This window comes from Callithrix jacchus, chromosome 12 (assembly GCF_049354715.1).
Source record: "Callithrix jacchus isolate 240 chromosome 12, calJac240_pri, whole genome shotgun sequence".
In the NCBI taxonomy this organism is placed as follows: domain Eukaryota; kingdom Metazoa; phylum Chordata; class Mammalia; order Primates; family Cebidae; genus Callithrix; species Callithrix jacchus.
The window spans coordinates 40,199,977-40,749,685 of NC_133513.1; the positions used below are offsets into that span (position 1 = coordinate 40,199,977).

A 549,709-nucleotide genomic window follows, 5' to 3' on the forward strand; every position below is an offset into this window, starting at 1 on the left:
CGTCACCCACGCGGGACCAACAAGCATGTCCATTCACAAACAATCCTGCTTGTGCTCTGTAAAAGGACAATTTTGCCACAGGGCAAGGGCACTCTTTAGCATGAATGCCTGATCCTTGACCCTCAGGCCAGCTCATAGCCTGTCTCTAGCTCACAAAACCAGTGGACCGTGTATGACTCACTGTAACTGAGAGGCCTCAGCAACATCATCTGTGACGAGATGCAGTAAGGCCCCAAGATTGGATTAACGAGGAAAATAACGTTTGTCATAAAACCTCAACCTCCACCAATGCAAACTTGTCCAAACAGCAACCAAACTAGGAGATCTGTCCAGCTTAAGATATGGGCCATAAGCTCGTATTGACCCCAGGTCTGTCCCCAGGAGGAGTCAGCTGTACCAACATCCCTGCTTGAGTTTTCTTCTTTCACATCACTGTCTGTGGGTAGAGAAGAGACAGATGCCAGGAGGGTACAGCACAGTAGGACACTATGGCTGCCCCGAGAGGACCAATGAATGGGTGCATGTGGCAGCCTAAGCATCACCTTTCCAGACCAGAATGGGCACAAATTTCTTTTAAAGTAACAAATTAGAATCCACGGTTAGACTGTTTCCAAGATCTATCATGCTATATATAGTGTATACCATTGTGAGGGAAAACAATGTTCATTTTCTTGGCAGCTGATCCAAATTATTCCCTAGGGAGAGTTGATGAAAGACCTTAGGCTAGTAGGGGCTGGACTCTTGGACCAGGAATGAGCTTGCACTGAACATGACAGAAAGTATGACAGGAGAAATTGAGGCCAGGCATGGTGGCTCACACCCGTAAGCCTCACACCTGTCTGCCTGCCTCAGAACTTTGGGAGGTTGAGGCAGGCAGTTCACTTGAAATCAGGAGTTCAAGATCAGCCAGGCCAACATGGAGAAACCCTGTCTCTACTAAAAATACAAAAAATCAGTGGGGGCATGGTGGCACATGCCTGCAGTTCCAGCTACTTAGGAGGCTGAGGCAGAAGAATCACTTGAACCCAGGAGACAGACATTGAAGTGAGCTGAGCTCATGCCACTGCACTCCAGCCTAGGTGACAAGAATGAAACTCTATGAAAGCAAGAAAGCAAGAAAGGAGAAGGAAGAAAGGAAAGAGAGAGAGAGAAAGGAAGGAGAAATTAAAAGAATATGTACAGTGCAAGCCAGGAGAAAGAGAAAAAGCTTAGAGACTTTGGGTGAAGTGTTTGTTGTATATGATGAAAACCCCTCCTTCATTGTCACCTATGAAATCATAAATAAAATCTACAGCGAGGTATTGCCTGAAATCAGAGGCCTATGATAAGAGCAGCTTAGACACAGGACCTTACACAGAGGCAGGAAGGGTGGCCAGCATGGGACAGGCCAGGACTCCATGTCTGTGACTGCCCTAAGGAAGTGTGGAGAGTCTGTTGTAAAGGGATCTCACAAAGTCCACTGGAGTGCCCACATGCACCCAGGTCTCCTGCCTTCTGCTCCCCCAGCACCATGCTGGGTGGCCCGCAGCAGACAGGTAAAGAGCACTATATTCAGAGCTATAAAATCAGGGTTGAAATTCTCACTATCCTACTGAGACAATTGACATCTTTAAGTCTGTTTCTTTTTTTATTTGCAGAATGGATGAATGCCTTGTTATAAAGAACAAATCAAATAATATTTGCCAGAGAGTTTTTAAATACTGAAAAGGACTGTGCAAATGTAAGCTATTATTAGTGAGTGAGTTGCCCAAGCTAAGACATTCAATCAGTCAGGGCAACTATGAACTGCTCATGTAAATGTGTATTTTTGTTGAAAGGCAATGTGAGAGTCTCTGATTTTTAAACAATTGCCCCAAAATGGCAGTTTCACTTCTGCATCTAGTTATGATGGTGTAACTGGTATAGGACATACTCTCCCACTGAAAACAACTATAAAATAGTTCAAACACATGAGACAACTGTTTTCAGGCATTGAATAGCAAGACTGTGATCCTTGAGATAAGGAAAACACACAAGGTGAGCCCCGCAATTGCCCTGGAGTTTTTTCTAGGTATGCTTTTTCTGCTGTGGTGCAGGCAGATGGAGCCCCAGAGGCAGTAGTCTCCCTGAACTAAAAAGGTTTAAGTCAGACTTCAAAGCTGCTGAAGGGGCTGGAATGTTCAGGGCAGGTTCCTGAGGAGAGTTTTCTTTGTGGGAACTCATTGTATGTGCCCTTGGCCAAGGATTCCTATGTGTGCACAGTGTGAGACTCCAAGAGACCCAGCAGAGGTCACCTGACCCAAGGCTGAGCACTGAGGGAGGTAACAGAGAATGTGCAGTGCTTCGAATGTTGCAGTCGCATCCCTTGGAGAGTGGAGAGACCTCGCTGAGCATTGTGGGACTTTGCACCTCAGAGCCCTCGCCCCATCAGCTATTTAAGGCTGATGTTTTATCAGAAGCAATGGATGCCATAAGGCAATGGAAAGACATCTTTAACATGCTAAAAGAAAACAATAAAAATTGTTAACCAATAATTCAATAGCCAATGAATGTCTTTGTAAAAATGAGAATAAAATACATTGATTTTAGGTAAATAGCAGTTGACATCATCCATCTCCAGCATACTTTAACTATATGACATTCTAAAGGCAGTGTTTGAAGCTGAAGGGAAAAGATGTCAGAAGGAAACTTGGATCTATAGGAAGGAAAGAAAAGCATTATTAGTAGCAAATATGTGAGTAAATAGAAACAAAACATGTACTTTTCATTTTTAACTTCTTAAAGACTGTGACTATTTAAAATGAAAATTGCACTGCTGTACTTTGGAGTTGATAGCATATGTGGATAGAATATATTTGACAACCACAGCACTGAAGACTGAGAAATCAATGGAAGCATATTGTTGCAATCTCACTTTTTACATAAAATCGTATGTTATCTACTCTAAGTAAATTGTGATAAGGATAGGTATTTTCTTCATAGCTTTGTGACAGAGATGTCAGAAAAGTCAAAGTTTAGATCCAATCAACAAACCCACACTGAGCATCTCCTCTATGCCAGGTCCCAGGTGGGCCCTAAAGAAACAGTGATGGACGGGGCAGAGCTGCTGTGAAGGTTAATTCCTTGCTGCAGAGCAGTCGACAGCAGTCATTCAAGTTGGCAAGTGGTTATTCCTCATATAGTAATTCAGGAATTTTGCTCTGTTGTCCCTTAGAGCCTTGTCTTCTGCTTCCAGTCTGTAAAAGAGGAAAGGGAGTGAACAAGCAAGACACACCTCTGCCCATGAAGGCCCAGCCTCTGAGTGGTCTGCTCACATGCCATTGTAACCACATGGCCATACCAAGCTGCAAGGAAGGCTGGGAAGTGTAGGCAAGCCATGGGCCAGCCTCGGTCCTCTTACTGGAGAGAATGCATTTTGGTAGGCTCTCGATCTCTGCTATGATCTCTTCAGAGCATTTACCATCATTTATCAGGGCAATATACCAAAAAGTTAGTAATTTTAAAATAAATATTTTTCTGACTTTTAAAATAAAACGTGTTAATTTTAAATAGCATGTAAAAATAAAAAAGAGGGAATAAAATAATACTAATACCTTAATGCTGAGAAATAGCATTTCAGCCTTTTTTCCTATGTATACATACTTTTTACCAAAGTATATTTCTTTAGTCTTATTTTTTGTTCTTAACAATCTAGAATCATCCATATATTCCCCTTTATAACTTGTTGGGTTTTTCTTTCACTTAATTCATCACAAGCACTTCCCAATTTCATTATTATGATGTATTTTCTACGCCATCTTGGGAACAAGAAATAAGACTATTTACACAGCAACAGGACAAGTTTGACAAACCTGGAGAGAAAGGAGCTTCCTGGGTGCTGGTTGCATTTCCATATGCCCCAAGAGGATCATAATTAACTCCAGAAAAAGAGAGAGGATCCCACCATCAGATTGTACTTCCAGGGAGATGCGATCACTGGTGCGACTGGAAGATAACCCCACAGGACACCTGGAGCCTGCAGGAGAAATAGTCAATACTGTTGATGATATTCCATGAGACATGGAGATAGGAGGGAGGGTTGGAAAACTACAAATGAACAAATTCTGTCATAATTTTCAAAGCTGACCTGAAGATCCAACTCCATATTAGTAGAGTTAATATAAAACTCAAAAGGAGCCCACTAAGAAGATGAAGACCATGAGCCATCACCAGGTGAACAATTGGCAAATCCTAATGTTTTGCCTATTCAACCCATTTTAGTCAGCATTGGGTGTTGCCAGGACCAAATCCTAAACTGGGTTTTGGATGCACAAATAATAGATAAGACTTTTTCCCCAAGGAGATTTCAAGCTAAGAACAAGTACTGTAGGCTAAGCACATGTATCTTTGGTGTGTGAGATCAAGAGTGCTGGCATCACTTTGGGTATGAGCTCCAATAAGGTGTTCGATAACATCTCTCATAACTTACGCATCCATGTATTCCTCTACTGTCTTCCTCTACCATCTGCACACCACCATATGCCCCATACTATGCAAGATGCCTGTGGCGAGATCCAGTCTGTATTTGGGGGAGTTCATAGACACCACACACACCATATAGGTCTCAGGCACCAATGTACAGCCTTACACCTGTCATGCCAAAATGGTTTAATTTTGGGGAAGTAGGAATAAAGAGCTGAAGCTTCAGTTTAACTTGAGCACTTTATTCCTTCACATCAGTGATGCAGCATTGGTAGAAATGAGGTTCTATCTGCAGAGTCTCCACTCTGAGGAAGGTCTTGTGGGACCAGAATGAGGGTGTCAGTGAGTAGCAGGCTTGGAAGGAGAAGATTAATGGCAGTATGGTAGGTGAGGGAATATTTTGAAGAGATTCGTGGGAAACAAAAGCCTTTTCAACAAGTGATGCTGAAACAACATGGTTATCCATAATGAAAATAAATCAAGGCGCTTTTGTTGAAAATCAATTGACCATAAAAGCATGGTTTTATTTCTGGGTTCTCTATCCTGTTCCATTGGTCAATGTGTCTGTTTTTATGCCAGCACCATGCTGTTTTGATTGCTATAACTTTGTAATGTATTTTGAAACCAGATGGTGAGGCCTCTAGCCTGATGACTCTAGCCTTGTTCAATTCTTTTAGCTCATGATTTGGTGTCTTTTGTGATTCCATATGAATTTTGGAAATTTTTTCTATTTCTGTCAAGAATGACTTTAAAATTTTGATAGGGATTGCATTATTTCTTAGACACAAATGTAAAAAATTAAAGTTATTATGATCCTAGGAGAAAACATAGAAGAAAATCTATGCAATTTAAGAATAGACAAAGTTTTTCTTGGACAGGATACAGAAAGCAATAACCTTAAAAGAAATGACTGATAAATTAGACTTCTAAATTTCAAATTTCCTCTTGCCAAAAGGCAGTGTTAGTAAATGAAAGGCAAGCCATGGACAAGGAGAAAATATTACTGGCCAAGGAAGATTACTGATCCAGAGTACATAAACAACTCCAACGAATCACTAATCAAAAGATGAACAACCCAATAAAAAGCAGAAAAGAAGATTTAAAGAGACACTTTATAAAATATACATGTAATACATATATGCAAATGGCCAAAAAGCACATGAAAATGTGCTGAACATTATCAATTATTGAAGAAGTGCAAACTAAAACCACATTGAGGTACCTCAACAAATTTGTTTAGAATAGCTAAAATTTTAAAGACCATCAATGTTAAATATTGCAATTGGAGCAACTGGAACAGTCCTACATTGATGGTAGGAATGCATAATGCTGCATCAATTTTCATAAACACTATAATAGTTTCTTATAAAGTAAAATATACACTTATCAGGTGACCCACAAATTTCACCACCAGACACTTAGCCGAGAGAAATGAAGACACATATTCACACAAAGATTATCCATAAATATTCACAATAGCTTTATTCATAATAACTAAAAAGCAGAAACAACCCACAGGTTCATTCATGGGTAGTGCATAAATAAACCATGGTACATTCATATGGTGGAATTCTACTAAAAGAACCCAACTATTGATGCACTGTCCAACATGGATTCCTCTCACAGGCATTAAACTTGAGTACAGGAGGTTGCACACAAAAAATTCCATACTATGATTCCATTCATATAAAACTCTGCAGCAGGTAAAATTAACCTATGGTGAAAAAAAAATCAGAACAGCAGTTGCCCTGAGAAAGGGCTATGGACTGGATAAAGGTATAAAGAATTTTTGTGAGGTGATGAAAATATTTAATATCTTCATAGGTGTGTGTGTTGCAATTGTGGAACAAATTTGTCAAAATTATGCAGATAAGATTTGTGCATTTCAACATGTGTAAAATTGTACACTGAAAACCCATAAAAATTATTAAGTGGGGGAAGTATAAATGAAACAAAAATGGCAAAATGTTGATCAAGGTTGAGTCTGGATGATGAATATGTAGTGGTTCATTAAATCACTATACTCAGTTTACAGACATTCAATTTTTTCCATAAACAAAAAAAGCGTTTTTGACAAAATAGAGAGGCCAGGTGCGGTGGTTCATGCCTGTAATCCCAGCACTTTGGGAGGCCAAGACAAGAGGGTCACTTGAGATCAGGAGTTTGAAGTCAGCCTGGCCAACATGGTGAAACTCTGTCTCTACTAAAAATACAAAAAGTTAGCTGGGCATGGTGTCATGCACCTGTAATCCCAGTTACTCTGGAGACTGAGGCAGGAGAATCACTTGAACCCAGGAGTCGGAAGTTGCAGTGAGTGGAGATCTCACCACTGCACTCCAGCCTGGATAACAGGGCGAGACTCCATCAGAAAGAAAAGAAAAGAAAAGAAAAGAAAAGAAGGAAGGAAGGAAAAAAGGAAGGAAGGAAGGAAGGAAGGAAGGAAGGAAGGAAGGAAGGAAGGAAGGAAGGAAGGAAGGAGAAAGAAAGAAAGAAAGAAAGAAAGAAAGAAAGAAAGAAAGAGGGAGGGAGAGAGAGGGAGGGAAGGGAGGGGAGGGAAAGGAAAGAGAGGGAGGGAGGGAAAGAAAAGGGAGAGAAAGAAAGAAAAAGAAAGCAATGAAAAATGAAAGGTAGAAAGGAAAGAAGAAAGGAAGGAAATAGGAGAGGAGAGGAAGGAAGGAGAAAAAGAGAACAAGGAGGGAAGGCTAGGTTTCTCAGAAATTAAAATATGCTTTAAATAAATAAATATATATATATATATATATATATATATATATATTTTTTTTTTTTTTTTTTTTTTTTTTTTTTTGAGGGTAGTTTCCCTCTTGTTGCCCGGGCTAGAGTGCAGTGGCACAATCTCAGCTCGCTGAAACCTCCCCCTTCCGGTTTCAAGCGATTGTCCTGCCTCTGTCTCCCGAGTAGCTGGTATTACAGGGTCCTGCCACTACACCCAGCTAATTTTTGTATTTTTAGTAGAGATGTGGTTTCACCATGTTAGCCTGGCTAACTCCTGACCTCGTGATTAGCCCACCTTGACCTCCCAAAGTGCTGGTATTACAGGCATGAGCCACCGCGCCTGGCCCTAAATCTTTTATCATGGAAAGAGTGTGTCACGGGGATAAACAGAGAACAAAGAAACAATAGAAAATCCAGAAAGAGCCTCAACTGTGAAAATGTGTCATACAGAAAGGTGGCATCAAATCAGCGAGGAAAGTTGGACTGTTAATAAATGATGTTGGAATAACCAGGTAGACATACACCAAAAAAGAAAATTAGATCCATTTACATGACTTGATAAAAGCCAAATGAATCTATTGTTTACAAGTAACAGACAAAATCATACGAACCCCCACAGATGAATAAATAAAGAGGTTTCACAAAGCATCCAGCAGGTAATAGGGAGTAGATAGCTCTAGAGGAGTGACCACGCAGCAGATCAATCCCAAAGAGATGACAAGCTTAAGGCTGATGAGGGTGGGGAGCCTGGAAAGAACACAGCTGCCAGCAGGGAAGATTCTTCTATTACCCTCCATGCTGTGCAGTCAGTTAAGAGAGAATTAACCTGGGAAAAACCCACCCACTGATATTTGAATATCTCACCTCAGCAGCCAGGGGGCCAAAGCCCCAGAGCAGCCTCCAGCACTTCCTGGCCTCTTGCTAAGCTAGGTTTCTCACCAAAAGCCGCAGAGGCCAGTGCTGGCGTCCACCCCAGTCCCGCGGAGAGAGAAGCCCTCTGCTCGCGCACCTCCGTTTGGCCCGGTGAACACCTGCACCGCCCAAGTGAGGCCTGGTGGGATCTGGGCAGTGACGGTGATCAGGTTGGGGCTCCTCGTTAGAGCAATCGCCAAAGGCCACGACACCGACTCCCAGTGAGCAAAACTGACTCCTCCCGCCACAACCAGGGAGGCACCTGCGAGATACCTGGCGGGGAGTGGGGAGGGAGGGGGGCAGCCTAGACAGGGTCCTCACAGCCAGAGATCCCGGACAGAGGCTACTGCCCCTAAGAGGGCCCCTTGCAGCGTGTCGTTGAGAGACTGCCCAGGGACACCCAGGAGGGGGCACACAGAGTGAGAAGCCGCTGCATCTGGCACTGGGAGAGGGCGAGGGAACCAGGGCCAGGCTCTGGGGCCTGGGAGGCTGGGGCTGGTGGGGACAGAGTGCTGACTGAGGTCTGCAACTCCGGGAGCAGTGCGGGGAGTGGGGCGGGGGCTTCGCTTGTGGACCTGCAAGCTTGGGCAAGGTTGGACACCTCTCCGTGAAGGGGCAGGAGAAGGCAGGAAATGCCTTCCTCCCTTCCTCTGGGTGTAGACCCCTCACCGGGGCCTCTGCTGCTTTACAGCCCCTCCCGACAGCGGCTTTTGTCAGAGGGGAAGCGGGAGCCCTGCAGGTGGGGCCGGCTCCACGCTCCAGTGGCTGCTTCGCCCCCGCTCCCCGGGGCCTCCGCTGACGCCCAGCCCCGGACATGCCCCGCCAGAGCCTGTGCCCTCAGCGGTGGAGAGGAGCCTCGGGGACCCTGCCCCAGAGCACGGTTCCCAGGCGAAGGGACAGTTCCTGGTCCCACCACCCCTTGCTGGAGGAGCTTTGGAGTCAGACTAGTGATCTCGGTGGCATCACTTAACTACACTGAGGCTCTGTTCCCTCATCCGAAAATGAAGATAACAGCTGTTTTACAGATTTGGTTTTCATGAGAATTCAATAGAATAAATATGTGAAGCTGGTAGGCCTGGAAGGGTCCTGCCCAAGAGCACCTCAATGACCGCAGAGTGCATTTCCAGGGCCTCCAAGGCCAGAAGAGAGGGGAAGCCTTCGCTGCTCCTATCCTGCACTCAGTCACTGGGGAACAAAACACCCTCTCAGACTGCAGTTCACCCTTTTGAAGGAGACTGTGAGACAAGACAGGGACCTTCTGCATTGACTTCTTTTGTCGGGGGAGCACCACATTTTCTGGGGAGGATGACCTGGGGAATATTGGATTCTCTGTCTTATTTCTCTGCTGCAAGAGAGAAGGAACCTGCCAGTATAAGCCACTAAACTGCAGGACTCTGAGTAAGGCACTGAACTTCCCGAAGCCTTTTTTTTTTAATTTTTTTATTTTTTTTTTAGTGCTTATGAATGTGAGGCAATGAGGATTGAAGAATAAGAATGTGTCTTATGGCAAAGCACAATGTTTAGCACATTGTGAATTACTGTGGTGTAGACAGGTACAAAATTTAGCAGCTCCTCAGTGTAACAGGAGAATTCCTGCCCCACCTGCCCTGCTGGTGGGGGAAGTTAGAGGGCCATAGGAACTGGAGACAGGGATAAAGTGTGACTTCAGGCCTTCTGGGATGTTTCTGCACGTGGTGGATATCAATATATACTGTGAAACGGATTACTGCGACTTAAATAAGGTCCAGGCTGGAGGAAGCAGAAGTTGCATTTTTAATAGTAGATACTTTTTTTTTTTCACTTACAAAATGATACCCACACCTGGCAAACAAAAGTCAGTTGATAAGAACATCAAAAGTAGTTTCCCTTTTGCCCATGACCATTTTCCATTTGCCCAAATAATCACCAAGAGTAGTTTTTAGATTTTTAGATTGATCTTCATTATAACTTCAACTAATAAACCTCTTTAGGATTTGTAAATTTGTGACAATACCTTTGGCCCTTCAGACACAAAAATAAGAAAATTAGAGTGCTTACACTATCTCTTTCTTCCTCTCTGCTACTCCTGATTTGGAATTATATTTTTATTTTATCCTTCTAAATGTTGCCTTTCCAACTCTGTTCACTATATTTTACATACCTTTCAATAATTTCCTTCATGATCTTAAATAGTATATTTATTCTTTTATGTATCAAATTAAGATGGCATTCACAGCTATGAAAGATAAGAATAGAGGTTGAGTATCCCTAATCCAAAATGAAAATCTGAAATGCTTCAAAACCCAAAACTTTTTAAGGCCTGAGATGATTCTCAAATGAAAAACTCATTGGACTGTGTCAGATTTCAGATTCTCAGACTAGGGACGTTCAACCAGTAACCCAGTTAGATTTTGCTATAATGCAAGTATCCCAAAATCTAAAACAATCCAAAATCCGAAACACTTTTGGTCTCAAACATTTTGCTTCGTTGAATTTTCTTTATTTTTAATTTTTTGGGTACATAATAGGTATATGTATTTATGGGGTACATGAGATGTTTTGATACAGGCATGCAATGTGAAATAATCACATCATAGAGAACTGGGTACCCATCTTCTCGAGCATTTATCCTTTGTGTAACAACCCCAACAGTTTTGGATAAGGGATACTCAACCTGTACTGATGTAGTTATTCTTCCTCCCTTGCTCCTCCCCATCTTTTGTTTCCTATATTATTATTTTTATATCATCATGGTTTAAAATATTTGTATTAGCTAACAAAGTCTCTTACTTGCTTTGTTTATAAGTCAAGTCTAAAAACTAGAAAGCAAATATATAGCATTGACAGTATTGTGGTTTCAAAGATAATACTGACAGTAGAATTGAAATTCTATGTGGTTGATCCAGAAAGAAGATACTTCTGTGCTGTTAAAACTCTAAAATTAAATTATATAAACATATACTTTATTAAATGTTTATATAAGCATATAATTTATATAAACATATAACTTAATAAATTATATTAAAAACAAAGGCAATTAATACTCAAAATGCACCACTCTGTTACATTTTGCTATTACCTGAATAAGCAAGGTGCACCTGTTGTTCTGAGCAGTGAAAACCCTCTATCATGGTGGCTACTGCAGATCTCTTCCCAACACTGCACGTAGGAATGTCATGTTGATTGCTTCCAGCTGTCCATAGAGGGAGAATTTACACCGTGGAAATTGGAAAACACTACAAACAAGGGCTTTGTTGTTTTGTTCATTAGACTGCAGAAAATGGTAAGGAAGGTTAATAACGGAGATCAAACTTAAATTGTCCTGTCTATAGCCCTTACGTTGTGAATAGTGCAAACAATTGAGACAAGGTTTTCCCAGTTTTTAAAAACTATTATTCAAGTAAACAAAGTCACACCACTGACAAATGAGTGAAGTTCCAACATATATAGTGCTGAATCTTAGAGTGACGCAGTATAATCAACATAGTTTGTATGAGAAGGAGACATCACTTACAGTAGATTACACATCAGACTTCATGACCGTAAGTGTATTGGATAAAGCACTGTGGATTGAAATGCAACTCCATTTGTCAAATCATGGTTAAATTGAGACCATAGATGGGCTAGGGATACCAATGTTTGGCAAAAATCAGTGAAAGCATTCTGTTAAAATCAATCAACTATATCAACTTTACAACCTAGAGTATTGCATGTTTTATCATCATTATTTGTAAGGTATTCATTACACATCCTTTTATTAGTAAAATTTATAATAATCATGCATATGTAGATATTCATATTTTTTTTAGGGCTGGGGTTAAGCATTTACCAGCACACCACTATATCAGAGGTTTGCCTGATCTTACCACTACCTCACATAAGAGACTAGGAGGAAATGAAGAGGAGTGCATCTTCCTCCCTGGCTCTAGGGCCAGCAGGGTCCCAGAGGCTACTGGAATCATTGGTAGCATAAGAAGGACTCAGCACCAGAGAAGCAGAGTGAGAACCAGCTAGCAGGAAAGGTCATTCTCAGAGCCTCTGCATCTCTAAATAGCCGTAGGACCCTCCCAGCCTTCCTCAACAAGAGTTGTGACAGTTGGGGTGTCATCAGGCCTGGGGAAAACAAAACAGTGGCAATATTTACTCCTTAAGGAGATGTCCCCATCCCCACCACCAGTTGCCAAGAAGACATGTGGTTCAGACAACCCTCTCCACCCACCCACAGCAGGGCTGGCCAAAGCCTGGCCCAATTCTGAAGTATGGGGAAGGGCAGGAAGGTGAAGCCACTTCTGCTTTCTGCCCACACCCGCTGAAGGACCAGCACAGGGGGCACATTTGAATTCTTAAACCTCAGCTGCAGGTTCACTTCAAGTTTTGAGAAGAAATTCATGGGCAGTTTCATTATAACTGGCTGGGACCTTTGCAGAAGTGCCTCTCCATGCTTCTGGAGAAACTCTGAAATGTGGGGATAATTGCTGTAAATATGGATGAGTGTGACTTCATCACCCACCAAGATTGATTGCCTTTTGCTCCCAGAAATTTCTTGTGGAGATCCTAAAATTAAAATATTTGTTATTTACCCTTCTGTAAATTCATCCTAAGAAAATGATCCAATATTGAGAAGGCTTCTTATACATTTGCTTCAACCATTTTTTAAATGATAGAAGAATATGGGGCCGTAAATAAACACAAAACTAGCCCTTTATGTGGAAAGGTGCTCTCAGCATATTGGAAATAATCTGAAGCGTTCAATTACAGGAGACTTTAAAGTAACATAGCCTACAGTGAGTAATACGCTGTTTCAGATATTATTTTTGATACCATAAGGATATGCTTGCTTTATAATGGTAAGTTAAAAAGTAGGTGAGCAGTCTGGCTGCAGGCACAGGCTCTGGGGTTGAAGCGCCTGGGTAGGAGTCCTGCCTCTGTGCCTCATTGGCTGCCTGACCTTCAGTTCTGTAAGCCTCAGCTTCCTCATCTATACAATGGGCACCACAGCAGTAGCCTTCTTTCTGAGTGGTTTCAAGGGAAGCAATGGACTGGCTCCCAGCACCCAGCACACAGTGAGTCTTCAATATCATTTATAACCAGATTGTTATTAAATCCATTGCAAATCAATCCACTGACAAAACACTAGAGAGAAATGCCACAAACTGCCCCCAGTAGTTGTTGCTGGATGATGGCACTGAGTGAGACGTCAGTCCTCAATCCTGCCTTTGTGGGATAGGATTCTCCTCCCACCTAGTCCTCTACAGTCCCCTACACTTTTCCTGTTGCTCATTCATTCTGCAAATTGCTCTGTTATAGTTTCCTCTTTGAGTTTTGATTATGAGCTCTTGAATCAGGGATTTTTTCTTGCGTCTCCATAGCCATAGCCCCTGGCATAGACCTAAGAAACAGTAGGTGCTCAATCAAACATTCAACAGTCAAATTTTCCCAAGCTTTATTTGGAGTGTTTCAGATGCCTGCTGCTACATAACAAAATATAGTGGCTTGAAATAATAGCTATTTATTACTTCTCATGATTCTGTGGGACAGGAAGTAGGCAGGGTTTGGCTGGGCGGTTCTTCTGCTCCACACAGCATGTACTGAGAGCTGCCTGGCTGCACCTGTTAGGGGGCTAGAAGCTGAAAGATCTAAGGGAAGCTTTATTCACAAGATTAGTGCCTCATTGCTCTTCCTTTGTAGCTGCTCTTTCCTCCCATGCCCACTCATCATTCATTAGACACTGCAAATCTTATAAAACATGGCAGTTTGGCTTCCAGAGAGAAAGACAGTGAAACTTCCAGGCTTCTTAGGGTCTACATGCAGAGCTGCCAGAACATCATTTCCACCTCTTGATGGGAGGAAGAGCATGAGCACACTGAGAGGGAAGGGATTTGGAGGGCCATCTCTAAACCAACTAATTCCTGATTAATTTTTTTAAAAATAAATAAATAAGAAAACATTTTTCAAAAGTAACACTAGGATAAGCTGGTCAAGAAGCAGCATTGGATGAAGTCCTTGCCCTTGTGTTTCAGAGTGGCATGGAGCCCAAGGCATAACTGTGATAGGAGCTCCCTGGCCCAGGAGCAACAAGCCCAGAAGTCTCCCTGCAGGGAGGTTGTGCTCTACTTCACAGGGAGAAACCACAGAGCTGGGCTCCCAGTGGACTCACAAAGAATCCTGTCCAGTCCAGCTTATTGCCCCAAAAGCTTCTGAGCCCCAGCACCCATGTGCTATTCCTGGGTAGAAAGACCAAGGTGAGCAGGACAGCCTCCATGTGCTCTGAGATCCCAGCCTTCTGGAGTGAATGGTGTAGACCTGGTGACACATGGCCATGGAGTCAGGGGTGTCTTCATACTCACATAAGCACTGACAGAAGATGCTACCTAATCAGGAAGCCAAGAGAAGCCCTGTCTTGGACTCTACACTTTGAGGCCCTTAAGAACCCAAACACACAGCACATGGTGGATGTGTACATGGGCACTTCTGTTCCTCCAGAGGTGTACCCAGTGCTGTCCAGTGTGACCCATGGCCCTGACCCTCCACACTGGCATTGTCCAGGCACCTCATCTCTCATCCTATGTACATCCTCAAAACAAAATGTGATTGGATCCAAGTGTTAAGGATTTGGCTTATAGGATCAGTGTATGTTTGTGGGTTGTGCCATTGCCGGCGGGAACATCACTTCTGTGTCTGGGAGGAATTGAACATGGAAGCAATAGAGAAAACTCAACTTCCAGATGCTTCCTCTAAGATCACCTAAATGTAGTAGCTTCTGCATAAGAAATCTCATTTCTGAATAGTGTGAGGCAGGTATGTTTTTTCTTTTCTTTGAGTTCAAATTCACAGTTTCATAGGTACTTATATATCAGTGCAAAATTCACAATGGTTCTTTGTGGCAGCCTGGAAACATTTCATGCTGTTAAACAGTTCACTCACTCTTAGATGAGTACGTGTAGTTCTAGATGTATAATGTCATATGCATAAAGTGTGACACAGATTCTTCATACCAGCCACTAGATGCAAAATGAACATCAGAAATGCTAACGGTTTAATTTTTAGATTTATTTTTTATTTTTAAAATCCCAATAAGAATTTAATTTTATTCAAGTAATTTTTTTAATTTTTTTCATTATTTAATTATCATATATATTTTGCTTTTGGTTTTTTAGAGAAATCCTCAAGAGTATATTGATATAACACGCATTGCCACAGTTCTAACATCCTAACATGCATTGGCAGAGTAAAAAAACAACTTCCTTTATAGAAACAGTCAATTTTTCTATGTGTCCACGTTAGACTAGTAATGTATATTGCTGCTACTAGTGAGTATTCACTCTTTTGTATTCTGTGTTAAGCTTTTCATTTTGAAATAATTATAGAGTCATAGGAAGTTATAAAAAAAATCAGAAGTCTCATGTCCCCTTTTATCCAGTGTCTCTCAATGATTCTATCTTACATAACTTAGTACAATATCAAAACCAGGGAACTGGCATTGATGCAATGTGTATCACTCCAGTTATATTACCTGCAGATTTATGTAACCACAAGGGTGCAGAACTATCCCATGGCTTCAAGCTGTCCCTTATAGTCACACCTACCTTCTGCCCCATTTGTCCCTAACCCCTGGCCCCCTCTTATCTGCTCTCCATCTCATTTTGAAAATGTTATATAAGTGGAATTATGCAGCCTATGACATTTTGGGTCTGGCTCTTTTCACTAAACATAGTGTCCCTGCAAGCATCCATAGTTTTTTCCTTCTCATTGCTAGTGTGTTTAACTATCTTGACTGTTCCTAGTTTGAGGCAAATAAACCTGCTTTAGGAGCACCCCCAACACTCATCCTCACACCACATGTGTTGGTTGGAGCTGATTCTACCCTCAGCAGTGGGGTGGATGTATGACCAAGACCCATCAGATGAAATTGTCCCCTGCCCCAATTGAAGCAATGGGTTCAGGATCGTACACATGATTTGCAACAGTCCATTCAGAGGTCATCTCAAGGGTTTTGCTAGAACCATTAGTTTTATTTCTTTTCACCAAAAATGTCATGAAAAATTACACACAACCCCTCTAGGTCTTGCAGTCCTCAGCTATGAAATAAGGATAAAAATCTCTGTGCTAACAAGTTAGTATGTATTTGTTCATTCAACAAACTAAAAAGCATTTACTGAAAGGATGTGAGGGAGCATTTCAAGAAGTGGTAGCAGGTGCAAAGGCCCTGGGGCAGGAAAGGAGTTGAGTAACCAGTATGCTGAAAGCATAATGCCAAGAAGGTGGCAGTGCCAGTGTAGGGAGGTTGAGCATGAAGAGGGCCAAGATAAACTAGAGAAACAAGCAAGGACCTCTCAGGAAGGGTCTTAAAAGATCTGGCAGGAAGTTTGGACTTGAGACTCAACATGGTGCAAAGCCATTGAGGTGTTTTGAGCAGGGAAATGGCATGCTCTGATTTATGTTTTATTGCTGAGTGGAGAACGGCCTGAGCATAATAGAGCCTGTATGGAAACCAGTGTGAAGGCTCCTGAATGAGGCCAAGCAAGAAACGTCAGTGGCACACTAGGGTGATACTAATGCAAAGAGAGAGAAAGGATGGATTTGGGATGTATCCTGGAAAGAGAAGTGATTACAAGGCTTACTCACAGAATGAGTCATCAGATCAACTCAAGAATAACCCCTACATCTTTTGCTTAAAGTTAGTGTGGACAGTAACATTAACTGGTATGGAAAGGAGGAACAAGCTTGGGACAGGTTAGAGCACTTGTTTCAAACGTGTCAGATATGAGATGCTAGAGGGTGAGGGTAACGGAGCAGTCAGAAAAGGATGCCTGTAGCTTAGGGGTGAGCTCCAGTCTGGAAACAGACTCATCAATGCAGAGGGTATTTCAAAACTGAATGGATAAAATTCCCTGGGAGAGGGAGGGTCCAAGCCTAAGACCTGGGAACCCTCAACAGTTAGAAGTTGTGTAGAACACTGAGAATTCATTCCCCCCCTCAAAGCTAAACTTGGGAAAGAAAAAAAAAAGCTGAACTGTCATCACATGCTAACTTTTTCTTAATTTTTTAGTTAAATTCTCAGCTAATTAATTTGCAACCTTTCTTATTTTCTAATGTACACATTTAATGTCATAAATTTCTTTCAAAGTACCATGTTAGCTGTATGTGACAAGTCTTAAAATAGTGGTTCTGTGTTGCATTTGATTCTAAGTATTTTTGTAATTTCTATTCCAATATCTCCTTTCAGACATAAATTAACAATGTATTTTTCAGTGTTTAGATGTATGATTTTAAGTCTTGTTATTGTGGTCTAATTTTGTTGTATCAAGGTTAGAGAATATTGAATAATATCAATTCCTTAGTGTTGATTTATTGAACCCTCTTGTGAAGTGGTACGTGTTCAATTTCTATAAATATTCCATGGGTACAGGCTTCTACACGTATCTATTATATCAGGGTTTCTTAATACATTGTTCAAAATCTCTTTCTCTACTAATTTGTTGCTGGTGTTCTACTTGGTCTATCAGTTTCTGAGACTGTTGTCATACAATTTCCACTAAGACTGTGAATTTTCAAATTCTTCACATTATGTCACAGATTTCTGTTTACTTGTTTTCTTTCCTTCCAGGCTATGTTGTTAGGTGTATGTAGGTTCAAGATTTTTGTATCTCTGTGAATCGTTTCTTCTATCATCTTGCAATGACAATCTTTATCCCTAATAAAGACTTTCCTTAGTCTATTGTCCATATTAGTATTACTTCACTACACTAGGTTTATTTTAATTCCTATTTGACAACCTTTTTCCATTCGTTTATTTTCAACATTTTCTGTGTTCTTATATTTTAGATATGTCTTCACAAACAGCTACAGTTGGATTTTTTTTAAATGTGTGGGATTAATCTACTTATATTTACTATGATTACCGATAAATTTATGTCACTTGGGCCTATTTTTACCTTCTTCTTTTGTGTTTCTATTTATCAAAATTTTTCTTTTATGGTTTTCTCCCTTTTTCCTTCTATTGAATTGATTAGGATTTTTTTGGTATATATCTCCCTCTACTGGTTTAGAAGTTATACATTCTACTTCTACTCTACACTTGTTATTTTTAACATTTTTAATATGAATACTTGACTTTTAAATGCCTACCTCTGCACTGTCCAATAGAGTAGGGCCACTAGCCACATTTGAAATTGGATCAACTGCGCACTTAAATGTTTAATTTTATTTAATTTTAATTTAGAAATTGATACAAAATCCAATTATTAAAAAGCTTTTGTGTATGTTTAAAACAATCTGAAAATCCTTTCTTTTAACTCTAAATTTTGTAAACTCTAAATACAGATAAAATACTTTCAGTAGAAATTTGTCATCCAGATTGGAATATGGTATAAATGTAGAATACACACCGGATGAGGAAGAGCTGGTCTAAAAAAGGAATGCAAAATGTTTCAGTAAATACTATCTATAATGATTACATGTAGAAATGACAGTATTGTGCATATATTGCCAAAAATAAAATGTTATTAAACTAATTTCACCTGCTTCTTTTTTAACATGGCTACCAGAAAATCTTTAATTATAGACGTGGTTCAAACTGTATTACTGTTGGACAGCGCTCATCTGGAGTGAAAACAGCAAGTGCCCGGCAATCTTAATGGTACGATTCTCCCCAGTTTTCCCTTCCAGGTGACTGTGTTCAGTATGAGTTACCGTATTGTATAAATGTTAGCTCCACCTCATCCTTAACACTCCCACCTTGGTTACTTCTCACTCACACACCGTGATGCTCAGATTTACCAAAATGTTTGCCAGTTGCTCGGTCGTCTCTGCACCCAGCTTCCCGTGCCTCCTTCACAGTTATCTCTCTTCTTCCAGTTTCTGAAACCACACTGCAGGCTGCATTCTCTCCCAGTGTCACCGAGAACCCAGACCCTGGGCAGAGACCCCCTGCCACGGCCTCCACGCCTGCTCCAAGGTGGCTCCTCCAGCTCAGGGGGCTGCCATGTGCAGGAGCCAAAAGAGGCTGTCCCAGACCGAGTGCAGACAGGAAAGGGCACTCCAGGGATGCACTCGGCTCAGCCCCCACACCCTCCATGTTCCTGTGGCTCCAACTTAGAGTGGGAATGGGGATGGGGCAGCCCCTCGTCCATCCCCTTAAACCCTTCCCAGAAGGTACATCTGATTATCCAGGCACAGCCACTGGGGCAAACTAGGGGCTTTAGAGTGCCCTCCGTGTAGGCCCCATCTGACCAGGGCTGAGATCCAAGCATCATCCTCTTTCCTGGGATATCAGGGGGATGCTCCCCAGCTCTGCTCCTCACAGACACGTCCCAGACCAGTGGCCCAGGGCCTGGACCAGAGTGAGGGGAGGGGCCCCTCATTGCTTCTTAAAATTTACACCCAATATACCTCACTTGCCTCACCCTGTTCCCAGTCGTGCACCCACAGAAGCATGTGTTTTCTGTGAGTGTTACGCAGGTGACTACTCTGGACGTCCTGAAGTGGACGGAGCCCCTCCTTTTAGGCCATCCTCGGCCCCTGTGCTGGTCATCACGGCTGGAAAACCCACCAGCTCAAACCGTGTGCTCAGGGCGCCACCTCGTGGCCAACACTACCAACTGCAGCCAGGATTACTCTACCCTTGTGAATCAGCTCCGCATTCCTTCTTCCAGTAATGTGATCCTTTTCAAAAAGGCGTTGAGTGACTTAAATATTTAAACACGTGAAACAATATATAGCCTTCCAATGCTTATAACAACTAGAAAAACAAAACAGCGTCGCTACGTAAAAACAAAAAAAGTACCCTAAGAACTCTAATTAAACGTGGTCTACAGTGTGGTTCTGGCAGAATGTGACCACTTGGGGGGGATGATGGCTCAGTGAGCAGATATTTCCAGAAGACCTTCGTGGCCAACCCCATTTCCAGAAGCTTCAAAAACCCTGGATCCAAACACAGGACCCTAGTTTCACGGAAGCCAGGTAGTTCACTGATGAGGACAGCTTCCCGACTGCTGACTAGGGTTGTAGGCCCCCTCAGGCACTGGGGAGGGCCAAGGAAGGGCCAAATGGAAAGCCACCATCTGGCTGTTGGCTCCTGGGAGCCTCGCTCCACCAGAATCCAGCCAAGTATTAAAGGCAGCTGTGTTTTCTGCTACTTGCCGCCAACTCGATTTTAAACAGGCAAATTCAGGCACTAGGTCACCTGGGAGTGTTTGATTATAAAGTGTTCATTCCAGTGGCTTATATTTTAATTTATAATGTAAATTTAAATGCAGAATATTTTTCAATGTGCAAGGAACTTGGTTTGAGAAGCTAAAACTGCCCTAGCTGCTGCTGCTGCTGCTGATAGAGGACACGGAGGACACAAACATTTCCAGGGCCTCTGCTAAAGGTTGCAGCTGCAATACACCGTCCTGGCCACGGAGACGAGCATGGCATAATGTGAGCTGGGCACTTAGCTAAGTGCTCTGCCGGACTTTCCTTACTTCACCCTCTGACAAACCCATGGAGTCAGCAGGATTACTATGCTCACTTTATAGATGAGGAAGGGGACTCAGAAAGGCTGAGTAACTTTCCCAGATACCTGACTAAGAAGTGTCTAAGGCAGGAGTCAAACTCAACTGTCTTGCTCCCGAGTGCTGTCCTTTCCACTGAAGTTCATGCTGCCTCCCCCAGCAAGCCTGGAGAGTGAGTGAGCCCTTACCAGGGCACACACAGAGGAGGCCTGGCACACTGTTTTCAGTGGAGCCCCCCATAGCTGCAGGGACTGACGGGGTACAAGAACAGGATGCTATGACCTTGCTCTGGTGCTGTGGCAGAATGTGTGCCTCCTTACCTCTGCCATGGTCACCCTGCCCCACACCTGGGACCTCCAGGGGCTGGCAAGAGGTTACCACAGTGCTTAGGGTGAGTGATGGCCCTGAGGCTGGACTGACCCAGCTCTGCCCAGAGGCTGAATCAGGCTTTCCAAGGTTATCAGCCCATGGCCAACGCCCCTGCCGTGGTCAAGGAGGACAAGAGTGCAGGTGAGTCTAGGTGAACCTGGACGCTGAACCCAGGTGAGCAGGAGGTCACTCCACCCTCGGAGAAGTATCTCTCTGCCCACCACAGACCCCGAAGGCCAGTTCAAGAGCCACCCGCCTGCTTCTTCTGCTTTGACTTTCAAGTGCCAGCTATGCTGCGTGTGGCTCTGGGACCTTGGGGGATGCACCAACCCTTTCTGACCGTAGTTTCCCAATCTATGAAGTGGGGGAGATTTGGGAGATGGGGGAGCCTTGAGCAGTGGCTCTGATCCCTCTTGGCAACCTCGGGGCTCCTCCCCTGCTAGTGATTTCTGCAGCCCCCACTTTCTTCCCATACTTAAGATACAGAACTGGGCCAGCTTTGCAGAGTTCACCTACTCCAAGGAAGACTCAGTGTGGAAAACCCCTAAGTCCCACACGCCCTGCCAATAGCACGAGGCGCACAAGACGAAGCTACAGACGGGCTGGGGCGAGATGAGCTTGGGCATCCAGAGGCCAGGAACGAAGGCGTGGCGAGCGGTCCAGGCGCTCGGAAGGCCGTGTCATCAATGCCCGCCAGGGGGCGCCGTGCACCAGGACCCTGGCAGGCCGCCTCCGCCCGCGGCGCTACCCGCGCTACCCGCGCTGCCCGGCAGGGGTCAGCCTCTCCCAGCCGTCCCGGACCCGGCTGCCGCAGCCTCCTGACCTGCTGGGACCGCCCGCGGTGCCGCATTCCACCCCCCCTTCCCCCGCCCCCCTCCAGAGGCGCCGAGCGGCCCGGAGGCCGGTCCTGCCTGAGGATGCGGGGCCCTGGCTGCATCCCCCCGACCTTGCCCGCCAGCTCATCACACCAGGTCCGAGGGCAGGGCCACAGCCAAGGCGCCCGCGGGGCCAGAGGAGCGGGCCGGGAGCTCAGGCGCTGCCACCGGGTGGTGAGGAAGGAGCCCCAGGCAGGCCCCGGGCGGCCGAGGCGGGGGAAGAGACGCCGGGCCCCGGTTCCAGGTGAGCAGCCCCGCCCGCTCTGCCGGAGGCCGCGCTCGCTGCCCGCTCCCACCCTGCGGGAGCTGCGGGTGCAGGGCCCTGGAGCGCACGTGGCCAACCCACTGCCACGCCCGAGGGACGGGTTTCCGTCCCCACCTCGGCCCTAGTGAACCCTGTGGCTGGAGTGCCTCCTGATCCCACAGTGATGCCCACCTCGGGGCGCTGCCAGACGCCAGGGTAACGCGTGTGATACACAGTGTGCTGAGAAGTGCAGGCTGTCACTGAATGTCCGTGGTGGGGTGACGCCCGAGCAGGGTGCGCTGGCCTGGCTCCAGAAGACCGGCCTCTCCAGCCCCCACGACGCACCCGTTTGCTGCGTGGCCCGTGCAGGCGGTGGCTGCTCCTGGCTGAATCATCCCGAGACAAGCGTCCAGCCCGAGCTCTCTACAGCCCTTCCCTGCGCTGCCAGGCAGGCCCCGGGAGCTGTGCCCAGCTGTGTCCGATTAGCTGGGGCGTGACCTGCATTTGAACTTGCTGCAAAGAAAGGTGGGTGAGGAAAAGGTGAGGGCTGGGGTGAGGGACTGGAGAGCAGTCTCCTGTCCCCTCTCCCTCTGAGGTCACTGTCCCCCAGCTGGTGGGCAGAGCTCTGTCCCCAAGTCTTCCAAAGGAGAGGCCCACGCTGTAGGACCTTGGCCCCACTATAGGCTGAGATTGGTAAAGGTAACAGAGGTGGTTCCTGATAAAACTTCCCTAACCAGAAGTCTCCCGATGCAGCGTCCCCTCCAAGGTGTGGGTGGAGGTCAGTGAGGAGCAGGCACACACAGCCAAGGCAGAGGCCCGGCTCCCCGGGGAGGGCCCCCCTTGCTCAGGGAGGAAATGGGTCACTTACCTGGCCAAGAAGAAAGAAAGAAAGGGTAATCAGCATATCCCAGGAGAGACACTAACATTTTCCCTCTTCCTCCCTCCCTCTCATACAACACACACACAACACACACACCACCACCACCACCACCACCACACCATGGGGATGTTCGCATGTATCTTATCCTTAGGACAACCCCACTGTGGGCACTGTGACTTGGAGCCCTTTCCCCACCCTTGCTTGCAGTGCCTAGCATCCACTCTAGCTTCCACCTTTTTTCCATCCATACCAGCTGAGGTGGCTTTTACCAGCCAACTCCTCCCTATTCCTGGAATGAGAGCAGGTTGGCTTTAGCCAATCAGTACATTGCATTGGTTTGGGTGGTTCAGGGAGGGGTACCTGGCCTAACCAAGGCCATGAGGCAAGAAGAGTTGTTGGGGAGAGTAAGGAGGGCAGCTTCCCAGCAGCTTTGAGAGAGACACTGGAAGATAGGCTCTCTCTTTGTGTTGGTCATGAAAGAGTATTAGTCCCTGAAGCAAGCTGGTGTCCAGCATTTTTTAATAATGAGGGGACTTTGCTGAGAATGAAGCAGTCATTCTAGAAGCAAACAGGAGAACTGGAAAGAAACCCAGACTTGGTTAACATTGTCAAGCTGCTGGATCCAGCTATGCCTGAAATCCATATTATGAGAACTTTCCTACTCAAGGAGCCAATAAATCCCCTCTTTTTAACTGTTGTTTGTTTTCCTCTGCAACTGAAAGTTTCTTACCTGGTAGTGTTTTCTTTTTTGACCAAAGAGAAAGTGGATATTCAGAAGGTATAAAGTTGCCAGATACTCAGTTAAATCTGAATAGTGTTTCAGGTCAACAACACATAACTTTTTAGCAGATGTTATGCCCCATGAAATTCTTAGAGCACAGTTACAGGGCAAAATTAGCTGGGCATCCTATATTTTTGTTTGCTAAATCTGGCTCATGCCCAAATTCCCAGCACTCAAAAAGGGAAAACCTGGACTTGGTCCTTAATTTGTAGACCTGCTGCAAAACTCTACGCTTTTAGTTCCAAAGCCCCCCTGTACACCAAGTCATGGGACAGGCTTCTTCCTCTCACTCTTCTGTCTGTACCTGTGGGCTCTTATCCGCCTTGCACTCCGGCCTTTGCAACCCAAATTACTGCCTGCTTTGTTGCAAGAACATGCTGGTGCATTGGATTTGGGCTTACTGCTCTCTTCAAGCAATTGAGTGCTTGCCTGCTGCCTCCTTCTGTTCCCAGCTGTCCCTGGTCACTCCCCAGAGGCTCAGGTTGGCTCCCTTCTGTGCACTGTTCCAAGGCTCCTGTCTGAGAACATTAGCAGCAGGAGCTGTCCACAAATCCCCAAGGCATGGGCCAAGATGACAATTCCCCACAGCACTGGCTATGCTTGTTTTATCTTTATAGCAGTGATTGGTTAACTGCTTTTTTGCTTTTTTAACTGCAATTGAAAGGTGTTTCAGGTCACTATCAATAAACATGATGCAAGCTCAATATAGCAGAGACAAGGAGGGAGCTGGGAAGAAAATTCGGGAGCATGCCCTCCCAGGAGTCACTGCTCCATCTGTATCAATGCCGCCTGTATTTAGGTAACATTGTATCTACCACCTTGGAGGCTGCTTTTGTCTTGGACTGCCAGGACCACTATGTCAATGATGTTGATGGCTGCATAGACATTGCTTGGCTGTTTCATAATTGGGATTTTTCTTTTTGATTCTCCACAACTGTAAATTATGCTGTAATGATTCTAAATTTCCAAAAATTGAATGGAAAAGCCATGCCATGAGCAGCCTGTGTGCCTGGTGAGGGTCTCACATGGGGTGTTCCTGGCCCTTGACTCTCCATCTGTGGGTGGGATTAAGTCCTTGCTCTTCCCACTCATGGGACTGCGGTGCCCGCCAGCAGAAGGCCATAAATGCATCCTGGAAGTCATGCTGCAAATTTGCAATGTTTTGTACTAATTTCTGAGCCTCTCAGGAAGCCCAGCTCCCCTTATATCCAGGTCAGCTCATGGAAAAAATCAAATATAGCATCTGATGTGTGCTGTAGGCTTTGCTCACAACGCCCTTTCTTTCCACTTCTCAGCCCTCTGTTTGTTCTAAGAGGCAGTTGTCCTTATTGTTTCCATTTTATGGATTTGAGGAACTGACACCCCAAGACCCCATGACTTGACCAAGACCATTCTAAGACCCCTAGGTGCACTTATCCTGAATCAACTAATTCCTCACAGCGAGGCTTCTTGTTTAAAATCCAAGAAAATACCAGATAAAGGGCATTCTAAATATATTTCTTTTCTATAGATGTGGATCTCCTGTTACTGGAAAACAGGAATTAGCTTGTCTGCTTGAAGATGTGGTTGGTTCTTTATAAAAAGGATACAGAAGAAATTCGCACAGACTGCCAGCTTCATTATGCTGCCGACAGCTTCCAGCAAAAGGAGAACGTTTGCAGCCAGATATTTCAGTAAGAATTTTATTATGTTCTATGTGGGAAATGATTACCTTTGCATTGGACTTCTTGTTTGAGGGATGGGGTCCCCGGGGGCTGTCTTGGTCTTGTGGCTGAGAGCACCAGGCGGCATCTGTAGTCAGGGTTCTGACCTCCTTCAGCTCCTGGCAATGGGTGAACCCCTGAACTACTTCACCCCTGAACTACTGCAGCTCTTCTGTGTCTGCCTGAAAAACAGAGGCTTCAGGGTTCTGGACAATAATGACTCAGGGCTCTGATTGCATTCAGAATCCATAAGGACCTCTATGTCCAAGGACTGCTGGGGTGATAGGCAAGTCCACAGGGAAAAGCTGTGTGCAGCTGAAGGCTGCTCTACATCCTGCTTGGAAAGGATCCGGCCAGGGGGCTCATAGAGAGAGTGAGGATGCCTCAGTAACCCTCAGAAAAGTATCTGGAGGTAACTGTTAGACCAGACCAAATGGGATGACTGGGTCACAGGCAAGTGCTATCTGGGTGGGCTGTGCAGGTGATGATTGGCTAGGTTATGCAGGCAGGTCACAGGCAGGTGTGGCTGTGTGGGTTGTGCAGGTGATGACTGGGTGTGTTGTGCAGATGCTGGTTGAGTGTGTTGTGCAGGTGCTGGTTGGGTGGGTTGTGCAGGTGATGACTAGGTGTGTTGTGCAGATGCTGGTTGGGTGTGTTGTGCAGGTGCTGGTTGGGTGGGTTGTGCAGGTGTTGGTTGGGTGGGTTATGCGGGTGATGACTGGGTGGGTTGTGCAGGTGATGACTGGGTGGGTTGTGCAGGTGATGACTGGGTGGGTTGTGCAGATGCTGACTGGGTGCGTTGTGCAGGTGCTGACTGGGTGTGTTGTGCAGGTGCTGACTGGGTGTGTTGTGCAGGTGCTGACTGGGTGTGTTGTGCAGGTGATGACTGGGTGGGTTGTGCAGGTGATGACTGGGTGCGTTGTGCAGGTGATGACTGGGTGGGTTGTGCAGGTGCTGACTGGGTGTGTTGTGCAGGTGATGACTGGGTGTGTTGTGCAGGTGCTGACTGGGTGTGTTGTGCAGGTGATGACTGGGTGGGTTGTGCAGGTGATGACTGGGTGCGTTGTGCAGGTGCTGACTGGGTGCGTTGTGCAGGTGCTGACTGGGTGGGTTGTGCAGGTGCTGACTGGGTGTGTTGTGCAGGTGCTGACTGGGTGGGTTGTGCAGGTGCTGACTGGGTGGGTTGTGCAGGTGCTGACTGGGTGGGTTGTGCAGGTGATGACTGGGTGTGTTGTGCAGATGCTGACTGGGTGGGTTGTGCAGGTGCTGACTGGGTGGGTTGTGCAGGTGATGACTGGGTGTGTTGTGCAGGTGATGACTGGGTGTGTTGTGCAGGTGATGACTGGGTGGGTTGTGCAGATGCTGACTGGGTGGGTTGTGCAGGTGATGACTGGGTGGGTTGTGCAGGTGATGACTGGGTGGGTTGTGCAGATGCTGACTGGGTGCGTTGTGCAGATGCTGACTGGGTGCGTTGTGCAGGTGCTGACTGGGTGCGTTGTGCAGGTGATGACTGGGTGCGTTGTGCAGGTGCTGACTGGGTGCGTTGTGCAGGTGATGACTGGGTGCGTTGTGCAGATGCTGACTGGGTGCGTTGTGCAGGTGCTGACTGGGTGCGTTGTGCAGGTGCTGACTGGGTGCGTTGTGCAGGTGATGACTGGGTGCGTTGTGCAGATGCTGACTGGGTGCGTTGTGCAGGTGCTGACTGGGTGCGTTGTGCAGGTGCTGACTGGGTGCGTTGTGCAGGTGCTGACTGGGTGGGTTGTGCAGGTGCTGACTGGGTGGGTTGTGCAGGTGCTGACTGGGTGTGTTGTGCAGGTGCTGACTGGGTGTGTTGTGCAGATGCTGACTGGGTGTGTTGTGCAGATGCTGACTGGGTGTGTTGTGCAGGTGATGACTGGGTGTGTTGTGCAGATGCTGACTGGGTGTGTTGTGCAGATGCTGACTGGGTGGGTTGTGCAGATGCTGACTGGGTGTGTTGTGCAGGTGATGACTGGGTGTGTTGTGCAGATGCTGACTGGGTGTGTTGTGCAGATGCTGACTGGGTGTGTTGTGCAGATGCTGACTGGGTGGGTTGTGCAGGTGATGACTGGGTGTGTTGTGCAGGTGATGACTGGGTGTGTTGTGCAGATGCTGACTGGGTGTGTTGTGCAGATGCTGACTGGGTGGGTTGTGCAGATGCTGACTGGGTGGGTTGTGCAGGTGATGACTGGGTGTGTTGTGCAGATGCTGACTGGGTGTGTTGTGCAGATGCTGACTGGGTGGGTTGTGCAGATGCTGACTGGGTGTGTTGTGCAGATGCTGACTGGGTAGGTTGTGCAGGTGATGACTGGGTGCGTTGTGCAGATGCTGACTGGGTGGGTTGTGCAGGTGATGACTGGGTGGGTTGTGCAGGTGATGACTGGGTGTGTTGTGCAGATGCTGACTGGGTGTGTTGTGCAGGTGATGACTGGGTGTGTTGTGCAGGTGATGACTGGGTGGGTTGTGCAGATGCTGACTGGGTGGGTTGTGCAGATGCTGACTGGGTGTGTTGTGCAGATGCTGACTGGGTGGGTTGTGCAGATGCTGACTGGGTGCGTTGTGCAGGTGCTGACTGGGTGCGTTGTGCAGGTGATGACTGGGTGCGTTGTGCAGGTGCTGACTGGGTGCGTTGTGCAGGTGCTGACTGGGTGCGTTGTGCAGGTGCTGACTGGGTGGGTTGTGCAGGTGATGACTGGGTGTGTTGTGCAGATGCTGACTGGGTGGGTTGTGCAGGTGATGACTGGGTGCGTTGTGCAGATGCTGACTGGGTGGGTTGTGCAGGTGATGACTGGGTGCGTTGTGCAGGTGCTGACTGGGTGGGTTGTGCAGGTGCTGACTGGGTGGGTTGTGCAGGTGCTGACTGGGTGCGTTGTGCAGGTGATGACTGGGTGGGTTGTGCAGGTGCTGACTGGGTGGGTTGTGCAGGTGCTGACTGGGTGGGTTGTGCAGGTGCTGACTGGGTGGGTTGTGCAGATGCTGACTGGGTGGGTTGTGCAGGTGATGACTGGGTGCGTTGTGCAGGTTCTGACTGGGTGGGTTGTGCAGGTGATGACTGGGTGCGTTATGCAGATGCTGACTGGGTGGGTTGTGCAGGTGATGACTGGGTGGGTTGTGCAGGTGATGACTGGGTGCGTTGTGCAGGTGCTGACTGGGTGGGTTGTGCAGGTGCTGACTGGGTGGGTTGTGCAGGTGATGACTGGGTGCGTTGTGCAGGTGATGACTGGGTGCGTTGTGCAGATGCTGACTGGGTGCGTTGTGCAGATGCTGACTGGGTGTGTTGTGCAGGTGATGACTGGGTGCGTTGTGCAGATGCTGACTGGGTGTGTTGTGCAGGTGATGACTGGGTGGGTTGTGCCAATGCTGACTTGGTGAGTTGTGCAGGTGCTGGTTGGCTGGGTTGTACATTGCTGGTTGGGGGGCTCTATAGATGAGGATTGGATGGGTGATACAGGTACTGGTTGGGTGGGCTCTACAGGTGAGGATTGGGTGTGCTGTGCAGGTGCTGGCTGGGTAGACTATGCAGGTGAGGATTGGCTGTGTCATGGAGGTGCTATTCAAGTCACACTCATGACCTTATGGGCTCAGTTATGAGATGATGATGCCTGAGCCCCTCCAGGACTGGTAAAGATTGGAAATTCTAGATGCTAATGAGTAAAATGCAGTCAATAGACCTCAACCTTACTCCACATTAAAATCACCCAAGGTGTGTTTAAAAATCTCCAGGCTCCCTCTCCAGAGATGCAGGTTTAATTGGTCTTGGATGAATTCAAGATATCAGCGTATTTTTTAAGACCCAGGTGATGTAATATAATGTGCCGCCAGGTTCAGGATTCAGAGGACCAAGACCAGGATGGGCTCAGACTCCACAGAGCCCCTTTGCTGTTGTCTGAGTAGATATTCATGGGATGAGGAGTAAAATTCTGTGTTGATGAAGAACAGAGTGGGCTAGAAGCCAGCACCCTGGGCTGGCCTCATGCTGCAGATACTTTTCATACTGTCAACCTCACTGAATCTCACCTTCCACAGGAGAAAATAGGGGGTGGAAAAGCAGCTGAGATCAGCTTTTAACTCTGTTCAAGCCTAAAACCTAATATATCCAGGTATTATGTTCCCTGAGCTGGATTTATTGCATTATCTGGTTGGAAGGAAGAGTCACTTGCTTTTGTAGAAAGTTCCAGCTGCCAGATTTCTATGATGAAATAAATTATTCCCCGGCTTCATACCGCGGTGCAAATCATTTGAGAAAGGGACAGAGAGGGCATATTGCGTGACACACCTGAAGTTAATAAATTTGATTAAATTAATATCTTTATCAAGGTGAAATTTACATAACATGAAATTAATCATTTTAAAGTATAAAAGTCAATGGCAGTTCATACATTTCTCCATCTGTTTGTGTCCTCTCTTATTTCGTTGAGCAGTGGTTTGTAGTTCTCCTTGAAGAGGTCCTTTATGTTCCTTGTTAGTTGTATTCCTAGGTATTTTATTCTCTTTGTAGCAATTGTGAATGGCAGTTCATTCTTGATTTGGCTTTCTTTAAGTCTGTTATTGGTGTAGACGAATGCTTGTGATTTTTGCACATTGATTTTGTATCCAGAGACTTTGCTGAAGTTGCCTATCAGTTTCAGGAGTTTTGGGGCTGAGACAATGGGGTCTTCTAGATATACTATTATGTTGTCTGCAAATAAAGACAATTTGCCTTCCTCCTTTCCTATTTGAATACCCTTTATTTCTTTTTCTTGCCTGATTGCTCTGGCTAGAACTTCCAGTACTATATTGAATACGAGTAGTGAGAGAGGGCATCCTTGTCTAGTGCCAGATTTCAAAGGGAATGCTTCCAGTTTTTGCCCATTCAGTATGATATTGGCTGTTGGTTTGTCATAAATAGCTTTTATTATTTTGAGATACTTTCCATCAATACCAAGTTTACACATAAACAGAACCAAAAACAAAAACCACATGATTATCTCAATTGTTGCAGAGAAGGTCTTTGATGAAATTCAACAGCCCTTTATGCTAAAAACCCTCAATAAACTTGGTATCGACAGAACGTAGCTTCATTTCTTTACTTGAGAACCTGCCAGCACTTTCCCTCCAGCAGGAGCCAGCAGCGTGCCTCTTGGCCTCTCATTTGGTGAATTCTGTGATAAAGGTCTCGCCTAGCAGTGAACAGCACCCTCTCAGCTCCATCACTGGGAGCCTTAGCTCCTCACGCAGAACTCTCCTGCCAGCACCACCAGCTGCAGCTTCTTTTGTCACCAGCTCTCAAACTTCAGATCGCTGATCTGCCTGGTTGTCTCCCAGGATTGCTGGCTGCTCCCTGTCTGACCCTCCTGGTACTCCCCACCCCAAGGAGCCACTGTGCCTCAGGAACACAGTGGAGAGAAAGACAGTGGCCTCTGCCCTTACTCAGCCACAGGGTCCAAAGAGGAGAAAACGTCTTAGAATCCAGCCACTCCTGCAAGTCCCCATATCCCTGACCTGCAGGCTAAAGTCAGGACCAAGGCTGGGAGAAGCCTGGGATGGGGACCCTCCATCACAACCCTCTCCCATGCTTCTCAGACTCTGTGGCTGTGCTCAACTTGTCCTTTCCCAGTGCAGCCTCTCTCCCACACTGCTGGCAGGAATGTAAGGGGACTGTGAGAACCGGGGTAGAGGGGCAAGACTGTGTCTGGGAGAATAGGGGACTCAGACAGAGGGGCTCTGAAGTGGTAGAAATGGGGTAATAAGAGAGGAATGGTAGGTGGAGGCCCTATTGAGAAACTTGGACTTGTTCTTGTGGGCCATAGGGAGCTATCAAAGGTTATAAGCACAGTATTGATCTGATGAGAACGTTCATAGGAATAATGACATAGCAGCAGGGCGAGAGGTCAGCTCTCACCGGCATCCTTGCAAAGGATCCTCCCCATTGCTCTTCTTGTTCCCACCCTTGGTCCTTCTATCTCTCTATATTGCACCTTATGAGCAGAGTGTGATGCATGTCTCTTCCAGGCGAGGATTTAACTGCTGACACGATATCATTCACAAGCTCACTGTTTCTCTGCCCTCTGGTCTGGCAGCATCAGGTCTTTGAGTCACTGTGATTGACAGGGCAGGATCCACTCCTCAACCCACCCATGTTTCTTGTGACCTGGTGGTTGTGCAAGGCTCTTTGAACCTAAATCTGATCAGCACTGTCACATCCATGGGGATCCATGTTGCTCAGCACATCTGCACAGATGCCCAGGCCACTTACCGCACCTCTGTTGGCCGCCCATTCGCCCTCCTCTAGCACCCACCTTGCCCATTGTAGCATCTCCTGCCAAGTGCCCTAAGTTCCCTGCACTGCCACCCCGACCTCTGCTCTGCCTCTACACCAGCAGTGCTGGCCTCCCTGCTGCTCTGGTGTTTGCATATGATCTGCCCACTCTCTGGACCATTGTCCGCCAGGACAGCCTCCTGACCTGAAAACCCACCTCCTTCAGACTTTTACCCAAAGCTTTTCTTAAGGCTTTCTCTGACCACCTGTATGAGTCTGAAAGGGATGAGTTACTCAACCAGTGGGTCACAGGACACCTGGGTTGGTTGAAGGGTGGATCCTACCCTCTCAATCATAGTGACTCAAAGACCTGGCTGATGCTGCCAGACTAGAGGGCAGAGAAACTGAGGTCGTGAATGATCTCACATCAGCAGTTAAATCCTCAGCCTGGAAGGGACACATCACACTCTGCTTACAAGTCTGTCCTACACTAATCACTGTCCAATCACCCACAGGAGATTCAGGAAGTGCAGTCCCACCACATCCTGGTGGCCTGGAGGTTTTAATGCTGCGCTAATTGCAACCCACCCCTGCCTTCTGATACTCCTTTCCCGCTTTATTTTTCATCATAGCATTGGTTATTATCATATTCTGTGTATTTTAACAGGATTATTGATATGTAAGTTATATGCAATAAAATTCACCCATTTGCAGTTCACAGCTAAATGATTTTTACTACATTCATAGAGTTGTAAAACCATCACCACAATCCAGTTTTAGGACATTTCCAGCACCTTGAAAAATTCCCTTGAGCCCATCTGCAATTTAATCCTCCCTCCCAACCTCAGCCCAAGGAAACCATTGATGTGCTTTTTGTCTTCATAAATGTGTCTTTTCTGGGCATTTTCTATAAATGGGAGCATATACTGTGTAGTGTTTTACACTGGGCTTCTTTCACGTAGCATAAAGTTTTGAGGGTCATTCAGGTTCTCATGTGAATCCGTGATCAGCATGTTCCTTTGTAGCTGAGCAATACTCCCTTGTAGGGATGCACATTTGGTTTCTCCACTCACACCCTGACGGACTTTTGGGTTGTTTTTGTTTGGGATTATGACGAATGATGCTGCTGTGATCATTCACATGCATGTGTTTCTGTGAACATATGCTTTCATTTCTTTTGCTAGGTGGTATGGTAAGTTTATATTTAATTTTTAAGAAGCTGCCAAATGTTTTCCAAAATCTCTGTACAATTTTACATTCCCACCATCTTACAATCCCACCTCATATAAAGCGTCCCAATACTTATTTTCCACATCCTTACCAACACTTGCTATTTTTTTATTATAGCCATCCTGGTGGGTGTAAAGTGGTATTTTATTGGGGATTTGATTTACATTTGCTTAATCATTAATGATGTTGAATGTATTTTCCTGTGCTTATTAACCATTAGTATGTCTCTCTCTCTTTTTTTTTTTTTGATACTGAGTTTTGCTCTTGTCACCCAGACAGGAGTGTAATGGTGCAATCTCGGCTCACTGCAACTTCCACCTCCTGGGTTCAAGTGATTCTCCTGCCTCAGCCTCTTGAGTAGCTGGCAATACAGGCGCCCACCACCACGCCCATGCTCTGTCTCTATTTTTAGTAGAGACAGAGTTTCACCATGTTGGCCAGGCTGGGCTGGTCTCAAACTCCTGACCTCAGGTGATCTACCCACCTCAGCCTCCAAAGTGGTGGGTTACAGGTGTGAACCAGCACACTCAGCCCGTTTATATGTCTTCTTTGGTAACATGCCTATTTAAATTTTTTGTCCATTTTTAAATCAGGTTATCTGTCTTATTAGAGTTGTAAGAATGTTTACATATTCTAGATACAAATCTATTATCAGATATATAATTTGCCTATATTTTCTTCTAGTCTGTGGCTTGACTTTTAATTTTCTTAATGATGTGCTCAATTTTTAAAGTCCCAAAAAATCTTAATTTTGTGGAAGTTCAGTTTTTCTATCTTTTCTTTTATGAATCATGATTTTGATATGGTGTCTAGGAGTCTGCCTAATCCAACATCACAAACACTTTCTCCTCTGTTTGTTTCTAGAAGTTGTATAGTTTTAGCATCTATATTTAGAGCTAAGATCCATTTTGAGTTAATTTTTGTTTATGGTGTGAGGTAAAGTAAAAGGGTTCTGTTGTTGTTTGTTTGGAGGGCTTTAGTTGTTGTTGTTGCTCCTGCTGCTGCTTTGGTTATGGATTAGCCAATTGTCCCAGAGCCATTTTTAAAAGATGTTCCTTTCCCCACTGAATTGCCCAGGCTCCTTTGGGAACTATCAACTGGCCACAAATATTGGGGTTTACTTCTGGATTCTCCATTATATTCTGTTGACCTGTAGACCTAGCCTCACACCTATACCATATTGATATATGATATATAACATACTATCTTGATTACTATAACTCTGGAGAAAATGCAAAAATAGGTAGTCTGTAACTTGATGCTTTTACAAAATTATTTTGTCTATTCTAGGCCTTTTGTATTTTTATGTAAAATTTCAAATTAGCATGTCAATTTCTCCACTCCATAAAAGGCTTCTGAGATTTTGATATGAATCCCATTTAATTTGTAGATTTATTGGAAGAGAATTGCCATCCTGGCAATATTGATTCTTTAACTTCATGAAAAAGAAAAGTACTTCTAATTATTTATATTTTCTTTATCTTCTCTCAGAAGTGTTTTCTGCATATCTTCACATCATTATTTCCAAATGGTTTTTAGAAATAACTAAAAAATTAGTTATTTGCAAATAACTAATTTAATTTATTTAAAATTTAGTTTTTTAAATTTATTTAAAATTTAGTTTTGGAAATAACTAAAAAATTCTTTTTGCTACTATTGTTAATGGTTTGTTTTCTTAATTTCATGTATGTATTTTTTGTTGATGATGTATAGATATACAATTGGTTTTGGCTATGTCCATCTTGTATCCTGAGACCTTAAAAAGCTTATTGGTTCTAGCAGTTTTTTAAAATATATATATATATGTTTTATTGTACTTTAGGTTCTGGGGTACATGTGCAGATCATGCAGGATTGTTGCACCTGTACATACATGGCAAGGTGTTTTGCTGCCTCCATTCCCTCGCCACCTATATCTGGCATTTCTCCCCATGTTATCCCTCCCCAACCTCCCTACCCTCCGTTGTTCCTCCCCTAGTGCCCCCCAACAGACCCCAGTGTGTTATGCTCCCATCCTGTGTCCAGGTGTTCTCACTGTTCAACACCTACCTATGAGTGAGAACATGCAGTGTTTGATTTTCTGTTCTTGTGTCAGTTTGCTGAGAATGATGGCTTCCATATTCATCCATGTCCCTACAAAGGACACAAACTCATTGTATTTTTCTGGCTGCATAGTATTCCATGGTGTATATGTGCCACATTTTCTTTGTCCAGTCTATCATTGATGGGCATTGTGTTGGTTCCAGGTCTTTGCTATCATAAACAGTGCCACAATGAACATACGTGTGCATGTGTCCTTATAGTAGAACAATTTATAATCCTTTGGATATATACCCAGTAATGGGATTGCTGGGTCAAATGGAATTTCTATTTCTAGGTCCTTGAGGAATCGCCACACTGCCTTCCATAATGGTTGACCTAATTTACACTCCCACCAATAGTGTAAAAGTGTTCCTATTTCTCAACATCCTCTCCAGCATCTGTTGTCTCCAGATTTTTTAATGATCGCCATTCTAACTGGTGTGAGATGGTATCTCAATGTGGTTTTGATTTGCATTTCTCTAATGATCACTGATGATGAGCATTTTTTTATATGTTTTTTGGCTTCATGTATGTCTTCTTCTGAAAAGTGTCTGTTCATGTCCTTTGCTCACTTTTGAATGGGTTTGTTTGCCTATTTCTTGTAAATCTGTTTTAGTTCTTTGTAGATTCTGGATATTAGCCCTTAGTCAAAGGGGTAGATTACAAAAATGTTTTCCCATTCTGTTGGTTACTGGTTCACTTTAATGATTGCTTCTTTTGCTGTACAGAAACTCTGGAGTTTAATTAGATCCCGTTTGTCTATTTTGGCTTTCATTGCCAATGCTTTTGGTTTTTCAGTCATAAAGTCCTTGCCTATGCCTGTGTCCTGAATGGTTTTGCCTAGATTTTCTTCTAGGGCTTTTATGGTGCTAGGTTTTATGTTTAAGTCTTTAATCCATCTGGAGTTAATTTTAGTGTAAGGTGTCAGGAAAGGGTCCAATTTCTATTTTCTGCACATGACTAGCCAGTTTTTCATACCCCATTTATTAAACAGGGAATCCTTTCTCCATTGCTTGTTTTTGTCAGGTTTGTCAAAGATCAGATGGCTGTAGATGTGTGGCATTGCCTCCAAGGCCTCTGTTCTCTTCCATTGGTCTATGTCTCTGTTTTGGTACTGGTACCATGCTACTTTGATTACTGTAGGCTTGTAGTATGGTTTGAAGTCAGATAGTGTGATGGCTCCAGCTTTGTTCTTTTTGCTTAGGATTGTCTTAGCTCTGTGGGCTCTCTTTTTGTTCCATATGAAGTTTAGGGTGGTTTTTTCCAGTTCTGTGAAGAGGGTCATAGGTAGCTTAAGGGGGATAGCATTTTATCTATACATTACTTTGGGCAGTATGGCCATTTTCATGATATTGATTATTCCTAGCCATGAACATGGAATGTTTTTCCATCTGTTTGTGTCCTCTCTTATTTCCTCGAGCAGTGGTTTGTTGTTCTCCTTGAAGAGGTCCTTTACATTCCTTGTTAGTTGTATTCCTAGGTATTTTATTCTCTTTGTAGCAATTGTGAATGGGAGTTTGCTCTTGATTTGACTCTCTTTTAGTCTGTTATTGATATATAGGAATGCTTGTGATTTCTGCACATTGATTTTGTATTCTGAGACTTTGCTAAAGTTACTTAACAGTTTAAGGAGATTTTGAGCTGAGACCATGGGTTCTTCTAAATATACAATCATGTCGTCTGCAAATAGAGACAATTTGCCTTCCTCCTTTCCTAATTGAATACCTTTATTTCTTTTTCTTGCCCAATTGCTCTGGCTAGAACTTCCAGTACTATATTGAATAGGAGTGGTGAGAGGGCATCCTTGTCTAGTGTCAGATTTCTAATGGAGTGCTTCCTGTTTTTGACCATTCAGTATGATATTGGCTGTGGGTTTGTCATAGATAGCTTTTATTATTTTGAGATACCTTCCTTCGATGCCTAGTTTATTGAGAGTCTTTAGCATAAAGGGCTGTTGAATTTTATCAAAGGCCTTCTCTGCATCTATTGAGATGATCATGTGGTTATTGTCTTTGGTTCTGTTTATGTGGTGGATTACATTTGTAGACTTGTGTATGTTGAACCAGCCTTGCATCCCTGGGATGAAGCCTACTTGATCGTGATGGATAAGCTTTTTGATGTGCTGTTGTAATCAGTTTGCCAGTATTTTATTGAAGATTTTTGCATCTATTTTCATCAACTAATGGGCAAAATAACCAGCTAGCATCAAAATGGCAGGATCAAATTCACACATAACAATATTAACCTTAAATGTAAATGGGCTAAATGCCCCAATCAAAAGACACAGACTGGCAAATTGGATAAAGAGTCAAAACCCATCTGTGCAATGTATTCAGGAAACCCATCTCATGTGTAAGGACACACATAGGCTAAAAATAAAAGGATGGAGGAAGATTTACCAAGCAAATAGAAAGCAAAAAAAAAAAAAGCAGCAGTTATAATCCTAGTCTCTGATAAAACATACTTTAAATCAACAAAGATCAAAAGAGACAAGGAAAGGCATTACATAATGGCCAAAGGATAAATGCAACAAGAAGACCTAGCAATCCTAAATATATACACACCCAATTGAGGAGCACCCAGATACATAAAACAAGTTCTTAATGATCTACAAAGAGACTTAGACTCCCACACAATAATATCGGAGACTTTAACACTCCACACAGATCAATGAGACAGAAAATTAACAAGAATATCCAGGACTTGAACTCAGATCTGGAACAAGTGGACCTAATAGACATCTACAGAAATCTCCACTCTAAATCCACAGAATATACATTCTTCTCAGCACCACATTGCACCTACTCTAAAATTGACCACATAATTGGAAGCAAATGCAAAAGAATGGATATTATAACAAACAGTCTCTCAGACCACAGGGCAATCAAATTAGAACTCAGGATTAAGAAACTAACTCAGAACCATACAACTTCATGGAAATTGAACAACTGGCTCTTGATTGTTGACTGGATAAACAATGAAATGAAGGCAGAAATAATGATGTTCTTCAAAACCAATGAGAATGAAGACACAACAAACCAGAATATCTGGGACACATTTAAAGTAGCATCTAGAGGGAAATTTATAGTAATAAATGCCCACATGAAAAGTAAGGAAGGATCTAAAATCAATACCCTATCATCAAAATTGAAAAAGCTAGAGGAGCAAGATCAAAAAAACTCAAAAGCTAGCAGAAGACAAGAAATAACTAAGATCAGAGCAGAACTGAAGCAGATAGAAACACAAGAAACCCTTTAAAAAATCAATAAATCCAGGAGCTGGTTTTTTGAAAAGATTAACAAAATAGACGGACCACTAGCCAAATTAATAAAAAGGAAAAGAGAGAAGAATCAAATAGATGCAATAAAAAACAATAAAGGGGATATCACCACCGATTCCACGGAAATACAAACCACCATCGGAGATTCTTATAAACAGCTCTATGCACATAAACCAGTAAACCTGGAAGCAATGGATAAATTCCTGGACACGAATCCAAGATGGCCGACCACTAACAACTCAGGACTGTAGCTCCCAGTGAAAGCCCAGAGAACGAGACGACGCCACACTTTTAGACGAATTTTCGTCACTCACCGATCAGCCGATTCCCAGTGGAGGAGCCCCACGGGTCGCAAGCGCGACTCTTGTGGCCGCCGCAGCAGTTTTGCTGGCGTCTTGGCGCAGCAGCTCTTCATGCAGAGCCAACGGGACTGCTTCCCCTACTGACCGGAGTTTGGAGCTCCGGGAAGTCAGAGCCGCTTGTTGTGGACTCAAGAGGGAAGCCAGACCAGAGATTCCTGGGCAGAAGAGCACCATCAGTTTTATCGCTGCTATTTAGGCCGCCACAGTGGGTTGCTCGGATCCCAGCACTGGGAATCAATAAGTTGGATGTCGACTCAGAAACCTAATTAGAAAGGCGGTTCATCTACAATGAAGGGAAAAAAACAGCCTAAGAAGGCCGAGTATACTCAAAATCAGAACCCATCAGCAACGGAACAAGCCCTGATGGAAAAGGACTCATCAGCAACCGAACAAGCCCTGATGGAAAAGGACTCATCAGTAACGGAACAAGCCCTGATGGAAAAGGACTGTGTTCCATTATCTGAAGTAGGCTTTAAAAGGTAGATGATAAGAAACTTCTGGGAGTTAAAGGAACTTGTTCTAACCCAATGTAAAGAAACTAAGAACTTGGAAAAAAGGTTAGATGAAATGTTGAAAAGAATAGACAATATAGATAGGAATACAAATGAACTTATGGAGTTGAAAAATACAACATGAGAACTTAGTGAAATATGTACAAGCTTAAACAGCCGAATGGATCAAGCAGAAGAAAGGGTATCAGAGGTCGAAGATCAACTTAATGAAACAAAACGACAAGACAAGAATAGAGACAAAAGGATAAAAAGGAATGAGCAAAGTCTCCAAGCAATATGGGACTATGTGAAAAGACCTAATATATGCTTGATTGGTGTACCTGAATGTGACGGAGAGAATCAATTCAAGCTGGAAAATACTCTCCAGGACATTATCCAGGAAAATTTTCCTAATTTAGCAAAGCAGGACACTATTCAACCCCAGGCAATACAGAGAACACCACAAAGATATTCCTCAAGAAGACCAACCCCAAGGCACATAATCATTAGATTCACCAAGATCGAAACGAAGGAGAAAATATTAAGGGCAGCCAGAGAGAAAGATCAAGTTACCCATAAAGGCAAGCCTATTAGGCTTACAGCAGATCTCTCAATGGAAACCCTACAAGCTAGAATAGAGTGGGGGCCAATATTCAATATACTTAATCAACAGAACTTTCAGCCCAGAATTTCATATCCTGCCAATTTAAGCTTTACATTTGAAGGAAAAATAAAATCTTTTAGGAACAAGCAAGTACTCAGAGATTTTATTACCACCAGGCCTGCTTTACAAGAACTTCTAAAAGAAGCATTATACACAGAAAGGAACAACCAGTATGACCCTTTCTAAAAATACACCAAAAAGTAAAGAGCATTAACATAAAGAAAAATTTTTATCAACGAAAGGACAAAATAGCCAGTTAATATCAAATGGCAGCAACCCTAAATTTAAATCGACCAAATCTTCCAATCAAAAGATATAGACAAAATCTAACGGTATATTCAAAGATATACATAGACTCAAAATAAAGGGTTGGAAAAAAAAAAAGTACCAACCAAATGGAGAGCAAAAATAAATAAATAAAAAGCAGGAGTTGCAATTTTCACATTTGACAAAATAGATTTCAAAGCTACAAGGATACAAGGGTAAAGGATTAATGTAATAATAAGAGATCTTAACACCCAGATACATAAGACCCATAATGAGATTTAGATTCAACGAGACAGAAAATTGATAACGATATCTGAGACTGGAACTAAGATCCAGAACAAATAAACTCAATAGAGCTCTCCATTTTAAACACACAAAATATACATTATCCACAAAATCTAACGATATATCTAAAGATATACAAAGACTCAAAACAAGGGGATGGAAAAAGACTCACCAACCAAATGGAGAGCAAAAATAAATAAATAAAAAGCAGGAGTTGCAATTCTCACACTTAATAAAATAGATTTCAAAGCTACAAGGATGCAAGGGTAAAAGGATTAATGCAACAATAAGAGATCTTAACACCCAGATACATAAGACACATAATGAGATTTAGATTCAACGAGACAACAAATTGATAACGATATCCAGGACTTGAACTCAGAGCCAGAACAAATAAGCACAATAGAGGTCTCCATTTTAAACACATAAAATATGCATTAACCACTTTAAACACTCAAAATATTGATCGGCCATTATTGAAACCCATTTTAGGAATGAAGTAATATTCCTTTTTCCCTCTTTTTCTTTTTTTCCCCTTCTTTTTCTCTTTTTCCCTAAAAAAAAAAAAAAAAAAAAAAAAAAAAAAAAAAAAAAATTCCTGGACACTTGCACCCTCCCAAGCCTAAAGCAGGAAGAAGTTGAAACCCTGAATAGACCAATAACAAGGGCTGAAATTGAGGCAGCAATTAACAGCCTACCAGCCAAAAAACACCCAGATCCAGATGGGTTCACAGCAGAACTCTACCAGACATATAAAAAGGAACTGGTACCACTCCTTCTGAAACTATTCCAAACAATACAAAAAGAGGGAATCCTTCTCAAATCATTTTATGAGACCAACATCATCCAGATACCAAAACCCAGCAGATACTCCACAAAAAAAAGCAGTTTTTTAAATTAGTTGTTGTAATTATTTTCCAAATACAGTATCATATCATCTGCAAATAAAGACAGATTTCCTTCTTCCTTTCCAATCTGGCTTGAAATTTCTTTCTCTCTCTCTCTTCCTCTCCTTCCCTCTCCCTCTCCCTACCCTCCTTTGTCCCTATTTCTCTGTCTATTGTACTGGCTAGAATAATACAGTATAATGTTGACTAGAAGGGAAGAAAGTGGCTACTTCTGCCTTTGTCCTTATTTTGAGGGGAAAGCATTAAGTATTTTTATGATTACATATGATGTTGGTCTTTGGGTTTGTCATAGATACCCTTTAACACGTTAACTAATTTCCCTTCTACTCCTAGTTTGTTGAGAGTTGTTGTTTTTTTTAAATCATGAATAGCTATTGGAATTTTGTCAGATGTTTTTCTGCACCCATTAGATAATTATATGAGTTTTGTCCTTTATTCTATTCATATTAATAAAACAAATAGATGTGTAATAGATGTACAACATTAATTGATGTTTTCAGGTTTCAAACTAATGTTGCATTCCTGGATAAATCCCATTGAGTCATGGTGTGTAATCCTTTATATATCTTGCTGAATTTACTTTGCTAATATTTTATTGAGCATTTTATGTATGTTAATAAGGGGTATTAGCCTTGTAGTTTTCTTTTTGTAGAATGTTTTCATCTAACTTTAATATCACATTAATACTGTCCTCATAGAATGAGTTGGGAGGTGTTCTCTCCTTATTTTTTGAAAGATGTTGTGAAGTATTGGTGTTATGTCTATTTATATGTCTGTGGCAGGAAGTGAGTGAACATGTGTGTATGTATGTGATTAATTCTGTCTTCATTGGCATAAGATTGTTCATAGTATTCCTTGATAAGTCTTTTTAATTTCAGTTGAGTTGATATTGTATCCCCTCTTTCATTACTGACTTTTTATTCGTGGTCAGTCCAGCTAAAGACTTGTCCATTTTATTAATGTTTTCAACAAACTAACTTTTGTTTTCATTGATTTTCCCTCATGTTTAACTGCTTTCTAGTTCATTGATTTTTTTATTTCTGCTCTAATTTTTATTATTTCTTTTCCCGCTCAATTTTGATTTAGTTTCTAATTTTTCTAGTTGTAACATGAAAGCTTAGCTTATTGATTTGAGCTCTTATATTCTGATGTAGGTGTTTAAAGTTATAGATTTCCTTATAATCAGTGATTTTGCTGTATATCATAAAAATTGGCATATTATTTTTCATTTTCATTCCATTCAAAATATATTCCAACTTCCCTTCTGATTTCCTGTATGACATGTGGGTAATTTAGTAGTGTGTTGTTTAACTTCCAAATATTTGAAGGTTTCCAAAATTGCTTTCTGTTGTTATTTTTAATTCGAAGATAGAGAATGTACTTTGTATTATTTAAATTTTTTAATTAATCAGGACATGTTTTATGGCCTACCATAGGTCTCTTTTAGAAAATATTCTAAATGTACTTAAAAATAATGTATATTCTTCAGTCATTGTGAGGAATGCTCTAGGTATATTTATTGGGTCAAATTAGTTGGTACTGTTGTTCAGACATTTATATAGTTGCTGATACTTGGTCTAGTTGTTCTGCCAGTTATTGAGATTTGGATATGGACATCTCTAACTTTAACCAGTTCTGTTTCTCCTTCAATATTTTCTGGGTTTGCTTTATGCATTTTGAGTCTCCCATGTTATCTCCATACATTTGTTATTGTTATAGCTTCCTAATACCTTCACTGTTTTTCATTGCTGACCATTCCTCTTATTCAGAATGTTTCTTTCTTTCTTTCTTTCTTTCTTTCTTTCTTTCTTTCTTTCTTTCTTTCTTTCTTTCTTTCTTTCTTTCTTTCTTTCTTTGAGACAGAGTTTTGCTCTTGTTGCCCAGGCTGGAGTGCAATGGCACCATCTTGGCTCACCACATCTGTCTTCCAGTTCAAGCAATTCTCCTGCCTCAGCCTCCCAAGTAGCTGGGATTACAGGCAAAAGCCACCATGCCTGGCTAATTTTGTATTTTTAGTAAAGTTGGGGTTTCTCTATGTTGGTCAGGCTGGTCTCAAACTCCTTACCTCAGGTGACTCACCCACCTCAGCCTCCCAAAGTTCTGGGATTACAAGTGTGAGCCACCTGGCCTGGCCCAGAATGTTTCTTTTCTTAATGTCTATTTTATCATACATTAACATGACCAATTCCAGCTGTCTTATGGTTACAGTTGCATGGCATATATTTTTCTATCCTTTTTCTTTTAACCAGTTTGTGTCTTTGAAGCTATAAAATATCTCTTATAGATAGCATACAATTGGATCTTGCTATTTTATGCAGATGGTCTTTGTACTTTGATTGAGGTATTTAGACCATTTACATTTAATGTAATTATTGATGTTTCAATTTACATTTGTCTTTCTATAATTTGTTTTCTATATGCTTCTCTTTTTTGTTCCTCTTTTTCTTTCATCATCTTCTTTTGTCTTAGCTATTTTCTAGTATACTCTTTTAATTTTTCTTGTTTTACTGTATTTTTTGTGTTGTCTTAGTGTTTACTCTAGAGATTACATATGCATTTTACCTTAATCTACTTCAGATTAATAATTCCAGTAAAATATAGAAATTTTGCTTCAAGAAAGCTCCATTTTATCCATTTTCCTTTGTGCTATTATTGTTTTGGGCTTATCATACATAACATTTGTTTATATATAAAAAGCCCAAAATACACTGTTATAACTATGGCTTTATACATACTATGTCTTTAAAAGATGTTAAGAGGAAAAATAAAGTTATGGGACCTTCATATTAACCCATGTGTTTACCCACGTGTTTACCCACATGTTTACCATTTAATTGTTTTTCATTTATTCTTGTGGATTCAAGTTACTGCATAGTGAAATCCCTTTCAGCTTAAAACATTTCAGCTTAATGTCTTATAATATAGATCTGCTAGCAAGGAATTCTCTCAGTCTTTGTTTATCTGGAAAATCTTTATTTTGCCTTCATTTTGAAGGATATATTTTTAGATATAGGATTCTTAGTTAACAGTTTTATTTTTCGTTCAGCATTTTGAATATGTCCTCCCACTTCTGGCCTTCACTGTTTCAGATGAGAAGGCAGCTGTTAATTGTGTCATTACTCCATTTCATGTGACAAGACATTTTTCTTTTGCTGCTTCAGGATTTCCTCTTTGACTTTCAAGAGTTTGTCTCTAATGTGCTGAGGTGTAGATCTCTTTGTATTTATCCTACTTGGGATTATGAAAAGGAAGCTTTTCATCAAATTTAGGAGTTGTCAGTAATTATCATTTACAAATAGTTTTTCTGTCTCTTTCTCTTATGTCCCCTTTTGCCTGGGACTTGCATTACACATATGTTGGCATGTTTTATGTTGCTTTACAGGTCTCTGAAAGTCTTTTCTTTGCTGTTCAACTTTTTAAATTGTTTTGTGTTCTTCAGGTTCGATCATTTCTAAAGCTCTGTCTTCACATTCACCTGTTCTTTCTTCTCTTTCTTCAAATCTTCTGTTGAGCTTCTCCAGCAAATTATTTTAGTTATTGAATGTTCAACTCAGTAATTTCCAATTGGTTTTAAATATTTTCTATCTCACTGAAATTCTCTATTTATTGATTTATTACTATATCCCTGTAGTTCTTAGTCATGTTTAAGTGTTCTGAACATATTTGCAATAGCTTTTCAAAGTCTCTGTTAAATCCAAAATTTTGCAATACTCAGAGACAGTTTCCATTGACTATTTTCTACATATGAGTCACACTTTTCCTTTGTACATCTCTCTCTCTTTTTTTTTTTTGGTTGTTAGAAATTGGACATTTTAAATAGCATATTTTTATAACCCTGAATTCTGATTTTCTCACACGATAATGTTGTTGTTAAATTGTTCATTTATTTAATAACTTGCCTGGCCTAAATCTGTGAAATCTGTCTCCCTCACAGAATGTAGCAACTAATATCTGTTATATTTGCCTTTATTCCTATTAATACCTTTAAACCTGCCTTCCTAGGGGTCACTCTTGTTTCTGTGTAATTTATTAATCAGCCAATGATGAGACAGATGTCATGTTCAAACCATGAGCCAGTAAGGCCTCTATTCTCTCCAAATAGATCTGGGCATGGGTAAGGAAATACTCTCAAAGTTCAGGTATTTTTTCAAGAATTCCTTGGCTTTTACTTTCTGTTGGACCTTTCATATCACCTCTGCACATGCCCTCAGTCTTAGGGTTGGCAAGAATGTGTGGCTACTCTGAGCCATGTTTGGTCTCCATTGCACAATGAAATGGGTGTTTTATCAGTCTTTCAAGCCTTATAGTTTTTTTTGTGGGGGGTGGGGAGATAATTTGCTGACTTCATCATTCAGCCATAGCTGGAAGTCCTGCTTTTTACTTTTTTATTTCAAGTTTCCCACATCCCCTTTCTTATTAGGATACAGGCATGATCTTGCAGGCATTGTTGCCACTATCCCTTTGCTCATTATTTAAACACCACTAGCACCACTAGAATTAAGAAGGGAAGGTTAAAGTTAGAGCTGTTTACACAGTGCCTAGAATTATGCCTGACACGTAATATATGCTTAATAGCTATTTGTTGGATGAATAAATATTAAATATTATAAAGATAGGACTAATGGTGGTCAGGTGACTTGAGTCAGGAAGAATATAGAGGGCAAAGGAGGTTCAAGAGATATTGGGAAGAAAAAATGGACAACACTTGACAGTACTGGGCAGGGAAGGCACTCAGGTGTCTGGGGTTTCTAGCTGGGTAATGGGATGATTGATTTTGGTGGTACAAGATAATCCTGAAGAAGCCAGGGCCCCTCAACATTAAGCTAAATACACACACACACACACACACACACCTGGCCCAGGAGTCAAAGAAGCTGACCAAGCCTTCATGCGAAGATAGAACAATGGCAGGTCTAGCTGCTGCTTCATACTGATGAGGCGGATCCACTGACCAGCAGCAATGTATGTCTCCCAAATCCCCCAAGGCCCTCCCCATGCCACAGACTAATAGGAAAGATACACAGAAGGGAATCCTGGGATGTATAATTCAGCCTGACCAAGTTACATTACAAAGCAGTTACAAGACCTCGTTCTGTAGTGTCTGTCACGGGAAACCAATGGAAGATTGGAGGCCATTCTAAGATTCTAAGGGAATGGCTCTAGAAGGGATAGTGGATGAACAGAGGGAGAAGAAACAAGAGCAGGGAGAGCTACTAGGCAGGAGACTACTTAAGCAGCCCAAGGGAGAGCTTTTGAGAATATAGGCAAAAACAGTGGTGGTAAAACATAACAGAGTCTAAGACAATGGAATGAATAAGTGGCTGGCAGCATGTGGAAAGGAGGGAGAAAGAAGGTAAGTTGAGGCCAACCTACTGGCGTTGGCAGCTAGGAGAATGGAGACATCTTTGTTGGGAGGGGAATGTAGGTGAAGGGATAGGTGAAGTGAGAATACTTTGTGCTTTTTCTTGTTGACCCTTCCAGCAGGTACTGTCTTCTTTTCATCTCATCTCACTGACCCCAGCACCATCCATTCACCCATTCATCCACCATTTGTCCATCCACACCCATCCACCCATCCACCATCCATTTACCCATCTATCCATCCACCCATCTATCCATCCATCTGTTTGCCCATTTGCCACCCATTCATTCACCCACCCATCCACCATTTATCCATTCATCTACCCATCCATTCATTCATTTACCCATCCATCCATCCATTTATATACCCACCAATCATTCATCTACCCATCCCTTTACCAGTCATCTACCTACCCATCTACCATCCATCCACCTACGAATCCACCCATTCACCCACCTACCCATCTACCTTCATTCACCATTTATCCATTTGCTATTCATCCATCACTCATTTATTCACCATCCGCCCATCCATCCATCCACCTATATACCTGTCAGCCATCTCTGCACAACAGCTCTGTGAGTGAAGAATAACACCTATTGCATGGCCTCACACAAGCAATAATTCATGGCTTCTTTATAGCCCTTGCCCCCCACCTCAACACAATAGTTGAAGCCTGTCTCCACCTGCAGCTTCAAAACTGTGGATGCCCAGGGCAGGGAACTCTCAGTGGCATTCATCTAAAGGCCTGTTTGGCTTTTGGGGAAATCAGCTTCTCAGATACTGGCCTGGCAGGGGTGGCAGAAATGTGTGTGCAGGCAGCTTTTCTGATTGTCCCAACCACCCACTCTGGCCCTTCACACTGGAGCTCTCAGGATGAGTCTAAAGTTCTGGACATTATGTGTAAGCTGATCAGTCTCCAGCCCTCCCTGATATGTCCCCTGCCCACCCCAGTGTACTATTACAACTTGTTTTCTTTTGCTTTCACGTCCCAATTGTACGAGTGGCTCTGCTTCCTGAACCCTTTGCCCTGTCCCTTCTGACTTCCCTCCCAGAATTCTGGTTGCATGCCAGTCAAGGTTTGGGCTTTGCCTGCCTACTTCATGGCCTCTTTGTGGTTACCTCAAGTGAGAACTCTCTGGTCTTCCACTGTCCTACCAGGGATGACTACAGCCAGTACTGTTTGCCAGCAGTCATGGCTCCAAAGCTTGGACACACACCACACATGTCGAGATATATCCCCTCCTGTCTAGGAGATCTTGGTTTGAAAAAGGGCAGGGCTCTGGTGCAGGGGTTGCAAGGAGCAGCAAGAACCAGGAGGACCCTGATCCAGCCCAGGAGTTCAGGGCAGGGTCTCAGAGTGGGAAAAATCCCTGTTGGCTCTTGGAGCCTGGTAAGGAGCAGCCCAGTGGGCAGACTTGAGCAGGCATTCCCAGAAGGCCTTTCAGAAGAGCCATGCTACAAGCTCTAAGGGCTCCATCCTGCTCACCCCAGTCTCCCTGCACAAGCACCAAGTGTGGGACACAGGCATGCAGACAGCATGGATGCAGGGCTGAGCTGGAAAGACCCAGCCACTCTGAATGTCTCCTTTATGCTGTGTCCCCACAGCTAACATGCCTTTATTGATAGCCACTGGGGAAATGCTGAGACTGTGCAGGGAAGAGGAGGAGGGAGCTGCAGAGGGAGAGGGAGCAGCCATGTCATTAACCCCTTTGACCCCATGCCTCTCCAGGACATTCACCTGCACCTGGCAGCACAGGGCCTCTAGGAAACCAGTCTGAAGATGGAGATTTTCCTTCTTTCTTTAATGAAAAGAGAGATAGAGTAAGGACCTGATGCTACTACCAGACTAAAAATAATAATAAATCATAGCATTGAGATCCCTTGCACAGTTTACAACTCTCTTCAATATCCACAGGGGTGATGTTATTTAATTACGATAGCTAGCTTGTGAGATATTAATGTTCCCATTTTACAGAGGAGAAAACTGAAGCTCAAAAGTACAGTCCTTCCATCCTGTTTACCCAGCCAGGAAGTGGTCTAAATTTATGTTGCCCAACAGCAGAGCCTAAGACAAGGGCTTGGGTACAGGTGGTTTATTTGGGAGGTGATGCCAGGAAGATGCCAGGTGACGGGGCAAAGAGTGACACCAGGAAGGAGGGAAGGCTAGTGTGAGGGGCATAATGGAGGTTGCTGCTGTCCCAAGACTCATTTCCACAGGGACTCTGGGAAGAGTGCAGACTCTCACCTGCCATGAGCCTGGAAGGGGAGAGGGTGGGGTTACCCAGCCCACTTTCTCCCTTGGCTGAGGGCCACCCCAGGGGTTTGTTTGCCCAGGGCTCCAGGGTCCCTGTGGCTTCAGAGAAAGGCCATTCTTGAGAGCCCGGAGCAGGAAGCCATCAGTGGGCTCACCCAAGAGGATGCTTCACCACAGCTGTGGCTGAACTCAGAGCTCGCCAAGGGGCTAGGACAGGTCACGGGGTACCCACAGCTGTGCTGCAAGCTATGACCTAAATCCTAGGCATTTTTCTCTTGCCAACCTTGGAGGAGTGTGGAAACCGGTCAAACTTGAGGAGACAGGGAGTTGGGGTCCAGGGAAATACCAGGCCCAGTGTGGAAGTGGGGGTGGGGGTAACAAGAGACTGAGGCCTAGAAACAAGATGAAGTGCTCCATTCATGGTGACCCCAGAAGGAGCCCTGCCTCTAAGAGCCCCCCACTGGTGCTGAAATTCCCTTGTTCACACTGAAGGAGAGGAAGGGCAGGTACATGAGTTTGCTCTGGCTGCCGTGACAAAATACCTCGGGCCACGGGGCTTTCGCAACACACATGTATTTCCTCCCATTCTGGATGCTGGAAGTCTTAGATCAAGGTATCAGCAGGCTTTTTTCTCCTCTCTCCTTGGCTTGTAAATATCACCTTCTCCCTGTGTCTTCACATAGTCTGTCTGTGTCCTTATCTCCTCTGCTTATAAGAACTCCAGTCATATTGAACTAGGGCCCACCCTAATGGCCTCATTTTAGCTTAATCACTTATTTTAACTTCAAACTTTAAAGGCGCTATCTCCGAATACAGCCACTTTCTGTATGGGGCAGTGGGGGTTAGACTTCAGCATGGACTGGGGTCGGGGGACACAATTCGGCCCTCTTGCTTTCCTGGGCTCAGAGCTGTCAGCCCTGAGGAGCAGAGGAGAGTGTATGCCAAGGAAGAGGCCAGGCAGAGCCTCAGAGAATGTCTAGACAGATGCTCTGCCAGCCACATTGCCCTCCAGGGAGCCCAGCGGAAGCCCAGGCTCACCCACCCCCAGCCACAGAACCAAATAAGGGCTGAGTCAGCAGCTTTTCTCGGAGACCCAGTTTCCTGCAATGGTTTCTGTTTCTGCACGTCTGGGAGAATGATTTGACTCTGGGAATGGTTGTGAGATGGGCAAACCACAGTGCAGGCTCACGGCCCTATGCACCCCACAGCTTACCCTCTCCTGTGGCCCAGCTCTATGGTGGCAGAGCACTTTTCCCTAGAGGCTAGATCAGGAAGCAGAGGATCTGAAGTTTACTGTCTTGCCAAAGGCTCACAACTAGTTAGTGGCAGACAGGACTCAACTCAGAGCTGACCCATCTCTAGTGCTCATTCCTAGCAGTACCTCTGTTTTTAGGGACGTTGATGGCACCCTTTGGCTGTTGCCATCAAATCCCCCACCCAAATCTGAATGTACCCATTCAGCGACCCATGATACTACTGAGCTACTGGTGCAAATTGGTTTCTCTCAACAGGTGAGCTGGCTGGCAGATAACACCTTCTGCCAGTTACCATAGTAACAAGGGTGGGAGGAAGCAGCATCCTGGTGGCCAGGAAGAAGGTGAGGGTGAACATAGGGCATAGATGCCCATGGTGTCAACTCTCAGACACCTGCCCTGGAGACTTCCAGGAGTCAGGGCATCCTGTAGCCAGCTTGGCATAGTGTTCAGTTAAGAAAGGTTCTCCCTCCTCCCATGCCCAGCCCTCTGCTCACTCCTCCTTTTAGCCCCATGGAATGACCCTGTCCCTATTAACATATCCATCTTGTTCTACAGATGGATTTCAATAGGAAGTTTCTTGTGTAAAGTTCACAGGAAAACCAAGCCCTCCCTCTCTGCTGCTGCTGGCATCATTTTCCCACTTCTGAAAATGTAAAAACAGTCTAGAGAAAGCCAAGCCTGGATATGGATCCAGATTCTACCAGCTGCTTACTCTGTGCCCTTACTCAAGTGATATAATCTCTCTGCTTCAGTTCTTCATTATAAAAGTGAGACCATAATAGACCATATCTCACAAGAATGTAATAAGAAAATAAGAATTACATGTCTAATTGAAAGCATAGAGTTCAAGGAAAGGCACAGGGTAAACCCTGAATAAGTGGGAACTCCCTTGCAGACAAACAATGAGATGCCACTGTTAATCTCTGGCTAGAAATGGTTTTCTTTGGGAATTTTTGAAAACCAAGTGGAATGATGGAGACACTGGACACAAGGACTCTATATTTGGGAACTTCTCCCAGTTTTACTTCTCCAGTGTGGAGTCAAGGCAAACCTTTGACTGGGCAGCTGGGAGTCTCAGAGGAAGGTAGACTGTCTGCAGAAATGAGAGCTGACTGGGGCCATTAAAGGTATACAGCTTGGGAAATGATCTGAAAGGTTGATAATTGATTCGGTCACTCTGCAAACATGAGTTGTGCCAGGCACCACTGCTCTAGGTCCTGAAATACAACAGGCCACACAACTGGCAAAAACCCTTACCTTCTGGAGCTCAGCCTCATGTCATAGCATCCAGTGACAGTCCACTGACATCTTCCATGTGGGTCGCAAGCCTCTGGCAGGTGACTCGGGATCTTCCAGGGGTAGATGGAGGAAAATAGTCAGCATTGTGCAGCAGTGATGAAAATGGAAAGACTCTGGCTTCTGATTTCATCTTTGACATGTGAAAAGCTTAGACAGTTTTACTCTCATCTTTACAACAAGGAAAAAGCTGAGCAAAATTAAAATCAGTGACTTTGGGTCTGGCATCTGCAGACACAGCAAATATTAAAGACAGCACAGCTCCTAGCCAGGGTGGTTTTGGGAACACCACCCAATTTGCCGTTGATGTCAGAAGTGAGGCTGGTCTTGTGAAGGGCTGTGTGCCTGCTAAACTTGCAGTTGGCCAACTCCAGGCAGTGACAGACAACAAACCACAGACCAAAGCAGGATAAAAACAAAATATATGTACGTTTTAGGTATATCACATTCAAAATGCAGAAAACAAAAGACAGAGAAAATCTTGAAAGAAGCCGGGGTCATGGGGACCACCTTTCCTTTAGAAGAACAAGGATAGGAATTACATCAAACTTCACAACAGAAGCCATGCAAACAAGTGGAGAGTGAAGTGAAATATTTCAACCGTTGAAATAAAAATATGTTTAATAGTTTGAATATTGAAAATGTTTCAGTAAAACTCCCCACTAATATAGGATTGCATACCCACTGAAATTTTTCTTCAAAAGTGAAGGCTAATAGAAGGAATGAAATAATGTCTTTTGCAGCAACTTGGATGAAGCTGGAGGCCATTATTCTAAGTGAAGTAACTCAGGAATGGAAAAGCAAATATCGTATGTTCTCACTTCTAAGTAGGAGCTAAGCTATGAGGATGCAAAGGCATGAGAATTATCTAATGGACTTTGGGGATGCAGTGGGGAAAGTTGAGAGGGGGTTCAGGGACAAAAGGCTACATATTGGGTACAGTGTACACTGCTTGAGTGACAGGTACACTAAAATCTCAGAATTCGCCGCTACAGAATTTATCTGTGTAAACAAAAACCATCTACACCCCAAAACTATTGAAATAGAAAAATAATTTTCATTGTAAAAAAAAGTAAGACTAAAGACTTTCCCAGACAAACAAAAACCAAGGGTATTCATTGCTTGTCCTATAAGAAACGTTAAAATAAGTTCTTCAGAAAGAAAGAAAATAATGGGTGAGAAACAGATCTACATAAAGAAAGAGCATCAAAGAAGGAATAAATGAAAGTAAAACCAAGTCTTCATTTTTCTTATTCTTAATTAATCTAATAGGTAACGGTTTGTCCAAGTAACAGTAGCAACAATGTGTTGGGTGGTTATAACACGTAGATCACTTAAGTGAATGTCAGTAATATTATGAGGAACAGGAGGGAGGAACTGGGAATACTGCTATAAGGAAGCTGTACTATTTTTTAAGTAGTAGTGTTATTTGAGAGTGGACTCAGATTAGCTATAAATATATATTTCAAAATCTAGGGCAATGAGACAATATTTTTAAGAAGTATAATTGATATTCCAAGGAGGAATGTGTCATTTTAATTGGCTTATAACTATTAAAGAAGTTAAATAAATAACAATTTTCCAACAAAGTAAGCACGAGTTTCCCTGATGTATTCTACCAAATATTTAAGGAAGAAATTAGATCAATTCTCTGTCATATCTACCAGAATATAAAAGTGGAAGGAACACTCTCTAACTAATTCTGTGGGGCTAGCAGCACCCCAGGACCCAAACCAGATAAAGACAAGAAAGAAAGCTACACATCAGTATCTTACATGAAAATAGATGTAAAATTTCTCAATGAAATATTAGCAAATTTAATCCAATAATGTATAAAAAGAATTATATACCACAAGCAAGTAGAGTTTATTCCAGATATGGAAGGCTGGGTGAACACTCAAAAAACTATTATGTGGTAGTTAGCATGTGGAAAACAATGCGGTAACCCACCACATCAACAGGCTAAAGGAAAATCATATAATCATATGAATCAATGCAGAAAAAACATTTGACAAAACCTAACATTCATTCATGATCAAAACTTTTAGCAAACTATGAATAAAGGGAACTTCCTCAACTTGATAAAGAACATCCACAAAAACCATACAGCAATTTATACTTAGTGATGAGAAACTGGATGTTCTCCCCCTATGATGAGACCAAGGCAAGGATGTCCTCTTTCACCACTCTTACTCAACATTGTACTGGAAGTCCTAGCAAATGCAATAAGGCAAGAGAAGGAAACCATATATATACAGAATGGAAGGAGAAATAAAATTGCCTTTATTCACAGAAGACAGTATTGTATATGCAGAAAATTCCATAAAACTGATGGGAAAAACTGTTGCAACTTGTAAATGATTATAGCAAGACACAGGATGTAAGGTTAATGTCCAAAAGTCAATTGCCTTTTTTATACCAACAATGAACAGCTGGAATTTGAAAATAAAAGCATTATACCATTTACACTGGAATAAACTTTAAACATCTATAAATCTAACAAATTATGCACATAATCTTTATGCAGAAAAGTATAAAACTGTTTAATGAAATCTAAGAAAATCTAAATAAATAGACATTCTACAAATGGGTTGGAAGATTCAATATTGTTAAGATGTCACTTCTTTCTAACTTGGTATATAGACTCAGCACAACCCCGATCGAGCTATTTTGTGCTTTTCCATATACCAGCAATGAACAATTGAAAGTTGAAATCAATTTTTTTAATCTGTCATTTAAAATAGCACCAAAAGAATAAAATATTTAGTTATAAATCTAACAAAACAGAAAACCAGTGCATGCAGAAAACCACAAAACATTTTCTATTGCAGAAAACCACAAAACATTGATAGAAAAAAATCAGAGACTAAAATAAATGGAGAGCTATTCTGTGCTTATGAATTGGAAGATTCCATATTACTTAAATGTCAATTATTCCCAACTCAATCTATATAGATTCAGTGAATTTTCAATCAAAATCCTAGCAAGCTATTTTATAGGTATTGGCACACTGATTCTAAAATTTATATGGAAAGGCAAAAAACTCTAGAATAGCCAACACAGAAATGAAAGGAAATACACAGCCTAAATTCAAGACTACTCTAAAGTTACAGTAAACAAAACAGGGTGATATGAGCAAAAGGCTAGATACACAGAAGAATGGATTCAAATAGAGAAATAGACCCACACAAATGTAACTAACTGACCTTTGATAAGAAGTCAAGGTGACTCAATGGAAAAAGGATAGGCCTTACAACTTTTACAAAAATCAACTCAGAATGGATGGTAGACCTAAATGCAAACATACAAAATATGCAGTTTCTAGAAAAAAAACAGCAGAAAATCTAGATGACCTTGGGATTGACACCCATGCAGAGGACAGGAAGCAGGAGTGAGCAAAAGGAGAAATCAGACTGCAATGCAGGCACAGCAGCAGCCTCAGTAGACTCCATGCTTAGCTCTGAGGCTTGGCTGGCCTCTCAGGGCTGTCCTCAGTTGGGACCAGAAGGCAAGGCCTCCATACTCTCATAATTACCAGCCATTGGAGTGGTTACCCCTAGAAAGGGAGTGTCTCTGAGAAATTGCCAGTGGAAGCAAAGGCTGAAAGGGCTAGGTGTCAGCAGCTGGAAGCTAGTCCTGAGCCATCTGGGTAGCACAACAGAGCCCATTCCAGGTGTCTCTAGATTTTTACTGTTACACCTAATACTATGAATGCACTTTTCCCTACAAGATAAACTCCCAGGAGCAAACTCATGGGTCAGGCATGTGCACTGTGTTCCTCCCTTAGCCACAGCAGTGGCCACCACTGCATCTTGAGGATGGTGGCCTCTCTCAGCTTGGATTCCCCAGGTTGATGGATGAGAAGGCAAGCTTTGCTCTCCCTTGCTGTGAGACATGTCACTGTGGTCCCATGTCCTATCTGCAACAAAGACAATGACTCCAAGGGACCACCTGGAAAATGGGACAGAGTTCAGGTCCTTCTTGTGATGAAATCCTGTTGGTTTAATATGCTTTGACTATATTGCTGAAGCCATGACTCAATGTCTTTCAAAAGGTTCATATCCTTTAAATTGTCTAACAGGGGTCACCAGAAGGAATCAAATGCCTTGAAAGCAGATTTCTGGACCTATGGAGTGGTTTGGGGCCTCAAGGTGGTGGGGTAGAGCTAATAGAGCACACCGTCAACTCCATCATGCAGGTACCGTATGGTGGGCATCTGTACCCACATCCTTGCAATGGAAACGGACAGGGGCCACCTGGTGTTACTCAACACAGCAGGCTTAGCCACCTGCTAGCCAGTGACCTTGCACGCACTGGTTCTGAGCCTCACTTTTCTCTTAAAACAAGAATTAACAAGACATTCTGGGAGGCCATATGTGTGAACCAAAATATTAGGACCCAGTGCATGATAGATGCTCAGCAAATGGCAACTGCTAAAACAAGGACTGTAACACCTGCACTAACGGTAGACCTGCCACCAGGCACAACATGCTCCTGGCCACATCAGGGCTGGCTCCGAGACTGCATGAGTGCAGAACTGGAAGTCAGGGCCATCCTGAACAGAGGGTGGCTGGTCAGGCACCCTGAGGACTCCCAGGATAGACTCACTCACCCACTGCAAGGAAGAGAAGGAGGCCAAATGTCTGTTCCTGTGTTGCCAGCTGTGGCCATTGCCCTCCTTTCTTTGAGTCCCAGAGCACTGCATTCATACTTTTTACTTGGGACTGATTCTTCAAGCAACTCCTGTGCAGGGTCAGGACCCAAAGTATAGACAGTGCCTTTCTACAAATGACAAAGATGTCCCTTTCTCCAGGCTAAGCCAGACTCACACCAGACCCTGTAGCTCATCAAGTAGAGCACCTGGTGGCCTAAATTAAGTGCCCATGCACCTCAGCGAGCCATGCTGGAGGTAGGGCCTAAAGTGCCCTTCACCCAGGGGCCTTGACAATGCATGCCTCACATTATCAGTTGGGCTCTTCTATAAATCCCTTGGAATATCAGAAGAGACTGAAATTCAAAATTAAAGGCTGGACCAGAGGAGCAAGATGCTGTGGGCACAAGCCCAAGCTTCCCAGTGCCCTGCCCTGTACACTCCTGTGTGCCCACGCAGCATGGAGCACCTGCTCTCTCTGAAACGCTGTCCTGGCTGCTGGCCCAGATGGGAATGGGACAAGCCCTGCCCACCATACCTTGCACCTTGGGTGAGGACAGACATCCTTGGACATCTGTCTTTCCCTCTCTGATTCTCCAGTACCAGCTGGATGTTGAACAATTCAATTCAACTCAATTCAATTCAGTTCAATTCAATTCAATTCTTACATTAAGTCTCCAGAGCTAATGCAGACCCACTGGTTAGGGTTCCGTCCCACAGGGCCTCCCCAACTTCAGATGCCTATAGCAAATTGGTGCCCAGGCCACCCACACTCTGTCCTAGTTAGCTATGCATTAATAGGTTCCCACAACCCCTCCTCCCTCAGGTTTGATAATTCACTAGACTCACAAAACTCAGGAAAACACGTTACTGACATTTGCATTTTAATGAGAAAGAACACAACTCAGGAGAGCCTGCTGTAGGAAATGCATAGGGCCAGGGAAGAGGGAGGGGCATGGAGCTTCCACGCACTTGTCGGGCACACACTCCCCTGCCCCCTCCAGAACCTCCATGTGTTCACCAACCCGGAAGCTTCCTGAACTCCATCATTTAGGGGCTTTTATGGAGGCTTTGCTTGTTACGTAGGCATGATTAATCAAATCACCGGTCACTGGTGATTGGACTCAACCTCCACCTCCTCTTTCCTCCCTGGAGGTCAAATATAGGGCTGAAACTTGTAGCACTCTAATCACAGGGTTGGTTCCCTCCATGCCCAACCAGCTCCCACTTTCCCACAGTCACCTCCTTAACCTTGCCTCAGGTGCCTTTGAAAGGGACTTGCTCTGAATAACCAAAAATGCTACCCTCACTTCTGCCACTCAGGAAATTCCCAGGGTTTTAGGAGCTCTACTTCTGGTACAAATATCAGATATCAATTTCCTGTCGTACCACACATACCCTCCATGTGAGTGTCCTGGGGACAGGCGGCTTTGTCTCCTGCACTAGCACCTTCCACAGGGCTGGATATTGGGCTTCATGCAGTGTTGGTTATTAGCAAATGCACATGGAGGGAAAGGGGTGAATATCTTCCAGAATATTCTGGAAGTTCCAAATGTGCCGTGGGTTTGGAACAGTGGCGAGGGCTTCAATTCTGAAGGCAAATGCTTAACAAATATCAGCATAGCACCTCCTAGCAGCCACCATTAATAGCCTACTGTTTCAGCACCATCTAGAAGCTCCATCTGTTTTTCACAAGTTTTCACAAAGACAACTTTGTGAAAGGGGTACGTGTCCTTGGTCCTGATGAGGTCCCTAAGATTAAGACCCTGGGGGCATCAGAATCTCACTCAGCCTGTTTCTCGACAACACCCTTCCAGGTTCCATGCTGGACTCCTGGTCTGGAATCAGGACAAGAAAAAGACAAAACCAAGAAAGGCTCCTGAGTGAGTCTTTATATAATTGGATCTGATTTAGGGGTGGAATAGGGTTAGCTATTGCAGTGTAAGAAACCAGTATAATATCAGGGCTTCAAATAATATGCTAGTATCCAGCTGCTGAGCCAAAAATGGAGTTGATGGGACCCCATGTCTCTCATGGAGACTTTTACAGTCAATCTACCAAAGGAGGGACATGGCTGCTTTTGAGAACTGGAAGCTCATTTACCCAGGTCACTTTTGGGACTAGACATGCTGGAGGTAAGCTGAGCATTTGGGGAAGCAGTTTCTGTTCTAGGTGACAATGGCGTCATAGCGCTATGTGCCATGCACATATAAACACACTCCTTTGCTAGGGTCCCAGGATGGCTGGGTGTGGATAGGTGTGGAGCAGAGATCTTCCCTGGAAGCCTGGAAATTGAGGCACGTTCAGATCTTCCTTCCTCTGAGTTTGACCTGAGCCAGAAGAAAAGCCCAGCAAAGCACAGGTGTGTGTAGATGTGTGTGTGCGTGTGCACGTGCGCACGTGCGTGCATGCGTGCGTGTGTGTGTGTTGCAGGGAGGCCCTTCCTTTGCAAAAAGGGGCAACATGAGTACCGTCTGGTCTAGTTCCTGCTAGAATCAGCTATCCTTAAACAGAAGAAAAGTGTCCCAGGGGTGAAAATGCAAAATAACAGCACTGGAAGTCATGGCTCTTAACTTGAATGTATTACAAATATCAACCACATATTTTTAAAGCTAGTCATGAACTGCAATGCAGCATAATGGGGAAGCCTTATGCATGATTAGGGTGGAAGTCCTAGAGTACCCTACAGACCTGAATTCAAATCATCACCCCTCCCTGACTCCCTGTGGGACTCCAGCTCCTCAGCCGACAAGGGGTCACCAGCACATCTAACTCTGAGAGCTGTTTCAGCTAAGATACTTATAAGAATTCCTTGGCACACAGTCTCTATTCCATAAATGGGATTTGATAAACAACATAAATATTCATCCCTGCTGTTAGGTGATGAGTCAGGGGAGGGAGCTCATGGTCTTCCTCTATGACCTCACTATGAGGTAGGTATTGCTGTCCCTATTTTCCAGATGAGGAAGCAGAGGCCCAGAGAAGATGAGAGACTGGCCCAAGTTCCTGGAGCCAGTGAACTGACAGTGAAGGATTTGCACTCAGGTCTCCTGGGCCCCAAAATCTAAGTACTCCACATGATTCTGTGGACCTCCATGAAGTGACTCTTTCTTAAAAGCCCTCTGCCAACAGACACCAGAGGGGAAGGTGGTCACCAGGGATCACCGCCCACCTTACATAGGTCTGCTGTCCGCTCTTCCCTCATCTCTGTGGCTTGGGTGTGCTTATCTAGAGGATCACCATGATTTTCAGAGAAGCTGTAACTTGTTAGGACAAGAACCTGCCCTTAGGGATCACTTCACCCTTACTGAGCTGATCTCTAACCCCTGCTTTTTTCCTCATGGCATGAGAACTTATCTTTCTTGTAGTTGGCTCAAAACAAGAGCTGTCTTCCAGTTAACCCAATCATGTTCCCTTACACCTGAAATACGCCCTGGAAGTTATCTAATCCAATGCTTGCAATTTCCACAAGAGAAAATAGATGTATTGAAAGAAAGGTACTTGGGCTGGATTGGGCTGAAAACATTGGGATGGAGCTTAAAGTTGGGAGACCACGAGTATAAAGCCCACATATTCCTGGAAAATGACATGAATAAGCCCTCTGTCTTTTGGGGGGAGGGCAGGAGTGGGGATAGAGTCTCACTCTATTGCCCAGGCTGGAGTGCAGTGGTGCAATCTCAACTCACTGCACCTCCTACTCCTGGATTCAAGCAATTCTCCTGCCTCAGCGCCCCCAAGTAGCTGGGATTATAGGCGCACCCACCATGTCCAGCTAATTTTTGTATTTTTAGTAGAGATGGTGTTTCACCATGTTGGCCAGGCTGGTCTTGAACTCCTGACCGCAGGTGATCTGCTGCCTCAGCCTCCCAAAGTTCTGGGATTACCTAGGTCCTCTCTTTTGATCCTCTCAACAACTCTTGCTAGTTGGTGTTTGTGTCCCCCTTTTTAAGAAGAGAGAAGAGACATGGACAGATTAATCAATTCATCGAGGGTAAAGCCAAGCTCATCGGTGGCCTAGCAGGTGTGGGAAGCCAAGTGTGACTACAGAGGCTAATTCAAGAAGTGTAATTAAAAAAATACATGCACACAGCCTGCTTTTAAGTAATTTAGTTTCACATGGAGAGCATAGTAATTTCAAGCACTAGTAATTCAGGGAGTTGTATTTTGTCACCAATTTGACTTTCTCTTGAGAAGAAATGTGAGAACAAATGAATCAGTGACCCCCTGTGCCAGTTCCTGTAGCAGGATGTGTTCCCCAAAACATTCTCACTGTGGCAGCTTCCATGCCAACCCCAGACCTGTCCTGGAGATCGGACGTGGGCTCCTCTTAACCAGGAGCTTGGTGAGGGGTCCAGGGTCCTTTAGCATCCAGGTCACCCTTTTACTTCAAAGGGCTTTGAGAGCTAGAGGTGTCCCCTGACCTGGACAATTCGGGTGCCTAGTAGGCTCTCTGTCATGCAGCCCACATTGTTGTGTTTGGGAAGAAGTGATCACTCAGTCTCCATGACTCTTCCAATCCAACCTTCAATTGAAGCACCACTGCAAGTATGCCCCAGAAGACAATAATTCACTCAACAGATAGCTGAGTGGATTGAAGCTTCTGGAGATGGAGAGCCATATGAAGGATAAAATCTTTTCTCAGGAAAGAGAGTAGGAGAGTTAAGACACACAGAGCTAGAATCACAACTGTGACCATACAGCCCTTCCTCACATTGCCAGTCAGACCACAGACTGCCCTGGCCAGTGCTGGCTGACCAGCTGAGGCAACACAGAACAGTGGGCACTTCCTAGATCACTTGAACCAGGGACTGTCAGCGTTCAACCAGGGCAGGCTGGTTGAAGGCAGGAGGAGAATGCCAAGCTCATCACTGGAGAACAAGACAGGATTGTCCCCAGAGGCAATGACTAGGTCTACAAGCTGGCGGTCCCTGGCATGGGTCACAGAGGCACATTTAAAAGTAGCCACCCTAAGACCAGAGGCTTTTGATCTTTTAAAGAAGGGCTGAAATGTTGACTAGATTTTATTATTGACCAGAGTAAAATATTCTGAGGATAAGCATTGAGTATGAGGGTAGGAAGCTGTGTCTGCCTGGTGGGTGTTGAGGAACCTGCCTACAGGTTTTCCCTCTCCCACAGCACTCGTGGCTCCTAAGAACAGGAGACCTGCTTCTCCAGTTATCTGCTTAATAACCAGTGTAAAATAAGTCACATGCCCATATTTGGTGGAGGATGAAATAGATAACAAGTATCATGCTACATGCTTTAAATTCCTGATCTCATTTAATCTCCAAAACACCTCTTGCAGATGACTTTTACCATCCTCATTTTACAGCTGTGGTAATAGAGGCACAAAGAGATAAAATGGCTAATCTGATCTACTCAGCTAGTATATGATGGCCAGATTTTGATCTCAGGGCTGTCTAATTCCAAAACCCAGGTTCCCAACCCAAAGAAATGTTAAGCGTTTGAGGGGATGAATATGCTAATTAACCTGGTTTGATCATGAAACATTGTATATGTGTATTGAAATATCACACTGTACCCCATAAACATATACAATTATGTGTTAATAAATAATAATAATAAAAGCAAAAAGAGGATGCTCAACCTCATTAGTAACCAAGAAAATGCAAATTTAAAAACTCAAACCTGGGATTGTTGGGGAGGATCCAAGATGGCCGAATAGGAACAGCTCCGGAGTGCAGTTCCCAGTGAGAACAGCACAGAGGGTGAGTGCTCACTGCATTTCCAAACAAGTTTTCACTGCCCACAGACCAGGAGATTCCTGGGCCAAAAAGCACCATGAGTTTTCAGTGAGGCTGTTTCAGCCAGTGCTGGTCAGCACACAGAAACTCACACAAGTCTGACTGGCTGTTTTGACTGGTGTTCCTGGAGTGCCTGGGACACAGGGCCACCCATTCAACTGAAAGGGAGAGGGCTGAGACAGGAAGACAGGCAACCTGGCTTGGCAGGTACCACCCCCACAAAACAAGCAATCTGAAACACTCTGGATTGAGAGGTTTGCAGCAAGCACAGCTGAACCCAGGATGGTCCAGCTCAGTGCGGGGAGGCAGTTTGCCAATACCAAGACAGTTCACATAGCAGCTGGGCAGATCCTGTAGCAGCTCAGCAATGCCTCTGCTGGTAGACTGCAAATAGTCTACTCCATGCAGGGCAAGGCATCTGTGAAAAAAGGCAGCAGCATGACAGGAACTTATAAATAAAGCCAATCTTCTTAGGACAGAGCACCTGGGAAAAGAGGCGGTTATGAGTTCAGCTACAGCAGACTTAAAAGTATCTGCCCAGCAGCTCTGCATGGAACAGTGGAGCTCCCAGCACAGCACTTGAGTTCCTATAAGGGACAGAGTGTCTCCTCAAGCAATTCCCTGACCCCTGTATACCCAAAGAGACACCTCATAAAGGAGAGCTCAGGCCAAAATCTGTGGGTACCCTTCTGGAACAATGATAGCAGAGGAAGAAACCAGCAGCAACCCTTGCTGTTCTGCAGCCCTCACGGGTGATTCCCAGGCAAGCGGGGTCTGGCATGGACTGCCAGCAGTCCTGTGGCAGAGGGGCTTAGTTAGAAGGAAAACTAAGAAGCAGAAAGAAATAGCTTCAACATCAACGAAAGGACATCCACTCAGAGACTGCATCCGAAAGTCACCAACTACAAAGACCACAGGTAGATAAAGCCACTAAGATGGGAAGAAACCAGCACAAAAGGGTAAAAACACCAAAAACCAGAATGCCTCTCCTCCAAGGGATCACAACTCCTCACTAGCTAGGGAACAAAGCTGGATAAAGAATGAATCTGATGAATTGACAGAAACAGGCTTCAGAAAGTGGGTAATAACAAATTTCTCAGAGCTAAAAGAACATGTACTAACCCAATGCAAAGAAACTAAGAACCTAGAAAAAAGGTTAGATGAAATGCTAACTAGAAAAAACAACTTAGAGAAAAATATAAACAACTTGATGGAGCTGAAAAACACAGCACGAGAACTTCATGAAGCATACACAAGTTTCAGTAGCCAAATCGACCAAGCAGAAGAAAGGATATCAGAGATTGAAGATCAACACAATGAAATAAAATGAGAAGGCAAGAATAGAGAAAAAAGAGTGAAAAGAAATTAAAAAAGCCTCCAAGAAATATGGGATTATGTGAAAAGACCTAATCTACATTTGATAGGTGTATGTGAATGTGATGGAGAGAATGAATCCAAGCTGAAAAACACTCTTCAGGATATTATCCAGGAGAACTTCCCCAACCTAGCAAGGCAGGCCAACATTCCAGGAATACAGAGAACACCACAAAGATATTCCTCAAGAAGAGCAACCCAAAGGCACAAAATCGTCAGACTCACCAGCATTGAAATGAAGGAAAAAATGCTAAGGGCAGCAAGAGAGAAAGGTTGGGTTACCCACAAAGGGAAGCCCATCAGACTCACAGTGGATCTCTCAGCAGAAACCTTACAAGCCAGAAGAGAGTGGGGCCAATATTCAACATGCTTAAAGAAAAGAGCTTTCAACCTAGAATTTCATATCCAGCCAAACTAAGCTTCATAGGCAAAGGAGAAAGAAAATCCTTTATGGACAAGCAATTGCTGAGAGATTTCATCACCACCAAGCCTGCCTTATAAGAGCTCCTGAAAGAAGTACTAAACAAGGAAAGGAACAACCAGTACCAGCCACTCCAAACATGTACCAAATAGCAAAGACCATCAAAACAATTAAGAAAATGTATCAACTAATGGGCAAAACATCCAGCTAGCATCAAAATGGCAGGATCAAATTCACACATAACAATATTAACCTTAAAGGTAAAGGGACTAAATGCCCCAATTAAAAGACACAGACTGGCAAATTGGGTAAAAATTCAAAACCCATAGGTGTGCTGTATTCAGGAAACCCATCTCACATGCAAGGACACATATAGGCTAAAAATAAAGGGATGGAGGAAGATTTATCAAGCAAATGGAGAGAAACAAAGCAGGAGTTATGATCTTAGTCTCTGATAAAATGGACTTTAAACCAACAAAGATCAAAAGAGGCAAAGAAGGGCATTATAAAATGGTAAAAGGATCAATGCAACAAGAAGAAGTAACAATCCTAAATATATATGCACCCAATACAGAAGCACCCAGGTACATAAAGCAAGTTCTTAATGATTTACAAAGAGACTTAGACTCCCACACAATAATAGTGGGAGACTTTAATACCCCACTGTCAATATTAGACAGATCAATGAGACAATGATGAGAAAATTAACAAGGATATCCAGGACATGAACTCAGATCTGGACCAAGCAGACCTAATAGACATCTACAGAAATCCCCACCCTAAATACATAGAATATACATTATTCTCAGCACCACATCGCACCTACTCTAAAATTGACCACATAATTGGAAGTAAATCACTCCTCAGCAAATGCAAAAGAATGGAAATCATAACAAACAGTCTCTCAGACCATGGTGCAATCAAATTAGAACTCAAGATTAAGAAACTAACTCAGAACCGCACAACTTCATGGAAACTGAACAACTGGCTCCTGAATGTTGACTGGATAAACAATGAAATGAAGGCAGAAATAAAGATGTTCTTTAAAACCAATGAAAATGAAGACACAACGTACCAGAATCTCTCAGACACATTTAAAGCAGTGTCTAGAGGGATATTTATAGCAATAAATGCCCACATGAGAAGTAAGGAAAGATCTAAAATCAACACCCTATCATCAAAATTGAAAGAGCTAGAGGAACAAGATCAAAAAACTCAAAACTTAGCAGAAGACAAGAAATAACTAAGATCAGGTGGAAATGAAGGAGATAGAGACACAAAAAATCAATAAATCCAGGAGCTGGTTTTTTGAAAAGATCAACAAAATAGACAGACCACTAGCCAGATTAATAAAAAAGAAAAGGGTGAGGAATCAAATAGATGGAACAAAAAACAATAAAGGGGCTATCACCACTGACTCCACAGAAATACAAACTACAATCAGAGATTACTTAAACAATTTTATGCACATAAACCAGTAACCTGGAAGAAATGGATAAATTCCTGGACACTTGCACCCTCCCAAGCCTAAACCAGGAAGAAGTTGAAACCTTGAATAGACCAATAACAAGGGCTGAAGTTGAGGCAGCAATTAATAGCCTACCACCAAAAAAAGTACAGGTCCAGACAGGTTCACAGCTGAATTCTACCAGATGTACAAAGAGGAGCTGGTACCACTCCTTCTGAAACTTTTCCAAACAATACAAAAAGAGGGAATCCTTCCCAAATCGCTTTATGAGACCAACATCATCTTGATACCAAAACTTGGTAGAGACTCAAAAAAAGAAAACTTCAGGCCAATATCCATGATGAATATTGATGCAAAAACCACCAATACAATACTGGCAAACCAACTGCAACAGCACATCATAAAGCCTATCCATCATGATCAAATAGTCTTCATTCCAGGGATGCAAGGCTGGTTCAACATACGCAAGTCTATAAACGTAATCCACCACATAAACAGAACCAAAGACAAAATCCACATGATTATCTCAGAGATGCAGAGAAGTCTTTTGACAAAATTCAACAGCCTTTATGCTAAAAGCTCTCAATAAACTAGGTATTGAATGAATATATCTCAAAATTATAAAAGCTATTTATGACAGACCTACAGCCAATATCATACTGAATGGGTAAAAACTGGAAGCATTCCCTTTGAAATCCAGCACTAGACAAGGATGCCCTCTGTCACCACTCCTATTCAATATAGTATTGGAAATTCTAGCCAGAACAATTAGGCAAGAAAAAAAATAAAGGATATTCAGTTAGGAAAAGAGGAAATCAAATTGTCTCTATTTGCAGACAACATGATTGTATATTTGGAAGACCCCATTGTCTCAGCCCAAAATCTCCTGAAACTGATAAGCAACTTTAGCAAAGTCTCAGGATACAAAATCAATGTGCAAAAATCACAAGCATGTCTATACACCAATAACAGACTAACTCCCATTCACAATTGCTACAAAGAGAATAAAATACCTAGGAATACAAATAACAAAGGATGTAAAGGACCTCTTCAAGGAGAACTACAAACCACTGCTCAAGGAAATAAGAGACGACACAAGCAAATGGAGAAACATTCCATGCTTATGGTTAGAAAGAATCAATATTGTGAAAATGGCCATACTGCCCAAAGTAATTTATAGATACAATGCTACCCCCATCAAGCTACCAATGACCTTCTTCACAAAACTGGAAAAAACCACCTTAAACTTCACATAGAACCAAAAGAGCCCACATAGCCAAGACAATCCTAAGCAAAAAGAACAAAGTTGGAGGCATCACACTGCTGGACTTCAAACTATACTACAAGGCTACAGTAATCAAAACAGCATGGTACTGGTACCAAAACAGAGATATAGACCAATGGCACAGAACAGAGGTCTTGGAGGCAATGACACACATCTACAACCATCTGATCTTTGCCAAACCTGACAAAAACAAGCAATGGGGAAAGGATTCCCTGTTTAATAAATGGTGTTGGGAAAACTGGCTAGTCATGTGCAGAAAATAGAAACTGGACTCCTTCCTGCCACCTTACACTAAAATTAACTCCAGTTGGACTAAAGACTTAAACATAAAACCTAACACCATAAAAGCCCTAGAAGAAAACCTAGGCAAAACCATTCAGGACACAGGCATAGGCAAGGACTTCATGACTGAAACATCAAAAGCATTGGCAACAAAAGCCAAAATAGACAAATGGGACCTAATCAAACTCCACAGCTTCTGTACAGCAAAAGAAACAATCATTAGAGTGAACCAGCAAGCAACAGAATGGGAAAACATTTTTGCAATCTACCCATCTGACAAAGGGCTAATAACCAGAATCTATAAAGAACTAACAGATTTACAAGAAAAAAATAAACAAACCCATTCAAAAGTGATAGAAGGAAATAAACATACATTTTTCAAAAGAAAGCATATATGAGGCCAATAAACATATGAAAAGATGCTCATCATCACTCATTATTAGAGAAATGCAAATCAAAACCACATTGAGATACCACCTCATGCCAGTTAGAATGGTGATCATTAAAAAAATCTGGAGACAACAGATGCTGGAGAAGATGTGGAGAAATAGACACGCTTTTACACTGTTGGCGGGAGAGTAAACTAGTTCAACCATTGTGGAAGACAGTGTGGCATTTCCTCAAGGACCTAGCAATAGAAATTCCATTTGACCCAGCAATCCCATTACTGAGTATATACCCAAAGGATTATAAATCATTCTATTATAAAGACACATGGACATTTATGTTCACTGTGGCACTGTTTACAATAGCAAAGACCTGGAACCTACCCAAATGCCCATCAATGATAGACTGGACAAGGAAAATGTGGCACATATAAACCATGGAATACTATGCAGCTATAAAAAACTATGAGTTCATGTCCTTTGTAAGGACATGGATGAATCTGGAAACCATCATTCTCAGCAAACTGACACAAGAACAGAAAATCAAACATGGCATGTTCTCACTCAGGCGATCGGTGAACAATGAGAACACATGGACACAGGGAGGGGTGCATCACACACTGGGGTATGTTGCAGGGTACCAAGGGAGGGACAGCGCAGGGGTGGGGAGGTTGGGGAGGGATAACATGGGGAGAAATGCCAGATCAAGGTGACGGGGGGATGGAGGTAGCAAACCACATTGCCCTGTATGTATCTATGCAACAATCCTGCCTGATCTGAACATATACCCAGAACGTAAAGTACAATTTAAAAAAAAAAAACATGAATTGCATAGGAAGCTGGGTGTATAGTATAAGATTACAAATGATCAGAAAAGTGTTATCCAACTGACAGAGATGACCAACATGTTTACATGAGGCAGGTTTAAACCAACCAAACTAAATGAGGCAAAGTATAAAAGTAAGGACAACTTATTGCAAAAAATAAAGAAATATAAAGCCATAATGGATATGTTCATGCCTTTAAAAAGATAACTTCTAAAAATGAAGGTATAATGTACTACTATCATGTACAATGAAAGAATCTTAAACAAAGGTGTGTAGGAATCCCCTGGATGGCTGTGCAAAGGCAATCATGCACTAGGCTTTCTGGAAAGAGCAGTCAACAGTTGTAACACACCAAGCTTGCTAGAGGGCTTTGCACATCCTGCTCTTCACCTCTTGATGTGGACCCCCCACTTTTACGAAGTGACAGTGAAGGCCTTGGTATCTGTGATTGGCAACCTGAACTCCTCCCTCTGAGGAAGGTGAAGCAGCAAGGCTGTGGAGCCTGGGCTTCAAGCGCCAGCGCACAGGTGATTTTGACCAGAGAGTGTGGAGACCTCTTGTCATGGACGTTGATATTAATGTGAAATTCCAACCTAAATGTCTTTGTCTATGGACAGAGGGGTGGCTCCCTACTTTGCACCCTTTGTACTTTATTCACTGCCTCTGCAAGAGAACTAACATTGCCTTTCTCCACCCACAGCATCTGGGCTAGTTTATCTCTCCATGCCAGGTTCCAGCTCAGACCCCAGCACAGCTCCTGAACAGTACCAGATGGCATAGTCAGAGCTTTGAGAGGCTGGGAACCAAGCAGAAGAGTTGGGATAGTCCAGGCAAGGGATGATCAAGGCCCCAACTGAAGCAAAATGGAAATGATTTCTGTGGCCAGGTGAAAACAATCCTCCGGCATTGTACAGCGGGAATCCATGAAGATAAAGAGCCAGAAGATATGAGTGTGACTCCTGGCTCTGTCACTCTTGATCTGAGTGACCTTGAGAAAAGTCCCTTAGCATCTCTGAGGCTGCTTCTCCATCAAACCAATGGAAAGGATAATGTCTGCCCTACCTATCTGGGATGGGCAATGATAAGATAGGAAGACAGTATATGAAAAACACTTCAGAAACTGTCAAAACTATACAAAAACATGCACAAGCTTGTGTATAAACATACAGCTCCCTGGCTCAATATGGCTTTAAAAAGATCCCTATTGATTCATTCTTTCCCAAGACTTTGGCCCAGAAAGCTGTATTGTCATAGCTTCAAAGAAATCTATTTTCTTACTCATCAAAGGTAACACTTAAGGGTATCGCACATTAGAATAGCCTGCTCATTAGCATTCCAGTTCATTTGCAAATCATATTATTTGATATTCTTTTGTTTTTGAGGTATTTGAGTTCCTTGTATGTAATGGATTTTAGTATATAGTATGAGAAAGAAGTCTAGTTTCATTTATCTGCATATAGATCACGTAGATATCCAGGTTCCCCCAACATCATTTATTGAAGAGATTGTCCTTTCCCCAAAGTATGCTCTTGTGCCTTTGTCCAAAATCAGTTGTCTGTAAATATGTGGCTTTATTTCTGTGCTCTCTGTCCTCTGCCATTGGTCTATGTGTCTGTTTTTATGCCAGTATCATGCTGTTTGGTTTCCAACATTTTGAGTTTATTTTTAAGTTCAGTAGTGTGATGATTCCAGCTTTATTCTTTATGCTCAGTATTGCTTTGATTATTTGGGGTCTTTTATGGTTTCATGCAATTTTGGGCTTTTTCTTTCCATTTCTGTGAAGAGTGTCATTGGTATTTTACAGAAATTGAACTGAATCCACAAAGAGCTTTTGGTAAGATTGTCATTTTCACAATATTAATTATTTAATTCATGAATATGTGATGCCTTTCCATATTGTGTGTTCTTTACGATTTATTTCATCAGTGTTTCTGGTTTTCCTTATAGAGATCCTTCACCACCTTGGTTAAACTTATTCCTGGGTATTTTTTTTATAGCTGTTGCTAACAGGATTGCTTTCTTCATTTCTTTTTCCACTAGTTCACTGTTGGTGTATACAAATGCTACAGACTTCAGTATGTTGATTTTGTATCCTACAACTTAACTGAATTTGTTTATCAGTTCTAAGAGTTGTTGGTGGGGCTTTTAGAATCTTCTAGATATAAGATCATGTCAGTTGCAAAAAGGAGCAATTTGACTTTCTCCTTTGCAACCTGAATGTTCTTTATAACTTTCTCAGTTTATCCCTAATTGCTTGTGCTAAGTCTTCCTGTACTATGTTAAAGAACAGTGTTAAGAGTGGGCATCCTTGTCTCATTCCAGATTGCCTAGAGGAAAAGCTTTCAATGTTTCCTTATTCAGTATGGGGTAGGCTGTGGTTTGTCATATATAGCCGTCATATGTTGAGGTACATTCCTTTTGTACCTAACTTGTTGAGAATTTTTGTTGTGAATGAATGTTGAATTTTATCAAGTGCTTTTTCTACATCTATTGAGATGATCACATGGCTTTTGTCCTTCATTCTGTTGATCTAATGTATCAAATTTATTGATTTGCATATGTTGAACCACACTTGCCTCCCTGGGATAAATCCCACTTGATCATGGTGAATGATCTTTTTAATGTGCTGCTGGATTTGGTTTGCTAGTATTTCATTTAGTTTGCATCTATTTTCATCAGAGATATTGACCTGGAGTATTGTTGTTGTCATCGTGTCTTTGTCATTTTGGCATAGGGTATAGGTGGGCTCATAGAATGAGTTTGGGAGAATTCCCTTCTCTTGAGTTTTCTGGAAGAGTTTAAGAAAAAAAAATTGTATTATTTCTTCTTTAAATGTTTGGTAGAATTCTGCATTAGGTCCTGGGCTTTTCTTTGATGTGAGACATTTAATGACAGATTCAATTTCATTACTTGTAACTGGTCTGTTCAGGTTTTCTATTTCTTCTTAGTTAAATCTTGGTAGGTTGTATGTGTCCAGAAATGTTTTTATTTCCATTAGGTTTGGAAACAATTTATTTATTCTCATTTGTTGGTATATAGTTGTGCATATTAATCTATAATGATCATTTGTATTTAGGTGGTTTCAGTGGTAATGTCTCCTCTTTTGTTTCTGATTATATTTATTTGGGTCTTCTTTCTTTTTCTCATACTTAATGTAGTTATTGATTTGTCAATTCTCTTTATTTTTTTCAAAAACCAACTTTTAATTTTGTTGATATTTTGCATTTTTAGCCTCAGTTGCAATTATTTCTGCTCTGATATTTATAATTTCTTTTCTTCTACTAATTTTTGGTTTGTTTTGTTCTTTCTTTTCTAGATTCTTGAGATGCATTATTAGGCTTATTTGAAATCTTTCTACATTTTTGATGTAGGCATTTTTCGCTGTAAACGTTCGTTTCAATATTTTGTTGCATCACATAGGTTTTGATATGTCGTGCTTCTATTTTCATTTGTTACAAAGAATTTTTTTAAATGTCTTTATCAATCCATTGGTTGGTGAAGAGCATATTGTTTAGTTTTCATGTGTTCCTCTTGAATGTTTTTGAACTTGCATGGTTTTGAAAGTTCCTCTTGTAATTGAGTTCTAGTTTTATTCTTTGTTTTTTGGGGGGATTTTTGTTTGTTTTTGTTTTGTTTTGTTGTTTTTTTGAGATGGAGTCTCACTCTGTTACCCAGGCTGGTGTGCAGTGGCATGAACTCGGCTCACTGCAACCTCTGCCTCACGGGTTCAAGAAATTCTCCTGCCTCAGCTTCTTGAGTAGCTGGAACTACAGGTTCCTACCACCATGCCCTGCTAAATTTTGTAGTTTTTAGTAGAGGTGAAGTTTCAGCATATTGGCCAGGCTGGTCTCAAACTCCTGACCTCATGATCCACCCTCCTTGGCCCCCCAAAGTGCTGGGATTGCAGGCGTGAGCCACTGCGCCTGGCTGATTTCTAGTTTTATTCTAATGTGATCAGAAAAGATTCTTGAAATAATTTCAATTATATTTCATTTTGAGACTTGTTTATATCCTAACATGATATATCCTGAACAGTGTTCTGCGTGCTGATGAAAAGAATGCATATTCTGCAGCTGTAAAATGAATTGTTCAGTAAATGTTTGTTAGAACCCTTTGTCCTAAAGTGCAGTTTAAATTCAATGTCTCTTTGTCAATTTTCTGTCTAAATTATCTGTCCAGTACTGACACTGAGGTATTGAAGTTCACAATTATCATTGTGTTTGGTGTCTATGTCTCTCTTTAGCTCCAATAATATTTGCTTTGTATATCTGAGTGGTCCAGTGTTGAGTGCACAGCAGATTATATCTTAATTTAGGACACTCTAGTTTGGACTAATACCAACTTAATATCAATAGTATTACAAAAACTTTATTTCTGTATATCTCTGTCCTCATCTGCCAAATTTACATTATTATCACCAATTACGTGTGTATATATTGTGTGCCTATTAATGCAGATTTATAATTGTGGTTTTATGCAGTTGTCTTTTAAATCACATGAGAAAAAGTTAAGTTGCAAAAAAAGTAATAATTATATATATGCCTATATGGTCATCTTAAATACTATTTTTAATTTCTTCATGTGAATTTCAGTTACTATTGTCTTTTCATTTAGCCTGAAGGATTCACTTTAATAGATTTTGTAAGTTAACTCTGCTAGCAATTAACCGTTAAACTTTTGTTTATTGCTCTTTTACATTTGAAGGATAGTTTTACCCAATATTTAATTCAGTTGAGAGGTTTTTGTTTCAGCAGTTTGAATATGTCACTCCACTGCCATCTGGCCTCCCTAGTCTCCCTAGTCATAAGCTGCTAATCTCATTGATGATCTTTTGTGTGTGACAAGTCATTTATCTGCTTTTGGGATTCTTTCTTTGACACTAGCTTATGACAGTTTGATTATAATGTAACTTAGTGCAACTCTCTGAGTTTATTCTATATGGAATTCATTGAGCTTTTGTGATGTGTAGATTCATGACTTTCATCAAATTTGGGAAGTGGCCATTATTTCTTGAAACAGTCCTCTTTTAGTTTTTCTTTTTCTCTCCTTCTGGGACTTCCACTATGCACATGTAGGCATATCTAGGAGACATTGCAGGTCCAATATCAAGTCATCACAGTAAAGTGGATCTCATAAAAAGAAAGCCACATATATGTTTGGTTTTCCAGTGCATATGGAAGTTATATTTTCACTATATTGTGGTCTATTTAGCTTAAAATGTATATAATTTAATTTTAAAATAATTTATGTCAATTAGAAATAATTTTTCAAATTATTTCTTCAATAAGAAATGTTGACACCAAGACACTAAGTGAGCACATACTACTGGAAAATTGACACTGATAGATTTACTTGACACAGCATTGCTACAGATTTTAATTTGTAATAAATGCGATATCTGCCATGAAGTAAAGTGAACACAGTAAAGCAGAGCTCAATAAAACAGGGTATTCATGTACTTGACAATATCCCACAGGTATCTTAGGTTTCATCTTTTTCATTTTTTTTCTGTTCCTCAAACTGAATACTTTCATTTAACCTTCACATTCACTGATTTTTTTCTTCTGCTAGCTGAAATCTGCTCTTGAGTCTCTAGTGAATTTTTTATTTCAGCTATTGTAGCTTCCTAACTCCTGAATTTCTGTTTGGTCTCTTTATATAATTTGTCTGTATCAATGTTCTGTTTTTGATGATGCATCATTCTCCCAATTACCTTTAGTTATTTGCACATGGTTTCCTTTAACTCTTTGAATATATTTTAAACAGCTGATTTAAAGTCTTTGTCTAGTAAGTTCAATATCTAAGCTCCATTATGAACAGTTATACTAATTTATTTTTCCCATTAAAAAAAGCCACACTTTGTGTAGCTTTGTTTCTGGACAATAGTTTTTTGTTTCTTTGAATGCTCCATAATTTTTTGTTGAAAACTGGACACTTTGAAATGTATAATATGGCAGTTCTGGAGAAGAGATGTTCTCTTCTTTTCAGAATTTGTTGTTGCTGCTTGTTGTAGTTTCCATCATTTATTTCTTTAATAACTTTTCTAAAATAATTTTTGTGAGTTATGTATTCTTTGTCATGTGTGGCCATTGAAGTCTTTGTTTCATTAGCTTAGCAGTAGGTTAGTGATTTGACAGAGATTTCTTTAAACACCTGGGGGCAGGGAGTGCTCCCATATCTTTGCTGTGTGTGTGTGTGTGTGTGTGTGTGTGTCTGTGTGTGTGTGTGTGTCTGTCTGTGTGTGTGTGTGTGTGTGTTGAAGCATGCCTTCAAGACTTAGCCCAGAAGTTTACAACTGTGTCTTAGCTTTCACTTTCTGCTTGAGCAGAGTGTAGAGCTTGACCTTAGGTTAGAGTTTTGGGTCTTTTGGGGTCTTCACAGAGCATGCACACAACTCTGGCATGTTTATGTATATGCTGGAGCTTTTCAAAGTCCTTACTCTTCAAAGAATCTTGTTTACCAGCCTTTTCTTCAAAGCTTTAGGTTAGTCTATTTTTTGCCCCAACTATTATCCATTGCCTGAGGCAGCAGTGAGTAAAACATTTTCTTCTAAATGTTTTTGACAAAATTCTGCAGATACCTGCTTTAGCATTGGAAGAATTCTGGGTTAAGTGAGATGAAGAGAAGCCTTTGAACCAGCTTTTAGGTAACTACCAAGCAAGTCAAAACAAATGATTTTAGTTATTTGCAAATGAAGTCCATTGTGCTTCCTACAGTAACGATACCGCCACCAGGGCTGTCGTTTGCAAGACTCTTGCTAACTGGAGAATTGGAATGGGACTAGGATAAGTTAAAATGCAACAAACCTTGCTGTTCTTACTGAAACTCAGCTGGGTTTTCCTGAGTAAGCATTCTCCTGGCTGACAAAAGCTGTTGGTTAGTTTCTGGAGTTCTAAAACACTGATTTGTCACTTTTGTTGTTGTTGCTGCGGCTACAGGAGACAGACTTTTGAAATGTCTTGCTCTGCCATTTTCACTGACACCATTTTCCTCAGCTATTTATTTTAAAAATGAATGCTCTGTATTATATATTATATTTAGCCTGTTGAGTATGGGGGTGGTTTATGAGGGGATTTGGAGAACATGTAATGCATAATGTTCCTGGAATTGGAATTCACTAGTCATTTTTAATCCACTTCAGTTTGGCATCCTACTCCACTCCTTCAGTGAAGCTACTCTTGTTAAGGTTGTAAACAACTCTCCTTTGCCAAATACAGTAAGTACTGTCCTCTTCTCAACTGTCTAACCCTCTCATCAGCATTTGACAGAGGGAGCCACTACCTTTTGAAAACACTAAATCTGTATTGGCTTTTCTGATATCATGTTCCCCAGGGTTTTCTCCCATCTCTCTGCCCATATTTGGTTAACTCCCCATCTTAGTCCATTTTATGCTGCTATAACAGAATACTACAGACTTAGTAATTTATAATGAACATAAATGTATTTGGCTGACAGTTCTGGAGGATGGGAAGCCCAAGAGCATGGCACCAGCATCTGGTAAGGGCCTTCACACTATGTCAGCCCCAGGCAGAAGACAGAAGGGCAAGTGAGGGCAAGAGAGAGTATGCAAGAGAATGTCAACCCTGCTTTTATAACAATCCAATCTCACAATCATGACATTAATCCATTCATGAGGGCAGAGTCCTTATGGCCTGGTCACCTCTTAAAAGACTTACATCTTAATACCATGAAAATGGCAATTAAATTTCAGCATGAGTTTTTGAGGGAACATTCAAACCACAGCACTTCCTTAAGTAAACTTTCATCCTCCTTCTAACAATTCCTAGATGTTGGAGGTTCTCATAGTTTGATCCTGGCCTACTTTTCTTTTCTTTTCTTTTCCTTCATTCTTTTCAGTGGTCTGTAAAAGTTATATTCCCAGCCAAGATTCTCCGCTAAACAACATAGTTTTACATCCAGTTCTCTTCTAAATTTCTCCACTTAGATGTATTTCTGTCATGTACCACCAGGGCATGGCACCATGAAGTCCGACCTAGGTCTAAGAATTAGCAAGACTGGAAACTCGGGTTTGGCTTAAGTTTCCTTCTATCTGGTTCCAATAATGGTCCATAAATTGAGAAGAATTAAAAAGATCAACTGATAATGGTGAGTGGGTACAGTCCATGAAGAATTCTTGGTTTAAGAAATTCAAACCAAGGATTCATTGAACTGACCATCTTCCTACTAAACTATAAAGCCTATGATTGTCCTTTTTTGACTGAGATAGGTGAGTCATGAGGGTATTTGGCAGCCAGGTGCTCATTAGTGACCTGCAAGGCAACAGTTTCTGTTGTATGACAGTGGTAGTGTTTACTGACGCCATAACATGATGACGAGCATAAACTGCTCCATTGAGAGGACTGTGACGGGCAAGGGAGCCTTCAAACAAGAGTCACTGAGGCCTCTCTAAAGCAGGGCAGCACATGTACATGAGATTCTCACAAAGGCCAAAGGTGTACACTGAAATGGGAGCTGGATTTTGAAATGGATGAGGACAAAATAAAGGTTGGAAGAAAAGAAGTGTTGGTCGGAGGTAGGCGGGCCTCATCCAGCAACACCTTCTGGTGAGTTGAGATTACTCAGCCCTAACTGAAAGCTCAGAATCTGGAAGGACGGCCTGTGGTTTTCAGCCTGAGACATGCAGTGTTGAGGTTGACAGCACAACTGGAGAAATAGGGAAGGAAATGCCATCAGTGAGAGAATGGACAAGTGGGAGACTGCACCATCTTTGCCGATTTCAAAGGATTGGGAAGTGAGAGAGGAGAAGAGGAATGGGGAACATGGCAGAGAGGCATAATGTGGGCATCGGCTAGAATTCTGTGGGTTAAAAGTCACAGAAAGGCAATCTGAACCAGCTAAATCCAGAAAAGAGAATTTTTGGAAAAATCCTTTGGAAGCTGGAGGACCATGTTGGAAGGTGGACAGAATGGTAGTGGCTCCAGAGAACCTAAAAGCAAGAAGCATGAGTATAGTCTTCTTGCAGGAAGAGGCTGGTCAGGACACTCCTGCAGAATGCCACGTGTGGAAAAGCCTCATCATCACAGCAGGTGTCATCCCTGAGAAGTCAACTCTGTCCATCTTCGGGTCACACTTAAGATGAGATTCAAAACCCAGGCAGGGTCATCGGCTCAGCTGAGCCTCAGTCATATGGCCACGTCCAACTGCCTGCCAGAGATAGAGCAGATCCATCCTTGCAGCTTCCAAAGAGGGAGATGGGGAATTTCTCCAAAACAGGGAGGGGCTAGATATGGTACAGCCAAAAAGCAAGTTCCATTCCACTACAACAGATGAGGTGAAGAGGAGGTATAATCTTGAGATCAGGAAAGACTTGAGGGAGTTTGTCAACTTGGAAAAAAGCACCAGTGAGGGAGGGATTAAAGATGCAAAAGGAGGGAAAATGGATGGAAAAGCAAGAGGAAGTTACAGAAAGTGTCAGGGTTGCAGCATCTCCTCAGAAGAGAGGGACAGGGAGGAATTTGACTGTGGTGAGAGGTGAGAGCAATGAGAGAAGGTGCCTGGGAAATTTCCACTCTTTCCATCTGTTCCAATCCCTGCCTTAACACAGCAAGCAGGTGTTTTCACAAGGGAGAAGGCTTGATTTTCAATAATGCAAAGCTGATCAACATGGCGATTCATCATCTTCTAAAATCTGACTCTACCTAAGTTTCAGGGAAGGCAATCATTTCAGACTCACTTCCTTATTGGTCCCTTGCTGTGGAAGGGCAGGGGTTGCCTTTGGAGCCTGGGCAGCTGATGCTGGCTGTGATCCTGCCCTTCTTTTCTGGAAAGAGCTGCAGCTTTTGGGAATCTCAGTGCAACATGTTCCCAGGATCCAGAAACGGACCTGCCGTATAGTGAGGACACATTTCACTCTTTCATCTCAGCCTCTGCCTCCTGGAAGCAGGGGCCCTGCCTACCCCAGGGTATCAGGCCTGGTGGGCTGGGGTCCTTCTGAAGCCAATTCCCGAGGTACCCTGTGAGCACCCAGCATTCACAGGCAGGGCCTGTGCTACTGTCAGTCCCACACCCACTCTAACAGAAGCTTCCCCTTGTGAGAAACTCATAGACTTTACACCTGAATAAATTCTTTATCTGAAAGTCGCTCAATTCAATGGAGAGCCCAGACAGTTGTCCAAGTGGATCAAAGAGTCTTAGATGAGTAGTGTTTTCCTGAATCCAACATTTATGGAGGCTTAAAATTGAGTCTGCAAGCTCTAAAGCCCAAGTGCAGTAGGCATGGACCTGAGCCACTATGAGCCTACTCCCAAAAAGGACTCACTGCCCAACTGCAGGAGAGTCAGCTGACAGCTGTAGATGTTTGCTCTTTTAGAGTGAACTTCAGCTTTCCAGCCAACTTCACTCTCTTCTTGGGTGGCTGCCAGGCAATGACTGCACGAGGCCACATAGTACAGTCCTGGCCACCTCTGCCCAAAGCCAGACCCCTCCAGTGGGTCATCCACTCAGAGCTCTAGTTGGGCTGGCAGAAATACTGTCAGGTTTGCAGTGTGCTCTGATACTCCCTGCCCCTGCTTCCCTCTTTTTCTGAGCAAAATGTTAATCCCTAATGAAAAACTCTTATCTCAGCATCTGTCACTGGAACCCAGCTGAGGCACCACTCATTCATCCATTCAGCACATGCTAGGCATCCTCTGACTTAGCTGCTGCAACATTAAAGGTGATGTATGACAAGGGCTACGACCGAGGTTGAAATAAAAGGCTATGGTTATAGTGCCTGAGCAAACTCAGTGCCCCTAAGCCACCTTTCTCCCATACCAGGGATGAAGGACTCTAGAAATCATACCAAGCATACAGATGACAATCCAGGGGCTTTCCAAGCAAAGCCTCTGTGTCTGAGCTCTCTTGCTCTGGCCTGGTATGTCTGGGTGGTTTCCCAGTGCCTAATTCTGTGTCTTTGTCCTTCTCTTCACTGTCCCAAGACAACAAAGACCCCAGCAAAGTAGAAGTCCAGGCTTTAGACCCCTTCAGGGGTCCTAGGTTGGCCATGGACCACAGGGTGTGAGCAAAACTGAAATTAAAAGCCAAGACAAAGGGACAGAAATGTGGAGCCAAAGGGCAGAAACACTTCAGTTCCAAGGCAGCAGAGCTGAAGCCAAGAACAGTGGGTGGGGGGAAAGGCCATGCCAACTATGACAGAGCAGCCCACAGCACCCAAGTGCCCAATGGCGAGATGACCAAGGACAGGCTTACAGTACAAGCAGGGCAAGGCCACCAAAGTGGCACAAAAGTTCATCTTTGATGAATCCCATACAGTTTCCCAATTTTAAAATCTAGGGAAAATATTTTTTAATTCAGCATACGATAGGTTCTATATAGAAATGATATATAAATTATGGGCAAAGGGGCAGGAAAAGCTCATACTCCTCTAAAGATCTCGCAACAAGCCTTGTAGAAGGTCCCCGTAGCCTTGGGCATGGGTGATATGGAAAATGTTAGAGGTGCTGAACTCTGACCATAGAGCACTGAGTGGGGAGGTGCTGCTGGAACAGGGTCTAGAGGAATGCATCAAAGTTCAAGAGGCGAAGAAGGGCAGGCAGAGTGGAGTGTGTAACCAGTGAGAATGTTGGCTATAGTAACGAAGATGACCAACGATGCAATGGCTCAATATAGTAGAAATTAATTTCTATTTTTCTCAAGATGCTTCCAGGTTGACAGTGATAGCTTGGCTCCATGCAGTCATTCAGGGCCCCAGATTGCAGGGACTCTACCATCTTCTACATGGGAATCCAAAGTGATACTATCCCAGTCACCCAGAAAAGAGAAATAAGCTTAGAAGGATGACAAGAGAAGGGGTCCTAGAAGCCAGGCCTAGAAGTAACCACATCACTTCTGCTCATGTATAATGGTCAGGATGCTGTCACACCTAACTGCAAGGAGGCTGAAAATGTAGAACATCTGTGTATTCTCAGGAAGAAGGGGAGAACAGATTTGGGTAGAGAGCTGGCATCTTCTGCCTAGAACAGGGAGTCTACAGTGACTGGGGCGGACAAAGTGATTGTGGTAGAAATGGGCCAGGGATGTGCTAGCAAATGCTTAACAGCCAGCTCTGTAGAAGGAAAAACAAAACAAATCATTTAAGCTCTGATGTATTGTGTTTGCTGGTTTTCTTGGTGTAAATACTCCCACAACATTCAATTTCAAACTCCCTGAACATTAGAGTTGAGAAGGGATGCATGGCAGCAACCCAATAATATCTATTATCCACCAAGTAGAAACAATAGATGTCAATTACCTTAAGAATAATAGAATGTAGTAAAATGATTTGGAAATGATGGGTTTTTAGTACTAACAAGTACCTTTGTTTTAAATAGCTTATTTAATTATGAGTTTATATATATTAATTTCTAATAATGTTATTGTTAAACAACTGGCTTACAAAACTCCTGAAAATTTAACAATCAGTTCTCATGTCATTAGTACACTCCAGCTGGTCCAGCCCACCACTGGGATAAACAGAAGGAGAAACCGCAGTATGAGGCGGGAGCTGCCCATGAAGACCTTGAGTGACATGCAAGGGAGCTGGGGGCATCGGCCTCCTGGCAGCAGGAACAGAGTGCTCTAAGCAGGCAGGCTGGGGACCCAGGTGCTGGTGACCCCTGGGCAGGCATCACAAAGCTAGAGTAGCATTGTTTCTCCCCTCTGCCTCCAGAACGGCTTACTCTGGTCCTCCCTGTAGCTTCTGGAATAGGGGAAGCAAGGCTCTGCTATATGTATTTTACCTTTGTGCAAATTAGATGAAAGCTCCCCCTTCTAGCTGTACACCTCCCCACTGCTCTGTGCCAGAACACAAGGCTTTGCCAATGGAGCCCAAATCCAGCCTCCCCGCCTCCCCCTGCTGGACACCTTTGTGCAGTGCACAGACTACCCAACAACACCAGTGGCTCTCCATGGAGTTGTCTCAAGTTGGGGCTTGGGACAGATGCCCTTTCCACTTTCTGACCAGCAGATTTCTTGGCAGATGTGCCTCTCCCTGAGAAGAATCTCCCTTAGGATAGTGGCCAGCAACCACCACCTCTGGCAGCCCCATGTGCAGGTGTCTTCTAAGGCTGTGGTTTTCAACCCTGGCTGAATCCCTAGAGGAGCTTTTACAACCCCCAATGACAATAAACACTCCAGACTAGTTAAATCAGAGCCACTGGGGATGGGACATGAGAATTCACTGTCAGAGCTCCCTAATGTGCAGCCAAGGTTAAGAACTACTGTTTTGAGGGCATTCTGGCTCTAGGTCAGTTGATGTTGATTGGCAGCCAACATACCAACAGGTGTGCATTTCAGTAGATGCCTTCTGGAGAGTTCTGTCCATTCAGTGTACTCTCCACATACCCTTTAGCTCCTGTCCCTGAACAGCCCTTAGAAAATGCTGAATGATTCAAGGCAGGAAACCAGATGAAGGCAAACCCAGTACCACTGCTGGAAAGGGGCAGCACCATACAGGCAGGCATAGGGCAGTGAGGAAGGAGGCATATCACTGTCTCTATTGCTAAGCTAGACCTGTATTTCTTACTCCTTGGTCTTGGTATCCCACTTATAAATGAGAAGAGTGGGGCTGTTTCTTCAATAAAAGCTTATAGGAGGTCACAGATTCAACAGATCCCCTTGCCCTGCCCTTGTCCCCACTCCTTCCTCCCACAAGTCACCTCAGAGGAAGGGGAGGCTCCTAGCTTCCTGCAGATTAGGGTTGGTAAGGATGGAGGGGCTACAACTTCTGCCTCTGTGGACCCTTCATCTCAGGAAGTACTGGGAGCACAGTCTTAGGGCAGAGAGAAGAAAAGAGCTACTTTGCCCACCCACCCCACTCCCCCAGTCTTTTCACATGTAGAATCCAGATCAGCTCCTGACCTTTTCTCAGCCTGACTTCTAGGTGTGAGCCCAGAGCCTGTGGTTTTGTCCACTTCCAATTCTGATCCCCAGAAAAGCAGGCGAGTGAACGCAGTGACTTAATGTCATCAGGGAAAACAGCTGCACAGGAAAAGCGCCTGGAGGTGGTTTCTTAATCAAAACAAGTGTGAGTGGACCCAGACTAAGTCTCAGGGCATTTCCTTGCCTCATTTGGAGAAACTAGTCCAGGCTGCATTACTCACAAATGGCTTCCTGATTGCTCAAGACATTGTCGCAGGCCACAGGACTTGCCCTATGACCCTGGTGTTGACATGAGATTTTCTAGCTTGATATTCTCCCCACTCCTCCTGGGTGGCCTCTGTCCCAACCAGGGCTTGTTCCTGGCCTTAAAGAAAAAGGAGGTCAATTCTGTCATTCAGTGGTGTTTCTTGGATCTGAGCATCTAGCCAGTATTTCCTGTGAGGTTTCTGGCCTGAGTGGGCCTGGGGCTCAGTGAGGGTGTAAAAGAGGGGAAGTCTAGGGACACAGATAAGGGCCTAGGGGAAGTGCTTAGTGGCTCCTTCTGCTGGTGGAATGAGGAAAGTTTCACTGGGGAAGTGCCCAAAGAGGGACAAGGCGATGTGAGGAAGGGCATTCCAGAAAGAGGGAGCTACACTTGCAAAGACGCAGCTACATGTGCAAAGACACAGAGTCACACGAGAGCAGGGGCTGCACATGCAAAAACAGGAATACACAGGAGCAGGGGCATGTGCAAAGTCACTGGGGCACACAGGAGCAGGCGCTGTATGTGCATATGGCCTTATAGAGCATCAGCAAGAGATAGGTCAGAGAGGAGGCCAAGGATTCTACCATGAAAGACCTGGAATGTTATGCCAAGATACCCATTCATTCCTCTGAGGAGCAGCTGAAGATCAGAACGAGTGACCTGATGCTGAGTAAGAGAGCTTTGACTCTGCCTTCTCCCACCAGCTTGGCCATGCGGCTCACCACATCCTGGTGAGTCTTCCTCCTTGCTCTGCAGCCCTCCCTTCTCCACAGGGCACACATTCTCTTCCCTAGGGAGGACCACCACAGTGATCTCCCAGTGGGCCCTCTCCCTCTCCAGCTGCTAAAGTTGATTACACAACAATAGGACACTTAGGGATCCATGGACATGGGGCACTCCAGGGGATGTGGAGGGTTGGTGGGGGGGCATGGCCATCCAAGCAGGAGAGGGCATTGTTTAAATCCCTCCTTACCAGCTACTGAAATGGTCACACAGTCTTCAGGCCCAAATAGCCCCACGCTCAGATGCCTGAGAGGATAAAACCGGTGTTTATCAGGGGCGCAGAGGCAGCTTACCGTTCAGCAAGTTCATCTGGGGCTCAAGCCAGGAGCAGTCACTATGCAGTGATGGGAATAAGGTGGAGAGGCTGGCATCACAGAGCAGCAGAAGCTGTGGACACAGCCCTGGGTTCCAGTGCCCACCCTGCTGCCTGGTACCATGTGACCTTGGGCAAGTGATTCAGCCTTGCTGTGCCTTGTTTTCCAGATTTGAAAGCGACGATAATAGCACCTGCCTCAGGAGTTTGAGGGTTGCATGAGATATTGAATGTAAAGCACCAGCCTCAGTGCCTGACACATAGTAGGTGCCTAATAAATGGTAGATATTGTTATGATTGCATTCCTTGGGTAATTATTAGCATCTTGAGGCTGGATTCCCCTCCTCACAAAGCCCCAGTATGCACCCTTTAAAATTATGCCAGCATCAAACAGAAACATGGCATTGAGCAGAGAGTCACTATTCTCTTCAGTGCAGAGCCCTGAACTAAGTGCTTCCTGCCGCCTTATTCCTGTCACCTTACTAAGGAGGCATAAAGAGTATCCCTAGCAGGCATATATTCTTGCTGGGAGTCTCCTAAGGAGCTAACACTGCCAGACTGCTAGCTCCTTTCCAGACACACCTGACTTTCAACACTTCAAACATTGAGCTCATAAGCTGGTCCCCTTGGGCTGGGCCCTGGAGGGGTCTTGGCCACCCTCTCACCAAAGCGCTCTCCCACCCGGGCCTTGGCAGGGAGTGTGGCCCCCAGGCGGCGGCGGCAGCCGGGCGCTTTTCCTCTATCCTCAGCAGAGGATGGCCGGAACCCCAGTATGCGCTCCCGAGCCAGGACCGCGCCCCTTGTCTCAGGCTGGCCCTGCCCCCCCTCGGCCCCGCCCCCTCGGCCCGGCCCCGCCCCCTCTCGCCGGGCTTGGACAGCCACGCGTGCGCTCAGACCAGGCTGAGGGACTGCCCCGCCCTGGTCCAGTGATTGATCAGCAGTGATTACTGAGGCTTTAATGGTCTGCTTGGATGGGAATTAATTCTGGGATGGATAAATAATGCATCAAGGTTTATGTAGTCCAAGGCGAGCCGTCAGTCCGGAGCCAGGAGAGGGAGCCGAGGGAGCCTGACAAGTGACGCCAGCAGCCAAGGGGGCCCGAGTGAGCTGGGCATGAGGGGCAACTGGGCGCGAGGACGAGCAAAGGCAAGTGGATGACAGTATGATCGGCCCCGCGGGGCTGGCCGGGAGGCTGCAGGAACATGCTGAGCCCCAAGATCAAGCAGGCCAGGAGGGGTAAGTCCAACTTTCTGGGGTTTCTCTGGGCACCGCATGTACCTCTTGGCAAACGTGCGCGGACACTTGGCCAGCTGTCACGCCGTGTGTCACTTGTGGCGGGCGTTCTGGGACCATTGCCGCTGAATGGTGAGCATCCTCCTGAGGAAGTGCCCTTCCTCGTGAAACTCCCGGACTGAGTGCGGACCCGACTTGAGATTGCAAAAGGGCGGTGGCCGGCTTAGTTCCCTTGTGGGTGGGCAGACTTCGTCCCACATTCCACATTTTACAAAGTCCCTCGGTCGCGCCATATGACCTGGTGGCAACTTTAAGGAAACTTTGCTTCTTTACTTTAAAGGAAATGCCCAAGATTTGCCCTGTGGCCAACATAGAAGCAGTCCTTACCAGGGAAGGCAAAACCCTGGCTTCTAGAAACAGCTGGGTGCAAGCGAGGGTCTTCATTCCCGCTGCTCTGCAGGCAGCATTTCCTCAAGCAGGCCCAGGGAAGGCAGGCTTTCCTGCCAGGAGAACACCCAGAAAACTGCAGGGCCTGGGGCCAGGACGGGTAGATGGGGGAGCAGAGTCAGACCAGTAAGAGATGAGGGTCAGGAGAATCCAGGACTGGGCTCGCCAGCCTGTGTTCAGCCAGCGTCCCAGCACAGTGACCTGAAGACTCGGCCACTGTATGGGGCTAGAATCAGCACTTCTTGGCCAGGGAAAGTGTCATTTTAAATGAGGACATCTGTCTTTTAAGAAAATAGAATGTGTCTTTTCAAGTGGCCAGTATTTGAGAGGGCTGAGTTTCTTTTGTAAGCAATGGAGGATGGGTCTTTGGAGGTGGATGGAGCATCTGCCTGGGAGCTTAGAAACAGTTTTTGTCTCACCAGGTGTTTGTGGCAGAGGGCCTCCAGCCTCCTGTGGATTCACAGGGAAAGCACCCATCTTATTAGCACACTGCGAGCACTTGGATGATTTTCCTGGATGAGACTGGCCTTCCAGTGTGTTCCACAGCTGTCGGCACCCCCTCTGCAGGGTGCTCTCAGACAGACTGGAGCCTGTGGCACCCCCTTTGTGGGGTGCTTTCAGATGGAATGGAACCTGCAGAGCCCAGTGAGCAAAGGAGGGTGTTGTATGCTCTGCTGAGGAGGGGGCAAGTCTGATGATGACCCAAGGGATAGGACAGACCAGATGCCTCTGCACAAGCTTAGTTCCACCCTCCCACTCCTGTGTAATGAGCTGGTCACTGGCCACGTGTGGCCAGCAAGCACTTAGCATGTGACTAGTACAGAATGAGAAAAAGACACACCAAATTTTGATGATTTAGTTCAAAAAAAGAATGTACAATATCTCATTAATAATTATTTTACTGAAATGACAATATTTTGGATATATTGGGTTAAATAAAATCTATTACTAAAATTAATTTTACCTATTTTACATTCTGTTAATAGAGCTACTAAAACATTTACAAGTACATATGTGACCCATATTTTCTATATTTCTATTGGCCAGTGCTAGTAAGAGACCAGTGCTTCAGCAAAGGGACTTACAGACAGCCTGTCTTTGAAATTCCAGATTTCTCATAAACATTTGTTTTAAGTCAATGGTTCTCAACCAGAAGCAATTTGTACCCCCTCCACCACCCCACCAGGGAACATTTGAACATTTGGTACTGTTTGGAGATGTTTTTGGTTATTCCAGCTGAAGGGTGCTAACAGCATCTAGTGGGTGTGTGCTAGCCATACAGCCTTCCACCATGGGGCTTTTGCACATCCTTCTTTCCCCTGGAATGCCTCCCACATTCACATGTGCCCACATGCATGTGTGAGCATGTGTGCGCGCACTTGTGTGCATGCATGCAGACACATAAACACACACACACATACACACACACATACACACACACACACACACCTTAACTCCTATATGCCCTCTGGCTCTCAGTTCAAGTGTTGCCAGCCAGGGAAGTCTTCCCACACACCCCAGTCTAGGCTGAGTCCTCTGCTCCATCTCTCCTTTTCTTTCTGGCATTTACCATAGTTTGCAGTTGTATACTCCTGAATCTGACTGTTTGGTGAATACGTGTCACTTGCAAGGCTCTAAGAGCTCCACGAGAGCAGGAACCATTTCTGTCTTGGGGCATCATCATATCCCCAATGCCAGGTACCTGGTAGACATTCAACCTGTGTTTTTTGAATTAATGGATGAATAGCTGGATAGAGGAAAAGGCATTTGCCTGGGTGGCTGGAGCCCTGTCTCTGCCCTAGCTGGCCCAGTACTTAGGAAATTTGGCCTCGCCTTTCACTGACTTATATGTTGCAAATATTTTCCCAATTTGTTGCTTGCCCTTTACTTTTATATTAGAGGGTTTTCTTCTAGATTTAGATGTTTTTAACTTGTATACATTTTCTCTTTAGAATTTCTGTCTTTGTTTGCAATATTTCAGGATAAAATTGATGTTGCTGTTAAGGATGCTCCTTTTTTAGAGGAAATCATCAGACTGATAGGCAAAGTCATAGCAGCTGTAACCATCTCCCTTAGCAGGAGTGTCAGTGTCTCCGGAGCCTTGATGAATGTTCAGAGCCTTTGAGGGTGGGGAGAAAAAGGTCTATTCGTGTGATGAAATACCTTCAATGGCCTTATTCTTTTGATTGTCCCACAAGAAAGTAAACCAACATTTATTGTGTACCCATGCTCCAGGTATTTTTGTTGAATCTACCTTATTTAATTCTTGTGACTGCACTATAATATAATATTATTGCTATCATTTTGACAAATGCTGAAGGAGAATCACAGTTGCCCAGCCAATAAATGTGGGACTTAAATTCAGTTTATCCAATGCTAAGCCCTCTGCCTTCTCCGTAACCCAACACTATCTGAAGACCACCGCACGTGGCCCTGTATGTCTCCATGAGAGCTGTAGATTCTTTTAGTGGTAAAATGCAATATTTTTAAGAAGGTGCATCTATACACATGGAGATTAGATTTAGACAACTGATAGAATGTTTAAGGTTGGATTATTGATACCCAGCAGAAAACTAAGCAAATAAAAAAAGCAAGGCAATTATGAACTCCAGGGAAAACAAAAGTGATTCACAAAAGAAAAATTATTAACATATACAACATACCTCAAGTGGGACTAGCAATTAAATGATGCTAATAATGAAAATTCTGTTGATCTAACCAAAATCATAATATAACTATATTGGGAGGGTGGAGTGGGTACTTACGCATGGTGGAGACAGGAGTAGAAGAAACAAAATCTTCATCTTTTATAGTAAGAAGTTAATAGATAACACTTAAAAGGAAAAAAATGAGAAGTGGTAATAAATAAATACTATCTAGAAATGTAGGAGTAAATACTAAAAGAACCAATGACAAAGGTTGAAAGTGGCTGCCTCTGTGGGGTGGGGAATGGAAGTCAAGGGAAAGGACATTGCTGGGTTTTGCCCCAAGGCTGTAGAACTACTTGAAAAGTGGTTAGGGAATGACAGCCCAGCCCAGAGGCCAACTGACCTCACACCTGCTAAAACTGGGGATCCTTCAGAGCCCTGGAAGATTCTGACCTTCAGGGACACTCATTGGGTTAGCAGGCCTCCTCGGTTACTTAGTTATGAATGTTGTGGCTCCCAGGATGTACCCTTGGCAACACCATGATGCCCCTGCCCAGGCTTGTCAGGTACCGTGAGGGGTCCCTATGAGAGCCCTCACCACCTTCTTGGCACTGAGAGTGAAGCAGCTAAGGAACAGTCACCTAATTAGGGGACACAGCATCTGACTTTGCCTGATTCAGAGAGAGGACAAAGATTTAGCAGAGGGGTTGGTGAGGCATGCTGAAGAGGGGGCATGTTAAAACCACTCATGGAGGGTTACATCCAGGCTGTGGGCTAGAGCTCAGCCTCAAAGGAGCCTGCTCTGGAGAAGGAGGGGCAAAGGGAATGCCCCCAGCAGACTCTTTATGTCCAGGCCTGCCCCTGACACCGCTGCTTGTAGCTGATACCTTCCGCCACAGCAGAGGTCCCCAAACCTGAACATCCTCTGCTACTAACAAGTCCTCCACCTCATGGCAAGGACCAAGCTCTCTCTTGTCTGTCCTTTCTAAAAATTTGCTCAGAACTGAAGTGAAATTACAGAGGCCCTCAGATTAGCAAAGAGTCTGGGACAAATCCTGGGGAACCTGATTAGAAAAAATAAAAATTCCCAATTTGAGGATCTTTGAACAACAATGGCCTCAAATCACATTGCATCTGACTATTTTTGAGTAGTCTTCTAGGATTTTCATTGCTTATCTCTAGAACTTTTTTTTCCCATTAAGGAATAACTTACTGAGTAAAATGCACAAATCTTAAGTGTTCTCTCAGTGACCAGCCTGAAGACGAAGAGAGAAGGCATTTTCCTTGAGCCCAAAAAGTTTCCTCCTGTGCCTTCCCAGTCACCCCCACCCTTCTCCCATCCAGGTTGACACTTTTCTGATTTCTAGCACCCTAGAGTGATCTTATCTATTCCTCAATTTTATATAAATGGAATCAAGGATATGACTTTCTATTGTTAATACATTAAAGGCCACAAACAGTCCTTCCACATTCCTCTTTAAGGAAGGAAGGAAAGTGAGACAATCTCTATTGACTGTTGAGAATGTGCCAGATGCGAGCTGGACCTTCCATTACATACAAATGTCCCATTTTAATCTTTACACCAACTCTGTGAGACAAGGGAGAAAATAGAGGCAGAGTAATTTAAGTAAAATGCTCAAAACTGCACTACTAATAAGAGCAGGAGCAGCTTAAACACAAGACTGTGAGAAGCCTCCCTCCCAAATCCGGTGCTGTGCGGAGGCAGATGGAGGCTGATGTGTCACTCAGCAGCTCATGCCCCCAGCGATGCCAGCAATACAAAGCTGTCGAATGCTGTCCAGCCCTCACAAGCACCTGTCTCCATGGCAGGTGTGCACAATGCTATCCCCACGTGCAGGGGCCAAAATGAAAGGTGGAGACAGCCATCCACGCTGTCCTGGCTTGTCCTGGATTTGTTCCCCTGAAAGGCAGCCTGGTCAAGCAGCAGGCTAGTGGGAAAGGAGAGGGGAATTGGTATTTGATGGAACACAGAGCATGGGCAACCTGAGGAGTCAGCCCTCACCAGGGTTGGCCATGGGTGCAAAGGTGTGTGGTGGGTTCAGACGAGCCTGGCCCCTGCCACCTGGTGATGTTGAGGAATCCCAGATTTGGCTGCTATTTTACTTTCACTCCTGTATTCCTGGGGAAAAAAAAAAGATTAGCTATTCCAAACACTGCAGGCTCAGATAGCTTCCCCTCCCTGCTCGAATGAGGAGTCAGACACCGATTTAACTCTTCATGCACTTAGCAAGTGTTGAATAATCACAACAACCACGCTAATGCCCGTTGAGCTCATGGGACATGGTGTGGAGCAAGCACAGCACACGAAATGACTTTATTTGTGCCCTCAAGTGTCCCCACCTGGCAGGCCCTGGGTTAACTTTGGGAATGCCTGGACAGAGATGCCCTAGGGTCACTTTTGTTTGCAGCATATAAGACCAGGTCAACATTTCCAGTCCATCATAACTGGCTTTGACCTACCTCTTTGAAAGCATGTTTCTTGGTTTGGCCCTCACTTTAAAATGTCACACCCGGTGTGGCTTGGAGGCCTGTTGGAACTTCCTGTTTGAAGTCCTGTTGCACCTATCACATGCAGCCACATGCATTATCTCCCTTCATCCTCAAGGTTTCCCATTGAGAAAGAGACCACTATAGCTTCATTTTCAAATAAGGAAATTGAGTCCAAGAAAGGATAAAGAACTTGCCAGCCAGGAAGTATACCCAGTCAGGAAGGGGGGCCTCTGGGATCCAGAACCCAAAGGCTGCTGAATATGTAGTATGCACCTTCAGATTTACACGCCAAGCTCAGATCCAGGCAGCAAGAGAGGAGAGCTGTCCCAGGTGGTGAAAGCTTCTGTGCCAAAGTCCAGAGATGCCAACCTGGGGCAAGTAGTGTGCCCCTGTGGTGGCTGCAATGCAGGAAGGCAGTGGGAGGACAAGGTGATATGAGGGAGTGGGCTTGTCCCACATGCAGGCAGGGTTTTAGACAATGGAGTGGGGTGACTGACTGGAGCCTTAGGCAATGAGGCAGGCTGCAGTGGGGGCAGCAGGTGAGCAGGGAGTGGCCCTGAGGGCAAGGAGAGAGGGTAAATGCTTGTGGGAGCAATGGTTTTTCCCATCTGCCACCTGCAGAGAAGGAGAGGGAGACATAGGGGCCCTCTCCTCTCTATGGAGAGCTGGGTTCCTATGCTTCCAGACACTCTTCCCCCAGTGCCAGCTATGGGCTGGGCAGCAGCTGGCAGCTCCCCACCCTGCAGAGTTTGTAAGTACCAGAGTGTTTCAACACCAGAAGCTAAGAACAAACACTCCCAGCCACCACCCTCCACCCAACCCTTAGGCCACCAGTCCATCTGCTGCTGCCTGAGGTTCATGCCAGGAGATGAAGGAGGCTGTTTGTGCCCAGAAGAGGGGCGCTGCAAACTCAAGCCTCCTCCCCCACCAACCCTCACGTTCTCCTTCTTCCCAGATACCTCTGACCAGCTGATAGGGAAACAGAGTTTCTCTTCCCATTGAAGATGCCAAACATTCATAAGTGCGCCCACCTGACCAGTGCTTTTAGATGCCCAGAACACACAGTGCTGTTAGGTGCTGGGCTGGAGCAGCTCCAAGCTAGCCTTGAAGCCCCAGACAGCTGGAGAACAGGCCATGACCTTACTGTTTGAAGGTGGGGATAAATTATTTATTTGCAAGAAGGGCCTGAACTGAGTTAGGCGTGGGCCAGGAGGCTACCTTGGACTCCACTGTCCAAGGCAGCCAGACAGGCAAACAGTCAGGACCCTGCCCTGACTCTGCTGAAATCCTCTCCAGCCCAAGTGATTACTTAACCAAGGGTAGAGAATGTATTGATCTAAGCTAATGGCTCATAGGCAGGCAGAAAATGAAATTTATAATTGACATGGAATTATATTGATTCTACTGATCCCAGGCTCTTGGTGAATGGCCTGCTCATCTGAACAGAGCAGAAACAGCAAGCAGCTGGGGTCCTGGAGAGCAGTCCCTGAACAAAGTTCAGAGAGAGGAGAGAGGCTTCTGAGGGGCTCAGCCTGTGGGAGCAAGAAGCAGGGTCAACACTGTCCACTCAGCACTTCACTGCTCTCAAAGCAAGCTGCCCATTCATTTCATCCTCTCCTCACCACAGTCTAGAAAGCAGCAGGATCCATATCTGGCCAGCATTTAGAGATAGAAACCCGAGGCTAAAGGGCCTCGGGACTTGGAATCCTGTGCATCTGCATGACCTCCCACAGTCTCTCAAACTTGAAGATTCCTGTCTCACGTTCACAGACATGAGACACACGTTTATGAAGGAGAGGCGCATGTCCAGCCAGAGGTGTCAGCAAGGTCCCAGGGGCAGCATAAGGGATGGAAGTCAACCATTCTGCATTGAGAGCCTACCGGAGGGGTCTACGTACCTTAGGAAGTCACTGCACTGACACTGACCCTTCAAAAGTGAATCGGGACTCACCAGCAGAGTCATGAGACCAAGGAAAGGGAGTGGCAGACACATATGGTCAGAGATGTGGCCCAATGGCCCATGTGGGACCTGTCAGCTTGGAGAGACCGAGGTGTGTGGTGTGAGAGGGAGAAGCTGAGCACCGGCTCACAGAGGCCCTCCATATCACAGCCACACTGGACCCATATCTCCGATCGCTGAGGATGTAGAGAAAACTGTCTCCACTCTGAAAAAGGGATATGGCCTCTTCCAAGGAGCCACAGCAAGACAGACCCCAGAATGGGCTGAAGGCAGAAGTTGGAAGAGATCCAACAGGCTGCATTTTCTCAGAGGCTGTTTTCATTAGTCTGACAGGGGCTTACACGATGGTCTTTCCTAAGGCAGGAACGTGGGTCCTAGAAGAGTCAGGGTGAAAAGTCTGGGAGTGGAGCGAGACTTCCTGGGCTGGACCCTGCACTCTCTCACTTTCTGCATCTTCCTGTTCCCCTGCTGGGCACACTCTTCACCCCCACAGCGAGGCTCACCGAATTCATTCATCCCTCCTCACTTCACCCTGGCCTCTCTGCCCTCTCCAGCCAGTCCCCACCCCCGCCAAGTACTACTGTCTTGCTTCTGCCTTCGTGCTCCCTTCTCCCTTTATAAGTGACAGCAAGTCCTGGTGTTGGGGTGTCTGTCCCCCGTTAGCTCTGCCAGGGTAGGTGTGTGTCTTGCATCTCCGTATGCAGTGGCTCTCACAGGTGGATACACAGGAGGCCCCATAATCTGAACACCAGATCCACTGGAATCTCGGGCTGCCTCCCACATGGAAGTAAAGAACAAACGCTCAAGAGTCTCCCGGCTTACCACCGCCCTTGCTGAAGACCAGCCTCTGCTGAGCCAGGGGTAGACCCAGGAAGCACTGATGAAAATAACTTTCAAGAATACAATCTTTTCTATTGATTTTTAAATCACTAAAGTACTCAGTATGAAAAAAAAAATCCAAACTCTCTAGTCTATCTAATCACTATTTTAAAAGTTAATATTTTTTTTCACTCCCAGGGGCAGGAATGGAGAGATTGTGTACCCTGTTGGCTCTAGTTCTTCACACTGAGCTGAGGCTCATTAGGAGGGCTCATTCTCTAGACCCCTTAGATGGGGACTTAGGGACAAACAGGTGGCCAATTAGAGCCAGGAAGAACTCAAGGCACACATTAAGGTGGGTGTATGGGCTCATGCCTGTAATTCCAGCACTGAAATCCTCACCAGCCCAAGTGATTACTTAACCAAGGGTAGAGAATGTATTGATCTAAGCTAATGGCTCATAGGCAGGCAGAAAATGAAATTTACAATTGACATGGAATTATATTGATTCTACTGATCCCAGGCTCTTGGTGAATGGCCTGCTCATCTGAACAGAGCAGAAACAGCAAGCAGCTGGGGTCCTGGGCAGCAGCCCCTGAACAAAGTCCAGAGAGAGGAGAGAGGCTTCCAAGGGGGGAGGCTGAGGTGGGAAGATTGCTTGAGGCCAGGAGTTTGAGACCAGCCTGGGCAACATAGCATCACTCAAAAAAAAATTAGGTAGGTATGGTCATGCACACCTGTAATCCCAGCTACTCAGAAGGCTGAGGTGGGAGAATCACTTGAGCCCAGGAGGCTGAGCCTGCAGTGAGCTATGATCATGCCACTGCACTCCAGGCTGGTAACACAGCAAGACCTTGTCAAAAAAAAAAAAAAATACACATACACACACACACACACACACACGCACACACACACACATACACGCACACACACACGCACACACACACACGCACAAGTTTTTAGAAGCAGGGGCACTCAAGAACCATCAGATAATAAATCATATGATGTTCATGCAGACTTCCCAGGACAGTGTGGGACCCTGAAGGAGGCCCTCTTTGCCCTTGGCTGCAAATTGCATTACCTTTATAAAACCGTCTCTTCCCAGCCAGCCCGTTTAGAGTGACTCTTCCAATACCTCACCTCCCTCTTCTCAATCAATCTTTTGGCTTCAATGCTTACCCTTTAAATCAATTCAGCTCTGAGATCCATCTTGCTCTTTTCCCAGCCCAGCTTTAAAATCTCATTGACTTTTATAAATCAATCGTCTTCAGCTCTCCTGTCCTGCAGCCACTTCTCCATGCTCTAGGGACTGCACTCACAGAGCTGCAAATAGGAAACATCCCTGGCCTGCTGCAGGGTGCCTCCCCCCAGGGAGCATCTCCAGAACTGAGAGCCCCACAGCTGCCCAAAGGCCAAGGCTGCCACAAGTCTACTCAGAAGGTCCTGAAAGCCATCAAATGTGTTCAATGGGGGTCTCCAAATCAAAGCAGACCCTGAGATAAGGATTCACATGCAGTAATCTATTAATGAAACCTTCAGAGGACACAGTTAGAGGGTGGGGGTACAGGGATCAGAAAACAGGACGGGAGCCAGGTGCAAAGCCCAGGAAAGGGAGGTCTCAGCCAGAATCCCCAAGGAATTTCCAAGTGTGAAGTACACCCCTGTACCTTGCTAGAAATAAAGTTGGTCAGGGGCTTTCAAGCTCCTGGTGTGGGGGCCAGGGGGTGGGGGGCGAATGATACAAACTCCTAGCCACTCCAGTCCTCCCAGTACACGGGCAAAACAGGTTCCAGTAGCCAAAGCCAGTCTTCCAAAACCTGCCAGCAGTCCTGAGAAACCACCCCCCCACAAGACAGTTGGGAGGAAAGCACAGTTGGGGGTAAGGAGGGGCACAGACACAGAAAAAGGGAAACAAGAGAATTTGCGCAGAACTTCAACATATCCATATGATCTGAGAGCAACGTCATACAGATCATATGAACTTTGACACCTACCAGGTGCTCTTGTCAGTACACATCCACACGCTCTCACTGAGTCCCTGGTTGGCAAGAGAGAGACGGGGTGGAGGAGGCAGGCTGGAGTCCCATGCTCACCCAAGCAGCTCACTTGCAGAGAGGGACCAGCATGCTCACTCAGAGTCCCCAATGGTGGTTTCATGGAAGGCCCACAGATGGGCATGGTTCAGGTTTCCACCAGCATCCTGGCCCGTCGTTGCGAGATGGTTGGTTTAACCTCCCACTAGCTTAGGAGCTCTGTGCAGTCAGAGGCTGTGTTCTTGTTTGTTGTAGTCCAGAGCCTAGTGTGGTAATTGTCTCAGATACTCATAAGCATGTATCAAATAATGATCCTTTGATTGCTATTTTAGGTCTCCTGTAAGGGATTCAGCTCCACTCCAAAAGAACTCTTTCATTTAAAACTTTTCATTGTAATTTACATAATCAACAAATTCATTCCCTTCATGTAATGTGCAATATAACAGTTCCAGGCTTCCCTTCAGGAACATTATCACCATTCTAGGTGGGATATGTTCCTCCCAGACCTAACTGTGTATGAACACCAGCACCCGCTGAGAATACATTATGATGTCTTTGTTAGGATTTTTGTTTTTCTTTCTTTTTTATGTAAAGTGGTTCCCACATATCCACAGTATCGTGTTTGGGGTTTCACTTACCCATGGACACCCATAGTCCAGAAATAAACAATTCATAAGTTAAATTGTGCACTGTTCTGAGCAGCATGGTGGAATCTCCCGCTGTCCCGCTCTGTCTTGCCCAGCATGTGAATCCTCCCTTTGTCCAGCATCTCCACCCTGTCTAAGGAACTTGCCTGTTGTCACTCAGTAGCCATCTCAGTTATCAAACGTACTGTCACCGTATCACAGTGCTTGTCTTATAGTAACCCTTGCTTTACTTAATAATGGCTCCAAAGCACAAGAGTGTGGTGCCAACTAATTAATTAAATTTTGTCATAGATATGCATGTATAGGAAAAACCGTATACAGGATTCAGTACGATCTGTGGTTCCAGGCATCCCCGGGGGTCTGGGAACATTCGCTGGGGGTCTAAGAACAGATTTCCCCTTGGATAAGGGGGGACTACTGTAGTTTTATGTCTTGTGTATTGTTCTGCCACTTGCTTTCTTCCACACTTCTATAATATAATGAAGTAAATGTTGAAGTAAAGCAGAAAGGGGAGATGGAGGGGTGGGGATACAGTTTCCAAAGAGTGGTAAGAGAGGCATCATTGAAAAGGTGACATTTGAGTAAAGAGTGAAGGGGCTGAGAGAAGAACCCTAGGGGATCCAGGAGGAACCAGTGAGCAGAGAACCTATGGCAGGCGCAAAGCCGGGTGCTGGGCACATGTCTGCAGGAACAGCAGAGGCCACTGTGGCCAGGACAGGAGAGGACAGAGGAGGACGAGAGGCCACGTGGCCAGTCCCCAGGACCCTTGTAGGCCGTAGTGTTATAGTGTGGGATCTGAATCTTGCTCTGAGAGAGCTCAGGAGCCCACAGGGTTTGCATAGGGAGCAACGCTTAAGAACTAAGTCCCACGCTTAAGAACTCTCGCTGGCTGCACTGTTTTGAAGAGGCTGCATGAGTAACTCGGGTAAGAAACAAAGCAGCTGGAAGCACGGCAGGTCTGAGCGTGGGGTATCCACTGGCCAAGATGGAGATACCATGGGAGGTGTGGGGTCCAGGGCAGGGAAAGACCAGCAGTTCTGCTTTGGACGTGCAGCGTTGGCAGGGTCGAGTCCAGGGTTGAGTCACATGAGGGCCTTCTGTGCACTAATGGTGTCCAAACCCATGAGGCAGAGGTATCAACAGACATGGGGGCCAAGGACTAGCCCTGCACACTCAGCACTGAGAGGTCAGGAAGATGAGGAGATGGGAGCAGCAGCCAGTGAGGGAGGGGAGAAGTGGAGAATATGATCTTGGAATCCAAGGGTACAAAGTGGTCCCAGTAAACGGAGGAATCAGCCTCACAGTCAAGTGCAGCCAAAGGGTCAAAGAGTGGAAGGACTGACTAGATCCCTGGGTTGAACAATATGAGAATCATTGCCAATGTGGTAAGAGCAGTTCTGGTGGAACAGATATTGGCGAAGCCTGACTACAGCATGCTCAACAGAGAACAGAAGCCAGGTGCGGTGGCCACTTGGGAGGCTGAGGATTGCTTGAGCCCAGGAGTTCGAGTCTAGCCTAGGCAACATAGTGGCACGACTGTGTCTAAAAGAGAGAGAAAGAGAGAGAGAGAGAGAGAATAGAGCAGGAATTGGAGACAAGCAGTGAAGAGAGCCGAGGTGCTGGATAAAAAAAGAAGCAGACCACATTAGCATGTATATTTTGATGTCATTCTTTTCAAGTCTTTTCTAATGTGAATACAGCACAGTTTATTTGGCCATTTTCTCACTAATGGGCACTCAGGTTTTTGCACTTTTAGGCATCAGTGGGCATCCTTGGTTATGACTACCCATGCACTGCAGCTCTGTCTGCAGGATAGAGGTGAGCAGCACAATCGCTAGGTTGCAGAGGGTGCATGTTTTGTTGTTATTGTTGCTGTGGTTGTTGGGGTTTTTTTAGACAGGGTCTTGCTCTGTTGCTCACGCTGGAATACGGTGATACAGTATCCACTCACTGCAACCTCTGCCTCCCAAGCTCAAGGAATCCTCCCACCTCAGCCTCCCGAATAGCTGGGACCACAGGGGCACCCACTATGCCCAGCAAATGTTTGTATTTTTTGTAGATATAGGGTTTTGCCATGTTGCCCAGGATGCACGTTTTTAATTTTAATGAATACAGTCCAATTATTCTCTGTATGTGACTTAGGATTACTCACAACCTCACCAACATGTGACATCACCAAACTTTTACAAATAAGTACCTATCTAAATGGCACACAATGCGGGCACTCGATACAGCTGTTGTCTGCATTTTCCCTCTCACTGCTGAAGTTCAGCATCCCTGCTCCTGCTGGTGGTTATTTGTATTTCCTTTCCCTTCCATTGCATATTCACTTCTTCAGTTGCTTCAATTCTGAGAAATGAAGGATCCCTCGTGGATGGGAGGATGTGTGAATCGGTGCATCCTCTGCTGACCCTGCACCTCAGGGTGCCTTGGCGTTGCGCAGCCCTTTGCCCTCCTCTAATAATGAACAAACTTTGGGTACTTGAATTCCATTTGCCTACACCCAGGGTTTTGGCTACTTGAGTTCAAATTAACGTGTTTTTATCCCAGGCTTCATTTCTCTTCGAGTCTGTGGGTTCACAGGTACCCTCCTTACCCTGGCGTTCCTCTTCTCTGGAGGCTCTGAGCTGAAGCACTTAGGGGCTGCTCAGGCTCCAGATGCAGGCTCAGAACTGTAGTGTCCACAGTGAGCAGAACCAGCCAGCGTTTGAATCCCAGCTCTGCCACGTAAGAATAATCCTGTATGACCTTGAGGAAACTCTTCTCTTCTCTGAGTCTCAATTCAAACATCTGAGAAATTAGCGTTGCTCTGAGGAATAAGTGAAATTATTCAGGTCACCTGCCTGGCCCTAGCTCTGGCCATCACAGGCTCTTGTGCACATCCATCCCTTCCACTGCCCACCCACCCCAGCCCTACCCTGCCTATGCACTGAGTTTCTTCTTTCTCCCATCTCACCCTCAGAGGAAGCTATACCCCCACGTCCACCTCCAGCATCCCCAGGACAGCCAGGCCAGAGTCACGCAGTGAGAGCCAAGTCTACTGTCCTCAGTGACTGGGGAGGCATGCAGCCTGCATCCTCCCTCACAGGCCAAATGGCAGGGCTCAGTGTGACCTGCACAGCCTGGACCAGGCCACCCAAGGGTTTATGGGCACTCTGGCACAGACGCAGCTCAGGACAACAGAGGCATGGGGTGGGGGCATTGTCATGACGAGAACAAGAAGGGCCATTGGGAACACATAAGCTCTCTAACCCCACCAGGTAGGGCCCAGCTGGTAGGGCACTTTGGAGCAGATGAAGGCCTCGTTTCTGCTGCAGGGCACCTCTTGCCCCCTGCCGCAGCCGTGGAGAGTGTCTTGCCACCTCATGCTCACTTCCAACCACCTGAGCTCAGGCTCCACATCTTGTCACCTCCCGGGAATTTTGTTCTTGACTCATCACCCCACCTGACCCTTACCCACAGCCTCCACCTCTGCCAGTCCAAATGCACTTAAACCAGCTCGGGCTCCTCCTGTCTTAGCAAGGTGCACCCTGCCCCTCCATGCCACCCTGCCCTCCAGCACACTCCCCTCTCCTCTCCTGCTTGCAGGGAACATTCCGGAAAAAGTTCTCCAGGCTCCTTTGCCGCACTCCCCACCCATCCCCCGTTATCCTCTCTCTGTAAGGCAGCCTTCGTGCACCCGCAGTCCTCCACCCATGACTCTGCCACCTTACCTCTCTTCCCTTGGCATGTGCTTTACCTGCTTTTGAAAATTTTGTTTATAGTTGACACATAATAATTGTACATGCCTGTGGGGTGCAGTGTAATGTTTCAGTACATGTGTACATTGCATAATGATCAAATCAGGGTAGTGAGCTTGTCAGTCACCTCAAACCTGTACCATTTCTTTGTGGTGACAACTTTCAAGATCTACTTTTCTAGCTGTCTTAAAATGCACAGTCTTGTTATTAGCTACAGTCTGCCTGCTGTGTAATAGACCACAGGGCTTATTCTTCCTGTCTGACTGTAATTTGCACCCACTGATGGAGGGGAGGGGAAGGTCAGGGGAGGTGGGGATAAGTGGGTCTGTGTGCACCCCTTCCCCACAACCCTCTCAGGGCCTCCTACACTACCGTCTTCCTGGCAGTTCTCCCTTCTCTCTGGCTGCTCCTGCCAGTGTCTCTCACAAGCGGACTGCCTCTTTCTGGCCTCCGTGCCAGGTTCCTTAGGGTTCTCACCTTGGCCTCCTTTCTCACTCCAGAGCTTCCTGGGAGAGTCCATGGTCACCCGTGGCCGTTTCATGAAGGGGTGAGGCGCACAGGCCCTGAAGTTACACAAACTCACATTGGTAAAGAGGCTGTGCCACCTGCCAGAGGCCTGTCTCAGCCCTCCAAACCTCAGCTTGCACATCTGAGAAACAGAATTAATAACACTTGCCATCAGAAGCAAATGTAACAATTTATACAGAGCACTGAGTCCATGCAGAGCATATAGGGTCCGAGCACTCAGTGACTAGTAACTGCTGTTACCATTGAAATCACTCACTGAGCTCCTCCTGTGTGTGAGTCCTGATGCGTAGCGCCTCCCTGAGCTGACTCTCTAGCCGCCCTCTAGGTCACATCTGACTTCCTCCTGGACCTATTCTCTCGGGTGTCTGAGAGGCTAAGAAGGTCCAACATCACCGTAGGCCATTATCCTAAGCACACCACTGCCCGGAAGGGAAGCCAATACTGCCTCTTCTCACTTAGGAGTGGGAGCTAAATGTTGAGAACACATGGACCTAGAGGTGAACAACGCACACTGGGGCCTGCTTGATGGCAGAGGGTGGGAGGAGGGTGAGGATCGAAAAACCACCTGTTGGGTCCTATGCTTAGTACCTGGGTGATAAAATAATCCATATGTCAAACTCCCGTGACATGCAATTTACCTATGTAACAAACCTGCATGTGCCCCTGAGCCTAAAATAAAAGTTTAAAAACACTAATAAATAAAAAGAAAGTCCAACATGTCCCAGTTCATCTTGCCCTTTAGTAGCTCTCTGCCCTCCCCCTCCCCCTCTGCACACCATCAGTCAGGAACCTATCTTCCTGAATGTCTCTCAGAGTGGCTGCCTGCTCTCTGCATCCTGGAGATGCGCCCCCTGTGTCTGCCCCTCCTCTCCTACCCTGGTTAGTCCCATCAGCTTCCCCAGTTTCCCAGCATCAGAGTCAGGCCTCCAGGGCTCCTGGGTGAGTCTGTAAGCGCTCATCTTGGGGTCTCCCTCCTCTGTGAACTGACACCTGGACCAAGATCTCAGATTCCCAACTTAAGATCACTCCAAACTGGTGCATGTGCACAGGCACACATGCACAAACACACGTGCACAGGCACACATGCACAGGCACACACGCACATGCATACACATGAACACTCATACATAGATTCATTCATGTACACACTCTCACTTGAAAACATGCACACACATTGTCTATTTCTCTCTCACACACATACACAAACGGAGCTCCCCAGGAGGGAGCTGGGTCCCCTTGGCTGCCCCCCTCCAGCCCACCCTCCCTGCTTGCTCCAGGCAGACACTCTTCAGACACCACCATTCTGTCAATTCAAAGGCATCCTTTGGCCAGCCCCAGGTGTACAGAGATGAATGAGATACTCTCCTCTTCTTTCCCCAACCCCTGGTTCTCAGTCTTGGGAAGAGGAGATACATGCACAAACAACTACATTATATGCTAGGCTGCTATTCACACTATTTTAAAGAAGAAATTAAAGTGAAAAGAAGGAGATGGTTTTCAGTGGAGTGGCTGTGGGAGAGCCAGCATGATTCACACCTTGAACGGAGGTAGGGCTCTAACAGTGAGGATGAGGGCAAGGCCATTAGGATGGGCAGTCATCTGGTGTGGCCAGAGCCCAGTCAGTAATTATATCAGAGTCACCTGGGCTGCTTCAAAACCCAGGTTCTGAATCCTTCCCCCTAGAGGTTCTGATTCAACCAATGCAAACAGGGATGCATTTAAGGTGAGTGTAATAAGTAGACACCTTTGGCAGCCATGATCCTGGGCAGGTGATGTGGTGTGTGGCCCCATGGGATGATCCTGTGCTGTGACAGGGTGACAACTGCCGGGTTGGGGCTGGATTTTCCTCTGTGCGTAGTAAACACCATAACTACTTCTGTGAAAAGAGTAAGACTTTTTAGAACTGTGTGTAGGAAGATCTGTGTGTAGCTCCCTTAGTAGCTGCATATCTATTTTGGAGAATCTTGTGGAAGGCAGGAGCCAAAAGTCAGGAAGTAGCCCAGGTAAGGGATGGTCATATACAAATCAATTCAGTAAAGGGGAGATGAAAAGAAGGCAGAATGCAGAGAGAGAACCTTCAGATTTGGAAAGCAAGGGGCTCTAGGACTTGATGAGGAGGGATTTGTCTGAACAAGTCCAAGCTGTTAAGTCTGATTGGTCGTGGAGCCCTGGATGAGAATGGGGAGGAGGAACACGTTTGAGAGAGGCATGCTGACTTTGGACACAGGCCCAGATAACCATGAGACATTTCTCTGGAGTGTCCTGCAGATGGCTTGACACATGAGTCTGAAGTTCCTGAGTAAGATCTGGGCAGAAGTAAAGCCCTAGGATTCATAACAGAATAGAGACAGCTGGGACATCCCTGGGCAACAGCAGGATTTGGGAGGATGAAGTTGAGGCCAGAAGCAGGCTGAGGAGGTAGAAGAAACTTGGGCAAAGACATGGGTATCTGGGCTCTGCAGAGGGGGAGAAAGAAAGAGCTTCCAGAAGCAGAGGATGATCAACAGTGTCTGAGCCACCACAGGGTATCAGAGGCTAAGACCCTGAGATCCAGCTCAGGATGGGTTTGGTCAGAGCAGTATCAGGATAGGCCAAAATCTCCAACTGCAAGGAGTTGGTGGGGACTGGGGGTGAGGAAGAGGTGGATGTGTGGGCCACCCTCTCAAGATATGCCTGTCAGCAAGAGGAGGTGACAGCGGTCCCTTGGCACATGCACTCATGTGAACCAAGAGATTGATTGCAAGTGCCAGGCTAGCTCCTTCCTTCCAAACCTAAGCCCCGCCCCCCCGAGGTCATCCCACACTCTAGTATCCTTCCAGGCCTGGCCTGGGGGCTCCATCTGCTGGATGGAGGGAACTCAGCAGAGGTCTATAGCAGAAGGTCCACGCCTCAGGGTCAGCATCCACACACAGCCTTTGCCTGCCCCACCAGGCCTGTGCTCTTTTGTCCATACATGATGGTTGAGATTTATTTCCCGTGCCAAACTGAGGGAACCCCCCCCCCACCCCAGGGAACATCATCAAGTCAGTTGGGCTCTGTACCTGGAGGAGCTCCATAGATCTGGAACAAATGGATGAGTGAACGATGGTCCTGCCTGTGTGTGGAAGAGCCACCTTTGGGGAGGGCGGAGGGGAAGGGCACCCTTTACCTCTCCTGGGTCCTGAGCTTGCCTGGGGCCTGCTCCTGGGCCCCTCCAGAAACTAGGATTCATTCTGGAGCCTTAGAATGCTAGAGCTGTTTGACTTGAGGCCTGGTTCAAATATTAACAGGACCAAATAAATTGATTAAAGGAAGTGCTGTTGACAGGAGCAGTGGTTATTAATAAATCATAGGAATGATTGTTTTCCTTTCAAGAAGCTCCATCAGCCTAATATGTATGTGATTGATCAGCTGGGGAAAATCCTAGGCTTGTTTGGCAGCTTCAGTAGCATCTGCAGGAAGTGCCTCCCTGTCAGGGGGACTGGAGCCAGCCTTTCCTATCCTCCAGGGTGGGGCAGGTGGAACCCTCAGGGATGTCTGCATCTGATGAAATAGAGACCAGCCAGAGCTTCCTGCCTGCCAGCTCCCTCACTCTGGGTGAACATGTCTCCTCATACCTGCTCCCTCCTTACCTGAAGCTCTCAGAAGGCCTGATGCCTGGGCCTTGGGCATCAGGGCACAGAATGTGCTGACCTTCTTTGTCTTGCCACATTGAGGTACCTACAGGCAAGTCCAGCAGTCACTTACACACTGATTGCACAAGATCCTGCTCTCAGCCAGGCTCAGCGTCCATGGTGCTGTGCACAGGGAGCTCACCCTTCCTGGGGCAGGCATGCCTGGACAGAGAGCACCTCACAACATTGCTCACTGCCAGGACAGACAGTGCAGCAGCCCTCAGAGGAGTCGGGCTGCGCTGATGAGTCACCGAGTTTTTGTTGAGCTCCTAATGTGCACCAGCCCTGTACACGATGCTATAGGGGATGTGGAAGGAAGAGCAGGTGCATTCCTGGTCCTGGAAGCACTTCTTGAGCCAGCTTCAGGCTCTGTTGTAATAGAAGGCAAGAGACAGAATCAGGAAGGTAGCCTTAGAATATTCCACAACTTCAGTCCCCACTGGAGACCCCAGAGGGTGCTCTGCAAACATCTGTGGAAGGAAGGACAAAAGGTTCTCCATAGCCTTGAAGATTCTCTGACAAGAGATCAAGGAAAAATCAAGAATAGACAGTGGAGGCCTGAGCCAACCCACCAGCTCCAGAGACCCCTCACCCCCAGGGGAAACAACATCTGTCTAATCTCATGGTAGTAATCTCACGTGATTACACTACAAAAGCCCGGGCACCGGTGACCTAATTTGACCAGTGATTCTTAACCCATTAAAGGAATTTTAGAGATGAGCAAACTGAGAGCCAGACAAGAAAACTTAGTAACCAAAAGGACACACCTGTCCCTGTCCTCCTCAGTCCTCTGCCAGGCTCCATCTGAGTCCTGGGGTCCTGATAACCCTCATTACATCGTGTACATCAGCTCCACCTCCCAAGGTCTGATGCAGCCCCCGCCCTGGAAAGGGATTGGCGAGTGCTGCTGAATCCAGCCCTGCTCAGCCCCTCACTGGCTTGAGATGAGAGGAGGGACAGAGGAAAAGGGGAGGGGCAGCCCTGGAGCACAAAGGCCCCTTCTGATGCTGTTGGGTCTCTCTCTTCTGGCACAACCCCAGCTGTCTCATCAGAGGCTCAGCTCACCCTTACCTGGGCAGATGTTTTCTTCCAACTCTGTGTCCTCCATGCAGTGTTGCCGAGGTTACAGAGCAGCCAGGGCTGTGAAGTGCAGATGCAGTACGTGGTGCTGTAGGTGTCTGGAAATTCCAGGCTGTGGGGAGACTTTCAGGGAAGGGCTGGGGATCCTGTGGAAAGGGGAAGGGGGCCTGGTAGCTCTGGGCCTCCAGGACTTTGGGTTTTTATGTCACTGAGTTTGAGTCGGTGCTCCTCCTGCTGTGGACAATCAGCCGAATGAGCAAAGACAATGAGCAGACATCTCATACAATGAGTAGAAGCTCATGCAAAGATGTTCCAGGTGATTAATCACCAAAAATCAGAACATCTAAGACAATAACTATGTGTCATTTTATACCTACTAAACTGTGGAGCAGGAATGCTCAAATTATAATATTTCATGTTGGTGATGCAGAAAGTGGCGCACTAGCATAATTTTGTGGTGAAATACAGCCACATGCCATCTCTAGAAGGCAGTGTGTAGCGGCACCTAAAGGGCTGGAGGACAGGAAAGCCCATCCTCTGCCCCGTGACCTCACTGCTGGGAGTCCAGCTTTAAGAAACAAATTCTGCATCGATACATCCACTGCACCATTATCCTAATCCTCATCACCATAGTAACCCGTTACTAAGCACCCATGCATCTAAGCACTCTGCAGTTATAGTGTCTCCCCTCCGCGAAACTTGCCTTGCAGGGTGAGATGCTGTCTTATCATGTTGGCCCAGTTTTCTGACTAACGAGCTGAGGCACAGAGAGTTCACAGAGCTGGCAGTGATGCGAACTCAAGCCTTAGTTCAAAGCCTGTATTTCTTCAGTTGGGTCCCATCATCTTTTTAATTAAATAACACATTGAGGAGAATGATAATACTCATCAATGTGAGAATCTAAAGGTAATGTACGGTGTGTCCTTTTGCAGGGATAGTAACCAGCCATAGAAATAAAGGCGGGAAGCAAACTAAATCCACAGGAACAAGGATGGGGAACAGCCCCACAGAGAGGAGGGGAAAAAAAGTGCTGATCATTCTGAAACACAGATCTGGTGGGCTCAAGCCCAGGTTCAGGGCACTGCTGGGCTTCAGAGGGGGTTGTTTTCATTGAAAGGCCTGGACTGTGTGATCCACACTCAGCTCCCTGATTTGCCTTCCCTTTAGTCTCTGGAAAAAAAACCTACTCTCTTGAGGAATCACCAATCCAGATTCAGTGTACAGGGGCAAGCATGCAAACAACTACTTCTTCTCTGGGCCAAAACACAGTCAAGGCAAGGATGGAGCCTTCAACACCAACCTCTCCAGCAGCAGAGGGATGGCAACAGGGAATCAAGGCGGAGCGGGTGAGGACCTAGACAGTCTGACACCAGGGTGGCTAGTGGTACCCATAGAGCTAGCAAAGCTACCTGGGTGATAGGGAGAAGAGATGAGGCCTCCTGTGAATGCCGCTGCTGTCCGTGAGCAGGAGCTTTCCAGAACAGGGGCCCATGTAAAAGTGATAGATTCACGATTACACTCCAAGCCATATGACACTTGAGGTGAAGGTGGGAATACCAAGCTGTAATGTGTCCTTAGACACCGCCTGAGTGCTATGTGGTATTTAATGTCATGTTCAGATACAAAAATACCTGACAATAAGGAAGACCCTAAGTATCAAGTGATATTTGGCCACCATGACTTACATTTCTTCCCTGCCCTGCACAGTGATGAGGACATACATGCAGAACTAGGTAAGACATCATCTCCTTTAGTCCCCACCCTTCAGTCCAGAGTGGCAGAAAGGCAACCACACACATGATCACCAGCCATGGGCCACCTGTCCTGGTAGGGGAGGGCATGACTGTTTGGAGGAGATTCAGAAGGAAGTCTCCATGGAGGAGGTGTCATTTGAGTTGGCTCTTGACAAATGAGTAGGAGCTCACTGTGCAGCTCCTACTGCCAGAATATGGATGGGAGAGGGATGGAAGAAAGGTCCAGGCTCGTGGAACCTTGTGGGCAGAGGGTAGGCCAGACTTAGGGAACTGTAATCACTAGTGTAGCAGGAAGAGCATACACACATACCCATACACACACAGAATTGCAGTTATAGTGCAAGAACCGTGGGTCACAGGCACTGCGCTTCCCTGTCACAAGTTAGGATCCAAGGTCTAAGAATTACAGGTGTGATTATATCTGAACCCAGAATTATTTCTCCAGAGTTCAAGACGGCACCTCTTAGTGATCACTGTAGCGATGGTCTTGACACTGTCCAGAGAGAGGGGAAGAGCTTTCCTTAGGACAGAGGAGAGTGAAGGGGATGGCAGAAGGAGAAGCATTGGATGAGAGGGGACAAGAATTCAGTCATCCCTATGAAGGGAAGCACCAACCCTGCCAGGGTGTGGCTCAGCACCATCAACCAGAAGAAGGACCTGCAGGGCTCACGGGCACTTAAAGGCTCTGGGGTAGCAGTACTGGCCTCTCTGCCATGCCAGGCAGCCACCAACAAGCCACAGCAAACAGCTGAAGCAGAGGCCCCACTGTGGGATGGTCCCAGGGAAACAATACGAAGGCTTTGGGGGGTCTGATGCCTCCAGAGGAAAGGGGTGGAACAGAAACCGGATCTGGGTGGGGCCAGCTCCCTCTGGACCTGAGCAACAGGGACCCTGCTAGACTATGAGCTCCAGGAGGACCCAGATGTTTATCTGTTTTTTATTTCACTACTTTGCCCCCAGGAAAACTGGAACAGTCCTATGTACATAGTAAGAAATAAATAAACAATGGCTGAATGAATAAATGAATGAATCATTGAACAAATGAATGGATAGATGAATGAACAGATGGATGCATGGACAGATGCATGGATGGATACATGGATGGATGCATGGATGCATGGATAAGCAAACCTGGAGGAAGGAAGAACCCAAGATCCCAGAGACAAAGCAGAAACTAACCAGGTGGGCAGGCTGTAACCCTACCCTAGGAGGATCACTGCGGGCTGCTGCACAGATGCTCCAACCCATGCTCCTTTGATGCCAAGGGGAAGTAGGCCCAGCTGCTCACATCCTGCTGGCCTGGGCTCCCATGCCTCAGTCATGAGGCAGCTGGAATGCAGGGACGGGGGCAGGGCTGACAGCAGGAACGCTGTCTTCATGCTCACTGTGTGTGTCCTTGGCTTTCAGCTCGCTCCAAAAGCCTGGTGATGGGGGAGCAGAGCCGGAGCCCCGGGAGGCCACTGTGCCCGCACAGGCCGGGCCCTGTGCTAAAGGCAGGCTGGCTGAAGAAGCAAAGGAGCATCATGAAGAACTGGCAGCAGCGCTGGTTTGTGCTGCGCGGGGATCAGCTTTTCTACTACAAGGACAAAGACGAGATCAAGCCCCAGGTGAGAAGTGCATGTCTGGTGTGCCTTGGGCATCACAACAGGGCTGCACGGGAGGGAAGGCCATGCCCAGGAGAAGGGAGGAAGCCACAGAGCCACTGACTCCATCACAGTGACGTTTCACCAGGATTTCCAAACTAATTTTCATTCTTCCTCCCATGTTCCTGGTATCAGTCTGTTTTACTGAAACATGTCTACAACTTCTGCAATGAAAATGTTTCCTTAGAATGTTGATAGAGAACATCCCTGTCCAACTTAAGAAAACAACCCTTCCATATCCTTTTTGGCCCTTCATGCTTCCAAGAAGGACACACATGCACACATTTTGTTATTTCTATCTTGCAGGAAAATGGGTCACCAGGCACATCTAGCCTCAAACTGAAACCTGGCTCACCCTGAAGCCCTTGCACCTATCCCACATAGGGTTTCTGTGTCTAGCACTGTAAGACCCATGTTTTAAGCAGGTGCTTTAAATGTCTGACTTTCTACCCAAATTGCACTAAGTTTACTCTGTCAGAGCAGCTAGTAGCCTTGCCCACCACAGGGGAGCCTCGTCACAGCGGCCCGTACAAATGTCCTAATGAAGTACTCTGCGTGCTGCCACCCCAGACACTTGGGCCAGTAGCACTTGGGCAATCCGGTCCCTGTGATGGCTTTCAGAGAGAGAAAGGGTATCACTTGGGGGAAAAAAGAACAGGAAGGAATCTTAAAGGACTTGTCCCAAAAGCTGCTCCTAGTCATGGATCCTTGTTTTGGGTCAGAGATAATGGAATCTTGCTGGGAAAGGGAATCTTAAATTCCCTTTGGGTCAGAGATAATGGAATCTTGCTGGGAATCTTAAAGGACTTGTCCCAAAAGCTGCTCCTAGTCATGCTCCTTGTTTTGGGTCAGAGATAATGGAATCTTGCTGGGAAAGGGCCTGGTTCACATCTCAGCCATCCACTCAGTGTGGAGGCAGAAAGGGGACTCTGGGATGGGCAAGGGGTGAAGAGGGAGCTGGGCATGAGAAAATGTCCCTTTCTCTCCTCTTTCAGTTCTTCTCAGCATGTCAAGGAAGGCGTGTCAACCCTGTGAGCCTACCTTTGACACTTCTCAAACACTGGGATCCTCCTTTTAAACAAAACATGGCGTCCCAGGAGTAGGAGGAAACAGGCCTCATCTTACTTAGAGCCTTCGGTGCAACAGGAACTGGCTGCTCATTAAGAGCTTTCTGCCTCGTTCTGTTCATTCCAATGGCTACTTCCATGGAAAGTAATTCTGGTTCCCACTTGGAATAGAGATATCAAGTTTTCCCTTCTAAAATACTGTATATTGACCTTAAAACAAATAAGTGTTTCACAGCAACGTGAATGTTCTTAATGTCGCTGACCTATATGTATATACTTAAAATTGGTTCAAATAGTAGACTTCTCATTACACATACGTAACCACAATAAAAATAAATTAATTAGAAGTAAGACTGCTTCAGGAAAACTTTTACACAAATAATAGCACAGATAAAACGTGAGGACAAAAATCTTGAAGGTAGATTCAGAAAATTGTATGAGGAAGGAGAGGAACTCTGAGTAGTTAAGTGAGCCAGATAGGAACTCTGGAGTCAGCTAGATCTGAACGAGACCTGGCAATGCTAGCTGTGCAGTATGAACGAAAGTTTTCTGAAATGGAATATTGAGGAAAGAGACTTTATTCCAGTGAACAGTTTGCAAACTGGAGAGACACAGCTTCCCTGTAAAAGGTGAAGGTATGTTCTGGAGAACAAAGGGAGGGTTTTACAGCAAACTGCAAGCCCACGTTCCCAATTAGGTCTGTTGATGCAAATGAAGGATTCAGACTTATTTAGTTCTGAGGGTTGATACAGCTGAGCTCTGGAAGGTGAGTTCAGGTTGGTTGGTTCAGGTGAACTCTGACTGGTTGGTTCAGGTGAGCTCTGAAAGTCCCAAAGTTAAACTGAAGTGTGGTCTTTGGGGAAAGGCAGAGTACGTGTGTGACCCCACAGGGTCAGACAGTGGCCATTTGACCCAATTTTAAATTTAGGCCCAGTTAGCCCCTGGGGACTCATCATTGGCTGTTTCAGGTTCACATTTGTTTACAATGGCTTGGGGGAGTCCAGTTTTTTAACCTTAGATTTTAGCATTTATAAAATGGAAACAATATTACCTCCATCACTAGGATGAGCTAGGGGTTAAATTGTATAACATACGCGTAACTGGGTACAAATCGGAGCACACTGGGTATTTAAATCTGAGACCACAAGCCTGCCCAAGTCTGACTCCTGGCCCCCAGCTGCCCCCTAGGCTCACCCCTAGGTGGGCGCCACACCTGTGGCTCCCCACCATCATTTCCTTCTGGCCTCCCGGTTTTGTAAACCAGCCTTGGCCCTTCAGCAGTGTCTTGGCTTTCCTGAATGACCTGTCGGTGTCCTGTCATTCTGATCACTGTGAACAGAGTTGCAGAGTTGCCCCCAGCCTTTCAGAGCCCTGTGTTACCAGGACCCCTACTGTGTTAGTAGGACCCCTACTGTTACCCTCCTCCTGGCCCAGTCCACAGTGCTGCCTCATGGGAGCAGGGCTTTATGACGCAGGAGAGCCTGAGTGCTCATGACCCTGAGACCACCCAGGCCGCACATGGACAGAGCCTCCTCTGCCACAGGCTTCCCCACATATTCTTTATAGTGAGCCTTAAAGTGGCCCTAAGAGCTCTCGCCCATCAGCTGGCTCCATAAGAAACCTCCATCTCCTGAAATTCCTGAGCCAGACACTCCTCTTCCTCCCCTGCCATGTTTTCCAGACCTCCGAAACCTCTGGTGGAAGCAACTAATAAAATGGAGGCGTGGACATCCGCAGTCAGCAGCCTGGACACAAAAGCAGCCCTCAGGCTGCTGGATCGTGAGAGGGCCCAGTGTCACTCAGCAGATGCCAGCATCTGCCCAGAGCTCTTGTGGCCTCTCTCAGCCTGGCTGGCACTCACTCCCAAAGCCTCTTGGGACATTAAATCTTCTCCCCGTTTTTCCTAACAAAGCCTGGCTTCTACGGCAGCCCCACTGCCCAGGTTCCCAATCTCAAGGCAACTGTCAGTCAATTTGATTCATTCAGCTTTTATTTGAGATCATTCTGTATTCTCAAACTTGCACAGCTGCTGGCAAAATAGCCTCACAAAATTTCTATTTAATTGCATGAACTGCATGTAATAGACTAATTCTCAATATCTGGTTCCTGGAAAAATATGCCTTGCTCACTGCTCACAGTGACAGGGGATCCAGGCGGTCAGCACTGTCGGACAGGCTGCACCAGCAGATGTAACTGTCAGAAAAAGGGATATCCAGCCATGCTTGATGCTGCACAGAGCTCACAACAGGAGGAGAATCACTCCCAGCCCACATTCCTTGTTCTCTCTCCAAAGCCCTGTCTCTTCCCCTCTCCCCATCTTGCTGGCAGGAGGGTCAGCAGAGGACAGAGAGCATAGAGACAAGACAGTTCAAGACAGAGAAAGAGGAAGCAGCTTGCACAAGCCCAGATGGAAAGACCAGGCAAAGGCATGTCACGGCAGAACCTGAAAGCGCACCCTTATCCCTCCAGCTTTTCCCAGCACCTGTCCCTGAGGGTTTGCAGCAGACAGATACCACAGTTTCACAAGTAAGGGCTTCCAGGTTTTTTAAACCTTAGTGGTTTTAGCTTCTGCTTGGAATGTTGAGTCATGGAAACTCCTGCCACGTTCTTTGTTGATCAGCCTGGTCTGTTTCCACTGTTGGGAACTCACTTTAAGTCTAGTTTTCTCAGATCTTTATTTGTTGTGTGTTTCTTGGCTTTGAATATAAATGGAACAAAATAGACGTGGAAAGTATAACTTCTGAAACCTAAGACTAAAAAAAAAAAAGTAAAAAATTAAATGTGATCAATTGAGCAAATGGGGCAAAATAGGGGAAAGAGAAAAAAACAAACAAGAAAGAAAGACAAGTAAAATATAAATAAATAAGATGGCAAAAGAAGGTACAAACATTTTGTTTCTCATAGTAAACATGAATTGGTTAGATTCATCTATCCCTTAAAATAGAACGTGTGAGATTGGGTCTAAAAAAGAGAATTCTTAGAGACCTACAAGGAGACTCAGACTCCCAGAACACAATAATAGTGGGAGACTTTAACACCCCCCTGTCAATATTAGATCAATGAGACAGAAAATTAACAAAGATATTCAGGACTTCAACTCAACTCTGGACCAAGCGGACCCAATAAACATCTGCAGAACTCTCCAACCCAAAGCAACAGAATGTACATTCTTTTCAGCACCACATCACACTTATACCAAAACTGACCACATAATTGGAAGTAAAACACTCCTCAGCAATGCAAAAGAATGGAAATCATAACAGTCTCTCAGACCACAGTGCAATCAAATTAGAACTCAGGATTAAGAAGCTCACTCAAAACTGCACAGCAACATGGAAACTGAACAGCTTCCTCTTGAATGACAACTGGATAGATAATTAAATAAAGGCAGAAATAAAGATGTTCTTTGAAATCAATGAGAACAAAGACACAACATCCCAGAATCTCTGGGACACAGCTAAAGCAGTGTTTCGAGGGAAATTTACAGAACGAAATGCCCACAAGAGAAAGCAGGAAAGATCTAAAATAGACACCCTAACATCACAATTATAAGAACTAGAGAAGCAAGATCAAACAAATTCAGAAGCTAGCAGAAGACAAGAAATAACTAAGATCAGAGTAGAACTGACAGAGACAGGGACATGAAAACCCTTAAAAAAAAAATCAATGAATTCATAAACTGGTTTTTTGAAAAGATCAACAAAATAATAAACTGCTAGCCAGGCTAATAATGAAGAACAGAGAGACAATTAAATAAACATAGTAAAAAATGATAAAGGGGATATCACCACTGATCCCACAGAAATCCAAACTACCATCAGAAAATACTATAAACACCTCTGTTTAAATAAACTAGAAAAATCTAGAAGAATGGATATTCTGCACATGTACCCCAAAACTTAAAGTATACTTTTTAAAAAGAGGGAGGAATAAACAAAATATTAAAAATCAAAAGAATGAAAAAAGGTAAGAAAAAATGTGAACAAAAAGAAAGCAAATTTATAACATCAAATAAAATAGGATTCGAGATGCTAAGAAAAAAGGGGAACAGAGAGATATAGTTCATAATACAGGTAAGCTACTGTTAACAGAGAGCAGCTGTGAACTTTCATGCTCCTAATGACATAGCTTTGAAAAAGACATAAACAACATTCATTGTTTTTACTTAAAGAAAAACCAAAACTTTTTCAAAATAATGAAATCAGAGACCCATTCACTGACAATAATGCAAAAGCAAAAAAGACAAGTTAATAACAAAATGACATTGAAGAGAGTATGCAGGCGTGAGAGAACAAGGATCAAGTACACACACATAAACACACACACACACATAAACACACACACACACACACACACACACACTGCATAATACTTCTGTAGTTAATGAGAAAACCAAAACTCAAATTCAAACTTCCAGTTAAGGGTGACCTTTAAAAGTCACATTTGGCTCCTCCACATCCCAAAACTTCCTGATACAGCACTAAAGGGATGTTTTTAAAGGCATGAGCACACTAGATGGAAAGAACATGAGGGGAGACAGCATTCTGGATACCAAAAAGCAGATGAGGTAGAGGCTGCTGATTTATTTAGCTGACCCAAGATAGCTAAATTCCAAGCCAGGACAAAAAAGAGCACGGAAGCTGTCTGGTTTGCAAAACGAAATTCCTCAAAGACTTGGGGCTTGACAGGACTAGATATCTCTGAAAATGAGGGCAAAAGAAGAGCTCAGTACAGGAGCACTGGGTAAAGGTTAGCTTTAAAAAACAGTTAGGGCCTGGTACAGTGGCTCACTCCTGTAATCCCAGCACTTTGGGAGGCCGAAGCAGGTGGGTCACTTGAGGTCAGGAGTTCAAGACCAGCCTGCCCAACATGGTGAAACCTTATCTTTACTAAAAATACAAAAATTAGCCAGGCGTGCTGACACATGCCTTTAATCCCAGCTACTCGGGAGGCTGAGGCAGAAAATCCCTTGAAACTGGGAGGTGGATAGAGATGGAGAAAAGACTGTACCACTGTGTTCCAGCCTGGGCAAGAGAGCAAGACTCTGTCTCCAAAAGAAAAAAAAGAAGAAGAAGAAGCAGTTAGATCTCGGATTTTCTGAACAATCCAGTACCAAGGGGTGACCACCCACCCCCACTCAGCTGTAAGACTGGAGTTGCATTCTCCGGGAAGAATAAGAGGGAGCCCTTCAGACTGGGGACTCTGGCTCTGTTCTTGGTAGGGTAACTTGCAGAGCAGAAAGGTTGGGCAAACATCGACGTGCAGACCAGTTGCTTAACCTCTAGTCTCCATCCACATTTGGTTCCTAAATCCAGCAGTCAGGAGTAACCCCCAGGAAGGAAACTGATGAATTTTCTCCAGAGGTTCTCCAGTAAAACGATTGTGGTGGACCCCCCCATGTATGCCCTCCCCATCCTCAGACACCACCCAGACAGCTCCACAGAGAACCATTCCCAAGTGGGAATGACAGGGCTGGTTCAGCAGACATTCAAGGAAAAATTCTCATTTGAAGAACTGAGACAAAAACAGGAAAAAAACAAGAAGCAAGTTGCAGGCAGCAGAAACTGTGCAGGGCATAGAAAACTGTTCTGCGAAACTACTGTGACATCCTCAGAGAGAATCTGTAAATACGGAAGAGTCAGAGGAGGAGTCCACCCCCAGAAGTCAGAAATAAGATATCATGTATAAAAAAAACTCCAAAAAAAGGTTGGGTGAAAACTTGGCACTCCCGGGAAGAAGAGGACAATAAGAGAGGCAACCCAGCCGGGCGCGGTGGCTCACGCCTGTAATCCCAGCACTTTGGGAGGCTGAGGTGGGTGGATCACGAGGTCAAGAGATCGAGACCATCCTGGTCAACATGGTGAAACCCTGTCTCTACTAAAAATACAAGAAATTAGCTGGGCATGGTGGTGCGTGCCTGTAATCCCAGCTATTCAGGAGGCTGAGGCAGGAGAATTGCTTGAACCCAGGAGGCGGAGGTTGCAGTGAGCCGAGATCACGCCATTGCACTCCAGTCTGGGTAACAAGAGTGAAACTCCAACTCAAAAAAAAAAAAAAAAAAGAAAAGAGAGGCAACCCAATGTCTGAATAGGAGTTTTAGAAAGAAAGCAGAGAGAAATTAAGCAACAGGGGTTCTTAAAGAACTGCTTGAAATAAATTCCCCAGGATGGGAATATAAACACTTAATACTAACTGAGATAACCAAGATTACTGCAGAGGTTCGGGAAGGTGTATGGTGGGGACAGGGGGGTGTGGGTGGAGGACAGGCAGAAAGCGAAATCTCACCACCCATGCTGGAATTCCATAGACAATGCCTAAAACTTAGTAACTCCTCAAAAAGGAGTAACATAAGCGTACAGATTAGAAATAATTATCTTAAAAAAAAGGAAAAAGATAGGAAAGAAACCTCATCTGAGAGCATAGAAGGTGGTGACAGATTCAGGCAATGACAGAGGAAGACTTCTCTTCCTCATCATAAGCCATGTAGAACTCTTGATTCTTCAAACTATGTGCAAGTATAACTTTCATTGTAAAAATAAGTGAAGTATAATGGAAATAACCTATTTTTGAGATTTTAAGAGTACAAATAAGACAAATCAGAGCCATGGGGTGGGGATGTGGGGCAGGGGATGAGCTGGTGACAGGGTCATCTAGCTTGCATTTTTTCTGTGTTATTGTTATTTCTCACGGTGAGACTATCTTCATGTAATTCCATATTTTTAATTATTTTTAAAATGTAAATAAAAAAGGAAAAACTAAAACAAACAAACAAACAAAAAGAATGCAACAGGACCACAGCCCCAGAGAGCTCTTCAGACAAACAGGAGGGGGATGGGGAGGTCAGGCCCAGGGCTCCCTCTTCTAGACAGGGCCACTGAGCCCCACACTGGCCTCTGAAGAGGTCCTGGCATATTGGGGGTTCTTGGAAGATGTGTTTAGAATGAACCTGGGGATGGGGTGGGAGGTCCACGGATGCCTTGTGTCCAGCAGCCCACACCCACCCTGGGGAGCCCATAGTCTCTGAAGAGTAGGGCATAAGATGTTCATCCTATAGGCAGGAACAGGGAACTCAGATCTGCGACCAGAAACCACCTGCGGAGGGGCTTCACTGCCACACCCAGGATCTGGGTCCTCACTCTATGGGCTGCATTAGGGGTTGATGAAGGTTGTGAGGGGCTAAGACTTGGCCATCAGAGTCATCCTGCAGCAGCACAGATAGGGGCTGGCAGGGGCCAGGCTGGAAGCAGAAAGGCCAGATAGGGCTGGTGTCCTAATATTAGCCAAGGCCAAGAAAATTCTTACCTTGTTGGAACAAGGGCTTAGAAGAAGCAAGGGAGGTGGCATGGCAGGTGGAGTTTGGAATTCACACTTCCCCCTCCAATCCACCTATGATGGCTGATGCAACGTTATGCTTTAGAAGAGGCAATTTAAAAATCACTTTGAGAGCAGGCTAGCTTTTTGTTGTATGTTTTTCTTTTCCAGGAGAGTAAGTGAGGGAGGCTTAGCAGTAAGGAGCCATAGAAGATTGATTTAAAGTTTGATGTAATTGAGTAAAAGCTTGGGATGGGGAGGAGGAAGACAAGATGGATGGGAAAGCACATGCACTTCTAGGAGTAAACATTAATCTTTGACAGTCAGAAGTCAGCAATCTTTAAGAAAGAGGAAACCTCAGGGGAAGAAAGAGAGGCCATCCTCTCCCATAGCTTGAAGTTCACAGGAATATTTTGACCCACAGGAAACCTTCTCGTTCCCCAGCCCGTTGTTCATCAAACTTGCACATCAAAAACTAAAACAAAAAAAAAAAATGTTGCTTTCATGAACTCTGTATTAGCGCATTCTCTCGTTGCTATGAAGAAATACCTGAAACTAGATAATTTATTTAAAAAAAAAGAGTTTTAATTGGCTCATAGTTCTGCAGGCTGTATAGAAAGCATGAAGCTGACCTCTACTCAGCTCCTAGGGAGGCCTCAGGAAATTTACAATTATGGTGGACAGCGAAGGGGAAGCAGGCATGTCACATGGCCAAAGCAGGAGCAAAAGACAGCATGGGGAGGGGCCACACACTTTTAAACGACCAGATCTCCTGAGAACTCACTATTTTGAGGACAGTACCAAGAGGGTGGTTCTAAAGCACTCAAGAGAAACCACCCCCATAATCCAATCACCTCCCACCAGGCCCCGCCTCCAACTCAGGGGACTACAATTTGACATGAGATTTGGGTGCAGACGTGGCCAAATCATATCAAGCTCCTTCCCTGAGTCCTTGACCTGGAGGAGATGCCTGGGTTGTCTCCATTTCTCAAATGAAGGAACTAAAGGGCTAATATCAGGCAAAGACTAATAGGTACTCACTCTCAGATAGTGCCTGAAGGCTGACCCACGTTTAGTGAGACTGCTAGGACAGCCCCCTGCTGTGCCATTAATGTCTACCCACAAAGCCTCATACCTGTGGCTATAGCAGTCTCTACCTTCCATGGCCCTCATCTCAGTACTATCTGGGGGTGTGATGAAGATGCCGTCAGGTGTCGGAGCTTATTTTGTGCTCTCAGCTCACAGAATAGCCCCTGTATCTGATGCCCTTCACTTCTAGACTGCATAACTTCCACTCAGCTCAAATTGATTTAGCAAACCCTAACTGTGCATCCTTCATAAATTGTAAATTGTTTACTCAAACCACCAAGAGGACGGTTTATAGTAATAATCATTACTATATTATTATTACTGTTTTGATATTGCTGCCGTTATAACACTTCCTCAATTTAATGTCTGTTCTTCTCCATTCTAAACCATACACTTCATTCAGATGGGGCTTCAATCTGTCTTATTACTTCTCTTTTCCCATCACCTAGCAGTACTTGACACATAATTGATACCCAGTAATATTGGATGCCTGCATGAATAATTGAATGAATGAATGAATGAATGAATGAAGAAAAATGAGTACACAGTGTGACCCAGATTTGTATTAGATCCACAATGGAAAAATACTTTATCATTTTTGTTAAGTGCCTGAGGGTTGGCAATGAGCTTATTGACTGCCTTCCTTATTAGATTATAAGCTCATCAAGGTAAGGTTTTTGTCTGTCTTGTTTATTTCTGTGTCTCGGTATCCAGAACAATGCCTGACACATAGCAGAAGCTCAATGAACTCTTGTTCAATAAACATTCAGATAGCATTTCCACAAAGCCAGGTACAATCAATTTTCATTGTACTGGTGGAGACTGTGGGGCTCAAAAAGACAGAATGGAAGCTTGCAAACTATAATGGCATAAAACATAATATTTGGAATTAGAATACCTGGTTTCAAGTGCCATTTATACCACTCACTAGCTATAGATTGGGGAATATCATTGAAGCCCTCTTGTTCCTACTTTTGGAATGGTGCTTTGAGGCTGTGGCTTCACTAAGCATTGGACAGATGGAAGTTGCTGTGGTTTTATCCCTAAACACTCAGAGATAAAATTCTTATAACCCTTAGACTGGGTTCTGAAATGAAAGAACTTCAAGAAGCATACAAAGGCATCTAATATGAAATTAAAAAGGAAGTTGCAAATCTAGAAAACAACGATTGCCTGAACACTCAGGGCTCCCTGAGACCAGCCCTTCAGATGGTCCTCACTCCCTTTCTTGATTAGGAGTCCAGACTAGTGGGTGGTAGGTCCGCCACAAATACTTAGTGTCTAAATTTTAGCACATCATTTACAGGATGTTGCATGATAGAGAAAAATGGCAGATTTCTGGTGAATAACCAGGATGGTTCTAGCTGGTAACTAGAGAAGATATTTCACTCCCTTAGCCTCAACTTCCTCCTTGTAAGTTGAGAATAACCACACCTACCTTATAGGACTATGATGAGAGTAAGCTTAACAAAGCAGGAAATACCCTAGTGATAGCCTTCTCCCCTGGGTGGAACTTCACCCAGTGAAGGTTTAGCAAATCATCCAACACAATCGAACAGTGGTGTCTAGGGGCAGGCAGCATGGCTCCAACCTTGCCTCTGCCTTACTTCATGAGTTTGATCCACAGTTTGAATCTAAATAAAAACTAACTTTTATATGTCTGATGAACCAGGCTCTGTTCTAAGTGTTTTTCATGTATTAACTTGCATTAATTCCCACAGCAACCTTGCAAGATATATGGTAGATAATCCCAAAGATGGCTGCCGCTCATTCCTGCCCCTTCTCCCAACAGGCAGTCTATTTCCCTTCCCCTTGAATCTGAGCTGTCTCTGTGACTATTTGACAAACAGAATAAGACAGAAGAGATGCTGTATAATTTCCAGGTGTGGTCTCTGTTAACTTAAAAATCACATAATTTATAAATTTAGGAAGGAGACTTTATTTTTCATAAAGGGTTGCAACTTGCAGGCTGGCCATCTGCAGGCTAGAAAGCATAGTCTCTGGTAGACTCCGAAAGGCAGGCACTCTGAGGGAAGGCAAGAATTTATGCTGAACAGATTAGCTAAGTAGGCTTACAGGAAGAGCTATGAATATTCACAAAGAGGGTCCTGATGCATGCCTACTGAATATCATATGGGTCCATGTGATCCATATTCACTATGAAGTAGAGGCTTAACATTTAAATGCATTACAGGTAGGCCCTATACAGCAGTAGGTGAAGCAGGGACATGAAGGCACTCCGTGTGCAGCCTCTTGTAACCGGTCAGAACCAGTGATTGGTCATCTTTTATCAGGAGAGTTACTGACATCTGTCTCTTGCCCAATCAAAGCTGTAGTTGCAACTTGTGAACCAGGGATTGGGGATCAGTTAGTCAAGGTCTAATGGTGAGCTGCAATTGTTTTAGCACTTGTTTCTCGGGGCCAGTGCCTGTTTAACTGCTAGGGAAAAAGAAAAACCTGTGGCAGTTAGAACATCATTTATTCTTTACGTGTAGGGGTGTGGGACTTAACTATTGGCTGAATGGCCTTGGGTCTTATTTATACTTAAGTATCTTATTGCCATAAAGTTAGTCGAATGATCGCTACTGTAACGATGTTGTGTCTAAACTGAAGAAGGGAGGGGATATAACAAGGCATGCCTGGCCTCCTATCACGGCCAGGAACTCAGTTTTTAAGGTTTCTCTAGGTTCCCCTTGTCCAAGAGTGTATTTATTCAGTCAGGTGGGGGCCTTAGGATTTTATTTTTAGCTCTCATCCCTAAGAAGCCAAACAAGTTTCTACTTTGCTCTGCAAAGCTGCCGCCGTGCTATCAGAATGCTTGAACAGACCATAGAATCATGAGGAAGCATGGAGGTGAGAAAGACCACATGACCTAGATGAATGGGTGAGGCCTTCCTTCCTGGACCTCTAGTCCAGCTCAGCTGCCTGCCTAATACAGCTGTGTCAGTGACTCTGGACCATGCTATATGGAACAGAAGAACCACCCACTGATCCCTGCCATGGAATCATGACAAATAATGAATCACTGTTTTGTACAGTAAGTTTTGGAGTTTTCTTACACAGCAGTAGATGATTGAAACAATTTAGGAATGAGTAATATCATTCCTTATTGGGAAAATAATATCATTATTTTCCCAATAAGGAAACTTAGGCACAAAGCGGTTAGGTGACTTAAGATGCAGAGAAATTAGAAGAAGGGAGGGGAAGCCCTGCCAAGTTTTTCCATGGTCAGACCAGGTCACTCTGGAGAGTAAGGGTCCCCTCGAGCCACTATATTTTCAGGAACAGAGCAGCAAGGAAGGAGAGGGGTCTGAATTCCTGTCCATAGGAGGAATAACTGAATAAGTCATCTGGAGAAAAGAAGTTTTGCCAAGGGAAGTATATAAAGCACTGAATCCTCTTATGAACAAGACCAGAAGACAAATGGGCAGACTCCTCGATTTGCCCTCTGCCTTACATTCCATACTTTATTCTGATGGAGTGGTCTACTGGGTGGTAGTGAGATTCAGTCCCTGGTGCTGGACAAGAAGAGGTCAAACTATCGCTTGGCTAAGTGGCTTGGAGAAGAGCTGGCCATTGGGTAAGAAGTTGGTGAGAGACGATCTCCAAGAGCCCTCTCAACTCTGAAAGCCAAAAGTCCAGCAGAGACCTTATAAGGCAAAGAGGAATGGAGACATAAGAACTATATTCAGCTAAACCATAGTAGTTTTTAGAAGTTCTGCCCTAGACAAGTAAAAAATGAGGCCAAAGAAGCAGGTACGCTCTGGGGGTATGGCCAGAGCAGGGCAGCTTCCTAGAAGTCCCGCTGTGGGCTCCCCTGGCAGTCTTCTGTGGTCATTTTGTACAGAGCATTTGGAAGCCTGGCTCCCCAGCTGGGCCGGCTGAAGGTTTCTGGGGAGACACAGTTGGTGTCAAGAGAGCTGATGGATGCAGACCTTGATGTCATGGGGCCCTTGAAGATGAGATCACCCATGGGTCTCATTTTTCTTGGTGAATTTGCCCCGATCTCCTGAGAACCCCTGAAGAGTATGACTTCACTCCCTCCTTCCTACTTCCCACCTGCAAGTCTCTGTCCACAAAAGAACAAGCAACTAATTACCTGCCAAGCTGCTCCCATGGATCTTGTCACAGCAAATTTCAGTCCATCCATCTACACTCAGGAAAAACAAACCTGAGCATAAAAGAAAGGCACTGATGCATCCCACAGCCCCTCTCTGCCCCAGATGAGCCAGCGATGATTGAAAAGTGTCTTCTGCAGCACTTTAGAGAGCACCTTGAGTTAATTAGGAACTGAACTTCACACTCCTGTTAGTGCAGCAGAAGAAAAATTAAACAATAAATATTTTCTTGTTTAAAATGTCCTGGGGGACAACTTGAAATGCTTCTTTTGTGAAGAATTACTCACTTGAGTCATAAAAAAAGAGAGAGGTGTCATTTATTTAGGTTCAACTATGAGACTTCATGGCTTTTTTAAAGGGATGCTATATTTTTGCAGCTATTTTAGAACCATAACTTCCCACTATTAAACATATCAAAAGGAAAATTCTATTCAAGTGAGTTACTTTAAATCAAATATAAATTTATTTACTAAATTGAAAATGGCAGTAGCAGCCGTGTTTTTAAACAAATTTCAAACAATATTTAGTTAAAACCATTTTTTCTGCATGTCAAAGAAAAATGCAAGATTTAAGTAATCACACAAAACCACGTGTTTAGGCGTATATTATACCATCCTGCAGGGTTCTGAGAGTGGGCCCCACGAAATGACTGCGGCAGCAGTATCTGGCACTAATGTGTGGATACAGAATTCTGCCACTGTTCTAGGAAAAGGAAATCAAGTTAGAAGAGGCCTGATAACACCTCAAGAGTAAATAAATCACAAGTGACAGTGTCTTGGTTGCCCCCTAATTGTTTTGCACCCAGAGCTACACTGCCTACAAGACAGATCTTCACCTTCTAAAAATGACTTTCGTGTTTCCTCCATTGTTACTGGTAGTAATGAGCTTCTCTTGGGGTCCGCTAATTCAAGTCAGCACAGATATTACTTTACAGCACTTAAATGTCTCCCACTCATAACAGAGCAATCCCTTGGCTTTCATCTCAACACAGTTCATTTACAGTAATAGGTAGAAGACTGATAGTTAAATTACATGTTTTATCAATTACAAGGCAGAAAAATGAATTAAAGCAGCATGGGAAGCATATTTTATTCATTGTTCAGAAGAGTATAACTTACTTTTCATTGTGTTCGGAGGATTCTATCTCCTTAATGCATTGGTGGAATAACGAGTTATGGTTGATCAGCATAATGGAGGTGGTTTGGAAGGGCTGCCGAAGACAATGGGTACATTTCCCAAATGGACTGCGGCCTTTGCAAAAGACAGGGATGAGGTGTGCCTTTCTCAGCAAAATGCCAAACCCTTGGCAGCAGTTAGCCCAGCAGATCAGCCTGCACAGCCAGGGCAGGTCAATGCAAAAGTATCTAGACCATGCTACTCAGGCTAACCTGTGCCCAACTAAGCAGCATGGTATCCTCTCTCACAGAGACACCGTATACCCCACAGCATGGCACCAGTTTCAGGGCCTTCCAGAAATAAGACAGAATCAAACCATTTCTGGCCAAAGGAGGGCCCCACCTACTCCAAGGAGGGGCCCTGGACCTAGCATCAGCATGTCCCAAAGGTGTATTTTGAGCAGAAAAAAATCTTCCAAGAGAGTGTGCTCTTAGGCTCAGGACAGGACTCCAGACAGCACCAGTGCTCCCAGTCTGAGCAGCTGGGTCTGTTCGTCATGGACAGAGAAGACTGAAAACACTGTGCAACCCTGGAAAACATGGCAGGGACCATGACATGGAAGAGCAGGCCTGTGTTCAGTGTGCCAGCCCAGGCAGTGGAGAGGCCTGTGTCCTCATGGGCTTCTCCTAGTGGGGGTGTGGGCCAGGCAGCACCTACCAAGACCTTCCAGTTCTGGAAGAACAAGAGAGGCTGTTTCACACCCAGCTGGCAGGCTCTCAAGGCTGAGCATCACAGTGGTACAGCAGTCAACACCCACATTCACCTGAGTCCCAGATAAGAGAGAATTCTAGAAAGAAATGGGTGACCACTCCCTTCTGGAGAGGCTCAGAGCATGTGCCCTCTGGGGGCTGGTTCCCTGTGAACATACCTGCCTCAACTGAAGCATCTGATGCAGCCACCAAACACCATGGGCACCCAGAGGGACTTGGCTTACTTGAGTTTCCCCCTCCCTCTTCACATGAAACACTGGATATTTCAGGGGACAAAGAGGCCTACCATATGGTCCAGTGAGCCAAGGAGGAAGCAGGGTCATTTGCACACTCCCAGGATCTCATGCTGCCCAGGGGGTGTCATTCAGCCAGTAATGGGCATGAGGCCACAACCCCTCTTGGACAGTGATCTAGATCAGTCTTTTCTGGGCTCCATCCAATGCTTCAGTCCAAAAGGTCAGGCAGGAACAGGCACTACACAACCACCACAGCTTGATCCAGAACCTAGACATGCCATGCTCAGTTCTTCTAACCATCAGAGTGAGACAGCTCCCATCGGCCCAAGGCCCCCAGCATCAAAGTAGCTGAGCCTGACCTCGCCTTTCTTTTTCCCAACATCCAATCCAAGGAGTAAGGAAATCATCTGATTATTAGCTAAATGGATATAGCAGCATGGAAATACAATGTTTAATTAGTGCTATGATTTTATAACTTCTTTGTGCATGTGGCCAGGTGATCAGCTCAGGACAAAATTCTCTAACACTTATTTTCTCAGAATAACACCTAATTAGTAAAATGAACAATGTTCAATGTCCTCAAGATCCCAGCAGCTACAGACAATAAAAGTTTACCTCTTGCTGCAGTAATGCCCACAGTGGGCCAGATGTTGGCCTCATCTGTCTCTGTGGTCCCCAAGGTTGACTCAGCAGGAGAGGTAGGAGAGAAGATTGGAGGTCACTGGCAGTTTTTAAAGCACCAGGCCTGGAAGTGGATGCTGTCTCTCCTGCCTAATCCCACTGGCCAGAACCCTGTCACACGGCCCCAACCTAAGCACAAAGGACACTCAGATATTTGGTGACACTAATGGTCTGCCCCAAATGTGTTGTAAAATCATGTGCACCTTAGCCTCTCCTTCCTTCTCCCAGGGCAAGCTAAACACTAGAGGATTCAGGAGGTCCCTGGGGTAAGCATTCTATTCAGGTCATCCCCGCATTAATCCTGCCCTGTCCCTGCGGCACTACTCAGCACCCAGCCCCGGGCTGCCACCAAGACCGGGACACTAGTGCTAGTGACTCTTCCGAATGTGGCATGGCATCCCATTCTCATGAGCATGGTCACAGGCATTAGAATGCTCACATGAATGACAGGACTGAAAGGAAGAGAGGCTGAGCCCAAGGCCACTGGGTGAGGACTATCAACCTCAGGGTCTTCTGCAGGGCTCAGGAATCCAGTGAGATGAGGCTGCCTGAAGGGGTAAACCCCAGAAGTGACTCAGGGCAAGTCAGGGGCACACTGTTATGCACGAGGTCTAGTGTAAGGTCCTGGCTTACCATGGAACTAACCACAGAACAACCAGGACTTTGCAAAGAGGACCCGCTCACCCTGGAAAGGGCACTCCCTGGGGTTTGGAAGAGGCTGTTAGCTCTGAGATCTGAAGGTTCTTGAGGGCTCCACCAGGGCTTCCAGCTTAGCCTGAAAGTCTGTCCCAAGTCTCAAGCCCCAGGCCCTGGGCTCACTCATAGCTCCCAGCTGGACTTCCACAGGCTCAAGGCCTGGGCCGTGCAGCCCTGGGTATAAGGGCTTTAGGGGTGGTGGCCAGTTGGGAAGGATTAGAAAGGTGCAGGGAGCCAGTGCTCTGACTTCAAAGCCCCTGCTCTCTGCAGAACATGGTGCTGACCTCAACACACTGTCCCTGTGGCACAACACATGTGCTGAAGATTTTCTAAGAGGACCAGGTGTAGCCTCACAATACAGAAGTAGGGCACTCCCGGGGCTGATCTGCTGACTGCAGACATGTGGATCATAGCAAGTGAATTTGGAGTTCACAGGTGACAGCGTCGCTGTGGAATCTGTTGGAAGAAACTTCAGGAGAAAGTCATCAGCAAGGAAAGAGGCTAGACAAATGATATGTCTCAACTCCTTAGGGAGCGAACATTCCTCAACCAAAAACTCATTTGTCTCCAACTTTTACACTGCCTTTTAAAATCTGCACTCTGGACAATCATGGGGCATGGCTACAGGCTCCTGTGATAAGGCAGCCAGGAGGATGCTTCCCTCCTTGGCACTGAACTTCATTCTGATCTGTATTATTTATGTAAAACTCAGAGGTTCAGTTTCTGGTTGGGTGTCAGATGGATAAAGCTTTTTAAGATTGATCGGAGGCCCTAATCAGAATTACCAGAGATAAGGAACCTTGGGTGATTTCTTTCTAAAACATGCCTACAGTTTTCCAAGATACTGCTGTGGAGGATCTTATCAAAAGACTTGGCAAAAAGTATTTTAGAAGTTGTTTCCTCAGGCAGTCTCCTACACAAGGTGAAAAATGAAGACTTCCCAGATAGCCAGTCTTTGATCAGGTTGAAAAGAGATGAATTCAGACATCAAAGACCTCAAACTATCATAAACTCCAAAGGCAGGCCAATGGGAGGACTGCAGACATCCTGAGCCCTGCAGGAGGTCCCCAGGGACTGTCATCACACACCAGAAAGCAGGGCACTACCTTCCCCATGCTGGGACTCCCGAAGTCTGTTGCACACTCATTTCATGGCACAAGCAATGATATGATTAGAGGAGCGGAGATTGTTCCTACGAACAGATCAAACAAGTGATACAGTGACCAAAATGGGTTTTGAAGCCATAATTATGATAAGAATTCATATTTGTATAGGCCCTTGGTGCTTATACAGTACTATCTCAGATGATCCAGTGATGAATCTGAGACAAATATCTTCATTTTTACAGGTAAAGAAACCAGGCCTCAGCCTGTGAAAGGTGGACCACACCTGCCTGTGTTCTACATAAGCGACAATGTCACAGTGATTACAAACCCCTATAATAATTCTCAGTGTTTCTATCTACTCCCACTCCTATAAAATGTTCATGCACAGACTCTACTTCTTGACCCTATAATAATGCATAATCACAGCAATAGCACTTACTCTCACCAGGCACTAAGCCTGGGGAAATCCTCAAAACACCTCCACATTACAGAGGAGAAAACGGAGATTCGCCCGGGTTACACAGGTGTTGGTGGTGGAGGACCTGTCTGACCCTGACCGCTGTCATGAGCTCACACCAAACCTCTGCAGCATGGCCCTTTCTTAAGATGCTGTTGTCCTGGATATCTGCTACAGCCCAACTTCATTCCACATTCTCTGCTCACTTCGTCCCATTCAATTCTCATAGATCTGTGAGGGAGATGCCACTACCCCATTTAACAGAGAGAAAAACTGAGTCTGAACTTGTCCTGACATTTATTATCACTATGCAGTGGTGTCAGGATTGAAACCAGATCTGTCTGAGGCTAAAATCTGTGAAGTTTCCCTGATGGTCTCACACCGTCTCAGATTTATAATGTAATGAGTGCTTATCTTTTTACAATTTGAGTGAGTTCCGGGTGTGAGGCATCTGGCTAGAGACATGTGAGTAGAAATCTTTGTTGATATTGCTATTGTTAATCTCATTTTCTCCTCTGGACTGAGTTGAGGCTTCTGGATCATCCAGTGTTCTGGGAACTGTTCCCAAGAGAGATCATTCTTTGCAAAATGAGCTGTGGCAGCATCCTGATGTGGGCAGGTGCTCCCTGCAGGCAGGGATGTGTGCAGACCCTGATCAGAGGACCTGGAATGTACTCGCTGCTTGATTTCAGTCTGAGGAGCTCGAGGGGACTGTCAGTGTACATGCTTGCAGAAGAGAGAGGGAAAAATCACTGTTTGTTTTCTGGAAATGATGGATGGGCATTCCAGGCTGCAGAAACACTGTGCAGGCTGACCTGGTCCCAACACATGAGGTCAAAGAGTATGATGGTAATCAGATGGCAGCGGCCCATGACTGGGGCATGGGTAGTGCTGCATGCATTAGCTGATCGCTTTTCTTTTCAACTGTAATGTTATTTAAAGTTTATGTTGATGCAAACATTACAGAGCAAAACGTGAAAGCTCCTTCACCATTCCCACCACTCCCTCCCAGAAGGTAAGTTTTCCGTGCTATTTCTATAGGTTAACATGTAACTTGTAGACTCTGGGGAGAGGACAGTAACAGACATTGGGATGGAAGTGTATGAATATTATTTTCCTGGTGTTCTTATTTCTTAGCAATTCGTCTTAGAAATCTTTGGTATGTACCTCATTCTGATGTGGTCTTACCAGAAATGATTTAATCACTCCCCTATGACCGAGGAACAAGCTGTTTCACATGTTGGGCAGTAAGAAAGGTTACACTGAGGGTTGTTATGCGTACGTTTTTGTGCATTCGTTTTTTCTTAGAACAAATTCTTAAAATTCACCACAAGCTTACAGGACATTTTATTTTAAAATTGTTTCGGACATTGTAAAATTGCTTTCAAAAAGTCTTTATCAAACTATGCTCCATCAAAAGAGTACGAGAATGCCCATTTCTGTATGCTGTTCCCATGACATGGTCATTAAGTACTGACCGCCTTTTAAATTGAGAATCTTATGACGTACTTATTGACCATTTGTATTTCTTCTATTAATTCCTTGTTAAACCTTTACCCATTTTTTGATTGGGTTGTCTTTTATTTTAACAACATATTTTATTTACTTATATAGGATAACCCAATGTGTCCAAAAATCAGCATTTCAATAAGTCATCAATATAAATTATTAATGAAATAGTTTACATCTTTTATAGTAAATCTTTGGAATCCACTTATAGCATATCAGATTTACATACCAAGTTTTTATCAAATACATGTGATCTGTATTTAGATCTTATCAAATTTGAAGTAGATTCACGTGCCCAAATTGGTTCAGATATACTGTAGTAGGTAGAGTAATGGCTCCCCAAAATATGTGCCTCTCCTTATCCCTGGGACATGGGAATATGTTATGTTACATGATAAGCATTTAATTAAGGTTGCAGATTGAATTAAGGTTGCTAACCCTCTAACCTTAAAGAAATTATCCTGGATTATCCAGGTGGATCTAATATAATCACAAGGGTTCTTTAGAGTGGAAAGGGAGGCAGACAAGGAGGTCAGAGAGCGATTTGAAGATGTGAGGCTTAGAAGATGGTGGAAGGGTGTAGGAAGCTTTTAAAAGCTGGAAAAGTGAGAAGCAGATCCTCCCCTAGAGCTCCAGAAGGAACAGCCCTGCCAGCTATTGACTGTCGCCCAGTAAGGCCATTACAGACTTCCGACCTTCAGAACTGTAAGAAAATGAATTTTTGTTGTTTTGAGCCACTACTTTTATAGTAATCTGTTAGGAAACAAATACATATGCCTAAAACTTTTTTGATAACTGAATCCAATATCAGGTTTTTCTTAACAGCTTTATTGAGGTATAATTGACATACAATGAACTGCACATATTTCATGGACACACTTTCATAAGTTTTAATATAGATGTACATCTGTGACACTATCACCACAATCAAGGCAGCAAACATATCCATCACTGCCAAAAGCTTCCTTGTATTCTGTTGTAATCCCTCCTCCCATTCCCTTTGCCCCTCCTGACCCCTGGCCCCAGGCTGGTCTGCTTATTTCTCATTTTCTACAATTTTATAGAAATGCAATCACACAGTATGTACCCTGGCTTGTTGTCTGTCTTCTTTCCCTTGGCATAATTATTTAGAGAGGCATTCATGTTGCAGCATGAATTAAGGGTTCATTCACTGGTATTGCTGAGTAGTAATGCACTGTATGGAGGTACTACAGTTTGCTTATCATTCAAACTGGTGATGGCCATTTGGGTTACAGACAATTTTTGGATATTAGAAATAAAACTGCAATGATTTGTATACAAATCTCTGTATGGAAACATGCTTCCATTTCTCTTGTGTAAATACGTAGGAGGAGAATGGCTGGATCATATCCTAGGTGTATGTTTAACTCTTTTTTCGCCCAGGCTGGAGTGCAGTGGTGCCATCTCAGCTCACTGTAACCTCTGCCTCTCGGGTTCCAGCGATTCTCCTGCCTCCACCTCCCAAGTAGCTGAGACTACAGGTGTGTGCCACCATGCCTGGCTAATTTGTGTGTGTGTGTATGTGTGTGTGTGTTTGTGTGTGTGTGTATTTTTTATTAGAAACAGGATTTCACCATATTGGCCAAGCTGTCTCAAACTCCCGACCTCATGATCTGCCCACCTCTGCCTCCCAAAGCGCTGGGATTACAGGCATCAGCCACCGAGCCCAGTCTATGTTTAACTCTTTAAGAGACTGCTAAACTATTTTCCAAAGTGATTGTCATTTAACATTATCACCAACAGTGTACAAGAATTCTAGGTCCTCTGCACCCACACCAACACTCGTTCTGGTCAGTCTTTTCATTTTATCTAATAGATATGTAGTGGTATCCAATTATGGGTTTAATTTAGATTTTCCTAACTGCTAATAATGTTGAAGATCATTTCATGAGCTTGTCTTCTAACCCTATATCTTCTATGGTAATTACCTGTTTAAATCTTTTGCCTATTTATTTAAATTGGATTGTTTCCTTATAGAATTTTGATGGTGTTTTTTATGTATTTTGGGTACAAGTTCTTTATCAGATATATGATATTCAAATATTTTTCCCAGTATGTAATTTGTCTTTTCACTCTCTTAATGTGTTTGAAAAGCAGTTTTTTAATTTAAATGAGTCATGTTTATAAATTAGTTCTTTTTGGAGTCAAGCTTCTGATGTCATATGCAAGAACTCTTTATCTAATCAAAAATCATAAAGGTTTTCTACTAGAAGTTTTATATTCTCAGATTTTGCATTTAGGTATATCATTCATTTTGAGTATATTTTTATATATGGTGTGAGGTATGAACTGAGATTCATTTTTTTTGCACACAAATATGCAGTTGTTCCACCATCATTTGTTGAAACACTATCTTTCCTCCAGTGACTTGCCTTTACACCTTTGTCAAAATCAATTATCCATATGTGGAGATAGATAGATAGATAGATAGATAGATAGATAGATAGATAGATAGATACAGAGGTATATATGGGTCTGTTCTGACCTTTCTGTTCTGTTTCATTAATCAATTTTAATGCTAATATTTCATTGTTTTGATTACTGTAGCTTTACAATGTCATGAAATCACATAGTATTAGAACTCCAGCTTTATTATTCCATTTCAAAATGAGCATATTTGCAAATGCATCTTATGAGGCTAGCCTTACCCCTACATAAATCTAGCCAAAGACATTACAAGACACGGATACTATATATCAATATTCTTTGTCAACACACAGTTGAAAACATTCGCAACCAAATTTTATCAACTTGAATCCAACAATACATAAAAAAGAAAATACATAATGACCAAGTGGGGTTTATCTCAAAAATGCAAGGTTGATTAAATGTTTGAAAATTAATGTAATTTATCATACTAATGAATGAAGAAAGAGAAAAAATAATCATCTAAGAGATTCAGAAAAAGCATCTGACAAAATTCAATATTTATTCCTGATAAACTTAGGGATGCATATCATCCCTTGTTCACTAAAAGCTACAAATTACTGTTGGGAAAAATGACAGCTCTAAATAAATGAGGAATTATACTGTGTTCATGATCAGAAGACTTATTATTTTTAGGATGTCAATTCTCCCCAAATCGATCTATGCAATCCCAGTCACAATCCCAGTGGCATTTTTCTGTTAATAGAAACTGACCAGCTGATTCTAAAATTCATATAGAATTTTAAAGGGCCTAGAAAAGCCAGATAAGTTTGAAATAGAATAATCAAGTTGGAGTTCTAATACTATTAGATTTAAGGTCAGATGGTTAGCAACTCCAATTCGATCTGCAACCTTAATTAAATGCTTATCATGTAACATAACATATTCGCATGTTCCAGGGATAAGGAGAGGCACATATTTTGGGGAGCCATTACTCTACCTACTACAGTATATAGGAACCAGTTTGGGCACATAAATCTACTTCAAATTTGATAAGATCTAAATACAGATCACATGTATTTGATAAAAACTTGGTATGTAAATCTGATATGCTATAAGTGGATTCCAAAGATTTACTATAAAAGATGTAAACTATTTCATTAATAATTTATATTGATGACTTGTTGAAATGCTGATTTTTGGATATATTGGGTTATCCAATATAAATAGATAAAATATATTGTTAAAATAAAAGATAACCCAATCAAAAAATGGGTAAAGGGTGTTAACAAGGAATTAATAGAAGAAATACAAATGGTCAATTAATACGTCATAAGATTCTTCATTTAAAAGGACAGTCATGGCTGGGCGCGGTGGCTCAAGCCTGTAATCCCAGCACTTTGGGAGGCCGAGGTGGGTGGATCACTAGGTCAAGAGATCGAGACCATCGTGGTCACCATGGTGAAACCCCGTCTCTACTAAAAAAAAAAAAAATTAGCTGCATGGTGGTGTGTGCCTGTAATCCCAGCTACTCAGGAGGCTGAGGCGGGAGAATTGCTTGAACCCAGGAGGCAGAGGTTGCGGTGAGCCGAGATCGTGCCATTGCACTCCAGCCTGGGTAACAAGAGTGAAACTCCATCTCAAAAAATAATAATAATAATAATAAATAAATAAAAGTACAGCCATTATTTAACAACCATGCAATGGGAACAGCATACAGAAATGGGCATTCTCATACACTTTTGATGGAACATAATTTGATAAAGACTTTTTGAAAGCAATTATGCAATGTCTAAAACTTGCAAATACTGAACCCTCCTAGATGAAGACAGAATGGCACATTCTTTATCCGTTAGCTACTTACACCAATGGACTGCATTTGTGTGGAGCTAGAGATGCATTAAGTCAGCTGCAGCCTCTCAGGAGGAACTTAGATACATAGACTGAGCAATTCCCTAACAGAGCAAATGAACATGAGCTTGGACACATGGGGAAGGGGGAAATGGCCCAACGTGGAAATCTATCATGTGCCCGGAGTTTACACACTCTTTCTGTACCCAGGTGCCCATCTGCAAACTGTGCAGTTCTGGGTGCAAACTGTGTGCCTGGTTCCTTCCCCAATACAAACAGTCAAGCCCTGACCTGGTACTATAGTAGGAAGGCCAGCTGGCAAAGTGCTGATACTCACTTTAGGCTCCTCGAAGAATTTCCAGGATGCTCATAGTTGAGGGCACTGTTTGAGGTGTCAGAAGCAGGTACTGGTCCTTGTCACCTGCATGTGCCCAAAGCACAGAATCTTGGCAAAAACCAGGCTCTCTAAGGCCACTGGGGCCAGATATCAAATCATTTAATCTTCACAACAGCCTCACAAAGCAGATACTATTATTGTCCTCATTTTCCAGGTGAGGAAACAGGTGCTAAGTGAGCTCATGAAAAAGGCCTCATCCTCTGGCCACCTTCCCTTAGTGCCCCTAGACCAGCGGTTCTCAAAGTGTATTCCCCAGGGCTCGCAGCATCAGAAAAATGGTTAGAAATAATAAATGATCCCACTTTCCCCAGACCTATAGAGTCAGAAACTCGAGGGTGGGGTCCAGCATTATTCTGATTCAACAGTTGCACTATTAGAAATTAAATCAGGCTGGGTGGGGTGACTCATGCCTGTAATTCCAACACTTTGGGAGGCCAAAGCAAGAAGATTGCTTGAGCCCAGGAGTTTGAGACCAGCATGGGCAACATAGGGAGACCCCATTTCTTGAAAAACTTAAAATAGCAAAAACTAGCTGGGCGTGGTGGCACACACCTGTGGTCTCAATTAGAGGTTGAGGTGGGAGGATCACTGGAGCCCAGGAAGTCAAGGCTGCAGTGAACCATGATCTCACCACTGCACTCCAGCCTGGGCCACAGAGCAAGACCCTGTCTCAAAAAAAAAAAGAAATCACAAAAACCTACCAATAAATAAATTATAGTAAAAGCAAAGGCTAAAAAGTACTCAAAATATGTCATTTCCTGACTTCATGTACTATGACTTCACATACTATGCCTTAGGCTCTAGCGGTTGCTGACCTCTATTGCATCTGTGTGGTGCAAACACTAAGGTGCATCTCTTCTCAGCTCCACATGCAATGATGTCATAAAATAGGCCATGGAGGGGGAAGGTATTTATATCACTGAGATTAGCAAACACTCCAAACCAAGGTACTTTATTTCTCTCAGAGAGCTCATTGTTAACCACCAACAAAACACTAGGCTCTCCATGTTTTAACAGGCCCTGAGGTGACTCCAAGGCAAGGTTGATCCCTACCCTGAGCATCTCAGCTGAGTCCTACATTCTGACTCCATTCACGTCTTTTCATCACAGTTTTAGCAAATGTCATACCAGGGACTGGAGAGCAGACTCCCTCTACTACCCAGGCCCCCACCCCCCACCCAGTCCTGAATCCCCTGAGATCAAAGCCACATTCTTGACCTGTGGGAGGCAGAGGAATCTGGGCAGCCAAGGGCCAGTAATAGGACCCCCTGCAGCAGTCGGGGCCACACTGGGATTTCCCTGGGAAGTTAGCAGTGGATCCCACAGTCACAGCCTGGCTCTCCGCTGTGGCTTCTTGCAAACAAAGTCAGCTGGTGGCTGCCATGATAAAGGTAAGGAAGCAAAGAGTAAAGCCTGGGGCTTCAGTATCAGGCACACGTGAGCCAACATCCCCAGCACACCCTTGTGGGCGGTGGGCACAGGGCTGGTTGCATCTCACCTCTCTGACCTCTGTCTGCTTGTCTGGGAAGACAGGAATAGTAGTACCTACCTCCTGGGTCCTCCACATTAAATCCAATAATTTAGGCAAAGAGCCAGAAATATAGTACAATCTTCATAAACAGAAGCTATTACTGCTTTTCCATTTAGCTGTAGTGGAAAGCAATGTCACTGTCAATATTGTTACTTTCTTTGTATGGATGACAGATATTGGGACACAGAAAAAACAGCAGAGTACCCAGAATTACACAGAAACTCGGTTACTGAAATAGCAAATGCCCGTGATGCATCCCATTAGCCAGTGATGGATCTCACCCACGCCCTCTAATGAGCACATTTCTCCATCCTGGGGCTGCAATCCTAATTTATTTCCAGTAGCTCCAAGTTCTCTAACAAGAAAGTAACCATTAATTCAGTTACGAAGATTACCAGCTGGTTCTCTGGTTTATTGCTGTAATTCCTCTAAAGCAAGCATCTGTGGGTAAAGAAAATGTTCTGCCTTTCTGCATTAACGTTGCTTAAATGACAAGACTCATTTTCATGTGTCCTTGCAGTACAAGATTCCAGCAGCACGTGGGAGGCTCCCATCACCCTGTGAAAGGCAGGATTTGCCTGGAAAATATGGAGGGGGGGTGCTCTGTGAACACAATAGAGGTGGGAGCAGGAGGCAACCTGGATCTAGCAGGTAACTTTGCCCCTTACCTGGGCAAATGCAGGCACAGAGATGCTGTGCCCCACTAGGTGTGGAGCCCTGACAAACAGTAATACCAGGCAGTTACTTAGCAAACACACAGTTCCCACTGTGTACCAGGCACTGCTCTAAGAACTTCCCAGTGCTAATTCATTTGATGCTACAAATATCCCCACAGAGTACTTTATTATTCCTGTTTCGCAGATAAGGAAACTGGGCACAGACTGGTTGAGCAATGTTCCTGTAGCTGAGCCAGGATTTGAACCCAGGTAGTTGGTTGCAGGGCTGGAGTTTAAAATGGATTTTCCATTGAGAGGGCCAGAAATGTGTAGTCAAGCCATACCAAGTCTGAGCTGAGCAAAACCAGTCATGAATGAAATAAAGAAAGGCCTCAGCAGAGCTTGCAGTCACTGACATACAGAAGAAGGATAAAGGAGGCTCTGCCTAACCTGGGGGTTCGGGAAGGGTCAGTCACAGCAGTATGACAACACCTCATCTTCTCGAGTCAGACTTACCACACAGGAATGCGGCATCTCCACCCTCCTGAGACGTGTAAGTTAGTGTCCCATTGTGCAGATGTGGAAACTGAGGTTCAGAGACATTGGGCGGCTTACCTGAGGTCATACAGCCTGGAAGTGCAAGGCTGAGACTCAAAGCCAGCCTCCCCATCCCTATACCCCATGGATTTTTTCTGCATTTTTCAGCCCAGCTGCCAGACTTCAGCATTAGAAACAGAGGTGAAGCAGCCCTCTGTCATGCATTCACAGGCAGCCCAGGCACCTGGCACTCTCAGTGCGGGATACCACGTGCATGGTAGCTGACTCCTATCTCATAGGTAAAGAAATGAAATCTCACCTAGCCAAGAGGTGGCAGGACTGGACGCACACAGATCTGTTGGTCCTTTCCCCCATGTCACCTCAGGAGCCAGGGTGCCACGCTTCTCCCTGACACTTACCAGCCTAAAACCCTGCTGGCCCAGAAAGGCCAGAGGCGGCACACTGAATCAGGCACTCTCGGAGGTGGGAGCCTCCCTCCCTGCTCCGGAGTTGCCCCTGCCTGTGAGCGGAGCTCCTCCAACCATGTGTGCAGACAACAGTGTCCACCTCAGTCCACCTGGGACCCTGAGTAGGCCTCATCTCTCCCTGGGAGAGAAGGCATGTGCCTCCCTGAGGCCCAACCTTCCCAGCCAGGGAAGGGGAGGGCCTGGAGGGCCCCAGGTCCAACCCTCTGCTCTCTAGAGCCACTGACAACAGCAGTCCCCTCCCCATTATCTCATGCTCCTTGTGTTTGTGTTTGCCTCCTTTTTAGGGATTTATTTCTCTACAAGGGACCCAGGTGACCGAACTTCTTCCTGGCCCTGAGGACCCAGGGAAGCACCTCTTTGAGATCAGCCCAGGTAGGCCTGAGCACCTTCCAGTTCTGCTGCCCTGGTGGGGGTGTCCCCATGTCCCTGGCCTTGGAAGGGCGGACTTTCACGACACTCCTCCCACAGGAGCCGAAGCACTGTCTCCAGGCGCAACTTGGAAATGTAGGCCAAATCGACAGGATACTCGCATGCGGAAGAAATTAGAAAGTCCTATCAATTATCTGGATAATGAGCTCTTGGGTAATTAGAAAATGAGGATTTGTAAATTCACAGTAAATGCAAGGAAAGAAACTAGTCAATGGGAACATCTTAGGGTGAAAGTGTAAACACAATACCTGGAAATGAAGCCAGGGAAAAACAGTTGCACAACCTGAGAATATTTAAGTAAGGATGATTATAAATTCCAAGGCAGAGAATTCGGATGTGGCAGGAGGGAGGGGAACAACGTCGCCTAAAGAACTGCTCTGCTGTTGCATTAGCAGTTACAAAACAACATTTTAAACTCTCGAGTTTCACAATGTCATTGTTAATGAACTAAGTAATAGTGCCTTCCAGATAAGCCGGTGTGCATGGCAGGGCTGGCGCCGCTGCCAGGGACTCTTTTCTTTAGCTTGGCCTCCCCAAGAAGCAGAGCCTGAGACAAGGATCTGGCATGAGGAAGGGAGTCAGGGAAGGGAGGAAAGCCAGCCAGGGTGTGCTAGTGAGTGGATTGTGGCTGCCGCCACCCAGGCTCAGTTCCCAAAGGGGCTCTGGACACAGTGCAAAACGGGCCTCAGAGGGGTCTCACCCAAGAAGTAAGGCTTGGGCTGTATCCACCCACTCCCACCCCCGGTCATTGAGAACTGCTTTCTGGGGAGTGACTGGCATTTCTGGTCTACCCTCACATGGACCAAACTCTGCGGACAGAGACAGCCTTCAGGGACAGTCGCAGATGCCCAAGGAGGGAGGCTACTGACAGCGTGATGGCTGTGAACTGACTGCGCTAGGGCCTCACTGGGGCCCTGTGAGCCAGTAAGTCTCTGACTGGTCACAAAGCACCCTAGCCACTCTGAGAATTCATCTGTCTGTTGGCTGTCCACTGAGGGAGCACCCCAGGCTCAGGCCTTTCTAAGGTCAGGTATGAGCGGATCCTGCCTGGGACAGGGGCCTGCCTATCTTTGCCCTGTCAATACTAGAGTTCCCAGGGGCACAGGCTGAAGCTGAGTGCAGGAACACCCTTTCCAGCCGCATGACCCTGGGCAAAATTCAAGTACCTGTGATTTCACTTGGGTATTCCTTTTCATCTAATGCAAGAATCTTGGTAGTAAAACTGCACATCAGAAGCTGGTAATGAAGGGATCCTGGGGTATGGAGTAGAAAACAAAGGTTGACTGTGAAACCAGGGGAAAGGGGCTCAGCTATTAGGATAGAGAAGAAATGCAAGTAGTGAGGTAGGCAGGGTCCTGCCATCTAGAGGAGGGGCGGCAAGTCAAGGCTAGAACTAGAAGGTAGAGGTCAATACACTCCAGCCATCAGTTCAGAAAGGCACTGAGTGTGCGACCCACGGACCAGGTAAGGGACACCACCTTTGTGCATGTTCATTATCTGGGCCACAGCTATTTACAATAATTTATTTGACTCTTGCCAGCAGTGTCGGGGTATGGGGGAGGTAGGAGAAGACCCTTTGCCATGTAAGGTAACATAGTCACAAGGTTCCAGAAGTTAGAAGATGGACATCTTTGAGGATCGTTATTCTGCCTCTCACAGTACTCCCAATATCCCTCTAAGATAGGGAATATCGTTATACCTATTGTACAAAAGCACACAGTGGGGCTCAGAAAGAATTTCCAGCTAGACACACAGCTAGCGGCGGGGTTGGGGCTTGAGCGCAGGCATTCTGGCTTTTAGCTACACACTTACCTTGCCCTCCAACACAGGCACTTGGCCATCTGAGGCCCCCTGCAGATTCGAGCATTTTTCCCTCCTGGCTGGGGATGTCTAAGGACTTGGTTATGGAAAGGAAAGTTCCCGAACTCCTTTGTCTCAAGCCTGCCTCTGCACCAGGTTCCTGCAGATCCCCACAGCTGCTCCCCAGAGCTGCCCATCTCTGTCCTCTGGCCTTTGTGTGGCTGCTGAGCAGCTCAGGGAGAACGAGACGGGTAGTGGGCAGTGAGCAGTCCAGTCTGCCTTTGCGAAGCGTGGTGCGGCTGTCTGCAGAGCGGAACACAATCCCAGTGCTGCCCGGGGCCCGAGAGTGGCCCCCACTGCTCCCCCTCTGCCAGCGGCTCCAGATTTGGGGTACTTCCTATCAGCCTGCTCAGATGAGACATGGGAGGCTGCACTCGAGGCTCATGCTTGGTTCTGGCTGCAGCTGGCAAAGCTCCCCGCCCTTCATAGCCCATGTAGGTGTCAGGCCAGAGGGATAAGGTGAATCGCCTAAGGCCAAACAGCTGGAAGGTAGGGGAGCCTGAACCCTCCCAGGTCAGCCTGACCCCAGAAGGGTGGGCTTCCTGTTACAGCAGTTTCTGACTAAGCCTTCAGCTGTAGGCCATGTTGGGGCTAAGAATGAATGAGAAGAAGACCTATCTTAAACCACAGCAACACGCTATCACAGGAAGGCCAAGAAACCCATTCATGCCCAACTCAGCAGACTGCTAGTGTGACCGCAACTTTGAGCCAGCCTTGAGTGGCCCTGAGATGAGCAGGATCCAGTCTCTGCCCTTAAGGAGTCTGGGGACATTTTCTTCTTGAGTTCAAGGCACCATAAGGACTTATTCTAGGTTGAGGACAGTTACCCGGGGGCAGGAACGGGAAGTATCACCAAGTGGGCCATGCCAGTGTGCACCAAGCATGGCCTCCCCAGGGAAATGTGCAAAGGCCAAGAAGAAATTCAGGCTTGGGGAGAGAGGGGCAGCTAGCGCACCTGAGAGTTCCGAGGGTGCCGGGTGGCAAACTCTGAGAGCAGTGAACTAACAGCACAGGAAGGAGCCCAACAGCTATGTCTGGGGTCTGGGCCTAGGCCAGGAACTCAGGGCAGGTTATGAGGAAGGAGGACCAACCTGGGATCACTTCCAGGTGATGTGTGTGCTGGCCTGGGGCACAGGTCAGCCACGCCACAGCGGGTCCCTCACTCTCCAGCCTGTACCCACAAAGGGGGAAAACTTGACAACTCTTAGAAATGAGACAGAATTCCGAAGATGGTCATGTGTAGGATCAACTACGTACATTTTAAGTCATAGTTCCATTTGTGCTCTTCAACGGTATAAAAAGTGACAATTTTTTTCAAAGCAGAATTAAAAATGAGGAAACATTATAATGTGAGTGCCATCTAGTGGAGAAATCTGCCAGTTCTGGGCCAGGAGGTGCAGGCCCGATTGCCTACCCCCAGCCCTTCAGCCAGCACAGCTAGGCAAGAGTGGAGCTGAGGCCAGACCCTCTGGCTTCCAAAGCCGCACACTAAGATTGCCCTCTGACACAGACACCTGGCCATCTGGGGACTTTTACAGACTAGCGTTTTTCCCACCTGGGCTGGAGTTCTTGGAACTTGATAGAGGATACACCTCTGGTTCCAAAAGCATCTGAGAACCTGCACGTCCAGCCACTGAGCAAGGCACAGAGAGGACACTGTTATAAGAGGGATTTGGTGCCAGTGGGACTTCTGTTGTGTTGTGGCTGTGGCCCACCACTGCTTCTTCCCCATGACCAGTATATAAAGCATACTGAGAGGTGGGAACAATTGCTTTGGGCAGAGGTGAGCGTCTGTTCCCTGAAGCTGTGGGAACACGCAGGAGAACCACTTATAAAGTTTAAGGGAGGCTGAGAAAAAGGGCGACTGGCATTTGTGTCTTTCTTGGACAGCTGCTTACACACAAGATTTGCTTTTAATGGTTACGAGGCAAGGAAAATCTAACTGGGGACTGATGGCAAATGGGGTTCTGCCAAGCAGAGAGTGTGGCCAGATATACCTCCTGCCCTGTCCCCAAGAGGAGCAGAAGGTGAAGTTTCTGTGGGACCACAGGCCTGGCCACTGATGGAAGAAAGAGGGTGACACGAGCCCTCAGACTTTCCAGAATTCTCATAGTGCAAGACAGACAGGCAAGATGCCACCTGCAGGAAGTCAGCTGAGATTTGGGATTAGAACTCACAACAGACCCCAGTGCCCAGAAGAGCTGGTTGGGAGGATGCCCTTGCCCCAGTTCACAACACCATCCACCAGGGAGGGAACTGCAACCTTGCCTGGCAAGCATAGAGATGTCTGCGTTTCCCCTCTGCCTCCTTCCCACCCCAGTGCCCAGGGTGCAGTTCAGGGAAGAGTCGAGGAGAAGTAACCCCCATCTATGCCAGCACACCCCAATACCCAAGGGCCACCTTGGGTGCTATAGGAGTGGCACAAAAAGAGTTTGAACCAGATATAAAGGAGCAGAATTAAGGATTGGAGAGATCCTTAATGAGACTGTTAGAATAACTAAGACTGGCACACACTCTGGGCCCCGGGAAAATCACCAAGTGAGCAGCTACTCAAAGGGAAGGTGAGAAGTGACAGGCATAGTTATTGAGAAAATAAAACCATTGCATGTTTATTCTCCAGTGAGCATAGCTTCTTTGTATTAGGGTAGGTGAACTGCTGGAACAACCCCCAAATCTCAGGGTCTTGACACAATAGAATGTCTTTGTTTTTCGCATAAAGTTTAAAATGAACACTTTTGCTTTTCAGGCAGTTGGTCTCCCAGCATTTTCCTGTCTCTTGATTTCACCATCTGAACCCCATGGCTTGCAAAAGCATCCTGGTTGTTCCCATGCTAGGAAGCCATCATGCCTGGGAGGTGTGTTGGTCTAGGTCTGGAAGTGGCCCTGTCATCCCCTCACAGCCCATTGGCCAGAATGCAGGTGCCTGGCTATACCTAGGAGCAAGACCGTCTGGGAAATGGAGTCCAGCTCTTCCCAGGAGGAAGGCAAGGCTGGTTTGGTCAACAGTCAGTAGTTCTGCCATTCTATATAATGAGCTGTTCCATGGAGTAAGACAGACACCTTCCTACCCTGACAGAATTAGCAAGGTCAGAGAGACAGCAGGAAGGCAGACATTGAGTCACAGCATGAGAAGGGCTAGGAGGAGGGTAAAAAGACAGGCAATTGTGTGAGCCCAGAGGAAGGGACCCTAATGCATACAGGGAGTACACGGGACTTCCAGGACAAAGTGACAATGACCCTGCTCTTTGACAGTTAAGTGAGAGTCAGCCAGGTGAAGAATCAGCAAGAGCAGCTGGCAGAAGCAGCAATGCCCAAGCACAGTGGGCACGGGGGCAAAGTGTCTCCTTCACACCTTAGATCCAAGGCACTCAGCACATAGGTAACTGCATTTAACATAAGGATTGGAAGCAACAGGAGGTTAACCTTTCTGCCAGAATGAAAAGTGCTCCTCTGTGGCAGAAGAAGAGCATCAGGCAGTGGTTCTCAAGCTTTAGCGAGCCTCCCCTCATCTGGAGCGCTTGCTAAAACATTGCTGAGTGGGCTCAGTGTCCAAAGTAGAGAAGCTGCCCTGGTGTAGACAGTGGGAGACTTAGAATCCTCAAAGGGTGAATGAGATGGGCCTCACAGGGGAGTGAGTGAGCGGAGGTCTGGGGAGCAGGCAAAGCTATAACCAACATTTTAATTACAATAGTTACTACTCCAGGAGGAAGAGGGACGAATAATATATGAGCTGCTAGTTTGTGCTTTGATCTCCTGGCCCTTTTTTTCGCCCTAGGCCACTTGTCTCAGGGGAGGGTGAGACTTCTGGAGCAGAAAGCAGAAATGCCCTGCTCTCTCACCCCAGATCATTGATGTGGACAGGGAGGGGCGGGGGAGCATTCCCCTAGACTAGTCACCCTGCACCCAGCGATGCCCCAGGAAGGTGACAGGCCTTGTGCTACCAGGAAAGCTAGCTCCAGGCACCAGAGTCCCTCCTCAGGCAGACATGCCATGGTCAGGAAAGGCAGGGGAGCTACTCAGCTTCCAGCCCCAGTGACTGCAGGCGAAGACATGAGGGGACCATGAGGGACCAAGAACAGCCCATCCTTTTTTTTCCAGGCCACATGTAAGCCTGACCACACCAAAGGGGGACCCCCTTCCCTCCATCTCAATAGTATCTGGGTCTAAACTCCCTACCAGCCTGGGAGAATAGGGCTTGGAGATAGAATTAACATGATTCTTTCTAATAAATACCATATTTGTTGAGTTTCTGAGGTTGCAGACAAAGGTGTATATGAGTGCTAGTGGGCTAAACATTCACTGAGTTCATTCTAAGGAACGAGGCTGAGCACACCATGTTTATCCTCACCGCACTCCTGAGACTAACCTCTATTAACCCATCTAATAGGCGAGGCCCCTGGGATGCTGACAAGTGAAGTAACTTGCTGGGATCCAAGGGCCGGTGAGCGGTGGAGCTGCCGCCGCTTGAGCCAGCTCTAACCCCAGAGCCCTGCTCTTCCTCAGTGCACTAAGGTTGTCTCCCCAGGGCAGGCATGAAGGAACCAGGCCCCACAAAGGGACTAACACTCAAGGACCCCCATGTCCTGCCTACCTGGTAGTCTTCTCATCAGGGCAGCTGCCTGGCAAACCCTGCCCCTCCCAGCCCTTTGAAAGCTGTCTGCCCCTTGCAGACTTGATCCTAGGGGCCTCTCAGATCTGGGCATTTTGCTGATGTGGTCATCCAGCCCCAGGCCAAGTTTAGGCCTCTCTTTAAATCCACAAGGAGGGGGTGGGGAGTGGAGAGGCCTGCTTTGGCACTCTGGGCAAAAAGAGTTGCTAAGATCCCAGAGCAGGCCTGTCCCAAAAGATGCCTGTTGGTGAGATAAATTAGGTCATCTGTAAAGCTTTGTAACTCATTGTTAATATCCATTTTCTGGCATTAGCACGATGCTATCGAAGGGAACCAAGTGTATTGGCTGCAGGCTTGAGACCAGAGCCGTGAGTCTTTCTAGCGAGTAACTGTAAATGGGCTGGGCCGGGGGGGTAGAGACTAAGAGTCCTGGTGGGAGTGGGTTGCAGAACCCAGCTCTGGCTAACTCTAGCAAAGGGAAAATTCACCAGAAGCCGGGGAGTGGGGTGGGATGGGAGTGGCACCCGTGGATGGGGCAGGCAGCTGGGCTGCCAAGTGTACAGGAGCTGGGGTGGTGGTCTGTGATGGGAAGGCTGAATCTCACCTGACTCTGCAGTCCCGGCATGGCTCACTTGCTCAAAGCCCAGAGTCTCAGTATCTGTATTTAGGCCACATGCCCACCCCTGACAACACTGGGGTGGTGAGGAAGGGCCTGTCCACTCTGGTGTCTGGACCAGCCCTCCCGTCACTTTGCCTGGTGGGGGCAAGAAGACTCTAAAGGAACTTGGGAGCCTTCCAGAGGGGAGAGTAGATGACAAACAGCCAGTCTCTGTCAAATGTCCATGATGGTCCGTGACTATATTTCTGCAGGGCTGAGTGTCACTTCACTGGCCTTGGCCCTTTCCAAGAGCCACACGTGGGGCCAGGACAGGTTGCCTTTTCAACAACACTGCACTGAGCTGATGGCCGCCAGCACTCAGGAACAATTCATGCTTGTAGGGAGGGACCCGAGTATGCAGTGCTGGGGATTAGCCCAAAGATGTTTATGCCACCCTGGAGCTGAGGCAAGGGAGAAAGAGGAGAGTGCTCTGTCTTCTGGTGCAGAAGGAGGTGAAGGGTATCACAACTGCTCTGAGGCCTGGGTCCAGTTCCCACCCCAGGGCACCTGTCTGCTTTGGGCTGAGAGGCCCATATTTCTCAAGATCAGTGTCAGGAGACTCAGGTGCCAGCTGCACCATTCAGAGGCCTGGCAAGCTCTCTGCTCTCCCACAGAGCTTCATGCTCCTTCCTTCCCACTGGGCTCCTTGGGGCCTCCCCCTGACTCCCCAAATACCAGATGGGTATCCTACAGGCAATAGGAGGCTGGGACACAAATGGCTTTGAGGTCTTGTCTTTTCAGCTCCAACCAGGCTTCAGAGACCAAGGTAGTAGCAAAGCTAGCATTGTGTCCCATGGGAATCAGGGCCATGGGGTTGCTTGTCCCCAGATGCATCACACACGGATGCAGATATTGCCTGGGCAGGCTGGAATCTACATGCAGAAAGGAAGCTTCTGAGGAAGAGCTGGGGAGGTGAGCCCGGGAGCCATCTCCCTGTTTGTGCCCATTTTCCACACACTCTCAGTAGACACCAAGGGCCCCACAGTGTCTAGTCAGTACTGTTCCAGACCACCCATCCCTCCAAGCCAGAGTCAGGGAGAGCTGCATGGAAGCATAGCCATGCCACTCAGGAACTGTATGGGTTTCGACAAGTCACAGAAGGCTCCGTGCCTCTGTGTCCCATAAACTAGGGGTGAGAATATTGCCAAGCACCGTGGGTTGTGGTGAGGATTCAGTGAGAATACAGATCCTGGCTCATAGTAGGTACCTTGTCTGGATAAGCTCCCCTTCTCCCTGCGTGCTCTCTAATCATCAATTGTTATGATTAATAACAGCAACCCAATCCCAACACAATGCCATGTGATGAGTGCTCTGATAGAGATGTCCCTGACCGAGAGCCCAGAGCAGCATGTAGGACTTGCTTTCCCAGAGAGCGGCTGGGGATAGTTTCACTCAAGCTGGGCCTTGACACAAAAGCAAACATTATCCAGAGGGGCAAAGAGGAGAGGGGCCTTCCCAGAGTCAGGGCTGGAGTATGCAAGGCACTGAGGCTGGAGAGATCTTCAGCACAGGAGGCTCAGGGAGCAGAGGATGCAGGTAGAAAGGTGAGCAGGACTAGGTCATGAAGAGCTTAGGATGCTGGACAAAAAGCCTTGGACATTAGTCACTGACCATGTTCAACTGATGGAAGGGATGGCTTTAGCCCAAAATGGGCTTTTCCAGGGATATTTGCAAGGTACTGAAGTGAATTTGCACCAGAACAGCAGCTGCATTGCTACACATTTTTTCTTTATTTTTTTGAGACAGAGTCTCTCTCTGTAGCCCAAGCTGGAGTACATTGGCACAATCTTGGCTCACTGCATTCTCTGCCTTCCGGGCTCAATTGATTATCCTGCCTCTGCCTCCCACAGAGCTGGGATCACAGACATGTGCCACCATGCTCAGCTAATTTTTTGTATCTTTAGTAGAGACAGGGTTTCACCATGTTGGCCAAGCTGGTCTCGAACTCCTGACCTCATGATCCACCAGCCTCAGCCTCCCAAAGTGCTAAGGCATTGCTACACTTTTATCTTCAGCTTCATGACATTTCCCTTGGCCAACAGCACAGTAAGTAATCTCCGAGTTCAAAGCATTCAGCAAACAATAGAGAGGCAGAGCTGCCAGAATGTACACATGATTTTCATGACAAATATGGTAATTCTGTGTTAGCTGGTGGAGCTTCTTTCTCTATTGCCTGTATGGACCTCTGTTGCAACACAAATTGGAATAGGATGGAATCTGTGCCCTGTTGCCAGAGTCACCCCTAACAGAATGGAGAGATCAGCAATTACCCCAGCTGGTGTCATACTGAATGGTTTAAAAGCCAAATCATAACTGATGTCAAGTAAAAGCTCCACGTGCGCATTAAAATGTGGAAGAGACAAAGTACATTCGAAACCTGGAAAGTAAAACCAAAACATGTGTTAGCAAGATCACCCAGGGTAGAGTGACTGAGGGGCTTATGAGGACTGTCATGTCCAATGCTCATCTCCACTGATGTCTATCCTGTGCCCCACCCCCACGGTCTACTGGCAGTGTAGACAGAAAAGACTGTGCTGCCACAGGAGTAACGGGCCCCCTGTGGGAGGCAGTGCAGAAGCCAAGCTGTTTAGAGCAGAGCTCTGAGTAATTTTGTGCATTTACAAGTTCAGGTGCCAAGTTCTCCGGGATCAAGCCAGGGAGTCCTCATCACTAACAACATCTCTGCCTTGGGGCCTGTTTAAGTGGCTTCCAGACTCAGCTCAGACCCCAGCCCTCAAGGGCAACCAGATTAGGTTTCTTCTCTTCTCTGAGTCTCAGTTTTCCCCTGTGTAAGATGAGAGGACTGGCCCAGTGACCTCCAAGGTGTCTGCTTGCCCTAGTAGAATGGCACCAGCTGGCACCAACTTATTACCCAAGTTATAGCCAAGTTTGCCCAGAGGGAGCCACTTCCTGCCTGTCTTATGGCCACACCAGGTCATTGAAGCCACCCTCAGGCATGGGGCTTGCAGCTGCCTGGCCTTATCCAGCCTGCCCTTGGAGCAGATAGGAGACTGCTGCCTCTTGTCTGGAAGAAAGGCCTGACCTTGAAGGGGAGCCAGTGTGCACAGATTATTCCACAGAGGAGACTGATACTGTGCGTCTGACATGCCCAGAGCATCCCTGATCACATTAGCCTGAGTGGGGAGAATGCTGATACCGGCCTATCTCAGCACCTGGTACCAGCCAGCCTGAGTCTTGGCCTGACCTCCCGCAGCCCCTGCTGAGGTTGCCTGCAGAGCGCCAGACAATGGGTAATGACAGAAATGAAATTAGAAGACAAGTCTGTGAGCAATTCCCACCCCTGAGATGGGAGTGGCTCTCACACTTCCTGTCCTTGCAGTTGGGTTCTCCTGTCTTAGCCTCACTTCTCTCAACTCAGCACAAGACCAGGTGTGGGAAACTCCTGCAGGCTCCCTGGAAAGAGGCCCCTTGCAGGATCATTCCTTTGGCCAAAATCATGTCCTAGAGCAGCGCTCGTCTATAGAAACGTAGCACAAGCCATGTGTGTGGTTGTAAATTTTCTAGTGAGTAGCCAGGTGTAAAAACATCTACGTAAATATATATACATACTCACAAAGGCTAAAAATTTCAAGTTTTTTTAAAACTAAAAGGAAAGAAAACCAGTGAAATTATTTTAAATCATGTATTTTATTTAAACTGCTAGCTCCAAAATACTATCATTTCAATATGTAATCAAAATAAACATCTGTGAAACATTCCACGTTCCTTTTTCTTTCCAAGTCTAAATCGCTATTTTACACTTAAAGCATATTTCCATGCAGACACTAAATTTTCACTGAAAGTACTTGATCTGAATTTATTTATTTATAATGTTAATAATTTAATTTTTAAATTGGCATATAATAATTGTACATATTCATGGGTACGTGGTGATGTTTTGATACATATAACGTGTGGTGATCAGATCAGGGTAATTAGCATATCCACTGTCTCAAGCATTTGCCATTTCTTTGTGTTAGGAGCATTCACTGTCTTCCTTCTAGCTCTTTGAAATGATGTAATATATTAATTAACTATAGCCATCTTTGGTCTGTATTTAGATTTCCTAAAATGTATGGTTGAAAAAGTAGAGTCACATACCCAAGTTATTCCAAACATACTTAAAGGTTTTTCAGTAATGGAATTGAATGTCAGTTTTTAAACTAATATAAATTAAATTAAATTAACAATTTCGTTGCTCAGTCACACCTGCCTTATTCAAGTGCTCAGCACCCACATGTACGGTGGCAGCATATTGGACGGCACAGGCCTAGACAAGAATACCAATATAGAGCACGTAGAGCTACAGGCACCCCAAAAATGAAAGAAGAGAAGGGAGGAAAAAAAAAAAAAAGGACGGACAAAGAAAGAACAGCAAGGATGGGGAGGGGGTGGGAGCCTCGGTCTTGGAGTCAGGCAGAGCCAGATTTACACTAGAGCTCTACTAGTCACTCATTAAAAAACCTGGACCAATAACTTAAATCCCATGAGCTTCATTTTCATCATCTGATCATAGAAGGGAAACTGCCTATTTGGCAAGACGGCTGTACTATCATGTGAAGTACGAGATGCAGAAGTGTGATGGCAGGACAGTTTCTCCCCAAACCACCCAGTCCTTTCTCTCTCTTTTTTTTTCGGTTCTTCTTTTATCTGTCATAGACAAGCTTCCAATGAGATTTTAATTTCTTTTCTTAGTGTTGCTTTAAAACAAACAAACAACAAAATTTAATAATCATCACTTTACAGCTGTGCTTCTCCTGGTGTGTCAGAATCCCCCAGGCTGCTGGCCCTTCCCTAGTTTCAGAGGCCTGGAGTAGGTCCAAGAATCTGCATTTCTAGGAGCTCCTGGCAAAACCGGTGCTGCTGATCTGGGACCCACTCTTTGATAGGTCAAGAGACAGCAGAAAAAACAAAAAAACTTTATATTTGATCCCTTTTATGGCACTTTTTTCCTTTTTTTTTTTAAAATACAGGGCATTTTTGTTTTCGCCTTGAGTCTCCAATAAGTCTTTAGCTGGTCCTGAGCAGAGTGGGTGAGACACCCCAGAAAGTGCCTGAGGCTGCACTCAGAGTGGTGTGAATCTGGGATACAGAGGTGAAGTCCCTGGATTGTGTTTCATTCTGACCAGAGGTGATGTCCCTGGACTTTGGTGTTTGATTCTGGGCACTGTGCTCAGGAGGGCTGTCCTCAAGGCAGTGAAGAGCTGGAGGCCACCCCACTTCCCTGTAGCTCTGAGCTGCTCCACTCTGGAGGAAGGAGGACACTGTGGGGCTGAATGGCCACACAAACGGATGTGAAGGGCTGCACGTCCCTTGTGTGGGCCTAGGGGAAGTCCCTGAACCATGTTTTTTAGTTGAGATTTAACTGGTGTGTTCCCTTGGGTACATGGATGGATACTCAAGGGTGAGAACAGACCCTCACAGACACCCGGGAACCCCCAAGTTGCTCCATACACACCCACCAGTAGCCAGGTCCCTCTCCCACCAGTCACCAGCACTATGACTCTGCTGAGAGTGTACTGAAAATGGACACCAGCAGGGAGATGGTTCCTGGGCTCAGCCTCCCCACCTCTCCTCTGGAACCTTCCTTTCTACATGCAGACACCATCCTGGGCAAGGAAGTCCAGCCAGGCAACTCCTTTCCCCACAGCCTGCTATCCTGCCTACAGTGGACCGGCCACCCCCCTCCGTTCTACTGTGCGCTCAGCACCTGGATTAGGGGTGGGCAACAGACCCATTCCCACCAAAGTACCCCCCCACCCCATGGCACTGGCACTGTCAACCCTGAGTGTACTCCACCCCAAAACACTCTGGGGTGCCTGCCCCAACCCCAGCCCTCCTTGTGCCTGTGCTCAGGCCTCCACCGGGCATGAGGGGAAGACAGCAAGTCACTGGGCGGGACCAGGAGAGGTGGGGCAGCAGCTGGAAACCAGGAGGTAGGAGGGAGCGGGGAAACCTCACTCACAGGAGGCGGAGGCTGCAGAAGACAGGACAGCAGAAGGGCCCCAGCCCTCAGCATACGCTCCACTGGCCATTTCAACTTCACTTAAAAAACACAAGTTTAAAGATAGAATGATTGAGAATTTAAACACAGCAACCACATAGCATTCACTTCTAAATGCAGGACCCTTCAAGAGGCAGGCGTGTCATTGAGCACACTCCCTAACTGAAGGCTATGAAGCTGGCCTTGACCATGGGCTTCTGAATTTAAATGCAGGACGTGACCCTCTGTTCTGTCCTTTCGGTACATCGTGTGGGTACAGCCCTCGAACATTCCTTGCTGGTGTCTTACTGCAAACGCACTGGCCCTCAGAAATTGTGAATGAATTCGGTGCATATCTTATCATGGTCCTCATCTCATTCATGAACTTGACATTAAGAGAGGGAAAGTGACTTCTCCAAGGGCCAGGCATACAGGGCTCCCACCTCACTCCCAGTGCACCTGGCCCCTGCCCTAAAGCCTTCTCCCACCATCCTGCTGATAGCAAGGCTCCAGTACATACTGCACAGGTGGCCCTTCCTAATCCAACTGGGCAAAGGCCCCTTTAACCAAACTCCCCCCATGGAGCACAATAGGGAGTGTCATCCTTGGAGGGTGACCTGTACCTTCATCCTCGCAGAGCAAGGCTAGGATCTCAATTAGGTGATTAAACTGCAGCCACATCACTTGAATGATGCCAACCAGAAAGTGCCTTTAGTGTCCCAGTGAAAGGGCTACCCACCCGGACCAGCCTGGCTTCCTGGGTGCATAACACAGTCTGTACTCCAGTGCACTGGCCCAACCTCTTTTCTTCAGAGTGACACTCTGCCTGCCTGCCTGACCCCACAGCATGCTCTACACAGGGGGACACTTCAATGACCTTCGGGGGCTCCAGGATGCATCCTGCCCTGCATGGGCTAGCTGCATGGATCTACACTCCAGGCTGACTCTCAGCAGGGTCTCACTCTTAGCAGACAGCCCACAGAAGGTCAGGCTGGTGCTGGGCACCATGGCTGTGAGGCACTGAGACACGGAGGGGTGTGCACAGAAATCCCTCAGCTGGTGATAGCACACCGGACTGGAAGGGGTGATGTGCAGGAGGAGGCATGCTTGGTGCAGCGCAGAACAAAGATGTAGATAAAATACTTTATGAGTGATCTCAGCTAGACTAAATCCCTAGATAAATTAGGATGTGGGGAGGAATGTGGCAGGGGATTAGTAGGTGGGGGTTGAATGACCCAGGTCACCTCTGAGAAACCAAGCCCAAGTATGGAGACTCCTCCAACAGGGAACTGTAAGCTCAGGAACCTTCTGAGACACAGGCTCCTCCTCAGAGTAGGTTCTTCCTACGCTGCATGTGGTCTATGGACCAGCTACATCCGCATCATCTGGGAGCTTGTTGGAAATACAGACTCTAGGGCCCCACCCACGCCAACTCAAACAGAATCTGTGTTCTTGCAGTATGTCCTGGGTGCCCTATGTGCATCTTAAAATTGGAGAAGCAGCACTTTGGAGCAAAACAACCTCAAGCCTACCCGATCCTGAACTAGGAGCTCCTGAGATGTGATCCCCTCCCTCGGGAGCACCTAGTCCAGGGAAACCTTGATATTGTTTTGCTCCAAAGTGCAGTTTTTAAGGTGCCTGGATCTTAAAAGGTACCTGATAAACCAATGAAGGATCAATCATCCAAAAGCAGAAAGAGTACTGAAAGTCAAGGTCGGGAGAGGCAACAATAAGAAGAAATGGAGTTTAGTTCTCAGGCTGCAAACTGAGCTATAAGCCAGGGCTGACTACCCACGGGCTGATTCTGGCTCACAGATATATTTTGTTTGGCCCATGCAATATTTTTCAATGCACAGGATTTTACCCATTAAAAATACATAGATTTCTATAGGGTAAATTTGGGCCTGCTTTCTCCATATAAAGAATTGGCAGGAGCTGGCCAGGTGTGGTGGCTCACACCTGTAATCCCAGCACTTTGGGATGCCAAGGCGGGCGGATCACCTAAGGTCGGGAGTTTGAGACCAGCCTGACCAATGTGAAGAAACCCCATCTCTACTAAAAATACAAAATAGCTGAGCGTGGTGGTGTAGACCTGTAATCCGGGAGGCTGGGGCAAGAGAATCACTTGAACCAGGAAGTCAGAGGTTGTGATAAGCCAAGACCAAGCCATTGCACTCCAGTCAGGGCAACAAGAACAAAACTCTGTCTCCAAAAAAAGAAAACAACAACAACAGCAAAAGAATTGGCAGGAGCGAAATAGCAAGGCCCCCTAAAGCCTAAAGGCACAGCTTGAGTGCTCTCCAGTTGCTCAGAATCCCCACCAACTCCCCCTTCCAAGCTGCTTTGTCAGTGCATCTTACCTGCCTGATCTCATGGGGTTAGAGTCTGTGTGTTCTAGTGCACATAATAAACTCAAAAGCACAGATGGCTAGAAAATGATGGTTATTAGGCATTGGCTGACTTATTTGATACCCCTAATTATTTGTTCTGTGGGGTCATGGTTAAAGGCAAGGTGCTCAGTCATACTGTCTGAATTTCAGTCCCGGCTCAGCCCCTGGCCAGATCTGAGGTGCAGAGCAAGTCACGGACTGTAAACTTCCTCATCTGAAAAACAGCCATAACAAAAGTAGCTCGGTGTAGGACATCAAACGTGTTGACTTGTACATAGTTAGTTATTGGTAAAGGCTATAAATCAGTTTAAATAAAAATTTTATTATAAGTCCATATATTTAAATTAATTTATAGCTATTAACAATATCTAATTACTGCAGCATTATAATGTCTGTACCGAGCAAAACAACATGAAGAAATGCAAGTATTTATTCCCTCTGTTGCTAAAATACCAACACTGATAATCAATATTTTCAATAAAAAGATGTTCAGAATACCTAACATTTTAAAATTCAGCTACAATATTAGACATTTCAAATAAAAAGTGGATGCATATTAGAAGCATTAAGTGAAAACAACCATCTATAAAATATCAATGTTAAAAATGTTACTCTTCTCATGCAGACTGTTAGCAGATGACATGAATAAAATACTATTTAAAATAATAAACTAAACCCTATAAGATAAAGAAACTTGTAATAATAATGTTTAAAATGAAAATCCTATTTGATGTAAAATGAATCATGGGCATAATTTTGTGCCCATTTTTTCCAGCTGCTGAAATTTATGTTTTAATCTAGGCTGGTCAAGGCAATGGTGAGATGTTCCAAGCTAAATTTCAAACAATATTATGCTTCGAGGTTTTCATCTTCAAGTAATCCCATTTCTTCTTTCATACTTTAGAAGATATCTTTTATTTTAAACTCTTTTCTTTTTTGTTGGCAGGGACGTCTTTTTTTTGTTTGATCATGAGCTCTAGTTTTATTTCAGAGAAAGCATTCCTGGTCTTTGGTCATCTTCTCCAGTGTTAATGTGGGTGGGTAGAGATGCCAGTGGGTCACCTGGAGCATATTCTGGGCTGGAAAGTCTCTGAAGCAGAGTAAAGATTTCTATCATGATGGAGGCAGCGTGATTCCCTTCCTTCTGGGTTGTGAAAGAATGGGAAACCCCTTTCTAAACATCCTTTCCTTTACTGGATCTAAACATCTACTGTAGCATATTCCAAGGTGTAAATGGCTCTAATTTTTTTAAACATAGCATAAAAATACTAACAGTTCAGCATTTCTCAAAAGCACATTATTCTGGAATACCAGAATCCCAAAAACTGGAGTTACAATTACTGAAAAACACCAGGTCTGGAGAGTCTTCAGCAAGTCAGTAGCCTTGGTGAGTTCTAAGAACATAGCTCTCTCAGTGCTTTTCAGTTCACTGAAGACTGAGGAGACAGAGTTTGGGAGGCCAAGGCTGGGAAAGAAGGGAAGCTATTGTCTTGAGCTGCATTCGTGCCCACCAGGAGCCTCGGAATGTGATCTTATTTGGAAATAGGATATTTGCAGATGCAATGAGTTAAGAGAAGGTCATCCTGGATTAGGGTGGGGCCTAAATCGGATGGTTGGTGTCCTTATAAGCAGAGAGGAGGACAGACAGGATGCACAGAGACACAGAGGAAAGAAAGTCATGTGAATACAGAAGCAGAAGTTTGGGGATGTGTCTACAAGCCAAGGGTTGCTAGGGAACGCTGGAAGTCACAGCGGCTGGAAGAGGCAAGGAGGGGTTCCTCCCTTGAGCCTTCAGAGCTCCACCACGATCCTGAACTTCTGGCCTCCAGAACTCTAACCAAAGAAGTTTCTGTTGTTTTAAGTCACCCAGTGTGTGTAAGTCAGTTATGGCATCCCTGTGGAAAACTAATACCATTGTGGCACTGGGAGTAACGCTGCCAGAGCCACTGGCCCTCTGCAGCAGGGCCCATGCTCACTAACCTTGGAATCCAGTGTACACTCTCAGGGGCCAGAAGACCAAGCTCCTGTTCCTGCTGTCCACCCCGGCAAGTCCCCCCATTTTCCTGCACCCCTCTCTACCTAGCACCTCCATCCAGGTAGCATGCTGCTCCAGCCATGCTGTATCATTTGCTTGGCCAAAGGACAGCCCCTGTGACTTCCGGTGCTGCTCCCAGATGCCTGTGGTCAGGTGGGAAGAACAGAGCTGCAAGTATCCAAGAGACCCAGGAGAGGATCTGCTGCTTCCCACCCATGTGTGCCACCTTGGGAAGTCACCCCATCTCCCTGAGTCTCACTGGATGGTGACACTGACACCTTTGTAGGCCCTTGGCAGGGATTTTGGAATACAGCAGTTCCTGGCACACAGCAGGTGCTCAATAAACATGAGAACCTCCCATCAAGTCAGCATAGTAAAGACTGAGAATTCCAGCATCCTGGAGAGCCAGGCCTCCCCTGATGGGCTTGGGGGCAGAGCTGGAGCATGTGGGGACAGGGATGACACACCCATAGCGAAGTTGGAGAGGGATGTGAACCACCTGTCCTCATCACATGGACATAGCCTGAGGATGAGAAGGCTCCAGGCAGGGGCTCTGGTCTACTGTCTTCCAGGTCTGGCGCAGAGCAGGGCTCCACAGGTACTGGTAGCAGGGATAATTCTGGAGAAGCAGAGGACCCTCTGGCCAAAGCCGCAGAGCACAGCTGCAAGCCCAGCCACTCTGCAAGGGCTGCCCTGAAGGAATGTGGAAACCAGGATTTCTTTCTTTGCATTTTTTAAATATCGAGAGAAGCTGATCTTCTTTGTCCTGTGAAGGGTCTCTTAAGTGGCGCTCTTAGATATGCAAATGCAAGGCTAGAAAGCAGCCAGCCTCCTGGGATTCCTGTATAACAAGAATTTTTCAGCCCTTGATGATGGGTTTAATTTTTTATTGAGTGGCAGCAAAGATTGTACCCTTCTTTGGCCTGCAGAAGAGGGGTGAGTGGTTGAGAGAGCTGGGGGAGGAAAAAAATTTGTGGACCAGTTTGCCCAGGTTTTCTGAAAGGAATGAGACAAATACACCAACACAGTGTTTTCACACTTCTTTTGACAAGAAATATATATTGCATTGCCCCCTGGGAGCCCAGGGCAACTGAAGCTAGGGCTTCAGGAAACACTGCTATTCCTACGTGCAGTGCCTTCTGGCATGTTCTGTCCTATGTGAGTCTACCTACTTAAAAATTCCAGACAAAGCACCAGAATTGATTTCATGACCCCTCTAATGAACTGGTGTCCATAGTCTGAAAAATGTTTGAGATTTGGTTTACAGGAGGTCTGTTGGGTGGATTGAGGCCTGACTGTAGAAAGTGGGAAAATAGAGGCACTGGAGGTTGAGGGAGCCAACCTGGTATTGAATAACTAGCAGGTGCGGGGACAGTGGTCTTCTGGAGTTATCCAACAGTAGAGCTGGGTCTGACTTGGCCATCCGAGGCCAACTCACTCCGGAAATAGTGGTGGGGACACAAGAGCTTGCAGACTTTGTCCTCTAGCACAAAGGTCCCCTGCCTGAGACCCTGCAGAGACTTGGCAGCTCCATATGCTCAGCCTCCTATTTCTATACAGCTGTCATCTCCCTGGCAACACCACGGCCAGCTTGGAAGATACTCGCCCTGTGTCCACCATCCTGGGACAGCCCAGTGCCTGCATCTGGCAGAGACCCCCTACCCCAGACTGAGCAGAGTGTGGAGGTGTTCTCAGAAGCAGAATACCTTTGAGGAGTTTCAGTTTCTGCAGCAAAAACCCCGAGAACAAGGGACTTTCCCCACCCCAACATTCACCTATGCTTTGCACAGGGTGCAGGACAGCCTCTGCCAGGCCATCCTGAGCCTTTCTCCTTCCACAGCTGGGTGGCAGCAGCAAGCACCCATGCTCCTCTTTCCTCAGGACAGAAACTCTCCCAATTCCCACCCCTCCACCTGTAAGCACCCTAGTCACAGATCCACTGAGAAAGGGAAGGGTGTTGGGCACTTGCAATGTGCCATTCTCTTTTTTTCATATCACAGCCAATGCTGACAACCCTCAGGGCCTTTAGTTCCATTCATTGTCCACATGAACTGAGAGTCTTTCAAGATGGTGGAAGCTGGAATTCAATTCAGACAGCTTTGGCATCAGTTTCAGTCAAGGCAGTGTGGTGACAAAGCACAGGTTGGGTGCCAAATGTCCTGACTGTCCCTTACAGTACCTAACCGTCTGGGCCCATGTGGCAGTCAAAGCCTCTGCTTCTCCTTGCAGCCACAAAGATTGACTCCATTTCCCAGCCTCCTTGCAGTAAGACAGGATCACATGGCTCAACCCTGGTCAACAAAACACAGGTAAGAGTGACAAGTGACCTCAGAGGCTTCTGTAGATGCTGTCAGCACAAGCTCCTAAAATCCTCTGAGAAACTCCTTGCTCCCTCTTCCTGCATCTGACAACAGAGGATTCGGAGGAGGACACTCAGGTCCTAGAAGGATCCTGTGTCCCTGAGTGACCACATGGAACAGCCCACTCCCTCCTCCCTTTTCATGCTGACCTGTAGGAACCAGTGACCTGAACAAGAAGAGTCTTTCAGGGATTAAGCCACTGAGATTTGGGAGTTGTTAGAGCAGCAAGCATGAATTACCTGATTGATGTGCCCAGTTTCCTTATTTGTAAAAAGAGGTTATCAACATCAGTCTCAGGGCTGTTGTGTCAATGACATATGATGCAGTGAAAGCACAAACCCAGGATCTGACATGTTCTAGGTAACTGTGTCCTTCCTTACAGCGTCAGCAGCAGCCACAGCAGCAACAGTGCAAGGAGCATTAGTTAACCCTGTGTGCACAGTACTGTACTCCCAGCTAAGTGGACCAGACACCAGGTGGGCTTAGATCATATATAGGGCCTCATGTTTCATAGCAGGGGTTTCTGGGAGCCTTAAAAGGTGTGCAAGACCGACTGTAAGCTTTGTAAAATGAATTTTTCCTATAACTGCAGACCATTAAGGTGATATCTGTAAATAGAATGCTAAGCTGAGGGGTCACACACAGTAAAAGTGAGAAGCAAGAAAGTAAGAATCACTCTGGAGCCAGATACCTCAGTTCTAACTCAGACTTTTCCACTTACTAGTTGTGGAACCCACAAGAGTCACTTAATGACTCCAAGCCTCAGTTTCCCATCTGTAAAATGGAGATTGTGATAGGGTTCTTGCAGGTATTCATGAGTTAATTTATGCAGAATGCTCAGAACAGTGCCTGGCATACAGTAAGTGGCAAGTATGCCACTAAGTGACTCCTGCTCAGGCAACCGAGACCCTACCTGAGAGCATGGTAGGGTCTGATGTCATCACAGCCGCTGGGAAGTACTTGTCCCCTTTGGGAGCTGCTGCTGCATTCATCCATGTGGCAAGGAGAGAGAGCCTTCTTGGCCACATGGCCTCCTGCTCTTTCCCATGGTGCATTTCTTCTGGGGGTGGGGGAGGAAAGAAAGAAAGTCAGAAAAAGCAGGTGGGGGCAGGGTAGGGGTGAGGCTTGGGGGAAAGGACAATGAGCTTTGTAAATCCCTCCCTGGGCAGGCTGGCCAAGTTCAATGGCTTCAGGCCACATGAACAGCAAGAAAAATGTGGCCCAGGAATTTCTCCCCAACGATTCCCCTTGTCTTTCTCTGTGGGAATTTGGAGCTGCAGACACATTCCTTCCATGAACAGCGTCTGTGGCAGCTGAAGGCCCATTGGCCCGAGCTGGGGAACCTGGCTGGCGGGGCACCTCTAGAGCTCTGCCCCTACCGCCCCCCTCCCCAAGGAGTGGGCACTGCCAGTGTGCCAGAGAATGCACTCTCTCTGGCAGCCCTCACAGCCTGTTCTGTCAGGGTCTGACCCCTCCTGGGCATGGCCCGCTCCTCTCCTGAGCCAAACTGCCCAGACAGCTTTCACAGCTGCTTTTCCACAATCTGTCACCCAGAAGTGGAGACTAGACATCTTGGAGAGAATTCCCATCTATTCACTTTTTTTCTAAGCCAAGTATTTCCTGACTTAAGAGGAAACTACTTCCCAGATGCTCTAAAATTATTTTAAAACACGGTAGAGTCCACAGGCCAAATCTGGCTTGCCACCTGCTATTCTACATAAAGTTTTATTAGAACACAGCCACAACCATTCATTTATGTATTGTTGATGGCTGATTTCACGCCACAATGGCAGAGTTGAGTAGTTGCCACAGAGACTGTATGCCCCTCAAAGCTTAAATATGTTTCCTATCTGCTCCTTGGAGAAAGTTTACTGACTTTTGGTTTACTCCTTTGTTATTCCACAAAGGATTTGAATGACCTCTATTGAGAAGACTTAGAATAAAAGAGTGATAATACAATAGTTAAAAATAATTGAGAGCCTGAGAACATGCAAATAAAAGTAGCAACACAAAATCATGAACCACAGCACAAATATGAAGACTATTAGGACCTACATATTTGACAAAGCCAGGCTTTAAATTTTTTTTTAGTTTCCTGGAAGCCAAAGCAGAAAGGGAAATGAGACAAATCTCACTGAAAGAAAGAAAAAAGAATACCAGTCCTTATGGGATCTAGAGCTTTTTCTAGGACGCTATGTGGGGCTCTTCCAATAGAAAAAGAGTAATATACACCTTCCCCAGAATCATATACTTATCACTTCTGTAGATCTGTTTGTTTCAGAGCAAAAACTGGAGTATACCCCCAACTTGTCCCTAACTCACCTTGCAGTGCCTGGCACAAAGTAGGCCCTTAAGAAGTTGCTCATGAAAAATGAAGAGGTTGTGTTAAAAGATAATCTTCCAATTCCAATGTCCATGAGTCTGTGGTATGTGAACACACAGTGTGTGTGCACATTGAATTTCAGCCAAACTACAGATCAGAAATATGATGGGAGAAGGGGGCAGGGGCAGCGAGACAGGCCCAGATGAGACCTTCACCACCAAGAGGCAAGAGGCAGTCTGTGGTTGTTAAGAAGGTGACCAGCAGTGTTCAGACTGCCCAGTTTGGAGGACAGGCTCTATCCTCTTCCTACCAGCTGTGTATTTTGACAGCTCGCATAACCTGGGCAGGTGTCCATATCCTCACCTATAGATTGGATCTGATGACATATCATCCTTATGGGCAATTGTGAAAATTAAACAAAATTAATGCCTGTGAGTTACTAGTGCCAATTAAAGAAAGGTATGTTTCATGATAAGCTGTCTACAAAGTGTCTTCATCACGCCCTTCTTTAATAAGTTCCCTCTACCAGAGGCCAGGGCTGGCAAGAGACATTATTCTGAAAAGCTAGGAGCAATGACACCCAGTCTCAACCCAGCACTCCACAGGGCTTGTCTTTTTTAACTGGAAGTCTCAAGTACAGTTATGTGTGCCTTGTCCCATGGGGCATCTTATTCACCACCAAGTCCTGTGGCTTTTCCCTCCAAAATATTTATAATAAAATTGTTAAGATCGCAGTCTAGAAAGCAAGAGGGCCTGGGTTCCAATCTGAGCTCAGCCTCTAATTAGCTGTGTGACCTTGTACAAATGATTTCACTTCTCTGTGCTTCAGTGCCCTCCTCTTGAAAGTGGAAATAATGATGACATTGAATGCATAGGACTGCTCTGAACTCTAAGTGAACATGCACATATCAAAGTCAGCCTGGCACACTGTCAGGGCCAGGCAGCACTAACTATGATTATGCATGACTATGTATGTTTCAGTTATCTGTAACTGCATAACAGACTACACCAAAGTTTAATGACTTAAACAACAAACATTTTCCTTTTTAAAAAATTTTATTTCAGTAGCTTTTTGGGGAACAGGTAGTGTTTGATTACATGAGTAACTTCTTTAGCGGTGATTTCTGAGATTTTGGTGCACCCATCATGAGAGCAGTGTACACTGTACTCAATGTGTACTCTTTTAACCCTCACCCACCTTCCACCCTTTCCCCCAATTCTCCAAAGTCCATTGTATTATTCTTATACCTTTGCGTCCTCGTAGCTTAGCTCCCACTTTTGAGTGAGAACACACAGTGTTTTTTCATTCCTGAGTTACTTCACTTAGAATAATGGTCTCCAGTTCCATCTAAGTTGCTGCAAATGCCATTATTTCATTTCTTTTAGTGGCTAAGAAGTATTCCATGGTATTTATATACCATATTTTCTTTATCCACTCATTGTCTTATGGGCATCTGAACTGGTTCCATATTTTTGCAATAGTGAATTGTGCTGCTATAAACATGCATGTGCAAGTGTCTTTTTCATATAATGACTTATTTTCCTCTGCGTAGATACCAGTAGTGGGATTGTTGGATCAAATGGTAGTTCTACTTTTAGTTCTTTAAGGAATCCCCACACTGTTTTCCATAGGGGTTGTGCTGGTTTCCATTCCCACTGCAGTGCAGAAGTGCTCACTTTTCACCACATCCACACCAACATCTATTACTTTATTTTTTGATTAGGGCCATTCTTGCAGGAATAAGGTGGTATCACATTGTGGTTTTGATTTGCATTCCCCCGATCATTAGTGATGTTGAGCATTTTTCTATGTGTTTGTTGGCCATTTGTATATCTTCTTTTGAGAATTGTCTGTTCATGTCCTTAGCCTACTTTTTGATGGGATTGTTTGTTTTGTTTTCATTGATTTGTTTGAGTTCCCTCTAAATTCTGGATATTAGTTCTTTGTCGGATGTAAAGATCACAAGGATTTTCTCTGACTCTGTGGGATGTCTGTTTACTCTTCTGATTGTTTCTTTTGCTATACAGAAGCATTTTAGTTTAATCGAGTCCCATCTATTTATCTTTGTTTTAGTCGCATTTGCTTTTGGGTTTTTAGTCATGAAGTCTTTGCCTAAACCAATGTCTAGAAGGGTTTTTCCAATGTTATCTTCCAGAATTTTTATGGTTTCAGGTACTATATTTAAGTCTTTGATCCATCTTGAGTTGATTTTTGTATAAGGTGAGAGATGAGGATCCAATTTCATTCTTCTACATGTGGCTTTGCCAATTATCCCAGCACCATTTGTTGAATAGGGTGTCCTTTCCCAACTTTATGTTTTGTTGAAGATCAGTTGAATGTACGTATTTGGCTTTATTTTTCAGTTCTCTATTCTCTTCCATTGGTCTATATGCCTACTTTTATACCAGTACCATACTAAAAACAAAACACATTTTCTTTATTTGCTCACTGTTCTGCAGTGTGGCCATAGCTTGACAGGGACAGCTTTTCTCTGCTCCACATGGTGTCACTTGGAGAATCTACTTCCAGGACAGCCTCACTCACAGAGCTGGAAGTGAATGTGGTTGCTGCTGTCTTGGACTTCAGTTCTCCATTTGGCCCCTTTACGTTGCTAGGTTGGGATTCCTGCAGCACAACAGTCTCAGAGTGGTTCCACTGTTTACAAGGACAGGGAAAAGCAGAAGCTGCCAAGTTTTCTTAGGACTTTGACCCAGAATTGGTCCAGAGTCACTTCTACTACCTTCTGTCAATTAAACAGCTCATAGGGCAGCCCAGATTCAAAGCAGAGGGTTACATAAGATGCAAGAACTGGAAGCTGTGGTTGGCTGCGGCCCCCAAGCTAATGCATTTGGATGGAGATCCCTGGTCTCCATCCAAACCTGCTGTGTTCAGCCCACATCTCCTACCTGGCTTACGCCTTTTGCATCCTTGCTTTCTCTCTGCTCCAGTCTCCCACATCCAGTCCCTATCTCACTCTAGCCACCAGGCTAGCCAGTCAGAATCATAGGCTACATCATGTCTCCTAACCTAAATGCCATGCTGTGGCTCCCTCCACCCAAGTAAAGAGCTAGTTCTTACTGGGATACTACTGCACTCATTGGAGGACTGTGTTATTTCATGTGAATTGCTATAAAGGGATACCTGAGACTGGGTCATTTATAAGGAAAAGAGGTTTATGTTGGCTCACAGTTCTGTAGGCTGTACAAGCATAGCACTAACACTTGCTTGGCTTCTGGGGAGGCCTCAGGAAGTTTACAATCATGGCAGAAAGCAAAGGGAAGTAGGCATGTCCCATGGCAAGACAGAGAGAGAGAGAGAATGAGAAAGGCGGGGGGGGGGAGAGAGAGAGAGAGAGAGAGAGAGAGAGAGAGAGAGAGAGAGAGAGAGAGAGAGAGAGAGAAGGGGAGGTCCCAGATTCATGTGAAATACCAGACAGAACTCAGTCATTACTGCGGGGATGGCACCAGGCCATTCATAAAGAATCTGCCCCATGACCCAAACACCTCCCACTAGGCCCACCTCCAGCACTGAAGGTCACATTTCAATATGAGATTTGGAGGGGACACATGTCTACACCATAACAGGGACCATTCCTGTGCCATCCCCTAAGGTGCTGGACCCCTCCTTGAAGTTCAAGTCCCACCTCAAAGCATCCTCCTCTGCAGAGTTTTCCTTACCACCCTCGGCAGACTGGCTTCCTGTCCCCTACAGCTCCCAGGGCAACCTCCCATCTCCCTTCCTTCACTGGACTGGCTTTGTGTCAGGCGTTCAGCTGTGTTCAGTCATCATTTGTACATGGGTGAAGGAAGGAATGAATGATCATTATAGACCGCTTAAGCTATGCTTGTAACTAAGGTGGTACATCCCCCTTTCTACACTTCCCCTGAGCTACCCAGGGCTGAGCTCAAACCTGAGACAGTGCTGTGAGGGGGCCTCGGATATTCTGGGAAGGGGCAATCCAGACTCCTGCATTGGGACTATGGAGGGCAGCTCCTGAGTCTCCTAACAAAATCCTTGAATGGCCTGGGGGATAACTGGTACCAGGGGCTCAGGATACACAGGCTTCAGGATTCCAGCAGCAGCAGCAGCACACCCTAGAGAGAGCTTTACATTCTCACTACCCAACTGTGGGTCTCCCAGAGAAATGGAATAAAGTGGCAGGAGGGAGACCTCTGGATGAATGGGGCAGCCTGTGTCCCATAGAAACTTTGTCCTCAAAGCTGGTGTCCAGCCTCCTCCCAGAGCCCATTGTGCCCACTGGATATCCACACCCCTGGTTCTAGCTCCACTGCCCTGTGCCTGGTGGTAGGCTGGAGGTTGGCCTTCCTGCTGGGGAATATGTACCAGAGGCTCCCACCTCTGGCCCTTCTTCTAGAGCAAGGCAGCTTGAGCTCAGCTAGAGCCTTGCAGCATGTGTGGTTCTGATGTTTTGGCTCAATTCTAGTTACTTTGGGGTAATGATCAATTTAGGGGGGCAGAGCTATGTTCATGGAATTTGATTTTTCAGACAAATTCTATGCTAAGTGGGTGCTTTGCCAGTTGCAGCACATTACTTTAGGCCTAACTGGGGAAATAGTACCCATTCCTCTGTTTATTTAACCATTAAACCATCCATCATCCATCCTTTTATTCACCTATGAAACACACCCATTTAACCATCCTTCCATCCATCCATCAATCTATTCACCTATCCATATACCTCCATCCAACCAACCATTCATCCACCCATCCATCCATTCACCTATTCACACCTCCATCCAACCAACCATTCATCCACCCATCCATCCATTCATCTATCCATACCTCCATCCAACCACCATCCATCCACCCATCTATCCATTCGCCTATCCACACCTCCATCCAACCATCCATCCATTCACCCATCCATCCATTTGCCTATCCACACCTCCATCCAACCAACCATCATCCACCCATCCATCCATTCACCTATGCACACCTCCATCCAACCAACCATCCATCCACCCATTCATCCATGCACCTATCCATCCACACCTCCATCCAACCATCCATCCATCCACGCATCCATCCATTCACCTATCCACACCTCCATCCAACCAACCATCCATCCACCCGTCCATTCATGTATTCACCTTTGCACACCTCCATTCAACTAACCATCCACCCCCCATCCATTCACCTACCCACACCTCCATCCAACCAACCATCCATCCACCCGTCTATTCATGTATTCACCTGTGCACACCTCCATTTAACTAACCATCCACCCATCCATCCATCTATTCACCTATTTACACCTCCATCCAAACATCCATTTCTCCATCCATCCATCCATTTATCCATCCACCCATCCACCCATCCATTTTGGCTCTGCTGCTTACTACCTCATTGGTCTTGGGCAAGTCTCTTCACCTAAGAACATTAGTTTCTTCCTTTGTAAATTGAATCTCATGGCATCTGCCTCAGGTTCTGTGGTTAACTGAGATAATAACATTTGTGAGTTGCCTGGCACATGGTGGGAAACACATAGTGAATGTTACTTTCCTTCCCCCTTGAGGAAGAACACACAACTAGAAAACTATAAAAAGACAATGTGTAGTTAGGAATTAAAGCGTGTGAAACCAAAGGCAATAATACAAGAAGCCTTGCCTTCCTATTTGTCTGCTGAACTGCCTTGGGAGTTGATATTTAAAGCCACTTTGAAAAGTCGAGTATCCCAAAATATATTTAAACGGTTCAATGGGGACGTTGACCCTTTATAATAGGCTCATTTGAAACGATCCTGCTTTGCTACTTCCTCTTAGAAAGATAAACAAGCAGCCCACAATGGCCGCTGTGATGTTTTCTTTTAAATCTTGCTTTCCAAATGTAGGACTTGGCCGTTGGACAATCACCCGAGGGGCTCGCTCCCCGCAGATGCTCTCCCTGAATGCAGGGAGCTCTAGCTTGGAATTCCTGGGGCCTCATTAAGCCCGCTGTGACTAAGTGATCTTGCCTGGTGCTAAAACTGTTTAAAATGACTTGGCAGCAACCAGAAGTCAGGTCTCTCTGTTTTTTCTCAGTTACTCTCTCTTTGTAACCCCTGCCTACATGTCACAAAGTGAAAACATCTTTCTTTCCAGATCCAACGCAGGACAAACCTTCGCTCTCCCCAAAGCCTCACCCTGGTCTTTCTGAGGAGTTAAAGGAGAGAGGGAGGGAGGCAGAAATCTGCCCTGCTGTTGTTAATCTCTCCTTTGAATGAAGACTTAACTCCTGGGAAAACCTCTTCCCTGCTCTAAGTCATTCTTTCCTGCCCCCACATTTATTTAACTCTTCTGCTCTGTGCCTTGGGCAGCCTCTGCCTTCCAGCCTGCCCTTACTGAGATTCTCATCTGAGACCACCTCTGTACTCCCCAAATGGAATTGGGGTAGGGACGGAGGGAGAAAACTCCAGTCAAGTCAAGGCCACCAGAGCTGGACCACAGCCCTGCTTCAGGGTCAGGAGCAGAGCCTCAGAACTGGGGGGTGAAAAAGAACCCTACTCTGTGCCAGACACTTATAATTGATCTCAATCAAAGTAAATTGATTATTGACTTTCATGACACAAGAATACATGATTATGCTTTCCTTTTACAGCACGAGACCATTATAAAAAAAAGCCAGAGTCTCTTGACACCCACTTTACTCCATTCTTGTTCCACCCTCTCCTCAAAGGGAACCGCTCTTGGTTTCCTGTTTTCCTCCCATATATTTTTCCAGGCCCACGGGCCTAGAACAGAGCATGGCATAGAGTAAACACTATAGCAATGTTTTGTGAATATGGGCATGTGTTTTATGTAAGTGCCATGAATCCACACATCTCAAACATTCAGCCACAGCACTCTCCTTTTATATCATATTCTATCTTATGAAAATTCCAGTGTATTTGATAATTCTTTCATTTGTTTGTCTCAAGATAGAGTCTCACTCTGACACCCAGGCTGGAGTGCAGTGGCGCAATCTCAGCTCACTGCAACCTCCACCTCCCAGGTTCAAGTAATTATCGTGCCTCAGCCTCCCGAGTAGCTGCAACTACAGGTGTGTGCTACCACACATGGCTAATTTTTGTATTTTTAGTAGAGATAGGGTTTCACCTATTGCCCGGGCTGGTCTCAAACTCCTGGGCTCAAGCAATTCAAATACTTGGGTCTCCTAAAGTGCTGGGATTGTAGGCATGAGCCACAATGCCTGGCTGATAATTCTTTTACTGATGAATGTTTTGGTGGTTCCAACTTTTTGCAATCACAAGCAAGGTTGCCGTGAATAGCCTCCAGACTTTCCTGGGCATGCGGGCACACAGTTCTGTGGAGTGCATGCTGAGAAATGAGATAGCTTGGTCCTAGGGGATCAGCATTTTGAGTTTCAGTAAAGCAACGTCCATGTTACCTTCCAAGGTGATTGCAGCAAACACACTCTCATGAAAAAGTGCCCAGATCCTCGCCAAGACTTGATGATGATAATAGCTCACACTAGCAAAGCGCTTAGCCACAGGTCACTTGGGTTCTAAGTCCTTGTATATATCAACTCATTTAATTGCCACAACCATCCAGTGAAGCCGTTTCTGTTATCTTTTTTGTTTTATAGGTGGGGAAACCGGGCACAGAAAGAGTTGGAATAACTTAATTCCATCAAACCCTTAATTTGTGCTAAGTGGCATCTGAACCGGTATCATTTTCCTCACTTTTCAGGTGAGGAAACAGTCTCGGAGGGAGAGGACTTATCCAAAGTCACACAGCCCATAAGTAGCCCACCAAGTTTGAGGGTAGCCTGGGCAAACAATCACTCTTCCTACTTCTGCATGGTACAGGTGAGCTGGGAAACTGAGAACTCAGTGGCCTTGAACACCCTCGACCATGTTACCCTTGAGATGACTGCCCAGAGGATGCTGGTGGGGTGACGGGGCGTCTCCCTTGCACAGCGAGGGCGCCTCTTCTTCACATTCTGCTCAGGGAGACCAGATCAGTGTGGCCCCCACCTGCTGCTTGGCTCCCGGGGAGACGGAGGCAGCCCCGGCTCCGCGGCGCCCCCTGGCGGCACCTGGGCGGGCGCGCGGCCCGGCACCCCGGGAGAGTAACGGGCTTTGGGGAGGGCGCCGGCGAGGGCAGGGAGCGGCGCGGGGCCGCCCCAGCGCGCGGAAATAAAAGCGGGCAGCGGCGCGGCGGGCGCGATCTGCGCGTTCTCCTATTGATTAGCAGGGTCTGCCCGGAGGCCGGGATGCCCGCGGAGCGGGGCCGCCGCGGACTGTGAGGGCCCGGGAGCCGCGGGCCGGCGGCCCCGCGCACCCCGCGCCCGGCTGGGCACCACCCGCGGGCCGGACCTCGGCCGCGCCGTCCCGGGGCGCAGGCGGCAGGCGGGGAGAGGAGCGGAGCGGCGGGGCCGCGGGCGGCTGCTATGGGGCTGTGCTGCTGCAAGGACTGGAAGGGACACCTGCGAGCGCCCAAAGGTAACTCGGGCGCGCACGTGCGCCGGGCTTGGGAGCGCTGCGCCCCACTTCCTGGGGCCGCCGCCGGAGGCTGCCAGCCCTGCCTCGGGGACTCGCCACCGGGTGTCCAGGGCCGCCCGCACCTGCCTCAGCGTTGCAAAGGGCTCAGGTGTGGCTGCTGCTCCCCTGAGTCTCCTAACTTTGGAAGGGGAGCATCACCCTGAGTCGGGGCGAGGGGGAGGGTCCCGGGGCTCCTCGGGCCCAACTGGGGGTAGGGAGTAGGGTCCGGCCCCTGGGCGGGAGTGGGTAGAGCCTAGGGGAGGGTGCGCCCTCCAGGGCCCGGAGCTGGCCGTGGCGCCGGCTGCAGGTCTGCCAAGTCCACGGCTGGGGAGGTGGAGTCCCCGGCACCCAGACCCACCCGCAAGTCTCTGCACAGCGATCCTGGCCCGCGCCTGGCGCCGCCCCTGCGGCTTAACCGCTGGGAGAGAGACCATTCATTCTCGCCAGTCTCTGTCACAAACTTGGACTGTGGGGCCCTGACTCAGAGTTTTCCAAAAGTCGCGGCGGAGCCTGCGAGCGGAGCTGCTTGAGGAATGCAGCAGTCTTGGAGAGGGCCCAAAGCCCAGAAACACGCTTAGGACGTTGGCGGCCGCCGGAGGTCCGGCCTCCCGGGGGCTGGGGCCCGGACGACTTAACCCTTGACCAACTGAAATGATCCCCGTTGTTCGTTGGGAACAAAGTGGCACATCCCTTTCCTGCAGCGCTCCCTAAACTCACTTGACCCTAATACTCACTTGCTGCACTTATTATGCATGCAGATTCCCAGGCCCCACCCTGACCTGCTGGATAGGCTCTGGGGAAGGCCTTGGGAAACTGTGTGTTTAAGAGTTCCCCAAGCGAGTACTAAACACTGGGGTCTTTTGGGGGGAAAAGGGGAGGGCCAGTGGGAGGGGGAGGTGGGGAGGGATAGCCTGGGGAGAAATGCCAAATGTGGGTGAAGGGGAGAAGAAAAGCAAAGCACACTGCCATGTGTGTACCTACGCAACTGTCTTGCATGCTCTGCTCATGTACCCCAAAACCTATAATCCAATAAAATATTAAAAAAAAAAAAAAAAAAAGAGTTCCCCAAGCGACTCCTATGGCCAGGTGAGTCTGGGAAGCCTTGCCTGTAAACCGTATAGGGTAGGGCAGGCTCTGCCAGATGAGCACTAGGTCTTCCTTCCTCTGAAAAGTGTATTCTGCATCCAGATACAGAAAAGGTATGAATGTGTCAGGCAGCTTTCCAGCTTGTCCAGGTGAGAATGATGACATTAGTGTACAGGCTGGTTTCACAAAGGGTTTGAAGTAGCTTATAACATGTATAATACTTAACCATGTAAAAACCTAAACAGGACTCTACATTTACATAGGAAGTATAGAGGTCAAGGGAAAAAGGAGCCCGGTGAGTCTGGCCATAAGGTAGGATCTGTGGTTGAGCCTCTTTGCAACCAAAACAAAGTGAAAATGTGAGTACTGTAGTTGCAAGGTTCTCATTGTCCCAGAGCAACAGTTTTCTCAGCTTCTGATTGTAGAAAGAATGAAAAAGAATTTTGCACATGAGGCCTCATGCTTGGAAGCAGGGGCTGAAAGCCCAGTGTGTGGTGTGTTCACTGTGATAATAGCCAGGGCTGCAGTAGGATTCAGAGGCAAGGTCTTGTTGCTTGCTCCCTGAGGATGGGTCAGAGCCCAGGATTTCATCCTGGCGAGGGCCTGGGCAAGCAGCTTTGGTCTCTCCTGGTCCCTCCTCAGTAAACAAGACAAGGGGTGTCCTAGAAGCAAGGGTGGATTTACAGTCTTGGTTAGGGAGGACATAGGCTGATTAAGCAGTCCCAGAAGGGAGCCAGGGGCACCTCCTCTTGCTTAGGTCTGTCCTCTGGGGCTGTGGACCCTCAGGGCCGGCTACTGGTTTCACCAATCCAGGTAAGGAACAAGCCTGGTCGGGGAGTGTTCCCCAGCTTGTCCCTACCGTCCCACCCACCTGAGGGACAGCTGGCCACAGCAGCCTGGGAGCAGGCACAGCATGTGAAGTGCCTCCAAGGTTCTGCAGCCCATGGAAGTTAGCCAAGCTGGCCAAGTGGGTGGGGAGCACTGTGGTGCCAGAGTGGGTGACCAGCCACTGCCCAGCAGGGAGGAGAGAACCCACGCAATCGTTGAAGAGTCTGTGGTTTAAGGAAGACAGATGTTTGATCTCTTTGTGTACAAAATCTGCAAGTGTTTAAATGCTGCGGGCTCATTTAACAAATCTGAACCCATGTGGCCAGCCTGGCCAAGTGGTGGACAGTCCGAACCATTGTTCACAATGAGTTCTGCAATAAACAGGGGAGAGGTTATTTGGTCAAATAATCTTAGACATTAGGAATTATGAAAGTTTGGAAGATTTTCACACCAAACAGAGCCTTTGTCACAACGGCGCAATTGTGTCTGCTGTCAGGTGGATTGTAGGTATGGTCTCTACACCTTTGCCTAGGGGACCTTCTTTCATGACACACATATGTGTGGACACACTTTGAGAAATGCTGCTTTGGACATTAAACTGTGCAGTTGTAGCAGCAGCAACACAGTATGTCTCTGTGTGTGCATGTGTGTGTTTAGCGCTTGCCACCCGCCTAAGGAGATATCTGACTCTCTAGCCTAGAGATGTGCATGTGTATTTTTTTTTTAAGAAAAGGTCAAAAGAGAGTCCATTAGTCATTGATATCATTTTAATTAAAGCAACAGCTAAAACAACAGTTGTTCTTACTGATTTCATTCTTGGATGTTTCTGAATCAAACTCTTACAACAGAACATTTTAGCATGTTTGTCCCTGTGAAAAAAATGTACTTGATAAAGTAGAAAAGCTCAAATATTCTATGATCTCATGAAGAGAGCAGCAAAAATATATCAGGAGCCCAAGCCACATTAGTAGGTGTCACTCTCATGCCTTTAAAGACCAAATCCTGGGCTTTATCCAGGAGCCCCTTGCTCTCCTGCTGGCTGCAAAGCTGTAGGTCGGCATAGTGGGTCCAGGGAGGGATTGCTGCATGCCGTTTTCAGCAGGGAGAGGATGTGATATCCTGTGATATTAATCCCACTTAATATCATATGCAAGACAGATTGTTGCAAATAGAGAAATCCTGGGTTCCAGGTGCTCCCAAAAAGCTGAAAGGTGAGTGATCAGGATCTGATTGGTAGAAGTTGAGCCTCCTCTAAAAGCAGAGCGCTCATGTTCTTGTCTGAACTCTGAGGGCCTTGTTTCTGGGCCATGTTTCCATATGCTTCTTATTTAGAGCTCTGTGATGGGTCTGTTCGGTGGCAAATTTCATTTTCTTCAGCTTTGCATTATTGCTCAAGGTGGAGATTTGGAGGAAGAAGGTGGTACTCGAGCACAGCGTGGAGTCAGCTTTTGTTCTAGGCTGGGGAGGGGCAGGAGTGGATGGGTAGGCCCTTAGATCCTGGCACATGCTCGTTCTCTGCCACCACTTCATCTCATCTGCCTCTGGAGCTCTTTGCCCCTGACCCTTCCCGCTGCTCTCAGCAGCAGCAGCTCTCCCTTGCCTTCTGGGGTCTTGCCCATGACCAGATCCCATGTTCTTCCCAACATCCTCACCCTCCCTCCTATCAACTCCTGTCAGCCCATAAACCTGCCTGAGTTGCTCATCTAAAAATTCAAAAACAAAACCAACAAGACCAATCTATTGTCCCCTTCTATGCTCCATAAGCCCTCCCCATTGTTCCTCCCCTTCATCCCCAGCACCAGGGAACAGTGTACCCAGCCCTGACACCCCCTTGTCCTCCTCCCCACTCATCCTGGCCCCTCTGTCAGGCTCTGCCTTGCTCCCTCAAGCACCTGCGAGCCTGCCTACCTTAGGCCCCTCCTGGGCTGCTGAGGGCTGCCCCGGCTGCTCTTCAGCCCTGCCCTGCCAGTTTTTGGCTGTAAATCTGCTCACCTTCTGAGCTGTCCTCTCAAGGCCCTGATGACCATGATTGCCTCTAAACAAACGACCCCCAAGTTCCCCCTCCACGCTCCACAGTGCCTGTCTGAGGCCTGCATATCCAGAGCCCCTCAACAGGCTCCACTGCAGTCCCGCACTCCCACTGCCCCTTCTCCTGCTTTCCTGGCTCTTGACCCTGCCCTCCTCTTCGTTTCTCACAACCAAAGGCTGACGGCTCCCATGCTCCTTGCCCCCAAGGCCACCACAGCAACCATGCATTCCCTCATCAACTTGTCACCTTGATGGCACTGCTTCCTGGCTGGCCATCCTGAGTTCATCCTTGCCCCATCTAGTCCACTGCCCAAGCCAGCATCCACCCACAGCTCCAGTGACACTCTGGTTTTCCTCAAACCCCACTTTGGCCCCACACTGCCTGCAGAAAAGGCTCAGCTTCCCAGCCTTGCTGGCACTGTGTTCGCCTGTCCCCCTCCCAACACCTCCCCCAACCACGCAGCCTGGACCTCTCTGGTCTCTGCACCACACCACTTCCTCTCAAGATGCCTTCAAATGGGCCTGAGGGTAGTCAAGCCTGGGCAGGTGGCCTGTGCCTGGACCCATCTCTGAGCTGCAGCCCTTGGGCCCAGTTCATCTCATTCTCTTCAGTGCGGTGAGCCTGTGTTTGCCGCTGTTGATCGCCTTGTCACCTCTGTGATCTGGTACCACACTGGCACAGAATCTATGCTTGTGAACACTAGCAAGAATAGAGTGTGGGCAGAGACAGGAAACCATCGAGCTCACCTGCCGGCCGGACCCAGCTTGTTGTCAGGGCACCCGACACCCAGGAGATCCCAGTGGCAGTCCACTGGGCTTATCACTGCACTGTAACAGATGAGTTCTGGGCATGGGTTCCTGCAGACCCTGTGCCCCTTTGCTGGTGCACAAAGTATAACTCTGCCAGGCATGGGCTTACTGGGGTGCCCAGCAGCCTGGGTACAGAGGCAAGGCCAATGGGCCTGGGCAGGAAGGCTGCTGCTGGGCTGGTGCAAGACTGTGGACAGAGTGCCCTGCTCTGTCTTGGAGGGAGAGGTCAGGAGGCATGGCAGTCACTGACTGGGTGACAGGACTGGTTCTACTGTTCAACCGCAGCATTCAGGTAGCCACAGTCCTGACGCCAGCACAGTGGCTGCCTCTTGCTCTGCCATTCCATCTCTGCTCCTGTCCCCAGGAGTCTGTACATTCTGATGTTCCTCGCTTGCTTGCTCAGCCCTCTGGCTGGCAAACTCATCAGAATCTCCAGTCATTTCCCCGGCTCAGGCCTCTGGCCCCTGGTCACCTCCATTGGATGTCTCCTGGGCTAGAGACTGGCCAAAGCTAATCGGGCTAAAACTGAACTGCTGACTTTGTCCTTCTCCAATTTGCCATCCCCAGGTCCTGCCAGTTCTATTTCCAAAGTGTGCTGGAGTCCTTCTGCTATCTCTATGCTATGCCAGCACCCTGTGGTCCCGTCTGCTGCAGTGGCCTCCCAGCAAGGCCTCCCACATGGGCCCTCCCCAACGCCAGTCCCTTCTCCGGTAGCCAGTGTGACCTGTGTAGGTTCCCTGCTAGGTCTCACTGCTCCCTACTTACACATGCTCAGTGCCTCCCATGGCAGTTACAGTGAATGATTCTCGGCACCATTCACTGCTGGCCATGTGGTCTCCAGCTCCCTATATCCCCATCCTCCTCTCACACGTGGCCTGCTTTTGCTTCCCTCATTTCTCTCTGCCTGAAGTCACCTTGCTCCTCATTTGTCTGGGCCTAAGTGTCACTATTTCCTGAGAGGCCTTTTCTGACTCCTGTTACTTTCTCACTTGCCATTGTGTATTTTTCCTTTAAAACACCCCCTCCCTCCACACACACACACACACACACTTACCACAACGTGTATATATACATATGTCATTATTTTGCACAGTTCCCTCACTAAGTGAGCCAGAAGCTCCCTGAAGGCCAGGGCAGGCTGTCTTATGCTTGCTACTGGGAAGGCTGGCAGGGGCCAGTTGAGGTGGCAGCCCTCATGTCTGACTTGACTTTGAAGGCAGTGGTGGGCCGACGTGGACAGATGTGAGACCTAGAACCACATGCTGGGATGTTCGAGCCTTCTCGTTCTGCGGGTCATCTCAGGAGACTGAGCCCCAAGGCTTCTGGCCCCACTTGGTTTCTGAGAAGGGCCTCTCTTTGTGACTACTTCTCCACTTGGGTGTCCTGAGCAGCAGCCCTGGAGTTTTGTTAAAAAAAGGGAACCAGCATCCAGCAGAGAAATTTGGTTTCACTTCCTAGCCAGGCCTCCCACTCACCTCTCTGAGCCTTTTGCCTTCCCACCTGTAATAGGACAGGCACACAGGCCTCAAGGCTGTCAGAAAGCCCAGTGGTAGTCCCAGCCCCCCGCCATTCAGAACCTGTTTCTTTAGTTTCTTTATCTGAAATGAGAGAAACAGGTTTGACTCTGGTCTCTAGGTCCCTGGAGCCTTGAACCTCGATGATTCTCCGAGGAAACCCAGAACTGCTGTGTGCTCCTAGCAATGGGACACAAGAAGACCCAGCGCCCCCTCCTATCTGCTTGGAGACGAGTCCTATGGCCTTTCAGGTGAAGGATAGGGATTTGACAGCACATAGCCAGGGTCAATGCTGCTGGCTTCCAGGGTTAGGAGATTGGCTCTAGTGTCTCCAGAGAGGAACCAATTTGGGGAAGCCCTAACTCCTTGACCTTGGCCCTTAGGGCAGCAAGCCTCCCAGAGAGCTTCAGAGGCCTGAACTCACAAAGGGAGGGGGAAGAAGAGATTTGGAGGTGTGTTTTCTTATCTTGTTACTCAGTGCTCTTTGCATCTGAAGGGGACCTTCCTTCAGGAATCCCGGGACCAAAATTGGGAACATTCCAGTGAAATGAACCCCTAAAATATCTCTCCCTATTGCCCACCCCCAGCCAGCTACGTAGCTAACGCACATCCTGTTTCAATTGTCTTTTGCTGGCTTTTCTCCTAAATATCCTATCACTGGACTCCTTTAAACAGCTGTATTGAGGTATATTTCATATATTATAGAAACTCATTCAATTGAATTGAATTTGAATTTATACAATTCAGCAGTTTTTAATGTAGTCACAGAGTTATGCAACTATCACCAAAATCTAATTTTAGGACATTTTTATTACCCAGGAAAGAAACCCCATGCCCGTTAGTAATCATGTCTCATTCCAGAGACAACCCTCCCCATATCCACGAAACTATTTTCATACAATAAATATATTGTATTTTTGTGATTGACTTCTTTCACTTAGCATAATGTTTTCAAGATTCATCTATGTATGATTACATCGTTCCTTTTTTTGGGTATTTAGTACCTTTATTTATTATTATTATTTTTTAAATTGCATTTTAGGTTTTGGGGTACATGTGAAGAACATGCAAGATAGTTTCATAGGTACACATGTGGCAGTGTGATTTGTTGCCTTCCTTTCCGTCACCTATATCTGGCATTTCTCCCCATGCTCTCTCTCCCCAACTCCCCACCCCGTGCTGTCCCTCCCCTATTCCCCACAACAGACCCCAGTGTGTAGTGCTCCCCTCCCTGTGTTTATGTGTTCTCATTGTTCAACACCCGCCTATGAGTGAGAACATGTGGTATTTCATTTTCTGTTCTTGTGTCAGTTTGCTGAGAATGATGGTCTCCAGGTTCATCCATGTCCCTACAAAGGACACGAAGTCATCGTTTTTGATGGCTGCATAATATTCCATGGTGTATATGTGCCACATTTTCCCTGTCCAGTCTATCATTGATGGGCATTTGGGTTGGTTCCAGGTCTTTGCTATTGTAAACAGTGCTGCAATGAACATTCGTGTGCATGTGTCCTTATAGTAGAATGATTTATAATCCTTTGGATATATACCCAGTAATGGGATTGCTGGGTCAAATGGAATTTCTATTTCTAGGTCCTTGAGGAATCGCCACACTGTCTTCCACAATGGTTGAACTAATTTACACTCCCACCAGCAGTGTAAAAGTGTTCCTATTTCTCCACATCCTCTCCAGCATCTGTTGTCTCCAGATTTTTTAATGATCGCCATTCTAACTGGCATAAGATGGTATCTCAATGTGGTTTTGATTTGCATTTCTCTAATAATGAGTGATGATGAGCATCTTTTCATATGTTTGTTGACCTCATGTGTGTCTTCTTTTGTAAAGTGTCTGTTCATATCCTTTGCCCACTTTTGAATGGGTTTGTTTGTTTTTTTCTTGTAAACCTGTTTTAGTTCTTTGTAAATTCTGGATATTAGCCCTTTGTCAAATGGGTAAACTGAAAAAAATTTTTTCCCATTCTGTTGGTTGCCAATTCACTCTAACGACTGTTTCTTTTGCTGTGCAGAAGCTGTGGAGTTTGATTAGGTCCCATTTGTCTATTTTGGCTTTTGTTGCCAATGCTTTTGGTGTTTTGCTCATGAAGTCCTTGCCTACTCCTATGTCCTGAATGGTTTTGCCTAGATTTTCTTCTAGGGTTTTTATGGTGTTAGGTCTTATGTTTAAGTCTTTAATCCATCTGGAGTTAATTTTAGTGTAAGGTGTCAGGAAGGGGTCCAGTTTCTGCTTTCTGCACATAGCTAGCCAGTTTTCCCAACACCATTTATTAAACAGGGAATCCTTTCCCCATTGCTTGTTTTTGTCAGGTTTGTCAAAGATCGGATGGTTGTAGATATGTTGTGTTGCCTCAAGGCCTCTGTTCCATTTGTCTATATCGCTGTTTTGTTACCAGTACCATGCTGTTTTGATTACTGTAGCCTTGTAGTATACTTTGAAGTCCAGTAGTGTGATGCCTCCCACTGTGTTCTTTTTGCTTAGAATTGACTTGGCTATGCGGGCTCTCTTTTGGTTCCATATGAAGTTCATGGTGGTTTTTTTCTAGTTCTGTGAAGAAGGTCATTGGTAGCTTGATGGGGATAGCATTGAATCTGTAAGTTACTTTGGGCAGTATGGCCATTTTCACAATATTGATTCTTCGTAACCATGAACATGGAATGTTTCTCCATCTGTTTATGTCCTCTCTTATTTCATTGAGCAGTGGTTTGTAGTTCTCCTTGAAGAGGTCCTTTACATTCCCTGTTATTTGTATTCCTAGGTATTTTATTCTCTTTGTAGCAATTGTGAATGGCAGTTCATTCTTGATTTGGCTCTCTTTAAGTCTGTAATTGGTGTATAGGAATGCTCGTGATTTTTGTATCCTGAGACTTTGCTGAAGTTGCTTATCAGTTTCAGGAGATTTTGGGCTGAGACAATGGGGTCTTCTAAATATACAATCATGTCATCTGCAAATAGAGACAATTTGGCTTCCTCCTTTCCTATTTGAATACCCTTTATTTCTTTTTCTTGCCTGATTGCTCTGGCTAGAACTTCCAGTACTATATTGAATAGGAGTGGTGAGAGAGGGCATCCTTGTCTAGTGCCAGATTTCAAAGGGAATGCTTCCAGTTTTTGCCCATTCAGTATGATATTGGCTGTTGGTTTGTTGTAAATAGCTTTTATTATTTTGAGATACTTTCCATCAATGCTGAGTTTATTAAGGGTTTTTAGCATAAAGCGCTGTTGAATTTTGTCAAAGGCCTTCTCTGCATCCATTGAGATAATCATGTGGTTCTGTTTTTGGTTCTGTTTATGTGGTGAGTTACGTTTATAGACTTGTGTATGTTGAACCAGCCTTGCATCCCCGGGATGAATCCTACTTGATCATGGTGGATAAGCTTTTTGATGTGCTGTTGCAATCGGCTTGCCAGTATTTTATTGCAGATTTTTGCGTCTATGTTCATCATGGATATTGGCCTGAAGTTTTCTTTTCTTGTTGAGTCTCTGCCGGGTTTTGGTATCAAGATGATGTTGGTGTTATAAAATGATTTGGGAAGGATTCCTTCTTTTTGGATTATTTGGAATAGTTTCAGAAGGAATGGTACCAGCTCCTTTTTGTGTGTCTGGTAGGATTCAGCTGTGAATCCATCTGGACCTGGGCTTTCTGTGTGTGGTAGGCTCTTAATTGCTGCCTCAACTTCAGATCTTGTTATTGGCCTATTCAGGGTTTTGACTTCTTCCTGGTTTAGGCTTGGGAGGAGGCAAGTGTCCGGGAATTTATCCGTTTCTTTCAGGTTTACTAGTTTATGTGCATAGAGTTGTTTCTAATAATCTCTGATGATGGTTTGAATTTCTGTGGAACCTGTGGTGATATCCCCTTTATTGTTTTTATTGCATCTATTTGGTTATTCTCTCTTTTCTTTTTTATTAATCTGCCTAGTGGTCTATTTTGTTGATCTTTTCGAAAAACCAGCTCCTGGATTTATTGATTTTTTTGAAGGGTTTTTCGTGTCTCTATTTCCTTCAGTTCTGCTCTGATCTTAGTTATTTCTTGTCTTCTGCTAGGTTTTGAGTTTTTTGGATCTTGCTCCTCTAGCTCTTTCAATTTTGACAATAGGGTGTCAATTTTGGATCTCTCCCTGCTTCTCATGGGGGCACTTATTGCTATATATTTTCCTCTAGAGACTGCTTTAAATGTGTCCCAGAGATTCTGGTATGTTGTATCTTCATTCTCATTGGTTTCAAAGAACATCTTTATTTCTGCCTTCATTTCATTGTTTATCCAGTCAACATTCAAGAGCCAGTTGTTCAGTTTCCATGAAGCTATGCTGTTCTGAGTTAGTTTCTGAATTCTGAGTTCTAACCTGATTGCACTGTGGTCAGAGACTGTTTGTTATGATTTCAGTTCTTTTGCATTTGCTGAGGAGTGATTTACTTCCAATTATGTGGTCAATTTTAGAGTAGGTGTGATGTGGTGCTGAGAAGAATGTATATTCTATGGATTTGGGGTGGAGAGTTCTGTAAATGTCTATTAGGTTTGCTTGTTCCAGGTCTGAGTTCAAGTCCTGGATATCCTTGTTAATTTTCTGTCTTATTGATCTGTCTAATATTGACAATAGGGTGTTAAAGTCTCCCACTATTATTGTGTGGGAGTCTAAGTCTCTTTGTAAATCATTAAGAACTTGCTTTATGTACCTGGGTGCTTCTGTATTGGGTGCATATATATTTAGGATTGTTACTTCTTCTTGTTGCATTGATCCTTTTACCATTATGTAATGCCCTTCTTTGTCTCTTTTGATCTTTGTTGGTTTAAAGTCTATTTTATCAGAGACTAGGATTGCAACTCCTGCTTTTATTTTTTGCTCTCTATTTGCTTGGTAAATCTTCCTCCATCCCTTTATTTTGAGCCTATGTGTGTCCTTGCACATGAGATGAGATTTCTGAATATAGCACACCGATGAGTGTTGACTTTTACCCAATTTGCCAGTCTGTGTCTTTTGATTGGGGCATTTAGTCCAATTACATTTAAGGTTAATATTATTATGTGTTAATTTGATCCTGCCATTTTGATGCTAGCTGGATGTTTTGCCCGTTAGTTGATGCATTTTTTCATATTGTTGATGGTCTTTACCATTTAGTACTTCTTTGGAGTGGCTGGTACTGGTTGTTCCTTTACATGTTTAGTAATTCTTTCAGGAGCTCTTGTAAGGCAGGCCTGGTGGTGACAAAATCTCTCAGCAATTGCTTGTTTATAAAAGATATTCTTTCTCCTTCGCTTATGAAGCTTAGTTTGGCTGGATATGAAACTCTAGGTTGAAAGTTCTTTTCTTTAAGGATGTTGAGTATTGGCCCCCACTCTCTTCTAGCTTGTAGGGTTTCTGCTGAGAGATCCGTTGTGAGTCTGATTGGCTTCCCTCCCCAGGTAACCTGATCTTTCTCTCTGCTGCCCTTAGCATTTTTTTCTTCATTTCAACCCTGGTGAATCTGATGATTATGTGCTTTGGGGTTGCTCTTCTTGAGAAATACCTTTGTGGTGTTCTCTGTATTTCCTGGACGTGAATGTTGGCCTGCCTTACTAGGTTGGGAAAGTTCTCCTGGATAATATCCTGAAGAGTATTTTCCAGCTTGGATTCATTCTCTCCGTCACATGCAGGTACACCTATCAAATGTAGATTAGGTCTTTTCACATAGTCCCATATTTCTTAGAGACTTTGTTCATTCCTTTTTACACTTTTTTCTCTAATCTTGCCTTCTAGTTTTATTTCATTGAGTTGATCTTTGACCTCTTATATCCTTTCTTCTGCTTGGTCAATTCAGCTGTTGAAACTTGTGCCTGCTTCGTGAAGTTCTTGTGTTGTGTTTTCAGCTCCATCAGTTCACTTATATTCCTCTCTAGAAGGTGTCCATTCTCATTAGCATTTCGTCAGATCTTTTTTCAAGGTTCTTAGTTTCTTTGCATTGGGTTAGAACATGTTCTTTTAGCTCACAGAAGTTTCTCATTACCCACCTTCTGAAGTCTGATTCTGTCATTTCATCACACTCATTCTCCATCTAGCCTTGTTCCCTTGTGGGTGAGGAGTTGTGATCCCTTGTAGGAGGTGAGGTGTTCTGGTTTCGGGTGTTTTCCTCCTTTTTGCACTGGTTTCTTCCCATCTTTGTGGATTTACCCACCTGTCATCTTTGTAGTTGCTGATTTTCAGATTGGGTCTCTGAGTGGACATCCAATTTGTTGATGATGAAGTTATTTCTGTTTCTTAGTTTTCTTTCTAACAGTCTAGTCCCTCTGCTGTAGGACTGCTGAGGTCCACTCCAGGCCCTGCTTGCCTGGGGATCACCTGCAGCAGCTGCAGAACAGTAAGGGTTGCTACCAGTTTCTTCTTCTGCTATATTTGTCCCAGAATGATGCCTGCCAAATGTCAATCTAATCAGTCCTCTTTGAGGTGACTCTTTGGATATATGGGGATCAGGGAGCTGCTTGAGAGACAGTCTGTCCTTTATAGGAGCTCAAGTGCAGAGCTGTGAGCTCCGTTGTTCATTCAGAGCTGCTAGGCAAGTATGTTTAAGTCTGCTGCAGCAGAACTCGTAAACACCTTTTTTTTCCCCCCAGGTGCTCTGTCCCAGGGAGTTAGGGCTTTATTTATGAGTTTCCATCGTGCTGCTGCCTTTTTTTTTCAGGGCTCCCCTATCCAGGAAGGAGACAGCCTAGTCACTGTCTTCCTGCAGAGGCTTTGCTGAGCTGCTGTGGGCTCTGCCCTGCTGCCATGTGAACTTCCCTGCAGTCCTGTTTATATGGGTGTGGTTAGAACTGCCTCGGCAATGGTGGCCCACATTTGTAGTGGTGGACTCTCTCTGTAATGGTGGGTTGCCTCAGCAATGGCGGGCTGCCTCAGCAGTGGCGAATTACCTCCGTAGGGGTGGAGTGCCTCAGTAATGACAGACGCCCCTCCCCCACAGAGCTGGACCATCCCGGGTTCTGCTGTGCTTGCCATGAAAAACTCAACCCAGAGAGTTTCCAATTGCTGTTTTTTTTTTTTGGGTGTGAGATCCGCCAAGCCTAATCACCTGGCTTCCTGCCTCAGAGCCTTTTTTAAAAAGTTTAACAGTTGACTCTCTCCCAGGCATTCCAGTCGCCTGCTGAAAAGGCACCGGGATCTGTGTGATTTCCCATGTGGTGACCCACTGCACCAGCTGAAACAATGGCTTCTTTTTTGCCCAGGAATCTCCTGGCCTGGCTCCCTGTTTCAGTCCCCTGTTTAATCAGATGAATGGGTGACTCTGCCTTCCTGGAGCTCCAATTGCCAGCTTAAAAGGGCAATGAGACCAGTGTATTTTGTATGGAGAACCACTGCACCGGGGCGCCAGCAGAACAGCCGCACCAGCCAAAACAGCCATGCTGGTGACCCATGGGGCTCCTCCGCTTAGGAATCTCTTGGTCTGTGGGCAATAAAGGTCCATCTGGAAATGCAGCGTCTACTCACCCTCTCCACTTTCACTGGGAACTGCAATCCTGAGCTGCTCCTAAATGGTCATCTTGGCTCTTCCTCCACTTCAGTCCTTTTTAAGGCTGAGTAATTGTCCAGAGTATGAGTATACCATGTTTTGTTTATCCATTCATCAGAAGATTTGGATTGTACTTTGCTAGCTTTTCTTGATAATTTTTGTATACATGTTTATAAGAGATAGTGGTCTGTAGTTTTTTTGTGATGTCTTGGTTTTTGATATCAGAGGAATACTGGCTGCATAGGAGGAACTGAGAACTGTTCCCTCTCTTCTGTTTCTTGGAAGAGTTTGTGAACTTTTAGTATTAATTCTTTAAATGTTCGGTAATACAGATTTTAAATTTCTTTTTGAGTTGGTTTTGGTAGTTTGTGCCTTTCTAGGAATTTGTCTCTTTTATCTAAGTCATCTAATTTGTTGGCAAAGAGTTATGGGTTTTGTTTATTTATTTATTTATTTTTGAGACAGGGTCCTGCTCTGTCACCGGGGCTGGAGTCCAGTGGTGTGATCATGGTTCAGTACAGCCTTGAACCTCTGGGCTCCAGCAATCCTCCTGCCTCAGCCTCCCAAGTAGGTGGAAGTCAGGCACCCACCACCATACCTGGCTAATTTTCAATTTGAAAAAAGTGTTTAGAGATGTGTTCTTACTGTGTCACCCAAGGTGGTTTCAAACTCCCAACCTCAAGCAATCCTCCTGCATTGGCCTCCCAAAGTGCTGGAATTACAGACATGAACCACTTTACCTGGCCACAAACTGTTTTTCATATTATCCCTTATAATCTTTTTTATTCTGTAAGTTTGGTAGTGATGTTCCCTATGTCATTCCTGATTTTAATAATTTTCTTTTTTTCTTGGTCAGTCTAGGTAAAGTTTGTCAAACCTGGTAATTTTTTCAAAGAATCAACTTTTGTTTTTATTGATTTTTTAAGTTTTTCTGATTGTTTTTCTAGCTTTTTTGTTTTGTTTTGTTGAGTTAAGATCTTGCTCTGTCACTGAGGCTGGAATGCAGTGGCACAATCATAGCTCACTGCTGCCTCCAACACCTGAACTCAAGCAATCCTTCTGCCTTAGCCTCTTGAATAGTTGGGACTACACATTCCAACTCAGCCCTAAGTACCCAAAGATGCTGAGCACAGATGCCACTGTGTTCAGCTTCTTTGAGTATTTAGAGGTGAGTTGTTTAGTTTCTACATATTTGTGAATTTCTCAAATGTCCTTTTTTATTGATTTCTAATTTAATTTTTGTTAGTCAGTGAATATACTTTCAAACTTCGTTTTGGTTAATCCTTTAAACTTTTCAAGGCTTACTTTATAAATTATTAAATGGTCTATCCTTGAATATGTTCTATGTGCATTTGAGAAGAATGTGCATGCTACTGTTATTAGGTGGAGCATTCTACAGATGTATGTTAGGTCTACTTGATTCCTTATTTTGTTCAAGTCTTCTGATTCCTTGTTAATGTTCTGACTAGTTTTATTTTTAAAAGTAGGATATTGAAGTCTCCAACAATTATTAAAATATCCTCAGTTCTGTTTATTTTTTTCTTATGAATTATGGGGTTCTGTTTATAGGGGCATATGTTTATAATTGTTTTATCTTCCTCCTGCAGCTATCCTTTTATCATTATAAAATGTTCATTTGTCTGGGCATGGTGGCTCATGCCTGTAATCCCAGTACTTTTGGAGGCCAAGGTGGGTGGATCACGAGGTCAGGAGATTGAGACTATCCTGGGCAACATGTTAAAACCACATCTCTACAATGTAAAAATACAAAAATTAGATAAGCGTGGTGATGTATGCCTGTAATCTCATCTACTTGAGAGGCTGAGGCAGGAGAATCACTTGAACCCAGGAGGTGGAGGTTGCAGTGTGCTGAGATTGCACCACTGTACTCCAGCCTGGTGACGAAGCTAGACTCCATCTCAAAAAAATAAAATAAAATAAAATAAAATGTTCATGCTCTTTGTATCCAGTAATATTTTCGTTGTAAAGTCAATTTTGCTTTGGGAGGCCTAGGTGAGTGGATCACGGGGTCAAGAGATCAAGGCCATCCTGGTTAACATGGTGAAACCCTGTCTCTACTAAAAATACAAAAAATTAGCTGGGTATGGTAGTGTGTGCCTGTAATCCCAAGCTACTCAGGAGGCTGAGGCAGGAGAATTGCCTGAACCCAGGAGGCGGAGCTTGCGGTGAGCCGAGATTGCACCATTGCACTCTAGCCTGGGTAACAAGAGCAAAACTCCATCTCAAAAATAAAAATAAAAATAAAATCAATTTTGTCTGATATTTTTGTGTGGCCACTCTAACCTTCTTTTGGGTATTGTTTTCATGGTATATCTTTTCTCATCATTTTACTTTCAACCTACTTGTGTTTTTTAATTTAATGTGTTTCTTATAAGCAGTAATGGTTTGATTATTTAAAAAAAATTAGCCAATTTTTGCCTTTTTATTGGAGTATTTATTCCATTTATATTTAATGTAATTACTGATAATACAGATTTATGTTAGCCATTTTGGAATTTGTCTTCTATATATCTTATACCTTTTTTGTTCAATTTCTCCTTTACTGCTTTCTTTTTGTGTTAAATAGAAATTTTCCAGCATGCCATTATAATTCCCTTATTGTTTCTTCACAGTATTTTTTTAGTTATTTTCTTAGTGGTTATTTTGGGGATTACAATTAGCCTCTTAATTTAAAACAATATAGTTCAGATTAATACTTCAGCAGTTTACAGAAACTTTGCTCCAATATAACTTTGTTTTCCCTGCTGCCTTACTCCTTTATGCCATTATTGTCATATTAATTATTTCTTTATGAATTATTGAAGTTTCACAAGTATTGCTTTATGCATTTATCTTTTAAATAGATGAAAAGAGCTATAAAAATACATTTATTCTGTCTTTTATATTTAACTATATATGTGCTCTTCATTTCTTAATGTGGATTTCAGTAAACATCTAATGTTCTTTTATTTTGCCTGAAGGATTCCTTTTAGGATTTCTTGTAGGTCGGATCAGCTAGGATGAAGGATGGAATATTCTTTGTTTTTATTTGTATGAGAATGTCTTATTCATTTCTGAATGATAGTTTTGCTGGATATAAAATTATTGATTGACTGTCATTCTTTTTCTTTCAATATTTTGAAAATGTGGTTCTGTTGCCTTCTGGTTTTCATGGTTTCTGATGAGAAGTCAACTGTTAATTTTGTTGAGAATCCCTTGTATTTTCTCTTGCTTATTTCAAGATTCTTAGTTTTTGGACAGCTTGACTATCTAGGCATAAATCTCTTTTTTCTACAAATTTGGGAAATACTAGCTGTCATTCCTTTAAATATTTTTCTATTTTTTTTTCTCTCCCCTCTCCTTCTAGGAGTTTCATTTTGTGTATTTTGCTACACTTTATGGTGTTCCAGGCTCTGAGGTTCTGTTCATTTTTCTTCATTATTTTTTAGTTTCTGCATCTCAGAGTGTCTATTCTCAATTAACTTTTATTCAAGTTTACTAATTTTTTTTCTTCTGTAAGCTCAAATCTGCTGTTACAGCCCCAATAGTGATTTAGTTATTTCAGTTATTGTACTTTTAAACTCCAGAATTTTTGTTTCTTTGTATAATTTTTCTTTACTGACATTCTCTAATTGGTGGGACATCATTGTCACACTATGTTTTATTATTTATATATAGTTTCCTTTAGTTCTTTGAACAATTTATAGTAGCTGATTTGAAGACTTTAGTAAGTATAATATCTAGGTCAAGGACAGTTTCTATTGTCTACTTTTTTTGTGTGTGTATGGGCCATACTTTCCTATTTTTCTTGGGTATTTTATAATCTTTTGTTGAAACCTAGATACTGTAAGTAATATAATATGGCAACTCTGCAAATCAAATTTACCCTCCCTCCTCAGGTTGCTGTTGTTGTAGCTATTTTGTATAGTGAATTTCCTGAACTAAATCTGTGTTCCCTATGGTATGCAGTTACCCAAATCTCTTGGTTAGTTTATTGGTAAGCTAATAATTTGTCAGAGATGTACTTAAATGTCTTGAATCAATAAGTCTTCTACCCTTTGATGAGAGTGTGTGTGCACATGTATGTGTGTGTGTTGGGGCACACTTTCATTGCTTAGGAAGTTTATGACTCTGTCTTAGTCTTCCCTTCCTGGTTGTGCAGTGACTCAAAATCAGCCAGAGATGAAAAATAGGGGCCCTCTCAGGTCTTTCCTGCACAGCGGCATAGTCCTGCACATGCGTATGGCTTTCTGGATCTCCAGGGGTATATCACAGATTTTCAAAGCCCCAGTGGGTATCTCCTTCCCCTGATCTTTCTTTTAAGTTTGGGCCAGCTCTTGTTTGCCCCAGTTGGTATCACAGTGTTAGGCAGCTGTAACGTTAAGGAATTGCTGCTGATTGTTTTTGACAAATAACCTGTAATTAGGTCTTTTCCTGTAGAGTGAGCTCTGAGTCAGATCAAATATGACAATGCTCTCTCAGTGTCTGTGGAAGCATAGGATTAAAAAAGAGAGGGGAGAAAGAGAGAAAAAGCAATGCTCTGTACAAGGAGCTTTTTAAGAGTTGCAAAACAGATCAAATTTTCACAGTGCTCTAGGAATGAGACTCTTTGAGAAGTGAATTCATACCAAGGTATATGAGCAAGTTCTCTAGGCTTCTCTAGAAGGAGCCTTGTTCCCCTCATCTAATCTTTACCTAAATGCTAAGTGGTGACTTGGGGGTGGGTTAAGTAAGGTACCTGAGGGCTTGGTCTCAAGGAAGGAGTGTGAAATGTTGGAGACTCTGGAAGCCTGGAGCTGGGCAGACCTGGTTCTGAATTCTGGCTCTGCCACCTACTGTTTGTGCTTCTCTAAGCCAAAGAGGGATGCCTCTGTCTGTAAATCGGGCTGCCTCACTAGGTTGTGTTAAGGGAAGAATTAAATTGGCCTCTGTGTGTAAGATTGCTAGCACAAAGAAAATGCCCCAAAATGGAAATGATTATTATTTGGCTTGAGGCTTAGGTTAAAACCCTAAAAAGTGATGAGACCAGTATTGTTTTGTTGAAATAAAAGCATTTTTAACACATAAGCACTATGTGTCAAGCCCTGTTCTAAGCACTTTATGTGTAGAGTTCATTTAATCCTCAGGCTAACCCTGAAGTGGACTTTATTAATCATTCTGTTTTAGAGTTGAGGAAATTGAGGTGCAGAGTTTCCTGCCCAAGGCCACCCAGAGCTGGGATTCCCACGGCTGTCTGGCACCGGAGCCTGCACTCTTGTGTTTGTTTCATGTTTTTTTTTTTTAATTTTTATTGCATTTTAGGTTTTGGGGTACATGTGCAGAACATGTAATATAGTTGCATAGGTACACACATGGCAGTGTGTTTTGCTTCCTTTATCCCCTTCACCCACATTTGGCATTTCTCCCCAGGCTATCCCTCCCCAGCTCCCCCACCCCCCACTGGCCCTCCCCTTTCCCCCCCATAGACCCCAGTGTTTAGTACTCCCCTCTCTGTGTCCATGTGTTCTCATTTTTCATCACCCGCCTATGAGTGAGAATATGCGGTATTTCATTTTCTGTTCTTGTGTCAGTTTGCTGAGAATGATGTTCTCCAGATTCATCCATGTCCCTACAAATGACACGAACTCATCATTTCTGATTGCTGCATAATATTCCATGGTGTATATGTGCCACATTTCCCCAATCCAGTCTATCATCAATGGGCATTTGGGTTGGTTCCAGGTCTTTGCTATTGTAAACAGTGCTGCAATGAACATTCGTGTGCATGTGTCCTTATAGTAGAACGATTTATAGTTAATACTACACAAGTGAGAAGCTGGTGTGCATTTTGACAAACAGCAGTGGAGAACACCGAAGAACGATAAGAAAAGCAGCATATGCCATTCGCCAATGAAACTGGCAACAATAGGCCTGGGACATCCCCTAGTCAGTCCAATCTGGAAGGAGTTAAAGGTCAGACACAAACTTCCCCTTTGTGGCTTCAGCCTGGCCGGGTTCCTCTCTGAGAATCAGTCACGCATAGCGCCTGCCCTCCACTGGAGTTCCTCTTGAGATAGGGCCTGTCCCTGGAGCAGCCTCCTCCCTGCCGCGAAGTCTGCTCAGGCTGTTGTTGAGACTGGGGGCTAACTGGGGAGGTGGGTAGGGACTGCAGTGCTTCAGCCTGTCACAGTCAGCTCCACCTGGAAGCCCACAGTAGCAGCAGAGAGGATTTTAACTCAGTGCTCATCTTGACAGGCCAGTTCAGGGCTGACCTTGACAGGACAGGGCTGTGCAGGGGCAGGCAACCCCACCCTGGGTTTTATTCAGTCGTTATGATTTGAACAGGCCACTGGTCACAGTCAACAATGTCATTTTCGAGTACCTAATGCATCCATGCCTGGCCCAGCATGTATGCGCCAGTCCTCTGCTGGGGACTTACGGCCCACTTTGTTCTGATGAGTCCTAGGCCCTACAGAGCCATTGTTGAGGATTTCCAGCAATACCCAATCTGCATTGACAACTCCTGGAAGCAGAGAGCCTCTGAACAGTGGAGTACCAAGAGGTATTTGAGATTAGGTTGTTTCTGCTTCTTCCATTTACCAATGAGGAGAGTTGGATGGAGAAAGGCCTGCATCACCCTCCAGGGCACATGGCTTGTGTGGAGAGAGCAGCAGCTCCTTGGGGTCTGGCCACCCTGGGCTAAAAATCTGACTGTTGCTGTGCCTCTGGGCATGCACCTGAGCTCTCTGGGCCTCAGTCTCATGCTGGCTGGGTGAGCAGCACCTCAGGGCTGCTTTGTGCCGTGAGGTCACTGAGAGAAAGACTTGTGCAGGATGTGTGTCCACCAGTATCACACACCATCTTCCCCATGAGAGCACAGGCTGAGGTCTTTTGTAGACACCAGCACCTTCTAACTTAGTGAGGTTCTGGCTGCGATGCCTGGAGTTACCTGCCTGCAGACAGCCACTCTCTATCCTGCTCCAGTCCAGTCAGAGAAACATGCAAGGTCTATTCCAGTGAGGAGCCCTCAGGGAAGAGGCAAGAAGGGCATCAGCTGTTCAAACCCTGAACCTCTCTTTCTAGTGATGGCATCATGCTTACTTTTAGATGTAATATATAGCCTTGGAGCGGGTGGAGGAGAGGTCTGTAGAGATCACCTGACTCAGCCTTCTCATTTTCCAGATGATTTTTTTTTAAATCCAAAGAGACTAAATGACTTGCCTAAGGCCTCACAAGATGTCATCAGGCCAGCTAGGATTCCACCCACAGCCCCTGAGTCTAGGGATCCCTGTGTTCTTGGCTCTGAGCAATGTTGCCTCACTTTATTCTAGCTTAGTCTGTGACTTGAGCACAGGTTCTGCACATAAAACTGTGAGGCCACTACAGAGCACTTACAGAGCAGTGCCATCCCTTCCTTCCTTTGAAGTGGTGGAGGGGAAGATAGTACATACAAGAGCTACTCAAGGCAAGGATGAGGGTGTGAGGAGGAGGCTGAGCCCTTCCATGCTGCCTCTGAGACAGACAGCTGCAGGGCGTTGCCATCCTATGGCTGCAGCCCGGTTAAGATTGTGCTAGGGATGGGGTCAGGCACCCCTTTCTTTTTCTTTTTCTTTCTTATTTTTTTTTTTTTGGAGACGGAGTTTCGCTCTTGTTACCCAGGCTGGAGTGCAATGGCACAATCTCGGCTCACCGCAACCTCCGCCTCCCGGGTTCAGGCAATTCTACTGCCTCAGCCTCTCGAGTAGCTGGGATTACAGGCACATGCCACCATGCCCGGCTAATTTTTTGTATCTTTAATAGAGATGGGGTTTCATCATGTTGACCAGTATGGTCTCGATCTCGTGATCCACCCACCTTGGCCTCCCAAAGTGCTGGGATTACAGGCGTGAGCCACTGTGCCCGGCCCCCCTTTCTTAAATGATCATTCCTCTGTTGTCTCAAGACATTTTCCAAGTACCAGACAGGACAAAATGGCTTAGACTTAAGCCTCTCTACTTTGCCGCAGGCCCCAGTGCTCTCTGTTGTCCCATCCAGGCTCCTGCTGCCTCCCTGATGTCTAGATTCACTTGGTCAAGAGGAGTTCCTTTTGTGCCTCTCATGTTTGTAAGCTGTAGTGCAGAACTGTTTTATGCGTGGAGCACGCTCATGTGCTAAATCAGTAGTCTCAGAGAGGAAGAGAGGCTAACACTTGCTGAGGGCTCACTGTGCCCTGGGTTCTCAGCTGTCCCCATGACGGGGTGTAGTGCCCTTGATTTTAAAAAGATGAAAACAACAAGACTCCAAAAGGTAAATAACTCAACCAGGCCACAAGGTGAAGCTGTTTGAACCCAGCTCTGACTAACTTTAGAGTTCATGTTCTTTTCTCTTCTCTCGGCTGTCTTCCAAGTGTCCGGAATGGACTATCTGGAAAGCATTCAGTTAGTACTTCTTGACTGCGGGACTACAGGTCTTTGAGTTTCTCCTAATAAAGTGATTTCTGATGAAAATCTGAGAACATCCTTCCTTCCTGTGCCCCCTCCTCCCTGACTCAGCGGCATCTTCAGAGACTGGAAGTCCCTGGAAATCCGGAGTCGCAGGCGCCAAAGGGATGTCACAGCCCCCTCTCTTTATTCAGAGAGCCTCTCCTTTGCAATAACCTTTGGGAGGATGGACTATGCAGGGAGAGCCCAGCAAGTCTGGGGGAAATGAGACTGTGGAGCCCCGGAAGAGGCCGGGGTCACCCCACATCCTGCCCCGCCTCTGCTGTGAGGCCCCATTGTCCTGGCTGGAGCTCCCAGGCTGGCCCACCCTTGACTTGCACATTTATGAGCCTGGCTCTGAGGCCCATTCCAAGTTAGTGCTATTTGTAGAATCTTCTTAAAATACCACAACAGTGCCATTCATGGAGCATGTGCACAGCCATCGATGGCAGACGTCAGAACAAAGCCCCGCTGTGCCCAGCATCCCATTCTGGCCTCTGCTGGTGGTGTCCCCTCCGCTCCACTGACTGGGGATGTTGGTATCCTCCCTTTCCTGGGTGCTCCTGAGTGAGTCCCCGTGGGGTCCAGCAGAGACTCTAGTCCCCCACACTGGGCAGGAGCACTTCCTGCACCAGGCTCACCAGCTGTGTGCAGGATGGTGTGCTGCACTCTGCAAGTGAGACCACTGTCCTTCTCATGGCTGTCCCCACACCCCCAGCTCTGACATCAGGCCTCACCCAGGGCTTGCTCAGCTACAGCTGGGTGGACGGACATGAGCAAAGAGTAACAGGTCACCAGGGACCCAAGAAAATAAAGGCTTTAGCTTTCAGTGTCATAGCTGTGGCCATTCTCTGCCTTCCCCTGTGGGCAGAGCTCAGTTTCCCTTTAGATAATAGTGGTATCCTCACCAACAGCATCTCTGTCCCCTCCCCCAGTGGTGCCCACAGGGCATCCTTAGGAATGCTTGTTCCTGACATGTTGATAGGTGTCACTGTCAGCAATGCATTTTATGGTACTTGAGTTAAGTGGAGCAGTTTGAGGGTTTTCCCAGATTCCGGAAAGGCTGTCAGAGCCTTTGCTATGCAAACATGCCCTCCCCTGTGCAGTGCTTCCCATACAATTTACCCTCAGGCCCTTCCTCGCACAGCTGCCTGGCTGGGCAGCCTGCTCTGGCCTTCCCTGGCCCTGCAGAATCTGGGTGTGGCTAGAGCTCCTGGCAGTGTGCCCATCTGCTCAGAGCGTTTGATGACTTCCCATTTTTTGTCTTTTCCCATGGGCATCTCCCCATGAGTTACATAGACAGGCAGACATTCCTCCAAAAGGAGGTGACGTTGCTGGTCCAGGCCCTTGCCTGAAGACAAGGGCCTGCAGTGGGCCTCACAGCGGATCTAGGAGTGGCCGATGGGAACCCCTCCCTGGTGGGAAAGGCTTGACAACCAGGACCCAGCAGCCCTCACTGGGCAGCCATGCCAGCCGCACTGAAGGGGGATTTTGAGTTTTCTAAAAGTACGGCAACTTGTCGTCAGCAGGTCCCCAACACTGATGGTCCCCAGTAACATGTCTCCAGTAACAGCTGGTCATGAGGCACATAGGGCCACTCCCTGACCAGTGGTGAGGCTGTTACACCCAAGTGCGGCAGGAAAGTGACCTTTGATGGGGAAGCTGTGCCTGGGAGTGCAAATATGCCCAGGGTCAGGGCCAGGCCAGAGGCTGGAGTCCCATGGGTGATTTTTGGGATTCTCAAAGCATCACCATGTAAAGAACAAAACCCACCTCAGTGAGGAGAGTGGCCACCCCAGCCTTTGAGACCTGACACTTGGAGTCTGACCATCCTGGTGGAAGGTGGGGTGGCCCCGGGAAGCAGGCACCTCTAAGACAAGCAGATCTACATGACTCAGCAACTGCAGGGCTTCAGGCAAGGGACTTGGCATTTCCGTGCTCAGTTTCCCCAACTCCCCTCGGCATTTCCGAGCCGTGGCTGCTATGAGTGTGGGAGGAGCTCACGGTGTATTTACTGTGCCTAGCTGAGTGGGGGCTCTGTTACTGGTGGTATCCTATTCTTAAGCAAATTACAAAATAAATGGGAGGTTTTGTGATTTCTTTAGCCTGTGGCCACCCCTAGTTGAGGTTGTGAGCTCCCTGAGTTCAGGATTGAGTGCTTGTTATCCTGGTGTCCTCAGCACATGGACACATGGTTTTGATGCCCCATGAGGCCACGTGGAACTGCTCACAGGTGCCGCTTTGTAGGAGAGGACCCGGCACACAGAGGCCTGGGGCAAGAGGGAGACTGACTTCACTCTGCATGTCTGCACGGTGGATTTTTTAGGTTGATGTTGCTCACACTTTCCCCAAAACACAACCCTTGCTGAGTCCTGGTGTTCCTGTTTCTTCTCTTGCCGTCAGCCGTCACCTCCTGATGTCAATGTGGCTGCCTCTGTCAGCTCTCCCAATCCTGTTTTAACTGCCTGTTCTAATTCACTCATAACATGAAGCAGTGAACTGCACTTGCTAGAAATGTGTGCAGAATGAGAGTCAGCAAGCCCCAGGTAAGGCCCCTGGAGGGCAGTTGTTTGGTTTGTAGGGGACCTTCACCTGTTTGGCCTCCCAATCATTGCTTCACGTGTCCTTGGACTCTAGATGGATAAGGTTGACAGGTGGGCGATTTCTAGATAAACCAGGTGTTACTGCAATGCCCTGTGTATGGGAGGGACAGACAGTCACCCTGGGTCTGGCAGCTTTTTTGGCTCTGCAAGTTATGACTGTTCACGTGAGGCTAAGATGATGATGGCCCTTGGGAACAAGGTCATTTTTGAGAAAGTTTTCCAAGGTTAGTGCTGAACACTGTCTTTCTGGGGGACTGGTGGGAAGCCCTGAGAGGCTAGAGGAGTTCAGATTCTGCTCCCCAGCCCTCTGAGCTTTGCCCAGGGGAACAGTGCTGGACTAAGAGTCTAGCAGACAAAGCATAAAATCCTAGCTCTGGCCTTCTTTCTTGAGCAGTTTCCTTCTGCAGAAAATGGAAAGATAAGACCTTCCTGAAGGTTGTCTACAGGCTGAATGTGAGAACCTCTAGGCCCTTGTGTCATGTAACTCTAGGGGGCACCATTCACATAAGCTACCATCTTGCCTCCAGAGGGCACCATTGATTTAGACTACAGTGAGAATGGCTGCCTTGGTGGGGCGCATGCACTTAAGACTACCATGTGAAGGGCTGCCTCCTGATGTGCTAGGGAGTGCTGCTGGGTAACAGTGAGCATGTGAAACTTCTAGCACTAGCAAGAGTATTTCTTACATGTCTGGCTGCTTATACCTGGCCGCCAGGAAGGAGGCAGTTTATAAAAATAGTCCAGTCATGTGCCACATCATGACGTTTAAGTCAACAGATTGCATATGTGACAGTGATCCCTTTAGATTGTAGCACCATATTTCAAGGTACCTCTTCTCTATGTTTAGATATATGAATACTTCCCACCGTGTATGTTATCATTGCCTGCAGTACTCTGCACAGTCCCATGCTGGGCAGCTTTGTAGTGTAGGAGCAACAGGCTGTACCATAGAGCCAGGTGTGCAGTACCTGTACCATCTTGTGTAAGCACACTTTATGGGGTTTGTACAATGGCCAAATTGCTGAATGCTGCATTTCTCAGAATATGATGCATTTCTCAGAATGTATCCCTGTCACTAAGCGGTGCATGACTATAGGTTGCTTTTTTAAGAACCTAAAGAACTTGAGTGAAAAAGAGTATGGGAAGGACAGTAGCTTAGGGCCTGAGGTCCCACCCGGCTGCCGAGGAGGGCCCACTGCTGCCTGATCTTACAGAACCCCTCAGGAAGAGGGAAGGAGCATCAGGGAGAGATAGGTGGTGGCCAAATCAGATTAAGGAGGTTTCTCACATGCCCAGTATAGATTTTGTGGTTCAACAAATGTCTGTGACCAGCCAGAGAGGGAGCAGAACTTGGGTATAGAGTATTCGGCAGGTAGAACATGGGTGGCACTCAGCCTCTGCCATTTGGCAAACCACTTTCCCCTGGGCCGCAGCTTCTCCAACCAGCCCTTACAGGCTCCTCTCAGGCCTTGGCTACATCTCCAGCATGCCTCCACCAGGCAGCCCTCCTGACCTACCCCTCCCTCCATCCCAGCCAGGAGAAGCAGGCTGAACACACCTCTGGGGAGGCAAAAATCCTCCCAGGGAATTCCCCATCCACCCACCCTAGGTTTCTAGAAAGGAACTGGGAATGGCCAGCCAGGTCCTGCCCCAACCACTAGGAGGAGTTCCAGAGCCACCTCCAGCCTGGCTCCGGGAGGTTTTGTAATGCAGAATTGGGGATGGGACAAAGGGGCTGATAGCCAGAAGAGCAGGGTCAGGCGCACAGAACTCCTGTATCTGTGCTTTTGGAGCTGCTGAGCGTGGTCTATTGGTGGGGATGAATTAGAAGAGTGGGATGGGGTAGGGCAATGCCACCAGCATATTTTGTTTGATGCTTACAATTATAGACTGATTTTTATTTATTTATTACATTTACTCTACAACTTACAGTTTCCCAAAGCAGGCAGACCACCAGAGGTCAAGGGTTCGAGACAGCCTGGCCAACATGGTGAAACCTCATCTCTACTAAAAAATACAAAAATTAGCTGGGCATGGTGGCAGTGGGTGCCTGTAGTCCCAGCTACTCAGGAGGCCGAGGCAGGAGAATAGCTTGAATCCGGGAGGTGGAGGTTGCAGTGAACTGAGATTGTGCCACTGCACTCCAGCCTGGGCAATAGAGCGAGACTGTCTAAAATAATTATAATAATAATAAAATGTACAGTTTCAGGAGACCGAGGAAGCAGGGTATGGTGGGACTTGGGACAAGTTTGCCCCTTCTCCCCACCACTTGCTTGAGCCCCTCTGCCTGCCTAGGCTCCACTCACATCTAGGTAATGTGAGAATGGCTGCCTTGGTGGGGCACACGCACTTAGACTACCATGTGAATGGCTGCCTCCTGGTGTTGGATCCCCATGCTCTCAAACTTCCTCTCAATTCATCACTACTAGGACTCTTTCCACTCCCTCTCTCAGCTCACCCCCAACTTATGAGCAAGTTCTCATGAGTCTCAGATCCAGATAGGCACTGTGCCCAGGTGCCTGTCACCACCTGCATCCCAGCCCCTGTGGTCCCAGCCTCTGCTTCCCTCCCCTGTACCTGCCAGAACTTCCTGTCTAAGCTCCTGACCCACTCCTGCCCTCCTCAGCTCACAGAGCCCCACAAAAGAGCTTGGGACTTTTCCCCCCTCGGGGCCTTTGCAATTCTCCTGCTCATCTGCCAACCACCTCCCCTGCTCATCCTTTTGTGCCCAGACCAGATCCGTGCAAGAAAGCCAGCCCTGCTGTTCCTGAGTTCTCAGCTGGAGGATCCACTCCTCAGACTGGTCTTTCCTGACCCACCCATGTCTGTTATCCCATCTATCTGAGCTATTCCTCCCACCTTGGTTGGCTCCCTGTTCTTTGGCTAGTTCTCCAGGAGGGTGGAGGCCTTGTCTTCCTTGTTCACCCACACACCCTCTCCAGCCCACCCAGTATGTCAAGCACAGCTTCCTGTACACACCAGAGTCTTGGGAAGTACCTGTGGCCTCACTGGAAGAATCAGTCTCCCTGCCCTTCAGCTTTCCTGCATGGGTCCTGCCCTCTGGAGAGGGAGCAGCTAAGGCTCCTGGGATCACCTTTGGCCAGTGGATGACTAGAACCAACCTTCCTCCCCTTTTCGTTCCAGGAGTGGCAGTTCTGACACACATTTCATAAGGCAAGATGGAATCCCCAAGCCCCCAGGGCAGCAGGCAGCTTATCTAGCTTTCCTGTGGAGCTCTCCCTCCTTCCCATCCCTCCTTCCCCATCCTGCACTTCTCCCTGGGATAGCTTCCCAAACAGTAACCTTTTCTTTGATTTTAGGGAGCACACTTAGTTGGGGGAAACGTTCTCAATAGCAACCCAAAGTAGAGAAAGGCACAGGACAGCCAGGGTTCGTATCTGCTTCCTATTAGGCCGCATTGCTCCGAGTCAGTCATTTAACAAATGTTGATGTGTCCACTCACAGCAGAGCGCTCCAACAGAGGGTAGGGGAGGTGCAGGCACCACTCATCCCCCAAGAGGCCCAGAAGGGGCTTTCCAGGTGGGTGTCAGCGGGACTTGGGCTGAGGAGGGGACATCGGTGCACATTGCAGCTCCATCACTTACCAGCCTCCTGAGCTTAGGAGGTTCACCCGCTGGCCTGGGCTTCTCCCAGCACCACGGGATGGTAGGGTAGGACAGCGTGATCATATTGCACTTCCCAGAGTTGCTGGGAGAGGAGCTTCGCAAAGGACGTATGTGGTGTTAGCAGGGAGGTGGTGCCAGTGATAGTAGCAGCAGCAGCAGGTGTGGGGCCTTGCTTATCTCTGAGACTGACATCACTTGTACCAATGTAGAAATAAATACCCTTCCCCTTCACAGAGTCACTGGACAGGTTGACGCTGGAAGCTGGCACTGAGTAGGTACCTCATAAATGTTAGTTCCTTATAATAATTCCCTTCATTATTCCCTCTGGGCTACTCAGCATCAGTTACATTTTTTTCAGTCTAACCACCAGGCCACCCATCCGTCCCCACAACCCTCTCTTGAACATTTCTGAACATGATCTTCATCTGACAGTTGACCTATTCCATTTCACATGCTGCTGGTTTAACTTATTTTTTTCTCCCTCCAAATATTTTCACATCAGCGCGGGCACCACGTTCCTTGGTGTTTTCCAGTCTCAGCCATGCATTCTTACTGCTGAGGCCTGGCCAAGTCCTGGCTTCTCCAAGGTCAGGAGACCAGGAGGTCTCGTCCAGTCAGCCCCAGAGCCAGGCGAGCCCAGGTGGAGGTGGCCGAGAGGATGCGGTCTCTAGAGTACGACCTCACCTCCAACCCCAGTAGACCTCCAGGACCTTTCCTAACCCTGGCTGCTTCAAGTTTGTTGATGATGTTGGTTAAGTCTCTGCTACCAGGCCACACTCTCTGAGAGGCGGAGACTCTTGCTTTTGTCACTGCTATGTCCCCAGTACATGGCACAGTGTCTGACACATGGTAGACCATCAATAAATATTTATGGGAGGGAGAATGGGATATAGAACCTTGGGGATGGGTGAGGGGGCAACAGTTGGGGAAGGTGAGGGAGAAGTGGGGATATTTGAGCTGGGTCTTGATGAATGAGTAGGAGTTTGCCAGGTAGTCAAGCGTGAAAAGCACCAGCATACGCAAAGACCCAGAGGCATGAAGAATGTGGTGCTTTCTGGCAATAAGCAAGTGGGCAGGGCACCTGGAGTGTCCAGTGAGTGAAGAGAGCTGGCCGGGGCTGGAAAGATGCTCTCTGCTCATCACGCAGGAGCCCAGTAGGAAGCAGCAAACTGGGATGTGTCCTGAAGACTACAGGGTAAGGCCATGACGTAAGATTCTCACTGGAGAAAGGAAAGTTCTGATCACCGCAGAGGCGCCCCTTGGCAGTGCCTGGGCATTCCCCAGCTCTTCCCACATTCCTCACTTCTGCAATTGTCCCTGGGAGAAAAATCACAGTTCTTCTTCCCCCACAGGGTACTGCCCAGGGCAAGGTCACACACAGATCCCCTAAAAACCCCAACATCTGCAGAATCACAAAGGAGAATTCTCAGGGAGAGGCTGGTTTTAAGAAATGAAACTGCTATGTTTATAAGCTAGCGAAAGGGGAACTTGGAGCTGAAATCATTTGAAGGATATTTGGGCATTTTCCTAAATTAAAAGTACTCAAAACACAAGGCTGGCTTAATTTCTCCAGCACCAAACACCAGCTCCTGCCTCTCTCAACAATGAAAAAATCGCCACTCAAGACAGTCATCTGTGCCCATGAGAATCCACATGCCAGCACTTCAGAGCCTCTCCTGAGAGGAAGCTGCTCCTTCCCTGATCCTGAGCCCCTCCCTTCTCTTCCTGGAGCCAGCCCGGGGCCCAGTATCCAGCTCATCCTTCCAGAAATAGGCATGCAGATCCATGCTCCTCTGCATATGCATCATTCATTTACTTTTTCCACATAGTAACAGAGCACCCCATATCACTTCACACAGTTTCACCACCTTCTTTTTTTTTTTTTTGGATGTACATAATGTAATTGATACATTATTTAATATGATGGAAGGTTAAGTTGTTCCCAGTTATTTTTACTGGGATCTGGGTGTGACCTTTTTGTGCACATATACAAACTTATCTGAAGAGTAAATTTCTAGGAATAGATTGCTGGATCATTTAAAATTCTGATAGATCTCAAATTATTTTTCCAAAGAGATTGTCAAAACCAAAGCAGACTTCTAGCAATAGCTCGAAGGTCTACCCACTTTCCTTTCCTTACCGTCCTCATCAGGTGGGTTCCTCCAGCTGTAACCCCTCCCATACCCCTTGAGGTGCTGGTAAATCAGCCAAGAGCAACTCCCGGGGGAGGCCACAGGGGTCCTGCACTGGCCTCACCTGCCCACCTGGAGCATATGGTTTAAGAAGGCTTCTTTCACCCGTCACTTTATATTAAATCTCATTTTCATTTGGTTTTTAAAATAGGTAACAACACAAATATTAGAAGGCACAAGCCAGTCTGCCTCTGTCCCTGCCTTCCAGCCAGCCACCTTTGTCCCCAGAAAAACCCACTGTTCTCTTTCTCTGTCTAGAGGTACTTTCTACATATTCAAACAAATCTGGGCATAAAGTGCACCCTCGTTTTTAATACCTGCAAAGCATCTGATTTTATGGATATGTAGCTGGCCCCTCTCCTTCTGCCATTTGTCTTTTCACTTTCTTCACTGTGAAACTATTTTTAACTTTTATGTAGTTACATTTTCTTTTGTGATCTCTTGTTTTTGAGTCATACTTAGAAAGGCCTTCTCCAAAATGTTATACAAAATTTCTCCCATGGTTGAGCCTGGCACTTTTATAGTTTCATTTTTCATCTTTAAATCTCTTTTTTTTTTTGAGATGGAGTCTCACTCTGTTGCCCAGGATGGAGTGCAGTGGCGCGATCTTGGCTCCCTGCAACTTCTGCCTCCTGAGTTCAAGCAATTCTCCTGCCTCAGCTTTCCAAGTAGCTGCGACTTTAGGCACATGCCACCACACCCAGCTAATTTTTGTATTTTTAGTAGAGACAGGGTTTTGCCATGTTAACCAGGCTGGTCTCGAACTCCTGGCCTCAGGTGATCCACCTGCCTCAGCCTCCCAAAGTGCTGGGATTACAGGCATGAGCCACCATGCCTGGCTTACATCTTTGATCTGTTGTGCATTTTTGTTTGGTTGTAAGATGTGACATAAGGATCCAGCTTGCTTTTTCCTCATGTGGCTCTCCTGTTGTCCCTATCCCATTTATTAGAGAATCCAGCCCTTTGAAGGAGCTCCTTAAACATTCCAAACTCCCATATGTGTGTGAGTCTGTCTCTGGTCATGCCACCCAGTGCTATGCTGTTTTAATTACTCAGGTTTTTGTTGCTGTTGTTTGTTTTGGTTTTGTTTTGAGATAGAGTCTTGCTTTTTCACCCAGTTTGGAGTTCAAATTACAGCTCATTGCAGCTTCTTGCTCTGCTGAGCTCGTTACCCTCCTACCTCAGCCTCCTGCATAGCTGGGACTATAGGTGTGCACCACCACACTTGACTAATTTTTTAATTATTATTTTCTATAGAGATGGGGTCCTGCTATGTTGCCCAGACTGGTCTCAAAATCCTGGCCTCCAACAGTTGTCCTACTCTGGAATCCCAAAGTGTCAGGATTACAGGTGTGAGCCGCCATGCCCAGCCTCTGTGTTCTCTTTAAGTTAATTGGTTGGGCTGGTCGGACTTTACCGTTTTCTTTCAAAAGTGCACTTGCTATTTTTGCTTATGAACCTTTACAATCAACTTAATCTGGTTTAAAAACAAATGCTGTTCACATTGTGTTAAATTGATGACGAAGGTAGAGACAATTGGCATCTCTATTTTCCTGCTTATATACATAGCATGCATTTATATTTCTCCTAATTTACAAATAGATTGTGATTTTAATATATTAATTTTGCACCCAGCTGACTTATTGGATTCTTTTATTGATGATGATGGTTTTTCAGTTCATTGACTTAGGACTTCCGCACATATAAACAAGTACCCTGAAAAATAACTTAACAGTGGAAATCATAATGGCCTGCCCTCCACTCTAGCTTTTATAGTTTTCCATTCTTTCTCTTGTCTGGTTGGGGAACACTGCAGGGAAATGCTCTATGCCAGGGGTTTCAGTGGACGTGCCTGTGTTGTTCCTGGCTTTGACAGGAAGGCTGCCATTGTTTCTCCACTGAATTTAGTATTGGCTTTGAGTATATCCAGGTGAAGCATCCTTCTGTTCTCATTTAATGTAGAATATTTATCAAAATAGATGTTTAGTATTGTCAAGTGGCTTTTCAGATTTCCCCTTAGACTGGTGGGCTGCAGGCCATCAGTGTGTACCAGCAAGCCAGTGAGGCCTGCCCCTGCCTGGCAGCTTGGGGAGAAGGTGGTGCAGCTATGCAGGTGGCCTGTGGCTCTCGTGCCCTCTGTACCAGCCTGCTTCCATCTGCAGGAAACAGGAAAACCCATGTAACCTGCTGAAATCAAAGGAGTTATGATCTTCTCACAGACCAAGAAACCCAGAGGGAGGTGGCCCCCTGGGCTGGTGATCTGTAGCCTCAGCACCATCAACGAGGACATGGCCTCCCCTGCCCCTTCACCCATCTTGGGCTATTGGCTCTGCTTGTTGGCTGGCATGGCTGCAAGATGACCACCAAGCGTACAATGGGCAGGACACGCCCTTTCCATGGAGAGACTCTTGGTGGAGTCCTTCTTAGCCAGGAGGGAGCCTTTCTCAGATGTCCCTCCAAGAAGCTCCCCTTGGGTCTCAGTAGCTGCATCTCTAGTCTTAGGGCAGCCTGTAAAATAGAACTGCTTTTCATTTCTTTCCAGATCTTCTTTAAGGAGTGATAGGTACGCACCTCTTTCAAGGGCTGCCTGTCATTCCATCACCTTTGCGTATCCTGGTGTCCCATTCCCCTGCTTTGGTCATGCAGTTGCTTCTGGGATTGGACTGGCTTTTGCGGTTGCCTGCTTGCTGGGGTGTTTTGGATTCTGAAATGTTGAGTATGCACTCTGTGGCTGCTGCCCTCCTTAAGCCAGCTAGAATTGTACTTTCGGCTCTAGGGTATCAAGAGGTGCTAGTGCTCGCAGAGTGGGTATGAGAACTCCACAAAAGACAGGGCAGGGGGCCGGGCCAAGGGGGGCTGCGGCGGGGCCACTACTTGGGGATACAGGGGGCATTAAATCCTTGTGCTGCGTCTGGTGGGGTATTGGGGTGGCTTCCTCTACCTGTGGGCCACTTCACTTCACTGGCTCCTGGCCTGGGCAAGAGGCCAGAAGGGCCTTCATGTGGAGCACCTGAAGGCCCTGAGGACTGACAGGTGCCCAGGACATTTTTGTTAGGGGCCTGCATTGTTTGCCAGTATATCCTAAGGAGGAGAGGGGCCCACCAGGTTTCTGGGTGCCCCAGTGCAGCTATGTTGGGTGCAGTGTGGCTGGTGTGGTCCCTACAGGGTTGGGAGGCTGGGTAATGGGGGATTCTTCTGGGCTCTGTTCTGCTCAAGCCAGCTTTCTCCTTTCATCACAGGATCCCATCTTCCTTCTCAGAAAACAGTGTGTGGGCTTGTGATGACAGGCCAAGGTAGATGTTACCTGCAGGGAGCCTTATGAAAGTTGGGGACCAGCCCTAGGCACTGCATCTTCTTTCTCTGGAGGGTACACACAGCAACTCTAAGGGACAGATAGAGGCAGAGCCCTAGAGGAACCACGGAAACCTGAAGTTTCTGCTGCTCTCAGCCTATTGCCTCTCCTCCTGATATTCTGCCCTTTGTCTCTCCAGCCCTGCTGAGAGGGCCCTGGGATGGCCACCTTCTCCTACTCCATGACAGACAGTCACAGAGTCAGGGCCCAGGGCCCACTGCAGTGCTGCCCTGGGGGATGGATGGAGCAGAGTGGGAGGGGTGCGTTTACTGAGCCTCTGGGCCTTGCAGTTCCTGTGAGTGGCAGGAGCTGCACTTGGGACTGAGGCATTGTGGCCAAGGGGGACCTGGCAAGCACGGTGGGTGGATGCTGAGACCCTGGGTTTCCCTGGCTTTGTTTCTGTGTCCCTGCCAGTGCTCCGCCTCTTCTTTCCAGACCTGTTTCCTGGAGGGGCTTCTTCCTCCCCGGCATGTTCAGCCTGTAATGCAGCACATTGCGAGGCCTCAGACGGCTGACCCCTTACACAGCATCTGCTGACCACCAACACTCCCTCTTCCACATCCTGTTCCCTCCTTCCCCTATGCCTTCTGTGTCTCCTTTTCTCTTTGCACTTATAATAAAAACACTTTCTGGAAATGTAGAAGTGAGTTGTCAGCCTCCTCCTATCCCTGACTGGGTGCTTCCAAGCAGGGAGGCAGGAAGCAGAAAGCCCAGCTGCCCTGGAGAACCCCACTTACTCTTCACCCATGCCAAGGAGAGAGAGCTGTGGCCCAAGATCTGCCTAGGTCAGCACCTTGCTCTCCTTCAGGAGTGGGCTTCACTTTTGCAGCTGACCAAGAGCATCTTGCTGTTTTGTTAATTTCTCCGTAGGAGGCCCCAGCCCTGTAGGCGCAGGCAGTGTATGGTCCAGGTCCCATCGTCACCCGCCAAGGGCAGGTGGGAGGTGTCAACCCCCTAAGAGGTCAGCAGCATGCAGTTTCTCCTGACCAGCCATGGCCAGTTGGGGATCCTGCCTCCTACCTCCTGCACCCTACATAGAACCTCAAGGAATCCGGTGCAGCCGGCTCACTGCTAGGACTTGAGAAAGCCGAGTATGAGCAGCTCACGGTCCAGTGGCAATGAGGCACCTTGGTTCCTACCCCTAATCCCCAGGGGTGTACTTCCCAGCACCTCTACAACCAGGTTTGTGAACTCCTTAGGGCAGGATGCAGCCTCCTTCTGTTATTACACTGAACTAGGAGGGGGACTCCATAAAGTAGCAACCACAACACAGCAGTACAGACTCCCTTATCTAGTGCTACCACTGTCTTCCTGCAGAGATTCTGGCAGGCACCAGGCAATTGTTCAGCAGGCACCTGGGGGCGGGGATTAGGTAAGACCCTAGAGAAGGAGGTCAGGTCCCAGTAGCTAAGGTGGAGAGAGTGGCCAGAACAGGCAGCCCTGGAAGCGGCAGCTCTGGGCTGGGAATTCTTGCCCTTCCAGTTCTTACCTGTGTGAAGATGAGCAACAAAGTTCATCTCCCTGAGCCTCAGTATCTTTGTCTGTAAAGTGAGAATCACGACACCTGTCTCACAAGCTGCGGAGAGGATTAAATGCCATAGTCTATGTGATTGCATGTATGTGGCACACAGCTGGCGCATAGTAGGCTGCTGTTGTTATTTAACATTATTACCGTCCCCATCATTACCTGTACTGGAAGAGCTGGGAGCATTGTCTATCGTCATGCCACCAGAGCCCCACTGTCCAGGCCTGTGTAGGCAGCAGACCACAAGGGAGCAATTGGGAAGATACACCTTACTAGTCGTGTGACCTTGGACAAATTATTCAACCTTCTGTAGCCTCTGTGTTCTCATCTATAAATTGGTATCATCATTGTACCACCATATCAGGCTGTTGAGAGGACATTGAGATAAAACACGCAAAGCTCTTAGGATGGTGCCCAGCAGATGGTGAGCACTCAATCAAAGCCAGATGTTTTAATTAAGAGAGATTGCCTGTCACCTCCTAGAGCCCTCCACATCGCCCACAGTAGCCACTGCAATTCCCTGAATCCCAACCCTTTTCCAGGCACTAGACTAGTCCCTGAGGACACCAGGAAGAACAGTCATACATTCCTTTCGCAGAGGCGAGCAGTAAACGTGTACAGGCAAACAAGCCGCTTTCTGATTAAGTTCTATAGAGAAAGTCATGTGAGACTAATTGGGTGGGAGGAGGAAGCTCCTTGACAAAGGCTCTTACCCAGGGAAGGATTCTGTAACGTACATTTGAGCTGAGGCTGGAAAGTGAGAGGGAGTCGGCCATGCAAGGAGGTGGGAGGGCGTTTGGAGCACCCAAGAGAATGCAAAGGTTCTGGTGGGAAGAGGGTAAGCTTGAGGAAGAGAAGGCACTGGAGTGACTGACAGCAGGACATGGGCCAGAGAGAGGGGAGGTGGTCTGAGGGAGGAAACTGGAGGCCCACGGTCACATTGGAGTTGGGTTTTATGCCAAGAACAGTAGGCCCTCTGAAGGGTTTCAAGCAGTTGTGATTTGCCCTTAAGAGGCTGCTTTTCTTTGTTGGAGAGGTGGATGGATGAGTGGGTAGGTGGATGGAGGGATGGATGGATGGATGGATGGATGGATGGACAGATGGATGGATAGATAGATGGGTAGATGAATAAGTGAATGGATAGATGGGCAGATGAACAGGTGGGCAGATAAATAAGTGGGCAGATGAATGGAGAAATGAGGAGGTGGGCAGATGAACAGGTGGCATCAGCACAGGTGCAGCCCCTTGCTCTGTATTTGTTGAGCAGACTTTTGGTGCCCATTGCCTGCCTCTGTCCTCCAGGGCTGCCTGAGGTATGGGCTCCTGACACCACATCCTGGGAGGAGCGAATGCTACTGGAGGAGAGGAGACCAGGCTGGGTAAGGGACCTGCTTCCTGCTCCCTTTGTCCCAGAGGCAAGGGAGACACCATAAGGGTGGCAGCTGACTTGGTGCACAGAATCCACAACAGCTGAGTTCAAATCCTGGCTGTGCCATTTCCCAGCATGGTGGCCCTGGACCACTGGAAGCTCATGAAGCATCAGCTTCTCTGTGACACAGACCACATGCCTACCTTAGAGGGTATGGGGGCACTTACCAAGTACCACATGCAGGTGCTCTGCCCAGCCCCTGGCTTCTTGGTCTCATTCCATCTTCACTGCAGTCCTGGAAGGTGGGTTTAGTTGTTGGCCTTGCCTTGCTGATAAAAAATGGAAATAGACAGATTAAGTAACTAGCTCAAGACCATGTGGCAACTAAGCACTTATATCTATCAGACTTCTCCTGTGCATTCATTAATCTCCACTACCTGGTGGATGGGTCCACCTGAAGAGGAGGACCCCAAGGCATAAAGTTGGTGGCACTGAACTGGGGTTCCCACATACATAGGATAAATAGGATGAACACTGCCCCCACCCCCAGGAAGTCAAGAACACAGCCGGGCAAGTGCACGGGGAGGTGGGCAGGGGGGTGTGGGCAGTAGGCACAGATACAGATGCAGAACAACCACACTGACCTCCCACTGGCAAGGATCCCAGCAGGTCCTCCTTGCCCCGCCCCAGACAGTCCCAGCCTTCGAGCACTGAGAAATGCAGAAGTTCCCCAGGAAAGACAAAAGGTCCCAGCCTGATGCCCACAGGCAGAGTGCACAGGTAGCCAAGTGGCTGCAGCCCTGCAGTGGATGAGTGCCTCATGCGCCTGGTGGTTTTCTGCACCCCAGTAGGTGTGCCTGGCACTGCTTCTCCCACCGCAGCCCCTGCTGCTCCACACCATGCCCTTCTGGCCCATCAAGCATCTGAAGAGGAGGGGGAGTCTGCCCAGGGGTAAGTGGAAGGCTGGAGTCACCGGCAGGCTGTAAGGACCAGGCAGGGAGATGGGGGAGGGCAATTAACCCTTGAAAGGGAAGTGGTATTTGGTGGTCACATGCAGGTAAAGAGAAATGAAAGACATAAATGAGGACTGGGAGGACAGCGGGAAGGTTCAGCCTGGTATATCTGGCAGGGTAGGCTGTCCCTGGGCATCCTGTGCAGGAACTTCCAGCCTGACACCACACACACAGGCAGGTCTCAGGATGCCTGAGAGTGTGGTTGGCAAAATAATGGCAACATACACCGCCAACCTCAGTCCACACTGTCCCTCACTGTAGCCACTAGCCACATGTGGCTGCTAAGCACATAAAATGTGGCTAGTCCAAATTGAGATGTGCTGTTGGTATTAAATATACACTAGAGTTTTAAGACTTTGTACAAATATATATATATAATATCTCAATAATTTTAATCGACATGTTGAAATTAATGTTACTATAATAGATATATTGGAATAAATGAAATATCAGGTTGGTGCAAAAGTAATATGTGTTTTTGCCATTGAAAGTAATTTATTTTTGGATGGGCTCAGTGGCTCATGCCTATAATCCCAGCACTTTTGGAGGCCGAGGTGAGCGGATCACCTGAGGTCAGGAGTTCGACATCATCCTGGCCAATGGTGAAACCTCGTCTCTACTAAAAATACAAAATTTAGCCAGGAGTGGCGGTGGGCACTTATAATCTCAGCTATTTGGGAGGAAGGAGAATCACTTGAACCCGGGAGGCAGAGGTTGCAGTGAGCTGAGATCATGCCACTGCACTCCAGTCTGGGCAACAAAAGTAAAACTTCATCTCAAAAAAAAAAGAAAGTAATTTATTTTTTATATATATTAAACATCAATACAACTGTTCCTTTTTACTTTCGTAGTGTAGCTGCTAACACATTTAAAGTTGCACGTGTAGCTTGCATTATATCTCCTTTGGATCACACTGCTCTGGATGGCTGCATCTAGACACTTGGCCTTCACCCCTGACACCCAGCTGCTGGGGCCCTCCGAGGGGCTCCTACGCTCTAGGCAGGCAGGAGAGTGACAGTGGGCCCTGAGACAAATCATACATTGCTGCTGCCACTTTTAAATGGCGATTTAAAAAATTATTTTTCAATAAACCTTGGTAGAGAAGGGTTAAGTTCCATTAGAACGACAACTTTTTCACCTGAACATCGTGGAATAAGTCCTAGTGGTTACAGCTTACAAAAAGTCTTCACACGTCTCAGTTCCTCTTTTTTCCTTTTCTTGTGAAAATGTTTATATGGAAAAGTTGAAAGCCAGTTCTTGTCCAGGAACTTCTGCATTTTGGAGCCTCCTCCTTTCCCCCAAAGCCCCTTGCTTGGGTGGAAAGTGGGTCTCAAAAGGAAATCCTTAAGTTCAGGAGCTCAGAGGGGAGAAAGCCAGGCTGGCATCAAAAAGGGCTGGTCACCTGGGGCTGGTGCCCTTGAACAAGCCACAGCACAAGCAGTGAGAAAAGTGGGTTGGGATAGGAGCCAGACTTCCTGGGGTTGTAGTTCACTGGCACATATACACACAGCTCACAGTTAGAGCTTGGGCTGTTTCTAAACATTTCTGGGCTCAGTTTTTTTCTCTTTAAAATGGAAATAGTAATTCCATTCCCTCAATATCCCACAAGTATTCACACTTCTCACGCTCATCAGTCTGTGTCACGCCCGCCTTGTGCGAGGGCTTCCTGTGTGCCAGTCTCCTTGATCCTGCCGCTGCTGCCGCCGCCCTCACTAACCTCCCATTCATCTCAGGCTCAGTGTGCGTCCTCTCCATGCCAGGCTCTGCTGGCTGTGCCACAGTTGCCTATAAAACAGACAGAGTCAGGATGGGCCAACCAGAAACAGTATGAATAAGGATATCATGTAAACACATAAAATATATACATAGTATATTGATTGCAATCAGTGCCATGGAAAAATTCAGGCCAGGAAGGAGCATGGGGTCTGGTGGGTGATGCATAGTGAGGCTTCAATAGGGTAATCAGGAAAGATTCCCCAAGAAGGTGACATCTGAGGAAAGACCTGAAGGGGGCCGGTGTCTGGAACGACAGTTTTCCAGGCTACAGCAGGAGTAAGGGAATAGCGGGTGCAAAGACCATGAAGCAGGCAAGTGCCAGGTGTGCTTCATGACTGGCAAAAGCAAAGGGGAGAGGAGCCAGAGATGACATCACAGGAGTAGGGGTGAGGGGCCTTGAGGCTCACTGTGAGACCTTTGCCGAGATGGGCCTGCTGGGGGATGTTGAGCAGGGTTTGGGGAGCTGGTTCAGGCCTTGACTAGGTCTCTGTGGCTGCTTGACTGAGAATAGACTGTTGGGGCAAGGGAAGGAGCCTGGAGACTGTGCAGCATTGTAGATTAGGAGTGGTGGTGGCCCAGACCAGGTGAGCAGTGGGAAGTGATCAGATTGCAGATATGTTCTGAAGGAAGAGCTAATAGAGTTTGCAGAGAAGAATGGATAGGAGAGGTGAGAGAGAGTGGAGCAAGGATGTGTCCACTTTCAACTTGAGTCACCAGAAGATGGAGTTGCCCTCAGCCAAGAGGGTAGGGTATAGGCAGATGGGAGATGGGCTTCCTGCAGGTCTAGAGGGCAGGGGAGCAGTGAACCTGGATGTCATCAGCATGAGGACAGCATCTGAAGTCCGAGAATGGACAGGCCCACCAGGGAGACTGTGGTCAGTGTAAAGGTGAGGGAGAGGAAGAATCCAGGGGACTCCCAACTTCCTGCCTTGGGTACCTGGTTGTGGCCACCGAAGTGGGAATATAAGGAGGAGCTAGTTTGAGAGAGGAGGCACTTATAATTTTCGGACATGCCACTTTGTGCCTGTGGGATGTCACAGGACGATAGAATTGTAAGTCATTTAGACTCGTAGGCAATAGAGATCTGGCTGTTCTGTATCAATGTTTCTCAGCCCGGGCATTTGGCCCCCAAGGGACATTTGGCAATGTGTGGAGACATTGGTGACTATCACACCCTGGGAGGGAGGGAGTGGGCGGAGGCCAGGGATGCTGCTGCCATCCTGCCATGCACAGGACAGGCCCCCACACCCCATGAAAAATAATCTCATCCAACATGTCAGTGGTGCTAAGGCTGTGAAGCCTCCCCATCCTATATTTAATTAGGATAATAAAAGGGAACACTTAGAGAGTGCTTGCTAGCTCCCAGGGGCCAAGCTAAGGGGCTGTCCCATTTTATTCTCCTGATGAGGTAGGTGCCTTCAGTTTCATCCTGCTACGGGTGCCTGAGTCTGACAGTTGGAGGAGTTAAGTCCTGTACTGCACATTAGGGAGGCTGAGGTTTGACCCACAAAGGTTGGACCCTAAGCACTGTTTAAGAGAGCCTCAGAAGTCTGCCATGTGTAATGGGATGGAGTGGAAACACAGTGGCCACACAGCCAGTTAAAAAAGAGGACAAACCAGGAACTGTGATAATAGACCCTCATCTTTCATAATGAATTTCTTCCTGAAATATATACTGGTGTAATTCTTATTCATTTAAGTAAAGCTAAGACTCATGTTTCGTAGGTTACAGAGAGGAAGGTCAGCATAAACCATGGAACGCTGTGGAAATTCCCTGAGTTTGTTGTAATCCCCCATTTCATCTTCTTTGCACTCCCCTTCCTTGCCATCAGACAGATTTTGTATTGAGAAAACAGTGAGTTTATGGGCAAACAAACCTAGGTTTGAATCTCAGCACCTCCACTTGCTTGTTCTTGACAACAGTGCTTAACTTTCTGAGCCTCGGTTTTCCCTCCTGTCAAATGGGTCATCAGTGCTCCCTCCTAGGGTGTTTGTGAGGACTGCCTGGGACTGTGCCTGTTAAGTGCCTTGCAGGGTATTTCACATAGAGTAGGCCCTTAGGCATGGTAATAGGTCTTTCACTTCTGGACAAGATGAAGTAACAGGGACCTATTTACCCTCCCACCTGAAACAGCCAACAACAAAGAAAAGGACAAAATATTTGAAACAATGCTTTCAAGATATTGGATGTTAATAAAGGACTGTGTCCCCAAGAGATGGGAAACAAGGTAATTTCCTACATGTGTCCCAGCTGACTGCCTGGAGAAAGTTTGCAGACTCTATGCTGGAAGGAGAGACCCAGGTGGAACCCGTTGGACCCCATGAGTTGAAGAGACAGAGCTAAGAGTCCAGGAGACCAAAACATCTAGAGTCTGCAGGGTAGCTGCTGAGGAGGAATGAGTCGCAAAGAGAGAAAACTGTCTTGAGAATTGAGCCGTGCGCTCATCACCACACGCACATAAGGAAAACTACTCCAGGTCAAGCAAAGAACCACCGGAAAGGATCAGAGGCAACAGTGCCCACCCTAACACCAGGCAAAGAATGGCACCTGTTCCCGCCTGCAAGACCATAAAACCTAATGGCTTATGGGGCATAGGACAGAATACACAGAAGGGTTTCCCTCAGTAATGGGGAATAATTTGCTCTTTACTGAGCACTTTGGATCCACCCAAGAAATCTTAGAGACAAAATCTATAAGGTTCAAACTCTTTCCAAGAATCTAAGTTTATACCAGAAAAAGACTGAAGAATATTTACAGAAATATAGAAATGTTCATCACTCAACCATTTAAAAATCACAGTATTGGGCACAGTGGCTCATGCCTGTAATCCCAGCACTTTGGGAGGTTGAGATGGGTGGATGACAAGGTCAAGACATCGAGACCATCCTGGCCAACGTGGTGAAACCTCGTCTTTACTAAAAATACAAAATTTAGCTGGGCTTGGTGGTGCGTGCCTGTAGTCCCACTACTTGGGAAGCTGATGTAGGAGAATTGCTTGAGAGAGAGAGGCAGAGGTTGCAGTGAGCCTAGATTGTGCTACTGCACTTCAGCCTGGCAACAGAGCGAGACTCCATCTCAAAAAAAAAAAAAAAAAAAAATACAATATCCCTGGGCCTACCAGGGAGACTGGGGTCAGTGTAAGGTGAGGGAGAGGAAGGAGGAGCTAGTTTAATAGAGGAGGCACTTATAATTTTTGGACATGCCACTTCGTGCCTGTGGGATGTCACAGGATGATAGAATTGCAACTAATTAGAAATATCAGGAATGCAAAGATGCAGGAAAATGTAGTCCTTAATGAGGAGAAAAATAAAAAGCAGTCGAGACAAACCCAGAAATGACACAGATTTTAGAATTAGTAAAGACATTGAAACAGTTTTTATCACTGTATTCTATATGATCAAAAAGTAGACACATGAAAGTTATTTTTTAAAAAAGACCTACATTCAACTTGTAGAGATCAAACCTATTATGTGTGAGATGAAAACTAATGCTCGGTTGAGTTAATGGCAGATTAGACACACTAACATGAAAGCTTTGTGAAGGCATAGCAATAGAAACTGACTGTATTAGCTTTCTGTTGCTGTTGTGACACGTTGTTTCCTATTTATTTATTTATTTAGACAGGATCTTGCTCTGTGGCCCAGGCTGGAGTGCATTGGGTGATTACAGCTTATTGCAGATTGGAATTCCTGGGAGCAGACTCCTTAGTAGCTAAAACCACAGGCTTGATTATGCCACCCTTGACTCATTTTTTAAAATTATTTTTCATAGAGTTGGAGTCTTGCCACGTTGCTCAGGCTGGTGTTGAACTGGGGCTCAAGCAATCCTCCCACCTCAGCCTCCCAAAGCGCTGGGATTGCAAGTGTGAGCCACTGTGCCCGGTGCCTGGCCTGTGACACATTACCACAAACGTGGTGGCTTAAACAATATACATTTACCTTATGGTGCTTTATGTGGGAAGTCTGATACAGGTTTCACTGAGCTTAAATCAAGGTGTCAGTAGGCCTGAATTCCTTTCTGGATGTTCTGAGGGCAAGTCCATTTTTCTTGAGCTTTCTGGTTGCTAGAGGTTGCCTGCATTCCTCAGCTCCTGGCTCCCTTCCTCCCCCTTCAAGACCAAAAATGACAGATGAGGTTCTTCTCACATTTTATCACTCCTGCTATAGTCACATCTCTCTCTTACTCTCCTCGTCTCTCTTCCCTCCACTTTTAAACACCCTATGATTACCTTGGACCCACTTGGATAATCTAGGATGATCTTCCTAGTTTAAAGCCAGCTGATCAGCAACTTTAATTCCATCTGCAACTTTAATTCTGTGCTGTGTAACTTAACCTAGTCACAGGTTCTAGGGACGGGGATGTGGATGTCTTTGGGGGTCTGTTATTCTGCTACTACACTATCCAAAACACACACACACACACACACACACACACACACGGAGAGAGAGAGAGAGAGAGAGAGAGAGAGAGAGAGAGAGAGAGAGAGAGAAAGAGAGAGAGAGAGAGAACAAAAACAGAGCATCAGTGACCTGTGGGATAATCTCAAGTTGTGTAATATACATGTAACTGGAATCTTAGGCAAGACCAGGGGATGAAAACACATATTTGAAGTACCAATAGCTAAAATATTCCAAATGTTATGAAAACTATAAGCTCACAAATCTAAGAAGTTCAGAAGTTCAATGAGTTCCAAGTATAGGAAACCTGAAGAAAATTGCACTGAAGCACATCATAATCAAATTATCCAAAACTAGTGAAACAGCAAAAAGGCACAAAACATCAAAAAATGGGTATGACAGCAAAATTCTCATGAGAATGCAAGTGGAGCAACATCTTCAAAGCAGTGAAAGAAACATTCCAACCTTGAAGACTTTATCCAGTGAAAATATCTTTCAAGAATGAAGATGAATTAATGACTCCCATACTCAAAAGCTGAAAGAATTTACCACCACTAGCATACTCCAGGAAATGTTAGAGGAAGACTTCCAGATAGCAGCAAATAATACCATACGGGAATCTGGATCTACACAATAGAATGAAAAGCACTGTGGCAACTATATGGGTAACTATTGTTTTCTCTTATAGTTCAAATATTTTCAAACGATATTAACTGTTAAAAATAACATAGGAGGCCAGGGTGGGCAGATCACCTGAAGTCAGGAGTTTGAAACCAGCCTGGCCAACATGGCACAACCCCATCTCTACTAAAAATACAAAGATTAGCCTGGTGTGGTGGCGCATGCCTGTAATCCCAGCTACTCAGGAGGCTGAGACAGGAGAATCAGTTGATCCCAAGAGGCAGAGGAGGTTGCAGTGAGCTAAGATTGCACCACTCCACTCCAGCCTGATGACAGAGCAATACCAGTAAAAGGTAAGACAACTGTGGCAAAAAGGTCAGGAAAGAAGACATGGAAGTATAATCCTTACAAGATTGTTTGTAAGAAAGATCTTACAAATCTTTATACTATACATGAAGGGGTATGATATCACTTAATGTAGACTGTGATAAGTTAAAGATACATACCATAAACTCGAAAGCAATTTCTATAGTATGGAGAGAGAGAGAGAGAGAGAGAGAGAGAGAGAGAGAGAGAGAGAGAGTTTTACTAATAAGCCACAAAGGAGACAGAATGAAATCATTACAAAACAAAATCTCCATCCAAAAGAATACAAGAAAAGAGAAAAAGGACAGATGGGACAGATAGAAAACAGAAGCCAGACTTAAACCTAAGCCTCCCAATAATCATATTATAAATAAAGCTTATCAGATTGGATAAAAAAGCAGGACCCAACTATATGCCTGACAAAAAATGCACTTAAAATGTAAAGACACAAATAAGTTAAAAGGATGTAAAAAGATAACACCATACTGACACTAATGAAAAGAAAACTGGACGGCTGTGTTTATATCAAGGGTTTCAGACCAGAGCAACAACATAGGAGTAGGGATGAAGAAGGGCATCTCATAATGATCAAGAGGTCATTTCATCAAGAGAACATAACAGTCCTAAATATTTGTGCTCCTAATAACAGCTTCAAACTCCCTGAAGCAAAAATTGATAGAAATTCAAGGAGAAGATAGACAAACCTAAAATTATAATTGGAAATTTGAGTAGCCTTCTTTGCATAATTGATGGACCGAATAGATGGAAACTCAGCATGGATATTGAAGATTTCAACCAAACTTTCAACTAGACCAAATTGACATTTATAGAACACTCTACTCAACCACAGCAAAATAATTTTTCTCAGTGCACACAGAACACTTAGCAAGATATACCATATTCTGGTACAGTTCCCCCAAATTTGGAAACTAACACACTTCTAAATAACCCACAAATTAAAGAAGAAATCCAAGGGGAAACTACAAGGTATTTTGAACTGAATTAAAATGAAAACACAGCATATCAAAATTTTGAAGCTGCCTCTAAAGTAGTAATTCAGGGGACAATTACAGCATTGAAGTTTGTTAGAAACTAGAAAAAGACCAAACTAAACCCAAGGTAAGCAGAAGAATAAAAATAAAGATCAGAGTGGAAATCAATGAAGCATGACCCCAGTTGGCAACCTACAACCTGCGGGCTGGCTGCTTGTTTTCATAAGTAAAATTTACACAAATACTACTATGACTTGCATTCACATATTGTCCTTGGCTGCATTTGCGCTATAGTGGCAAAGTGGAGTAGTGACAGAGACTATATGGCCTAAAAACCTAAAATATTTGCCATCTTATCCTTTAAAAACAAGTTTGCTAACCACAAAACAATAAGTCAGTGAAGCAAAAGGCTGATTTGTTGAGATCAATAAAATGGGTAAGCCTCTAGCAAGGCTGATTGAAGGAGGAAAGAAAAAAGACAGAAATTACCAATGTCAGGGTGAGGGAGGTAACATCACTACAGCTTCTTCAGATAGTAAAAGGATAATAAAGGAATGTTATGGACAACTTTATACCAATTAATTCAATAACTTAGATGAAACTGGCAAATTCTTTGAAAGACACAAACTAGAAAAGTGTACTCAGGAAGAGATGGATGTATATATAAAAGAAATTGTGTTTGTTATTACAAACCTTTCCACAAATAAACTCAAGGCCTAGATGGCTGCATTGGTGAATTATATCAAATAGTTAAGGAAGAATTAACAGCATTTCTCTACAAATGTCTAGGTTTGAAAACGAGGGAATATTTAACAACTTATTCTATGAAGCCAGCATTACCTCGATACCAAAACCAGACTGAGACATTATAGGTAAAGGAAACTGCAAGCCAATATCCCTCATGAAAATACATAAAATATTCTTAACAAAATTTCAGCAAATCAAAGCAACAATATATAAAAGGGATAATACATCATTACCAAGTGGGATTTCTCCCAGGAATGCAAGATTGGTTTAGCATTTGAAAGTTTATTAGTGTAATTCATCAATTAGGACACTAAAAAGTTATATTGTCGTTACAATAGATGCAGAACAGACATTTGACAAAATCTAGCATCCATTCCCGATAAAAATGTGGCTCAGCAGCCAACTGATTTTCAACACAGGTGCCAACATCATACATTGGGGAAAGGACACTCTCTTCAATACGTGGTGCTGGAAAAACTGGATATCCATATGCAGAAGACCTGACACTAGATCCCATCTCTCACCATGTACAGAAACCAACTCAAATGGATTAAAGACTTACCCATAAAACATGAAAGTATGAAACTACTGGAAGAAAACAGAGGGAAGGACTCCGGGATGTCAGTTTAGTCAAAGACTTTATGGCTAAGCCTCTTGTTCTGGTATAGTCTAGATACAATGCCGGAAGCACACTCAATAAAAGAAAAAATGATTAATTGGACTTTGCAAAATTAAAAACTTCTGCTCTTGGAAATACAATGTTAATAGAATGAAAAAACAGAGAGACATGGACTGGGAGAAATATTTGCAAAGCATGTATCTGGTAAAGACCTTATATCCAGAATATGTCAAGAACTCTCAACACTAATAATGGAAAATCAATAACCTATTTTAAACATGGCAAAATATTTGAACAGATATTTCACCAAAGACAACACACAGATAGCAACTACATACATAAAAAGATGTCCAACATCATCAGTCATTTGGGAAATGCAAATTCAAATACCTGCACACCGATTCGGATAGCTAAAAGTAAAAAGACCGAGCATAGCAAGTGTTGGTGAGGATGAGGGAACGGTCCTATACGGCTGGTGGAAAAGTAAAATGGAGCAGTCACTTAGCAAAACAGTGTGTGGCCATTTCCTTAAAAGTTATACATATATAAAAATGTTCATAAATAAACATACATAAATACATAAAAAGTTAGGCTGAGAGCACCTTGGGAAAGTACCCAGGACAGGGGCACAGCTGGGCCTGGGGGTATCTGCCAGCCTCTGGGCAGGGCAGATCCAAGTTTTGTGGGGCCTGAAGCTTATATGACTTGGGTGGTCCTCTGCAGGGAAAATAATTTTCAAATGAGAAATTCAAGATTAGGTACAAAAGTAAATATTTAGGACAAACCAAGTAACCACAAATTCCTGGAGCTGTGGATCTCTAGGTTCCTTTTTTTCCAAGTCATCTTGAGACATTTTTCTAGGAATGCTCACATAAAAATAGCTTCCTGGTGACATCTGACTTCCACTCCTTGTCCCGGACACTCAGCCGTTCCAGCCTTCATAGCCCAAATGCTGTGCAGCACTGCTGTTGCCACGGCAGAGCTGCCTTCAGATGGCAGCCTCGGTAGGTGGCAGTGCCTATACCCTTGTGAGTGGCCACAGCAGCCAACCAAGCAGCCTCTGGGGTTGGGCTCTGCTGTCTCGGCCTCCAGCTTCCTTCCTCCCCAGCTCCACAGCTCTGCTGCCCAGCGGCTGCCTGAGTCCCAGCAGCTTGCGTCCGTAGTGAAGGGCTCCAGAGGGCATCGCAGAGCCCTGGCTGCTCGTTGCCCCCCCTCCTCCGCCAGCGTTGGGCCCCACGGCCCCTCCCCCTGTCTCCCCCCAGGCCTGCCTGTGGTGCCCTCAGCGGGGTCACAGTCCTGCCCTTTGCCTCATTCCTTAGAACAGTCTGCTTGGTTTCCCCAGTTCTTGGAGAGAGATGGTGGGAGGGAATGTGAGATGCTGAGAGCCTAGAGCCAGGACTTGAATCTCTCTCTGGCTGTGCCATTTATTCGCTGTGTGCATTCAACAGGCTACTTAATTCCTCTGTGCTTCCGTTTCCTCATCTGTAAAATGTAATTGGAAATAATACCTTCCTCACAGAGTAACTGTGGAGGTTAAAGAACCCCAGGAGGGCAGGTGTGTGGCAGCTGGGCTCACCAGAAGGGTCCCAGGCATGTACCATGTGCTCAGTAAGCACTGTTCCTGTCAGCTCTCCAACCCTGGGCTGCAGGCTCCAGCAAGGAATGGCCTGTGCCCACCTACTCCCCGGGAACACAGGTCTCTGAATCTCACACCCTACAAGTGGATAGTCTTCGGATGTCAGAGTAGGGTGTATAAAGACAAACTCATTCTTGAAAACCCTTAAATTATTTGTAAAGTCCAGTATAAAATGTTTTATGTATTTCCCAAAGATCAATTCACTTATACATGAAAACCTGAGAACCATAGAGGAGAAACCGGCTGAGTTTTCCGAACCTTCTGCCTTTAGGTACTGATCCACTGTCTAGCTGTGAGATGGGTGTGGTGGAGAATTCTGGGGCGCTGTGTTCCATCCTTTTTAACATGCAGCCTCTGTGACCTTAATACATACAGAGACTCTTGTCTTCAGGATGGGGAGTTGAGCCCTAACGTCCAAGCCAAAGTTAAAAACACATAGTGATGTTGAACTGTGTTCTTAAAGTGGGCAAATTGATTTGAAACAAAGCGTAAAGTGAGGCCACTCTGGGGCACTGAACTTCTCTTAGCTGGCCTAACATCGGCATGCTTTTTTTTCTAATAGTGTCCTGGGTGCTTTACATTATTTCTATTTTGGCATGGGAAAATAACAAAGTGACACTAAGGGAGAAAAGAGAAAATGAGAAAGGGCTCCAAGGAAAGAGGTGTGAGGCTGTGAGAGGGAAGCAAAGCTCAGCTGTTGCTGGGAGGACTTGGAGAGCATCCCACAGGGAGTGAAGCTGGCCACTGCTGGGATGGAGAGTGCACTGCGGGCAGGGACCCGGCATTGCACAGGGACCCTGCGTAAGCCTGTGTCTCCCTGTCTTGCAGGTGGTGCCGGGGAGCAGGAGAAGGTGCCGGCCAACCCCGAGGCGCTCCTGCTCATGGCCAGCTCCCAGCGTGACATGGAGGACTGGGTGCAGGCCATCCGCCGGGTCATCTGTGCCCCTCTGGGCAGAGGTACTGCCCGTAGATCGCATGCCCACCCTCTAGAACATTTGCCTTCAGGTAATCATGCCTCCCCTGTCCTGAGCCCCAAAGGCCCCATTTGCTGGGGACTTCCTGGCTGCGTCCTGTGCTTCTCACAGCAGCCTGGCCCTTCCGCTGCCAGCCCTCGGGAGTCCCCAACAGCTGCCGTGTACTTACTTCCTCCTTTACTGAAAACCATGTATTAGACATCTAAATGTATGGGGTTTGATTCCAGGGGTGAGGAATTCATGAGGATAGGCCATGCCCCCACCCTCCCTCATTTCCATTCTCTGCGGGAGGGATGGTAGACAGGGACATGTGTCTCTTGGTATCCAGGGGTGAAATCTGCCACAAAGGCAGTGAAGCTTGGGGAGAAGACGGAGGGAGTGTGGTTAGGTGGAGTGGCCCAGCAGGCTTAATGCAGCGACAGGTAGCCAGGGGCATGCTGGGGAAGAACATTCCAGCAGAGGCACAGACACGTGCAAAGGGCCCAAGGTAGGGACAAGCTATGGGAACACGAGGCAGTCAGGAAGACTGGGGCTCCCAGGGAGTGAAGACCAGGAGGGTGGGAGGGCCTGAGGTGAGAGTGGTCACCAGGGCCCTGAAGTCCTGGTGGGGATTTTTGATTTTGTTCTAAATACAGTGGGATACCAGGAGGGCTTAGAGCACAGGAGACACACAGAACCTGACTTAGATTTATGAAAAGGGCCCCCTGGCCACCACATGAGGATATCATAGAGGGACTGGAGTGGACACAGCAGGCCAGGATAGTCCATGGGGTGGGTGTGCAGCCAATGGTGCAAGTGGCCAGCTGCAGGTATATCCTGAAGGTGGAGCTGCCAAGTTTTGCCTGTGGTCTGGACATGGGGTATGAGAGAAATGAAAGGTGACTCCGAGCCGTGCAATCACTATCTCTAAGTTGGTGTTCATATGAAGTGGTCATGAAAAGAGCTTTCATAATCAGATCACTGTGGCATTGGGGCCAGGGCCACCAACTCCCTGCTGAACGTGGACACTGGGAGTCTGAAACCTGGCTGGGCTCTGATCACACAAGCCATGGATGTCCCCTGTGTCCCTGTGGTGTTTGATTAGCACACAGTCTAGGCAGGGACAGACCCTAACCTTTTGGGGCTCAGAGCCCATCTCCAGATTTCATAAGCTCCATAGGCTGAGCCCTTCCTTTGCTCCTCTCTTCGCCCACGCTCCTCTCTCACACCTGGCTATGGTCTGCCTGACCACCTTTCATTAAATCATAAATCCCTTACAAGTAAGAGTCAACATAATGTTGAGAGTGAAAGTTGTTCTTCAGGCGTCATGAATGATATCACACTGTCAGCCTTGGTCCCCTTGATCCCTGAAGGTTGCAGCACATTTGACCTATGGCCCCAGCTTAATGGCTCGGAAAGGCCTGAACCCACCCAGGGATTTCTGCAGCCTTGCAAGAGCATCTTTTGGTGCAAGGTTGCTGGAAGAGAACCACTGGAACAGAACAGAGCCCAGAAGCAGAATCCTAAGTAGCTGGACTTTGATGTATGACAGGTGGTACTTCTGAGCACCAGAGAAAGAACGTTAGCATAATCTTAGGGTAGAGAAGTATTTTTTAATGCATTACAAAAAAAATCACTAATCTCTTATGCAATTGTCTGTAAATTATATTTTATAAAATGAAAAGCATCTGTTTTTAAAAGGTAGATTAAGAGAATGAAAAGATCAGCTGTAGATTGGGTGAAGGTGTTTGTAACATATATGATCATCAAATGACTCACTCCCCAAATTCCTACAAATCAATGAGGCAAAACAGACAAGGCAGAAGAAGGGTAGGCAAGAGATTTGGACAGGCATTTCCTAAAAGAAGAAATCCTCATGACTAGTGAACAGAGGCCCCTGCGTACAACCTCATCAGTAATCAGGAAACTGCAAATTAAATCACAATGGGATACTTGTATGCACCCACCAGAATGACTAAATGAAAAAGTCAGTTTCAAGTGGTGATGAGGATTGAAAGCTATAGAAACTTGCACACGTTGCTAGGGAAATCATCAGTGTCTGCTGAAGTTGATGCTGTGCACACCTGTGTCCCAGCAATGTGCACAGGTACACGAGGAGACTGGATACATGGGATGTTCATGACAGTCTTATTGATGTCAGCCTCACAGTAACCCAAGTGCCCAGCAACAATGCAATGGATGACTCAGTCTTAACAGTGGGAAAACTCTACAACGATGAGAATGAAGCCATTACCGTGCCACCTAAAAACATGCGTGAATCTTAAAGAAACAATGTGGAACTAAACCCAGACAAACCCAGAAAAAATAACATGTCATATTATCTCCTTATATGAAGTGGAAATATAGGGCAGAAGGAAACTGTCACTTCTGGATACACAGGCAATAGAATATAAAGGAAAGCAAAGACATGAATGCCATAAAAGTCAGGGCAGTAGGGTGGAGGGAAGACGTTAAGATGGGGTGGGAGAGGGGTAGACATTTCTGAAATGTTCTCTAGCTTGACTTGGGTAGTTACACAAGGGTTCCTTTCACCATAACATATTTTTCTGCACATTTATGCTTCGAGTGCTTTTCTAGATATGCGCATATAAAAAATAAATGAAACAAAGGGAGAAAAGAAGTGAGATGACTTGCCCAAGATGACACAGCCAGCTAAAGGGCAGAACTGAGAAGGGAGGTGGATGTTCTGACCTCAAAGGCTGTGCTCAGTCCCGGCCGAAATAGCGCATCCAAGAGCTGCACCAAGACCTGTGTCCAGCAGGCCTGGCTCCCCAGCCACATGTCCATCTCCCTCTCTGCTTGCTCAGAACTGGGGACCTTCAGCAGAATCCCAGATGGAACCTAGACTCAACCCTTCTGGTGTTTATCTCCCTTCCCAGACTGTGAAGAACTCACAAGCATTAAAACAGGAACTGCCATCAAAGGTGCTTATCTCCTTTCTGCAGGGAGTATAGAGGAAATGCAGAAATCCCAGGAGTTAGCAATGCCAGGCATGTCTGGGCATGCAGGGTGCTGGCAGGTGGGCTCAGTCAGCCCCTGAAGGTTTTCTGGCAGAGCTGTTATTAGCCCACGTACCCTGGGAAAGAGGCTTAGCAGATCAGTCTTTCTTTGGCTGTTTTGTAACAGAGCCCCTGAGCCCTTCCTGTTGTGCTTATTCTGGCACAGGCAGGCCACCTCTGACAGGAGTGGGCAGCCTGCCTGCTGCAGATCCGACAGCCCAGCCATCCCCTTGAGAAGTGGGAGCAGGCCAGTGGTCGGGGAAGCCTCACAGCTGGTGGCCTGCCCAGCCCACCTAGGTGTGGCATCAGCTGGAGTGCCTCTCGTTTGGGCATTCATTCAGTCATTCAGCCATGGACTTGCAAATAAATGTTCTAGGGGCTGGGGAGACAGCAGTGAGTTGGAGGGACAGGCCCTGGCCTCATGGTGCTCCCATGCTAGTTGAGGAGGCAAGTGACTTGCTGAGCAGACATGTGGCAGGTTAGATGGTGGTGGGTGCAGTGGGAACAGAGAAGGCAGGGAGGGGAACACGAGAGATAGAGGTTAGAGTCTGGTGACTTGAGTAGAAGGAAAGAAAGGGTGAATGACAGCACAGGTAGAGGTGGGGGTGGGGGGTCTATGTCAGAACAGCAAGGAGGCCTGTGTGGCCAGAGCAGAGTGTGCAAAGGGGAGGAGAAAGACCAGAGAATGAATGGCCTTGTCATCATGGTAGGGCTGTTAGCATCTCATGGCATGGAACAGAGAAGTGGCAGAGCCTGGCCTAGCTTCTACCAGGATCCTTCTGGTTACTATGTTGAGAATAGACCAAAGCCAGTTAGGAGCTCCTTACACAACAGTGCAGGGGAGAGGTAAGGGTGGCCTGGCCCAATGCGAGTGGTGATAAAAAGTCGTTGAATTCTTGATTTATTTTAAAGGTAGAGCCAGCGGTATTCCCCTGCTGAGAGGGATGAGACATGTATGTGAATGAATGAGAGAATTTAAGGGTAATTCTGGGATGTTTTGATCTAAGCAATAGGAAGCTAAGGGGTTAGCTATTAACTGAGATAGAAAGACTACGGGAAGCGCAGCTATTTGGAAGGAAGATATGGGCCTAGTTTGAGATACCTATTAGATGCTCAAGTTCAGATGTCAAGTAGGCAGGTAGATATTTCAGCCTAGAGATTAGGATAGAGGACTAGGCTAGAAAGAGATTTAGGGGGCCGTCAGCACATAGATGGGGTTTGAAGTCATGAGTCAGGATGAGACAGCACAGAGCGGGTGGAGGGACAGCAGAGGGGGCGAGAAAGAGAGCAAGCCCCAAGAGGGAGGAGAGCCAGAAGCCAGCATTCTTGAGCCAAGTGAAGGAATAAGGGCAATGATCAACTACAGCAAGTGCTGCTGATAGATCAAACAGAGGGTGAAAGGTAGACAGTCATTGGTTACTTGAGCAGAGGGGCTTGGGTAAAGTGCCTGATAATAGTGGGAATGAAAAAGATGATAAAAGGGGAATTAGAGTGTCAGCACAGCCAACTCTTTCAAGAATTTTGCTGTAAAGGGAAAGAGAAAAATAGGACAGCAGCCGGAGGAGGATGTTAGTTAAAGAGGAAGTTTGTTTATTTTTTTAAGTTGAAAGACAAAGCATCACTGCAAAAGATTGTTGGTGCAGGAGGGCCAGAGATTTATTGCTGCAACACCAATATCTCTCATGGCTATAGATACAAAAATCATCCACAAAATACTAACGTGCTGAATCCAAAGAATTATGCCCCATGACCAAATGAGACTTATCCCAAGAATGGAAGGGTGATTTAATGTCTGAAAATCAATGTAATAAATTAACAGAATAAAGGACAAAACACATGATCATCTTAGTAGACTAGAAAAAAACATTTGATAAAATCCTGCACCTTTTAATGATTACAACACTCCAGAACTAGGAATAGAAGGGAACATAACCTAATAAAGGACATCTACAAAAAGCCCACGGATATCATACTTAATCGAGGAAGACTGGGTGCTTTTCTTCCAAGATCAGGAACAAGACAGGGATTCTTGCCTTCACCGCTTCTATTCAGCATTCTACTGGAGGTTCTAGCCAGGACAATTTGCAAGAAAATGAAATAAAATGAAGCTTGATTGAAAAGGAAGATGTTAAAGTATCTCTGTATGCAGATGGCATGATCTTATACACAGAAAAATGCCAAAAAAAACCCCCCTATTGGAATTAATTAAAAATTTGTTGAAGAATACAAGATCAGTATATACATATCAATTGTATTTGTATACAACAGCCATGAGCAAACTGAAAATTAAATTAGGAAAATTCCATCTATAAAAGCATCCAAAAGAATAAAATACTCAGGGATACATTTAGCAAAAAAGTATAAAACGTTATGCTCTGAAAATGACAAAGCATTGTTGAAAGAAATGGAAAAGGATCTAAATAAGAAGAAAGACATCCCATGTTCATGAATCAGAAGACTTGATATTGTTAAGAGGCCAAAACTTCTCAAACTGATCTCTGAACTTCCATGCCCAGTTCAGGGAACACAGCCCCAGAAGGACACATGGGGCAGTACCTCCTTGCCCCTGTCTCCTTGCCAGCTCTCTCTCAGAGGAGACAGAAGGGAGACAATAGTCACAGGGTCCCCAGGGCTGCTTCAGCGTCTGGTGGGTGCTTGAAAATGTGTGTCCATACCCTTGCCTGGTTATCTGGAGAGAGCCTGCAAGCCCCCTTAAAGCCCGGAATTTATATGCATGGGAAGGGGCTTAGCCAAGCCCATTGTATTGATGTGTGAGAGGAGGCAGAGTGAGGCTTTGGCAACAGGCTTGGGTCTGGGTGTGATTTGGCTCTGCCACTTGCTTGCTGTGTGACCCTGGGCACACCTCTCTGTACCTCTTTGACTTTGTTTGCAAAATGGGAAGAAGAATATCTTTTTTGCAGGATTGTCATAAGAATTAAGAGAGAAAATGGACATAAAGTACTCAGCACTCTCTCAGTACTAAATAGTCCTCATTCACGCATCAAACACTTATTGAGACCTGTCACAGGCAGGCAGAAGACTCAGCAGGGAAGAAAGCAGTGCACAGTGTACAAGTCAGTGGCATGAAGTATATTCACACTATGGTACAACTGTCACCACTATCCATCTCCAGAACTTTTTCATCTTCCCAAACTGAAACTCTGGCTTCCTCCCTCCAGCCCTGGGCAACCATCATTCTGCTTTCTGTCTTTATGAATTTGACTGCTCTATGTACCTCACATGAGTGGAATTATACAGTATTTATCTTTTTGTGACTGGCTTACTTCACTTTGCATAATGTTCTCAAGTTTCATCCATGTCGCAGCATGTATTAGAATTTCCCTCCTTTTTAAGCTCAAATAATTTTCCATTGTATGGATATACCACAGTTGCTTGTCCATTCATTCATCAATGGACACTTGAGTTGCTTCTGTGTTTCGACTATTGTGAGTAATGTTGCTGTGAATATGAGTGTGCAAATATCTCTTTGAGTCCCTGCTTTCAATTATTTTGGTTATATGCCCAGAAGTGGGATTGCTAGATCATATGGTAATTCTATTTTTAATTTTTGGGGGAACCTCCATACCATTTTCCACAGTGGTTGCCCATTTTATATTCCCACTGGCAGTACACAGGTTTCTCGTTCCTCCACATCCTCGCCAGCACTTGTTTTCTGTTTTGTTTATATAATAACCATCGTAATGGGTAAGAAGTGGTATCTCATTGCTCATACGATGTTGAAAGAGGTGAGAGAGTGAGCCGGGGGACATCTGGTGGAAGTGTGCTAGACTGAGGTCACAGCTCTGGCAGAAGCAGAACATCTGACGTGGTCTAGAACCAGCACAGAGGCAGGTGGGCTGGAGGGACTGAGGAAGGGAGCCAGATAGGAGTAGCCAGAAGGTAGAAGCTTCCTGGGCCCCTTTCAGTACTCTAGCTATCACTCTTAAGTGAAATGAGGAGGGGGCATTGGAGGGCTTTGAGCCGAGGAATGTCTTGATCTAATACATCATTTAAGAGGACCACTCTGCGTGCTGACTAGAGTTGTGCAGGGAGGAGCTGGAGATGAATTTGTAATAATCCAAGCAAGAGAAGGGGGTGAAAGTGATCAGATTCCAAATCTATTTTGCAAGGAGCTCTCCTGGATGTGGGTGTGAGGAAGGGCACAGTGGAGGCTGACTCCAAGGTGTCTGGCTGGGCAGCTGGAGGCTGGAGTTGTTGTGAAATGAGAAGGGAAGACTCAGCAGAGCTGGTTTGGGAGACTATGGCAAGACCATAGCTCTGTTTGGACACGTTTGGGTTTGAGGTGCCTGTGAGTCATTAAACCAGTGGAGATGCTGAGTGCGCAGTTGGATTCAGGAGTCTGGGGGCTGGGATTGGCACTAACTGGCATTGTGGTAACTATCCCACTCTGGACAGCAGGCATCGCCAAGCAGAGCCCTGAAGCTGTTGGTCCCAGCCTCACCAGTGGCAGTGCAGAGGGCAGTCCTGGGGCAAGGAGCCCAGCTGGGAAAAGGTGTCCCCACCCAGAGTGACTGCTCGGTGCTGGGGCAGGGCATGGGGCGGACGACAGGCAGTAGGCCAGTGGTGATCATCAGAACTGCACTGCACTGGCCTGGCTGTGTGGGAATCTCACAGCCTCTGGAGACTTTCTTCAGATCCCCAGGAATCAACTCTCCTGCCCTTAGGTTCCTCTGGAATCATGGTGGTGGGGAAGAAAGAGGGGAGAAATACAGCTCCCTGAGGGCCTAGGGCAGGACACATGACATGGAAAAAAAATCCAACCTTGGGACAACCTGGTGGGACACAAGGCAATCTTATAAGCTGTCAGTGGTCATCATTTGCTGGGATGACTCTCTAATAGGAAGCCCTGGAGGCATAATCAGGTTCAGAGTGAAAGGTGACTAGCCCCAGACCAGGCTGCCAGTGGTGGAGCCCAAGGTCCTGTTGGACCACTTCTCCCGAGCACTGCTTGCTCTATATCCTAGCCCTACTGAGATATTCAAGAAGACAATCTTATTTCTAGTTCCTATGAATGTCAACCTGTCCAGCCAGTGGGCCTGGGTCTTTCCAGGTAGCTCTTTTAAAAGGGGAGAGAAAGGACTTTTGCAGACCTAGGCTAGGTTTCAGGTCACTAAGCCAGCAGAAGAGGTACTTGAGGCTAGTTCTGGTGCCCTCTACCCATTCTAGTGCACCCTGAGGGTCTATGTACTCAAGTGGAGAAGAATGTCCCCATGGGCCTTGGACCCTGTTCAGGCTCATAGAGGGCAGGTCTGGCCGCTTCTGGGTATAGGGTGTGTTCAGAGCACACTTGGGCCTCCTTCCCCTGCAGCCCTCAAGGCTTCTCCCCTGCAAGGGCCCGGGGAGTCTGAGAACTTGGATCCCCAAGGCAGAGGAAATGGCCTCCAGCTACAGTCCCTGCTGATGGGACAACCACAGAGCTATTTACCAGGAGAACAAAGGCCAGATTAGCTGCCTTATCTAGGGAGAGCCTGGCAAGCTAGTCGGGGTGATTTATAGGGGCTGTCACCACTGCATCCTGCAAAGGTCAGGATGCCAACGTTCAACAGCCTTTTAGCCACCTTGCTGGCTCGTTAAGCCCTTCCCTCTCAGCAGCTTGGCCAGTCTGGTTTCAGTTTGTGATAAATAGACCTCAGATCACAGGGCCAGAAGAGAGTTTGTCCCAATTATTGCTAAGATGGGATGAAACTCTGGGGACCCCAGCATTTCCTGTCCTGGGCTCTGCGTCCCTGCTGAGCCTGACAATAGCTCTGTGAAGTCAGTCCATTATATCCCACTTCTGGCGAGGAGACAGCATCAGGGAGGCTCCAGCAGTTTGGTTTGTCCAGACCACAACTAAGTGGGAAGCTGGCATTTCTACCTAGGTCTGCTAGAGCACAGAGCCTGGGTGCTGGCTGCCTGCTGTAGAGAGCAGGAGGCCAGAAGGCCTCAGGGTGTCCTAGGGTTGGGATCTTTGGCTCTCCGCTTGTTCCAAGTGGCCTTGGAAAACTTCAGCCCACACCACTCTGAGGGAAGAGGGAGGGAGCTCACACTGCCTATGGGCTGCCCTTGCCAGAAGTTTGGTACAGTCTGGAGGTGGCAGAGACTCAGAGGTTCAGCAACTTACCTAACAACACACAGTGGGGCTGGGGGCAGCAGCAGCCGCCCACCTCCAGGGCAAGCTTATTGCTGGATGCTGTTGCCAGGTAGGCCTCAGCACATTCTACTCTCTAGATGTGAGTTATCTGGATGGGGGAGGGGTACATTATTACGACTGAGGAAAGAGGCAGTCCCTGAGGTCCTGGACCCCAGCCCTATTCTGGGGGCTGTTGTACACACAGCTCGGGAGACAAAGACCATCCAGAGTGAAGAGGCCAACTGTCACTGGGTTTTGTGTGAGAGGACACTCAGATTGTCAGCTCCCCAGCCCTGCCCCGAGAAGTCAGTCTCATGTCTATCTCTACACATGCCTCAGGCCTCATGGTTAAAAACCACCCCTGAGGTAGGGTGGACATTGGCAAGGCCAGGGCTTCCCCTGGAGCTCACTGTGGCAGTGCCTGTCACAGCTTTCTAATAGGTGGCAGCTGCAGGCCTCCAGCCATGTGGGGCACCTGGGTGGGGGTGGAGGGCACTCTGCAGAGACTGGCCAGTCTGCCTCTAAACACACAGGCAGGAAAACTGCGGCCCAGAGCCGAGAAAGCATGTCAGCGCCAGAGCCCACGTGCCCACCTGAGAGAGGCCCGCCGGCCCCCGATTGGTAGGAGCTTCTGCTGAGCCCTTGGCCCCTGCTCTTTAATATGGACAGGGCTGTTCAGAGCTGATGGGTTCCTCGGTCATGGGAATGCCAGGCTCTGCTGGTAGGTGGAGGGCAGAGATTCCTTGGTTTGTGGCCCCCTGCACCATGACCTGCCCTGGCACCCTCATGTTCACCTGAGCGCTGGGGAGGAGGAAACAGCTCCATGCTTCCACTCCCATGGCTTTGAGGGCTTTAACCCCGATACTTAGTGTCATGGCCAGAACTGGGGAGCCTCACAGCCTTGGGGCACAAATGTAAAGGGGCACCAAAAAAACGCAGTAACCAAGATATTTTATTGTAATCATTTAAAAAATGAGCATTAAAGCAAAAAAAAAAAAAAATCCTTGTATTAGGTTCCCATTGCATCTCTAATAAACTGCCAGAAATTTGGCAGCTTAACACAACGTGGTTTTCTTCCAGTTCTGGGGTTGGAAGTCATAACCGGTCTTCTGAGGCTAAAATCCAGGTGTCAGTAGGGCTAGTTTCTTGGAGGACACAGGGAGAAGCGGTTCCTTGTCTCTTGCACCTTCCAGGGGCTACGGCAAGGCCTTGGCTGTGGCCTCAGCACCGCAATCTCTGCCTTTGTCCTGCCCTTGCCACCTCCTCTGTGGTCAGACTTCCTTCTGCCTTCCTTTAACCCCTAAAACTGCACCCGGCCCCTTAGATAACCCAGTATAATCTCTTAGCCCTCATCACACCTAGAGTCTTTTGTACTGTGTAAGGTAACACGGTCTAGGTTCCAGGGATCAGGACATCTGTGGGGGAGGTCATTATTCAGTTAACCACATCCATGGTCAATTGAGAACACATGTGAAATAAAGACAGGCAGTGTGGTGGGCTGGGGTGGGTGAGGCCCTCATGCTCAAGGTCTGTGCAAGTGCATAGCTGCTCCTGTTTATTGAAAACTTTAATATGTTGTTCATCTAGGATTTTTTTGCCTTAATGTTTATTCTTAAAAATATTACAATAATGTGTATCCTAGTTACTGAGGTTTTGGGTGCCCCTTAAATTGTGCCCCTGTGGTCAGTACCTGGCTTGTCTCACCCTAGGCCAGGCCCTGCTTAGAATGAGCAAGAGGCATGACCCAGCTCTGCATGCCCAGCTTGAAGAAGGGTCCCAGTCCCTTCCAGCCCCAGGGCCACAAACCCCTCCCTTAAGAATTCTGCCCACCTTCCCTTGGGACTCCTATCCCTGCTGCTGGCATTCCACTGTCCCTAGCTGTGCCTCTCTGTCTTCCTGGTGTACCCATTCCAGCCCTTACCCTTTGGAAGTATGGGATTGTGGGTTCGTCTCAGAAACCTACCCCAGAAGAACATAGGCTTTGTAGAAAGACCATGTATGTGTTAATAAAGGCCCATCACCATCTGTATGACTGCAGGCAAATTACACAGCCTCTCTGATTCTTTGTAATATGGAGAAGCTAACAGCCCTCAGACTGCTCAGGGTCATACTGCATGTCAAGTCCAAACCACTAACCCTGGCACTAGGGTGCCCAGGCCAGGCAGAGGCCAGGAGGGCTTGGAGCCTGGACCCCCACTGTGAAGCCAGCACCCTCCTCCTTGCTAGGTGACCCAGACTCAGTTACCTAACCTCCCTGGACCTCCATTGCCCCACCTGGAACACCTGCTTCCCAGGAGAAAGGATGAGCAGGCACTCCTAAAGCCGGTCCGGGGCAAAGAGGGAAGGGATTCCCTTGGTGACCTCTGGGAACATGGGGCATTAGGAGAAAGGGTGTGAAGTTTGACACCGGAGATCCCTCACTGGGCCGACTTCGGGCGTGGCATCCCAGGCACTCACAGATCACTGGTCCTCCCTCGCCCCAGGGTCCGGGCCTGGGGCGGCGCTGGCCGGGGCGGGCGGGCGGCGGGCAAGACTCTACCTGCGCGCGTGCCGGGCATTCCAGCCGCCGCCGCGCCTCCGCGCCGGGGCGCGCCATGGGCCTGATGCCGGCCGCGCGGGCCTTCTCCGGGTGCCGCGCCTGCCCGCGGCCGCCCTGCCGTCTGCCCGCCTGCTGCGCGCCCGCCGCCTCAGGTAGGGGCGGGACAGGATGCGGGCGCCACCAGGTCCGCTGGAGAAGTGGCGTCTCCAGGCCAGAGAGGCGCTGGAACCCGGACTGGCGCTGCGGGCGAGGAGAGCGCCGCGCATGCGCCTCGAGGGGGTCGGCAGGGAGCCTGGGGGAGTTTGGGTGTCACCGCGGATCCAGTGCAGCCGGACGGTTCCCAGGGGGCGGGGGTAGTGCGTGTCCGAGGGAAGAGGCAGAGGCCGAATCTCCTGCTGGCGGTGAGCGGCCCGCGCGTAGAGATGAGGACTTTGAGTCTGGAAAGGGGGCAGGGACTTGCAAAGGATCCCTCCTCACCCCCCACTATGGAGGGGACCCAGCAGGATCCGAGTCCGGGGCTCAGAACCCAAGCCTCTCTGGGCCACAGGAAGGGGTGTGGGACCGGCGCCTCCAGGAGGAGGGAATCACTTCTGCCCTGGGGCAGGCTGCCCAGAACAGGACCCCTCCAGGTGAGCTTAGCCTCTGCTGTGCTCCTCCAGGCCGGAACGGGTAGGGAGCGGGGGCATTTTCAGCTGTGCTGGCTGGCTGGTGGGTCTTCTTGCTTACAGCCTTGGGGGCAATTCTGAGGCTCTCTAGTACCTAGCGCAGAGCCTGGAAGTGTAGAGTTGGCCGGCCAGTGAGTCCCTGCCCTGAGGGCAAAGGGCGTGGTGATTGCATGGAGGATGACGGGTGTTGGGGTGCGGGGGACCAGAGAGCAGGAAGGTCGGGAGCCAAGAGGGAAACTGGAATGACCCAAAGTTTGGGAGTCTAGAGAGAATTTTAGAATTATTTTCTTCATTGTGCCTCTTCCCTGACTGTGGCCTTGCCCACTCCTGAAAAAGAGTAAAGAGCAGGCATATGACTGAAGCAGACCGGCTATGAGCTCTGCTCTGCTCTGCTCTGGGATCAGCTGCAAAAGGGAATCCCAGTCCTCCCTTCCCTGCTGTGGCCTTGGGGGTGGGACTCAGGGGCAGGCAGAGCCTGTCCAGGAGTTGACCCTGCAAGGTCAGAGAAAGCCGCACTTCAAAGCACCTCCTCCCCAGTGCCTAGTGTGGTTGATCTCCTGTGGACACTCACACCCTAGAAGGTGGCAAAGCCCAGCTCAGAGAGGCTGAGGACAGTGCCCAGGGTCATAGAGGACGAGGATTGCAGCCAGCAGACTGCTCTGCCTGGGCTTCCTCTCCCGTGTGGGATTCCAGGGGAGGGGAGTGAAGGATGGGTTTGCCAGGGGGATGCTGGCAGAGGATGCCCAGCAGCAGGTTCATCAAGAGGAGAGGCAGCCTCTGCCAGTTTTGCCTGCAGTGTCAGAGCCAGTGCTCTGTGAACATCACAGGCTGGGACCTCGAGGAACCCACACGATGGCTGAGTTTCCAGGGAGCTGACAAACCTGCTAGAACTAGTTCTTGGCAAGGCTCCCCTCCAAGTATTCCAGGAGGGCTGAGGGAGTTCATTCAGGAGGGGGCAGGCCCTGCCAGGCTCCCCTAGAGAGACCCTGGTTGTGGGGAGGGGTGGGTGGGGCCCTTGATGTGGAAGCCAGGCCCAGAAGCCCCAGGACCTGGTGCCTTCCCCAGAAGGGCTACAGGGAAGGAAGCCTCTTGGGAGTCCGAGGCTGGAATGAAGCCCTCCCACAGCTTCTGACAGCTCCTTTCCATGAGTTCCCAGTGGCCAGCTGGGAATCTGGGGCCAGTCTATGGCCTGGTGGTGCCTGGGGGCTGGGCCTCAGGGAAGTCTAACCTTCAAAACACCCGCTAAAGACAGGTGTGATCATCCCATTTTATAGATGTCATAGACGGAGAGACTGAGCCCCAGGAGAGGGAGGCAACTCCGATTCTCAGTGGGTTAGCCAGGAGATGCAGCAGACCAATACTGGTGCAGATCCAGAATCTTTGTCTCTGTGACCTTTGGCCTTGAGCATCATCTACTTGCCTGTGTCCCCACCCAAGCCCCACCATGCCCAAGCAGGGTGCTGCCAACCATACCCCCTCAGCCCTGCCCTCCAACCCCCACGGTCCTCTGTCATGTGCCGCAACCCCTCCGGGCTGCCCGTCTCCTGCTCATCTTTAAGACATTGATTTCAGACATCATTTCCTCCTGAACCTGTTCTCTCTAGAAGTGCCCAGGACCTTGTGGATGTCCTTTTCCTGGCTTTTCCAACCCTGTTTTGGGAAAGTGGTCAGGAAGGCCCCATGGGGCAACAGAGGGTTAGTGGTTGTGCTGGGGCTGGGAGCTGCCTGGATATGCTGGCACTGTGTGACCAGCAGGCTGGCCCAGGCTCTGCACTCCTAGGGGCTGGAGGAAGGAGTGGTGCAGGGCCTTCCTTGCCTGCCTGCCAAGTTTAGGCTTTATCCTGAGAACAGTGTTAAAGGCAGCAGGGGAGGCCCCAGGGGGATTTATATGTTTATGGCCCTTGGGCAAGGCAGCTCTCTAATTCCTAGAGCAGGGCCAGACACAAAGTACAGGGGTGATGGAAAGGTGGATAAACAGACCCACAGCAGGGGTCCTAGGGGCAGGAGATGGGACAGCAGGCAGGGCTGGAGCCAAGAGATGGCTAGGTGGAATTACCCATGCTCCATGGGCCTCCAGAGAGAATTTTGGAATTTTTTCCTGGGGTCTCTTCCTTGACTGTGGCCTTCAGTCAGCTGTGAGCTGAGGGTGGAGCTGAAAGCTGTGAGTTGGGATGGGAGGCCGCCCCGGAGAGTGTGGTCCCCTCCTTCACTGGTTCTCTTTGGCCTCGGCTGCAAGCCCAGCATGTGGCCCTGGGCAGGCCAGCAACCCTGCAGGGGGGAGTGTCCTCACAATGTCTGGAGTAGTGGCAGTCAGGGCTGTGACAGGGGAGGGAAAGCTGAAGGGAGGGTCTAGGGCAGCTCTCCTAAGAGGACTTCTGAGTTTTTTTTTCCAGGGCTAGTAGGAAATTTGCCCAGACTGAAGAGGAAAGTGGCACTAGGGAGAAGGCCCTGCCCCCTCCAGCCCCACAAGGCAGATGGATTTGTGCCACTCAAGCAGTGGGCAGAGCTGGAGAAAAGGTGACGTGTGTGTGTGTGGATGGGAGCAGGAGGCAGGCAGCGGGCACCAGGTCCACTGCCAGGCCAGCCCCTCCCCTCACGGGACTGTCTGCCTTTGGGCACTTCCTCCCGGGTACCCTCTGGCTGCCCATTTGAGGTCCCAGCAGAGGTCTCTGGTCCCGAGAGGTCTGGCTTCCCATTGCTACCTTTCCTACTTATCCTGGCCCCAGTGTCCTTGGGGCACGTCTGTGCCCCAGAGGTCAAAGCAGAAGAGCTGAACGAACACCTGGCAAGACCACATGAGTGGAACATGGGCTAGGTTGGAAGCAATAGGGGATGGTGGGGACTGCAGAGAACTGGCCCGTGTGTGTGCTATCACAGATGCCACTGAGCTCTTCAGCTGTTGCTTTTTTGGAACTCAGGCCTGGTGTCACCATGTCTGGATTTTTTAAGAGAAGCTGGGAATCCAGATTTATGTATAAAATTTCCTGATTGTAAATAACTAATTTAAAAATGGTTCAAACATCATACGAGCCAAACAGGCACATCTGTGGACCTATGTGGCCCATTGTTGGTCATCCGTTGTTGAGCCCTGACTGAGGTGAGAGAGAGCAGGGGCTCAGTGTCCCTGGACCAGCCCAGGCCATACTTGGGCTGGTAGAAAGGCCAGGACACTGTCAGTGGTGAGCCCCAGAGCCTCCTCAGACTGACTTCTTAGAGGTGCCCCAGGCAGCTAGCAGGCCAAGCGTGCAGCAGGGTCACCCCCTGTGCTCAAGGCTCATGAATGGCCCCTTGGGCCCCACTTATGTGCAGGGGTGACTGGTCTCGCCCACCGGGTCCCAGGCGGCAGCAGCTTTCCCTTCGTATTAGTATTGTGACCTCTGCCTGTTGTCCCTCCACAGGACCCACGTTCTCAGGAACAGCTGGTGCTGAGTTGAGGGATGCCTCACATAGGTATCTCTGGACCAGTATGGGCGCCAAGTAGTGGTGTGACCAAGTGCATTCTCTATACCTGGATCCTGACTGCCTGGGTTGGAACCTTGTCCCTGTCATGCATGCTGAGTGTATTTGTGTACATTCTTAAGCCCCCATGCCTCTCAGTTCAAACACACCACAAGCTGAACAGGCAAAAGTCAAGATAATGATGATGATGGTTACGGTGATAGTGACAGTCCCCAAGTTATCAAGATGGGAAGGATTAAATGTGCTGATGGGTGTAAAATGCTCAGAACCACCTGGCACCACAGCACCGTGTGTAGCTACATCGGCACTCTCCTCACTCTCACAGGCACCCCACCTGTGCATACTCGTGCACACACAAGCCCACGTACATACATATGCACATACCTTTGCAAGCCCACACCCAGCGCATGTGCACACATGTTCACATACAAGCCCACACTACATGCACACATGTGCACACACACTTCTCGCTAAAACATTGCTGGCATCCAGCAGGTGTAGCCCACATGGGCATGTGTTCTCAAAGGAAGAGTCTACCTTTCAGGTTTTATACACTTAATTTTTGGGTCAAGCAGGGTGAGGAGGAACATTTACTGTGTCCTGCTCTGTGCCAGGCACTGTATCAGGGACTGATATATCTTATTCCAAAATAGCCCCTGTGTTGGGGAGCTAAGTAGCACAAATGGAGCTCCACTTTTAGCTGGCTCAGTGCCCAGGTCTCTGGGAAGTCCCATGCCTGGACATGGAGCTTTGGCATCGTGTCCCTGGAACAGCCCACAAGCCACCCTGTAGGGAAGGTCTCTGCACAGTGGGTGTGAATAGTGTCAGGGACTCCAAAGAGTCAGGAACTCAGCTTGAAAGCTGAGAGGCTGGCAGAAGTCTGTTTCTCCTGTTACTGTACCGTGGTATAGACAGCTTTGTGGTTCTCCACTCCTTGCTTTCTTTGCCTGGGCTGCCAGGAACCTCTTAGACTGGTGATAAATTTAGTTTTCATAGATTTTCTCTGAAGTTACTCTGCCTCCTTCCCCTCTCCCTCTATTCCTCATCTGGTATCTTGTCATGTATCGTTTTAGATCATTCTCTCTCTGATTTCTTTTTTTTCTTTTTGCTAATGTTATTTAAGAGTAGCATGCAGAAAAGTATACAAGTCATAAGTGTACAGTTCCGTGAATTTTCTCAAGTGGGACATAACTGTGTAAGCCGTGCCGGGGGAGACATGGCGTTACCAGAACCCCAGAAGACGTTGAGCCCCTCCCAGTCACTGACCCACCAAGGCGACGGTGCCCTGGCCTAACAGCACAGATGAGTCTGGGCCTTCGTTAACTTTACATAAATAGAGTCATGCAGTGTGCACTCTGGGGTTTGGCTTCTTTCGTTTCTGATGATGTTTTTTGTTTTCTAATTTTTTAAATTTTTCATAAAATACACCTAACATAAAACATCCTGTCTTCATCATTTTTAAAGCACACAGTTCAGCAGCATTACGTTCATTCAAATTATTGTGCAGCCACCAGCTGTCTCCATCTCCACAACACTTTCCATCTTGCAAAGCTGAGACTCTGCCCATTCAATTCTAACTTCCATCTCCCCGGCCCCAGCGCCTTCAGCCACCATTCTACTTTGTGTCTCTGTGAATTTGACTACTCCAGGCTCTACATATAAGAGGAATCACACAGTATTTGTCCTTTTGTGAATGATTTACACATGATGTTCTCCAGGTTTGCCCATGTTGTAGCATGGGTCTGAATTTCCCTCCTTTTTAAGGCCGAATCAGTTTCCACTGTATGCAAATACCGTGTCTTGCTTCTTCATTTATTCACTGATAGACACATGGCTTGCTTCTGTGTTTCAGCTACTGTGAATAATGCCGCTGTGAACCTGAGTGTGCAAGTATCTCTTTGAGACCTTACTTTTAATTATTTTAGGTATATACCCAGGGGATGGATTACTGGTGATTCTAGTTTTAATTTTTTGAGGAACTGCCATGCTGTTTTCCACAGCAACTGCCATCTTATCATCCTTCCAACAGTGCACAAGGAAGGGTTTCTCCACCTCCTTGCCAACACTTGTAACTATCTGTTCTTTTAACAGTAGCCATCCTAGTGAGGTGGGATCAGATAGTGGTTTGGATTTGCATGTGCCTGATGATGATTGATGCTGAGTCATGACTATGGTTTTCATATTACTGTGTCTGTCTTGTCCGGTGAGCTGTGCCTCATTTATTCTCATTGCTGCACAGTGTTCCATGGTAAGAACAGAATACAGGAGATATACTGGTTCTGCTGGTGATGGGCATTGGATGGCTTCTGATTTGGAATGGCTGCAAAACCAATCAATGACATGCATAATGCACACTCCCTGAGGGCCATTTGCTCCTGGCTTGGGCAAGCTCCAGGGGCCAGGTCACGCCACCAGCCCACTGCTCCCTCCTGCTGTCTGTCCACAGGCAGCTCAGGGCCCAGCCTTCTAGTGTGCGTCCTTCCGGTGTCAAATTTGCTTCCTGGGGAGGAGCCACTTTTAGCCCCAACAGTGCACCTGCCCTCCATCGTCCCAAGCACCCACCACTGAACTGGGTGGTGGAGGGTGTGACTAGCTCCTCTCTGTTCTCAGGGATCTTTGGGCAGCGCCTGGAGGACACAGTCCACCACGAGCAGAAGTATGGCCCCCGCCTGGCACCACTGCTGGTGGAGCAGTGTGTGGACTTCATCCGGGAGCGTGGGCTCACTGAGGAGGGGCTATTCCGCATGCCAGGCCAGGCCAACCTGGTGAGGGACCTGCAGGATTCCTTCGACTGTGGGGAGAAGCCACTGTTTGACAGGTGAGCTCATGATTGGGGTGATGTAGAGCCACTTGTTCATTCCTCCTGCAGGGCACACCCTCACCCTGCCAGCCTGGGGTCCCCTCTCAGATCTGTCTCTTGGCCATTCTTCCTCCAGTGACCTACTGCCAGGCTCTATTGGTGGCAAGATGACATAGCAGCTCGGCTTCCTTCCTCTTGGGTTCTGGGGACAGGGGAGCAAGTCTTCTGTACCTGCCCTGGGACCATGTCCATCCTACCCATCATGGGGGCTTACCCAGGCCCTGGATCACCCTGGGTGGAGCCAACTATACCCTAGCGCAGGGCTGTTTGGGGACTCTGTTTCCCTTGACAGTGCCCCCACCCATCATGGGGCAGGTTTTCATAGAGTTCTTCCCGCATCAAGAAAACCTACCTTCCAGAGGCTTCCACCGTGTCTTCTTGGATCTGCCCCAGGACCCACAGGCAGCCCTGGCCTCTCCTCTGGGGACAGAACACTCAGCCCCTCAGCTTCTTTTCAGGCCCAACACTGTGGCCAGGGGAGGTGTCTCCTCTCCTTAGATGGAGAGGATTGACCACTGTTCCCCAGAGATGTTCTGCCCAGGGAAGTACGGGAGACCCTTCAACCAGAGCTTTATGAAGCTCCATCCCAATACCGAGTTCAGTGAACTTGTGGTCCATTCTGAACCTCTGCCAGCCAGGCCTCTTCCATCCTATGTCTTATGTGGCCCAGTGTTAGGGTTGGAGATTGCTTCAAATAATGTCGCCTGGGTAGAGCCTGGGAACTAGGACTTTTGGAAGCTCTCCAGGATCAGATGCTCTGCCACCCTAATGCCTGATGCTACCTGGGGGCTTCTGCAGATCTCGCCACTCCCCTACTCAAACTGCTGGGGCTCTCTGGAGTGGCGCAGGCCATCTGAGCCTCACCCACCATGCCAGGTTTCCACCTGGGCACACCTGCTCTCCCAAGGTGTGGTTCCTGGTGTGCTCAGCCTCCTTTCCCCACTTGGCCTGCCTGCTGAATTCCCCTGGAAAGGCAGCTGGCGCCCGCAGGGTGTGTTCCATGCAGACCTGATTCTCAGCCTCCCAACAGCCTGGGGCAGCCTTCCCTATGTCTTGGAGGGTCTCTCCTGTCTGCCTTCTCCCTCTCTGGCCCCTTCTATGCTGTTTTTGGAATTGTCTCTGAGGGCCATCTCCACAGTGGGCATATTAGCCTTGTTCCTCCACCCCCATCTCTGTGTGACCCCATACTGCCACGGTGGCCCTGGGCTTTGGTTCCCTCTTCCTTTAGAAACTCCTCCTTGGGTATCTGAGGCCATCCTTCCCGCTTTTTGCCATTACCATGACAGCTCCTCTGGCTCTGCATCTGTACCCACAGAGGGCCCCTCCCCCCGCTTCCCCCAGACAGAGGACCCCCTCCCTGCCCCCACCTCCCTGGTGGAGGGCCCCCGTCCCTATCCACCCAGGACGGAGGGCCCCTTTCCCACCCACCCCCAATGGAGGGCGCCCTTCCCACCCACCCCCAACAGATGAGCCCCTCCTCACCCACTTCCGACAGAGGATCTTGGGATGGAGCTCTCTCCTCCAGGCCATAGCCTGCCCGCTTGCTGGGGTATTGGCTTCTATGCTGCACCTTCCCCACAAAGCCCCCTCCTCACTTTCCTGCTCATCTCTATAAGAAGGTACCTTTTAGCCCCAGGTCCCAGGCTTCTCTCCCATTAAAGCCTCCCAGGCCTGGAAGCCTCAGTGCCTGGAGCTGCCCCATACCTGTCCCTTCCCAACACACTGTCCCCTGCACACTGGGCTGTCCATCTCGCAGGCAGCCACCTCACTGCTGAGTGCTGAGGACAGCCTCCTCTGTGCCGGAGCCAGGGGCTGCATGGACTCCTGGCTGCCAGGCTCTTTTTACTCCCTCAGCTGCTATCCTTTCTGGATGGATGCTGGTGTTAGTGTGGGCAGGAGGGGGTCCCTGAGAAGGGAGAGGTGATGAGGAACCTGCAGATGGAGGGTTGCCTCAGTGAGGGCTGCCCTGACCACCAGGACCAGTTTGGCCCCAGGGCAGGCACCTCATCTGCTGACCAACTGCTGCCCTCTCTGCCTCGCAACCCCCACCTCTGCCTGCAGTAGTGTCACTGCATGCTGGGAGGGCCACAGGCTGTGGGGAGGCACCCACAGGGCCACAGGCTGTGCAGAGTTCTCCTTGGGTGCTTGTTAGAGGAGGGAAGGGGACAGCAGTTTAGGGAAAAGTCTCAAGAAAAGGCCTGGAAACAGCTGTTAAAAGTACTGCAGTGGGGAAGGACGGAGAGGGGAGGAAGGGAGTGGCAAGGAAAGGAAGTAAGAGTTTGGTGATGAGCGGATGGGAGGCTGGACAGGGCTGAGCAGCAAGACCTTGTGGGGCAGGGATGTAGCTCTGGAGGTCTGCAGAGGAGGGGCAGCTCTGTCCACTTGCCCAGGGCGGAAGCTCTCCCGTCCCTCCAGTTGCAGAAAAGGGGAAGACCTGGGCTGGCTCCCAACCATACTTCCCTGCCTCCTGACCCTCCCCTAATCTCTCTTGCTCTACTCAGGCTGCCTTTGAAGGCATGGGGCCCCAGTGGAGAAGGGGCTGCTGGGCTCAAGCCTGGGTACCCAGGGCAGTTGGCCAGGAACGTGGCCCTGGAGAAGGCCGCCAAGGGTGTGGCAGTTGCAAGCCTGGCTGGAGAGGGAAGCGGGGGTGGAGTGGGGGCTGCCTGGACCCAGCCAGATCAAGAGCCACTGAGCCTCAGCAACGAGGGGCCCCAGGTATAATTGGGATGCACAGGGACACATGGAACCCCAGAATTCCAAATATGAGGGCCAGAAGGCACTTATCTCAGCGAGCCCAGCCTGGGATTCAGCCAGGGCCAGGTGATAGCATAAAGGCACAGCCACAGTCTCCTGGCCCTGGGCTCATCTTTCCTGCTGGAAATGCAGTCCAGGGCCCTAGGCAAGTAGACAAACTACCTTGGGCCTGTATACTGCTTGGAATGCAAGCTCTGAGGAGATGCCAAGGCTCTTGTATAGGACCTCAACTGCAGACCCCACATGGGACCCAGGGAAGGACTGTGCCAGGCCTAGTGCCACTGCCACCCATGGCTGGTCTACTTCAGCCTTGGCAGCTCCGAGCCAGAGCAGGAGACTGAGGCCTGGAGTGGACTCCTGGGGCACTGGAGAGGGGGTGATGAGCTTAGAAGCCTAGGTGTCCCCATTGTGGACAGGAAGAGAGGAAAGGGCCTGACCTCTGACCTGTTCCTGCTGTTGGTCCTTGGATACCTGTTCCCCGACAAGGAGTCAGCAGCCCTGCTTGGTGGGAGCTTTGATGCAGCTCTTCCCACTCCAACCAAGGTCAAGTACAGCAGGGTGGGCAAGCTCGGGCTGGGGCTGGCAGCACCTACAGAGGGCCTGCAAGACAGCTATTCCTACTGGAGAGCTGGCAGCTCCCAGGCTCCCACATCGTCTTGCAGGGGACCTTGGAATGGCCACCAGGCCTGTAGAAGGAGCCCCCAGCCCATTTCCCAGGGCCCTCCCCTGCGCAACCTGACGTACATCACACTTGATTCCTCTGGTCCAGGGCAGCTGCTAGTGTGGAGCAGCTGTGCTTTGCAGGGTCCTGTGGCTTTGCAGCACCTGGAGTCCCGTGCAGTCTATGCAGAACAGGAGCAGGTCCTGGATGGACTGACACAGACATGAAACTCAGGGGTTCTGAACGGGTGCCTGGGCATGGTGGGTTGTCCCTGAGCTGGAACTCCTGGCCATGGATCCTTAGTTGCCCCTCCCTCAGCTCTACCCACTGTTCCCAGAAGCAGCATGGGCCCTTCCTCCACCAGGGCAGCTGACCACAGATGCAGCCCCAGTGTGCCCAAGCATGCATCTGAGACCAGAGGCTGCCCCTTGGCAACAGGGGGGTGCCAGTCACTCCTGAGATTTCCTGGCATCTCAGGCCTCACACACCTGTCCTCTTCTTCCCCCCAACTCCCCAGCACAACAGACGTGCACACGGTGGCCTCCCTGCTGAAGCTCTACCTTCGGGAGCTCCCTGAGCCCGTGGTCCCCTTCGCCAGGTACGAGGACTTCCTCAGCTGCGCCCAGCTGCTCACCAAGGACGAGGGGGAGGTCAGTGGCTCCTGAGAAATGGGCTGGCTGGGTGGCGGCCTGTAGAGTCAGGACACAGACTCTGATTTTCATGAATTTTCATGGCACATGGATCCTGTGGAGGCCTGCTTTGTGTGGGGGGTGTGGTGGGGGCCTGGAGCATCCTGCTTGGGTTAGGGAGGGGCCAGGGCATCCTGCTGTCTGGAGCCATACCTGTATGCGGCCTTGGTCCCTGGGAGGGGCTGGTCCGGGGGTGACCAGCTCTGGCCACTCACACTCCCCACACCCAACTCAGGCCACTCAGGCCTGTCATGGGCTCAGAAACAGGGAGATCTTTTATATATGTCTCATTTCCTTCCCAAAAGAATTTAAGCTGGCTCCCAAGACAGATGGGCCAGCCCTCCTGTCCCCGCCCCTACAGGTTCGAGTCTGCAGCCCCAGGTGGCTCAGGGCCAGCTAAGGACTGTTCGCCTCCCCTGAGGCCCTGTGGGAGATGAGGGCTCATTATCTGGCAAATATTTGTGTCTTGATAAGTGAGCTGAGTGCTAGCCCTGACATTCCTCCACTGTGGCCAGCATAGGCTCACCCCTCACACCAGCTACCTGGAAGAAAGTTAGCTTCCTAGGAGGTCACAGCTGGACCCTGGACACTCCTTGAGGGGAGGGGGAGGTGGTGGAGCCCTCTGGTCCATTGGAGCTGGGTCACCGTAGCCCCCACCTCCCTTCTCCTTGCTTACCCCTCCTCGCAGTCAGAGAAGGGCCAGGGGCCTCATTCCTGGTGTTTGTTTGAAATTCTGTTCTTCATTCCTAAGGGCACTCTGGAGTTGGCTAAACAAGTGAGCAACCTTCCTCAGGCCAATTACAACCTGCTCAGATACATCTGCAAGTAAGTGGTGTGGCAGGAGGGAACCATGCTTTCCTGCACTGGCTCTGCGTCATCCCCCAACCCCACTGTGAGACACACAACTCTTCCTTGTTGGGTGGGGGGAGCCTGAGTCATTCCCCCTCCCCTGCTCCCCACAGAGCCTCACCCAGCACGGATGCAGCAGGGAGTGGAAAAGCACAGACCCTGAGCAGGTGGTTTTAAGCAGTCCTGGGTAGATAATTCCAGAAGGAACATACCGTCTGTCCCTCCTGGGCACCTCTCACCATCCTGTTCCCCCAGGCATCTGCCTCTTGACCCCAACCCTTCATGTATCCCTAACCTGGATGCTGAGAAGGGGCATGTAGGGCTGGTGCTAACTGGGGTCTGGGACTTCCCAGAATCTGCACCCACTGTAGTGTGGAGAGTCATGTGTCCACCTTCCACACAAATAGGGTGGGCCCTTGTCCCAGTGACCTTTATGGCCCTCTCGGACACCAGGGGAATCCTGCCCTCATTGAGCCTGGCAGAGGCAGGCTGCACCCAGTGGGCAAAAGCCTGCAGGCAGCAAGGCTCAGCAGGGGTGGGGCGGGGCATCCAGGCTGCTCCCAGGAGACTGGGCATCAGAACTTGCTTCTTTGAGGACTGCTGCTTCCTTACTTTGCAGGTTTCTGGATGAAGTTCAAGCGTACTCAAATGTCAACAAGATGAGTGTCCAGAACCTGGCAACTGTCTTTGGACCTAACATTCTGCGGCCACAGGTTGAGGACCCAGTAACCATCATGGAAGGTAAGGAGGAGGTGTACCTGGCGTCCCTGGGTGCTGCTGGGTCTTGGCCCATCTTGGTCTGGGGCAAGTCCTTGGAACCAGGTTGGCCCAGGGCCAGGCCGGCAGGAGGGGTGGCTCAGGCAGCACATCTCCACCTCTGGGGACTTGGCAGGAGCCTCTGCAGACCTCACCCTGCCACCCCCATAAGGTCCAGCTGTAAGACAAAAGGGAACTTTGCAGCAGCAGGTCACCGGGTATAATTAGAATGACCAGGGGTTTCTGTGGATAGAAGAGGCTGGAGGGATGGGAGAGGCCAGCACTCTTGCCCTTGAACACATACAGACATGTTTGCTTTCCTTTTATAATCACACCATTGTCATAGGTTCCTAGGTGTCAGCTTTGCAAACCCTGGATAATTTCTCTATGATAAATGACAATAAGTGATTAAAAATAGCAGGAACAGCAGCTGCTTTCAGTAAAGCTTCTGCTACGTGCTTTGTTGGTATCTCCTCATTTCAGGCTTTACAACCAGCCTGGGACGTGGTAATCAGCCCCAACTTTACAGATGAGGAAACAGGCCAGGAGAGGCGAGGGGACTAAGCAGAGGCCAGTCAGCTAGACTTAGCAAAGGGCACAGATGTAGGCTGCCATGGAAAAGAGAGCACACCTCATAGGGCCCATGGAACACTGTCCCCTGTGGAGGATGCACGAGACACGTGCTGTTCAGACAGGAAGTCCACAGCTGAGGCTGTTCTGGCCCCTATCCCATGTCCAGAGACATGATGGGGTGCTTTTGCTAAGTCCCCTCTTTGGCCTGCCTTGGCTGGGTCTCCCACCCCAGGACCCCACCAGGCCAGGAAAACACAAGCTCCCACCTGCCGGGTGGTATAGATGCTCAAGGGGGAGGCCTGCCCTGCCTGCTTCTTGGAATTCCTGCATCACCTAAGTTCTTGGCCTCAGAATTCTTTCCTTGACTTCTTCCAGGATTCCTAGTCAACTTCAATGGGAGAGTCCACCCTGGCACTCAGCCCTCCTTCCCACCCAGGGGGCCTCCTAGCATCTGGTCTTTGTGGTGAGGGTGTTGGGAGGGAATGCGGCTGCTGGGTAGATGCTATGATCCTTCCCGCACTGCCCACCTCCACTGCAGGCCCCACCCCACCACCACAAGAACTGAGTCCCCAGGACTGGGGGTTGCATCGCAGGTCTTGGCCTAGAGATGGGGGATTGTGTGTGTGTGTGTGTGTGAGATTCTATGTGTGTGGGATTCTAGGGGGTGGGCAGGGTGCACTGTGTGTGCAATTGTTTGTAGGGGGCTTTGGGGAGGTTGGGGAGGGTGTGTTGTGTATGTGTGTGTGATTCTGGGTAGTGGGCATTGTATGTGTGTTGTGTGTTGAGGGGATTTGGGGAGGCTGGGGGGTGCATTGTGTGTGTATGCACTTGTGTATGCATATGGGCTTTGGGAAAGCTGGGCAGAGTGCATTGTACATGCAATTTATGTGTGTGGGATTTTGGGGAGTGTGCATTTTATATGTGATTGTGTGTTGGGGGGATTTGGGGAAGTTGGGTGGGTGCATTGTTTGTGCAATTGTCTGTGTGTGATTTTGGGGGTGGGTGGAGTGCACTGTATGTGTGATTGTGGGGGGAGGTATTTTTGGGGGTGGGTGGGTGCACTGTGTGTGCCCCCACACAGAAAGGGCTCTATTCCCTGTGCCACAGCCCTGTGCTCCCAGAGTGTGGACATTCAGGCATGGCTTGTCAGCAGCATGGGGGTGGGGGGGAGCGGGAGTGGTAACATGGGGCAGCCAAGAGAGTTCTGGCATCTCAACTCCCAGTTTCCAGTTCCAACCTGCCACCTGCTCATCCTGCAGCCCTGGTGCCTGCCCCCTCACCCCACCCCAGCTGGAGGGCGCGGGCGCGGGCAGTGTTTCCTCACTGCTTGCAGCTCTGTGCCTGAGGAAGGCGGTTCTGTAGCCCCATCTGGCTGTCCTGCCTGGAGTTGGAGCCGTGTGTGGTCCTTTCCTCTGGGTGGTTGAAGGCTCTTTTGAGGGGCAGCCTGGCTCTGGGGACAGGACCAGCTCCCACAAAGCTGTAGCTTCCCCATGATTGGCAGAGCGACCCTGGGCCGGGCCTCTGGCAGCAAGGCCTCTCTCTGCCTCTCTTCCCGCAGGCACTTCCCTCATCCAGCACCTGATGACCGTCCTCATCCGCAAACACAGCCAGTTCTTCACGGCGCCCACCCCGGAAGGGCCTAACTCCACACGCGGAGGCCAGCAGTGCGCAGTGGGGTGGGGCTCCGAAGAGGTCACCAGGGACAGCCAGGGAGAGCCCGGTGGCCCTGGCCTGCCCACACACAGGACCTCTTCCCTGGATGGGGCGGCCGTGGCGGTACTCTCCAGAACCGCCCGCACGGGGCCGGGGAGCCGGTGCAGCCCTGGGAAGAAGGTGCAGACCCTGCCCAGTTGGAAGTCCTCATTCCGGCAGCCGGCGTCCCGGTCAGGAAGCCCGAAGCGGGGCGGCTCGTCCCTGGAGGTGCCCATCATCTCCTCTGGCGGGAACTGGCTCATGAACGGGCTGTCCTCCCTGCGCGGCCACCGCCGAGCCTCGTCGGGAGACCGGCTCAAGGACTCAGGCTCTGTGCAGAGACTCTCCACCTACGACAATGTGCCCCCTGCGGGCTTGGTTCCCGGCACGCCCCGCGTGGCTAGCATGGCGTGGTCGGGGGCCTCGTCCAGCGAGTCATCGGCTGGGGGCTCGTTCAGCAGCTGCACGGCCTGCCGCGCCAGCGACTCCTCCCGCAGCTCCTTGCACACCGAATGGGCCCTGGAGCCCTCCCCGCTCCCCAGCAGCAGCGAGGACCCCAAGTCCCTGGACCTGGGCCACAGCCTGGACGAGGCGGGGACCGGTGCCAGCAACAGTGAGCCGGGCAGCCCCACCCGGGAGCATGCGCGCCGCTCTGAGGCCCTGCAGGGGCTGGTCGCGGAGCTCAGGGCCGAGCTGTGCCGCCAGCGGACTGAGTACGAGAGGAGTGTGAAAAGGTAACATGCTGCCACGTGGAGCCTCTTGTGACTGGGTGGAGCCTGCCGGAGATCTGTGCTCTTGGCACGTGGGCGTCAGCCCCTGACCTCCCTGCCGCTGGCCCTGGAAGCCAGCTTCAGAGAGGGGAATCCTAGCTCTGGGAAAGCCCTGGGGCTGGCAGGCTTGGCACGCAGTCAGCTTGGCACACAGTCAGCACTGTGGAGACCTGCTGACTCTACGTGAGTGGGAATGCCCGCCCAGCCAGGGGAACTTGGCTGCAGAGGTGGGAGCAGAGTTGGTGTGCAGTCCGCAGCCAGGGAGGGGCGGCCCCTGGAGGCAGGTCCTAGTTGTGTCCCAGTACAGGGGCCCATAGCCTGGATGCTGGGCCCTGGGAAGTGCCCAGGACCCAGGCCAGCTAGGCGGGAAGTGAGAACCCCTTCCTGGATGGGATCAGAATCCAGTTTCCCTGCTAAACCAAGCCCTTGTGACTGCCCTGGTCACGGGATTGTTATGCTGCACCCTGAGGCTTGCAAGCTCATTCATAAAGGGGTGGAGTTCCTGCCTCCCACCATGACTGGGGTTCCCCTCTGCAGTGAGGAGCCTCAGCTCTTGGAGGCTGTGTTCTCAGCGCTGGGGGCTTCCCTCAGCATCTCAGATTTCTTGGCCCATCGGGCTGCAGGTCCCTGTTAGCTGGCTGACCTGTGCACCTGGGTCGCACACGCTAGCAGGGGCTTCCTTTTTCCATCAGAGGCAGTGGATGGAGGTGGAAGGCAGTCCTGCTGCCCACTGAGCCTGTGATTTCCACTGGGAGTTGCAATGACAGCCCTTGCCCTTTTGCTCTGCTGACAGCTGTTCCCTGGGTGCTAGAGAGTGCCAGGCATGTACATGCACTGTGCCTGCAACAGGAAGAGATGGGAGAGGGACCTTGAGCACAGAGGCCCCTGCCATGGGGGTGGTTACAGCAGGCAGTGCCTGAGTCAGGGCTGGAAGGACCCATAGGATGGAGCCGAGAAAAAAAATAGCATCAGTAAAACCCACGGGCCTCCAGAAATATAGTGGAAGAAGCTAACTGCTTTGGATGAGCTCACAGGCCAAATTACAGGGCACGTGGGAACTCTCACCATGGAGAAGGCTGGGCTGGACCAGCTGCAGCTGTCATGTGCAGAGTGCCTGGAACTCTTCTGACCTGCTCCAAGGTGTGGTTTCTCAAGGAAGATGCAGGGGTGTTGGATTCCGGGTCAGACTGCCTGGGTTCTAGTCCCAGCTCCACCTGGGATTGGCTGAGTGTCCCTGGCAGGATCTTTGGGCCCTGGTGTGACCACGCCTGTTTGTCCTGAGTGTTAAGTGACTCACAGTGGATGGGAGCACTCAGGAGCCTTTGCTGCTTGCATTAACTCCTGCCTGCTGGGCTGGAGGTAAGATGAGGTTCCCAGAGGCGGAGGGACAGCAGTGGTAGCCCTTGTGGAGTGACTGTCCTCGATAGCAAAGTGGTCTGGGCTGTTGTCTTGGTTAGAGGGAGGGTCTAGAGTGAGGAGGGTCTCTGAGCACAGGAAGGCAGGTAAGGGCATTAGCACCTGTCCCGTCCAGCAGGGGACCGGGAGTGTGCATCCTGTTCTCTGCATGTATGGAGCCATCGGGAGGTGGGGTGAGGCTGGCCTTTGTCCTGACTCCCAGGACCCCAGTCGGATCCCCTCCCCAAGGCCCTTCTGGGGAGTTACCTTCCTTCATGCATTCCCAAAAGAGAGCCTGTTGTCTGTGAAGTACCAGACGCTGTGCAGGTGGCCACAGCTGTGGCCAAAACTGATAAAAATTTCTGCCTGCATTCTTATTTGGGTTGCAGGGAGCCAAAGGCCTGATAGGTATGATACATTTCAAAAAATGCATGGTGTGTTAAAAGGGAGATGAAGGAGGAGAACATAGAGCAATGTGGAGGGGAGTGGAGAGGAGCCTCAGGGTAGAGGGTTGGAGGGCGCTGGGGAGGGGACCAGCACTGAGCCCAAGACCCAGGCAAGTGGAGAGAGTCGGGGCTGGGGACTAGATATGTGTGAGGTGGGCCAATGGGTGGGGTCTTTTGGCCTGGGCAATGCTCTGGTTTTTCCTGAGATGAGAATGAAGTGAGAAGCTGATGGTCTTGGCACTTTGGGCACTTTGACAGGTGCACCTGGGTGCCATGCCAAGCAGAGCTTGCCAGGGACAAGGACAGAACAGACCAATTAGGAGGTGTGGGGGTCCAGGCCTGATCTGTGGGGGGCGTGGTCCTAAGGGGCAACAGTTGGAGGTGGGGGAAGCGGCTAGATCCTGAGCATATTTTGAAGGTAGGGCCAAAAGGCTTTGCTACTGATCAGATATGGGGCCCAGAAAAATAATGGGCTTCGGGGAGGACATCATCACTCAGCTGAGCAGCTGGAGGAAGATGCTCACCAAGAGGGTGCATCAGGGCTGCGAGAGAGTGGTCTGGAGATGAGGGTCAGGAGCTCAGTTCTGACCCTTTGAGTTGGAGATGCTGATGAAATGGTTCAGAGTCATCAATGTGTAATTGGGGCCTGGAGTCTTGAGCCCGGCAGAGAAGGAAGGGGAGGGCTTCAGGCTTGAGACCAGAGGAGGCAGTGGGGAGGAAGGGGACTTCTCTGACAGTTGCCTGTGCTCCTGGCGGGGAGGGCTCAGGCCATGCTCCCAGCTCAGTGATGAGGATGGAGGCCTCATTCTGGTGGGGCAGGGAATCTGTATTTGTTTCTCATGCACCGTGTACCAGCCGCTGTGCTGGTTCCCTGGTGTCTTTCAGTCCATGGTTACTGGTGCTCTGAGAAGCGGTCACCCTCTGCATTTCAGTGTGCCTGTGTCCTGGCCACAGCCATGTGGGTCAGTGGTCACCAGGCTGGGCCCTAAACTCCCGAATGTTCTCAGGTGCTGGGCTCAGGTGTCTTTTTGGACAGACAGAAGCTGGTCATATGGTCAAACAGATGCCTGTGCCAACCTTGGCACACTGCAGCATGAACCTGCATGGAAATGTGTGGTATAGGCTCTGGTGGCACACAGATGCACCATTGTGACCTGCTGGGGAGGACCACAGGAAGCAGCATCGTGGAGGGGCGCTTGAGCTGAATGTGATGGGTGAGCAGGAATGGAAGTGACCACCCTGCAGGATCTCCTTTGGGTTGCCACGTGTGGCTGGACCGTGGGGACGGTGTGGGAGCTGCAGGGAGCTGCGGGAGGGGAGGCTGCAGCACAAGAGCAAAGGCTAGGGGACAGCCTAAGTCCCAACCCTCCCCATGCAGGGCATGCTGTTCTGGCCAGCTGGCAAGCCATCCCATACTGCGCTGGAGGGGCAAATGAGGACTCAGGGAGGCTCTGAAGGCACGGGTCCTCATGGTGATTTCAGGATCACAGGCCTAGGGGAGCTATGGAAGGGGGCAGTTTGCTCACAGGTGAAGTACTGGGGTTCTGGTGAGGAGCAGATGAGTTGGGGTGTCCTCTGCCACTGAGCTGTGGTGTCCTCCACTGCCATGGCCTAACCTGGGCCCCCTCACTCCACAGCGAGCACAAGCAGGGCTACACCCATGGGATAGTGAACCCAGCCCTCAGAATCTCAAACAGCATCTCTCCTTGACTTTTCAGAATGGAAGAAGGGAGTGCAGACCTGAGAAAACGAATGTCTCGGTTAGAAGAAGAACTGGACCAGGAAAAGAAAAAGTACACCATGCTGGAAATAAAGCTGCGGAACTCCGAGCGGGCGCGGGAGGACGCAGAGAGGAGGAACCAGCTGTTGCAGAAGGAGATGGAGGAGTTTTTTTCTACCTTAGGAAACTTGACTGTTGGGGCAAAAGGTACCAGGGCCCCAAAGTAAAAGGAATGGCAGAGCTCACTTCTGTGCCACATCTGCTGATCTCCAGCCATGCTCAGAGTCAGAAGCCTCTGTGTCTCCAGAGGGGCCAGGTGCTCCAGAGCCAGCTGGAGAGAGATCCTGATACTCCTGTGGGGACTGTCAGGACCCCACACAGACCAGGTGGGATCTAGATGCTGCTCCAACTGTGCAGCTCCCGGTGAGGATCAGAAGGGGATGGTACTAAGAGCAGTGCTTATCCAGGAAATGTCCCCCATGGCCACAGAAATGGAGGGCACCCAGGATCCGGGCAGCTGCCAGCAACAGTTAGCTTTCTTTATTAAATGTGCTCACAAAGCACGGTGCCTTGCTACCTGGCTCATTTTTCATGTCACACAATACAGGGCTTCTCAGGTGACCCTGTTTCTCCAAGGGCTGGGAGCACCCTGAGGAGCGCCCGGGTGGAACAGCAAGGGCATCGTGAAGTGGATATGAAGCCCCGGAGGGACAGCAGCCTTGTGCTTTCAGCTCGCTCGTCTGGGTGCTGAAGGTGGGATGCCTTTCCTCACTCTCCCTGCCCCCCAGCCTTCTGGACCTCTGCAGCTAATTTCTGTCTTAGGAGGTCCCCTGGGCCTTCCACCATGGCCCCAGCTCTGCTCCAGGGCCACAGCCTGAGTGGGCACCCAGTGCCGGTGCTGTGCCTGGGCGAGGTGTGAGCAAGTGTGGCCACCCTGCAGGAGGGCTGAGCCAAGGCCATGGGAAGCGCCTGTTTCTGGTCCTCCAGGTGCCCATGCCTCACCCTGGGCCCCTGCCTGGCTCCCTTTCAGAACCCCCTTCCCTGCTGTTCACCTCACTCCTCTGGTTCATCCTCAGACTTCAAGACTCTATTAGGGCAAATCCCTCCAGAAAGCCTTTCCCATTCACAGGGCACCCAGGCCAGGCCCGGCTCAGCTGGAGCTCCCTCAGGAGGCAGCACAGCAGTGCCTCTGGGCTCAGTCACCTCTTCCCCTCATGGTGGCCTGATATGTGGCTGGCCCCATGCCGCCCCTCAGCAGTAACCTGTAGGGGTTTGCTCGGGGAGTGGTGGGCACCAAAGCACCCAGTTTCTGACCACAGCCTCTAGAATGTCACTCAGGCCCAACCAGCCCCACCTAGAACTTTGCCCACACAGCCTGATGCTTTAAATGCCAGGGGCCTAGTGCTCCCAGGAAATGCTGGCTTCCCACCAGGAAGGCAGGCCCACAGGGCGAGACAGAGTGGTTCCCACAGTGTGGCCAGCTACCCACCATCTCCGGGCAGCTACCAGGAGGTAGGCACCTGCCTGGGGCCCTCAGCAGCATTGAGATCTGGGTGCTGGAGCTTGGGAGGGGCTGGGGAGAGTGGTGTCTGTCTTTGCTCAGCTGCTGCCATTGCGAGCCAGCTGTCTGGGTGATGGGATTTTCCCCTGGGGTTGAGATGCCGCCCTCCCCTCTATTCAAGGAGAAGAGAATACGAGGTGACTTTGAGTCCTCACAGCAACCCAACAAAGTAGGAAATTGGCCCTATTCTCCATATTTAGAGGAGAAACTGAGGCTTGGAGAAATCGGGTGGGTACAGAGGTGCGTTCTGATGACCCTGTTGAGTTTTCTTGCCCCAGCCCTGGAATTCTGATTTTGACCTGGAGAGAAAATGCCACCAGGCTATCAAAGGAGCAGAGGAGACTGAAATGGGTTTCCCATGATGAAACGAAGCTTGTCTGGCTCAGCCACTAATCCTGGCAAAGGCTCAGGCTCCTGCCGAGTTCACAGTAGGGATAGGAGTTCATGAACGCCTGAGCCACGTCTGCCACCTGCTGGCCGAGTAGGATCTGCAAACGCAGTTCTTATCTCAAAATGAACTGAAATTACTCAGTTCTGTTTTCCAATCTCTAGGTAACCAGCACCAGGCACCTTGTCTGTAAAACATCTGACTTGACTGTCAGGCACACTGAGTGACTGAGGCCATCGGGGCTGGTGGCGGGGGGGCTCTAGTATCCCACCCCTACCCCCTTCTCTCAATTGAGTTACATTTGCTGAATCTGTTCCCAAACTGACAGATTCCCACTGTGCTACTGTAATGACATCATTTAATATGAAGTAGACCCATGAATTATGAACATGAAATGGCAGGGAACTGATTCATCGAAACCCTGGAACACTTTAGACAGACTCAGTAGAAGCACGCTTCTAAAAAATGTTCTCAAATTAAGTATGGATGAATGAGACATGCAATAGCGAGAAATCAGCTGAACCTGGGATTCTGCTTCCGAACACTTCAACGGTGTCATAAAACTTGTGTTCGACTTTAAAGAATACTGGAAATTGTGGATGTCTCATACCAAAAAAGAGTTGGCTTTTATTAAAAGAATAATATGAGTGTACATGTTCTTTAAAGTTAAAATACAATTTTAATGGTATGTGTGTGAAACAGAAATAGGAAGAGAGAAGAGGAAGATTCCTTGTCTTAATTGGCTTTTGAGTGATGCACCAGGAATGAATCATATTCCTGAAATAATTTTGGAATGGAACTCATATATCCATGTTTCCCTGGTCTGTGGGTAGAAATGGGGTCAAGTTACAACATTTCATGGACTCTCTCCCTCCCCTTTTGATGCAGCACCCCAGGGCCCTGCAGAGCCCTCCTCATATCTTAAGGAGTTCTCTCACGGTGTCCTGAGTTCCCAGCTAAGGAGCTGTGACATTGACACACACTGCTTCCGCCTCTCTGTACTCCTGCCTCTACAAAGAACCCCACCCATGCCAGGATTGCTGTCCTTTTCTACCAGCCACATTGCTACTACTTCCATCTCCCACAGCAAGCCCCGCAACACTTGAGCACAGGGATCTCACAATGTGTTGCAGTTTGTGAAGAAGCAGGTAGGACAGGATGGGGTCATGAAAAGCCCAGCAGGAGCCAGATACTCAGGGCCTGTCGCCCCTGGTGAGAGGCTATTTTTATTCTAAGGGAGATAGGAAAGTATTTGAAAGCTTTACATTAACTGACATGAATCGAGTTCCATTTTGACAGTGGAAGGGGCAAGGAAGAGCTTTTGAAAGATGGGAACTCTTGAGCATGTCTGTACACTGCTGAGCATGACCCAAAGGATAGGGAGAGAGTTGCAGACAAAACTGCGAACATGATTACCTTACATGGCATCCCAGGAGCTTTTGAGCAGGAGATGCTTTTATTCCCATAAAGCTGCTCAAGCAGTAGAGCACAGCAGTTTTTTCTTTTCTTTTTTTTTTTTGAGACGGAGTCTCACTCCGTCACCCAGGCTGGAGTGCAATGGCGGGACCTCGGCTCACTGCAACCCCCGCCCCCCAGGTTCAAGCAATTCTCTTGCTTCAGCCTCCTGACTAGCTGGGATTACAGGCACATGCCACCACGCCCAGCTAATCTGTATTTTTAGTAGAGACGGGGTTTCAACATCTTGGCCAGACTGGTCTCGAACTCCTGACCTCGTGATCCGCCCGCCTCAGCCTCCCAAAGTCCTGGGATTACAGGGGTGAGCCACCAGCTCCCGGCTAGCACAGCGGTTTTCAAGCGAAGGCCCTGGAGCCCACCTGCCAAGATGTGGATCCTGCCCCACTGCATGCCACAAGCTGGCTTGATGACCCCTCTCCAAGACAGCTAAGTATCTGTGCTATCTGGACATTGGGACCTAATCCAATGATTTCATAAATCCCAAGCCCCTGCACTCACCCCACAGCTGGTTAAAAAACTCACCAGATTTGAAAACTGGCAGCAGCTGGACCAAAATGGTAGAGACATGTTTTTCTGTAATTATTTCCTTTCCCTTCTTTCAGTGAGCTTTTGATAAATGTCTGTCCTCTGTGGTAAAAGGAGACAAGGGGCAGCATCTGGGCCACGGGGGGCTGAGGAATAAAGCATGTCCCTGGGCCCAGGCCTGGTGGTAGTGGTGGCCGTGGCCGTGGGTATAAGGAGCCTCGGGGTCAGCACGTGGGTTCATTGGTTCCGCTGTACACTGGAGCCAGGGAGTGGGGCGGCTCCAGGTTCTAGAACATCTTTTCCTTGCAGCACATCAAATGGAGGGAAAGACAGCCTTTGGTTCACATCACTCTTCTGAGTATGTTTGCCTAGAGACAGAGCTCCATTCAAACTACGAGGGACAGCTGCTTGAGGAACCTGCACACCAGGGTGCTGAACTGCTTCTGGTGCCAGTCAGGATGACAGCAGCAGCCAGCATTCACCGAGCGCTCACCAGCCTTGGTCCTGCATGCACATGCTGAATCCTCCCAGCAACACTGCCAGGTGTTTCCACAGGAGAGATGACAGAGCACAGCCTCAGTGTTGAGGCACTTGCAGGGAGTGAGGCAACCAGTGAGGGCAGTATGCTATCTGGGTATCTGGCACCAGAGTCCATGCCCACATCACTATAGTATCACAGCGTTGCATGCAGTGTCTTTATGCCACACTTTGAGGGCCATGAATATTGCGTTTTCAGAGGACAAAAATGGTGTAAAAGATAGGCTCTAGTCATTCGCTTACCCAGCCCACCATTTATGGAGATACTCACCAGGCAGTATCTCCAGTAGGGCAGCCTCTTCCATCCAGGGGATCCCAGAGTGAGGCATCAGAAGATGAGAACCCAGGATGCTATCAAGTAACAGGAGAGGCATGGCTCAGCCAGACGGACACTGTCCGAGGTGACCTAAATTCTCCGTCTTGACTAAGCTCACCTGGACCTGCATGATCCCGTAGATCCCAACCTTTCCAGGACCCTGTCCCATAAAGACACATGTGCCTTTGGTTTCTCCCTTTAAACTCTTCAGTCTACCCCTCACTTCTCTCAAGACACTGTCATGATTTCTTTACATTTCCAACCAAGTTTTCCAGTCCTTTTCACTACCTGCTTTGCCACTCACTCACTTGAATTAGGCCCCACTTGCATCTATCCAGGTCTAACGCCTTACATGCAGTATATACAAGAGGAATCTTTCCACTATCTTCCTTTGTCCACAAAATGATACTAACAAATACAGTGCAAGGGCCATACAAGCAAATGACTGACCTCACAAGGAAAGAAACTACCAGATTGGAGAGGTCTACAGGCAGGTGAGGGAGCCTTCCTCCCACTCCTGTAAGTTGGGAGTTGATACCATACCTGACATGCATTCTGTCATGGACACTTCAAACTGAGATAACAAATTGCAAAACACATTGCATGTTTTTTCCTTGCACCATCTCATGTGCTGCCCAATCGCTAGGGCTCACAGCCTTCCCCCAGCTCCAAACCCTAATCTTGGCGACTTCACCTGTGCCACAGCAATACATCTAAATGAGTCCCTCTCCTTCATTTCTGCTGCTCTCACCTGGGTATCTTCGACTTCAGTCACCAATCTCCACACCTCCGCCCTAACTGGATTTGCTTCTCTTGGCAGTGACAGCCCTAAAACAAGGGTCGATTCATAATAATACTTTTCCTCCTCACAAACTCCCATGGGTTCCTATTACCATCAAACTCTTCTGGGTAAAAAATCAGACAATTCCTCATGTTTTCAGGTCTGATCCTCAGCTTCTTTCAATTTCAAACCACGATGTGTCTTTCCTCCATTTCTCCCTGTGCCCACACCCAAGCCAGGCCATGCCTTACTATTTGCTCATGCACTCACTTAAAGCTGCTTGCCTTCCCTTCCCCTTATTTATGTCAAAGCTCAAAATGCAGCTTCTCTGTGAAACCCCTCTCATTTCCTCTAATCAATCCCTGTGGCCAGGTCCTTGTTCCTCCATATACACCATTTCCAGACTCTGTCATCCATTTTCTATTTCCGACTCCCAGCTTCCAGCCCAGGTGTTAGATCTATGCTTCCATTAATTAATTAAATTAAGTAAAGTACACTTTAGACAGAAACCTAAACTTCACAAAGCATATTTGAAATTATCTTTTGGTTTCAAATGAAGTCCAAAGAAAGACTGGTCTATAACCTGTAACAGTTAAAAAAAAATTTTTTTAAACCACAAAATCACAACTCAATCTTCACTTAACATCAAGTTAATACCTTTTTAGGAACAATACATAAAAAACAGTACCTAAATTAACAAGGATGAATTACTCCACTATACAACTGGCAAAAATGAAAAAAATAAGTTTATACTCAACACTGACACTTGCTTTTGCCACCCAGTTTCCCCTGGGAGGCATGTCTATGACAGTGATGAAACAGTTCAGCAGCCACAGGCAGCTAGAGGGCAGCCTCTTCCTCTCCACTCTTCAGAGAAGGGCCGTGTGAGTTCAGGTGAGGGCAGAGGCAGAACGGTACAAGGGTCATCATGGAGCAGGAACTGAGCAAGATGGAGTGGTGTCATCACAGCGGCTGGGACTGTATGCAGCAGGGGCCCTGTATTCCCACACAGCAGCACACCCAATGTAGGCAAAGAGGAAATAAGCATGGCAAAAGCTGGAAACACTCAAAGCTAAAATCTCTTGCTCGTTTTGAAACAGACCCCAATGTTAAGTACTTATTTTTGCCAAGTGGTCATGATGGTTGTTCTCTCACATGTTTACCAAGAACTAGGTTAAGGGCATTGAAGCAAAGTTTCTTTTGTAGATAAAGTTTATCCAGCAATTTCAAACACCAAAAATGCAAGACCAGATCAACCAGATAACCAGGGTGATCGTTTAGGCTCTTCACAATCTGTATAAACTGCAAATCTGAGAACCAGCCCTAGCAATACTCCTTTTATCCCAATCCACGGGCAATCCTAAAATTGCCAAGAAAAACTTTACCACAAACAGATTGTTTTCAATGAAAAAACTCTTAATTTCATAACTTTCATACCACTTTTTTCTTTTTTATTTAAAATATTATAACCAATTGACATACTAGATAACATTGTTTACATTCCAGTGGTGCATGTTTAATGACTAGGGCATGAATGATGAAAAACCACAGTAATGATCTCAGCATTCCCTACAAAGAGCCCCATTTTGTTTTGTCTAGAGGAGAGGGAACAGAACACCGGGAAGGAGAGGAATGAAGGAGAAATGACATCGCAGAGGGAGAAAATCAAATGTCAGTTATCATACTCAGGTTTCCAGGTGTGACACCCTGTTGACCAGGATAAACTGTAATGAGAAAATAGATGTCACAGTCCAGGAAGACACCTAATTCAGTCTAACTTCATTATTCAGCTAAAAGATTCAACGGCTTCTCAAAAATATACCAAATATTGGGCCTACAAAAGTAATTTATTTCTTCGTAAAATTTACTAAGATTTACTCCTTTTGTAAAATGTAAAGAATGGACTGATATCACGAGCAGGTTTCTACTTACAAAAACAGTAATAATGTCAACAAGCACATCTAACACAATTTTCCAAGATATACAATGAAAGATTTTACATGTGTCTCTTACTGATGTAAGGTATATACTTTACATACTTACTGGTATTGTGTCAACATTGGCTAAAAAGTATTTAACATACATTTATAATTCACACTCAGTAAAGATCTAACAGTCAGGGCAACAGCTTACTTGGGAAAGCATAGAAAATTAGTGTGAGGTAGTTTAATAAAAACCTAGTTTAATTTGTAAGTCATTATGAGAATAGAACATTGTGCAAAATTAATCCACAGGTATTGTTTCTCAAAAGTTTCAGTAACGAAGAGAATCTAAACCAGAAATGGCCAGAAAGTGTTACTCTTACTAGACTCTCCTTAAGAGCACTTAATGAAGAGCAGTCAGTTTGAAATTAATTAGGACTTTTGTTTTCCTTACAAGTTTTCTAATCGTACCCCAAACTATACCTTTCTGCTTCAATGCCCTTTACCTCTTCATCTTTCTCGCTATTAAGGAACAATTAGTTTCCTTTGATTCTGGAAAAACCTAAGAGAGATCAGTAGAAACACAATGCACACAAAGATGCAACAGGATATGGAGAGGCAACATTTAAGAGGGCTGCTAATGACAGAATGGTGGTGTTTGGTTTTTCAACTGGTAAGAGAAGTTTACTGGTGTCATGGGGCTTCATGCATCCACTCTACAGCTAATGTGTGACTAATGAACAACACTCACAAACTACAACAGTATTTTTGAAAACATACTATGTTTTAACCTCAAAATATTGTGCAGGCTAGTGCGTAGGCAACAGTGAATAGTTAAGTCTTCATATGTGTAGCAGATACTGGCCAAGAGTGTCAACCAAGTCTTAACTGTAACCAAGTAAAGAGCTTCACTTTCCTGCTGCTGATTTCACTATTAGACACTGATGTCCTCTTCCATCTTTTAGACAACATGGCAAGATTAGCATAGAACAGAACAATGACAAGGCTGGCAGAAAAGAGTGCTTCTCTGCATACCATCAAGCTTCTCTGGATTGTTAAGGGGGTTGTGTGTAGGCTTCTCGTTTAAGAGGCTGGTGTTTCTCTTCAGAAGTCTGGTATGAACACATTGTGCCTTTACCAACTTGGAAAAGTGCACACCAAGAACAATAAGTGCAGCCAAAGGTATAGGACACACTGAAAACTGTTCAGCAAACAGTAGGACAGAGTTGAGATGCTCTATTTGCATAAAGTATAACTAAGCCCAACGACACAATGGTTTTTACTACAAATGGCCAGTAAATATTAGAGGCTAAGAGTATAGTAACCAGGAAGACATAGGTAAAGAATCAGCATCTCTTTCTCAATCTGTGAGGATGAATAATAAAAATCTTGGTCAAAATAACTGTCTGAAAGTAAGACAGTGAGTATATTAAATATATAAAATTGAAAAACCAAAATTAAAGAAGGTGGCTTCACACAAGTACCACCTGATAGAAATGTTATTTATAATTTCTCTTGGAAAAAAAAATGTTTAAGATACTTTACGAATCCCAAAATAAAAAGAACCAATACATACTTAGCTTCACAAATTTAAGAGGAAAATTGTATTTAGATGTAGTAATTTAAAACCTAGGGCACACAACATTTAACAAAGAGACTTTGTATTTAGGGTATAATTATTAAGTATCTTAGTTTACGTTAAGTAATATGAGTTTGTTTTCTTTGAATTGAACTGATGGTTGGCAAGCGGCAGTTGGCATTTAAAACAAATGATACAATCAGACACGGTTTTCCTTACTTAACCAAAAATATGTATCAACAGAGATGGCTTCTTAGAAATCAAACATAAAATATGAGACTCTTCTGAAAGCATGTCTGCTGTGAAAGTGCAACAGTGACATAATCTATTCTACAGAAAAGCCAATTGTCAAATTAATAGAAACACATTCTCAAATTTCTGCTAAAATTGTGAATCCAATCTTTCCTGTCTACAAGAGGATATAACTGGCTACATTTTCTAATACAAATTAATTAATTTTCTAATACAACATGGTGCATTAGATTTGCCTAATCTAATGCACCATGTTGTATTAGAAAAAGAGACTGATACAAAGCCTGGGAAACTGGAAATCATGACCCTAGATCATCAAAAGCAAACATCATTTCAAAGTACATAAAAAGGCTAATGCATTTAAATCTTAAATATTGCACATTAACAACAATCTAAAGTATCTCACTCAAAAAGAATTTTGCACTAAATATATGAATAAAATGCCAAGCAAACTTTCAGACGCTGCATGTTGAGCCACACCTGTTCTTGCTCCTGTTGGTCACGAATTCCAAAGGGCTTTCTGCCTAGAACCTTACTGCTTATGTGAGAATACATTCCCTAGTTCATTACATGAAATCCCTCTTGTTCCAGAGATAATAAAAGGTGCCTGGGTCTATTATGGACAATGTATTTCAGAAATAACGAGACTTCAAAGACATTTTACTTAGGAAAAATTCAGTTATAGAGAAATAATTCTGTAGATATAAAATGTAAACAGTTACCATACACTTGTCAGGAGCAGCACCATTCTTACACTACTTGACATCCACATCGCGTGTTATGTTGAAAATCAGGTATAAAAAAATGAAAGACTCAGACTTAATAACCACCATTTATGCCTGCTCTGATCAATGTGAAGAAACAGTCCTTAGAAAATGATATCCTATATATGGCTGTGTGCTACTATTTTCAGATGAACGGTATATTGCTCATTTGATACATCACCTACACAAATCTAAGTAGGCTTTGGAACCTCCCAACAGCTTGTATAAAAACGATTATGCTCTAAGTAGAATCAAATGGCCAGAAACACCAGAACTGGTGCTCAACTGACTGACACTCCAATAGGAAACCAGAAAGGTTCAATGGCCCAAAGCTGCAGGAAAGGGAAAGACCAGACTCTAGAACACTGCTGGGACCTACAGCCTGAGTAGATTAACTCAGTGTATACAAAAACAGGCTCATCGCTAGTAGAAGTGAACCATCTGTTTATTTGCATCAAAATGTATTATTCATGAAGTATCCTCTTGACTTTATGTGATCATAAACTTTGAGCATGCCACAAATTTGCAGAAAACACCATATTCTTTTTACTTGATTTTTGTTGGGTAGGGTGGGGACATAAGGTGGTGGTAGTCGCCCAGTATCTTCAAAGACATGCTCTGAGTTATTCTGCCATTTAGATGATGCGCTTTTGCCAAAATTAAGTAGGATTGCCTACCAATTCTTGTAACTAAATTAGGATTGGCAAGTAGCAAATATTGGAGGTCTCTTACACGTTCATCATTTACAGTAGTTATTCCTGAATATAACTGGCTACAAGTTATTTTCCCTCAGTCCTCTGGGGTTATTTCATTGATAATCATATAACCCTGAAGGATAGTATCATGAACAAAACATCTGAAATAAAATCTAATAAAAAAACTATAAAAATCTTAAATAATTCATGATATAGGCAAGTCACCACATAATAGTTGCTTTGATAAACAAAATCTTACAAATTCAGTTAAAAAAATCAGCAGCATAAGATAAAGCAAATATGCAAAAAATTTAAACCATGATAAAATAATTAGGTTTACATTATACAGTTAATTACAGCAAAAAATACAATACAGTTTTGTTGCTGTTTTGAAACACAACTTAGGTTTTAAATTACATCACTTGAAATTAAAAAAAATAAACTACTTTACTACAAAATGAATTCTACATTTTTTGAAAAATCACTCAAAAATAAGACCACTGAATTGTTTTCAAAGTAGTTCTATCAATGGACTAACCAACTCCCTGTCCCTCCCACCCCCCCAAGGCCCAAGTAGTCATCTACAGCAGCCCAGAGGCCCCGCTGATGCTTCTAGACTGCTGTCTGTATCCGAGGCCAAAGTCGGATCTGTTGACATTGAAGACATATCATTGACAGACGATGATGACGATGGATGCTGAGAGCCATTGATCACTGCTGCACCTGTGCTATGAGAAACAAAACAGCAAATCAGTTGCAGACAGTTGCAGATCGAGCTACTTGTAGCCTCCAGTGGTAATTTTTTTTCTTGGATTTAGAAGGCTCACTAAAAATAATCGCAAATGATATCCAACACACTAACTTAAAAACACTCTTCACTGACAGCTATGAAGTGAGAATTCTGAAAATGTCTAAAAACGTGGAGTCCTATCCTTTCAACGAATGCATTTTTCTGTTTAAGACAAGAATTTTACATCTAAGCCACATTTAGAAATGGTTGTGCAGCAAGATCCATGAATGGGCTTCAGGGTATGTGTGAATACGGCTGATAATACATGCAAAGCTGTCTGTACTGCCTTTTTTGGACAGAGGATCTTAAAGGACTGCTGTATAACTACAAAAGTTAAAAACTACTTCCCTACAAAAAAAGTCTTTATAGCATCTCACTAAGAGAAAAAAATTCAGATGATTCAAGATGTACTTCTGGCACATCTTGTTTTAAAGCAAATGCCAAGACAAAGAATAAAATAACTTTAACTGGAAGGAACCTTAGTTCACTACCCCAGTTTAGACGAGGTTATGTGACATGCCAGCATCACTCAAGTGGCCTAGTTAAGTAAACTTGGGTCTTCTTATTTCTACTCTAATACTTGATAAACATAAATATCGATTTATTAAACAGATAAAGTAAGGAGCAAACAGTTTCCTTTGCCAAAAGTAATACCTAACAAGCCTTTCCTAGATTTTAAAAAGTAATAGGAATACCTGAGCTAGAGACAGAAATCCTCTCAAGAGGGTTGGTTTAGGAAAGGGACAGGAATGACTTACACTGGGGGATGGAGAATAGTTAAATGTCACTCATGCACTAAGCTGAGTACTTCTGAATCACATGAATACTAAATTAGGATCATTCCAAATCTGAATAATGTTAAGTTACTTAAAAGTTCTCAACAATACATTTATGAAACAAAATCAGTGGTCTTCAAACTGAACACTGAGCAGAATTTCTGAGGGTGAGGTTCAAGCACCCAACAATGCTGGAACCAAATGGGCTGAAAACCACACTGCTCCTGAACCCAGCACCTGTGTTTGAGATCATCCCTCCATTCTGTCCAGAAGAGCAATAAAACACTTCAGTATGAAAGATCCTCTGCTAGCTTTTCTTCAAATACAACAATAACATAGGCAATGTAGTGGGAATAGGAAAATCCTTAGGGAGGGTACTGGGAGACAGAAAGGAATAGAACCACAAAAGACAAAGTAGGTGATGGGAGCTGAAATGGAAATAGAAAAGCAGGATGAGTATCTCAGGCCTGATAGATGAGAGGAAAAAGAGGTGGTAACCTCCTAGACCCAAGAAAGGTCCATTAGCTTCCCAGCCAGAGTGAAACTGAGATAGCACATTCTTTTTAGTCCAATCAATACCTAAAATGAGCCTTTTCTGACTGAACAGTGTACCATACATAGTACACAATGGCTAGTTTGCAAGACTTATACTGAAACATTCAAACCATAAAAGGGTTCCAACATATAACACTTTTTATATATGCCTCTAGTTCAGGGTCTTATTTATCCAAATGTCTTAATCTGATAAAAATTAACTTTTAACTTTTAAATGCACTGTTAACTTTTTAATCTAAAAATCAAGTACCTAAGGGAAAAAAAGACACTTGTTTTCTCTTTAAAGTAATACAGTAAATTCTCAAATATCTGAATGGTAATAATATGGAAAGTCTTTATTCTCAGGTAACTGAGTCATTCTTCTCTCAAGAGAGTCTACACACTCAACGCAGGCAAACTTAGTTTACTATTAGCCAGATCAAAATAAAGAGAGAAAGGCACTCAATAGGGAAGAATAATAGAATTCATTTTAAAAATCATGTGGAAATGGTATTGTGGTTATCTGATAGTTTTATTTACCAAACACTATTCCTTCTGTTTTAGTACATAATTAAGAGCTGAATATTTTTACAACAGCTCAATAACACTTGCTAACACTCTTCTTTGCAAACTATAACCGAGACTACAGAAAAAGTCAAGAAACCTTAACTCCTATCCTTTCCACTGAATTATTTTGTGACCATAAGCTAGTGTTAAACTAGGATTCAAATTATTCACTTATAAATTAAAAACAAATACAACTGTTCTAACACATGAGATTATTACATTTACTCAAACATCTGGCACTCCAGCTATGCCACTCACTTGGATAATAGTATGCTAAAGTATAAAACGGTCCCACATAAGAAACTTTTCAAATCCCATCCTCCTTTATGAACAATTCACTTATACTACTACTATATAGCAATACAAAGCTAATTAATTACATGAAGCATTTATAATAGAGCTTTAAATTTGTTATAAGTAAACTGTAGAGAAAAGGCCATTTCCAAAATAGGTAAGAGCTATCAAAACCAATTTATATTTTCAACAGGATCTATACTATAATATGGAAGGCTGCATTCCTGATCAAACATTTAAAATATACAACTCTAAAACGTATAACCAAAAATGTCAAAGCAAGCCACAAAAATAACTTAAACAATTATGTTTACTATACAATGTCACTATGGTTTAAAAAACCTTACCCATATACAAGATATTAGATACAACCTCTATTTTTTTCTTCGAAAGTAAAAAGTTTTTGAAGAATTAAAATGACATAGTTTTGCTTCAAAATCAAGACCTATCTTTTGAAATACTATTCACTCTTTAAGGCTCAGCTTAAATTTCACCTCCTTCATAAAACTGTCCTAACCTCTGTAGCCAGAGAAGTCTCTGCTGCCAGCCAGACACAAAATGCGAGGCTGAAAAAAACCACACGCTCTGAAGTTACTGTATTAGTTCATCTACATAAAAGATTTGGAATCTTACGTTATTTCAAATTTCTGAACTTCAGTTTCCTCATCCATAACATGTGTGCAATAATCTTACACCTCGGGGTCCTAGGGGCTGAATGAAATAAAGTATATAAACCACTACTGTCTGTCATGTGGTATGTACTTAATATGCACATGTTACCTGTCATTTAACTTTTCTCCTCTATTCTTTATACTTTTACTTGTACTAACATTAAATATAAGATCAGCTTATGATTTAAAAAAAAGTTTTAACTCTTACAAACCCAGTTTTCTTCTTAGAAAAATAATACTTTCTAGTGATGGTTTTACTATTACTGCCTTAGTTCAACAAATCAATAATATTAAAGATAAAGACAGCAACTTCGTATCACATGTACTAAATTTTGCAGTAACGCTTTTATTTATCCAAAGTAAAGACTGTCAAGATCACAGAAAGGTTAAGTATATTGAATTTTGAGAAGTTTCTTCTTTAAAGACAGCAACAATGCCAACAAAAAGTTTTTAAATTTCTGTTCAAGAGAATGTCAGTATCATAGAAAAAGATGTGCATCTCATGAATAGTCAGTTACTGATGTATTAGTATAATGTATTAATAGAAAAGTATATCAGTGCTTTCAAATTTCGCCACCCAAACTATATTTCCTTACACTTATTAAACCTGGAATAATAATGGTTTTGTAAATAGGGAAGAACTGCAGGTTTCAGGTCATTGAAAATTACAACACAAAAAGTAAACTGTAATCTTAACCATGCTTATATTGTAACCAACCTAAAGGAGAGGGCTGCCCCCGTATAACTCCATTCTTGGTTCTCTCCTCCAAGTCCATAACTTCCTTATATATCAATTCTGTAAAAGAAGTAAACAAAAATGAACTCTTCAAAGTCTAAGAGCCAATCTCACAATGTATGTAGGGTTTTAAGTGGAAATTTTTATACATGTGAAGTACTTCAAAATGTGTCCTTACAATGACAGTTAAGTGTCAGCCTAAGATTCCTAAGATTCAAGGATGTTGATTAATAACAATTCCTTGACACTCAACAATGTATCATATTGAAAGGAAGTACTACTCTTCCCAGTAACTACTGTTTCTGAAGTTGGTTTGAAGGTGCTAGGGTTAGAAGCTTTCTTTTTCACCCCACAAGCAATTTGTACTACAACACATCATACCACATACCCTTCTGTACTACAATCTGTCTCAGTGAGGGCTTGAACCACGTTTGTCTTACTAACTTACATTTCCTGAGCCCCGGCATAAAGCTTGGTACACTGTGGGTACTCAACTAGATATATGATAAAAAGATTTGAATCGGAGTATGCAAAAACTTCTTTAATCAACACATTTTCATTAGAAAAAAAGCAGCAGGTAAGCTACATTTCAACAACTTATGAGTAAAAGCATGGTTATCACTTCCAAGAATATTTCTCCATGGGAATCTTTTTCTCTTACCAGGCTTCTAGATAGCAAGTGGACCACTGTGATAACTATTCCAACGGAAGAGAGACACTGGGAGCTGCTCTGCTGATTAATATATGTGCCTCCTACCTACTTAAGGTTTTTGTTTTTTTAAATGAGTCTCGCTCTGTTGCCCAGGCTGTAGTGCAATGGTGCAATCTCGGCTTACTGCAACCTCTGCCTCCTGGGTTCAAGCAATTCTCCTGCATCAGCTTCCTGAGTAGCTGAGATTACAGGCATGTACCACCACATCCCGCTAATTTTTGTATTTTTAGTAGAGATGAGGTTTCACCATGTTGGTCAGACTGGCCTCACACTCTTGACCTTCTGATCCACCTGCCTTGGCCTCCCAAAGTGCTGGGATTACAGGTGTGAGCCACCACACCTGGCCTACTTAAGGTTTTTAAGTAGACATTCAAGACTCACAAGGCACAGCACACTTAACCTTAATGGTGGATGCCACATCACCATTATTTATCTTCTTCTTTGGGTTAGGGAATCTTTTGAGAATTTTATGAAAGTAGGCAACCCTCTTTTGAGAAAAATGTACGAACAAAAAATGTTGCATCAAATTTCAAGGAGTCTGTGTAATTCTTGAAGATTAAAATTCTGATAAAAAATCCCTGATTACAGAGTATGACAACATTTATATAAGCAATAAGGTAAAATAAGTGAATATGTTGGGATGAACAACAACTAGAGATAAGTTTGCTTGGTATAGTAACCTTGGGCTGGGAAGGAGAAAAACAGAAAGCACTGATAAAGGAGAGAATAAGGGATGGTTTTCTTCAAAGAAACAAAAAGCAATGATAAACATTGAAATAAGAGGATTTTTAAAGAGAGAAAATAGCACTCTTCAGGAAAAAGGCACAAAGGGATTAAGGCAGAAGAACCAAAACTAATTAGGAGTACTAACTAGGCAAAGCCATCTGTAGTTAATGGCTTTGGCAATTAATTTTTCTTTCTGCTATGAGCTAAAACTCTTGAGTAGATCTTAAAAAGGCAGTCTGAGTAATTACTGACATGAACCTGGGGCTGGGAGTAAAGGATACAGAATAAAGGTAAATGTTTTTAAAGCAATCAAACCCCCCAAATATATTGTTATACAAATGAAAACAGTGTATTTCACTGATTTTAAGATGTACTTTTTCAGTTTAAAATCTATAAATTGACCACATTTTATAATCAATGGTGCAGTACAATTCACAGTGTATTCTTTTGCTTTGTGGTACATAATGGTGTGCCTGACAACTGCTGGCCTATTAAGAGTCTAAAACCAATCTAGACAACAGAGTGAGACCCCATCTCTACAAAAATTTTTTTAAAAAATTAGCCAGGCTGGGTGCAGTGGCTTAACACCTATAATCCCAGCCATTTGGGAGGCTAAAGCAAGAGGTTCACTTAAGCCCAGGAATTTGAGATCAGTTTGGGCAACACAGTGAGACCCTGCCTCAAAAAAACAAACAAATTAGCCAAGTGTGGTGAATCACACCTGTGATCCAAGCTATTGGGGAGGATGAGGCAGGAGGATCATTTGAGCTCAGGAGTTTTGATGCCGCAGTGAGCCATGATCATACCACTGTACTCTAGCCTGGGCGACACAGTGAGACCCTGTCTCAAAAAAAAAAAAAGATTCTATAAAATACCTTATGGTCTATTGTAAAATAGTTGAAGGCAAAAATACCAGGTTAATGTTTTCATACATACTCAGTACAGAGCTATATCTTTATATATAGGTGTTACATATTCAAATCCACCAGACTCTACCCAATTTTATTGTTTTATCATTCTTTTAACTTTTGTCATGGGCTCTGCTAACCATGGGTTTCTCAAAGTTCAGAGAAAATCAATCTTGAAATCTCTTCAATCTCTATGGCAAAAGAATCAAATTCACCCTTAGCAAAATAAATGTACAGATGGGTCACTTACTCATGTTTATACCTCCCCAGTGACCTTTGCCTTCCCAGTATTTAGAGACTCAATTCTTAATAACAGGTCTTCTGCCAGACGAGGTAAAATGCGGGAGGCAGTGTGGGGTGGGGGCAGTGAAGGGGGAGTGATTTACTTAAAGTCACATAGTTACAAAAGTGGTCAAAACACTGAAGGACAAAAACATAAATGGAAGTTAAAAGGGACCTGGCCCACACGTCCCAAGGGATCTTTTGAAGAACTATTTGAACATTTCCATGACTATCAAAGCAATGTTAATTTCAGCCACATTCATAAAACAGAATAAAACTACTATATTAGATTTACAAATATTAAAAATTAACCCATTCTGTTGGCAAAGGTAAGGGCGAAGAGAGATGTCTATATAATATGGACATATGTGTACACTACTATGATTTCTTTGGAGAGGAATTTGGACATAATCAAAAAATATCCTTTGACTTAGCACATCTCCTTCTAGGATTTTTCTTCCAGGCATATTCTCATATGTGAACATGAATACAGCAGAGTTGTTTCTAACAGCAACAGACTGGACACAATTTAAATGCTCATCAAGAGGGAGCTGGCTATGGAAAGTGTGACACATTCATACAGCAGAACACTAACCAGTTATTAAAACAAGCAAGGTAGATATGTGAACCAAAAGAGAATAACCTTCCAGATATTTGATTATAACAACAAAGCAAAACGTATAGCATACACCAAACACAACCACATGTGATTTTAAAAGGGTGGAAGTGGAGGAGTGGGAGACACTGAACACATTTGTATATTCACATACCATAATAAACATATGAGAGAGCACTAATGTGTTTGTGTCTAGGTTGAGAAACTTGGGAACTTAAGATTAAAGAGGGAAGCAGACTTACTTTCCAACTATGTAAAAATTTTATTATCAAATTTCAGTTATGAATTAAAAAGTCACGAATTTCTCTAGCATAATAAATCACCATAAAAAAACCAGAAGCTCCTTCACAGTTTCCCTCCAAGAATCCGATGAATGTACCTTTCCACTCTTCTATTGTGTGTTCCCTTTCATCTAATTGCTTGTCAGGTATCTTTGGTGGTGGCTGAAAAACACAAGGCAATAATAATTGTGTCAGTATGCTGGGAGTATTTTAACTCCTTTTAATTATTTGAAATACCAGCCAGACAGACGACTTACAAAAATATATCAGTAGACCAAGACTGATCAATCATCAACTTTCTTATATAGACAGAATAGTTTGGGATGACTCCATTGCAGGAAAAAAAATGTTTAACTGTCTTTTTCTTTTCTTCCAGCTCATGAAATTGCCACATTTTATTTACATCATAGATCGTGGAATTCTGTTTTCCTTTGGATACAGTAATTTGTTTCCTATATAGCTGAGTTAGGATGTTCCCCAGAGCATTCAACATCCTAGTTCTCTGGTTAGGTATCCAGGCAAGAATTCAGAAAACTTTATTTTCTTTAGTGGGGGACTCGAATATGCTCATAGTTTATTTAATGTAGTCTTCATGAAGAAACAGAAAAACATCATCATCACGTACCTACATTTTTATTTAAAATTGAAAGGTATCTTCCGAACCTAACTTTAATTCTAACTGTAAGAATGCAATGTGTTCGATAAACATTAAGAAAAGAACTTACAGCTTCTGCTTCAGAAGGATCATACCAGACATTGATGTACGGGTGCTGGAGAGCCTCATCTACAGAGATCCTTTTAGATGCATCTATTACCAGCATTTTGGATAACAAATCCCTTGCCTGACTGGCTGCAAACATAATGATGTTAATGTACATATATTTATGAAAGTTCTCAAGTTATGAATCAATTTCAGCAATTTGAGATTATTTATTTTAAAAATACTATGTTACACACGATTAAAATATATAAAATTAAAAAAAAATAACAAAAACCTAATGTTTTTCCACCATCCAGAGAACACCTTGAGTTACGTCCCATAAGAATATAAATACATATAAACTCACAAACACACACACACACCACATACCCCAAATGGGATTAAATGTATATATGTATAAAAAGTACCTTTAAGTTTGTTGTGTTCTGAGTCAGCTGGGAAAAGTACATCGGGGAAGAGTTTCTCGAAGCTATATCCAGCATATTTAGGTCTGTTTTCAACGTAAGTCCTGACTGTTGGTTGCAGTTTCTTCATGAATTCAGGACATGGTGTTCCAAGCTGCTCAATAACTTTATTCCATTGATCAATATCTAATATCAAGTAGCTAAGAAAAATACTCCATAACTAATGTTCAACACATTAGTCATATCCTTATTATAATACAAGAAAATAGAAATTTAAAAAATCCTAAGAAAGGATGTGGCAGTTATAAATTTTATATCTCACAGGCAACTTGCAAAAGGCAATGATTGTAGGTGGACAGAAATGACCAATAAATAAGCTTTGTTAACCTTATTTATTGTATGTGTGCATACTAACTGATTTTACCTTAAAATGGAAGCTTAAACTCACAAATTCTAAATAAAAATATAAGCGACTAAAAGAATAATGACAATTACTGTCCACAGTGGCTCTAATTGCAAACTATGCTATAATTATATACAAAATTTGCTTTTTCTGTCAATTTATCAGAAAACATGATTGCATCTCCTAGACAATATTTCTATAACCCATCCTGTTTTATTGAGTTTTCTACACTAACAGAAAAAAACCAGATGCAATAAAAATAAAAGTTTCGATAAAAGTGGCACTTCTTTTTTTTTTTTTTGAGACAGAGTTTCGCTCTTGTTACCCAGGCTGGAGTGCAATGGCGTGATCTCGGCTCACCGCAATCTCGGCCTGCTGGGTTCAGGCAATTGTCCTGTCTCAGCCTCCTGAGTAGCTGGGATTACAGGCACGAGCCACCGTGCCCAGCTAATTTTTTGTATTTTTAGTAGAGATGGGGTTTCACCATGTGACCAGGATGGTCTCGATCTCTTGACCTCATGATCCACCCGCCTCGGACTCCCAAAGTGCTGGGATTACAGGCGTGAGCCACTGCGCCCGGCCTAAAAGTGGCACTTCTTTTGCCATTCTTTGTTTAGCTTATGTTTAAAAATTTTTTCTAATGCTCTGAGGCTTATCAAAAAGATTCCGTTTTCAGTAAGTTGTAAGGTTAGGATTTCCTGGTCTTCTTTGTTCTAGTCTTTACACTCCAAGACCATGAAGGCCAAGGACTAAAACTTGCTTACAGCAATCTTGTGAATGTGGCTTTTCCCATTCCTTCTCCTAAAACAATTCAGTGTTACTGGCTGATAAACACATAACAAATCACTATTAATATAAATATTAAACGTAGTGAGATAAAAAGCATGAATCCAAATCTATCATTATCAGTTTTATATGAAATTCTCAGATGAAAGGATCAGTATGTTATGTGAGTAATGAGACAACAATCAAAAGACACAAACCACACAGAACATTAACAAAAAGGAGGTGGGGGGGACAAAACAAAAGGATGGCCAGAAGCAACAGAAAGCTTCAAAATTCATATTAAGCTGTACATATTTCTAGACTTAAGTGTGTAATTATTAGAAATTTTTAATGCAAGCCATGATTTTCGATTTAGGTTAAATAAATCAACTCAAAGCCAGCAAATAATTTTACATAATTACAATTGAGCAGGGTTAAGAATTAACATATAAAACAATAAACGAGGGTAAGAAAAGTCTATGTTGAATAGTAGGTGGTATTTTAAGAGTAATTTAACAATATATTAGGGAGAGACAAAACATTACACCTGACCAAACTGAAGTGCTATCATACATTTTGACCTTTAGAAACTACATTTTAGGCCAAAGATAAGGATACGATCTGTACCTGGGAACAAAACACCACCTTTGATCATTTCTCCCATGATGCACCCAACTGACCAAATGTCAACTGAAAACAAAATGCAATGACATTAACATAAAGATTTTGGTTAAAATGAAAAATAAAATAAAATAAAATCACACACACCATGTATACTTTAAAATTATAAAAAGCAGTATTAAAATAAAAATGAATGACAGTGAATGTGCTCTGACTACCAGCAGAGACTGTATGTCCTACTGCCATATGCAGCCTACAAATATTTCAGTTTCTTATCTCAACAATTTTTGAACTATAACAGCCACAAACTTCATGCCTGTTTAAAAACCCATCTGTATGAATACAGCATATTCATTTTCATTAGAGAACATAAAGAAGTTCATCACCTAACTAATTAACTGCTGCAGCAGCACAAGGATACAGTCCCTTCCTGGAAAGAGGATTTTGTGGCAAACCATTTCTCCCATAATGCACCCCACAGACCATAAATCCACTATATGTTTGCAGCACAAAAGAAGGAAAAGCAAAGCAAAAGGTCATTAAAATCAAAGAAGCATAATATGACTGCATTATATAAAAACTGCAAAACATCACAAAAAGAAAAAGTGATCATAACTTTAATGGAATAATTTAAAAACAAATTATTTTTTGAAAGGCTTTGGTTCACAAAAAAAAATGTAAAGTGTGGCATTTCAACTACATATCTAATTTCAAAGTGAGAGCTATGCACAGAAATAGCATAAATAAAAAATCCTGCATGTTTTGTCCCTGAGAACTTGTTTATAAAATATGAAATAGAACCAAACATAAATTTTGTAAATAAAAATGTACATGAAGAAGTAAATTTATAAAAATAAAATCTTTATACTATACTATTTGGAAGTTCAACTGTGCATTATGCTCTCTCTTTAAGTTAAATAAAAGAAAAAAGCATGAGAAAATAATTCAGCATATTAAAACACTGAACAGAAATAATGTCTTAATGAATAATTACAATTAAAAAGTTAATCTAAAGTTCTTTAGAATTTTTAAATTGGATTTCCCAAGTTTATTTAATTGAGAACTGCTATGCTTGTTTTAAATTAAAAGTCTTTTTGGTTTTTTTGGCAACATGATGCTGTATTTACCCTGCTATTCCAAAAGGAACAAGTGCACAGAGAATGAACTAATCAAGGAAAACTTAGTAAAAAAAAAATGTACTTCATGTTTTCTACCTCAAGTTTTTCAAATCTATAAAACCACACTGCTTTTGCTTTAAGAAGTTAGTTTTGGCTAGATACAGTATAACACACAGTTCCCATGAACTGATTATCTAGAGTCTCCTGTAAGACTTACTGATGGCCCTTGCCAACTGTAAATGGGAATCCCAATCAATGTTGATAAGAATCTGCTAGACACAGAAACAGACAATTTGGGGATCTCCAACTACTTAAGAAAACTGACAACACGCTGTGGAATTTTATGCCTTTGGGTTTCAATATCACATAAACAAGAGAGAATAGGTGCTTGCAGTTTAATCAGAAAAGAGGGAAGAACAAGCGATTTAAAAGAAAAAGCCTTAGAAACTTGCATTTGGTTGTGACATCTGAAGGTCTAAATTCTTTAAAATGACAAAAGGAAAAGGGCAGAAGTAGATGTCAGAAGGAGACTCAGCCTTACTCATGTTAAAGGAATTAGAAAATTAAAGCCTGTGCTTTCTAATACAACACATTCTTATTAAAAGACTGCCAGTTCTCTGAAGAGTCTTAGGAGCCAAACTGGGAATTACTTTTATAAATATTGTGGAACTAAAGTTTCCCTAAAATTTCATCTTAAAATGAATATTTTCATATTTAGATTTTTATATTTACGTCATTTATAGGACACTGACACATAACACCATATCTATGACAATCAATGGTTTACCAGCAAATGCAAAATGACATTTTATATAAAATGGTTTATACAGCAAATGCAAAATGACATATAAAATGTTATTTATCTTTAAATGAATTATGTCATTTATGTTATTCAGCTTTCAAGAATAAAATTTTAGAAAAAAAGTTAGTATTTATAAATTAGTGCCTCAGAGAAAATTTTTTTCTAAGGCTTTCATTTTTGACAAAAATCTATTAGAATAAATCTCTACAGATTTTATAGAGAATGTTAAACTTTATCTAGCATACAACTTACATTGGTAACTTTCAGAAAAGGCTATTTTTAAACAAAAGTATTCTGAAAGCTGCAAGCATGAAAGAAGATATTATGGGGGTCAGTGAAGACTAGGAACACAAGTCTGATTCATGCACAACTCTAGCTTTTAAGGTTCTAAGTGCTTAGTCTATTAAGCATTTAAAAATATATTGATTACACTGCTTTCCAAAATGCTCTGAGTAGCTTGCAATAAAAGGCACATAGAACAAAGCTGTTAAAATGGGTGGGAAGTCAGGCATTTAATCCCAGCACTTTGGGAGGCCTAGGCAGGTGGATCACCTGAGGTCAGAAGTTCGAGACCAGCGTGGATGACATGATGAGACCCTGTCTCTATTAGAAATAAAAAAATTAGCTAGGCATGGTGACGTGTGCCTGCAGTTCCAGCTACTTGGGAGACTGAGGCAGGGCCTGAAGCCTGGAGGTGGAGACTGCAGTGAGCCAAGATGGAACCACTGCACTCCAGCCTGAGTGACAGAGCAAGACTCTGTCTCAAACAAACAAATATAAAATGAGTGTGAGGTGTCATTAAAAGGAGGAAGTACTTATATCTAAACTTATTGGCTAATATAGATATCATTAAGCACTGCATTTGACTCATTTCCTAGGGTGGGAGTGGGAAGGCAAGAATGTGATCTACTTAATTCTTAACTAAGAGAGGAACCACATGTCAGTTATTTTATTTTATTTTTTTGAGACAGAGTCTCACTCTGTTGCCCAGGCTGGAGTGCAGTGGTACAATCTCAGCTTACTATAACCTCCACCTCCCGAGTCCAAGCAATTCTCACGCCTCAGCCACCAGAGTAGCTGGGATTACAGGCATGTGCCACCACACCTGGCTAATTTCTGTATTTTCAGTAGAGACAGGGTTTTGACATGTTGCTCAGGCTGGTCTTAAACTCCTAGCCACAAACGATCCGCCAGCCTCAGCCTCTCGCCTGTGTTGGGACTACAGGCGTAAACTACCATGCCCAGCCTCAATTCTTTACATGACAGTTTCTCTTACTGCTAATTTCTGGCAGGGAGTTATTGTAAGATCATATTTATAGGACACTGACACTAACACTGTATCTATGACAATCAATGGTTTAACAGCAAATGCAAAAGCAATCTTCTTGCTGGTGGGTTGCCTGAAGTTACCAATTCTCAAAAAAAAAAAAAATCCTTCAAATTTCAGGTAGAGAGTAAGAAGACAGAACAGCATATTTATTTAAGAATAAAAACTTAATATCAAATGTTTAAAGTATTTGTTTTTAATCAGCTCAGAAAAGGAAATTAAGCTCAGCTTAACCGTACCTTTTATAAAAAAGAATCTTAAAAGTTGACTTATTACAATTTCCTGATTCAAAGTGAACCGCTATTCCAGACTCCTTGTCAGAAAAAAAAGTCTAGGTTTTATTCTTGGTAGTGTTTCTGATAAAGTCACCACATTTTTTTAAATGATGATTTTTTTCCATAAAGTCCCATGCTTATTAGCAGATTTATTCATCTCCTAAATTTATATGGCTCAACAAAATTTCTTCCTAAATTATAAGTAGGTAGTTTCAAACAAAATGTTTAAAGTCATGATCTACATGCCAGATAATTTTGTTCAACACTGATTCTATGGTTGGTTGATACAACTGGATATACCCACACAAAGTCATTTCCTTAAGGTTGGACACAAGGTTTTGATGAAACTACTACTTCCTCTGAGGTCACCTTAATTATCCATCAGCTTTGCAGAGGCCTTATTGTACCTCTTAAAGTTTATGATGAGTGCTACTGCTATTAGCTTTGTTGGAAATATGGGCAAATATCACTAATATGTACTAATAATAAACTGTCAGTATACTCTATACATCCCTGAGACCATGTTAGACATGTTCATTTTCAAATTACAGGCAAGCAAACAGCATAAATTCTGTCTCAGGGCCATGGCAACAAATTCTTCATCCAATGGTGGTACTGATGGTATGTATCTGTACTTAAATAAATTAGGTCCCTAAGTTTTTGCAAATGTTTATGACAAAAGTTAATAGTTACCTGCAAACTTTTGATACACATTTCAAACAATGATACACATTTAACTCAATGTACTTCAGCTTAAATATTTACAACAAACATCTAATGAATAAAGAAAAAAAGCCAAATCAGAAAAATATTTCAAATAAATGTGTGTGCTGACCGTTTTCCTTGTAGCCCATGCCAAGGATGACCTCAGGTGCTCTGTAGTAGCGAGTCACTACGTAAGGCGTCATCATAAAACTTGTTCCTGCAGTCCTGGCCAGACCAAAGTCAAGAATCTTCAAAGTGCAGTCAGATTTTACTACTATATTACTAGGCTTTAAGTCCTTCAGAAAATAAAAATAAAAATGACTGCCATGTTATATATGAAGATCTTACAATTCACAATAAAGTTATACTATCCCTTGCAAAACATTCATGTTAATTGTTCACTGTAATATTACTGTACTGATTCATCATTAAAAAGCAAACCTGGCTGGGCGCAGTGGCTCAAGCCTGTAATCCCAGCACTTTGGGAGGCGGGTGGATCACGAAGTCAAGAGATCGAGACCATCCTGGTCAACATGGTGAAACCCCATCTCTACTAAAAATACAAAAAATTAGCTGGGCATGGTGGTGCGTGCCTGTAATCCCAGCTACTCAGGAGGCTGAGGCAGGAGAATTGCCTGAACCCAGGAGGCGGAGGTTGCGATGAGCTGAGATCGCGTCATTGCACTCCAGCCTGGGTAACAAGAGCGAAACTCCTTCTCAAAAAAAATAAATAAATAAAAAATAAAAAGCAAACCTGAGAAATTAGCTTTATGGCATTTATAATTTATGAATACATCCAGTTATTAGAGAAGTTAATAATGTTTTAATTGATAGAAATTATGATTAGCTAGAAATTTTTGGTCAAATAGAGCAAACGAGATTTGAAAAGATCACAAAACTCACATAAAGAAGTTTTATAGTAAAAGAAAGAGTCGTAAGTTAGCATTTACATTCATTTGCATAACATATTACCAGTATTTTTTTAAATCTCATTTTACAGTCACAATAAGCTCTATACAGATGTTGTAAGTCAACAATGAACCATCTTGCAAATGTTATTTGATCTTTTAGACTGGCAGATACTCAGTTGCAAAGGACCAGAACAGTCATTATCCATTTTTCATCCCTGATTTCCCACCTGAAGTCATAGGAATTTGCTATAAAATTTTTGTCTGCTTGCAGAATTAGGACACCATTGCCTTGGTGCCACTAATTTATAAAATTACTTGCTATAGATATTACAGAATAATGTTTGTGAAGAATTTTTCACCTGGCCCCAACCTAAACATATTCTGTGCTGTGCCCATCAAAAGTCAGGCAGCAGCATAAACACCCATGGCTTCATGTTCAAGATACTTTGCCTGTTAGCCCTGAACACTATAATAAGCCAAAGGACCAAAAAAAGGAAGAAAGCATATATCCACAACACAAATGCACTGTATTATCTGTACTGCTAACACAGATAATCAGTGTTATCTCTGCAGTGCAGATATTAAACATCACTGATGAATACAAAAAAGAAAAATAGCTGGCTTAAAAGACAACTATTCTTTTGTAATGTTAATATCCAAAAAAGCATGGATGCTGTCTTTAACATATTTTGACAGACAATCATGGATGGGTTTAGAAGATAAGCAATCTAGTGGCTTTATGAAATTAAATATACCAACAATTCGAAGGTCTTATGAGCAAGAAGAAAAAAAAATTTCATTATTGCTATTCTGTAAATATGATGTTGCTATTTCTAAAATATAGCATCTCAGCAAAGAAATATTGCATGTTCAAAAATAAATATTACAAGCTTTGATACTACTTCAACGTCTAGTGTGATGGTTAAGATTACTGGCTCTTCATACTAGCAGATTCCGATTTAGAAACAACATTCCAATTTTAAGCACTTTATTTTGAAAAAATTGACAAAATAACAATTTTTAAAGACAGGTACTTTTTGTTAGGCAAAAAAATTGTCAAAAGAGCCTCAAAGAATATCAATTGAAATTCATCCATATATATCAATACGTACCTTACAGCTGTTAATTATACTGTTAACTATATATAAGAATAGTAACTTAGAATTTACGTAGGCAGTGGAACTAATCCAACATTCTATCTTCTTCCCCAATTTTTCTTGCTTCCTCATTTAGGCAAGGGCACATAGGTAGTTGTAGTTCATGGGATGTGAGTGGAAGTAAAGAAGAGAAGGGCCAGTGTACAACCTCCTGTGGTCTCCTGCCCTGCTTTGATGATTAGGAACATTCCAGACAGAGGATTCTCTGGAAGCCTGGGTTGCTGATCATCTATGTAAATGCACAGTCCACACCCCCACTATGAGCTGCACCAGACACTCAGCAAGGGAAATAAGCCTGAGCTGTGTTAAGCCACTGACAATTACGGGTTTATCTGTTACTTCAGTATAGCTGAGTCTACTCTAACACTAAAACTGGTGTCAGAGGTGGGGTGTTAACTGTTACAAAAACATAAGATCCTGGCTTAGCAGTTGAGCAGCAGGGAAACTCACATCAAAGGTTGGAAAGGTGATCTAGGTTATGTAGTAGCAAAACATTTCATGAAGCTGTCATTTGCACAGCCACTTGTACAATGAATCTGAAGCTCTAGCACAGGAGCTGGCAAATTAAGGCTGGCCTGGTTTGTAAAGAAAGTGTTGATATTGGAACACAGTCATGCTCATTCAAGTACATATCGCCTATGGCTGCTTTTGTGTTACAATGGCAGTCTTGTAGCTGTGACACAGACTATTATCCACAAAGCCTAAAATAGTTACTACATGGCTTTTACAGAAAAACTTTGCTGAACCCTGTTCTAGAAGAGACTGGAAAGCAAGACTTCAGTAGTTTGTGTTGGTAGCTTACTGGGGTTGCATTTAAAAGAAGTAGCAACCTTTTAAAGCAGAAATAAAAGGGAACAGAGCCTAGAATTTCAGGGTCTTGCCATTTTGGAAAAGCTAAATGCTACAAGATGCCTGAAAGAAGGTATAGTAGTAGATTGTTCTGCAAATATTCCTGCCCACCCCAGAATGTGTCCCTACCCTACTGATAAGTTCAGTTACTTGTCTTACTTTGGCCAATGCAATATGCAGGAATGAGCTTAATTTAGCATAGCTCTTGCTCTTCTACCTTTCACCATGATAAAGGATGTCCTTGGTGGACGCTTCAGTTTAGATGCTGAAATCTCAATATGGGACAAGCCTGAACTTGACCCAAGGTTTGGAGCAGTGTTACACAGCCAATCCTGCAGACCCAAGTAAACAATAAATATTGCTTTAAGTCACTGATATCTTGCGTTGATTTCTATGCATTATTTTCATATAATAATTATGAAAGCTTTTCAGGAAAAAAGTTCTGTAAAATCGTTCAACTGATAAAATTGCCTCAGTCTGCCAACAGAGGCTTGAAAGCTTACAGGAAGACTAAAGACAGCCTCAATTAAGTCTAAGAATATAGGACCCATGATTAACAAAGATGCTTTGAAAGAACTACAATCAGAAAGATAAGAAATCTCTTAAATTTCTGAAAGAGTCAGCTAACTGTCAGACCATTAATGCCAAAGGTCTATGATGCTTCTATATTTCCAATAGAAGTTCTCAATTTACAGTATTTTGCCCCCAGATAACATTTCCTGGCAATGTCAGGAAACATTTTTGACTGTCACAACTGGGAAGTGCTACTGGCATCTAGGAATGCTGCTAAACATTCCACCACGCACTGTCAAAAAACTGTTTGGGCCAACGTGTCAATAGTGGCAAGGGTGAGAAATATGGCCTTAAAATGACCTTTGGGCCACAATCTTTTATAAGAAAGAGGCAGGCTGAGAGAGGTGAGCAGCCCTCAAGGAGAATACATTCTTCAATACCCACTTCAGGTATTACATTCATGAGGATAGCAAAAAAGATGACTCTCCCACAGAGTAGAGCCAGGTATTACAGAAAACCAAAGAGATCAGAGTCAGGGCTGATTAGGAATATTCCCCACACCCAGGGCAAGGGACATTCACAATGTCTGTACATAAGAATTTAATTACAACTAACCAATGACTGCGTTTTTCAGTTTTCTAAATGAGATTGTTCAGTGTGATAATACTAGCCCTGTCTGACCACTCTATCTAGGGTATTTGGCGGCAGGGGTGGTGGTTATAGGGGTGGCCATATAATTTGGTCATTCCAGTTCCTATGTTCCTGGACCAAGAGGAACAATGTCTAGATTTGATAAATATCTTGATGAAATAGGACTTTGGGTTATTTCCCTTAAGGAATTGTGTAATAAAGGGAGCAAAGGAATGTCTGCCAGCCAGAAGGGCAGACTGTGGCAGAGACTGGTGCTCATCATCATTCTGAAGCCTGCTCTCCCTATATTTCCCCATTGCCTTACAAATTAAGCAAGTCCTATGCTTCTGTCAATGCACTCTGAGCAGAAATGACCTGTCACTTCCAAGCAAAGAGCCATGCACACCACTTGGCTCTTTCCCATAGAGACCCACAACTATCTAGATGGTGGGACCTCATCAGCTTGAGTCTCGGGGTAACTATGTGGTACTCCACTCCTAATACTGACTCCTAAGGAATGAGTCAGGTTATTTCACTAAGAAAGCAACCTCAGACCAGCATAGGTACTAGCCAGTGGAGGTGAATCTAGAAGAAGTAGAGCAGAGAGATGAGTACCAATCATGGCCTCAAGACCAGCTGCAAAAAACTTAAATGCGTATCTCTACTCTAGAGTTTCCCACACAGCCCAAGCTAAGATAAAGGCAGATTCTTTACAATAGGTAACAGACCCCAGTAGGTCTCATTAGCTCCACTTTATTACATTAAGAAATTTTCTATAGATGTACTTCATTTTTACCACTTTATGTACTAATACTAAGGCAGTAAGTCAGAATCTCCCATTACTACTGTGTTTGTGCCATTTTTCTATTTTCTACAGTTTAAGCTTTTTGCATAGCAACTCTACTTCATGTATCAAGTTCTCTCTCCTAGCTGGATAGTATCCCTCATCCTTAAAATGTGAGACTATTCCCAGAGAACAATGCTTCCTCTCAAACCTCACCATATTCAACTTTATCTCATTAAATAGTTTTCCTTGTTTTGATGCTTGCATTTTCCTGGTATATGTCTGCCAACCCCTCTGCCTTTAGCCTTTTGACGTTAGCTACAAATGTTTGTGTTATGGAAACATGCAGTTGTTGAGCTTTTGTGTGCTGCCCAAATCCGACCTTTTTAAACTAAAGGACTAATCCCATTAACACATTACCTTAAATATTGCTTTATTTTAAAATTTTATAAAATATTAGTAAAATTTTAGTAAAATATAATTTTGGAAAATATTTTGTAGTTTTGTGTTACTTTTTTATGGTTCTTGTTGTTTACATTGTATTCTATCTTCTACCATTTTCTCTTTTCTGGTCTAACCACTTGAGATCCCCCTTAATCTGGAAGCTTTCTATTTGGAGGGGTGTGCTTTACTAAGATCAAATGAACTTCCACCATGCTGATTACTGCCCTGGTCTAAGGACTCAGGAAACAAACCAAACCTAGAGGTTTAACTCTTCTGCTCTACTTGACATAGTGTATGAGTAGGGGCTTAGGAAGATATGTCCCACTTAAAGAGATTTTTATTATGTTATTTAAAAATTGCATTTGACATATTATTAGAGCAGCTGTATATGTAATATACAAGAAATTCACTTAGAAGATAATTAAGGATAAGCCTGTAGCAGGACTGTTCGTTCACTTAACCAAAAAGGATAAGCCTCAATAACTCAGAGACATAATTGTCTTATACTGTGAAAACTATCTCTATATTTATTTTATTGTATGGGTAAGGTTATTTGATGCAGGTGACTCAGAAGGAAGATGTAATTCCACTGAATTAAATAATTTTTAAAAATCCCAGGCTAGGCATGATGGCTCAGCACTTTGGGAGGTTGAGGTGGGTAGATTGCTTCAGGCCAGGAATACAAGACCAGCCTGGGCAAGATGGCAAGACCCCATCTCTACCAAAAAAAAAAAAATTAAAGATTTGCTGGACATGGTGGTACATGCCTGAAGTCTTAGCTACTTGGGAGGCTGAAGTGGGAGGATCATTGAGCCAAGGAGGTCAAGGCTGTAGTGAGCCATATTCATGCCACTGCACTTATTTGGGTGACAGAGAAAGACCCTGTCTCAAAAAAAAAAAAAAAAAAATTCCTTTCAACCTACTGAACCCAGGAGGAGTTTGAGGCTGCAGTGAGCTATAATTATGTCACTGCATTCTTACTCTGACAGAATAAGAGTCTGTATCTTAAAAAAAAAAAATTCCTCTCAATGCTTTTCAAAGAATAAGCTAGATTTAACTAAAATACAAAACATACAGCCATACAAAACATTTTACATGTTCATGTCAGCTTATCCATAATAGTGGTAACAACCTAAAATTATAATCAATTGATGGATAAACAATGTATCTATACAGCAAAATATTTGTCAGTAAAATGACATGAAGGACTGACACACAATAAATATATGAATGAACCTTGAAAACGTTATGCTAGGTAAAAGAAGTCAATCACAAGATATCACATATTATATAATTCTATGTATAGAAATAGACAAATGGTCTATTCTATGTCCAGAATAGACAAATATACAAAGACGGAAAGTAGATTAATGTTTGCTTAAGGCTAGAGGTAAAAGATGGGAAATAAAGATGAGTGGATTTGGATTTCTTTTAGGGCAATAGAATGTTCCAAAATTAGATTGTGGTAATTAGCGCACAATTTTTGAATATAATAAACATTGAATTGTATACATTAAATAAATTGTATAACAAGCTAATTATGTTGTAAAAAAGCAGTTAAAATTCCCAGAAAACAAACATATAAAATATTTCTGAATATATATTTTTAAAAAACTAACTCTGACAAATACTCAATTTTGGTAATTTGGTAATATTCAATTCCCAATTTGGAATGACTGGTAATAATATCAGCTTATTTTGTATTCTGCTTCACTTCAGAGCAAAAACAAACTGTTTTTGCACTGTTTCATATAAATCAGTGAAATACAATGATCCTAAGAATTTGATGAGAGGCAGTGATGTCAGCCAAAACAGCTCCACAGAAGCACCATAAAACATCAAAGTGTCAGAATAAACATTTTCAGGATTCTGGAAAATATTCAAAGTGAAAACATGGAGTTGATTTATGGCAATCAAGTGAACTCAGAACCTAGAAAAAGGCAACTTAAAAACAATAGGAAACTACCTCAAACCCATTAAGATGGTTACTATGAAAAAATAAAGTGTTGGTAAGGATGAGGAATAATTGAATATTCAAGTGAAAATATTCACTTGATTTATGGCAATCGAGTGAACTCAGAACCTAGAAAAAGGCAACTTAAAAACAATTGGAAACCACCTCACATCCATTGGGATGGTTACTATGAAAAAAAATAAAAGTGTTGGTAAGAATGAAGAATAACTGAATCCCTTCTGCACCATTGGTGGGAATGTAAACTGGTAGAGCTGCTATGGAAAACAATGTGGCAGTTTCTCAAAATGTTGAACAGAATCACCATGTGATACAGCAATTCTGCTTCTGGCTATATGACCAAATGAACTGAAAGCAGGGTCTCAAACAGATACTTGGACAACAGCTAAATGCAGAACCAACCCAAGTGTCCACTGATCGACGAATGGATAAGCAAGTATGGTATATACATAAATGGAATATTATTCAGTCTTAAAAAGGAAGAAAATTCTGACATATGCTGCAACATGGATAAATCTTCAGCTCATTATGCTAAGTGAAATAAGCTAGGTGCAAGGAGGCCAATACTGCATGATTCTGCTTATATGAGGTGTTTACAGTAGCCAAAATCATACAGACAGAAAATAGAATGATGGCTGTCAGGGGCTGCAGGCAGAGGAAAATACGGAATTACTGTCTAGTGGGTACAGAGTTTCAGCTTCACAAGATAAAAAGAATTCTGGAGATGGATGGTGGTGATAGCTGCTAACAAATGGTGCTGGCACAACTAAACTGCCACGTTTAGTGGCACATACCAAAAGCACAAGTGATGAAAGAAACAATTGTATTTCATTAAAATTGCAGCTTTTGTGCATTAAAGGAAATCATCAGCAAAGTGAACAACGTACAGAATGTGAGAAAATATTTACAAATTATATACTTGATAAAGGTTTCAAACATGGAATACATAAAGAAATGCTACAGTAACGACAAAAAGATAACTTAATTTAAAAATGAGCAAAGGGCTTAAATACACATTTCTCCAAAGACACACAAATGGCCACAAGCACATGAAAAGTGCTCAACATTAGTCGTTAGGGAAATGCAAAGTAAAACTACAAGGAACACCACTTCATAGTCATTAGGATGGCTAGAATTTATAAAGTCAGATAAATACCGGCAAGGATGTGAGGAAACTGGAACCCTCATACACTGCTAGTAGGAATGTAAAATGGTGCAGTCACTGTGCAAACAGTTTGATGGTTCCTCAAAAAGTTAACTAGAGAATTACCGTATGACCCAGCAGTTCCAGTCCTAGGTATATACCCAGGACTGAAAACAGATATTTGTGCGTGAATTTTCATAGCACTATCCATAATAGCTGAAAGGTAGAAATAATACAAATGTCCATCAATAAATGGATGGATAAACAAAATTGGTATATAGAATAGTATTCAGTCATAAAAAGGAATGAACTATTGATACATGGTGCAACATGGAGAAATCTTGAAAACATCATGCTATATTTCACATAAATGGAAATATACAGGCAAATCTATAGACACAGAAAGCAGACTGGTATCACGCCAGGACAAAGATGCAGAACTGCTAAAGAAATGTGAGGTCTTCTTGTGGGGTAACAAAAATATTTTTGAATTTAATGTGGGTGGTAGTTGTACAACACTGTGAATGTACCAAATGCCACTTTAGAATGGTTACTTTTGTTAATGTGAATTTCACCTTAATGAGAAAACGAAGGGTATATGCTGATAGTTTTTTTCTACTAACCCGATGAATAATTCCAGCGGAGTGAAGGTGCTTGATTCCACACAGCATCTGATAGAGAAGGTAGGACATTCTTTCATGATCTAGCTCCATCTGAATTACTTGGCAAAGATTTGCATCCATGAGCTCCATGACTATGTAACTTCATGGGTGAAAAAAGAGAACAGCTAAAGTGTCCAGCAGCAATCTAAGAAAAATGTATTAACTTAACAAATTTTAATTATTATACTTACACATCTTGAAATTCTTCTAGGGATTTCTGTGGTGTGAAAACATTCAAAAGGCCAATTATCTATGGTAAAAGCCGAGGGACAGAAAAATTAGAAATTACTTCCTAATAATTTAATTTGGGAACTACAAATACATGGGTTAAAAAAAACTAACATCAGTTTAAAATCTTTCTTTATATTCTAATCTCAAGTAATTGCTTTTATGTTACATACTGCCACTTTATGGGCAGGAGTTGGAGGAGGTAATGGATAGGTGGAGGTACAGAGGATGTGTAACCCATTTATCTGTAATTCCATTTATGAAGTCAATTATCAAGCACTTACCTTACATTATACAAATCTCTACACAATTTATCAGCAAATTTTAAATGCCTTCTACCAGTTATTTTCCAATTAAGTGTCCCTATATAATCTCAGCTCTTTCCTCCCTTGGTTTTTCATAATACTGCACTTGCCCAGCTTTCTTCATTCCCAGTCTATTTCACTGGCTCATCCATAAGCATATCCCTTCATTCCCACTACTGTGCTTAATCTATTTCTTTTCACTTTCTGCATAGACATTTCACAAATAAGATAACACTGAATTCATTTTCATTCCTACCAAAACCGCTTACTTTTTCAGTACACCCTCTCTTTTACAAAAGAAGGCTCAGAGTGATTTTTGACTCCTTTTTCAGTATCTGCACCATAATAAATACTCATAGAATGCTGTCCATTCTACTGTCAGTCTGACCATCAATCTCTTTTTTCCATTCCCTGTGCTATAAATAGGTTGAAGACTTCAACATCTTATCTAGACTGTTCATGCTGTAACTCCTTCTAACACTAGTGTTACAGATTGATTGTCTTCCCCCACACCCCTACTCCGCACAATTCATATGTTTAAGTCCTAGCCCCCAGTGTGATATTTGGAAATGGGGACTTTGGAAGGTAATAAGGGTTAGATTAGGTCATGAGCTTGGGGCCCTCACAATGGAATTAGTGGCCTAAAACAAGAGAAGAGAAAGAGCAATTTTTCTTTCCCTCTCTTTGAGCACACACTGAAGAAAGGCAAGTGAGGACAAAGTGAAAAGTTGGCCACCTCTAAGTCGGGAAGCAGGCCCTCATCAAGAATTGATCTTGACCTTCCCAGCCTATAGAATGGTGAGAAATAAATCTGTTAAGACACCCAGTGTACAGTATTTTGTTATGGTAGCCTGAGCTGACTAAGACAAGTAGGGTCACTAACGATGGTTTTATACAAATCCAGCTACCACTTACCACCTATAACATGGTAAAAGAAAGACCTGACCATATTACTTAACTCCTCAAAAATTTAAAGCCGACAAATATATTCTGAAACTCCCTTGCACTTGCAGTATATTAAAAAGCCTCCAAGATAAGCCTCAACTCACTTTATCTCCTGCTAAGTCCCATATTATACTTTAGCTAGCAATAAGTTTCAAAAATGTCATTTTAAAAATGATATTTTTAAACAAACAATTCTCTATGCTTATTATTTATCTACCGAACTTAATTATCTTCCAGATGAACCTCTTTGTAGATTCTGACAATCCCTAGTCCCTGACAGAGTTAACTATTCTACTTTGTCCCAGTTATCTTCTAATGTTGTTAGAGTACTCAACACACTGCAGTCTAGTCTCATTTTTACATCAGCCTCATCCCTGCCACAGAGGATAATTATTACAAAGAACTGTGTCTTAATCACTTTTATCAACTAGTACACGGCAAGTTACATGACATACATGTAAAAATGTTTGCTGACAATGATACTTAGGGATGGGAATTTTGTGGCATAAATGTTATAAGGGTAGAATTAATGATTTTCTACTAAGCATTAAGCTTTACATAAGGTATTTAAATATTTGTTCAATGAATAAATTCAGAAAAATAATACAGCAGAAAAGGTCAAACAAATTTAAGATAGAAAGCATCTAGCTGCTCTATATAAGTTCAAGTGCAATACACAATAGGAAACTCGGACAAATAGTAAAACTATTTTCATTAATATCTGGGAAGGCCTAGAGTAGAAGAGAGGTATTAAAGATTAAAGGCATATAGAGACAGAAAGGAGATTAGTGGTTGTTTAGAGCTGAGAAGGATGGAAGGTAGGGGAATGAGAGTTAAAGAATAAAAGATTTATTTCTGAGGTGATAAAAATATTCTAGAACTGACTGTAGTGATGCTCCTACATATCACTGAATATACTAAAAACCATTAAGTGGTATACTTCAAATGGGTGAATTATATGACACATAAATTATATTTCAATAAAGCTGTTATAAAAAAAGATTCAAACAGATAGTTGTCCTATTTTTCAAAAAGGATATTACATCAGTTATAGACTGGACAGTCAAGCAAGTCAATGATTGACTAGTGGTGGTATGTAACTATATAATTGTTACTTCAAAAGAAGTAACAATTACCAGGAGCAGGTTAAAGTTCATTGAGAAATACTGTTTCTTACATGAATAAAAACAACAAAGAACAATAGCAATCAATCAGAAAAATGTAACCAGACACAGTATATGAAGATTTTTTTTTTTTTAATTTTATGTTGAGATCTGGGGTACATGTGCAGATCTTGCAGGATTGTTAAACGGGTATACACATGCCATGGTGGTTTGCTGCAATCATCCCCCCTTCACCTACTTTAGGTATTTCTCCTAATGTTATCCCTCCCCAATCTCCCTACCCCCTGCTATCCCACTCCTAGCCCCCTACCCCACAACAGACCCCAGTGTGTCCCTCCCTGTGTCCATGTGTTCTCATTGTTGAGCACCCACTTATCAGTGAGAGCATGCAGTGTTTGGTTTTGTGTTCTTGTGTCAGTTTGCTGAGAATGATGGTTTCCAGATTCATCCATGTCCCTGCAAAGGACATGAACTCATCCTTTTTATGGCTGCACAGTATTCCATGGTATATATGTGCCACATTTTCTTTACGTAGTCTATCGCTGATGGGCATTTGGGTTGGTTCCACGTCTTTGCTATGGTAAACACTGCCACAATGAACATACATGTGCATGTGTCTTTATAATAGATCGATTTATAATTCTTGGGGTATATACCCAGTAAAGGCATTGCTGGGTCAAATGGTATTTCTATGTCTAGATCCTTGAGGAATTGCCAGACTGTCTTCCACAATGGTTGAACTAATCTATACTCCCACCAACAATGTAAAAGCGTTCCTATTTCTCCACATCCTCTCCAGCAACTGTTGTCTCCAGACTTTTTAATGATTGCCATTCTAACTGGCATGAGACGGTATCTCAATGTGGTTTTGATTTGCATTTCTCTAATGACAGTGACGATAAGCATTTTTTCATGATTGCTGGCTGCATAAATGTCTTCTTTTGAAAAGTATCTGTTCCTATCTTTCACCCACTTTTTGATGGAGTTTTTTCATGTAAATTTGTTTAAGTTATTTATAGATTTTGGATATTAGCTCTTTGTCAGATGGATAGCTTGGCAAAATGTTTTTCCCATTCTCTTGGTTGCCAGTTCACTCTAATGATAGTTTCTTTTGCTGTGCAGAAGTTCTTAAGTTTAATTAGATCCCATATTTCTATTTTGGCTTTTGTTGCCATTGCTTTTGGTGTTTTAGTCATGAAGTCCTTGCCTATGCCTATGCCTATGCCCTGAATGGTTTTGCCTAGGTTTTCTTCCAGAGTTTTTATGCTACTAGGTCTTATGTTTAAATCTTTAATCCATCTTGAGTTAATTTTTGCATAAGGTGTAAGGAAGGAGTCCAGTTTCAGCTTTCTGCACATGGCTAGCCAGGTTTCCCAACACCATTTAAACAGGGAATCCTTTCCCCATTGCTTGTTTTTGTCAGGTTTGTTAAAGATCAAATGGTTGTAGATGTGTGGCATTACTTGAGACTTCTTTTCTGTCCCATTGGTCTGTATGTCTGTTTTGGTACAAGTACCATGCTGCTTTAATTACTGCAGCGTTGTAGTATAGTTTGAAGTCAGGTAGAGTGATGCCTCCAGCTTTGTTCTTTTTCCTTAGGATTGTCTTGGCTATGTGGGCTCTTTTTGGGTTCTGTAATAAGTCTAAGGTGTTTTTTTCCAGTTCTGTGAAGACGGTCAATGGTAGTTTGATGGGGATAGCATTGAATCTATAAATTGCTTTGGACAGTATGGTCATTTTTATGATACTGATTCTTCCAAACTATAAGCATGGAATAGTTTTCCATCTGTGTCCCTTCTTATTTCCTTCAGCAGTGGTTTGTAATTCTCCTTGAAGAGGTCCTTCATGTCCTTTGTTAGTTGTATTCCTAGGTATTGTATTTTCTTTGTAGCAATTGTGAATGGGAGTTCACTCTTTATCTGGCTCTCTGTTTGTCTGGTACTTCTGTATAGCAATGCTTGTGATTTCTACACACTGATTTTGTATCCTGAGACTCTGCTGAAGTTGCTTAGCATCCTAAGGAGATTTTGGGCTGAGACAGTGGGGTCTTCTAAATATACAATCATGATATCTGCAAATAGAGACAATTTGACTTTGTCTTTTTCCAACTGAATACCCTTTATTTCTTTTTCTTGCCTGACTGCTCTGGTTAGAACATCCAATACTATGTTGAATAGGAATGGTGAGAGAAGGAACCCTTGTCTAGTGCCAATTTTCAAAGGGAATGCTTCCAGTTTTTGCCCATTCAGCATGATATTGGCTGTGGGTTTGTCACAAATAGCTGTTATTTTGAGATACGTACCATCGATACGTAGTTTGTTAAGAGTTTTTAGCATAAAGGCTGTTGAATTTTGTCAAAGGCCTTCTCTGTATCTATTGAGATAATTATGTGGTTTTTGTCTATGGTTCTGCTTATGTGATGGATTACATTTATAGATCTGTGTATGTTGAACCAGCCTTGCATCCCCAGAATGAAGCTGACTTGGTTGTGATGGATAAGCTTTTTGATGTGCTGTTGCATTCAGTTTGCCAGTATTTCATTGAAGATTTTTGCATCGATGTGCATCATGGATATTGGCCTGAAGTTTTCTTTTTTAGTCGTATCTCTGCCAAGTTTTCGCCTCAGGATGATGCTGGTTTTATAAAATGAGTTAGGGAGGATTCCCTCTTTTAGTATTGTTTGGAATAGTTTCAGAAGGAATAATATTAGCTCCTCTTCGTACATCTGGTAGAATTCGGCTGTGAACCCATCTGGACCTGGACTTTTTTTGGTTGGCAGGCTATTAACTGCTGCCTCTACTTCAGACTTTGTTTCAACCTCTTCCTGGTTTGGTCTTGGGAGGGTGTTTAAGTGTCCAGAAATTTATCCATTTCTTCTAAATTTACTGGTTTATCTGCATAGAGTTGTTTGTAGTCATCTCTGATAGTAGTTTGTATTTCTGTGAAATCCATGGTGATATCCCCTTTATCATTTTTTATTGCATCTATTCAGTTCTTCTCTCTTTCTTTCTCTTTTTTGAGATGGAGTTTCACTCTTGTTACCCAGGCTGGAGTGCAATGGCGTGATCTCGGCTCACCGCAACCTCTGCCTCCTGGGTTCAGGCAATTCTCCTGCCTCAGCCTCCTGAGTAGCTGGGATTACAGGCACACGCCACCATGCCCAGCTAATTTTTTGTATCTTTAGTAGAGACGGGGTTTCACCATGTTGTTGACCAGGATGGTCTCGATCTCTTGACCTCTTGATCCACCCGCGTCGACCTCCCAAAAGTGCTGGGATTACAGGCTTGAGCCACTGCGCCCAGCTTTCTCTCTTTCTTGTTAGTCTGGCTGGTCTATTTCGTTGATCTTTTCAAAAAACCAGCTTCTGGATTTATTGATTTTCTGAAGGGTTTTTTGTGTCTCTATCTCCTTCAGTTCTGCTCTGATCTTACTTATTTCTTGTCTTTGCTAGCTTTTGAATTTGTTTGACCTTGCTACTGTAGTTCTTTTGATTTTGATGATAGGATATTGAGTTTAGATCTTTTCTCACTTCTCATATGGGTATTTAGTGCCATAAATTTCCCTCCAGACACTGCTTTAAATGTGTCCCAGAGATTCTGGTATGTTGCTTCTTTGTTCTTATTGGTTTTGAAGAATATCTTTATTTTTGCTTTCATTTTATTATTTATCTGATAGTCATTCAGGAGCAGGTTGTTCAGTTTTCATGTAGTTACGCAGTTTTGAGTGAGTTTCTTAATCCTGAGTGGTAATTTGATTACAACTGGTTTTTATGATTTCTGTTCTTTTGCATTTGCTGAGGAGTGATTTACTTCCAATTATGTGGTCAATTTTAGAGTAAGTGTGATGTGGTGCTGAGAAGAATGTATGTTCTGTTGATTTGGGGTGGAGAGTTCTGTAGATGTCTATTAGGTCCACTCAGTCCAGATCTGAGTTTAAGTCCTGGATATCCTTGTTAATTTTCTGTCTTGTTGATCTAATATTGACAGTGGAGGGTTAAAGTCTCACACTATTATGTGAGAGTCTAAGTCTCTTTGTAGATCGTTAAGAACTTGCTTTATGCATCTGGGTGCTCCTGTTTTGAGTTATGTAAATATTTAGGATCATTAGCTCTTCTTGTTGCATTGATCCTTTTACCATTATGTAATGATCTTCTCTGTCTCTTTTGATCTTTGTTGGTTCAAAGTTTATTTTATTAGAGACTAGGACTGCAACCCCTGCTTTTTTTTTTTTTTTTTTTTTTTGCTCTCCATTTGCTTGGTAAGTCTTCCTCCATCCCTTTATTTTGATTCTATGTGTGTCTTTGCCTGTAAGATGTGTCTCTTGAATACAGCACACCAATGGCTCTTGACTTTTTATACAATTTGCCAGTCTGTGTCTTTTGATTGGGGCATTTAGCCCATTTACATTTAAGGTTAACATTGTTATGTGTGAATGTGATCCTGCCATTTTGATACTAGCTGGTTCTTTTGCCCATTAGTTGACACAGTTTCTTCATTGTGTCAATGGTCTTTACCATTTGCTATGTTTTTGCAATGGCTAGTACCAGTTATTCCTTTTCATGTTTAGTGCTTCCTTCAAGAGCTCTTGTAGGGTAAGTCAGGTGGTGATGAAATCTCTCAATAATTGCTTGTCCATAAAGAATTTTATTTCTCCTTCACTTACAAAGCTTAGTTTGGCTGAATATGAAATTCTGGGTTGAAAGTTCTTTTCTTTAAGGATGTTGAATATTGGTTCTCACGCTCTTCTGGCTTGTAGGGTTTCTGCTGAGAGATCTGCTGTGAGTCTGATAGGCTACCTGTGGGTAATGTGACCTTTCTCTCTGGCTGCCCTTAGCATTTTCTCCTTCATTTCAACCCTGGTGAATCTGACGATTATGTGCCTTGGGGTTGCTCTTCTTGAGGAATACCTTTGTGGTGTTCTCTGTATTTTTTGGACTTGAATACTGGTCTGTCTTGCTAGGTTGCGGAAGTTCTTCTGGATAATAACCTGAAGAGTGTTTTCCAGCTTGGATTCATTCTCCTCGTCACATTTAGGTAAACCGATCAAACACAGATTAGGTCTTTTCACATAATCCCATATTTCTTGGAGGCTCTGTTCATTTCTTTTCACTCTTTTTTTCTGATCTTGCCTTCTCATTTTATTTCATTGAGTTGGTCTTCAATCTCTGATATCCTTTCTTCTACCTGATTGATCTGGCTATTGAAACTTGTGTATGCTTCATGAAGTTCTTGTGCTGTGTTTTTCAGCTCCATCAAGTCGTTAATGTTCTTCTCTAAGCTGGTTATTCTAGTTAGCATTTTTGTCTAACCTTTTTTCAAGGTTTTTAGTTTCTTTGCATTGGGTTAGAACATGTTCCTTTAGCTCAGAGAAGTCTGTTATTTCCCACCTTTTGAAGCCTGCTTCTGTCAATTTGTCAAACTCATTCTCCATCCAGTTTTGTTCCCTTGCTGGTGAGGAGTTGTGATTCCTTGGAGGAGGGAAGATGTTCTGGTTTTTGGTGATTTCATCCTTTTGCGCTGATTTCTTCCCATCTTCATGAATTTATCTACCTTTGTTCCTTGAAGTTGGTGACTTTTGGATGGAGTCTCTGAGTGGATGTCCTTTCTGCTGATGTTGAAGCTAACCCTTTCTGTTTTTTAGTTTTCCTTCTAATAGTCAGGCCCCTCTGCTGCAGGAGTGCTGAAGGTCCACTACAGATCCTGCATGCCTGGGAATCATCCACGGAGGCTGCAGAACAATAAGAGTTGCTGCTTGTTCTTTCTTCTGGTATCTTTGTCCCAGAGGGTACCTGACAGATGTCAGCCAGAGCTCACCTTTGTGAAGTGCCTCTTTGGATATATGGGCATCAGGGAGCCGCTTGAGGAGGCAATCTGTCCCTTATCAGGGCTCAAGTGCTGTGCTGGAAGCTCTGTTGTTCTGTTTAGAGCTGGTGGGCAGGGATGTTTAAGTCTGCTGCAGCAGAACTTACAACCACCTCTCTTCCTAGGTGCTCTGTCCTGGGAAGGTGGGGCTTTATTTATAAGTCCCTGACATGCTGCTGCCTTTTTTCAGAGATGCCCTGTCCAGCAAGGAGGGATGCTAGTCACAGTCTGCCTGCAGATGCATTGCTGAGCTGCTTCAGGCTCTGCCCAGCTGCTGTGTAAACTTCCTTGCAGTTCTGTTTACACAGGTAAAGTTAGAACTGCCTTAGTAATGGCAGACTACCTCAGTAATGGTGGATTGCCTCAGTAATGGCAGACCGCCTCAGTAATGGCGGACTGCCTCCGTAATGGAAAACGCTCCTTCCCCCATGGAGCTTGACCGTTCAGGTCAAGCTCAATCAAGCTCAAACTGCTGCATTGGCTGCAAAACTGTCAAGCCAGCACATTTCAGATTGCTGGTGTCTGTGTGGATGGGACCTGCCGAGCCAGATCACCTGGCTCCCTGCTTTTAGCCCCTTCTTTTTCAGGTGAATGGGTGGCTCTTTCTCCCAGGTGTTCTGGGTGCCAGTTAAAACAGCTGCCCAGTTTTGTGCAGGTTTTTGTGCTAGAAACCTGTGGCACTGGCTGAAACAGCTGTGCTGGAAAGCTTCGACTGGCAGGCAGGAATCTCCTGGTCTGTGGGCTATAAAGACTGCGGGAGATGCCGAGTACCGAAGTGGCTGGAAAAGCCCCCAATGGCCTCCAGTGGGTGAGAGGGGGGTTCTTCAGTTCGCTGTACTTCCTGGGTGAGGCAGCACCCACCCTGCCTCAGCTTGCTGTCCTTGGGTTACACCCACTGTCCAACCAGTCCCATTGAGATGCACCTGGTACCTCAGTTGGGAATGTGGAGATCACTTGCCCTCTGTGTCACTCTCACTGCAAACTGCACTCTAGGGCTGTTCTTGTTTGGCCATTTTGGCCACTCCCCAGGTATATGAAGATTTCAAAAAGGCATTTTAGAAAATGTTTCTAACAATAACATCCATGTGAATAAGATTATGAATTGGAAAGAGCTGGATAACTGTGATAGTTAGGCACATAATTTCTTCAATATGCTCAAAGGTTGCTAATGAATTAATCCAGCTATTACAAAGAAATCCTAAGCAAAACTGGGAAGTGAAGCCCACAAGTAAAAAGACAGAACAAAGAAGAGAAAAGCAATCACTAGTAGACCAGAAAGAGTAACCACATTTCACCTTTGAAATTTAATAGGGAGAAACAGGAAGCATTGTAGTTAATTTTCCATAATCAAAAGAAAAAAATGCAAAGACTAGGTCAGATGTGATCTGTAAAGCAGGCCGGTAACAAAGAAAGACAATGGGAGTCAGATGGGAACATAATTTCTAAACAGGATTTTAATGTCTACAGTTAAGAGCTTACAAGCTTCAGCTCCTCTCAGAAGATTTGATCAGACATGCAGTACTGTGTGCTAGCTGGCTTATGCAGTATTGTGTATTATGTCACTTTTCAAAGTGTGCTCAGAAATATAAGCCAAGATTAACAAGAAATTCAAGACCATCTATGAAAAGAGTGGGGAAAACCAGAGATGCTTAGACCAATGAAGAGACAATCTGTACAGAGGATAAAATTATTTAAAAGGCAAATCACTGCAAAAATATCCACCCATTAGGGAGTGGAATAATTCAGTTACCATTTCTGGTTTTCCCATATTTAGCTTTTCACTCACTCACTGAACAAACATGTTCTGAGTACCTACTCTGTCCACAATCTTCTAGGTGCTAAGAGTACTGCCTGGATGTACTTCTGCCACCCCTGCTAGAGGCCTAATCATGTGAGACATGCTTAGTCTTACTCCATGCAGTTGAAGAAACCACCTTTCTTTGCAGTCACCAGTCTTGAGAGGTAAGAGTAACTGAACTCTTCCCCAAGGAAAAACTAAGGCCCCATTGCCAGGGAACTGTGTCCACAGGCCACAAGGGGCAGCTCTGCCCATGCGCAGGACGCCATCAGCAAAACTGATGAGCAATACATCAGGTTCCCACTTGGAACAAGAATGGCTACCACAACTTCCTCCCTATTATTTTGTAAGTTTAACCTCTGTCTCTGGACCCTTTTTATGCCCTTCTTCCTCTCTGAAGGCTACTTTCCTTCAACAATCAAATTTTTACTACATCTTTAAGATGCACTCCTAGTTTATTTCCTCAATTGAAGAAATCATTCCATTAGAACAATTGCAAAAGTATGAGTATGTTTAACGTAAGTTTAAAAAAGTGTAACTCTTTATCCTCAAAATGAGTATAAGTTGTATGTTATGTCTTTATAAAGACTTATCTTTATAATCATTAGAAAATGAAATTAGAAATATTTCTTAATACCCTCTAGATATTTTCATAAACTTTCCGCTAAACCCATTATCCTCATCATAAAGTGACCAGTGAATACTGCCATCACTTAAAGAGGTGGGAGTGGGGTAGGAAGAAGTGATATGAATTTTATATTCAATATGATTAAAGTTAGAGTGTCAAAGTATAATGGGAACAATTTTATCTCTGTGCTAAGGCTACAACTTTCTGAAATGTTAGCCTGTCAGAGAACAAAAAGCAGATGAGATTAAGCTGAATAAAAATTCTTCTGAAACACTTATCTTTTTAAAACTCCTTTTGTAAATTAAATGACAGGAAACCATACAATCCAAATTTCAGGAGCCATTCTTTTGATACAATTTAATAAAGCTGAGAAAAAATTCACCCTGCAGATATATGTGTATCCCTTTTAAACAGTGTTTCAATACAGAATGATTTAAAGCCCATAATATTTAAAGTCTTTGATATTCACGTATTCATGAATAAATCTTGATTTCATCTATACTTAGGAAACCAAAATTGTTCACTTACATTTTTGTGATTAACACATTTCATAAGAACTAGCTCTCTGTAGGCCCGCTTGGCATGAGTTTGATTCTGAAATGGTCGGCTTAGCTTCTTGATTGCAACATTTCTTTCAAGAATGGCATCATAAGCTGCACTGTAATAAGAAATTCAAAAACAAAAAATCTTAAAGCAAAAATCTGTAAACTGAATTCATGAATCAGTCATATAGATTTCTCACTTTCTCCAAAGTTAAATGTAACTGGATCACTTCCCATTCTATGATGCTCAACGTGTGTCTTCTATATCTATTACAGTATATTTGTTTTTGCAACTATTTCCAAAGATGATAATGGTTTCAAAGAGACAATGGACTATGACAACAGAGACCCTTGCTTGTTTGTTGTGTTGCCTCAAAGAACCACCCACTCAATGTACAAATGCATAATAATTATTTAGCTCCAGTAGGTAGCTTAAAGGCTAAATGAATCCTTCACCTTGCACTTCCATCAAGGAAAGGTAGGATACAGAATGCAGCAGGGCATGGTAGCTCACGTTTATCATCCCAGCACTTTGAGAGGCCAAGATGGATGGATCACGGGGTGAGGAGTTTGAGACTATCCTGGCCAATGGTGAAACCCTGTTTCTACTAAAATACAAAAAATTAGCCAGGTGTGGTGGAACACACCTGTAGTCCCAGCTAGTCAGGAGGCTGAGGCAGGGAATCGCTTGAATCCGGGAGGTGGAGGTTTTAGTGAGCCGAGATCATGTCACTGTACTCCAGCCTGGTGACAGAGCAAGACTCTGTCTCAAAAAAAAAAAAAAAAAAAAAAAAAAAAAAAAGCTTACGAATTCTACTCAGAAGATTTGCTAAATAATCTATTTAAACACATTACTTTCTATCCTTTGGATACAATAAAATAAATACAGAAGAGGAAGTCATATACAGACATATGTATACAAAAGATAATTTTATAATTTTTTTAAAAAGTAGTAAAGCCCTTAAAAATGTGTTTTGGAGGGGAAACTAAAAATCAAGTTGTTTATAAATATGAATGCTAGATTTCAGGGCATCAGAAGCTGCTAATTTATAACTGGAAAACACAGTATCATACCCATTACTCTTCATATCTTCCTCCATCCTATGATACTGACCACACAGCATTTTTCTCATATGACATGTCAGAGACGCTGAAGCATAAATAAGGTAAAGTATCTCTAAATTACAGAATTTTATGATGGAAAGAACCTGAAAATTATTTGGATTCTATTACTTAATAGAGGGCCAGTGGTAAACTAATTTGCCCAAGGTTAGTCAGAAAGTTAAAAGCAACGTTGAGACCAGAAGACCTAAGACAGGAAGTCATGTTTCTCAAACTGGACCACGTAACATACTATAATAGACTAGTTCTGTTTATGTGTATGTAATTTGGAAAGCCAGCTCACTGGTGATTAATAATTTTCTTATCTGACTGAAAACTTGGATTTGTTTAGACATGAAGTCATGCTTCTCAAACTGGACCACATAACATACTATAAAAGACTAGTTCTGTTTATGTGTATGTAATATTTGGAAAGCCAGCTCACTGCTAACAGTTTTCTTATCTGACTGAAAACTTGAATTTGTTTTATAGCTATCTCATTGTATCAAATGTCATGTAGCACTATATGTATTAAGAAACTGGTACTGCATAAATGCACACATCTATTCATTCTCCATATATAACTACTGCCTATATACATATATATACATAGATACCAAAATATACATAAATATTATAATCCTTACTTGTAAAATGCCGTATATACAAATACATCCTACTCAAATAAATAAAACAAAATAACTCAATGGGGTCATACAAAATTATTAGATGTTTTGACTATCTTCAAATAAAGCAGGTTTTATTTTTAACAATTACATTCATGACTATTTTTAATCTGGCAAATCAAAAACATATTTCAAATTCTAAAAGTTCAAAGGGTTCTGAGTGGATTCCACTATCCTGTATACAAAAAAATTAAACTTCTAATCATTGATTACTCAATTCCACAAATTAGAAGCACGTGAGGATACAAAGGCCACAATCTAGACTCAATTAATCTTACTATTTATGGTTAGGGCACAAAACAATGCTTAAAAAAAAAAAGGTCTGTATTCAGTTGACTCAGTAATACACAAATGAGTTTAAAATTTTTATGTTTAATATTTGTCTATTTCATAAAAATCTCTTATAGAAATTATTATTTGCAGCAAAAATATGAAAATATTCCTTAGGCTAACGGCTTAAGAGGACCTAACAATCAATTTTTTCTTTTTTTTATTCTGGTACACAAACTTCAAAGTGCACTTACCTGAGGATGAGTAAACATATAAAAACATTAATATATTTTTAAATATTATTATTTAATAAAAATATATAATCCTCACAATTCTGTAAAGTAGGTGATACGCTTAACAGTATGAATTTACCAAAAGTAATAAAGCTAGTATACTACAAATCTAAAACCTGAACAAAGGGCTGGCTTTCAGACTCCTAATACTGACTATATAGTATTATTTTCTTTAAATTTAATTTATGGTTGGTTAAATGTGGTTGGTTACAGAGAAAACTAGCCAGTCAAAATGGCTTACAAAATGACTCCAACTTCTGTAATTTCTGATATTCTAAATCACTTCAAGAACGCAGAAAAGATAAATGTCAGTCTATTATGCAAATTTATTAAATCTTAGTACGTTACCATAACTGCTCTGATTTTTTTTTTTTGAGACAAGAGTCTTGCTCTGTTGCCCAGACTGGAGTGCAGTGGCATGATCTCAGCTCACCACAATCTTCGCCTCCAAGGAGCAAGCCATTCTCCTGCCTCAGCCTCCTGAGTAGCTGGGATTACAGGCACATGCCACTTCACCCGGCTAATTTTTGTATTTTGAGTAGAAATGGGGTTTCATCATGTTGGCCAGGCTGGTCTTGAATTCCTGGCTTTGTGATCCACCCACCTCGGCCTCCCAAAGTGCTGTGATTACAGGCGTGAGCCACTGCTCCTGGCTTGCTCTGAATGTTTTAAAAGGAAGTATAATATTATAGGTCGGCCAGTCGCGGTGGCTCAAGCCTGTAATCCCAGCATTTTGGGAGGCCGAGGCGAGTGGATCATGAGGTCAAGAGATCGAGACCATCTTGGTCAACATGGTGAGACCCCGTCTCTACTAAAAATACAAAAAATTAGCTGGGCGTGGTGGCACGTGCCTGTAATCCCAGCTACTTGGGAGGCTGAGGCAGGAGAATTGCCTGAACCCAAGAGGTGGAGGTTGCGGTGAGCCAAGATTGCGCCATTGCACTCTAGCCTGGGTCACAAGAGTGAAACTCCGTCTCAAAAAAAAAAAAAATATATATATATATATATATATATATATATATATATATATATATAGGTCAAGCCTTCTTCCTTTTCTCCATTTTCTCAGAGATAAACAATATCCTAAGTTTGGTGTTTATGCATGTTTTAATCTTTTCTACATATATGTATATCCATACATCTATGGTATTGTTTTGCATATTTTAAGCTACATGTAAATGGTACAATAATGTATGGAGGTATATATATTTATTCTGCATCTTGCTTTAAAGCCCAGCACTACATTTCTGAGATTATCCTTGTTGGCACATATGGCTCCAGTTCATTTTAAATGTTATGTAGTATTTCATAGCATGACTGTATCACAATTTGTTATTCTTCTGTTGATAGATTTGATGATATTTCTAATTTTAGCTATTATAGATGGTGCCACAAACACCAGTCCTCTGCATGACTCTTTGTGCACATGTAGAACGGTTTTTCTAGAACTTAGGAGAAGTGCTAGATTATAAACACTTAACGATTTACATTTTGTTTAGAATAGACTCTGCAATAAATTTATCTCAATGAAGAGGTAATGAAATTATTCTTGAGTGAAGTTTGTAATTCCCCCAAACACCAGTTTATTATTGTGCTAATTTAGCGATCTGGAATCAGTATCAGAACTACCCCAAGGAGTGATCTGAATTTCAGTTTATAAAGAATTATGCTGATATAGCCTGAGCCCCTTTGTAGAAATTAGCTAGTCTATCAATTTTAAACATATGGATGAATTTTAAAACACATACAGTGAGATATTAGCTGACTTCACTCCCCAATGTAGAATAAGATTTCCAAAATTCCAGACTTCATTATACTGTGGAAGTGATTAAGTGAAGCTTCTTATGAAACAATAACCTATGGGAATACATGTATACATGCAATTAAGAAGCCTATCACTTATTCTTCCTTGAGAGAAATATTTGTCTCCAATGGCTTATGACCAAGTATTTAATCACAGTTTAAAATGTGATTGGCAATGCTAGTTTATAGTTATATCTTCCAAATAACACAGATTATCCCAAATCTGAAAATATGAAATCTAAAATACTCGAAAATCCAAATTTTGGGGGTACTGACATGACGCTCAAAGGAAATGTTCACTGAAGCATTTCTGATTTGAATTTGAGATGCTCAATCAATGCAAATATTCCAAAATCTGAAATCCAAAACACATCTGGTCCCAAGCATTTCAGGTAAGGGACAGTCAACCTTTAATAATAGTAATAAAGAAAAGACCATTGATCTCTGAAGCAAACAATTTACCACAGACTAGTTTTCATTTAATTTTTAGTTTTAATTTAATTTTTTGAGGTAAATTATAGATGGTGCCACAAACACCAGTCCTCTGCATGACTCTTTGTGCACATGTAGAACGGTTTTTCTTTTTTTTTATTTGCCAAGGTACCTAAATTATGAGGAGAAAGGTAGCAGTTAATGATTCTTTGCCTAATTTTTGGAAGGAAAAACTTACCATACTATTCCTTGAGCTCCTGAGCCTATAGGTTTTAAATTCTGATATCGTTTCAGGACTGTAAATGTAGAATCTCCAATCTCTACACTATAAAAATTGTTGTCACGCTTGCTTCTGCTCATGATGGCAAGTAATTAATTTAATGGCTTCATCCAAAAATTCACCAAGAAGCTGCAAGATGGAACAAAATGTGATGTTAACAAAATGAAGTTGTTTTAATCTTAAAACTTGAGTTCTTACTCTGTTTACTTACTGATAGAAACACAGACTGCCAGATCATGAAAAGAGCTGCTTCATTACAAAACATAAGAAAAAAAATACCACAGAGCCTTGATTAGCATATGCCATATGAATGAGAGATAGTTTTTTCTTTTTTAAAAACAACTATTTATTAGGATAAATCCCTCCTCCAATATAGAAGTTACCAGTATTAATACATTAATAACTTACTACAAGATTAACAAAAGAAAGCAAATAATTAAAATCAAACATGTTTTTAACATCATTCCACAGTTCAAAATAAACTTAAAACCAGTCTTTCTCATGTGTTTTTCATAGGGAATTAAAACCTTAATTCTGTAAGAAATTTATATACTCTCATTCAAAAACGGTTAACAGTCTCATTTAGTGCCAAGTGAGAGGAACAACAAATGGAAATAAATTGACTAGCACGTGTCACCCTTGCCTCAAAAACAAAAGGCATCATAGTGCCTTCACCATGACAGATCCTCTGATCTGCCAAGGCAACATCATGGTGTAACACACATACTGAGACCATAATGGGTGAAAGGACCAGAAGCAAAATAGAAAGAAGACAGAGAGAATTACTTAGCATATAGGGATACAAAACAAAACAATACTATTCTAACCTGCTTCAGGCATCAAAAGTACAATCCAACTTCTAGCATTCTTTCACTATTTACAGGATTAAAAATCAAGAGTCTTTTTCTACCCATGCGAATACTGGTTATTAACAAACTCATTATCCATCCTTACTAGACAAAAGAGACTATTCCAAAATGTATGCAAGCCAGCTTTAACCTATTCCTCACCTCCACAATAAATCATGAGACCAACTGAGTCTAAAGAATTATTTTTGTGTGTGTGGTTTTAAGATAATGCTTACCCCAAGAAATCCTGATAATGACTTACAATACAAAAAAATCAACAAATATTAATTGCCTACTAGGCATTCTGCATGTCCTGGGGCCAGATCACAAACTAGGTAAGAATGTGAGCCAGTGAGTGGAGTGTGGAGAGCATGAGAATGCCTTGACCTGATCCTTGGCTGCTACAGACATGGAGATTGTACTGCAGGAGAAAGGGGGAGCAAGAGTGGAATAGGACATTTGAGACTCTTACAATGACTCAGATGAAAGAGAGTAACAATGAAGAGTTTCAGGCCTAATGGAGTTTAAAATAAACAAAAACTAAACAGGAAACTGCAAACAATGTAAGCTGTAAAACCAAGGACAAATAAACTAGAAACAAATGAGGAATTAGACTTGGATACATTTTAAAAGGTCCAGATTTGAAACACTTCCAAAATCACTAGCTTTAGTAGTCATGTAATTCTCCAGAGAAGACTGTCTGAAATGACAAGCCTCCTAACTTCTTCCTAAGTAGATAGACTGTAATAAAGAAAGGAGCTTTGGTAATGATTTAAACACTGAACTATGTTCATAGAATGCTCACATACAGGTATCGTTCATGCTAATCATTTTCCTACCATAACCTGAATTCCCTCCTACTTATTCCAGTAGTGAAATAAGGAAGAAGAGAACTGGTAGGAGTGGAAGGGAAAGTGTTGGTTGTCAGGCCGTTTATTATGAATTACTCTACACATGTATCCTGGAAACTGGGTCTGCCAGGACATGAAGACAGTAATAATGATCTCTGATAATCTACAAGCAGATTGAGCAGAGGCTGAGCGCAGAGGCTGAGCACAAGGTTGATGGTGTTTTCACCTTCTGGAAGGTTAAACAGTCTTCCACCTAAGCATTCAAACTACCTGCAGATTATGATTCCTAACCTTACTTGGAGGAGTAGTATTTCTCTCTCTAAAAGATTAAGATATTCAGGAGAGAAAGAGGTAACTCTGATGTGCTTCACAAGACTTGACCATACTGTTACCAAAGCAGATAACAAAAAACCTGTTTCAGAGTTTCTCTACTTGCTGGAAAAAAAAGAAAAAGCTGAGTAGATCCAGTAACATACATGCATTAAGGCAGGTTTCCTTTTCTGCTAAAAGAATAACACCAAGGAAAAGCACCTTTCTGTTCTCAGAACAGGGTGGCCAAGCCACAGGAGGGGGATTCATAGTGACAAGAAGTGGGAACAAAGGCTATGGCAGGCAGCTGAGCATGGATAGTCACAACTCCCCAGGAGCAGGGCAGAGGCAGGCAGACAGGCTCCAAGGTTAAGCAGGTAGTCCCAGCTAGTGGTACCCTTCGCAGAAGCCACAGCTGCCACTTCCAAGAACAGAAGACAGAGAACTCACTACTGACTTATACTCAAGTCATGCGATTTTCACTGGAATATCTGATTTAAGCACCATGCTATGTAGTATGAACAAGATGGTAAGCAGCATCTGGCTCCTCACAGAGTTGCAGTAAGACAAAAAAACAGATCTTAAGCGGACAGCTTATCTGCCTGACTGTAACCACAGCAGTGGTAAGGGCAATGCAGGAAAGGGGCAGTATGTCAGAGAAGTATATGCCAGTCTGGGCTCAGGAGCAGATACTTCTGACAACATGATGATTAAACAAGATCTGAACACTGATTATGAGTTAATTAGGCAGGGAGAGGAGAGAGCTTTCTAGGCAGAAAACAAAGCACATGCAAGGGATCTAAAAACTGTACCAACTTTAACTCTATAATTTGATGAGTTGTGACAGACATACATAATTACGTAACCACCTTCAGGAAAATCATGATACAAAACATTTCCATTACCTCAATATGTTCCCTGTATGGTCAATCTCCACTCTCTACAAATACCCCCACCCAACTCTTAGCAAACACTGAATTAGTTATCGTGACTTTTCTAGATCTTCATATATATGAAATTATACAGCATGTAATTTTTGTTTGGCTTCTTTCATTTTCTGTATGATTTTGAGATTCATACATGCTGGAGTCCTTTTACTAGGGAATAAATTTCATTGTGTGGATGTACCACTTGGACATTTCAATTGTTTACGGTTTTGGGATTATTATAAATGATGCTAGTATGAATTTCACACTTTTTTCCTTCATTCATCTTGGGTTTATTATCTAGGAGTGGAATTGCTGAGGCCTATGTTTAACTTTATAAGAAATTTTCAAACTGTCTTCCAAAGTGGCCATATCATTTTCCATTTGCACCAGCAATATGTGAGCATTCTACTTGCTCCACATTCTTCTGATTGCCATTTAATTTTATCTATCCTAGTGGGTATACAGTGGTATTTCATGGTGGTTTACATTTGCATTTCCTGATAACTAATGAGGTTGAGCATCTTTTCATGGGCTTATATGCCATTTATGTAATTATTTTTGGTGAGACAGCTATTCAGTCATTTTCCCTAGTATAAAAATATGACTGTCTTATGAGTTTTAAGACATATTTATACATTCTAGATATACATTCTTTATCAGATTTTTTTAAAGTATTTTTTCCCCAGTCTGTGGCTTGCATTTTCATTTTCTTAACAGTGTCTTTTTATTTTGAAATAATTTTAGGCTCACATGGAAGTTATAAAAATATTACAGAATTTCTGGGTACCTTTCACCCAGCAATAACATTTGAAAACCATAGTACAATTATCAAAATGAGGAAACCAACATTGGTGTAATACTATTAACCAAACTAGAAACTTTACTTAGATTTTACCAGTTTTTACATGCCCTGACTATGTGTGTATAGTTCTAGAAAAGTTTATCACATACACATATTAGTAAAATCTCCCACTATAATCAGAATACTGAACTATTCCAGCCTGGTGCGGAGGCTCACTCCTGTAATCCCAGCACTGTGGGAGGCCGAGGTGGACAGATCACTTGAAGTAAGGAGTTCAAGACCAGCCTGGCCAACATGGTGAAGCCCCATCTCTACTAAAAATACAAAAATTAGCTGGGTGTGGTAGTGCATGCCTGTAGTCCCAGCTACCTGGGAGGCTGAGGCATGAGAATCGCTTGAACCCTGGAGGCGAAGGTTGTAGCGAGCCAAGATCCATACACTGCACTCCAGCCTGGGTGACAGTATGAGATTCCATCTCAAAAAACAAACAAAAACCTGAACTATTTCCATCACCTCGAAGAAGCAGCTTCATGCCATAATCCCTTTATAATCACATACTCCTCCCAACTCTACCTGTGGCAACTACTGATCTGGTCTTTGTCAGTATAATTATTTCATTTAAAAAATGTTTTATGTTGGTAGTAGTGGCTCGTATCTGTAATCCTAACACTTTTGAAGGCCAAGGCAGAAGGACTGCTTGAGCCCAGGAGTTTGAGACCAGCCTAGGCAACACAGTAATACCCCATCTCTATAAAAAAAGTAAAAAAAAAAAAAAAAAATTACCCAGGGTAGTAGTGCACACCTGTGGTCCTAGCTACTTGGGATACTGAGGCAGGAGGATCACTTCAGCCCAGGAGTCAGAGGCTGCAGTGAGCTATGATAGCACCACTGCACACTATCCTGGGCAACACAGTGAGATGGTCTAAAAAATCAAAAACAAAACAAACAAAAGTTATACAAATAAAATCACCCTATGTAATCTTTTTAATCTTTTGAAACTGACTTTTTTCACTCAGTATAATGACTTTTTTCACTCAGTATAACACCCTTGAGATTCTCCAAGGTGTTGGTATATCAATAGCTTACTCTTTTTCTTTTTTTTTTTTTTGAGACGGAGTTTCGCTCTTGTTACCCAGGCTGGAGTGCAATGGTGCGATCTCGGCTCACCATAACCTCCGCCTCCTGGGTTCAGGCAATTCTTCTGCCTCAGCCTCCCGAGTAGCTGGGATTACAGGCTTGAGCCACTGCGCCCGGCCAGCTTGCTCTTTTTCTTACTGAATATTATTCATTATATGAATGTATGACAATTTGTTATCCATTCACCTCTTTTTTCTATGACAAAGCTGTTATAAGGCTTTGTGTATACATTTTTGTGTGAATATAAGTTTTCATTTCTTTAGGGTAAGTATTGATGAGTAAGATATGGTAAGTCCATGTTTAATTTTACAAGAAACTGGCAAACTGTTTTCCAGAGTGCTGTATCATTTTGCATTTCTACCAGCAATGTGTGAAAGATCTAGTTCCTCCACATTCTTACCAACACTTGGTTCTGCCAATACTTTTTATTTTAGCCATTCTAATAGGTGTGTCATATCTCATAATGGCTTTAAATTTGCATTTTCCTAGTAGCTAATGATGTTGATCATCTGTTCATGTGTTTCTTTGTCATCTGTATATGCTCTTTGATGAAGCATCTGTTCAGTGTTTTATTCATTTTCTAATCGGATTGTCTTATTTCCTATTGTTTAGAGACTTTTAAAATATATTCTGCATACACATTCTTTATCAGATATGCAATTTCCAAATATTTTCCCTCAATCTGTGGCTTGCCTTTTTATACTCTTAACAGTGTCTTTCACAGAGTAAAAGTTTTTCATTTTGATGAAGTCCAAGTTATTATATTTTTTTCCTTTATGGATTCTGGTTTTGGTGCAAGAAATCTTTGCCTGGCCCTAGATCAAAAAGATTTTCTCCCAGCCGGGCGCGGTAGCTCACGCCTGTAATCCCAGCACTTTGGGAGGCTGAGGCAGGTAGATCATGAGGTCAGGAAATTGAGACCATCCTGGCTAAGATAGTGAAACCCTGTCTTACTAAAAATACAAAAAACTAGCCAGGCATGGTGGTGCACGCCAGTAGTCCCAGCCGCTCAGGCTGAGACAAGACCGCTGCACTCCAGCCTAGGCAACAGAGGGAGACTCTGTGTCACACACAAAAAAAAAAAAAAAAAATGAAAATTTTTTTTCTCCTTCATTTTCTTATAAAAGTTTTATAGTTTACACTTTACATTTACATCTATGATAACTGTTGTATAAGAATTTTAAGTCACACTTTATTTCTTTGGTTATGGATATCTACCTATTCTAATACCATTTTCTCCTTCGTTTTCTTATAAAAGTTTTATAGTTTACACTTTACATTTACATCTATGATAACTGTTGTATAAGAATTTTAAGTCACACTTTATTTCTTTGGTTATGGATATCTACCTATTCTAATACCATTGGTTGTAAAAAGCGTAACTTCTCCTCTCTGAATTGCTTTTGCATCTTTGTCAAACATCAGTTGGCTCTACTTGTATGGGTCTAGTGGACCTTTAATTCTGTTTCACTGATCTATCTTTTGATCAATACCACAGTGTCTTGAGTATAATGCTGTATGTTAAGTCTTAGAATCAGGTAGTGTGATTTTTCCAGCTCTATTCTTCTTACTCAAAGTTGTTTCCAATTACTTCATAATTCTGTATACATTTTAGAAGAAATCTGTCCACGTCTACAAAAAATAATGCTAAGATTTTGTTAGAAATTATTTTAACAATGACTTTTGAAAATCAAAAGGTTTTTTGGATGAAGTACAACTGGTTTATTTTTTCTTTTATACTTTGGTCCCGTATGTGTAAGAAATCATTGTCCACTTAAAGGTTAAGATTCATTGTTTTGCATACATATGTCCAATTGTCCAAAAACTATTTGTTAAAAAGACTACCAGTTTCTTCCACTGAATTGCCTTAGTATTTTTTGCTGAAAATCAGATAAACATATGTGTATGGGCCTATTTCTGAACTATTTTCTATACCATTAATCATGTTTATCCTTAGGCCAAAACCACACTGTCTTGAGTAATGCAGCTTACTAGTAAGTGTGAAAATCAGGCAATTTAAGTCATTAAACTTTGTTCTTTTTCAAAAACGTCAGCTATTCTAGGTCCTCTGAATTTTTATATAAATATCAGAATTAGCTCGCTAATCTTTACAAAAAAAAGCCTGCAAAGATATTGACTGGAATTGCATTTATGGCATACATCAATTTGAGGAGAAATGGCATTATAGCAGTTTTGAGTTTTCTGATTCACAGACATGATACTTGTTTACATAGGCCTGTATAACTTCTAATATACAGGCCTTACATAATTTTGTTTAACTTCTCCGTAAGCATTAATATTTTGAATGCCAGTATTTTTATTTAAATTTCCAATTATCCAATGCTAGTAATCGAAAATCTAACTATAATTATCACGCAAAGCTGAATAGAAGTGATGAGGGCAAACATCATTCCCTGTTCATTATCTTAAGAGAGAAAGCATTCAGTCTTTCATCACTAAGCATGATATATATAAGACTTTACCAGTTGTCCTTTAACAGACAGGTTAAGAAAACTCCCTTTAAATCCTAGTTTACTGAGACTTTTTATCATTAACAGGTACTGAATTCTGTTAAAAACTTTTCTGAATATACTGAGATAATCATATAGTTTTTCTTTCATAGTTGGTTCACACGGCAAATTACACTCATTTTCAAATGTTAAACCACCCTTGTATTCATGGAATGAATCTCACTTGATTATAAATTATCGTCTATGTTTTTTGTATGTTGAATCAGCTGGCTAAAATTCCTTTGAAGATTTTTCTATCTATTTTTATAATGAATATTGGTCTGTAGTTTTCTGTCATATTAGAGTAATGCTGACATAAAATGAGTTGAGAAATGTTCCCTCTTCTTTCATTTTTCGGAAAGGCTGTATGGAACTGATATTAATTCATCTTCAAATGTTTCATAGACTATGTCAGTGAAGTCTTCTATGATGAATTGGTTTCTTTTTGAGGAACTGTTTTAATTATAAATCTACATTCTTTTCTAAACATAGGAGGCAACTATTTCTTCTTAAATAGGCTTTGGTAGTTTGTGTTTTTCAAGGAAATTGCTCATTTAATAATCTAAGTTGTCCAATTTAATGTCTACAGAATCTATACTCATGTCTCCTCTTTCATTACTACTAATCTCACTTGTGTCTTTTCTTTTTTCTAATCAGTCTGGCTAGAATTTTAGCACTATTATTGATCTTTTCAAAAAATATTCTAATTTATTTTTCTCTAATGTTTTACACTTTTATATTTCAATTCTTCCTATTTTATCTTTATTTCCTTCTCATTGCTTGTTTTGGAGCTATTCTTCCTTCTAGTTTCTTAAAATAAAATCTTAAGAGTACTGATTTGAGAACTTCTTTTTATAATATAAACATTTAAGCACCATTTTAAGCTTTATCCCATAACTTCATATCCATATTCAATAATAAAAGCAGACACTTTAAAAAACTCTTACTTTATATGAGGGCCTATTTATTTCGAGTGCTTTGTAAGTACTATTTTAATCCTGAAAACAGCCGTAGGAGGGTTTTCTATTTGTTTACAGCTGGAGGGTAAATCTGGTCCCTGATATTAGACCTCATATTCACATTCTGTCTGATGCTAAGAAAGGTACTATAGTTTTTCCATCTTACAGATGATGAAACTGAATCTTACAATGATTAAATGCCTATGGTTACAATGTAAGGGGTAGATTGAGTTCTTCAAAAATATACCTAGGTGAGTCCAAAAAAAAAAAATCCTGAAGATAAAGAGCATACGGAAGAAGAGAGGTTATAAGTCTTAAACCTGTTGAGTCTGAGCTATCAATTTGGTAACCAGATACAGAACTGGACCTCAGATGAGTAGTCTGGGTGAAAGAAAATTAGGAGTTGTCACTGTTACTGAAGCAAGGAGAGACAAATTATTCCAGAAAATAGTGGTAAGTAAAAAGAGACAAGATTCAGCTGTATAAAAACCACATTTAATGAGTGATTGGAGAAAGATAAGCTGACAAGGAAGCCGAGATGATGCAGCCAAAGACCTAGATAGAAAACAAGGAGAACACACTGCAGAAGCCAGAGGAAGAGAGTGTGTTAAAGAACAAAACAGCTAATAGCACTGATTGTTAGAGGTGTCAAGCCATCTGAGTGGAGCAAATGCAGCAGAAGCTACATTAAAATGAGCTGAGGTGTAAGTAGAAAATGATTTTAGAAATAAGAAAACTGGATATAGCTACTTCTTTAGAGAAGTTTAGCAAAGAAGACCAAAGATGAAATAGATGAAGAAGAGTGAGTGGTCAAGGGAGGATAATTAGATTACTAGATGATATATAATATAGCATAGTACAACGCCCATAATATAGAGACAACCTGAACATGTTTATATGCTAATAGAAAGGATCCAATAAAGAGGGGGAAGAGTGAGAATGGGAGAGAGAGAAAGAAAACAGGTTTCACAGATAGCATATCATTTTCGAAAAGGAAGAAAAGAATGAGATCCAGAACACGTGTGGCCATACAGATGGAGATACTGGTGTGTCACTGCCATAAAAAAGTACCATCAAGAGACTGAGACAGAAAGTGCAATTTCCAATTGTGACAGTATATTATCTATTGCATACTATATAATAATAACATATATAATCCTACGTATTATATATGAAGAGAACATATCTATAGGTTTTCGTCCACAGCTCCTGGCTCCTAACTCCTATATACCTTGTTATAATCTTTTGTGATGATGTTGGGGTGCTTTAGGCCTCAGAAAACAAAATCCCTTTCTCTGATATCCTCCTTTCACCAGCTCAAGGCAGGACTCTTAATCTTCCCCTGCCTTTCTGACTGCAGGTCATAAGGCTCTCATTTCAAAAGGGGTCCTGTCCCATACCCTTGAGAAAGGAATGTTGCACAGAAAGACAAGAATCAGAAAAGACAGGCTTGTAGGTTTCTCCACTCGGCCTGTTAGTGTTAGAGTACACCCTCTTTTGTCCAATCACATTTCTACATGGTTGTCAAACATGCCTATCCAATAAATTCTCCATGAAAGGCTCAAGAAGACAGGGGTCAGGGAACTTCTGCATAGCTGAACACATGGAGGTTTCTGGAAGATGGCATACCCTGGGAAGGCCTGGAAGCTCTGTGTCCCTTCCCCCATACCTTACCTTATGCATTTCATTATCTGCATCCTTTGTAATATCCTTTATAATAAACTGGTAAAGCTGTTTCCCTGAGTTTTGTAAGCTGCTCTAGCAAATAAATCTAACCCAAAGAGAGGGGTATGGGAATCTCAACTTAGAGCCAGTCAGTGAGAAGTTTCGGACTTGAGACTGTTATCTGGAGGCGGTGGGAGGGGACTAAGTCTTGTGGGACTGGGCCCTCAACCTGTGGGTTCTCATGCTATCTCCAGGTATATAGTATCACAATTGAATTGGAAGATACTTAGCAGGTGTCCACTGCAAAACCCATCACTTGCTTAGTGTGTGGGGAAGTCCCTCTACCCATCATTTGGTCACACGAGTCTTCTGTGATTATTGTGTTGACTGAGAGAACAGAAGAAATCACTTTGAGTTGAGTTTTTCCACATTCACCAAGATAAGGGCATTAAGGATACTGGTGAGATTTACGGAGGATGAATTTGATATACTTCTATCTCCATTATTAAGCTTGAACAGCAACAGTATGTGTGAGAAGGAAATGGCATGGTTTCTGATGACACATTTCTCTATTCAGGAAGGCTTCTGAGATTAAAAACAAAGGAACTATTATTATAGAATTCAGATCCCAGTTAACCGATGGGGTAATCTGAGGCTCAAAAGAATTAATGTGCAACCGAAAGTATGGAAATACTGAGGTTCAGCTGAAACTTTCAAATTTCACCTGTCACTACTACTAGGGTGAGAAGACTACAATTATGTCAACAAAGCTAAACTACCATCCCCCAAACTCTGATATATCTCATTTGTTCATTTCCCTTTCCTTTTCATGAAATACTTTTACCACTTTTTGTATCTATCCAAATTCTGAGACTAGCTTAAATGTGATCTTCATAAGCCTTTTCCACTCAAACCAGCTCTAACCTAAATTCTCATCTAAACTACTTTGCTGTATATTTATTTACTTATGCAGATTTCATTGTCAGACTGTGGTCTTACTGAGGTCAAGGGCTGCAACTCCTCCATCTTCAGATTTCCAAAACACTTAGGCTCTTCATAAAGTTAGAACAAATTAACTGCTAAAAAAGTTAACCACAAATGCAAATCTTTTAAAAGTAACAAATTACTTAATAAATTGTTTCATTTATCTTTGCCAGTGTTTTTATTAGCAAAGTTGAGGGAGCTATATTAGGTTTTTATGACTCAAGGCTTATTTCTGTGATATCTTTATGTATCAGGCTGACCACCAATCCATAAAATGGCTAGGCTGTCAAGCCTGAACGAACGTAGAAACACATAGATTAAACTAGTTACATAAAACTTTCTCTAGGAGGAAAGAATGAATTCAATGTTACCATACAGCCAGACTCTAGAGACCCTGGAAAATAATTCAGGTAATATAACAAGGTTCAGAATTTAAGATGGCTCCAATCATCAGGCTATCCTGACAATAAGTCACTGAGGTAACTTAGAACCCATCTATTTTTACTTAACCTGGTTCTGTGGCTACCAACAGAACTACCTATGATGGTTAATTTTATGCATCAACTTGTCTAGGACAAAGGGTGCCCATATATTTGTTCAAACATTATTCTAGGCGTTTCTATGGGGGTGTTCTGGATAACTTTAACATTTATATAAATAGACTGAGTAAAGCAGACTGCCCTCTGTGATGTGGGTGGGCCTCATCCAATCAGAAGGCCTGAATAAAACAAAAAGGCTGACCTTCCTGAGAATAAGTGGGAACTCTTCCTGCCTACCTTGAGCTTGGACATTGGTGTTTTCCTGTCTTTAGACTCAAACTGAAACATCAGCTTTTCCTAGACCTTGAGCCTACTGGCCTTTGGACTGGAACTACGTTCAGTCTTCTGGTTCTCAGGCCTTGGGACTCAAACTGGCATTGTATCATCAGCTCTCCCGGGTTTCAACTTGCAAACTGCAGATCTTGGGACCTATGAACCTCCACACCCACATGAACTAATTCCTTATAATAAATCTCTTAATACAGCTCCTAAGAGATGCCTTACATGACTAGCCTATCCAAATTCCCCTTTAAGCACACTCTCCCCTCACCCCATGTCACTCTTCTTCATATCACCACGGTTGACATTCTAGTATATGCTTATTATCTGTCCCACTCAAACCCAAGTTTTGTGAAACCATGAATTTTGTTCTGTTCAAGAATAAATCACCAGTGCCTTGAGGAGTACCTGGCTAACAGACATTCAAAAGTGTTGAATGAGTCAATGAACAAGTGAACAAACTGTTACTTTAAGCTCCCATTATGAATTGCCTATCATTCTCCTCTCAAGGAGTAGTTTACAGGAGAGAAAGAGAAAGATTAGTTTAATCATATCATTGCTGTTTATGCAGTTTTCACACCAGGCCACTTCATATGCCATTCGCCTTGGGCCAGAGGCCTGCCCTGGTCTAATCAGTTATGGACAAAGTGGCAGAACCACATATTACAGGATCTGCTAAGTAACTGCTTCGTCAATAAGCAACAAGCAGTAATAATCTTTAAGGTGAGGGCTCATAGTGAGCACTAAGAGGTTAGGTCTAACTAATGAAGACTCACTACTTTCAGACTATAGTCAGAATTCCTTGGCCTCAACCCTCCCTTACATCATTTCCCTAAAAGAGTAATAAGCTTAAATTTAACCTCACTCCTTGTTAGCTCTCAATTGATCTTTAGATCAGATCTCAGCTGCTACCATGAAAATGCATCTATTTCAGTTCCAGGTATTTTCAAAGTTCATTTTTAAACTATATTTTAATTAATAAATATAGAAATACCCCTACATCCTGCATTAAGAAGGCCTATTCTGACTACGTATTTGTCTACAGTGTAACCAAAAGTAGTAGAAACAATATGTGAAATATAGGGTGCATCCTAGGGTAATCCCCTCTTCCTCCCTTCCCAAAAATAAACTATGGCTGATTAGCCATTTATGTCTCTCAGGACATACGCTTTTCTTCTTTCCCTCGGAGACTGCCTACTGAGTGGTGTGAATGCAGTACCCATCTTGGACTTTGTGGTTCCTCCTCTATAATAAGGCAGCAGAGCCATATGAAGAGTAAGCCAGCCCAGGTCTGAGCATGCACTATAGCGCCCATTCTGAGACAGCCTATGTTTCCGTCACTGCTGACACTAGCACCAAATGAAGAAAACTGGAATTTTACTTCCATTCTTACCCAGGGCATATTATTAAAGAGAAATTATTTTGTTATCTCATAATTGAGATTATATACTGAAGAGACAGATAAAGAGTGTAGGTTATCTTCTTAAAACTGGGGGGAATATGCTGGAACAGTAAAAGCTCTAGAAAGAGAATGTCTCATTGATAAGGTTCCAGTTAATGGTCCCATTTTTATCCTCTTCATGGAGTTTTAACATTGATTCCCACAGCAACCACAAAACTAGAGGGGCATACCATTTCCCTCTCTTTCTACTTTAGTTGAATGACCAAATCTCTTCCTTTGCCTCCTTTAATTGAGATGAGAAGAAAGACTTCTTAAAAGTGATGTTACTAAAATACCAAAGAAAAAGAAAAGGGAAATAATGAAAACTACAATAAAACAAAGTTTTATCATAAACTTACTTAATGGCTAACCTTAGAATTTAAACAACTGATTTCAAAAGCTATCTCACAAAAAGGTAAGGCTAACGACTTCCTGAACTTTTCACAACAAATACCCCATTAGTATGAATTAAGATTCAGGAAGTTTATTATTAAAACAAAATGAAGTAAAGCCAGTAGGCAAGAAGGAACGTTTTAGAATAGCCTTACCTATACCATCTTTAAAGCTGAGTAAATACACAACACCTGTATACTTTCCTTTTGCCTTTCAGTCTGGCTTAGTGACTCTCCAATTTAAATGTACATAAAAATTAATGCTCAACAGTGTGTATGTACACAAAAGATTTCATATTGACTTTTATGAGTTAAGGAACTTCCAAGGGTGATTATGACTTTGGCTTTACACACTAACTTTAGACTCAAGCCCAGAGTGCACAAAATTCCACTCTTCCAAATAATCCACAAAACTGCCATAGTCAAAATTATCCCTAAAATCTCCTTAAATCATAATGTAACATTTAATACAATAACATTTAGGGCCATGATTCTATTTAAGCTATTTACACTATACATGACATGCTCATCCAATGGGAGACACGTAGAAACTAAGAGGGAACAGCAGATTCTCATCTGCAAGGGCATAAACTTCCTTGAAGGGGCAGAATTGTCTGTACTACTGAAAATGTCATTTTATCTGTCAAGAAATGCACAGCTGGATATTCAAAAGCTAAATTCATGCATAATAAAATGTCACCACCATAAGTATTTTAAAAATGAGGTTTCCAAGAAGAGGTTATAATCTTATAAAAATATATAATCTTATAAAATCTTACAAAATTTTATAAAAATTAATCTGAGCTCTTTCCAGATGATTCCCCATTATATTAAAGATTATTTTTTTCTCTTTCTTTCTCCCTTTTCTGTACTTCTTTCTTATAAAGAAGACGTAACAGTCCTACTCCCACAGATCCTCCATAATAAAGTAGAGGGCAAATCCTTTAAGCATCAGCATTAATTAGCATGTTTCTTTAGTTGCCCATGAGTCCAGAAAAAAAATTATAACAGCCAAGAGACAACTCTGTTTGCCCTGGCCACTTCACTGTTCTTTCTAGTAAGTACACTAATCATACCTAGCTTGCCCTCTCTTCTAGGAGAATCTGACCCCAACCCACAAAGGAGCGAAGGAGGCCTGGTTTGTACTTCTACAATTGGATTTTTTAAGACCTATTCATAAAATAGAATTAATTCTTAAGTGAGCTTATTTGAGGTTTACTATGTTCTAACCACAAAACGATGCTATGACAGAAATTGTCTCAACAAGAAATTGTCCCTTAACAATTTCTACATTTTGAGGAGGATCTAAAGCTAAATAGTGACAGACACATAAAATCAGTAACCTAATTCAGAACTCGTTTCCAAGACATCATTCACACATTCAAGTTATTTATTAAAGATCTCAAGACTTTATAGCCATATCCTTGGCAATAAAGTAGGTAAATGTTTCTGGCTACTTTAAAATATATTAATTTCAACAGAGATGACGTCTTGCTCTGTTGTACACTGGTCTTGAACTCCTGGCAAGCAATCCTCCTGCCTCAGCCTCCCAAAATGCTGAAATTATAGTTGTGAGCCACTGTGCCTGGCCATTTTTGGCTACTTTTATTTATTTTTATTTTTTTAATTGCATTTTGGGTTTTGGGGTACATGTGCAGAACATGCAAGATAGTTGCATAGGTACATACACGGCAGTGTGATTTGCTGCCTTCCTCCCCTTAACCCACATCTGGCATTTCTCCCCATGCTATCCATCCTCAGCTCCCCGCCCCCTGCTGTCCCTCCCCTATTCCCCCCAATAGATCCCAGTGTGTAGTGCTCCTCTCCCTGTGTCCACGTGTTCTCATTGTTCATCACGTGCCTATGAGTGAGAACATGTGGTATTTCATTTTCTGTTCTTGTGTCAGTTTGCTGAGAATGATGTTCTCCAGATTCATCCATGTCCCTACAAATGACATGAACTCATCGTTTTTGATGGCTGCATAATATTCCATGGTGTATATGTGCCACATTTTCCCTGTCCAGTCTATCATCAATGGGCATTTGGGTTGGTTCCAGGTCTTCACTACAGTAAACAGTGCTGCAATGAACATTCGTGTGCATGTGTCCTTATAGTAGAACGATCTATAGTCCTTTGGATATATACTCAGTAATGGGATTGCTGGGTCAAATACAATTTCTATTTCTAGGTCCTTGAGGAATCGCCACTCTGTCTTCCACAATGGTTGAACTAATTTACACTCCCACCAGCAGTGTAAAAGTGTTCCTATTTCTCCACATCCTCTCCAGCATCTGTTGTCTCCAGATTTTTTAATGATCGCCATTCTAACTGGCGTGAGATGGTATCTCAATGTAGTCTTGATTTGCATTTCTCTAATGACCAGTGATGATGTGCATTTTTCCATATGTTTGTTGGCCTCATGTATGTCTTCTTTTGGAAAGTGTCTGTTCATATCCTTTGCCCACTTTTGAATGGGCTTGTTTTTTTCTTGTAAATCTGTTTTAGTTCTTTGTAAATTCTGGATATCAGCCCTTTGTCAGATAGGTGAACTGCAAATATTTTTTCCCATTCTGTTGGTTGCCGATTCACTCTAATGACTCTTTTACCGTGCAGAAGCTGTGGAGTTTGATTAGGTCCCATTTGTCTATTTTGGCTTTTGTTGCCAATACTTTTGGTGTTTTGCTCATGAAGTCCTTGCCTACTCCTATGTCTGGAATGGTTTTGCCTAGACTTTCTTCTAGGGATTTTTATGGTGTTAGGTCTTATGTTTAAGTCTTTAATCCATCTGGAGTTAATTTTAGTGTAAGGTGTCAGGAAGGGGTCCAATATCTACTTTCTGCACATGGCTAGCCAGTTTTCCCAACACCATTTATTAAATAGTGAATCCTTTCCCCATTGCTTGTTTTTGTCAGGTTTATTCAAAGATTGTATGGTTGTAGACATGTTGTGCTGCCTCTGATGCCTCTGTTCTGTTCCATTGGTCTATATCTAGTTTTGGCACCAGTACCATGCTGTTTTGATTACTGTAGCCTTGTAGTATAGTTTGAAGTCCAGTACTGTGATGCCTCCTGCCATGTTCTTTTTGCTTAGAATTGACTTGGCTATGCGGGCTCTCTTTTGGTTCCATATGAAGTTTAAGGTGGTTTTCTCCAGTTCTGTGAAGAACGTCATTGGTAGCTTCATGGGGATAGCACTGAATCTGTAAATTACTTTGGGCAGTATGGCCATTTTCACGATACTGATTCTTCCTAACCATGAACATGGAATGTTTCTCCATCTGTTTGTGTCCTCTCTTATTTCATTAAGCAGTGGTTTGTAGTTCTCCTTAAAGAGGTCCTTTACGTTCCTTGTTAGTTGTATTCCTAGGTATTTTATTCTCTTTGTAGCAATTGTGAATGGCAGTTCGTTCTTGATTTGGCTCTCTTTCAGTCTGTTATTGGTGTAGACGAATGCTTGTGATTTTTGCACATTGATTTTGTATCCTGAGACTTTGCTGAAGTTGCTTATCAGTTTCAGGAGATTTTGGGCTGAGACAATGGGGTCTTCTAGATATACAATCATGTCGTCTGCAAATAGAGACAATTTGACTTCCTCCTTTCCTAATTGAATACTCTTTATTTCTTTTTCTTGCCTGATTGCTCTGGCTAGAACTTCCAGTACTATATTGAATAGGAGTGGTGAGAGAGGGCATCCTTGTCTAGTGCCAGATTTCAAAGGGAATGCTTCCAGTTTTTGCCCATTCAGTATGATATTGGCTGTTGGTTTGTCGTAAACAGCTTTTATTATTTTGAGATACGTTCCATGAATACCGAGTTCCTTGAGGGTTTTTAGCATAAAGGGCTGTTGAATTTTGTCAAAGGCCTTCTCTGCATCCATTGAGATAATCATGTGGTTTTTGTCTTTGGTTCTGTCTATGTGGTGAATTATGTTTATAGACTTGCGTATGTTGAACCCGCCTTGCATCCCCGGGATGAATCCTACTTGATCATGGTGGATAAGCTTTTTGATGTGCTGTTGCAATCGGCTTGCCAGTATTTTATTGCAGATTTTTGCGTCTATGTTCATCATGGATATTGGCCTGAAGTTTTCTTTTCTTGTTGAGTCTCTGCCAGGTTTTGGTATCAGGATGATGTTGGTCTCATAAAATGATTTGGGAAGGATTCCCTCTTTTTGAATTATTTGGAATAGTTTCATAAGAAATGGTAACAGTTCCTCTTTGGGTGTCTAGCAGAATTCTGCTGTGAACCCATCTGGACCTGAGCTTTTTTTGTGTGGTAGGCTCTTAATTGCTGCCTCAACTTCAGACCTTTTTATTGGTCTATTCATAGTTTCAGCTTCCTCCTGGTTTAGGAGTGGGAGGACACAGCGTCCAAGAATTTATCCATTTCTTCCAGGTTTACTAGTTTATGTGCATAGAGTTGTTTATAATATTCTCTGATGATGGTTTGAATTTCTGTGGAATCTGTGGTGATTTCCCCTTTATCATTTTTTGCTGCATCTATTTGGTTATTCTCTCTTTTCTTTTTTATCAATCTGGCTAGTGGTTTGTCTATTTTGTTGATCTTTTCAAAAAACCAGCTCTTGGATTTATTGATTTTTTGAAGGGTTTTTCATGTCTATATCTCCTTCAGTTCTGCTCTGATCTTAGTGATTTCTTGTCTTCAGCTAGGTTTTGAGTTTTTTGATCTTGCTGCTCTAGCTCTTTCAATTTTGACCATAGGTGTCAATTCTGGATCTCTCCACTCTTCTCATGTGGGCACTTATTGCTATATATTTTCCTCTAGAGACTACTTTAAATGTGTCCCAGAGATTCTGGTATGTTGTATCTTCGTTCTCGTTGGTTTCAAAGAACTTCTTTATTTCTGCCTTCATTTCATTGTTTATCCAGTCAACATTCAAGAGCCAGTTGTTCAGTTTCCATGAAGCTGTGTGGTTCTGAGTTAGTTTCTGAATTCTGAGTTCTAACTTTATTGCACTATGGTCTGAGAGACTGTTATGATTTCCATTCTTTTGCATTTGCTAAGGAGTGCTTTACTTCCAATTATGTGGTCAATTTTAGAGAAGGTATGATGTAGTGCTGAGAAGAATGTATATTCTGTGGATTTGGGGTGGAGAGTTCTGTAAATGTCTATCAATTTGCTTGTTCCATGTCTGAGTTGAAGTCCTGGATATCCTTATTAATTTTCTGTCTGGTTGATCTGTCTAATATTGACAGTGGAGTGTTAAAGTCTCCCACTATTATTGTGTGGGAGTCTAAGTCTCTTTGTAAGTCATTAAGAACTTACCTTATGTATCTGGGTGCTCCTGTATTGGGTCCATATATATTTAGGATCCTTAGCTCTTCTTGTTGTATCAATCCTTTTACCATTATGTAATGTCCTTCTTTGTCTCTTTTGATCCTTGTTGCTTTAAAGTCTATTTTATCAGAGATGAGAATTGCAACTCCTGCTTTTCTTTGCTCTCCATTTGCTTGGTAAATCTTCCTCTATCCCTTTATTTTGAGCCTTTGTGTATCCTTGCATGTGAGATGGGTTTCCTGGATACAGCACACCGATGGGTTTTGGCTTTTTATCCAATTTGCCAGTCTGTGTCTTTTGATTGGTGCATTTAGACCAATTACATTTAGGGTTAATATTGTTATGTGTGAATTTGATACTGCCATTTTGATGCTAGCTGGCTGTTTTGCCCATTAGTTGATGCAGATTCTTCATTTTGTTGATGCTCTTTATCATTTGGTATGTTTTTGGAATGCCTGGTACTGGTTGTTTCTTTCTATGTGTAGTGCCTCTTTCAGGAGCTCTTGTAAAGAAGGCCTAGTGGTGACAAAATCTCTGAGTACTCGCTTGTTTGCAAAGGATTTTATTTTTCCTTCATTTATGAAGCTCACTTTGGCTGGATATGAAATTTTGGGTTGAAAGTTCTTTTCTTTAAGGATGTTGAATATTGGCCCCCACTCTCTTCTGGCTTGTAGGGTTTCTGCCGAGAGATCTGCTATGAGTCTCATGGGCTTCCCTTTGTTGGTGACCTGACCTTTCTCTCTGGCTGCCCTTAGCATTTTCTCCTTCATTTCAACCCTGGTGAATCTGACGATTATGCGCCTTGGGGTTGCTCTTCTTGCAGAATATCTTTGTGGTGTTCTCTGTATTTCCTGGACTTGAATATTGGCCTGCCTTGCTAGGTTGGGGAAATTTTCCTGGATAATATCCTGACGAGTATTTTTCAGCTTGGATTTATTCTCTTCATCACATTCAGGTACCTATCAAATGTAGATTAGGTCTTTTCACATAGTCCCACATTTCTTGGAGACTTTGTTCATTCCTTTTTGCGCTTTTTTCTCTAATCCTGCCTTCTCGTCTTATTTCATTGAGTTGATCTTCGACATCTGATATCCTTTCTTCTGCTTGGTCAATTCGGCTGTTGAGACTTGTGCATGCTTCGCGAAGTTCTCGTGTTGTGTTTTTCAGCTCCATCAATTCAGTCATATTCCTCTCTAAGTTGTGCATTCTTGTTATCATTTCCTCAAATCTTCTTTCAAGGTTCTTAGTTTCTTTGCATTGAGTTAGAACGTGTTCTTTTAGCTCACGGAAGTTTCTCATTACCCACCTTCTGAAGTCTGATTCTGTCATTTCATCACACTCATTCTCCGTCCAGCTTTGTTACCTTGCTGGTGAGGGATTGTGGTCCTTTGTAGGAAGCGAGGTGTTCCGGTTTCGGGTGTTTTCCTCCTTTTTGTGCTGGTTTCTTCCCATCTTTGTGGATTTATCCACCTGTCGTCTTAGTAGTTGCTGACTTTCCAATTGGGTCTCTGAGTGGACGTCCAGATTGTTGATGATGAAGTATTTCTGTTTCTTAGTTTTCCTTCTAACAGTCTAGCCTCTCTGCTGTAGGACTGCTGAGGTCCACTCCAGGTCCTGCTTGCCTGGGGAACACCTGTAGCAGCTGCGGAACAGTGAGGGTTGCTACCAGTTTCTTCTGCTATCTTTGTCCCATAATGATGTCTGTCAAATGTCAGTCTGATCAGTCCTTTGTGAGGTGACTCTTTGGATATACGGGTGTCAGGGAGATGCTTGAGACAGTCTGTACTTTATAGGAGCTAAAGTGCTGAGCTGTGAGCTCCGTTGTTCATTCAGGGCTGCTAGTCAGGTACGTTTAAGTCTGATGCAGAACTCATAAAGCCCCTTTTTTTCCTCAGGTGCTCTGTCCTGGGGAGTTAGGGCTTTATTTATGAGTATCTGTTGCACTGTCCTGCCCAGCAAGGAGGCAGTCTAGTCACTGCCTGCCTGCCGAGGCTATGCTGAACTGCTCTGGGCATCGTCCTGCTGCTGTGGGCTCTGCCCTGCTGCCGTGTGTAATTCCCTGTAGTACTGTTTATATGGGTGTGGTTAGAATTGCCATGGTGATGGTGAACCACCTCTGTAATGGTAGACTCTCTCTGTTATGGCGGGTTGCCTTGGCAACAGCAGGGTGTGTCAGCAATGGCAGAGTACCTCTGTAGGGGTGGAGTGCCTCGGTAATGGCAGACGCCCCTCCCCAACTGAGCTGCACTGTCCTGGGTCCAGCTGTGCTTGTGGTGAAACTCTCAACCCCGAGCATTTCCAATTGCTGTTTTGTTTGTTTTTGTGGGGGTGGGACCCGCCGAGCCTGATCACCTGGCTCCCTGCCTCAGAGCCCTTTTTTTTTTTTTTTTAAGTTGAACTGTTGACTCTCTCCCAGGTATTTCAGTCACCTGCTGAAAGGGCACCGGGATCTCTGTGATTTCCCATGCAGCGACCCACTGCGCCAGCTGAAACAACATCGCTGCCCGGGAATCTCCTGGCCTGGCTTACTGTTTAAGTCCCGTTTAATCAGATGAATGTGCTAATCTGCCTTCCCAAATCTCAAATTGCCGGTTTAACAGGGCAACCAGACCAGTGTATTTTGTACGGAGTGCCACTGTGCTGCGGCCCCGGCCAAAACAGCTGTGCTGGCAGCCCATGGGGCTCCTACACCTGGGAGTCTCCTGGTCTGTGGGCAATAAAGATCCGTCTGGAAATGCAGCGTCCACTTACCCTCTGCACTTTCACTGGGAGCTACAATCCTGAGTTTTTGGCTACTTTTAAAACAATAACAAATAGAAGTAACAGAAATGATACAGTATGATATTACCATAACACTTTAGTTAGCTTGTATCCAAGATTCTAAAATTACTTTGTACTCAAAATGGCAAAAATATTCCAAAGCTGGCTTCTGGGCTCGCTCAGCTGCATGTAGATTATTAGTGTCAGTAAGGCAATGCCAATTTTCACAATGACATTCAACTGAGTAAATAGGTCAACTATTTTGTAAGAATATTCTATTTTCCAAGGTACTCAAATATTTTAAATTAAAATCTAAGAAAAATTGATACTCATAAATTTCCATAAAGTTTTATGAGTTTTTACATATGAAAGAAGGCTGAGATTTAAAGGCACCTTTGTACAGTGTACTACTTGGGTTAAATCTTCCCACCCTCATTCCTTTAGAAGAACCTAACAATTGCTTAGGGCAATAAAACAGGTAACTGGAAGACTAATAGTCTAAAACAGGGAAATGTATTTAAATTTGGAACAAAAGGAGCAAACAGTGCAACTACAAAATGAGAATGACACTACTGAGATTATACAAATACAGATCTAACAATTTTTTTTTTTTCAAAATCAAGACTAATGAATTACACTGACGATATCCTTACACACCCAGATGGACTTCACAGTCCCTTGGAGAGATAAATCTTATCACGTCTTTGAAATGTTAACATGCAGGAATTAGCCAAGCAGCATTCCAGCTAAGATCTAAAACAGAGTTAAAATTCTTTAGAACAACAAAAAATTCCTTTCCTTGGTTAATATCTTTAGCTCAGAGAGAAACATTTATAAGAATCTGAATTATTTTCAATTACTACAATATGACTCTTGGTCCTTTAGGGTACCCATTTGCTACTGATCCTTTTCCCTTCCATGAACAGCTTTTAATTTTCCTGTCTTCTCTCTGTGGTCAGCTGAAACCCTAGAGAGGATGACCAGGCAAAAATGTGGATTACAGCTTGTGGCTGAAGACTTTCACTATTTAAACTGTCTTTCGGGTGATTCTGGATCTTGTGAGGGCTGCTTTGCACCTCTTGGAGATGCCTTGTGCATCCTTGGTCAGGTCAAAAAAACTTTTCTTAAGCTTATTGGTTTTGGAGTGTCACTTGGAAAGGCACTTTTGGTTAAAATGGAAAAACCAAAGACAGAAGCCAGGAATACTGGCTGTTTATTCCAGCTAAAATCTGATAAAAAATTTGAAAATACTTGTTTTTCTTTAAAAGAGCTCCATAGCCAGAAATTAGCTTAATTAAAAACTGACATTTAGGGGAGATATATATATATATGTTGCTGTAGAAGAAAGACCTTCTGTTTTACTCTTTTGGATTCTGTTAACATAATTTTTGCCAAAGATAGAGTAAAACTGAATTGGTCTTTTGGAAAGATTACGTTCTTCACTGTGCTTGAAATATAAATTTGCTATTTGTTCTTTAAGCCTTGGTAAGGGCTTCAGGCATATGCAATAAACTTGAACTTGTTCTATTTATGAAGTTTGAATCCAATGTCCTTTTAAAATAGTGAGTTTTACCTGTCTCATGGACAGAATTTTAAAATCAAAGCTATGAAATCTTCACTTATGTTTGTATTTTTATGTATGTATGTGTACAGATCTGTTTGTATATTGTCTACTTAGTACCAAATTGACAAATCAATGCTCATAGCTTAATAATCCCAAATATTTTTCAAGTTCATGTGACTTTAGTAATCTTTGAGAAATAAAACTAGTTTTTTAATTGTTTGTAAAACAAAATTAGAATGCCTTCAGTCTTGTCAGTTTTAAACATAATCAGACATTTTTGCCTGGGTCTGCTGGTCAGAAAGGTTTAGGCTTTCTCTACTAGATGTCTGAAGCTCATAAAAGAGCTGCTTCTGTGATATATTCGATACTTATTTGACTTGTCTGTGAGCTTATATATTAGGGTCATTAGATTCTGTGCTCTAAACAAGTGAGGACTGGGGACATATGTGGCACTCTCTCTGGCCTGGCTGTATCTCCTGGTTATGGTGGGAGGAGTCAGACATTATCTTTCAAGTTCTGTCCTGGGCTCTATAATTGGTATGTAAATCCAGTACCCAGACAGTCCCTGCCCTTTCATAACCATATTTGGGTGCCACATGGGTACTTGGGACTTAGTATGACTGAAGAAGACATTAGGGAGGGTACCTGTGTTGCAGTACTATTTTCAGTAATTTAAAGTTTTAAGGTCATGTTAGGTTTAATAAAGTAATCATTAAATGTTTTTAATAATCATAAAGTAATAATTATAAAACTATTTTCAGTAGTTTAAAGTTTGAAAGTCATGTTAGTTTTAATAAAGCAATAATCATAAAATGTTTGAGTTATTTCTACATACATTAAGATACAAAAACATTAATTATTAGATATGTTTTAGTTTACAAAATTTGGTATTTTGTTTTTACATGGTATAGAAAAGCTAAATATATTTAGATCTGTTAATAAACAAAAAAGTAGTATCATTGATATTTTATAGAAGTATCTTTCTATAAAACCATGAAATCATGTGTCTACAAATACTGATAGAAAACAGTTAAATATTACTTACTTCCTAGGTTTTTCATTTGAAATTAAAACATCTAAGAGTTAAAATTGTAGTTAATATATGTAATTAAAAGCACTAGATACAAGGGAAATACTTCTCTATGCAAAGCATACAAGGAAAGTAGGCTGTGTTTTGGTGAAGAAAATTATAAAAGAAAGGAGGGTGTGGGTTTTGTTAAAGGAAAAGTAATTTTGTCTAGTTTAGAAGTTATTTAAAGATTGTTTCAAAATTTACATGATACAGCTAAAATTAAATTTAAAAAGTTGGAGAAAGAAAAAATAAAACTGTAAGAGGTTATAAAACATTTATGAAAATCTTTTCTAGTCAAAACTGGGATCAGATGGATCCATTTACTGTAAGATTTTATTAAAATTAGGTTTAATAAATATTAATAATATACTGACACAAAGGTAGGATTTGGTTTTCTCTTTTGAACAAGATTTTCATGTAGTGTTAAAAGGAGATAGTAAAATATTTTGCTTACTTTTGAGTAAACTACAATGAAAAAAGAAAAAGATTTGCTTGGGCTCATGCTGCCTTTATTAGGTCTTATTTAGAAAACTGCGTCTTTGATAGAATCTTACTCTTTAACAGTCTCCTCAAATTTACTCTTTGATGGAGTCTCCTATCAAAGAGTATAGGTTTTGACTTATTAAAATTGGTTAACTTATCACTGTGGCTAAATGACTAATTATTTTACAATGATCTGTGATCCTATTTTAATATTGAGTGTTTCAAACCTTTCTTCTTTTGATACCTACTGTTTTATTTTTATTTATTTATTTATTGAGACAGAGTCCTGCTCTATCACCCATGCTGGAGTGCGGTGGCATGATCTCAGCTCACTGCAACCTCCACCTCCTGGGTTCAGGTGATTCTCTTGCCTCAGCCTCTCCAGTAGCTGAGATTACAGGTGCACACCACCACAGCCAGATCATTTTTCTGTATTTTTAGTAGAAACAAGGTTTCATCATGCAAATAGTGCTCTGAATCATTTCCTAATCTTACTGAACCGATTATCACTTTTTCTTCTAGCACTGAAATGTGATCAGACCCTGATTTTTTAAAAATACATAATTAAAAACCTTACTTCACGGTCGTAATCGTTTCTACCCACTCTCTCTTTCTCCTCATAGCTTAAGCACTGTTTATATTTGTTATTTTGATTTCTTCACTTGCTGAAGTCCTCATTCCTGTTATCCATATTCACCACTTCCATTAAGCTCAATTCACCAAGATCATCAACAAACTTCTTGCTCCTAAGCAGAATGACCTTCCTATGCTGCTCAGCAGCACCTGACACTTTCACCACATTCTCCTGCCTGAAGCAATTTTCTTGTGTTTCTAAAAACAGTTCATACTCTGGATTTTTCTCACACCCTTCTGTTCCTTCCCAGTCTGCCCTGTAGGCTCCTATTCCCCCCTGTGCCAGCCCTCAGATTCTCTTCACGGCTTTCTTGGCCCTCTTGTCTTGTTATACTTTCCCAGGGCAATTTCACCCACCCTCATGGCTCTAGTTATCACTTAACACTAAAGAATTTCAAATATTTATCTACTATTGAGCTTTTCCCTCTGCTATAGAGGCATATATTCAATGGTCTACTAATCAGTACCACTTAGATGTCTCAAAGCTGTCTCAGACTCTACATGGGCACACAAATAAATTCTTCATCTTCAATCCCCACTAAATTTGCTGCTATGCTCCTTTATTTCAGGGATTGCTATCATCATCCATTCAAGTATTCAAGTCAGAAACACAAACATTATTCTTGACTCTTTATACTCCAAAATCCAATCTACATGCACTTTTGGAGATTCAACCTTTAACCTATCACAAATCAGTTCACTTCTTATGTGGTAATTACCACCCTAATTCAGGCCAACATTAACTACTGCCTGGATTACTGTATTCTCTTAAAGAGGTACCCTTTTTTTAGTTCCCTTCCCCTAAATTCTTCACTCTTCAGTCAAAGTGATCTTCTGAAGTCAGTCCTTTCTAAGAATTCTTCTGCCTAGCCCACAATTAGCTATACCCCTTAACTATGAGAGGGGTGGGCTTTGAAGCAGTTATGTTTATGCTACATGATCCTGCCCTCCTAGCCATAGCTGATTAGACCAAGGTTAGACAACGGACTTAAAGAGCCAGTCAAACTCTCTCCAGAGGTCTTGGAAGTGGGAGAGAAACTCAGAGACTGTAGGTTAGAACTTTATAGTTAAGAGACAGTCTACATAAAGCAATGGAGCAGACATGAGAGACAAGACACTATGTGATACAGGAGAAGAGGAAACATCTGATACTGATAACCATGTCTGGTCCAAATCTTTGTAAAGAAGTCCAGCTGCACTTCCTACCTCTGCATATGCTGAATCCTCTGGGTCACTTTCTTTCTCTTTTGATTAAGTTTCTGACTTATATCTAACACATCCTTAGCTAAAATAATTTTAACATGCAATTTTGACCCTGAATCTCCCTGACTTAAAATCATATCATAGTTACTTTTTGTTCCTAAGATAAAGCCCTCATTAGGGCTGTGGACCAAGAACTAGGGGATTCCAGGAACTTCAGGACTCTGGATGATCTGGCCCTGGCCCCATCTTACCAGATCCTCTTCCCTCTATAATCCCAAGATCTAGCCACAATGAACTGCTTTAAAAGCATCACAGTCTTTTCCACTCCAAGCCAACATGGGGGAGAGAGGACAGGGAGGAATCTGTAACACACACTATCCCCACTCACTTTACCTGGTCAAGACCTACTCATCCCTGAGGCTTCAAGTTCAGTCAGTATACTCACTCCCAAGGCACATTTGGTCTTTCTCCATGGCAACACATGAATTGAAAATGTCTGTGCTTCCCATTGGACTAAAACACATATAAGGGTAAAGAGAATGCATTTTGTTCTCAGTTGGATTCCCAAAAATGCATAGCACATACTCAAATATTCTTGAATTAATCTAATCAGCTGCCAAATTTTGTTGGTTTTACTGTCTTGACAAACTACCTTTTTAATTTCCACAGACACTGTCCTACTTCAATCTCATTTCTTCTCTAAAATATTTCAATGATTTCTTAACTACTGTCCCTGCTTAATTTCACTCCATTCAAATCCATCCCATTATCTCCTGTAACAAGTAGGTATTACAAGAAATATTAATTTAATTCTCTCTTCTCTCAAAAACTGCCTTTAGAACAAAGCCCATCCAGTTGAACGTTTTATTTCTGGAACATATTGAACTTTTCTGCCTTGATGCCTCTGTTCCCCTTATGTGAAATGCCCTTTTCCCCTATCTCCAAGTGTTCAAATATAAGCCATTACATAAGGCCAGGAAATGGTATCTTTCATTACATTTTATTTATACTTCTCATGACACAATTTTTAAAATATTGAACTAAAAGTTACCTATATATCTAACTGTAAATTTATTTTGTCAACTAAGAAACATCAAGTTTATAGATTAGGCAAAGAGAAAACATGTAAAGCAACTCAGCACAAGAAACTGAGTTTTAGTATCCATAAATATTTTTCATGATAATCATGTTACTTATGATTAATAAAATTACCTCTGTCTGCAAGATAGACTTTTAAATCTATCTAAAAGAAAGACTTTTAGAATGCTTTCATTACCAAACACTGATGCTTTGTTCTGGTTAATGACATCCTTTAAACAATTAACTTGAAATTTATATATATAAAAACGTGTGTGTATTTATTTTATTATTATTTTTAAAGATGTCACTTTGCTAGCCAGGCTGGAATGCAACAGCACCAGGATGGCTCACTGGCAGCCCCAAACTCCTGGTCTTAAGCAATCCTTCCATCTCAGTCTCCTGAGTAGCTAGGACTACAGACATGTACCATCATGCTTGGTTAATTTTTATATACTTTTTGTATAGATGGGGTCACATTGTATTGACCAGGCTGGTCTTAAACTCCTGGCCTCATGGTATCATCCCGCCTTGGCCTCCCAAAGTGCTGAGCCACTACATCCAGCTGAAACTTATATTCTATTAACTAAAATGAGCTTAATTTTAAGGGTGCACAGATCACCATGATACCTCGATCAATGTTAAATTTTCCTCTGTGGGCTTGGTACCTCAGATATTTCTTGGTCCAACACCTAGTCATTCAGTTAAATTTTCAAGTTAGAAAAACAATGTTGAAATAACATTTGGTAATTATGTAGCAGGGAGAATTCTAGAAAGCATTTTTTAAAAGCCAGCTACTAAACTGCAATAATAAAGCTTTCCAAATATTTGAGCTGTATCTGACTAGTCAGTTGTTAATACTGTAAAAAAGAAAAAACTTTTCAACCTATATGGCAGTGTTTTCCAGACTGAGTTCCAACACACTGATGGGTCATGAAATCAATTTGATGGATTTGAATTCTTTTTTAGTGAAATAGAAGAGAATAAAGAATACTTGAATATAACTCATGTGATAAGGATAAATATTTGCAAAACTTATTTTTATACTGTTCAATTAGATTTGGCTCAAAGCTGCCTCCATAAACCGTTAACTGTACCCTAGCTTGATGTGTAAACAAGTTATAATCTAACTTAGGAGTATACCCTTATAACCACACAACTGAATCTCAGCCAATCAAAGGTTAAAAGCTGCCAGATTATACCCAAATAAGGCAAACACCAAGCTGCACCAATCAGGTAGTTTCTGTATGACCTTTCCTATTTTTCCCTCTTATTAAAACACCTCACCAGTTTTAAGTGGTAGTAGTAATCTGAACCATCTTAGTCTGGAGTGCTATCTACTTCTAGAAACTGTTTCCTGCTCAAATTAACTTTGTTAAATTTAAAGGTTCTTAGGGGTCTTTTGGTTTTGTTTGTTTTTTAACAATACACAGATAAACGCATACTGCATCACTAAAGTTATTTTTTTCCCCTATGGGATTTTTTTTTTTAATCTACCTCCTTTCCAACAAAAAGTTACGGCAGGTTAAATATTTAAATGTACCTAGAGTTCTTTTCTTATTACATAAGAGCATTTATAGCCACTTCAAATTAACAGAAAAAAACAAACAAACTAAAGTTGAATTCTAAAAGAATTTTCTCATCTTTGATTTACTGTAGACTTTACTGATCAAGTACATTCTGGAATATAAAATGCTACCCAGTAAGTTACTATATATTCTGACTTCTCATTACTGAATCAGGAAACTACTAAATAATTTAATATGCAGTTAAGGTTTAGATGAAGTTGATTCAAGAGATAATTGTAATTCAATTGTCATGCCACGACTGTAACTCATGAGACATCCTCATTGTTTGACAACCTAAAGTTTGTCTTCCTTATATACTCATATCTTAAAATATCATTTAGGTACATAGCTAATAATAATAATAAAATGGTTAGGTGAATTATATGCTTTAAAATGCCTTTGTCAAAGATTCTTTATAGACGACTGAATAATTTCACATTTCTCTCAAAAGATGGGTTAACAATCTCTTTAGTTTATCATTATCTTGTTTATCAAGAATTGTCAAAGGTTTAGAATTTCCATATAAGGCAACACTGTGTAAATATGGCAATACTGATGGTAATATGTAATAAGGAACAAAAATAACAGTCAATGTACAGGAAAATTTCTAAGGTGACATGGAGGATATAAATTTACAGTCATGGAAAGGTATTTATCTGAAATATCTTTGAGTTCAGTCCTCAGTACTGATTATTTTTGTTTTAATAGTTGTGAAAGTACAATTTCGACTTTTAAAAGTTTGAAGGGTATGTACCTAATGGCTGTTTTCTGATGCAGTGAAAAAGAACAAGGACAACAGAGCCAGAAAAATGATACCACAGCCAAAGAGAAATTAAGTACAAACAAACAAACCAACCCCTTTTGTATTGTTTGCTTTACTTCACTCCTGTGTCCTTAAGAGCACTAGCTAATAGCAATGTTTCCTGTTTTATACAGCTTAGTTACAGGACCCTTAAACAATAAAGAGAAATCAAGGGAATTTTATGAAGACAAATTGTTATCTAGTTACAATATCGTTAATAACATGTATTTTAATAAATAACTTGTCATTCTCCTTTAAATCATACACTGTATTTTCAAACTGATGGACTAATTTGGTTATTATTACTGAAAAATGAGATTATTAGGTGCAAACACTTTCTCTGGATAAATAAATTTTATAGTGTTTGCTGTCATTCTAAAGTTATGTGTAAAGAGATACCAGTATGGCTGATTGCTCTAGTTTGGCCAGAATATTGGTTTATAATCTCAAAGATAAACTGGGAGAGGTAATTAATCCTTTCTTTGTAGTTTTCTGTCTTTAGGATATAAAAGTATCCAACTAGTTGATATTATTAAAAATGTTTCTGCCATTTCAGAAAATAATTATTTTCTCTTGGGCAAAAAAAATAAAAAACAACCCTTGATATTGCAAAGAGGTCCACAATTTATCTCTCTAACTTACCAGTTATTTGATCCTGGGCAACTTCTGATTCCTTAGTTTCTTCATCTGTAAATAGGGATATTTGTACTTGTCTTCCAAATTATTGAAAACTCAAATTAAGTAAGAAACTGGCACATAAGTATCAACTAATCTTATTCCTTTTTCTTTTTTACTTAACAACTCAAAACAGAAAGCAGTAAGCAAAAAATATTTCTAAAGAATTCAGCTTTTTTTTTTAAGTTTTATTTTCAGACAATATCAACAGAGACAATGTCAAAAACAAAATTCTCCTCAGGGTTGTTTACAAACAGTCTAATCAGCCATTTCATTCTACTCATTATTTGACTTCAAAAACTCAAGACATTAATGTGCCTTCAAAAATAATAGTAACACTAATAAAGAAACTTAAGGAAACAAATTAACGCAGTGGGCTCCTTGCTGATGAACATGTCTTCTTTAGTCATCCTGGTATTTCCCTCCACTGGCCTGTACAGTGCTACATACAAAAGCACTCAATAAATATTATTACTACAGAACTGAATGAAGCAAACAGCCCTGTGTGCCTCAACAACTCTTGAAGTACCAATATGTGCTGGAAAATGACTCCAAATGACTACGAGTCAGGAAGAAATGGATGAATTATTAACTGCATGCCTAGTTTGAGGAAATCTAAATAGATTATTGGCAACTGAAGTCCAAAATAACTTGAAAGCTATAAATAAAATCTTCTAAACACTATAATGCACTGTTTTTACTTTCGATGTGAACAACAGTTCACCAGCTTTTCAGAAGTTTGTAACTAATCAGAAAATGTGAGGAAATCTGCTATCACATATATGCAAAGCTGGGGCCAGGTAAGAGTTTTTAAGCATAGAGTTTTTATGCTCATAGAGTTTTTAAGCAGCAGCAGCACTTAAAAAGTAGAAACCACAAGTAAAGCAACCAAGGATCCATCCGAGCTGCCAAAGTGGTGTACTTGAGCCATCTAGCGGATGGAGAAAAAAGTAAGTTTAACTGTAAGAAAAATGTTCTGCTTAATTCTCTATGAAAACAGTAATAAACTTGTTCTTGGGAATACTACATTACAACTCATAAAAGATAGTATTGAACTAACAAGCAGATACTGAGGAAACATAAAAAACACAATGGCGACAAATTTGTCAAGGTAGAGTTCAGATTTTATAGATAACTAAATTAAAAACTAAGGACAAACACTCCTCCTTTATGGTATTTTTCTTAAAACCATATAATCATCAGACCACATGTAATTTGTGAAACACATTACAGAAAATAAGAAAGATTTATTCCAGCTACCAAAGTCTGAAGGAAGACAGCAGGCATTAAAAAATGGGGAGAAAAGGGAAATGGGAATAGACAGAAATGAATTTCCATGAGCTCATATAAAGAAAAGGTTACCTTTCTGCCTGGGGACTCAAATTCAGTTATGGTTATGGCAGTCCCAGCTCACCCAGGACTCCTGCTCCCCTGCAGGACTGAAGGCAAACTGATCTTAAAAATTTCAGTACTCAGGAGGCTAAGAAGTGAGGATGGCTAGATGCCAAGAATTCAAGGCTGCTGTGCACTATGTTCAGGGCAGTGAATAGCCACTGCACTCCAGTCTGGACAACACAGTGAGGCCCCATTTCTAAAAAATAAGTAAATATCTAATAAAATTTTGGAAGCCACAAATCCCTTGAACAGTGTGATACACTGTGAAATCCACTTAAATTTTGGAGGCACATTTTTTCCATCCATAAAGCTATGGTCTTGGAATAAATTAGTGGTAAGATCACTCTTAACTAAAATTTAATGATTTTAGGAACCCCTGCTGACTCACCCCCCTCCCTGCCCAAAGAGACTCACCCCCGCGCTACCTAAATAGAGGTTAATAAAAAGAAACTGTGCTTTTTTTGGTTTGTATTTTTTCCCCCATTAATTCACAAGAACAGTATACGATTTCATCTTCTGAGCCTGGAACACAAAGATGACTCACTGATCCCAAGAAATAGAGAAACTAGTTAGCAGAAATAAAACACTCAAGTTCATTCTAAGGCAAGGCAGAAACAAGGGTCAGAAAAGATACAAATGAAATGTTACAGAAATCTCTGAGGCTAAGAATTTAGCCTGAAAAAAGATAGTATCCTTCTAAGATTAGCTGTGTAAGGAGAAAGGAGGTGGGGTGGGGGGGCGGGGGATGTGGTGAAGGAAATGAATAGTGAGAGGAAAGAATAGAGGTAAAACCAGTGACTGTCAAAAAAAAAAAATATTCCATTTTGCTGAGCATACAGGTTTCATGAAGGATCCACTGCAGGAAATAAAGTTAGAAAAAGGTAGGATAAATTTGGTTCGGCATCACAAACTGTGTGCAAACCACATCTGAGGACACTAAGCAAGGCAAATAAAGCTAATCATATCAACGAAAATGAGGAAAATCTTCTTTAGTACTGGAAAGAATCAATGAGATTTGCAAGCCAAGGCTGCAGAAGCAATGAAGAAGAGCTAGAGCTCAAGAAATTCCAGTCTGCATGCCAGGAAATAGAAAACATATGTATTGTGTCATATAAATTCTCATTTTACATATAAATTAGTAAGAAGAAAGATTCAGACTAAGGAGAGCACCTTAGGGAAGACCTACATGTAAGCTCCCCCCATCCCCACCAGGAGAAAGAAAGAAGAGAGGAGGAGGAGGAGGGAAGAAGAAATGCACAACAACAGCCAGAAAGAAAACTTGGAGAAGTATAATAGCACAAGAGAGAGCAATGTTAGCAGTATGCAGTGGTAAAAACTGTATTTGCTTTCAAGTGTGACAAGTGATGATATCTATAATATACTTCCTTTCTTAAAAGTATAAGCATTATTCTGAAAGCAACAGAGAAGCATTCAAGCCTAGGAAAGGTAAGCTGAAATAATTCATGTCAGTGGCTGTTTTCACCCTAGAAAAGGACATGAGGTCCCTGTGGAGCAGTAAGAGATGGGGAGGAGGGAAGTGGAAAATGGCTGAGAACATAAGGAAAATGAAATCGTTATAAGATAATTACAGAAGCAGTCAGAAGTCAACTAAGGGAAGTCAACCAAGAACAAACACACTGTCAGGTGACACACTGGAAGAGTAAGAAGATAAAAACATTGGTTTTAGACATGTTAATTTGGAGACCCTATTAATGTAATTGGGGGTAATATGCAACAGATTTATGGAAATACAGAAGAGGAACTCTGAAGAGTGGTCAGGTTCCTTGACAGAATTCACATATAAAAGTAGCTGGTCTGATGCTGTTTAAATGTAACTAATATCTCACTTGGTTTTAGTTTACACTTCTCTTAAATACTAGAGACTGGGCATCTTTTCTGTATACTTACCCTTCAGTTTTCCTCTTTTTGAAGTCTCTTTCTAGTTCAAATGTTTTGTTTTTTTTTTTTTTTTTTTTTTTGAGAGGGAGACTTGCTCTGTTGCCAGGCTGGAGCGCAGTGACACAGTCTCAGCTCACTGCAACCTCCACCTCCTGGGTTCAAGCGATTCTTTTGCCTCAGCCTCCCAAGTAACTGGGACTACAGGTGCATGCCAAACGCCTGGCTAATTTTTGTATTTTTAGTAGAGATGGGGTTTCACCATGTTGGCCAGGATGGTCTCGATCTCGTGATCCACCTGCCTCGGCCTCCCAGAGTGCTGGGATTACAGGTGTGAGCTACCACACCCGGCTGTTTGAGTTCTTTAAACCTTTTTTTTTCTTTTAGACAGAGTCTCTCTCACTTCACAGCCCAGGTTGAACTGCAGTGGCATGATCTCCGCTCACTGCAACCGACACCTCCCAGGTTCAAGTGATTCTGGTGCCTCAGCCTCCCAAGTTGGGATTACAGGTGCATGCTGCCACACCTGGCTAATTTATGAATCCTTTCTCAATTATGTGTTGCAAATATCTTCTCCATTTGGAGGGTTGTTGTCTCACACCCCTTATAAAGCTTTCTGGCAAAGAAAATTTCTAAAACAATGTAGCAGAACCAATCAATCCTTTTAATGCTTTCTGTGTCTTAAGAATCTTTCCCCCCTCAAAAATCATGGATAATATGCTCTTTATGTTATTAAAAGCTTTATATAGCTGTTGGCTTTTACATAAACGTATTTAGTCAATCTGGAACTGATCTTTATACAATGTGAGAAAGGTATCTAGTTTATTTATTTTTTTCATATGTCTAGCCAATTATCCTAGCACGATTCATTGAAGCCCTCTCCTTAGTGCTCTACAATGGTGTTCTGCCATATAGAAAGTATCCAAATATCCACGAAATGGGTGGTTCTAGATACTCTATCTTTCCATTGTCTATTTTCTACCTTCGTGCCAATATCACAATGTTTAATTATTTTCATGTTATTATATATCTTGGTATCTGATAGGGCTGCCCTCACCCAACTTTGTCAAGAAACCCCTGACACAGGCAAGAGAAAAAGACCTGCAAAGAACTTAAAAACTAAAATGATCACAGCTTACAAAACTATGTGTAACAAGTTTTTAAAAAATGGCAAAACTAAATGTATCTGAATTACAATAGCAAATTATAAACAGAAAACTACTAAAAATGAAAACTGATAAGTTAATTTAGAAAAGAAAAACCTGTGCAATCCTCTTAAGCTGTATACTTAAGAGAATTTACACCCTTAAAATGTGTATTTTTTTACAAAAAGATAAAAGTTAAGGTAATAAACATTAAATTGAATTAGGTAGGAAAAGTTCAGTAATATCAACCCAAAGAATATAGTAACAGAAAGAAAATAAAGATGATGAGATGAGAACACAAATTAATGAAACAAAAACAGTAGAAGGATCAGCAAAACCAAAAGTTGTTTTTTTAATAAGATAAAACAAAGCTGGAGGACTCACACTTTCTGACTTCAAAACTTATTACACAGTTACAGTAATCAAAATAGCATGGTACTGGCCTAAGAACAGACATACAGATCAATGAAGAGAAGAGAAAGTCCTGAAGTAAACCCATGTATCAATGGTCAATATTTTTGATAAGGGAGTCAAGACACTTTCTTCAACAAATGGTGCCAGACAGCTACACAGCCAACATGTAAAAATAATGCATTAGCCCGATACCTATACCATGTTAAAATATTAACTCAAAATGGATCAAAGACCTAATATAAAAGCTAAAACTATAAAACACTTAGAAGAAAAGACAGAGGGGTAAATCTTTTAGACCCTAGATTTGGCAACAGTTTTGTAGATATGACACCAAAGGCACGAGCAACAGAAGAAAAATAACCAGATGAATTAGACTTCACCAATATTAAAAACTTTTCTGCATCAAAGGACATTATTAAGAAAGTGGAAAGACTACCCACAGAAGAGGAGAAAATAACTGCAACTCATGTATCTGAGAAAGGTCTCATATCCAACACAGGAAAGAACTCTTACAATTCAACAACAAAAAAGACAAACCCAAAACAGTCAATAAGTATGTTACAAGATATTCAACAGCATTAGCCATGAGGCAAATACAAACAAAACCATAAGACACTACTTCATATCCACTATGATGGATACTAATACAATCAAAAAGAAAGTCACAAGCTTTGACCAGGATGTGGAGAAATTAGAATCCTCATACATCACACTGGTAGAAATATAAAATGGGACAAGTGCTAGGGAAAATAGTTTGCTGGGTACATCAAAAAGTTAAACACAGAATTACCATATGACCCAGCAATTCCAGTCATGGTATATATCCAAAAGAACTGAAAACAGATATTCAAACAAAAATTTAGATACACATGTTCACAGCAGCACTATTCACAACAGCCAAAAAAAACCAAGCAGCATCCAAAGGTTCATCAACTAATGACTGGATAAACAAAATGTGATAGGAATAAATTACTAACACATGCTACAATATGGATAAACCTTGAGGACGTTAAGCTAAGTAAACCAGGAACATATTCTATGATTCCATTTATATGAAATAACCAGCAAAGGCAAACCCACAGAGACAAAAAGCAGACTAGTGTTAACCAGGGAGAGAATAGGATGGGAGAATGAGAAGTGACAATGTAATGGAGAGTTTCCTCTTGGGGTGATGAAAATGTCCTGGAACTATAGAGTGGTGACAGATACACAACATTCTAAATGTACTAAACAAACAATAAATTTATGTGTATTTTATAATTAAAAGATTTTAAAAAATAAGATTGATGGCCAGATGCAGTGTAATCTATAACCCCAGCACTTTGGAAGGCGGAGGTGGATGCACTGCTTGAGCCCAGGAGTTCAAGACCAGCCTGGGCAATGTAGTGAAACCCCATCTCTACAAAACAAAAAACAAAAAAACAAAATTTAGCCAGACATGGTGGCATGTATCGCCAGCTACCTGAGAGGCTGAGGTGAGAGAATCATCTAAGCCTGGGAGGTCAAGGCTTCATGAGCCTTCATCATGCCACTGCACTCCAGCATGGGTAAAAGAGAGAGACCCCATCACAAACAAACAGACAAAAATGATGAACTCTCTGGTATGTTCACTTATCGTTGATTATTCTCTGCAAACCATAAAGATAGCAATACTTACTATTTGGTGTTTGTGTGACTAAACAAAAAGAAAAAGGCACAGAAAACCAATTATAAGTGGCAAAAAATAGAATGTGACAACAAATATTACAGATATGAAACAGATTAAAGAATACTATAAAACAAGTTTTATGCCAATGTTTTCTCTGCTTGTTCTATCAGCTAAAGAGACAAGCCTAAAAACCCTCCAACTATGATTATGAATGTCTTTTTCCTCCTGGTATTTTGTTTGCTTTATATACTTTATAGTAATAGCATTAAATATGTGGAATTTACAACCATTGTATTTTCCTATCGTAGTGTTACCTTTTATCAGTGTGAAAAAACAACCCCATTCTGACTTTAAAACCTGTATCAGTATTTGTATGATACATCTTTTTTCTAGGTAGTTGGATTTTTTTTTTTTTTTTTTGGCAGGGGGAGACAGAGTCTCATTCTGTTGCCCAGGCTGGATTTCAGCTCACTACAACCTCCACCTCCCAGGTTCAAGGGATTCTCCTGCCTCAGATTCCCAAGCAGCTGGGATTATAGGCACGTGCCACCACATCCAGCTAATTTTTGTATTTTTAGTGGAGACAGGGTTTCACCATGTTGGCCAGGCTGGTCTTGAACTCTTGACCTCCAGTGATCCACCCGCTTCAGCCTCCTGAAGTTCTGGGATTACAGGCGTGAGCCACCATGCCAGGCCACATAATTTGGATTTTAAAAATTCAGTAGGACACTCAAATTAATTGGGGCTTTAGTTAGTAATATATCTGAATTTATATCTACCACTTCGTTTTCTACTTAATCTATATGTTTCTGGGTTTTTCTCCTTTTGGATTTTATAGTTTCCGTTATTTCATCGTCTATGTTATTTCACAAGTTATTACCTCTATTTCTTCTATCTGCTCTTCTTTATTATGGCATACATACATGTGATTAACTTTAGACTATGAAAATTTACGTCTCCTTACTCTCCTCACAAGAACCTTATAGAACTTAATCTTACTTCACATAACTGGAAGTAAATCACTCCTCAGCAACTGCATAGCAGGTTTAAATGAAATATTGGTTGGCTGCTTGTTTGTTATTTTCCTCCCTTATTCCTTCCTGTCTCCATTGTTAAGCACATTTATTGGCATAAAAGAGGTTTTTAATACCCATTTTTAGACTGCATTCCAGCCTGGGCAATAGAGCAAGATTCCCGTTCTCTCTCCCTCTTTCTCTTCCTCTTTCTTACTCCCTTTCATTCCTTTTTTTTTTCTTGCTCTTCTTTTCTTTCTTTTCTTTTTCTTCCTTTCTTAAAAAAAAGAACCTTATAGAAACTCCATTTATCCTGCTGACTTACATGCTATCATTGGCATATATATTAATATGCTTTAAAGCCTAGAAAAATGACTACTGTTTTATAAAAATGTTTAGATTTACTAAGATATTTACTACTTTTATGCTTTTTGTTCTTTCTTACATCTCAGGCCTCCCATCTGAAAGACACCTTTCTCCTGCCTAGAGTATACGCTTCTAGATTTCAAGTGAAGACTGCCTAATTGCAAATGCTGTTTTTCTTCCTGCAAGAAATGTATGAATTTTCTTAGATTTTTTTCTCTTAGTATAAAATTCTACATTTTTATTTTAATTTAAGAAAATATTTCCATGTCTTCTGGGTGTGACCTTATTGATGATAAATCTGTCTTCCTCCCCAGAAATGTCAAAGATCTTTTCTTTGTCTTTGGTGTTCTGCTGTTTCATTGTAACAAAGCTAAGTGAGGATTTATTTATTTAAGCACCTTAGGTTCCTGTGCTTCTTGAATGTATAGTTTAGTGTTGCTCATGAGTTGTAGAAAATTCTTAATCATTACTCTTTTAACTGTTGTCTACCAGTCTCTCTTACAGAAGACCATTCAGGCAAATATTTATTTTTAAATATGTATAACTTCTCTTTCATACTTTTCAACTATTTCTCTTGAATGCTTGTTAAGTAATTATTCAATTCTTCACTTCCTTTTTTGAGTTTATATAACCTGTAGTTAAATTCATCTCTTAAGGATTTTTAATAATGTTTCAACTACTATTATTTTGAATAAATTCTAGCTAGTTTAAAAAATCTCTTTGAATATTCTTTATAGTTTTTTCAACTGGTCTTTTGTTGAAACATATGAAACATTTATTTCATATTCTGCATCTACTTATTCCTATTTCTAGCAGGTCTGCTGTTGATTCCTGCTCACAGTGCTTAGTTTCCTTATGTTTTTATTTTTGACTATCAGTTGTTCTACTTACTTAGAATTTTATTTCTAGGAAATCTCTCAACCCTAGGATGGAGATGAGTTTCTCCAAAGAGAATGTGAATTTGCTTCTATAAGAGTCTGGGGGTATTCACTGCCAGTCTATGATTACTATCATTATGGGGATAAACTATCTTAGGAAATTTTTTTTTTTCTTATCGATTACCTACACAGCATTAAATTCACACTGCAAATTACATAAGGGTCAGCTGGTGGCTCAAAATTATCAGCAGCAATCTTGGCCCCAATATTCACTCTGACAAGGTTTTAGCTATACAAATAATTTTTGAAGTGTGGTTCCCAACCAGCAAAATCACCATCACCTGGAAATTTATTAGAGGTACAAATTTTAAAAGCCTTACCCTCTGGGTATGTTGCCCAACAATCTTTAACAAGCCTGCCATGTGATTCAAATGCATATTAAAAACTGAGAAGCATGCAGAAAATCAGTTTTCCCTGCAATCTTGAAGGACACTGGGATTCGCGGTAGTTTCCAGTTTAGCTGAGTATCAGCTCTAAGGGGAAGAGGAAGAACCTAACAGATTCATCACCCCAGAAAGAAAGACCTTATTATTTCCTCAGGTTTATAAATGCTCTCTGAGGCTTAGAAAAAAGAAACTCAAGTTTACCAGATTTGGGCAAATGCCCTCTGGATAAAAACCAGTTTAAATGTCATAGACAACTTCCCAGACATCCTGTACCTTCCCTTGTTTTCTTCCTCTTAAGAACTTTTATTTGGTGCTTTAGCTAAGATAATTAATTTCAAATCTTTTTATTTTGGAAATTTTATATTCAAAGCAAGTTCCAAGATAGCAAAAGAAGTCCCCTATACCCTGCACCCAGTTTCCCCCATGGTTACATCTTACTGAACTATAGAATAAAATCAAAACTAGTAAACTGATATTAGTATAGTGTGTGTGTGTGTGTGTGTGTGTGTGTGTGTGTGTATATAGCTCTTTATCGCATGTGCAGATTTGTGTCACTACCACCAACAACAATCAAGATACAAAACTGTTCAATCATCACACAGACTTCCTGCTTTATAGTCACATTCACTTCCCTCTGTGTTCCCATAACCCCATCCCTAATCCCGGGCAACAACTAATCTGTTATCTGTTCTCCATGTTAATAAAGTTGTCATTTCAGAATGTTATATAAATGCAGTCGTACATATGTGACTTTTTTAATTGACTTTTTTTCACTCAGCATAATGCCTTTAAGATTTCTCCAAATACTTGCATATACATCACATTCCTTTCTTGTTGCTGAGTGGGATTCCATGATATACAAATGAATCACAAATGTCTGAGATTTTCTTCCCCATGTTTTAAGTTTCATGGTTGTAAGGTGTATATTTAGAATCTATGATCCACTTGGGGTTAATTTTCGCACAAGGGTTAGGTCAAGGTTCATTTTGTTGCCTATGGCTATCCAACGGTGCCAGCACCATTTGGATAGGCCACTTTCCTCCACTGAGTCCCTTGTATCTCTGTCAAAATCAATTGGCTTTACTTGTGTGGAGCTACTTCTGCGTTTCTAGTCTGTTCCACTGACCTATGTGTCTACTGGTCTGCAAATACTACACTGTCCTGATTATCCTATCTTTATAATAAGTCTTGAAATTGAGTATAGAGTGGTTCCTCCCACCTTATCTGTTCTAAAAGTTATATGAAAAACTAGCTACTCTAGTTCTTTTGTCTTTTCATAAAAATCTTAGAATAATTTTGTCTACACCTACAAAAAGAACCTGCTGAAATTTTGTTAAACTTGCATATTTACTTTAGGAAAATAGACATCTATATAACATGGTGAGTCTTTCAATCTATGAGCACAGTATGACTCTCCATTCATTTGGGTCTTTGATTTATTTCATCAACATTTAATAGTTTTCATCCAACAAATCCTACACATCTTGTTAGATTCATATCTAAGTATCTCATTTTTTTAATTCAAAATAGTATTTCAGTTTTAATTTTGGTTTCCACATGTTTATTGCTAGTGCAGAGAAATATAATTGTTTTTTGAATGTATCCTGTGATCCTGCTGCACTCATTTTTAGTTCCCCAGATTTTTTGTAGAGTACTTAAGATTTTCTAAACAGATGATCATGTCATACGCAAAAAGGGAAGGTGTTTCATTTCTCCTTTTCTAATCCTCAGGCCTTTCCCTCCACTTGTTTGACAGTGCTGGCTGGAACTCCCAATACTTAGTTGAATAAGAGTTGTGAAAGTGTGTAACCTTGTCATCTTGTTTCCAATCATAAGGGGAAAGCATTCGGTCTTTCTTCAAGTATGACGCTAATTGTACATTTTCTATAGATGTCCTTTATCCAGTTGAGTAAGTTTCCTACTTAGTTTTCTAACAGTTTTAATCATAAATGGTATTGAATTTTGTCAAATGCTTCTACAGGATTTGATATGATGATGTGATTTTTCTTCACAATCCTGTTAATACGGTTACATTGATAGATTACATTGACAGATTTTCAAATACTGAATCAATCTTGCATTCCTGAAATAAAGTCCACTCGGTCATGGTGTTTAATTCTATTTATATATGGTTGGATTATCCTGATTAATTTTGTTAAGGACTATCTACTTCTATACTTACAAAGGAGTTGGTCTTTACTGGCAGGTTTTTTTTTTTTTTTTTTTTTTTTTTTGGTATTGTCTTTGCTTTTGGTAGCAAAATAATATTGAGTTCATAAACGAATTGGAAAGTATTCCCTTGTATTTTCTGACAGAGAATATAGAGAAAGTGTAAATTCTTCCTTAAGCCTTTGTTGGAATTCTCCAGTGAAATCATTTGGGCCTATTTTCATTTTTAAATTATAAAGTTCTATTAAGTCATAGCACTATTCAAATTATGCCATATAGAGTGAGCTGCAGTACCTTGAACTATCTGAAAACTTAGTTTATTTCATCAGTTATCAAATTTATTTGTGTAGATTATTTTTAATAGTATTCCCTTGTCATCCTTTGGTATCTGCAGGCTCCATACAAGTGGAGCATCCCAAATATGAAACTCTGAAATCTAAAATACTCCAAAATCTGAAACTTTTAGAGCACCAACATGAAACTCAAAGAAAATGTTCACTGGAGCAGTTTCAGATTTCAAAATTTTGAATTTGGAATGCTCAACCAATGCTGTATTCCAAAATCTGAAAAAATCTGAAATCCGAAACACTTTTGGTCCCAGGCATTTCAGATAAGGGATACCCAACCTGCATCTCTTATCTCAGTCCTGATGATTTGTATCTTTTCTGTGTGTCAGTTTTCTTACAGTTTTACCCACTGAAATTTTATTTTGGTTACTATATTTTTCAGTTGTAAATTTTCCACTTGGTTCTTCTTTATATATTTACTAAGACTCTATGTTGAGAATTTCCTTTTTACTTTTGATTTATTTCAAGCATGTTCATAACTGCTTGTTGAAGCACTCTCTTGATGACTCCTGTAAAATTCTTGTTGGGGCTAGGTGCCATGACTCCTATCTATAATCCCAATATTTTGGGAGGCCAACGCAGGAGGAGAGCTTAGCCCAGAAGTTTGAGACCAGCCTAGGCACTACAGTGAGACTTCAGGAGGCTGAGGCGGAAAGATCACTTGAGCCTAGGAGTTTGAGACTGCAGTGAGCTGTGATCATGCCACTGCACTCCAGCCTGGGTGATAAGAGTGAGACTTTGTCTCAAAGAACAAAAACAATTCAAAGTAGTTTTTTCTGATTCTGTGAAGAAAGGCAACGGTAGCTTGATGGGGACAGCATTGAATCTATAAATTACTTTGGACAGTATGGCCATTTTCATGATACCGATTCTTCCTATCCATGAGCATGGAATGTTATTCCATTTGTTTGTGTCCCCTCTTACTTCCTTGAGCAGTGGTTTGTAGTTCTCCTTAAGAGGTACTTCACATCCCTTGTAAGTTATATTCCTAGGTATTTTATTCTCTTTGTAGCAACTGTGAATGGCAATTCACTCATGATTTGGCTCTCCGTTTATCTATTATTGGCATATAGGAATGCTTGTGATTTTTGCACTGATTTTGTATCCTGAGACTGCTGAAGTTGCTTATCAGCTTAAGGAGATTTGGGCTGAGACGATGGGGTTTTCTAAATATACAACTATGTCATCTGCAAGCAGAGACAATTTGACTTCCTCTCTCCCTATTTGAATATCCTTTTCTTTCTTTCTCTCTGATTGCCCTGGCCAGCACTTCAAATACTATGTTGAATAGGAGGGGTGAGAGAGGGCATCCTTGTCTTGTGCCGGTTTTCAAAGGGAATGCTTTCAGCTTTTGCCCATTCAGTATGATATTGGCTGTGGGTTTGCCATAAATAGCTCTTAATATTTTGAGATACGTTCCATCAATACCTAGTTTATTGAGAGTTTTTAGCATGAAGGGGTGCTGAATTTTATTGAAGGCCTTTTCCGCATCTATTGAGATAACCATGTGGTTTCTGTCATTGGTTCTGTTTATGTGACAAATTATGTTCACTGATTTGCATATGCTGAACCAACTTTGAATCCCAGGGATGAAGCCAACTTGATCATGGTGGATAAGCTTTTTGATGTGCTGCTTGATTCGGTTTGCCAGTATTCTATTGAGGATTTTCACAATAGAATTATCTTTTTTTTGTTGTGTCTCTGCCAGGTTTTGGTATCAGGATGATGCTGTTCTCATAAAATGAGTTAGAGAGGAGTCCCTCTTTTTCTATTGTTTGGAATAGTTTCAGAAGGAATGGTAGCAGCTCCTCTTTGTACCTCTTGTAGAATTTGGGTGTGAATCTGTCTGGTCCTGGGCTTTTCTTGGTTGGTAGGCTATTAATTACTGCCTCAGTTTCAGAACTTTGTTATTGGTCTATTCAAGGATTTGACTTCTTCCTGGTTTAGTCTTAGGAGGGTGTATGTGTCCAGGGATTTATCCATTTCTTCAAGATTTTCTAGTTTATTAGCATAGTGGTGTTTACAATATTCTCTGAATGGTAGTTTGTATTTCTCTGGGATCAGTGGTGATATCACCTTAGTCATTTTTTACTGTGTCTATTTGATTCTTGTCTCTTTTCTTCGTTATTAGTCTGGCTAGCAGTCTGTTTTGTTGCTCTTTTCACAATATCAGCTCTGGGATTCACTGATTTTTTTGTGTCTCTAGCTCCTTCAGTTCTGCCCTAATTTTATTATTTCTTATCTTTTGGTAGCTTTTGAATTTGTTTGCTCTTACCTCTCTAGTTCTTTTAATTGTGAGGTTAGGGTGTCGCGTTTAGATCTTTCCTGCTTTCTCCTGTGGGCATTTAGCGAGTACCAGAATCATTCTCATTGGCTTCAAAGAACTTATTTATTTCTGCCTTAATTTCGTTATTTATCCAGTAGTTATTCAGGAGTAGGTTGTTCAGTTTTCATGTAGTTGTGTGGTTTTGAGTAACAGTCTTAATCCTGAGTTCTCATTTGAGTGCACTGTGGTCTGAGAGACTGTTACGATTTCTGTTCTTTTGCATTTGATGAGGAGTGTTTTACTTAGAAATTTGTGGTCAATTTTAGAGTAAATGTGATGTGATTTACTATATATATTCTGAGAAGAATGTATATTCTGTTGACTTGGGGTGGAGAGTTCTATAGATGTCTACTAGGTCCACTTGGTCCAGAGCTGAGTTCAAGTCCTGAATATCCTCATTAATTTTCTGTCTCGTTGATCTAATATTGACAGTGGGGTGTTAAAGTCTCCCACTATTATAGTGTGGGAGTCTAAGTCTCTTTGTAGGTCTCTAAGAACTTCTTTTATGAATCTGAGTGCTCCTGTATTGCATGCATATATATTTAGGATAGTTAGTGCTTCTTGTTGCACTGATCCCTTCATTATGTAATGCCATTCTTTGTCTTTTTTAATCTTTGTTGGTTTAAAGCTTGTTTCATCAGAGACTAGGATTGCAACCTCTTTTTTTTTTTCTTTCCATTTGCTTGGTAAACATTCCTCTATCCCTTTATTTTGAGCCTATGTGTTTCTCTGCATGTGCCCAATAAAGAGCACATATAGCCAAGCCAATCCTGAGCAGAAAGAACAAAGCTGGAGGCATCACATTACCTGACTTCAAACTATACTACAAGGTGACAGTAACCAAAACAGCATGGTACTGGTACCAAAACAGATATATAGACCAATGGAACAGAACAGAGGCCTCAGAAATAACACCCACATCTATAACCATTTGATCTTTGACAAACCTGACAAAAAACAAGCAATGGGGAAAAGCTTCCCTGTTTAATAAATGGCATTGGGAAAACTGGCTAGCCATACACAGAAAACTGAAAATGGACCCCTTCCTTAAACCTTATACAAAAATTAACTTCAGATGGATTAAAGACTTAAACATAAGACCTGAAACCATAAAAACCCCAGAAGAAAACCTAGGCAATACCATTCAGGAAATAGGCATGGGCAAAGACTTCATGACTAAAAGACTGAAAGCAATGGCACAAAAGCTAAAACTGACTAATGGGATCTAATTAAACTAAAGAGGTTCTGCACAGCAAAAGAAACTATCATCAGAGTGAACAGGTAACCTACAGAATGGGAGAAAAATTTTGCAATCTATCTATCTGGCAAATGGTTAATATCCAGAATCTATAAGGAACTTAGACAAATTTATAAGGAAAAAAAAACCTCATCAAAAAATGGGAAGGATATGAACAGACACTTCTCAAAAGAAGACATTATGTGCCAACAAACATATAAAAAATGCTCAGTACCGGTCATTAGAGAAATGCAAATTAAAACCACATTGAGACACCATCTCATGCCATTTAGAATGATGATCATTAAAAAGTCAGGAAACAACAGATGTTGGAGAGGATGTGGAGAAATAGGAACGCTTTTACACTGTTGGTGGGAGTGTAAATTAATTCAACAATTGTGGAAGACATTCTGGCAATTCCTCAAGGATCTAGAACCAGAAATACCATTTGACCCAGCAATCCCATTACTGGATATATACCCAAAGGAGTATAAATCATTCTACTATAAAGACACATGCACACGTATGTTTATTGCAGCACTATTTACAATAGCAAAAACGTGGACCAACCCAAACACCCATCAATAATAGACTGGATTAAAAAAATGTGGCACATATACACCATGGAATACTACGCAGCCATAAAAAAGGATGAGTTCATGTCCTTTGCAGGGACATGGAAGAAGATAGAAACCATCATTCTCAGCAAACTAACACAGGCACAGAAAACAAAACATTGCATGTTCTCACTTACAAATAGAAGTCAAACAGTGAGAACACATGCACATAGGGAGGAGAACATCACACACGGGGGCCTGTCAGGGAGTGGGGAACTACGGGAGCGATAACATTAGGAAAAACACCTAATATAGATGACGGGTTGATGGGTGCAGCAAACCAGCATGGCACATGTATACCTGACCTACATGTTCTGCATATGTATCCCAAAACTGAAAGTATAATAAAAAAAATTCTTGTCAGGTAATTCTAATATCTGTATTATCTCAATGTCCGCATGTACTAATTGTCTTTCCTAATTTGAGCTGAGACTTTTCTGACTTTTGGTATGAGAGATTTTTTTCACTGAAACCTGGATATTTGGGTTACTACATTAGGTGACTGGATCTTATGTAAATATTCCATTATAGTAAGCTTCCTCTGACATTACTCTGGTGGAAAAACTGCCTAGTGGGGGTGCAAGTGCAGGTTCCTCACTAGGCTTTTTGTATACCACAGAACTCGGAGGCAAAGGCAAAGAGGGACTCATACTAAGCAAAGGTGGGAGTTCAGGCTCCTTGTTTGTGGTTACTGCTTCCCATACTGGCTCTGCTGCCACTATGGAGTGAGGAGTTGTCTTCTTACAGCCCAAACACTGTGAAAGTCTAGGTCCTCACTTAGCCTTTGGTAATCAGGGTGACTTTTCTGTGTTCTCTGGCTGGAGTGGAGTGGTTATTTTCTAAAACTTTTCTGTCTTGTGAGGCTACCCCTTTCCTGGTCCCTGGCTAAAGAGGATCAATTTTTTCCTAGAGCTTTTATTTGTCTGTATCCAACATTTCTAGACTGCCAGCTTTTCTGCACCCATTCTGAAATACATGAGGTAATAAGAAAACTCACAATTCTTACTGTGATATTATCTGGGTCCTCAGCAGATCCACCCAGTTCTCTTCACTTCTCTGTGTTCTTATGTTTGTTTTAAATGTAATGTCCAGGATTTTAGCTCTATTTAGCAAGAATAATAAGGAAAAGTATGGAAAAGTGTATCTACCCCATTTTGGAAGCAGAAGTCTGTACTGCGTCACTTAGAAGTTTATGCATCATTTTCTTCCTAGTTAGGCTTGATGGGCAAAAGTGGGTGTGTGTGTGAAAACAATCAGATCTTGCATTCAAAAGAGATGTACCTAATTCATTTCATTCACATGCCTCTTTACGACTCTATAAGAATTCTGAAATTTATTTCACAAAATACTTAGGATTCACTTTCTACCAGAAAATATCAAAGAACCCAAGAACTGTATCCTGACTAACTCATTAACCAAACTGAGAAGGTATCCAGTAGTTAAGAGAGAAGATTAACAATAAGGAAAAAAAGTGGGTAATTCACAGAAATACCGGGTCAAGCACCGAAACTGGAAGTTCCTGACAAGTTTATCTAGATCTCTTAGTATTTCCTATGGTCTTGCTTATTCTCTGAATACTTTACTCTCAGAGACAATGGTTAAAATCTCTCACTATGATCTATTAAAAAATGATCCTTTCTGGCCAGGCACGGTGGCTCACACCTGTAATCCCAGTACTCTGGGAGGCCAAGGTGGGCGGATCACAAGGTCAACAATCAAGACCATCCTGGCCAACATGGTGAAACCCCATCTCTACTAAAAATACAAAAAATTAGCTAGGCGTGGTGGTGCACCCCTGTAGTCCCAGCTACTCGGGAGGCTGAGGCAGAAGAATTGCTTGAACCCGGTAGGCGGTGGTTGCAGTAAGCCAAGATTGCACCACTGCACTCCAGCCTGGTGCCTGGCAACAAAGCAAGACTCTGTCTCCAAAAAAAACACACTATCCTTTCTGTTTAATGTTTTCTGCCTTGAATTCTGACATATCTTATATTATTACAATTCTTGGTTTCTTTTGCAATTTCACAATCTTTTTTAAGCATTCATGGATTAAAAAAAAAGCTTTTATTCTTCTGTATCACTTTGTTTTAGAGGTTTTTCTTTTAGAAAGCATCTACTTAGATTTTGTTTACTGACTCTATCTGAATTTCGGTGGACAAAAAGGAAGACAGAACGTGAGACATACACAATCACATCACAATCTTATTTAGAATTCCTAAATTCTTATACCACATTTTACCTTTCCTTGTCTTTTTGTAATTGTAATTCCACAGTTTGGGCATATTTACATATACACTATCTCCCCAAGTACTATATGCATTTGGAAGATGGAAAATTTTTAATTAATTTTTTAAATTTCTGAAAGTATTCAGCCTTTAGCCTTGCTTACAGAAGATATTTTAAAAATATATTTTGAATCTACCCAGGAAGATTAATCTTACAGCATTAGAAGGCTAGGCAGTATTATTAACAATGAGATCCTGGTAAGAAAACAGTCTGCCAGTTCAGAAATGTATGCTGAGAATGCCACCACCAAAAAATTCAATCAGTTTCTATACAGTGGACTGATGTGAAACTCCCCAAAAGGACTGAAAAGAAGAAATGCTTTGGTTATGTACATGATGAAAAACTGATGACTAGAACAGCAGATGGCCAATCTGGCAACCATCTTAAATAGTGATAGCTCTTTAGGAATAAAGGCAACAGGAAGTTATAAATAGCACTAAAATCTGTAAACTCAAAAGTAGCTGATAAAATCTGTACAGGTTTAAAAATGCATATAGAAAAAGCAAATCTGTTACCCTAAACTTTCTAAGTTATATCTGGACTGTATTTCCTTTTAACAAGTTTCAAAGGTGACCAGCTATAGTTGCTTCTTGTGGTCACAGAGGGGCCACATAATTAGAGTGAAAATATGTGATCTCTGATACTGTTCTATTTTACCAACTATTTCATTTGCATTCCTCAAGTAAACCCTGGCTAAATGGGACAGAGTGGAGGTACACCAAAAATGTTCAAGGGGTAAGCAGTAGAGGATTCAAACTACTGCAAACCAACATATCAAATAACCCAAGTTTGTAATTGATAAATCTATTACACGTATTCCCATATGTTTTTATGTATGGTATCAACTTCTTTTCTCTGCCTCTTCTCACTTCTGGATCCCTGTTGTCTACTGCCTTCTCTTAAAACTAGAAACAAAAACCTACAAAAGCAGCAGTGCTTGCCTTGTGAGGCAAGTCAAACCTTCAGCCCTGGCCAGCGTCACACCTGTAATCCCAGCATTTTGGGAGGCTGAGGTGAAAGGACTGCTTGAGGCCAAAAGTTCAAAACCAGCCTAGGTAACAGAACAAGAAACTATAATAAAAATTTTAAATTAACTGTGTGTGGTGGTGTGTGCCTGTAGCACCAGCTCCTTGGAAGGCTGGCGTGGGAAGGACAGCTTGAGCCCAGGAAGTTCAAGAATACAGTAAGCCATTACCATGCCACTGCACTCCAGCCTGGATGACAGAGCAAAATTCTGTCTTTAAAAAAACAAAAGAAACAAAAAACTTCAATCAACTGAAGCTTTCACTTACATCAAGATACCCAAGTATTCTGGGCACTGGATCTAGTGCCCACCACATCAAACAAAAGGGTGAGACACAAATTCATCATGGTTCCTACTCCTTAGTTCATCAAAGCAAATATTTAATGTCCAACCAAATGCCCAACATCATCCCCATGAAGTTCCATACCTCTCTGACCTTAACCCAGGCCTTCCATTCTTCACCAACCCTCCCAAATCTTTCTAGGGAGCCACTAAAACTGCAGTTCCAAATTGCCCTATACAGATGTTCCTCAACTTACAATGGGGCTACATTCCAAGCCAAAATGCATTTAATGTCCTAACAAACTAATTATAAAGTTGAAAACTTCTAAGTCAAACCACTCTAAGTCCAGATGCTCCTTGACTATGATGGGGTTATTTCCTGATAAGCCCGTCATAAAGCTGAAAAACTGTAAGTCGAACCATCATGAGTCAGGAACCACCTGTATCCTCACCTTTTTTCCAAGCATATGGTCTGCCTCTTTGCTTTGAATGAAACCTTGTACTATCTCAAAATGCCAGTTCTCATGCTGCCCTCTGAAATGACACTGTAGGCATCCTGCTTACTCCTTGCCACCACCATCATTCCCCAACTCTCTTATAAGACACATACTCAGCAACTTGCTTCTTATTCAGTTATAACACCCAGCTTCCCTCTTTGTTACTATGATGTACAAGTCCCCTAGTCACATCCATCACAGACTGATGACTTTCATACAAATTAAAGTCTTCTGCTTTACCCTAAGCTCTGCTATCATCCTGAGTGATATCAACATCTGTGACAACAAATCCTCCAAAACCACAGACTTTCAGTTGTTTGATATGCTCATCTACAATAATCTATCCCTCCACCAATCCTGGCCACCCATTCCTGTGGTCACTAACTGGATCTAGCCATCACCTGAAGCTGACCCTCTTATATAGAAAACATAGTTCAAGTATCACAATCTCTTCTACTAGTAGCTTGCTTTACCACCATCAATGTGAACACTGACCTCAGATGGTACCTGAACTTTATATCTTCTCCCATCTATCTTCAGATTCTCCCCTCTATCTTACATTCTTAGGCAATTTAAATTCCATGCTCCAATCTATTAAAAATACTCTTATCAATATACTAAACTCCTTAGATTCCCATCTTGCAAAATATCAACCCCAGATGATCCCATCAAGCTGCTTTTTCCATAGCTATCCCCAAGTGCAAATGGACAAAGTAACACAAGAAGACAGATGAATTGGCTATCATTTCACGGTCAATTTCACAGTGAGTATACAATAATGCCTTCTTCTCTATTAATTTCCATTCTCTCCAACACAACATGTTCTCCACTCTTTTCAAACTTTCAATCTCCAATAGTTCCATCTCACAGAAAAAAAGCAATCAAGAAGTCTTGCATCTTCTAGGTACAAAACACCTTATTAACTTTTAACACCTCTCAATCTGGCTTCCGCTCTCTGAGGCTCCCACTCTCTGAGGCTACCAATTGGACTTTTTCAATTCACATTTAATTTGATCTTTCAGAAACACCTGACATTGCTGACCAATCGAATCCTCAAAGCAGTCTCTTCCCTTGAGTGGCAGGTGAAAAACGCTACCCTGAAGATACTCAGTCCTAGTCTTTAGAACCTGTAAATGTTCTCCTCTATGGCAATTTTGGCAGATGTCATTAAAGATTCTGAGATGAGATTATCCTGGATTATCTGGTGGGCCCTAAATGCCAGACGGAGATTAGACACCCAGAAAAGGTGGACACAATGTGACTGTATAGGCAGTGACTGGAATGATGTGGAGACAAGTCAAGGAATGCCAGCAGCCAACAGAAGCTGAAAGAAGAAAGGAACAGATTCTCCCCTAGAGACTCTGGAGGGAGCATGGCCCTGATGACAGACAATTTGAATTCAGCCTAGTAATACTGAGTTCAGACTTATGGCCTCCAGAACTGTGAGAATAAACTTCTGTTGTTTCAAGCCAGTAGAACTGGTAATTTGTTAAAGCAGTCATAGGAAAGCAACACACAGTAATTTCTTTAATAATTCATGTCCTAGGTTTGCTGAAATCAGTTCTTTGCAGCCTTCTTTAATGACTCACTATTCTACCTGGACATTAAAAGGGGGAATTCCTCAAAATATAGGACATCTCTTCTCTTTCTATAATCCTCTGCTCTGGCTGTCTCATTCACACTCACAGCAATTACTATCTCAATATAATAAAACCTAACTGTGAGTTCCAATTCTGGTCTCTGATTTCAAACTCAAATGCCTATATGACATTTCCAACTGGACATTCAAAAAGCAACTCAAATTCAACATATCCAAAAACCAAGTTGGTCCTCCTCCAGTACTGTCTCAGCAAACCTTAGAAACTATCTATTCCATTACTCACAATGTATCTGAAGAGCTACCCCTCATATCAACAACAGGTTGATTGTACTGTTCCCTCTTAGTATCTCGTGAATCCATTCACGCTACATTTCAAGCTACCATCATGTCTTACCTGGGTAACTGCAATAGTTCCCGAACAGGTTTGCCATATTCTAACCTTTCTTCACAATAACAAAATTATGTTTTCAAATTTAAAATCTGCTCATTAATTCTTCATTCGGTGACTTCTACCATTCTCTCAGTAAGTTAAAATCCGAATTTTATTATAAAACAATTTTTATAAAAAAATATTCTGGCCAGGTATGGTGGCTTATATCTGTAATCCCAACACTTTCAGAAGCTGAGGTGGAAGGACTGCTTGAGCCAAGAAAGTTCAAGTTCAGCCCGGGCAACATGGTAAGACCTTATCTCTACAAAATATTTTAAAAATTGGCTGGGTGTGGTGATGAGTACCTGTAGTCCCAGATACTTGGGAGGCTAAGGTAGGAGAATCTCTTGAGCCTGGGAAGTTGAGGCTGAGGTCAGCCATGACAGCGCCACTGCACTTCAGCCTAAGCAACAGAGTGAGACCCTGTCTCAATAAATAAATAAATTAATTAATTAATTCTGAACAACTTGTACTCAGTCTTGTGTGATACAGGCCCTGCATACTTCTCCTGCCACATCTTCCACCACTCTGTCCAAAATGTTGCCCTCTGCAGTCCAACTACATTAGCCGTCCCTCAGTTCCTTAGCATATGCCAGGCTCTCACCTGATGGCTTCTGCATGTGCTTTCTCTCAGCCTAGACTGCTCTGCAAATGTTCTACTCAACCTACTTCCTTCTCCTTACTATTAAGCTCCTGCTCATCCTTCAAGTATTAAATTCCAGCTCAGCTACCAGCTTCTCAGGGCAACTTTCCCTGACTGTCCAATCTAAATTAGGTAACCTTATACACTTTCATGGCACCATGTTCTTCTCCTTCATTGTACTCAGCAGAGTTCTAATTCTTTGCTTATTTTTACAATTAATTATCTTCTTCACTAGACTATAAACTCTAAGAATGTAGGTAATGCATGTTGTGCTCACTCTTCATTTTGAAGCCTAAGCATACTGCCTGGCACAGTGTAAGCACCAAACAGCATTTGCCAATTGAAAAACGAAATCTGTTATAGCTTGAGTATCTCTTATCCAAAATCCTTGTAACCAAAGACAGTTTCATTTCTAGATTTTTCAGATTTTGTAATATCTGTGTTATATAAGTGCCAGCTGAGCATCCCAAATCCAAAATGCTACAATAAGCATTTCCTTTGAGCATCATGTTGGCATTTAAAAGTTTCAGATTTTGGAGCATTTCAGATTTCAGATGTTTGGATTTGATATGTTCAACCTGTACTTCAAGTATGTGTGTCCTTCCTTCTTTTACTTTTTACATTTCATTACCAAGATTGTTAATATGTTTTAACCCAGGCCCACAGCTCTTTAGATTTTCCTAAGGAAAAACTGTCCAGTATTACCCATTACATATTAAATAGGGAACAGCATTTTAAAACAGCAGTTCTTGAAGCAACTCTAAATATAAAACTTAATTAACTTCTGCATCTGGCATGGTAGAGTAATTGGGATCAGATTTATCCTCTTACAGTAACAACTAGCAAGTGCACTATCCTCTTACAGTAACAACTAGCAAGTGGACAAAATATAAGAAACTGTTATCAGACACTGGCAACAGACAAAAGGAAAACAAATTGGGTAAGTCCTACAACTGCCCTGCCATCATTCTGGCAGGCGGCTCATTCGAGAACATTGTGCAGAAATTTTGCCAAGTTGAGGAGACAGATCAGGGAGGTGAAGGTGACCAGAATTTGTAGGACAGTATAAGGAGAAGAGAGCCACTCAAAGAATACAGAGCACTAGAAGTCCGCATAGGGATCCTCTTGTGTTTTTGGTAGAATACGAATCTGTACATGCATAAGGCAAAAATTCACAAATCTGAGGCAAAGGGTAAATGCCAGGAAACTATAAGATGAACAACGCCTAGAACTTATTCAGAAACACCAAGAATTATCAGACTTCTCATCTGAAACTACACAAGTCAGAGATAAGAAAACTACAACTTTATGTTTTATAGTGAAAATTATATTTAATAGACAATTACATTTAAGTATAGATTCAGGAGGCACATGTGAAGGTTTGTTACATGGGTGTATTGAATAATTCTGGGGTCTGAGCTTCTGGTGAACTCATTACACAAATAGTGAACACAGTACCCAGGAGGTAGGTTTTCAACCGTTCCCACCAGTCCCCCTTCTGGAGTCCCCAGTAACTACTGTTTTCATCTTTACATCCATGTGTACCCATTGTTTAGCTCGTACTTATAAGTGAGAGAATAAGGTATTTTTCTGTTTCTGCATTAATTCACTTAAGATAATGACCTCCAGCTGCATTCACGTTGCTGCAAAGGACTTTATTTCATTCTTGATTATCGCTCTGTAGTATTCCATAGTGTATATGTGCCACTTTTCTTTACCTAATCCACTGTTGATGAACACTTGATTCTGTGCCTCTGCTATTGTGAATAGTGCTGCATGCAAGCAACACGCAAGCACAGTTGTCTTTTTGAGAAAACAATTTATCTTCCTTTGGGTAGACACCCAGTAATGAGACTACTAGGGTGAATGACAGTTCTATTTTTAGTTACTTGGGAAATCTCCACACTGTTTTCCATAAGGGTTGCACTAATTTACATTCCCACCAACAGCATGTAAGTGTTCCCTTTTCTCTGCATATTCACCAACATGTTTTGTTTTATTACATTTTAATAACAACCATCTAACTGCTATTAGATGGTATCTCGCTGTGATTTTAATTTCATTTCTCTGATGATTAGTGATGTTGCCCATTATTTCAGCTTTCTTGGCCACTTGTATGTCTTCTTTTGAGAAGGTCTGTTCGTGTCCTTTGCCTACTTTTTAATGGAGTTATTTCTCATTGACTCAAGTTCCTTATATATTATGGACATTAGTCCTTTATTTGATGCATATACTTTCTCCCATTCTGTAGGCTGTTTGCTCTGTTTATTGTTTCTTTTGCTGTGCAGAAGCTATGTAATGAAGTCTGATTTACCTAAGTTTGTTTTTGTTGCATTTGCTTTTGAGATCTTAGTCATAAATTCTTGGCCTAGGCCAATGTCCAAAAGACATTTTCCAAGGTTTTCTTCTAGAATTTTTATAGTTGGAGGTCTTAAAGTCTTTAATCCATCTTGAGTTAATTTTTGTATATGGTGAGAGGCAGGAGTCCAGTTTCATTCTTCTACATATGGCTAGCCAGTTTTCCCAGCACCATTTATCGAATAGGGTATCCTTTCTCTATTGCTTATTTTTGTTGACTCAGTCGTAGATTAGTTCATAGTAGGTGTGTGGCTCTATTTCTGGGTTCTCTATTTTGTTCCATTGATTTGTGTCTATTTTTGTACTAATACTGCACTATTTTGGTTACAATAGCCTTGTAGTGTAGTCTAAAGTTAGGTAATATGATGCCTCTGGCTTTGTTCCTTTTGCTTAGCATTGCTAGGAGTCCAAATGGACTCTTTTGTGGTTCCATACGAATTTTAAAATTGTTTTTTCTAATTCTGTGAAAAAAATCATATTGGTAATTTGATAGGAATTATACTGAAGCTGTAGACTGCTTTGGGAAGTACAGTCATTTTAACAATGTTGATTCTTTTAATCCATAAGCATGGGATGTTTTTCCACTTGTTTGTATCGGCTATGAATTCTTTCATCAGTGTTTTACAGTTCTCTATGTACAACTCTTTCCCTTCCTTGGTTAAATGTCATTCTAGTGTGTCTGTCTACTGCATATAAAATTAGTTCTTGATTTGGCTCTCAGCTTGAATGTTATTGGTGTATAGAAATGCTAGTGATGTTTGTACATTTATTTTGTATCCCGAAATTTTACTGAAGTTGTTTATCAGGTCTAGGAGTCTTCAAGGGAATCTTTCAGGTTTTTTTAGGTATAAAATCATGTCATCAGCAAGCAGATAATCTGACTTCCTATCTGGACACTTTTTATTTCTTTCGCTTGTCTGATTGCTCTGGCTAGAACTTCTAGTACTATGTTGAATAGAAACGGTGAGAGCAGACATCCTTGTCTTGTTCTGGTTCTTAAAGGGAATGCTTCACCTTTTGCTCAATGAGTATGATGTCAGCTGTGGGTATGTCATAAATTACTCTTATTATTTTGAGGTATGTTCCTCTGATTGCCTAGGTTGTTGAGGCTTTATCATGAAGAGATGCTGGATTTCACTGCATGCTTTTTCTGCATCTATTAAGAGAATACGGTTTTTGTTTTTTCATTCTGTTTATGTGGTGAATCACATTTATTGATTTGTGTATTCTAAACCATCCTTGAGTCTAGGAAAAAAACTACTTGATCACGGTGAATTGCCTTTTTGATGTGCTGCTGGATTCAGTCTGCTAGTATTTTGTTGAGAATTTTTACATCTATCTTCATCAGGGATATTGGCCTACATTTTTGCTTTTTTTGTTGTGTCCTTGCCTGGTTTTGATATCAGGATGATGCTGATTTCACAGAATGAGTTAGTAAGGATATCTTTCCTCCTTGATTTTTTGAAATAGTTTCAGTAAGATTGGTACCAGGTCTTCTAACAACATCTGGTTAAATTTGGCCATGAATCCTTTTGGTCCAGGGCTTTTTGTGGTTGGTAGATTTTATTACATATTCAAGTTTATAACTTGTTATTAGTCTGCTCAGGATTTTGATTTCTTCCTGGTTCACTCCTAGAAGGTTGTGTGTTTCCAGCCATTTACTCATTTCCTCTAAATTTTCTAGTTTGTGCACATAAAGATGTCCATAGTAGTCTCTAAGGATCTTCTGTATTTCTGTGGTATCCACTGTAATGACATCTTTGCCATTTCTGTGCTTATTTGAATTTTCTCTCTTTTCTTGGTTCATCTAGCTAGAAGTCTATCAATTTTGTTTATTCTTTTGAAGGATAAACAACTTTTCATTTTGTTGATGCTTTCTATTAATTTTTTTGGTCTCAATTCTGTTTAGTTCTGCACTAATCTTTGTCATTTCTTTTGTTCTGCTAGCTTCAGATCAGTTTGCTCTTATTTTGCTAGCTCCCATAGGTGCAATGTTAGGTTGTTAATTTGAGATCTTTCTTTTCAATGAAGGAATTTAGCACTAAAATTTTTCTCTTAACTCTACTTTTGCTGTATCCCACAGATTTTCGTATACTGTTGCCATTTTCATTTGTTCAAAAAAACAATTGGATTTCTCCCTTAATTTTGTTGTTTGGCCAAAAGTCACTCAGGAGCAGATTGTTTCACTGCCATGCATTTGTGTGGTTTTCAGAGTTACTCTTGGTATTGAGTCCTAATTTTATTCAACTGTGGTCCAAAGAGATGCTTGATATGATTTCTACTTTTTTTGCATTTATTGAAACTTGCTTTATGACTGAGCATGTGGTCATTTTTAGAGCATGTTCCATGCATAACTGAGTAAAATGTGTATTCTGTGGTTGCTGGGTTAGACTATTCTGCACTTGTCTATTAGGTCCATTTAGTCAAAACTTCAATTTAAGTCCAGAGTTTGTTAGTTTTCTGCAGTCATCTGTCTAGTGCTGTTGGTGGGATGTTGCAGTCCTCCACTATTATTCTGTGGCTGTCTCCTTAAATCTAGTAGTATTTGTTTTATGAATTTGAGTGCTAAAACACTAGGTATGGCATATATACCTGGGAGATTTAAATCTTGTTGAATTGAATCCTTTAGCATTATACACTGCCCTTCTTTGTCTTTTGTTAGTGTTGTATACAGGGATTTATACCCTCAATAAATGAGTATGTTGAAGATGTGTTATCCAAAAAGGATAAACAAAAAGGTGATCAGAAAACAGGACACGAAGGAAGACCTCCCAGACTAAGACCATTTCAAAGCATTCAAGTAGATTTCACAGAAATTCCCAAAGTAGAAAGACTAATGTATTTATTGGTGATCATAAATCACCTTTCCAGCTGGGTGGAAGCCTTTCCCCTTCCAACAGCCACTGCCAGGAATGTGGTCAAAACAATATTAGAATAGATTTGGCCTGGTGGAAAATATTGATTCAGACAATGGGAGCCACTTTACCTCAAGGGCGTTAAGGGGAATTATGAAAGCTTTACAAATTAGATGGGATTATCATACCCCTTGGCATCCCCCTTCCTCTGGAAAGATAGAATGAATCAAACTTTCAAAAAGCATAATCACCAAAGAAATTAAAATATCTTGGACCAAATGTTTCCCAGTAGCACTCCTTAAGACAGCCCCAAGAAAATACTTAGGATTGTCCCCATGTGAGTTATTATATGGGCTCCGATATTTGGGAAGAGCTACAGCTCTCCCTACTATGGAAACCAAGGATCGATGCTTAAGAAATTATATAATGGCCATATCCTCCACCCTGTCATCCCTTAGATTAAGAGGACTTCTGATTCAAATGACACCTTTTGAGTTCAGGGTTCACCACTTCCAGCCTCATGACTTGTTGCTGTTTAACAACTGTTTAACTATACACACAGCCGAAGGTCAAAATGGAAACTGGCAGGGGACTCCTCCCTACCCAATCAGGTTGGTAATTAGTGTAACCAAGACACAGTGGTATCCCAGACTGTAAGATTTGACGCCTGCCAAGTCTTACCTTGTGGGAATTTAGAAAATCAGAGACAGCTCTCACAGGCAGATAAATATCTTTGCCCTGAATCAGACACAGGTTATAGGAGGGCATCACCCTGCCCCAGCTAGGATCATGTATGGTAGACTACCCAATTTCAGGGTTGGACAGTAAACATGGGATGGGTAACTCTGAACTGGAGACTCCTGAAGAATAATCTACATCTGTCCAAGGGCTCTCTGCCAAACAACTGCCAGAATTTAGAATGCAATCCTTTACTCATCACCATTGACAATACAACCATTCTAGACCAAGAACCAAAAGAGCATCTCAGGTATATGGGTCAGTTGCAGACATCACAGGGAACAACTCCCGAGGGCAATTTGTTCTCTAGGGCAATTTGTTCTCTAGGGCAATTTGTTCTCAAACGAATCAAGAACTCAAACTCCCACTTGCCTAAGACTACTCCAACCCCAGACCCTAATAAACTAGTCCACCAAATAATGACCCTAAAAGGATAAACATAATTGAGGTAAAGGATTTAAGGCAAACCTTAGAAATTGAAACAGGGTAAAGGGATATGAATGCCTAGGCCAAATGGGTCAAATTTTCAGTACAAGCCCTCAAAAAGAGTAACTGCTACACGTGTGTTGCAGGACAACCTTGGCACAGGTGGTTCTGTTTCCCCTAGAATGGGATACCAATCTGAAGGCATGTGCTCCATGTTGCCTCTATATCAGGACAAGAATGCATGTGGAAATGTGACTTTTAAGAGTCTGTCATTTCTCTTTTCCACATTGAGGAAGTCAGATCCCAGAGCAATCCCTTGGTTCTCTAGAGGGACTATGAACCACTCCTCTTGCCTCTTCAGGCAGGGGGCAAAGTTCAATAAGTCCGTGGAAGAACTCTCAACTTGTACCCACATCCTAAACATCACTTGTGAGTCCCACAGGCAATGGCAAATACTCAGCTCTCCACATACCCTAGGCTGATGTCTGGTGGCATTGTGGGAAAAGGAACCTCTGTAACCTGCTACTGTCCAATTGGACTGGGATTTGTGCTTTAGTCCAATTGGCCATTCCCTTCACCCTGGCATTCCATAAGATACCCAAAAATACACATGGCCACTGAAACTGGAGAGATCTGACAAATTCTTTTGATCCCTATATATATGTTGACTCGAAAGGAGTCCATACAGAGGTGCCTAATGAATTTAAGGCTAGAAACCAAATAGCTGCTGGGTTTGAGTCAGTACTCTTCTGGAGGGAAACTATTAATAAGAATGTGGATTGGATTAACTACATCAATTATAATCAACAGAGATTCATCAGTTATACACAGAATGCCCTCAAAGGGGTAGCTAGTTAGATGCTACCAGCCAAATGGCCTAAGAAAACAGGCTTGTGCTAGACAGGATACTAGCAGAAAAAGCAGGCATGTCTTATGCTGGGTGGGAAACTCCATTCCCAACAATACTGCCCCAGATGAGACCATCACAAAAGCTTTATAAGAACTGAAAACTCTAGAAAACGAACTGGCAGAAAATGTTGGAACTGATGATCCATTTACAGGTTGGCTAGAAGGTTGGTTGGGAAAATGGAAGGGCATGGCGGCTTCACTCCTTACATCGCTCATAACTGTGGCAGGAATCTTAACAGCAGTGGGATGTTGTATTATCCCTTGTGTGAACTGACTAGTACAGAGATTAATCAAAACAGCTATTAATAAACAAATACCCATGACTTACAGCAGAATAACCTGCTACCATTAGAAACCAAATTAAACTCACTTTCCTATGAGGAAGAAAGTAAACAATTTCTTAGAGTGATTGGAGGACCAAAGGGTTTAGATAAAAATGAGATCAAAGGAAGTAAATAGAAAAGAGGAGGGAAGTCTGTGAGGAAATATTTTAAATGGCCCATTTTCAAAGCATGATAAATCTAAGCACTGGCAGTCAGCTTGTGGATGTAACAAACTACATGGCTCATGCACCTAGAAAGTCAGAATAAGCAAACAGAATGTAGAGGAGGGTCAGCCCCTAAAAGGGAAGAAAGTTTTGCTATTGGGAATTTGAAACTTAAGTGGGGAAGGAGACTGTGGGATAATGAAACTTAGGCAATGTCAGGGAAGAGTGTAACCCCATAGTACTCAACTAATGAGGAACTAGGGGGAGGGACTTGCATGCTAGGAGATAAATTACCTACTGTAACTGCTGCGCAGGTGTGCCTGCCTACCAGGCACCTGATCTTGCAAAACTGCCATTAAAAGTCTGGCTTAATCTCAGACAGCTGGATTCCCTCATTTGCTTCTACATTCAGTCTGCTGCTGCATCAGGACAAGCCACATGACCTCAGAAAAACTCCTGAGAACAGACATGAAAAGACAAACAACGCTTCAGTATTATATATGAAAACATTCCTGACTTCATGGAACCCATGAAACATCTTCCTATTAAGTTAAAAACTCTTTCCTATTAAAGAGATGGTAGTAAGTCTTAGCAGACTTATAATTAAAAAGTTGCAAATCTCTTATTTTATAAAATTATTTCTCTGGTATTATATATTTCTTTTTTTCTTTCTTTTTGAGACAGAGTCTTGCTCTGTCGCCAGTCTGGAGTGCAGTAGCACGATCTTGGCTCACTGCAACCTCCACCTACCGGGTTCAAGCAATTCTCCTGCCTCAGCCTCCCAAGTAGCTGGGACTATAGGCACGTGCCATCATGCCCACCAGCTAATTTTTGTATTTTTTTTAGTAGAGATGGGGTTTCACCACGTTGGCCAGGATGGTCTCGATCTTTTGACCTTGTGATCCGCCCGCCTCAGCCTCCCGAAGTGCTGGGATTACAGGCGTGAGCCACCGCACCCAGCCAATACATTTCTTTAAACAAAATATATTTCCTTAGACTTTAATTTTAAAAAAGCAGTTATCTAGTCCTCAATTAATGAAAGCTACTATGATTTTTAGATCCTTATACATTATACATGGAGGTGTGTACCCATGTAAATAGGTATCTCTCACATGTGTAAAAAATACATAAAAAGAAATACACTAAAATATTACTAGCTAGAATATAGGTACTTTTAATCTTTACTTTTTTCCCCAATATTTTATATTTGCCATTAGTTTAAAAAAATGCTTCCTGATGCTCTCTTCCTCTCATTAGCACTAGTTAATACTATTTTCAAAAAGAGTATGCCCTGACCTTGGGGAACCAGAGGTCTTAGTTAATTATAACTACAAAGAAGCAAAGTAAAAAATAAACCAGGAAATAGGATGCAATGGACCCTATGTTAACACATCAAAGAACCAGAATTTAGAATTCTGATCTAAGAATCTAGGATTTCCAGTAACATATGTTCTTTCCATAAAATAATGATCCTTCCTCTATAGTTCTAGCAATAAAGTAGTTACACACATGTAGCCCTCTGTGCCTTATGAAGTATTTTCACTTATTATTCTTTGATTTTATATCATCACAGACTATAATACTTTAAAATTAATACTCTAAATGAATTAAGTATACTTTTTTAAAAAAAGGAGGCTCGTCTTTTTACACATTATCACTATTTATAATGTTGTCTCTTGGCCAAACAGAATTGTGGCAAAGAGCCAACTAACTCAAAGTAATACAACACTCTGAATTCTTCCAATTAGGGATCTCAAAACGTGATTGCCTAATTAACTGGTGTTCAATATGCCATACTAAGGCTTATGGTAATAAGAGTGACACCCATTATACTACAATTAACAAGAGAAGGGGAGAACAAGATGCAGAATTACAAGCAACTTGTTCTACTTAACTGGCAGAAGAAAGAGGGGCAGCACAAAGCAGTGACTGGGAGTTTGGAGTCTGAAGCAGACTGTCTAAATTCAGACTCTGGCCCTGCCATTCACGTATCACCCTGTGCAAGTTACTTAACTTCATTTTGCTTGAGTTTTCCCATGTATGAGGAATAAAGGAGAATAACCTTATCTACTGGCAAGGTCAAAATAATTAAATGAGTTACTATTTGTAAAGTGCTGGAACATAATATTTGTTAAAGTAAAAGAAAAATCCGGACGCTAAAGTCCAAATACTTGGTGGCTCACACCTGTAATCCCAGCACTTTGGGAGGCTGACGTGGGCGGATCATGTGGTCAAGAGAAAGAGACCACCCTGGCCAGCATGGTGAAACCCCGTTTCTACTAAAAATACAAAAATTAGCTGCATGTCCCTGTAGTCCTAGCTACTCGGGGGGTGAGACAGGAGAAATCGCTTGAACCTGAGAACCAGAAGGTTACAATGAGTGGAGCTTGTGCCATTACACTCTAGCCTGGTGACAGAGCAAGACTGTGTCAATCAAAAATAAATAAACAGCAGAGATGCCAAAAAACCAAATTAGATAATTCAGAATACTGAGTCCTCAATTTCTGAACTTCTTAAAAAAATGTGGCATCCCTTAAAAAGGTATGCTGTCCCTCAGCAAAAGTACAAACTGGTAAAGTTTAAATTACTTTCAGAGACTCCACAGAAGAATTTGGTTGGATGCAATTAAAGTGTCTTCTGCCTATATAAATTGAACAGGAAAACGTTTTTAAGACAAGTTTTAAGACACATTAAATAGTAGCATGAACAGGACACCTCAGTTGCTCTTGTTGACTACCAAAAGAAAGGCAAACATGCTGATCTCAATGTGGCAAATCTGTTTAAAATTTAGATGAAAGAAATGAGCAATCACATAAAATTAAGACTGAAGCCAACTTCCTAAATGGAGTGTCCCAGGTTAAGGCAAAGTAAGTACAGGTTGAAAGACATCTTATTTTGCCAGAAACCAAAGAAGCATTCAACAATCAACCAGTTCAGATGAAAATGGACACAGCAGACACCTCAAGAGACTCTCACTGGCCAAATCTGGTAAAACTGATCATCAAAAAGAATAACATCTAAAGTGAGCAGCAGAAAAAAAAAAATACAGTAGAAATCAATGATATTAAAAACAGCAAAATAGAAAAAGAAAAAGCTGGTTCGTTGAAAATATAAATAAAACTGTTAAACCTCTAGCCAGACTAACCATGAGGCAGGAGAATTGGGTGAACCCAGGAGGCGATGATTGCAGTGAGCCAAGATCATACCACTGCATTCCAGCCTGGCAACAGAGAGAGACAGAGAGACAGACAGACAGGAAGAAGGAAAGAGTGAAGGAAAGAAAAAAGGGAAGTGGGAAGGGGGAAGGAAGGAGAAAAAAGAGAGAAGACAGAGGGGATGGGAGGGGAGGGGAGAGGGAAGGAAGGAGAAAAAAGAAGACATAAATTACTAATGTAACAAATGGAAGAGGGGTCATCATTACTTATCCCAAGTACATTAAAAGTACAATAAAAGAACACTATGAACAACTCTGTACTCACAAAAATTCAGTAAAATGAAATGAGCCAATTCTGTGAAAGACACAATCTACCAACTTTTCACAAAGAGAAACAGCCTGATCTTGTAACTATTAAAGAAACTGAATCAATAATCTGAATAGATCTGTATCTATTAAAAAAATTGAATCAACAGTTATTAACCTTTTAAAACAGAAAACACCAGGCCCAAGCAGTTTTACTGGTGAATTCTTTCAAATATTTAAGAAAAAAGTGATACCAATTCTCTACAATCTCTTCTGGAAAATAAAACCAGAAAGAACATTTCCTGACTTATTTTAGAAGAGCAGCATTATTCTAATAAAATTATATATATATATATATATATATATATACACACACACACACACACATATATATATAGACATTATAACATACATATATATACATAGACATTATAACAAAAGAAAGCTACAGACCAGTATCTTTCATGAACACAGATAACAAAAATCCTCAATAAAATATTAGTAAATTGAATCCAATAATGTAGAAAAGAAATTATTCACCATAACCAAGTGAGATTTATCCCAGGTATGCAAGGCTGGTTCTAAAATCTACTGATGTAATCCACCATATCAACAAGCTAATGAAGGCAAATCAAATGGTCATATCAATGGATGCAGACAAAGCATCTGACAAAATCTAACACCATTTATGATAAAAACTATCAGAAAACTGGGAATGAAGAAGAATTTCCTCAATTTGACTTTTTAAAAAAAATCTACTCTACTCCCCTCAAAAAACCCTCTACAGTGAACATAATACATAATGGTGAAAAACTAGATACTTTCCCCCTAAGAACAAGAATAAGGCAAACATGTCTCCTCCCATCACTCCTATTCAATATCATACTCAAAGTCCTAAATACCGAAATAACAATAAAAGGGAAGAAAAGGCATACAGATTGGGGGTGGGGGGCAAGAAATAAAACTGTTTTGGTTTGCAAATGACATGACTGTCTACCTAGAAATTTCCAAATAATTATCCAAAACAAAAAAACAAATACCCTCCTAGTTGTTACAGTTGTTTCCATTGGGTGTGAGTTAATAATTCTGATAATGCTATAAGATCTATGGTGGAAGTGAACAACTAAGTAAATAGGTGGTGTGTGCTGGAAGGCAGGTTTCCCACTACTGGAGGAAATTTACTGGTCAGTAAGGGGAGGACTAAGAATGATCCATATGGTAAATAGATTCAAGTTGAAGACATTAAGAATTCATGTTTAGCTTACATATAGATGGTTATAAATATTTATATACATATAAATATTGATATAGAATATTAAATCCTTATGTGTCTCTATCTAGACACACAGATATACAGATATTTCTAATATACCAATATATTTCTTTGCTGTATCTGCCAAGACCAGGTAAAAGAAACATCCTAGTAGCAACAAGCACACCTAGATCTTTGTTACTAATACCGTTTTCTAATGAAAGGAAACAGTGCTCCTTAGAGAAATGCCTGATCCCAGGACTAGGGTAGAAAACATGTAAGATGAGCGGGGAGCATGCTGCAGTGCCAGAAAGAAATTACTCAAAAAAAACCCGCACTGATAGAAGTATGTCAAAGGTACAGAGCTAACTAAAGGAGCTCTCTATGGCCAAATCTGAACAAAATTAAGTATTAATAGTATTGAACTATAACCCAATGTATAAAATAAGCAACCATGAGTCCATAATGACATAAATGACTGAATAAATTACCAAATGGGAGAAAATAAAAAGCAACCAAGAGTCCACACTGATATAAATTACTGAATAAATTATTAAATGGGAGAAAATAAAAATCACCTGCACAGAAGGATTCCAAATATTAATAATGTATGTAGACACTCTGCCCTCAAGAAGCAGGGCATAACTCCCTACTCTTTAAGTGTAGGCTATACATGGCCACCTTTCCCAAACAGTACAATATGAAAAGGAGGAAAAAAGAGTAACTTTACAATGGAAAAATATGACAAACATTACCTCAGTCAGGTGATCAAAGTCAAAATCAAGTCATAAATTATGTTAGCAGCATGTACCCTTGAGAGAATGTGACGAAATGATGCTTTACCTCTGTGATTTTCCTTCTAAAAATGAGAAAAACATCAGACAAACTCCAATAAAAGGGTATCCTACAAAATATCTGAGCAGTCAAGGTCATCAAAGAAAGGAATATCTGAGAAGCTCACAGCTAAGAAATCCTAAGGAAACATGACAACTAAATGTAATGTGGTATTCCAGATGGGACCTTGTAAAAACAAAACAAAAACAGTAGCTAAAAACTAAGAAAAGCTGAATAAGCTATGGATTTTAGTTAATAATAATGTACCAATAATGTTCACTAATTATAACAACTGTGCCATGCAAATATAAGATGTTGATTATAGGAGAAATTGGGTGTCCATATGGACACTCTGTAGTATATACTCCATTTTTCTGTAAAATTAAATCTTCTACAAATGAAGACTATTTTAAAAAGAATGACCCAAATGATCATAGAACTTCTGAAAAAACAAAAATCCCTGTGATACAGAGAGAGTGAAAGTTACATGCCAATTTTGGAGACTGACTATTAAACAATTTTCAAAATTAAGAGTTGGCATGTTAAAGAGAAACATTTATCTCATTTTGTTAGAAAGAACCGTAGCTCAATCTAGTTGACAAGGGGGAAAGGTCTTTTTAACAGAGGAAAGCTGGCTAATATTAATAGATCAAGAAGAATGACAGGAGGGAGGCCGAGGTGGGTGGATCACTTGAGGTCAGAAGTTCGAGACCAGTCTGGCCAACACGGTGCAACCCCGTCTCTACTAAAAATACAGAAATTAGCTGGGCATGGTGCCACATGCCTGTAGTTGCAGCTACTCGGGAGGCAGAGGCGAGAGAATCACTTGAACCAGGGAGGTGGAGGATGCAGTGAGCAGAGATTGTGCCACTACAATCCAGCCTGGGCAACAAAGCGAGACTCCGTCTCAAAAAAAAAATAAAATAAAAAAGAAGGATGATAGAATTAGGAAAAAAACAACACTATTTTGCAAGCCCAAATGAAATAACTAATTCAAAGCTCATCAATAGATACTAAACACATAGGTAAAAGGCTGTGAGAAAACAGGATATTCATAGGGAACCAAAAAGTCATCTCAGTGATCAACTATTAATTGTCAAGGGGAAACCCATCTTTATAATGGACAGATCTGGTGAATACCACCTTAATAATCACACTTTACACAAACCAAATGATGCCTACAGTTTGTACATTATATCAATATAATATACACAGGAGTAACTAAGCCAAAAAAAACTAAATATAATACAGTCTTTAGATTCAATCTTCTACTTTTTAGCAAACACAGTGGGTATAGAAATACAAGTCAAATGCTATGAGGAAACAATCAGACAAATCCAAAATGTGAAAAATATTCTATATGACAAATGGCCTGGTCTCTTGGGGAAAAAAAAAAACAGAAAAGGGGACAATGGTTGATGTTAAAAGTGACTAAAGCAACAACAATCAAATTTAGTTCATAAACTCTGATAGAATACTAGTTTGAGAAAACCAGTTACAAGTTAACCTTTTTGGAGGAAAAGGCCAGAACAAGATGGTGGAATCTGGCAATTGTCCCCTAACAGAAACATCAATTTGAACACTATCCATGCACGAAAACACCTTCACAAGAGCTAAGGAAACAAGAAGAGAAATCACAGTACCTGGATGCAGCACAAACTGATCTTTTGGGGGAATAAACAGTAAAACTTGAATATGCACTAGATATTAAAGATTTAAGTATAATATATGTAAGAGAATGTGTAAAAAAGCTAACAACTACAACATCCAAATGAAGTATACAGGTGTTCACTGTAATACTCTTTCAATTTGTATGTCTGAACATTCTTCAGTTGGGAGTGGTATGGGAGAATAAAGTCACTTTAAAAGAGGGGTGGGGAGTTGCGGAGATAGCATGGGGAAAAATGCCAGATATAGGTGAAGGGGAGGAAGGCAGCAAATCACACTGCCATATGTGTACCTATGCAACTATCTTGTATGTTCTTCATATGTACTCCAAAACCTAAAATGCAATAAAAAAAATATTGAAAAAAAAAAGGTAGGGGAGGAGGATGGCCAAAATGATCAGTTGTAAAGAACCAAAAAACAATAATAGCAGATTCTATGAACAGGTGTAACAAAGAAATATACTGATCTTAAACCAGGTTCCTGGGACACATACACTACATGAACATGAGGAAGATGGAGCCAAAAAAGAGATGGAATCATTTTACTAAACAATTCCTGTCCTCAAAAAGTTCAAAATACCAACCAAAACTCTGCTGATAAAACCTTCTGAAATACACCCAGTATCTATCATTTTCTCAAGAGAAGGAGGAGCTATTAAAGATTCACCATTTTTCCTCAATTATAATGATTAAGATTGAAGAAAATTTTGTAATTTTGAAACTCAAGAAGTATGGGAATAGCTTAGAAGCTATTCCCACTAAGACCTTACATTTATTTACATACATACATGAAGATGGCATGGTAAATCAAAATCAGTATCATTTTGTATATCTCATAATAATGGGTTCTATGAAATTAAATTCCTTCTGCAATCCCACTACATACTAGTGACTGTACAGCATATTTAAACTGCTGTAAGACACAACCGTAAGTCCAGCCGCAAAGCTGACTCCTTCAACTAATGACTCACTATCCTAGGGTTTCTCTATGAAATTTTAAAATTTTATTTAACATGACTAAGTAGATACTTCTCAAGGCCATCCCCATAATACCTAGGTTCTACAGCCTTTTAATTATGACAATATCATGCCAACAAATATGTCAGCTCCTTTCACGACTGCCCTTTTACACTAATAGACATGAAAATGTTACCCTATACTTTTAACTTTCCCAAACTTTGCAAAAATATCTAGTTTTCTCTGCCACTTTTCCCTCCCATTTCTATTCCTAAGCCTATTTTTCCCTTTTCTAATAATTCCTATTATCTGTAGAAACTGGTACCCAAAATCTTACCCTCAGGAAAAACTGAAACCACATATTCTACAATTTCAAATAGAGAATCTTATGATATAAATCTTGATGAAGCTAGCAAATCACTTTCCTTAAAGTGGTGAACTAGGTAATTCAGACCAATTCTCTTATTGGGAGCAACTAGAAAAACTGGACACCTGCCCAAGCCCTCCCCCAAAATTTTTAAAAATCAAAACAAAAAAACCTGCCTGAGGGCATCAGAGTGCCAAGGTAGTGACAAAGTATGAAGACCAAGATCTGGGAGAGTAAGGACATGCTCATAAGGAAGCCTGAGATCTGGGCCATCTTCCCCCCAAGGGATCTGCCAATTCCAGAGAGGTGGCTGAGAAGCTAAGCTTGAACTTGCAACAGATTTATATGACTAGAGAGTATTAGATATTGGAGTTATGGGCCCAAGATAGTGTGGGGGTGGGGACATGTGGGGCTGATAACACCCCTGGCTTTATGCTGGGACTCCAAGGGGTCATATCCTATAAGTAAATAAAACATAAAGTAGACCAGCCTTTGCAGACTCTGGAACCCAGTTTTGAAACATCATGATCTCTGACTGGATTAAGATTATCCAGTATTGCTAATGCCACTAGCTTGCTTCCTGTCAAAAGTCAACAAAAATCCTCTCTAGAAGCAGATAGCATCGTTCCCAAACCTTAAATTATCTCTACAATTTTTCATATATAATGTCTTAAGTTATCCAACACAGACATGCTTATATATTCAAAGAATTTTTTTTTAATTGAGAATCATGAAACACTGGCGCAGTACAAAACCCTGCTAACTTCAAAATTTCAAATACTTCATAATCTTTAGAAATTTCCACAGCTGTTCTATGAACTCCTTACTGCCCTCCAGTCCACATGCACTTGGAAACTTTATCTAGCAAAGTAAGAAAAATCAGTCATCCAATCTAAAAGGAATTCATACACTCACAGACCCTATAACCTGCCTTCTCTGTATATTCCCTGAGAGGGAACGTACCCAACTAAGTTGCCACAAGAGAGTGAACTCTAACAGGGAGACATCATAGGTTTTCCAACATTTTACACCATAATCCATTACATATACACAATTCTGTGTGTATCTACATATAAGTATACTCACACATGTATGTGAAACACAACTTTCAAAAATTTCTTAACTACAGTAATCAACACACTGTGGCTGGCATAAGAATACACACACAGATCAATGGAATAGAATTGAGAGTTCAGAAATAAATCCCCCCCACCTTTTTTTTTCCAAGAATGCCCAAGACTATTTGATAAGAAAGAATAGGATTTTCAACAAACGGAGCTAGGACAACTGCAAGTCTATACGCAAAAGAATGATCTCATATGCCTTCCTCATGCCATACACAACAAAATTAACTCAAAATGAATCAGAGACCTAAATGTAAGAGCTAAAACTATAAAACTCAGAAGAAAATACAGAAGTTGTCTTCATGACCCTGAGTTAAGCAATGGTTTCTTATAAAAGATTCCAAAAGCACACACACACAAAAAAGGAAATACACTGCATTTCATTGAAATTAAAATCTTTTGTGCTACAAATGATGCCATCAAGAAAGTAAAAAGACAACCTCCAAAACAGGAGAAAATATTTATAAACCATACATCTGTTAAGCAACTTCTAACATAAAAAGAACTCTTTGGCCAGGCAATGAAACTGCCATTTGTAATCCCAGCACTTTGGAGGCCGAGGTGGGAGGATCACTTGAGCCCAGGAGTTGAAGTACCTTCTAGCTATAGTGAGACCCTGTCTCTACAAAAAATTTTAAATATTGTTAGGCTGTGACTGTTCACACCTGTAGCACTAGCTACTTGTGAGGCTGGGGAGGGAGAATCACTTGAGTGCAAGGGTTTGAGGCTTCAGTGAGTCAAGGTCACACCACTGCACCCCAGGGTGGGTGACAGAGCAAGAACCCCATCTCTTGCTTTTTTAAAAAAAGAAACAGAACTCTTACAACATAATAATAAAAAGATAATTCAATTTTTAAAATAGGCAAAGAATCTGGATTATTTTTCCAGAAGATATAAAAGTGGCAAAAAGCACATGAAACAATGTTCAGTATCATTAGCTATCAGAGAAATGCAATTTAAAACCATAATGAGATATAACTTCACACTCATTAGAATGGCTTTTTTCAAAATAGATAAAATAACAAGCTTGAATAGGATGTAGAGAAATTGGAACCTTCACACATTGCAGGTGGAAATGTAAAATGGTATGGCCATTTTGAAAAACAGTTTGGTAGTTCTTCAAAATAATAAACATAGAGTTACCTGTATAACCTAGCAATTCCACTCTTGGGTATATACCCAAGAGAAATGAAAACATACAACACAAAAACAACTTGTATACGAATGTTCATGATTGTATTAGTTTCTATAGCCAAAAAAGTCGAAACAATCCAAATGCCGATCAACTGAAGCGTAGATAAATAAAATGTGGCATATCGTATAACCAAATAATATTTGACCATAAAAAGAAATAAAGGTTAGGCCCTGTGGTTCATACTTGTAATCTCAATAGCACTTTGCGAGCTTGAAGTGGGAGGATCGCTTGAGCCCAGGAGTTTAAGACCAGCCTGGGCAACATAGGGAGAGCTTGCCTTAAAATTAGCCAGGTGTGGTGGCACATGCCTGTGGTCCCAGCTACTTAGGAGGCTGAGGCAGGAGGACTGCTTGAACCCAGTAGTTTGAAGCTGCAGTGAGCCACAATCATGGCACTGCACTCCAGCCTGGGTAACAGGGTGACAGAGCAAGACCTAATCCAAAAAAAAAAAAAAAAAACCAAGAAAGAAAGAAAGAAGAAAGGAAAAGAAAAAACAAATGAAATACTGATAGATGAACCTTAAAAACATCATGTAAGTGAAATAAGCCAGTCACGAAAGATCACACACTATGATTCCACTTATATGAGATATTCAGAATGCACTGGGCACAATGGCTCACACCTGTAAGCCCAGCACTTTCGGTGGCTGAGGCCGGCAGATCACCTGAGGTCAGGAATTCAAGACCAGCCTAGCCAACATGGTGAAACCCTGTCTCTACTAAAAATACAAAAAAGCTAGCCAGGCCTGGTGGCAGGTGCCTGTAATCGCACCTACTTGGGAGGCTGAGGCAGGAGAACTGCTTAAACCTAGGAGGTGTAAGTTGTAGTGAGCCAGGATCATGCCACTGTACTCCAGCCTGGGTGACAGAGCAAGGCTTCATCTCAAATAAAAAGAAAAAGAGAGACAGAATGATCAAAACTATAGAGATGAAAACAGGTAAGTGGTTGCTTGGGGCCAGGGAGAGTAGGAGAAATGGGGAGTGACTGCTAGTGAGCATGAGATTACTTTCTGGGGTGACAAACATGTTCTAAAGTTAGGTTGTGATAATGGCTCCATTTATTCTGGGAATATACTAAAAAAGCTTTGAGCTATATATTTCAAATGGATAACTGTAATGGTATGTGAATTATATTTCAATAAAACCATTAAAAAATTCTTAGCCCCTTATTACACATGACAGACTATAATATTTTCTATCTCATTTCTTTTAAAAACATAACAGAAGTTCTGATCTCCTAAATTCATTCTATAAACTACTAATGGGTCATGACTAACAATTTGAAAGCACTGCCACAGAGTCCTACAACACTAGAACTGACACCCACCATCTTCTGTATCAGGACTAATCCCCTCATACCTCACATCCCTGCTTACAGTCACCAGAAAAAGTCCAGCTCTCCCTGATTATCTATTATTCCCTAAATTCTCACTGCCATACTGCTATGTACATCCTCCATTTGACTGAATTCTTCACTGAGTCAAATTCTTCATTGAGTCAAACTCCTAATTCCTTTACTTGGCCTCCTGAAATTTCCAATTTGTGACAAGCAAACTTAGCCTATTATACTACCTTTATCCTTTCTTACTGTCATCTATCCTCCCTCCAATTCTTCCTTATTCACTGAGGACATTAGCAACTGGTTAACATTAGCAACTTACACCCCTCACTATTTGCTGATTTCACCATTCATGCAAACTGACCCCTTTTTAATACCTCAGACTCTTTAACTCATTGGCCTCCTCATGTTCATGACTTGTCTCTCAATTCCACCTCAGCAGCCCACATCCAAGGTTATCCTGAGCATTATTAATGTCAGTAATTATCATACTTGTGAAATCTCTCTTTCAGGTATCCCACTCTGACCATGGCATTCAATCTTTCAAATTAACTTACTCAAATCCTGTGGCCAGTTACACACTCAACAACCACCCACAATAAGCATTCCCTTGTCTTTTCTTTCTTTTGTACTGATCTGGTGTGATGGGTAGTTTTATGTGTCAATTTCGCTAGGCTGTAGTACCTAGTTATTCAAACACTAACGTAGTTGTTGTGAAGGTATTTTGTAGATGTGATTAATATCTACAAACAGTCAAGTTTAAGTACAAAAGCTTATCCTTGATACTGTGGGTAGGCCTCATCCAATCACTTGATCAGGCTTTCATAGCAAAAACAAGTTTCCCTGAAAAAACAAAATTCTGCCTCACAACTGCAGTATTAACTTCTGACCAAGAATTTCCTGCTTGCTCTACAGATTTAAGACTTGGCAGCCTTCACAAATATAAATTCCTTAAAATCTATCTAAAACTCCAATTGGTTCTATTTCTCTGTAGAACTCTAATACACCTGGCAAAATCTCACCGTAAGTCCAACTACCTGCCTCATCAGTGTCTGTAACTAACTAGTTAAATAATGGTGGGGGCGGCAGAATCACAAAACCAGGCTAACTAGTATCACTTTTAAATTCAAGATTTTAAACCTTAAATGAACAATCAATATTTCTTGGCAAACTGCTTCAAACTCCCCACACTCCAATCCCTTTCTGCCCGTATGAATTTCATACTTCATCGAGCAAACAGAAACCACAAAAGAAGATGAAAGCCAAGAGAATAGGCCTTCATCTTCCAACCACCAAACCTCCTTGCAAGGGCACACAACTTTTCTGCATTTCCTCCTGTTTGATGGAAAAGATCTCTCCTCTAATGAGGGCCAAACTCTCTACCTGTGCTCTGCATCCCCTTTCCTACATACAGCAATGTCATTTTCACTCTCTGAGCCACACAATTTCCTTTATCTACCAACTCATTTCTTTGTTCACTTTAGAGCTAATCTTAAAAGAGTTGTCTACATCCACTGTGTCAGCAGCTGCTCATTTCTCACTCTTTTTCAAAGTGTTTCATTCAGGGGCTGGGTGTGTTCGCTCTCACCTATAATCCCAGCACTTTGCGAGGCCGATGTGGGGAAATCACATGAGGCCAGGAGTTTGAGACCAGCCTGGGCAACATAGTGAGACCTCATCTTTACAAAAAATCAAAAAATTAGCCAGGCATGGTGGTATGTGCCTGTAGTTCCAGCTACTCAGGAAGCTGAGACAGGAAGAGCCACTTGAGCCCAGGAGTTTAAGGCTGCAGTGCTATGATCACACCACTGTACTCCAGCTTGGGCAACAGAGGGAGACTCTATCTTTAAAAAAAAAAAAATCATTCATTCTTTATTTAACCATCTTCAACTTGGCTTCTTTCTTCCCATTTTAATAAAACTGTCCAACAAAATCACCAACAACTTCCCCTGTAATCTCTCTATGCCTGTTTCCTAATGTATAAAATGGGTATACCATGCCCACCTTGTAGAGAGTTGTTGTGTGATGTTTAAACAATTTAACGTACATAAAGCACAAGAACAGTGCCTGGTATATGACAGGCACCAAGGTATTAGCTCTTGTATCATTAGGATAGTCTGGATTCTTGTTTTCCCTAGGTTCTAACTTTCTGTTTCTAGCTTACTTAACAATGCATGAGTCCTCAGGAAGCAAACTGCCTCAGCTTTTTGGTGGGAGCAGGGGAAGGAAAGAAGAGACAGAAAATGAACTATGTAGTTACTCCATTAAGCAATGAGACCTACTGAAGTTCAGCTAAATATCTTCAATTAACTACCATATAATTTTATAAGGATGAGTGACCTGCCTCAAACCCAATCGCCAAATCAAACTCACTCTGCACCCTCTCACTCCTGTGCTTTCCTGACTTGCTGATTTTTGCATTTTTCCAAGCTTAAGATCCTCCTGTCTACATTCACACTCATTCACTTCATATTTCCACATATCTTGACCTCTGCCTTGACAGTATGCTGACACTGTTGACCTCTGCCTTGACAGTACGCTGACACCGTACAAATTATATTTCTGGGAGTTGCCTCTGGGGGATAAGCACATAGAAAGCAGCCTATATGTATAGTCATACCTTGCTTAAGGACAGGGTACCTTCTGAGAAATGCATCATTAGGCCATTTCATCACTGTGCAAACATCATGGAATGTACTTACACGAACATAGTCTATAATATGGTACAGCCTATTGACCCCAGGCTAAAAACCTGTACAGCATGTTACTGTACTGAATATTGCAGGCGACTGTAACACATTGGGAAGTATTTGTGTATCCAAACATAGAAAAAATACAGTAAAAATATGGTATAATTTTATGGGACCACTCTCACATATGTGATCTATCACTGACCGAAACCTCGTCATGTGGTGGGTGCACAACTATATTATCAAATGAGACAAGGCAGTTAACCGCTCATCCTACATTCGCTATCAAGTGATTCCTGACTTATCTAGTTAACATTTTGAAAACCACAATTAATTTCAAGTTACATTTAATTTAGAGAGAAAACTTTACACTACTTTAAGTAGTCCCATAATCCCTCTGTAATTTCATTATTATTCACAACCTTTAAATACTCAACAGATAAACAGATATTTTGGCTCTTGTTTTACATATAATGGAGGAAAACTATAATCTTCTAAAATCACCACTATGAATGAATAAGAAAAAATATAGGGGTATAAAAAGTTGGGGGAGGGAGGAGGTAAAATCAAAGGAAACAAAAAAAGCTGGCATGACATATTGGAAAAATAAAAAATTCAACTACAAAACTATTAGAAATAATAAAAGGGGCTTATTATATAATATGTAAAATGTTAACTAATACACAAAATAAAAAGCTTTCTTACATATAACCAGATAGAACATAAAATGGAAAAAAAGATGCCAATTCCAGCAGGGGAAAAAGAAAAAACAAAAACAAAAAAACAGAAGAACTTAAAAATACAAAATAGTAACAAAAAAAATTCTTTTTAACGTTTAAAAATGCTATCAGGAACCCAAAATGAGAGTTCAACAAATGAAAAGGTTGAGTTTTTCCTATTCTTGGATATAAAGGTAAAACTCATAAAGCTATCAATTATTTTATAAATACAAAGAAATCCTAAGAGTAAACTGAATCCATATAATAGAAGTCAATCATTGGAAAGAATAGTAACTTGAAAAGATGTAAGAAAAGCTTCTGGGTGATGAAAGTGTTCAGTATTTTGATCTGGAGCTGCACAAGTGTACACATAGGCAAACTTATTGGGCTGTAATGCTTGTGCAACTAACTACATAATTTTACCACAATAAAATAAAGCATACAGGGATTCCAACAGAAAGACTGGGAGAGGAGGGGTACAGACTAGCTAGACGGGTTGTTCTAAAAGTTCATATAAAATAAACAAGATAGAAGCCAGAAAAAAGCTTCTGAAAAAGAAGAGAAATAAAAGGGAATTAGCCCTAACAGAAAACACAGCATAAACTACAGTAATAAAAACATGATGGCTTGGTAAATGGTAAAGGTAGCATTTTAGATCAGTAAGACAAAGATGGATTATTTAATAAATGGTGTTGGGGCAACTGGATGGTCATCTGGTGAAGATGATAAAGTTGGAACCACACATAATATCCTACCATAGAAAGGAAAACAACAAATTGGGGAAAAACATTTGCAAAAAATAGCATGGAGCCAATTTGTAAAATTAATCCTACAAATACAGGGAAATGAGCAACAAAGCAACAGAAAAATATCAAAGACAAGGACAGTTCAAAATAAAGAAATACAAACTGCCCTTAAAAGATAAAAGATGTTTAAGGGTAAGAAGAAGTAGGCATCCTTACACAGTGCTGGTGGAATGGAAGGAAGTTGGACAACCTCTACAGGCTACACTTCAGCAATACATAAAATTACAAATGCACATATTCTGGCCTAGGAATTCCACCTCTGGAAATTTATCCTATATCTTTAAAGTGCAACTGCACCATGGCTTTTGAGAGCCAAAGTCTGAAAACTACCTCAATATACATTAAAAATGAGTTAAATAAATGGTATACCAGTATAATGATGTTATGGGCTCTCTATGTCCCTCCAAATTCATATGTTGAAGCCCTACCTGCCAACTTGATAGTATTTGGAGGGGAAACCATTAGGAGGTAACAATTATGTTAGGTCATGAGGATGGAGCTCCCACGATAGAAAGAGGAAGAGACCAAAGCTCTTCCAGGCCATGTGAGGATAAATCCAGAAACCAGCCACATATAAAGCCAGGAATAGGGCTCTCACCAGGGAACCAAATTGACTAAGTGGCCTAATCTTGAACTTCCCAACCTCCAGAACTGTGAGAAATAAATTTCTGTTGTTTAAACCACTCAATCTATGGTATTTTGATATAGCAGCCCAAACAGACTAAGACAAATTGAATACCACGAAGATGTTAAAAAGGCATGCTATTTACATACTGATATTACTGTTATAAAATAATCTCCCAGCTATATTAAGTTAAAACAAAAAAGCAGCCTAGACATGGTGCTGTAATCCCAGAACTTGGGGAGGCCAAGGCAGGTGGATCACCTGAGATCAGGAGTTGGAGACCAGCCTGGCCAACATGGTGAAACCCTGTCTCTACTAAAAATACAAAAATTAGCCAGGCATGGTGGCACGTACCTGTAATCCCAGCTACTCAAGAGGCTGAGGCAGAAGAATCACTTGAACCTGGTAGTGAGCCGAGATCACGCCACTGCACTCCAGTCTGAGCGACAAGAGTGAGACTCCGTCTCAAAAAACAAACAAACAACAAACAAAAAAAGCAAAAGGGTGGTATATATTGCATGCAACAACTTAGATTAAATAAAAAGGGAGGGAGCGAAACAGGCCATATAGTACTGTATATATGTACGACACTTTCAATGGCAAAAAATCCATAAAGCTGTGAAAAACACGGTTTTTTTTTTTTTTTTTTTTTTTTTGAGACGGAGTTTCGCTTTTGGTACCCAGGCTGGAGTGCAATGGCGTGATCTTGGCTCACCACAACCTCCGCCTCCTGGGTTCAGGCAATTCTCCTGCCTCAGCCTCCTGAGTAGCTGGGATTACAGGCACGCGCCACCATGCCCATCTCATTTTTTCTATCTTTAGTAGATACGGGGTTTCACCATTTTGACCAGGATGGTCTCGATCTCTTGATCTCGTGATCCACCCGCCTTGGCCTCCCAAAGTGCTGGGATTACAGGCGTGAGCCACCGTGCCCGGCCTAAAACACGTTTTTAAAATAAGTTTCGTACAAACATAGCTGGTGGCAAAACCTGATGAGATGTAGCACAAGACTTTATAATCTTTAGTTATCCCACTTGTACTATTTATGCTTTTACAAAAATATTAATGTCTCTGATTATTTTTGTTTTGTCTGTGTGTTTTGAGACGCAGTCTCACTTCTGTCACTCAGGATGGAGTATAGCAGCATGATCTCAGCTCACTGCAACCTCTGCCTCCCATGTTCAAGCAATTCTCCTGCCTCAGCCTCCTGAAGAGCTGAGATTACAGGTGCCTGCTACCATGTCCAGCTGATTTTTGTATTTTTAGTAGACATGAGGTTTCACTATTTTGGCCATGCTGGTCTGGAACTCCTGACCTCAAGTGAACCACCTGCCTCAGTTCCCCAAAGTGCTGGGATTACAGGTGTGTGCCACCACACCTGGCCTATATCTGTACAGAAATATTAATATGTTTAATTATGAGGCTACCACCTCTTACTAGGGATTTAGGATAATATGGTAGATACACTTAATACAATTCCAGAAACAGAAATCTTAATTCTAAAATACATCTGGACCAAGGACTTTGAACAAAAGATTATATACTTACACACATTTAAACTATCTTTGGGAGGATTCACAGGAAACTTAACGGTTTCCAGGTAGAGGAACTAGGTAGCTACACAGAGTAGAAAAGGAGATTCTTTTATCTTTTTAAATTCTTCAATTTTGAATCAAAGTGAATTCATTCCTACTTGGTCAAAATATAAATGAAATGTAAACAAAGTAAAACATTAAGACTTTTAAATTCTCAGTAGTAAGAGATAAAACTGGATGCTTTGGTTTTTGTTTAACTGAAAAGTGACGTGACCCTTTCTCAAGTCACAGGGACATCCATACAGCAGCAGCTTTTCTTTATCTTACATCTAGTAGACCCAATGGCAGCTAAAAAGCAGAGAGCCATCCTTTCTGGAAAAAGTCAGAAAATGGTGATTTTCTACCCAATTAATGCTTTTAGGAAATAGCATCTTATCAATGTTTTTGATGTTTCTTGCCAAGCAAAGCAAGTGCTTATGTGTGGCTGTTTTTCCTTTCTAGTGCCCCCAGAAATACGGTGGGTGGTGGGCTTCAGTCTCTCAGCACCAAAAAGCAGTGAAGCCTACACTTCTCAATACTGGAGAAAGACTTTAAAAAGTATTTCTAGTATAGATCTAGCCTTATATCATAAGAGCTTCAATAGAGATGAGATTGAGAACTCCAGCCAGTACGTAAGTAGCATCTTTTCTACTGTTGGTTTTTCGTGTTTTTCATATAACTAATTTGATAACCCGTTATATTCCAAAATGAATTTATAAGGTTTGCCTTTTCTTATGATTTGGATTTTGACTAATCTGAACCACACTCTCAACTTAAACCAGGAATCAGAAAAGAAGATACCTTGCTTTCTGAGGTTTATCGAGTGAGTATAAAAGCAGGGCAAGAGACGATACAAGGTTTGGAAGACCCCAAATGCCCCAATGACAAAAGAAATTCCCAATTAAATGACTAACAGTATTTGCTACCTTGGGTTAGGACATAAATGTGCTTATGTTAATCCTTATCTTCTGTCAAGTTATACTCAGCACCGAGGGTAGAGACGAACTTCTATTTCCCCCACATCATTGAATACCTGCATTGATATAGTGCAGTGCTCAGTAAATACTGCCCAAGTAAAACCAGTGTCATCTCATAGTTGCTGCTCTCAAGAAGGAGCAAGAAATTTAATCTACCATTATAACCACAGAAACACTACACAGAAAACTTAGAAAAACACAGAAAGTGCAGAAAATAAAATATTTCTAGGTGGTACTAATAAATAATCTCCCTCATTTTTTAAGAGGCCTCCAGGGCTCAATGAATTGTTGTGGTTGACCAGGTCTTTGACAAATTTGCAATCCTCCCAAAATCAAAGACCCCAATAACACTACATTTAAAAGATATGACAGCATTACATTTTCTTCAGATGTGTCACATGATAAAGCTATTCCCAGCTCCTTTAGATGTCTATAATGAACCTAGGAAAGCTTAGGCAATTTTCTGCTGTGGGAAAAGGCAAAACATCATGAAAATGGCAACTATGTTCCCTTCAATATTTGCTTTTGGAACATTTCCAAATTTTAAGACAGAGAGGATTACTGGTCCAAATAAATCATCTCAGTCAATTCAGATTATATGAGATGATCAAATTTTAAATAAACCCCCCAGAGATGCAGAATGAAACAAATTGCATATTCTGGAGAATTAGAATAGACACTGTGCATTAAACTGATTGGAAGTTTACTTGGCATTTTACATTTGCTCAAAGTTAAAAATAAGTGATAACAAGTTTACTTGGCATTTTACATTTGCTCAAAGTTAAAAATAAGTGATAACAATAGCAAAATCTACGTGAATACTTGTATCTAACATTCCAGGCACCAAACCAGTGCCAGGCACTTTACATGCAGTACCTTATTTAAACCTCACAGCCCTATGAGGTTATGTGCTATTATTATTCTCATTTGACAAATAAAACAGGTCCAAATATGTTATATAACCTGAACTAGCCTTTACCTCAATTACTTAGATTGGAGCATGGATTAGAACCCAGGGCTGACCTTAAAACCCACGCTAGCAATCACTATAAGGTTTGGGTTCCTTAACTTTCTAAAGAATGGCAGATTTTGACTAAAATGGAAATATAATAAAGGGTAACAGCAAACACAGGTATCTATGTGTGATATAACCCACCTCCTTGAAAAAGAATGGAAGCTACTAAGTTTTTCAAAAAGGTGTCTCCTCTCTCTCTACACACACACACACACACACACACACACTCACTCTCTCTCTCTCTCTCTCTCTGTCTCTCTCTAAAAACTGGACTTCAGTGAAATCTGGCCTGCACAGAGATGTGAGGTGGACTTTTGTTTGGCGGGAGCCCTTTCATATAACTATTTTTTTTTTTTTTTTTTGAGATGGGAGTCTCACTGTATCCCCAGGCTGGAGTGCCATGGCGCAATCTCAGCTCACTGAAACCTTCACCTCTCGTGGATTCAAGTAATTCACTGCCTCAGCCTCCCAAGTAGCTGGGATTACATGTGCCTGCCACCACACCCAGCTAATTTTTGCATTTTTAGTAGAGACGGGGTTTCATCATCTTGGCCAGGCTGGTCTTGAAATCCTGACCTGGTGATCTACCTGTCTCGACCTTCCAATCATATATACCTTTTAAAAGAGCATAAATTCACTGTTTAGAGATGCCTTAAGTCTCATCCTTGATTATAATTTTCCTGAGGATCATGATCTCTTCATTTTATTTCTTCTACAAAGTCTCTGTGAGTATAGGGTCTCATGAGAAGGCATGATGCTGTGGAATAAATAAAAATCTACCTTTCCAAGAATCTCTAGCTTATGGTGATGCCTTCTATTTGTTTTCTAACTCTGAATATTAGAGAAAAAAAATTAAACAATTTTTTTTTTTGCTTCTGAAAATTACAAAATTCTAACTTTGATTACTGTTCTTAATTTGGGCTTCTGATTATCACCCAAGAAGGGCTCTTTTTATCCTAGTATGTTTTCTGAAGAACCACCTATATGATGAACAATGCTTCTATTAAAAAAAAGTTCTGACAGCCTCAGTTTATAGTTTTAAAGCCAAAAGAAAATTAAGGCACTTGCCTAAAGCTCCATAACTTGTTGGTAACAAAGTCCAGATGGCAGAAATGAGAAATGAACCTAGGTCTGATTCCTGGATTGCTTTAGTTCCACCTATTGACCTGAATAACAAGGCAACTCTTATTACAATACTCCTGTTACCTTCCAGTCAACTCATTTCTGAAATCAAAGTTCAACTTAACCTGCGTTAGAGTAAGAATGCAAAGCTTCTAAATGTTCAGATAAAGAGCTCATGATTAAGACAATCAGCATCACAGTTCACTGACATAGGCAAATGATTCATATATAAAGCTACGTGGTTATAATTACTTCCTTGGATTACATCAATCAGAAAGGCTACTACCCATACCATTGACTTGACCAGAGACCTCTAGAGAGCTGGAATCTTAATGTCAAGACATTATATTTTGTATTTCCACACATGCAACAAAGCATCCCAACCATGTAGATGACTCAAATATGTCAAAATTCAACCCACTGGCAAAGTGGACCAACAAGTAGCAGGCTCCTACTCAACAACCTCATAGCACTAGGATAGTTGGGAACTATTCATTTAACAACAAATTACTTCAAGTTGTTTCACTGAACACCTCATCCTCACAAGGTCACTTCCGTAATATTAGGCATGGAGCAAACAGTTAAGATTCTAACCACGTTTATTTGTGTACAATTTATTATTGCACTAATTGCCTTTCCAAATGGCATTTCCCCCAGGATCTAAAGGAATATGAAGGATATAGTTTCCAGGACACTTAAAAGGAGCCCTTTTCATACTTATTAAAGGAATATATTTACTAACAGAATCGATGCTATATTTCTTAAAGCATAATTTGAACTGGAATTCTGAGTGACTGCTAATGGGTATAATGCCTCTTCTTTGGGTGATGTTCTGGAATTAGTGGTGGTGATCAATGCACAACTTTGTGAATATACAAAAGACCAATGAAATATATATACTCTAAAGGGTGAATTTTATGATATGTCAATTAAATTACAATAGAGCTATTTTTAAAAAAACAACAATTTGGAATACAAAATAACATAACTCTGGTTCTCTACATAGCCTTACTGTGAGCTACTGCCAAAGGTTTGTCAGTAACCCCCTACTAGAATATGACATACTTTAGGTAAACCAATGAAAGTTTGGTATCTAAAGGATTTTCATCCCTTATCTTTAAATAGTATCATTTTCTTATTTCTTCATTTCTACTTTACATCAAATAATAAGCTCATTAATTAGTTCACTCATTTCGTATTCTTTCAAATCCAAAACAAATGCTACACTGTATTAAATAGTGAAAAATAACTTTAACTTGGATAAATCCATTATTTTGAGTTTTAGGCTCATATTTTGTGCCAATAGTATTAATACAAGTTAGAACTTAAAATCAAACATTTCAAGTAAACATTCCTAAAATATTAGAAATTAAATATTTCTAATAAAACATTTATGTGGTTTCTTTTGCCCTTACTTTTCCACAAAATAAGTGTCACCAAAAACCTTTCAAACAATATTCACAAAATGATAACTGCAATCATTTTAGACCCCTACTGAGATATCAGTTTATGTGTGCCTGTGTGTAGATTACGTACATACACACACAGACATACATACACTAGTACATACACGCACACACCCCACAACCTGCTTTAGTTTATTAATCATATAAAAAAAACTTAGACAAGATTTTATTTTAGGAAAATTAATGACCTACAAGTGATTCAAAAGCCCATGTCATCGTAAAAGATAATGTACATGAACTGATCATTCAGCCATCTGAAGCAACAGTAGCATGAAGCTTCCAAAACTTTATGGAGACCATTTTTTTAAAGTTTGATTTAAAATATTATCAATTATAAAGAGCTTTTCATCAATCCGACTTTTATTGAACACTTACTATATTCCAGGCTAGGTGGTGGAGAAAGAGATGCAAGACAGGCCTGCCCTCAAGGAAGTCCCATTTTGATTGCTTGCTTTTGTCAGGCACAGCACTAAACATGTTCACTTAGAGCATCTGACCTCCTAGGTTTAACGTTAACCACAGCAGGGGAATCTGAGGTAACCATTACAAATGACTGTAAGGCTGCAAGACTGGAAAAAATAAAGTTTAGAAATAAAAGCTGTTGTATGTTTAGACCAAATCTAAGTCTACTTCCTAATATTACACTTGTACTTCCAGATATACTGCTTAAAAAATGACCCAGAATATAACTATACCTTCCTTAGCAGACATGACTTACATAATTGTCTCATTTAAAGGTCCATCTATTGTACTTCAAAGCATCCTCTTCCATGAAAGGATACTTCTCTTTACCTTCAAATCAAACCTCTTCATCTGGGTACGCTACTAAACAGTTGCTGAATGAATGAATGAATGAAAAAAACAGATTTCTAATTGTCAAGAGGGTACTCGCTGGATGCTTATCTCAAAACACAATGGACTGACGGACCAGAATTCTGCTGGAAAAATCACTGAATTTCAGAGGTAAAAATAGTAATCACTGGACAATGCCATGTAGTCAACATATTATTAAATTCGCAGTAAAGACCAGGCGAGGAACTTTCGGGAATAAAAATGAAGTGTTCATCAGGGTACTTTAAAATGGCCTTGGTTCTACCATCTCTGAATTGGGAACACAAATGTGAGACAAAGAGATGGGAGGGCGGGGTGAAAAAGTCAAAAGGTCACCACCGAGTGACCCCCAAGAGAAATGCGCGCTGACCACTGAAGCTCGGGCCGAGCTGGGTGGACACCTCCCGCCCAAGCCACCGGCCTGAGCTCTGCCTCGCAGCCCAGAGCTGAAGGCCACCCCGGCCCTTTTCAGCGCTGCTGCCTGCGTTCGCCCAGAACGTTAGCACAAAGAAACCACCGAGAAGCAAAATACGGTCCCCATGGGCTCGGGGCAGGCTTGGGGACCCGGCGGCAGGAGCGCTCTCCTCGGCTCCTCGCCGCCCGGGAGGCAGCCAGGGAGCGGCGGGCCGCGGAGATGCCTCCGTCCGACCCTCGCCGAAGTGTTTCAGAACTTGCCACCCACCCCCCGCTCCATTTTCTCCTCCCGACTCGGAGGCAGGACCCGCGCAAGGAGGACGCGAGAGGACAGGCGGGCGGGGCTCACGGTGGCGGGCGGGCGGACAGGCGGCCGGCGGAGCGCGCTCAGGTCCCGCAGCCCCACGCCCCCTCGTCCGGCCCCCGCCTCCGCGCCGCTATTGTTCCCGCACCGCCCCCGCCCGCCGCGCGCTCTCGTCCCCACTCTCGGGAGGGGGTCACGGCTGAGAAGGCTGCGGCGGCGACGGCACAATAACATAAACACGGCGGGGCCGCCGGCCGCCCTGGCCCTGCGGCTCCCGCCGCACTCACCCGGCAGCGCAGCGAAAGGCGACAGGGAAGCCCGCCAGCGGAGACAGGGGCCGTCCGGGCGGTCGCCGCGGCCGCTACCCGGCGCAGCTCGCGGCTCAGCTTTCCGAGCCGCGTCGTCCGGCCTCAGCGGCTCCGCTGACTAACAGGGACGCGGGCCGTCACCGCGCACGCCCGCCTACGTCATCGCGCAGGGCCCTGCCCCCGCGCTTCCCGAGCGGCCTGCGGGGCGGGGCAGCCCCGGGGCCCGGATTGCGGGGGCGGGGCGCCGCCCGAGGGCGGGGCTACTCCAGTGGGCCGAGGGACTTGCGGAGGTGGCCTGGAGGCGGAGCCGCGGGGAGAGCCTCCGAGGGCGGTGGTGAGGGGCATGGCCAGGAGCGGGAGGGGCGGGGCCCTGAGGCGGCACGTGTTGGCGCGTGGCACCAGGGGACCGCGTCTGGCTGGCACCGGTAGCCAGGTCCTTGCTTAAGCCTTCGGGCCTCGCTGGCACAGGGTTGAAGGGCAGGTGCGCTTAGGCCAAATATGCCCGGCGAACAGGCACTCTTCCACTCCATACACATCTGAGCGATGAAAAGCTGTTTACCTTGACCAACAGTAGTTCCATTCCGAGGACACCTGTCCGGGTCCCAGCAACCCACAGAGAGATAAGTGTTCTCTTCACCTGCCCTAGAAAAGCTGCCTCCTGTTTTCCCAAAATCCACGTCCTCCGAGATTCCTTGCAAATCCAACTCTTCCCAGATGCCTTGCATTACCTGGCTTACCTCTGAGGCACCACAAAGCGTGTAAATGTTACAGAAGCGATAAATTGACGAGCCCTTTAAATATCCAACAACGGGTGGAAATTACCTACATCAATTCGGTAGAATACATTTTAGCAATTTAAAGGCCATGTGTTCAAGGAATTCTTAACAACATAGAAAAATGTTCACAATATATCATTAAGAGAAAGAAGCACAAAACAGGTCTTATATATAGAATGATCCCACTTAGATACTATATATACACATAGAAAAAACCTGGAAAGAAATACACCAAATTATGTTAACAGTCGTTCATCATTGGACTATGGAATAAAGGGTGACTTGGTTCTCTTTCACACTTTGGGTATTTTCTCATGTTTTCCGAGAATAATAGTTATGTTCACAATCGGAAACAAGTAAGTTACTTTAATAATAAATATATAAATATTTACATATTTATATATTTTTATAAATATATCTATAATGATTTGTTTTTATAATAAATATAATTTTTATAAATATTATATATATATGTATGTTGGGCTGGCCTGTTTCTGGTGATTCTGAAAAGGAACATACAGGTGATTATTCATTAATTCTCATCCCAGTTTCTCTCTCCCTCCTTTTCAACCTTCTTAATTTCCTGCCATCCTTTATTCCTGCAATAATTATTTATTGCATGCCCATTCAGTGCCAGGCAATACAATAGAGTTTACAGATTTAATCACTGTGCTATCAAAGTAATAGCAGTAAACACATGCAAAATTATCACTGTCTTATAATACAAATTGTCAAGGATACATAATATTATGAAACCAGTTAATACACTAGTTAATAGGGGCAGAAAAGATTTCCCTGAGAAACTGTCACTTGAGCTTGGAATGGGTTTGACTAGGCAGAGAATATTTTAGAAGTAACTTTGTATGCAAAGGTCCTGTGAAGAGATTGAGCAGGATAAACTGGAGAAATTCAGGAAAGGCTAGCTCTGCTGGAAGAGCAAACAAGGAGCTATAAGATGAAGTCAGGAAGACTGGTAAAGGGACCAAATGTAGGACAGCCATATTGGCCACGTTGAAAATCTTTTTACCCTAAGTGCAATGGGAAGCCCCTGACATATTCAGCAAAGGGTATGGCATGATTAGAATAGCTTCTTGAAAATATTTCTTACTGGAAAGAGGCCAGGTGGATGTAGGAGTAGTCTAGACCATAGGAAGTAGAGGCTTGATCTAGGATAATGGTCATGGAAATAGTTGATGGACATGGAAAGAGCTCAGAATTATTTAGGATGCTCAAGGGGCAGAACTTGCACATTCTTCAAGTGATGGGTTAGGTAGGGCCATGAAGGCGAGGGAGTCATCAAGGAAAACTTTAAGGTTTCGGGCTTGTGGCCAAGGATGGATGTTAATGCTGGTTCAACAAGATGGAAATCTTGGAAAAGGACCAGACTCCAAATCTCAGAGGATGTGGATTTTGGGAAAACAGGAAGCAGCTTTTCTAGGGCAGGCATGAAAATATCATGAGAGCAGGTTGTTTGGCTGTTTAAAGGCCTTTGAGATGCCCAAAACTGATGTTAAATTGGTGGTTAGATATACAGAGCTGAGGCTCAGCTAGATAAGAGACAAATCATTGACAGTGAGTGATGCCTTGAAGCCTTGGGATGGATGGGTCAGCCTAGGCCTGAGGGAGAGAGGGTAGTGAGTGAAAAGAAGAGAGGGCCTGCAACCAGTCTTGGGGAACTTCAGTGTTAAAGGGCCACAAAGGGGGAGATGAGTCTGTGATGAGCTGTCAGGAAGATGGAAGGATAACCGGGAGAGAGGTGTTCAAGAAGAAAGTACTGATCAATAATATTAAACATAACAGGAGGCTTGGAATCCTGGAGTAATAGAACCAGAAATGAGAGTGGGCGGGGAAATGAACGGGAGGTGAGAAAATAAAGGTGGTGAACATGGATGAGTCAGGCAGTGAAGTAGGATACAAGCTTATTTTACCTCTGATGGTAAGACTGTTGAGAGGGAGAGGTTGAATACACACAGAAGAAAAGGAAGAAATATATGTTTCCTGAGAAAACGGGGTGTGATTGGGCCACCCAGCCAGAGGTATCGGCCAGTACCTCCTACTCTTCACCAGATAAATTAAAGACCTGGAAGTAACAAAAAAACCAACACAACACTTAGAGCTGTTGTGAAGTGAGGGGAGTTGCTGGGAGCAGAGCTCCAGAGTTTCATACCCAGTTCTGTAATGCTATCGTTAATAACGACCTCCATCTCATTCCACAGGGCAAGCTTCTGACTTAGCGTCAATCTACCATGGTCAGCTTCTGATTGTCTACATCTAGAAAGAACATTCCACATATTTACATGTGTACATTTGTGTGTTTGTGTGTGTGTGTATGATTTCAGAAAGCATTTTTCTATTTCTAATGGAATGTAATTATCTCAGATAGTCTGTAAATTCAAAATGCTTTTTGTAACCCAGATGCAGTGTTGGGCCTCCTTCTTCTCATACAATTCTTCCTTGTCAAACTATTGGAGTTCCTTGTTAACCTGTTGAGGGTCTGACTCAGAAAAAGAGGAAAACATAGTGAATTCATGTTTCTTGTCTCTTGTTTCAGGGGAACTGTCTTGGAGACAGCTGGTCTTTGGATCCCTCTGAGGCTGGAATGGGGAAAGGAGAGAAGAGGAACTGTAGGCCTTTCAAACTCAGTGTCTGCTGAAGCCCTGAGGGATGTTCAAGAAGAGGTTGCACTCTGCCAGAGTCCCTCTTCCCTTGTCATTCCAGACCATACACACACTGGATTGTACTGAAGATGTTCCTCTGGCTAAGGTGTCAGGTGAATAACACCAAGCTGTTCAGGGTGCAGAAACTGAAAGTTGAGACTTCGATTTAGTTCCTAATTCCCTGACCTCACTCCAGGGGTGGGGAGTTGGGTTGGTGGGAAGGTTTTTACCAACTAAGGCCTGCAGAAGGGCATCTCCAAGGACACTCCGTCTCCCCGACTCCACCTCCACCACCATCCTTCTCTGTTAGCCTTGCTATCAAGCCTCCCAGTCTTGTCTCTCACCCATGTCTCCAGTCAAGTCTACTTTTCCTTTGGCAGGTTCTGGTGAAGTCTCCTTTCCCAGTTTGCAAACAGTCACCTTCTTGCTATGTCCTCACATGGCAGAGAGAGAGAGAGAGAGAGAGAGAGAGAGAGAGAGAGAGAGAGAGAGAGAGAGAGAGTTGAGGACGCTAATTCTACCATGTGGGCATCACCCTCATGAGCTCGTCTAACCCTAATCACCTCTCCAAGGCCCCACCTCCTAATGCCATTACACTGGGGGCTGGGACTTCAACATATGAAATTAGGGGAGATAGAGACACAATCCAATCCATAGTACCCAGAAACTGAAGCTATTCAGTGTTCATCCTCTGGAGAAAAAAAAAATAACAGAAATTGAATAGGAGAGAAAGAATATATGATTGAACTCATACAACTTGTAAATACGATGTTTGTTGGTTTAAATAAATAAATGTTTTGGAAGAGGGCTTTCTGCCTGATCTTTTAGTATGAATGCCCTAGCCCACCTTCAATTATTAGCTCAAAATTATTTTGAACCCAGTGAAATTTTGCCATTCCTAGCTCCTGCACTGCAGAACCTATGCCAAAACCCTGTGGCAGAGAAAAGACAACACTTCATTATCAGCCCCCTCCACCTCTATCTCCACCTTTACCACCTGGCCTTCACCTTCACCCTTCAGATGTCAAACTAAAGCTCATGCTAGACCAGTGACCCTTTGGCAGAGAGACCCCTGTGAATTCCCAACCTTTGCCAATAGTCCTACTCATTCTTGGCTAGATTTGAAAAGACTCTCTGTGGCATCACTGGGTAATGAGAAAGAGATTCTGGCATCACTGGAGAGTTAAGAGTCACTGCAGGTGGCAGGGTTTGAGCCCATCAGAAGGCAAGCATGATGTGTTTTCCTGGGGCTGCTTTGCCAGCCACCTCTGCTGGGGCATTCTAATGTTCCTGACTCAGAGGCCCTCTGATGCTCCTGAGAAGATGCTCTTGCTTCTGGAAAGTGGGGGTTAGAAGACAATTTGAAGGAATTTTCAATGGCTTCTGAATCCTGTTCCTGAAGCAGATTCCCAGTCAATGACAGCTTCACTTCAGAAGGTAAGTTGCCTTCCTTCTCTTGCCAGAAACCTACAGGATTCACTCTCAGCTGAGGGTTGGCATAGCTGGGGTTAGTAGCCTGGCTAGCTGGAGGCTTGTTGTGGTTCTGGGAAGCTGGCAGAGAATAGTAGGGTTTTGGAGCTTGGGAAAGGGCTGAAGGAAGTAAAGTATCATAACCCTTCAAGGCGAGGGTCTCTTATAGGAGGGATGGCTACCCAGGAAAATAAGTGAAGGCAGACATGGTGGCTTATACCTATAATCCCAGCACTTTGGGAGGCCAAGGTGGGAAAATCATTTGAGCCCAGGCATTTGAGACCAGCCTGGGCAACAAAGCAACAAAGTGAGACTCCAAATCTACAAAAAAGTAAAACATTAGCCAGGCCTGGTGGTGCACACCTGTAGTCCCAGCTACTGGTAAGGCTGAAGTGAGAGGATCATTTGAGCCCAGGAGGTTGAAATTGCAGGAAGCCATGATCATGCCAATGCACTCCAGCCTCGGTGGCAGAGCAAGACCTGCCTTGAATGAGTGAATGAATAAATAGGCATTCTTCCCCATATGCTCCAGCAAAGCTTGAGGAATAAGCAATCCAGGGTAGATAGGGCAGAGATATATTTCTGGGGGTGCTAAGTCATAAAGACTGGGCCTCAAACCCAGACCCCAGCTCACCACTTCCTTTGCCCTGCTACAGTATTCTATTTCCTTGAAAAGCCAAAGTGTGGTTGGTACTGCCAATCTGTGCAGAGTAGGGAGCAGGACTTCTCTTTGGCATCAGCAGGAACAACAGAGATATCACAAATACCCTCTTCTCAAAGGCAGGACCGTGGTAGGAGATTCTATCCTCAAGCCATCAAGCAAGATCCACTACAAGGTGTGCCATTGTAGGAATGGGGACCCTCCCATTTGAAATTCTTTGTGAGAGCACATACCCACACACTCAGAGAAAGAGGAACCACACAAACTACATTGGATTCGAATATTTGGCCCCAGCTAGCCTCACAGCAGAGTGGGACATCAGAACCTAGGTGGCAGAATTTCCTCCACTATTTCTGAGGTCTGCAGCCCCAAAGGGAGAGTGGGAAGGGCTGTAAGAGACAAACCAAAGAACACCAAGCATCAGGAGCTGGCCTCTGAGGCACAGACTTCAACCAAAAGTGATGTGAAAAAAACTACACAGAAACAAAATTCCCCTGAGGAGACTAGCCAAGGCACCAGAAATTTCTCCATCCCATCAGTCCTGCTGCTTATAGCTCTATGGCAAGATGTTTACGAGTGCCAAGGTAAATGGTGAGCTCAAGGTGGTGCTCCATTGAGATGGAAAGCCGTAGGTTCTCAGTGACACAATTGTGGACTTTTCTCTAGAGTCCTTGTCAACAGAGGTAGAGAAATAGAGACAGCATGTGGAGGGGTGTATCTGGAGCTGCGTTTTTGTTTTTCCTGGGCATGTCAAATGGAAAGATGGACATCCATGCAGTTGAATGTGCCCCAGAGATGATCAGGGTAAGGACTCTGGGGCCCAAACTGGGCAGGAAGGGCAGTGAGGCCAGGAGAGGACAAATATATTGGGGCAAAATTTACCCAGGGAGCAAGGTTTTCAGTTCTTCAAGACTGAGAATGGTGGTAAATTCAGATGAGAGCATGTAAGGAGATGGACAGAGAGGAACTGGATGAGATGCTATATTTTAGGTTTTCTGCATGAAGCACCCCAGGCATGTTCACACATGTGTTCAGTTGGTCTGTCACAGAAGTGAAGACCACTCACAATCAGGGAATATGAGCCTCTGGTGTTCGACTCCTAGTTGGAGCAGATGTCCCAGGTTGTCCAGGATGGGTCCAATTTACACCTTTTGCCCCAGAGTGATTAGTGATTGTGTGTCTGACACTTTCAAAAGCATCCAGGTTTGAATGACCAAATTATATCTACCCTTTTCTATGCAGTAAATCCTTTGGGCAGGGCCGGCTTCACGAGCATTTGACCTGTGCAGTCGCACGGGGCACTGCTCAGAAGGAATCCATAGCTGGTTTAATGCTCTGCTTTGCCATCTTGCATTTCTTATAATTTCATATTTGGACTTGTGTTTTGTGAGTGCAGCCCGAGGGTACACCGCAGAACATGCATGAGCAGAAGAGATACACCAGGCAGTAAGGCATGAAGCTCAGGCTAAGGCCCACTGTCCAGCACGCAGGTGTTCCTGGGGTAGGCTGAAGCACTGTGAGACTTTGAAGGGACAATTAGAACCAGAGCATGGACCCAGATTGGTGTTGGATATGGCAGCAGCAGCAGGAGGAGATACTGAGCATATGCCAGAGAGAGGAGGGGCTAGACTGAAACTTCAGTGGGAGGTGTCTCCCCATCAGTACCCAGAACCCATCTCAGGGCATCTGCACTTTGGCCTAAACTCTGGGACAGAAACTTTCCATGCTGAGGCAATAAATTTTGTTAGCTACAAAACTATACTCTTATTGCAAAACCTTATTACAAAATAAAAATGCATCAAAGACATTGCAATAAAGCATATCAAGGAATTATTAGAGTTCTTCAAAGAGTTTAGACTTTTGAAAACTGCTACAACATTGCAAAATGAATATCCACAGACTTAGAAATAAAAGTTAAGATTAACTATTGTCGTATTCAATGAAAAAGAATATAATTTTCATATAATGCTTCAGATAAACCAATTATTAATAAGGAAGAAATTTTAAAATTAACTTTCTCTTGTGATTGAAGATACAGTGATATAGCATTAATGCATAAATAGGTGTTTTAAATTATACACAAACCATAAAGACACTTTGTTTCCTTTACAACTTCCACAAATTACAGGAACCGTCAGAGGAAATATTAAAATACCATTGTTTAAGTTTACATTTGAAATTATACAACTTATGTGAAATTAAGTTGTATGACAAGTTAAATATTTTTAGAAAAATTGTTTTTTAAGAAGCATCAGTTCTAGATGTACTGCAATTTATATAATGAAATAACTTATCAGAAATTAATTCTAATGTTGTCACAATCTAAAAAACAGTCTTAACATTTCCAGGAATAATCACATCTGCAGAATGACCCCCAAATTTAAAATTATCAAAAATTATCTTTCTGCACTTGCCAAGAGCAACTGACATTGCTTTTAGTTATATTTATTGAAAATTAATTGTTTTAAAAGTGGCCAAAGCTATACATTTTAATGACCTGACAAACATATTTTTAGAAAAGTGATGCAGAAAAATATTATGATCAATCCAAATATCCCCTGAATAAAGTATTATTGCTTATTGTATTATATAAAATTCTGAGACCTATAAATATGTTTGGGGAGCAATTTATAGGTTTATATTGTTATTCATGAATTATTATTACACCATTTCATTTGATAAGTAATATGATTCTTTAAGAGAGGAAGCTTTATATTTTAGTACCTTTAATGACACTTTTTCTTGCTTTTTGAACAAGGGCCCACCTAATTTGGATTTTGCACTGGGTCCCACAAGTTATGCAGCTGGCCCTGCCTTGGGCACTGTATTCACAAAGGATAATTCTATGGTATGGTGTGGTGTGGTGTGTTAGAGAAATGTGCGCAAATATCTTGTGTCAGGGAACATGGAAATGTAGCAGGAGGTGAGGCAAAGGAATAGTAGGTCTCTCAAAGCAGCAGGGCTTGGGCCTGAGGGAATGTACCTGAACAGTCAGCTGTGTCTTCAGGGAGAGGAGAAGGCAGTTAAGGTAAGGAGAGGAGAGAAGAGTCTTTGTGCAATCTTAGGTCACTACTGTTGATGGGTTGGGTTTTCCCTCAGTAAGGATCAAGTGAACATATCCCCAGATAGGATCAATTATCTGTGGTCAGCAGCAAAGGAATTACCCCAAGGATGGGGGGAAATCAATCAGGAAGTCTAACTTTCAATTTTATTAGGGCTTGTCTTAGTCTGTTTGTGCTGTTTTAAAGGAATACCTGAGGCTGGACTGTCTCTCTCTCTCTCTCTCTCTTTTCTGGCACTGGTCCAGAAAAACTATTAAGTTAAGTGAGGAAAAGTTCTTAGTGATCTTTAGAGTCCACTGTCCTTGGCTGGGGTTGAGGATAGGGGTACAGAGTTCAGCAGCTCATAATTGGGCCATTATGGTATAGCAGGACACCGGACTGGGATTCCTGGATTTTGGGGGAACTTGATAAGATACTGAGGTCTTTCCCAGGCCTCATTGTTGCCAATCTTTGTTTTCTTGATGTAAACTCCCTGGGATATCTGAGGCCTTCCTGTGGAGATACTCTGTTTGGAAATACTGAGAATTGTCCTGTAAAGATTCATCACTTAGAACCGGAGTGTCGTGAGGAGACCATGTCAAGAATGACCACATCTGCTTGTTACTGACATCAGGACTCCCTTGAGGGGTCTTCAGTTGATTTGTGAATTGATAAGAAAAAGAAGATAGTAAGAAGATTTGAGAGGGCATGGAGCATGAGGAAAGAAGATGAGACTCCTGTCATTTTGTCTATGGTGGGATAGGATCAGGTCAGGGAGGGAGACTGGTGGCTGGGGATTGAATGCAGCTCCTGAGGAATTTAACCAAGGAGAACATGTCCCCAGGTCAATGAAAAAGCCCCCTTTTGAACCCATGCTGCATGCACCCCTATGCTTTCTTTGCTGCCTTCTGCACTTCATCCACATCCCACTCTACCACCTCCATGGTAGCAGGTCACCCAGTCCAGGGCTGTTTTTTTTTTTTTTTTTTTTTTTTTTTTTTTTTTTTGAGACGGAGTTTCGCTCTTGTTACCCAGGCTGGAGTGCAATGGCGCAATCTCGGCTCACCGCAACCTCCGCCTCCTGGGTTCAGGCAATTCTCCTGCCTCAGCCTCCCGAGTAGCTGGGATTACAGGCACGCACCACCGTGCCCAGCTAATTTTTTGTATTTTTAGTAGAGACGGGGTTTCACCATGTTGACCAGGATGGTCCAGGGCTGTTTATACTTGACATCAGGCCTATGAGGGTCATTTTCAAACATGGAACTATTTATACAGAGCAAGAGAGAAAACACATATCAGGTTTCACCTTGAAATCCTGGTGTCTGACCCTGGTCTCTGTCCTCTAACTCTTCCCTACACACACACACACACACACACACACACACACACACACACACACACATTCATGTATGCACACACCCATATGCACATGCACCCACACAACACACACTGATATGGTTTGGCTGTGTCCCCCTCCAAATCTCATCTTGAATTCCCAGGTAATTGATTCATGGGGGCAGGTCCTTCTCATACTCTTCTCATTATAGTGAATGAGTCTTAACAAGATCTGATGGTTTTAAAAAGGGGAGTTTCCCTGCACAAGCTCTCTTCTCTTGTTGGCCTTCATGTGAGACCTGCTTTTCTCCTTCTGCCATGATAGTGAGGCCTCCCCAGCCATGTGGAACTGTAAGTCAATTAAACCTCTTTTGTAAATTTTCCAGTCTTGTGTATGTCTTTATCAGCAGTGTAAAAATGAACAAATACACACACACAGAACCAGGAACTCCCTCCCTTTATCCCATAAGAATGCAGCCCAGGCACAACTGTCCTGGGAGAAATGAAGTGAGGCAAACTAGAATGTACCCTTCCTTCTTCTACCTCACTTTATATCCAGAGAGTTTTGAAATAACCAGCAATATGAGGGAAAATAGTAGCACGTGATAATTTTTTCTCTGCTTCCAAAAGTGTAGCTTGCCTGTGTTTTTTCTAATATCCAGTCATGATTCACTTAGCAATGGGAATACATTCTGAGAAATACATCGACAGGAAATTTCACTGTTGTTCGAACCTCATAGAATGTGCTTATGCAAACCTAGATGATAAAGCTGCTATACACCTAGGCTATATCATACAACCTATTGTTCCTAGGCTGCAGTACATGCTGCCATACCTGGCTAATTTTTGTATTTTAGTAGAGATGGAGTTTCACCATGTTGGCTAGACTGGTCTCGAACTCCTGACCTCAAGTGATTTTTCCACCTTGGCCTCCCAGAGTGTTGGGACTACAGGCATGAGGCACTGCACTTGGCCAATTACTCTGACTTTTATCAGAGTTGAAAAAAATCAGTTTTGCCTCAGGATTCAGAGAATATTTGGAATTTTATCCCTGGGTTATCTCATCATTATTTTTCTTCTCCTTCCCTCTGTCCCATGACAACTCAGAAATCTCCAGATTCTTTTAATATTGTGGCTCCAGGTAGAGAATGTCATGCTAAGTATTCAGCCTCAGAACTAGGTAGCCTGTCTTTTCTCCCAGGCTTGTGAAGAGCCAAGAGATGAACAGAGAGTGAGAAAGGCATCTTGGTTAAAGCAGACTCAGGGACATTGGAGTGAGTGGTCCAGCCATTCGCTTCCATTTTCCCTCTAGTGGGCTGAACTGGTCTTCAACAGCTAGTCACAGTCACTTCTTCCATACCTGTCATCTGTCATAGGGTCACAGATGAGCAACAGCACATTGGAATAAAGTCAGCAGACCTGCAGCAGTGTGCAATGCCTCCCACAGGGAGTAAGGATTTTGCCCGTAAACTGGGGAAGTTGGTACCAATGTTTGGAACCCCAGTTGCCCCCAAACCACTTACAATATGCCCTTGGATCCTAACACTGTGACTGGAGGAGATGATCTGGCAAAAGGCCAGAGTGTTCTGTGGAGCTGGACTGAGGTCACGAACTTCATGCCAGACTACATTAGGGTAACCGCATTACACAGCTCCATTGAGATTACTGTTCACATGCCCAAATTCAGCATATTTGCTCAATTATTGTATTCCAAAAATTTCTAGATGTTTTGTTTTCCTATAAAATTTGGGAGGTAATTTTTGTAGTTTGCTGTTCCCTGTAGATATTTTCAAAGCTGTCTTTCATTTACTTAAATAAAATAAGAAGATAGTTTTGGCTGGGCTTGGTGGCTCATGCCTGTAATCCTAGCACTTTGGGAGGCCTAGGTGTTTGAGACCAGCCTGGGCAACATGGTGAAACTCTGTCACTACAAAAAAATACAGAAATTAGCTGGGTGTGGTGGTGTGGGCCTGTGATCCCAGCTACTTGGGAGGCTGAGGTGGGAGGATCATCTAAGCCGGGAGTTTTAGGCTGCAATGAGGTGAGATTGTGCCACTGCATTCCAGCCTGGGCAACAGAGTGAGATTCTGTCTCAAAAAAAAAAAAAAGGATTGTTTTATAATCAGTGTCTGATAAATTCCAGTGTCTGCAATCTTTATGACTCTCTCTATCCTGTCTCTCTCTCTCTCTCTCTCTCTCTCTCTCTCTCTCTCTCTCTCTCTCTCTCTCTCTCTCTCTCCTTCTCTCCCTCTTGTTGTTGTCTGATTTTATTTATTTGCTACTCTTAGAAAATCTTATTTTTGACTGGACTCAGAGGTAGAAGCTTTCAGAGATAACAGCCTCAGTCTCTTGGCAATCTGTTTCTAATGTTTTTCTTTGACCTCCTTCATGTTCTTGGCCAAAAGTTTAGCATATTCTGCAGCTTATTTTTATTTAGATATTTATTATATTCTTCTAAATAAAAATGTTATAATCTTAACATGCTTTAAATTTAAAAGGAGAAAATTAGACAACTTGCTTGAAAGATATTAAAGAAGACCTAAATACAGGGAGAGATGTACCATGTTCATGGATTGGAAGACTTGGTATTGCAAAGCTGTCAATTCTCCCAAGATATATGTAAACATTTAAAGCAATTACTCTCAAATTCCCAAAGAGGACTAGATCTTCACACTCTACCTCAGCCTTACCTACTTTCCATCCTTCTTTTACCTTCTCTCAAATGCTCTTTCCAAATGAGGGATCTTAAGTAATTTTAAAGGACTGCATCTCTCGCCAGCAGGATTTGCCTCTTCATTATCTCTCACATCTGTTTCCTTGTTGCCTTCCCCATGGTCACTATAACCACTTCTTGTCCTTGACCTGCACAAACTGATTTTTGGCACCTGGGAGGTTCTCTGAGTGATGGAGCTATTGCATTTGGCTTAGAAATGTTTGTCTTCCCCAATCTGGGCAAAAAAATTGAGACCCTATCTCTACATGAAATAAAAATATAAATTAGCTTGTCATGGTGGTGGGTGCCTGTAGTCCCAGCTGCTTGGGAGCTGAGGTGGGAGGATTGCTTGAGGCTGGGAGCTTGACGCTGCAGTGAGCTGTGATTGTGCCACTGTGCTCCAGCCTGGGAGACAGAGTAAGAACCTGTCCTTTAAAAAAAAAAAAGAACAAAATAAATATTTGTCTTTAAGGCTAGAAGGAAAGAAAAGATCCAAGCAGCACACACCTGTGGGAAACGGGGCAGAAGTAAGACAAGGACAAGAGGTGAGGGGGGAAGAGAAACACACAAGTGCTTTTGGTGTTGCAGTCCTCCTGCTCCTCCAACCTGGAGTAGGAACTTACATTCACTGATTTCTAGGAAGGACCAGGAGCCAACTGAGGTGGAATAAACAAAAAACATTACAGCTAAGTGGGAGACTGCTTGCAAAGATGGCTGCAAATGTCCCTCTATCCTTGTGTGAGCTTCCTCTGAAATGTAACTTTGCTGGAAGCCCATCAGGAGGTGAACTTTATTTCCTTCAAATCTGGGCTGTTTGAGGGACTTGCCTTAGCCAATTAGAAAGCAGAAGTAGTACTGTGTGGCTTCTGACCGTAGGCCTCCAGAGGCCTTGCAGCTCCCATCTCTATCCAGAGGATGCTACAATCACTGTATGGAATATGAGAGACACAAAGAGATACAAAGACTTGGCTGACAATTGACATCAACTGTCAGACGTGTGAGGGAGGCCACCTGGACTCTCAGGCCCTCATCAAACCATCAGACGATTCCTGGAGCCACATGAGTGACCTGAGGGAAACCACCCAGCTAAGCTAACAGGATTATGAGCAAATAATGTGGTTGCTGTGTTAAGCCAACTAAGTTTTCAGCCATTTGTTTCCTGGTAATAGGTAGATAACTTATACAAAGTGTATCCTCAATTGGCATTCCACGGGGCCAGGTTTCAGGGGATCTGGAAAAGCCCCTATGTAGGATGTACTGTGAAAAAAGAAAGAGACAGAGTGAGTTAGCAGGGTTCTGGGTCAGGTGTCTGATGGGATACTGGCTCTGAGGATGGCACACAGTTAGTACTTCAAACCCACTTCAAGGAAGGAAAGCAGTTGTGTGGGGACGGAGAGCCTCTATTGTGAGGCCTAGCAGGGCTGTCCTGACTGGGCACAGCAGAGTGAAGGATGGACCTCTTTCCAGTCTGAGGTAGTGCTTACAATCCAGAGAGGGCTGGAGCATCAGTGTCTAGAACCTCTCCACAAAGGGCACGGTGTACAGGGATGGGAGGAATTTGTGTGGCCACCATCTGCCACAAAGCTGTCACCATATCTCCATTCAAGTGGCCTATTAGCGAGCAGGCAGTGGTGACATGACTGTGTGTGCAATGTGTATGGCCCTCCAGCTATGATGGTACCAGGAAGTCATGATTGGGACTGATTTGTGGCTATGTGTGGATTTTATTTGGTGGTTCCAGAAATGTGTGGGAAACATCAGCTTTCAAGGACCCAAGCAAGAGAGGCCTGGTGTGTGAATGGACTTTGCACTCCTGACACTGAATCCGATGGTGGGGGGTAGGTGGGGGGAGACGGAGGATGCTCGGGTGGCAGGTACTAACTGGCCATGTATGAGACCAGCACATCCGAAACCTCACGCCGTTCCCATATTGACATTGTGAGATGGCCATTGTTATGACTCATTGTTATGTTCAGATGAGGAAACTGCTTTAGAGAGGCTGTGTAACATGCCCAAGGCCACCCAACTTATTTGTCTGGAGGTGGAACTCCAATCTGGCTTTAACCACTGTTACATACTGTCTTCTGGGGAGTGGGTTGGTTTTTAATTTCTAAGGATGTTTGCCTCATTAGGCAGTGTTGCTCACTGTGGTAGTCTGTCCTCTCACTGCTGCAAAGAAACACCTGAGACTGAGTAGTTTATAAAGAAAATAAGTTTAATTGGCTCACGTAGGCTGTACAGGAAGCATGCCTGGAGCCTCAGGAAACTTACAATCACAGCATAAGATAAGGGGAAGCAGGCATGTCTTACGTAACAGGAGCAGGAGTAAGAGGGCGGAGGGGGAGGTGCTGCACATTTTAAACAACTAGAACTTCTGGGAGCTCACTCACTATCTTGCAAACAGCAAGGGAGAAATCTGTCCCCATGATCCAATCACCTCACACCAGGCCTCCTCCTCCAGCATTAGGGATTACAACTGGATGTGAGATTCGAGCAGCGACACAAATCCAAACCGTATCACTCACCAGGTAGCACTCCAGGTCACCCTGACAGGACTGGGGCTGAATTTCACGTGGTAGGAGATTGGGTGTAGTTTCAGTGGTGGCCACAAGGTGGTGTGGTCACCAGAAGATGCAGCAGTGTCAGGTCTGCTTTGTGGGACGGGGGACTGCCCTGTCCCTGTTCTTGGAAGGCTGTCTTCTCTGCAACTTGAGAAAGGCAAAGAAAAGCATCCCAGGCGACGCATACCACTCCATCTTCATCATGGCCTGCTCCCTGCATTCGGCAGATCCCTCAGCCCTGGGAGAGAAATCATATTGCCAGAGAGGTCATGGCTCAAGAGAATACAACAAATTTCTAGACTTCTGCAAAGAAATGCTTTATTGGACAAGATATATTTTTTTAAACAGAGAATGGACCATTGAGGTAGAGACAGAGAGGCGGTGTTCAGACCATTCCAGTGTCAAGCTGCTGAAACGTGGGCCTCTTTGGCCATTCTTCCTCACATACTGTGTAGAGTGTACTCAACACAGAGCTGATTTCAGTAAACGTTTGGATAAGTGATAACATAGACAATAATGAAAACAGTAGTGATAACAATGAGCTCATATTGAACAGGTAAAATACGCCATGGATGGCCATGCATTTATTCATTTAATTCTCACCATCATTCCATGTTACCAAGCAGGTGAAGTCACTTGCCCTGGGTCCCGTGAGTAGTGGGAGAGATGAATGAGTGACTGAACGATGGGGATAATTGTTGTGTGCTTTCAGGCCCAGCCTCAGTTCATGTAATGGAAGAGTCAGGGAGAAGGGAGGCCACTGTAGGAGCCAAGAGAAGGCCTGGGGAGGCAGAGTTTCTCTGATGAGTGGGCTGCTGGAGGGTGGGAAGGGGCAGTAGGGTGGGCTGGGTGTCTGTGCATGTGGCACTACAGCAGGGCGAGGTCACCTCATGACCCAGCAGAAGCCTGGACAGCACCGAGTGCATGTGAGCCAAAGCTGTTGTGGGCCATTTATGGATTAAAGCCATCTTGTTTGTTAAGGCAAATACTTGAGTGAGAAATCATGGGAAGACAGCCTGCCTCGGCCCCTTTGCAACTGGACAAATCCAGAGGCTCTCCTGGCCCCTGCGATGATTTATCTGCCACTGAGAAGGGGCCCCTTTCCCAAACTTTGCACTTCCTTTTTCAGTTGGGCGTGGGAGAGTTCATTCATCTCTTCCTATCACTTTATCAGCATCTGGAATGTGTTGCCAGGAGAAGAAAGGCTGTGGGCGCTCAGTGTCTGCAAGCTTCACCCTGGGCAGCCTTGCCCTGTGTTCCACTCCTCCTGCTCTTCATCCTGCAGGATCCGTGTGCGCCTCTGTCTCCACGGCCTCTCAGTGGATCAGTGATTCTGGCCCAACTCACTGCTGCTTCTTCTCTGTGATCCAGACTTGTCTCTTCCTCCTCCACGGTGGCCAGAGCAGTTCATAAACTCATTGTACCTGCAAAGAGAGCCACCTGAGCCGACATGGCAGGGGCAGGTGTCTGTACCCACAGCATCTGAGCTGGAGGTGGGCGGTCCTCCTCCCCTTGGGAGAACCTCCTTCAGCCTCCTCCTGGCTTCCAGGGCTGACCCCTGGACCTGGCCATGGGAATCTTAGTAAAGTGTGTGCTTTCCTTTTCAGTTGCAAAAATTAGAAAAACACTGCCCAGATTTTCTCTAAGCAGGTAGTAGAAACATCCACCAAGGTCAAGTCATCTCAAACCACACACATTTGTCAGCTGCCCTTGTACTTAACAGGAGAGTTCTGCAGAAGTTGAACTGTTAAGTAAAGCCCAGGTCCCAGGTCCCGCCCCTGCCATTTCTGGCTGGTCTACTGGTCTCAGTTGGCTCCGTCTCCCTCCCCAGCTCCCTGGACTCGCTGTCATTTCTGGTCACATACGATCCAGTTCAGTCCAGGCCTGTCCTGCCACTGCCTGGCTGGGGTCCAGCCCCTTCACTGGTATTTAGCAGGATCCTCCTTCCTTTGTATACAAAGCCTCCTTTCTGCTCAGTCTTTTTCAATAACTACCCAGGCACCATCTGCTCCAGATTTGAAACCTGGGTGTCGGGTCTGCTTAGACTTAACTCTTTAAAAATCCCTGCCTTCCCCCGCCAACAGAACAGGTACAAGGCACTGAGCCAGCCTCTGGCATTTGTCCCTCCCTCGTCCCAGGTCCCAGTCACCCCTGCCCCCACCTCCCTGGGCCTGCCAGATTCTGATCCTCTGCACAGCACCAGCTGTGGGGCTCTGAGGCTGCTCCCCATCTCCGCTGTCCCTCTCTGCCTGGTCACTATCTCCATCTTCCCCATGTTCAGTGACTTACTGAGAAGACTGAAGCCATCTGACATGAGATTGTCCATATTCTCCCCTTGGACTCGAACATTTTCCACGCTTTCTCCCTCCCTCCCATTTCAAAGAAAGAACTGCCCTCCACCTCTCCAAGGCTTTCACCAGCATTGCTTCTTCTAGGGGAAGAAACACACATCTTGAAGTCTGGCTATTTGAAGTTCAAATCCTAACTTTACCACATTTTATGTGTCCTTGGGAAAATTATTTGACTTCCCTGCACCTCAATTTCCTAATCTGTAAAATCAGGATAATTCTCCCTGCTTCCGTGTGTGTGTGTGTGTGTGTGTGTCTGTGTGTGTGTGTGTGTGTTTGGATTCGCATACTGCATGTAAAAGCCTTGATCCTTAGTGGGCCTGAGTTACCCCACATTATTTCTGGGCCTGCTTCCTCTGACGCCTCTCCTCTGTAAAGGCATAAATATTCTACCGCCCAATCAGCGTGCATTTATTGAGCATCTGCTCTGAGTCAGGCCTTGTTCTAGGTTCTGGGGGTACAGAATCAAGGCAATCATTATTGATTTTTCACCTAATAGCAACAAACCCTTTTCTTCCTTGGTCTCAGGGTCCCATTTTGTGCACCCATCAAGGAGTGTGTGCTCTGGGAAGCTGAGTTTGTCCTCCCTTCCCGGGAGAAATCATGACTGGTTGAAGACAGCTTCACTCATCCTCTTCTACTTTGGGTTAGGGGTGGGCCCTTGATCTTCTCTGGCCAGGGATATAAAAGGGGAAGTTGGCTAGGGATTCTGAAAGATTCTAAACAGATGTGAATATCAAAGTCCTTTCTCTTCCTTCTGACATGGTTCAGTTGGATGTGAAGGCTGGAGCTGTGGCAGCCATTCTTCTGTGTGAGAAGAACAAATATCAACTCTGGGCTCTGATGTTGCTGAGCTTCTGAATGTGCATTTATGTGGGGACACAGATGTCCCTGATTGTCTAAATCACTTTTCATTGTTTCATCTATCACAGGCAGCTGAAAATGTCCTGCCACAAGCAGGAAGCAAGACGAATATGGTCCCTGCCCTCAGATAGCTAATATTTGTCAGTAGGGAGATAGAAATTAAACAAGAAATAAATACATAGTATTAAAGTAAAATCTGGCCATTGCTATGAAGAGGACTAACAGAGGCAAGGGGACCCAGCCTGATGAAGGCACACAGCCTTTCTAAAGAGGTAGGGCTTGGACAAAGGCCTGAGTGAAGTGACATCATAGCCGATGACGATCTGGGGAGAGAGCATTCTAGGCAGGGGGAACAGCACATGCAAAGCCCCAGAAGAAACTGGGACCTCAGAAGAATACCAGTGTGACTGGAGCAGGGGACACCAAGGAGACAGGGACTAGAGCTAACCAGGGTTAGATCACAGGCGACTCAATGGGCACCCACAGGTAGGTTCTGAACAAGGGGATGGCATGATCTGCCTTTGGTTTTCGAAGGAAAACTTCGAAATCAATCATCAGAGCGGGACTAGCCAGGAATCTCCCTTTGTGGTTCAGGTCGGGCAACGATAGTCCCAGGGGAGGGTGGAGGGTGATGGTGAGAAGCATCAGATGTTTTAAGCAAAGCTTGCCAATTGATAAGATGTGACGTAAGGACTCGGGGGAGTCAAAGGTGGCTGGGATTTTTTTTTTTTTTTTTTGGTTTTGTGGGTTTCTTTTTTACCTCTGGGAAATTAGGTTGATGATGGTAAAGACATCTATTGAGATAATTTAATTAAATTGGGGAGGGAGCAATGGTTTCTTTTTGGTGGGAGAGACAATTTGAAAATCAACAATTCTCTTCCAGATATGCTTAAATTTAAGTTTCCTGTTAGGCCTCAGGAAAGTGAAGAAGTGTGAGCAGTTGGTCAAAATAATCCAGAATTTAAATTGGAGATACATATTTCTTTGTAAATATGAAATTGGGATTGTTGCCTATGATGGTAACTGAAGCCATGGGGCTTGCTGATTGTCGGTGAGAAGTGGGGATAGAAAGGGAGGAGAAGAGACTAAGGAAGAAACTCCCAGGAGTCCCATGTTTACAGGGCAGAATGAGAGGAAGCAGGTGAGCAGACAGTGGCCAGCGGGGTGTAAAGACAGTCGGGAGTGTTGGTTCTAGAACCCAAGGAAATAAAGCATTTTGAGGAAATAGGGCTGATCCAGTGTGGCCAGCAGGTTAGGAAAGGCACGAATTGAGACTGACCCTTGGGTTTGGCATCCTGGACAGAGCCCTGGAGCAGTAAGAGCCTAATTTGAGAGGGACGAGGAGAGAGGTGAGGAAATAGATCAGGGAACACAGGGAGGTGGGTGGAATTGATGTGGGGGCACAAAGGAATTCCCCTCTGACAGCTTCTCCTTCCTCAGCAAGGCGTGAGGTTACTGCTTAGCACAGGCTGAGGAGAAGGTGTGGCTGCAGCCTGGGAGAGTTGGAGAGACAGACAAGGACATGCAGTGGGATGGCTGGGCGGTGTGAGGGCCAATGGTGGGCTGCGGCCGTGAGTGGGGAGCGAGGTGAGATGGCACAGCACTGGTTTGTGACATTCTTTACCATGACTCAGCTGCTGGGACACAAAGAGGAGGGGGAAACCTGCCTTAACTAGAATTTGGTCTCCCTGCCCCAGGTAAGTATGAGACAGGTGACGGGGTTGCTTCTTGTTCCTGTGACCTTATGCTATGCATGCTGTGGAGGCTTAGTTTCAGATGAAGAGATGATTCTACCAGGAGACGCAACAACTAAGACTACCCAGTCACTCTGAATTCTCCATGCCACTGAATCAACAGTCAAAGATGGAAATTACTACACTGGCTGGGGTGACTGGTCCTCACTGCCAAGGGGAAATTCAACTGCTGTCACATAAAGGAGTATGGAAGAGTGTGTCTGAAATATTGGAGATCTCTTGAGATGTCTCTTAGCATTACCATGCCCGGTGATTAAGGTCGATGGAAAACTACAACCCAATTCAGACAGAAGCTACCTGGCTCAGACACTTCAGGAATAAAGGTTTAGGTCACTCTCCCAGGTAAAGAACCATGGTCATCTGTGATGTTTGCTGGAAGTAAAAGGAGTACAGAATGAATGGTGGAAGAAAATAGTTATAAACACCAGCAATGACCATGTAACCAGTTACAGAAATGAGGACTGTAACTATCATAAATACTGACTCCTTGTTTTGTTATGAATATATTTTTGTGAAAATATTTGTTTTCCTTTCTTTCTTTATTGGGGACATAATGTATATTGGGTTTATATCATAATATTTAAGTACTGATAATTTTATGTCAAGTATTTAAGTTATGATATATCAAGTGGAGAAGTAAGCATCGTTTAAGGATTTTACCACTCTTCTGGGGAAAGGGTTATTATTATATTTTGTTGCATACAAGATAGTTGTATCGTGTTAGGTGAATAAATAGGGGTGCAAGCCTCAAGTCTTGTCAGCTTCTACAGGGTGTTGAGCCTGCGAGTGCACAAAAGTCAAGAATTGAGGCATGGGAATCTCCACCTAGATTTCAGAAGTTGTTTGGAAACACCTGGCTGCCCAGGCAGAAATTTGCCACAGGGCAGTGCTCTCACAGAGAACCTCTGCTAAGGCAGTACGGAAGGGGAACGTGGATGGGGTTGGAGTCCCCACACAGAGTCCCTACTGGGGCACTGCCTAGTGGAGCTGTGAGAGGAAGGCCACAATCCTCCAGACCCCAGAACAGTAGATCCACTGACAGCTTGCACCGTGTGCCTGGAAAAGCCACAGATACTCAACACCAGCTTGTGAAGGCAGCCAGGAGGGAGGCTGTGCCTGCAAAGCCACGGAGATAGAGCTGTCCAAGACTATGGGAACCTACCCTGTGCATCAGCATGACCTAGAGGTGAGACCTGGAGTCAAAAGAGATCATTTTGGAGCTTTAAGATTTGACTGCCCCACTGGATTTCAGACTTGCATGGGGTCTGTGGCCCCTTTGTTTTGGCCAATTTCTCCCATTTGGAATGGCAGTATTTACCCATTACCTGTACCCCCACTGTATTTAGGAAGTAACTAACTTGTTTTTGATTTTACAGGCTCATAGGTGGAAGAGACTTGCCTCGTCTCAGATGAGACTTTGGAGGTTTTTGGGTTAATGCTGAAATGAGTTAAGACTTTGGGGGACTGTTGGGAAGGATGATTGGTTTTGAAATGTGAGGACATGAGATTTGGGAGGGGCTGGGGTGAAATGATATGGTTTGGCTGTGTCACCACTCAGATCTCATCTTGAATTCCCACATATTGTTGGAGGGACTCTGTGGGAGTTAATTGAATCATGGGTGCAAGTCTTTCTCATGCTGTTCTTGTGATAGATAGTGACTAAGTCTCATGAGATCTGATGGTTTTAAAAAGAGGAATTCCTCTGCACAAGCTCTCTCTCTTTGCCTGCTGCCATCTATATAAGATGTGACTTGCTCCTCTTTGTCTTCCGCCATGATTGTGAGGCTTCCCCAGGCACGTGGAACTGTAAGTCCAAGTAAAGCTTTCTTTTGTAAATTGCCCAGTATCGGGTATGTCTTTATCAGCAGTGTGAAAACATACCTGTAAGGTTGTTTCCCAGTGAGATTAGCATGTTAGTTGATGGACTAAGTAAGGCAGACTCCTCTCCCTAATGTAGTTGGGCATCACCTAGTCTGTTGAAGGCTTGAACAGAACACATAAGCAGAGGAAGGGATAATTTTATCTCTCTCTCTCTCTCTCTCTCTCTCTCTCTCTCTCTCTCTCTATCTATCTGTCTGTCTCTCTCTCTCTCTCTGGTTGACTGCACTGGGCCATTGGTCCTCCACTCTTTGACTGGGACTTACACCATGTTTTTCAGGCCTTTAGACTCAGAGTGAAACTATCTCATCTGCTCTCCTGTGTCTCAAGCTTGCAGATGGCAGATTGTGTGGCTTCTTAGCCACCATAATTACACAAGACATTTTCTTATAAATAAATATCCAGTTGGTTCTATTTCTCTGGAAAATAAAAGGGCACAACTGGCAATAGAATTTCACTTAATTATATACCTCACTTTCAAGAACTCTCTATAAGTAGGAATAAACACAGTTTTTGAAAGTGAAGAAATCAAATTAAAAATATATAAATGCAGAAATTTCAATCAGCTTAAAATCTCCTTCAGCTGATAAACAACTTCAGCAAAGTTTTGGGATTCAAAATCAATGTACAAAAAAATCACTAGCATTCCTACACACCAAAAACGGCCAAGCCAAGAGTCAAATCAGAAAGGCAGTCTCACTTACAATTGCCACAAAAAGAATAAAATACCAAGGAATACAGCTAATCAGGGAGGTGAAAGATCTCTACAATGAGGATTACAAAACATTGCTCAAAGAAATCAGAGAAGACACTAACAAACAGAGAAACATCCCATGCTCATGGATAGGAAGAATCAGTCATTAAAATGGCCCTACTGCCCAAGGCAATTTACAGATCCAATGCTATTCCTATTAAACTACCAACAATATTCTTCACAGAACTAGAAAAAAACTATCTTAAAATTCATATGAAACCAAAAAAGAGCCTGAGTAGCCAAGGCAATCTTAAGCTCAAAGAACAATGCTGGAGGCATTGAGTTACCCAACTTCAAACTATACTGCAGGGCAACAGTAACCAAAACAGCATGATGCTGGTACAAAAACAGGCACATACACCAATGGGACAGAATGGAGAGCCTAGAAATAAAGCTGTATATCTACAACCGTCTGATCTTCAACAAAGCTGAAAAAAACAAGCAATGAGGAAAAGACTCCTTATTCAATAAATGGTACTGGGATAACTGGCTAGCCACATGTAGAAGACTGAAACTAGACTCCTTCCTTACATTTTTGTATATGACAAAAATTAACTCAAGATGGATTAAATACTTAAATGTAAAATCCAAAACTATAAAAACACTGGCAGACAACCTAGGCAATCAATACCATTCAGGACATAGGAACTGATAAAGATTTCATGACAAAGACACCAAAAGCAATCACAACAAAAGGAAGAATTGACAAATGTGATCTAATTAAACTTCAGAGCTTCTGCAGAGCAAAATAAATTATCAACAGAGTAAACAGACAACCTATAGAATGGGAGATAATGTTTGCAAAATATGCATCTGACAAAAGTGTAATATCCATCATCTATAAGGAACTTAAACAAATTTACAAGAGAAAAACAACCCTATATAAAAGTGGGCAAAGGACATGAACAGACACTTCTTAAAAGAAGACATACATGCCAACAAGCATATGAAAAAAAGCTCAACATCACTGATCATGAGAGAAATGCAAATCAAATCTACCATGAAATACCATTTCACACCAGTCAGAATGGCTATTCATAAAAATTAAATTAAAAAAACAGATGTTGGTAAGGTTGCAAAGAACAGGTAACACTTATACACTGTTGATGGGAGTGTAAATTAGTTCAACCATTGTGGAAGACAGTGTGGAAATTTCTTAAAGATCTAGAGATTTGACCCAGCAACCCCATTACTGGGTATATGCCCAAAGGAATAGAAATTGTTCTATTATAAAGACACACACACATGTATGTTCATAGAAGCACTATTCACAATAGCAAACACATGGCATCAATATAAATGCCCATCAATGACAAATTGGATAAAGAAAATGTGGTATACATACACTGTGGAATACTATGCAGCCATAAAAAGGAATGAGATCACATTTTTCATGGGAACATGAATGGAGCTGAAGGCTATTATTCTTAGTAAACTAATGCAGGAACAGAAAATCAAATACTACATGTTCTCACTTTTAAGTGGGAGCTAAATCATGAGAACTTATGAACACAAAGAAGGAAACAACAGACACTGGGGTCTACTTGAGGGTGGGGTTTGGAATAGAGAGAGCACCAGAAAGGCTAACTATCGGGAACTGGGATTAATACCTGGGTGACGAAATAACCTGTACAACAAACCCCCATGACGTGTGTTTACCTCTGTAACAAGCCTTCACATGTTCTCCCAAACTTAAAAGTTTTTTTAAACAATGAGAATACACAATAAAGAATTTGGACATGAAAAGAACTTTAAAAAATAAAAAAAAATAAAATATTAAAAAATTATGTAGGGAGTGACACAGAGATGACTCAGAGAGAAACAATTAGCTTTGATAACTTGAAAAACAAAAACACATTAACAAAAGTTTTGTGCAAAAAATGAACTTAATGAAATGTTAGCAGAGCAGCAATAGAAGGGGGTTACTGCTGGATGCTAATGTTTTTAACAGAAAAGGTGAAGACGGTGGTGACTTTTAGCAGACCAGCATTTACCTGTTGGCAGGTGACTGAGGTGTCGCTTTTTGTTCTGTTGTGAACTAGCCACATGACTGGAGGAGTTAACTTTCTTCCTCTGGGGAAAAGCTTGCATATCAATGTGAAAAAATGACTAAATAAAAATTACCTGGACGCCTGCTAAAAATGCATATGTTCTGGCTCTGGCCCAGAAATTCAGGTTCAGCAGGTCCAGGAAATCTGCATTTTATTGTCTCCAAGGCGGAATCTGATGAGAAGACAAGTTTGGGTAAAACACTAAAAGATGGTTTGCAGGTATTGTACAATGTTTTGATGGCTAGCAGGGATGTCAGTATAGATAGCTTTAAGCAGGAAAAAGAAAAATTTTGTAAAACATTATGTTTTTTGTTTTGTTTTCAAGTAATATGACATAAGGTTATAGGGAGAAAAATACCAAAATAAATAATAATTTTCCTGACTAAATCATGAGCCAAAACTCTTTCCCCAAAGCAACCACTATTAAGTTTCTTGTGATTTCTTCCAGAACCACAAGAATATGTCTACATAATATTCTAATATACTACAATGTATAAATTATATATATACACACAAATATACCTGGTCTGTATGTACCTATTCGCAATAGAAGGAAACATGAGCGGCCATTCCACACCTTTCTTTGGTTTAAAAATTGTCTAGACAAGGCCGGGTGCGGTGGTTCACGCCTGTAATACCAGCACTTTGGGAGGCTGAGGCGGGTGGATCACGAGGTCAAGAGATTAGGACCATCCTGGTCAACATGGTGAAACCCCGTCTCTACTAAAAATACAAAAAATCAGCTGGGCATGGTGGCGCGTGCCTGTAATCCCAGCTACTCAGGAGGCTGAGGCAGGAGAATTGCCTGAACCCAGGAGGCGGAGGTTGCGGTGAGCCGAGATCGCGCCATTGCACTTCAGCCTGGGTAACAAGAGCGAAACTCAGTCTCAAAAAAAAAAAAATTGTCTAGGCAATTGTTAAATGCCAATACACAGAGATTTATGTCCTTTCTTTACACAGTTGCCTAGCTGTGTATTATGTGTGAACCACAGTTTATTTGTATAATCACTGTTGACGGGCACTTCAGTGGCTTTCAGTTTTCTGCTGTTACAAAAATACACTGCAATGAGCATCCTTTCTCAGATGCTTTGGTGAACTTTTCCGAGAATGTCCATGGGGTTACTTCTTAGCAGCTGGGTTTATGAAGGTCATGTGCATTTACAAATGTGATGAATATTACCAAATTCCCTGCAGAGAAGTTGCACTTTTACCTACATTCTCACTGTGGGCTTATGAGAGTGCTCATTCTGCATGCCCTCACCAGAACTGAGTTTCATCAAATTTTAGTATTTTATTTTGTGGTCAAGCAAAAACTCATGTTTTCTTTTTAAATAAATATTTCTCAGTTTTGATTTAAAGGGCTGGAGAGATCTGTACTTTTGCCACTTCCACTGAAGAGTTATGATCTATTTCTTGCTGTTCCCCATCTCCTCTGGTTCCTTTCTGAATCCAAGCACCAGAGAGAGTAAGAATTCCTTTTCCCCATTCTCTAACTACAGTTTTCTTGCTTTCTCACAGACAGATCCAGATTATCCTTTCCTCCTGCTGCTTCCACATGGTTCCCTCTCTTGTCAGTTGCAGGTCCAACGTCTGGCACCATGGTAGGACATGGAGGACTGTGAGTTGATGACACTAAGCCTCTGCTCTGGGGCTGCCCCCAGTTCCTTGCAGAGCTCTTTCTTTTGATTGGACCAGGAGATAAAGAGACATCAGTGTAAAAGCCCTGCTGAGCAGCAATCCCATTGCCTTCAGTGGCACCTAATCCACTTGAGCTCTTCCTGGCTCTCTCACGGGTCACTGGCTTTGAGGACGCAGGCTGCCGGGGTGGCTGTGCCTGCTAACAGGCCAGAGACTGCGCAGGGCCCAGGGAACGAGAGTGGTGGCAGGAAAGGGAAGAGGCCTTGTTGACTCACTCGCTGGGCAGCAAGTGCTTAGTGACAAACAGTAAACAAAGGCAGCGGCAACAGTGCCGGTGGCAGGGAGCTCCGCGGACACACTTGCAAGAGACCCCTGCTCCTCGTTGGAAAGCCGTCCCATGACGCAGGCCTAGACGCAGTCACGGAGACTTTTGGAGGCAGCCTTTAATGAAGGACGCAGGTATTTCTTGGCATCATTCACTTTTCTCCTATAAATCTGGGTCAGGGAGAGGGCAAGCTTCTTACTGGGTCTGGGTATCAGGAATAAGAACACAGCTGGGCGAGTCCCTGTGTCCGTGCTTTTTGTAGTACTATTTGGAATATTAGTTGTTCCAGGCCACTGGCTGGGCCTGATAAGACATTGTATTTGTTTTTTAGCAGTAATGAACGAGCCAAGAAGAGAAAGCATGGACTTTAGAATCAGACCAACCCCTGTTTCAATCACTGCTTTGCTATTCATCATCTGTGCAAATTCAAACAACTCTTTTAACTTTCCTGAGACTCAGTTTCCTCACCTGTAAAATGGGGATAATAATGACCCATGTGTTACAATGTTGTTGAGGATTCCTGGGGTGATATGTGTAAGGCCCTTAGAACATACTTGGAGCATACGAGTAGCCCATAAATGATGACTGTCACTGTCTTTCAGAAGCAAGTGTTTTGGTTAATGCTTAAAGAGTATCAGTGGTTTAAAGTAAGAGGTCTCAGGCTATGTGTAGCTGACTTCCAGAAAACAGTGAAAAAGAAATGATTTATGATTTACCTAGCTTTATTTGTATGCTTAAAGGAAAGAAAAAAACTCAGTTGAGGTTTTCAACAGTTTAAACAACCTTTTTTTAAAAAGGAACAATTGAGTTCAGAGATGAGTTGTGTCTATTTCTCCTGGCTAAATCCTGTGACTTGCTCTAGCTGAATCCAGTTGATTCAGCTCTAGTAGCTGAAACCAATTAAGTAGTTTATTCATTCAACAAGAACTTACTTGGTATCTCCTGGGGCTAAGCCAGGTGCTAGATGCTGGAGATGTCTCCCCCAGCCCAGAGGATCTTCCAGATTGTAGGGCAGTGATGTTGGGGGGCAGAATGCTGGACCTGCATGAAAACTGGCAGTGAGAGCAAGTGCTGAAATGAAGGTGGCATGGGCTCCTGGAAGAGGTGATGCTGAGCATAACTTTAATGCTAAGCAGAAACTAGCAGGAGGTGGGAGCAGGGGGAGTGGGAAAGACATCCCAAGCAGAGAGAAGCATGTGCAAAAGTCCAGTGGCATGAATAAGTAAAGCATACTCTTGGAACAGCAGGCAGTTTGGACTAACTTTAGTAAAGTGGGACTAGGGGAGTATGTTAAGAAGGGAGGCTGCAGAGGTGAACAGGGGAGAGCAAGGAAGGCCTTCTATGGCTCAGAGTTCTCTCAGAAGGTCCCAGAGAGGCACTGATAGTTTTAATGAAGGATGTGTCATGACTGCATTTAATATTAAGAAGATTAATCTAGTAGCAATGTGGGTGTGGGATTGGAGAGGATGAAACCTGGAATGATGACAGATGGCCTGACCTAAGAAAACAACAGTGGGATGTAGAGAAGGGGAGGCCTCCAAGCTGGTGCTGCCCCCACTGTGAGCAAAAACAAATACACATGCATCTAATACGTTCACTGTAAATTTTACTGATATGAAGGATGTATATTGCACAATTTACAAGTAATGAAATATAAAATACTCTTTCTTTTTTTTTTTTTTTGAGACTGAGTCTCACTCTGTCTCCCAGGCTGGAGTGCAGTGGAGCGATCTTGCCTCATTGCAACCTTCACCTCCTAGGTTCAAGCAATACTCCTGCCTCAGCCTCCAGAGTAGCTGGGACCACAGGCATATGCCACCAGGCCCAGCTAATTTTTGTATTTTTAGTGGAGATGGGGTTTCACCATATTGGTCAGGCTGGTCTCAAACTCCTGATCTTGTGATCCACCCACCTTGGCCTCCCAAAGTGCTGGGATTACAGGCGTGAGCCACTGCGCCCGGCCATAAAATACTCTTTATTACAAATTCTATGTAGCCATTTGATTCTCACAGCAAGCATTCGTTGATTTTTGCCGAACTCTTGTACCCTTGGTCAGCCTATTTGCAACTGATGAATGAAAGTAGTTTCAATATGAACGTTGGTTGATATCTTTGTTTGCATTGATAAGTAAGAAGAAAGTGAAACAATGAAGATGATTCTCTTAACTTCACTCATCTGTTGATGACCTGAGTGACTGATGGATCAGATCATAGTTTTTGAATTTGGGTGAATATTTTCTCAATTTTTGTGTTATTCACAATTTAACAACTATAGACATGGCACAGTTTTAGGTTTAATCTGCATGAACATTTTCTCCATCACTTTCTTAGTTTTCTTAGGGAATGAAAAAACAGCAAACCAAGCTCTAATTTGTAGCTTTTGACAATTTCTGTGGTGTAAATATTACCACCACGGCCAATCACAAGCTCCCAATGTGATACGGCTGAACACAGAGGTGGAAGAGCTGTGCACCAGCACACCATTACATGGTATTTCCATCATAGAAATGTATTTCATTTAAATAAGCTCCAAAGCACAAACAACAGTAAAATAATTTGGAAATGGTGAGTTTTGAGTATATTGTTAATAATAACTTATTTAACTAGAGATTTTTATCATACTTTTTGTAATGGCTGTGTTTAACAACCAGCTTACAAAATTCCTGGAAATTAAACAGTTGACTCTCACAGGCCAGTAGGAACATTCTTCAGCATGTCACAGGATCCAAGAGAGGTTTAAGGAGCAGAATAGTGATGAGAAAATGACTCACGGGTGTGAATGAAGGGGGTACTTCCTTCTCTCTTCGGATGAAGTTGTTACCCACCAAAATGTTAGACTCATTGAAAAGAATACCATGAAAAGATGACTATGAATTCAACTGCTATGGAGTAGCAAGGGCTGGGGTGTGCAGCCCAGGACAATGCTACCTGTAGCTCCATTGGTGAAGTCATTTCAGCTCTGAAGCCCTAGTTTTGCTGGCTTGTCTCTAGCCTCTTACCTGTCCTCTCCATATACTCAGTGTTCATGATATGAATATCTAGGCTTTATTGAGAAACTACCATGTGCCAGACACAACAACTCATGGAACAGACAAGTAGAGAAGAAGTAACTTGCCGGGAGTGAGGTGGGATCAATCCAGCTCTGACCTCGGAGCCCGCTCTTCAGCCACTATGCTTTTCTATTCCCATTCCCCTCCTGAGTTTTATTGGCCCTGAGATGTCAGTGTTTTTAGCTGCTTTCCTGGCAGAGGTCTACTTTTGAGGCTGACTCCTAAACCCAGACTTCTTTTCACCCTTCGTTGTGAAACTGACCTGGCAGTTTCTATTGTTAACTAATCTTTTTTTCTTTTCTTTTCTTGCCTTGGCTGTAAGCCTCCTTATTCCTGTATTTCCTTGAGCTATCCTAGCCTAACATTGTTGGAAATTAGAGTAGTTAGTGAAGGGAAGCAGGAAGGAGACGTGTAGGATGGTGCTCAGGAACCAGTTCAGGAAGGCTGGTGCCAGGCGGGAGGCAGATCAAGCCTGAGCTGTCAGAACTCACTCTTCCAAAGATGCAAGATGGGCAAAACAGTGTCTGCCTCTATGGGAAATATGTTGGACATTTTAAAAAAGTACCATATAGGAATTTCTTTTATTTCTTCTATCAGTGTCATTTTGGTATGATGCCAGTCCACAGAGTGCAGGCAGCTCCTGAGGTCCTCACCTGTTAATTTACGAGTCATTCAGTCAGTGGGGGAAGAAAGAGCTCCAGCCACGAGTGTCCCCACAGAGCCTGCAGAAGGACAGAAGGTGCATCTAAGGCTGGAAAAAGGCCAGCCGGGTAAGGGGAAGTGGCTGGAGCTCAGTCCGAAGAGGCGGGTCAGAGGTCCTGTGAACCTTGCTCAGAATCTGAGCTGATCCTTTGGAGAACAGAAAGTGGCTGTGGCTGAAGGTTTTCATGAGGTGTGACATGGTCAGATTTGTGTTTTAGGAAGAGGACTCTGCAAAACAGAGAATGGATCAGGGCAGGGGCAAGCTATGGTTGGAGGAAACCATTTGTTATGATTTGCATTTCAGTGGTCATTCAGGGGAGGGTGCTGGTGACTTAGACCAGGTCTGGGGCTGGAGAGAAACAGTGAATTTTAGAGAGATTGTGGAGATGGTGATTAAAGTGATGGGGAGTTTAGGGGTGGAATGGAGACAAGAATGCTGTCCGAAGGCTTGGCTTGAGGGGTTAGGTGGTGGAAATACCATTTGCTGTATTCAAATAAGAGAGGTTGAAGGAGGAGGAGGTGGAGAGAAGGTGAAATCAGTTATGTGCATCCAAGGGGGTTGTCTAAAGGACATGCTGGGACCACCAAGCAGGAGCTCAGGAAACGGGTCCAAGCTTAAGACATGGCTGTGGAGGGAATGGACTGACTGTTAGTAACTTTGGAGCACGTAGAGTGATCTGGAGGGCAGGGCAGAGAGAAAAACTCAAGAACCACTGACATTTGGCATTGCCTTTATTCACTGTTACAAATAATGCATGGCAAATATCTCTGAATATACATCTTTGTCAATTATCTACCTGGTGTCAATTCCCAGAAGAGGAAGACCCTGATGGCAGGAATGGACATCCCTTGGCTCTTGATACAGATTACCAAACTGCTTTACAAATGAACTGTCCAAAATTGGCCACATGTAAGGTCTCTGAGGGGAACGGTTTCATTGCCACCTCATGGGCACTGAGCGCTCCTCATCGAAGCCCACTTGAGGAGTGAAAATGGGCCTTATCACTGCTGCTTCCGCTGGCAGCTCTTTGGATTACAGGCAGGAGTGGACAGTTTTCCATATTCTTTAATAAGGAATCACAGTTTGTTTTAAGACTTTTCTTAGTCTCACTTTCTCAATTAACTACTGCTGCTGGGCCCTTAAGATTTTTCTCTCTTTTTCTTTGCACAGAATAGTTACTTTTGGTTTGACATTCAACCCTTATTCCAGATGGCTGTATAGCTCTTTGTAGATATCACTGTAAGAAGCAGCTTTATGACTCAGGGCCTGAGGAAGGGTATGTGGTAAATGAAACTCAGGAGAAGAGCTTGAGATGGGGGTCCTCTCCCTGAAAGCACTCAGAGTGGGATGCTGGGCAATGCCTCTGCCCTCCCCACCTTGGCTGTCTCCCATTTTTTATCTGTGCTACAGCAGATCTGTTCGTTAAGTGTGAGACACACAGTTAAGGACCCCCTCTTCTTTAACTACTATTTTTAATGGTCTGCTCTGGATGGATTAATTTGATTGAATGAAACTGCTTCAACTCTAGAGGAAAACTTTTAAACAGAGCATTTCACCTAGTGGGATTTGTGTCAGGGTGAGCCACTTCTCAACCTGCATTCGGCTGGGAACCCAATGATGGCCGGGTCCTGCCTGAGTCCCATCAGCTACAAGTTTATCCATCAATCATCACAGCAGGAGGAAAGAAGGCTAGGCTCTCCATGAAGGGGGAACTCCCAAGTCTGCCTGGCTCCTGGACCCCCCTGAAGGCTGCATTTCAGTGACCCTGGCCACTCTTGTATCAGGTACCACCTGCCCCACCAGCAACATCCACATGCACCACATCTCTGTGCGTCCTGTTTCCTGCATGCTTAGAATGTTACCTAGGAGGCACAGAATCCACATTGCTGGGACTTGTGTTCTCAATTTTGATAGATGGCTGTAAAATATCTATACCAATTTAATTCCCATATTAATGGGGGTTATGAGAGGGCCTGGTCTGCAGCCCCCACCTTGCTAGTATCGAATATTTAAATTTTTGACCCGCTGATAAATTCTCATTGCTGTTTTGTTTTCCCTGATTTACTAGAACATAGCAAATCTTTTCAAATATTTATTGAGTAGTTGTATTTTTTCACCTGGTTATTTCTTAACTTTTAAATTAAAGAGTTTTCTTTTTTTCTAATTGATGAGTAAATAGTAATCCTTTTGCTATTATATATATTTTCTCCTAGTCTGCTGCATATTTTCTTTTACATTTTATTTTCATATACGGTTGGATAACACATGTGTGGATTTATCAATCAAAATGCAAAACTATTCTATCGCCACAGAGGTCTCCCCCCAGCTCCCATTCTACTCCCTGCCACTCTGCCCCTGCCACCTCTGTAATCAGTCTCACAATATGTGGCCTTTTGAGACTGGCTTTTCTCACTCAGCCTAATGCCTTGAGATCTATTTAAGCTGTTGCATGTATCGATAATTTGCTTTTTATTGCTGAGTAGTATTCCACGGATGAACGTGCTACAGTCTGTTTAACCATTCACCAGATGAAGGACATTTTGACTGTTAGCAGTTTTCGGCTATCACAAATAAAGCTGCTATTATTACAAATAAAACACGTTCACATGCAGATTTCTGTGTGGATATTCATTTTTGTTTCTCTGGGATAAGTGCACAGAAGCACAATTGCTCAGTTGTATAGTAAGGGTATGTTCAGTTTTTCTCTTTTTTAAAAGAAACCGACAAACTCTTTTCTAAAGTGGCTGTACCTCTTACATTCCCACCAGCAACTTAGGAGAGATCCAGTTTCTCTGCATCCTCATAAGTATTTGGTATCGTCACTTTGCTTTTTTTTTCCTGTCGTATAGGTGGGCAGGAATCTCATTACAGACTTCATTTGCCTTCCCCTTATGGCCAGTGATGTTGAACATCTTGTCATATGCTTATCCGCCATGTGTATATCTTCAGTGAAGTGTCTTTCCACGTCATTTGCTCATTTTTCTAACTGGATTGTTTGCTTTCTGTTGTTAAGTTTTAAAACTTCTATAGACATTTAAAACTTCTATAGACATTCTACATGTAAGTACTCCACATTAAGCACGGCACCTAAATCTTCTTTCTGCCTCTATGGATTTGTTTATTCTGGATATTTCATATAAATGGAATTACATGATATATAGGCTTTTACATCTGGCTTCTTTTACTTTAGCATAATGTATTCAAAGTCTGTGCATGCTGTAGCATGTATCAGTACTTGATTCCTTTTTACGGTTGAGGAATATTTCATTATATGAATGGACCACATTTGTGTTTATCCATTCATCCCTTGACTGACACTGAATTGTTTCTACTTTTTGGTTATAAATAATGTTTCTATGAACATTCACATTTATTGTTTGCAGAAATATCTGTTTGAGTCCTTTGTCCATTTTGAAATTGGATTTTGTGTTTTTGTTACTGAATTGTAGGAGTTCTTTATATATTCCAGCTACTAAACCCTTATCAGATTGATGATTTGCCAACATTTTCTGCCATTCTGCGGATTGTCTTCTCAGTTTCTTGATAATGCCCTTTGATGCAGAAATGCCTTTTGATGTCTGTTGTCCAATTGGGTCGTTTCTCTTGTTCTCTTCTCAATTCGTGGATTGTCTACTAAGTCTTCTCCATTCTGCTGTTGAGCCCACCGATGGTGTTTCTAATGTTGATATTGTATTTTTCAGTTCTAAAATTTCTATTTGGTTCTTTAGATTTCTTTGTTGAGCCTTTCTTCATTTGTTTTAATTGTGCTTGTCATTGCTCATGTGCTTGTCATTGCTCATGAAAATCCTGGTCTAACATCTGTGCCATCTTGGCACTGGCTTCTGTTGTCTTTTTTCACTCAAGTTGAGATTTTCCTGGTTCTTGATATGATGAATAATAGCGATTGGATCCACGATGTTCGGATACTATGATATGAAAATCTGGGCCTCACTTACAGCTGCATTTTTAGCAGATGTTCCCTGATACTCATAGACAGCAGTACTCTGCCTCAATACTTCCAGGTCAAAATGGAAGTCCAGACCCCACACTGAGGGCATCTTATTATTGCTACTAAGGGGTGACTGTTCTGGCTCCCCTCTAGTTTTCTGCTGATACCACGTATTACTGCTCCCCATGCAACACTTCAGGGGGTGCCTTGTTACCACTGCACAGTGGTGAAAGTCCTGACCCTCTACTACACCTTCCCAGGCACCACCCCAGTGGGGAGGCCAAGGAGCACCTTATTATCACCAGCTAAAGGTGGAAGTCTAGGATGTGATGCAAGTCACCGTTAAGTGGGAATAGAGCTTTGGCTCCCACCTGGTCTTCTCTGAAATGACTGTGTGGAGGAAATGACTGTGCCTCATTAGAGCTGGATGAGTGTAAAGTCTGGGCTCCCCTCTAGGCCCTTGCTGACTGTTTGTTGAAAAGACTATCTCAATACTAATTGCTTTTGCTCCTTTGTCAAAGATCAGTTAAATGTATATGTTTGGTTCAATTTTTTCGCTCTCTGTTTTGTTCCTTTAATCTGTTTGTGTATTCTTTCACCAACATCACATTCTCTAGATTAATGTACCTTGCAGTAACTCCTTTATCAAATTGAAGAACGCATGTCAGAAGTTTTTATTTTTTATTTTACTTTTTAAACCTTTATTTTAGGTGTAGGGGTACATGTGCATGTTTCTTACACGGGTAATCTTGTGTCACCAGGGTTTGTTGTACAGATTATTTTCTCACCCCAGTACTAAGCTTAGGACATAATAGTTTTTTTCTCCTGCTCTTCTCCCTTCTCCTGGTCTTCACCCTCAAGTAGAACCCAGTGTCTGCTCTTCCTCTCTTTGTGTCCATATGTTCTCATCATTGAGCTAGCACTTATAAGTGAGAACATGTGGTATTTGATTTTTTGTTACTGTGTTAGTTTGCTAAGGATAATGGCCTCCTACTCCAACCATGTTCCTGCAAAGGACATGATCTCATTCTTTCTCATGGCTGCATAGTATTACATTATATATATATAACGCTATATATATATAGCATTTTCTTTTTCCAGTCTACCATTGATGGGCATTTAGATTGATCCCATGTCTTTGCCATTGTGAATACTACTGCAATGAATATACACATGCATGTGTCTTTATGATACGACAACTTATATTTCTTTGGTATATACCCCGTAGTGGGATTGCTGGGTCAAATGGTAGTTCTGGTTTTAATTCTCTGAGTAATTGCTACACTAATTTCCACAAGGTTGAACTAATTTACACTCCCACCAACAGTGTATTAATATTCCCTTTTCTCTGCAACCTCACCAGCATCTGTTATTTTTTGACTTTTTAATAATAGCCATTCTGACTGGTGTGAGATGGTATCTCATTGTGGTTTTGATTTGCATTTCTCTAATGATCAATGATATGGAGCTTTTTATCATGTGCTTATTGGTCACATGTATGTCTTCTTTTGAAAAGCGTTTGTTCATATCCTACCCACTTTTTAATGGGGTTGTTTTTTTCTTGTGAATTTGCTTAAGTTCCTTATAGATGCTGAATATTAAACCTTTGTGTTAATTTTTTGTGTTAATGTAATAATTGATATTGTGTTTATAATTTCATATTTCAGTTGTCATTGCTGACATTAATTAAAATCAAAACAGTTGAGTTTTTTTTTTACAGTAGCCTTTTGTCCTGGAATGTTCCTATAATCACTTGTTAGTTCTAGAAGGTTTTTTGTTTATTGTTTGAGATTTTATACATAGACAATCATGTCATCTCTGAACAGAGATAACTTTATTTCCTCCCTTCTAATTTATATACCTTTTATTTCCTTTTCTTGTTTTATTACGTTAGCTGGGACTTCCCATGGTGAGCGGGGACGTCTTTTCCTTCTTCCTGATTTTAGCAGGAATGTATCTAGTTTCTTCACCCTTAGATAACCTGTTGGCTGTAGACTTTTCTTTTTTCACATTTAAAAAAGATTAAGTTGAAGAAATTTCTCTCTATTCCTGGTTAGCAGAGTGTTTTTATCATGATTTCCTGTTGGATTTTGTTAAATGCTTTTTCTGCATTAAAAAATTTCATCCTATATATTTTTTTCTTTAGTCTGTGAAAGTGGTGGGTTACATGAACAAATTTTCAAATGTTAAACCAGCTTTGCATACTTGAATTAAATTTCACTTGGTCATGGCGTGTTATATTTATACATTGTTGGATTTAATTGGCTAATATTTTGAATATTTTTACATCCTTGTTCATGAAAAATATGGATCTGTAGTTTTACTTCATGTAAAATTTTATCTGCTTTTGGTATTAGGACAGTTATAGCCTCATAGAATATATTAAGAAATGTTTCCTCTGCTTCTGTTTTCTGGAAGAGATTGTAGAGAATTAGTGTCATCTTTTCCTTAAATGTTTGGTAGACTTTAACAGTAAAATCATTTGGGCCTGGTGCTTTATGTTTTAAAAGGCCATTAATTATTAATTCAATTTATGTAATGCATATAAGCATAGTTAGATGATCTATTTCTCTTTGTATGAGTTTTGATAGATTGTCTCTTTCAAGGAATGGGTCCATTTCATCTAAGTCATTAAATTTGTGTGCATATAACCCTTTTTAATGTCCATGAGATCGGTAATGATGGCCCTTATTTCATCTGTGATTTTAGTTATTTATGTCTTCTCTCTTTTTTTTCTCTCTTGGTTGCTTGGCTATGGGTTTATCAATTTGGTTGATGTTTTCAAAGAATCTGCTTTTAGTTTTGTTGATTTTCTCTATTGTTTTTCTGTTTTCAATTTTATTGATTTCTGTTCTAATGTGTTAGTATTTGCTTTCTTTTATTCAGGCTTATGTTGTTATTTTTTTTCTGTAGTTTCCTAAGGGTGGAAGTTTAGATTTTTAATTTTAGATCTTTCTTCTCTTCTAATATATGCATTTAATGTTGTAAGTCTCTGTATAAGTACTTCCTTCATTGCATCTAACTTGTCTTTTCATTTTTGTTTACTTAAAAATATTTTTTATTTTCTCTTGAGATTTCCTTTTTGACCCATTTGCTGTTTAGAAGTGTGTTGTTTAATCTCCAAATAGTTGAGGATTTTCTGGCTATCTTTCTGTTATTGAGTTACAGCTTGTTTCTACTGACAGCATACTTTGTATGATTTCTATACTTTTAAACTTGTAATCCCAGCTACTTAGGAGACTGAGGTACAAGAATCACTAGAACCCAGGAAGTGGAAGTTACTAGTGAGCCAAGATTGTGCTACTGTACTCCAGCCTGGGCAACAGGATGAGACCTTGTCTCAAAAAAAAATAATACTGATCTGTAGTTTCACTTTCTTGCAAAATTTTTATCTGGTTTTGTTATTAGGACAATTCTGGCATCATAGAATGAATTAAGAAATGTTCCCTCTGCTTCTAAAGTAAATAAAGTAAGTATGTTAGTTTATGACCTGATTTGTGATATGTCTTAGTGAATGTTCCATTGAAACTGCAAAGAACAGGTATTCTGTTGTTGAATAAAATAGCCTATAGCCTATAGCCTAGAGCCATCAACTAGATCCAGTTGTTTGGCAGTGTATCTAGTGTAACTATGTCTTTACTGATTTTCTGCCTGCTGGATCTGTTAATCCCCGATAGAGTGGTGCTGATGTCGCCAACTGTAATAGCAGATTGTTTGTTCCACCTTGCAGTTCTACCAGTTTTTACCTCAAGTATTTTGATGTGCTGTTGTTAAGTGCATATGCATCAAAGATTGTTATGTCTTCTTAGAGCGTTGACCTCTATCATTATGTAGTGCCCCTTTTTAATTCCTGGTAATTTTCTGTATTCTGAAGTCTGCTTTGTCTGAAGTTAAGATAGTTACTCCAGCTTTCTTTTCATTTGTGTTAGTATAGTATATCTTTTCACATCCTTTCAGTTTTCTTAGAATAAATCTTTTTATTCCTTCTGTTTACTTTTAACCTATTTGTGCCTTTATATTTAAAGGGGGTTTCTTTTAGACAACAAAATTGGGTTTTGTTTTTTAATCTACTCTGTCAGTTTTTCTCTTTTAACTGGCATACTTAGACCTTTATATTTAAAGTGATTATTGATGTTGTTACATTAATAGCCACCATATTTATAATGGTTTTCTATTTGTTGCACTTGGTTTCTGTTTCTTTTTAAGATCTTCCTGTACTTTTCTGCCTTCTCTAGTTAATTAGGACAAATAATTCAGCATTTCACATTATTTTAGCCTATAAGTCATATTTCTTTTTCAAAATATTTCTAGTAGTTGCTCCAGAGTTCGCAGTATACATTTACAAAAAAATTTAAGTCCACTTTCAAATAGCACATGTGCAGAGGAATATCGGTTTCTCTCTTCCAGCCTTTATAACTGACTGGCATTTATTTTACTTATTCATAAGGCATAATCACCCAATATGTTGTTGCTATTATAATTTGAAAAAATGGTTACCTATTAGATCAATTGAGAATAAGGGAAATAAATGGCCTACGATCTGTATTTCTCTTCTGTATCATTTTTCTTCTCTCTGAAGAACTTTAAACACTTCTTGCAAGGCAAGCCTACTAGTGACCAATATATTAAGTTTTTGTTTGTTGGAGAAAGTCTTTATTTCTTTTCACTTTGAAAGATAACTTTGCAGGATACAGAGTTCTAGACTGGTAGTTTTTTTACTTTCACACTTTAAATATTTCATTCTACAATCTTTTTACTTGGATCGTTTATGAAGAGAAATCCATAGTGATTTATCCTTTTTCTGCTATTTGTAAGTTACATTTCTCTGTCTCTCTGTCTTTTTTGTTTTTTTTTTGCTGTAAAATATTAATTTACCTTTTTTTTTAACTTTTAAGTTTAGGGGTACATGTGTTTCTTTTATTTATCCTGCTTGATGCTTTCAACTTTCCATATCTGTGGTTTGGTATCTGTTATCAATTTTGAAATATTCTCAGCCATTATTCAGTTTTTTTCTATTTGTTTCCATCTGCCCCTTCTGGTATTTCCTTACACATATGTGACACCTTTTGAAATTGTTCCACAGTTCTTGTATATTCTGTTCCATTTTTCTTCATTCTTTGTTTTCTTCACATTTCCATTTGGGAAGTTTCTGTTAACACATGTTTAAGCTCCTTGATTCTTTCCTTGAAGGTGTCCAATCTACTGGTGAGCCCACTGAAGGCATTCTTCATTTCTCTTGCAATGCTGTTGATCTCTAACTTTAAATTTTTTATTTTTATTTTTAGAATTTCCATGTCTCTGCTTAAGTTGCCCATCTATTCTTGCATCTTGCCAACCTTCTCCATTTGAACCCTTAGCATATTAATCATAGTTATGTTAAATATCTGATATGATAATCCCAAGATTTCTGCTATATCAGAATCTGGGTCTTTCACTTGTTTTGTCTATTCAAACTGAGTCTTTTGTTGTCTTTATACATGACTTGTATTTTTTGTTGAAAGCTGGACATGTTGTATTGAGTAATAGGAGATAAACATGCCTTTAGTGAGAGCATTTATATGTATCTGGCTAGGAGTAATGCTGTGTTTACTGTTTGCTATAGCTGTAGGTATTATAATTAATTTCATGGTCAATTTTAACAAGACCATGGGCTGCCCAGATGAAATGTTATTTTGGAATGTGTCTGTGAGGATATTTCTGGGAGAGATCAGTGTTGGAATTGTGCTATGGCTGGGCATCATACATTCTTTTCAGGGCTGGAATAGAACAAAAGACAGGAAAGAGACACTCATCCCTTTTTTCCTATCTCACGGCTTGAGCTGTGAAGTAGGAAGAAATGGATGGACGTCTCATCTCATCCTCTGCTCTTGAACTGGGATTTACATTGGCTTTGGTGGTTCTTAGGCTTTCAGACTTGGACTGAATTATGCCATTGAGTTGCCTCAGTGGTATAATGGTATAATGGTCTCAATGGTCTTCAGCTTGTGGAAAGCGGATTGTAAAACTTCTCAGTCTCTATAATATCTATCTACATATGTATATAGGTCTAGCTGTTCTTAGCCATTATTACCTTAAATATTTCACATATTTTTCTACTCTTTTCCATTTTCTCCTTTGAGCATCCCCTTACACATATGTTATACCTTTTGTAATTGTTCCACCGTTCTTGGATATTCTATCCAATATTATGCATTACATATATATATGCATACATATATATATACATATATGTGCATGTGTGTGTGTGTGTGTATCTTACTGGTTCTGTCTTTCTGGAGAACCCTAATACAGTAGGTATCTGATACTTCAATTTCTTCTATTGTTCTTGTTTTTCTCTCCCTTATTGTCTTTACTTTTTCCCAGAAACTCCTTCTTAAGTAGAATCTGGGCCTTGCTCTTCTTTAGCTGTTCTTAGACAGAAGTCCTGGTGATAGAGTGATAGGGTGGAGGGAAGTGTGTGTGCTCTACAATTCTATGAGAGGTGAGTCTATTACCCCAGGCTGTGACCTTAGCTTCCTTCCTCTTAAGATAAGAAAACAAGTGTGTGTGTGTGTGTACTCTCTCAAACACAGACACACACTCACACACACATTCACATACTACCAGTTCTGTTTCTCTGGAGACCACCAACAGATATATTATGAATACATTACATATTAATCAAACATCATGCGAAATGGTTCTTCTTATAAACAAGTCACTAGAATAGTAGTGCATAATGCTTTAAGCTAAATTTAAAGGTTCAAGACAAAATTGCTTTTTAAATTCAGAACTTTAATAAATTGAATACTAATTTAAACACATATGGCTTTAATTAGTCTTGTTAGCTCACAACCCCAGCCTTCCACTCTTGCAGAAATTTAAATAGCCCTTACTAGCTGTGTGACTTTTGTGACTATAAGTCAATTAAATTCTCAGTTAACTCATCTGGAAGTGGGGATCATTTTTGCCTTTTCTATTTTTAAGGATTTTCTGTGGGAATCACAGAAGTTTCTGAAAACTCTGTAAGCCATAAAGGGCTACTATCCTTAGAAGTCATTATCATCAAGTATAATTGGCTAGGATTCAGCTACTTCACATCCATTATGAAAGTGTGCATCCTTTCATCTACAAATGCAAGATTCCACGTTGGAATCCTGAAGAATGGTAGGGCGTCCTCTAGTTGCCTTTTTTGTATTAATTAGCTTGTTCTGTTTTTTTGTTTTTTTTTTTTTTTTTTTTTTTTTTTTTTTTTTGCTTGTTCTGTTTTTTACACCCACCTTGTAAGGTAGGAGTTAACAGCTCTGTTTTATGGATGGGTAAATGAGGTGTGGAGGGTCTCCTTGTTCAAGGTCATACTGTGTCAGTGCTGTAGCCACTATTTATATCAGGGGCTGTGGGGTAGAAAACAGAGCAGGGAAAGGTCTGTGTGGAGAAAGTGACAGTGATACAATGTCAGCATCACTCACTCACTCACTCAAGGTCAGGTTCTGGGAAACTGACTGTGAGAGAGTTCCAGCAGACAAGAGTCTTGACACCTTTAATTCTTTAGGGCCTAGATGAGGCAGGACGGTCTTTTTCTCCTTTGGGGAAAAATGCAGTTTGCCTTCTGGCAAGTTTTGTTCAAATCTCTGGTCTGACTATGGGCAGATGGTTTTTAATAAATGTCCAGAGGCAGAAGGAATGAAGAGAGACTGAAGGAAAAAAAGGAGAAGAGAGGAAAAGATCACTCTGAGAGCTTCGATTCCTTGGGAGTCCCGCATTCCTCCTGGTTCCTTCCTAGGGTGTCATGGAGATATTTAAGGCATTCTGCTAAGGTTGAAAATGGGATGTTTATAGCACCTCAATCCTGGCAGACAGATGGAAACAATTAACACCATATCTTAAAAATCCCATAGTTGGAAGCTGCTTAGCAGCCCTGATGCTTAAAATCCCTTTCTGGATGGTTGGAGCAGGGATGAAAAGAGACAGGAGATAGCATGTGCTCATCACCTTTTACACGCCGACCCCTTGGACTGTTCCATAAGGTCGCTGCTGCTATTAGCCCTACTTACCAGAGGATAAGACTGAGACTAAGAGAGGTAAGTATGTGCCCTGTGCCCGGGGTCAAGGAGCTAAGAATTCAACCTACCAAAGCTCATGTCCTTTCCAGGCAAACAGGTAGAGACTGTTGAATGATGACAAAGAGCCTGGGGTGGTCTGAATAAAGCCTCCCTCTAAAAAAAGGTAAAGGTTGGCTGGGCATGGTGGCTCATTCCTGTAGTCCCAGTACTTTGGGAGATGGAGGAGAGTGGATCACTTGAGGTCAGGAGTTCGAGACCAGCTTGGCCAACATGGTGAAACCCCATCTCTACTGAAAATACAAAAATTAGCCAAGCGTGGTGGCGGGAGCCTATAATCCCAGCTACTTGGGAGATTGAAAGGCAGGATAATTGCTTGAACTTGGGAGGCAGAGGTTGCAGTAAGCAGAGATTGTGCTACTGCACTCCAGCCTGGGCGAAAGAGTGAAACTTTGTCTCAATAAATAAATAAAAATAAATTTTAAAAAGGTAAAGGCCTGATTTGTGGGACTTGAATGTTACAGGCAAAAAAAAAAAAAAAAAAAAAAAAAAAGACTGCAGATGCAATTGGGTAAAAGGATCTTGAGTTGGGAAGATTGTCTTGGATTATCTAAATGGAGCTTAACCAGAATCATAGATAGCTTTAAAAGGGAGGCAGGGGGAGATTTGAAACAGAAGAGGAGAAGACGATGTGACCACAGAGGCAGAGACTGGAGTGACATGGCCACAGCTGAGGAATGCGGGCAGCTGGCAGAAGCTGGAGGACGAGGTTGGGGAAGGATTCTCCCTCGGAGCCTGTGGAGGGGCCATGGTCCTGTGGACACCCGGACTTCAGCCCAGTGAAACTGATTTTGGATTTCTTGTCTCTGGAACTATGAGATAATAAATTTCTGTTGTGTTTATCTGTGAGATTTGTGGCAATTTATTATAGAAGCCATAGGAAACCATACAGGTCCTCAAATAGAATCCTGAGGGACAACACTTCAGGCACCGTGATGGGGAGAAAAAATGCTGAGGAGGTGAGGGCGAGCCAGGAGTTTGGAGAAACAAGGAGTGTTCCAAGGAGAGACAGTGGCCTGGTCACCTGACCCATGAGGCCAGGAGTCCTGTGCCTCATACCCGTCATGTGCCTTGTCCCCGTCCTGTAAGGCCTCCTCTGCTTCCCCTGGTTCCACTCCTTCTCCTCCTGGGCAGTGGCACCTTGGGCTCCAGAACTGGAAAAATCCTTAGAGTCCTCTGAGACCTTGGTCCAAGTTCTGTCCCAATGCAGGGGTGTCTCCACGGCATTCCAGACAGTTGTCAGTCTTGCTAACCACCCACAGAGGTGAAGGCCAGAGGTTGTGGATGGTGGCTTGATGGTGAGGTGGGGAGGGGAGATGAATGAAGACAGAACACCGAAATGTGACCAAAATCTCACAGTTCAAAAGCCACTATACAAACAGTCAATCAATACACAATTAGGGGGAACAGAGATTCTTACTTCTTCAGAAGCTGGCACTTTACAAATGCTGCAAAATATCTTGGCAACAAATGCATATGGTGTGCTCCCCGGGGAAGGTGGCTGAGCCCTGTAGCTGACACTCGAGAATCGACTGGGCAGCTTTCTAGGGGACATGGAACCAAGGGTTTTTCCTGGGGGTGTGGGGAGACAGGGAGCAGATGCAAGCCTTGCCCTTGATTAAAATCGTCCCCATTTACAGGACTGGTGACCATTAGATAAGCTAAGGTGTTAGCTAGCCGGCCCTCCAGAACTCCCCCTTCCTTCTAGTTAATACTCAGCCACAGGCCAGTGTCAAAAGGTTTCCCCTTGGCTTTGCAGTGTGGGTCGCACATGCTCTGGAAACCAGCAGGTAGGCCAAGATTCATATTGCTCCTAGGCCAAAATGCAAACTCTTTTCCTCGACCTAAGAGGTCTGCAAGCAGACAGGGCCTGCTCACCTCTGCAACACAACCTCCCACCTCCCTACCCCTTGTTTACCACCCTGACCTCCCTCGCCTGGGTGGGCCTTTTTCAGGTTTTGGGATCTGTCAAACTCTGGGATTCCGTGCTTGCTCTTCCCTCTACCTGGGAAGTTTTACCCATGGCTGGTGCCTTCTCAACCTCCAAATCTCAGCTTCAGTGGCACCTCCTGGAAGTGCCTTCCTTGACTGCTTCAGCTAAGATGTCCCCCACACCAAGTGCATCGCCCTTTCTACTTCATAGTCTGTTGTTCTACAGAATTATTTTATTTGATTACCTCCTTGTCCTCTGTCTCCCTCTGCCCATCCCCATGCCTCTCAGTGTAGGATGTTAACATTGTTCCTCATTCTACTCATAGTACAGAGCTTGAAATATACTAGGTCCTTGACGAGTATTTATTAAATGTAGGGACAGCCTCACAGATGAAGCTCAGGGCTGCTGTTGCCATGGCACATGGGAGAGGGAGACCCAAGTGGAAATGCTAAAGATCAAGGGCAGGGGAAAAGATTCTAGCCAGAGGCAGGCCAGGAAGAGGGACTGCTACTGGACCAGGCCAACAAAAGCGAGTCCTGGCAGGCAGGATGCTCCTCTGTCTGGGAACTCATTGGAAAGGGCCCGAGGAAGCTTCTGGATGGTTTAGTGGAGCTCAAATGGCAAAGAAGACTTCTATGCTACTACATGAGCCCAGAAGCCTTCAGATACTTGTCAGTACAGAGAGTCTGTCCACATAGGTGAGATCTGGGAAGGTGATGAGAGATAAGAGTTGGGGTGGTAGAGGGGCCCCCAAAAGAATGCCCATTGACTGGATGCTTTCCCAGCATACCCTCAGTGTCAGGTCTATCTGTGCGTGGGATCCCTGCATCCTTTACATAGCTAATGATTCCCCTTTCAGTACATGATACAGCCTACCAGACGATGAAAAATTGGAGAGACACCCAGAGGCATCTTGGTGTGATGGCTAAAGGCTGATGACTGTTTCATAGCCTGAGATTACAGGCCCCATAAAGTGCTTCACAGCATTTCCACAACCAGCATAATACGGTGGGGAAGAGCCCTGCCTCAGAGACCAAGAGCATATAAACCCAAGTCCAAGCTGTGTGACATGGGCCAAGTCACTTAATCTCTCTGTCCCTCAGTTTCTTCATCTGGAAAAGGGGGCCCTATTTCAAAAGGCTGTCATGAGGCTTAAATTAGTTAGCACATAAAGCACTCTGAACAGCGCCTGGCGTATAGTAAATTCTATGGAAGTGTTGCTTGTTACTGTCATTCAGGGAAGTAGCAGTGGACTTTGAAGTGGTATTCACAATATCACACAGAGATAACAATGTGAATTGTGAGTCCAGGCTGGTTCCTGAGGGCTGGTGGGCTAGTGTGGAGGATGTCTTACTTCATAATTTATCACAAGCCCAGTGTGACGGAACATGGTGAGGGAGGAACATGGTAAGCAAGGGACAGGGAGGTGGGAAGTGGGAGGGTAGGAAGAGGGAGGTAAGCAAGGAACAGGGAGGTGGGAAGTGGAGTCAGAGAGGTGGCAGGCCCCGTCTGCCTGCCAGACCTCTCAGGTCAAGTAAAGGAGTTTGTATTTTTGCCTAGCAGCAATACAGTTCTTGGCCTACCTCCTAGCTTGCAGAGCGTGCATAACCCACACCATAATCCCGAGGCCAGTCAGGGAAATTCAGAGCTCTGGTTGGTTCCCAGGCTTCCTGCACTCTCCGGGAACCAACTTGCCACTGCGAGCAGATCATAACGTTCCACCACAACACTGTGGTTGGTCAGGTAGCGAGCTGGTGCAGAAAACTGGAATGCACACCTTTCCTTTTGCAGAGGGATCATGCATGTACATTGGAACAAGCATGACAGCTTCTTTTTTTTTTTTTTAATTGAAAGGGTGATGAGTAGTTTTCTGTAACTGACTCCTGGCTCATGGTTATATTTGATATGGAAGTTGTGATCCTGACACTTCCAATAATAAGAGAACAGCAACTTCAAGCCTCAGGTGACTCTTAGCTTTTTTAAAAAGAGGCAAGCTTCATTGGCAAACCCTATCCATTATGTGTTTTTCCAGATGCTGGCTGCTCCTTTAAAAAAATTCTAATAAGGGAAAAAAGGGTTCCAATCAAAATACATTTTTATTGTCTTTTACATTTACCTGTGTCATCATCTTCACTGGTGCTCTCGTCTTGTCATGAGTGCTTGAGTTACTGTCTAGTGTCTTTTCTTTCAGTTAGAAGGACTCCTTTTAGTGGTTCTCAGAGGGAAGGGTGTGCTAGCAACACATTTGCATGGTTTTTGTTTATGTGGATATGTCTCAATTTCTCTTTCATTTTTGAAGGATTGATTGCTTTTTTGTCTACCGAATTCTTATTTGACAGCCTTCCCTCCAAGTATTTTGATAAAATATCAAAAGCATATTTTGATATTGTGTGGTGTTTTTCTGATTGCTTTGTGACTTAAAAAAAATGCATTAAGTCTTCTAGGCTGGTGTGGCTATTTAAGACCATATGTCATCCAACTGCCTTTTGGCCTCCATAAGGTTTTTTATGAGAAATCAGCTGTTCATCGTATTGGGGAGTCCTTGTTTGTGATGAGTCCTGAATATTTTCCCCCATTCCTCCCCACTAAAAGTTTACAGTTGTATGTTCTATTTTTAAGTAATTTTTGCATAAGGTGTAAGGTTTAGGCCCATGTTCAGCTTTTTTTTCCATGATGGATCCAGCAATATTTGTTGAAAAGTTTGTCCTCTCACATTGAATTAGTGTACTGAAATAAAGGTTGTAACTAGTCACACCAGCCTAGAAGGCTTTTAGTGAATTTTTGTCTAGTCATGAAGCAATTTAAGAAAACCCCACCCATTCAATATTTTATTTTGGGATTTAGAGATTTTTCTAAGAATCATGGTCTTGTTCTTCCCCCTTTTTATCTTTAATAAGCAACCTTTCATTGCAGTTATAGAGAGTTAGAAACATGTGGTGGAATGGGAATACCTAGTCCACAAGCCCCAAACACTTTATAAAAAGAGAGGAGAGTTTAAAAAAGAAAAGAAAAGGTAACGGAAGGAAAGGAAAGCAAAAGAAAAGAAATGGAAATATAAGAAAAAGAGGGAGGGCCTGGAGTTCGGCTTCGAAATCATTACTTTTTACCTGATTACCTTGGACTTCTTTCCTGTCTGTAAATGGAAACAATAGTCCCTTCTTCAAAGACTCCTTGTGATAAGTGACAGTTCACAGGCCAAGCTTCCTGAGGGGGTCCTGCTGTGGCTCCCTTCCTGTCCCAGGGAGACGTGGCAGAGCAAGCCTCTTTCTCTTGGAAGCTGCCTCTCTTCTTGAGGCTGGAGGAGGCTGGTGGCAGAGGTATCTGCAGGGAGCTGGGCAGCTGGGGAGTAGAGCTTGGATTAGTGTGTTAATGGGGATGGGGATGCCTCTACGTGCTCTTCATCTTGTGCCTGACACTGTACACCCTCCCTGCTTGAGCTCTGGCTGTAGAGAAAGATCAGTGAGGATGTAAATGGATTAGGAAAAGCCCGGCTGGCTTCTTCCGGTGCCACCCAGCACCTGGGTCTCTGGAGATTAGTGGGTAGCAGCTTTGCAGGGAGATAGACATTTAAACATCAGCTTTGGTCTAAAGGCCCTACTTCCCAGAAGAGAGGGAAGAGAAGACTAGCTCTCTTCAGCCTCCTCCAGTTTCTCTGAGGCTGCCCCTTTCTGAAACATGGGGCTCGTACTTGTCTAGTAAGTCTCGCTTGCACTTCAGGCAGGTGCTGGAGAAAGGACTGGTGCTGGCACCAAACCTAACTCTGCATGTGGCAGCCAGAGATGAAAGATGTGAATCATGTATTGCAGGCAAAAATGGTTAGCTAACTTCCCCAGACAGAAGGAGAGGAGGCCACACACTACCCAGGTGTAAGTTACTCTCTGCAACAGCTCGTACCCAACTGGGAGGTGCTATTCTCATGCTTCTTTGGGTCATTCATTTATTTATTCGTTTAACCATTCATTTGGGAATCTGTTTGTTTACTCATTCACTGAGAACTGACCAGCCAGCCTGGCCAGTCCCCTAATTAAGATGTCTTTAACGTCTCTGTGTGTTTGGCCCTGTGCCTGACCCCAGGGACCTAGGTGATGAAACACAGTGCTGGTGCACCATGAATGGCCGGACCGTGCCTGGCTGGGCCAGAATGTTGAGTACGGGGCCAGGCATATTCCTGAACATTGCAGGGTCCCTGTCACATGCATGTCTTTTTTGTAGGCATGAGCCTGTCCTCTGTGACGCTGGCCAGCGCCCTGCAGGTCAGGGGTGAAGCTCTGTCTGAGGAGGAAATCTGGTCCCTCCTGTCCCTGGCTGCTGAACAGCTCCTGGAAGACCTCCACAACGGTAAGAGAGTGTGTTTGGGTGGTCAAGTCACGGGGAGCTGTATGTGAAGCTTCCCACACAAACGTAGCTCTGGCTACTGCTGCTGCTGCTGCTTTAAAAAAATTGTTTTTCTCATCAACCTCTGAGAGCACAGAACAAGGTTACTGCTTCTTGATCTGTGATTAGTCTGAGGTATTAGAATGAGTAGACAAACAGCACCCACCCATGGAGCTGCACTGGGAGGGCAGGCCTGTCTGTTGGACCCATGCCACATGGCAGCGTTGAAAGAAAGGCTTTGCTTCCGCCTTGGTGTTGTAGCATTTCCAGGCATGCAAAGCCAGGAGGGTATAGGAAGAGAGCAACTGAGGTTTTGTGGGAGTCTAACAGCACATGGACTGTCTCTGGGCATAGCCAGAGATGAGAGGCAGGGGGAGGTCACCCAGGACACCCCTACACTCTGTTCGTCAGATGCTGTACTAGTCTGTGCCTCATCAGAAGGCAGACCTGGCCAGGCGTGGTGGCTCACACCTGTGATCCCAACACTTTGGGAGGCTGAGGTGGGCAGATCACCTGAGGTCAGGAGTTTGAGACCAGCCTGACCAACGTGGTGAAACCCTGTGTCTACTAAAAAATACCAAAAAATAATAATAATAATAATAAATAAATTGCCAGGCGTAGTGGCACCCACCTGTAATCTCAGCTACTTGGGAGGCTGAGACAGGAGAACTGCTTGAACCTGGGAGGCAGAGGTTGCAGTGAGCCAAGATTTTGCCACTGCCCTCCAGTCTGAGCGACAGAGCAAGACTCCATCTCAAGAAACAAAACAAAAAAAAAAAGAAGGCAGACCTACCCTGTGGTCTAAACAGGGGAGGTTGATAGAAAGAATTATTAAATTGTGTTTGAATAGTAACTGTAAGGCATAAGAAAACGCAGATGGGTTGTGGTGGCTCATGCCTGTAATCCCAGCAATTTGAGAGCCAAGGCAGGTGGATCACCTGAGGTCGGGAGTTCAAGACCAGCCTGGCCAACATGCTGAAACCCTGTCTCTACTAAAAATGCAAAAAAAAAAAAAAAAAAAATTAGCCTGGTGTGGTGGTGTGTGCCTATAATCCCAGCTATTTGGGAGGCTGAGAGAGGAGAATTGCTTGAACCTGGGAGGCGTAGGTTGCGGTGAGCAGAGATTGTGCCATTGCGCTCCAGTCTGAGCAACAAGAGTGCAAAACTCGGTCTCAAAAAAAGGAGAAAGAAAAAGAAAATGCTACTGGGTCTCCTAGGGCTGAGGGCAGGTGCCCAGTGAGGGATGAACTTTGAAGGGAAGCCCCCTTCCCGGTTTGGGGTTCGGAGCTGTGCTTGCAGTCCATGATGATGGTGGAATTTGCTGCTGTGCTCAGCCAGAGGTGATCTGCAGTCACGGCTCAGGCAATAGTCACTGGTGGCCAGGTGATGAGCAAGCAGAGCTAGTGGGGGTCGCGGGGAGCCTTTGGAGGAGTGTAGGTGGGCTCAGGCGAGTCACCTTTCTGAGGGTTGGTGTGGGCAGGAGGCCTGCTAATGTCTTGGGTAGACTTGAGAAGGTAGTCACATATCTAGTTCAGGCCTTGAGGTGGCCAAGGAACCTTATGTCCTGGGCATGTGTTCTGTGCAGAGCGCTACCTCCAGGTGGTCTCACACTTGCGCTAAACTCCAGAAACTGAGAGTTAAGGCCTCCTGCAGTGTCTCTCCAGCACCCTCTCCTGAAAAAGCTGCACACTGTGCTCTCAGTACAGGAGAGACCTAAGGGAGAGGTCTCCAAGGATGACTATGGAGCTCCTAGGCTTTAAGCTCCAGAAAAAAACGCTAAGTGCCCACGCTCAGGTGTCAACTCAGAAGTCATACATGCTTGAGGGTTGCAGTGCATGCAGCAGAGGCTCCTGGCATGAAAGATCACACATGTTCTGTGAGGGTGACGGGTCCCAGTGTGGGCTGGTGGAGGAGGCTGTCATCTGTGTCTTCAGCGTCATCTCCCTCTTCCCTACCCTGGAAGTTCTAATGTATAGCTATAGGGCTCCCAGAAGACCAGCTTCCTTGGGTCCTGGTCTGGCTCTAGAAATTCCAGGTGGGCCTGACCTCTCTTTATCTTTTATCTTGAGACTCTTAGGCCATGGGTGAATTTGGATGCAGGTGCTAACTTCCTGCCATGGCCACAGCCACGTTTTATAATACATGTTCCCATGCATCAGGGTTGAATTTATTTGGTTCCATGTCTCCTCCAGTTCTTGCCCACATTCAATCCCAGAGATGGGTACTACCAGGCACCTGCTGGGCACAGTCCCACCCTGAGCCCCAGATGGAAGCTCTGTCTCTACAGCCCCATCACTGGTTTGGTTTCAGATTCTTCAGACTATGTGATCTGCCCCTGGTCAGCCCTGCTTTCTGCAGCTGGAAGCCTTTCTTTCCAAGGCCGTGTTTCTCACATAGAGGCTGCTCCTTTCAAGGCCCCTGAACTGCTGCAGAGACAGAACGAGGATGAGCAATCTGATGCGTCTCAGGTAAGCTGTCCATCTCCTCTGCAGCTCCTGAGTCCCGTGCCTGTCCCGGCAGTATCCCCAGCTCCCAGCTCAGCCTTGCAGAGCTTGATTGGCAACACCAAAGAAAACTGGGTTTAAGCATTTTATTCCCAGGCTTTCTTGTCAGCAACGTACTAGCTCATGGACAAAGGCAAATCCACTTCTCTGAGCCCCAATTTCTACATTGGTAAAGTGGGGTTAATGTGGCTCAGCCCCACATTACATTGGCTATTTTCAATATTTAAAAAAAGAAGTGTTGCAAAGCTGTGGTTAAGTGGTCTGGCACATTGGTACCGTTGGCAGTAGGTAGCAAGACAGCTCAAAATGACCCAACACGTCTTCAATTAGGAATTTATCCTAAGGCACAAGTAAAGATGGATTTAGCTGCAGCAGTGCTGATTGTCATGTTGCTGACATTAGTGATAAATTGGAAACAAGCTAAATAGTCAGTGAGAGAGGACATGAGACAAAACAGCATTAAAATGAGGCATAGAAGCTTATTTAATGACTTGAAAAGAAATTCAATACATGCACACATGATGTTATCCAAGTTTGGTTAGAGAGAATGAAAGAGAGAGAGAGGAAGTTCTAAAAATAATACACCAAAGTGTCTGCAAAGTGATTATTTCTGGATGGCAACATCAACGGAGATTTTTGATTTTCCTGCAATGGACCTGTTTTGCTTATGAATAGCAAAAGTTTCCAGTAAACATCATTTTTAATTTCAAAGAGAATTTTAATTCTCTTGAAGGAGAGAATGGTGCAAGGCAGACAGACAACACTGGGTGGGGCATGGTGGGTGTTTACTCAGCGAGTTCTGTTTCTTCTTCCTTGCCCTTTCATGGGTAAGGTGCAAATGTGAAAATGCTGCCTCCTTCAGGAGGCATCCTGGAATGGGGGCTGCTTTCCCTCCAGGCTCTGAAATGCAGAGACTGGGGCCTTGGTGGCTTCCAGATTTGTTTTGTCTGGGTCCACGTGTCTCTTAAGTCAGATCGCAACAGTGAAAGCGTGAGAGTTCCAGTCACAGTGACCCCAGCTCTGGCACCCCCTCCCCTCTGGCATTCTGGAAGTCACTCTGGCATCCAAGCCCACACACCTTCTTACACTGCCAGGACCTCAGGGGTGAATCACTGATTCCTGGACTAAACACAGACTTGGATGCCTCTAAGATCTGTTTGGGTCTCTTGGCTCCACCTCCACCAAGTTGCCTCCTGTACCCTGGACTCGGCTAAGATGTCACATCCTGAGCCCTGGGATTGGGCTTTCTGCATGACTGCTAATGCCAATGCAACCTGAGAATGCAGGGGAGCTAGCTTCTTATGGAGGAAACTTAGCCAGTGGTAAACAAAAGTCTGGAGGGAACTAGAGAATACATTTCCCTCCTCTGTCTCTTGTGGATGACTTTGTGATGTGTGAGCCTTGCAGGCCTTCTAGAGAAGTCCTGGGTGCTAGAAAGCCCTGTCTGCTGCACTTCCTGCTGTGCTCTGTTGCTTGTTGTAAGGAGGTGGCCAGCATTTTGACCCTGCATATCACATTGGTCCCTTCCTCCCTTCCCCTTTTCTCTTCACTCTCATTGCCCTGGGCTTGTAGCTCCTGAATGAAGGGTCTGCACTTAACCCTTGCCTCAGGCTCCACTTTTGGATGTACCTGTGTTAATACAGATTTGAGCACTCCTGGGGCCCTTCCCTAATCATCTTAGCACTCGCTGGTGAGGAATAGGCATCACCCTCCTAATTGCAGGTTGGTCTCCACTGAGTACCTTGTGAAGACCTAGTCACTCCTCTGCCCAGAGCATCTTTGAGCTAGAAAATAATATGTTTCTCCCTCCTGCATACTTTTCTCCAGGCAGAGGCCTGAGGACTCCAATAGTTTCAGGGCTAATAGGCTGAGTTAAGAACTGGGTAAGTGTATTGCTGAGTCCTGGCCAGGACAGTGAGAGGGAGTGTGAGCTGGAAGAGATTCAATGTGAGAGAGACTGAGCTCTGAACTAACCAAACCACTTCTTTTGCTGTTAGGTTAGCGCTCTGGGCATATGAAGCATGGCATGTGGAGTGGGCCTTAAGGGGCCAGAGCCGCTAGCCTTAAGCCCTGTTTACTAGGCTAGGAGGCAGAGTGACTAGGTTACTTCATCTCTTCCAGCATCTCTAACACTCAGTTCTGTTCACCACTGTTCTTTTCTATTCATCACAGGCTCCTCTCTTCATCCAGCTTGGCATGGGTCCAGGGCAGGATCAGTTGGGCAACTAGGAGACTGCTCCCTGGACAGGCTGTGCTCAGAATCCTCCCCGAGTCCTGGGCTTCGTTCTGATGCTGGGAAGATGTACCCAGACCCCTCTGCCTGGACCAATATCCTGCCCTAACCAGTGCACTGACATATTCCCTAACTACTTGGCATCTTAGCCCCAGGCACAGGTCAGGTGGAAGGGGTGGGCAGGTCTCTAACTACAAGTCATCTGCGCTGCCAATACCCCATCCCATGCTCATGGCAGACATCATCAATCAAACATGGCGTTCTTTCCCACTGAGCCAGGAGTTGCCTTCAAAATCCTTCTCACCAACCCTCTACTGGCAGTGTCTACCAATGGGCTGAATTTAGAATTTTGGAAGAAGCCTTTTGTCATGTGGCCAAGGCCTTGCCCTAAGACACTTTCAGACAGAGCCCTTGAATCCATGTGAGCTTCCAGGTGTGGGCAGTACCTCTGGCAGGGCTCGGGGTGCAGGAGCTCTGTCCACACTTCAGTCCCTGCAGCTCCACAGGTTTTTATACTCTGTTGTGCTGACCGTATGGGAAGACCAGCCTTGCAGGTGGCAGTCACTGTAATTGGTTCTGGGAGCTTGTTGGGTTAATGGGAAAGAAATGGCCATTTGCTAAGCCCTGCTCTTCAAGTCCTTTCTCCAGAGATGGGGATGCAGCTTGTGAGCTTTTTTGCGTGGTAAAATGCACGTTCATCTGAGGGTGGGAGCTGGTTTCAGGATACAATTTTAAGCGAAGATGAGACCTAATGAATTGGCACAGGTGGCATTGACCACATCTTGACTTTGATATATGAACAACCCAAATCAAAAACTAAAACTACTCGTATTAAATCCAGTGGGTGGCTCGTGTGTTTTTACATGCTATGTTTCATTACCTCATTGTTTCCTTCTAAAGTTCCAAAAATGACTTCCTGAAAACAGAGACCTTAAGGGAAATGTGCCTTGTCAGTTATAATAGAAGCCCCACAATAAAAGCCAACTGACATTGATTGAGGACTAGCATAATCCAGAAGCCATGTAGCCAAGCGGGGACAATTAAAATGCCTGCACCACAGGACTGCAGTGGGAGTAAATAAGTTTATAGGGGTGAAAGACGTAGAAAAGGCTTGGTACACTGTAAGTGCTCTATGTCCAATAATAGCAATAACAGTAGCAATAATAGTTAATCTTACCATCTTCAGGTGCTTTTGACTTAATCTTTATTAGAATTCAGGCAGAATACTCATTTGTCAGATGAAGAAACTGAGGGTCAGAGACGTCAGACAATGCTCTTCCCATGGCACCGTTTTGCTTTTTGACAAGATAGGGTGCTTTTTAATCAGGCTGAACCATAATGTGTCATGGAAACAGAAGGCCTAAAATACAGTGGTGAGGACCAAAGATTTAGTTATTAGTTACTTAACAAGAGGTCTAGGGATTGGTCAGCAGTTGATTTATGTCATCAAGGATCCAGGCTGTGTAGTTCCATTCTACCTTCCCCAGTATCTGGCTTTCTGTCCTGTGCTTACAGCCTCATTGTCACAGAATGGCTGTGAAGACTCCATGTATCAATTATATCAATGTTCAAGGCAGGAACAAGGGGGAAAGGGTGGGGCCTGTCACATGAGTCCTTTTGTCAATAAAGCAAAAGCCTTATCAGAAGCCCCCTAACAGATTTCTCTTACGCCTTTCACCAAAACTGAGTGTCATGGTTTCTGCTAGAAAACAAAGTTCTGGCTTTCTAGCCTCTGGAGTAGGAGGTGATAAGGGTTAAGGGAGCTGCAGATGGTGCTGGACTAGCCAGACAACAGTGTCTGCTCATGTAGAAATTGAATGTATTTTCCTTCCAGGGCCATGGAATAACGGAGGTGACTGGAATCTAATCATGTCCTCTTCTTTTGGGCAGATGCACGTCTATTCTTTAGGAATGACCCTCTACTGGTCGGCAGGGTTTCATGTTCCGCCAAATCAGGTTTGTAAACAAGACACTCCAGGTCTTGCCAGCCTATGTCTTTGGGTTTATTTAGTGGTTTTCTTCTGACCAAGGACCACGTTTACTGAGGACACATACCGACACTCTCTCCTCCTAGGTCCTAAGCAGGCGCTGCAAACTCATTACACAACTCCTTCCTGCTAGCGCAGAAACAACCTCAGAATCCTACTCAACATAGCACTCCAGACAGCCACAATTTGGGATTGGCAAGCAAGATTGGCCATCTCTGCTCAGAGGAAGTATTAATAGCAAGCTAGAGAATTTTATAGACACTGAAGACACAGATTTACATGTATTTTAAAAAGGCTTTGAAACAGCCCTTCCCAAAGTGAGATGCTTCTCTAAAAAAGGCTTCTATGCTCAACAGATCTGGGTAAACGCTCCCTACAATATCTCCCTCTCAAAGATTTTTAGTCATTTATTAAAGGCTACAAGAAGGCTTAAAGCTTAGAAACTTTTAAACGTTATCTTGGCAAGGCATGGTGGCTCACACCTGTAGTCCCAGCACTTTGGAAGGCTAAGGCGGGCAGATCACTTGAGCTCAAGAGTTAGAGACCAGCCTGGACAACATGGCAAAACAAAATACAAAAATTAGCTGGGTGTGGTGGTGCACGTCTGTAGTCCCAGCTACTCGGGAGGCTAAAGCACGAGAATCACTTAAACCCTGGGGTTTGGGAGGGGAAGGTTGCAGTTAGCGGAGATCGCATCACTGCACTCCAGCCTGGGCAACAGAGCAAAATTCAGTCTCAAAAAAGAAGTACATAAAAATATCCTAACATTTTACACAATTTTCAACTATAGAATATAAATTTTTGTGTACATTTCCATTTGACACTGTAACAATTCCTTAGAGACTGGTGCCATAAGAACACATGCTGGAGAGCCCTTCCCAGCTGACCCGGCCAGACTGGCTCCCTCCCTCCTTCTCCCTTCCTTCCTGCCTTTCTTTCTACTCACCCGTACCTGCTCCAATTCAACATCCGAGTGCTTCCTGGGTGGTTTTTCTAAAACAGAGACTAGCTCACAACCCCTCTAGCATGCAATCTTTTGTAGCACCTCACTCCCCATGGGGTTACCGTCTGGCTTCTCAGTGAGACACACCTGAAGCCTAGAATGGGGTCCCTGCTCCCATCTAGTTCCCCTTTGGCACTCTGCCACAATCAGGTCTGGCTTCCCGGGTGGGTGTCCTGTGTAATAGCACAGGGTCCTGCATGTAGTTCAATGCTCAGCCATCACGGTCTTGGAATTCTTAATAATTTTCAACAAGGGACCCCACACTGCCATTTTCCCCGGGGCGCCTGTCCTGCTCATAAACCCTTTCCATTCAGACACGTGCCAGCTCATCTGCACCTTTGCGCCTTTGCACACAGTTCTCCCTCCACCAGCACCTCACCCCCCACTTTTCTCCTGGTTAACTCTAGTCTGGCCTAAGTCCCTTCCTCTACATTAGTGCCATGGCCTGTGCTTCCCAAGGTCAAAGCCCTTGTCATCCTGAATGGTCTTTGTCTCTTTTAGTGACCGTCTCTCTCATCACCCTGTTTTTTTCCTGAAAGCAGGGACTGTATCTGGTGTGGCTGTGCAGCACCAAGCACAAAAAGAGGCCTCTGATTTGCTGCGAAGGCAGGACAGCAGCTTGGCTGTACAGAGCTAGGTGCTCACAGCTGCTGCTCCCTGGCAAGAAGCAGTAGTGCAGCCTTTGTCTGGAAAGTGGTTTGCGGTGTGCATTGAGCTGGAGGAAAAGTCTGACTTTGAATCTGAATTTGAGACCTTTCTCATATGAATTGTGGTCATTAAAATGCAGGGAGGAAATGCCCATATTTACTAAAAGTACAAAAATTAGCCTGGCCTGATGGTGGGCACCTGTAATCCCAGCTACTTGGGAGGCTGAGGCAGGGAATTGCTTGAACCATGTAGGTGGAGGTTGCAGTGAGCCGAGATTGCGACACTGCACTCCAGCTTGGGTGACAGAGGGAGACACCATCTCAAAAAAAATAATATATGCTTCTGTTTTCTTTTGCTCCATGGGTACATGTGACATAAAGTTCAAGCAACAACGATTGAGCGCTTGTGCTCGCTGCTGGCTGTACCGAAGTGAAGAGGAATAGGCCACAGTCTGTATGTTCCTAGAGCTCACATTCCAGGGGAAAGGCCCAGTGAGACCCCAGAGTAACTGTATACGATGACAAGATGTGCAGGTGAACTTGAGTGAAAGGTGCAGGTGAACCTCTCGTTTGATTTGGGGTGCTTGGCACAGGTGGAAATCCATCTTGTCAAAGCATCTATTTTTCATGGGCATTCCAAGCACATGCCTAGGCAGAAGGGTGATCTGGATTAGGAAGCCACAGATGACACACAACTGATGCGAGGATGATTGCTCTGCACTCGGTGGCCTCAGGGACAGATCTTGTGTCTGTCCTTAAACTCTCCAGAAGGAGCAGGCATCTGCTCTGGTGCTTGTGGGAACAGCAGTTTCCATGTCCCCAAGCCTGCCTGACAAGGTGCTGGCCTCGCAGCAGCAGCTCTGGCTGCTCTCCCTTCTCATCTCACCTGTCTGCTTCCAGCCCCTGCAGCTCCACGAGCCCCTGCACTCCATCCTGCTGACCATGTGCGAAGACCAGCCTCACAGGCGGTGCACATTGCAATCGGTTCTGGAAGCTTGTCGGGTTCATGAGAAAGAAGTGTCTGTCTACCCAGCCCCTGCTGGTCTCCACATCAGAAAGCTGGTTGGCTTGGTTCTGGGCACCATTTCTGAGGTCAGTAGAGAACTGTGCTTTTCAACCAGTAGCTGCTGGTCATGTGTGGCTATTAAAATGTAAATTGGCTAAATTATAATTAACTAACATAAAATAAAACATTATATTCATCTATCACATTTCAAGTGCTCAGTTGCCACTTATAGCAAGTGATGACCCTATTGGATATAGTGAATCTAGAACATTCTTGTCATTGCAGTTCTATTGGGCAGTGCTGGCAAAGACCCTTGGGCAAGCCTCAGTTTCTCACATGGCAAAGACACTTGAGATCTTTGCAAGTGCCTCTGTACATAAAGCAATCATGTTGAGAACCCATGATTCAGTTCTTTTATCAAAATTCATCTCTAGGTTCTGTACAGAAGCCTTCCCTGACCTCGTTTGTGTGGTCCCTGACTGCCCTCCCGGCTGCTGTTTTGTATCTGCGGGGCATCCTTTGTTGTGCTTGTCAAGCTGTATTGCTTGTTGCCCTGTACTCTCCCCAGTGCGCAGCAGGGGGCCTGATGCATAGCAGGCATTTGACTTAGGTTGGATTCTGTCCAAGCTAACCCGGAGACAAGGATTCTTGAGCAAGTTATTTATTGGGGAAATGCTCCTGGGAGAGGGGAGTTTTGGTTGCACAGCTGACAAGCTGCAGGATATATTCTCAGCTGGAGACAGCCCGAGCCCGGCCCCCTGGAGAGCTCTGGTGCAGGAATGGCACCATGGAGTTCGTCCCTCATGAGACCAGGGCAGAGCTGGGATAGGGTGGGTAAGTGCGGTGCCTATGGCACAAAATGCAAGGAAGTTTGTATTTGGGAGGAACCAGAGACAATAGAGACTAGTTGGGTGGTTGCACTTGTCCAGGGACAAGTTGAAGGGTTGAGACCAGGATTAATGAGGGGCCATGTGGATGGAGATTAGGGGACAGCTGGGTGGGACAGTGGCAACAGTCAACCAGAGAAGCCCTCTTCCATCAGAGAAGGCCTCCTTCTTGGATCCCTTCTCTCGTGGCATGGGAGCATGTGGCTCCTATGAATTGAGCCAGAAGATTTGGTGGAAGAAGTGGGCTATATTTATCCAAAAGATATTAAAGTCTACCATCCAGTGGTGTGTCATTGTCCTGGGCTAGATGCTGTGTTGACCTGCAGCATTTCCATCAGGGACCCGCAAAGTAGATGTCAGTCACTTATTCCACATTCACTGGGGCACTGGGCTAGGTGTGTGACGGCGGTGCATAAAGCACACAGCAGTATCGGGGCAGACAGACAAGGAGCACACTCATGGAACATGGTGTAATAGAGCCAGGTGTGAGTGCAGTGATACAGGAAGGTGATCAGAGGGCAGAAGTGGAGACACTTAGAAGTAGAGAGGACGCAGCTCTGGGTCTTAGGGCACAGAGGAGCTTCTGGGGAGACCCTAGCCACGGAGGGAATGGATGAGCGAGAGCACAGATGTGTGTGAATGCGCAAGTCTGGAGTGGGCAGGTGAAGGGCCTTCAGGGTGCATGTGGGGGTGAGTACGGAGCACATTCTGGGTGCCAGAAAACACATCATTAGGTGCTCACCATGTAGGGCAGACAATTCCACACTGATGCAGTCTAACAGCCAGTTTGCATGTGTCTGTAAAATGCCCCCTCCTTATCTTGGGATGTGATGTGTGATGCACTGGACCCCAGGTGGAGAAAAAAGTTGTGGAGGAAAGCTCCTGTGTGCAGCAGAACAGAAGCTACCTGCTCAGGAAAAGGCTGCATGGGACAAGCGGTGAAAGCCCAGCGGCACAGGCCCCAGAGTGTCCGCATCCCTGCAGAGGTGGGTATATACCCTGAGCAGTCCCTGCCTGGGCCGGTGGCACCCACTCTATTGTTTCCTGCCCTGTGGGGGCCACACATCCACATTGTGATGGCAGAGAAAGCCCATGTAAGCACTCTTTCAGGAAGCCCCTGGAGAGAAGGGGCTGAGCTTAAGACCCACCCATGTTCCCGGGAAAGTCTCATTTGGGGACACGACTTAACACAGTTATTTATATCAAATGAAAACTTTAAAAATTACTTCTAACTGCAAGCTGAGAAAATCCAAATTAAAACAAACAACAAGAAAAGAAAAACTTGATTTTTTTTTCAGTTATTATTTTGGGTGTGTAAAAAAGAGTGGTTTTTGGAATAATCTTCAAATCTTCTATTGTCTACTTTTCAACTAAATCTGAACTTTTTTAAAAAAAGTTAATAATATTGTTTGTTGTCTCTAACACAAGGTGCAGTTTTCCATTAGGCTTTATCCTCCCTTATAACCCCCTGTAACTGTCATTTCTGGTTTCTACAAGAGGAAACAGATTCAGAGAGGTTTAGTAATTTCATCAAGGTCACACAGCTAGTAAGTCATGATGCCATTCAGGCTTTGGGAGGCCTGATTAAAGAAAGCTGTGATCTTGGCTTCTGCCCCTTGCCCTCTACCATGCTGTTTGCTTAGTTTCAGAAGGAAGCACGGAGGCCCAGCACTCTCCAGAGCCTCATTGGAACGCCTCACACAGTCACTGCAGCCTCCTCGTTAACCGGTAAGCAGCAGGCCCTGCAGGGTGCTGTGAACTTGATGTGAGACATGGGTGTGGGGGCTACTGTACCCCGTTTTTTCACTGATGATTAAGGAGAAGCCTCTTGCTCCTCCAGAGAATGCCAGCCCTATTTCATTAGCAGATGGAGAAGCCACATTTAAGCAGATCTGAAGCCACGGTGATGAAAGGCCTGGTGGCGGCTGTGCTGTGCTGTCCGGGCGTCCCGCCTCCTCTGGGAGCCATACTCAGGCTGAGTTGCCTGGTGGAGCAGCAACATGCCTCAATACTGTTGCCATTGTCCTTGCCATTGCTGCATAACAAGCAACCACAAAACACGGTGGCCAAAAGCAACCATTATATATTTAGCTTACGATTCTGTGAGTTGGTAATTTAGGCTGTGCTCAGCTGGAAGGTCTTCTAGACTCTGCCAAAAGCCTTCCTGCATCTATAACTATCTGCAGCTCAGCTAGACAGCTTCTCCTGGCGGGTGGATGGCCATTGTCTGGGGAGCTCTGGCTCTCCTCCACCAGCAGGTCAGCCTCGGATTGTTCTCATGACAATGGCAGAACTGAGGGAGGGAGGGAGGGAGGGAGGGGCAGAGAGAGAGAGAGAGAGAGAGAGAGAGAGAGAGAGAGAGAGAGAGAGAGAGAGAAAGGAGAGCGAGGTGCGTAAAACCTCCAGAACTGGCCTTCCACCATTTCTGCATCATTCTGTTGGCCAAGTCAAGCCTAAAGGCCAGCCCCATTTCGAGGAGTAAGAAATAGACTCCATCTGTTAATGGCAGGAGGATGCAAAGTCGGATTGCAAAGGGTACAGATCAAGGAGAAGAATTGTGGAAAATTTTGCAGTTGTCTAACTTAGGATGCTTGAATCAGATCAAAACCTGGATGGGCTCCTATCTTCCTGACCTGGAGCCTTGTTCATTTTAAAGTTTGGGTGATTTATTTATTCACATATTGACTTGTTGAGGGCTGTGACAGTGTCTTGTCATAGTTGATGTCAAACCAACAGCTGGAACCCTGATTGGATTTTGCACAGTTTATCTTGCAATATTTTTTCCTGCCATTTAACACTTCATTTTCCCAATGAAGACACTTTTTATACCCCAATTCCATAAACAATATATTTTATTGTCAAAATATTTTGAACAATATATCAAATTTTAAAGAAGCCAGAACCCCCTGTGATCCCATGACCTGCTGGGTGGTTGCTCTAGACCTGGGGTCCTGGCACCACAGAGAGGCAGAGCCGTGGGGTAGAGAAGTTGACTGTGCCTTACACCTCCAACCCCACCACACCCCAGGGGCGGTGCAGCCTGACTTCTCCAGGCCTCAGCTCCCCCTACTTGAAAAGTGGATGTAACTCCCCCGTAGGTGGGGGGAGAAGGTGACATGCATCAGTGGGTGCACCCTGCCAAGCTGAGCCCCTGTGTGGGTGGCCTTCATGCAATAAAAACCCTTCACCCTTTCTCAACCCCTGTCCAGCACTCTTCCAGGGGCAGATCCCCAGCACCAAGAGGAGGGCCGGAGGCTCAGCTCTGGATCTGTGTACTCGGCAGCAGACAGCTCATGGCCAACAACTCCTTCTCAAAGGGGTTTTCTGCAAAGAAGGAGCAAGGTGAGCAAAAGAAGACTGAAGGGTACTCCTCAAGGAGGCTTGAGCAGGGAACTGCGGGTGGCTGGCACAGAGGCCGAAAATGGGCAGGATCTTTTGGGGGGCAACTTCCCTGGGCTGAGGTTTATAGGATTGGACTAAAACAAACCTGAAATTTGCAACTTAGGACATAGGCATTCGCTGAGTGGCCTCATTGGGGCAGGATCTGTGGGGGACACTGTGTGGGATGTAGGGTTGAAGATGCTGTCTCACACCCCATGGGAAATTTGCAGCCCCTGGTGTGCAGGGCAGTGGCAGAGGTGCTATGTGATTCGAGAGCTGACAGACAGAATGTGTTTGGAAGGGGCCTCCCGCACAGGTGAAAGGCAAGAGCACAGAATTGGGGCTGCAGGGAGGGCTTCTTTAGGGAGGAGAGAGCTGCCCTTCCAGCTGGGTAACCCTATGAGGGTAACAGGGTTAGGGGGAGTGTGCCAGTCTGTCTGTCGGCATTACTTAAAGCCCCTCAACTGAGCTGAGCTCCAAGTAGCCTTAGGATGTCCCCATCCCTATGTAGCCTACGGTTCCCGTACCCCGGCCCAGCCCACACTGCTGTCCTAGGCCCCTCTCTGGCCTCCATGAACTTTGTGGAGAGCATGAAGAGGGCTTCCGAGAAGACTTGTTCACCTCCTTTGGCCTTTCTTTCTTTCTTTTTTTTTTGAGACGGAGTTTCGCTCTTGTTACCCAGGCTGGAGTGCAATGGTGCGATCTCGGCTCACCACAACTTCCGCCTCCTGGGTTCAGGCAATTCTCCTGCCTCAGCCTCCCAAGGAGCTGGGATTACAGGTACACGCCACCATGCCCAGCTAATTTTTTTGTATTTTTAGTAGAGACGGGGTTTCACCATGTTGACCAGGATGGTCTCGATCTCTTGACCTCGTGATCCACCCGCCTCAGCCTCCCAAAGTGCTGGGATTACAGGCGTGAGCCACCGCGCCCGGCTCCTTTGGCCTTTCTTTCTGATCATTCACCAAATATACTTCTATTGGGAACTGTTGCAGGACACAAGTCATCTCTGGGCTAGAATTTTGGCCTCTTGGGACAAGAGTTCTGCTAGGTACTCTTGGGGGCACTATAGAAGCTCCACCCAACCCTATCACTTGCTGGTTATATGACTCAGGTGAGCTTCTCAACCTTTTTTTTTTTTTTTAACAGGTGAGGAGCCTCAATTTCCTCACCTGTAAAATGGGTAGAGAATATTCACCCTGCAGGGTGATAACTGGATCTAGCTAATGATGGGTATTGTAGTATTTCCTGGGTCAAATGTAATCATATATCATGAGAACAAGAGCTGCCCACTAAGCTATTGCTTCAACATCTAGAGCTAGAAAAACAGTTCAGCTTATCTAAATTAAAATTATTTTTGTTTTAAAAACATTTTTATTGCATATATATTTATATATACAATATTTTATACTTTTGATACATACAAAAGCTATAATGCTGTGTGAATTATGAAACTTATAATTCAACCCGAATACCCCCATACCCAATTTAAGAGCTCGAAAGTTGCTGATACCTTATACCTACCTGTGAGACTTCTGTTCCAAGATGTGCAGTTCAGCTGGGGTCTCAGCCCAGGTCAGCCCCATGTCAGCTGAAACCTGTTTCCTGCTGGCTCTGGGGAATGTGTGCTGAAGAGGTGCATCATGGGGGACGCCCAGACCCAAATCCTGTAACCTGTCCTCTTCTTGACCATTTGTGACTGAGGGTTGTCCTCCAGTTTTCCAGGCCGGAGTTTGTCCTGCTGGCTGGAGAGGCCCCCGTGACCCTACATCTGCCGGGATCAGTCGTGGTAACTCCTGGGCCAGACTGGGCGGGGATGGAGGGTGGAGAGGGAAGTGGACAGGTGCAGGAGGCCAATTGTGTCTGAATGGGGTCTCACATGGGGACGTCCCAGTGGCATTCAGTTTCTCCCAGGCACCTGCCAGAACCACCACTGCCTTTCACTACTGCTGTTTGTCCTTCAGCCTGTTAAAGGGCCCCCCGTGGCTTCTCCTGGCCCTCCCAGCCTCAGCTAGGGAATGCTGTGAAACATCTACCATCTAAAATACTGCTGGGCACTATTCTAGGCCCCCATCTATGCCACGAATACAACAAAGTCCTTTTCATGTGGAGATGACATTCTAGAAGGAGGAGGCAAAGACAGACACATAAATATAAAAGAATGCTAGGTAGTGATCTGTCCAAAAAAAAAATGAAGAAGGGAAGAGGATGGAGCTGGAGCATAGCAGGTGGTGGGAAGGAGCGTGTGCTTTTTTAGATGGGAAAGCGGCTCTGGGAAGGCATCTTATGAACAGAGATGGGTTTAAGAGAAGGAGTGAGCCATGTGGGCTTTTCAGGAAGGGTGAATGCTGCATAGCTGTCCCTTCCCTGCCCCAGAGCCTGAGCATATCCCCTGAAGAGCCCCATGCATGGCTGGTCTCACCCTGAACTCCCCAGGCTGTATCTGTCCATGTTCAGGCCCATATCTCTGTTGTGCAGGGCCCAGCTAGGGCCGGAGGCTTCTTAGTCGATGTTGAGTATTTGCATGTGAGCCTTGCCCTTCTCTCTGACCCCCGGGGCCAGAAGCACACACATTGTCAGCTCTGCTCTCTGGGCCTCCTGGAGGCGGGGCTGGAGTGGGGTGTGGCTAAATGGCTCTCTCCTCCTAGGTTCCTGCATCGCCCACCGCTTGTCCTTCCTACACAGAAGAGCACCAGTGAGCCCACCTCTGGCTCATTCCAGCAAAATGCCATTGAATCCCAGCTTCCATGCTCCCCCCTGTCAAGGGGACTTCTGTTGCAGTGCACTGACATCTTTTCCTCCACACCCAAGTCCTGAAAATGTCTAAGCAAACTGGTCAGTGCGAGTGGGATGCCTGCCTGACCGGGGCCTCCAATTCCTGTGCAATGACCACCTGCATCAATTCATGCAGCAAATGCTGACTGGGCACCCACTGTGTGCCTGTCCACCTGCACTGGCACAAAAAGCATGAAGTGGGATGATGATTTTTACACCCCACGTATGCAAGATTGAGTTACCCAAAGCATGAAAATGTTGAATGTAAGGAGGCTGGTGTGTGAGAGATTGGGGGTGTCAGGATGGCTCACTCTGGGGTTCTACAACCTTCTGAGGACACTTCCTATACGGGGCTTGCAGGTCAGAGGGCCATGGCCCCCTCAGGCCAGTCCCACCTCTGCCCATCCCCTTCAAGCCACCTGCCCTCAGCTGAGGGGAAGAAGGGACAATTCACCCAGGGACCCCTTCCTGACATCCCTGTGGTCACATGGCTTAGGTGACTGTAAACTCCTCTACCCACCAGGTGGATGGGCCAGACCTGCTGTGATGGGGGCCAGCTTCCCCCACTCTGCAGGAAGTACCAAGACTCCAGGCTATGGGAACAGTGCTTTGTCCCAGTTCTGTCCGTGGCGGGCATCTTGACCTGCACACCAGGTCTAGGAGCCTATTTGTAATCCTCAGAGTGGCTCTTGAACCCTAGCCTCTAGTAAGATGCCAGAGGGTGTGAGGGTGACCGAGGGCTCCCCCAGTAAAAGACTTTTTGGACCTCTGTCCCTTACCTGGGAAAGGGGAGGCGCCATGTCCGGGGTTTCCTGTGTCACTCTGTTTGTCTGGCTTGGGCTGGAGCATTTGCCCTTGTTGTTTTAGCTCCTCCCATCCTGTCCCCAGGGCCTTCAGTCAGTGTAGCTCCCTATCTCTCCCTCCTAGTGGAGTTCTTAGTACCCACACCCTTTCCTTCTGCTTCCCTGTGGGTGTTGGGAACAAAACAGATTTCCCTTATAGCATGGCTATCCCGTGGGAAACGCTGGCACACAGGCTCACTGCAATGTGAAGAGGCAACACCCTCTGTTCAAAAGTGCCACTATAGGAACTAAAATATTAAACATTTTCCTTTATTCTCCATATGTGCTTTCTCTGTCTCAACATGTCATGGTGTTTTTAGTTTTTATTTGCTCTTTAATGTCACATGCTCTTGGGCATAGGGATATTCACAGGGTAGACAGAGACCCTTGTAGGTACCTGGGGCCCTGCCCTGTGACTTTGCCACACCAGCTGCTGGATCCATATGCCATGTCCCAAGCAGGGTGGAAAAGCCCGAGCTCCTTTCCCATGGCTCTGATGCCCCAGCCCAGACAATCAGTGGTCCCCCAAGGAGTTACACGCTTTGTATGGAGATGCATTTGGCACCTGGTAAGGAGCTGGGTGGGTGAGAGGCTTGTCCCTGCTGAATTGCCCAGGGAAAGAGCTTTGGTGCTGCTGGCCCAGGGTGGGGACAGCCACTGACATGGGTACTCTGACATGCCTTTTGTGCCTGTGCCTGCCTGGGACCCTTCCTCCACCAGCCCCCTGAGGAGGGCATCACTAGGGGGCAGTGAGAGCCATGGCTGCCCTCAGTGGAGGACAGCAGAGGTCTCTGTGTGGGGCAGACAGAGGGGCAGGGGAGGCTGGGCCAGGCCTGGGGATCCAGAAAGCAGAGAAGTTGGCTGCCAGAACCCTCCAGAGAGGAGGGGAGGCAGGACTGCTGAGAGTCCAAGCTTTGTACACACGCTCACTGTCCTGGGGACTTCACTCCAAAAATACACATTCCAAGACACAACTATTAAGAGTTCCCAGAGGGCAGCTTCAGAGCACTGGACTCAAGCAGGGGGTCATACTGGGCAACCCTCTCAAGAAGCAGCTGGGATTCTGCAGGGGAAAGAAGTGGCTAATACCTGCCTCCCAGCCTTCCCTGTCCTCAAAGAGTCACCTTGGGAAGCTTTACAAGATACTGATTTCCCAGGCCTTGTGCCAGACTGATGGAACCATCTTGGGGGTGGCCCCCTCACCTCTCAGATGACTCAGGTGTGCAGCAAGCGTGGGAACCAAGGTGGCATGGAGAGTGCCTGTGTAATCAGCCCTGCCCAGCAGCACGTGGGAAACCCCCTCCCACAGGGTCCTTGGATCTGTTCTGACCCCTGCAGTGTGTAGGCTGCCCCTGGGTGCTAGGAAGGTCAGGGTGTGACCGCAGGCATGGTCTTGATGGCACTAAAGCCACACATGCTAGTGTCTGTCTATGACTAAAGAGAACTTCTCAGGGGAGGTCCAGGCTCACTTTGGGATGTGGGGATACTAAGGAAGAGTCACAGACAAAGGATCCAGAGCCTGACCTGAGAGAACCACAGGAGTTTGCCACATGGGAAAGGAGCAAAAGAGCCCTGGGGACAGTGGGTATTACATGTGCAAAGACACAGGCAGAATGGCCCAGGCAGCTGCAGGGTGATGAACTGTCCAGGGGGCTGAGCCATGGTGACAGTGACCCCGGTGAGGCTGTGGTGGGAGATGAAGAGGCAGAAGGCGGACTCTGGAGGCTCATTGGCTCTGCTGACCCGTTTCTAGAGTCCAGTTAATCCACTTGCTCCAGCTCTGTCTCTTCATTGGATCTACACCCACCCAAATTCGCTCTGAAGTTTATAATTAATTAACCTGTGCTCTGTTGGAGACTGAGAAGACAGTATCAGATTGACAGATTGATCCAGGGCCATATGATTCATTCGTGAGGCCCTGGGTGGTCCTCTTAGGAAGCAGAGCCCAGGGGGCAGCTGCTATTTCTGCAGGGGAAAGGTATCAGTCAGATGGGCCTCCCAACCTGCCTGGTCCCTGCTGAGCCTGGTAGAAGGCTCAGATTTGAGTCCATTTCCTCCCTTACAAACTGTGCAGCCCCTGGGAAAGAGTCTTACCATTTCTGAGCCTGTTTCTCATAGGAATTTTAAATGTACTCATCTCTTAGAGTTGTTTGTCAATTAAATGAGACAATGTGTGTAAAGTGCTTAGTACAGTAACCAGCACACACTAAAGGCTCAATGACTTATAATTATAGTATAATTGATAGTATTGTTGTTTTCAGACCAAAAAAGGGAAATCCTATTTGGCTCTCAGGGACCTCTGTGTGGTCCTGCTGAACGGGCAGCGCCTGGAGGTAAAATGTGATGTGGAGTCAACAGTGGGAGCTGTCTTCACTGCTGTGATGTCCTTTGCCAACCTCGAGGAACTCACCTACTTTGGCTTGGCTTATATGAAAGGTAAGCATCTCTTGGGCAGCTTATAGCTGGCCTGGTGCCTCCGGTAACTCGGGTATCTGGATACCTGAGCTCTGTTTCTTCTGGGAAAACTGTTTGAGACTTGGGTGCCTCCCTTTGTACTTGGAGACATTAGTTAGCATGACAAGAGCTTCAAGTACTCATGGATAAAGTATCAAGCAAGTGCAGAAGATAATCAGGAAATAATGAATGTAGGATGTGGGTTTCTGTGGCTTGCTGAATCTGGTTGATCGATCTCAGTGTACTGAAGTTAGACAAACAAGCAAATGCTAAAAGCATTTCCATCTAACGATGTAGGACTAATGGGAACTCCGTACCCTGACCCCAAGAGCCTAATTAAGATTCTAATCTAGGCCGGGCGCGGTGGCTCAAGTCTGTAATCCCAGCACTTTGGGAGGCCAAGGCGGGTGGATCACGAGGTCAAGAGATCGAGACCATCCTGGTCTACATCGTGAAACCCCGTCTCTACTAAAAATACGAAAAGTTGGCTGGGCATGGTGGCGCGTGCCTGTAATCCCGGCTCCTCGGGAGGCTGAGGCAGGAGAATTGCCTGAACCCAGGAGGCGGAGGTTGTGGTGAGCCGAGATCGCACCATTGCACTCCAACCTGGGTAACAAGAGCGAAACTCCGTCTCAAAAAAAAAAAAAGATTCTAATCTAAATATCCAAGAAAAAGGGTTTCTATGCCCTCTTCCCTCTCTGACATTCCATTAGAGACTCTCTGTTTCTGCTGTCAACCTAAATCATCAGCAGAGAGATACAGGCTCTCCAAAGAATGAGTTTATTTGGGAATTAGCAGGAGACTGCAATCTAGGATCCACATGCTGTAGTGAACTATAGATGCATCTGAGGAGGTCGGGCAAGGGCAAGCCTTTATAGAAAAAAGAGAGAAGTACATGTGAGTTGTTTTGAAACAAAAAGATGATTGGTTCCGAGGGCTTCTTGCAGGAGTTGACATTGGTTCATTAGTGGAAACAGGGTTAGGTAAGGGTTCTGTGTGAGTGGCTAGCTGTCCTTGTGCTGCTGGCTGTCCTTGTGTGACTCATGTTGCAAGCTGTGATTTGGAAAAAAATTGCAGTGGTATTTTTCAGTACAGGCACAGCACATGAATGACCCTCCCTCATGGCTCCCAGGTCCATTTTGGTAGGGTAAAATATAAGTGACTTATTTTGGTATTGATAATGTATTTTCCCTTTCGATCACATTATTGCTCTGAAAGCTCATCTACCGGATCATCCTGTGGTTATGTTCTGATTGTTCCTCAGTGCTGGGATGGATCTGTCCTCGTTGTTCTAGTCCCACGTTGAAGGGGAATGACCAGCAAGTAGGAGCTGATGTCAAAACCTCCTTCAGGTTTATTTAAGCAACACAGAGGTTTGGAAGGAGTGGCTCTGAGGCTAAGTCTGTGTGGAGTTCATTGTTCTGTTTCATACGTGTTGGTTGCCATTTTGAAGCACTAGACCAGCACTGGGCATTTTGATGAACTCTGTGTAGCCCACACATCAGGCAGGAGACTTGTTCCTAGAATTTTACATTGAGCTGTCCAGCTTCAGTTTATAGGGCTCTAAGAACAGAGCAGCTCTTGTTCTTAGTTGAAGAGCCATAGCCAGATACTGGAGGAAACAAGAAGAATTCAGGGTCCAGTTCAGTCTTCAGGTAGATTAGAAACACACAAAAGCAATGAACAGGGCTATAGTCAAATAACAGGTGTAATACAGTTTTCACCTTCCTTCAGCAGCATCATTTCTTCATTTTTACTAAAGATAATCACAGTAAGACAAATTTGTTTGCTAAGTAACTTTAGCCTCATCAAGTTTGGCCTGATTATTTACATAAGTGCCTCAAGAATTGTGATTGACAATGTCGGCTCCTTTGAAGCTTGTTCTGCTAGAACTTTGATAAGAATCTCAGCCTGGAGATTTAAAGTCTCTCAAGGCTAGGTGGCCAAATCAAGACAAATCTCAGCTTGGCTGAAGTAACTTTATGTGCGTTTTCAAATATGACATCCAAGTCAAAGCCTTAGTAATATAACCAATTTTAAATATTGTATCCCGTTATAAAGAGAAGATATTTTTTGTTGAACTTATGTAAATAACTATATTATCATAAAAATAAGAATACTTACGGATAGTTTTAGAATTCTGGTTGGATCAGGTAGGGAGGAAAAGCAAATATTTACTTTTGTTCACAAGAGTATACTTTATTATATTGTTGTAAACTATAGATAACACACAAGGAAAACGTTTCCTTAAATCTAGAAAACAAAACATTTAAAGAACCAGTGAAATTTCAAGTAAAAATTATAAACAGCTGTTATTTTGTTCATGAGTTCATTCAGCCGCATGTCAGTAATTCTTGTTCTGGTTGATCTTGGTGAGCAGTTTCTTCATTAGCGTCCTGGACATTTTTCCTTAGTCCTATGGTTTGATCTTGAAGTTATCAGAAGCCTGCAACTTGTTAGAATTCTTTCCATCCTTTCTCTAAACCTCCTGGAAGAAAAAGCAATTTTTGGACTGTAAATAATTGCAAATGCTTTTAGAAAAGTATCAAAACCATAACATTCCATGGAAGACAAAGACTTAGAATGGCCATGATTAAAAATCTGAGGAGAGTTTATTGTAATCAGCAATTGACAAAGAAAATTTGGTTATTTCTATGGCATATATCATTTTAACATTATAACCAAATTTCATACTAAGAAATATCAGAGTTCTAACAATTTTGTACAATTTTAGGAACATTTATATCAAAACTCTATTTGTAAATATAACTTAAAGATTTATTCCTGCTTATTACTGGACAATGTTTCCTATGCATTTTAACATATTGAATAAACCCGATTAGTTTAATCTCTCTTTTATAAGGTAAGGGACACATCCTTTGTTGCTTTCAAGGACGCAGCTGGAAAATCCCAAAGTAAATTCAAGGTCAGAAAGACTTAATTTAGAATTTGATTTTGGGAAGTTGTCAAAACTGTCAAAAGGCTTAAAACCCGTGATCAAAACAAAATCACAGGTCACTGTGAAATAATTGTCATTCATTTAACCAGAGTGATAATTAAAAGTCTTCAAAAGGCAAATATATAACAGTCAAAACTTAGCTCTTTTAATATTGAGAAGACTCATTTTTTTAAAGTAATCAAAGACCTAATAAAACACAGCACAGAGCATAATAAACTACTTTTGATAAAACACAAAATCTTTGTTTTCTAGGCCAAGGAAAAAATTTTATGTTAATAGTAAGAGCAGAAGCTAATACTCCATTATAACTTTATTATATTAACAGAAAAGACAAAATAATGGTTTTACACAAGTATACTTTTGATATTAAGGCTCAAGTTTTAGAAAAACATAAATAAATAATTTTCTTCTAATTTTAATTATCTTGAGCACATAAAAATTCCTTTTATAAGATTTATCTTTTATAAAACTTCTGCAATTTTCTCAAACCATTTATAATGTTCTTATTCAGTTTTATGGATAACACTTTTTTCTTTATTCATTTTGAAACAATCCTTGACTAACCTCCAACTAGACAAGATTACTTTTTTTAAACAACAGGTGAAAATACATTATCACGTCTTCCTTATAACTTTTCTCACCCAAACATGTCTTACTTTTTCATACGCTTTGTATACAGAATTACATATAGTAACTGGAATTTTAAAACTCTTGGTAATTTTAATTTCTAGTGAAAACCAGAAAACTAGAATGTAAGCAATCATAAACTGCCTTTTACAAACTTGTGTAAACATTATTTTATAACATCTAGACTTACATACTTCCTTATAGCACATTTTTTCAGTGAAGCATAGAGCATTTTAATAAACAGACCCAAATATCTTTTGTTCCTCTGCAATGAGGAGCCAAAAGTACATAAGCTTGAACTTTTGTTCAACAACGAATGCTTCAGCATTGTATCTTATTTGGAAATGGTCTATTAAATGAATATTCATCATTTCATTTAACTTACTATAACTTCAAGGTTTTAAGTAACCAAAAATATTTTGTAAACCATTTTGATAGGTGTATTTTATAAAACATAATCATTGTTGAAAAGCTTACTTATAATCTCTTTCATTTACATTTACACTTACTAATTCACTTGGTTTTAACAATTACGTTGGAATTGTTTATGAAAACACCATTAGACATTAAACAAATGTAGTCATTATCTTAAGTTATTTTTATTGTTAGCAAATCAGGCAAGTAATAAAAAAAAGCCACAGAAGCAAAGAACCTAAAAGTTAAAACACATGGTTTTTTTTTTTAAACTCTCTTTTTTCATTGTCACATTTGTCACACATCTAGCATTTTATTTTTGCTGGATGTTTTATTCTTGGGTTACATTTATAATTTTACCACCTTAAACGTACATAAGCTTTTGCTTAACATATACAGATAGAAGAAGTTGTATGTCTGTATTATGTTTAATGTTGACAAGACTCCACACATACCTATTTTAAATAAACCAGCAAACTTAAATGAGCTATATTTACCAAAAATTATACCAGATCATCTGAACTTGAAAAATATTCAGTTTAGTTCTAGTTTTCTGAGAAAACAGTTAATTTATAAAAGAGCTTATTTTCTGTTTTCAGGCCAAATCTTCTCACAGGTACCAATAGGACAGTTGTTTAAGATCAGAGCTCCCTAAAAAATTCTTTTAGATACAAAAGTAAAAAGAAAAAAAGTCCAAATATCTAAAGGCATATCCACTTAAATTGTGACTCAAACCAGTAAGCTTTTTATGGCTTAAACATGGATGCCACAAGGAGAGTGTGAGAAATGCAGTATCACTGGAGATCCAACATTTCTCCTAAAGATAAAAAACAAAGAACTTCATAATTAACAAGGTAATGGAGGTTGAAACAATTGAGACAAATTCGCCTGGGAGCTGGCACTCTGGGGCCAGGAGATGCTTTGTGTTTCAGACTCCTAGCCAGCTGGCTAGCTGTCTGATGCAAGCCTGACAATCTCCACCACAGGCTGGTGTAGACCAGAGAAGATACCCTCACTGGTTTCTCTTGAGATGTAGAAAGGTGAAAGGAAAGTCTTATTGTAACTTCTATCCTTGTGGTAAAAAGGATAAGACAGAGATTAAAAAAAAAAAAAAAGCTATTTCTGTTAGAACCTAGAACCAAATTCACAAGAGTCACAATTCAGAGAACATCCTAACAAATGTTTTTCTCCTGCCAATTCAAATGTAGAAAAGAATTTTACCTTCTTCCTTTAGCCAGGCACTCCACATAAATATTTGGGAGAGCTAGTGTTGGAAAGAATCCCTACTTTTCTCTGGCTTTTGTCAGGCCTGTCTGCATCTCATCCAGATGTTCTGGAGTGAGTGGGGTGTCCAGCCTGTTAGGGTCCCATCCTCATTGCCAGAAACTGTAAGGGTGGAAAACTTCCACTTCTATCCTCTATTCTTACAGGCTCCAGCTCTGCCGGAGAAGTAAACTAACATAAGAAAGATCAACAGGAGAAAAGTATAATAATGTTTTATGTGGCAGGGGAGCCCCCTTAAGCAGATGAAGACCCCAACAAACTAGTTACTGGGTTGGACAAAGAACAGTTAATTGTGAAAATGGGACTAAATTATAAGAGGCTTAAAAGATCAGAGTTATTCCAATAAGGTCTGTACAGCATTCTCTGTCTCAACTTCTTGTCCTTCAAGATAAGGATGTTGCCTTTCCTTCCAGGAAAGGGAGAATGACTATCACATGGGAATTTCATCTTTAAGAAATGAATGGCTGGGCACAGTGGCTCACGCCCGTAATCCCAGCACCTTGGGAGGTTGAGGCAGGCGGATCATGAGGTCAGGAGATCAAGACCATCCTGGTTAACACGATGGAACCTCATCTTTACTAAAAATACAAAACATTACCTGGGCACGGGGGCACGCACCTTAGTCCCAGCTACTTGGGAGGCTGAGGCAGGAGAATCTCTTGAACCCAGGAGGCAGAGGTTGCAGTGAGCCGAGATCATGCCACTGCACTCCAACTTGGGCAACAGAGTTAGACTTCATTCAAAAAAAAGAAAGAAATAACACAAAAGTCAAAGTGGCCACTTTGCATCTGCTCCCCTTAAAAGTGCACTTAAAATTGCCTGTAACTGAAACAACTGATAGGCCCAAATGGCATATTTTAACATCTTTATTCCACCCGTCTAGCACTTCCCTAGAATATTCACATATTAAAAGCTGAGTTGGTGGCCATGGAGAGAACAGTTGGATTAGAAGCTGAGCAGTTTGGAAAAAAGAGGAGTTCAGCTAGAGGAAGACAAAGAGGAGGAGGAATTGCAGGCAGGATAGGGAAGGTTCTGAAGCGAAATGAGTCTCAGCTAGCTTTGAGATATTTGCATTAAGGCATTTTTGAGTCACGAATGTGTTTTGAAGCCTCAAGATACCAATTGAATTATGTGTCCCATTCAAACTGACCTTATAACTGCAGTCTTCTAATTTTAATTCTAAGGAAAAAACAAGCTTGGGCAGTTCAAATGATCTCCAGATGGCCATTGGAGCTCTAAATTATCTTTTGTACAATTTGCCCATAAGTTTAAAAATTCATGGGGTGAATTATACTTGAAAAGACTCTGTGATGCCAATTTAAATTCTGTGCACAACCAACCAACCCGGAAAGAGTACTTATGAGAAAGGATGCCAAATCCCCTACAGAAGTGAAACCAAGAGTACTCAGAAGAAAAACCATGCCCTTCCGACCTGTAAAACCAGCTCTCAAATCAAGTCAAAGCTCAGCCAAAACAAGGGTGCTTGAAGCCAAGACAGAACTTAGCACCAGCAGAAAGATGATTCCTGGAAGCAGAGAGCACAATGGGCTCCAGTGGGTCCTGCGGTCACGGATACAGGAAAAGCCTTGTCCTTTTTGGATCCCTCTTCTCTGCCACCAGGTTTTGCTAACCTAAAATAGCAACGAAGAGAGAGAGGGTTTCCAAACAAAGAGTTTATTCAGGAATTAGCAGGAGATTTCAGTGCGGGGTATGCATGTTCTAGAGGTCTACAGGTTCATACCAGGAGGCTGGGGGAGGGGGAAGCTTTTAAAGACAAAAGAGAGAAGTACATGTGAATTGTTTTGAAACAAAAAGATGATTGGTTCCAGGGGCTTATTGCAGGAGTTGACATCAGTTCATTAGTGGAGACAGAGTGTCAGCAAGTGTTCTCATGTGAGTGGCCAGCTGTCCTTGTGTGGCTAGGTGTCCTTGCGCTGCTGGCTATCCTTGTGTGACTCATGTAGCAAGCTGCAGTATGGAAAACATTTCCTTTGGATTTTTTGGTATAGGCATATGCATGAGTGTCCCTTCCTCATGGCCTTTTGGCTGCACTTTATTAGGGTTAGACATAAGTGACCTCATTTTGGTATTGATAACTTTCACACCAATTCTGCAAATATTACTTTGCCACAGCTAGATCTCTTTAACCACCCTGTGGAGGCTGAGTTGGGATCATGCTGGCCTTCTGGCGAAATCCTGTCTCTCCCAGCCCATCTGGCTTAGGTATCATATCTCAGCATTCCTCTATTTTCCCATTTCCAGTAGGAGAAGCTCACGAACTTGTATGTTTATTCTATGTACCAAGCGGGGCTGGTGAACGGGTTCTTATCTCCATAGTTCTCATCAGCGCTCCTGAGGATCCCTCTCTCAAATAAGAACAGCAACTGTTACATGCTTTGATGTGATCAACTGATATTTGTTCAACCTTTTGTAAGCTGTGAATAAAGGTGTCTTTAGGATTTGTATTGTTATTATCTATAAAATGCAATCTAAATGAAACCAGTGTGCTTGGTTTGTGAGCCCACCTGCACTCACAATCCCCTTATCTCTTACCTGGCTCCTCCCAGTCAGGTGGCCATCCTGAGCCCCTCCCATGTAGACAATTCTACACAATATTTTCTCCTCTCAGTGCTGAGTTTTTCTGACTTTATCCTCTCCTCTTTGCTCCTTCTTGGCCCCTCACAACTCCAACAAAATTTCCTCGGTACCAGGTGCACGGAGACTTGCCTCACACTTTCTCCGGCACTCACCCTGCTCTGTGTGACCTTCTGAGTAGGGCTCAGGGCTGTGAGTCGGAGCAATGGTGCATTCCTTACTGCTTCTCCCCGTACACATGCTCTATTTCCATTTCAGGCAAAGAGTTCTTTTTCCTGGACAATGAAACCAGATTGTGCAAAATAGCACCTGAAGGCTGGAGAGAGCAGCCACAGAAGACCTCCACGAATACCTTCATACTCTTCCTGAGGATAAAGTTCTTTGTCAGCCACTATGGGCTGCTCCAGTGAGTGCTGCAAACCTGTTCATTTGTTCCTTAAGGGGTTTATGTATGTCTAGCCTGGTGAGAGGTAACAGATCGACAAGTGCTTTGCAAACTGTAAGTTACATACAAATAGCAATAGCTATTGTGGTTGGTTTTCTGTTGGTTGGATTCTGATCAAGATAGAACAAAGGGGGAAAATCAGGTTTTTGATGCAGGCCTTGGTCAAAACGAGAACATGCCCTTTTGTTTTAGACATACTCCACTCAACACCAAAATTCTCTCTCTGTGACCTCAAAATGCCTTCTCACCCCCAACACACAACTCAGCAGCCCAGTTACAAGGTTTGGAAGACAGAGACGGGTTTGCAGTTTGATCACTGCTTCTTTATTTCATTTGAAACACCACCAAGCTGATTGTTAGCTTTCGCACTTGAACCAGAGCAAGACATACCTCTGTAAGTTTGTGTGAAGTGACTGGCATAAAGTCACTTGAACTAGAAGGCATGGTGTGGATGGAGGAGACCACATTTGTCTTGCTGGCATTGCCTCTGAATTCTGCTGGGTTGCATCTCGTCTTCCCTATCTTCCCAACTTCCCACACTGAGAAAACCCACTGCTGCTAGTGTTCTCCCTTTCCCTTAGCAATCCAGTTCTCTCTATTCCTCCTACTTTTCCAGGCACAGCCTGACAAGGCACCAGTTTTACCTGCAGCTTCGGAAAGACATCCTGGAGGAGAGGCTGTATTGCAGTGAAGAGATGCTGCTGCAGCTGGGGGTCCTTGCCTTGCAGGCTGAATTTGGCAATTACCCTAAGGAGGTAGGGGTAAATACCTGGGGCCTTCGGGTGGGGTCACTGGAAAAACAGTTACAGATTGAGGGCATGTATTAGTAATGTGGAGACTCTGCTTTGAGTATTGTTAGCCTTTACCAGTTAGATCGAAGTACACACACACACACACACACACACACAGATAGATATATGTATGTGTGTATAGATATACATATGTTACAATGATATATATATACATATATATGTAACAATGATATATATACACACACATATATATATACCACAATTTGTTTATCCACTTATTGATTGACCAGCTGTTGGGCTGGTTCTATATTTTTGCAGCTGGGAGTTGTGCTGCTATAAACATGCATGTACAAGTATCTTTTCTTGTATAATGACTTCTTTTCCTCTGGGTAGACACCCAGTAGTGGGGGTTGATGGGTCAAATGGTAGTTCTACCTTTGGTTCTTTAAGAAATCTCCATACTGATTTCCACAGTGGATGTATTCGTTTATATTCCCAACAGCAGTGTAAAACTGTTCCCTTTTCACCACATCCATGCCAACATCTATTATTTTCTGATTTTTTAATTTGGCCATTCTTGCAAGAGTGAGGTGGTATCACACTGTGGTTTTGATTTGCATTTCCTTGATCTTTCGTGATGTGTAGCATTTTTTCATATGTTTGTCGACCATTTGTATATCTTCTTTTGAGAATTGTCTATTCATGTCCTTACTCTAATTTAATGAAATTGCTTTTTCTTGCTGATTTGTTTGAGTTCTTTACAGATTCTGGACATTAGTCCTTTGTTGGATGTATAGATTGCAAAGATTTTCTCCCATTCTGTGGGTTGTGTGTTATTCTACTGATTGTTTCTTTTGCTGTGCAGAAGCTTTTTAGTTTAATTTAGACCCATGTATTTATCTTTGTATTTGTTGCATTTTCTTTTGGGTTCTTGGTCATAAAGTCTTTGCCTAAGCTAGTATCTGGAAGGGTTTTTCTGATGTTATCTTCTTGAATTTTTATGGTTTCAGGTTTTAGACTTAAGTCTTTGATCCATCTTGAGTTGATTTTGTATAAGGTGAGAGATGAGGATCCAGTTTCATTCTTCCTTATTTGGCTGGTCAATTATCCCAGCACCATTTGTTGAATAGGGTGTCCTTTCCCCACTTTATGTTTTTGTTTGCTTTGTCAAAGATCAATTGAATGTAAGTATTGGGCTTTATTTCTGGGTTCTTTATTTTGTTCCATTGGTCTATATGCCTATTTTTATAGCAGTACCATGCTGTTCTGGTGATTATGGCTTTATAGTATAGTTTGAAGTTGGGTAATGTGATGTCTTCAGATTTGTTCTTTTTGCTTAATCTTACTTTGCATAGTAATAGCCAACCTTTATTAAAAGATTACTATGTACCTGGCATTTACCTAGACATTTTTGATTTGTGTTAACTCACTTCGCTCTTACAGCAACATTGCAAGTTGGTGTGATAATATCACAGAGTTGATATTATCACTCAATTTTCTAGAAGAGTGATCTGAAGTTCATGTGGCTGCTACATTGTAAAGTCTAAATTTGAGCCCAGTTGTGTTACTCCAAGGCCAATGCTGATTCTTCTGGGAAACACTCTTCTCAAATGGCAATTCTAATCTTGTTGGCCAAGCCCTTGCCCCTGCAGTGGAATCATATGTAAGTTTCTTTGATTTAACTGCCTATGATAGTCCTCTAGAGTGTTAACAGAGTTAACTAGTTATTTAATTTTCAGATGCCTATTACTAGGGAAGGACTATGCTAACATATTTACCTACCTAATGAAGATTTAAAATGGGGACACAGGCAGGAAGGAGAAACAAACCACTTGAGCTGTTACAGAGAGCAGTGTAATTTTGCTTTCAGGGTTTATGAAGCCCTTCCCCCTTCCCCTGCCCATGTTCTGGATGAAGGGAAAGGCTTGGGAACAGACCTCAACAGAGACTGAGAAGTGTGACCCAGCAGTGTGATGTGAAGTCCATCTCTGGATGCATCGGTAGGAACAGAGAGGAAGGAGGAAGGGAGGGAGAGTTTCCACCAATTTCTCACCTGGTGACCTCCCAGCCAACACACTGGGCTTTATCTTGGAGAGCATACACCACTGTCATGTGACAAAAGCTGGGTGTCACTGGGAAATGCTTAGCTTGGAGAAAAGATGGTCTTCTTCAAGAGGGCTGAGTGAAGGAGGAATACACAGCCAAAAAAAAAAAGAAAAAAGAAAAAAAAGAAATGAAATGTTTACCCTCCCCCCCCGTTCTGCCTCAGAAATCTTCAAAAGGACCTTGAAATCCTTGAGATCCTAAGAACTGGCATGTCCTTGGGCCTTTGAATGTTCTTTCCCAGAATATCTGCACATCCGTCTCAATCTTACATACCTTTCAAGGCCAGCCACAACCCCCTAGCTTTCCTGGCCTCACAAGTGGATGGAAACCCTCCTGTACCCTTTGGGTTTTTTTAGCATCCTCCCATACCCTTGGCCAGCACAGGTGACTAGACAGCATTCTGTTGATTACAAGTGATAGAAAATCAAGCTCAGGCTGGCTTGAATAAAACATGTCATTTATTGGTTTGCAAAACTGAAGGCTTCTGATTCTTTGTCAGCCTCCCTGCATCCCTGTGATAAGCCTCCAGCCCAATCACTCATACCTTGGAGCTTGAGTGATAGGAACCCACATGATGTCAGTAGGACTTGGGCTTCTTGTGTCTCTGAGCTGTGCTCTCCTCTGTCAGATTTGCCTTTCATGGCTTTCCAATTCCACCCTCCAGTGTCCAGCCCTACACAAGAGAGAGAGTCCCCTCCTTGGAAATGCCATGGAAATCCTGGGTTTCTGTTCCATTGGTGCTGATAGGGTCATGTGCCCACCCAAAGCCAGTAGCTGTGCAGGGAGATGTCATGCTTTGATTGGTTAGATTTGAGTCTAACCTGGTAGTCACCCTAGGAGGCAGGGATGAGCTCACACTGCAAAGTGCATAGATTGAGAGGGAGGAGAGATAGTTTCCCATTTCCAAAAAGAAGGCAAATAGTCCCATGTGCCCAGAAATACAGGTCCACCACCATTGGACACTTACTGGTCAGAGATGCTACATTGTTGGTGAACAGAGGAACCATGTTTACCTAAAGTTCTAGTTTGCTACATCGTCAGGGTCTGGCCTTGTGTTATGGGCTGAGTCTTGAGCCCAGAAATTCATATGTAGAACCCCTAATTACCAAGTACTTTAAAAGGTGACTGTATTTGGAGTTAGGGCCGTTAAAGAGGTGATTATTTGAGATGAGGCTGTTAGGGTGGGCCCTAATCCAATCTAACTGGTATCCTTATAAAAAGAGGAAATTTGGACACACAAAGAAACACCAGGGAGGCATAAATAACAGGGGAAAGGCCATGTGAGGACACAGGGAGAAGGGGGCTGTCTGCAAGCCAAGGGGAGAGGCCCTGGGAGAAAGCAAACCTTCAGATGCCTTGGTCTTGGACTTCCAGCCTCCAGAACTATGAGAAAATAAATTTCTATTGTTTAAGCCCCCAGTTGGTATTTGTTATGGCAACACTGGTAGATTAATACACCCTGAGTCTGAGAAGGAGAAGCAGTAGCCACCACTGGGTATGGACACCTTCGTAGAGGTCTGGGTCTTATTCCTCAAAGGGTGTGTGAGCTAGAGAGGAAAGGGTGTGAGTGACCTCGATTATAACTTGCATGCCTTGGCTTTAGTGCAGGGACAAGCCCAACAGTTAAAACAGTTCTTTGAGAACAGTGGTTTTAAAACATTTTTTGCCATAGCTCATGATAAATGGACATTAAAACCCAACATGCACACACATATATACAACAGAACTGAAGCAAAAACCTGAGGAAATAAGGTACATTCTTTCTATAGGCAATGCACATTGATATCTCCTATTACATTTTCAGTAGTTTTAAAAATGCTTATTATGAGCCTCTAAATTAATTCATAGCTCACTAGTGGGTCACAGACTGCAGTTTGAAAAACACCTCTCAGACTCTCCCAACATTGTCTTGCGTTCCTCCCAATACAGCTTCAGAAGGCGCTGCTGTGTCCTGGAGTCTTCGAAGTCCCTGTGTATTCCCTCACCCTGCTGGGTTTTTGTTCACAGTATTTATCACCATGTGGCATAATGAATTCATTTTATTGTTCAGTCTTATTATCTTTCTCTCCCATTAGCATAAAAAATACCTGAGGGTGAGGGGTTTTTGTCTGTTTTGCGTAGCCATTTTCCCAGCACCAAAGTGGTGCTTGAAGCACAGGGAGTCTGAGCGAAAGCTGTGAATGAATGAATTTGAGACTCCTGGACTGGAAGACACTGCAGATAGCAGTCATCCATCGGAACCTCAGCAGCTGGCTTGTCAGGGAATGGTAGTTCAATTCCCATCTGTCCTCTCTCCTGGGCCTACCCTGGTCCACGGGGACTGGGACTTCACTTTCTACCCCTGACACTGCCCCAGGGAGCCAGTGTCTTAGAGCTGGCCTGGCCCCCGTAACCTCTTCCCTGCCCTTTTGACAAGCCTCTAGCCCTGTCACTACTTATCCTTGAATTCTTTCCTGCCCTCGGTTCCCAGGCCTGGGGCCCTTTTCATGGCTAGGCCAGCTTCTTGTCCTTGTGGTGGTACATTGGGGAGTCGTGGGAGGAGGGTGCTCTAAGCCAGGAGTGTCCCAGTGAATCAGCTGACATTCTTGCTGTGGCCTCTGGTTCATTAGCTATATGGCCTTGGCATGTTTCCTCTCTGAGCCTTGGCTTTTTTATCTGCAAAATGGAAAATAATTGATAGATACATACATATGTAGATGTGTATGTCAATGTCAATAATTAGGTCAAATAATTGTCAATGTCTTGCAAAGCTGCTGTTTAACAGTAGAAGGTGGCAATACATGTGTAGTACCTGGTATGTAGCAATTGCTGTTTGCAAGCTTTCCTTCTCCCTCCTGCAGCATTATAGTGCTCTAATATAAAATGACACAACAGCCAACCCTCAGTCTGGATTCAGATATAGGATATCAAATCTGAGTTTAACTCTAGTGCTTATTTGTTGGAGACTGCTGGCCAGATCCACTGGAGGCAGGTGGGAGTCTGAGTAATAATAGTCTCTTACTTAGGACTAGAGTCAGTCCAATGGAGTCTCTTGCCCCAGGGCTCCAGGGGCCCAGACCTGTCTTTATGAGCCCATAATAGTCTGAGTTCTCTAGAGAAACAGAACTAATAGGATATCTATCTATCTATCTATCTATCTATCTATCTATCTATCTATCTATCTATCTATATCTATCTATCTATCTGTCGGTCATCTATCTATCTGTATATGTATGTATCTCTCATCTATGTATGTACCTATTCATATATCATCTATGTATCTATGTACGTATGTATGTATGTATGTATCTATCTATCTATCATCATCATCTACATGTCTTTCTGTCTGTCTGTCTATCTAGAGATGTATTAGAAGGTATTGGCTCATGTGGTTATGTAGGCTGAGAAGCCTCAAGCTATGCAGTTAGAAAGCTAGAAAGCTGGGATGGCCAATGGTGCAGTTCCAGTCCAAGCCTGAGCCCAAAGGCAAGAGAAGAACTACATCCCAGTGTGAGGACAGGCAGAGAGGAGCTGCTTCTCTACAGGAGATGCAGCCTTTTTGTTTAATTCAGTCCTTCAGTGGATTAGATGAGGCCCACTCACATTAGGGAGGGCCATCTGCTTTACTCAGTCTATGGATTTAAATGTAATTATGTCCCAAAATACTCTCACAGTCACAACCAGAATATTTAACCAAATATCATGGCACCCCATGGCCCAGTCAAGTTGACACATAAAATGGACCAGCACCAACACTCCATTCTGGTGCTTCCCTATGCCCATACAGTTTCTGACTGATCTCACCCTGCTTCTTCCTCCATGCCATCTCATTCTCCTCCTCCTGCTCCCCCATCTTCAGATCCTGCCAAGCCTCAACCTGTTTGGTGCCCTGGGGACATTTCTGAGGTGCTTTCTGCTGCCCCCATGTGACCGCTAAAGGCAGACCTTTTCCCTTTCTCACATATGTAAAGGGCAACAGGTTTACACAAATCCATTCATTTACTCAACCACTGACTCCATCCTAATTTATGGAAGGCCCGCCCTGTGCTTGGCACCACTGAATTCTTACATCAACCCTGAAAAATTGGTGGTATTTACATTTGCCATTGGGAAAGATGTAACTCTGTGAGGTTAGGTAAACTAGAAAGAGCACAGCCAGGGCTCACTTCACATTGCTTTGCTATATGCCAGGTACTGCAATGGGCATTGCAAAGGGCCTTGAGTGAGTCCTCAGAGCAGAGAGCCCCTCTCTGTGTCATTGAGTGGGCAAGAGGAGGAGTCTGGCCTGCCTGCCCATTGCCTGAGCCTTAATGGCTATGAGGCTGGGTGGAGGCCACCTGTTGTATCTGGGAAGACTTAGTGTGCCCTCCTAAGGGGCTTATATTTTGCTTGATAAATGGTTCTGGTGCTGAAAAAGATAATTTGGAAACCACTGTTGTGAAAGATTGGGAGCCCCTGAAGAATTTTAAGGAGGGAAGCAACATGATTACATTTGCATTTTAAAAAGGGAGACAAAGACAATTTAGTATAAAAATAAATCTCCTTAATCGCATCATCGCAGCAGAACAACTTCCCTCTGGGTACATTCTCTCCCTGCCTTGATCACATGCAGGGGTTTTTATACAGTTGTGAACTTCACCATGTTCGATTTGCATTCTTCTTTCTCACTCAATGGTACGTGTCCTCCAGTGGCCTTCCTAGTGATCCTCTGTAGTGGCAGCCTGTTATGCCTTCACAGTCTTCCTTCACTTCTTCATTCTTGTATTATGGGGCATTCACTCAGTGGTGGCACCACGGAAGTGATAACTACTATTATTATCATTTAAATCGCATCTGATTTTTCTGTTTGTGTGTGTGTGTGTGTGCACATGCGTGTGTTTTCAGTTGGAGTTTTGCTTTTGTTGCCCAGGCTGAAGTGCAATGGTGCGATCTCAGCTCACTGCAACCTCTGCCTCCCAGGTTCAAGTGATTCTCCTGCCTCAGCCTCCTGAGTAGTTGGGATTACAGGCGCCTGCCACCATGACTGGCTAATTTTATATTTTTAGTAGAGACAGATTTCTCCATATTGGTCAGGCTGGTCTCGAATGCTCGACCTCAGGTGATCCACCAGCCTCAGCCTTCCAAAGTGCTAGGATTATAGGAGTGAGCCACTGTGCCCAGCCGATTTTTCTATTTTATAAATGTCATAAAAATAAACATGCTTGACCCCAGAGCTTTTTCAGTTCCATCTGGACTTTTTCTCCTGGATATATTCCTACCAATAAGATCCTCCGTCAAAGATCCTAAATGCTTTTCTAAAAATGTTTTAATAGACTTTCATCTTTGGATCAGTTTTAGATTCACAGCAAATTTGAATTGAAAATACAGTGATTTTTTCATATATCCCCGTTCCTCTACATGCACAGCTTTCTCCTACAGACACCATGAAAATCCTGTACCAGAAGGTGTATTTGTTACAATCAATGAACCTACATTGCCACACCATTATCACTGAGAGCTCCTAGTTTAAACAGAGGTTCACTCTTGATGTTGTACATTCTATGTGTTTTGACATATGTATAAAGACATGTATTCATCATCATGCTATTGCTGAAGTCAAATAAAATAAGGAGATGAATCTCTAAATTTAGAACAATTTAGTTGGGAAGCAAGAATTGCAGTTTGGGGTATGCTCACAGACTGGGTGGTCTTTGGTGTGTCTAAAGAACAAAGAGAAGGTTGGAATTTTTATTAGGAATAAAAATGTTAGTTTGAAAGAAAACTTATCAGCACTTGGGAAGGTTTTGGGAACTGAAAGCTCTGATTGGTGAGTGACAGTGGGAAGCAAAACAAGTCTTAGAGTCCCAGTAGGTCCTTTCAGCAGTTGGGCTTATGGAAAGATTTAATTCTTGGAGTAGGTGCTATGGGCCCCATCTTCATTTTCTTCCTGGCTCCTGGACTCTGATTTAGTTGGATGTGCAAGTTGGATGTGAAAGCATCATACAGAGTAGTTTCATGGTCCCCCAAATCCTCTGTGCTCCACTTATTTATCTCTTCCTCCCTCTAAACCTGTCATCTTTTTATACTTCCATAGTTTTGTTTTTTCAGAATATCATATAGTTAGGATTATACAGTATGTAGCCTTTTCAGACCTACTTATTTCATCTAGTAATATGCATTTCAGGCTCTTCCATGTCTTTTCATGGCTTTATAGCTCATTTCTTTTTAGCACTGAACAATATTTCATTGTCTGCATGTACCAATTTATTTATCCGTTCACCCACTGAGGGACACCATTTGCTTCCAAGTTTTGACAATTATGAATAAGGCTGCTATAAAATTATGTGTGCAGGTTTTTGTGTGGACATAAGTTTTCAACTCCTTTTGGTAATTACGAAGGAGTACAATCGCTTGATTGTATGGTAAGCATATGATTAGTTGTGTAAAAAAAAACACACACCAAACTGTCTTCTAAAATGGCTGTACCATTTTGCAATCCCACCAACAATGATTGAGAGTTCCTTTGTTCCACGTCCTCACCAGCATGGTGTTGCTAGTGTTCGGGTATTTGGACATTCTAATAGCATTCTAAATGCTTTTTTATGCACTAGACTGTTGAGCAGTGTCTTTCCATTTGTGATGGAGCTGAGCCCAAAACCAGCATTGGCCAGCACCAACCTGAGCATTCTTGGTCCATGGCTACATGAGGACAGACCTGTGCCACATCAGGAGTGTAGGAGGTGGTGAGCCCTGTGCTATTCCCTTCAGATCCCCCCATCAGGCCAACTCATTCACTCATAGCCTCAAGAAGGCCAGATTCTCCCAGCTCCCATCTGCCTTCCTTATGAGTAACTGCGTTATGCTGGCAAGGGCATCTGAGACCAGGGCACGTAGATTTGAAAATACAAAGGTAGGGTCAGCTTCTCCCTCTGCCTTGTCTGCATTCCTTATTCTATACACTGGACCCCAAGATCACTCCTGCATGGACTTCTGCATACTTCTTTCTGCCCCCAAGTCTGTGTTCAGGGAACTCAACATCAAGCAGTGAGTGACTCGAGCTTACATCCTCTCCTAGGGTGATGCAGCCTCAGTCTCCCAAAGAACACACTTGATGAAGGGCTGGGGTATCCAGTCTCCCCTTTTTCAGAGGGCTACTCATTGAACACCTTCTTGTGCAGCAGCAATGATGCCAAAGCTAAGACCTCCCTGGTGAGGAGAGACAGTGTGCTGGGAGTGCATGTGGACAGAAATGTTAAATGAATTAAAAAGTACATGGAGTTTTAGAGCCAGGGTTTTGCTGTGCCTTTCGGTAAGGTGTGGTATCATGGAAAGTGTGAAGGTTTGGGGTGAGCAAATCTTGTTTCTATCACTTCCAAGTGCTGTGAGCTTCGCCCTTTTGAATGACCTCTCTCCTTGCTTGTCTTGGCAATGGCCATGACAATGCCATCTTCAGAGTATTTCTGTGAGAATCATGAGTCTTACATGTTCTGTGAACTACCTGGCATAAAAACGGGGCTCAAAAACAGCTCCTTTACTCTCTCATTTCTGTTTGTGTCCTAGGGTTTGGCCATGTTTCTAATGTAGTGGAAAATAATACCCCAGGTGGGCACCTCGAGGAAGGCTCTTTCTCTGGAGCCCTCCTGGAATTGTGAGTACAGATAATGTTTTGGTTCTGCTCAGAGTCCCCCGGACAGTGTCTTGATTGTGCCCTCCTCCTCTGCATCTTACTTCCAGCAGGTGGAGAGTAAGCCATACTTTCATGTTGAAGATTACATCCCAGCGAGTCTGATAGAGAGGATGACTGCTCTCCGGGTCCAAGTCGAAGTCTCAGAGATACACCGGCTCAGCTCTGCACTCTGGGGAGAGGATGCTGAGCTGGAGTTCTTGAGGGTAAGGCCTTCTTGACTTGGAGAGAGGTGTTAGTCTTCAAGGGAATGCAGCCGGGAATCCCCTCCGGAGACTTCTTGGCGGTGGGGAGGCAGGTGTGTGCAGACCCACAAGGAGGCACAAGCAAGCCCTAGGTGGAGCTCTAGGAGGCAGGGAGGGGCAAGGAGAGGCTTCTGGAAGCAGCTGGCATTGGATATGATCCCAAAGAGGGCAGGATTGAGTGAGCTGGGGTGGGTGTGGTAGGACTTTTCCTTAATGTTTTTTTTTTTTTTTTTTTTTGATATGGAGTCTCACTCTGTTGCCTTGGGATTATTGGCGCACTCCATGCCTGGATAATTTTTGTATTTTAGCAGAGATGGGGTTTCACCATGTTGACCAGGCTGGTCTGAAACGCCTGACCTCAGGTGATCCACTAGCCTTGGTCTCCCAAATTGCTGGGATTACAGGCATGAGCCACCACACCTGGCCAAATCTTAGATCAGCATTCCAGACAGTTTCCTGCAATCAGGTTGGCAACATTTTTTATAGTTAACACATAGGACAACAGAAGTATAAGATCAGAGTGTGAGCCAGAGAAAAGTCGTTGCAAGACCCCAAGTTTGCAGCCCTCCAGGGAGCAGTTCTCAACGCAGTACAGCTGCTGTGGCCCATGCACAGGGGTGCAGCTTGGGCCCACACTCTCTTCACCAGTGGGGCAAAAACAGTGGCACTGCAGACCCCCGTGCAGGCACACACAGTGATGAATACTTTTTGCTACTCCATAACCTCCCCTTGCTGTGGGCAAGGCACTGGAAAATGGAGACAAAAAAGCAGGTGCTCTTTTTTTCCCAGGAAGCTCCACATCTCATGGGGAGGATTGCGGCATACCCACAGGCACACAAAGCTATAAACGCTCAATGGACTAAGAATAATACCAGCTACTCTGTGTCAAGATGTGGGGTCCAAGGAGGAAGTGGCCACTCTGCTGGTGCAGATACAGCTGGGGGCAAGTGCAGATACAGGCTGGGGAATTCGAATAGGGGAGCAGTTTTAAAAGGAGGCTAGGAGATTTGTACCTTTTTCTGTACAAAAGTCAGGTAGAAATATTCTGTTTGTGTTTTCTTGCCCTTAATTGAGATAGGTACTTGAAAACAAACCAGCCAATATGAGGTCAGGCCTTTGCATTTTAGCCAGTCATTTTGCAGAACTATCCCTGTACCTAACATGGCGCAGCCTGCGTTTCACTTGAGAAGCACTGACGAAGCGTGATCAAGGCACGCTGTAATCAGGGCTGCACATGTGTGCCCTGTCAAGGGGATGAAGCTTTCCCTTGATGAGGCGCCAGTGGGAACTTCAAAGCCATCTGATAATGAGTGGTCATGGAGCCACAAAACCACAGGATTCAGTCTAGAGGCCAAGGACCCAGCCCTGCGGCAGGTGTCTGCAGGATGGACGTTGCCTTCTGGCCTCTGCCCAGACCCTGACTTTGTGTGCTGAGCTCACTGTCAGGATCCCTCCCTTCCTGGTTGAAAGATGAAAAATGATTGTAAGAGAAGCTACCAGGCTCAGAAGCCAAAATACAGGAACCTTTTTTCCCCATTCACAGAAAGCACTGAATAGATTTGATTTCATTTACATGCAATCTTTATGGTTTCAAGAAGCACTCTTGCTTTTGTAGTTCCCCTCGGTGGACTGGTTGGGGCTGTTAATGCTGGTGTTGCCTGCCTGTGGTACAGAGAGACAAATTAGACAGGGCTTTGTCACTGGGAGCCTCTCATTAGGGTGAGGGTCTGTTAAAGGTTTTCTCCCCTTCCCTGATTATAAAAGTAAACATTTCCTCATAATTCTGCCGCCTGGAGATAGCACAATTACATCTGGGTATATTCATCCTTCTCTCTTTGTTCTGTGCATTACTATATAGGTGTACATGCATATATGTTTAAAGTTAGATTTATATTATATATGCACTTTTATGTGTGCATATAATACCATAATTCTAAAAATTTGAAAACTTCTTTTGATTAACATATGTTGTACTTTAATTTTTTTTCTCTCAGTGCTCTATTGTTTAACATATAAATTGTTTCCAGTGTGGGACTATTTAAAACAATACTGAGATTAGCATCTTTTCCATATGAATCTTTGCTGTATTTCTGCTTCATTCCTTAGGGATAGAATCTCATGAGTGGAACTACAGGGCTGAAGGTAATAAACATTTTGAACATTGTTGGTGTATGTTACTAAGACACCTTGCACTGCAGTCATTTCTGGACATTTCCCATCTCTTCTACTGGGCCAATGCCTGGAGGGCCCTGGATCCTCAGAGCCCAGCACAGAGCTCAGTTACTACTGTACAAGCAATTACTGGATTATTTAATTAGAGCTCCTTGTGGCTCTCATTTTTCCTTAGAAAAAGGAGGAAACAATTATCAGGAGGCTGCCTCTTGGCCCCGAGTTCACTGATGACTAACTCTGCCAGTTCAGCATCTCATACTAGCAACAGACTGGGCAGGAGCCCCGTCTGGGGAATGCTAAATACCATAGTCTATGTGTAGATTCACAGCTATATTAGCTTATTAATCCCAGAATAACCTGTTTAATGTGAATTCAGTGTTTTCCTAACTTCCTCGGCCATGGAGCCATTTTCCCACGTAGTTGTGGGTTGTAATATGGTATTAAAGCATTTTTTTCTTGCTATTGAAATCATACTGGTTTTATCCTATAGTTTTTCCCACTTAGCACTATAACAAATGCATTCTCCTGATTATTACAAATGCTTTATAAATATCCTTTGTAAAGGGTGGCTGATAATCGATTTTAAGACACTGCTGTTTTTATAGGAAATCATTTACTGCCAGGAGCTGGTTTTCCCAAATCACTCTCACAAATATGTAATGAACAGCATTATGAGAAGTTGTCCTGATTATTTAGCATATTTTCTTAAGGTAGATTCCTATGGGTGGAATTATAAAGTCAGAAAAGATGAATTGTGAATCTCTTGATGAATATCCAGAAATAACAATCCATTTGTTTCGAAGAATGTTCAATACATCAAGGGTGCTGTGTGGCTGGCAGCCAGGAGTGCTTGGTCCCATCTCAACTTTGCTGCCTGTTGTAGGGAGGATAGGCCCCTTAGTGAGATGGCCCAAAGCACATGGAGAGGAAATGACCCTCTGAAAGGAAAACCAGCAATAGCAAGGCAAAGGGGGCAAGGAGAAGCATCCTCGGAGACTGCCTAGTAGGCAGGGAATGGAGGCAGACATTATTAATTTATTGTTTTACAGACTGAAGATGCCATTGACGATATTAAGCATTTCCAGGACTTTTGGGTTCCCTGTATTTTAGTTGTTAAGAGTGAAGACTCAGGAGAAACAGTCTCATCTTTTCACATTTTCCATTCCTGGCTCCAAAGCAGGAACTTAGATTACATAGACAAGAGATAGCTTCATCAGCTCTGTGATTGTTCTGAAGATTAAATAATAATGAGATTATGCTGGGAAAGACTGAGCATAGTGCTTATCAGTAGGAAACTGGAGGCCCAAAGAACTGAAAAGTATCATATCTCTCTTCATATAGTTAAACAATAAATTAAATATATAAACAAATACTAAACAATTGAAAAAGTATAAGTCTAGCAAAGGCATCTTTACCCTAACAAGGACTACTTATTAATGCTTAAATTTTTTTTTTAAGGAATAGCACATGAATTCTTTAAAAGTATCTACCTAATTAACTTGGGGTGGTCCTGCTTTGTTAAACTTGAATCACATGCCCAGTCTGACCACTGAATATTTCAGCACCAGCTCTCAATAAATATTGATTTGGATGATGATGATGATGACAGGTCTCTCCAAAGTTAAACAAAGGAGGCTTAGGGTTCAGAAATGTAATCAGAACCCTGTGTGAAGAGCTGTGGAGTCTGCAGGCATCATAAGCTGTCTGCATGGGCTTCATCAACGGTGGATGCGCGAGGAGCCTGAGAGAGGAGCTCTCAAAAGCCATCATTTGTCCCTGTTTTTGTGACCTTGCCTGGGGATGAGAGAGATTGGATAGGACATGGATGCTTTCTGCTGGGGCGTAGGAATGGAATACTACAGGCTTTCTCCTGACTGAACTAGGTCTCAGCATTGCAACTCTTTTGAGAGCGTTTCAAATGTGTGGAGCAAGGTCCCAGAGACACATCAACCTTCTGATGGGGACTGGCATCTTCCTGGTGAAGATGAAGGTGGGAAAGCCCAGGGTGGGAAAGTGATAATCATTCAGATGTAGTAACCTTTTGTTCATTTTGTACTCTGGTCTCTTTTGAACTTGGTGGCCTAATGCAGTCCCCAGGTCTAATTGACCTGTGGCCCCTGGCAGAATTTATTCACCTAATCTGGTAGACAGAGGCCAGACCTTGGGCTATGGAAACTCCCACCAAGGCATTGCTACATGGTGAGAAATGCCAAAATGAACAGCCATTGTATCTACAGGGTGGTTCACAACTAACACTGGTGATCTGGAATGTTGCTTTCTGTGCCTGAGCCTCAGTTTTTCCATCAGTTATGTAAAGGAGTTGGAACAGAAAATACTGTAGACTCTGATTGACACAACCAGGAAAAGAAATCTCTTACCTTGAGATGTTCCAGAAGAGTATGGATTCTAAAAAATGTACTCAGAATATTATTATTCTACTATATTACTTTCATAATAACTGTGTTCTAAGTACTGTTTTAAGTATTCCATGAGAAAAGTATTCCTTGGGTTACAAAAAAAAAAAAAAGGAAAATTCTATTGTATCAGAGGTGCAGAGAAATTCTATTGTATCAGAGGTGCAAATAAATTTGTTCGACTGTGTTTCCTAAACTTATTTGACAATTCTACTGTTTTTTTCAGAACTCCCATCAATATGTTTGGCATGGAGTGAATGGCGTGAGGCCCATTATTTTAAACCATGTGCCTGGCTCTTCTAAATCAGACTCTTTTGCTCCAGGTCACTCAACAGCTTCCAGAATACGGTGTGCTGGTTCACCAAGTATTCTCAGAGAAGAAGAGGCCAGAAGAGGAGATGGCCCTGGGGATCTGTGCCAAAGGTGTCACAGTATATGAAGTGAAAAATAACAGCAGAATTGCAACTTTACGGTTTCAGTGGAGAGAAACCGGGAAGATTTCAACTTATGTGAGTGTAGCTCAATTGATCAATAACCTGCACTTCATTTTCCTTTGATTCATTGGCTGTTTAAAGGAGCAATGGATCATGGGTTACATGGCTTTCTCCTGACTGAACGTTCTCACAGCCTGTCTGTTCGTTAATGTGCATTCTGATGCATTGCAGGATATTTGGAAGAAGTCTACCAGGGGATTTTGGGAGGTCCTTAGGAGGCTATTTCTTCCCTACCGTTCCTTGCCTGGACCCCCACATAGCCCAATGAACAGCCATTGGTCTGAAAGGCTACACTTTCCTTTTGGGTAAAGTTCTCAATTTGGAGACTCCATTAATTTTGAGAGCAAGGTTAGAGGTGGGAGATGGGGGGTTGAGGGTATAGTTTAAGTTGAGTGAAGCCTGCAAGGTTTTGAAACTTCTTGTGTTTTAATTTTTCCCTTGCACACAGTGTGCCGAGGCCTCTGGTCCGTCTCCGAGGACTACGGATGTGCTGCGGTACACTGAGGATTGTAAATTTTTGATAGCTCTTGAAAATTTCAAAGTCTGTTTTTGAAATACAAAATCCCTGTTAAATATATAACATTAGGAATCTACTTGAACACTATCTGCATGAATATTTCTACCTCCTGAAGTGAGTCACTCTGGCACTGTACCCTGGTGGCTGACAGCCCTGCCTCTCCTATAGTTGTTCCAGTCAGTATCTGCTTCACTTCAATGATGATTTATTATAAAATATAAAGCTCTTTATCTTGTGGCCCATGAAAAAAATTTTTTTCTATTTAATTTTCTCTGTGGTTAAAAACATTTTCTATCTAGATCACTATTTGTATCATTGTCTGATGTTAGTTTCCAGAGTAGAACATAACTGCTTTCATCCATTTTCAGGATGTTTCTTTTATTTCATCTACCTTGGCTTTGAAGTTAACATATTGTCAAGATACAATTTCATAATAAGCAATTGTCTTCAGGAAAAAAAGCTTACATCTAAAAATAAATAATAATTGAGCACAATTTAATTGAGTTTATTCAAGTGGTCTGTATATTATCGGAAAACTGACTTTTTTTCGAAATCATTTTGACCAAACTCAAAAGAAACAATATTTATATTTGTGAATTTTTCAGAATTTTAATTACTCAAATTACTTTAACTCAGCTGAAGGATCATATGAAGAACTTTATTTATCAATTGAATACTATATTACTTATTTTCTTTATTGCATGTTTAATTGTTCAGCGTTTTCAATGCACTATATTTAAAACACTCATAAAAATGCAGGTAACCTAAAAAGTAATTTTTAAAAATGGAATTTTTTGAAGATGTAAAGCTCAACAGTCCCCTTAAGTAGGTACTTTATGTATAAATTGATTTAACTTTTACAGATATTTGTTTCCCCCCCATCAGGGGATTTCTTTATTAAATTAGTGGATTATTTCTTGATTAAAACTGGGAAGTCATCAGGCTCAGAAGAAAAACTTAGAAGCTCAAAAAATAATTAATTAGGAGTTCCATTCTCTGATGATCATCCTCTTCCTTGGCATGAGAAACTTATTTTTACAGAATAGTCATCAGATGAAGTAATGTCACCAGCAGCTTCCTGCAAATCAAGCATCTTATGTAGAAAATGACTTGAAGTCTTCGTGTTTCTGTAAGCACAAAATAGGGAATTCAGTGAACAATATGAAAGTTAACTCAGGAAACTGGTTTTAATTTTGCTTTTTAATATCTGAGGCCAAAATTCTTCAAACAATTACAGATCATTCATCTTGCTGGCCTGCACCAAAGCAGCAAAGGAAATAGAGAAAGATGCCATTTCTAAAGAATATGATTCGTAGAAGTGTTGGAATCCACGTGTAGTTTGATTGTTCAATCAAAAGCCTGTTTCTTCTAGGACAGTAAACCTAAGCATGTTAGTAATGGTTCTTGGTTATCACCACTAGTTAAATCTCTAAAGAGAAATACATGGAAACAGAAACATATACAGGCTACATAGGACCCTCTTTATGAAAAAGAATACAAAGTTACAAATGATAGCATGAAAGAAATCTTTATTTAGAATGAGAAAAGAAATCACAACAACTTCATGAATTTTTAAAAGCTGAACAAATCCCACAAATATCACAAAAGTCAGCAAGTAATATTTTTATTAACTCCCTGGCAATGTCTACAATACTTTTTTACTTTAAAATTTTTAATGACATACTCTGATTATTTTTCCATATGATGGCACTTCTGTAACATTTTCTCTAGAGAGGATAAAAATATAGTTTAAATATAGTTTAGCTTTTCTTCAAGCGTGGTGGATTGAAGTCTGTTTTTATTATTGAAAAGATTAGTAGGATACATGAAACCCGCAGCTTTGCACAGAAACATTTTTCTCTTTCTAGTGCTGCTACAGAGTTCTTTGCTGCAAATGCAGGAAACCTAACAAATTCTATTTCATGGGATTTCCATTAAAAATTGTGTGGTGTATTGATAATGCAGAATACGCAATTATAGAGTATATCCCTGATAGGGCAGCATTTCAGTTGGATGAGTATTTTTGAGAACTAAATTATAGTTTTTCATTTTTGATGATTGCAAAAATTTCCTGAAGATCAGCTACTGGTTCTGTACAGCGCATGCTTCCTTCAGGTACTGGGTATTATGGGGCATGGTCAATTTCATATGGCTGCTGGCCCTGCACCTTTCTGCTGAGATTTTAGGTGAGTGAGACAAATGGAAGGAGTATTCTGGGATGGCTAGCAATAAAGTAGCTATTCTAGAAGAGACTTCAAAATCACCTAAATAAATCCAACTAAATCTAAACCAAGTATATCCTCATCTCAACTTCTTAGAGGAATCTTGTCCATATCACCCAATACCACCTGGTGTACACCACCTATTGTGAAGAGAAGTGGCAAAGAGGGAATGTTCGAGTAGAAAGAGTCAGTGGTCTTAATCAATTGGGGTGAAAACATCTTACTTTCTGCATATTATGAGACCATGTAAATGCATTGTCAGGAAGCGGTGACCCAAGGGAGGGCCCTCAAGCTTCAGCTTCATTAGCTTTGTGGCAAATCTGCCCTGCCTCCTAGAAAAATATTATTTGTATTTGATACAAAGATGTATCAAAACAAATAGCAACAGCAAAACAAAACAAACAAAACAAAAAACTCCTGGGATGAAAATATTCAAAATTGTAAACAGATGCTTTGAAACCAACAACATGTTATAGTAGCACCTGCTATGAATTGGTTGGGAGCGAAAGTAATCGGGGTTTTCACCATTAGAAGTTCTTCCTCCATTTAAAGTTAATGGCAAAAACTGCGATTACTTTTGCACTAACCTAATATGTTTCTACTGCAACCACAGAAGTGTAAAGAAAGGATTTCCTGCGGGTGCTGAAAACCCAGAGATTGGAGTTATACATCATCATATACACAGAGCAGCAGCTCGCCTATGAGAAAGTTTGTCTGTGGATAAGAATTTTCTATTAAATGATGTTATCAAAAACAGTGATAAATGGAAATAAAATCCAAACCACTACAGTCAAGACTGTTTTCAGCTTTATGTCGAGAAAAGGAATCAGAGTTCCAGTCTGGTGTTTGAGACCTTGGAGCACAGGCATCTGAAAGGAGAGTTTTGCTGAGTTGATAAGCTAAAAGAAACTTCGGGATGTGTGTGTGTGTGTGTGTGTGTGTGTGTGTGTGTGTGTGTGTGTATGATTCTCGCTTTTCAGATATGTTAAAAAATAGTTGTTACATTTAAAAAAGTGATTTATTATTCTTTCAAGGCACAGTGGCTTACACCTGTTAATGCCAGCACTTTGGGAGGCTGAGGCAGGAGTCTCACTTAAGCCCAGGAGTTCGAGACCAGCCTGGGAAACATAGCAATACTCCTGTATCTATTTAAAAAATACAAATATAAGCTGAGTGTGGTGGTGCCTGCCTGTGGTCACAGCTACCTGGGAGGCTTGGGTGAGAGGGTTGCTTAAACCCAGCACTTCAAGGTATCGGTGAGCTATGATTGTGTCACCGCACTCCAGCCTGGGTGACAGAGAAAGACCCTGTCTCAAAAAAAAAAAAAAAAAAAAAGAGTGACTTGTTCATATGAAAATGCTTAATATCTGAATAAACTTAATATGAAACTGTCAGGATTGCATGAAAGCCTACCAGTGTGTACTGACAAAATGTATGGATTTCAAGCAAATATTCAACTTTGAAAAAGTGTGGATACATGATCAGTTGAACACTAAAGAAGAATTATTATGACTAGTAGAGCAGCATCTATGAATGCTTGAGAAAACAGATTATTTAAAGAAATACTAGTTATAGTACAGTTCAATTGGATTCAGAATCCGTTCCTATTAGCCTAAGGAGGCTTAGCACCATACTTGTCAGTAAAAGTAAAGAGTATATAGAGAATGAGCAACTTACCTAAAATTAAGTTAATGGTAAAAGGGAGTTTCTCAGAGAAAAAGTAGTGAATATTTATCTGCCCTTTGTCACTATCTGACGTGCGTGAATGGAGTTTCTCAGAAATGGTGACTATCAGGAATTAAAAGAGATCAGCCTTAAAGAGGATCAAGGGTTTCCGGGAGCCCTTTCAAGCATAAGCCCTGTTTCTATGAAGTTATCTTTATAGGAGCAAGCTGAAGGTTCTTACTGAAATAGATAGAATATCTAGAATAAAGATTTTATTTGGAAGTTTTATATTAATTGATATTTAATATTACCTAGATTTATATCTTATTATTCTTATCAGAATCACATATTACAAAAAAAATTTTTTTTCACAAGGCTTTATACAGGTAGCCTCATATAGGTCATCTTCACCAGTTTAGCCCAGTGAGCTGGACAAATATCATCACTTTGTATGTGGGTCTTGAAGGTATAATGCGGGGAAGCATTTCTTTGTGGTGTGACCTAATTCCTGTGGCATTCTGAGGACTCTTGCTCTTTTTTTTCATCTGTAGAATGAAAATACTGATAGAATCTCTTATTCTGTAGCTGTGAAGACAAAATAAATTCATACTCCTAAAGCACTTAGAATAGAATCTGCCACGTTAGAACCAGAAATATTACAACACACTGGTTTTTTTTTTTTAATCTTTTTCGTAACCCGACTAGTGGAGGTTTTGTCTACAACTTCTTAGAGTCTGTGCAATAAAAACAATGGGAATATTTAGTGGCTTTTCATAAGGCACACTGAGGGTTAGGTTCCATCCTTGCTGAGACCAATGTACCTGACCCATTTCATATTCTTTTCACCCAGCATGCTCCTTGGAAAATAGCAATCGTTTGATAAACAATTTGATTGAAGAATGAAGAAAAAACTAGAAAGAGGGATTTTCTTTAAGCTAAGAAAAATATCAGGCCGGTCAAGCACAGTGGCTCACTCCTGTCATCCCAGCACTTTGGGAGGCCAAGGCGGGAGGATCACCTGAGGTCAGGAGTTCGAGACCAGCCTGACCAACATAAACCCCATCTCTACTAAAAACACAAAGTTAGCTGGGCAAAGAGCAAAACTCTGTCTCAAAAGAAAAAAAAGAAAGAAAAAGAAAAATATCAGGCCATAGTCAGACAGCATCTGCCGTGTCCTCCTGGAAGCCTGCTACAGGGTGTGGAACTGAGGGACTGAGCAGTTTCTTGCAGTTGTGCATCAGTGGAGGGTTGAGGATGATCAATCTATTAAAGTCCGTGTTTGCTTTCTTCAGCAAAAAAAGTTCACCATCACAAGCAGTGTCACTGGGAAGAAGCACACATTTGTCACAGATTCAGCCAAGACCAGTAAATATTTACTGGACCTCTGCTCAGCCCAGCATGGGTTTAATGCACAGATGGGCTCTGGGCCGCCTTCCCATGTTTTATTTGGTGAGTAGAAGCTATATTCTTCATATTCACTTTGAAAAGTTTGTTATTTCATAAAATAATTTGTATAAATAGATACAATTGATCTAGGGACCTCTGATAGAGTTGTAAATCTCTCTAATAATGACAGAAATACAATAAAGGGGAGATATAATTTTATTTTCTTGTGTTGGCAAGAACTAAAATAAATAACACTGGGAGGGTAAATTGATATGATCTTTTCAGAGGGCAATTTGAAATAGACATCAAAAGCCTTAAAATGTACATGTCTTCTTGTCCCCATAATTTTATTTGCAGATAGATATTTATCCTAAGATAATCAACATAGATGTACACAAAAGTTGCTGCCCATGGACATTTACGAGGGTGTCATTTATGATAGTGACCATTTGAAAGCAATCTAAGTATCCAAACATAGAAGACTAGATAAATATACCAAGAACATTGATATAATTTAGACAGTAAAATTAGTTTTCGGACAATGATGATACGTGAAGCTGTACATGTTATAGTGCTGAGGAAAAGGAAGTTAAAAGACTGTATCTAGCACCGTCCAATGACACTTTCTTTAATGATGGAAATACCTGCCCTGTTAGTGTGGCAGTCACTAGCAGCACAGACCTACCATGAACATAAATTCTCTGAAAAGGAATTTGAAGGAAAAAGACTTTATTCCAGTCAGTCTGCAAACCTGGAAGACATTGCCTTTGGTATAAAACGAAGATTTGTTCTAGAGAACAGAGAGGGCTTGGGTTTTATAGAGAGCATTCCCACCCAGGTTCCCAATCAAGTTCATTTATGCAAATGAGGGAGTCAAACTTGCATAGTTTGGATTTGTTGATGCAGTGATGTTCTGACTGGTTGATACAGCTGAGCCATCATCGAGGGGGCAGGTGAGCTCTGACTGGTTGGTTCAGGTGAGTTCTGAGAGTCCTGAAGTTAAACAGAAGGATGGGTATTCAGGGAACCCACAGTACCCTAGTCAGCAAATGGCCACTTGGCTTTATTTTATTTATTTTTATTTTTTAGGTTTTAGGTTTTATTTACTTATGAAACATAAAGCAATTTTGGACAAAAGGTGACACACCTTGACACTTCTATGGCTTAATACATCAAAGGTTTGCTTCTCAGGCGCTTCTTAGTTTGGCTGTTTGCTGTTTCGCACCTCTCCTCCAGTGAATTGGGGTCTCAGCTGCTTCCACAGACAGCTCCATTATCTAGAACAATTACTCCAGAAAGGAAAGAGAGAGCTGTAAAATTGCACAACATGTTTTAAGAGCCAGACCCCAAAGTGACTCATATTCCTTCCAACTGCATTTCATTAACAGAACGTAGTTACACGGCCCCCAAGACAACTGCAAGAGGGGTTGGAAAGGACTTCCTGTGTACCCAGGAAGAGGAAGTAGTGTGATGCTACACCATGGCCCTTGCCGTAATGGCTGCAGCCATCTGCTCTATCACCCTTGATTGAGAGTTTGGTATGAAATTCATAGCAGGACCAGATTACTGAAGAGGCAGAGTTTGTAATTTGTGTTTAGATTGTAATCCTTTTGAGGCAAAACACTAAAATGTCTCTGCAATACACATAATCTAAAGATCAGGTGGACAGCATGATAATCTGAATGCAGCACAGCTGAAGATTACCTACTAAGAAGAATGACAAGGAATATCCTATTAAACAGCCGTGGGAGCACCTGTACCAATCGGGAGGCTATTTCCTGCTGCTTAGCAATTACAGTGAGAAATGTAACTCATCACATTCTCCTGCTTTTGGTTGCTTAGCAGATCTTTTGCTAAGCAAATAATATAAATACACTTATTTTACCAGGACCGTATGTTAAAAATTTAAGGTACCTTGTATGGCAGGATTTTTTTTTTGGCCTGAACTCATTTTTTTAAGAAAAATTTCAACTTTTATTTCAGATACAAGGGGTACATGTGCAGATTTGTTACATGGGAATATTATATGATGCTGAGGTTTGGAGTCTGGATCCTGTCACCTTGGTAGTCAGCATAGTATCTGATAGGTAGTTTTCTAACCCACCTCACATTCCTCCATTCTCTAGTAGTCCAGTGTCTGTTGTTCCCATATTTATGTCTATGTGTGATCAATGCTTAGCTCCTGCTTGTAAGGAAGAACACGTGGTATTTGATTTTCCATTCCTGCATGAATTTGCTTAGGATTATGGCTTCCAGCTCCATCCATGTTGCTGGATACAAAATCAATGTACAAAAATCTGATCTCTATATACCAACAACATCTCAGGCTGAGAGTGAAATTAAGAAGACAATCCCACTTAAACAACGGCCACAAAGAAAATGAAATGCCCAGGAATACAGTTAACAAGGAGAGTGAACAATCTCTGCAAGGAGAACTACAAAATGCTGCTGAAGGAAATCAGAGATGACACAAATAAACAGAAAACTATTCTATGCTTATGGATTGGAAGAATCAATATTGCAAAAATGGCCATGCTGCCCAAAGCGATTTACAGGTTCAATGGTATTCCTATCAAAGTACCAATGTCATCCTTCACCAAATTAGAAAAAGACTATTCTAAAATTCACATGGGACCTAAAAAGAGCCTGAATAGCCAAAGCAATCTACTTTAAATTCGGGTCCAGTTAGCTGCACAGAATTCATCTTGAGGGACTGGCTCTTTCAAGTTCACATTTGTTCACACTATTGAGTACTTGAAAGGTGGCAAAAGGAACTGAGGGATTAAATTTTCAATGTAATTTAATTTTCATCCAAATCATTTTAAATGGCTACATGTGCCTACTGTTTTGAATAGCATAGTTATAGATAGATATACAACACTAATTGGTTAATATTCATGTGTTGTAAGAAAGAATACAGAAATGAACTACACCAAAACGTTACTTGTTATTACTTTTGTGAGTTAGGCATGTGGTCATGACTGTTTTCTCTGCATTGCCATTTTTGATATTTGTTAAACTTAACAACAATGAACATGTATTATTGATAAAACTACGAATGAGACTACTGGTTAAAATGGGGCATACATCACATAAGGCTAATCTTTATTGAGCATTTAGGAAGTGCTATGGAGCTATTTACTTTTTCCTGGCAGTATGCTAAGTACTTACACTAATTATCTCCCTTATATTCATAATTTACTGTTTACTCAAACTGCCCTTGTTAAGCAGCCCCATGAGGCAGGTACAAGCATTATGGGGAGGAGCAAACCGAGGCTTGGAGAAGTTAAGTAATGTGCTACCTGCTTGGTGATGGGTCTAGCTGAGGTCTGAACCTGTGGCTGTTGGGGCCCAGTGCCTTTCATAACCAGCCAAAGCATGGACTTCAGTGTTAGAGAGACTTGGTTTTGCGCACTGGCTTTACCACAGCTGCTGTCAATCTCTAAGCGTTAGCTCTTCTTTGGTCATAAAAGGGAGCAATATAATATAGTGCTTTACACCCTTCATGTTCAGAGCATGGTCCCTGGACCTGGAGCATGCATGTCATCTAGAAGCTTGCACAGGATACAGAATCTCAGGCCCCACCCCAGACCATCTGAAGCCAAATCTGCCTTTTAAAAAGAACCCAGGTGGTTGGGATATACATATACACTTCGGAAACACTGACTTGGAATGTGGCCTGTCGAGCCCAGTAGACTCAGGGGAGCACCACGTTCTAGCCATGTGACTTCGGGCTGCTCACTTCCCCTTTCAGAGCTGGAGTGTCCTCATTGGCACCCACAGGCCATAGTGTAGATTTGTGTTGTGCTCAAGTGGGATGGTGCATCTAACATTTCTAGCTCAATGTCTGCCATTCTGTGCTCACTGTGAGACTAGTAATGGTGGCTCCTGTTCACCGGGGTTTGGTTCAGGGCCAGCCAATTCATATGGGAGCTGTGCCATTGGGTCCTGGGGTTGGCACAGGAGTTGGGGTCAACTGGAAACCAAAACTGCTGAACTTTGAGATTCAGAACCAAACAGAAAATAATGGTAGCTTATTTTATTATTTGCAGCAGAACAAGATGAACATATAAACATTTCATTGAAACCACAAGCTGGTGGTTCCAGGATATTTCCAGGGAGCCAGAGGTGACAAATGTAAATTAGTTATACCTGACTTACCTGCTATTGCTAAAAAAACACCATCAATATTGCTTTTATTGCCTGATTTCAGTGACTGTAAAATATTATAAAGACTCCATGAGCTCACTTGTAAAATTAGTCCCTTTGGGTACATTTGGCTTGTAATAGGCTTTCTCAAATTGCACATTTTAACCATCTCAGGAGTTTTTAGGAATCTAACATTTATTTGCATTGAAAAGATGAGTTTAGAAAAAGTTTCCTTGCCTTTTAAAATATTTCTTCATTTAGAAACTCTCTCTGCAGACACCCTTTTCAGTGACGACATGCAGCTGAGAACTGACCGCCTCCAGCTGACGGTCCCACACATCCCTCAAGCTCAGGGCTTCCTCTCACACAACTCGCATTGCCATGATATTTTTTTTTGTTCAGGTGGTCCACCTAGCCTCCCCACAGGAAACTGTGAGTGTCTGGGTCTGCACCCTCTCTTCCCACCCCACCTGTCACCAAAACAGAGAGAGAGAGATGTCAAAGATGGGGGAACCCAACACATCTCATATCCTTGAAGTATAGGCACTTCACATAATGGGCTTGCTGCTGGTACTCGTGTCCCGGATAATTGTCCTTCTCAGCCTGCAGAGTGACCTTTCAAAAGGACCAATCCGATCATGTTCTTCTGTACTGAAAACTTGTTAATGGCTCTCTGCTGTCTGTGGGGACGAGCTCAAACCTCTTCTTCTAGAATGGCATGGCAGACTCTTCCCACTCTGATCCCAACCCTGCCATATTCCTTGACACTTCCTCTCTGCTGTCTATGGGGACGAGCTCAAACCTCTTCTTCTAGAATGGCATGGCAGACTCTTCCCACTCTGATCCCAACCCTGCCATATTCCTTGACCCTTCCTCTCTGCTCTCTGGGTGTTTACATGCCAGCTTGCAGGCTGTTCAGCACACCAGGAAGGCTCAGCTTCCAGAGCCTTTGTGCCCAGAGTGGCCTCTGCCTACAGCGCTGTTCCCAACCCCTTCCTGGCTCAGACCACCCAGATAAGCCAAATTCTCTGTAAATAAATTTAAGATAACCTCCTCCTTGAAGGCTTTCCTGATTGATTGCCCCCAGATGGCTCTTCCTAGGTGGATGTGCCACTTTCTCTCCTGTGCAGACCTCTGTCTTCTCATCTGTACTATTCTGCCATTTTTATTTGTGGATATGACTGCCTATAGTCAGCAGTGGACTGTGAGTTCCACAAGAGCAGCTCCAGCACAGAACAGAGGTGTGTCAGATGGGAAGTGGTTAATACATGCTTTTTGATGAATGAATGGATGATTTATGGGGAATTACTATCATTTACTAAACCCTTCCCATTTTTGATATTTAGTTCACTTTTTATTTTTCAGTATTACAAATAATATGATAAATATTATTGGAAGAAATACTTTTCTATATTTTATATCGGTTCGTTAGCTAGATTTCAGAGTGTAATTGTTGGGTGCCAGTGCAGGGCATTTTTAAGGTGACTGCTGTTTTCCTGAGTGTCATTTTCAAGTCCAGTATTGTCCTGCCTGTTTTGTTGCATCCTTGCTGGGATAGACATCATCGTATTTATCTTTGTTCATTTTATAGGTAAAAGTGATTTCTCACTGTGGCTTTATTTTGCAGTCCTTTGATTCTTGAGCAGTTGCGCATTTTCCAAGTGCTTCTTAGTCATTCTTCTGTGAATTGTCTCAATAAGCATATTACTTTATAGTTATATTTTGTTCCTTACTTTATAGTTATATTTGGTTCCTTGAGGAGAAAGGCAGATCACTGAGCTTTTACAAATGCATAATTTCAGGACTAAATCTGGCAGGATCTGTCAGCCCTGCAGAGTGGGGCCCATGGGCCTTTGCTTAGCCCTTTCTCGTGGCCTGGGGGCTGCAGGGATGGTCTCGGCACTTCCACAAGAAGGCTGTAAGACAGCAGATTTGCAATAAGCCGCCCAGAATCTTGTTCTGGGTCTCTTCTTCGTGGCCCTTCACTCTGAGTGTATCATGTGCCTTTGTAACTGACTGGGACTTCAGCCCTTGACATGCAGATGGATTCAGGCTTATTTCCACAATTATGTTACCGGTCACCTACAGAAGGGAATAGAAACCGTCCACTGTCCTCGAATCGCCAGTGGCTTTGGGACATTCTTGGCAATGCTTCCTTCCGTTCTTGAAAGGCTATCTACTTTTTTCTCTCCCATCTTCCAACAAATCCCCCCTCCACAGTTTGTCCACCCAGTCAGCCCCATGAAGCTGAGGCTTGGCGATGACACTGGCACTCACCAGCAGCCCCGCCAGCCCACAGCTGCAGGCTGAGTCCCTGATGCTGAGTGCTTGACACCCAGGGTCCCATTTCCTGACCTCACTAAGAGGCCCCTCTCCTGTTAACCGAGCTTCGTCCTCAGACTCCAGGTGCTTTCCAGCATCTCACAGGCCCTTGAGCTCTCTCTCCTCTGCTAACTTCTGTGAGTCCTCTGCCTCTAAGGAATGGCTGCTTCCTGTAATCACAGTCTCTGTACAGTCATGCTTCAAACCCGCTAAACCTCTCTGAGCTGAGATCCTGCCTCCACTGACTCTGCCTAGAATATCCCCCCCGTGGGTATTAATATCCATCGTAACTAAGTCTAAGGTCACTGTTCCTTTGGGCCCTGGTGGACAGAAGGCTGGGCGTGTCTCAGATCAATCTCCCCTGCTGCTGTCATTGCTTTTGTGTCCTCAGCATAACCATTTTCCAGTGTGGACTGTGGAGTCTGCAGATTTGAGTATGAGTCTGCCCTACCACTTACTGGCTTTGGGACCATGAGCAAATTATTAACACTATCTTAGCCCCAAGTTTCATGATCTATAAATTGAGTCTAATAATATCTACCCCATAGGGTTATTGTGAGGATTAAATGAGACAATGCAGATAATGTGTTTCCTGCCATGCCTGGCACATAATAAGCATTCAGCAAATATTAGTGGTTGGTGTTGCCATTACTGCTGTTGTTGCTGTTTCTGAACAAGGCCAAGCTCTGGAGTAAGATATTCTGCAATTTGTGCAAAAGCTGCAGGTCACATTTAATTTACTTATATCCTTCCATTGCTTTTTGCCTACCGTATGTGAGTGATGGTACCAAAATGCTTCACGCATGCAGAAAACTCTCACAAAGTATTTTTTTAAAGGCTGGCTTTTTCAGTGAGCACAGCCCTGGCAAGGAACCAGACACCATTGGAGGAATAAGAGGGAGGTCTGTTTAAAGAAATATATGCCCGTGGATATCCTGGAAGTGAAGGCACTTCACCAGGCCCTAGAAGTACATGTGCGCGCGCACACACACACACACACACACACACACACACAGAAACTGGGAGCCACACCACTACCATGTGTCTGACCATTCTTTCCTTCTTGGTTTTAACACGACGCAGATGGTCAGAATGTAGTCATTGTTTTCCTTTCTTAAAATACTAACTTGGCTTTATGTAAAGCCTCATTAACTTGTAAGCTCTATTTTTTAAATCCCATTTTTTTAAATGAACAACATGAATAGTGAAGTGGGAAATTACTCACATGTATGGTCTTAAGTTCAAGACATTTCTGCATGAAAGGAGAAACGGAAGTGTCAAAGCTGGAGGGACCCAACACATCCTATTATATTTCAGGAAACAGGACCTTGCACTAAATATGATTACCAGGGCAAACTAAGCTCTGTAGAGATGAAAGGTTGTACTCCACAGAGCAGAGCCTAATCTTGGGATCCCAGGAGATTTGGAAGGACATTTGTTAGAATGTTTGGGAGGACAGATCTGTAAAAGCAGAAAGCAGAAGGGGATGGGGCAGCTGATTTCACAGGAGGCTCTGTGGGAGCCCGACATGCCTGCAAATGCTCTAGGGTTAGCACCCATTTAAACAGCCTCCTTGGCTTTGAGTCCTGTCAGCTTCAGGGGGAGAGAGAGCATCTTGTCTCTTCCTTTTTCTGTTTCTGAGGTTTCTTTCATTAGCAAGTGCTAATGAGGAGAACTTGCATTCCCAGGGATTATCGCAGGAGACAAAATACCAGCAGAAAAAGAAAGGAGGAGGAGAGTGGGGGTCCAGTGATATGTTACAACCACCAGAGCAATGGATCCAGCATCATTTTTGTGTGTGTGTGTGTGTGTGTGTGTATGTCTATCTTTTTCTCCCCAAATTCAGACCATGATAAGTTTGTGCAAATGGCCAATTTGAGTCCTGCACACCAGGCCCAGTCTAAACCTCTCATTTGGATTCAGAGATTGTCATGCTCAGAAAATGAGTTGTTCACATCCAGGCTTCGGGATGCTGCAGGAGGCTTGCTGAGTACATCACTGGATAACTTCAACGTGGACACCAGCAAGGAGGCTGGAGCAGATGGCATTGGGCGCAGGTGGGTGTGACACATTTGTTCTCTGGGCCGAAACCACCATGTGCTTGAGGCTCTGCAGTGATCTGTACTGCAGAAATTGTTTAAAAAATGTTAGATGTCTAAGAAAAGTATGTATTTATTGGGTAACTGTCAACCAATTCCACAGAGATTTACAGAAGGCCAGCTGTCGGGTAAGTCTATGTTAAACACTCTAGGGCACACATCCCGTTCCTTCTTCTATGATGCTCCCATCTTTTGATGAAGAAAGAACTAGATGATAATATGAAATTGGAGATGACAAATAAGTAAGTTGCATTAAGCCCCATTGGCCTTAACGCCAGCCAGGTGCTGTTCTGAGCGTGTGTACACATAAACTAACGTAAGTCTTACAGCTCTGTTAAGTATTTCTGCTGTTCTCATCACATCACAGAGAGGAAATCTAGGAGTTAGGATCTGAACACATGCAGCTGGCCCTAGAGTCAGACTCCTACCCTCTACACCATGCTACCTGTCCTTTTGATGGGTTGCTTATAATTTAAATTTGTATGTAAAAATAATGAGCTTACAAATGCAACTTTGCATGACAAAACAATTCATAAATGTAAAAATAGCTTAGGACTTGGATTACATTTACACTGCAATTTCTAGAAATAGCACAGATTCCCAGGCAGCATATGACCAATGAAGGAGCCATTTTTTGGAATGAGTTTTCCAGCTACTTCAGCAAGTAGGTTAAGGATGATTCATTTGAATTGAAAACCTATGTGTATCTCTATATTATCTATACCTGTATCTATATCCATAACTATCATCTTAAAGTAATGCTTAGAAAATTATTGCCCCCAATTCTGGTGATCCAAATGTGCACTGCTGTGCACCACAAACTAAATCAACAGTGGTGTGCAAAACTGTTTGGAGCATCTATTGCTGTGTAACAACTGACCCCAAAGCATAGCGGCTTAAAACAATGACCATTGTGTTATTCCATCTCACAATGAGCTGGATTAGAAATTCAGGCAGGACTCAGCTGGGGGATTCTTCTGCTCCATGTGGTGTTGACAGGGGTCCAACAGATGCTCAACCAGTCTAGAGGATCCAAGATGACTTTGCTCACAGGCTGGTTCCTTGGTGAGGATGGTTGGGATGCAGTGCTCACGGAGCCCCTCTCCCTCCATGAGTAGTCTCGACCCCTTTCCATGTGGGGTCTTCAGCAAGGTTCTGCATGGCAGGAGGGCTCCAAGAGCCCAAAAAGTAAGCTGCCAGTTCTCTTCAAATCTAGACCTGAAGCTAGCATTGGGTCACTCCTACCGTACTCTTGGTTAAAGTAATCACAGTTCAGCACAGATTCAAAGGGAGAAGAAATAGACTCCTCTTCTTGAGGTAGGACTATCCAAGAACTTGTGGGCAGCTTTCATCTGTCACTCAAACTAATGGCACCTTATAGTACTTCATCATTTAAAAGGCCGAAGAAGCCATGACTAGCTCAAGGCCATCTTAAGGATGTGTTGCCTGCAAAGCATCCTTCCTGAGGTCCGTGGCCCTTCCGGCGACTGGCCAGTGGTCACACACAGTAGGGGCTTTTCAGTGTTGCATGGTAGCTGGCCTTCTTGATAGAAAGCTGAATTCGACCCTCTGTAAAATCCAGCACAGCTCTAATGTTAGTTTACAAATGCCAAATTTTTATGACCCTTAATAACTCACATCAGAAGTTGCTCGTAACCCTTGGGTGAAAAGAGAAACCTAGTTGCTAGGCTTTTGAGTTCTTGGAAGACTCCCCCTATCCCACCCTCAAGAAGCACAGCTTGAGACAATGGTTTGGGTGTGGGTATGTTTTTGTGGAGGTGATGCCAGGAAGGAGTGAGTGGGAGAGTGAGTTGAGGAAGCAGACAAAGTGCTCACAGGGGTGGGAGTCACCAGGTAGCTGTTGAGAGCAACCAGGGTTCAGCTCCACAGAAGTATGCAGAAGGCCTCCTAGAACTGCAGGACAGGAGGCGAACACCATGTACTGGCTCCCACTTCCTTTTGGTTGAAGATTGGGAGGCATGGACTCTCTCATGCTTTTGGATAAGGTGGAAATATTGGGGGTGGAGGAGATGACTCCCAATATGGACAAGAATCTCTAGAGCAGAAAGAGGGCCACACCTGAGCTAGGATGCTCTCAGCATGAGCTGAGCCTAAGCTCCTCTGGAACCACCCCCAACAGCTGCAGTTGAAGTCTGTGGTGAGCCAAGGGCTGTGACAGTGATGCAGATGAGACATTTAGCGTTTCTGTCATGGTACAGAAGCCACTTTGCCAAGGACCCCTTCTGACAGGGTTCTGGATCAATCCCCGCATTATGGAAGTCCTTCACCAATACCTGCCCCCTTCTCTAGTGCTGTGTGACCTCAGGGAAGTTATTCAGCACCTTGGGCTTCAGTTTCCTCTTTCATTCAGTGGTGGTAATAGTCATGCCTCCCTACTGGGTGGCTGTGGGAGTTAAACCATGTTATAAGAGCTGAACATGGGCTGGTCTCAAACACAGTGTGAGGCTCCATGAACAGCGCCGCCATTTCCAAACAAGGGCACCAGGGAGGGCTGTGCGGGGAGTGTGGCATAAGGCCTTGACTGATGAGTAGGATCTGGTCCCCTTGAGAGGAAGTGGAGGAACACCATGAACGTGGGCCTCCTTAGCCTTCTTACTAGAAAAATGGATTGAGCACCTACTGTGTGCCAGCCCTGGGCCAGGTGAGGAGGATTCGGCAGTGAGCAGGACAGATGCCGCCCCTACCTCATGAGCTCACAGGCTGGTGGAGAGGTGGCTCACATGGGGTCTTTGTGGGAAGGAGCAGGTCAAGCTGCTGGCCTGAGCCTGGGCATTGACCACAGGTGGGAAGGCTGACATGTGGAGGCAGGACCCCCTCGCCAGTGGCATTCCTGAGTAGTAGTTTACACAACACCTCTTGGAACAGAGGTGCCGGTGGCTGCCTGCCCTGAGGTACAGTTCCTGGCTGCCCTCCCACCCCTGGAAACTGACCTCTGACTTCACATCACTGCTTCTCTGAAACCTTTCCCCACTGCCTCAGGTGTGGCTCCTCGCTGTCCCTGGCTCCAGTTAGGGCAGTGCCCTCTGTCCCTTCCACCCTGACACCCACATGCTTGTGTCTGCTGTTAAACATGGAACTTCTCCAGAATAGCACTGTGCCTGGTGCATCCTTAGTTCTGAAGCTGGCAGGGGAAGCTTTCAGTAAATGGATTTTTTAAAAGTTTGCATTTAAAAATGTTCTTAAATTGTGGTGAAATACACATGATATATCATCTACCATTCTAACCACTTGTAAATGTCCACTTCAGTAGCATGCAGTTCATTCATAACGTTGTGCTACCATCACCGAAGTCCATCCCCAGAGCTCTGTCCATCTTCCCAAACTGAAACTGCAAACATTCCATGTGACTCCCATTCCACCCACCTCAGCCCGGGCAACTGCCTCACTCCTTCTGGTCTATGAATGTGACTGACTGATAAGAGGTTCCTCGGATGAGCGGAATCATTCACATTTCGTCCTTTTGTGACTGACAGTGATTGGCTTTTAAGCACTAAAGGGTTGCATGTGTGGCCCAGATTACATAGGCCATAGAAATCTGGGCCCGGAAAAGCCCTTCCTTTTCCCTAAAAGCCACCAGAAGGCTGCCTCAGCCTCATGGCTCCTCTCAGACTGTGGGGATTTTGCCATCCTTTGAGTACATGAGCACCCTGTTGCTGCCTCTCCTCGGGCACTTTGACTGTCTCTAAGAGTCATGAAAAGCATCTGCCAAAATCCCACAGCAGGCTGGGGACTCCCAGAGGACGGGGCCAACCCTTATGCTCAGCGCCTTGGAGCCCAGGCCTGATACCTGGGGTTCTCAGTCATGTGGGTCAATTGTCCTGCAAGGCAAGCACAAACAGGAGCCAAGTTAGAGGGAGGCCTCACCTGTTGCCAGCCTCCAAAGCTGCGCTGTGCTGTACCCCACCACACTGCTACACTTCTCCCCCACCGCTGCTCCTGTTCTTTGCTTTCTGACTGCAGCCTCTTTGTACAGTGCCAAGCTCCCCGCAGAGAACCCCTGCCGTCACAGCTCCAAGGCAACAGGGGAAGGGTTCATGGGAAACTGTCCATGCCAGCGTCCCCTGCCATGGTCCAGTTGCTTAAAGCTGTAGGATGGCTGTGGGGCTCTGAGGGGTGGGGTCAGTCTGGGTAACCAGGGAAGCTGAATCTGCTCAGGTGTTTGGCCATCCAAGAGGCCCAGAGCTGGCTTTTTCCAGGGCTCTGAGACCCACAGATTTGCATCAATTGTTCCCTCTCACTCTAGACTTTGCTCACTTCTGAATGTCACTTACCTCTGTGCAGAGTGACCTTGGGGCTGGGGCAACATCTCCCTTGACTCATTATTCTGCTAGCCCCTAGTACATTCTTTATTTACTAGCATGCGGCACATTCCGTCAGGGCCAGTTGAATGCCTGCATGAATGCTTCTTATTCACAGCATGGTATGATCAGGCAGCACCCAACACAAGCGTATACAATGATCAAGCAGGTCAGTGACCCCGTGAAGCCCTTGAGCACATGGTGTGTGGAGGGTGTGGAGGGTGCCTGGCCCGGCTGAAGGCCTTCAGCTGAAAACAGGAGCAAACAACAAAACATCAACAACCACTAAGAGTGCTGGTGTTTGATGCCTATTTTCTCATTTCGGCTCCATTACAGCCTGAGAAGTAGGAATGTTATTCTTATTTTATGGTTGAAACATGGAGGTTTTGCAGGGCTGCATATCCTGCACATAGCAGGAAGCCCATATGAAGCTGAATAACCTCAGTGTCCCCTCTGACACAAAAAAATCCTAGAGCCATTCTTCCCAGTGCCCTCCTGTTAACTAGATCAGCTCTGAGGAGCTGCTGGATGACTGGACAAGGCCAGTCTGCCCTCTGCAGGCCACCAGACATACTCAGAAATGCCTCCTTGAGCCACCTTCTCTAACCTCATTGTCTTTTCCCCTGCAGCCCCTGCACTGGCCGGGAGCAGCTGAAGAGTGCCTGTGTGATTCAGAAGCCAACGGCCTGGGACTCTCTCTCTGGGCCACTTGTTCAGGGCATGCATGCAGGTACGGACCAGGCCACAGCCAGGTCTGGGGTAGAGGAAACCCTACACAGGAAGCTTGCTTAGAGTCTTTTACCACCACTTCATTTTGCTTCCCATGCAATGTTTGCAATCTTTTTGTTTTTTGAATTGTTTTCAAACGACATGTGGTTGGGAAGAGACATTTAGCTTTGGCTGGGTATGTGGATCTGAAATGCGTTAGCTCCGGTGAAGACAATCCCAGCACTCTTGTCCAGAAGGAACAATACCTGCTATGGAGGGCGTGTTCAGAAAAAGGCATCATTCACTGTAGATATGCTTCTTCATGCAGGCCAGCACATCACCTCCCAGTATTCACCAGAAAACACACACAGAGTAGACGGCAGTCCCTTCTGCCATGCATCCTCCTCGCCAGTTCTCCATTGAATGTAAGGACAAAGAGATCTGACATTCAATGAGCATTCAGCCTGGGGGTTGGATCAGTATATTAGTCCATTTTCATGCTGCTGATAAAAACATAACCAAGACTTGGAAGAAAAAGAGGTTTAATTGGACTTACAGTTCCACATGGCAGGGGAGGCCTCAGAATCATGATGGGAGGTGAAAGGCCCTTTTTAGATGAGGGCAACAAGAGAAAATGAGGGAGAAACAAAAGCAGAAACCCCTGATAAACCCGTCAGATCTCATGAGACTTCTTCACTATCACGAGAATAGCCTGGGAAAGACCAGCCCCATGATTCAATTTCCTCCCCCTTGGTCCCTTCCACAATATGTGGGAATTCTGGGAGATACAATTCATGTTGAGATTTGGGTGGGGATACAGCCAAACCGTATCAATTGGGAAAACTTTCAGGCAACTCTTTACCAGTAACTGTCTGCCAATTTCCGCCAAGGTCCTGCCGGGAGGGAGAGATGCAGAAGGATTGCAGTGTTGGGTCACCATTTGGGGATTTTCCTAAGTACGCTGCGACACACGCTGAAGTGCCCCACCCCAGGACTCCAGCTCTCTAGGAACAGCTTCAGGACTCTGTCTGGGGCTCCTCCATGATCCAAGCGGGGGGAAGACCCCAGGGCACACAGGCTGGGCTTCTGGCACCTCATCACCCCTGGTTATTTGAGGCTTGGGATGGGAAGGCTTTGCTGCTTGAGCTCTGTTTTAGCTTTCATTTTTGTTTTCACTATCAGCAAGTCTGACACATCTCTGCTCATCCTCTGTCTTGTCCTAAAACCAATGCAGAAAAAAATATCTACAGTAAGTCATATAGAAAAGAAGTACCATAGCCCACCCTCTTCTTGCCCCTGCTCTTTAAGCTGGAACTTGAGCAACATTGGGTGACACTCCAGAGAGGCTCATGCGAGTGTGTGTTCAGGGGTCGATTCCCAGCACTGCTGGGAGATTGAATGTGAACTACTTTCATTTTCAGGGATGTGTGAATGTGTGTGTGCATGTGTGTGAAATACTGTTCACTCTTTTTGTATGAGCTCCCAAATAATTGGGGGAAAAGCATAATGTGGTGCTCTGATTCCACCTCTAGGGTCACAGAATAATAGGAGGAAGAGCTTTACGGCTGAACCAGGCCGAGAAATAGTGCATGTGACACTGAAACGTGACCCACATCGTGGTTTTGGTAAGAGGGCTCCCTGCAGGTGAGGCCCAGTCTATACTGCTGGGCAAAGTGGGGAGGTGTGTGCTGTCTTCTCTTTCAACTTGTCTACGCCCCATTCCTACCCCGCCTCTCCCAGTTTGCCTTTTCTAGTAATCACTTCTGGTTGTTTTTTTTTTTTTTTTGGTAATTCCTTTAAGTGTCCCTAAAGAGCAATGAGACTTTTGTTTCAAAGTTTTTCTTTTAGGCCTGATACAATTTTGGGGTGCATCCGAGCACAATATAGAAAAAGATTATTTCCCCAATACCATGTAACAACTTGCCTCTAGTCAGAGATGGAGAGGAAGAGTCAGTTTTTCTCACCTCTTACTAGTGACCACCTCTAAGACCCTAAAAGTGTGTAAGAAACAAGGTATGGAGACAGGCACTTGATCAAAAGTCATTTCTTTCCCATGTCTCATTATCTACTGGAGCAAAATCCAGTACATATTGGTGGTTTGTGTTCCCAGCTTTAGCTGCGCTTACTAATGGGGAACAATCCACTTTTCTCCAAGTATCATGACAAAGTAGAAAGGATCCTCTATTTGAGGATCAGAAGACCTGGCCGTAACTATCAGCTAATGCCACTTGGTAGCTGTGTGATATCAGGGAAATAGCTTAACCTCTTTGAACAGCAGAATCACTAAGTATCATCTTATCATGGACTATCATCTTGGATTACAGGTTTTGTCATTAATGAGGGAGAGTATTCAGGCCAGGCTGACCCTGGTATTTTTATATCTTCTATTATACCTGGAGGACCAGCAGAAAAAGCGAAAACGATCAAACCGGGTACATCTTCTTTTTAAATCACAAGAGATACTGTTTTAAGAAACCACTCTTTTTTTATTTCCTCTGAAAGATGATTGAGATATTTTATTTTTCCAGGAGGGCAGATACTAGCCCTGAATCACATCAGTCTGGAGGGCTTCACGTTCAACATGGCTGTTAGGATGATCCAGAATTCCCCTGACAATATAGAATTAATCATTTCTCAGTCAAAAGGTATGTTTTAACTGCTCTCAGGAGCTGAAGAGCCTCCTCTGTTTTCAGGAGTACATGACTACTGTGAGGTACTAGACCTCGAAGTCCATGTAAGTCTTTTGTATTGCTTTCCTCATGGTATTGGTTTGCAAAGAAGCAGTGTAGTGGCACAAATCAACAAGCTTTGCAATTTCAGGGGCAGAATGGGTGTTGCCATCCATGTCTTGCTGAAAGGGAGTAACCTACTCTAATGCTTTGATAGACACAGCTGGATATGGCCACTTCTTTTTTTCTGTCAACTCTCCTTGCATGGCAGGGAGGACCTTTTTATTGACACCCAAAGTCCTTGTTGAAAGTGGCTTCTCTAGGGTTTCTATAGTTTGGGTTTAGGTATAGGAATCAGATGGGGAGGAGACAGGAACTGTTCTTTGTTAAACTGTTATTTTAGGTTCAGGGGTACACATGTAGGTTTGTAATTACAGGCAAACTCGTGTCACAGGGGTTGATGTACAGACCATTTCATCACCCAGGTGCTCAGCATAGTGCCCAATAGTTGTTTTTCTCGATCCTCTCCCTCTTCCCACCCTCCTCCCTCGAGTGGGCCCCAGTGTCTGTGGTTCCCCTCTTTGTGACCATGGGTTCTCATTATTTAGCTCCCACTTGTAAGTGAGAACATGTGGTATTTGGTTTTCCTTTTTTTTTTTTTGAGACAGAGTCTCACTCTGTCACCCAGGTTGAAGTGCAGTGGCACGATCTTGGCTCTCTTGCAGAGTGTACCTCCCAGATTCAAGTGATTCTCCTGACTCAGCCTCCTGAGTAGCTGGGATTGCAGGTGTGCACCACCACACCCAACTAGTTTTGTATTTTTAGTAGAGACGAGGTTTTTCCATGTTGGCCAGGCTGGTCTTGAACTCCTGACCTCACATTATCCGCCTGCCTCTGCCTCCCAAGTTGCTGGGATTGAAGGTGTGAGCCACCTCGCCTGGCCTGTTCTTAAAGCTGAAATTGCATGGCAAGCATGCTGTTGTTACTTGATGAACATGTTCCTGATCAACCTAAGAGTAAAGTATATATATTTTTAAATTGTACTTTAGATTCTGGGGTATATGTGCAGATCATGCAAGATTGTTGCACGGTGCATTCATGGTAAGGTGGTTTATTGCCACCATTTCCCCATCACCTGTACCTGACATTTCTCCCCACATTATCCCTCCCCTCCCCTCCCTCCCACTACCCCTTTCCTAGACCCCCACAATGAACCTCAATGTGTGATGCCCCCCTCTTTGTGCCCAAGTGTTCTCATTGTTCAACACCCACCTATGAGTGAGAACATGTGGTGTTTGATTTTCTGTTCTTGTATCAGTTTGCTGAGAATGATGGTTTCCAGGTTCATCCATGTCCATACAAAGGACACAAACTCATCATTTTTTATAGCTGCATAGTATTCCGTGATGTATATGTGCCACATTTTATTTGTCCAGTCTATCATTGATGGACATTTGGGTTGGTTCCAGGTCTTTGCTATTGTAAACAGTGCTGCAATAAACGTGTGTGCATGTGTCTTTATAATAGAACGATTTATAGTCCTTTGGTTATAAACCCAGTAATGGAATCGCTGGGTCAAATGTAATTTCTATTTCTAGATCCTTGAGGAATTGCCACACTGTCTTCCACAATGGTTGAACTAATTTACACTCCCACCAACAGTGTAAAAGTGTTCCTATTTCTCCACATCCTCTCTAGCATCTGTTGTCTCCAGATTTTTTAATGATTGCCATTCTAACTGGTGTGAGATGGTATCTCAATGTGGTTTTGATTTGCATCTCTCTAATGACCAGTGATGATGAGCATTTTTTCATATGCTTGTTGGCTTCATATATGTCTTCTTTTGAAAAGTGTCTGTTAATATCCTTTGTCCACTTTTGGATGGATTTGTTTGTTTTTCTCTTGTGAATCTGTTTTAGTTCTTTGTAGATTCTGGATATTAGGATCCCTTTGTCGGATGGGTAGATTGCAAAAATTTTTTTCCATTCTGTGGGTTGCCGGTTTGCTCTAATGACTGTTTCTTTTGCTGTGCAGAAGCTCCGAAGTTTAATTAAGTCCCATTTGTCTATTTTGGCTTTTGTTGCCCTTACTTTTGGTGTTTTAATCATGAAGTCCTTGACTATGCCTGTGACCTGAATGATTTTGACTAGGTTTTCTTCTAGGGTTTTTCTGGTATTAGGTCTTATGTTTAAGTTCTTAATCCATCTGGAGTTAATTTTAGTGTAAGGTATCAGGAAGAGGTCCAGTTTCTGCTTTCTGCACATGGCTAGACAATTTTCCCAGCACCATTTATTAAACAGGGAATTCTTTTCCCATTGTTCGTTTTTGTCAAGTTTGTCAAAGATCAGATGGTTGTAGATGTGTGGTGTTGCTCCAGAGGACTCTGTTCTGTTCCGTTGGTCTATGTCTCTGTTTTGGTCAGTACCATGCTCTTTTGATTACTGTTGCCTTGTAGTATATCTTCAAATCCAGCAGCATGATGCTGCCAGCTTTATTCTTTTTGCTTAGGATTGTCTTGGCTATGCAGGCTCTTTTTTGGTTCCATATGAAGTTTAAAGTGGTTTTTTCCAGTTCTGTGAAGAAGGTCATTGGTAGTTTGATGGGGATAGCATTAAATCTATAAATTACTTTGGGCAGTATGGCCATTTTCACAATATTGATTCTTCCTAACCATGGGCATGGAATGTTTTTCCATCTTTTGTGTCCTCTCTTATTTCCTTGAGCATTGGTTTGTAGTTCTCCTAGAAGAGGTCCTTTACCTCTTTTGTTACTTGTATTCGTTGGTACTTTATTCTTCTTAGAGCAATTGTGATTGGGAGATTGCTCATGATTTGGCTCTCTGTTTTTCTGTTATTGGGGTATAGGAATGCTTGTGATTTCTGCACATTGATTTTTATCCTGAGACTTTTCTGAAGTTGCTTATCAGCTTAAGGAGAGTTTGGGTTGAGATGATTGGGTCTTCTAAATATACAGTCATGTCGTCTGTAAATAGAGAAAATTTGACTTCCTCCTTTCCTAACTGAATACCCTTTATTTCTTTTTCTTGCCTGATTACTCTGGCTAAAACTTCCAATATTATGTTGAATAAGAGTGGAAAGAGAGGGCATCCTTGTCTAGTGCCAGTACGATATTGGCAGTAGGTTTGTCATAAATGGCTTTTATTATTTTGTGATAGGTTCCATTGATATCTAGTTTATTGAGAGTTTTTAGTGTAAAGGGATGTTGAATTTTCTCAAAGGCCTTCTCTGCATCTATTGAGATAATCATGTGGTTTTTGTCTTTGGTTCTGTTTATGTGGTGAATTACGTTTATAGACTTGCACATGTTGAACCAGCCTTGCATCCCCAGGATAAAGCCTACTTGACCGTGATGGATAAGCTTTTTGATGTGCTGTTGCAATCGGTTTGCCAGTATTTTATTGAAGATTTTTGCATCTATGTTCATCATTATGGAGATTGGCCTGAAGTTTTCTTTTCTTGTTAAGTCTCTGCCAGGTTTTGGTATCAGGATGATGTTGGTCTCATAAAATGAGTTGCAGAGGTTTTCCTCTTTTTGTATTGTTTGGGATAGTTTCTGAATCATCGGTACCAGCTCCTTTCTCTATGCCTGGTAGAATTCAGCTGTGAACCCATCTGGACCTGGACTTTTTTTGGTTGGTAGGCTGTTAATTGCTGCCTCAACTTCAGCCCTTGTTAAGTCTATTCAGGGTTTCAACTTCTTGCTGGTTTAGTTTTGGTAGGATACAAGTGTCCATGAGTTTATCCATTTCTTCCAGATTTACTGGTTTATGTGCATAGAGTTGTTTGTAGTAATCTCTGATGGTAGTTTGTATTTCTGTGGGGTCAGTGGTGATATCTCCTTTATTTTTTTTTAATTTTTTGCATCTATTTGAGTCTTCTCTTTTTTCATTTTTATTAATCTGGGTAGTAGTCTGTCTATTTTGTTGATCTTTTCAAAAAACCAGCTCCTGGATTTATTGATTTTTTGAAGGGTTTTTTTGTGTCTCTATCTCCTTCAGTTCTGCTCTGATCTTAGTTATTTCTTGTCTTCTGCTAGGTTTTGAGTTTTTTGGATCTTGCTCCTCTAGCTCTTTCAATTTTGACAATAAGGTATCAATTTTGGATCTCTCCTTTCTTCTCATGTGGGCACTTATTGCTATATATTTTCCTCTAAAGACTGCTTTAAATGTGTCCCAGAGATTCTGGTATGATGTGTGTTCATTCTCATTGGTTTCGAAGAACTTATTTCTGCCTTCATTTCATTGTTTATCCAGTCAACATTCAAGAGCCAGTTGTTCAGTTTCCATGAAGCTGTGTGGTTCTGAGTTAGTTTCTGAATTCTGAGTTCTAATTTGATTGCCCTGTGGTCTGAGAGACTGTTATGATTTCCATTTTTTTGCATTTGCTCAGAAGTGATTTACTTCCAATTATGTGGTCAATTTTAGAGTAAGTGCTATGCGGTGCTGAGAAGAATGTATATTCTGTGGATTTGGGGTGGAAATTTCTGTAGATGTCTATTAGTTCTTCTTGTTCCAGTTCTGCGTTCAAGTCCTGTATATCCTTGTTAATTTTCTTCCTCGTCGATCTATCTAATGTTGACAGTGGAGTGTTAAAGTCTCCCACTATTATTGTGCAGGAGTCTAAGTCTCTCTGTAGGTCATTAAAAACTTGCTTTATGTATCCGGGCACTCCTGTATTGGGTGCATATATATTTAGGATAGTTAGCTCTTCTTGTTGCATTGATCTTTTCACCATTATGTAGTGTCCTTCTTTGTCTCTTTTGATCTTTGTTGGTTTGAAGTCCATTTTATCAGAGACTAAAATTGCAACCCCTGCTTTTGTTTGCACTCTATTTGCTTGGTAGATCTTCTTCCATCCCTTTATTTTGAGTCTATGTGTGTCTTTGCATGTGAGATGGGTCTCCTTAATACAGCACACAGATGGGTTTTGACTTTTTACCCAGTTTGCCAGTCTGTGTCTTTTGATTGGGGCATTTAGGCCATTTACATTTAACGTTAATATTGTTATGTGTAAATTTGATCTTGCCATTTTGTTACTGGTTGGTTGTTTTGCCCATTGGTTGACGCAGTTTCCTCATTGCATCATTGGTCTTTACCATTTAGTTCGTTTTTGCAGTGGCTGGTATTGGATGTTTTTTTCTGTGTTTAGTGCTTCCTTCAGGAGCTCTTGCAGGGCAGGTCTGGTGGCAACAAAATCTCTCAGTAATTGCTTGTCTGTAAAGGATTTTATTTCTCCTTCACTTGTGAAGCTTAGTTTGGCTGGATATGAAATTCTGGGTTGAAAGTTCTTTTCTTTAAGGATGTTGACTATTGATCCCCACTCTCTTCTGGCTTGTAGGGTTTCTGCCAAGAGATCCGTTATGAGTCTGATGGGCTTTCCTTTGTGGGTAACCCAACCTTTCTCTCTAGCTGCCCTTAGTATTTTTTTCCTTTATTTCAACCCTGGTGAATCTGATGATTATGTGCCTTGGGGTTGCTCTTCTTGAGGAGTATCTCTGTGGTGTTCTTTGTATTTCTTGTATTTGAATGTTGGCCTGCTTTGTTGGGGAAGTTCTCCTGAATACTATCCTGAAGAGTGTTTTCCAGCTTGGATTCATTTTCCCCGTCCTCTTCAGGTACACCGATCAAATGTAGATTAGGTCTCTTCACATAATCCCATATTTCTTGGAGGCTTTGTTCATTTCTTTTCACTCTTTTCTCTCTTTTTTTGCCTTCTCTTTTTATTTCATTGAGTTGATCTTCAATCTCTGATATCCTTTCTTCTGCTTGATCGATTCAGCTATTGAAACTTGCGTATGCTTCACAAAGTTCTCATGCTGTGTTTTTCAGCTCCATCAAATCGTTTATGTTCTTCTCTAGGCTGGTTATTCTAGTTAGCATTTTATCTAATATTTTTTCAACATTCTTAGTTTCTTTGCATTGGGTTAAAACATATTCTTTTAGCTCAGGGAAGTTTGTTATTACCCATCTTTTGAAGCCTGCTTCTGTCTGCTTGTCAAAATCGTTTTCTGACCTGTTTTGTTGCCATGATAGTGAGTTGTTGTGATCTCTCTGCGGGGGAGAGGCATTCTGGACTTTGATGTTTTCATCATTTTTGCACTGGTTTCTTCCCATCTTCTCTGAGTGGACATTCTTTCTGTTAAAGTTGGGGTTATTTCTTCTGTATGAGACTTTTATTTTTTCTTAAACACAGTTGTCAGTGTGCCACTTAAGACAGTCTGTCCATTGCCTGTCTGTGGAGGCAGAGAATGCTGCCTCATTCTCAGCCAGGCTGCTGTTTATTCTTTGTCTGATTTCCATACTGGTGGGGTTAGCCCCGTCTTCCCAATGGGGGGCTCTTTCCCTCTGCCGAGCCTGCCGTTCCCAGGTGGAGGATGTGTTAACTGTGAAACTCTCCTGGGAGAGGGACTCCAGTTGCTGGATCTTGTGGGGGAGGGGCCTGTCTGGTTGTATCCCCCTCCCCGCTTCCAACTCTCCCTTCTGTGGGATGGGCACTTGCTTTTCACAAGCTTTCTTGGTATTAGTCCAAATCTCTGCCCTGGTCTGTGCTAACAAGGCACCAGTCTGTCTGGGGCTGCTGGCCTGGGCTGTTGCCCGGGTCTGTGACTCCAGGTGGTTGTCAGCAAGTCAGCATTTTCCTGGTCTGTTTACTGCCGAAGTCTTGGACTAAATTGCTGTATCTGATTCTGAGAACTGAGGGGGTGATGCCCTCCAGATCGTCTGTGCCTGATACACTTTCCAGGTGGGGCAGTGACCTGCCTTGCTTTGGCTGGATGCCTTTGGGTTGCTTTCACTGCCTTTTTTGGGGGTTAATCCAGCTGTTCAAATAGTCCCTTTAAAACAAAACCAGTACCTAGCTCAGAGACGCAGATATTGCTCTGGTTCACTCTGGATAAGCTTCCTTTTGGCCATCTTCCCCCGGAGTAAAGCATTTTTTAAATGATGCTTTTCTTCATTCTTTGGATAAGAATGAGAGAGCAACAACGGCCTATATCAAAGGATAATATTGTTATTTTTGTCTGGAGCAAGTTTGAGGGGCTTGGAGGAAGTAATGGGGGAGGCTAACATCCCTTTTCCCTAGTTTTCTGGGACCACTGCTGCTTTTTGGTTGAGTAATCCTGTAAATTAACAGCAGACTTCCTGCAACTTCAGGCTCACGATTGCTTCCTCCCCTCCAGGGGCATTGCACAGTTTCCCCTTATATATAGCAAGACTTCCTGTCATACCAGCCAGCATTGTCTAGGTCCTAAATGTAGGCACTGCATTTGCCTTGCCTTCTGAACACCATGCACACTCTCTTACTCTTGTACATGTACACAATGCCACACAGCTCCCATGTCCAGAAGCCACGGAAGGTGGAAGGTGGCCATGCTGGGGTTTCAGCTGCACACCCTTTATCCCATGGTTGGAGCCTTCCCAGGGGCTGGCCTCAGAACATCCCTGGTGCCAGTCTCTGGCTTGCTGTCTCTGTCAGATTTCCCAGCGCCACTGCTCTCCTTTCTGTGGTGGTTCAGCAATCCCTGTGTTTTCTTCCATATCCTCCACTGACAGGAGCAGTCAAACCCTCCCATACATTGTCAGGAAACACAATGCAGGCGACTGAATCACAATTCAGCATAGTCCAAGGATGGCCTGCTGCGATGGGAGTTGTCAAAAAGTGGCACTCAAGGTCTACTATTCTCAAACCACAACCTCACATTAGAATTCCAGACAATGGGTTTCCCACAATGGCTGGGAATAAAATGCCCTTTCACTGTGGGGCCCCAGCCATCTGTTGGCAATGCTGCCTCCATCATGGTGGGGTTTCCTCATGCAGCTGCCAGCCAGAGGAAGACGTCTCTGTGGTGATGCTGGCTGGGTCTTTGTGGCAGAGACTTGACTACCTTGATTGTCTTCTATTTGGCTGGGTTGCTGTTAAGGCAGCTGGGCTGGATTGGAGGTCAGGATCAGACAGATAAAATGGTCATGATGAGCATCTGTCGTGGTCTACAATATAAACTGAGTTTTAGTTACCTAAAGAAGGTCTCGCAGCTCATGTCTACCTGGCAAGACACCATTGCCACATGGCTTGACTTTTCAATTCTATCCTATCCCATCCTCGCCTCTCATGGAGGATGTGGAAGAGAATGAGCCGATGCTAACGATACTGCCAGAAGGACAATGATGGCCGAATATGTAAATGAAATGGCCAGAAATACAGTATTACGAAACAGTGGCCCTGCCACTTCCTGCTGGATAGCTTAGATTTGAAGAACTTCAAATCAAATTCAACAAATCAAATTTATTCAAATTGAATTCATTCAGCATGTGAGTTTGGGCACTCTCCTGAGTGGTAACGAGTATATCAAAAGTAGTAAATCTACTTGTATCCAGGTCTAAAGAAAATCTAACTGTTATGCATTCCTCCCACATATATTTGTTGAGCAGCTAATAATAACATATTAACAGTAGACGCATTTATTGAGGGTCTGCCATGTACTAAGCTGTGCATACATGCATGTGTGTGTGTGTGTGTGTGAGCCATATATATATATATATGACAGAATATATATTCTCTCATATATGCATGTATATATATATATTTTATCTTTCTTTTCATATGTAAAATATTTTCTCTCTACATAATCTCTAAGCCTCATTAATTCTACAATATTGATATTATCTCTACTTTAGATACAGGAAAATTGAGGTTGAGATATGTTAAGTACCTTGCCCAAAGTTTTTCTACTGATTCACAACCTCATGTTCTTTTCTTTGTTTTATGCCAGGTCAAGAGTCAGACACAGGTAAGCAGGAGTCAGTGTCCCAGCCTTTGCTCACCGGGGTCTGCAGTCTGGTTATTACCAAGCCTCCCAAAAGAACCTGATATGTTGCCCATGCCTTGGTTTTTGGATCACATGGTGATTGCAGATGTGCTCAGTGAGGTCTCCAGGAGAGGCTGTGTTTAAGGCACTGCCCACATGCTGGCTGTAGGATTTGGGGCAAGATACTTAATCGTTTTGACTCTGTTTTCTCATGTTTGAACTGGATTACACCTCCTGGTGGGTCTGCTGAGAAGATGGGAAGATGTCTGTATCTTCCTGTGTATGTACATCTAAGGTGTCTGTCACATGGCCAGAGCTTAATAAGGGAAAGCTGGCCTTATGAACTTGTTTTGAGCCTGTGCATTCATAGTTGGGTCACTTAAGCTCTATCTAGGTTTCTAAATCACATGTAGAATCTTCCCTTTCTCTAATGTAAATGCAACATCTTTCAGGAGGAGCTAAATTCACGTTGTTCCCGAGCAGCTATAAAAGACCTCTTGGCCACTGGAGGAAAACTCTGTGCCCACATAGGGATGCCACCTAGAAGCCAGCCTTTTTAAGCTGTTGACTTTTTCTTGCCCTGTTTTTATAGGTGTTTGCGGAAATGCCCAAAATGAAGAAAAGAATAGCACAGCCAATTCTGGGGTCTCCTCTACAGACATCCTGAGCTTCGGGTACCAGGGAAGTTTGTCACACACAGAAAACCAGGACAGAAATATTGAAGAACTAGACATGGTTGGGGCACAGAGCTTAGTGCCCAGGTTGAGACATCAGCTCTCTTTTCTGCCGTTAAAGGTAATCATGCTTGGTTCAGTTTCTATATCTGGAGGAAACAGAACAGGCTGTGGAGCCCAACAGCCTGGCCCCCAGGCCATTCCTGCTCTCTGTCTGCCATGTCAGGTGGATGGAAGTTACTTGGACCCTTTGAACCACAGCTTCCTCATCTGCAAGTGGAAGCAAAAGCCTGCATGGCATGGTTGTTGAGAAAAATGTACAGGAGAAGGCAGAATTCCTAGGGCAGTGCCTGGGTGCAGGCTCTGTGTGGACACCTATGGAGTCCTTAATCATTAATTATAATTGTTATGGTAATAGCAACATGAGGAAGTTGATTGCTGCCAATGGCGAGGCATGGGCAATCAGGCACCGCCTATTCTTGTCCTCAAATTGGTCCTCAAGCTGGGAACTCAGTGGCTTTGCTCTTGACCATACCCCGTGGAGGAAGAGGATGGGACCTGGTGTAGGTGTATGGAGGGCTGTGTGCTCCAGTTCCAGCTCTGCCGTCCTTTGCCATCTCTTTGGACTCTAGGTGGTATTGTCTCCTTAGGCCCCTCCAAATCCATGCCCCAGCCTCTCCATTCCGCTCTGGGCCCTGCACAGCTGGTGCTCATGGACTGAGTCAGCTTCTGTTTTCTGCTTTGCTCTGCCCAGGAGAAGCCTTGAGAGGACCCTGCAGTGGTGAATGAGTGAGGGCAGGGTGGCAGTGCTGGGGTCTCAGCAGCACACCCTTCATCCTACTCTCTCCCTATGCTGACACAGATTGGCTGTGTCTCTCTATGAAGAGCACAGCTCCTATCAGGGCCCATCAACCACTCCCTTCTCTCGCCCCTCAGGCTCAGGGGTGGTCACAGCACCCAGTGTCTCCAGCCCAAGGTGCTGAGCTGTTATTAATGGTTTCTCCAAAGGCTGCCAAGACCTTTGAAAACAGGTCTTCCATGACCTCTCCTCTCTCACTCAGGCTGAGTGCATGCCCTTCTCATTCTCGCTGGGACAACTTGCCGGTTGAAACAGGCAGGTTATTGCACCCTTTTCAACCTCATTTCTCTTTTTATGTCAGAGGTAATAATGCCTGTCCTCAGTTATGGGAACTAAGGTGCTGTGCCCAGTGTCAGGGAGGAAACATTTATTTTTCTTCTACTCATCTTACCTTCGTCAGCTGAGGCCCCGTAACAGAAGACGGATTGAGAGGAAAGCATGCACATGTATTTACCATAAGTTTTAGGTAACATGTGAGCCTTCATATGGAAATGAAGATCTGAAGAAACGGGTCTCCCTGAGTATGTTTTATAGTGGGCTTAATGAAGAATGGAGAGTCGTGGAGAAATGAGATAAGACAAAAAGCAGGATTATGTAGGCTGGGGAGCACTCAGCGAGGCCTGCTTGTTCATATTCCTCTCTGAGTCCCTGTGTCTTCCCAGATAAGATGCTCCATTGTTCCGGATGTAGGGAGGGTGTTCTCCCTTGAGGGTCTTATGCCCTGCTTCAGGGGAAGGTTAGAAAACCTTCCTAGGTTTTAGGGCCTGCTTCAAAGGAGAAGGGCAGGGAAAGGTCGGAAAAACCTTCCTGCACACGCTGTTTCTCCAATTCCCTCAATGTGCCAAGGTGCCCTATTTTGAGGTAGTGTGTCTTGACCCCTATCACAAGGGTCTGGCATGCGATAGGTCACCATGAATGTCAGTGCCTTCCTAGTTGGCCATGGTGCTCACCTGGACAGCACATCCCATGAAGAATTGGTTGCAGGAGGTCGGTGGAAGAACAGTGATAGTAGCTGCCATTAACTGAGTGCTTATCTGTGTGCCACGTAGTGTCCTGAGCACTTTGTATGTGTTAGCTCATGGAAGCTTCATGGTGACCCAATGAGATCATTCTTATTATCAACCCCTTTTATAGGTGGGAGACCTGAGGCACAGAGAGCAAAGCAGCACACCCAAGCTCTCTCAGAGGGCAGGTGACAGAGCCGAGACTGGAATCCAAGGGACTGGCCTCCAGAACCATAACCTTCACCCCAGGCCTTCCTCTGGGAGGTCCTCTGTGGCAGAAAGCAGGGCAGAGAGGCCTTCAGGCTGGGACTTCTTTGGTGGCAAACCTGCGAGTTGGTTTCCGGGGCTGGGAACAGTTGAGGGGAACAAGGGAGCTCTAAGACCATGTTCATGATGCAGGTTGTTGGACCCAACCCAGACAGCGCAGGTTCTTCCGGGTCACATGGCCAGCTTTGTGGCCAGATCACTCTGTGCGGCATGGTGGAGTTTACATTTTTACTTCAGATCTCACCCTCAGCAGTTGTTTTGTTCCTTGAATTTTAAAATTTAGACAAAATATCTTACCATCCATGGGGTGCGGAAGGTCTCTGAAAGAATCAGGGCTTCATTGTACAGCTTCCTCCAGCTTGTTTATTTTCCTGTGTGTTACTAGAATCTTCTGACATGCATGGTGATTAGAAAGCACTAAGTAAAGGGAGCAGATAGGACAAAAGATCCCATCTTTTAGGCATAGGGACAGCAGAACATGAACAGTGACCCAAACCTTCTGCCTAGAAATGGTGTCAGCCCAGCCCAGCACTCCCTCATGTTCCTCTTGCCTTGTCTGAGGTCACATGGAGAAGTCCTGACAAAGTTGGAAATGAATCCCCTGCTGGTCTAGTCCAAAGCCCAAGCTCTTCCTGAGGTACAATGCTGCCTATTCCTGAGAGCAGGTGAGAGCTAAGAGATGCCATCTGCCTTCATCTCTTCTTTATTTTTGTTTGTTTATGGCAGGGTTCTGGTTCTTCTTGCCCTCTGTCACCTCCAGAAATCAGTGCTGGTGAAATCTACTTTGTGGAACTAGTTAAAGAAGATGGGACACTTGGATTCAGCGTGACTGTAAGAGTTTTTAGGACAGCTTGAAAAGCAGTTAATAAGGTGTCCCTCCAGAGCCTGGGTGAACATTCCACTCAAATGGCAGCCTCTGACAGTGTGCCCAGCAAAGTGTGCACAAGTGCAAGGGGTAATAAAGAAAGTCAGTGGGGCCTGCATTGGGGGATGAGTTCAGAGACAAACAGAGAGTGAGTAGCCTCAGGCTGGGCAGGGCGTGCTCTAGGGAACTCCAACCACATGGGGATGCAGTGTGGGCAGAGTTGGGCGATGTGTCCTGCCTCTGAGGTCAAGCTGGACTGCAGAGAGAGGGAAGCAGAGTGGGGCTTCAGCGACACAAGCTAAAGGGGAGAGGGGCAGTCCACTGTCATCTGGCCAAGGATGGTTGGGGCAGTCCACTGTCATCCAGCACAGAATCAGTGTAGAGTCTTTTGCTCAGACCTCCCAGGGCCAGACCTCCATCAGAACTGGCATTTTGCATTTGGTTTCTGAGTTCTACCTGGCAGACCCTTGTGGAGGGAGATCACCTGTGTAACTGTGATTAACCAAGAAGTTGGGGAATGGCACACACAAAGCTGGTGAAAATCCAGTGGGAAGTTGGAAGGTATTGCTTTTATTACTGAGCATTGAAAGTGATCCATTCCCTTGAGACCCTGGAATGGGTCTAGATTTCAGAAATGTCACTGTTGAATTTAATTGTTGATGAGAAATAGAATGGCACCTCCCATCAAAGTAAGGAAATGCTATGGCTGAGTAAAAGTTCCAGAGGAAATTCAAGACATATGTGGATGGAGGGCATCCTTTGCTTTCCCCTGTGATAATGCTGTCACCTAGAGCAAGGATATATGTTTTGCTGGACCCTAAGCTTACAATGGAACTTGTCATCATTAGATAATTTTAAGGGACCAAGTAAGAAACCAAGCAGTAAGGCTCATGAATCCACGTAGAGTGAACAGGCTGATACCAAATATGGTCAATTTATTCTTGGCTTGGGGTAACAGCCTTATCAGACACCAAATATAGCTATTTCTCATCCAAAAAGCTCACTAAGTTTTGGGTAATTCACAAATATATATTTGCTGAGAAGAGGTTGGTGGTTTCCTTTGGCTGGCAAAAACTTGGATTTTCTTTGCATATATTTAATTTCAAAAATAATTTCTGAAATGTCTCACTCAAGTCCAAATGGCCATTTAACACATGAAAAACACTCAAACCCAGGAAAAGCCACAGGAATACAAATTAAATTAAAATGAAATTTTAAACTTTATATCCACCAGCTTGGCCAAATATAACTGGTGGAACGTAGAAAAAATGGTAACTGTCATACAAAGCTGGTAGAAATGTGAGTGAGTATGTCCATATTCACATAGGAATGCCATCTGGCAACATCTATGATAATGAAAAATGCACATATCCTTTGGCCCATCAAAGCACACAAGACGTGCCAGGCACAAGCCTTCAGGCCTGGAGTCGTATCCATCTACATTGGTCGCTACCTACAGAGAGATAGTGGTGCATCCCATGTGACCAGTTGCTGAGCATCTGGCATGTATCAGTGCTTGGGCTGGGGACATGCCCAGATCTCTCACTTAGCTTCTATTGTTAAGCATATGAACACCTAATCTTACTACTCTGTGGAGAATACAATCTAAACAAACGAATGAATACAGAAGACAGTGCCAGTTGGAGGTGAGGTCATGGGATAGAGTGGTGGGTAACTGGGGACTCCCTTAGCTGGGGAGCTTGGGGAGGCTTCGGGAGGAGGACAGATGGGTGGTGAGTTTTTCATTGTGTTTTTCAGGGTGGCATTAACACTAGTGTGCCCTATGGTGGTATATATGTGAAATCCATTGTTCCTGGAGGACCAGCTGCCAAGGAAGGGCAGATCCTGCAGGGTGAGAGATGGGGTCACATTGGGAGCTCTGGGCTCTGTGATGAAAAGAGCCCCGGACTGGGAGGGGCAGCCTCCAGGCCTTGCCCTGCTCCTTTTCTGAAATCTCGTGCAAATGATTGCCTCTCCAGGTCATGCTTTCCTCACCTGAAATGGGGGTGATAGAACTTGCCCAGCCCATCTGATAGGTTGGAGGGTCTGCAGCGGCCCTCTGGGAAGCATAGGTGATAGAAAAATAGTAGAAGCCTTTAAAGACTTGTATTGTTCTTTGGCCTTCATAGGAGAACATCCTGCTTCCCTTGGAGGATAAGTGGGCCTCGGTAACCCTACTCTAACATCCGGGGAGGACACCTGAGCCTTCTCTCTGCCCTTGCTCAGCTCCCACTGCCCTGATGGAAGGGGATGATTTTTATTGGTCTCCAAAACTGCCAGAACTGAGCCAAAAGGAGAACCTAGGATCTTACTTATCTCCATCTCTTCTGGAATTCTGGTGTCCCCAGCATCAACCATGTCTCCCTGACCTTTTTTTGAAATTAAAAAAAAATACACCCTGGAGATATAGATATCTAAGCGACTTGAAAATACTTTCAAAAAGGGTTTCACAGGAAAACAGGAGGAAGGAGAAGGTTGAACAGAGCTGGCTCAACCGTTCTGTGAGCCAATAATAGAAAGGCTTTTATATCCCTGATCTGTGATGTGCCTGAGAAGGAGGGAGCGAGGCTGCTCAGAGAGGCAGGATTCCTGCTGACTCCAGGGGGATGCCTGGCACCTCTGCTTCCTGTCCCGCTTCTCCAGGCTGCATGGAGGGGCAGCAGATAGTGGCCTCATGGAAGGGAACTTTCTGCAGCCCCAGGTGCCAGGTCATGACATCACATCCATTTCTTTCCCAGGTGACCGGCTCCTGCAGGTGGATGGAGTGAGTCTGTGCGGCCTCACCCACAAGCAGGCTGTGCAGTGCCTAAAGGGGCCTGGGCAGGTGAGTGGACCATTACTGATCAGCTTTCCTTCATTCTGGAGCTTTCCTGGACAACGTCAGAAGCTGAAATTGCCTCTGGGTGGGAGGGGGGCAGGCAGGAAACAAAACTTTTTCTTTTTTTTTCTTTTTTGAGACGGAGTTTCGCTCTTGTTACCCAGGCTGGAGTGCAATGGCGCAATCTCGGTTCACCGCAATCTCCGCCTCCTGGGTTCAGGCAATTCTCCTGCCTCAGCCTCCCAAGTAGCTGGGATTACAGGCACGTGCCACCGTGCCCAGCTAATTTTTTGTATTTTTAGTAGAGACGGGGTTTCACCATGTTGACCAGGATGGTCTCGATCTCTTGACCTCGTGATCCACCCGCCTCGGCCTCCCAAAGTGCTGGGATTACAGGTGTGAGCCACTGCGCCCAGCCAAGACTTTTTCTTTGTTAGTTTTTTTTCTCTTCTATTTCTTCTGCTTACTCTCACTTTTCTATAGGGATGTGAAAGCCAGGAGATAGCAGACAGATGTTGCCAAGTAAAAAAAACTCACCCCTGTAGACAGCCTTAGAAACTTACTGGTGGCTTGCCTGGATTCTGAGAATCAGACAGCAGAACAGAGAAGATAGAGTGAAGCGACTGCTCCAGCCTGGCTCTGTCTGCCCCAGCCCTGCTAGCCCTGTGTCCATGGGCTCTTGGGCCTTCTTACCTCCTTACCTTTGATAGGATGACCCCACTCTGCTCCCTGTTCATGCAATTCCCCCTGACCCTGTGTGGTACCCACCAAGGCCTGGGTCAGAATACTCTGGGATTCTTTTCCTCACAATGAGGTAGGAATTCAGGATGCCAAGAGCAGAGCCATTCATCCTTTGTGTCCCCTTTATTCCCTGCCTCACGGTAACTCAATGTTACCCTACTGTGTCAAGTCCTCTGCCTGAGGGTAGGAGCTCTAATTGTCCTAGTGTTCTGGGCCACAGAGCTGGCATCATCCTCTCTTGGCAACTAAAGAGTCAACAGAGACAGGAAGGATTCCCGAGGGACCTTCCAGCAAGCTGTGGGGCAGGGTTCTGGCCACTTTTTGCTTTCTTTCCCAAAGTGGTCTTCTGGTGTCTGGTGACATTTGCTTATATTAGTGACTTTGGTTGACCTATCTTGAGAACAGAGGCAGGTGTGCAGGCAGGGTCCAGTGAGCCAAGGTAACTGGAACTTGCCACAGCCCAGCGGGACACTGGCAGTGAGAGAGGGGGTAGCGGAGGGGTGCGGGGGGTACTGGGGAGTTGTGCCTGATGGGGAATGTTCACGTCTTAGAAACCTGATCAGGGAGAGCTGGACCACTCCAAGTGTGGCCCCTGGCTGGTTAATGGAGGGGGTGTTCCCTGTCCTGAGGGAGCCAATTCAAGGGGAGGAGTGTTTTAGAAGGAAGGAGGAGGGGAAGTGAGGGTGAGTGAGGGAGGAAGATGAGTGCGGCACTGTGTATGTGAAGTGCAGGTACCTGTGTGCTTCCGGTGCACTTGTCTAATAAGCACTGAGAAATCGGGGTCTGGATCCCACTGCATAGGCTAGTAGAGAGATTCCAATGAGACTGCATAGAGGAAACATCCCATAATTAAGAAGCATTTGCAGTCAAGGGAGTGCCTCCTGGTTGCCATATGAAGTGTAACCTGAGTTTGTCCACCCTTCCTTCTAGGTTGCAAGACTGGTGTTAGAGAGAAGAGGCCCCAGGACTACACAGCAGTGTCCTTCTGCTAATGACAGCATGGGAGATGAACACACGGCTGTTTCCTTGGTAACAGCCTTGCCTGGCAGACCTTCGAGCTGTGTCTCGGTGACAGATGGTGAGAGGAGAGAGAATTGAGTGTTACTATTGTCATGTTATTGTGTGCTGTTTTTGAATGGTCGGGTCAAAAGGGAAAGGTAGGAAGGCTTCCTCTGGGTTCTGAAAGGAAAGTGAGCCGGGGGGATCATGCTGAGATCGGCTTTCTCATGGAAGTCCATCTCATGGAATGGGTTTCTGGAAACAAATACATTTTCCCAAAATGATTTCCAGGCATCGTTTTGCCGCCAGCTTTCCTCAGTCCTCTGATCAGCCGCCAGAATGTTAATGTTTGTGTGAGTATTTAGGATGAAATTGAGTGAAAGGGTCATACATTTTCAGATATATTTGGCTTCACAGTCCAGCCTAGTCATTTATAATAAGGTCATCTGAGGAATGACTAGGCAGGTTGGGAGAGGAACATTCAGGAATCTAGCCTTGTTATTAGCATCATATTAAAAAACAAATGCACAGTCAGTTTAGAGGGATGTAACTGCATGTTTTCTGATGGGTTGCACCTCTGCACTTCCCTTGTGATTTTGGTATTTGCCAGGAACACATTTATTTCCTCAGTAAGAATGCTGTGGACCTTAGCCATGTTTTAGTTCCTTTATCGAGATTTTCTGGTTTTGCTGCAGAAGATGCAAAGCAGATTGAATGCAAGGCAGCCATAGGGTTGGGGTGGGGCAAAGGGGGAACACTTCTGCTTAAATGAAGTCTCCTCTGTCCTTACCCCTTTGCTCACTCCCATGGGGCCTTTGAGAAGCTGACTCCAATTAGCGGAGGAGGCTTTATGGCGATGGTAGAACTGGTCATGCGACACACCTTCACATAACTGCTTCACATGCTTCCACTCTTGCCCTGGTGAAAGTTTGCAGGTCTGTGCTCTGTCCCTCTGTGCATTGATGCCAGCTGGGTTGCTGGCATCACAGAGGTAGTCCAGAGGCCTCTTTGGTGGACAGACCATGTATGTGGCCAGGTATGTTCATCCTTGGTGCCCGGAGGCAACTGTTTTGTCTTATGGTCAGCCTACATGGGTAAACAAAATGGCAGCTAAAGCACTGTCCATAGAGTTGGCCATGATTTTCTCCATGGTCGAATTAGGCAAAATTTAGTTTCAAGCATACTACAAAATGACTAAGGTTCTAAAGGAGTGATAGGAATATATGTGATACAAGTTTTAACTAAATGCCAAGAGCATGTTTTATATGCCGATCAACTGTGTCTTTATGTATAAGGATAGTTGAGCTATCTGTAATTGTGCTCTTCAGTGTGGTAGCCACTTGCCACATGAGGCTATTGAGGACTTGAAATGCAACCAATCTAAATGGATAAAATATATATTGGATTTTGAAGGCTTAGTTTGTAAGAATAAAAAATATCTCATTAATAATTTTTTCATATTGATGACATGTTGAAGTAGCCATATTTTAGATATATGGGGTTAAATAATATTATAGTGTATTTGATCTGTTTCCTTTTACTTTTTAAACTGTTTTATTTTTTTTTTGTTTGCTGTTTTATTTTAATGTAGCTATTTGAGAACTTCAAAATGGCATTTGTCGTTTGTATTTATAACTCACATTATATTTCATTAGACAGTACTAATATTGGACATACATAATGTCCTCTGTCATAAAAATTAGCAAAAGAATTATTTTAATGTAAAAGAAACAATCCATCTACTTGATAATTTGCATTTTGAAGCAGGTCAATTTCACTTGTAATCTACTGAAGAATTTGTTTTTATCAACGTCCCACACTGCAGGTCTTAAGTTTGAAGTCAAACTGAAAAAGAATGCCAATGGTTTGGGATTCAGTTTTGTGCACCTGGAGAAAGAGTGCTTCAGCCACCTCAAGAGTGATCTTGTGAGGATCAAGAGGCTATTTCCAGGGCAGCCAGCTGAGGAGAATGGGGCCATCGCAGCTGGTGACATTATCCTGGCCGTGAATGGAAGGTCCACGGAAGGCCTCATCTTCCAGGTGCTGGGGGCACGGGCAGTGCAGCTCTGTGTGCAGGCTGGCCCCAGCTGTGCCTCTTGCTGGCCTGCTGCCATAGGGAAAACTCTGGGCTCTCGAAAATCATACCAGCAGCCGGGATTTTAATCACATAAAGAGTAATTAGTGGTACCCTCTCACATTTAATTTAAAATCTCTGTTTTTCAACATCTGACCTTGAGTCAGCCTTGCTTCTCACTGAGTTCATGAGTGAAGCTGAAGATAAAGCCCTGGCCTTTGTGCAGGCTGGCGCCTCTTCACACACATCCTGGGAGGTGGGTGTGGGGCTGAAGGGACTGGAGTGGGTCCCTTTCTGCTCTCCTTCCCATTTCTCAACCAAATTTACAGCTTTTGATACATTATTACACTGATTGTCCTGCCTATCATCTAAAATGTAATTTAAGAAAAAGAGTAATGAAATGTTGTACATATTAGAGTCCTGGAAGAAAATTGAGTCATTTGAGGAACATTTAATAAAGGTGTGGGCAGGTTGTTAGGAAGCTCAAGGGAGCATGTTGTGGCCTGGGGCTGGGCAGGGTGGAATGCAGTTACCCTATCCTGAGGCCAAAGGGGATGAGAAAGAGCAGTTTTCCCACCCTAGGAATGGAGGATACGTGCCGGCATAAGCTCTCACTTTGGCTGAGGTTGTAGTCATCCTGGCGACCTGAAGGGAGGAATCCTGGAAGCCGCAATGACCTCTGCATCTCCCTGTCTCTAGTCTGCCGCCATGTTCCCCTAGCCGAGCCCAACAGGAAGCTTCATGCAGCCCTCATAGGTCAGTTCCAGAAACACAAAGCAAGATGGACAAAGTGGGACAGTGGCTCTAGGCAGGGCAGGGGAGAGGTTTCTATAACAGCATATGCTTGGGTTGGAGGGCATGCCTTCATCCGTCCATCTCCTGGTCCAAGAACCTTTATCTGAGAACCACTGCTGGGCTGGCAACTCTATGAGAGACTGAAGACAGAGAGGAGGAGAGCTCATGCAGTCTCAGAGCTCAGAGACAGAAAACACCAGTGATAGCAGGAGATAAGCATCCTGTGAGATGAAAGCCCATGCTGCAGTGCTCACACCAGTAAGCCAGGAAAGAAGTGCATCCCTTGGATGTCAAGGACCGGGGAGTGTCCGGATCAGTTCTCAAGCAGGGATCATTTCCCTCTCAGGGGACTTTGATTAAGTCCAGAGACATTTGTGATTGTCACAACTGACAAGTGCTCCTGGAATCTAGTGAGTAGAGACCAGAGACGCTGCTAAACACCCTACGATGCACAGGACAGGCATTCCAACAAGGAATTTTCCAGCTTAAAAGGTCAGCAGTGCCAAGAGTGAGAAATCCTGGTCTAAATAGGAAATAGAAGCTATCAAGGCAAACTTGAACCCTGGACATTGAGAGGGTGGCTTGGAGCAACATGTTCAGCATGATGGGGGCTTGGGATGCAGGTGCAGAGGGGAGTAGATGGGAGAGAGGGAGCTGAGGTGAGAGAGAGTGGCAGGCAGAAATGGGATCTGTCTCCTATGCCTCATAGCTTGCATTGAGGGCAAAGCAAGTCAGCCAGAGTGTGCAGCAGGGGAAGGACTCAGTTATATCTTCATTGTGGAAAACTATCCTGAAGCACTGTGGAGGAAGGCAGGTGGATGACACTGGTGAAGGCAGGGAGCCGAGAGGTTACTGCAATATTACAGGTGAGAGGTTTCCAGAATCCAAGCTGCACAAAGGTGATACACAGCCCAGCATCTTCCATCTTCTTTGTGGGAGCTGAAGGCCACTGACCCTGATTCCTTGTACTTTGAAAAGTTAGGCCCACAGAGAAGTCTCACTCCGGACTTCTCTGGAGTGAGAAATGGATCAAGGTGCAGGAGGGAGGAGCCAGCGCCTGGGACACAGTGGGGAGAACATCACTGCATCCCCAGTGATGCAGGCCCAGATCTAACAGTGGATCTTGGTTGCTCATAGGAGGTGCTGCATTTACTGAGAGGGGCCCCACAGGAAGTCACGCTCCTCCTTTGCCGACCCCCTCCAGGTGCGCTGCCTGAGATGGAGCAGGAATGGCAGGTAGGCTACAGTGTCTTCTATTCTCTCTACCTGGCTCTGGCTGAGCCCCTGTTTTCCTGACTCTAGGGTCCTAAGAGGGTTGTAGGTAGGTTCAGTGCCACCTCCTTTCACAGGGGCAGGTAAATAGCTGGCTCCTGAACCTCAGTAGGTCTCCTTCCACTCCCTCATTCTGCCCCTCCCAACATTTGGGTCTTACTGTAGATGTTTACATGTTTAGACTTTGGCTGTGAAACTTTAAGGCCAGACTCTCTGGAAGCCCAGGCATCAGAGAGGCGTGCCTGGGAGGAACAAGAGTAGACAAGAAACAGAACAAGGGAATTTCCAATAAGAATTTCCATTCTGGGAGATGAAGTGGAAAACAGGCTATATGATTACCCTCCTAAGCATGAAATAGGCATGTGCGGTCTAGTGCAAAGAAGAGAGGCATTGGAATCAGGAAAATAGGGAGTTTTACCTTGACGTCTATATTAGTCAGGTTCCTAGAGAAATAGAATAGCTAGAATGAGTGTGTGTGAGTGTGTGTATTTATATATGAAGAGACTGAGAGAAAGAGAAAGAGAAAGAGATTTCTTATAAGGATTTGGCTCATATGATTATTAGGGCTGGCCAGTTCAAATTCTTTAAGGCAGGCCAGGAGGTTGGAGACCCAGGGAAGAATTAATAGAGAAGATCAAGCCCAAAGGTGATCTGGAATCAGGACTCCCTCCTCCTTGGGAGGTCAGTCTTTACCTTTAAGGCCTTCAGCATGGGGCCACCCCATTGTGAAAGACAAGCTGTTTTACTCAAAGTTTGCTGATTTAAATATCAAATCACATCTAAAAAGAACACCTTCACAGTGACGTCTAGATGGTATGTGACCGCTTATCTGGGTACCATGGCCTAGCCAGGTGACAGATACAATTACCCATTGCCATGCCTTCTTGGGAGTCCCTAGGAAACAGGTTTTGCAGCAGCGATGTGAATGCAGGAGGTTTTATGGGGCCTGAACTTGAGAACATCCCCTGTGAGGGTGACGGAAGTGGGGCGGGGCAGAAGGAGAGATCAATATGCAGGTATAACCAGAGCCTCAGCTGATCCTGGAGAGCCCTGGAGCAGAGATGGCCCCTTGGAGTTGCCCTGAACTAGGGCAAGAGAACCTGGGCCTTTGTGTATTGTCTTAACCAACTCTGGGGTGTGGGCTGCCCCAAGGGAGGGGAGATGTGGTGGTGGGGTGAGAGTCTCAGTCCTGGAGGGGATCTGGCAGGTACCTGGATCACCTGTACCTGCTGTGCTGCGTGGGCCTGGGAGTTCCCTATCCTCTCTAGGCCTCATGATTCCTCATCTCTAGGATGTGGATAAAAATGATCACTTAATTGACTGAGGGTGACACCATCACTAGGGACAATATAAAGGACTTGATGACTCAGATCCTGTTGATGCTTAGACTCCAAGACATCATTTGACACAGCCTCTAGGGAGAGAAGAGCTATGGGAAAGATATCTGAAAGTTGCTGGCTTGGAAAAGAAGGTAGATGACAGCAATTGTGTTAAGAAACTGAACCAGGTGAGAGAGGGCCAAATTTCACACACACAAATTCAGGCCAACGTGCTGGGACCCTGTGTTTTTGTCGAAATATCTAGGAAATCCCAGGGAAAAAGAAGTCTTTCCATTCTGGAGAATAGCCCCTCCCAGAAGAGCCCACAGAGATCTAGCAGGAAGGGTGAGGGTGAGGTGTGGTGGGTGAGCTTTCCCTTCTCATATCTGAAGGCAAAGTAGGAAAAGGATTGTGATTTGTCCGGGTGGCTCCAGTGGTCAGATTGCAGAGCAAGAGGCAGCAGCTCTGAGGAGTAAGCATTTAGTCCACCAGGTCAAGCAGCTCTGAGGAGGAGGCAGCCATGCCCACATCTGGGGTAAGGGTATTTCAGGCAGAAGAAATGGCATGAATAAAGGCCCTGATATGGAAACCCACTTGGATATTTGAGGGACAAAAAGACAACAGTTGTGCTTGGGTCGTCATTAATGAAGCAGAAGGCGAAGAAGTTGTGAAGGTGGCAGGGACTGACCCTGCAAGGCCTTGGAGATCAGAGGAGCATGATGCCACCATCCTGCATACGGTGGGAAGCCACTGGGCTAGCATGCAGGGCTAAGCAGGAAATGCCCTCCTCTGTTCTTCAGAGGGGTCAGTCAGGTTGCTGGTGGACAAGGGCTGAAGGAAGTCAAGCAGCAGTCATTCAGGTCAAACATGATGTGACTTGGACTCAGGCCATATCAGAAGAGGGACCCTCGTACAGATATAAAAATGAACACGTTAACAATTTTATTTAACTCATTCAATGAGGGGACCAGGCAGATGTTAAAACTGGCTCAAAAGAGATTTCAAATGACCTATTTATTTATAGAATTGTAAAATAGCTCAAAGACAGTGGAGACAGCTAGAATCAGAGAACCCAGCCGGTTCTGCTGTTTGATAAAAAGAGTTTTCTACTGAAACACAGATTGTTTTTTTGTAGAAGGTTGAGCAGTGGCAGCAAGACATAGCACATCATCAAAATCGGAACCTAAAGGCTGACAAGGGTGTGAGGAGATGAGACGAAGCAAGTCACATCTGGGGAAGTGAAGGGGAGACCCAGGAAAGAACCTTATCGTGATGGGGTGGGAGATGGGGACAAGCCCTGCCATGACCTATGAAGATGAAAACACTTAAAAAGAAAACGTTTCTTGTTAGAAAGTGGAATAGAGTCGTTGCTTTGCATATTTATATTTCATTTTTATCTTTGTCTAAATTTTGCAAATATTTTTCATTTAAAAATATGGCTCATATTTATTGAGAGCTTCCAAAGCCGCCCAGGCTAAGGTGCCTGAGTGTGTTGCCCAGGGTCCAGCGGGAGCATATGGAGGAGCTGGGATGCTATGGTGATAGACAGAACTCAAAGCCCACCTTGTAACTGCTCTGATCTACAATCATATGGGGGAAAAAAGCTTTCTATTTTTCTAAAAAAACATTGAGCAGCATGGAGCCAGTAATCAGTAGCATTTCTTTTAATAGACACTTGAACTCTCAGCTGACAAAGAATTCACCAGAGCAACATGTACTGATTTATGTACCAGCCCCAGCCTGGATCAAGAGGACAGCTGGAGGGACAGTGCCTCCCCAGATGCAGTGGGAAGCCTGGGTCTCAGGCCAGAGTCTTCCCAAAAGGCCATCAGAGAGGCACAATGGGGCCAAGATAGAGAGAGACCTTGGGCCAGTTCCTTGACACATTCTCCCGAGTCCCACCCTCATTTATGCAAACTTCACCAAGAAAGGGATGCATCAACATTGGCGACCTCTTTGGAAAAGGATGTGAGGCAAAACTGCTATTCAGTTTGTGATATCCTGAGACTTGGAAGGTAAGAATCACCACATTTGCAGATATTTTGTAAGCCGAATGCATCTCATTGCTAGAAAATTATAATCAAGCCATCAATAACTATGCTTGGATGCTTTTAGTGCCCAGCACTGTTCCAGGCATTTAGAAGACAGGTTGCAACAAGAGAAACATAAGACCTGGAGCTGCTGAGACCACCTGTGAGCTTTTGGGAAAAGCAAGCCCTACCCAGATCACAATTGTCCTTAATATGTCTTGGAGGCTATAGATGGCAGACCTCAGGTTTTGTCCTGGCCCACAAAACTTTGTCCTGTATCCTCCATGGCCTCTTAAAGCAGTGTAGTAAGAAAGAAGTTCTTACATGTGTCCTCACTTCTGTTGCTAATATGGTGCTTTATTAACATCAACTTTTTATTGCTAATATAATGCTTTATTAATATCAGCTTTTTAAAAAAATGATGGGGTCTTGCTATGTTGCACAGGCTGAATTCAAAACTCCTGGGCTCAAGTAATCCTCCCACCTCAGCGGGTCAAGTAGCTGGGTCTACAGGCACCAGCCGTCATGCCTGGCTTCACCAGTTTTTGTTTTCTGAACACATCTATATCTTCAAGACCACCCTGAGACATTCACTTTCACAGCCATTTTTAATTTAGTCTGCATTTTTGTGCCCATCCATCTGTAAGTATTTCTGGTTCTCAGAAATACTGTGCTGAGGGAACACATGGTCTTTGATTCAGTTTGATAAGAACTTATTACACAAGGTGCTTGGAAACTTGTAGGGAGCAGACAGAGGGCTGTACACGTAGGGTAAGACCTGCTTTTAGGCGTTTGCCAGCCAGATATCTGGGTACAATGCAGGCAAATAACGAAGGGCACTCATTTGTGTTTGACACTATAAACCCACTGAAATTAAATGGCTCTCATTTGGTGTTCATCCTAGAAGACTGTCGAAGGTATATTCATAGGGAATGGTAGTCCCTGTGAAGTGCGAAGCAGTGGTGTAATACCATTGGACCTGGTGAGAGCCGTGACAAACAGGAGCCAGGCATGCATTCCCTAAAACCACCCTAATAGAAAACTTTGAAGAACGCTGTGTCAGACAAACAAGAGCTAACTGGTTTGCAAAGTAGAACAGGGTGGGCAAGCACATTCATCAATGACATTCATATTCATTGTCTGATAATGTATAACATAAGTGTATTTATAGTTCCTTACAATTGCAGTCTAGGCAGTAATTGACATCCTTGATAAAATAATAAAGAAAATAACCTAGAGATTTGTCCAAGGACAACCATTACCATGATCTTAAAGGACATATAAAGGGAACCGTAGGCCGGGCGCAGTGGCTCACGCCTATAATCCCAGCACTTTGGGAGGCCGAGGCAGGTAGATCACAAGGTCAAGAGATCAAGACCATCCTGGTCACAAGGTGAAACCCCGTCTCTACTAAAAATACAAAAATTAGCTGGGCATGGTGGTGCGTGCCTGTAGTCCCAGCTACTCGGGAGGCTGAGGCAGGAGAATTGCTTGAACCCAGGAGCCGAGATCACACCATTGCACTCCAGCCTGGGTAACAACAGTGAAACTCAGTCTCAAAAAGAAAAAAAAAAAAGAAAGTGTACTTTCCTGTAGGCAGGAGGCACTTGTTTGGATATTTAAAGGTTTTGCTGCCAGATAGTTGGGAGTAATGAACAGGGACCCTGGGAGCTGAATTATAAAGTGGCTCTGGGTATAGGTATAAGCTGGGAATTTGCCGTAACAGGTGCCTTTAATTTAATACAGTCAATAGCTATTTAAAATGGTATTTTAAACTATTAGTATAGGCAGTCACTGTTTCATTTATTAAAGTACAGAAAATCACCCTGTTCAATATAAAAGTGATCTAATCTAGCCTCAAACTCCATGCTGGAATCTGCTCTGTCACATTCCTGAAGAAGGGGTTCCAGCGTTTGCTTGAAAATCTGCAGGGATGTGGAACTTGCTACCTCTCAAGCGACCCATTTTATCATCATCTAGTTATTGATCAAAGGTTCTTCCTTGTATAAATATGAAATCTTTATGCTGTTATACTGTTCCTATGAGACTAGCATTAAAGTTCAACATTTTGCATACAGCATGGCCATAACTTCAAGCCTCCTAACTTCATCTGAAGCTCAACCAAAGAAAAAGTGATTTGCTTTCACAGAAAGGGAGCAAATACATCTTTATGTCTTCTACTTCCAAGTCTGGATACCTATTTCCACCTATCTTTTAGCATTCTCTCTTTTCTTCTTTTTTTTTTCCATGAAATATCACAATTCCGTTTTTCTGAAACAAATTAAATTTGGCGTAGTGGCCCTTTCTGCAAGGGTATACCAGGTGTCCAAAGTCTGTCATTCTTGGAGGGATTGCTCCTTCTAGAGCTGCACGAGTCCCGAGGGCTTGTCCAGAACATTCCAGGGGAGTCTCCAATCTTGTCTTTCCCGAATGCTCGTCAGGCCCACGTGGTCCATGCAGCCGTAGGTGAACTGTGGGCAGGCTGCCTTACTGTTCTCAGTATCCTGGCTCTCTCAATGGCCAACCACTCCCCTTTCTCTTGCCTCCCTGTGGTGGTTCTGGTGATGACTGCTTTTCTGCCTTCTTGCATTTCCTGGCTTTATTTTTACCTCGTTTTCTCTCCCTTACTTAAGAACCTTTCCTCTCCTCTGAAAGAATTCAAACCAAGTCTGCCTCTCCTCCAACAGGCCATCAGCTCGCATTTAATGAACACATAGTTAGGGACTGCCCCCTACAGGAAGAAAAGAGGGACGCACACCCCGCAATCCCTGGACACAGTTCTCCCAGCTTCTGGGTAGAATCTGAATCAGGATTTCAAAGTAGGATTGAGGCTCTCTGCAGAAGACTTACAAGTGTTTGTAGCTCAGTTCTGAGGTGACTGTCGCAGGTCAGTGCCTCTTAGAGTCTGTCGTCTGTGAGTGTAGCTCTGGATCTTACTGTGTGGTTTCAGCATTGCTACTTACTAGTATGCCTGGAGAGTTGCCTTCCCTGAGCTAGAGGCTTCCCTAATGTAAACGGGACCATGACAATTCCACAGGGTACTGTGCAGGTCAAAAGAAATAGCACAGGCAGGGTGCCATCACAGTGCCTAGCATGCAGTAAGAACCCAACGCAAGTCTGTTTTCATTCCCTTTCCTGAGCTATTTCCAGCTAAAGAACAGGTCCCATTTATTGAAATTCCCAGCAAGTTGCCGGAACTTACCATCTGCCAGGTGGCAACTTCCTACAGCCAGATGGCTGCCAGCACCACAGCAAGCCCAAAGTGTTCATGGAGAAGATTCAATTTCACTTTTCCTTTCTTGTTCTCTTCTTTTCTCACACTCTATATCTAGAGATTTCACCGTCTAGTAGTAGATGTTTATAAAAATATCTTGTAATAAAGCAGTACAGTACATTTTTTACAGAGGAGAGTTAGTTTATGCACCTATTAGAGGAAAGGCTTGGCTGGAGTCACATCTTTTATAAGGTTAGTACCTAAAGGTAGGATAAAGCAACAATCACATTAAGTCTCATTACCCTTGAGACATCACTTTGGAAGGAGTGATGTTATTTGTCCCTTGATGTGCGAGCAAATCACCTTTTGTTTGGTTGAACCTCAGACAAAGTCAGGAGGTTTGCCATTATGGACCATGCTGTATGCAAAATGCTTGTCTTTAAATGCTGGCCCCGTAGAAACAGAGACAGCCTGACAGGATGGAAGATTTAGTTCTCCCACTTATGTGCACTTCAGGGCTTACATTCATTGGTTGGAAAGTTGGTCTCTGCAGAATGTTTAAGGTTATCTTTCTCTCTCTTTCTCTCTTTGCCTAGCACATATCATTAAACGCATGTAAGTAAAATGCACGTAAGTTCAGCAAACATCACTTTGTGAAAGTGATGGCATAAATCCTGATGGTCATTTATTTAAGAATACAAAATGAAGCAGGAGTCCTTGAAATGAACCTAAAGTTATGATATACCTTCTGGGGAAGGCACTGCCTGGAATAGCAAAAGATAATTAGGAGGCTAGAGAGCTCACTCAGCTGCACCTGCTAGGCCAGGTGTGATATCAGAGTAGTTAGGGAGGGATGCAGCTGCCAGGTGAGGGGGCTGTTCTGCCTGCTCTTCAGTTGGAGTGTGGCTGAGGGCAGTGAGTGAGGTGGATGCCTGGCTAGCATCAGTAGTCTAACACACAGCAGAGCCTGGGTCAGGCTAGGGCCTGGGTGCTGCCTCTAGCAGAATTCTCTTTACACCTTATAGGTTCCCAGGGGTACCTGCCCACTGCCTTCCTTTTCATTACCACTCTGACAAATCCTAACTGTTGTACTTTAGTTCAGACTTATCATCTGAGCTTGGAATTGGGCAGTCCATTGAATTTGTGTACCTTGATGTCTTAGAGATACTGTAAATTCAACCTGCCAAAACTAAATGCAGATGTCAGGAGAGGAGGCCTGGAGCTTCCAGCTCTGTCATCAGGGCTAACGGGGACATCAGTATGGGGCCTGAGGCTGGAGAGCTGGAGACACGAAGAGACATAAAACCAAACTTTGTTGTGAGTTTAACCATAAGTAAATAGGACAACTATAATACCTTCATATTTCAAGCCTGAAATGCCATCTGCTAGTGTGAATTTCCTCTTGAAAGGTAGAGATGATTTTGGTGGCCCAAGTCTTTAAAGGACAGCTGTCCAGAGAAGTTGGGCACAGTGTCTTTTCTCAGTAAATATCCTGTAGCAAGCAGAGCCTTCAGAATGGTTTCACTGACCTCAGAGCTGAACTGGGATTCATCTTAAAAATATCCACTGAAGAGTTTCAGGACTTGGTGAGGACCCTGGTTCTGGGACACTGCTGGCTTGTGTGGGGAAGATGGCTGGCCAGGGAGCCCATGTCAAATCTGCAGATTCTCCTCCAGTCATCATCTGTCTATAAAAACCTCCTTCTGTTGAACAGCTTGGTAGGCAGAGAATGAGGGCAGGAAGAAGCTGAGGCCATTACATGGACCCAGGGGATGAGCAGAAAACTCTGAGTACCCTGACAGCATCAGGGTCGTGATGAAAGTCCTGTTACATTAACCCTGAGCTGGCCAGCCCTGAGCCCTGGATGAAGGATTCCACCTCTTTACCCACCATGTCCACACAGCAAAACATGAGGCTCACTCTGAAAGAATGTCTGTATCTTAATGAAATTCCCCAAATTTCCAAGTCTTGCCCTTTTCATGAAATAGGCATACAGGCTTCTCATGTCTCTTTATTCCCTATTCACCCTTTCCCTATGCCCACAGTTGAGTCCCAGGACAGATCTTCAAGGGCAGCCTGGTGGCACATGAAAAAGGATGAAAGGAAAGGCAGTTGTTCTCCGGGCTAGTGGTAGGATCATGGCCAAGATTTCACCCTTGAGACCACCAACTCCCCTTGGGCAAGTGGGGAGCAAATCAGTTTTTCTTTGGTTGAGCCTCAGATTAAGCCTTGCCTCTTGCCTCTCAGGCTGATGGCTTCTCTCCGTCTCTAGTAGGCAGAACCAGTAGCTGGAGCCCCAAATTAAAACCAGAGGGCAAGAAGCCTATTAGAAGAGGTGGAGAGAGTCTGCTGGTGGGAGGAGAGGCGGGGACACTTAGGCAGCTGCAGTGGCCAATGAACACATACTGTTGCCACCTGCCACTCTTCAACAAGGCTTAGTGTGCTCAGAGTGGAGGGAAGGGGCTGCTGCTTGAGGCAGTGGGGGCGGTGATGAGCCTGAGCCTGGGCAACAGGCTAGATTTCTCATTCTTTGATAAAACTTCTTGAATGTTCCCTTCCTATGTTTATAATAAAACACAGTTTCTACATGATCTGGCCAAGTTTTAAAGTCAATTTTCCCTGCAAATGTTCAACAGTTAAAAATGTCTTTTGAAAGTGAGTGTTCTTCTTCAGTCTTTGTAGAATAATTTCTTTTTTATACACTTGAGTGTGCATATATTTACATGAAATTCACTCTTACACATACCCTGTAGCTCTCCTGGTGGAAAAATGTCTCTTTCAAAGTGAAGTTCAGTTTGGGGCAGACGCTCCTGGCTCTACTGGAGAGGAGGATGGGCTCTCTGGGTGTCTGGGGGTTTGTAGCTATTGGGGTGTACCAGAGCTGATTTTAAGAGAAAGAGGCAATGCAGGAAAGGAGACCAGCAGCACATAACAAAGCCAACCTATTTATTCGGCTGTGGAGAAGGAGGCTGAGAAATGAGGATCCACGTATTTGGTAAAAAGCTAAATCTTTGTGCTTTTCTCTTAGATATTCCTTCTCATCTTCTCTAACCAGACTTTCGACAGATATTTTCTGAGCACCTTCTCTGCATGTCTGCACTGCTGTGTAAAATGCCCTGCCTTTGCATGGACTGTTCTTTCTAATCAAGAGGTGTGTGTGGTGAACTTGGAGCAGCCCCTGGAAGGCATGTTCTTTGACCACTGCGTCTGCGGCTGCATCACCAGATAATGAGCTTCACCACTCGTCTGCCTCCTGTGTCCTTCCACAGGGAGTGCATGTCACTCCAGCTGGTCGCCTCTCTAAATAGGCACATTTTCAGTATTCAGAAAAGGAGCTGAACTTTGCACAAAGTGCTTTGATGGTTGCCTGCTTGAGTCACTCCCAACCCCTTCCTGAGGCCCTTTCTTTATAATTCTTCTGTTGAAATAGTTATCATAATAACAGTAGTAATCATAGCATCTCACATTTATTAAAAAACTTAACCTGTACCAGGAATCGGCAGGGGGAGGGGGGCGTATCAGAATTATGTAATTTACATGTCCCAATAATCCTAGACACTTCTTGACCATTAAGTTTTTTCAGATGAGAAAACTGAGGTTCCAGTAAAGTCAATAAACTTGTCCAAGTTCTGACCGACTCTGCTTGTCATATGAAGAGTCAGTCTTAGAACTGGGTAATTGCCCTGCTTGCAATGCTGTGCCGTCTGGCAAACCCCCCGCCCCTCGCCCCCACCGGTCTCCTGAGCTCGTGCTCCTACTGCCTCTACCATAGCACTTCCTGCCCGGACTTTAACATTTGTTTACTGCTCCAACTTCTCATTAAACTTGGGGCTTTTCAAAGCCAGGGGTGGTGCCTTATTTGTTGTTTGCTTCCTGGTGCCCAGAGCAGCCTCTGGCATGAGCTGTTTAAATATTGGCTAAGTCTCATATGCCTGTGTCGTGGAGAGCATCCTAAAAGGAAAGGGGAAGGTGGGGCAAGGAATTTTTTTTATTAAGGCTAGAAGACACATGGGTTTCTGTTTTCTAGTCCTGAATCGGAGGATAGGGAAGGTGCCATGTGCCATCCACATGGAGCCCATTCTCCCACCTTGGAAGATGAAAAGTATCTTACCATCAACTCTACATGCCAAGGCCAGCTACCCTGTGAAGAATGTTTGGAGGCAGATTCTGGGACCATTCCCTTGCCACAGTTCTGCTCTTGGGGCACTGTTCCAGAGTCTTTGCCTCCAGAAGAGTCCCAAGAGAGCGGGAGTGAATGGGAAGACCTGGAGGAGACTGTGGACCTGGAGGACGCTGCCCTCAGGTGGGTATCACTCTGGCTGGGGGACTGGGGCTGAGCTCTGACAGCAGGGCTCAGTGCTATTAAGCCACTTCAGCTGGGGTTGGGGAATGGTTTATGGGCATTGCCCAGTTCCCCCTGCATCTTCTTTGGGCATCGTGAATCATTGTGATGGCCATTTTCACTGAGCATTTACCATGGCCCTTGTGCCATGACAATGGCCCTACAACATGGGGACAGTCATCACCCCCATGTCACACATGACACATTTGGGGCTTTCCCAAGGTCATCCAGTGAGGAAGTGACAGAGCTAGAACTCAACCCTGCTTGGTTTCCTACTCCACAGCCCGCCTGTTGAGCGCCTGTCTGTTCTGCCTCCTGTGTGCGGGAGGGTGCATCTCTCTCCACGGGTCTCTCTCTTTTGGGGTCTGAATGTCTAGTGCTTATTCCTGTTTTGCCTGCTCCTGCCTGCCCCTCTGCCAGACTTATTGCAGAGAAGAGTCTTGGTGTCATATCATAGGGCCCATCTTGTTGGACTGCTGTGGCTGAGTATATATAGATCAGCATCAGGAAAGTCTCACTGTTAATGGAAGGAGCCACCAGAAGCTGACCTGGTCACCAGGCGGGGTCAGAGCATATTGACAAGGACACAGGAAGAGTAAGGGCAACAGAAACTGTCACACTGGGAGGAAAGGAGGGTAAACTCTGCACAGGTCTGTAACCATCCAACACTCTGAGTACCTACAGCATATGTTAAAAAATGCTGAATGTTCCAAAAACTTTCACATGAACACAGTTTCAAGGTCCATTGAAACTTACCGAGACATCAGTTTGAGAAATTTCAGTTATAATTGAAACACACTCCTTCACTTACCTCCCATTGTGTCCTAGCTCCATTTTCCTGGCTGTACATAAGGAATCCCGGCCACCACAAATGATTGAGCTAGAGCTTCAGAGGACAGTGGTGGGTCATCTGATAAGGAGAGTGGATGTATGAAATTAAAATATAACAAAAGGGCTGGTCCTTATCTGAAATAGGAAGCAACAAGTTAATAGAGTGGAAGATTCAGAGGCTTTGAAGACCATGCATGTTCATTTATAGGGAAGTCAAACTCTTTACAACATTGGGAGTGCGTGTTATGGATTCACAGAAGTGTGGGCAAGCGGGAAGCGGCTTATATGCAGGGGCAATCTTTCGGAGGTGGCTCTGCAGGGCTGGGAAGCCGAAAGAAGAAGGCTGAGCAATCGGCGGGGACTGCAAGGGCCAGTCCACTGAGATCTACAGTGCCTCTGAGCCAGCCAGGAAGAGAAAGGCAGAGGATGTGGCATGATGGTTGGGGGAGCTCAGATTTGAAGCCTGGCCCTGCCACTCACTAGCTGGGAGAGTTGCAGTTCATGACTTTTAAACTGTTCAATATGCAGCTGACTGCCAGACAGAGCTAACCAAACCCACCTCATGCAGTTAGGACAATGCCAAGTGCGTAGTGGTAAGCACTTAAATAACATCAGCTATTTTCATCATCAATCACAAAGGGGGGATTTGCTCCAGTGAGAGGATACAAGCTTTTTAATGCATTCAATCCTGTTAGGTTTTTCTGTGTAGTCAAAGGAACTAGACAGTTGGACTTGTGCCCTACTATGTGGTGTGGGTCTGGGTGGGGAGAAGCCCTCACCTATGGCAAGGGTGCAAGGCTTTACCAAGACCTCATCTATGTATGGATTGTGGCTTGGGATATGCTCAGGGTGAGTCCTGTTGGAATCACTGATCCCACCAAAAGAAAAATAGGTCTCACCCGTCCCTGCAGACTGAGGACAGGTGTGCCAACATGAGTGCTCAGGGCATGAGTTCTTAGTTTGGCTCCATGCAGCAGCCCACAGGTGTGCTCCCTGGCATCTATGGGCTACTGCACTTAGAATGTTGACTTGTGTGCTTCTTTTAGGAAATGCAGGTCTTAACAGCCTTTAAATTCTCCGTAGTGTTCATAACCCCTATAAGCTGAACCCCCCCTGCTGTATCTGATTTATAAAGAGGACTTTACAGCCTGTAAGCCTAATCACCAGTTACTTCATTTGGTCCTTTTAGACATTAAGACAGTCCTATGACTATTTAGTATTTCATAGGTAGTTTTTACATGCAATTTAACTTAATCCTCATGTCAATTTTGAATGGTATTCTTATTTCTCTTTTTTAAAGGGGCTTAGAAGGTTTAATTTGTGTGAGATTCTACAGGTAGGAGGGGTGGGTTCACATTACATCTGCCTGGTTCTACTTTTGATGCCTTTTCACATTTCCCTTAGAATATGTCTTTTCAAGTGAGTTTGTGTAACACAGGTCTTTCCATAAAGTAGCATGAGTCCTACTTTTCCTTCACAAAGGAAAAGTATTTCTCTTTTGTGAGGCTAAGAAAAACTCCCTTGTTCAGTGGGATTAAGAAGAGGATGGAACTGTTCTCTTTAGGGAAGGCTGCTGGCAAAATGATGAGGACACCCATTAAAAGCTGCTTATTGTTTTAGGTAAACACAGAGAACAGCGACCTCCCAAGGCAGAGACTGAGGGTTTCTGCATGAACATCCTTTCAGATGACCTTGGACCAAAGAATGTACCCACCAGTTCTGTCACTGGGAAGAAAACCTGTAGGTTCCTGTGAAGGTGACCTGGGATGAAGGGCCTGGCTCAGTTGTTAAAGGCTCACTTTAAGAAGAGCGTGCTTGTCAATTCCGAGACTCATTTTGAATAGTGGCTGTGGCCTGTCTTCAGTTCTGGGGTTTATATCCAGCAAAGCTTTGTGTGTGGAGGCGGTGGGGGGAAGGGGAGGTGGTGAGAAGGGGGTGGGTGGCATCCCTTTGTGAAAAGAGTTGAGAACCAACCTCCTCCTCAGAGGTACCCCAGGCAGGGTGAGGCCTTGCTGCGGCACTGGCACATACTCCCCGGGACAGACACAGAACTATACGGTGCACTTCGTAGCTCAGCACTGGACAAAGGAGTTTCTATGGCTATCACAGTGGAAGGACTCTGTTGAGGGGATTGGCTCCAAAATTATGGCTGTAATATATTTTGATCTTTCTGTATCCTTTCTATATAACTCTACATAGCTATACACTTTTTTAAAAGGACTTTCCTTTTGAACTTTGCACCAGATTCTACAGAGTATATGAAGGAAAAATAACATGGTGATATCTAGTAAAGAAAGCAGAGTAAAGTGGTAGATCCAGCACTACCCCATATCAGGACAAAGAACGAAAGACATGTGGATTAGCAAATGCATAAAAGAAACACCTGGGGGACCACAGGCAAGCCCAGGAGCATGCCTGGTGCTGTATAATGGAGAAAGCAGGGCGGAGTTGGGGTCTCAGCACAGGGGAAGGGGAGACAATTTCATGGGAAAGCTGGAAAAAATGATTTCGTTTCAAAGCTCACTTCGTCTACTAGAATCACATACGAAAAAAACACATAAGAGAAAGAACGATAAGAAACAGGTTCTAGTTTTATCAGATCTACAGAGGAATGCTCACTCATCCAGCTTGCTACAGTAGACCAAAGCATAACAATAAAAAACCTTCAAAGCTGACAATATCGAAAAAGTTTAAACTTCCATACAATAATAATGACAAAACTAATGTAAAAAGAATAGCAATGGGTTGGAAAAGCATTTACATAATCGTGAACAAAGATTAGTATTTTTAATATTTAGAAAGCCCATTATGATTTATAATAGATCAATAAAGAATTTCAATAGACAAAATATACAATAAAATACAATGGCCAACAAACACACAAAATATTCTGACCAAAACAATGTCGACATGCTGCTTTGTATTCATTACATTCACAAAATTTAAAAAAAAACTGTCTAATACTGGCAAAATTTTGCTGAAGCCAGCATATTCAGAAATATCCAACGCTATAAAAATGGGTATGCCCACTGACTCAACAATAAAACTCCTGAGAATTACCTAATCCAGAATAGGAAAAAAAATCCATTATTTAAAAATGTTCACTGTAGTACTCTCGATAAAAACAACAAATTGGAAATAGCTGAAATGCCTTCGAACAATGGTAATATTAGAGAAAATGATGGTGCAATAGCATAATTGAATATTGTACTGCCAAGAAAGTAATCTAACTAGGAAGAAGTCACAACTTAGTGAAGTGTTTGATGGAATAACTCAGAATTACATGCTGGTTACAACGATAGAAGGCCTTACAGCACAAGGAGAAGCACAGTGAACAGAGGGAGGCTCAGCATCGGAACAGAAATTGACCAAAGTTTGGGTGATGGGATTAGGAGAATAGACTTTATTTTGCTAAAAATTACTTTTATATATCTATTACTTGTATAATAAATTTTACATTGAAAATAAAGGGATTGAAACTGCAAAAAAAGAGAGAGAAAGAAAGCAATTATAACCAACTAAATAAAAACAAAGACCAAGGTTAAAAAAGCCTGTGCTCTAAAATCTAATTCGTGAACTCTCTCTACGTGCTTTTCTTTCTAATTTTTCTGTGCTCCTTATGACAGAAAAATCTTATAGGTCATTTGGCTTCCTCTGCTATTAATAAAAATGATGTTTCCAGGGATCTGAACAGGCTTGTTCTAAATTCTCTGAGAGCTGAGGCCAGCTCCCCTGGTGCATCATTACAGTTTCACAGGCCTCAAGGTTAGGGAACTAATCAAGTATGTAATGAAGTGATTAAATAACAGTATTTACAGTTTTGGAACTGCTCACATTCTGCTGAACACTGGTTGCTTATTTCCTCTTTGGAAAAGAAATTGATGGATACAGGCTCACAATACATCTGGTTCTCCTCCTTGCAGGAAAGGACCACCCCCAACCCCCAGGCTACTTTACTCATTTTGAACCATATCTCAGGAAGAACATGTTAATTTGTCTTAGGTGGACTCAGTTGCAGCCGCCACTTGCTTTGTTTTAGGGCTAATGTCAGAAAGAACCGCTAATTCCTAGGAGACTTGGCTCAGTGCCTACACACTGCTTTCATTGTTGGCTGCTGCATCCTACAAACCTGGCTGTGCTTGAGAATCAACTATAGCAGGTCTTCAAAATACAGATTCACTAGCCGCATCCCTGAAGATTCTGAATCAGTAGAGCTGAGATGAAGCCCAGATATCTGTACTTTTATGAAGCTCAGCAGATGGTTGTTTCTGTGGCCAGATTTAAGGACCACTGATTCAGACTCTTCAAGACTTCACTTGGCCTTCTTGTCCTCCCTCACTGCCATAAACATTTATGAAACTCCTATCATGTGCCACCACACCGTTGGTATGAGGGTGCTAAAACATATACATATTCAGCATTAAATTACAGTGCAAAAGTGGGCTTTCAAACTCAACGTAGTAAAGGCATCAATTCTCTCCAAATTAATTTATAGGTCTAATGCAATTCTTATCAAAATCCCAGCAAGGTATTTTGTAGTCATAGATGAGTTTCTTCTGAAATGAATTTTATAAATTTTAGTTTATATTCATAATGTAATTTACATTATACAAATAAAAATTTCTGAAACTTATATAAAAACGCACAAGCAGCAGAATAGCCACAATCTTTAAAAAATAGAATGGAGTAGGAGGAATCACTGTAACCAATATTAAGGCTTACTATAGAGCTGCATTAATAGTGGGATAGAGATATAGACACATAGATCAATGGAACAGATAGATAATCCAGAAATAGACCCACACAAATATTCCCAACTGGCATTTGACAAAATGCAGGAGAAATTCAATGAAGAAAGAATTGCTTTTTCAGCAAATGGTGCTGGAACAACTCAACATCCATAGACAAAAAAAAAAAAAAAAAAAAAAAAGATCACTGACCTTAAATCTCACATCTTGTTGAAAATGAACTCAAAATAGATCCTGGACTTACATGTCAATGCAAAACTATATGATTTTTAGAAAAAAAAGTGGGGAGAAAATGGTTGGGATCTAAGACTAGGCAAAGAGTTCTCAGACTTGACACCAAAAGCATGATCTGTAAAAAGAAAAGGAAAAAGTGATAAATTGTTTTTTGTTTGTTTTTTTCCTCTGTAAAAAGACTATTTTAAGAGGATAAAAAATCCAAGCAACAAATGAGGAGAAAGTATCTGGAATCATATACCCAACAAGGGACTAGTATCTAGAATACATAAAGAACTCACAAAACTCAACAGTAATGAAACAAAAAAAAATCCCATTAGAAAATAGAAAAAATACATGAATGGATATTTCACTGATGATAATATACAGATGGCAAATAAGCACATGAAAAGATGTTCAACTTCAATTAGCCTTTGGGGAAACACAAACAAACTACAATAAGATATCTCCACGTATGTATCAGGATGGTCAAACAAAAATAGTGAGAACACCTAACACTACTGAGGACATGGAGAAAGGGGATCGCTCATACATTGCTAATGGGAATGTAAAATACTGGATGCAACATAGAAAATGGTTTGATTAGGTCTTACAATACTAAACACACAATCACCATAAGACCCACCAATTGCACCTTGATAAATTAAGATTTGTGTTTACATGAAAACATTTATGAAAATATTCATAGCAACTTAACTTGTAATAGCCCCAAATGAGAAGGAATCCAGATGTGCTTCAAGTAAGTGAATGGCTAAGTAACATGTGATAATCCATATCAAAAGAAGTGAACTATTGGCACTCACAACAACTCGTATGAAACCCCAAGGAGTTATGCAATCCCCAAAGGTTGTAAAAGTATGATTCCATTTATAGGACATTCTTAAAATGACAAAACTATAGAAATGAAGAATGGATTAGTGGTTACAAGAAGTTAAGGAGAGGTGGGGGAGAAAGGAAGGTGGGTGTGGTTATAAAAGGGCAGCAGGAAGGGTCCTCTTGGTGATGGAAATACTCAGTATCCTGACTCTGGTGGCAGATACATGAACCTACCCCTGGGATAAAATTGTATAGAACACACACACTCTCTCTCTCTCTCACACACACACACACACGTATAAGTACAACTAAGAAAATCTGAACATGATGGATATATTATGTCAATGTCAATGTACTCTAGCTTTACAAGATGCTACTGTTGGGGCAAACTAGGTAAAGGGAACAGGGCATCATCTGTGTTATTTCTTCCAACTGTATTATGAATATACAATTATTTCAAAATAAAAACATTTAACTAAAAAAGTGGGCTTCCCAACTGTGCTTTAACCACACTATAGCAGCTCCACACCTTGGCAGATCAAGTTCCACAGAGGGTTACAGACCCACTGGCCAAGAGGGCGAATGCTCAGCCTCAGAGGCTGACTGTATCTGATTTGCCCATCTACATACTCAATGCTATCACTTTGGCACTTGTAATTTTTCATAAATTATAAGCGTCTGAACCAATTTCATTCCTCAGTACTTAAAACTGCTACAGAATAAAAGCTTCAACTTCAGAGTCAAATAATCATGGAGAAAAATAAGCAGGAAGAATGTTGGAGCAGCTGTAGGTGTCTCTGCTCCCTTCTACTTGATACACATTGACTGAGCAAGTGCTGTATAGCAGGCTGTAGGCTAGACCCAGGAGGCAGCAGTGATGTGGATGGGAATTGCCCTCTGGGGGCTTACTTCCTGTGCAGGAGGTAAAACATTAACACATGAAATAGTATTACAATCAATGGGATGGACACTGGAATGATGGTATGGAAATAAATGGTGTATAAAAAATAAGAATTTTTGGCCAGTTAGGTTCATGCCTGTAATCCCAGCACTTTGGGAGGCTGAGGTAGGTGGAGCACGAGATCAGGAGATCGAGACCATCCCTGCCAACATGGTGAAACCCTGTCTCTAATAAAATACAAAAAACTAGCCAGGCATGTTGGCATGCACCTGTAGTCCCAGCTACTCTGGAGGCTGAGGTGGGGGAATTGCTTAAACCAGAGAGGCGGAGGTTGCAGTGAGCCGAGATTGCACCACTGCGCTCCAGCCTGGTGGCAGAGCAAGACTCTGTCTCAAAAACAAACAAACAAGAATTTTTTTTTCCCAAAAGAAAATGGGACTCCTGCCTAAGGAGAGGGCCTTGGAAGGGGTAGCAGGTGCTCCTCTGGAAGGAGAGGTGTAAGCATGAAAGGGCTTAGCATGCTGGGCACAGGAGGAGGCCAGCAAAGACCCAACATACAGATAGAGCACGCACGGAGCTGCAAGGCAGGAGGGGAGCCTCTGAGAGGTAGGCACAGACTGTGAGCTAAAAGTCTTGGCTTTTCAGCAGATATTTGTTAACAGAACTCGAATCCGAAAAGTTAGTCTGGTTTGTGGGGTGGAGGACGGATTGGTATGGGAAAGACAAGACCTGAGACCACTCTGGAGACCACTGCTGATTCCAGAGAAGAGGGAATGATGGGGTCATCGACTGAACTGGGGACTGCCAAGGAGTATCCTATTTGGTGATCATTTTGGTTTTGTACATTTTGAATTTGAGATATCTCTGGATATGAGGGATCCCAGAGGAATATTTCCACTTAGGTGAAATCATGCTGAATTCCATGCAAAGGAAGCAGTCACTGAGGCTTCAAAGCAATGCTCTGACATGGTTTTATCTACAAGAGGTTCTGCAGAATGCAGTCTAAAGAGAGCTGACAGGCAATGAAGCACTAACATGTAAAGGGAGTAGGAGAGGCAGGGAGTTTCAAGGTGAGTGTAAGTGGACACATCTCAGGGTTGAGGGTGGAGGGGGACAGAAGAGGTAGGGACACCATATTTCCTCTGTGGTTCTTCATTAGATTTCCTGTTGCCTGACTGACAAGCCCTTTCAAGCCATCCCACCTCTTTGAGAAGAAACTGCTAAAGATCATCAGGTTTCAAGCCCATCTCTGGCCCAGTTCCTAAAACCAGGCCTACTTACTCTCACTGGGTAAGAGTAGACTATACGTTTTGTGGCACTGTCTATTCAGCATGCTTTCCTCCTTCTTCCTGCCAGCATGGCCCAACCCTTCTTGCTACTTCAAGGCAACCCTTCTTGCTAGAGACAGAAGTCATAGTTAAATTTAAGCCACCGAAATATGCAAATATTTCATAGAGACTTTTAGAAAAGTACTCACACATCTTTAGGGAAAATTTCCAGAAGCAATTATTTATCTACCCCACCGTATAGCTTCTGATAGCCTTTCCATGACATTAAGAGGAATCAGTTTTCAAAGGAAGCCAAAGAAAATCAACGCTCTGGATCCAGAGCAGGAAGATGGTGAGAGCTGGGGTCCCGGTTGGTATAACTGAATCAACCAGCTGAACTCTGCCCTGCAGTGGGACTTGGAGCTCCTGTGGCAATCATCTATTCATGCTTAAGTCAGCTTAAGTTACTCTGCCTGTTTCTTGCAACTGAAAACCTTCTTACACAAGAGATTCTCAATAATCTTTCCCCAATTTTGTCCTTGAGACCTCTCTCTGTCTCTAACTGAAGATAGAGACATTTATCAATCCTGATCTTTAGGATTTCTGTTTCCCAAGTGGTTTTCCTTCATGAGACATTTCAGATTTCCTTTTACAATTTTGAAAGAATTTTAAAATGAAAGGCTTCATCCAGCCAGGCATGGTGGCTCACACCTGTAATCCCAGCACTTTGGGAGGCCAAGGCAGGTGGATCACCTGAGGCTGCGGATTCGAGACCAGTCTGACTAACATGGTGAAACCCTGTCTTTACTAAAAATACAAAAATTAGCCAGGCATAGTGGCACACCCTATAATCCCAGCTACATGGGAGGCTGAGGCAGAAGAATTACTTGAACCTGAAAGGCAGAGGTTGCAGTTAGCCAAGATTGCACCATTGCACTACAGCCTAGGCAACAAGAGCAAATTTCCATCTCGAAAAAAAAAAAGAGAAAAGAAAGAAAAAAAGAAAAGAAAGTCTCCATGCCTAGCTGTGTTACTGTGGACAGAATACTCTTAAAGTACTTGCCAGTGCAAAGCTGGGAGTCTTGACCACAGCTGTGGGTGGAGGCTGCTCTTCCCAGAAGAGCTCTGTCAGGACCTGCCAGCCTTCAAGCCCTGCACCAGGCTTTTTGTGTTGTAGCACATGTAATCCTCACCCTACACCTGTGGAGTGGGCATCTGTGGTAGTCACACAGAGCCCCTTGGTGGTGGAGCAGGGTCATGTGATTCCAACCACAGAGCTGTGAGGAAAGGCATGCATTGCCAATTCCATGCTGGTATATTTAATTGCAGGTGGAGGACCCACTAGAGCTCTCCTTTCATCTGCCACCATGATCCTAATGTGATCAGAGACAGTGGGCATGCCATCAGCCTGCGTGCTAAGTCAGGGAGCAGGGAGCAGAGCGGCCAGCTGACCCGCATTGCACATGCACTGAGAGCAAGAAGGAAACCTTTACTGCTACAGGTGGCAAGATTCGGGGTTTATCTATTACAGCAGCATAATCTAGTTCATTCTGACTCATACACTGCAAGGGTCACTTTTATAGATGAGGAAATTGAGATCCAGAGAAGTTCAATAATTTGCCTGAGGCTACAAGTAAATAAAGGCACTAAAATAAAACCCAGGCCTCTATGCCCTTCTCACTCAATCATGCTGACCGCCTAAGGACCCGGCAAGCTGTTTTGTATTTTTTAATGATGTGGTCAGTCAGGTATGGCCACAAGAAGAGACCAAGGACAGGCTCAGGAAAACAAAGTTTATTATATACACAGGTCCTAGAGACAGGAGGCATGCCATGCCACTCCACATGGGAAAGACATCAGGGTGCCCAGGAGGCAGAAGATGGGCAAGGGAGATACCTAGGCCATGGCCTTTACCGGGTTTTCATGGGAAAGGAAAGGTAAGGCAGGGTGAACAGCTCAGGACTGGCTAGTTTGAATCATTCCAGTGGGTTTTGGCTCTAGACATGGTTTCTAGTTGTCTTGTACCTGGCCCTGGGATGATTAAGGAGAGGAATATTGTCTCCTGGAGTGTAGGGCTGGATAGAGATGCAGCTCTGTGCTGGTTAGTTTGTATATCAAAGGCATGCTCCTGTCTTCAATCTCCTGGCCACCCAGGTGTCTTTCCCATGTGGACCTGTGTGGCCTGCTGTGTCTGCTGTCTCTAGAACCTAAGAGCATAATAGATTTTGTGTTCCTGAGCACCAAGTCTCCTCTTATGGCCTCACCTGATTCACCAACTCATAAAAGAATATAAAACAGAAACCAAGAAGAATGTCTGCCTCTCAAGACTGGATTAGAAACCACTGTGAGAAATGAGAAAGAGGTGAGAAGTTTTTTTTACTTTGAGTGGAGTATTCTCTGAACATTACTTATTAATGTACTTAGTGCACACCAAAGAGGTCTCCACTTTCATCATGCCTCTCCACCCCAGCATGCTCAGAGGCAAATAAGAGCAGGTAATCTCCTGCTGAATATCATTCTCCTGCAATCCTATGGGAAAAGGTTCAAATTTCTTAGCATGGCATGTGAAACTCTCTGGTATCTGGCTACAACCCAGTTCTCCAATTCTGATCCCAGCTCTTGGACCATTTCCAAACTCTCTCTTTCAGTCATTTGGAGCTCCTGGTAGGTAACTAGTCAGGCAGAAGCCAGCAGGAGAGGGCTACCCTCGCCCACAAGGAATGTCAGGCCACCATCAGGGGATGGTCAGGCAGTTGTCACACTGCCTTTCTAAAATAATAATTGATCACAGCCAGCACCAGAGAGGGGCAGCTTCCTGAAAGATAAAAATGTCTGAAATTGGTAACTGACAGCTTTCAGGAATTGGGTGAATGGGCCCAAGCACGCCCATTGAGGGGCAAAATGGCAGAGTATGACCTTTCGGGGCATTCCACCGGGGAAGGGAAGAAAGCCTCAGGTGAACATGTGTACAGCTCACCTCCCACATGCTAGCAGGCCATCATGCATGTGGGTAGCTCACCCTAAGGGAAAAATCAAGGGATAAGGGGTGCAAAATGCCAGAAGTCAGTCAGCATATAAAATCCTAGGTTCAAGGTCAAATGGGGCACTTGTCCTTCAAGTTGCTCACTTGGGCCTCTTCCAAGTGTACTTTCCTTCCTTTTGCTCCTGATCTAAAGTTTTTAAATAAATTTGTGCTCCTGCTCTAAAATTTTTAAATAAATTTGTACTCCTGCTCTAAAACTTGCTCTAACACTTGCCTTGGTCTCTCCTTCTGCCGCATACGCCTCAAATTCTTTCTCCTGAGGAGGCAAGAATTAAGGTTGCCGCACACCTGTACAGATGCATGCAGGCAGCTCACCCTAAAGGAGCCACCGATAACCTAGATAACTTCCATCACGAACATACCCACAGTCCCTGAGGGTTTAGAAGAAAAGGAGGCCAGCAGTAGAAAATTACTCTGAAAAGGGTTGTTGGAATGCTATGGCATTTCCCCTTCCACACCTGTTTCCCCTCCTTGTGGAATCTTTCATGTGAAGTGTCTCAAAGGAAGGCAGAGAGGAATGAGGTACCTCTCTTTTGCCTCCAGCCACATGAGAAAGGCTGATAAAATCATATACAGGGTTTGACATGTGTCTTCTGCAAGGGCTTGGTGTCTGGAATGTCCCTGCGTAATCTCATGGTGAGAGGTGACAACTGCAACAACATGACTAGCGGGAGAGCAAAGAGAGAGAGGACTGCCTTAGGAGTGAACTGCCAATCCCTGTGTCAGGGCAAGGGCATGGACACACTTTTTATGTAGCCAAGTAAGCTACAGGCAGGGCATAGCCTGGAGCCACTGTAAAACAAGCAGGGGTGATGTGGATCCCAGCAGAGAGAGACAGCCAGAGCCTCAGCTCACACAGAGCATGTATTGGGGGAAATCACAAAAAGGCACCCACCTGTAGCTGATGAATTTCACAAAGGTGGCCCTTTCTTTCCTGTGCAGCCCACTACTGGGGCACAAAACCACGCTTACAACTCAGCTTCCACTTACTCATTTGTCTGATACCTTTTTTCATGGAACAGATTACGTAAACACATTGGTAGCCCTGGAGGGGCCAAGGAAGGGTCTTGTAAGTAGCTGGCCAGAGGCAACATCACTGGGCATGGGTTTGTATTCAGAGATCTGCAGGGGAGTTCCTGAGAAAACACAAGATTGTCTCTCAGGAAAAACAGTCAGAGCTCAAAATATCTGCTGAGCCCAGGGGGCCCGTTGCTGGAGGACTCCTGCTGTAGAGGTGTCAGACAGCCACTGAGTCTGGAGGGCCTGAGTGTGGAGCTCGGTGAGAAAGGAGAAATTGATGGTGCCCATTTCCCAGGCTGAAGGTGAAGGACACCTAACAGTTAGGTAAGTCAGAGGGAATCTTACACTGAAATGGGAATATTCTGCATGTTCAAAGTTATAAAGCAGCCCAAGATTTCACATGCACTGGCCAGGGGGAAAAAGCATCTGAGCATTGAGTTTAAATGGCATTGGAAAGAATATAAAGTTGTCTTCTGTTTGTCTTCTGTTAGGTCCAGCTAACAAGATGCAGTTCAGTGAAGACATCTGTATTCTTGCTGTAAAGCACAGGGCTTAGTGCAGACCAAGAAGTGATTCATAAGGATTAAAAGGTGTGAATCCAGGTTCTTCTTAGAATTTGGCAGTCATTGTACTTCATTTTCTGCCACATCATTATTTTACAGTTAGTACGTAGACCTGGAAGTGGAGAGCAAGGCATCTATGTTCTAGGGTTTGTGGCAGGCTCTCCTACCAGTTGAGCAGCTCTCTCCCAACAAAGCCTATGGATTCTCTCTCCTTGTGGTGTGTGCATGCAGAGCCATGGGCTGGTTGAAGCTGCAAATGGATGAGCAGCCAACAAATGGATCAACTTATTAATATTTATTGGGCATCTGCCATGTGTCAGGCTCAGGGACCAGGCAGCCGGGGATTCAAAATAAGATAAATGTATGTCCTTGTGCTCTTTAAATAGTTTTCCACCTCCACTGGGATTTTTATTGGCATTGGAATCTCCACAATTCATTTTTATAGAGTCTTTTATGTGAAGTGTCTCAAACAAGGCAGAGAGAAACACAGAGAGGCCCCTACAGCTTCTTCCAAGCTCATGGTCCTCATCAACTCACACTTTATAGGGCTAGGCATGAAGCATACCATTCCTAAATGAACCAGACTGCAAAGCACAGGCCTGTAGCAAGGGGTCCTGTGAAGGGTAATGTCACTGAAGTGACTGTTTTTTTCTGTCAGTATTGTTCTTAGTTATCTTCTCTTCCTGAGAAGACTGAGTCAGAAAACTCTGAACTTGAGCATGGACCTTGGGGTCTCTCCTGAGGTCATGGGTTGCAGCTATCCACTGGGGTACTCCTGACTGTATCTGGAGACCCATGGCTTGGATGAGGGGATGTTTTGGCAGTACATTCTTGCACTTGTAGGGAGTAGATGGGCCCTACCTCAGCAGAGAGTAGACATTGGCGTGGCCCTCAGGGTCCATCTCAGAGGGCATCTGGGTACCCACATCTGGGCCAAAGACTACAGACAAAAATTCCAGAATTAGCATTGCCTCCCTGTAGTGTTAACTTCTGCTCCTCCAGTTGAGCCTTCCCAGTGTGATGATTTGAATGTTTGTCCCCTGCTACACTCATGTATCAATATTAAAAGAAATTTGGTTGCTGCTGTGGCAGTGTTAGGAGGTGGGACCGCTGGGAGGTGTTAGGGCCATGAGGATTCTGTCCTTCTGGATGAGATTAATGCGATTAGAAGAGGGCAAGTTTGGCTTCCTTTTTCCTGTTTGCCCTGTACCTTCTGCCACATGAGGACATGATGTTCCTCTTCTCTGGAGGATGCAGCAAGAAGACTCACCAGGTACTGGCACCTGATCTTGGACTTCCCATCCTCCAGAACTGTGAGAAAATGTTTAGTTCTTTACAAATTATTCAGTCTCAAGAGTTTTGTTATAGTAGCACAAAATGAATTAAGACACCCAGGGACTAGCAGTGAGCCTTGGACCACGCAGGAAATGAGGAGGTGGTGGCGGTGGCGGGGTGTGGAGCAGCAGGCAGGGGGCAACCAAGAGACTTCCCAGTCCCACTGGAAAGTGGACCTGAGGGGATAGACTAAAAGAGGCAGAACTGAGGCCTAAGCTGGAGGACCAGAGAGTGAAACCAGGCCTTGACTGGGGAGCAAGGAGGGCCTGAGACTGCAGTGGGAAGCCCTGTGTGGCTGAATCCTAGGACCATGAGGAGAGGCAACATTAGTAACTAGGTCTCTGGCCTCTGCTTTTGAAATCACTGTGTGGTGCATGAACACATCCAGCCTGATATGTGAAGTGCATCCAGCTTTACCCCTAAAGTACGGAGACAGCAGTGGGTCTGTTGCTTAGAGAGGAGCTCCCAGTAACTCTGGGAGAGTCATAGACCTAGAAAAGAATATGGCCCAAACCTCCTGAGCAAAAAAGGCAGTGTTCACTGCCAGGCATGGTGCTGAATGCTTCTGTTCTTTGTCTCATAAACACTTCCAACTGTGTCCCCGTTTTTAAAAAAGGAAAACTGAGACAGAAGTTGGGAAGTAACCTGCCAAAGGTCACCAACTATTCAGTAGGAAAGCAAGGACTTAAGGCCAGGCTTGCAAGACTCCTAGTGCTACTAGTAATTGGTAAGACTCAAGGGTTTAAAGAGGCCTCCAGAGAAGGGTAGTAAATGGTGATGAGCCTTAAACTTTATAATTCTTTGAGTTTTTCACAGGTAAAAGAACAGAAAGCCAAGAAGAGCCTTCTGGTCAGTGGCCTCTGGGAATATTGTATGGTCAATCTGGAAGTCTGGGGTAGATGGAATGAGACCTCAGGGTCCACTATTACCAATTGTTCATTCAGTTTCCATGCAAGGATTTCCTGGTGATGTGAGTGGGAGCTCTTCCCTCTGTGTGTCTTGGAGCAGCCATGCTGCTCATGTTTGTGAAATGATGACCAGCCCAGAATCCTGATGTTAGGCACTATGAAGAAACATTACATATGGGGTCTGTCTTTTAGGGGGAATCTTACCCTGGTGATATAGTTTGGATATTTGCCCCATCTAAATCTAATGTTGGGTCGGGCATGGTGGCTCACAGCTGTAATCCCAGCACTTTGGGGAGGCTGAGGCAGGTGGATCGCCTGAGTGCAGGAGTTTGAGACCAGACTGGCCAACATAGTGAAACCCCATCTCTACTAAAAATACAAAAATTAGCTGGACATGGCAGCATGTGCCTGTAGTTCCAGCTATTGGGGATGCTGAAGCAGAAGAATTGCTTGAACCCAGGAGGCGGAGGTTGCAGTGAGCTGAGATCACACCACTGCCCTCAAGCCTGGGTGACGGAGTGAGCCTCCATCTTAAAATAAATAAATAAATAAATAATAAAATCTAATGTTGAAATTTGATCTCCAATATTGGAGGTGGGGCCTGGTGGAAAGTGTTTGGGTAATGGGGGAAGATCCTTTATGAATGATTTGGTGCTAGTCTTGTGGGAGTGAGTGAGTTCTCACTCTTAGTTCCCATGAGAACTGGTTGTGGAAAAGAACCTGGCACCTTCCACTTCTCTCTTCCTCTCTCTTGCACACATTGGCTCTCCTTTGTCTTCTGCCATGAGTGGAAGCTTCCTGAGGCCTTCACCAAAAGCAGATGGTGGTGCCAAGTTTTTTTGTATAGCCTGCAGAACTGTGAAAAAAACAAATCTCTTTTCTTTATAAATTACCTAGCCTCACTATTCCTTTATAGCAACACAAACAAAGACATGTGGCAATGGCATGGCTTGCTTGCAGGGTATCTTGGCTGCTGCAGAAAGAAAAAGTCTCTGAAGAGACTCACTGTCAGAGACTCATGGAGCAGAAAGCTAGCCTCAGAGCCTGGACAGAGGGTGGCTGTCGCTGCTTAACTGCAGTTCACCTCAAGCATATGGCTCTCTGCAAGATCAGCACTGAAGGCTGGGGGATAGGTGAGGGAGATCTTCTCACATCTTCAGGGGAACTAGATTCACCAAAGTGGCTCTGGTCAGAACCAATGAATAGAGGTGTGTTCATCAATATAAATGAGTTCGTGTCCTTTGTAGGGACATGGATGAATCTGGAAACCATCATTTTCAGCAAACTGACAGAAGAACAGAAAATCAAACACCACGTGTTCTCACTCATAGGCTGGTGTTGAACAATGAGAACACATGGACACAGGGAGGGGAGCATCACACACTGGGGTCTGTTGAGGGGGGCAAGGGAGGGACAGCGTGGTGGGGTGAGGGGAGGTCTGAGGGGGAGGTCCGGGAGGGATAACAGGGAGAAATGCCAGATGTAGATGACGGGGTGGGGGGAAGGAGGCAACCACATTGCCACGTGTGTACCTATGCAAGAATCCTGTATGATCTGCACATGTACTCCAGAATCTAAAATACAAAAAAAAAAAAAAAAAAAGATCCTGTCTGCCTGTTTTCAAGCAATGTCTACAGTTGAATAGCCTCTACATTGACCACCCTTGCTGAAGTTGTCTTAATTGACCTAGTAGCCAACTGACCTCATATTGTGGCACAGGCTCTGACTCCTTTTGCAATAGCCTATCTGCCCTGCTCCG

The 549,709-nt window shown here is 43.7% G+C and overlaps 3 protein-coding genes across 40 annotated transcripts; 2 read left to right on the forward strand and 1 right to left on the reverse strand.

The window, feature by feature from the left end:
* The first annotated feature begins 21,808 nt into the window (after window positions 1-21,808).
* On the forward strand, window positions 21,809-250,482 carry ARHGAP22 (Rho GTPase activating protein 22). Of its 14 annotated transcripts, none has more exons than XR_013524830.1 (11): window positions 21,809-22,049; window positions 25,221-25,383; window positions 107,546-107,745; window positions 136,070-136,157; window positions 216,778-216,906; window positions 235,329-235,536; window positions 239,511-239,591; window positions 240,434-240,507; window positions 241,151-241,272; window positions 243,419-244,286; window positions 247,882-250,482. XR_013524830.1 is itself a non-coding variant. In XM_035267720.3 (11 exons), the coding sequence occupies exons 2-11, from the start codon at window positions 25,332-25,334 to the stop codon at window positions 248,108-248,110; spliced, it is 2,151 nt and encodes a 716-aa protein (XP_035123611.1). In that variant the 5' UTR covers window positions 21,809-22,574; window positions 25,221-25,331; the 3' UTR covers window positions 248,111-250,482. The 14 variants fall into 14 exon arrangements, 13 of the variants coding, with proteins under 13 accessions (XP_035123611.1, XP_035123614.1, XP_035123612.1 ...); XM_035267720.3 differs by having other exon boundaries at window positions 21,809-22,574; window positions 216,778-216,954; window positions 239,511-239,643; XM_035267723.3 differs by having other exon boundaries at window positions 21,809-22,574; window positions 239,511-239,643.
* Window positions 250,483-254,887: 4,405 nt separating this feature from the next.
* Window positions 254,888-385,460, reverse strand: MAPK8 (mitogen-activated protein kinase 8). Of its 15 annotated transcripts, none has more exons than XM_054242850.2 (14): window positions 385,309-385,460; window positions 383,848-384,041; window positions 299,034-299,204; window positions 294,197-294,326; window positions 282,971-283,029; window positions 282,741-282,879; window positions 273,844-274,009; window positions 269,908-269,979; window positions 267,701-267,883; window positions 267,298-267,422; window positions 266,671-266,734; window positions 263,030-263,107; window positions 262,274-262,351; window positions 254,888-259,402 (listed from the first exon to the last, which is right to left on the reverse strand). In XM_054242850.2, the coding sequence occupies exons 3-13, from the start codon at window positions 299,153-299,155 to the stop codon at window positions 262,275-262,277; spliced, it is 1,215 nt and encodes a 404-aa protein (XP_054098825.1). In that variant the 5' UTR covers window positions 299,156-299,204; window positions 383,848-384,041; window positions 385,309-385,460; the 3' UTR covers window positions 254,888-259,402; window position 262,274. The 15 variants fall into 15 exon arrangements, 12 of the variants coding, with proteins under 12 accessions (XP_054098825.1, XP_078201478.1, XP_002756177.1 ...); XM_054242851.2 differs by having other exon boundaries at window positions 258,412-259,407; XM_078345352.1 differs by lacking the exons at window positions 269,908-269,979; window positions 383,848-384,041 and adding an exon at window positions 269,484-269,555.
* A 26,697-nt stretch (window positions 385,461-412,157) lies between these two features.
* Window positions 412,158-535,834, forward strand: FRMPD2 (FERM and PDZ domain containing 2). 11 transcript variants are annotated; one of them, XM_035267736.3, is made up of 31 exons: window positions 412,158-412,289; window positions 434,101-434,226; window positions 436,573-436,730; window positions 440,890-440,955; window positions 443,538-443,729; window positions 445,384-445,516; window positions 446,174-446,258; window positions 447,740-447,872; window positions 449,629-449,700; window positions 453,790-453,964; window positions 462,120-462,267; window positions 462,923-463,061; window positions 472,857-473,012; window positions 477,961-478,146; window positions 483,828-483,984; window positions 492,239-492,449; window positions 497,440-497,540; window positions 499,051-499,143; window positions 499,843-499,950; window positions 500,047-500,163; window positions 508,975-508,992; window positions 509,603-509,805; window positions 512,541-512,645; window positions 514,438-514,531; window positions 515,418-515,503; window positions 517,169-517,316; window positions 519,063-519,277; window positions 521,244-521,342; window positions 524,369-524,712; window positions 531,969-532,244; window positions 534,735-535,834. In XM_035267736.3, exons 1-31 carry the CDS (start codon window positions 412,277-412,279, stop codon window positions 534,736-534,738), a joined length of 4,161 nt encoding a protein of 1,386 aa, XP_035123627.1. In that variant the 5' UTR covers window positions 412,158-412,276; the 3' UTR covers window positions 534,739-535,834. The 11 variants fall into 11 exon arrangements, with proteins under 11 accessions (XP_035123627.1, XP_078200089.1, XP_003734492.2 ...); XM_078343963.1 differs by lacking the exon at window positions 508,975-508,992; XM_035267735.3 differs by lacking the exon at window positions 412,158-412,289 and having other exon boundaries at window positions 433,983-434,226.
* The last annotated feature ends 13,875 nt before the right edge of the window (window positions 535,835-549,709 follow it).

Excerpts from the sequence above, each read along its gene's own strand:
- FRMPD2 (XM_035267735.3), top strand. The coding sequence starts at position 434,082 with ATGCATGTCTTTTTTGTAGGCATGAGCCTGTCCTCTGTGACGCTGGCC. Across the intron at positions 449,701-453,789 it reads ATCTGCCGGGATCAGTCGTG|ACCAAAAAAGGGAAATCCTA; the intron begins GTAACTCCTGGG and ends TGTTGTTTTCAG. Across the intron at positions 492,450-497,439 it reads GCAGATGGCATTGGGCGCAG|CCCCTGCACTGGCCGGGAGC; the intron begins GTGGGTGTGACA and ends TTTCCCCTGCAG.
- MAPK8 (XM_009009570.6), bottom strand. The coding sequence starts at position 299,155 with ATGAGCAGAAGCAAGCGTGACAACAATTTTTATAGTGTAGAGATTGGA. Across the intron at positions 267,423-267,700 it reads AGAACACAACAAACTTAAAG|CCAGTCAGGCAAGGGATTTG; the intron begins GTACTTTTTATA and ends TTATGTTTGCAG. Across the intron at positions 266,735-267,297 it reads ATCCTTCTGAAGCAGAAGCT|CCACCACCAAAGATACCTGA; the intron begins GTAAGTTCTTTT and ends TGTGTTTTTCAG.
- ARHGAP22 (XM_035267720.3), top strand. The coding sequence starts at position 25,332 with ATGCTGCCGACAGCTTCCAGCAAAAGGAGAACGTTTGCAGCCAGATAT. Across the intron at positions 240,508-241,150 it reads CTGCTCAGATACATCTGCAA|GTTTCTGGATGAAGTTCAAG; the intron begins GTAAGTGGTGTG and ends CTTACTTTGCAG. Across the intron at positions 244,287-247,881 it reads TACGAGAGGAGTGTGAAAAG|AATGGAAGAAGGGAGTGCAG; the intron begins GTAACATGCTGC and ends TTGACTTTTCAG.